Consider the following 518,752-nt stretch of genomic DNA (forward strand, 5'->3'; position numbering starts at 1 on the left):
AGTGATCAGCATTAAGAATTATGAGCCTTTCCTTGATGCTTGTCATTAAAAAAGCTGCCGTGACGTCACAGAACATTTACACGCGCAGAGCTGAACTGTTTCAATTTTTGGAGCTCGGAGAGATTTTCAAAGAAGAGTTCACACGAAAATGTTTTCAAAAAAACCAACCCAGCCGGCCACCGGTGCTGTCAGGTGATGACATTTGTTTGTTTAGGCTGTGATGTCGCGTGACAGGACAACGTCTGACGCCAATGTCAAGTTGATATTGAAGATGTCAAACGACGTTGATATTTTGCTGGTTTTAAGTTTGCAAAAAAGCTTTTAAATTTGCCGCCTCTTCCTCTTGGAATAACTAACAGAAACTGTCTGAGCTGATCACTTTGGGGGCGTTTAAGTGACTTTTAAATAGCACTCTTGGTCAATGTGACTGTTGCTCTGACGGTAACGGACATTAATAATTGCACATTTTAATGTGTTCGATTGTCCTGTTCTGCGTTTTAACTGGAGGTTTAAAATCACTGAAGTCAAACACGACTGCTGACATGCTGGAAGAACACTTTTCCTCTGAGCAATTTTTTAGTTTTTCCTCTAGAAAATGACTTTAAGACATTTGTTTTTGCTGATGAAGTTACATGAGTGTGTGTGTGTGTGTGTGTGTGTGTGTGTGTGTGTGTGTTGGACGTCCTGTGGGAACGAGGGGTTGAGTTGTGTGAGGTCCGAGGCGTCGTGGTGACGGACGGGTGGCGAGCTCCGTCTAACTGAGAATAATACACCACTTCCTCCTATTCTCTCTGATCACACACACACACACACACACACACACACAAAAACACACACACACACACACACACATGCACATACACACACAGAGCTTCCAGTCCTGTTCTCTTGTTCCCAAAGGATTTCCGACTCACGACTCAGCGCTCCAGCCCAACGTTCCCCCAGATATTACCCTCCACACACACACACACACACACACACACACACAGATATTCCTCCCTCCACACTCAGCGTTTCCTGCTATAGGATGGCCCTGCTTGTCCTTCATGACCCCTGACACTAATAAACCTCTGATTTCATCAACACACACACACACACACACACTTCTCTCACCATAACTATGTTACATTATTTTTTTTTTTTTGGTAATTTCAAAGGTGTACAAAGTAACCGAGTCCACTTCCTCCACTGTTTAACCTCAGCTGAGTTTAGAGTTACTTTGTTTACTTTGTTACTCTGATTTCAGGACAAATTTTAATTTCTAATAAATCCAAACTACTAAATCTACCTTGTACCTTCCTCAAATGTTCTTCACTTTGGAGAACTTTCAGCTTTTCCCTGAGAAACATTTTTTAAAGAACATCTCTGCTAGATTTACCTCATAATCGAGGAGACGGATTTGGTCGTCTCATCGTACAATGATCTCCTTTTAATCTGTTTAAAGGGGGAATGTGGCGCCGTTATTCCACCTCACCAATCTGTATCAGAAGGTCAGCGGTTTGATCCCGGCTCCTCCAGTCAACACGTCGAAGTATCCTCAGGCCACTTACAGAACACCAAACTGCTTCTGATGCTGCGTCATCGGTGTGTGAGTGTGTGTGAACGGTTACTGAGTAGCTCTACGTACAGCAGCCTGGGCCAGCAGTGTGTGAATGTGTGTGAATGTGACATGTAGTGTGAAAGTGCTTTTGCAGTAATTTCAGGGTAAGATCCAGACGCCAAAAGCCACCTTTTGCATCCGCATGATACGCCCTGAACGACGCCAGCTGAGAACACAGCCGGACAGAAAACTGTGAAGTTTTATGATTCGCTGCCGGACAGCCGGGCAGCACCTGCTGCGGCAGCATGATACGCCAGCGGACGGCGTCAGGTTGAAACGCTGCCGCTAAGGACGTGATATAAAAAAACACAAATCTCAGTCTGTGCTGGAAATGCAGAAGAGAACGTGACACGTACGTGCACGCATTATGGGAACGTACAAAGGTCCAGGGATTAGGGTGTGTGTGTGTGTGTGTGTGTGTGTGTGTGTGTGTGTGTGTGTGTGTGTGTCAGACGTTCCCACAGCTCCTGCCTGTGTATGCTGAAACCTAATCATCGTGTGAGAGAGGACACACACACACACACACACACACACACACACAGGCGGCTGTCTTTTCACACCTGCTAATCTTTTTGCAATCCAACAAAGATTTAATGTAAGAATTATAACACACACACACACACACACACTCTCTTTTTTCCTCCTACTGATGACTTCAGACAGACCTGTCAGCGCCCTCTCATTGGCTGAACTCTCTCTTTAACTAAAACACATCAGAGTGTGTTAATCTCAGATTATTGCGTTAACACATCACTGAGTCCATCTACACATCAGCCATTTCATTTAATTAATTCATTTATTTAGTAAACCTTTAATTAAATATGTAATGCCATTATGTCTTTTAAAAGGATGTCCTGATTACATAATATATAAAAACAACAAAAGCACAGGACAGTATACAGCCATAAAACATGAGAAGAAACTTAAGCACAGAACACACAACAGTAGAATAAAATAAATATTCTGCATGTGTTCAGCTCCACTAAAACAGTCTCAGTCTGAAACCTGTTGACTATTTTTTGACTGTCAAAAGTGGCCTCATTCCCACACACACACACACAGACACACACACAGACAAGCAGACAGGCGGCTTTATCAGAAGAGGAGGAGCAGACTGCAGAAATCAGGCATCTCAAAATTGTGTTTGAGGGCACGTGGGCGGTTCCTTCTCTCTCTCTGTGTGTGTGTGTGTGTGTGTGTCTGTGTGTGTGTGTGTGTGTGTGTCTGTGTGTGTCTGTGTCTGTGTGTGTAGCTCCCAGGCTCCGTGGGAAAGCTCCAGCAGAGGAGAAGGAGGAGGAGGAGGAGGAGGAGGACTCACCGGTCACCAGTCCAGTCTGCAGCCGACCTACGGGCCACCTGCCCCGGACTATTTACCGGACGCACCGCTGGAAACAGCTCCTGGAGGCTCCAGAAAAAAAAAACAAATTTCACTGAACGGTTTTTGAAGATTTAACACAAAAAAGAGAAAACCAATAAACAGGGAGATATGCATCATGCTCACCAGTTTCTTCGTTTGCTGATGTTGGAAAACTTTTTTGGGGATTATTAATTCTGCAAGAGGAAAACATTTTGCGCATTTGAAGGAAAATAACCTGAAACTTCATCAACTCTGAGGTTGAACAAATTGAAAAATCTCTCTAAATCACTCCGTCAAACATCCGTGATCATCGGAGTCCAGAGAGGTAGTTTTTTTTTTAATAATTGTTTTTAATAAGCGAAGTAAGCGTCCTCCCCCCTCCGGAGGGGCCAGCTCTCCCCGCCGTCCCTGCACCATGAAGCGGCCTTGTGAGGACAGCAGCTCGGCTGAGAGTGATGTGGAGGAGACCATCGATGTGGGCAGTGAGAGCATTTATCCAGGGTGAGTCAGAGACTACATACTTCTTTATTCAATTATTATTTATAAAAAGTGGATAATGGTTAACTCTAACTGATAATTTAGTACACTGTTGAATGTAAAATGCTAAAGGAAAGTCTTCATGTTGAACTCACAAGCGGATCTTACTTTTATAAATCTAGGAACCTGAATGCCAATTTAAAATTCCTTTTAAATAACGTGGAAAAACTAACTTTTTATGAGTAATTAACTTTAAAATGTGTGATCACATTATCCACATTACACATTATCTAAAAGAACATTATCTTTTAATTCTTTATGAACACACATTTAAGTTAATCAGACTCTTGAAAATAAAGTTGTTCAAACATTTTTTTCACATTATTTAAAAGGACTTTTAATTAAACATGGATTTGTTTTGATTGTATAATTTTGTTCATTTCCACAACCACTGGTCTTTTCTAAAGATGCTCACAATCACACTTCAAACGAAAGTAATCCTGCGAGGAGACACAACTTGGTTTGCTTAAGTTTCCATCACTTAGAAAAAAAACTAAAACAAGTTCATGTCACTCGTTATTTTTAGGTTGACTTCACAAAATGAAGTAAATACAACACATTTCAAGTTAACCTTATTGTTATAGAATATTATTTTATTATTCTGTTTATATCACACACAAGGGGATTTGAATATTCTAGTTCATTAGACACAAATTAAAATATTTTTTTAAGTAAGTTATGAGTATCAAATAAAGTTTATGAAGCAAAAAGTAAAATATTTCCTTAAGAAAATATGCTTTTTCTTAATTGATCCCCGGTGGGGGGTGGGGGGGACTCGTTACAGTTGCTCTGATGTCAGTAGAATTATAGCAAATAGAAATAAGTACCAAGTATATAAATATAAATATTGAAATAGAAATACAGTTAAAGTATGTTGTAGTAGTCATAGTATGTATAAATTTCCCGAGTGTGTAAAATGTGTAAATATATAAATGTAAAGAACGAAATAGCAGTAAATGGGAAAAACTTTTTTTTTATCATGACAGAATTGTACTTCAGTATAGTACTTGAGTAATTTTACTTCCAACATGACTTTTGCCGCCACAGCTGCTGGCGAAAAAACAACAACACATGAATGTTAATAATCAGACAAAGAAATGATCCAGAAATGCAGTTTTTCTTTTTTTTAAATGTTAAAATGTTCCTCAGTGACATTTTTCCAAACGGCCCATAACACATTAGGAGTACTGTTCAATTTTTGTTTTGTTTTTCAATCTGTTATCACGAGAAAATACACTCCACTTTTCTACTGGATTTAAGTGTTGGATAAACTCATGTTGCTGAGGTTTTTATGCATTGATGGAGTTATTATTATTTTCAGACACATGAAGGCGTCCTTTATAAGATGTGGGTCACCGACCACGACCACTCAAGTGATGGCGAGGAAAAAACGCAGAGGGGTAAAGTTATTATCTGTACTGATGAAAGATAATTAGCTCCACATGTTAACAGTTCAGAGACAGTTTGATGATTTTATCGTTTTGTTTTGTTTGTCAGATTATCGAGAAGAGACGCAGAGACAGAATCAACAACAGTCTGTCTGAGTTACGGAGGCTCGTCCCCACGGCGTTTGAGAAGCAGGTGAGTCTGTTTCTGTGGAACCACACATGTTCATCCTGGTTCTCAAAGCAGAACCAATAAGTCAACTTTGTTAGGTCAATATGTCTCAAACCAGAGGGAAGGACGACAAAGGGAGCTTAAAATAAACTTATGCAGGATACTTACACACCAGAAAGTATTTTATTTTATTCATTGCAATTTTATTTTACTTTTCAATTTAATTTATTTTTTAAATTTAATTTAATTTGAAAAAATTGTTTATTTTATTTACACAGTTTCACACTCCAAGTGTGATTTCACTGTGTGTGAAATCATGATGGTTTCTCTGCAAACTCTGTCTGTATTGATCACTGCAGTCTTTGATCCTCATCAGAGCTGCTGTCTGATCTCACCTGTCTGTGTCTCACTCTCCTGCTGACTCAGTCTTTGGTTCTGGACATGGCAAATTTAGAAAAACTGATGCTGAAAAAGATATGCAGTATACCACTGTAATGGATTACCTCTCACAAAATTCATCACATGTAAAACAAGATGCTGACACATGACTTGTATTATTTCTGGGTGTCATTCTGGGCTTTTGACTCTGAATTTGTCATTTTGACTATTTTCCACCTGATGAGGTCATTTTGACCATATTTGGCATATGGAGGAAATACATGCTATTTGTTATTTACCTGTCACAATCAATGTAGCTGCTGATCACTGACATATCCCAGACTGTCAGCAGCTAGAAAAACACAACTACTCAGCATGAAGTTTATGGCAAATCATTATTTTATTTATTTATTTTCTTTTTCATCTAAAAAGTGGTATCATGATTTTTTTTTTTTTTTTTTAAAAGCGTTAAAATTCTGAAAATTAATAAATGTTTGATATTTATGATTAGGACTGATGTAAAAAAAATAAAATAAAAATATATAAATAAATTAAAATGAACTAATTGAAAGCAGAAAATAATATTAATGTATCATTTTTATTAATAGCTTGATTTTGAAAAGTGCATTTTGTGCACAGAGCGATACGAGTGTGTTTAATATTAAAGTGGGCCCTAAGGGTTAATAACTGTCATCTGATAAAGAAAATGTGCTCATAATCTGCAAAACCTGTAACGACTTACTGTGGTTTTAAAGTGGAGCCAAGAGCAAGACCACTCAACAAAGAGGGGAAAAGAGGTCAAAGCGAAGTTATTGTTGAGTCTGCAGGTGGGTGAAGCGGGCAGATCACAGTGAGTCTGAGGATGGAGGCACAGGTGGAGGGAGGCTGGGAGGCTTGAGGTCGGAGAAATGAGGCACTGGAAATGGAAAAACACCAGAGGATGATTGTGGCAGTTTGTTCACAGAGAAGTACACTGCAGAGGAGGTGCTAGCACCGCTGTGAGGTGCAGAAACATGTGGCAGCATGGACGTGTGAGTGTGGGGTTTTTAAGCTGCAGCTGATGAGCAGAATGAGCAGCAGGTGTGCATGCAGAGCTCCAGCAGCATGAGGCCACGGCCAGCCTCTGAAAACACACAAACACAGCAGCAGAAAACGGCCAAAAAACCCAGAAAAAGTTCGAAAAAGAGACAAAATCCATACCACAACAAAACCATCATGTAGTGCAACATTTCAGCTGGTTTGTTTATCTCTTGCCTTCAATATAATAACATTACTTGACCAATGTATAGGTCAGTTCCTTTTTTTTTTTGCAAAATATACTTTTCATGGTAAAATAAGTGCACATATGAGAATGCATCATATTTACCAGTATAGAAAAAGAAGTTTCTCTTCTCTTATATTATTCTTTATATTGCAGGTTTCATGTCCGGACCTAATAAATCTCAAATCTGTATCTTTATCCTGCCCCTTTTTAAAATATTGTATTGAGGAACTATGTGTTTGGTGGTGTTTTTGCGAGTGAATCCAGCTGCTGTCGTGTTTGATTTAACTGAAAACCAGCACAGTCTTATGCTGACAGCACTGTTTAAAGAATTTAAGAGCAATTAATACTGCTGAACATGGTTGGAAAACGATATTTTTATCTTCCATCCGCTCTGCTCTGATAGTTTGGTTTGCTCTTTCAGGGTTCAGCTAAACTGGAGAAGGCTGAGATTCTGCAGATGACTGTGGACCATCTGAAGGTGCTGCAGGCCACCGCAGGGAAAGGTGACCACAATCAAACCACTGTCTGAAAAATCAACATTTAAACCATCTTTGTGCACTCTGGAGATTCAGACAACACATACATTTCTTGATGTGATGTTGTGTTTCATTGTTGTTGTGATTCATTTCATTGTGCTTTGCTGTGTTGCATTTCTTAACATTTCTTTGCATTGTGTTTCATTGTGTTTCATTATGTTTCATTGTGTTGTGTTGACAGCATGTTGAGCAGTGGGTAAGAGGGAGCTCTCTGAGTGACTGTTTCATGCTACTCTTGACCAAAGATGATAAAAATGTATGTTTCTAATGAGACTGTTGATTTACAGTGTGGAAACTGCATTTGTTATCGCTCTGTAAAGTTCTTTATGGTACAAAAACCTGAAAATACTTAAATAGATTCAGTCTGAGGACGTGCAGGTCGTCTGTCAGTCAGCCGCCAGTTTCATGATGCATTCAAATGCAGCTTTCAACAGAAGACGTGCGGCGACGTGTCTGTCAGTCTGTGTGAACTCTTTAAAGTCAGTTTGGTTTGTCAGAGCGACGAGATGTCAGTCAAACATTACTGTGTGTGTGTGTGTGTGACAGAGGGAGGTGGTGAGTCCATGGGAAAGCGCTGCAGGGATGAAAACACCACTTGACCCTGAGCAGCGCTGAGTGCTTTCATAAAGCCAGCGGGGGGTGTGGGGGGGGGGTGGGCTGCGTTCACAGGCCGTCTCTCTGCAGTGCCTCTGCTACTGAAACATGCTTTTATTTCATAGTTTCCTAATGGATGGAAACGTCACGGTGTCACGGTATGAGCAGGTTAAAGCAGCCACAGCTCAGGCTTCAGCACACTGTCGATTCTCTGCTGACCAGTCAACAGGCTGCAGGGTTTCTAACTCCACTTTTCAGTACCGGATCAGTCTGCAACCAGTACCACAACCAAGCCCCCAGGAAGTGCACCAGGCTCCGATGCAAATTTTACACAGTGGCCAAAAGTGGAATTACAGCGTTCGTTTTACGTGATGCACACTGGCCCAGAAAAATTCTTCCCTATTGACTTACATCAGGAAATAGATGTCTGTAAATCAGTAAATATTTTTATGAGCATGAAAGCCCACAAAACGACTGATTTTACTATCTAGATTTATCTAGATATCTAGATTTCATTCAAGCTGGCGAAGTGCTAAACCTCAGTCGCTGTAAGGATCTAGTGCGCTTGCTTCATGGGCCAGTAGATCCGGGTGTTTTGTCATATTGTATACCTGGAAAAAGAGCTTTTTTTGCTTTGTGCATTAATGAGCAGCTCTCATAGGAATAAACGGGGCCCCACCCCCAACGCTGAATCCAGACTTACTATAATTCACCTGTGACCTAACAGAGGGGGGACCAGTAATGAGGCACAGTGAGAACAGTTCTGTTGGTCCCATCCACAACTTTCTGTTATGGAAACGCAAAAAAACTGGACACTGAGCTGAGCTGAGCTGAGCTGAACTGAGAAGGTAGCAGAAGAAGGTAGAAGGAAGATTTATTAGCCATTTTCTAAACAAAGTTCAAAAAATGTAATTAAAATTTGTCCCTGATCCTGCTACATCTGTGGAGTTGAAGGATGAGTTGATTAAAATCAGCAGCTGCTATGAAAAGTTCATCCGGTTGTTTGTTGCTGCTGGTGGCATCGTTCAATTCCTGCAGTGCATTTTTTGAATTTGCATCAGAGTCTTTTGTCCTGTTGGCTCTGAACAAGGTCTGTCCATCCAGTGCAACAGCTTGATCTGGGATGTTAGGGGTTAACCATGTCTCTGTGAAGATGTGTGCAGAGCAGTCTCTGATTCGTTGCTGAGTGAGTCTCAATCCCATCTCATCCACATAATTCTCCTGCGAGCGGACATTAGCCAGAAGAAGGTTGGTAGAGCAACAGCTCTCTGTCCAGATTGGGTTAGCCTTGCCCTGATGCCGGCTGTCCTCCCTCTCTTCGTCTTTTGGTTTCATTTCTCCCCTATGGTCTGACTGGCCGCTCAGCTTATGCCATTTGTGGGGATCCTCTCGCAGTCTTTTGCATTCAGTCCAAACTCCACACAGCTTTTCCTGATTTTGAAAAGTGCTTCTCTGTCGTACGATAGTCGTGCTTCAGCAGAAGGGGCCGTGGAGTCAAAAAACAAAAGAAAGCAAAATGTAGCAAAAAAATAGCAAGGATTTGAGGAGCTACTGACTGCTGCATCTTGTGCTGCCGTCCTCTACGTAACCTCTACATGAAGAGCTGAGATTAACCAAGCCGAGCCGAGCCAAGCCGAACCGTACCATGCTGAGCTGAACTGAACTGAAGTGAACTGAGCCGAACCGAGTTGCCGGTGGAAACGGGGCTGTGCCGTATTTGACCTCTCTGTCTCTGTGTGTCTGCAGGTTATTTTGACGCCCACGCTCTGGCCCTGGACTTCCTGTCTCTGGGTTTCAGGGAGTGCGTGACGGAGGTTTCCCGCTACCTGAGCGCCGTGGAGTGCCTGGACTCCGGCGACCCTCTGCGCTCCCGCCTCCTCTCCCACCTCACCTCCTGTGCCTCCCAGCGTGACGCCGCCGCCCTCACCATGACCTCACCACATCACCACCAGCAGCCTCCCCCTTTACCTCACCCCTTCCACCCCCACCACTGGGCCGCTGCGGCCGCCGCAGTCGCCACCGCAGCTGCGTTTCGACCTCTGCCGGTTGCTGCTGCGCAGTACGGACTGAGCGGGCTGGCTGTTTCTCCAGATGCTGGAGGAGGCGGAGCCCCCCAGAGGCTGGCAGAGTTGTCACAGCACAGTGCGGCCTCCTCCTTCTCCTCCCATGCAGACTCCTCCTCCTCCTCTCCTTCCTCCTCCTCCTCGTCTCTTGTGCTCCCCTGCACCCCCACTCCTCTCTCCGCCTCCCTCCTCTCCCTCTCAGCGTCGTTTCCCATCACTCTGCACGGAGGTTTCCCCATCCTCCCTCCTTCCTCCTTCACCTCCACCACTGCCACCACCAGTCCTCCCATCTCCTCCTTCTCCTCCTCCTCCTCCTCCTCCTCCTCCTCGACTCCTCACAGCAGCAGCAGTAAACCCTACAGACCGTGGGGAACTGAGGTCGGAGCTTTCTGACTCTTCGACTGATGTTGCTGCTGACTAACTTCTGACAGTTTAACAGCCTGGAAAACTCGTTAATCACAAACAAAGTACATTTAAAAGAGTTTTTAACATTTGACTCGAAGAACTTTTAACCTGTTTGGTGTTTTTTTATTATTATTTCCCACCTGCTGATTTTTACAAAGTGACCAGTTGTTCTGAGACTTTTTAACCTTTTTGCGTCGTATTCAGATTCTCTGTTTTAACATTTTTTAAGATGATGTTTTGTTTTCTGCAGGAGATCGACTCCACTTGAACTCTTTGAGACCTGAGAAAACTTAACAAGAAATGACCCAAAAATGAGCAAGAAATTAGTAAAAAGATAAAAGAATATTACCTAAACAACTGCATAATAAAAAAAGGAAAATTACTACTAATAAAAAATAATAATATATAATATATATATAATTCTTTCTCCCTCCCTTCTCATTTTCTCACTGTTTTTAGTCATTTTCTTGTTTGTTTGTTTTTTTCTAAAATGTTTTTTTTTCTTCTTTTTTCTTTTCTTTTTTATCTTATTTTCAGGCAATTTTTTAGGTAATTTTTCCTTTTTTTGCTACTTTTGCTTAATGTCTTATTAAGTTGTTCATTGCCTTCTAATCATGTTTCTATAAGAAATCAAACTTATTTGCTCAGGTTTCAAAGGGTTCAATCAATCCCACATCCTCACTAGAGCACCAAATGTGGATTAATCCGCAGCTGCAAATAGTCCCTAACAAATGCATTATTTCCTCCTGTGTATTTGATATAAAGTACAGTGACCAGCTGTTATCAGAAACTATATGTTGTTCAACAATAACCAAAAGATTTTATAATTTCTGAGACTTCTCATTTTAAACCTCCAGACAATCTTAAACTGTTAGAAAAACCAATGAACCAAAGCATGCCTCTTAATCTCAGATCACTGATGTTTAACCAAACTAACAAGAATGGATATATTAATGGTTATGTTGTGAAGAGAATAAAACTGTGCCACTGCAGACCTGCCACAGACTCGGTCGTTTGTTCAGATTGGTGCAGTCTGGGATGAAGATTAATGGTGATGACTGTAAAGTTGCACATGTTTCAGTTGCACACAGTTATTTACAGTGATCACACTAAGCCTTTTTTCACTTATATCTGTGGTTTATTGTCCGCTGCAGGTCTGACACTAGTTTATTACAGCCCATTGTCTCCTCCTAGTGGAGCAACACAGCCAGAGGACTGTTGGATCGATGGGAAGGTGTTTTATTGGAGACTGTTTGGTGCATTTTACGAACTTTTCATTCTCTATTTTTTGATCATTTTTGTCTGTGTTCATGCATGTGTCCTAAATGTAGTCCAGATTGTGTATTTGAGTGTAATCAGTGAATTTCCAGCTCAGCTCCTACAATAAGTCTAAAATACACTGTGGAAACTAAATAGTTACATTCAGACTGTTCAGGTCAAAAAATGCTCCATTGAAACCCATTCAAACTGACATTTTTGATCCCACAGCCATCAGAGCAGAAAAACAGGACTTGTATTATTTCTGGGTGTCATTCTGGGCTTTTGACTCTGAATTTGTCATTTTGACTATTTTCCACCTGATGAGGTCATTTTGACCATATTTGGCATATGGAGGAAATACATGCTATTTCCACTAGGTGACCTGTCACAGTCAATGTAGCTGCTGATCACTGACATATCCCAGACTGTGATAATAATAATAATAGTAACAATAATAAGAAAATCTACTTAGCATGTAGTATATTAAATATAATTCATGTTCATTCATGTGTTTTTTCCCTCTAAAAACAAAGTGGCATTATGACCAAAAAATGGCATTCAAAGGGTTCGATTTCTGTAAATTAATGAATTTGATATTTATGATTAGGGCTGATGTGGGTTAAAAAAATAATATTTTTAAAATATTTTTTAATATTTTAATATTTTTGTAGCCTGATTTTGAAAAGTGCATTTTGTGTGCAGAGAGATGTGTGTGTGATATTAAAGCGGGCCCTGAGGTTTTTAAATTTTTATTTTATATAGTTTATTTGACAGGGAAAATGCGAATAAACATCACAGCAACACAGTCAACTTCCGCCTGTTGAAAACAAGCTGTAGTAACTGATGTTTCACATATCGAGGTTATAGCTATTGCCAGTTTCCAACTCCTGTCCCCAGTTCGGCTTTTAGTAAAGAAAGAAAAAAAAATAGGATGGGTGGGTTAAACTTATATGACAGAAAATGTTCTGTTGGGAAGCTGAATCATGTCGCTGCCTCTCTTTACAAACTATGAATTATTAAGTGAGATTAAGTGGATGATAAAACACTTTCGGACTGATGTTTCCTTTTGCTTCATCCTGTCTGAGTGGTGAAATAACTGAGGAAACAAATTTCCTCATCACGCTTTCACAAGTGTTCCTTTTCATGCTCAACATTCACAAACACCTACATGTTTTCTTAGAACTTGGCTAGAAATGATCCACAAATTGCAAATAATTTGTAAAATGTAACAAGAAATGACCTGACTGAAATAAAACACGCACATGTGATACAATCTACCCAAATATTTTACCTTTTTTCTCATAATATACAAAATAAATGTATATGTGTAGCGACGGAGACATTTGTTGTCTTATTAAAGACATTCATAGTGAAAAGATAGAGAGATAGAGAGAGAATTATTTTAAATTTTCAGATAACGAAGAATAAAAATACCAAGAAAACAATTTTATTTTATTTTGTTTTGTTTTGTTTTGTTTTGTTTTGTTTAATTTATTTTATTTTATTTTATTTTATTTTTAACAACTTTTTCAGGTCACTTCTTACTTTGATTCTTTCCTCTTTTTTCTCCCTAAATTCAGGTAATTTTCTTGTAACTTTTTATTAACTTTTGGCTCATTTTTTCTTCCAAATTTGCTTATTACCTCTCTTTGGTGTTTTTGAAAGAAATCAAGTTAATTTGTTCATTTTTCAAAGGGTTAACATTCACATATAGCCTACTAAAAACAGTACATGTTATTAGGAGACACACCTGTTGTTTCTTCTTTTCTGTTAAATTTATGTATCATTTTGATATTATATATCTTTTCAATTTGTCTTTTTATTTATTTTATATATTTTTTTCTTTTCTTATTAGTTTCGGTTTTATCTCTTTTATTTCCTTGTATTCGTGGTTTTATTGCCTTAAATGTGGTTTAATGTGTGCATTTACGTGTGTGTCAGGGTTCAACATCGGCAGTTTCCGGGTCAAGGATGAAAAAACGGCGGAAACAGAGATCGGACTTTTCCGGAGCATTTCGGGGTGCGCGTGGTGTTGGGCTAAAGGCCGTTAGCTTTGACTAACCGTCACTAACGTCGGTTTGCGGTGGAGTTTGTTGAATTTGTGGCAACGCTAAATAAGCAAATATATTTTTAGGACGCAGTTTACCGGATCGTCAGTCTCCACAGAGGACATTGGAACAAAAGCACCGGAGGTGGACCGACAGCCGGAGAGTTTGGGCGGTCGGATGAGGTTAGCGCCGCCGCGGCTGTGTGGACGTTAGCTCCGTTAACTCGGTGAAGCTGTGCTAACATCAAGAAGACCCGACAGGATCTTCCGAAATTAAAAGGTGAGTTATTGGGTGTCTAATCATTTTAAATCAACGTGTAAATTATTCAGCGTGATAATCTGCAGATAGTGTAGCATTTTGTATATTTTTAACGTGCGTTTTAATAGTGGCGCTGTTGAAGTTTGCTAGCGGCAGTTTGCTAACCGTTAGGATGTGGTCAGGATGGGTCAGTGATAATTCGGGATTTTTCACAAGACAAAATCAAAACGTACACGCTAATAAATATCTGTTGCAATTTTACACACCTTAAAGGTGTTGTGCTTACATATATTCATATTAAAACGATTTTAATAAAGTGATTTAAATGTTTTTCTGAGTAATTTGGCCGTTGCCTTAAAAAAATGTCATGTGGTGTGACAATCTCACAGTTAAATCATTTCTCAAACATGCTCAACATTTTTCTTAACAATTTCTTATTAATTTTAAGTGTTTAGAAACAATGTGTTTGCATTTCTGTTGAGTTTATGTAAATAATGATCTCATACTTTTGTTTCATGATGTCACAGTTGCCTTCTGAAATATAGTTTACTGGCTTATTTTTCCTGTGAATCATATTAAACTAATGCATTAAACTAATGTGCAGTTTTGTACAGGACTGCAAAAATATGTCAAATAGGGCAGAAAATAAATTTAAATATTCAAATAACTTTTTTTTCCCCCATTAAGGTACTAATGAGAAGTTAAAAATTCAACTGATGTTTTGTTGCCAGAGGAGATTGACTCCACTTTAATCCTTTGAGACCTTTTGTCTTATTACCATTTTTACTGGATCAAAGTGTGTATGGTGAATTTAAAAAATTAAAATGAATAATAACAAAGTCGGATGTATATTGAAAGACATTTGGATACTGAAACAGCAGTAAGGGAAGAAACACCAAAACAAAGAGACAGCATTTAAAATGACATAATAGACAATTTATCAAATAGCTGGTTATAATTATGTGTAGCTGATAAACTTTTCTTGTTATTTAAGTAATCAAGAGACCGCATTAGGAAAAAAATCTATTAAAAAAGCTTTTAAATATGGGGATGATTGTCAAAGTTAGGTTTGTGTACATAAAATGTATCTAGCAGGATCACAAAGTTTATCCTAAAATTCAATAATTTACTATTGCTTTCAAAGTAAACACATAAAACATCTTTCAGATTGCTTTTCATAGTGATCAGTATTCCTTAAAATATGTATTTCTGTATTAGTGCAAAATGGAGTACTATGTGAACATCGATTAAAATATGTGGATCAGAGATTCAGGTTCATTTTTTCAAAATGTTATTTTTAAATTAAAGTCAGTAAATTCTGACATCATTATTATGTTAAAAGTTTAGCGACTGTGCAAAAATTTTGAGATGAATCTCTATAATCTTGTTAGAAATACAGAATTTGAAGAGGCAAAGCCATGCTCTCTGCCATTCAGTGTCACGTATTTGTAAATTCCAGACTTATTTCCCATTTGGTGAGATCTTTTTTTTTTTAGAAGAAAATCACGGTCTTATATGTTTGTGGTGTTATATATGAGTGGTGCTTCCGTTTATTATACAGTAGCAGGTTTGGGTGTTTTTTTCTGTCATTTTGTGTCACTGGACAAGGTTTTAGAGTAAAGAAGTTTAAGTCATCTTAATGTCAGGAATAAAAGCCTCGTATCACAGTAATGTAATGCTGCACTGTAACGCTGGGTATATCAGGTTCACTGCAGAGCAAGGTGGGATCTGATGCCGGTAATTGAAAATGTGCCTGAAGCAAAAATAAAGCTTTTGTTTGACATTTGTAGCTCCAGTTCAGCACATGGGCTAAAACACAAAACTGTGCACTACTGCACTGAAATGTTGGAATAAATATACAACAGTGATTTTCAGTTACATACCAATTTATGTTTGATGAGAACCAGTAACTGAGCAGTTAAAGTAGTCTTTAAATAAAACCTCAATAGAGCCAGTGCAGGTGGGGTGTGCATGACCAGGGGAAACATATTGAGTGAAACAAAGTTGAATTAATGTCTTTTAAGCAGATAAATTAAAGACAAAAAAATCCCTGCTGTTTTCTTAGATTGACGCAGTGTGGGTTAGCTGCTGGCTGAACTTCTTTTTAAACTTAATTTTCATCATCGCTGGTTTTCACTATTTGATTGCATGCAATGTCAATGTGAGTCTCTGTGTTTACATGTGCTTGGGGCTTGTTTTCAGATTTCTTGCTGCATCTGCTCTCAGCAAGATTTGAGCAAGCTCTTTAATCTCCAGTGAACATCAAAAACCACCAAAACAAATGCAGTGAGTATTTCTGGTAATATGGCAGCATTTTCTGCAGTGATTTACATCTGTCACTTACACATGTGCACATTCCTGGCAGAATGTTTTATATGTGAACAGTTTAATTGCAGTGTCTAGCACTGAGCCTGCTTAGACAGAGCATGACATGATTGTTTTCCTCAGTTGTACGCTTTTTAACACTTTTGATGAGCTTAAAACAACTTCTTTGTGAGTGGAAATGTTGTGTATTTTGTGCTGTTATGTTTTTCAGATAACGTCCAGTGCTCACACTGCTGTGTTGAAGAGAAGTGACAAATCATGAGTAGCTGGAGCTCATGAAACTGCCAAAATGTCATCAATCGTAGGACTCCCTACAAGAGGATCAGATGTAACAGTTTTCATAACCAGGCCTCACTTGCATCCCCTTTGTGTGCTTGTGGAGTTCTGGGGAAAATTTGGCCAGGAGAAGGCAGCAGATTATGAGTGCCTTGCCAAAGACATTCAGTCTCCTAGAAGCGTATTTCAGGAGTTTGAAGGAAACCCTGGTGACCAGTGCTTGGCTCTAATAGATGGTGTTTGGTGCAGGTGCCGCATAGTGTCAAGAAATGGCTCCAAATACAGTGTGTTCCTCATTGACAAAGGGAGAACATATAGCACCATCACAAGTAAGCTGGCCTGGGGTAAGAAGAAGCACTTCCACCTGCCACCTGAAGTGGAATTTTGTGTGCTAGCCAATGTGTTACCCTTCTCACCTGAGAACAGATGGTCCCCACTAGCTCTCGAGTTTCTGAAATCTCTGTCCGGGAAGTCTGTGAAGGCACACGTGCAAGATGTGCTGGTGCCACACAGAACATTTCTCCTGCACATCCCTTGCATATCCAGACAAATGTATGAGATGGGAATTGCAAAGAAGCTGTCTCCCGATGTGTTTCAGGATTTTGTTCTTGAGTCACTGCAGTCTCTGAGTGGCTCTGTGCTGTCTCCGGAGACTCGGCTCTCTATGGGAGCAGCTAAGCAACTGCACAAGAAAGAGCTCTTTATGTATCCAGAGCTGCCAGCAGGAACCGTGGAGACCGTCATAGTCACCGAAGTGGCAAATCCGCAGCGGATTTTTTGCCAGTTGAAGGTCTTTTCACAAGAGCTGAAGAAACTCTCAGGGCAAATGACACAGTGCTGTGAGGGCAGAATGACCAACTTCATTGTAAGTCCCGAAATGATTGGGTTTCCCTGTGCTGCAAGAGGAAGTGATGGCAGGTGGTACCGCTCCGTCCTACAGCAGGTGTTCCCAAACAACAATGTGGTGGAGGTGCTGAACGTTGACTATGGAACAAAACAGTTTGTTTCAGTGCAGAACGTAAGACCGCTGGCTTCAGAGTTCTTCAGGATGCCAGTTGTGACTTACATCTGTTCCCTCCATGGAATCATCGACAAAGGGGTTGGATGGACATCCAGCCAGATCGACTATCTCAAGACCCTGCTCCTGCATAAGACAGTGATTGCCAAATTCGAGTACCAAAGCATCTCTGAAGGCGTTCACTATGTCACGCTCTATGGGGATGAAAACACAAACATCAACAACATGTTTGGTTCCAAGGAGCGCTGTTTTCTAGAGAGGGAGAAAACACTTGAAGACTATGCCATTCGTAGCACTGCATGCAACCGCCAGCATCCGGCTGAGAGAAAGATGCTCACTCCTGGACACGCTGGAGACGGAAAAGAAGGGAAAGGAAAAACAGAGAAGTTGCCGGCTGAAGACCTGTCTCTCAACTCGTCACATGTGGCATTTGTTCACCACATCAATGACCCATCAGAGTTCTGGATCCAAACACAAAACCATGCAAAGGAGTTGGATGAACTGATGGATAGCATCTACCATCTGTACGCAGACTCGGTGAATAAAAATGTGGTGAAGCCAACTGTTGGACTCTACTGTGCTGCCAGGGCAGAAGATGGTGAGTTCTATAGAGCAACTGTGGCTGAAGTTGGTGAGCAGCAAATCAAAGTGTTCTTTGTTGATTATGGAAACACCGAAGTGGTTGACAGGAGTGACATCAGGACCCTTCCCGAGGAGCTGAAAAAGCTGCCGTGTCTCTCAGTGAAATGCACCTTGGCTGGAGTCAGGCCGAAAGATGGGAGATGGAGTCAAGAGGCCTGTGACTTTTTCATCAAAGCAGTCACAGATAAAGAACTAAAGGTACATGTGACAGTGAAATATGATGAGGGCTATGCTGTCCAACTAACAGACCCTGAAGCTCAGGGAGAGAGAGATCTCAGCACAATGATGTGTACTTCTGGCTTTGCTGAGAGGGCTGAGATACAACCCAAAGCCAAAATTACCATGCAACCTGCCATTCTGCCACAACTTCCAGATGCCAGGCTCTCGGGTGTTTACATGAACAAAGGGATGCCATTCCAGACCCCAAACACAGTTCGCTTTGCCATAAATGAAAAAGTTCCTACATTCAAGGAGCACATGTTTCCTATAGGAAGTGTCCTTGATGTCAGTGTGTGCTACATCGAAAGCCCAAATGACTTCTGGTGTCAGCTAGTGCAAAATGCAGGGCATTTGAAATTGCTTATGCACGACATGCAGGCTCATTATACAGGCAGTGAGTTTCAGCCCCTTGTGGAAACAGCTTGTGTTGCTCGCCACCCTGACAACAGAATGTGGTACAGGGCCCTTGTAATTCACAAACATAAAACACCTGATGTGGATGTGTTGTTTGTTGACTATGGGCAGACAGAGAGAGTCTCCCTCTTTGACCTGAGGAAGATCAGGCCAGAGTTCCTCACTCTGCATGGCCAAGCTTTTCGCTGTAGTCTATTGAACCCTGTTGACCCTATGTCTGTCATAAATGAGTGGAACAAAGAAGCCGTGGATAGGTTTCAAAACTTTGTGGAAACTGCCGCATCCAACTTTGTGATTTTGAAATGCACCATTTATGCTGTCATGTACAGTGAGCAGAAGATTGTTTTCAACATTGTGGATCTGGAAACTCCCTTTGAGAGTATTTGCACCAGTATGGTTAATCTGGTCAAGAGTGAACTTCCCAAGAAAGCTGCTGTGTCTTCTTTCCGTCTGGACACATACTACTACTCAACGCACAATGTCAAAACTGGCACAGAGGAACAGGTCACGGTGACATGTGTGAACAGTGTCGGTCAGTTCTACTGCCAACTTGAGAGGAATGCTGATGTGATGAATGATCTCAGGCTCAGAGTGAGCAATCTTTGTCAGCAGCTTGAGAATGTAAAGTTACCGACAGTCTTTGGGACTTTGTGCTTTGCGAAATACACCGATGGGCAGTGGTACAGGGGACAGATAAAGGCCACAAAGCCAGCGATTCTGGTCCACTTTGTGGATTATGGTGACACTATTGAGGTGGAGAAATCTGACTTGCTTCCAGTTCCCAGAGAGGCCAATGACATCATGTCTGTGCCTGTGCAAGCAGTTGTGTGTGGTCTCTCTGATATGCCTGCTGATGTTCCCAGTGAGGTGAACAGCTGGTTAGAGACAAGTGTGACAGAATGTAAATTTCGAGCACTAGTAGTGGCCCGAGAACCTGATGGGAAACTTCTGGTGGAGCTATATCATGGAAACACTCAGGTCAACTCAAAGATCAAGAAGATGTTTCGGACTGAGATGCAAACAAAAGGTAATATTGTTAACAAGGGTCGGAGAGCACTTGAAGCATCAGCAAACCATGCACAAAAGACTCTAAAAGTTGTCCCCAGACAAGCAGAAATGTACAATCGCACTCAAACCTCAAAGAAAAATGTCTCTGCCCCCAAACCAGCAGCACGTCAAATGAAGGACGCCAAGAACAAAGCTGCTCCGTTAGAGCTGTACATACCTCCACACCAAAGGCAGTCAAGTAGAAGGACACCAAGCAATACAGGAAATGGCTTTGAGCCGGCAAGTGCCTCTGTCAAACCAGGAGAAGAAAGTCTCCCCACGGACACGGAACAGCTCATAAAGTCCAAATTACCTGGCTCAGAATCTCAGAGTGAAAGCAACGCTGAAAAATTCCCCAAACTTGCAGACCTGCCGTCAAAATTGATCACAATGGGTATGGAAGCAGAAGTCTATGTCTCGCACTGCAGCAGCCCATTGAGTTTCTATGTGCAACTTGTCTCAGAGGAGACTGGAATATTCTCCCTTGTGGAAATGCTAAATGGTCCCCAATCCATCCCCCAAAACACAGACATCAGAGATGTGCATCCAGGTGACCTGGTTCAAGCAGAGTTCGCAGATGATTCCTCGTGGTACCGAGCAGTTGTAAAAGAGATTCAAGGCGCAACAACAGCTCTTGTTGAGTTTGTTGATTTTGGAAATACAGCAATGCTGCCAGTTTCTAAGATTGACAGACTCCATCAGTCTTTCTTGCAACTTCCCGTGTACAGCACACCCTGTATGCTCAGTCAGGCTGCAAGTCTTGGAAAAGAGGAAGTGCTTGATCCAGAGGTAGTGTCAGCTTTCAAAGAAGACATTGGCAGCAGTGGTGAAAAGATTTTCAAGTGCCAGTTTATCAGGCAGACAGGATCTGTGTGGGAGGTTAGTCTTCAAGACAGTGGTGTAAATGTCATGTGTAAAGTACCTGGCAAATTTTCAACTGATGGTACTGAAATCACCTCTGAAAAACAGGTCAAAGAAAACCCTGACCAGAACTCTGACATCAGTGAAGTTTCAGAGAACTCATCGCTGAACTCTTTATTTTACCACCGACAAGAGTTTTTAGAGGGACAAAAGTTAGATGTCTATGTCACAGCTGTAAATGATGCTCAGACATTTTGGTGTCAGCCTGCGGACTCAGAAGAGCTTAATAAGATAACATTAAGTGTCTCAGAAGTGGGGGATGCAGCCGACAAACACATCGACCCAGGCGCTCTCTCCCCTCGCAGCCCATGTGTTGCTCTTTTTTCAGACGATCAATTTTGGTACCGTGCGGAGGTCATCGACAAAGTTGGAGAAGAGCTGTCTGTTCTCTTTGTGGACTATGGAAACAAGTCCCAAGTCAACATTACAGATGTTAAGGAAATGCCCCCCAAACTGATGGAAAGTCCTCCACAGGCATTTTTGTGTGAGCTTGAAGGCTTTGATGCTTCACAGGGATCCTGGGACAGTGGTTCAGTCGATGAGTTTTCAGCTCTCACAACAGACAAAGTGTTACAGCTCACTGTCAGCAGAGTAAGGAGAGAAGAAAGAAAAGTCAAATGCGTCGTGCGGATGGAAAGTGAGGGCCAGGTGATAAACGAGGCACTGAAAGCCTGGTGGAAGAGCTCCACAACTGAAAACATACCTGGTGCAGTTGGACTGACCACTTTAGTTGAAACACCTCTGCAATGTGAGTCAACCATGATAGAGTCTGCACCACCAGAGACTGAACCAGAGTATCCTGAAAGCCAAGAAATGGACACTGCTGATGCTTTCATTCATCCTGAGAGAGACCTCACCGGAGTGCAGAGCACTGGCGAGCTCGTAGAGTTCTGTGCAGATATTTTGCCATGTGATAATGACATAGATCCTTCACTCGATGAAAAAGGTGACCAAGGTATTTTGACCTTGAGCTGTGACAAGAGTGACAGAGGCACTGAAGAAGAGGGTGCTTCAATGATGGACCCTATTGATGAAGACTTAAGTTCTGTATTGGAGTCTCTGGACAAGAACCCTACACAGGCCACAGATGGGTCAGAGATTGTAATGATTGATTCAGAGTGTCTGGATGAGAACCCTACGGAGACCATATATCAGTCACAGATTGTAATGACTAACTTGGAGTCTCTGGATGACAGCCCTACAGAGGCTAAAGATGAGTCAGAGATCACATTGACTGTATCAGACTCTGCGGACGACAACCTGACTAAAGCTACAGATGAATCAGAGATCGTAACGATTGACTTGGTGTCTCTGGACAAGAACCCTACAGAGAGACCCACATATAAGTCAGAGATCACAGCAACTGCATCAGAGTCTCCGAACGACAACCTGACAGAGGCTGAAGATGAGTCAGAGATCGTAACAACTGACATGCAGTCTCTGGATGAGGGCCCTATGCGGGCCAAAGATGAGTCAGAGATCGCATTGACTGTATCAGAGTCTCCAGACGACAACCAAACGGAGGCTACCGATGAGTCAGAGATTGCAACAACTGCATCAGAATCTCTTGACGACAACCCTACAGAGGCTACAGTTGAGTCCAAGGTCGTAACAGTTGACATGGAGTCTCTGGACAACAATCAAACAGAGGCTACAGATGAGTCAGAGATCGCATTGACTGTATCAGAGTCTCCAGACGCCAACCAAACGGAGGCTACAGATGAGTCCAAGGTCGTAACAGTTGACATGGAGTCTCTGGATGAAAGCTCTGCGGAGACCACAGATGAGTCGGAGATCACGACAAGTGACATGGAGTCTCTGGATGAGAACCTGATGGAGACCGTAGATGAGACCGAGATCAAAACAACCGACTTGTCTCTGCTTGGAGAGGTCGATACCAACACTGTGGAAAGCAGCCTTGACGTCATAAATGTTTCTGGTAAGCAACATATTAATTTATTTCTATTAATCTTTGTTATCTTTGTTTTTGATTAGAAAACAATAGCCGCATTTACACCGCCTGTTCAAGGTGTGAATATCACACTGTTACACCGCTTTGCTATTCTTTCTGTAATGTCCGATTGCGGAAAGGAGGGACAGAGTTGTCTCCCCTCTGAGCCGGGACAGGAGGTAGTTATCGTACAGTAACGAGCTTAGTGTAAAACCTAAAGCCGGAAAGATGTGACCATGAGTGGCCCGAGTGGGATGTTTTGATGATGTGTTTATGTGTGCGACCCATCGCGAGAGATTTAAAAAGCAGCTGTTAGCATAGCGGCTAATTCAAAGTAGAGCAGCCACCATAAATGTCTGCAAACTGGGAAAACAATGAGATTAACGAGCTCCTTACCCTCTGAGCAGAGGACGAGATCAGCTGCTTTGTAACAGAAATGGTAAATGATGGTGATTGACATATCATGCCTTTGTTATTATTTAGAAAGAGCTGCCGAAGCATACATTATTTGTGACGTTAGAGGCAGACACTCGTGTGTTAAACGTCACGCCCATCATGCCTCCTTTGGTTGCAGGATGCGTGATGCAGTGTATAATCACACACTGGTGCGAGACGATGCTGCCGTGGTTTGGGTGTGTGTAAACTTGCGGGGCGGTGTGAAGGGCGGACTTAGTCGCAGCACTATAGTGTGATCTCTGTGAAGAAGTGGCTAAATGGTGCCCATCAAATAAGCAATTAATAGTAAATGACTAAATGGGAATCATGTTAATATGGAAAATTACAGTGTTGCATCGTGATTGTATTTCATGTGCTTGTAGAGTTTTGTCAGTGATTATAATTTATATTAGTTACTTTTTTCTTTGCATCGTCAGATCCGACCGAAGACCGAGACAACAGCGAGGCGATCACTGACAGAGATAACTCCCCGATCAGCAAGACGTCAGTGAAAATGGTGAGTTTTGTGACAAAGACTTGTGAAAACAGGAGGTGTGAAGCTTAAAGTGCTGATTTGAGCATATGTGGGTAAACAGACTTGATGAGGTCACATTAGCTGTTGTTTTCTCCTAAAGGTTCCTCGTGAAGCTGTCGGTCTCAGGCAGAGCGTTGATCTGCAGGAGACACGGGAGGACATCTGTGCAGACCTGAAGCAGGTATATTGGACTGTCTTTGTTGTTGTGTACTTAAAATGACAGTTACCCTAAAAAAGATTGTTTTTCTCCTTTCTGTTGTACCCCATCTCTGTACAAAGCTCCATGTTTTAAAAAAGACATTTGGAAAAACTCTACTTGCAAAGACACGATTTTTGAAATGTTTGGTTTTACTTGTGTGTTTGGTCTTTGTGCAGTTTCAGACTGAGCCGGTTCCTCCCTCCTGTGAGCTTCCTGCGTTTGGTGAGTGATTCCTTCTTCTGATCATGCAACACTCACACAGAGCAGGCTCAAACTTTAAAGTCATGTATAATTTTTAAGGGAAACTTACAACAAACTGCAGCTTTAGATAATGACACCGAAAAGGTAAAACAATTGACAAAAGGTAAAAAGTCCCACTCAGGAAATGTAGGCATGGCAGCCGGAAATACATTTTGTTAGTGATTTCAGAAGACACAGTATGAGACATTGCACTTATTTGAAGTATTTTGATGATGGATTGAGATTGTTACACATCAGGTATCGTCTAAATAATCTGTGTTTGTCTCTGCAGCGCTGCCAGCTGACACTGACGCCGCAGCCAGCGAGACACACACCTGCACAGCTTCCTCTCAGGACTCGGTACAGGATTAAATCCACAGAATACTAAAATCAAACTAAAAAGTAATCTATTATCTAACACGTGAGGTTTGTCTTTATGGGTGCTCAGGGTGACGGGGTTGAGGAGGTGACCTGCTCTGTGGAAGAGGCCTGTTTGATGCACGTCTGCACAGGTATCAGACTCAGTGTCTGCAGGATGACCAGTGAAACATGCAGAGTGATTCCTGTGGGACTTCTCAGTGGTATCACTGCTCTGCTGTACACTCGCTGGCAGTGGAAGCAGCATTCTTTCTTCATGTGTAGAGGCTTATTAATGATTTGGCTTTTTATTCCTTTGCTCTGCAGAGCATAATGAGGGACGTGATGATGGCAGAGTCAGCGGCCTGACAGCAGAGGACATTCAGGCTCTGTGGTCTCAGCTCAGAGTGAGTACAACACACATCATGAAAACTTCAGAAATTATGAGGGGGGGGATTAGCAAATTAACTGTTTACATGATAAATTCAGCATATTGTTAATTTCCACAGGAATAGCTATATCAGTACAACATAGCACATATATGTTAGATCAATGTTGCAGTCAATCAATTACAGTCACTGTTGCTTCAAATCATCGACATATCGCAGGCTGTGATAATAATAACAAAATCTACTTTGTGTTTAGTATATTGAAATTAATTCATTTTTTTGTATTTTTTTCATCTAAAAACAGTGACATGACAAAAACCCAGTATTTAAAGGGTTAAAATTCTGCACATTAATGAATGATATTTGATATTTATGATTAGGACTGATGTTGGTTAAAATGAATTCAATAAAAGCAGAAAATAATATTAACATATAATATATTTTAAAGCTTGATTTTGAAATGTTCATTTTATGCAATATTGAAGCGGGCCAGTTCGAATCAGTTTTAGCAGCAACATAAATCCAGTCAGTTGTTGTTTCTGTTGTCGTTGAGCCGCTGTGTTAGAAAAAGCTGTTTTTGGGATGTTTGGTGTTTCAGAGTGTCTCGGTGAATGAAGATCTGACCTCTGCTCTTCCTGAAGGTAAACTCCGCCTCAGTGTTGTCAGATTGTATCTTTACTGTATGTTTCATATGTTTTTATAGTTTTATTTAAAATGTTTCTGTGTGTTTGCAGCTCTGCCTTCTGTCTCTGAGCCACCAACGTATCCAGATCTGGTAATAAAACTCAATCAACACGAATCTGAAATTAAACACAGAAACATCCCGTCACTGACGGAGGAATTCTGATTTCATTGATTTATTGATTTATTTATTTCCTTTTCAGAGCGGGCTGGGTGAGGAGGTGACGTGTCTCGTCGGTCCGACAGACATCTGCAGAGGTATCACACATGATGAACAAAGAAATGTACCAGCTGTTAACCCTTTGAAACCAGAGCAAATTGGTTAGATTTATTTTGAAAGCATGGGGGAAAAGTGTCCACAAATAGCAAGAAAGAGACCTGTTTCTTTAATTTCTTATTTATTTATTTATTTTTTAAATGGGGAAATAAAAAAATCAAAAACTAGGAAAAATGTCCAGAAAACTAATTTCATAATATTTCTTATTATATATATTTAAAAATATGTTCCAGAAAAAAATAAATACTTTGTTTTTTTTTTAATTTTCTGTGCTTTTTTGGGTTATTTCTAGTTTTTTATTCTTTTTTTAAAAATATTTTCTGATGATCTTGTAACTTTTTTACTCATTTCTTACCAACTTTTGTGCCTTGTGTTATTAAGTTGCTCGTTGGCTTCTCGTGTTTTTTTAGAAATCAAACCAACTCGCTCAGCGATTTAGGCAAAAATTAATTTATACATAAATATTTTATCAGTTGCAGACAGGGACCATGTTCTGCTGGGATGTGAGTCTGAAGACAAACCGGAGGACGGCGAGCAGCTGCTGGAGACGCCCTCCAGTCCAGAGGAGGTAACTGTTTACTTTCAGGGACAAAGAAGACTTCCTGTGGTTGACCTTAGTCTTCAGTCCACAGTTTGTGTCCAAACGTGTGCAGAGAGCTTAGAAAAGTTTGTCCTGTGAACAGGAAGTGATGATCAGGTTTTAGGACTTTATGTGTCTGATCATCATGAATGTATTCACCGTTACCGTGGTTACTAAGCGCCGCCTCAGCCAAGAGGTGATGAAACAAACACAAACGATGGTGGCAGAGACAGCGTCTCACAGAACCTGAGTTTTGGCTTTTTATTGTTAAAGAGGCTGCGTGTCTTTTTCCACCGATGTCCTCCAGGGACTGGGACAGGGACACACTGTCCGCAGTGTGGAGGACAGTGTTTTCAGAGTAGAGTAGCTCGTCTCAGGAATAACGTTAGCTCAGCACGGTGTAAGTTTCAAACATAAGATCAAAACACTTCCTGTCAGTTCAGAATTTGTGGCTGATTTTCCAGGATTTCAGCGAGCGTGTCCCTGAGGACGAGAAGTCTTCTGCTGACGACGACAGTTTCGGTAAGCGATGCTGCTAATGTCAGAAGTACAGGCACACATCAAAGAAAATAATACATATTTAAAGTGGCCATTATCTGCTCGTAGGTATAAAGCTACTGTCGAAATAAAGTTAAATTCTAAAATAAAGTAAATTATTATTATAAAGCAGGACTCCGTCTTCGGTCTAGTCTTCATCACTTGTGTCCCTTCAGAGGACGTTATGTTCACATTGTTCCATGTGCTGCCAGATAACGTTGTGTGTTTCCCTCAGAGGCTCAGCTGTGGAAGATCTCTCACCTGTCTCTCATCCTGATCGACGGCTCTGCTGACGCGCTGCCGGCCGAGCGTCAGCCGGAGGAGTGACCGCCTCCACTGTCTTTGCTTTGTCTTTCATCAGACACGTTTATCTTCAGGGACCGCAGGTTCCAGTTCAGTGTTTTCTGTTTCTTTGCCGTTTGTCCTCAGCGTGGTGAGCCGTCAGCTCATCTTCAGCCTTTAACGTGTTCGTTTCATCGTTCCTGCTGAGAAACGAGCGTCCGGTTTAACGCGTGAGCGGAAGCGCCTGTCAGTGCGTCAGGAGTTAGAGTCCGCGTGTTCTCTGTTGTTTCTGATGATCTGTGTGATCAAAGTGCTGCGTAATTCTTTAAAAACTAATCAATCTTTTGTTGAATATAAGACAGATTTCAATGCTTGATGTCAACTGTAGTTTTCGAGACAGTTTTCTGTATTTTGTGTCAAAACATGCAGACTTTGAAAATATATTTATGTTGGCACAATAAATATTACAGATCTTTTGAAGAGTCGTGGTTTCCTTTTTTTTGTTTGGGCTTAAAGGGACTATAGATCTTTGTAAATTATGCTGTTTTGTCTTTTTTTTAAATCACCAAACATCTTTAAAGAATAAAAATTGCAAAAAAAATCTTTAAAATATATATACTACATATATATATATATATATATATATTTATAATATTGAAAAACTGCTGATTCAGACTCAGTGGTCATGTCAGATAATATATGGTCTGTAAAATTTGCCTCCGAGTCATAAAAAAACAAACATATTTTTTAAATGTGTAAGAATCATGTTGTAAATACTTGTTAGTTGTGGACCTCGGGAGTTTAAAGAAGCATGTTCCTCCAGAGCTTTATTTTTAGCTTTCAAAGCTCAAAATTAGTCTGCAAACCTGGAAATTCAAACCACTTAAATCCAAAATTGTATTTGTATACAAAGCAGCTTTATTGGGTTTGTGTTCGGCAGATATTTGTGTATAAAAGTCGACGGCTGTTCACGTCACTGACCGGATCAACGGGACTGAGTGAAGGCACGTCTTTAACCCTTTAACCCCAAACCTCTGAAACATGAGAAAATAGATCAGTTTCTTAAAAAAACAAACAGGAGCATGTTGGCAAGCAATGTCCTGAAACACCCCCCCCCCAAAAAAAAAAAAAAAATTAGTCAAAGTTTACACAGAAATGATCAGAAAATTAGCTGGGGCTTATTATTAGATATTTTTTTAGATAAAACGGGGGAAAGTAACCAACTTTATTTACAATTCTCATTTAAATATTTTAAATTATGTTTTACAAGGAAGATTTTAGTACTTTTTTAGTACTGTCTTGATGTTTTTTGGGCTCATTTTCAGGTAATTTTCTTGTAATTTCAAACTAATTTCTTGCTCATTTTTTCGCCCTCTCTCCGTGTTTTTGACAGAATCAAACGTCGCCTCCGAGAGTTAAATAATCAGTTAGTGTTTGTGAGCTTGAGTGCTGATTTGCTGGTGTAGCTGCCCTCTGTAGAATCAGGATGGATATATCTGCTTTCTTTTCTTGATTAACAGTTCATCGTACGAGTCAGCGTAATTTAATAACGCCCGTCTCCAGATTCGGCTCTCGTTCTAGGTCGTCCTCTATAATCACACTGCAATCGTTGTGTCTGCGCTGAAGCTCGTGTGTCCAAAGAGACAGACGGTGTTCATGTGATCTCTGTTTCTGTACGCTCAAAGAGGAAAAGGATTAAAAGCATTTCTCTGAGAAACTGCAGGTAACAGTGAAAAGATTCCGGCGACATTCAGGCCTCGTGAAACAAACACTGGTACACCGAGCGAGTGTTTCTGATCCGTCCACAGAGACAGATCTTCCCCGCTGATGAGGTAGAGACGAGCTTTTCTATCTGTCCCTGCTCCTCGGTCTGGTTGAAATGCCCGCTAAGGCCTGGCTTGACATTTTGGGAGCGTTCCTCTGAATCCCACAGAGTCGTTCAGCCGCCGGCCCGGCAGTCCCGGCAGTCCCGAGGACGTCCTGCGGCGCCAGGCGGCTCAGATGGCGGACTGGAGCACAGTAATGTTAGTTCCTTGAATGAGGTTGTCATCCTCGCCATCGATCAGACGGTCCCACTGATTAAAGGTCTTATCCAGACCTGCAAAACAAAACATTTCAAAAGATGCATTTTGGCTTTAACAAACTTCTGATAAACCTGTGAGATACCAGAACTGACCCGAGCTTCGAGAGAACTTTATCAGGCTACGTCCGCAGACTGAATATAAAAGACCCCTTGTGGAAACACGTCAATTTAAAAAAAGATAAAAATTCATTTTAAATCCACTGTTCCTCCGTGAGATTGTGGACTATCAGCTGCCAGAAATCCCTCATGTGTGGCCGCTCCCACGTATAAGGGGCCCACCTTCCCATCATGGCTCCATAACACGCCTACGGACTGGAAATAATGACGGCTAGTGCAGCGCTAGAAATTTATGTGAACTAAAAGACGCTGAATAACTTCTGACTGAGTTTTAGAGTGAGTGCTCTATCTCAAAATCACGAGTTTATTCGGACATTGGAAAAGCGTCTGTGACAGTGAAACTGTGAAAAGTCCTTCGGTTTAAAGCTGAGAGTCAAACTTCATTCTTACTGTCATATCTGACAAAGTAAAACAACAACCGGGAACGAGAAAACAAGACGAGACAATATTATTTTGCCATTACTGAAAAACTGAGATGATTTTGTTAGTTTGCAAACGTAACTGACACAATGTAAGGTGGTTTTTTTATTTATGTTTCGATGTGCTATAATTTGGATGAAAAAAACTGACGCGGCGTGCAGCCTTTATAGTTATCGCTTCTCATTGAGCAAAGAAATTTCTGGTCTCGCTCTTAAATTGCCTCGTGTTTCCATCGACACGTGAACGCCCGATGCACCATGTGAGATGCACTCTCAGCTGTGTTTGGATGTGCGGAGATTATTTCTGAAACGGTGCTCAAACGCTCGTGTGTACGGAGATCATTTTAGTTTTAAAACACGTTTTAAACTGAAAATGTATAAGTGTGGGTGTGGCCTTACCAAGATGGCGTTGCAGAAAGGCTAGTGTTGCTTTGTTGCAGAGGTTCATGGCGATTTCGGGGTCGATCTCTCCCTTCAGCTTCATCAGTTTACCGATCCAGTTGCCGGTCAGGAAGGTGAAGTCCGGGAAACTCTGGTGCACCGTGCCTCTGACGAAGGAAAACGTCGACAAGAGTCAGAATCAACGAGACGAAACAACAAAGTACATTTAACCCAAATAGAGTTGGTCTGCTGTACTTGATGGTGATCATCTTCCTCTGGATGACCGCTGACTCCAGCTTCTTCATGCGGCTGATGTTTCCCGCCCACTGGAACTTCTCCGAGTTGATGAAGAAGATCGGCTGCTTCACCCGCGGAAAGATCTCGTCATCTAAAGGGAACATCCAGGCGTCCAGCGCTACGCCACACCTGATCGGAAAGACGGTTTCCAGGGAGACAAGAGACAAAACCCAGCATCATCAGCAAACAACTGAACCGCTGAGAAACCGGAGACGAGGATTTGGGATTTCTAATGAAACTGTTGAGCGACAGACTTCAGAAAACCACAGCCTGCAGGTGGTCCGGCCGGCAGTGACATGTCGCCCAATCACTAGAAAATGTTTGTGTTGCATTTTTTGCAAACGGTGTGAAACATTTGTACGTTATTTTGCAGCAGCAAAACGACGATTTGGTCGCACAATGGCTGCATTAAACGCTGCGAAACACCCCCCTGAAATACAGCGATTTATTCTTTGTGTTTCCATTTGGGCTATTTTACTTTTTTTTTTTTTTTTTTTTTTACATTTTTACAATTTGTGCAATTTGAGGGTTAATGGCTCTTAACTGCATCATGTAAAAACATAATTGCCATGTTTCATATGTTTCATCCGTCCTCTCTGTAACAAGGCCGTACAATAATAAAAGAGGGCGGGATTATTACTGTAAATCCACATACTTGAATTTAACCTCTTTGCACAGAGCTTCGATCACCGTTGCTCCCCCGAAGGAATGACCCACCGCTGCGATCCTGCACAGATCCATGGAGTTCTGCTCAGAGACGAGAAGATGAGTAATCAGATTACATTACTCTACTTTGTTAGTTCCTACATTTTAAGGCAAGTTAGACTTTTTTTAATGCAACTCGAAGTGAAATTGAACACAACTATCAGTGATGCACGATAATGATTATTTCAGCCGATACTGATAAACCAACAGCTTCTCGTGTCCGATAAGACACAGATAAGCGATAACTTCTTTGTGTTCGTTTTGCATTTCCTGAGGGTCTGAAAGTACAGATGAATTTAATTTGTGCATTTTCATTAAAAAAAACAACAATTCAGACAAAAAGCTGTAAAAGAAAATCATTTTCAAGACCAACATTTTATATTTTGGGTTTTTTTCCCCTCATCTTCTTATGTCAACTTGAATTGTATAAAAATAATGCTGTCTGAGACATTCTGATACCGGCGGAGTCACCGGTGTACCGGGTTTCTTTGAACGCGCCCAGCTCTGCCCCTCCAGCGTGTGGCGCTCTAGGCGACCTCCTGTATCTCCTATAAGAGCCGCCCTGGACGGTATATTTCCTCCTCGTTCACTGATGATCTAAAAAAGTCGCTAAGTGTTTCTCCTGTTGCGTTTTTAAAACAATGCCGCTGAGAGGCTCCGAAAAGCTGCTAAATAGCAATAAAGTCGGCACGTTAGTTGTCCTCTCCTCCGTCCCCCTGGGACCTTAGATCGTCTCGCTCGTTTGTTTTTGGACGTTGAAATGTTGTTTTATTGCGTAACATCCGTAACAGTGTCCCCTACACTCCAGAGAAAACACCGATTGATGGAAAATCTGGTCAGTGGTGGGGAAAGAGTTAAAAAAGAAAGAAAAACAAAGGGTTAAACCCTGCTGCTGACTGATGACCTGTTGTGATGACATATGCAGCAGTTTGACGCAGCATAATGCAGCGTGTGTGGGACTGGAGGAGCGAAACCATGGCAACACTGGATGAATCAACCCAGTTTATGCTTTTTATTATCGGTTCTGTTTATCGGCTAAAAAAGTCATTATCGTAATATTGGTATGACGTCTTAAGTCCCATTATCGGGCCGATAATTATTGGTTTTGTTTAACTCAATTCTCAGAACCATTATTTCTGTGTTTACTGCTGATATTTGATTTGTATTTGCTGGTATTGATAAGGGTTATTGTTATTTATTCGTTTTGTAATTGTTTCTCTCGTGTTTAATTCTTGGGCCTCAGTTCGGCTTTATTGTTTGGCTCTTACAGTTATGTTGCCTCCTTCTTGCTGTTTGCCTCGTTTTTTTAAATCACTTCGTAAACTCTTTTTTTAAAGGTGCTATATAAATAACATTGTTATTATTATCAATTTCAAAAGAAACTCGTGGAAAAATCGGGTTACCTCCAACGTCGTCCAGTCAAACTGTGTTTGCAGAACGTTTTGCACTGGAAGTCCTGAGTTGATTTCAGTGAGTTTATTCAGAGCCAGAATACATTCGTCTGCTCTCTGTTTCACCTGGAACGACACAAAGATTTAAACAAGTGATCGAGGAAAAAACACCTGCTACATTTTGCTGTAATTCAACATAAATTTAAGCTTTGAAAATACAATATCAAAAGTCGAGTAATGTTTAAAAATGACGAGGACAGCAGAGGTTAATGGGTTAAAGTTCAAATGACAGACTTATCACATGAGAGATCAGCGTGAAGAAAGGAGGGTGTGTTTGATTTAAACACGCAGCAGATCGTCTCTGAGAGGAAAGTTCACGTTGTGTCATCAGCCAAACCTGCAGAGGAGTTCAGTCTCCACCTGAGACTGCCGTCTCATTCACGTCTCATTCACGCCTCATTCACGTCTCATTCACGTCTCATTCACGTCTCATTCACGCCTCATTCACGTCTCATTCACGCCTCATTCACGCCTCATTCACGTCTCATTCACGCCTCATTCACGCCGCCATCATCGTGTTGACAGACCTGGATTCCTGCTCCAGCAGTAAACTTAATGCCGGTTGATACCTGTTTGTTTCGGAGGGGGAATTCGCTCTCTCCGTGCCGCAGACTTCTGTAGTACATCCACTCTCTCACCAGGTCGTCTTCGGCTGAGGTGGACGTTTTAGGCGTGTTGTCTTTTGCCTTCTCTGACTCTGTCTTCTCACGAAAATAATACGTGGCTGAGGCTGACTCGTCTCTGCGGACACAAAGAAATACTCAGAGCTTCAAAATGATAATAAGCCACAAAAAAAGGCAAAATAATATTGTCTTATATTGTTTATTTTCTAGCTCCCAGCTGCTGTTTTACACAGTAAGGATTTAGTGTTTGACTGTTACGTCAGCTTTTTAACAGCTTTTTAAACAATTTCACTGTCACAGACACGCTCCTGATGTCAGTTCAATCATGAGCTTTACCAGAGTGGTCCCTTAAAGTAAAACTCAGAGATTTCAGAAGTTATTTCTCATCCTTCATAACTTATCAGCAGCAGTGATGGAAAGGCGAGCCCCTTATACGTGGGAGCGGCCACATAGCCATATCATCATATGTCCTAGAAAAGCCAAAAAAGTGCTTCCATTGCAAATACGTCTTTTTCAAATCGTCTGAAATAACACCTCGTGTGAGCTTAAAAACATTTTCACCAAAAATGGGATTTTTTTCAAAATTGACACGTTTCCATCAGGCGTATTTTATATGAGCAGTTTCAATGTGTGCAGTTTGAGGGTTAATGGAAACGTATCTACGGTCTTTAGGTTGTCAGAGGCGGTCTCACTTTGGTCTGTAAAGAGTCTTTTCAAAGTCTCCTAAAGCAGTGAAGGTCAGTCAAATCTTACAAACATTTCACAGGCTGAATGATTCACTGGAAAATGAAGAAAATGGTCACTAAAAGCAGACTCAGCAGTTTCAGCCGTGGGGGTGAATACAACTTTAAGAGAGCAGGAAATATTGGGTTTTATATCAGGCTTAACAAACTTCCTGTTCAAAGAGGTTACAGATCAATAATCTGATAAATCTTATGTGATCTGCACATCCGCTCGTTGCTCTGCTCGTTCAGACCTGAATGTCTTTTTGCTTCATTAAACGTGACTTTTTTTAACAGAGAATTTAAGTTCTGTGTGTCTGTTTGCGGTAACAGACTAAACAAACTAACTGTGACTAAAGCGCCCGCAGCTGAGCAGCCGGTTTGACCTCTGACCGTTCACGCACGCAGCTGTGAACTGGGTCACAACAGCAGCGCGTCCTTTTCTGTGGCTGCAGCCTTTAACCTGCTGCTTAAATTCAGTGGAATCCCACTGTAACCCGCACGAGTGACGGACTGACGCGTCCATTATGTTCATCTCCATACGGTCCCCTTGTCTCTATACTGAAAGGAAATGTGATGAGCTGGTCGGTTCTGCTATTGTCTGCACACCCTTTCCACTTCTACTCCACAGATAAACAGACGGCCGCGTGCAGAGGAGACCGCCCTCTGTTTTTGTCTGCTTGGCCAACGCTCGGCTCCAATTTCCTCCGACTCACGCGGCCTTCGTTTCAAACGCTCAGTGCGCATGTCGTCAGTTTAACGCAGACAACTTATCCGTGTTCGTTTCAGTCCAAGTCAAAGTCAGCTTTACTGGCAATTCTGACGTTTGTTGGACATACAGGAATAGAAACTGTGTTTCTCTCCACACTCACAGAGCGAATACGTAAAACGACATGAAGAGAATAGAAAAACAAAGAGAAAAGCCAAAATTTACATATGTGTGTGTGTGTCTGTACATGGAATTAAATAATCGGGCAATAAAAATAAGAAAATACAGACATGATGTATATACAAACCTACATACATGAGCTATATAATTAATATATAAATGATTATTTCACCAACAGAATAATCTTTTGTATATTAATTACTCACTTTGACGTTGAACTGCCTCCACAGTGAAGAGTCGACAGATTATCGGGGCCCATATTTGGCATTTTTCCAATAAATCTGTATTGGTGTTTTATTTTAACGATCGCCAATAAAAATCATTAATTAAAAAGTGCAAATGAAGTGTCAGCATGGGAGGAGCTTTTACTCGTAAAACCTTGGGGAGCTATTTTTAGTCATTTTTTTAATTTCAGCTTTTAATAAGCAAAAAAGTTGTTGGGAACTTGCTGTATTTCAGTTTTGACTAAACATTTGCTTAATGGCATTTAAGTAATGTTTCATTTACCCCGCAAGAAAAAAAGATTTCTTCACGACTTCGATGTAAAAAGCAGCGAGTAACTGATACAAAGAAATGATCATTTTGTGGGTGAAACTGTCCTTCAACCCTGGTGTGTGTACTGTAAGAGGTGTCCTGTTTTAGAGAAATAAATGCATGCATCCATATAAAGATTAAGAAATTAAAATATTAATGAATTAAATTAAAATATATTGTACCTGTGTTCCACGGACGCCACAATGAAGCCCTGAGAGGCCAATTCTGCACAAATAGCTGAATACAAAGTCCTGGGAAACAACACGGGATGTAAATAACAGCGTTCGTGTTAGTTTATAGGTGAGCAGAACCTGACATTCGTATCGTGTGAAAACCGACTGTGTTTACCTGAAAGCTCCGAGGCCGTGAGAGAAGATAACGACGGGACATTTTTCATTTGATTTAAATGGAGCATCCAGGTAGGCAGGAATCTTAAAGGACCCTGCAACGAACAAATCAAAAAACACTCTAAAGCTGCATACCTGTGTTTTTCTTCATTTTCAGACACTTTATGAAAAGTTATCAGACTTTATTTTCCCAAAACTCGGCGTCATGTCGCAGATTTTTCACCTTTCAGGCAAATGTTGGTTGAGTGAGCGTGAACATTAACGTGCAGAAGTTTGGCCATTTATGATTGTAGTGGGCACCGTTTCTGCTTTCACTTTTATTTGGCTTGGTAAAATATTTGAAAGTACAGATTGATGTGCAACATGAACAAAAATACAAATTATAATTATTGATAATAATAATAATAATAATGTGTAAAGCACGTCTCATACATAAAATGCAGCTAAAAGTGCTTTAAATACAAGAGTGCTTAAATTTAAAATCCTCATCATATGTTGACATATATATATTTATTAATAAAATCACTGTGATAATCATTATTAAGGCGATTTAAACACAAAAAAAGAATGAGGGGGAACCAGCGTCTGCATGGAAGGAGTTAAAACTGTAAAAGAAAAACTAAAACACTTGGAAACATTTTCAGTAGCAAATTAATGTGTTACAGTCGTCAAAAAACATGCACAAAAAAACCCTGGTACGGTCCAGGAACGTTCTGCGTATTATTGATATGAGGCAAATTACCAAAGAGATAGTTGAAAATCCGTTCACTGAGACTGCGGTTGATTTTCATGAAGTCGGCCAGCCCGTTAAAGTACTCTCTGCACGGGATCCAGTCTGGTTTTTCCGCCTTCTCCGTCTCTTGACACGGATAGTAAAGCCGGAAGAAGCTGCCCTGTGAACGGGACAGAACATTTTTACAATGAATTTTAAATGTTTACATCATATTTCATAGTTAGTGTGTGGCTCTCAGACAACAAGTGATTTGAAATCTGCCACAATTTCAAACGTCAGTGTTCCCGCAGATCCTAAAAACGCCCTAAAGATACTGAATTCATTCATCTAAAAATAAAGCCTTAAAAATGTCTTTAATCGATATTTCAAAACTCTTAAAAAATCTAAGAAATAGGAAGCAGGATATTTTGAATAAAGTTGTATTGTAAAATCTCAAAATAATTGGAGATATCGATTTTTTAAATAATTTACCGGACGCCTCTTCCATCGGCGTCATGCAGATCATGATAGAAGAATAAAGGCTTTATTTTTTTTTAAACATATAAGGTAGATTATCTGACATCTATCATGCTTTGTGTTAGAAATAAAGGTTTGGGTGGTGAAGTGTCCCTTATTGCTGTTTTTTTGTGTCAGTTCATGTTTTTTTTCCTTCAGTTTTTAGTTATTGTAAAAGTGGTCTTAAATTTAATCACGAGTAGCAAAAAACACTTTAAAAGTCTGAAATATAACTCGCCTTAAACTTCACGAATCTGGAAATGTGGAGAGGTACGCACACTTCTGCTGCCCGAAAACTACATTTGGCCAATTTTCACCTCTGCCCTAAAAAGTTTCAGAGAGCCTCCGTCCAGCGTCGAGCGCCTGCCGTTATTCTGGAGCCGCTCTCGTTACTCATTAACGTTATTATAAACATTATTTAACATGCACTGCTCCGTGTTTTGTATTTGTGGATGAGCAAACTGCTCGTGCTGCCCGATGTTTTTGGTACTTAATATGTTCGTGACGACAAATTAAGTCAATTATATGAGCGATACTTATGTTTAAATACCAGTTTTGGTAGATTGATGTCTTTATTTCAAACATGTAAAATACATAAAAAAGGCCTGACGTATACGCACCGACATACACACTCAGGATAAATTTACAGATAAAGAACCAGAAATCTCGGCGTTTATCAACGTTTTGATCTTTGATCATTTAGAGCCGAAGCACTTTAATACCGGAGAGATTAATGGGGCTTCAAACGTCTACGATTTCATATTTTATGATTTCAAATAGTTCAAATTAAGATCAATGTGACCCGGATGAACTGATTATTTTTACCCAGCCCTTAAAGAGGTCATTATGTACCATTTCCAACTTATCTTTCTTATTTATCACATTATTTATTTTCTTTCGGGGTAAAAAAGCTTCTGTTACACTGTCATTTCAAAGCAAAGCACAACAAATACTTCTCTGCCTGCATAAATAAAAGCACATCCGGACAGAGGACGGAGGACAGCGTCCACATGTCCTCTTACCTTGGCGGTGCGGTCCATCATGAAGTCGGTGCATCCCACAGCGTTCGGGCCCTTCGCTGGAGGGATCCCCAGGTGGTTACTGCAGGCGTTCCCCATGGCGAAGAGCGTGTACCTCCTCTGGTCTGTCAAATCAAAAAAACACTTATTTGATTAAACACTCTGGACAGGAAGTCGGGTTTCGCAATATGCTGTTATCGACGATGGCCACGATACTCAGTTACACAAAACAGCTTTATTTATTTGGTTTCTACAGAGCACACAAACATTTAGAGATGAACAGCCGACAGGTGTGAGGACTAACAGGAAACTATGACAGTGGCCTATTAATGTAAAAGCAGAGTTTTAATGAAGTAATTATACTTACATATGGACTTTAACTGAGATTTTACATTTCTGCCAACTTTCACTTTTACTCCATTACTTTTCTCTTCAGGATCTTAGTTACTTAGTTACAAAATATGGATGAATGAAAGAATTTAAATCCTCAAATTGATGAAAAAGACCTTGTTTTTCCTCCAGTGTTTTCAATACTTTAATATAAATATATATATATATATATATATATATATATATATATATATATATATATACTATTACATTTACTATAATAAAATGACTTCTGATATTTAAGTGAAGTCATTTTTTCTGGTCAGAAATCTGTACTTTTACTCAAGTTTGGCTTTAAAATACATCATTAACCTCTGAGTGACAGTCATGATAACATGACGTGACAAAACACACACACACACACACACACACACACACACACACACACACACACACACACAGACTACTTCTGCAAAGTTGCAAAGTCAAACTGCTGAAACTGGTTTCAGGTGGTTAATTTTAAACGTCAGCAGATGAATGTAACAATATTTTTAACACTTTGGTTGAACATTATCAAATTGATCTTTTCCTTTGAATTATCGCTGATTTCTGTTGATTTTGGGGAAATTACAGTTTAATGTTGATGAATAATACTCGTGTATGCTTTTATCTTCAGTTATCTTCAGTGAAATAAATAATTAACTGCTTCATTAACAGCTCCGTGTTTGAGGAACGACAACGCCACACACGGACAGAACATGCAAAAATGACTCGGAAACTGGTGAAATGTAACTAAATACACTTACTCAAGTACTGCACTTAGGTACAAATTTGAGGTACTTTTCTTCAGTATTTCCATTTTATGCTACTTTCTACTTCTACTCAACTACATTTCAGAGGAAAATATTAGAGTTTTGACTCCACTAGAATTATTTTAAAACTTTACTTTGTATATTCATATTTTATATCAATAATGTACATTTGCAAACAGTTTATTATGATATATTCTTATAGGTTAAATGACTAAAGGAGTACACAGAACTATTGAAATGAACTCCACCTTTACCTGCTGCAAAATTAACCTTTTAAAACCTGGATCAACATGCTGCATTCAGATGTTTTTCACAAGCATTTGGACCTTTTAAACAGGAGCACACTGACTTTATTTCTTTCAAAGATACTGGAAAAAAAACTATTAGTAATTTGACAAGAAATGTCTCAGAAATTTCTTTTTTCAATTGAAAAACAAGATACAAGGTAGATTTATTTGTAATTTTTCTTAAATGAAAAACAAAGAGAAAATGACCTGATATTTACCATTTAAAAAATCACCAAATTAATAAATAATTAGGTAAAAAAAACAAGAAAACTATATTTAGAATTATTATAAGTATATATTTAAAATTAGGTGATAGAAAATATACTATTATTATTATTATCTTCATTTTATTCGATCACCTCTTCCAGTGATTTCCTGTTTTTGTTCTTTTACTTTTCTTTTATTGTGCTAATTTTAGGTAATTTTCTTGTAGAATTTTTTTTTGTTACTAATTTCTTGCTATTTTTGAGGGCTAATTTCTTCCTCGTATATTCATTGCCTTCTTTCTTTTTTTTATTTTTTTGAGAAACCAAGCCAGTTTGCTCAAGTTTCAAAAGTTGAAAACAATGATCAAATAATTGTATTAATAATTATAAATCAACAATACAAGATATATTATTCTGAAATGGGTCGTTCTGCATAATGAGTATTTTCACTTTAGGTACTTTAAGTATATTTTGATGCTCATACTTTTGCACTTTAACTTAAGGTTGAGATTAATTGCAGGATTATTACAGTATTATTACACAGTAGTATTACAGCTTTTACTGGAGTAAAGCTCTGAATACTCTGTCCACCGTGAGTCATGAGTAATACTTCACGTATGTGTGATAAGATCACAGATGTAACTCAGTGGGTCAAAGTTCACCTGTTGGTGTAACGTCACCTCACATCTGCTGTGCACGCGCTGGAGGTGGACACGGTGGATTAAAACTACAAATAAAAAAAGTGTTTTTTCCCACCTGTCCTCGCGCACCGGTAGATCCTCTTTAATAAGTGAGCAGATCCTCCATGAGACCGCAGAGACGTCAAAGCTGGTCTCTGCTGGTTAGCCGTTAGCAACAGAAACACTCATAAAACTAACCTCAGCTGTGTAAGAAAACGACACCTACTGGAGATACAGAAGGACCGCGTGCCGACGGTACTACATCGGTTTGTTTTTTCTCTAAATAAATAAATGAAATAAATTCCCGGTGTGAGTGACTCGGGAGCGGACAGACCGTCTGACAGCCCGCTGCTGTTTCTGTCAGCTCAGCTAGCCGCTGTTAGCATGGGCGGGGCTTAACCGGAGCCGTGAATGAACCGTGTGAGTGACGTCATCGTGACGTGACTCGCCCCAGCCCCCCAAAAACCCAAAACTTCCCCCAAAATATGAAAACATTTAAAAAATGATCGCTTTGAAACTTGAGCAACTTCACAAGAAATGAGCAGGCAATTTGTAAAAAAAATAAAAAATAATATTAATAATAAAATAAAATGAAAAATACAATATAATTACCTGAAAATAAGCAACTGAAAAAGTAAAAAACTGAAACAAAAAGCAGTTTTCTTGCGCTATTATATACGTGTGTGTGTGTGTGTGTGTGTCATTAATAATAATGGTTTTAATGCTGGGGAAAGTTTTCTGAGTGTAACACAAGAAAACAGATGTCGATCCAGGTGTTATCTTCGCGATTATAATAGATACATTTTAGTTCTATTATAATCTATCTATATTTATTTATTTTATGTAAAAAAAAAATGCAAAAACTGCACCGGATTTAAAATTTTTTAACTGTGTGTGTGATTCTAAATTTTTCCCAAAAATAAACTGTTTGCACAAACTAAACAGAAAACCCGAGACCTTTTTCACCTCCAAAGTTTTGTCTTTACGTTTTAACTTCTTTAAGTTTTTTAAGTCCAGCAACGAATATTTGTAGCTTCTGGAGAGTTTTATTTATTTATTTGTTTGTTTGTTTGTTTGTTTGTTTGTTTTAGGGTTACCTGTGTAATCTGCAGTGTTTCAGGGCGCCTCCTCGGCTGCAGGGGGCGGCAGAGAGCGAGAGAAATCAGGCGAGCGGAGTCACGAAGAAGCCCGCAGGAGGATGCGCTGTTAGCTAAAGAAGCTCAATAAATAAACTAATTTATCCGCCGCTGACAGCGTCAACATGAAGCTGGTGAGTAAACGAGCTGTCAGCATCATTAAAGTTTCCAGAGTTAACCTCAGCTGGACTCTAAAAACTGTACGAAGGCGTTTTAGTTGTAGCTAATCTGTTAGCTTAGCAGCTAATATCTCTGTATGTTCTCTCATTCACTGTAGCTAATGCTAACTAGCCAGCTAACAGCTAATCTATGTAAACTATCTAATGTCCGAATTAAGACTAAAATACCGACAAATTTGGTTTATTTAATGTTTTTAGATGGAGCATTTTGTTCTTAGGTGACACTATCAGCTGCGTGTGTTCATTTTTACACACTAAATGTTAATAATGTGAATTTAAACGTATATTAACAGTTAACCCTTTGACGCCTGAGCAGACTGGCTTTATTTATGTTAAAGCAGGAAGAAAACAATGAGCAACTTCACAAGAAATTACAACGAATCAGCGAGAAATTTAACTAACTAAAAGAAAGCAACGTAAAAGTAAAATTTAAACAAAAACAAGTACATGAAAGTGCTAAAAACAGAAGAAATATAATTACTGTTTTATATTTTTTTTGCAATGACACGATTAACGAATATAACTTTCTGGACTATTTTCTCTTTTTCAGAATATCATATGACCCCCTAACTAATTTCAGAGTAGTTTTTTGTCACTTTTCACTTTTTCAGTTTGTGGGACATTTCCTGCCTTTTCCCCCTCATACTTTCAAAATAAATCAAACTGACTTTTTCATGTTGGCATCTGAACGCAGCATAAGACACCTGATGATGATCCAGGTGTGAAAGGGTTAAGGGTACAAATAAACAGTGTAACTTCTGCTTAAAGAGAAACCCATCACCTTACTGTTAGTTATTTCTGTTATATTTTTCCCCTTAGTTTGAGCTAGGTTTATATTTTTATATTTTTCACCTTTCTATTTTTATATTTACTTTATATTGTATTTCATAATTAATGTACATTGCTTTTTTTACTACAGTATTTTAATCCTGATATGTTGCTTTGTATCTGTTCCCCTGTAACTTTGTATTGCAACTGCTACACATCAGTTTACCTCTGGATGAATAAAGTCCTGTCTTATCTCAAACAGTTTAAAATACAATAAACACAAAACATGCTGGGGTTAATAAACGTGAAGACAGTGTTACAGTTTGAAGAAGCAAAAACAACATAGAAAATAAGCAAAAATGGATCTTAATAAATAGAATAACTGTAAAGACAGTAAGACATTACATGAAGCCAGACTAAAAGGAAAGGCTTTTGGCTTTCACTTATGTTTTAAAGTATCAGATGGATTCAACTCATGAGGACACTTTTCTGTTAGATGAGTCAAAAACAAGCTGTTGATGATCATCGACACACGATTTGGCGTCCTGTTTATTCTGCTCTGTATCCGTCCCGTATCGAGTTGTTGACGCAGTGACGTTTGTCCCTCGCTGCTTTCTTTCCGTGTCTCAGTATTGTCTCTCTGGTCATCCGACGTTGCCCTGCAATGTCCTCAAGTTCAAATCCACCACCATCATGCTGGACTGTGGGCTGGACACCACCTCCGTCCTCAACTTCCTGCCCCTTCCTCTCGTGCACAGGTGAGTCCCCGGCACCAGGTGACGGCTTCATTTTTTTAATTTTTTTTTTTTTTCAAAAGGACATTGAAATACAGTTAAACACTTTTGTTTTTATACAAGCAATAACACTGATGGATATTTACGTCAGTTCATAGGGTTAAATATTAAGTGATCATCTTTCTCAGCACTGCAGGAATTTATCGGGCCGTTAATTTGATAAAAAAAAGTTATTCTTTCCATCCCGTGAATATTAGAATAAAATACTATCCAGCCAGTCTTTGTTGATTAATTCTTTTTTGTCTTTTTTAAGTCCACGACTCTCCAAACTGTCTGGCTGGGTCTCTAAGGACGGATCAATAAACTTGGAGAAGGTTTGAGAAATGTTTAAATGCGTTTTCCTCTGAAACCTGAGTCAACATCACTTTTCTGTGCTGCGTTCAAACACCTTTAGTTAGTATTAAACGTTAAAACCCAGATCAGATTTAATGTGGATTAGTTGGAAAAAAGGCAATGAGCAACTTGAAAATTGAATTGAAAATTAAATTTAAAGAAATTTGTGAATTTATAAAATTATTTATAAAAATGGGAAAAATGTCCAGAAAATTATAATTTTAATTGTCATAGATAGATAGATAGATAGATATACTTTATTGATCTCAAAAACTGAGAAATTGGGATGTAGCAGCGCCATACAGTAAGAACAGAGAATAAAGAGCACACATTATTAATAGAATATAAAGGAATATGCTTAAAAAAAACTAAAAAAAAACTAAGAGACTGTACATATATACATGTGTAAAGTGCGGAACAGTATCTGAATAAATATAAATAAAAATAAAGTCAGCAGTGTAGAATAATAATTATATATTTAAAATGATGCTCCAGAATTATCATTACTTTTTAGGCATTTTTTTCCCCAGGCCAAACAGGTGCTAATTTTCCGGTAATTTTCTAGTACTTGTACCTCTAATTTCTTGCAAATTTTTTGATCATTTCTTCTAAAGTTGCTCATTGCTTTCTTTCATGTTTTAAAGTAATCAAGGCAATTGTCTGAGGTTTCAAATTCTGAAAAGAAAAAGCTATGAAAGAAAATAAACTATTTCTTTCCATCCATCCAGGAGCTGAAGGAGTGTGCAGGACGAGTGTTTGTGGACTCTCAGCCAGAGTTTTGTCTCCCTGAGGTGATACACTCGGCCGTCACCCGTTATTATACAGTCCAGTAATTCGTACGTACCTTTATAATAAATGCTCAATCCAAAATAATAATAATAATAATGATTTTAATTCACCACAGAGAGAACTGCTGGATCTGTCCACCATCGATGTCATCCTCATCTCAAACTACCACTGTATGATGGCGCTGCCGTACATCACCGAACACACCGGCTTCACGGGGACCGTGTACGCCACCGAGCCCACCCTGCAGATCGGCAGGTCAGGAGATACTAATGTACAAATGTTGTTTTATTGTTTTAATATGAATGTAAAAGGAAAATATGCATTTTCTTATTTAACCTTCTAACACTCATTTTTGTCACGGCTTTGTCAAAAGTGAAAGCCAGAGGTCCAAAAGAAATTCAATTTTGTGTTTTGGAGTTTGAAGAATAAAATCTCACCTATAGAAATTAAACTTTGGCTGTTGTATTGTGAACCAAAAGTCAGTGGCTGTGTTTTCAGATTTTGAAGAAATGCTGATTCTTGCTGTTGTTTTTGTCAGACTGTTGATGGAGGAACTGGTGAACTTCATGGAGAGAGTTCCCAAAGCACAGTCTGCCACCTGCTGGAAAAATAAAGAAATACAAAGGTAGGAAACCATCAGAAAAACACCTTAAAAAGTATTAAAATGTTTTAAATGATTATTTTTTTGATCAATTTTAGGCCTTAAAAGTCATTAAATAGTCTTCAGTTAAAATGTGTGAGGTCTTAATTGCCACGAGAAATTGAAGAATTTATCTGTTATTTAAATTTTTTTTTGTCATAGTGAGTTTTGTGTGAAAATTCACATTTCTGATGTTACAAATCTTTAAATCTCCCACTGATTCTGAAACTTCTTTTTACTTCACACCTACACTTACCTTTTGGCAAAATGAGGTTTAGTTAATTCACTGTAATAACCATGTTTTTACATGAAATGTGCTTCTGCACAAGGCCACACGTATACTTCTTACCTTTATACTTATATAATAAAGTATAATTGTATTTATACTTACTGTACCTGCGATGCTCGAATAAGACAAAATGATTTGTGCAAAAATTAGTTTTTTCAACATTATTATGAAACGGTCTGTAGAAGCATTAAATTTAAGTGCGTGGTACTTGAGGCATCCTAAAAAACGAGCTGGGTTTCCACAGATCCTTAAAAAGTCTTTAAAGGCACTGGATTCATTCATTTAAAAGTAAGGCCTTAGTTTATATTAAATTGGCTTAAATTAATCTTTCAAAAGTCTTAAAAATGATCAGTTTCTCTGTGTCGTTGCACTGTGAAATCTGAATTTTTCTTCAATAAATTATTTGATAAATCCTCCTGTTAAACTCATCACGATGGGAATCCAAGAAGATTCAGCATGAAAAACACAAAATTGCCCAGAAAAATGCTACATATTTCCTCTGCAGTTGGTAAAGCAAATAGATACTACAATAATAATTTAGTGTGTTCATTGTCTTCCGTGTTTCCACTCTCATTTTTATTTTATTTTTTAACAACTGACGTAGATAAGTTATTTTCCAGAGAATAAAAGTCATGATTTATGCTACAATAAAGATTTGCTTTCGGTTACTTTTTACCCGATGTATTCGATGTAAAAGAGTTAGATTTTTACCGTCTGTATGTGACTGTCAGGATGCTGCCTGTGCCGCTGAAGGACGCGGTGGACGTGTGGACGTGGAAACGAAGCTACAGCATGCAGGAGGTCAACTCTGCTCTCAGCAAAGTGCAGCTCGTCGGTTATTCACAGAAAGTGGTGAGAAACTTTTTTTTTTCTGCATCGATAATGCGTATGCTCGAGAGATGGACCTCTTTTTAAAAAAGTAAGTTTTGTCAAAGTAAAAATAGCCAGAAAGTCACCAGACTTAAGTTAATTTTATCATCATTAACACATTAAATTCAAAGACAACAGAAACAAAGTAAAACCATCCAAAGCTGTTTTGAGTCTCTGGTTTGGTCAAAATAATTAAATCTCCTTGTTAGATGTGAAAATATTCTGGCTCTGTACATGTTAACCCTTTGAAAACTGGATGGACATCGCTTTTCTTGTGGTGCGTTAAAACTCCTTTCACGAGTTAATTGATTTCTTTAAAAGCATCGGGGGGAAAAGCAATATGCAACTTGGCAAGAAATGTGCCGCAAACGGCAAGAAATTAATAGATTTAATTACCAAATAAATTATTTTAAAAAAAAGCTAGGGTAACGTTTCCAGAGAGCTATATTTATAACTATCATTACTATGTATTTAAAATTATTTTTATAGAATGACTGTAATTTTAAGCAGTTTTTTCTGCAAATTTTCAGGTAATTTTCTTTTTTTTTTCTTTGACTGATTTCTTGCTAATATCCGTGTCATTTCCTCTCCAGTCTCTCTCTCTCTTTTCCCCATGATTTTACTCGTTTCAAACGGTTGAAATTTAAATGGATTTGGGGAAAAAGATTATTTTTGATTCTGTTGTGGTGATTGTATTTGTCTGTTTGTCTGTTTTTGTTTGTATTTGCGTTGCCGTGGCGACCTCTCTCTGCAGGAGTTGTTTGGAGCGGTGCAGATCTCCCCGCTGAGCTCCGGTTATTCTCTGGGAAGCTCCAACTGGATCATTCAGTCTCATCACGAGAAAGTTTCCTACGTGTCGGGTTCATCGCTCCTCACCACACATCCACAGGTCGGCCTGACGCCACAGGACCACACACACACACACACACACACACACACACACACACACACACACACACACACACACATAATGTGATATTAATGTTTAACTCTAGCTGTGTGTCTGACTGTGTGTTTATGTGTGTGTGTGTGTGTGTGTGTGTGTGTGTGTGTGTGTGTGTTTGTGTGTCTGACAGTGTGTTTCTGACTTTGTGTGTGTTTCTGACTGCGTGTGTTTCTGTGTGTGTGTGTGTGTGTATGTGTGTCTGACTGTGTGTTTCTGACTTTGTGTGTGTGTCTGTGTGTGTTTCTGACTGCATGTGTTTCTGTGTCTTTATGTGTGTTTGTGTGTGTATGACTGTGTGTGTGTGTTTCTGACTTATTGTGTTTTTTTTACTGTGTGTGTGTGTGTGTGTGTGTGTGTGTGTTTGTCAGACTGTGTGTTTCTATGTGTATGTGTGTATGTTTCTATGTGTCTATGTATGTGCTTTTTTGACTTTGCTTTTCTGACTCTGTGTGTGTGTGTTTGTTTCTGACTCTGTGTGTGTGTGTGTGTGTGTGTGTGTGTGTGTGTGTGTGAGAAATGGATTTAAATTAACATGGCAGATCCTTAAATGGTCTCCACAGTCAAAATGAAGCTCTCCTGCTATGTGTCAGTTTTGAATCAGAAATTTGATTCAGTCATCTTGAACCGCTCTGCTCTCACACACTTTTTGAGAAAATGTTTTAGAGAAAATTGAAAAATAAGCTCTTGTTTCACCCAGTTTTGTCTCGTATTGTAATAAAAGTCACTGAGACTTTTTCACGGGACGACTGTCGTGTCTCAGTGTTCTCTTGTTGTATGTTTTCTCAGCCGATGGACCAAAGCTCCCTGAAAAACAGTGACGTTCTGATTCTGACCGGACTCACCCAGATGCCCACCGCCAACCCAGACGGCATGCTGGGAGAATTCTGCAGCAACCTCGGTAGGTCTGAACGACTGGATAATGTTAAATTAATATGTTTTAAGTCAAATTCTGATATATTTTCATGTATAGAGCATATTTAACCCTTAGTGACTGTTTGTCTTATTTTAGTCTCTTTTCTTCTTCCTGTTGTGATAACTGTGTGTGTGTTGATGCATGTGTCCTAAATGTAGTCCAGATTGTGTATTTGAGTGTAATCAGTGAATTTGCAGCTCAGCTCCTACAATAAGTCTAAAATACACTGTGGAAACTAAATAGTTACATTCAGACTGTTCAGGTCCAAAAATGCTCCATTGAAACCCATTCAAACTGACATTTTTGATCCCACAGCCATCAGAGCAGAAAAACAGGACTTGTATTATTTCTGGGTGTCATTCTGGGCTTTTGACTCTGAATTTGTCATTTTGACTATTTTCCACCTGATGAGGTCATTTTGACCATATTTGGCATATGGAGGAAAAACATGCTATTTCCACTAGGTGACCTGTCACAATCAGTGCTACTCTGCATGTAGTATATTGAAAATAATTTATTTGTTGTTTTTTTTCATCTAAAACAGAGTGGCATTATGACAGAAATATGGCATTTAAAGTGTTTGATATTTATGATTAAGACTGATGTTAATTAAAAATAAAATCAGTGAAAGCAGAAAATAATATTAATATATAAAAATTTTTATAGCCTGATTTTGGAAAGTGCATTCTGTGTGCAGTGACATGAATGTGTGTAATATTAAATTGGGGCCTAAAGGGTTAAATTAATCCCATACTCTGTGGAGTCTTTGCTGATTCTGACTGTTTTAACGTCAGTGTCTGTTGTTCCTCCGTGTCTGTAGCCATGACGATTCGAGCAGGAGGCAACGTGTTGGTGCCGTGCTACTCGTCGGGGGTGATTTACGACCTGCTGGAGTGCCTGTACCAGTTCATCGAGAGCGCCAACCTGGGGACCACGCCCTTCTACTTCATCTCTCCGGTCGCCAACAGCTCGCTGGAGTTCTCACAGATCTTTGCCGAGTGGTGAGCTGTTCATCAAAATGTTCACGTTTTAGTGAAATTACGCAGCAGCTCTTTATCACACAGAGGGACAGATACTGTTCAGAGCTGGCTGCTCGTTTTCCTTTAAAATTTCTGTGAAAAGTGACGATGTTTATATTTTTGTGGAGAGTTTTGCTTGCTCAACAGAGCTTTTTGATGCAAGAATCAACAGCCGATATTACAGCTGATAAGTGTTGCACATTTAGTAATGTTGGCTGCAGCTGCACAGTGTTTCCTGATTATAACGGGGATCATACAGGCTGCTTCAGGTGCTTGATGAAGTTGAGTTTAGCACTCAGAAATTTAAGCAAGCAAGTTCAGTTTATCTAAACAGCAGCTGCTACAGACACCAGTCACAAAGTGCTTCACCAAAAGAAATGTAAATGAAAACACGAATTAAAAAAAATCAAATCAAAACCTAGATAAAATATACAAAAGAGATTAGTGTTCATGTGTACCTTGATAATCGTACATTAATATGATTTTCTACTTTCATTGAATTAATTTTTTTAACCAACATAAGTCCTAATCATAAATGTCAAATGTTAATTAATTTTCAGAATTTTAACCCTTTAAATGCCATTTTTTTGTCATGATGCTACTATGTTTATAGATGAAAAATCACAAAAATGAATTATTTTCAATATACTCCATGCTCAGTAGATTATTTAGCTGCTGACAGTCTGGGATATGTCAGTGTGTGAGTGTAGCTGCTGACAGTCTGGGATATGTCAGTGTGTGAGTGTAGCTGCTGACAGTCTGGGATATGTCAGTGTGTGAGTGTAGCTGCTGACAGTCTGGGATATGTCAGTGATCAGCAGCTACATTGACTGTGACAGGTCACCTAGTGGAAATAGCATGTATTTCCTCCATATGCCAAATATGGTCAAAATGACCTCATCAGGTGGAAAATAGTCAAAATGACAAATTCAGAGTCAAAAGCCCAGAATGACACCCAGAAATAATACAAGTCCTGTTTTTCTGCTCTGATGGCTGTGGGATCAAAAATGTCAGTTTGAATGGGTTTCAATGGAGCATTTTTGGACCTGAACAGTCTGAATGTAACTATTTAGTTTCCACAGTGTATTTTAGACTTATTGTAGGAGCTGAGCTGGAAATTCACTGATTACACTCAAATACACAATCTGGACTACATTTAGGACATATGCATGAACACAGACAAAAATGATCCAAAAAATGATGAAATGCATCTAAATACAGTCAAAAACAAATTGTATACAATTCTTATTTACAACAATCCTGACTAACATTGTGTAATGCTGTTAAGGGTTGTGGTTACCTGTTGTAAAATTCTTGTTCTCCTTTTTGAATTCTTCAGTAATAATCTGAGATATTCTGAATAAATTTATGTTTTCTCTCTTTTTAGGCTTTGCCACAACAAGCAAACAAAGGTGTATCTTCCAGAGCCTCCGTTCCCTCATGCAGAGGTGAGTCCTGCAGCCGTGAAGAGCAATGCTGCGTTTCAGAGACGGAGGCAGTGATGGCAGTGTTCACTTTTCACTGCTACACAGAAGAGGTCGACCGATATTGGTTTTAGAGCCAAAACTGTGTTGTTTTTTCAGTTGATCCAAACCAACAAGCTGAAGCACTATCCGAGCATCCACGGAGACTTCAGCAGCGAGTTCCGTCAGCCGTGCGTTGTCTTCACCGGACACCCGTCTCTGCGCTTCGGGGACGTGGTTCACTTCATGGAGCTGTGGGGCAAATCCAGCCTCAACACCATCATCTTCACTGGTAAATACAACCGCATCACAAACACTCTTGTATCAGACAGAAGAAAAGGATGAAACACCCGTAAACATAAAATCCATGTGACTTTTTTTTCTTTGATGCCACCAGAGCCGGACTTTTCTTACCTGGACGCTTTGGCTCCGTACCAGCCACTGGCCATGAAGTGCGTTTACTGTCCCATCGACACGCGACTCAACTTCCACCAAGTGTCCAAGCTGCTCAAGGAAGTCCAGGTACACTTGTTTGTCACAACTACTTCATCAGATACGGTAAATGCACTGGTTGCACTTTTCCTGTGAGAGAAATAAGCAGAATTAAAGCTGCAAGCAGCAGTGAAAGGTCCCTCGCAGCCCCTCGTACGTCTGTGTCACTGCGCTGCTGTCAGACCATCAGCTGTGTGATCTGCGATGATGAAATGCTGTGGCTGTCAAACACTCTTGTTCTAGTGTCAAAGTCCATCACTTTTTTTACATGATCGTTCAACACTTCTGCCCTCGCTGTGTTTTGACGTGAGATTTTCCTCTGTGTCATGAGAGCGTGAGACGCACGGCAGATGCGTGGGAGTTGGCAGCGCTGGTGGGGAAAGGGTTAACAGAAGATTTAAATAACCGAAATATCCAACATGGGCAAGATTATGTTAGTTAATTTCCCAGCACTACTCCTTAAAAATATTGTTCTCATTCTTACATTTTATTACAACTTGGCCACGGGTCCAGATAGGGCGAAGTTTTTGTCTGGATTTGGACCACGGTCCGCCAGCTAGTGATGCCTGGCTTCCAGGTGCATGTGACGAATCAGTGGTATGAGCGCGGTTAATAGCCACCTCCGTGCGTATTGGTCGCTGGCAATGACAGGTGTTTTGTTGGAAAACCTAACAGGAGGGAGACAGTTTGTAAAACAGTCCCTATCTCTAACCACAGGGGTCCACGCAGAACGCCGAGTCCAGTTAAAGTTCGACTGAGGTGTTTACATGACAGAATAACTCGACTTCCAGTCGAATTATCTGAGTGTGTTCGTCTGATTTAGAGAAATTCGATTTTGTCCGATTTCACTGGGACTAAAATGTTTACATGTATTTCTAAAGGTCCAGTTTTAATCACACCGACACAATAATTTGACTTTTTGTAACCTCATGTAAACATACTGAGTGTCTCCCGTGTGTCTCCTGTGTGTCTCCTGTGTGTGTCCCGTGTGTCTCCCGTGTGTCTCCGTCCTGCAGCCCCTCCACGTGGTGTGTCCGGAGCAGTACACGCAGCCTCCGCTGAGTCAGTCCCACCGCTCTGACCTGATGCTGGAGCTGCAGCCTCCTCCCATGCCCTACAGGCGCTGCTCCGTGCTCAACCTGCCCTTCAGACGCCGCTACGAGCGCGTCTACATCCTGCCCGAGGTGAGTCAGAGCACCAGCCCACACAGCCTGAACTGGTGAGGGCGTGACTGTGTCCTCCTTCAACCTGTCTGCTGAGAAAACAACCTAAAAGACTCTCAGTGTGGAGTAAAAGATGAAATCTTTGGATGGTGAGTGAACACTTAAAATCCTCGAACCAGTCAGCATTAAGACTGAACTGTGAAGTATTTCAGCTCCTGTCCTTGTTCTTAAAAGCAAACTCAAGACCTGCCTTTAAAGTCTGGCTCTTTTTTATCCTCTTAGTCTGTTTTATTGATTTATATATCATCTTGTTCTATTTTAGTTTCAGAAATATCATTTAGCATGTTAATATCTAATTTTATCATATTTTACTGATTTATCTTTTAGCCTTTTGTTATCTTATTTTAGCACATGTAACTGAGTTATCTTTATTTTATTTTAACATTTTAACCTCACATGCAGTGCTTCTTCATGAGGAATTTAAGATAACATTTCCTCAGTTTGTCAGAATCAGTTTTTACTGACTCCTTTATGACACGTTTAACCTCGAGCGGGGATTGTGGTGTGGGGGTTTGGGTTATGTAAAGCACTTTGTGCTACATTATTTTATATGAAAAGTGCTATACAAATAAAGTTTGGTTGATTGGTTGACTGTCAGAGCACAGGTGGACATTTACTAAACCTAAAAGTTTGATTTTTTCCGTTGGAAGCTGGCCAACTCTCTGGTGCCATCGGAGGTTAAACCCGGCGTTTCGTTGGTGAATGTGTCTGCAGTGCTGCACTCAAAGGACAACAAACACACTCTGCAGGTGCGTCTTACAACTATCACCACGAAATATGAACTTTAATCTGTGGACATGGACATCAGTGCTTATCTTCAGACTTTTAAACTGAAGTTTTTCCTCTCCTGTGTTGCCAGTCGGTGCCTAAACCGCCTCCAGTGCCTCCCAGTAAGAAGAGGAAGCGTCTGATGGAGGAGCCTCCGGCGGGGCAGGCCCCCAAACCCCTGCTGAGCGGCGCTGTGCCCCTGGAAACGTTCCTGCTCACGCTGCAAAAGGTGTGAAATCTGCAAACATCAGTGTTGTTTTCATTACAGCCAGCTGCTGCAGTTTTTTTGCACATTGCTGCATCCACACTGTAACCACTCTGGGCACATTCACACGTTCACGTAGGTCCATTAACCCCTCAGGGTCCGCACACTCACATCGCTCCTTTTCATAATGTTGACAGACATTTAGAGAAACAATCTGAGGCTGTCAGAGTGTTGTGCTGCTTTTAGTCACGTTTCACAAGTATTTCGAACTTTGAACCCCGAGCAAATTGTTTTTTTCTTTCATAAACACAGAGGAACAGACATGAGCAACTTAAAAATGTCCCGCAAATTGCAAAATTGCTTTTTAACAAGCTAGGAAAAAAATGTCCAGAGAACTTTAGAATTATATTTTTTATAATTATAATTATATTTAAAATAATTTTACAGAATTATCATTTTTAATCATTTTCTTTCAGGCCATTTTCTTGTTTTTTGTGTTATTTCTTTTTCTTCACTTGCAAATTTTTTTCTCCATGTTTTTTTTTTCTTTTGCTAATTTCAGGTGATTTTCTTAATTTATTGGCCATTTCTCTAAACTGCCCTTTTCCCATGTTTAAAGAAATGTAGCCAATTTGCCCAGGTGTCGATGAGTTAAGTGCATGAATAACTATGAATTTAAATAATTTTTGACGGACTAGGGAGAATTTCTCCCCCTTTTTTTGCAGAAAATAACAAACCTACTTGTGCTTTTTTGGTGTGTAATTTGCATTTTTGTGTCCATGGCAGAAAAACACGTAATCTATAAAATCTTGATTGTGCATGTATGCTCTCTGTGCCCAGCACGGTATCACGGAGGTCAAAGTGGAGGAGACGGCAGATGGACACATCCTGCACCTGCAGGCGGAGGACACGCTGATTCAGCTGGAGGAGGACGGGACGCACATCGTCTGCGACAACAACGAGCCGCTGCGGACCACGCTGCGAGACCTGGTGCTGCGCTTTCTGCAGAAACTCTGACCGGAATCCTTTTCGTGCCTCCTCGTGGTTACAGTGTTTGTGCTTTAATGAACTGTGGATCGTAAAAAGAGATGATGGAGGAGGACGTGAGCCGTGAGCTGGACTGTCCCCGCCTCGGTAACTGCAGCAGTTACTGTAGTTTTTACTGTAAAGTCCACTTAAATTTTGTAAAATAGTATTTTGTATTAAAATGTTTTTTTTAAACATGTTAAAGTTTTTCATCTTTTGCTAAAAAATTGCGATTTTAATGACAGTGCCGGGCTTCACAGGTGAGGACAGATTCTAACTGGCTCAGAAAATATATCTGTAGCAGAAAAGTGACTTTGACATTAATTTCCACAGATGTTTCACAGATATGAGTCTTAATTTTTCCACTGTATTATTGCAATAGACAGCAGGGAGGCGGCAGCACGCAGAGAGCCGGCGGCAGCGCTGTCAGGCAGAGGCTTCACAGGTGAGATCATAACTCCTGGCTACAGCGAAACATGTTTATAGAGGAACACTTTGGCTTTCGTCTCCACAGCTGTTTCACAGCTACACTTCTAAAATTTCTTTGCACATGTATTTTTTTTTTTTGCAATAGACAGAGCAGTGAGACATCACGCAGAGCAGTGAGACGGCACGCAGAGCAGTGAGACATCACGCAGAGCAGTGAGACGGCACGCAGAGCAGCGAGACGGCACGCAGAGCAGTGAGACGGCACACTGAGCAGCGAGACGGCACGCAGAGCAGCGAGACATCACGCAGAGCAGTGAGACGGCACGCAGAGCAGTGAGACGGCACACTGAGCAGCGAGACGGCACGCAGAGCAGCGAGACATCACGCAGAGCAGCGAGACGGCACGCAGAGCAGCGAGACGGCACGCAGAGCAGCGAGACGGCACGCAGAGCAGCGAGACGGCACACTGAGCAGGCTGCAGCGCTGAGCATCAGCCTGAGGCTTCACAGGTGAGGACAGATTAAAGCTGACTGTAGGACATCAGTGACTCTGAGATTAATTCGTTTGTGAGTGGCTCCTCGGGTGCCACACTGTGTTACATTGTTATTCCTGTCTTATTCCTGGACAGTTTGTCCCCCTCACTTCTGAAATGATGGCTGCACCCCGCCCGACACTATTGCTGCCTTCGTGTGCTTCTCGGAAATATGGTATTTACGAGTTACGAGCGCATGAACGACCCTTCAAAGGCGTAATTACGAGTGGGAAAATGGGACATTTCAAGATAGGCGAGTTGCCGAGTTGTGAGGTTAGCGTGACGTTTCAGGGCAGCAGAAATGTCAGAAAGCATGAAAACAACTGACAGTAAAAAATTATATATTTGGTTATTTTGTTCCTAATAGCTATAATTTACTTTCAGTAGCTGCACATTTTAGTATCTGCATCTTTTAGCTTAGAACTATAAATGTTATTTTATAACACGAGTTGCCGACTTTCCGTCAGAAATGCAGAAACACGGCAGCAAAAGTTAATGTTGAGTCAATGGTAAGAAACTTTTTATTAATTTCGGTATTAAATATAAAGTGTAATATGGTATTAATGTTAGCGGCTGTCCATGTAGAGTGAGCTAGATTAAATATAAAAATATATAAAAAATGTAAATAATATTTAAAAATATAAACAGCTGTCAGCCTCTTGTTTAAACACTTTTAGCATTAAAGTATAACTCGTCTTCTTCGTAGCTGCCATGTTTTAGGGCTCTTTGGGGCCTTGGATGAAAACCTTCTGACATCACATGAAGGCCGCAGTTAGCTCCGCCCAGTACGACTGTGATTGGTTGAAATAAATAAAAGCAAGCTGGAGCGTTTCCTCTGAAGCAGAGTGATGATTTGTGTTTCCAGACTGTTTCTCTCTCTGACACAGAGCTGCGGAGACGAGTTCGTGATCGACTCGTGAGCCGAAGAGGCTGAACGTCTCCAGACGTGATGAGAAGGCAGCAACAGGGACAAAATGTTCAAACTGTGTCTGAATGAAAAGCTCAGAGGTTGTATGTTTAAAAAAAGGGATTTGGTCCACTGTGCATCTCTGTAATAACAGGACAGACCTTCTTACAGAGGACAAACCGTGACACCACTGCAGGACACCAGGTTTAACTAATGACACGGACAGTGGCTGCATGCTGTGGAGCTGCTCCAGGTTTATGGTCCTGGTGTTGTGCATCCAGCAGACTGGAGTCATTGTCAGTGTTATTAGCGACACCTGTGCTCGTTAAGTCGAAATGTCTGCTGTGAGAAAAAAACAGCTCTGGATTGAGTTTTTTTGGGTTGCGGGGTATATATGTGGCATAAATGTAGTCCAGATTGTGTATTTTAGTGTAAAAAGTGAATTTATTTAGTGAACACTGATCATACTCAAATACACAATCTGAACTACATTTATGACATTTGCATGATCACAGACAAAATGATCAAAAGGTGAATGAAAAGCACCTAAAATGCACCAAACAGTCTCCAAGGGTTAAATAAAACTGCCTCGTGACACAAACCTAAACACGGCGCTCTCTGTGTTTTCACGGTTACATATGAAAAAGAACGAAGGTGGTTTGTCACAAAATATTTAATCGGTGCAGGGTTTACATGCAGCTAAAATACATTTAACAATATGCATCAATGTACAATATGTTACAGTGTACTACATGACCACTGAATTCATGATACAACTGTGTGCAGCAGGAGGAACATTTAGGACTCGTACACGTCAGGCTCAGTGAGACAACTAAAAAAAAATCACTTTTTCCTCCGAACAGACTTTGGACAGATGCAACAAACTTTAATCTGCTACAGTTTGTCCAAATGTGCAGCCTCTTCCTGACCGGTCGCCATGACGACAAAGCCAGGGAGCGAAAATCAGACTGTTTCCGGGGATGCTTTTTAAAAACGCTTGCCTGGCTCTGTTGTAGTGAATTTTTGCGCACCTGAAGGTGTTTGAGAGCGACAGCGAGGCAGTGTGTCTGGACGCCGTCTGTGTTCGCTCACCGGCTTTCTGTCAGAAAGAGGCGTCGCTCGTCTTCAGGAGAAAGACAAAAAGGTATCACGGTGTGTTTGTTGCGTTTCAGCGGTGCAGACAGAACGGGGACACATTTTGTTTGTGGCAGGAAGGACAAACGGGGGACACAGTGACAGAAGTGTGCTCCTGACTGTCGTCAACGGAGGCAAATTATTAAAGTATTTTAATACTAATCCACCTCGAATAAACATCAGCAGTGTCCCCTGTTTGTTCTTTCTTATAAAAATCTGTAACTACAGGCAGTGTGACTCTGGAAGCTTTCTGCTTTGACGACGTTGTTTCCTGGCGGGACTCGAGCGGCGTTTTAACGAGCTGAACATTTTGAAACCTGAGCATAGAGGCTGATTTCTCACAGAAACATGAAGAAGACAAGCGACTTAAAAATAAACAGCAAAAAAAGACCTGAAAATAAAGTTACAAAACAGGAAAATAAAATGACCTGAAGTTACAAAGAATTCTGTAAAATAATTTTAAATATTAAGAGAATTTAAAGTATAGTTTTTTGGACATTTTTCCTTTGTTTTTTTTTTTGGTTTTTTTTTGTCAAATAATCCCCCAGCTAATTTTCAGATCATCCCCTTGCCATCTTTTACTATTTTTTGCAGTTGTTGATCACCTTTTTTACATGTTTTTGAAAGAAATAAAAAAAAAGTATTAATCACAAAAACTGTGTGATTCCAACAGCTAGCTACAGATTAATTTAATACTTTTACAAATGTTTTTAAGCCCTTGAAAATGTCCTATGCTGCGCTCAGACCTTTGAAACTGAAGCAAATTAATTTCTTTCTAAAATGTGAGGAAAAAGGCAAAGAGCAACTTGGTAAGAAATGAACGAATTCAAGAAAAACAGAAAAGGCGACAAGAAAATAACCTGAAAAGTTTGTTTTTTTTTAAAGAGAGAAATTTAAAAATTCTGGAAAAATGTCCAGAAAATTATATGTGTAATTATTATAACCATGTATTTTAAATTGTGTTGAAAAAAGAAAAATCTATAGTTTAGGACTTTTATGGGTCATTTATGGGTTTTGGTAATTTTCTTTTAATTGTAATTTCTACCAACTTCCTGCACATTTTCAGGCCATGTCTTGTTAAGTGGCTTGTTGCTTTCTGCATGTTTTTGAAAAATAATAAAAACATTTTGTTCAGGTTTTAAAGGGTTAAGCATAATATTTAGACTTTGGTGAATTTAGAAATGATAGAAAAATATTCAGAGCGAGTTTTTTGTTCTGTGATAATGAAATCTTAATTCTGCTGTAATCTTTATTTTTTTTTTAAATGGATCAGATAATGTTTGGTGAGATAAGAAGAAAAAAACACCGAGAAAAATCACCGGACTTTATCAGAAAGAGGATTTCAGAATCTTTTCGCTCTTTTTGTAAATTCTTGGCACAGACCTGACTGCTTTGGTTCGTTTTTCGCCTTTTTGCAGAGTAAATGTTGTATTTCATTCATCACGTGATCTGTGTAAATTCAGAGGAGCTCTCTGTCGCTCTCTATAGATACAAACATGTCAAAATAATTTCAGATCCAGCGCTGCCACTAATCACATGTGGTCGTTGAAATCGTGCGTCTCGCCGAGCCTTCTCGGCCGGCGGGGGGCGCTTTTGCTCGTGGCTGCTTCCAGAGTTGATTGTGATCGTCTTTGCGGGGGTTAAACCTGATAAATGTGTCCTCTGTCTCGACGTTCGTCCTCGTCCTCGTCCTCTACTTGGACTCTTTCTCAGCCTCCAGCAGCGCGGAGCTGATGCCCAGCTTCTTCAGCTCCTCCACCAGATCCCCGTTCTGGTGCATCTGCAGCAGGATGTCGCAGCCCCCCACGAACTCGCCGTTGAAGTACACCTGAGGGATCGTGGGCCAGTTGGAGAAGACTTTGACTCCTGCGGGAGGCAGAGGACGGCAGAAATCAGGGACAGCAAATCCGGAGTCACCGGACGATTTCAGGTAAGTCATTTTGGATCCGATTTTATATCGCTCAATGAACCAGAAAACTTAACGACCATTACAAAATCATTCCGCCACGTTTTTCGGATGAAAATCACTTCAATGTGAACTGTAAAACCCATAAAAGTATCTCATGTATGTTTTTAAGATGAAAATGTTCTCTGAATCTGGTCATGACTTCAGTGTGAACTGTAAAAACCTTCACTGTAAACACTTTTAAAACTTATTTTCAGGTTATTTTCTTTTATCTCTAACTTTTTCTTGGTATGATTTGGAGCGATGTCTTGCTAATTTGCTCACTGCCGCCTTCTCATAGTTTTGAAAGAAATTAAGCCAGAAAAGTCTAAATTCTCTTCTTACAGCTTCTTAAAAGTGACTGTTTTGCGTTTTCTTTTCTCCTCTGTGACATTAAAATGAACATGTTTGGGTTGAAGACGTCATCTTGGATTTTGGGAAACACTGACCAACATTTATCACCACTTTCTCACATTTTATAACCAAACAACTAACTCTGAGAATGACAGATGGCTGCGGCCCTGAGGCAGTCAGGTGTCAGTATTTCGGTCTTAATGTTACTTTTAAAGTCCTCATCAGCAGCTTTGGGTGAACCAAACAAACCACTCTGACCGCATGAGCCTGACATCACGCAGCGTTACGCTGCTGTTGCATCATAAAACAAGAAACTTCCTTATTCACTGCAACACAAAGAGCTCCGGGACAGTCTGGATTACTGACGCTGGGACGGTGGACTGTAGAGGACCGCACCCTGCGGTGCTGCGGACTGATAAAGAGAGGAAATCCTAAAAAACCAGTTAGAGAGGGCTGCTGACAAAAGGCTGATATCTAACTGTGGTGGGTTTGAATGTGCCATTAAAGTAAAAGTGTAAATAACATCAGCTAAAGATGAATTATCAGGTCACATTAGTTACAGGCGCGTGTTTGAAATGATGAAACCTGGAGCGCATCACTTCACAGGTACTTAAACCTTAATAACCTGACCTGGTGTGATTTTTTCCCCCCAAAAATGTTTGAAAAAAGGCAGTGAGCAACTTAGTGAGAAATGTTCAGCATATAACAAGAAATTAGAAGACTTGTATTTTTCTTTAAAGCGAAAAAAAAAAAGTCTTAAGTAAGACACCAAATGTATACTTATCATAACATATTTAAAATCCTGTTGCATAATTATTATAATTTTAAGCACTTTTTTATATTTATGTTTAAGTTTTTTGCTTTTCTCCTTAATTGTCAGGTAATTATCTTTTTTTTTTTTTTTTTAAATAATTTCCTGATAATTTTTGGGTCATTTCTTCTTTCATTGCTAACTGCCTTAGCAAAAAGCCACAGAAAAAACGACATAATTATCATAGTTATATGTTTGAAAATAGTTTAGATAAATATTACACTTTTTTAGCACCTCACTTCCTTGTTTATTTATTTAATTATTATTATTTTACTTGTAATATTATTTATTATTATTCAGTTTCCGAGAATTTTCTTGTACTTTTAATCAATTTCTTGCTAACAGCGAAAAAGCAAGAAAAAAAATCTACATGTAGAATTATTATAGTGTCAAATTTGAAATAAGTTCACAGAATTATTACAGTTTTTAAGCATTTTCCGCAGGTCATTTTAATATTATTAGTAGTATTTCGCTTATATTATTATTACTATTGTATCTTCAAATATTTCTATAGTGTCAAAATTACATATTTAAACTTATGTTACAGAACTATTTTATTTTTTGAGCACTTTTTTGTTTGATTAGTTGTTTTTCTTTTTTCCTAATTTCTTTGGTAATTTTCTTGCTAATACTTGTTTTTGGGAGGATCTCAACGGGTTAATTTCGGTGACTAACAGCTTTAGCTCAGAGTCACCGGACAGGTGACTTGTTGCTGCCAGGTCACTGACTCGGTTCACTGACCTTCTCTGAGCGCCGAGTCCTCCAGCACGTTGTAGGACGCGTACTGGTCCACGCCGTGCATCCGGAGGATCTGGACCACGGCGTTGCTGAAGCCGCACATGGGCTGAGCCGGGGTCCCCTTCATGAACACCACCACCTTGTTCTTCTTCACCATGTCCCCGAGGTCCTTCTGCAGGTCCGCCGCCGCGCACAGGAACCGGGCCGAGGCCGAGCACACGCGCCCGTCCGCCCGCCGCGCCGCGTAGACCGCCGCGCCGGAGCGCAGACCCCGCGCGGCGGATCTCAGCAGACTGTTCATGGTCTTTGCGGAGCTCGGACTTCGAAATTAACGAGACAAAACGTCCTGAGACTCAGCCGCCTCCTTCTGCCCGAGCCGGAGTGAAGTCAGACAGCCAAAAACACACGGAACACTCGCGAGAAAAGGCGGGATCTATGCGGTGATTGGACAGCTGCGCCCAAAACGAAACCCAACGTTGTCTCTGATTGGTCCAGACACGCGTCAATCACGTTAGTTACACAAGGGATTATGTCAAAATTATATAAAAATTAAATCAATAATACAGTCACAACCGATATCTAAGACCGAGGATTTGGGAAATGTTAAAGAAAAAACATAGATTTCGGAGATAAAGTCATAATATGAGATCAAAGTCCGTCATTTTAAAAAAAATGTTAGAAAAATTGAGAGAAAACTCGTTATATTACGAGATTAAACTCGGAAATTTACTAGAAAAAAGTAGCATTGCATAAAAATAAAATCATTAACGAGGAAAAAAAGTAGTAATATTTTGTAATCAAACTTGTAATTTTATGAGAAATAAAGTCACAAAGTAAGAGAGTCTGGGTAATATGGTAAAATCCCCCATCCATAATCCCCACTTTTTATCTAATATTTTGAACATTTTATCTCATAATGTTGAGCTGTTATCCATCACTTGTGAAGCACTTATACACAAATATATTATAATAATAATTATTATATAATTATGATGATGATAATAGTAATAATATTAAAATAAAATAGAATTATAAGAATTATGTAAAATCCCTTTATTTATTTATTTTGATCTATAATTTGTAGTTTATACCACATCACTGACTCTTAATCCGTGCCTTATTTCTCATTAAATGTCGAGTTTAATCTCATAATATTTATCTTTTTTTCTCTTTACTTTACAAATTGACTTTTTCTCAAAAGTGCGAGTTCAATCAAGTTATGTTTTTGTCTAAATTAACAAATTTAATCTCGTAATACTGCAACTTTTTTGTTTTAATCTCATAATATTATGAGTTTATTTACGAAATGTAAGGTTTTTTTTCCTTTAACATGGCCCTGATCCTCCGTCGTATTATTGATTGTCATTGTTACCATAACTGTTCAGCACAGTTCCCCTTAAAAAATAAAATGGAATAAAAATAATAAAACTAAATAAACTAAACTAAATAAAAACCGGAAACGGAAGTCCCAAAGAGCTTCCGGGGCTTTAAGGAGGAAGAAGACGACGGCGGTTTGAAAGATGGCGGCGCACACGCAGAAGAACAACAAACCGGGCAAACCGGGAGGGAAGGAGGCTCAGCCGCTCATCATCGCCAAGACTCCGGCGGAGGAGCAGCGGCTGAAGCTGGAGCGGCTGATGCGGAACCCGGACAAAGCGGCCCCGATCCCGGACCGGCCGAAGGAGTGGAACCCGCGCGCTCCGCCGGAGTTCGTCCGGGACGTGATGGGCTCGAGCGCCGGCGCGGGCAGCGGAGAGTTTCACGTTTACCGGCACCTCCGCCGCCGCGAGTACCAGCGGCAGGACTTCCTGGACAAGATCTCCGAGAAGCTGAACCGGGACCAGGACTACCTGGACAAGGTGGAGCAGAACCGGCGCGAGGCGGAGGAGCGGACGGCCAAGCGGCGGAAGAAGCGCGAGAAGCTGAAGCAGAAAAAACTGATGGCGAAGAAGAAGAAAGTGGAGGAGCAGCAGGAGGAGGAGAAGAAGAGCTCCGACAGCAGCGAGGAGGAGCAGGAGGAGGAGGAGGAGAAGGAGGACGACGCCGAGGCTCCCAGCTTCATCATGGGGAGGAAATGACTCCTCCGCCTCCTGCAGGAGGACCGCGGGGACCTGCTGGATCTCAGGGTCTGGACCCAGAGACGGACCGGAACCACCAGAGGCCCCACGAGACCATATCATCAAAGTATACTTAAAATACTTAACGCTCTGAGACCCTTTAAGACCCACTGAGATCCTTTAGGACCCGCTGAGATCCTTTAGGATGCTTTAAGACCCTCTGAGATCCTTTAGGACGCTTTAAGACCCTCTGAGATCCTTTAGGATGCCTTAAGACTCTCTGAGACCCTTTAGGATGGTTTGAGACTCTCTGTGACCCTTTAAGACTCTCTGCGACCCTCTGAGACTCTCTGAGACCCTCTGAGACTCCCTGAGACTCTCTGCGACCCTCTGAGACTCTCTGAGACTCTCTGAGACCCTCTGAGACTCCCTGAGACTCTCTGAGACCCTCTGAGACTCCCTGAGACTCTCTGAGACCCTCTGAGACCCTCTGAGACTCTCTGAGACCCTCTGAGACGTGAGCAGATGTCAATTTATTTCAAAAACATGTAGCTTTAGAGGAAATGGCCCCAAACTCAGAGAGAAACTTGTCAAACGTAAATTTAAAAAAAGAAACATAGAAAAACAAACTTCTGTAGCTTAAATGTAAAAATATAATCAAAAGAGAATTAAATGTAGTTTTCTGGATTTTCTCCTGTTTTTTTTTTTTAAATAATCCCTCTCAGCTAATATTCAGATCATCTCCATCTCACTTTTTCAGCTTGCTGGACATTTTTCTCCTGTTTTAATTTTATTATATTTTTATTTATCGAAAGTTGAATCTGTGTTTGTAAGACTGATAATTTACATAATGAAAAAAAAAGATACCTGCCGTCTGTGTAGAAATACAATATCGCCACGTAAAAATATCACAACACTGCTATATCCAATTTTTTACTTTTGAACAAAAATATTAAATTACAAAGTCATTTTGCTTTCTTTCTTTTCTTTTTTGAAAACCTAATTTCCCTTTTTTTCCTTTTTTTTTGTGGTGGAAAGAAATAACGAATAATAAGTGCAGGGATGGACTAAACCATTTTGCGCCTTTTAAAAATAAAATTTGGAATAAAAACAAAAAAAGTAAAATATCTGGAAAAAGTGCGTTAAAAATAAATGTTGTGACATAATCTTAAACATGCAATTATAATATCTGTAAATGTAGTTTTTCTGGTTTCAAAGGCTTAAATATTTGCGTCTAAAGCAGCTCATGGATGTTGGTGCGGTTGAATTCGGGCTGGAAAAGAGACACTTGAGGTTTTTCATCATTGTGTTTTCGGTAACTTCACTGAAGTATTTGTAGTTTTTATGCAGGTGTGCTGTCCTCCTCAGGGGCTTTTAGACGTAATCTGATCATTGATCATTAATTTAGTTTAAACTGTGGAGTGATTGGAAAGAAAAGTTTTAATAAAACTAAATACACGTGGACATCAGGGTTTTATGCAGTCTGCTCACTTCTTAATCACGAAATGTTCTTTTTTTTGTCGGAAATGTTCTGAGCTTGTCGAAGACTTCCTGATACAGCAGAAGCAAACAGACGTGCAGGTTTCAAAGGGTTAAATTTTGAGGAACAGCTGGGACTGTGCAGGTTTTTTGGTGTGTTGAGTCTTTGCGGCCTCGTGAAGCTGCTCCCTGCACCGACCGTTGCTCGTGGGCGCATCGAGGCCGCAGAAAGCAACTCAAAGAATAAAAAGGCGTGACTTCCGGAGGCTCCGGAGACACGTGCGATGTTCCTTGGACAGACTTCCCGCCGTCCACGGCGGCGGCGGCCTCGCGCTGTAGCCGCCGCCTTTCTTGCGGCAGGTAGATTAAAGACGACAGTCAGATATTGTTTGACGCAGGTGAAGCTCTTCCTGCCAAACACTGTCAGCTGTCACATTCTGGACATTTTATTACACAGAAATATCACCAAACTACATGTTTTTATGACTTTGAATAAACTTGAAAAAAGTGTAAAAAAAAAAAGAAAAAAAAAAGTGTTGCTTCTGATATTTTAACCCCTTGAAACCTGAGAAAATATGGAAAGAAGGCAGTCACACCCAAAACATTATCAAGAAATTAGTAAAGAAGTGCAAGAAAATGACCAGGAAATTATTTGTTTAAAAATTAAGCCAACAAAAAAGAAAGGAAAAAAAAAAAAACAGGACAAAGATGACCTGGAAAAAGTGCTTGAAAATGGCAATTCACCAACATGATTTCAAATATGTCATTATGATAGTTATGAATTTTGTTTTTCCCAAGCTTTAAGAAATTTTTTTCAAAAACATGGGAAGAAGGAAACAAAGGAGGAAATGACCCAAAATTAGGAAGAAATAAGTAAAAAGTACAGAAAAATGACCAGAAAATTATTTAATTTACAAAAAAACCTAAACCAAAAAAAAAAAAAAAAACAGGACGAAGAAGAAAATATGTAGTTACAATAGCTCTGAATAAAGTTTTCCCCAGCTTACATTTTTTTATAAAACCAATGAAAGAGGAAATTACCCAAAATTTGTAAAAGTGCCCCCCAGGAGAAGTCCCTGATCCGGTGTCTCTGTATCTAAAGGCAGAAAACTGCAGGAGCTGTAAGATCATCTGTGGTAAAAAGAGTTTCGGTTCCACGTTTAGCTGAAAATAAAATGAAAATTTTGACTTGACGCCTCTCAGACATCACTGGAGATAGTACAAGTTGTATTTTTATGTGCAAATACTGTAAAATAACCAGTAAAATAAAGACATCAGCATGCGCTCCGCGCTGACGGACGTTTGCGCCCCTCAGTGCGGTGAGATGAGGTTTTTCTCGGGTCTCCGCAGGGAAACCAGAGCACCCGTGAGCCGCCGCACCGAGCCTGCGTGTCATCGCCGCGTGAACGCCTCCACATAGTTTCGCGGAGCGCGGCCCGCCAACAGGATCCAGGTGAGAGGAGCTCAGAGTTGATCAACACCTGAGAGCGTGTTCAGGCAGGACGCGCCGCCTCCCTCTGCCTGTCCTCAGCGCGGTCTGTCCGGAAGCCTCAGAGACTCTAATCGCTGCGAGTTACGGACGTCTTCGTCATTTCTGCTGTCGTCTTCTCTCGCAGGATCGGCGGCAGACGCGTGACCGGAGGTATGTGACGATGCAGGTCGACACGGAGTCCCCAAACCCATCAGAGGGAGAGATCAGCGCGCAGCAGCCTCGAGGTACCGTCGCTACAAACACCGTCTTTCACTGTGTTTAATCACTTTAATGAGACCATGAAGACAAAGACTGAGAGACAGCGGTGTCCTGACTCAGTCTTCAGGGAGCCGTCTTTGGCAATCCTGCATCTGATTACCCAATCATGCACACACTTTATTTTTTAATTTTTCACTTGATGATTTGCTCCTAAAATATAAGTGCAGTGACACTCAACTTATGACCAGATTTGGCCCCTGACAGGGCCCCCGGTGGTCCCCAGAACATTTGAGTGATTGACTCTGTGAATAGTTTTTGTCCTTTTAGTCTCTCCATAAGGTGTCAGAGACACAAAACAGCATCAAAATAGAGCTTGTTGATCAAAAACAGAGCGGTGGAGGATCCTCCACACCCCCGACAGAGGACACAGCTGAGACACTGATGTCCCAGAATACTAATGTCTGGAAATCCCAGAAAGGACCTGAAATCTTAAAAATGCCCCAAATTCTACAAATGTTCTAAAATTGTCTAAACCCTGGAAATGCCCCGGATATTAGAAATGTCCTAAAATCCTAGAAAATCTAAACAAACAAAATAAGACAGTGTCCCTGTCTCTTCGTCCCCAGATGAGAGGACAGCTGTGCAGCAGAAAACCTTCACCAGGTGGATGAACGTGTTCCTTCAGAGAGTGAGACACGATACAGCTCCTCTGCCACATCACAGACACACAGACCAGTACAGACACACAGACCAGTACAGACACACAGACACACAGACCAGTACAGACACACAGACCAGTACAGACACACAGACACACAGACCAGTACAGACACACAGACACACAGACCAGTACAGACACACAGACCAGTACAGACACACAGACCAGTACAGACACACAGACCAGTACAGACACACAGACACACAGACCAGTACAGACACACAGACCAGTACAGACACACAGACCAGTACAGACACACAGACACACAGACCAGTACAGACACACAGACCAGTACAGACACACAGACACACAGACCAGTACAGACACACAGACACACAGACCAGTACAGACACACAGACCAGTACAGATACACAGACACACAGACCAGTACAGACACACAGACCAGTACAGACACACAGACACACAGACCAGTACAGACACACAGACCAGTACAGACACACAGACCAGTACAGACACACAGACACACAGACCAGTACAGACACACAGACCAGTACAGACACACAGACCAGTACAGACACACAGACACACAGACCAGTACAGACACACAGACCAGTACAGACACACATACCAGTACAGACACACAGACACACAGACCAGTACAGACACACAGACCAGTACAGACACACAGACACACAGACCAGTACAGACACACAGACCAGTACAGACACACAGACACACAGACCAGTACAGACACACAGACCAGTACAGACACACAGACACACAGACCAGTACAGACACACAGACCAGTACAGACACACAGACCAGTACAGCTGTAATAAATACAAACACACAGAAACACGATCGCTCTTGACGTTTCCTGTCTGTTGTCGTCAGTGCGATCCTCCGGTCGAGGTGAGCGACCTGTTCACAGACGTCCAGGACGGACGGATCCTGATGGCTCTGCTGGAGGAGCTGTCCGGCTGCAAGCTGGTGAGAGTGTGACGTTTAACCCCTTAGAGCCCGCTTTAACATCACACACACTCATAACGGTCAAACATACCTCATAACACACGAAATATGCTTTTATGAAGTCAGGCTTTTTATTTATGAGATTTTCAAGAAATTTTCATACAAAACTTCAAAAACACAATGTGTAAGGCCATACATGTCCATAAGAGATAAAACTGGTGGAAAACTAGACAAATAATACAGCAAAGCAAGGTTGTTTGTAGAGACAGTGACAGAAGAAATGCATGAGGACAAGCAGTATAGTCGTAAAAGGTAATCGTAAATAATAACTACAAGGACAACAACAGCAACAGGAAATAAGAAAACAAAACAAACATAAAGACAAATAAACAAACAAACAAACAAAAGGAAAAAAAAAGGGCAGATATTGATGAGTGCATGCGTAATCACAAATACAAAATGACCCACTCCATGCAGATGTACCACCAGGACTGGAAAAGCAGGGTTAGCAGGCCAGAGGGTTCAGGATGGTGGCACAGTGACGGGGGGCACAGTGACGGGGGGCACAGTGACGGGGGACACACCACCGATGGGGACAATATTCAGCTGAATGGACCCGACATGTTCTAGGAAGGGGAGCCAAATTTTAGAAGATTTAATGTTGGAACCTTGAAGACTGTTTTATTTTCTCCAATTTCATGAAAAAAAGGGCATCTTTTATCCAGTGAGAATGGGAGCTCTTCCAATGAAGTCAGGCTTTAAGAAATATTAAACATTAGTATTATTTTCTACTTTCATTGAGCTACTTTTCTTAACCGACATCAGTCCTAATCATAAATATCCATTAACTTTCAGAATGTTAACCCTTTAAATGCCAGGTTTTTGTCATGATGTTGTTAAAAAACATGTTTTTAAATTAAAAAAAAACACAATATACTTCATGCTAAGTAGATTATTTTTTCATTATTTTTGAAAAATATTACTATTACATTACTCTAACTATTGCTTTAATTATTATTTTGAATTATTTTAAAAATTATTTTACTGTTTTATTTCACTTATTTATTATTATTATTATTTTTATATTTCTTCTCATATTTTTATATGTATCATAATTACTTTTTATTTTTTTGGAAAGCACTCTGCGCTACAAATAAATTATTATTATTATTATTATCATCATCATCACAGTCTAAGATATGTCATTGATTAGTAGCAACATTGATTTTTATAGGTTATTATTTTTTGTGAGTGTCAAACACTAATACTGCTCTGATATTGGCTCCAAAAGGTATTAAGATTCACAGTGTTTACTGTATAAAAAACGTAGATTGCTGTTTAAAATTTGGCTGCATCTTTACAGCAGTTTGCTACAGTGCCAGGGTGGGAATTTGGCAAAAACAACCTTGATTATCTTGAATCTGTGCCATAATAATCTGGGCTGCTCTAACTGCAAATTAAAGATCCGCAGCAAGACGAAGTAAATGTGGACCTCAATTCTCTGAGTTAAATCTAAGGCCAAAACCAGAAGATTTACTCAATTCATTTCCACCCCTTCTGTGATTCTTATTTATTTTTTACTATTTATTTGCCATTTTCATAAAACGGAACAATCCCTGACATAGGAGTTTTTGTGAAATGGTAATGTTAATGATGATGATAAAAATTAATACATTTAAATGAATAATAATAATAATAATGTAAGGGAAAAAAAGAAAAAAATACAAAACGCAGGGTCAATTATATGATAATAATCATAACAAAAATAAATTAATGTGAATAATAATAATAATTAAATAATGATTTAAGGATAAAAGGGAAAAAAATACAAAAAGACAGTCATGTGTGGATCATATGGAGACATTTTCTTCTTTAGTTAAAAACCCGGATGTATTGTGACACAGTTGTTTTTTTTAGCTCTACAGATTTCGGGCGTCTCCTCACCGCATTTTCAGACTGAACAACATCGCCAAGGCCCTGGCTTTCCTGGATGACAGACATGTGAGTGCGTTGGAGAAAGTCAATAAGTAAATATTGCTTTGATTTGTCCGATTTGAATCCAGAAAAACCAGATTTCAGCTGCCGTCTCCTCCCTGCCGTGTCCTCAGGTGAAACTGCTCGGCATCGACGCCTCTGGGATCGCTGACGGGATCCCCTCTGTTGTTCTCAGCCTCATCTGGAGCGTGATCCTGTTTTTCCAGGCGGGTTTTTTCCCATCATCCGTCACTCTGATGGCTTCATTTCTTATTTCACCGCTCGCCTTCATGTTTGTCTCTGACCTCACATCCCCCTCCTCTCTGTCGCTCTGATGTTCCAGGTAAAGGAGGCGAGCAGAGGCCTCCACAGGCATTCGTCTTCCAGCCTCTCCTCCTTATCATCGAGCAGTTGCCCCTCCTCCGGCGACCTCTCACCCCCGCACGAGGACATTGGCAGCTTCTCCTGCAGCACTCTGCCAAGCAAAAGCAGACAGGCTGCCAGAAAACCGAAGTACCACGGGAAGGCGATCAAGACTCTGCTGCAGTGGGTCCAGAGATGCACCTCAAAGTGAGTCTGAGAAACATCTGACGGAGCTTCTTTATTTAAATCTCCTTTTCAAACTCGCTTTTAATGTGTGACTGTGCAGTGTGTTTTTCTCTGTTGTCGATATGTCGCTGTTTTTGAGTTGTGTGTAATGTAATTAAGTTTATGCTGCTTTTTAACTATTGTGTAGTGTCTTTCAGTACGTGAAAAGCGCTTTAAATGAATAAATAAATAAGTAAATAATGTATAAATAAATAAGTAAATTTTATTATTATTATTATTATTATTATTATTATTATTATTATTATTATATTATTTGTAAAACAAAGCTCCCAAATTTATGTATTAAATAAAAATTTAATAAAAAAATCCAATTTATTATTTTTATTGTTATTATTATTATTGCAAACCAAGACTCCCAAATGTATTTATCAACCCACAGACTGTACGAAAAAATAAGTCTTATGCAAGAAACAATTTACAAACAAATTTTCTCTTATTCACTTATTCAAAGTACATAAAAAATAAATGAAATATAAAATTTTTTTACTGTCAATTGTTGACACTGTTTCTACGCTTCCCGCCATTTCTGCTGCACTGAAACACTGCGCAAACGCCACAACTCGGCAACTCCGGTATCATCAAAATTTCCTAATTTCTCACTCGTAATTACGACTTTAGAGTGCCGTTCATGTGCTCGTAACTGGTAAATACGATATATCTGAGGAGCACGTGAATGCAGCATTGACTCGTGTGTGAGCTAACTGTGTTAAAGAAATGTGTTTTTTTATTATGTGACTTTAAACCCTCAGGTTCGGGGTGGAGGTGTACGACTTTGGGAAGAGCTGGAGGAGCGGGCTGGCTTTCCTCGCCCTGATTAAGTCCGTAAATCCCGCCTTGGTTGACCTGAGGGAGAGTCTGTCCAGAGAGCCCAGAGAAAACACTCAGCTGGCCTTCACGATCGCTCGCCACAGTCTGGATATTCCACCTCTGCTCGACCCTGAAGGTAAAATCGTCCCTCACGTTGACCCTTTTTCATCCACAGAGACAAATATCTTTCTGCACCTTCACCTGTTTAGTGTAAGTGCCGGAAACTCCCCACGGCGTGACGATACAGTCAGCTGCTGCACACGAACTCAGAGGCTGACCTCTTCAGAAATGAGCGGTGACGGTGTTTGCTGTGTCTTCAGTGTCACGCAGAGGCTCAGTCTGGTCTCTCAGAGCAGGACGGTCTCTCCAGCAAACCTAATGTGCAAAAACTGTCTTTCTCTCTGCAGACGTTTCAGGCACGTCACCAGATGAGCGCTCCGTCATCACCTACGTGTCCATGTTCCTGCGACATTATTCAGGCACAGACGAGGTTAGTGCGGCTCTGAACGCTTTGACAGTGGAGTTATACGAGACTGACGCCACACTCCCATCAGTCTGTTTGATATGAAGCTACCAGCAGCAAACGCGTCATTTTCTTCGTCTATTTTAATTTTTATTTTATCTTATCTTTTAATTTATTCTTTTTTGGGGCTAATTTTCAGGTCATTTTTTCTTGCAAAAATTATTTCTTATTAAGCTGCTTGTTGCTTTCTCTCGATGTTTTTGAAATAAATCAAGCCAATTTGTGCAGGTTTCAAAGGGTTAATGCAAAGAAGTTAAGATGAGCTATTTCCTTGTTTTTATAATTTTTTGAAAACCTTTTTTTTCAGGTCATTTTCTTGTTTTGGTTTGGTTTTTGTTTTGGCTGATTTTAATTTATTTAATTTTTTTATTTTTGAATTTATTTGTATTTATTAATTTTTTGTCTTGATTTGTTTTGGCTACTTTTCCATATCATTTTCTTGTTTGTTTGTTTTGGCTAATTTTAGGACCATGTTCTTGTTTTCTGCTGTGTTATTGCCTTCTCTGCACGGTTTTGAAAAATATCAAGTCATTTTGCTTTCAGCGGTGCGCCGGTGAGGAATCAGTCTTCATGGGAAAACCATGAAGCTGCTTTCCTAAAAACCACAAACACGTATGCATCCACACCCACGCAGACGTCTGCGTCATATCGTGTAACTCTCACTACAAACTCTGCATTACAGAATCGCACCAGAGTCGTTGGCGTTCCTCACATCCCAAATGTTGGCTCAGCTGAGTCAGTCAGGTTTGGAGAGACCCTCACTGAGGACCCTGAGGTCCAGGATCTGCTCCACGGTTTAGAGAGAAGCAGCGAGCAGCAGCTGTGGAAACGGTGGGCCAGAAGGTCCTCAGGGAGCCCCCGGTCCTCCTCGCTTCACGCCGGCGACGCATCGTCACCGTTCAGCCAAAAGAAAAGCCGCAGTCGAAGCTTTTTACAGCCCCCCAGTCCTCTGGACGCAGGCGTCGTCAGCCCGGAGATCCGATCGTGGATGGAGAAAGGCTCCGTGGATCAGAGCAAGCCGAGAGCGTGCGAGAGTCGCTTGTCTTTGAGCTCGGAGGAGGGAATCTACACCGTGTCTGCGCTGGACTCAGACGAGGAGGACGCCTACAGCTACATCCTGGAGCTGAACAAAGAGGATTCCCAACCGTATAATCAGCCGAAGAGACATGTGCCGAGGGTCGAGGAGGAAACGGAGGAAGAGATGCTCCTGAACGGAGAGCGGAGCGAAGACTCGAAGCACGTGGAGGCGTTTGAGATGTTAAACGGCGGCAGATTTGAACTTCAAGAGGGCTCAGATGCACAAACTGTTGAATCAGAAGTTGGAGGACGGTCAGTCGCTCACGGGACGTTTGACTGGGACAGAAACGAAAGAAGTTCCAGAGAGACGCCAGACAAAGCTGCGTTTGACGTCCAGCCAGAGGAGGACAGCAGAGAGGACCGTGAAGAAGAGACGGATGTCAGAGGAAAGAGTAAACGTAAACGGGATAAAATCGAGGCTCTGATTGATGAAACCAAAGCAACGAGGCAGCTTGAAGTGACGAGTTCAAAGAAAGACGCTGAGGACGAGACTGACGGAGGGCTTTTTGAAAATTGCGGACAAGTGAGTGAAAAAAGAGCGACACGTGAAGAAAAAGAGGAAGAGAACGTGAAGACATTTGAGGAAGTCCAGGACAGAAATTTGGGCAAAGAAAACGAGGATAACAGAAGGGACGAAGAGACAGTAAATCTGCAAAGTGTCCTGATTTTATTAAGTTTCAAGGTCAGATCACGTGAAAAAGTATCGATTGACGAGGCTGCGGACGAAGCCAACGGAGATGCTGCAGCTCACACAAAAGAAGAAAACGCTTGGAAGGACGATGTCCCCGGGATGCAGGATCTAACGAAAGATGAAGATGAGGAACGAAACAGCGATGATGAAGTGAAGAACTCGGTGGATTCAGAGGCAGCAGAGGAGAGAGACGGAGAAATAAAGATGAACAGACTCAAACTCTCTGAGACGAAGGCGACAACAACTGTCCGTCCTGCTGAAACGCCCCCGAAAAATGACACTAATGGAGGCGTAAACGTCGATGGAGGCGACTGTTGGACTCCAGCTCGTGGTACGACTACTCCGTCATTCAGGTCGGTCGTGGTTTTTTTAATGCTAAATATATAGTTTTAAAAGTCGCCCAAACTTTTTGTAAATTTGGCCCTCAGTTTGCAGAGATAAATGCATAAGGAACATAATATAAATACATTTGTTTGTTTTCTATCAGAAACATTGGGGAAAAATGCCCGAAAAATTGCAGGAAATGTTTAATTATTTAATGTTTATTTATAAGGGACACAGCATATTAATGAACATCAATATAAATACAAATGTAAGTATGTTTGAGTTAGTAAGACTGCTCATTTTCATCCATAGTAACTCAGCAGGTAACAGACAAAAGAAATATCAAGAAAGAAAGAAAAGAAAGAAAAAGGAAATAAAAAAGAGAAAACAAAATACAACAATTCATAGTTAAAGTTACAAGAAAATTGCATGAAAATGGTTGTTAAAAATGGGGGTAAAAACTTGTGAAATGTGTCCAGAAAAGTATATTTATAAATATTGTAATCTTACTTTTAAATTGTGTTACAGAGAAAATATATACAGATTGTTCGTTTTTCTTTTTTAGTTTAAACTTAATTTAATTTAATTTTCAAGTCATTTGTTTTGATTTTATTTGCTTTTTTAAGTTGTTTTTTTTTTTAAAGAAAGTTATTAGCTTTTTTGTTAATTTTCTTGCTTTTTGCCTTTTTAAATTTAATTTTCTTTTAAATTTTCACTAATTTTTTGCTAATTTTTGGTCTATATATTGTTACGCAGCTCATTTTATTTTCCCCATGTTTTAGAAAGAAATCAAATCATTTTGTTCTAGTTTCAAAGGGTTACTTTAATTTTGATTTCTTCATAATTAAGGTGAAGGTGTTATTTTATCGTGAATCCATCACTGGTGTGTTTTATGTCCAGCAGAGCGGGAGGATTCGTTCTTCAGCCTCCGGCCGTCTCTGGTGACGTAACCCGCTCAGAGCTGGAGCTGCTGGTGCTGCTGTGGATGCTGCTGTACTGCTGCTTCGTCCTGCCTCAGATGAACCTCTGAGTCCCCCGCGGTGCTCTCGCCTTATTAAGATACGCTTATTAGCCCCGTTCCCACTAACGAGCCAAACGTGGACACTGAGTGCTGCACCGACGCTTTATCTGTGTCACTACATTTCCCTCAAGGCAGCGTTTAATGATGGTGTTTGCTTTTTTGCTGCCAGCTGAAATAATTTGTGCTATAGTTTCAGATAAAACACATAATGCTTAAATCTCCATTATTACACAGCTATGTGGTCTTACACCACACAAATTATCAGACCTTTTTTTTATTGCATGTCCAGTCTGTTTTGTTTTGTAATTTATTTTTCTGGCAGAGACATTTCCCTCCACTTTCAGTCATCGTCCTCATGGTGGCACCGCAGCATCACAGCAGAAACGTCCCATCTGAGCTGCTGTTAATCAGGAGCTTTTATCGACACGCTGAGATTAAGCTGATCATATTTCATGAGCACTTTGACATTTTGCAAACTCTCAGCGTGTCTCATCGCGGCTCTGATTCACGTCATTGTTTTCATCTCTACATGAACAGCGCCAGCTTTTCTGATGACATTTTTGTGACTTTGAGATATAAATAATTCTTCTTTTTCTTCATAAATCTTCTGAACCTTTCCGAAACTCAAACCAGCCTCGTAAATATTGTATTTTGAGGTGCCGTAGACGTATCACACACACATCAGTGTCTTTGTCAGAACACCAGTGTGAACATCAGAGATACAAAACCTGCTTCGTTTGGGGGCCACTGCTGAAAAATGACTGAGGCCCCTGGCCTCAGTCATTGTCTCTTGGATTTTAAGACATTTCTCGGTTTTTAGGATATTTCTAGGATTTTTGGACACTTTGGACACAACATTTCTTGGGGGGGGGGGGCTGGCACCCTATCAGGGGCCAGATTTGGCCTGTGGGCCGTAGGTCGAGTATCACTGGTGTACACAGTGAGACTAGACCAAAATTTAAGGATGCATCAGTTGCATAACTGTTCAAAATCCATGTTGACCAGAGTTTGTATTAGAGGGGTGTATGAGTGTACACACACACACACACACACACACACACACACACACACACACACACACTCATTCATCGCTGCTGAAATTCTAAGAAACTAAAAAACATACCGCCATTGTTTGCTTGGAGCTCGACCCGCGGGTCAAAAGCTCAGCCTTGCAGATCGATACACTTTCAACACCACTGCCAACCCCCGCACAAAGCCACGAGAACAAAACTTCCCCAAAAGTGGAGTTCTTATGAGAGATCAAGCGGCTGCGTCTCTGATTCAGGTCAAACCGGGATGGCGAGAGAAGAAAAAGCGAAGATATCTGTTACGTGTTCTTGTCTGACAGTGCTGGCGCTGCTGACGGGTCTCGCAGCAGATCAGTCGGTTCCACCAAAGCCCGAGAACCTCAGCAGATCTCTGCGAGGGGAACAAGAGGCCAATCAGCAGCTCAACACATCAGCCCTAAACACAGCCTTGGCCTTTGAACCTTACCGTCAGCTGGCAACCAGAACCACGGCTGAGCCACAAGTCCGGCACAACATCTTGTTCTCGCCCCTGGGCCTGGCGTCGGCGCTGGCCCTGCTGTCCCGAGTGTCTGGGTCTGAGAGTCGGAGCCAGGCCCTGGAGGCCCTGGGGCTGGCAGCCAACTCCACAGAGCAGAGCGTGGAGGCCACCATATATGCTCTCACAGATCTGCAGCACAGCCTGGCCCTGCAGCGGGGAGAGGGCGGAGGTGGGGCTCAAAGGGCAGAGTCTGAGGCTGGAGCTGGATCGGAGGCGGAGGCTGGGGCCACACTGGGGGTGGACTCTGGAGAGGCAGATACTGGAGACAGAGCTCATGTAGATGATATAACAGAGGGGAGGAATGGGACCGAGGACAGGGTTCATCCCGAGGCTCAGCTCAGAGTCTGGAGCAGACTTGGTGTTGATGGAAAACTCTCACAAGACTATGACAGTTTTTTGTCGAGGCCTCCGCCCGCTGGACCGCCCGCCTTCAACACCAGCTTTGACACGTTGATGAAAGACTTGGAAGATTCTGACAAACTCGAACTTAACAATTATGTGTATTTCAAAGGTAGCTTCTGGTTGGATGGGTGATGGGTGATGGGTGTGGGCAACACGTTCTCATCACAAGTCATCACATGTTGCCGCTTTGCAGTTAACTTTCGTGGCTACATTTTACGCTCTAAGTATCTTTCTGTTGACGTTCTGGGATGCTGCTGCTGTGATATCAACACAAGTACATGGTGGGATGATGCTGCACGTGGTTATGTTTAGGCAACAGAAGCACATGCTGGCACGGACGGTTAGGTTTAGGTAAAAGAGGCACATGTTAAGGTGCACAAAAACACATCACGATCAGACGGGAAGCAAACACCGGACTCCTGCATGAAAGTTTGGTGTTTGTTCGATCCCAACCTGCCCGCCCGCTCCATGCTCCTCACATCACGTTGTTTCTGGCAGCATTTCAACCTGACGCCGTCCAGCAGCGTGTCGAGCCAGCCGAGTATGTGAGTATGTGTGCGGGAGCGTGGGGAGGCGGATGGGTCCCACAAACAACCAACTTTCGTGCAGAGATCCGGAGTTTGCTTCTCGTGTGGATGTGGACTTTTTGTTTTTTCTACATCTTACCATGTGCCTCTTTTGCTTAACCATCCATGAAAGTCTGCGTTGGTCTCAATGTGTTCATGTTCACAAAAGGACCGTGCTGCTTCATCTCACCGCGTGCACTTGTTGACATCACGGTAATGACATCCTGGAGTCTAAACAGATACCGAAAGCATCATAAGCAGACATGATAGCTGTGTTCACAACTGACGCTGACCTTCTGCGTATCACGCTGCCGCAGCCGGTGTCAACAGGCCTTCCAGCAGCATGTGATAATAATAACGGGAATGGTTCTGTGCGAGGGTGTTCTCATCTGATGCCATCCAGCAGCGTACCGCGCGGACGCAAAAGCCACAATCTTCCAAAATCACTGCAAACGTGGCGGTATTTGATGCCTTGAAATGAGAACAGGCTGGGAGAGGAAATGTTTCTAAAGGAGGGACCTCTGATAACGGCAGTCAAAGACTCACAGCTGCAGATTTAAGTTCACGTTTATGTAACTAATGTTCGCAAGGCGTCACATATTGCCGCTTTGCAGGTCGACATATTACATTTTAGGTATCCTGTGTGAACTATTTTTGGGGATGCTGCTGCCATGACCTCCTTATAAGACGTTATTCCTTTTCCGTCCAGCTGTGTTATTAACTGACGTCGCCCATCCGTTAATCATACGGCCTCACCAGTTACCATCTGGCCCACCGGCGGCATATCATAACATCGTGAAATGTTCAGTCTGGTCGCGTTACAAACTAACGTGGCCCGGCGGCGTATCATGCTGCCACAGAAAGAGGCATTTGGCGTCGGTATCTCACTCACTGACAAAGCTGCGGTATATGATGACCAGTTTTAAGGGTACAAACAATCAGACAGATGCATCACTTTGAAAAAGAGAACTGCACACCTTTAAAAACATGTTCAAGAAAATGCTTAAATGAAAATGAACTGCAGCTAAATTCAAAAATGAGCCCATTGCATCGATGCTGAACCACCCGCTGTGCAGCATACTGAGCACGTGCGTCTTCATCGTTGTTTATGTCGAGCAGATGCTCTCGTGTGACAGTTGGTGGTAGTAAATTGACACGGCGGGTGCTTTTTATAGGTGTGTGACCTCTATCTTTGCCAATTTATTGTCATGTTTCATCCATAACCTGTTCCCTTTATTAATGCCACATAAATCAGGTCGTCAACCGTTCGAGCGGCGCCACACAGTGCCACGGAGCTTCCAGCTGAACGCCACCACCAGCGTGGAGGTCGCCATGATGTTTAGGGACGACTCCGCGGAGGTGATGATGCTGTACGATACCAACTGCTCGGCCACCGTGGTGAAGCTGGCGTACACCGACAGGCTGGCCTCGCTGCTGCTGCTCCCTAAAGCCGAGCTGCAGCCCCTGGAGGACTGTCTCTCTGACGGACGCATGAGGTTTTGGCTCAGCAACGTGAAGCCGGGGTAGGTGGGGACTCCAGATAGTTTAACAAGAACAAGGTGAAAACCGTGTCAAGGTATCCTTTCAGCTCACATGCTTCCCTGACTGCGTGCACAGACTTTTGTATCAGCAGCTTCAAAGATTAGAGTATGAGAGTAAATATGAAATGATTTCTCTTACTTCACTCTGAAGAGAAGCAGAAAGAAAAGTGTTGTCTTATCCAGTGTATTTTCTTTAAAAATTGCCAAACATTTTAGAGGAAAAAAAGTCATCAAAATATTTTCTTTAAACATAGCAACAATAAGATAAATAAATAAAAAAAAATCTGCAAAATATTTACTGGAAGAATCACAAAAAAGTTTTTAATGAAAATGGCGGAAACATTTTTCATTGGGGGGAGAAAAAAAAAAGTTTTTTGTCTGAGCGGTCCTGTATGAAACCTATAAATGTAACATTTTCACAGCTTGCAGAACCGTACAATGCCAGCATTTATTTTCTTGTGACTCAGCTGTGTATTTTGTGTATGCTGATGGTGACGCAGGTGTAAATGGTGAAGCATGTGCTGGTAAATATGGGTCTGAGTGTGTCCATGTGCAGAATATGTCCTCTGTAAAGGTTGTTTGCTTCCCTCTGAGCGTGTAATATATCGACCCATGTCACAGCTCTGGTCCTCTGCAGTCACTGCTGTTGTGTAGCGTGATGAATGATGCTGAGTAGATTCTAAGTCAGCAATAATTACTGCTCTCTACACACCAGTGAGCGAAAGCCCGTCGCACGGCTTCCACGAGTTGTAACAAGACAACTTAGAGCAAATCCATTAAAACATTGATTGTTGTTTTCGCAGGCGGGCAGAAATTCGTTTCCCTAAGTTCCATCTAAGGAAATCCTACAGTTTAGAAAGCCTCCTGAGGAGCTCCGGGGTGTCTTCTGTTTTCTCAGACTCTGCCGACTTCTCAGGAATATCACAGAAGACGCTGAAACTGGTCAAGGTTAACAGAAAATATCCTGTTTTTCTTTGTCTGAATGGATTACCATTCTACCATTTTGGCATGATTGTATATTTGAGTGTAATCAGTGAATTTGCAGCTCAGCTCCTACAATAAGTCTAAAATACACTGTGGAAACTAAATAGTTACATTCAGACTGTTCAGGTCCAAAAATGCTCCATTGAAACCCATTCAAACTGACATTTTTGATCCCACAGCCATCAGAGCAGAAAAACAGGACTTGTATTATTTCTGGGTGTCATTCTGGGCTTTTGACTCTGAATTTGTCATTTTGACTATTTTCCACCTGATGAGGTCATTTTGACCATATTTGGCATATGGAGGAAATACATGCTATTTCCACTAGGTGACCTGTCACAATCAATGTAGCTGCTAAAAACTTGGTGGCATCATGACAAAAACCTGGCATTTAAAGGTTTAAAATTCTGAAAATAAATTTTATAAATTTTATATTTATGATTAGGACTGATGTTGGTTGAAAAGTTAACTCAATTAAAGTAGAAAATAATATTAATGTATAATACTTTTTAATAGTTTGAATTTGAAAAGTGCATTTTATGAGCAGAGATACGAGTATGTGTATTATTAAATCTAAGGCTTAATGTGCACATTCGCTCTCTTCGTTCAGCGCTGTCGTCTCTGTGCCGTCCCTCAGGCTCCTCACGAGGTGATGCTGGAGATGGAAGAGACCAAGTCAGAAGACGGGGGGAGACCTGACATCATGCTGGACTTCTTTGTTCCCCCGAGAATCACCTTCGACAGACCGTTCATGCTCATAATCTATGACGATCTCACAGGGCTCGTCCTGCTCGTCGGGAGAATTATCGATCCCACAGATGTCTAGACTTAAGTCAACATCGCTCTTTACTTTTTTATTTTTCTCATTAGATAATATTCACTTACATGACCAGCCCAGTCTCCAGGAGAACATGTTGGTATTGTACGTTTCTGCAAAGCACGGAAATGTTCTTTGTATATTTTACACGTATCATCAACATTTCTACAGTGACGCAGAGAGACGCCTGCTGCAGACTTCAGTTCAAGACCAGCAAACAACAAAGCCAGTTTTAGTTTTTGCAAGTCATTGCAGTGTTTGCATTGGCATTTTAGGCCGCAAACGTGGGTGTTATTTTATTTTATTTTTTTTTATTCGGGATAGTGCCACAAAAAGCTGTTGTTTTTTATTGACACATCTCTGCGTTTCCTCTCGGGATACCACACAAAAAGCTGTTGTTTTTTTCCAAGACAAAGCTGCGTTTCCTGCAGAGATAGTGCCACAAAAAGTTATTGTTTTTATCGAGACATTGCTGTTTCCTTATGTGCTAGTGCCACTAATAGTGTTTTTTTACTGAGACATCGCTGCGTTTCCTTTTCATAACCACAAATATATATATATATATATATATATATATATATATACACATACATGTATCGTACCCTGAAAGCACCAACGGAGTGGGGCTATCTGACCAGTTCGGAGTAAGAATAGACCATGTTTTACCGCAACAAATCTGCGTTTCCTGCTGGGAAAGTGCCATAAAACGTGGTTGTTTTTTACCGTGACATTGTGCCACCAAAACCAGGTATTTTATGTCAAATCATTATCTTTTCATAACCATTTCCAACTGATTTTGTAGAGTTTTAGTGTATCAGTGACATTAAAACATACAGAAGTATCCATGGTTTGCAGAAACATACAATGCCCACATTTATTGTGGTGATTGGGTTGAAGTGACATAATTTTCCCAGTATGGCAGATCACTCTGAGGAGAAATGCATCAGCAGTATTTTCTCTGAAGTTGCAGATTGTTTGGTTTTACCTCCAGTTTTGCAAACACAATGATTTAGTTTACTTCTCCATTTTCACAAAAGGATGAAAAGACATTCAAATGGCAGTAATGTATCCCTGTGACTGAATCTCTAATCCTCTGCAAATACATAAAACACTTTTCTTCCATTAGACAATCATTTTCTCCTTTTTTTGTCTTTTTTTTTGTCTGCACCGTAACCCATTTCCTCCTTTAACATCTCCTTATCATCTTATGCAATTACCAGAAATTGCCTTGCGAGAACATCTGGGCTTATTCGCCGACACAAAACTCATGAAAAAAATAGTGTTACATTTTCACTATGCAGAAGAGTTGAGTAGTTTCGGGACTCATTGTTACCTCAGACAGCTTTGTGGAGACGTCGTGACGGTATTGAGCTCATTGAGGAGATGATGAATTGAGGATAGTTTGATGAATAGGACAACAGATCTATCACAACTAACAGAAATGTCAGACAATTAATCAAGAAGGGTCTTTAAAAGCCTCAAATCTGAGAGCCAATAGGAGGAGCGTACGGTACACAAAGGTGAGAGGCGTCACATTTTGAGAAGAATAGATGCTCACAGGTCTACATTAGAGAATCTGTCTTTATTAAAAACTTTACAATAGATCCTCCAATATTTGGATAAAGTTACTGAAAAATAAGGTGTCAGATTTAGCAGCTGTTTTTTTGTCAGAGACATGTTTAATCAACATTATCAGATCAGACTCAGGATTGACATTCGTAATAGACTGTTGAAGATTAAGGTTCCTTTGTCTTTAAATTTCATCATACTGTATACTGCAGCCAGCTGTCTGTATGTTATAACGTTAGTAACGGAGTGTTTGCATTGAACCGTGTTATGTGTTATTATGGTTTTCTTTTATAGAAGACGTGGAGGAAACCCACACGTTCTCATCCCAAGTCATCATATATTGCCGCTTCGTCAGTGGACTCCGGCGGCTACATAATACGCTCTGCTGCTGCTGCTGCTGCTGCTGCTGCTGCTGCTGCTGCTGCTGCTGCTGCTGATGATGATGATGATCCGGGATACCAGCACCAGGATGTCAGCAAAGTATATGCAAAAACTTCTCATGGTAAGTTAAAGAAAAAAACCCATCATATCATATTCAGATGTGGAAGCAAACCCTGGACTCCCACATGAAAGTCCAGGGTTTGTTGGACCCGTCACTGCCACTCACCCAATAACCTGCTAACTTTAGCTACAAAAATGTGAACTTGAAGCCAGGGCCGGCTCTAGCCATTTCGGTGCCCTCCAATCTCCAATCACACACACACACACACACACACACACATGCTTAGATTTAACAGTTACATTTAGTAACAACAACAACAATAGCAGTTTCTTAGAGAGCATGGTGCCGGGAGGTGCCAGTGCGGGTGCCGCGGTTTGGTGGAGGTGCCACGAGGTGCCAGTGCTTGTGCCGCGGTTTGGCGGTTTTTAATATAGCCTATTCACAAAATTAATATATTACAAGGTGACAAAATTATCTGCAGCAGCGGAAATATCCGCCGAAAAGGGGACACAAGGATGATATCTGCTTCCTCTCATCTCACCCATCTGGGGATGCCACACGAGGTGCCACAGTTAGGTGCCGCTGCCGCAAATTGAGCCAGCCCCTGCTGGCTAAAGCTGCCATTGTTTTCAGCGGTACTTTTTGCACCACTTTGCGCACGCTTTTATATCCACCCATGTAATTGGAGACACGTATGTGTGTGTGTGTGTGTGTGTGTTAATTGTTCACTGGTGTTAATTGTTCATGTGTCTCTGATGTGCACATCATTAAGTCATCATTCAGAGGACGGATTGGTTACACATGTGTTTATTTTATGTTTCCCAGGATCACCTCTGAGTGTCGCCAAAGTATCAATGGCTGTAGAAACGTGCGTACACCAGCTATGAAGTTGGCGTGAGGCACCGCACATTTCCACGGTCATTTCACTCTTGATACATCTGAACTTTGCCCTGAGAAAGAGCGTACGCCACGTTTTTGTGCGTACGCACCCTTTGTACATGAGGCCCCTGGACACTTATAGACACTTATAGCAGAGACACTGACGGCAGAGGGCCCCTCTATTAGCAATATTTTCTCTCCCATACTCATCCCGAGTCGTCAAATACCGTCACTTTTGCAGCGATTTCGGTGTGAGTTCTTGATCCCAAAAGCCACCTTTTATGTCTGCATCATACGCCGCTGTGCGGCGACAGATGAGAACGCTCTTGCACAGAACCGTGTTATATGTTGCTGGAGGGCTTGCCGGCACCTGCTGCGGCAGCATGATACGCCGAAAGTCGGCATCAGTCGAGAACACAGCTGATTCTCATCCAAACTTGGTAAAGTGTAAAAACAGAAAACATATACACCAGGGAAGCAAACCCCAAAATCCTGCACAAAAGTCAGTACACTCATAGTAAGCTGCAGCATTTCAACCGGAAGCGTCCAGCGGCGTGTCGTGCTGCCGCAGCAGCTGCCATTTTGCGGCCCGGCTGTGTATCACAACTCCGGAACGGCGCATCATACAGCCACGAAAGGTAGCTTTTGGTGTCAGGATCTTATGGCAAAATCACTGCAAAATGGACGTTATTTGACGACTTCTGATTAACAGCGGGCCGGGAGGACATGGAGACACCACACTGAAGTAACTTATGTCACGGTTAAAACTAAAGACGACTAGAAAAATCTAGAAATGAACAAAAAAAAAAAAAAACCCACAGATTTTTGAAAACATCCTCCACCTGAAGCTCTCTGTCACACGCATCTTCCACCACCACTGTCTCTGTGTCTCTGTCTCTCTCTCTGTCTCTCTGTCTCTTGCTCATTTTTGATTTTTTGGGACAGTCTGTTATCTCCTCCACATGCAGAGAGAGCTGTGTTGCATCAGTGAAGATATCAGAGCAGATATCTCCGATCACAGGACAGAGAGTCAGGTTAATGTTTGACCCCTCTGTCAGCTGACCCCCACAGCTCCGGTATATAACGGGGGACATTTCTTACAAACTGTCTGCAGCAAAGAGGACGTCAAAGGTAAGTGTGGCACTTTGTTAAAATATACAAATCTGTGAAATGTGACATATATGAGACTTATTATGCAGAGCTGTTTAGATGTTAAATGACATCTGTGGTTGCTGTTTCATTTCCAAGTTACTTGTCATTCCACTAAAAAACATTAAAAAAGGGTCAATATTGTTTAATATGAGTCAACCAACCAACCAGGGCTGCAGTCACCTATTTTAAATTTGGGGACCATTTTTTTAATGAACATTTTCTGCAATCAACCCTCCAGAGGTGTTCGGGGAATTTCATCCTAGCAGTTTTTTTTAGCAGTCAGAGTTTTTTTTAGAAACTCAAACCTTTGAAACTTGAGCGGAGTGGAATAACTTCTATCAAAAATATGGGAAGATGGCAATAAGGAAACTAAACAAGAAGTTTCAAAAAATGTGTGAAAAATTTGTAAAACAATGCAAGAAAATTACCTGAAAATATGTAAACTGCCTTAAGAGCATGCTTAAAATTAAATATATTTTTAAGTATATATATTTTACCGTTTAAATATAAAATTATAAAAATTATGAAAATGGTTTCTGACCATTTTTTCCTTTTTTTCTGATAAAATCTAAAAATCTCCCCACAGCTAATTTTCAAGTCAGTTTCTTGTTACCTTTAACTTATTACTTTTTGAACCAAATTTTCATTGCCTTTTGACCGCTGGAAAAGTGATGTCATGGATTGCGTAACTTGTGCTTCGTGGTCTCTGCAGATCTCTAATTTAAAATATCTCCTTAAATGTCAGTATTATATCATAGACAGCCCCACCTGCTTTAGTTCAGCTGTCAATTTGAACCTTTTTTGCGAGTATATTGCAGTTTCAGACTAACCGACTGACCTCTGATTTCCCCCCCAGGCTGTAAAGATGCGTGGGATCTCTGTTAGTTGTGCACTCGCAGCACTGCTGCTGGCTGCAGTCTGGGCAGACCACCACCACCACCACGGCTCTGATCACAGCCACGAGGGACAAATGAGCTGCCACAAGCTGACGGCGCCCAATGCCGACTTTGCCTTTGCTCTCTACAAAAGCCTGAACGCCAACGCTGCTGCTGGAAAGAACATCTTCTTCTCACCGCTGGGCATCTCCACCGCCCTGTCCATGCTGTCCACAGGGGCCGCTGCCGAAACCCACCGCCAGCTGTTCTCCACCTTGGGCTACGGCGCCCTCACGCAGGCAGAGGTCAACGAAGCGTACGAGCATCTGTTCCACATGTTGGGACACAGCCAGGTGGATCAGCTGATGAATGTGGGTAACGCCGTGGCCCTGCGCTCCGGCTTCAGTCCTCTGGAGAAGTTCCTGAACGACGTCAGGCGTCACTACTCCGGAAAAGTCTTCAATGTTGACTTCACCAAACCTGCAGAGGCTGCAGCCGAGATCAACGCATTCATCGCCACCAACACCCAGGACAAGATCAAGGACATGGTGAAGGACCTGGACCCTGAGATGGCCATGGTGCTGATCAACTACGTCTACTTCAGAGGTAACCCGGCTAACAACTTCTGGTTCAAAAATGTTCAGAAAATCCTACAATGTTTTAGTTTTTTTGTGGTTCCCAGAACGTTTTTCTTAAAGCTAGAGTAACATCATCTAAAACCATCAAAAATGTTAAAAATAAGTATTTTATCATCAACATATCACATTAGATTACATTTTCATTAAATATGTTGTGTAATCTCAGGCCTCAGTGACATGCTCTGAATATTGCTTTGAAAACGTTCTTTCTTTGTTCTCATGTAACATTGTGAGAACGTTTATTTTAAAAAAACATTCTCTGATTTGTCACCAAAACATCCTCAGAATATCACAGTTCAAACGTTACGTCTTAGTCAGCATTTAACCTCTCAGGAACATTATCAGAAACATTCTTAAAACGTTTTTTGAACATTAGATAAAAATGTTTTCTTTAAAACATTATTGCAACTTGAAGGTAACGTTAACCTATGCAGATGAACTCTGACAGGAATCGGCCCGTGCAGGCTGCTCTGATGAACACACAGAGACATGCACGCGTCAATATCAGCCGCACTGCAAACTGTTCGCTCATATTTAAAATGAACTCTCTGTCATAACTGTATCCAAAAATAATCCAACCTCTGCACAGGACAGCACCTCGGGGGTGCACTCATCGCCATCAATATTTATTTGCCCCCCCTCAAATAAAAACCCTGAAAGTAGCAGAGGAAGTTTATTTTAACGAAATGAAAGACACATGACTGTAAATTAATGTAGAAAAGGCACACATTGGTGCACAGAATGCACCTTTAATGCTCAACATTTTGGGAGATGAACACTTAATCCCACATTTCAAGCGCACCTGCAGATTACATTTTTACTCTAAGGGCCACAGAGTTGCATTTAACCCTTTAAAACCTGAGCAAATATGGCTTGATTTCATTCAAAAACACAAAAAAGAGCCGAGCAATTTAACAAGAAATGGCTCAAACATTGGCAGAAAAACTAATAAAAAATTACTGGAAAATAAGCAAAAAACACAAAAACAACAACAAACAAAAACACACACATATAATGTACTGTATGTATGTATATATAATGTAAATATGGTTTTAATCATATAATGAAGAGAATTAGAAATATAGTTTTCTGGCAATTTTCTCCTCATTTTTGATCATTTTCTTGTCAGCTTTGACACATTTTTTTGCAGCTTGCGGGCATTTCCTGCCAAGTTGTTTGGAAGTTTTTGGAAAGAAATCAAACCAGTTTTTTTTTTTTTTAGTTTCAGAGCTTTAAATGCGAGAAGAAAAACATCCAAATGCAAACTGATGTCCAGGTGTTACAGGCAGTAGAAGAATCATTTGAGCTGACGTGGTTTCGCCTCTCCGCTGTCTCGTGCAGGTCAGTGGGAGAAACCCTTCGATGGCAACTTCACACACAAGGCGGACTTCCACGTGGACGAGACCACCAAGGTGGAGGTGGACATGATGAAGAGGACGGGTCGCTACGACTTCTACAACGACGACGGCAACCACACCACCGTCATCATGCTGCCCTACAAAGGAAACACGTCCATGATGATCGTGCTGCCCGATGAGGGAAAGATGCAGGAGGTGGAGAGCTCCATCGACAAGGAGCACATCCGGCACTGGCACGACTCGCTCTTCAGGAGGTGAGAGACCGGTCTGGCTCAGATGTTTTGGGGCGTGTTGGACTTTTATGCATCACAGAGGCTGAAGAAATGCTTAACCCTCTGTGGTGCCCAGTATGCTGCCAGCTGGTAAAAAAAGTTTATACTGTGTTTTTATATTTTTTTGTCATAAACTAGATAAAGTAAACATAATTTAAAGACATTTAAAGAAGAAATTATGGTGTACATTTTTGGTTACATGAAGAAAGTTATCTAGAATAATTTGCAGAGATAAAAAGAAAATGACTGTTATGACTGTAAACCTAAAAACACGAAACCTGTCGTGGTGGGATTCTATAATGGTACGATGTTTAAAGGCAGCTTTGCGTTTTAGTAATTTAATTATTCATTTTCAAAGTAAGCACATTAACCCTCTAAAACCGGAGCAACCTGGCTTGATTTCTTTCTTTCAAAAAGAGGAAAGAGGGCAATGAGCAACTGAAGACATGGTGCAAAAAACAGCAAAAAATTGATTAAAAACTGAAGCCTACAAGAAATTACCTGAAAGTTCGCACAAAAATAAAAAAAAAAAAATAAATAAATTAAAAAAAAAATAAACAAATGAACAAAGTGTTAGAGAACAATTATAATATTAATAATAATATTAATATGTTTATTGTGCAACAGTTTTAATTGTATCTTTTTAATTATGTAGTTAATTAAATTATTTTTTCACTCTTTTTTTGATAATTTTCCCATGATTCTCTCTTTTTCTTTTTCTCTCTCTCCCTCAGTTTTTTTCCAGGTAATTTTCTTGTCAATTTTACTAATTTTTTGCCAAGTTGCTATTTGCTTTTATTCCCATGTTTTTGAAAGACGTCAAACCAATTCAGAAGTTTAAATTCCTATAAAAGTTTTCTGAGAAAACTGCTGATCAGGTTTCAAAAGGTTAAACAATTAAAAAATAAACTTTACTCATCTATTTTTTTTTTCAGGAAAAAACGTGCTCAGACCATTTTGTGGAGAAAGTTAATGTAGCTGAATCACGTGACGGGGCCCCATGAAGGGGCCTCCAGAGCGTCACGCTGCAGCACAAACAGCTGCTGGCCTCCTGAGGGCCCGCGCGCTTTCTTAAAGCCATCAGAACCGAGGACGCGTTTTGTGAGTGTAAACAGCAAAAAAACTGTGTTATCTCGAGGCAACACGGCACCATCGAGGGTTAAAGGTTGATGTGTGTTTTTTTGGTGCATCGTGAGCAAACAGGCTCGACGTCGTCTGTATATTATAATATTATATTATATTTAGTATTACGGTCGTTTGACGCTGGAGGTGTTCTGTGTTTCGCAGCTCTGTGGAGCTCTCTCTGCCAAAGTTTTCCATCTCCGCTGACGCCTCCCTGGACAGCACGCTGAAAGAAATGGGCATAACCAACGCGTTCACAGACAACGCAGATTTCTCTGGCATGTCTGACGAGGTCAAGCTCAAAGTCTCAAAGGTAGGAACAGCAAACATGCCCCGCACATGTTTGTCATGTGTGATGAAATGACGCTGACTCACCGGACACGGCGTCCACAAGCGTCACTTACATTTCATAAGTTTTTATACTTTTACCAAGATCAGCTTTTAACCAAATTTAAGATTTTTGGACAATTTATGTTTTGCAAAAGCCTTGCAGGTAAACTTAAAGGTAACTACGCGGCCTCGAGGTCAAAGGTTTTGTTTGGTGGTGCACATATCAATCTGAAAAATTTTGAAGACTTTTTTAATGCACCACTTTTGACTTTTACTGATTCAATTTGTTCGCTGTAAAAAAAACTCTTTGTTTTAACTTAAGAAAAGTTTGTGTCCAGGCTGCCTGAAATTTAAAAGTTATATTATCACAAAATCAACTCTCAAGTTCTGTCAACCCAGACTCTGACTTTTACATGTTACAAAAGTTATTCTGTTTTTTTACAGTGTTGGTGAAATGTCTCTTTATTCTAAATAGGGAAAAAAAAGTCATTAAAGTGAGTTTAAAGAAAAGTTATCAGTTATTATGTTCAGTGATTTTGAGAAAAAGAAATGAAAAGATCTGAGATTAAATTAGGTAAAATGTTTGTGGCAAAAAAAAAATATATATATATAATTAAATTTACTGCATTTTAAGACTTTTTAAGGACCTGCAGAAATCCTGTGGGGATGTATGGGGTTTTTTGTTTTTTTTTTATTTAGATTTTAATTTTTAGTTTTTAGAAGAGAAGGACTTTGGTTTATGTTAAAGTCAGAACATTTCTTGAGTAGAAGTCTGAAAGTATGTGATGTTTACTGAAATATAAATTTATGATATCAAATGTATTCAAGTACTGAAAGTAAGGAAAAATATTGTCATAAAAAAGCAAAAAGTTTATTTCTTGACAACAAACTACCCTAAAAATGTAGCGTACATTATATTTTGGGAGGATTTTTTATTTATTTAATTTTTTAATTTAATTTTTAATAACTTAGATGCCATGAAGAACAAACTTGTAAAAGTAACTTAAATTAAGTACTGATACTCCCAAAAATACTTGACAAAGTATTATTAGTTTGTTAAAATACACAGCTGCAGCAAAGACACGTTGTTCGCTGCAGTTTTCCAAAAATCTTGGCCCTGACTCGAACTCCGCCTCCTCCTGTTCCCCCGCAGGTGTCCCACCAGGCCGTGCTGAGCGTGGACGAAACAGGAACAGAGGCAGCGGCCGCCACCACCATCGAGGTCATGCCCATGAGCATGCCCCAGACCATGACCCTGGACAGACCCTTCCTGGTCTTCATCCTGGAGCACTCGACCAGGAGCGTCCTCTTCATGGGAAAGATCAACAACCCCGCGGCCATGTGAAGACGCCCGGGGTACGTGAGCGCTCCTCACGCTTTCACACCGCAGGACGTGAGCTCATTTTACCCCGTCGACATGTCACGGTGATATTAGGAGCATCGGGGGGATGATGAATGTGGGAGAGTTTGACGAATAAGACAACAGATCCATCATCAGAAATGTCAGCGCATTAATCCGCCTGCAGTCTGCCAGCGTGACACATTTATTGCCGTCTGTCATCTGAGCCCTGATAGGTGTATAAATGTCTGAACGCATCGTTATATATTGTGTCCGGTCGATACAGATAATAAAAACATTAGTAGATCTAACACTTAAACCATCTGCTCACACGCAGCTGACGTGCCATCGCTGTTTCCACATGCTGAAGAGAAATAAAAGCATAAACTGCAAAAACATTTTGGTATTTTAATCTTGAATCCAATTATTTTGAATATGTTTGACACACTTAATGCTGGATTATAGAGAGAAGGTGATTCTTTTTTAAATTGCTTGAAATGACGTTTGAACGAGTCTCGAGTGTCATGTGATGTCTTTAATTGTGTGAAAGTGAATCCTTTGAAACCTGCAGTGACATTCATCACCTTCATCGTGCTGCTTTCAGACGCCTTTCACGAGTTTTTAAAGCACTGATGCAAAGTGATGTCATTTCTTTTAAAAACATGGGAAAAACGCAGTGAGCAACTTGGGAATAAATGTTTTACAAATTGCACAAAGTAAAGTAAGTAGGTTTAGAAAATGATTTTTTAAAATGCTCGGGGAAAATGATAAAAAAAAAAAATGTTTAGGGGAATAAAAGCTAGAGGAAAAACTACGTTACTATAATAATAATTACATATTTAAAATTATGTTACAAAAATATCATTTTAAGCACTTTTTCCAGGCCATTTCTGTGTTTTTTATTTTATTTAATTTCTTTTTGAATTTATGCATTCTTTGCTAGTTTTTCTTCTTCCCCGGGTTTCAGAGGGTTAACGCGTGTGACTGTACCCGCGGTTCTCTACCCCGTGTTGTGTTCACTGACTCGTGTTGCGTCAGTAAACCTCCTGGCGCGGGACAGAAGACGAGGCCTGTTAAATTTTAATAGACCTGTCAGATAACTCTCGGATCGTTTTTTTTCTTTTAACGGTGAAGTTTCTGCTGCAGCAGAGAAGACACTAACGGTGAGTGTGGCTCTTTATTAAAATATGCTGATTATTATGAGTTTTTTTTAAAATTGCATGTGAATCTCAGGTGTTCGCTAGGACATATCTGCATTTCTTTCATCCTTCACCCTCGACACAAAACGGACACCAGCACATTTCAGGAAATAAGATGCCCAGCTCCAGTTTTTAGCAGTGGTGATTACAGTATTGACAGTGTATTAGGTACAAAATGTTCAGCAGATATTTCAAAACCTTTTTCGAGCGTGTTGCGTCAATGGTTTTCTGAGACTGTCTGCCTTCAGAAGCGTCCCGCTGGGTTTGTACTCTGTCCTTTTCGGATTAATTTTCCACAAAACTTCAGCAGAGGGTATCGATGAACCTCGGTACAACACGGTGAACATAACCTCTGTTACATGCAGCACATCAGGTCATGAGTACTGTTACTCCAGAAACACAAAACAAATCACAAATGACGGAAAAGCTGATTTTGGTCGTTATGACACATTTATTACTATCAGTTGAGTGTTGTGTGAGTCAGCTGACTCTCTTCCACCTGCCAGAATAACGATGAACTTTCTGTCAAACTACACCAGTGGAAATTGTTAATAAGCATGGACTCCACTCAAATATGCTGACTGTTTTATGTAATTATGGTGATTTAAATTGAAGTGACAATTGGAATTAGTTAAATTAAAAAAAGTGAAGACGAAATGCTGTTAAGATTAGATCTTTCGTGTGTCCTGGTCCAAAGGTGCTGAGTTTTTGGTCGCTGTCACCTTTATGATTTTCATTCATTATGTTATATACAATGCTGTAAAATCGTTGGAATGAAATTTCCTTTTTTCTGATTCTGAGGGTCTCTGTTGTCATTACATCACTATCAGTGGACAATTTCATACTTTTGAATATTGGGCTTACTTACAAGTATATTGTGATTACACCTCAGAGCCCGGCTGACCTCTGATTTCCCCCCCAGGCTGTAAAGATGCGTGGGATCTCTGTTAGTTGTGCACTCGCAGCACTGCTGCTGGCTGCAGTCTGGGCAGACCACCACCAAGACCACCACCACGGCTCTGATCACAGCCACGAGGGACGAATGAGCTGCCACAAGCTGACGGCGCCCAATGCCGACTTTGCCTTTGCTCTCTACAAAAGCCTGAACGCCAACGCTGCTGCTGGAAAGAACATCTTCTTCTCACCGCTGGGCATCTCCACCGCCCTGTCCATGCTGTCCACAGGGGCCGCTGCCGAAACCCACCGCCAGCTGTTCTCCACCTTGGGCTACGGCGCCTTGAACCAGACTCAGGTCAACGAAGCGTACGAGCATCTCCTCCACATGTTGGGACACGGCCCGAAGGATCAGCAGCTGGATGTGGGTAACGCCGTGGCCCTGCGCTCCGGCTTCAGTCCTCTGGAGACGTTCCTGAACGACGTCAGGCGTCACTACTCTGGTGAAGTCTTCAGCGTGGATCTAACCAAACCTGCAGAGGCTGCAGATGAGATCAACGCATTCATTGCTAATAAAACCCAGGACAAGATCAAAGACATGGTGAAGGACCTGGACGCTGAAATGGTCATGGTGCTGATCAACTACGTCTACTTTAAAGGTAAGAGACAAGTCCAAGTCCATGTCTCGTTGAGTGGTTTACCAGCAGGCAAAGACACAAACTCACCACATGAACATGATGTAAACATGAAGTATGATGATTGTTGAGCATATTTTAACATTGAAGAACAATAATATTTTTTGCTGAAATACTGTATCTACATCACTGTCATCATCTCCTCTCCACTTCCTCCTACAGGACAGTGGGAAGCACCCTTTGACCATGAAAGGACACACAAGGCGGACTTCCATGTGGACAAAACCACCAAAGTTCAGGTGGACATGATGAGCAGGACTAGTTACTACGACACCTACCAGGATGTTGCTAACAGCGTCACCGTCATCATGCTGCCCTACAATAGCAGCACGTCCATGATGATCGTCCTGCCTGATGAACGTGGTGGGGGGGTGGCTGGGGTGGAGGGCTCCATCAACAAGGACCACATCAGGCGCTGGAGAAACTCGGCGTCCAAGAAGTGAGGGCAATCTAAGATATTATTTAATCAACATCCTGTAATGATTGAGAGAACATTTGACCGGATTAAATGTGTTTGACTCACTTGAAACATCAAGAAATGTGCTCATGATTAGTTCAGTTTATCTTAATTATTACCTTTTGTGTTTCTTAGATACGTGGAACTCTTCCTGCCAAAGTTTTCCATCTCTGCTGACGCTCCTCTGGAAAACACTCTCAAAGAAATGGGCATAACCGATGCTTTTGAGAACAACGCTGATTTCTCTGGCATTTCTGACAATGTCAAGGTCAAAGTCTCAAAGGTACGAAACACGAACATTTCTTTTCAGGTTTGTTTTGGGAATTTAAGTGCTCATGAATAACGTGAATACACCAACACCACAGCATGAGCAGTAGTTCAGAAACAACTGCAGAAAGAGAAACTCTGACAAGCTGAAAAAGTTCCCAAAGCTTCTATATTTCTCCTGAACTGTTTCAGTCTAAATCTGACCTCCTTTTTCTCTCCACAGGCGTCACACAAGGCTGCGCTGAGTGTCACTGAGATGGGAACAGAGGCGGCAGCCGTCACCGTATTTGAGTTCATATGGTATTCGAGGCCTCCAACAGTCCGAATCGACAGACCCTTCTTGGTCTTCATCCTGGAGAAGTCCACTAACAGCATCCTCTTCATGGGCAAGATCAACAACCCCACAGCCATGTAGAGGTGAAAATGAAGAAATGACAATCATGGCAATAAATGTTCATTGCAGCATTTATTAGAAGTGATTGGAGTGTTTCTTTGTCATTTTACTTTGAAAAGATAATAAAAGGAAGTTCCTCGACAATAGAGAAAACGTGATTTCACACTTTCCAGCTGTCGTACACAGCACGCTTAATAAAAGCGTTGGTGTATGTAATGCATTTGTTGTGCAAAATGAAGTGAAATAAAGTGTCGTCATGAAAAAAAAGGTGTTTTATGTATTATTTTAATCTGTCATTGTTTCTATCGAAAGGAATCATATTCACAAGTTGCCATTCGATTCAAAATGCCAATTAAAACTTTTTACAGAAAGCAAGTGACACTTTTACTGAAAACAAACAAGATTAGTTATTTCATTGAAGGTAATGAATGTTACTGCTGTATATGCCAGTTACTAACACGGCGGGTTATTTTCTGAGTGCCAGTGGCTAAGGACGGACGTCCCAGGTGCCCCATTTAAACTCAAGATGGCTCAGAGCTCGGCGTGGTATTTAATTGCTTTAAAAAGTCATCACGAACAGAAACTAAACCGAAATACTTGGGAGATGATGATTATTCAGTGTCCGTCACTTCAGTCGGACTCCCCTTCTGTTGGTTCCTGTGTTCAAACTGAGCTCCTGAGCCCCTCTTTACAACACGGGAGGTCACGTTCACAGAGTCTTTAAGGTTGAGCTCTCTAATTAATTCCCCTGCGATGTCGTGAGTACCACTAGAGGGGACGTTGATATTGGCTCTTCTTGTGAACACGGTAAACATAACCCCAGGTGAAGGCAAAACCGGTCTGTCCCAATCCGTCACTTCCAGTCATGAATAATGTTACTCAATAAATCAAAAAAACAGATGACAAACAACAGAAATGTTGAAACTGTTTGTGGTCGTTACAACACATATAATATCATCGATTTAGCTCTAAGGACAGAAAAGGCAGAACCTTGTTAATTTTTAATAGATGTGTCATCTGACTCTTCGATCTACTGAATATAACGATGAACTTTCTGCCAAACTGCACCAGAGGACACTGATGGTAAGCTTTGGACCTCCGCTGAAATCTGCTGAATGTTTTATATGAATTATGAAGATTTTAAACTGATTTTAAACTTTTCAGATATGACGATTAAACATTTGTAACAGAAGTATGAAGCTATTGAGATTAGATCTTTAGTTTTTTCTAGTCCAAAGGTATTCAGTTTTTGGTTTTTGTCAACTTTAGTCTTTTTATTCATTGTGTTATATAGAATGGTGTAAAGTTTTTATCATTAAATTCTGATTTTGTTGTTTTGCTCGGTTTTATTCTGATTTCTGAGGTTCTCCATTGTCTGATAGTACAGAGGACTGAAGTTTTCTTTTTCATGTGCGCAGGCTGTAAAGATGCGTGGGATCTCTGTTAGTTGTGCACTCGCAGCACTGCTGCTGGCTGCAGTCTGGGCAGACCACGAACAAGACCACCACCAAGACCACCACCAAGACCACCACCACGGCTCTGATCACAGCCACGAGGGACGAATATGCTACCACAGTCCGACGTATCCCAATTCCGCCGACTTTGCCTTTGCTCTCTACAAAAGCCTGAACGCCAACGCTGCTGCTGGAAAGAACATCTTCTTCTCACCGCTGGGCATCTCCACCGCCCTGTCCATGCTGTCCACAGGGGCCGCTGCCGAAACCCACCGCCAGCTGTTCTCCACCTTGGGCTACAGCGCCTTGAACCAGACTCAGGTCAACGAAGCGTACGAGCATCTCCTCTACAAGTTGGGACACGGCCCGAGGGATCAGCAGCTGGATGTGGGTAACGCCGTGGCCCTGCGCTCCGGCTTCAGTCCTCTGGAGACGTTCCTGAACGACGTCAGGCGTCACTACTCTGGTGAAGTCTTCAGCGTGGATCTAACCAAACCTGCAGAGGCTGCAGATGAGATCAACGCATTCATTGCTAATAAAACCCAGGACAAGATCAAAGACATGGTGAAGGACCTGGACGCTGAAATGGTCATGGTGCTGATCAACTACGTCTACTTTAATGGTAAGAGACAAGTCCAAGTCCATGTCTCGTTGAGTGGTTTACCAGCAGGCAAAGACACAAACTCACCACATGAACATGATGTAAACATGAAGTATGATGATTGTTGAGCATATTTTAACATTGAAGAACAAATAATGATTTGTGCTGACATGTAACCGTCATCTTCTCATCTCCACTGTCTTGTACAGCTGAGTGGAAAGCACTCTTCAACCCTGAGAGAACAAACAAGGCGGACTTCCACGTGGACGCAACCACGAAAGTTCAGGTGGACATGATGACGAAAACAAGTTACTACGACACCTACTGGGACAGCGACAACCACACCACCGTCATCATGCTGCACTACAAGGGCAGCACGTCCATGATGATCGTCCTGCCTGATGAAGGCAAGATGCAGGAGGTGGAGAGCTCCATCAACAAGGACCACATCAGGCACTGGAGAAACTCAGTCAGTTTGAAGTAAGAGGAAAGTTTTGTAGTTTTTTATTTCCATCATCTGATGATTTAGAAAATTTTGAGTGGATTATGTATTTAATTTATGTGAAACAACAAGCAATGTCTCCACGATGAGCACAGTTTAATTTGAAGGTTCTGTCAGTAACTCTCACAAAATTCTTGTTATTGCATTTCCGTCCGTGGCCACGATGTGAACTACAGTTAGTAGTTTGTGCTCGCACTGCGTAGCCATGAGCGAGTACCTGGCCATTACTCCAAAATGGTGATTTACCCCCATCATGTTCGTAGCTGGCGGGAAAGTAAATTAAAGTTCAACTAAAGTTACTATCTGCAGTGTTTCCATATCTGATTTGGACCATTGGCTCCATGAAAAGTAGCTCGAAGTTTGCAAATTACTTTGACAGCTAAAATTTCAAAGCAACCAAGAGTTGATCAAGCCCCGAAGAGCCTCATCAGGCTCTCTTCTTCCTTAGACTTATACTGGGAAAGAGACATTTGGTGGTTTTATTATGTATTTTTTGCACATTTGAATCCTGGTCACCGATTGCTTTAGTTGTTTGGGAGATGAGTGCAACGCCACTCCGGCAGTGTTTTGTGAACTATGAAACTTAATCCCACTTTCCATCAATGTGACGGTGAGTAGATTATGACTGAATTTTCATTTTTGGGTGAACTATCTCTTGAATAATATCGTCACAGTTTTTTGACTGTGTTATGGTGGCTGTTGGTGGTAACGGACTCCATTTCTCAGCTAATGTTAGCTTGCGTTGCACACTGATAGCACGATAGCAGAGCTGAAGACACTTGGAAAAATGTATAATGTTCACATCCTTTGATTTTCCCAGAAAATTCACCCTGCATCCTTTATACACGAGTCAGTCCACAGGTTGTTTCTGGCAACTAAGAAAGTTGGGAAGGTCTCAGATTTTAAGTTACTAACCTGTTCACCTATCAATAATAAAAACGATTATCGTAGGAACTTACAGACAGTACCTTTCGTTGGACAAGCTGTAAGTTAACTGTATATTCTGTGTTTCTTAGCTACGTGGATCTCTTCCTGCCAAAGTTTTCCATCTCTGCTGACGCTCCTCTGGAAAACACTCTCAAAGAAATGGGCATAACCGACGCTTTTGAGAACAACGCTGATTTCTCTGGCATTTCAGAGGAAGTCAAGGTCAAAGTTTCAAAGGTAGGTAGAGACAAGCATTTCTTCTGAGGTTTGTTTTGAGAATTTAAGATCTCATTAACAACGTGAATATGTCAACGCCACACCATGAGCTGTAGTTCAGGAACAACTGCAGAAGAGAAAAACAGAGGATGCTGAAAAAGACTCGAGCTTTTTCCTCGACCGGATCTGTGTTTTAAACTATCTCAAACTCTGACTGCCTCCTTATTTCCCGCCACAGGTGTCTCAGAAAGCCATGCTGAGTGTGACTGAGAGGGGAACAGAGGCAGTGGCCGTCACAATTGCTGAGTTTATACTGACTGTGTTGCCAACAACAGTCCGAATCGACAGACCCTTCTTAGTCTTCATCCTGGAGAAGTCCACGAACAACATCGTCTTCATGGGCAAGATCAACAACCCCACAGCCATGTAGAGGTGAAAATGAAGAAATGACAATCATGGCAATAAATGTTCATTGCAGCATTTATTAGAAGTGATTGGAGTGTTTCTTTGTCATTTTACTTTGAAAAGATAATAAAAGGAAGTTCCTCGACAATAGAGAAAACGTGATTTCACACTTTCCAGCTGTCGTACACAGCACGCTTAATAAAAGCGTTGGTGTATGTAATGCATTTGTTGTGCAAAATGAAGTGAAATAAAGTGTCGTCATGAAAAAAAAGGTGCTTTATGTATTATTTTAATCTGTCATTGTTTCTGTCGAAAGGAATCATATTCACAAGTTGCCATTCGATTCAAAATGCCAATTAAAACTTTTTACAGAAAGCAAGTGACACTTTTACTGAAAACAAACAAGATTAGTTGTTTCATTGAAGGTAATGAATGTTACTGCTGTATATGCCAGTTACTAACACGGCGGGTTATTTTCTGAGTGCCAGTGGCTAAGGACGGACGTCCCAGGTGCCCCATTTAAACTCAAGATGGCTCAGAGCTCGGCGTGGTATTTAATTGCTTTAAAAAGTCATCACGAACAGAAACTAAACCGAAATACTTGGGAGATGATGATTATTCAGTGTCCGTCACTTCAGTCGGACTCCCCTTCTGTTGGTTCCTGTGTTCAAACTGAGCTCCTGAGCCCCTCTTTACAACACGGGAGGTCACGTTCACAGAGTCTTTAAGGTTGAGCTCTCTAATTAATTCCCCCTGCGATGTCGTGAGTACCACTAGAGGGGACGTTGATATTGGCTCTTCTTGTGAACACGGTAAACATAACCCCAGGTGAAGGCAAAACCGGTCTGTCCCAATCCGTCACTTCCAGTCATGAATAATGTTACTCAATAAATCAAAAAAACAGATGACAAACAACAGAAATGTTGAAACTGTTTGTGGTCGTTACAACACATATAATATCATCGATTTAGCTCTAAGGACAGAAAAGGCAGAACCTTGTTAATTTTTAATAGATGTGTCATCTGACTCTTCGATCTACTGAATATAACGATGAACTTTCTGCCAAACTGCACCAGAGGACACTGATGGTAAGCTTTGGACCTCCGCTGAAATCTGCTGAATGTTTTATATGAATTATGAAGATTTTAAACTGATTTTAAACTTTTCAGATATGACGATTAAACATTTGTAACAGAAGTATGAAGCTATTGAGATTAGATCTTTAGTTTTTTCTAGTCCAAAGGTATTCAGTTTTTGGTTTTTGTCAACTTTAGTCTTTTTATTCATTGTGTTATATAGAATGGTGTAAAGTTTTTATCATTAAATTCTGATTTTGTTGTTTTGCTCGGTTTTATTCTGATTTCTGAGGTTCTCCATTGTCTGATAGTACAGAGGACTGAAGTTTTCTTTTTCATGTGTGCAGGCTGTAAAGATGCGTGGGATCTCTGTTAGTTGTGCACTCGCAGCACTGCTGCTGGCTGCAGTCTGGGCAGACCACGAACAAGACCACCACCAAGACCACCACCACGGCTCTGATCACAGCCACGAGGGACGAATATGCTACCACAGTCCGACGTATCCCAATTCCGCCGACTTTGCCTTTGCTCTCTACAAAAGCCTGAACGCCAACGCTGCTGCTGGAAAGAACATCTTCTTCTCACCGCTGGGCATCTCCACCGCCCTGTCCATGCTGTCCACAGGGGCCGCTGCCGAAACCCACCGCCAGCTGTTCTCCACCTTGGGCTACAGCGCCTTGAACCAGACTCAGGTCAACGAAGCGTACGAGCATCTCCTCTACAAGTTGGGACACGGCCCGAGGGATCAGCAGCTGGATGTGGGTAACGCCGTGGCCCTGCGCTCCGGCTTCAGTCCTCTGGAGACGTTCCTGAATGACGTCAGGCGTCACTACTCTGGTGAAGTCTTCAGCGTGGATCTAACCAAACCTGCAGAGGCTGCAGATGAGATCAACGCATTCATTGCTAATAAAACCCAGGACAAGATCAAAGACATGGTGAAGGACCTGGACGCTGAAATGGTCATGGTGCTGATCAACTACGTCTACTTTAATGGTAAGAGACAAGTCCAAGTCCATGTCTCGTTGAGTGGTTTACCAGCAGGCAAAGACACAAACTCACCACATGAACATGATGTAAACATGAAGTATGATGATTGTTGAGCATATTTTAACATTGAAGAACAATAATATTTTTTGCTGAAATACTGTATCTACATCACTGTCATCATCTCCTCTCCACTTCCTCCTACAGGACAGTGGGAAGCACCCTTTGACCATGAAAGGACACACAAGGCGGACTTCCATGTGGACAAAACCACCAAAGTTCAGGTGGACATGATGAGCAGGACTAGTTACTACGACACCTTCTGGGACACTAACAACCACATCACCGTCATCACGCTGCCCTACAAGGGCAGCACGTCCATGATGATCGTCCTGCCTGATGAAGGCAAGATGCAGGAGGTGGAGAGCTCCATCAACAAGGACCACATCAGGCGCTGGAGAAACTCAGTCAGGAGTAGGTAAGAGGAAAGTATTGTAGTTTTTTTAATTGTCATCTTCTGGTAAATGATTTTAGGTGATCTTTGATGGTCTTAGATTGCCCAAATCTGCGTGTCTGCATCTTTGCGCTGACTTTGAATATAAACTTGCTGGTCTTTCTTTTGTACTGTGCTGGTGAGTCTGAAAGAGTCACTGTCCTCTTGTGGTGCTCGTAGTTTCTCTAAAATGAGATGAACAGTTGAATTGTGGGGAATCTAACCAAACTAAAAATGTACAGCATGTCCATATTAACAAGACATATTAACAAATAGCAGAGCAATGGCTCGCCCATTTTGTTCAAAAATCGTCAAATACGGCCACTTGATCCTGACACCAAAAGCCACCCTCTGCGGCTATATGATATGCTGCCAGGCAGCGACAGACGTGACCAGACGAACCGTTCATGGTGTTATTATGCGCCACCTGACAGCCAGACAGCCGCTGCAGAGACAGCACGACAGGCGGCAGCAGACACATGGAACCTGTTGGTGCTGTTGGACGGCGTCAGGATGAATCACTGCTGGTGACGACATCATATAAGGAGCATGAAGGTTTCTATACGGCCACGGGGAGGAGAGGTGGATGGATCCTACAAACCCAGGACTGTCATGCAGTAGTCTGGTGTTTGCTTCATGTCTGAATGTGATGTTTTTTTCCCTACATCGCCAAACCATCCATGCCTGCATGTGCTTTTGATGACATCCTGGTGTTGGTTGGTTGCCATGTGTTTCTTTTTCCTGAACATAACCACATACTGCATTATCCCACCATGACATCATGGTAGCAGCATCCCTGAACGCCATCAGCAGATGGATACCTAGAACATAATATGTCGACACAGGCGTTGATTTGGGATGAGAATGCGTCGCACAGCTCAAGCGAGTGGCCGACAAACTGATGGGCTTTATATCCAAAGAATGAACAGCTTCACAACATCTATGCCAACTTGATCTGATATCTAACTGAGACCGCTGTTAATTTGTCAACATGCTCAACCCGAATAGAGACTCTGTGTTTAATTGGGACTTTGCTTCTAACTGAATTAAATTAATTTGTTTTCCAGCAACATGAAAGATGTTTATCTTTACCTTACAGCTTATCTAAAAGGTGTTTTAGATAAGCTGTAACTCAGTTTTATATTTCGGTGATTGTGACACTAACAACTTTTTTTGTTTCTTAGTTTTGTAGATATCTTCCTGCCAAAGTTTTCCATCTCTGCTGTCGCTTCTCTGGAAAACACTCTCAAAGAAATGGGCATAACCAACGCTTTTGAGAACAACGCTGATTTCTCTGGCATTTCTGAGGAATTCAAGGTCAAAGTCTCAAAGGTACGAGACACGAAGGTTTCTTTTCAGGTTCATTTTGGGAATTTAAGTGCTCATGAATAACATGGGAATGCAGCAAATCTACAGCATGAGCAGTAGTTCAGAAACAACTAAGAAAAACTCCAGAGGAAGCTGAAAAAGTTCCCTACGCCTTTAAATTCCTCCTGAACGGTGTTTCAGTCTAAATCTAACTCCAGCTGCCTCATTTCTTTCCTCCACAGGCGTCACACAAGGCTGCGCTGAGTGTCACTGAGATGGGAACAGAGGCGGCAGCCGTCACCGTATTTGAGTTAATTCCTTTCTCGTTCCCACAAAGAGTCCAAATCGACAGACCCTTCTTGGTCTTCATCCTGGAGAGGTCCACTGAGAGCATCCTCTTCATGGGCAAGATCAACAACCCCACAGCCATGTAGAGGTGAGAATGAAGATCATCGTCATCGTCATCGTCATCAGAATCACTGACGGTCCGCTCATCATGCTGATGCTGTAGCCAGAAACCTGCTTGTTTGTGTGTTGGTTATGTTCTCAAAATGGAAGTGATTCTATAAAAATATTAAAGAACATTTGAAGAATTAATTATTAGTAAAAAATTATATGATGAACAAATCCATCGGTTTTCAAGCAAAAATTCAACATTTGATAGTTTTGTCTTTATTCATTTATTTATCATAAATTGCAGTTTAAATGGGTTTCAATGGCACAATTTTTGCAGTTGACAGTCTGAGTGTAACAATTTAGTTTCTACAGTGTATTTTAGAGGTATTGTAGGAGCTGAGCTGGAAATTCACTATATTACACTAAAATACACTATCTTGCAAAAGGAGTTTGCATGTTCTCCCGTGTCTGCGTGGGTTCTCTCCGGGTTCTCCGGCTTCCTCCCACAGTCCAAAGACATGCAGGTCAGGTTAATTGGTGACTCTTGCCCTCAGGTGTGACTGTGAGCATGTATGGTTGTCTGTCTGTATGTGTCAGCCCTGCGATAGTCTGGCGACCTGTCCAGGGTGACCCCGCCTCTTGCCCGATGACAGCTGGGATTGGCTCCATCCCCCCGCAACCCTTACGGACAATGAATGAAGGATGCAAGGTATGCTACGTATGCTATGTGCATGAACACAGCCATGCAGAAAATGAAAATGTAGAATGAAAAGCGCGTAAAATACACCAAATAGTCCCTAAGGGGTTAAACTTCCACATGTGCTGTATGTAGAGCAGCAGTGGACTCAAAGATGCAAACCTCGGTGCAGCTTCAGATCGAGATCAGAGCTGCTCAGCCCGCAGCAGCAGCTGTTTATGATTTCTAGGATTTTTTGTAAATTTCTAGGATTTTAGGACATATCTGGGATTTCAGGACATTTCTTGGATTTTAGGCTGTTTGTAGGATTTTTTGGAAACTTCTAATATTTTAGTACATTTAAGATTTTAGGTAATTTCTTGGATTTTAGGACAATTCTTAGAGTTTTGTTTCGCACATTTCGGGGATTTCTGGATGTTTACAGGATTTTTCGTGGTTTTTAGCACGTTTCCCAGATTTTACAATGTTTCTCAGATTTTAGGTCATTTCTTAGATTTAAGGATATTGTTTTAAATTTTAGCTCAGTTCTAGGATTTCAGGACATTTCTCAGATTTTAGTATATTTCTGGGATTTTAGGACGTTTCTTGGAATCTAGCACAATTTTAGGATTTAAGGAAATTTGGGGGATTTTAAGCATTTCTAGGACATTAGGGTCTTTGGTAGGACCTCTGGTGGGGGTGTGGGGGATCCTCCACTGGTACTTTTTTTGATCAACAAGCTCTAATTTGATGCAGTTTTATGTCTCTGACACCTTATGGAGACTAAAAGGACAAAAACATTTCCTGAACAGATTATACCGTATGGCTGGATTTAAGTGTTCTGTAGTTTGAAACGACATGCGAAATATTGTGAATGCGACCCGTCAAAGTTCATTTTTTAATGTGAAGTATCTCATGCAGTTTGATTGTGAAGCTAAAGTTAGTCTGCACCGTCGAATGCTCCCCTCAGTGTGGAAAACAAACTCAACATGACAACACGTTTCTGAGCCCCGGCACAGAGATGTGTTTATTAGTGTCGAGCTCCGTGACTCTCCCTCTTCCTCTCGTGAAAAGCTCTCAGATCTCCCTGCCTTGGTTTTCATACCTGCCTGCAGAAGATCAAATGCGTGCCGTGCACGCTAATTACGACATGATGTGACAGATTGTGAAGTGGGCATCTATAATACATGCGCCATCCAGCTGTGGGAGTACGAGTCCTACTTCCTGTTATTTTAGTCACCTGCTCTCAGGCGTCTTATTCTGTCGGGTGTGACGGGCGTCTCACTGCAGCGACACAGACAGACAGACAAAAGCAGGAAAAGATAGAAACAATGAACTGAAGAGATGATCGTTCATGTCATCACACATTAAACTCGTGTGACGTGTCAGATATTACTTTAAAAATTCGGTTTGTTCACATCATCTGCAGCAGCATGGTGCGCTTATATATGTTTTCTGAATTAAACTGAAAAAAGTTTTTTACTTGGGTTGTAAACTAAAGTTGTTTGGACACAGAAGCAGTTTGTTTAGTGGACATCAGGACGTCAGAGCGCTCACACGGCTAAAACTAATCTGAGAGCAGAACCTGTAACTTTACTGAACTCTTTGAAACCTGGCCTTGATTTCTCTCAAAAACATAACAAAACAAAAATATAGTACAAGAAAACTCATGAAAATAACTGTTTTTTTTTTTTTTCTTTTTCCAACATTTAGACACAGGCATATAAGCCTCTGTTATTACGGTGAGAAAAAAAGTCTGACCTCACTCAGCGGGATATTTTATTTTATTTTATTTTAGATTAACAATATCAGACACAAATTGTTTATTTTATTTAATTTCATTTTGAATCAACAATATCAGACATAAATTGTTTATTTTATTTTATCTTATTTTATTTTAGATAAACAATATCAGACATAAATTGATTATTTTAATTTATTTTATTTTAGATCAACAATATCAGACATAAATTGTTTATTTTATTTTATTTCACAGCAGAGCATTTTAATATTCTCTCCATCATTTAGACACAGGCAGATGAGCATCTGTTAATACTAAGGGGGGCTAACGTCACACAGCAGGACACACACTCACACACAGACTGCAGTAGGTGGCACTGTTGCATTATGGGAGCAGAGCGGGGGTCCTTGCACCTTGCCATTGTTCACTTAGTAGCTCTACTCATTTGAGTTTGTAATTTAGACCAAAATGAAAGCGCAGCCGCTCCTGCGTTCGCTGCTCTACTTTACACATCAAAGTCAAATGAGCCGAATGCTGGAAGGTCACGGGAAGGCTCTCTGTCCTCTCATCTGTTATCATCTGTGTGCTGGCTGCACCGCACTCCAGCCAGGAAAACACATTAAAGGGGGAATCTTCCCAAAAAAGAGAGCGGCATTTCATTCTGTTCGCTCAACTTGGACAGCATAAACAGGCGCGAAAAAACCAAGAGCCAAAGCTTTAATCTCTCTCTGTGGAGCGGGAGAAAAAACACGGGCTTCTATCACAGATTAACACCTCATTTATTTTTGCAATAACAGTGAGCTGCACAAATCTGGAGCTCCCAGATCATAGCCGGGATAGTTTAAAATTCTGTTTTAGGGTGTCGTTCTCATTAAGAGGCTCCCCAGTGGCTCCTCATTACACAAGTGTCAATGTCAAAATCCACCGAGTACACGAGTGGCTCAGACCTGACATAACGTGCGGGCATCACCTCGTTAAATGTGCATCAAAGCCGACAGACGAAGAGGCAGGAGCTCTCTGAGAGACGGAGGCCGCCGCTGCACCAAAGACAAACAGTTAAGAGGCTGATCAAGTTTGTTATTTAAGGCTGTGGTGCCAGCAAGCACACAGACGTACACCTCTTTTTCTGTTGGTGAGCAGGGCCGTTTTTAGGATTTGAGGGTGATGGGGGCTCTGCTCAAACCTCTGAGGGGGGGGTGGTCCTCGGTTTTTGATGAACGAGCTTTAGTCTGATGCTTTTTTATGCACTCTGCAACCTTACATACCCTGAAAACTTGAAAAACAACCCTTCAATTATGAATTTTAATGAAACATGTATTAGAAGTTGTTAGTAATTAGCATCTAGTAGAAGCAGAATAATTTATAACTTCTATCATTAAACATTCACTAACTAGAATCAGAAAAATAGTCTGCATTTTTGTTAAAAGTGGAAGAATATAAATATAAATAGTCAAATACAGACAGGAGTTCAGTTTTTTAATTTTTAAAAAAGTTTTTAATCATTATTAGGGCCTGTTCATTATTAATGAGAGGGGAGGGGTGGTTTCTTTAAAAAAAAAAAGAATTATTTTTTTGCTGATTTTTATCCTTTGAATTTTAGGCTAATGTTTAAAAGCTTTTTGTTATTTCCTTTTTCTTTTGAATTTTTTTCTCTCTTTTTTTTAATATTTGTGTGTTTTTTTTTTAAAAGACACTTTAACACTTTAAAGAATGTTTTTGTTTGAAAATTTTGGCAATTTTATTTGCTTAAAAACTTTTTGGAGGTATTTGTTTTTTCTTTAAAGTTTTTTTTCCCTTGAAATTTTTGGTGTTTTTTTGAAAACTTTTGGTGATTAATTTTTTCATCAAAACCTTTCGAGTTTTTCCATTTATTTATTTATTTTTAAATTGGTGATATTTTTTCTTTCTTTCTTCAAAAAAAGAAAAACAAATAAAAAACACCAAAATTACACCACTTATTTTAGTCAGAAACTGTAAAAACAGAAACTTTTATTGTATTTTCAAACTTCCGATTGTCCTTGAACACATCGTGTGGGACAAACACTCAACAATGTTAGCAGTTTTGGGGAGGGTAAAAATATTATGCAAATTCAGGGCTGAAGCCTCAGGCGGCCCGGCCTGATGGCGCCACCTGTGGCAGGAAACGGATAAACTCACAAAAATGTTTTTGTGCACGTTTGATTGTGATGTTTTATTATTGTAACTCGTGCTGACAGTCAAAAGCATGTCACAAACACACACACACACACACACACACACACACACTGTTAGCATGTGTGGAGCCATCCTGAGTGGCAGAGTGTTTGTTGTTGGACGCCATGACCCTCAGATCTGAGCGTGTCTTTGCTGTTGACAAACAGGATTAGACGGAGCGCGTGTTAGTGGAGAACCTGCTGCGCTGCAGGACCGACTGCGTCTGTATCTCAGCCGCACTGTATCACAAAGGGTCGGCGTGAGGCAGCAGCTGCGCTTCATTATTATTATTATTCCCCCGTCAGCTCGCAGCACCCGACTGAATCACGCGGCTCTCACCGGCGTCTTGATGCTGTTTTTGTTTTGTGTCTTTACACCTGCAGCTCTGAGGAGTGTGTCTGCTCCATCACTTCTAATGCACGCTGAAACTGCTGCTGGCCCTCTAGGGACACACACACACACACACACACACACACACACACACACACACACACACACACAAACTCACACACACACACACACACACACACACACACACACACACACACACACACACACACACACACACACACACACACACACACACACACACACACACACACACACACACACACACACACACACACACACACACACACACACACACACACACAAACTCACACACACACGTACACACACACACACACACACACACACAAACTCACACACACACACACACATGTACACACACACACACACAAACTCACACAAACTCACACACACACACACACACACACACACACACACACACACACACACACACACACACACACACACACACACACACACACACACACACACACACACACACACACACACACACACACACACACACACACACACACACACACACACACACACACACACACACACACACACACACACAAACTCACACACACACACACACACACACACACACACACACACACACACACACACACACACACACACACACACACACACACACACACACACACACACACACACACACACACACACACACACACACACACACATGTACACACACACACACACACACACAAACTCACACACACACACACACACACACACACACACACACACACACACACACACACACACACACACACACACACACACAAACTCACACACACACACACACACACACACACACACACACACACACGTATAGCACTCCACCACCTATGACCTGTGTGATGGGATCAGTAAAGATTTACAGGATCATAACAGATACACTGGAGGTGTCGACAAACAAACCTTCCCTCCCCGGAGTGAGGCCGTGTCGTCCTGTTGTCATGTTGTTGTGTCGTTGTGTCGTCCTGTTGTCATGTTGTCTTGTCTTGTTGTCCTGTTGTCGTGTTGTCCTGTTGTCGTGTTGTCCTGTTGTCGTGTTGTCGTGTTGTCGTGTCGTTGTGTCCTGTTGTCCTGTTGTCATGTTGTCTTGTCGTGTTGTCCTGTTGTCCTGTTGTCGTGTTGTCCTGTTGTCCTGTTGTCCTGTTGTCGTGTTGTCCTGTTGTCGTGTTGTCCTGTTGTCCTGTTGTCGTGTTGTCGTGTTGTCCTGTTGTCGTGTTGTCCTGTTGTCCTGTTGTCGTGTTGTCCTGTTGTCCTGTTGTCCTGTTGTCCTGTTGTCCTGTTGTCGTGTTGTCGTGTTGTCCTGTTGTCGTGTTGTCGTGTCGTTGTGTCGTCCTGTTGTCATGTTGTCTTGTCGTGTTGTCCTGTTGTCCTGTTGTCCTGTTGTCCTGTTGTCGTGTTGTCCTGTTGTCCTGTTGTCGTGTTGTCCTGTTGTCCTGTTGTCGTGTTGTCGTGTTGTTGTGTGACTGTGGAGTCGAGGCCTTCCTGCTGAATTATTTGGTTCTTTCAAATATTTATATCCAAATATTTCTTTATGCTCTGAAGTTGTTTCTAACCTTATAAATGACATATGGACGTGAATATTAATGCAAATGTGTTTTGGTTATTATGATTCAGATGCTTTTTTTCTCTGTTGTGAACCGAACTTTTTCCTCCAGATTGCATTAATTCATGTTATTCGTGAATTAATGGTGCAGTCTGGAGCCAAAACTTTGGTGAGATGATGCTCGACTTTCCTTGAGCGAACATTAAAATGGTAATTAATGGTAAAGTAACGAGGAGGGGCGATGAAGTATTTCCTCGTAACAACACAGTGTGATGCATCGCTTCACCGGAGGAAACATGTAAAAACAGTAACTCACGTGTGTGTAACAGGTCGTGATTGATAGCTGGCGATGTGTCATTTCACACCGGGTTTAGAGTTAAATATGCAGACAGAAGTCATCTTTAGAGATCTATTGTACGTAAGTGAATCAGCGTCAACAGACAGGATATTTTAGTTTGTTTTAACCCTTTGAGACCTGGGTCTGCATCACTTCGCTTGTGCTGCGTTCATTCGCCTTTCACAACCTTTAAAACATGAACACATTTATTTGCTTTATTTAAGAAAAGGGGGGTTTTAAAAATGAAATCAGCAACTTGACATGAAATGTATCGAAAACTGAAAAAAAAAAAAAAATCAGTAAAAGGTGACAAAAAGGACCTGAAAATCTACTAAAAAAAGAGAGAAATCAATGGAAAATCATCAAATAACGAAGGGCAAATGTCAAGAAACCTATATTTATAATAATAGTAATAAAAAATACTAATAATTATTATTATTTATATATTATTATCATTAATAATAATAACAATAATAATTAAAGCTGCAGGCAGCAATGAAAGGGCCCTCACACCCCCACGTATGTCAGGGTACTGGTGGGACTCCAGACTTGGTGACATGTGACATGTTGACGTGTTGACTTGTTGACGTGTTGACGTGTTGACTTGTTGACGTGTTGACGTGTTGACGTGTTGACTTGTTGACTTGTTGACGTGTGGACTTGTTGACGTGTTGGCGTGTTGGACGTGTTGGACGTGTTGACGTGGTGACGTGTTGACTTGTTGACGTGTTGACGTGTTGACTTGTTGACGTGTTGACGTGTTGACGTGTTGACTTGTTGACGTGTTGACGTGTTGACTTGTTGACGTGTTGACGTGTTGACTTGTTGACGTGTTGACTTGTTGACGTGTTGACGTGTTGACGTGTTGACGTGTTGACTTGTTGACTTGTTGACTTGTTGACGTGTTGACGTGTTGACTTGTTGACGTGTTGACGTGTTGACGTGTTGACTTGTTGACTTGTTGACTTGTTGACGTGTTGATATGTTGATGTGTTGACATGTTGACTTGTTGACGTGTTGACGTGTTGACATGTTGACTTGTTGACGTGTTGACATGTTGATGTGTTGACGTGTTGACTTGTTGACTTGTTGATGTGTTGACGTGTTGACTTGTTGATGTGTTGACGTGTTGACTTGTTGACTTGTTGACGTGTTGATATGTTGATGTGTTGACATGTTGACTTGTTGACTTGTTGACGTGTTGATGTTTTGACACGTTGACGTGTTGACTTGTTGACTTGTTGACGTGTTGATATGTTGATGTGTTGACATGTTGACTTGTTGACGTGTTGACATGTTGACTTGTTGACGTGTTGACTTGTTGACGTGTTGACGTGTTGATGTGTTGACTTGTTGACGTGTGATGTGTTGACTTGTTGACTTGTTGACGTGTTGATATGTTGATGTGTTGACATGTTGACTTGTTGACGTGTGATGTGTAATCCTGTGGGACAAGATGGCAAAAGCACCAGGGGGAAAAACGCCAAAAATGACCACAAAATTCAAAATGGCCGACTTCCTGCTGGATTTGGGGGTGGGTCCAAAAGGCTTTTTGATTTCAAAATATTCTATGTAAATATAAACACCCGACCCAAAAATACAGACGAGCCGAAGGTCGCTAAGCAACCTGGACTTCTGTTCTGTTAGTCACTTTTTGAATGATTTTAGGAGATTATCTTCTAATCTGAGATACTGGATAATCAACATTAAAACAAAAAAGGCTTGAAATATTTCAGTTTACATGTAATGAATATGAAATATATGAACGTTTACCTTAAAAAATTAAATTAGGAGGACAAATGAAATTTTTCAGGCTTTAAACGTATTGATTTATTTACTTTTTGTTATAAATGCACTTGATGCTGGAGTCAGAGGAGGCTGCGGTCAGGTGACATCCACAGTCCTCTCCTGTCAACAGTCTGCCCTCTGCTGGCTGCCATGAGGCACCTACAGGTGACAGAAAGCATGAAAGCCTGCCCTCAGTCTGCACCTGCAAAACTGTGACGTTACCTGAGCACCGCTGTGTCCTGTGGCACCCTGAGGCACAAATTACCACAGAGATGTAAAAGACTGCTGCTGCTGCTGGTTTCGCCCTCGACACTCTGAATGTGAGCGCGTGCAGCTTTGACCCCGCAGAGTCTCTGCAACACCAGAAAAAGGCTCAGGTGTGCTTTGAGATTCAGCCGAAATGTAGATCAGACTGGATGGTGTCGTCACATCGCCTCAGGGACGAACTTCATCACCTTTTGTACACCTGAAAACCCAATCTGAATGTGTGTTTTTGAATAATGTGTCCAGCTGCAGCTGCCTCTTAACCCTCTGAAACCCGAAAAGACATCAGTTTTCTTGAGCTGTGTGCAGACGCTTTTCACGTGCATTTAAAACTTTGAAACTTGAGCATATTAGTTTAGTTTTCTTTTAGAAATATGTCTTTAAGCAAAAAAAGATAAGCAACTTGGCAAAAAATTAGGAAATTAGGAAGAGAATGACCCGGAAATTAGATTTTGAAAAGAGAAATAGAGAGTGACAGAAAAGTTATTAGAAGATAATAATTAAACATAATGAAAAACAACGTGCAGAAACATTTACATTTATATGTACTATTATTGTTATAATAATGATTTACAATTTTGTGTTTATATTTATTTATTATTTTGGCTTTTTTCAAAAACATTTCCTTTTTAAAAATATAATAATAATAATAATAATAATAATAATAATAATAATAATAATAACTATTATTATTATTGTTGTTATTTGTTTTATTTAAAAAATAGAGAGAGAGATTTCTTTATATTTTTCCTTTTGTTTTATAATTTTCCATTTAATTTCTCTCTATTTTTAGGCAAGTTTTATTATTACCACAACTAATAATAATAACAATTATACTATAATAATAATAATAATAATAAAATAATAATTATTATTATTATTATTGTTGTTATTTGTTTTATTTAAAAATAGAGAGAGAGAGATTTCTTTATATTTTTCCTTTTTGTTTTATAATTTTCCATTTAATTTCTCTCTATTTTTAGGCAAGTTTTTATTATTACTACAACTAATAATAATAACAATTATACTATAATAATAATAATAATAATAATAATAATAATAATAATAATAATAATAATAATAATAATTGTTATTATTATTATTAATAAAAACTTGCTGCTGCTACTGAGAGCGAGGCGGCAACATGATGAATACACAAAAGCATACACTTGTCCGCTTGGCTCGGCGTTGACCATAATTATGATGAATGTTTGAACTCATGAACTCAGCTAAGTTTGTGACGGAGGAGGAAACTCTGTCAGAGCTGGAGAGACGCAGAGAGACGCAGAGAGACGCAGAGAGACGCAGAGAGACGCAGAGAGACGCAGAGAGACGCAGAGAGAGAGACGCAGAGACGCAGAGAGAGAGACGCAGAGAGACGCAGAGAGACGCAGAGAGAGAGAGAGAGAGAGACGCAGAGAGACGCAAAGAGGCGCAGAGAGGCGCAGAGAGACGCAGAGAGAGAGACGCAGAGAGAGAGACGCAGAGAGACGCAGAGAGACGCAGAGAGACGCAGAGAGAGAGAGGGAGAGACGCAGAGAGAGACGAGAGAGACGTAGAGGCGAGAGAGGCGCAGAGAGACGCAGAGAGACGCAGAGAGACGCAGAGAGACGCAGAGAGAGAGACGCAGAGAGACGTAGAGAGACGCAGAGAGACGCAGAGAGAGAGACGCAGAGAGACGCAAAGAGACGCAGAGAGACGCAGAGAGACGCAGAGAGACGCAGAGAGACGTAGAGAGATGCAGAGAGACGCAGAGAGACGCAGAGAGAGAGACGCAGAGAGACGTAGAGAGACGCAGAGAGACGCAGAGAGAGACGTAGAGAGACACAGAGAGACGCAGAGAGACGCAGAACTAAATGTTTGATTTATGAGGAAATGTATTTACTGTGTTAAAATAAAAAGAGGGTCAGATGATGATGAATAAAGTGCAGAATTGTCAAAAACAACTTTTTTGGCAGAAAAAGTTTAAAACCAAACATACAAGTTCCCCCTTTCCACAAGTTTGGATGAAAGATCTGAGGCTCGGTGGCACCAACAAGGATTCAATTTAATCTGAGATTAACTGAACTTAATCTGAAACTAAAGTCCAAACAGTGTTTAGTAAAATTATCTTTAAAATGACTGAATCCAGATTTTTAAGCAGAGCTCTGTTGCACCATAAGAATGTATGGGAATGTAAATGTAAGTTTATTTTTTTAAACAGAATATTTTCTTTTTCATTGAAATTTTATTTAAAAATTACATTACATTATGTTTTCAAATATTCTTTGTTCTTTCATTCAGAAATGGTGTTTACTTGATAATAATTTTTTGTAATTAACAGCAAAGTTTGTGGGAATTCAATATTTTCTCTCCTTTGATTTTGATTTGATTTATTTTGAATATGTTAAAAAGAAAATAGAGGAATGATTATAAAACAGGCAGAAAGACAAAAAATGATATCTACAGATAATTAAAAACACAAAGCAAAAGAAACGGTCAAACACACGATGAAAAAGGACTGAGAAGTAAAAACTTATGTAGTCCCACCCCTTTTCTATAAATCACTCAATTTTAATTTATCAGCTTCATAATTAATGTGAACATGTACTCTAATCAACTGAACAGATATGCACACGCCCAAAATCAAATCGTTTTTTTATGATTATTTATAGAAGAAGATTAACTAGGACATAAATAAATGTATACATAAATAAACAGTAACCCTTGTGAACAGCTGGTGATTTTCAAACCTCCTCTTCATCTGTGCACAAATTTGTCAAAAAATCCCCGTCAGCGAGCACTTGTTTGTTAGGAGGAGAACTCCTGCACAGGTGTGGCCTGTTTGCTGATTAGACGGCACGGCGAGTTCACAGGTGTGCCTCGAGGTCGAGGACGCTCTAAACTCCTTTTTGTTTGGTTCTCTGAACTGTGGATTTCACCTGATGCAGAATGCAAATCTGCACTTTGTGAAAAAACAAAAACACTTCGCCCAAATGCCAAACGTTTGCACACTCGTGACAGTCAGGACAGCAAACTGCAGTCAGGTGACGATCAGCTTCTCTGACGTTTTCAGACTGTCTGTGCAGAAAGTTTTTGGTTGTGAAACCAACTTTGGATCAATTAAAGACGCCGGATGTGGAGACATACATGAACGTCTCCTTCTGCACCATGATACAGCTGAAGGGTGTAGTTTGGCAGAGAGAAAATAGTTCCTACATGAAACTGATCACAACAACCTGTGTGGATTTTCTCGAGTGACCGGATCGTGATTTCTGGTAAAAGACATTTCTGCTGAGTTTTTCAAATGGATTTTTTTTGGCACTTTGAGCACCAAAAACCGAGTATCGTCCAGTTCCATCATACCGGAGAGAAAGCAGACGTCTCCATCACCGCAGTGATAAACAGCATCACAGGTAAGAGGAACATTATTCATCTGTGATTTTGGGAGAACTGTCTCTTTAAAGGTCGAAGGTTTGGGAGATTTAATGACATCTGGTGGTGAGGATGTAGATTGCAGCAGGAAAATCTACAGAGGTCTCTCTGTCCTCTCTAAAACTAACAGACCAGCCAACTGATTTAACCCTTTAGACCCTGCGTCAACATCAGTTTTGTTGTGTGACTTTCAGATGTCTTTTACAAGCATTTTAACCTCTGGAATCTAATAAAATTGGTTTCTAATGAAAACAAGGGGGAAAAGCAACGAGCTACTTGGCAAGAACTGCCCGGCAAATAAAAAACAAATAAATGAAAAAAAAAAGGTGACAGGAAAATGACTTGAACATTAGCTGTTGGGAGGTTATCAGACATTATCAAAAAATAGGGAAACTGTTCAGAAACTGTATTTATAATGTGCAGCGGTGGCTTCACGGGGCCTCGGATGTGGTGGGGCGGCCGCCATGGCGTCCTTGTTAAAGAGCTCTTGGCGGTTTATGTGTCCGCCGGCACGGTGAGCCGTGGCCCTGGGATTTATAACGCCTCATTACCGAGCCGTCATAAAACCCTCGTGTTTATAAATGTTAATGCGTGTGATTTATATTTAAATGTCATCTATATGTCGCAGTTGAAAGGTGTGTTAATGAGGGGGGGTGTTGGGGGGCTGACGACAGGCGGAGATGTCAGATGAGAGGAACACAGCGAGGAAATGAAAAATGAATTTTCCTAACGACGACTTTCACTCCTCCGTCTCATTGTTCCTCACTCTCTTCCTGGCAATTTGTCATGACAGCTGCTTGTCCCATGTGGCATATCTGCAATCAATTAATTATGGATATCTCTCCTTTAGCCACAGTCAGAACTGACACTTTCTTTTGTGCCAGTTTGTGGGCGCCGCTGATGATCCCTTGTTATGGTGATTAATAATTTGATGTACAGAACAGTGTGTGTGTGTGTGTGTGTGTGTGTGTGTGTGTGTGTGTGTGTGTGTGTGTGTGTGTGCCACTTCATCTCTCAGATACGCTGATGATATCTGTCTGTGGAGGAGATAAAAAAACGTGGGGAGAGTCCCTCCCTCTGCTCCTCTCCTCAGGAGGTGACACACTTCCACATCAAAGCTGAATTGTAGCTTATTAGTGTGGCAGAGTGAGACCGGTGGTACGGTTCAAACGCTCCTGCTCACTTTCAATTACACTTTTTGGAGATGGATTCATATTTATATCAGGGAGAAATGTGATCATCAAAGCAAACAAAGCAGCGAGCGCTCCCCACCTCCTCCTCCTCCTCCTCCTTTTTCCTCCTCTTTCAGACGAGAGTTCCCAATTTGAGCCAAACGATCAAGTTTCATCACACACAAATGAATTCGTATCCACTTACTGGATAAATCTGATCGCTCTTGTCGCTCTGCGTGAACAGGAACCTGGTTTTAATGACGAGGTCTGTGAAAGTTTGGGTCAGGTGGACCTGAACAGGTAATGTGCTCCAGATCTCTGGCAACAGATGTCATTTCAACAAAGATCTGACCTTCTGGGTTTGCTGCCTCTTTTGCTTTTTTTTACTTTCTTCCAAAATCTGGCCTGACCGACAGGAATTGCATTCTGGATTTTGGCTCTGAATCACACGGCTCTGATTGATCTGCGGCGCTGCCCTCTGCCACATCTCGCTCTTTGTATCTCCCATCCAAAATTTAAATTTGGGCAGCAGAGCAGAGGCCGGGTTGAGCTCAGGCGAGGAAGCAGCGACCGCGGCTTCAAATATGCCTCTCTGTGAGGCTATACTCTGCAGGATCTTACAACAAAAAAGGCTCCTAGAGAAGTAATCCCTCTCAGTCATCACTTCTGACCCTCTCTCAGTGTGCGTTTCTCTGCCCTTTGCCGTTTCTATAATTATGACTCCACGCCAGCGACCGCCGAGGCTGCGGGCATCAAGTTTTCATCCATCAATCTGTACAGAGCTGGGAGTTATGGCTTTAAAATAATATTGCGATATTTTAAGGCCATATCATGATACACAATATATATCTCCATATTTTCAAATGTCCTTTAAATTAATGTTAACTTCTAAAATACAAAAATAGTGAATAAACTGCAGTTACACTAGTTAAATAAAGTAGCGACTGTTATATAATAAAGCAGAATACACTACTGTTATAGTAACATTTCATAAATTATAAGAAAATAAAATAAAGTAATCTTATAGTAAAGTTAAATATTTTTGTAATTAAATAAATCAAAGCCATATTAATATTATATTAATATTAAATTTATTTATTTATTTATGTATTATTATTTATTTATTTATGTATTATTATCATAATCATAATCATAATCATCATCATAATTATTATTATTATTATTATCATTATTATTATTATTATTATTATTATTATTATTATTATTATTATTATTATTATCATTATTATCATTATCATTATTATTATTATTATTATTATCATCATCATCATCATCATCATCATAGAGGCTACCAGCGTTTATTCTACTGCAGGAGGCCAATAACACAGAGCGATAGATACAGGATTCGGCCAATCACAGTGCAGTTTGCTCCAGATGACGTCTGGCATACGTAAGCGGATACAAAGCGTCAGATCGTCTTCCGATTGGACGACAAGACCAAAACAAACCTCTGACCGCACCAAAGGAACTATGGAAAACCAATATGGCGTTTAGCATCGATGCTAATGTACTTCTATCACCGAAATATGATTAAAATATGGACGGAAGACACCTGATATCGGATCTATCATCACGGATTTATCGAACAACGTCCCGGAAAAAGACCCGGTTTCCAGGGCCGAACAGAGGGGCTTCTAAAAGAGCGACGATGCCCCGGAGACATCCCCGGGAACGGCGCACCGGGAGCTTTCACCGCCCAAAAAAGTAAGACGATTTCGGACACTTTACATGAAGTGCTCATCAGGTTTGGATGGAGGTGAGACAGGAGCAGCTCGAGTTTAACCCTTTACCTCTGCGGTGCGCGTCTAAAAACAGCGTTTTATCAGGTGGCGTGTGTTTGCATGTACGCGCGTTAACACAGAAACACAAAACATTCATTTCACCATCTTTCACACACGTTTCCTCTGATTTCATTAAAAATCTCAGTCAGTGTTGAGTCTGTGAAGTTCAGACAGACTGCAGATGAGCTGGCTCAGGTCAGGAATGACAAAATGAGAGCGAGAGAGTTTTTACATGACACAGACAGAAATATTCCGCTTTTAGTCTGAACTGATCTCGTAAACAGCGTGCGTCTTTGGGATATTCAGAGAGAGAACTTTTTCTCAATGAAGCATTTTCAAATTAAGACATGAGATATGTAGATATTCAGCTTTTGACTCAGCATTCTTTGGCACTTAATAAGCGATTTTCCATTTCATTGTTGTGCACAAGTGATATCGAAATGTTGATAAAACAACTGCCAGATGACTGCAATAACATCCCTGTAACCATGGCGATTTCCAATCCAAGGCCACGTAGGCGTGTTATGGAGCAATGTCGGAAAGGCAAGCCCCTTATACTGTATGTGGGAGCGACCACGTATGAGGGATTTCTGGGAGATGTAGTCCCCGATTTCACAGAGAAATTGTGGATTCAAAACTTCCTGATGATCCGCTCAACTTTCTCAGTTATGTGATGCAATAACAGCTGCTGTAGCTCCCGCTGCATCATGAGGGAGCCAGTTCCTACTGACAAGCTCATAGACACAGCATCATGTGACCTAGAAAAGACTAAACAGTGTAAAATATTGCTTTTTGGAATCGCCTGAAATACTGCTTAATGCAAGCATAAAAACATTTTTTGAGTTTTTTAAAAAAAATTGGCTCGTCTCCAATTGACTCCAATTGAATTATTTTATATTCGCAATTTCAATTTGTGCAATTTGAGGGTTAATGAAAACCCGCCTGACATCAAACATGACACAAGAAACAGAGAAAGGCATATGTGTCTGCTGCTGCTGTGTACACTGCTCTGGTCCACTGGCGATGGGAAAGAGGTCTATCATGAGTTATTAGTGATTTTACCAGTTTTTAAAAAATGCGTATGCATGGTACTTTTGGTGGAAAAGTGGTATAAGACTAGGCTTGAGTTTGGTTTTGTGCAAACCAAATAAAGTCAGTTCTTCACTTTCTGCAAATATCTTTATTGAGAGTTACTCAGGAACACTTTAGATATTAATTAATTAGTAGTTAGGAGCCAGTTCCTCCCGACAAGCACACAGCTACAGCATCATGCAGAAGTTTTTCCATTGCAATTTTCGAATTGCCTGAAATACCATCTCATGTGAGTGTAACATTTTTTTGTGATAAGTGTTTTTTTTTTCTTTTTTAATGTTTCCAGTTTTATGTATTCTCAAGTTCAGTTTGCGGGTTGCACCTTCTTATGTTTACTTTAAATTCATGATTTAATAGGCTAACTGAAGCCTGACTGTTTGATGAATGATTTTTCACCTATTTGTCCAGCGTTGGCCAGTTTACATCCTTATGTGTCAGTTATTTATTATTATTATTATTTTTGCTGCTGTATGATGAACCTCAGCAGAGTTTCTGTTTATCCCCCTGATGAAGACGCCCCGCGCGTCGCTGTTGTTTTGGCTCTGCAAGGTGTCTGTTTTGGCATCTTTGTGTGTTCAGGCGATAACGCGGCGCTGCCTGCTGGCCTGGTTTTTCAGTGTGTGAATGGACCCAAAATCCTTGTGTCAGCACACAGAGCCACCTCCAGCCTCCAGAGGGGCTCTTCGTGTGATTGCCCCCGGCGTTATTTTGTTCCGTTTGATGCAAAACCTTTGTCACCTGACGGCAGCTTGCAACTCTACTCCTTTTGTGGAATATCTTGATTCGAACGGGGGAGGCAGATTTAGCTGGAACACACATGCATGTCTTTTGTGGAACTGGATTATTTTGGAGAAGCTGAAATTTTTTGTGAAGTGGTAAATCATGAATAAAAGATGAGGCTGGAGTTTTGCTATCGCAGTGCGGTGCTGGGGCTGAATAACAAAAAGCTGGATCGCTTCAAATTTCTACAAATGCCATTCACATCACATCCCACCGCATTTTACAAAAGCACAACTTACTGTTGGCCTGTGTTTATATTGTTCAGATCCCCCCCAAAAAACCTTAAAATCCACCAGCCAGTACAATGGGGCCGATCTATACCATGAAAAGCAAACTTTCCACCGCTCCCTGCTGTTGTCATAGCAACCGCGACCAGTGGTACACCAGTCTGCTCTGTGGAAGGAGAGCGAAACAGACCCAAAACCCAAACAATTCACCATCAGGATGATTAAAAACTACGAACAAAGGCCCTCTTTTCCCCAGAACATCCCCAAATCGTAACATGCAGCCGAAAAGCACAACCAGAGAGTCATCCTAAACATAATGCGTCATCAGAGGGCGCGTGCGGGAGAATATTTCCTGGATAATTGAGCTGGTGTGATGGCGGGCAGTGTCATCATCAAGGGAGAGAAAGGCGAAGGGCTCCGGAGGAGAACAACCAGAGAGGCTTAACAAGCTCTCACCGGCTCCTCACAGCGCGTGATTAAACCCGGTTGTCGGAGCACGCAGCTCCTCTGAACCTTTCAGGGAAACACGAGAGCAGCACGCCGTCACCGAGCAGCACTTCTCTAAACTCTGGGGCACTCTGGTCATTTCCAGACTGTCAGTGTACTCTGACAGCGCTCTCACAAAAGCATGACGATTATGTATATGGTGTTAAAATTGCAGTTTTCTTGTTGATTGCCATTTACACCAGCTCAAAAACACAAATTTGGCTCATAAGTTGATTCTAGATGTGCTCTCGACTGAATTCAGGGGTAAAAAAATGGGATGTCGGGGCTGGTATGAGCTTGCCATCTGCTATCTCAGGACGTTCTCTTGCAAAGATTTATGCGAAACGTATGCATGTTTTCAAAAAGTCGATAAAACACGATTGCGAGATGACTGCGTTTCCACTGAGCGATTTTATGCTACTAAAGAAAGTTTAAAAAAAAAAACAAAACCTGAAGATAAGTGACAAAAATGAAAAATGTAGTTTTACAAAATAACAAAAAATGAGTGACAGAAATGAAAAAGAAAGAAAAACAACACGAAAATCACCTGAAGATTTGTGACAAAATTGCAAAAGAAAGAAGAAAAACAAGAAAATTACCTGAAAATTAGTGACAAAAATGAAAAAGATATTCTTAAAAAAAAAACAAGAAAATTACCTGAATATTAATGACAAAAATCAAAAGAATAGTGTAAAAAAAACAACCAGAAAAATACCTGAAAATTTGAGACAAAAATCAAAGAAAGACTTAAAAAAAAAGACAATTACCTGAAAATTAGTGAAAAAAAATGAAAAAGTTGGTTTAAAAAACAATAAATAAATTACCTGACAATTAGTAACAAAAATGAAAAATATTTTCTTTTAAAAACAACAAGAAAATTACCTGAATATTAATGACAAAAATCAAATGGATAGTGTAAAAAAACAACCAGAAAAATACCTGAAAATTTGTGACAAAAATTAAAAAGGAAATTAAAAAAACCCAAGGGAATGGGCAGGGAAAAGTGCTTAAAAATTACAGTATTTTGGTAAAATAATTTAAAATATGTTAAAATGATATTTATAAATATTGTTTTTCCCTATAGCTTTTAAAAAACGCTCAGGATTCAAAGTGTTAACTTGGTGGTTTACATTCTTATTGGATGATGAGATTTTAGTTTGACTTATCATTTTTGTTCTGTGACGGCGTGGCCTCGCTGTGCAGTTTATGAGCTTCTTGATGAGTTTTTCTCTTGTTGTTTTTGCTTCCTGCTGCAGTCTGAATCTGGCGGCTGTGATCTGAGTTTACATTTTCTTGACTGAAAAAGATCAATTTTATAACAACGACGTTTGATTAAACGTGCTTCTTCTGCTGTACGTTCTCAGCCTACACAGAGTGGTGTGTGCCAAAGAGAAACTACTGTTGGTTATTAAAATGAGAGACAGCTGGTGTGTGACAAAGAAAAATGAATGACAATAAAATAGAAAGCAAACAAGAAAACAAGAATGGAGACAGCACATGTCAGAGGACCGATTGTTTGTGGAGACAAAGCAAATATATCCATCTTTGAATCCACGAGAAGAACAATAATCACGAGGCGGCGAATATGACATTCAAGGGAAGTTTTTTGCTTTACTTTATCTGCTCCTCTGGAAAAAAAGGAGATAATTTTGTGAAATCAGAAGTTTTATTTGCTGCACATTTGGCGTTTTAGAAACTTTATGTTTGTTAACCCTTTAACATTTCACAAACTCGTCTGGTTTTGTGCACAAAATGTGCTTTTCAAAATCTGTCTGTAGAAAATCTGTTATTTTCTACTTTCATTGCATTAATTTTTACCCTCTAAATGCCAAATTTAGTCATAATGCCACTATAAAAATTAATTATTTTATCATCACAGCCTGGGACATGATAATAATTGGGAGTGATTTTTATTCATTATTATTTTTTGTGCAGTCAAATACTCATACCGCTCTGCACACAAAATGCTCTTTTCAAAATTAGGGTATAAAAAATATTATACATTAATTTGATTTTTCTATTTTCATTGAGTGTATGTTTTCTAACCAACATCAGATCTAATCATAAATATCAATTATTCATGCATTGGCTGATTTTTAACCCTAACAGGTTTTGGTCATGATGCCCCTATGTTTGTAGATGGAAAAAAACATTTTTTGTTATGACATATAAAGTACTATGATATTATTGTTTTTGATATTAAAGTCTGGGATATGTCAGTGTGTGAGTGTAGCTGCTGACAGTCTGGGATATGTCAGTGTGTGAGTGTAGCTGCTGACAGTCTGGGATATGTCAGTGATCAGCAGCTACATTGACTGTGACAGGTCACCTAGTGGAAACAGCATGTATTTCCTCCATATGCCAAATATGGTCAAAATGACCTCATCAGGTGGAAAATAGTCAAAATGACAAATTCAGAGTCAAAAGCCCAGAATGACACCCAGAAATAATACAAGTCCTGTTTTTCTGCTCTGATGGCTGTGGGATCAAAAATGTCAGTTTGAATGGGTTTCAATGGAGCATTTTTGGACCTGAACAGTCTGAATGTAACTATTTAGTTTCCACAGTGTATTTTAGACTTATTGTAGGAGCTGAGCTGCAAATTCACTGATTACACTCAAATACACAATCTGGACTACATTTAGGACACATGCATGAACACAGACAAAAATGATCAAAAAAATGAAGAATGACAAACGCGTAAAATGCACCAAACAGTCCCTAAGTGGTTAAAGGTTTGATCTAGTTTTGTTGAAAGTTCTGCAGAAACACGTTTGTTTCTGCAGAGCTGCAGCGTGTGAGGCCCAAATATCCAGAGGAGGGTTGAGAGTCCGGCAAAGAGTCTGTCAGAGGAATGGCGGTCAAATAGATGAGTGAGGAGGCGAGAAACGCTGATGTTTTTTAAGCATGGATAATATCTCTGAGCTTTGGGAGTAAATCAATGCCAATCCCCCAATTTGCTTACAAGGATTTGTTTCCACTGGATGCCTCATACACTTAAACGCCTCGGGATGTGATTTTAAAGAGGATTCTTGACATTTTGATTTTTTGCGCTGGCTGCAGGCTGCAGACTTTCCCAACTGTGAGAAAAAATGCGTTGGCTCTTCACTTGCTCTGTAATGTCTTTTTGGAGCACGTTATTTATTTCCTTCAGCCTGAGCGTCCGCTGAGAGCCGAGCGAGATGTGAACGGTCAACAGGCTGAGAGAAAGTTGGCCGCGGCTGAAGTTTTCGTGCTCTTCGTCTTTCAGCAGTCAGCCTGAGTTTGTGTGCGTCCATGACTCCCTCGTGATGTGATTTTCATGGACAATAGTTTTGCCTGGCGGGTGCAAAATAAATGACAGGTTGATTACAGCCATTCAAAGCGTCCCAGTTTGCTGCAGCTCTTGATGACAGACTGCAGAGTTTAACCTCCAAGTATGAAGAATAATAGAGAAGAAGTGTATTCATCAGCGGGGTCAGCGGCGAGCCGCGCCGCTGTTTTAGATATTTCTCTGTGGCCTGCTGATTAATGCTTGCTTTGTAGCTGCGGTTAAACCTAAAATAACGAAACAAATGGAACAGAAAATATGTAATTTGACTCGTGTGATTTTCCTTTTGTTAAAGATCAGTTGGCACTTGTGATCAGCGTGGATTAAAGGGTCACTTCATCCAAATAACAAACAGCATTTTCTCACTGGAAACACTTTTTGTTCAGGAATTGTTTCTTTGACAATCGTTTTATTTTTCAGGAACACATTTTTAATGCTTTTTAAACGTAACCTAAATGTGCCACAAAGGTCGGCGTCCAGTAATGGCGTCTTTTCAGGCTTTTATTTGGTCAGCATCTTCTTCTGGCGTTAGTATTCGGGTTATGTTGCCGCCTGTTGGTTTGGCATGTTTTTGACAACACTTCAACTATCGAATGTCTTTGTGTTAATTTTTTATCAGATCGCACACATTGCCGCTTTGTCAGTGGACTCGTCTACATATTACGCTCTAGGCATCCTCCTGCGTCTGCTGTTTCAGCCCGATTTTACTCCAAACTCCTCAAATATGTCTGCTCTGTCAGTGCTTTTGGCGTTAAAACGTGATGCCAAAAACCACCTTCTGCGACCAACACATGGCTGGATGGCATCAGATGAGAACGCGCTCAGAGAGAACCGGTGGCTTTGTTATTACACGCCGGCGTACGGCCACATGCAGCACGCACGAGTGGTGTTACTTGAGAACGTGGCTTTTGGAGTTGGGATACGCCAAAATCTCTGCAAAAGCGGCGTTTGACATCTTCAGAATCCAATCAGGCTGCCGCCTGATAGTTCAGCGTGCTTTGACTTCCCTTCAATCGTGTCTTTGCGTTTTCTTTTCGAAAAGGATTTTTTTTATTGTTTCAACATTGTGTGAAGATGGGAGTTTTTCTTTTAGAAAAAAGGAGAGCAAAACATGTTTTCCAAAATACTGGTGAACATGTGGACTGGGCCTCGATATAGTACAAGTGTTACAAACTATCACAGATCTATTATTTGTTTATTATTTGTAATGCGCTTTGCACTTTTTTGGAAGAAATCTCAAAGTGCTACAAGCTGAAAGCATTTAAATAAAAAGTTAAAAACAATAAGCATAAAAGCAGATTTAAAAGTCATTAAAAAAACTGCAACATAGCCACGGCGTTTTTTCCTCATTTTTTAAAAAATCCTAACTTTGACCACTGATAAGAGTTTGATTTTTCTCATGATTTAACACTTTCAAAGTTGTTTGTTTTTCCCAGATTTCAAGTCTTTAGATGACTCAGAACAAATGTTGTGACATTTTTCCTCCACGTACTAAATCTAGTTTTTTGGGTACAAATGGGAAAGTCAGAAATATGTTTCCCTCTCTGCGCTGCACATACAAGATATGAAAAGAAACAGTCTAAAACTGTGTCGTCTGAACCAAACATGAATCCGAAGCAACATACAATCGATCGGCACCGCTGGAGATCAGCCAGTGTGAACGCTGCTGTCTTTGTCTCTCGGTCCGTCCTGATAACTCGCTGGACTGAGGCAAAGACCCAGAGGGTGACTTTCTCCTTCTCGGGTTTCATAAGAAAAGGCTCTTGGGCGCTCACTACCTGAGAAGCTCCCCTTCAAAGAAACTCAATTTTCACTTTAAAAGGCAGACTGATCCGCCACCCTCTCACAGCGCCCTTTTCTCTCCCTTCTTTTCTCCTCTGCTCTCCTCCCGTGTCCGCTGAGTTGCTCCCCTCAGCCTGGACGAAGGACGATTACACAAATCTGTCACCCAGGAAATCCCGACACTTTATTTCCTCTCAGACAAAGCCAGTGATAGGTGATGAGTTTGTAGCTGCTGGGGGATTTGACAGACTCTGGGGGAATAATAAAGCAATTTCAGCCTGCCAGAAAAGTCTGAGGACGAAGAGAGGGAAAACACACACGAGGAGATATAAATCACTCCTGTGATAGCTGCAGTTTTTCGGTGGAGAAATGAGACAGTTAAATTGTACAGAGAGATGAGTGGCTTGACCAGAGCGTAACTGTGGTGGAGAAATTACACAGCGGCCAAATAAAGATGTATTGTAAAGGGCGAGCACTCAGAAATACAGGTTTTATGTGAGCGGTGGGTTCGGAGGGGCGTTATTAACAACCTGTGGTATTATTTTTATGTCTGCCCACCGACACATCGTAAGGTGAAACAGAGATGTACAGACAATACATGAAAAATAATAAAATGACACTGTACTTTCATCATGTAATGCAGAAAATATTTTTATATATACATAAGGGCTGAAGAGGTAAAATACAAATACTACAACTTTTAATTGACCTTCAGGGAACTGCACTCAGCTGGTTTGAATCCTATTTATCAGATCGATCTCAGTTTGTACGATGATGAACATGAAATGATGAATTCTCCATCTACACTAAAGTTAATCATGGAGTTCCACAAGGTTCGGTGTTTGGACTACTTCTATTAATTCTTAACCCTTTGAAACCTGAGAAAATGTTCTTAGTTTCTTTCAAAACATGGAAAGAAGGCAATGAGCAATGAAAGAAGATTAGTGAGAAATTATTGAAAAGTACAAGAATTTTTTTTAAAAAAAGAAAAGAAAAGGACTTAAAGACTTAAAAAAAGGAAATGGCTTGAATTTAAAAAATATATAAATAAACAGTGACAGTGGATACGGAGCCAGACATTTCTTTTCTTGTTGTTGTTGTTGTTGTTGTTTTGGTCATTATTTAGGTGTGTGTGTGTGTGTGTGTGTGTGTGTGTGTGTGTGTGTGTGTGTTGGGATATACTATTGTATTTAGTGTAATAATTTTGTTACATAATATGAGTTAATATGTCAATATGATTCTAAATTAAAAAATAGATTATAAATATAGTTTTTCCTAACTTCTTAGAAATCATTTTTCTAAATTTCCATATTACTACCGGTGTGCAATAACAACACCACCGGTTCTTTCCGAGCACGTAATCTGACGCTGTCTAGTCGTGTTTCGGTTGGACGTGGAAGGTGGCGTTTGGCGTCATGCTTGTTCGCCGAAAGCACTGACAGAGCGGACATATTTGACAACAGGCTGTCCCACTGTGCATTTGCTGACATTATGGCAGCGGCATCGCGCAACATCAACACCAGACGCAGAAGGATACCTCAAACGTAACATGTAGACGTGGAAGTGTCGATATGTGACGAGCTGGGATGAGAACGTTGTTGGTATTATTGGAAGCTTTTGCCTCTTGGCTCAGACAGTATTTTCTTCTTCACACTGTTGAATAAAACAGGTGAATCATTTTGCATTTTTGCTGTTTGGACTGTGAGAGAAAAATATCACCAAAATAACGTTTCTGACTCGACATAACGCAACAAGGGGCGATTATCATACATCACTGTAGACACGACACAACAACATATCTCATGACAGTGCAGCTCTCAGCAGTCTCTGCTGCAGGGAGCAGCCAGCTTCAGTCAGAGCAGACACAGCTTTCTCACTCCACGGTGTAAATCCACAGATACACACTTCTCTGGGCCTCACAGCGATATTTCACAATGACAGAAGCAACTACGATGAACCGCCTCTGAGCTTTCCATGTCGTTTTCTGCCCTGACACGCCATCCATCATTAACTGTCACGTTATGAAGTTCCAGCAGACAAAAAAGACTGTTTTTCTTTCCCGCTCATCAATCGATATTACAGAATTTTCAAGTTAAACTCAAACCGCCCAAATTACCCGCTGCTTCGTCTGCGGGGCCGCGTGGCGACAGCAGGCATGTTTGATTACAGGAATTGTGTGCTCTTTATTATGGTAATGAGCGCCTTTCAAAAACAGCACCTCGTAACCTTTGCACTCGGAGTGCATTAAATTCTTTTGAGATGCTTCTTTAATGGCAAAGCAGACTGCATAATCAACTGCAGGTTGACATTTAAAACATGAAAATTGCAGCCAGAGTGCTGTGTGTGTCCACTGGGTAAGTGGTGGATGGAGCCAGCAGCTGCTGAGAAATGATCTTAAGCTGCATCCTGGAGGCACAGCGCTTAAAGTGGCTGTCCCTTTTTCAGACAGCAGCACTTTGGCTTTATTTGACAGTTCACAGCAAAGTGAGGCAGGAGGAAATGTTGCCATTGTACATTTCTGCAAACCAGGATACATTACATTTCATGTGTGTCATATCCACGTTTCTAGAGTGACGGAGATTATGAGCGGCGGAGGGGATGGTGGATGGTGTGACACCTGAGTGAGACGCCTGCCAAGCTGCAGACCACTGTTCAACCCCAACAAACACCAACACTGGTTACTTTTTAACACGACATCACTGTATTCACAGCACATTTTTAGCCATTCTAATTGGATGTTTTTTAGTGTCCTGTTGCTGTTTTTGCAGCGCAGATATTGGATGAACGTAGGTTGTTTTCACAGCAATGTCGCTGCGTTTCTAGTGAGAATAGTGCCACGAAAAGCAAATGTTTTTTTTTTTTAACAAAAAACGTCTCTGTTTCCAGTTCTGACAAAGTCATAAAAAGTGGATGTTTTCTACAAAACACACAGGGGCCACAGGATGGCTACTTATTTAGTGGAACTTTGCTCCATTTCCAGCCGGGATAGTGTCACAAGATGTGTTTGGTTTTTAGTGGAAAATAGCTCAGATTCCTGTTGTGGTTTTGCCATTACAAGTAGTTTTTGCTTTAGTGACATTGCTCCATTTCTAGCTGGGATGGTGCCGCTGAAAGTGGTTATATTTAACTGAAACGTGATTGTGTTTCCAGCTGGGATAGAGCCATAAAAAACAGTTGTTATCAAGTAGATTTCCCTGCATTTCCAGCTGGGACAGTGACTCAGAAGGTGGTTGTTTTTCACTGATACATTGCTGCCTTTTCAGGCAGGAACATGCTTCAAAAAACCATCATTTTTCCAACACTGCCCCTCCAGCCTGGATAGTGCCACTAAAGGTGTTTGATTTTTACATAGACATCACTGCGTTTCCAGCCAGGATGGTGCTCTGAAATGCAGTTATTTAAAAGAGCCAGTTTTTACTGCAACACTGCTGCATTTCCAGCTGTGATAGTGCCACAGAGAGCTGCTGTTTTTTAGAGGAGCATTGTTCTGTTTCCAGCGGGGATAGTGACCCAATAAACAGTTATATTTTACTAAGATATTGCAGCATTTTCTGCTGAGATAGTTCCACGAAAAGCAGCGTTTCTTACCGAGACATTGCTATGTTTCTGACTAGTGCCACAAACTGCAGTTGTTTTTTAACGGGATTATTGTGCCCCCAAACTCGGTACTTTAAGCCAAAACATGATAATATAACAGAAGCGTTGTTGAAACACAAGGAAACATGTCAGTGTACCTGCTACATAATCACGTAGGAGAATAACACGATGGCTCGTAGAGACGTAGAGGACAGCGAGTCGAAGCTCTTCTCATGATGATGGAAAGTGATGCAGCTTCATGGATTAAGAACGGGCCGTGTCCTGATTTCTATGCAATGCAGGTTTGTACTTACAAATTGGAGGACGCGAGAGGATAGAGCTGGTTTGATTAAGAGTGGTGCAGTGAGTAATGCTCACTCACACACACACACACACACACACACAAACAAACCCAGCCTACAATCCCCTTCACACACATCGTCTCACTCTTCTGACTCCACTCTGCTGCGCCTCGGCACACAGTGCAGCGCTCTGGTTCAACAACTCCCTCTGTGGGGAGCGAGGGAGGCAGCTTCCGCCCAGCCAACCATTGGAAACTCATTATTACAGTACTAAGTGATGGATCATTTCCAAATGATCTCCACGTACACCTCAACAATTAAGCCACCAGCAAGGCAATTACAGATCGGCAATATAGCGGGGGGACACTGATATATTGCCGGGCTTTAACCTTTGGGCTAGCGGACAGATTACACTTATTAAGCCGCAGCGTTATTGGACCTATAAAAATCATTGTGCAGCCATATCAGCCCACATAACTGCAGAGTGGACATTCTTCTTGCTGGAGGACTGAGCTGGTAGAGAAGCTGGTGTTTGAGGGGGGAGCAGAGCAGAGGAGAGGTCACACAAATCTCTGCCTGCTGATGATAACACCATCCCTTTATATTCTGCCAACATTTTGTTGTTGTGCATTTTTAAGTAATAATTTCAGGCACATATACTCACTACAAAGATTTTTCTTTTTCGTAAAATCAGCTCACCACTTTGGTCCTGACTGAAATATCCCCAAAACTGTTGGGTTATTTTTGATTTTTTTTGCAAAGACATTCATGTTTCCCAGAGGATGAATTTGAAAGACTTTTCATGTTGCATCATCATCAGGTCAAAACTAATTCAATTGGACGAAGGATTTGTTTACACAGTTTCTTGCATGAAACGTTCAATTTAGTTGCAGTTTGGCATAAGAATGATATTTTGGAGACTTGAAATGCAAACTTTTGAAACCAAGTTCCAGAGTCGTGTAAACTGGCAATGATCCGGTAAGAACAGTGTCTTTGGTGTGTCGTTACAAAGTTACACTGCCAATTACTGGCCTGGCTTGCATACTGCAGCATTTTTGGTTGTTTGAGTATCTGTGTACACAAGGATCAGATCATTTTTGCAATATTATCATATGAAGGCAGATTGTTTAAAAATGCAAAGGAAAGACTTTAACATTTTTAGTAGGGCCATTCTTGTCTAAACGTGGCCTACTTTGGATTGGTGTTTGAGTGCTGCTTAGGAGGAGATGTACAGTAATTAGTGGCAGTGCACCATTGCATCTTGATAATAATAATAATAATAATAATAATAATAATAATAGTAACTTCATTTATATAGCACATGTTAAACACACAGTTACATAGCGCTTCACATAAACAATTAAGTGCACAAGTCAAAACCCAGGTACGTACATACATACATACATACATACAAACCTACCAACCTAGCTGGGAGGATTTATGAGAATGCTAACCTATAGAAATGAGTTTTCAGCTGTTACTTTCAGTTGTTTATCTGGTTAAGGGGCTAAAATTTATGTATTTGCCCGAGTGCTGTGTTTCTATCACTGCTGATCAATGCTCATTGCATTAAAAAGAAAGATGTGAGTGGATATTAGGCTTAAGTAAACTGTGGAGGGAAAACTGTGCCAGAGCAATCAAGAAAACGTGTAATACAGGTGACTAAGACCATGTGTGGACAAGAATGACATTAATAAAACCAGAAGAGTCTTTCCTTTGCATCAAAAAAAAAAAAAAAAAAAAAACACATTCATATGATAATGTTGTGAGAACTCCCATGTGCATGGATCTGCAAAAGTGACCACCAGTGCTGTTGTATGCATGCCAGGCCAGTAGTTGGCGGTGTGACTTTGTAATGACACACCACAGAGGGACACCATGCATCTGCACAAAGTTCGGCCGTGGAAGGATCCACTTATCGTTAGTTTAAACGCCGACACAAGGGGTGGTGTTTTCAAAGATTACACTCTGGAACCCAGTTTCAAATTTTTGCATTTTCACGCCCAAAAACGCTGTTGTCGTGTGAACGAAAAGACAAACCACAACAAAAGTCTAACGTTTCTCACAAGAACCATTGCCGTAAAAAACGTCCCCTTACATATTCAGCCTCTCTTTCAAAGTTGGTGCAGAATAATATGGATCGATGTCTGAGCTGCTTAGGAGGAGAAGGACAGTAATCAGTGGCAGAGCATCGTTTAAATCTGACTGGTTAATGGGCTAAAATTAGCGCGTTCACCTGGGTGTTGTATTTCCGTCAATGCCGATCAGAGCTGGAGGCGATAAAAACCTGTTTCTGCTGCAGAGTCATTTGACCTGGTTATGTACACATTCTCATTGCATCAAAAGCCAGATGTTAGCGGGTGTTAGTGTATTTTTTGTGCAGTGGGAATGAGGCTAAAGTAAACCTAGAAAACTGTGCCAGAGCAATCAAGAAAAACTGTAATACAGGTGATTTAGCCTCACAGAGGCTCTGGACTCTTAGTAAGAGCAAACAAACACCATAAATCATCGGGGCTTCGGGCAGATTATTCAGCTGCACTGAAACCAACTCTGCAAACAGTTTTTTTTCTTTCCTTCTCTGAGAATCATGTTCTTTAAACAATCAAAAGTCTCATCCATTTTACATCTCCGCGAGGAAAAACTGTATGCTGCCAAAGCGTAAGTCACGTTTTATCTGGTGTGACACTAACGTGTAGGCTAACTCACATAAAGCTGTCAGCGGAGACTCGAGGTGACAAGATGATGGCAGAGAAATCACTTTAAATTGGGTGGATGAGCAATGAATCCATGCAGACAGTGGAAACACAAGAACAGAGCGCTGATGAAAAAAGGGCGAGAAACAGATTGAAAGAGAAAAGATGGAAATAAACCGACAAGTTTTTCCGCAGTAATGAGGACAGATTAATTCAAAGCCACGTGCTGTAAGGTCCTTAATTAACTGCCTGTGTACCATCGAGGCAAACTCATGAGTTTGACAGCAGCTCTTTTCTCCTTCTTCTTTTTCTTGGCGTCCCTCCTCCTCTTTCTCTTCTGACTGATCTTTCATTAGGAACACCCACACGCGCTCTGTTACTCGAAACATCTATATGAAGAATGCAATATTTGAAATATCCGGGGAGCAGGTGTCAATTTTTAACACTAAGAAAAAATGTCTTGTTCTCAGTTACATCATTGTGCAAAGTGTGTTTTACTTAGATAACATTCCCAGGTCCTCTAAAGACGGCGGAGACTTTGTTCACAGCCGAAAGGAGAGATAATTAAAATATTAAAGCTGTTCAGTTTGAGAGACAGGCACTAAAGAAATGGTTCTGCATTAGCTGCTGAAACTGTACTTTTTTTAAAGGGCTCATTTCTATAATGAATTCTTTAGTTTCTATAAGATTATTCCAATCAAATCCTCCAGACTGATCATTAAAGTTATACTCGATTTAATTTGTTGGACTTCAGGAATATGAATGCAGAACACGAGGGCCGTAACTGCAGTGCAGAATAGAGCAAAATGAACCTTTCTTGTTAAGCAAAAAAATGTCAAACTGAAATGTCTTTTTATTGCAGGAATATTAGAGGCCATGTCAGTGAAAAATATACAGAGCAAGTTCTAGTTTTATGATTTCTTACAGTTTTCCTCACTTTACTTTTTATATAAGCAGTCTTAAAATACTATTTATTCAATCATAATCTATGAAAAGAAAAGAAAGGGACACAGACGTGTGACGTCTTTTTGAAGAGATAATCACAGAGTATGTTTGACAGGAGTCGATGAATGCAGAGCAGAGTGAGACTTAATTTTTCATTTAGCAGAGACAATAATTAACATGTCTTTTACTTTGGTAAAAATAATCAAGACGTCCAGATTCAGTATTACAGGGTACAGTCTGCGAAAGTTAACCAACCTGTTCTCAATCGTTACATGACCGCCCTCGTTATCCTCGTTTTCTCCATGTTTTTAAAATTTGAGCAAAATATGATGCTCCAGGCAGCCTCCTGCGGCTGTTTTTTAAACCTGTTACATGCATTGTCTTTTTTAAAATGCAACTTTGATTTTCTCAGGAAATGTACATGTACCTGTACATGTACATATAAATGTACATGTACCTGTACATATAAATGTACATATAAATGTACATGTACATGCATACAGTCTTTTTCAAAAAACAAAACACAGTTTTTTTAGGTTTACATCCTTAAATTTGGGCAACAATCGAACATGGTTAGGTTTAGAAAAAAACCTCAAAGCTTGACTTAAAACAACTATGGTTGTCACTCGTGTAGCCTGCCACGTATAATTAACTCTTTGAACCCTGAGCAAATTTTGATTTCTTTCAAAAACCTAGGAAGAAGGCATGAAGCAACTGAACAAGACAAAGCCCAAAAACTAGCAAAAATATTTTTGAGAAAACATTGCCTTAGAAAATAAGCACAAAAATGTAAAGAACAAACAATAAAATTACCCACGTAAAGTGCTAAAAAAATTTGTTTATTTTATATATTTTAGTAATTTTTTCTTTGATCTAATTTCAAACCTAAAATTATTATATTCATTAATGTCATTTTCTGGACATTTTTTTTATATTTTGTATTTTTTTTAATAATCCTCTACCCTTTTTAAACCACGTTTTTAAGGGTATTTTCTTTTTTTTTTTTTTTTGCAATTTGTGGGGCATTTCTAGCCAAGTTAGCCATTTCCTCCCCCATCCAATGTTTTCAAAAGAATTCAAACCAGTTTTCAAAAGGTCCAGCAGGTAAATGGTTAACAAAACACAACCAGGAAATGTATTAGATCTTCACATAAATTCCTTTCATTGGTCCAGAACGTTTATTGTTTACACAGTTAGGCAAAGTATCAGGTCACCTGGGGCGACCTCGAGCTCATCAGGTAGAGCGTGCGCCCCACATGCCTGAGGCGTCTGCAGCGGCACAGGTTCGAGTCCGGCCTGTGGCCCTCTGCTGCTGTCATCCTCCCCTCTCTCCCCCCTTTCCTGTCTCTCTGTAACTGTCCTATCAATAAAGGGAAAATTCCCCAAAAAATAATCTTAAAAAAAAAAAAGTATCAGGTCACCTGCGGATTGAACTTCAACAGCAGACATGCACGCTCAACAATATGCCTTATGGGCACGCGCAAACACACACCCACACACACACACACTACATAGCTTCATGCGAATGCAAAACAGCCCCCAGAACAAATCAGGATTCTGCATCTGATTGAAATCACGGTCACATCCTGGACGTCGACATTGTCAATGTCATTATGTGCACTGCATTTCGTTCTCCTGAGCTAAACTTAGAAACTGAGAGCTGAATTAAAGCAGCAGTCGCCCTCAGCTCAACCTGCCGCGGTGAGCACGAGGAAATAACGTTATCAGAATTTACGCCGCTGATTTGTGCGCGTTGTTTGGTGGAAGCTCATTTAATGTTCGAATCGCACAGATTTAAATTCAAGTTGGTTAAATTGAAACAAGCGTCCCGTTGGTGTGTTTGACCTTTAGTGGTGGTGAACTGAACTGAACTTTCTCTGTGGCCATCAGGTTGTCGTTATGCATTACCTGCTCGCAAAACAAACCGCCACTCAAAATCTTTAACCCCTCAGTGGTCAGACTTCTAACCCTTCTAACCTTCTCAGCCCGCTTCCTCGGCTCCTGGTGCACTTGCCTGATTGTTTATTGTGGAAGTTGCTTTGTGTGTTTCCCGTGTGGGTTTGTTTTGTAGTTTGTAAGTTGTTTGAATTGAACTGAACTGAATTGAGCACCTTTCAGTGCATTTAAAGAGACAGTTTTGTGCATTAAGAAGGCAGAACATTTTAGTGACTGAACACGTCCAGTTGCTGAGCTATTTAGCAAAATACAACAATAGGAGAAGAAAAAACACACAACATTATGGCCCTGGACCTTGAGCGTAAACAGAAGTTTAAGTCCAGTTACATTACCAGTTACATTGTTTTTACATGTGAATAGAATAACATTCCTAAAATATTGCACCCCAGACTTCCTCACAGTAGCTCTGTGCTCACCTTTTACATGTAGTTTGAGCAGAAGCAGATAATTCACTACTCAGCGTCATAGCCTACGTGAGTGCTCCATGTGCATTGAAAAGGCTTTTAGTTTCATCACAAACTGTACATTATGCACTCAGGAAACTGTGTTTTGTGTCAGCTGTTGTTTCCACTCTGTCTGTTAGTCATGCAGGACTGCTGGCAGCAGAAAAGATAAAGTACAGGATGTAAAATACAAGAGTGGCTGTTCTGCATGTCCACTTTAATAGTTTCATATTGTACTAGTCTATTTGACAGCCTATAGAGCTCTATTTTGAACCCGGAAATGTTGAGTATCCCAAATTTTTATCTTTTAAATGTATAGTATGGGTCCCCAACATTAGGAAACTGCTGGATGCTAACTTGCATATGTTGGTCAATTTGGTCTTATTTGAAAATACATATACATTTATTCAGTTTAGACATTTTAGGAGACACTAAATTGACTGGATTAAACAGGTCACTACTGTGTGTGTTTGAAATAATTGAAATAATAGACCGTTACTGTCTAACTGTATTTGTATAACTGACTGCAAATTAGGTAAATTATCAGGCACAGTGTGTTTTTTGTGATGTGCCAGGTGCCATAAAACGACCGTCGAAACTCTCTAGCTTTACCTCTCTATACCAGAAATATTTATACTGGTTTAAATGAACAGTTTGATGGTGGCTTTTATCCCATTTTGTAACTTGCAATGATGTGACAATGGTCCATCTGTTAACATGGTAAACATCATGCATGTAATCTGCACGATCTGCACATACTCACAACATGGCACCCTGAACTTTGACCCTCTCGCTTATATAACCGTAACCATGGAGATATATATATAAAAAGCTTAGTTCATCAGAGATGGAGTTCAATGCAGAGAACTCTGCCGTTGGTACTTTTCAGTTCATATTGTATTTACTTTTAAGTTCGAACTGCGCACGTTATTGATTCTAACGTTTTATATCCGCACACGTACCACAGCTGAGCCTGAGTGCTTTCTAGTTTCATTATATCTGAGCGAAGGCAGAAATCTCCAACACTCGGCAACTCACACCAAAACAATCCAGATTGATAAATAGCACTGCAGGTAAGATGAAAAATATGTGTTTTTGATTTTTTGGGGGGTGAACTGTCACTTTAAGTATTGCTTTTAAACCTGCACTCCAGAACAAACACCGGCTTATCTTTTTATTTAACACCCCGGCTGAGCTGGAAATTACTGGTAATAGTTTTGTCCAATCAAGACACAAGCATCAGAGCGAAAGAACTGTGGCGAGCACAGATAATGAGAGCTCCCTGTAGCCCTCTCCGGCTCTGTAGTGGAAGCCGAGCTATTGATTACAGCTCTGTGGGAGAGCATTGATTTTTATCTCGCAGTGAGTGAGAGGACTGAATCGTCTCCGCAGAGGGAGGGACGCTTAAACTTCAGCAGCAGAGGGACGGTGACGGGAAATGGGGTCAGGCTTGACTAAGTGACTGAGTAAACCATTTGCTTTTTCCTGAATCACATTGAGCACTTATACCACCATAACACCACTTCTTAGGCTGCTATTTACTGATCCTTGTCTAATGCGGAATGATAATTGCAGCACTTTATTCCTGTGAACATTTCCCCCCCCCAGAGCGGCTTAGTTACATTTTTTACACATCTGTCGCCATCCAGCGTGCTGCTGCGTGAAGAAAATCTGACTGTTTTGTGTGTCTGAGCATCAGTATTCTGTATGTTTGGGTGCAAATGTGTGACGTAAACACTTTTACCCCTTTACCCTCGCAAACATGCATGCATTGTTTACAAGTGGAACAGTATTTAATGTGAAAATTCACATATAGACCCATTACAGGTGAAAACTTTCAAATATAATCTAGCACCTCAAACATATCAGTCAATCGATGTCAATTCAAGGATCGCCATTACACGCAACACGCAACACGCAACACGCAACAAGCATGTGCCCCTACTCTTCCTGTGGTCCTGCAAATTTAAATACAGTAAATATAGAACAACAGACAACTTAAGATATAATAACAGTACAGACATAAATAAGAGTACAGATATAAAAGAATCTGCCTGATACATAAATAAAAAGAAAAAAGAATTATATAGCAATAATAATAATAATAATATCTTATAGTAATAATAACAATTATTGACTTTTACAAAAGACAAAAATGATCATAAAATACAATACATAAGAAAACATAATAAAATAAACACAACATAAAAAATCACTTGACATTAATTAGTAATAATAGCCTAAGCAGTACAATTAGACATATTATTCATTTCAGTATATATACGTGAAAGGATTTTCAGATATTTTACCCTGACAATAATATGTTTTTTTCTTAAGCTAGCCGGCCATTATTGTGTCAAACTTTATTTTTCAGAATCACACATCTGTTTTTGCATGCTGACTGCTGTGGCAGGTCAGAGGTCAGGGTTAGTATTTTTGTACCTGAGGAGTGCTGAAATTTGCATTTTCTTTTTCAGATTTTCTGAAAATTATATTAAAATTTGAGAAACGTTATGATGGAAACTGGACTAATGAGATTGGAGCCGATATATCTGATTTTGAAAATCTCTCGTCACACGCCTCTGGCCTCCTGCTCTCAACCTACCCACACACACAAACACATGCACACACACACTATATATATATATAGTGTCAGGTAACACGATTTTAGCAAAAAGAAGCATTTCTTTTCTCAAACAGCAGATCAGCTCCTGTAAATGAATCATCAGAGTAAGCCATGAGTTTGTGAGCGAGCGGCCTCGATGGATGGATTGATGGAAGGAGGGAAGATAACTGAGAGAAATATTGTCTGATGACCCTGGAGGAGATAAGCACAGCCGAGAGGCTATCAAATGACTTTCTGAGCTCCGAACCAACGGCCTGCATGCTGAAGGGGAGAGAGAAACAGAGAGAGAGGGAGGGAGAGTAAATCAGGAGGCAAAATGAGAGGGCGGATGTCGATGGCAGCCAGCTAACTGGATTAGCATGTGTAATAACACCAGCAAAGGTTAATGTTTGCAGATGCACAGAGGCTAATGCAGGGCCGCGCTCCGTAATAGAAAGGACAGGTCAATGGGACCGGTTAATAGTCGGACTAAATGGCTTGTGATGATTACAGTCTGAGATATTCTCCACTGTATGTCTCTCAAACAGCATCGCATAGAAGATGATCGTTTAATTCACTGGAGAATCTAACAAAACCTCTGAACGATGCGATGGTTCACCACCAACATTAGTATGTAAGTGGTTAAAAATATTTTGTGAGTTTCTGTGCAAGACATGGATGATGATGTTAGCTAATTTCATTGTCAAATACTCAGTTCCCTCCTGTTTTTTTGGTTTATATTTTATGCATCGAGCACTAATGTAATGTTTCTGTATTTACCCAGCGTTACGCTGCAAACAGTCACATGGGTTTTTCGGACGTCGGGGTCATTTTAGGAAAAGTCATCAGATTTCAAGTTGAAAAAAAGTTAATTGGAGCCGGGATTCATGCTGGCACACTTATCACCCACATGGGCCCAACATACAAATGTTGGCTGGGTATTTGCACTCACTAAGCATATTCCTCTTATAAAAAAACATATGTCTGCAGGGGACCACATATATACTACTGACCTTTATACTAATCTGCTTCACTTGAATTAAAAGAAAAAAATGATGTCAAAAAAAGTCTTTGGTGAAAAATTATCTGGAAAAAGGTCTTGAAATGCAATAAATGTAAGCGTCCAGACTGTTTTCATTATGAACTCGTCAAATACCCGTCGTCATCACAGTCTTCCACTTTTTCTTCTTTAGACACCAAAAGCCATCTTTCATGTCCAGGTGATGACGCCACTGGACAGCGTTATCTGAAAATGTGGCTGGACAGAACCGTTCACAGTGTTATTAAACGCTGGTCGTGGCCTGCTGTGGCAGCACGAATCGTAGATGGTTGGTGTCACATGATACACTGCTGGACGCCGTCAGATTGAAACACTGACGGTAACAATCAAATATAAGGAGCTAAGAAAAAGGCCCCAAAAAAGGCCCAACAGCTCAAAAAAATATAGCCTTGGTTCAGGCAGGCCACGGAGTCAAACGCTGCTGTATTATTGACATCAGCTAATATCATGCAAGCCCTCATCAGCTGATGGCAAGCTTATTTGCCTCTAATCATCCGATTGGCCAAACGCACTCATGCAGCCTTATTTAAGCTGTTTTAACCCGCGTACTCTCTGCTGCTCCCTCTACAAGCTGCTTTTTTCAACCCCCTCCCTCCCCTGCTCCTCCTTTATGCTGTTTTGACTAACGTGTGCTGTTCCTGCTTAACGCTTTCCACGTAAGCACATGGAAGGGCAGGGAGTCTCCAGAACAGAGCTGAATATCAATAACTGCATAAAATATAAATATTTATACCTGCAAATAAAGCTAAATAAAGTGGTCCTGACTGAATGCTAGCTGACGGGTCCAACAAACCCCAGACTTTCACCCGGGAGTCTGGTGTTCCTGTTTGAATGTGGTGTTTTTTATACACCTTACCATGTGCCTCTTTTGCCTAATCACTGCCATCCATTGAGCCAAAAATACCCGATACTACCACTGCTAACAACCCTAAAATTGTACAGTAATCCTCCGTGCTTCCCTCCTCATGTCATTTACACTTTCACTCTCACTGACTCTTTGTAAACAGCCATTAAATACATTTCCCATTATCATCAAAGTGGGTATTCTGTGTGAAGTTTTATTAATTTGGAGACTTTATTGCTCAAAAGCATCTTTAGTTTGAATATATTCAATTAGTTTGGCAGCCCCTCCATTCCTCAGGCTGCGTGTTCACAAGGCTATTGTTGAACTTAATCAATGTGGCTCGTAGCTTTCAGGAAATGATGGGGGGGCGGTCAAGATGAATAGGCCTGACACACTCAATTTAGAGCCCATCAGCAAGTCATAGTGTTAAGCAGGGTGAGAATTATTTCAGAGCACTGTCTTCACAAATCCAGCTTGTTCATTAGAGTGTTTCGGGATCATTTAACCTGAATAACTAATCAGGTTTTCTAATGAATGATATTCGGTCTTGTGGCGCATTAAATCTTCCGTTTGATTTGGTTCCATTTTTCTCTAATCTGGACTTCTTTGGGTCGCTTCTTTGCCAGATAGTTGAGAGTTTCTTCCCGACGAGTGTTTGTGGTAAATAAGAACCAGAAAAAAACACCCAGACGGTCTGTTTATTTCTCTCCACTTGATAATTGGCCCTTGATCTATTGCTCAGTGAAGCATTAGATTGAGCTGTTGTTGCTGACTGGGTGACAATCTTCTCACTAAAGAATCAATTAACAGTTATCAGAGATGAGATCAAATATCTGTTTGCTCTGAAGTGAAAGGAAGAATGAATATTTTTATGTGGAGGGCGAGGGTTCGCAGGTTTGCTTTTGTGAGATAACCTCAGGTCCTCTTGAGTTAAGAAGTAAGAAAAACATATTTCTGTTTTTGTCTCACAGTCAGATGTCATTTAAAAAGGCATTATCTTCACCTCTGCTTTATTTATGGTGTCATGGTTATCTGAGGATTATTGAAATGATGTAACACCCAGGTGTTCAAGCACATGATACAATCTATAGAAGAAACAAGTCGGGGAAAAAAAATAAAGTAATTGCCTATTAATTAATAGCTAAAGTGTTCGTAAATAACTCTCAATGAAGATATCTGCAGAAAATGAAGAACTGACTTTATTTGGGTTGCACAAAACCAAACGTAAGCCTAGTCATATACCCCTTTTCCACCAAAAAATAGCATGCATACGTGTTTTTTTATACACAGGTAAAATCACTAAAAACAGGTGAGACTTCTTTCCCATTGCCAGTAGACCAGAGCTGTGTACACGGCAGCAGCAGACGAGTATGCCTCTCTGTGTGTGTTTTTTTTTTCTTGTGTGTCACGTTTGACGTCACTGGGCAGGTTTCCATTAACCCCCAAACTGTGCAAATTGAAACTGCAAATATAAAATACGACTTATAGAAACTTATCAATTACAAAAAAGTTTTTACTCTCCCATCAGGTGATATTTCAGGCTATTCAAAAAAGCAATATTTGGCAAAACTGCAATAGAAACACTTCTTCGTCTTTTCTAGGTCGCATGATGACTATGAGCTTGTCAGTAGGAACTGGCTCCCTCATGATGCAGCAGGAGCTACAAGAGCTATTATTGCATCACATAACTCTGAGAAAGTTTAGGGGATCATCGGGAAGTTTTGAATCCATAATTCCTCTGTGAAATCGTGGACTATCAGCTCCCAGAAATCCCTCATACGTGGCTGCTCCCACGTATAAGGGGCTCGCCTTTCCATCATGGCTCCATAACACGCCTACATGGCCTTGGATTGGAAATAATGACGGCTAGTGCGGTGGCTGTGATAGAAATAAAGTTGCTGATGTTTTGAACATCCATTGCCATGGTTACTGGGACGTTATCACCTGAGGAGAAGTCGCACAACATCACTCAGCGGAAACACAGTCGCTTAAGTTTTGCGCAAATCTGTAATGGACACCTGTCTTTTTACTGCCCTGTAAAGAAACGTTAAATTGAAAAAGCAGCTGAGGGAAACGTGGTTGTAAAACAGCAGCCAATTAGAAATATCAAGCAACCATTTCACACTTAATCTCCTATAATTATTATTTTTCTTTGAGTCTTTTGTTTAGATTTGGCATAAGCAGTGTTTTATGATTTATAGAACCTGTATTAGAGCCTGTTTGGTAAATTGGGTGTAAAACAGTAAAACATAATATGTGATGATCAGTAAAATACTCCATTCGGAAAATTATTTAGTTTGTTATTTCAATTCTTAGTTAAAGCTCACAGGTGTGTGTGTGTGTGTGTGTGTGCGTGTGTGTGTGTGTGTGTGTTGGGACATACTATTTTATATAGCGTAGTGTGCCAACACCGGGATGGGGACTGGCAGGAGCTGGCAGGAACAATCCTCCTAATCCTATTAGGGAGAAATACAAATATGTGGATGTGAATTTTTATCAGCTCATTGTTAGAGCTCCAAAATTCATTAAATACCTCCTTAATACACAATACACTGCATCTGCTGCAATTTACTGTACAGTTTTAAGACCTTTTTTTTTTTATGAGGTGTGTATTATATTCATATTAAACACACCATGAATGTTTGTTTCCAGTATATTCAGTGTATATTGAAAATTTGGAAATTACACTCGAAAGCAAACAATAGGAAATTGTGTACACAGAGCGTGACGGCACAGGAAGGATGAAATTGCTTTTAGAAGGCTGGCATGGTGACTTAGACAGAAGGAGAAAGAAATGAAAAGAGAGGATGAAAGAATGAACGAAGGAGAGGAAAAAAAAGAGACACCCATGACAGTAAATTGGAGAGTGAGCGACAGTGTGTGTATTTCCCACTGAGGCTTGGCGTCAGGCAGCCGGAGCCGCCTGACGGATGGAGCTTTTAATTGACTCCATCGGCGTGGGACAAACGCCGGCCAATCATCAGAAGAGCTGATGCAAAACAACCGAGGGCTTTTGTTTCCAACAGAAGGGCCTCCATTAGACCAGATAATAGGCCAAGCTGTTGATATCTCTCTGCCCTCTATCGTTCTGCTGAAGGTAGACACACGAACTCACACACCCATCCAGATGTTTTTCAGTTGGCTCCCCGATCAGTCCTCCTGACATATCCGCTGCCAGAGTGCTGCTCTTACTCTTTTCTCATTTATCCAGTGAAGATCAACACCTGAAGAGTCACTCAAAAACAGGTTAAAGGTCCAGTGTGTTGGGCTTGTTTTTAAAAGCAAATGCCTTAAAGTTTATGGACCTCGTAGAATTTCAGACAGCACAGAAGAAGAAGAAGAAGAAACTACGAGATACAAAAAATGTTATTTGACAGAGAGGATGGTTGTAATTTCGGAGGGAAGCTTAACTTAAAGAAACTTTTAGTTAAAACTGTGGAATGAGTTGGATGAGGAACTCAAGTGATGCACAAACATTACTCTTTTCAAGAAGATGCACAAAAACAGTATTTTATAAAGTATAAGAACGAGGTAAGACTTTAAAGACAGTTATGTCCGTCTGTGACACAGTTTGACGTCCGCGCTGTTTGTACAACTTGAATTACTGTTTATTTGGAGTATATTGTGTGTTTGGTTGTGTGCAGGTGCAAACATATGTGTATGTGCACCTATTCTGTTTCATATGTATGAATATATGTGTCAGTACAGTGAGACGTACTTGTATGTATGTAATATGTGTGTATTTGTGTACTGCATTAATGCATAAAAAGACTAAACTCAGCTTGTTTATCCAAAAACATGAAGGGAGCAAGTTCCTAAAACAAAGCCACAGCATCATGTGGCCTATAAAAGCCCCTCAAAAAGTGTTTCCCACAGAAGCCCTGGGGGGGGGGCTAAATCCCCCTAAAAAATTGTTTTTCTTGTCCCCCCAAAACAAATGTTTTCTTGCCTTCCGTAGTTTCCATTGCAGTTTTGCAAAATTTGGCTATTTCGAGTCACTTTTCCTCTTTTTTTTGTCACATTGACTTTGGCGGAGCGTCCTCTGCAGAGCGTCCTCAGAGATGTGTGTCCACATTTGTCTTATCCTTTATGAGCGGACCATCCTCCTGTCCTTCATGGCAGAGAATATTTAATAAACATTTTCTATAATTTCCCAGTGGACCTCAGGGTTTACATAACAGAGGACTCACAGATATATATTGGGTGGGGGACAAGTGTCTCCTGTCCTCATGTGTCCTGCCTCCTTTTTATTTCTTTCTTTTCATCACAGGTCCAGTTTTCAAGAGTCTCTTTCTGCTCCCATTCGACCCTGTTCGAGGTCAGTGCTAATGCTGCGCACCTGCTGTTCAACCAAATCCTGCAGTGGATTGGTGAGTAATTTCACACAACCCTTTCCCGAAAACATCTGCACACGCTCCTTAAAATTATCGAACACTGTGTAATGGAGCAGCGAGTTGTTAGTCATACGGACAGGTTTCGCCACACTGTTGTTTGCCGTCAGTGTGTTATTGTACATAATGAATTCACCGAACACATTTTTTAGCATGATTGAAATCACACGAGGTTTCTTCCTGGGGCGTTTCAGTCATGTTACCCTTTGATTAAAGCAATCTCAGAGTCTCCCTCACTGATAGTCTGATGAATCACTGCAACATGTACCACTGCTGCTACAAGTCGGGATAAATCCGGGAGAAAAATGTAATATATTGGCTGTGACATTTAAATCAACGTTAGAGAAGACCTTCTGGGTATTTTGAGGAGAAATTAGAGAGGGAACAAAGAGAATTATTCTGTTAATAATGTGCATACGATACGGAAAAAAAGATGTTCAGCATCAATTAAGAATGTGCTGCTGCCAAGTAACAGCGCGTCGAGGCGAGTCCCTGCAGAAGCCGAATCTCGTCTCCCTCGACGCAGACCGGATCTCTGAAACTCACCGCCGTTATTATTATTCCCCAGTCACGTGTGTTCGCTTATTCTTAACTGATGAAATGATGACTGTGAACGTGTGTGAAGTTCACACACAGTATGATTGTAGACGTGCAGTGTATGATACGTGGAGAGACTTTACTGTGTGAGAATAGCAGCCAGGATATACAGCGGCTGAGTGCTACAGAATATTATTAAAAAGATTAGACTAGTTTGGTCTGAGAAAGTACACTTTTGTTGCGGTGCTTACAGTATATGTATTTTCATCAGTATTTTTCTTAAAGTTAGTATGAAAACTTGTGTTTTTAAACAATCGCCGAAGCTCACATGTAGTGATTTAGCTTTAGCTACATTTGCACTTTTTATATTACACTTAGTGTGACACTAAAAAGTTGATTTGATTTGATTCAGCACATATTAAGAACAACAATATTAAACATTTAAAGAAAAGGAGACTGCAGGGGAAACCCAGAAAACTGTCAGGGGGCTTGTTCCCCACAAAACTATCAGTGCATGCAGTCTCCTAACACTGATAATAAAAACAATTATAAATCTAAAAACATATGTACATATAGGCTGTAATAAAAAGTGGATTAGTAGTGTTGGCTGTGTATTTGGTAATAAAGGCTGCCGGTAAGTCACAAAAGCGAATTTAAGCTCACGATATCAGATATTATCTAAACTGATCCTGTAAAATAGTTCTTAGTATGGCAGCAGATCCAAACTGGGCTCTATTGAAGACCCGCCTCCTTCAGCGTTTAAGCCTGAGTTGAAATCAGCAGGATAAGAGCTAGTTTAAATAAATAAATGCGGCTGCATAAGGTTTTATTGTGTTGTGTTCAAGGTCGGCTCAGTAAAATGACGATGAGATAAAGGTAAATAAGACATTGTGATGTGTTCAAATGTAACATCAAGCAAACGAAAATGTATTTTTTGATGTGAAACTTGAATAATAGAGTTGTTTGGGTGAGAAATCTGTTTTTCCAGCAGTTAAAATAGAAAGTGGAGAATTACGACATATTTAACGTCCTATCATGAGCTCTAATCATCTTAATACATATTTAAAACTACCGATGCAAAGATTTTTCCAAGTAAATATTTGACTCTGCACAAAATAATAGAAAAGTATCGATAGCGGTATCGATAAAGACTGATCATTAGGGAGTCTCGATAAAGGAATCAATAAATATTAATGATCCCCATCCTCATAGTCTGACCTTTAGCGGTTGAGCTAATGTTGCCTAATTAAAGATAAATCCATAAACTGATAGCAGAACCTGCTGCTGAGTCTGTGATGTACAAATATATTGATTAAGGTGGGCTGATTAAGATGTATTATTAATAATATTACTCTGTCCTTAATAAGCAGAGTCTGCTGCAAGCCTGTTTTTTTAGCAGTGGTGGTGTTTAGTCCATTGAGGACACTGCCTCCTCTGTGATACTTTGATTTCAAAGCGATTTGTCATTGTTGAGTTTTGTATGTGAATTTCAGTGATTACTTTCACTTTAATTATACATTATAATATATGACATATGGAAAAGTGCCGCCTACACACTTTGTCTGTGTGCCGGAGGTCGTACTTTTAATTCACGCTGAAAACTGAATTTGTAGCAGAAAATTTTATGCTCAGTAAATCTCGCCAGAGCAATTTAGGATGGATTTTATTGGTGAAAATGAACTTTGGTGGGTTGACCAAAGGTTTTGTTGCTGTATGGGGCTCATACCGAGTCAAGAGATCTGGACACAAACTGTTTGGTGATTTCTGGACAAGCAACCAAATTTTAAAGTTGGTAGTTGGTAAGACGGGTAGTTAATGTGGTAATCTGAGACCTGGAGTTATATGCCGAGTCTTTCTGGTCCTCGTCACGACCCCGAAAGCTGCATTTTGGATGAGCTGAATCTGTCTGATTGCTGTGAACCTGTGAACAGTCCGTTTCAGTGGTCCGGTCTGTGAGTGATAAACGCATGTCGAGTTTTTCTAGGTTTTGATGTAGAGTCCTGGAGTCTTGAATGTTTTTAAGGTGGTAAAAGGCTGATTTTGTTATTGATTACTTTCCTGTCCTTCAGTTTTTTCCTCGTTTAGTTTGAGAAAATCTTGCGACTTCCAGTTTGGTTAATGCACTGTCCCAAATAGTTTAATGGACTGTAAATAAATTTTAGTTGACAAAAACCCAAAGATTAAAAGCATGACAGTAGAGGTCAATGGAGGCTGTCGTGGCAGCACGTAATGTTTTAAAGACGTTATTGTTGCATGAATAGTGCACTTTGGGTAAAATAACACATGGTTCATGTTTTTTTTTTTTGTTTGTGTTTAATGTACAAAGAAATTCCAGATTTAAATTGTGCTAATAAATTTCAAACAACAAATGCAGTTATAGCTTTTTGACATTGCCAGGTCATAAGAAATGTAATTTCAGTCGAATTAACACACCAACAGAACACAACAGAGAACAGAGCGGAGCAGAGGGAACATTTAAGCCAGCATTATGCAATCACACTCACACAAGAGATGGTGCACAGTCAAGGAATTAGTCCCTCAAATTTATTTATTCATTTCCTTCAAAGAGGCAATTTAACGCATGGCTTAATCCATCTTTGCGATGTCGCTGAAACGCCTGCTGCCCTGCGTGACACGAGCTGCATATTTGGGCCACAGATAAAAAAGCCAGAGCCAGAAATATTGGATCGCTGCAGAACAGACAAGAGGAGCAGCAGAGGGAGGAGGAGGAGGAGGAGGAGGAGGAGGAGGAGGAGGAGGTGGAGGAGGTGGAGGAGGAGGGTCGCAGATGCTAAGCCTGGCAATCTCTCTTTCAATCTGCAGCCCTATATTGGCCACTTTAGAGACAGACACATTTTATTCGCACATGACCCACGTGTGAGTAAAAATATAAGTGAGTCTGAAACTCTGCAGCGAAGGGGAGAGATTTTCTTGTGGGTGCTCAACCTGCACTGATCCACTGAAGGCGTCTGATAGGCCAGACGGGCCAATCAGAGAGCCAGAATCAGAGGAATGTTCATAGCTTATCAGGGCCTGTTGTCAGCGGGCCCAGTGGCACGGCTCGCTGTGAGCTGACTGTAATGGGTTGCGAGGACAACTTAGCTGGAAGGAGATTGGCTTGTTGCGGCGCCCACTGAGAGGAAAAAGAAACTCGGTTCACACAGATTGTAATGTCCGCTGGTGAGCGGCGCATCTGCGGGGTATTACATGAAGGTTAAATAAAAAACACAAAGTGCACAGAAGCCATCCCTCTCACTTCAGTGGCTGAAATCTCGTTATTGTGGCCATGCAAGCATGCAAATAGGATTACATTAATCTGATAACCAAAATGTAGCTACTAATTTTACTACTTTTAGGAGAGTGCAACAAAATCAGACACAAAATCTTTTTCTCTTCAGTCGTCAAAGACGGTTTTATGCTTCCACGCCGGCGATGGCCGTGGCTGGAGGCCCATTCAACTGTTCAGACATCTGTCTATCCATCCTATTTTTCTGCAATATCTCAAGTATATCTTTGAGGGTATTTCTTCAAATTTGGCACAAATGTAAACTTTGACTCCATTTTGGTGGTCATAGGGCAGAGGTCAAGGTCACTGTGATCTTCTGTCTAATTCACGAGAACACAAGCACAAAAAAGCCTTAACGGAATTTCCTCCAATATGGCACAAACATCCATTTCCACTCAACAACAATCTGATTAGATTTTGGTGGTCAGACAGAACCATTTTCATCAAGTTTGGCACAAATGTGCACTTAGACTAAAGACTGAACATATCATAATTTGGTAGTCAAAGTTCATGGTCACTGTGACCTCTTCTGTCTCATTCTCATCGATGCGATATCTCAAGAACAACTTAAGGGAATTTCTTCAAATATGGCACAAATGTCAACTTCGTCTCAACAATGAACTGATTAGAATTTGGTGGTCAGAGGTCACTGTGACCTTGTGTTTGTCTCATAATCATGAAAGCGGTATCACTGATGTCAGTTTCATTTTTATGAACACTGTATCTCAGGAATGCCTTTAGCCATTTTCCTCAAATTTGGTGCAAATATTCGCTTGGACTTGAGAATGAACTGAGTAGAATTTGGTGGATAAAGCTTATGGTCACTGACCTCTTTTTGTCTCAATTTTGTCACAAATTTGGCACAAATGTCTGCCTGGCCTCAGCATTGAACTGATTACAACTCAGTGGTCAAAAGTCACTGTGACCTTGTGTATGTCACATTATCATGAAAGCGATATCTCTTTAGAACCTCAAGGGAATTTCTTCAAATGAACTGATTATATGATATTGTCTCATTCTCATGAGCACAATATCTCAAGAATGCCTTAAGGGATTTTCCTTAAGTTTAGCACAAACATCCGCTTAGACCAAAGAATGAAATGACTAGAATTTGGTGGTCAAAGGTCATGGTCACTTTGACCTCCTTGGTCTTATTCTTGTCAATATGATATCTCAAGAACAACTTGAAGGAATTTCTTCAAATTTCTCCAAACGTCCTCTTGGACTAAAGAATGAAGTGTTTAGAGTTTGGTGGTCAAGGGTGATGGGTACCTTGCATCCGTCTCATTCTTGTGAACATGATATCTCAAGAATGCCTTCAGGGATTTTCCTCAAATTTGGCACAAATGTCTACTTGGACTAAATAATGAACTGATTAGAATTTGGTAGTTGAATGTCAAAAGTCAAACAGGATAAAATAATGAAGTGATGACATTTTATATCCAAAAGGTCAGTGGTCAGCCTTGCTATGACATCATGTTTTGCAGAAACACGTTTTGGTCATTACTCAGCGTCAGATCTCAGGAACAGAAGGGGAGACATTTGGTCAGATACTGAACTGATGACATGAATCTTCAAACTGTACTGATTGTAGAGATGTTTTGTGCTGCTGGGAGGGAGGATGTTTGTGAAGCATCCGTGTTTTCACAGACGTGATTGTAAACTGTAGCTGCAACTTTACTGGTTTGCGGAGGCATACAAGCGCCAGGCGGTAATTCTGGTTACAATTACTACATTCATGTAGATGATGACAGAGTTGCTGGTGACGATAATCATGATGGCTCTGATTGCAGTGGTAAAATATTTCACACCAGCTCATCAGCACATTCATTTAATTCCTCCTCCTGTTGATCGGGGCCGAGCAGAAAGCAGGATCTGGTGCAGAAACAGTAGCAGCAGCTGCGACATTAAGCAAACACCGGCGGATGCACGTTGGGTTTACGAGCTTTCCCAAATTAAAACTCCCCACTGCCTCTCTAATCCCCCCTCCTCTCTCTGCTAACCACCGCAGGACAGGAGGGGGAGCGTTGTTTTGTAAAAGTTTTGTCAGAGCATCCTCCCCGTTAATGGGCAAATAAAATGTTTGTGCACTTCGAGCTCCCTGGGACCGCTCGTCTGCCGAAGCTCTCGTGAAGACACTGTTCGACTGCTGAGGTGACCCAATTATGCACAAAGTACGCCTTGTGAATTAACTCCAGCACCATCTGCGATGACAGAACCGGTTTTATGAGCGCGCGCGTGGGGAAAAACTTCTATACTTTGAGCTTAATTATTTTCTGTGACATCCCTGTTTTTACTGGACCAACAGAAGGAGGGTTTAAAGTTCATTGCTCTTCATTAGCAGATTTTTGTAGAAAATGAATGAAGATGTTTTCTTCAATTAAACGAGGCAACAAACACAGTTATTTGACTCCTCAGATTCACACAGCGTCTCGTCTCTCATTTCTATCAACCCTGAGCAGCCATTATGGGAACAGTGCAATTTCAACAGAACAGCCAGCCGATCGTGAGTTTATCAAATTGGTTTTGAAAAGATAAAATCATGTCACATCAGGGCCGTTATTCCCTTTTTTACATTGGGAGCCATTTTCAATCTCTGTGACCCAGCACTCCAGGGACCCATGAGAGGCAGAAATTTGTAGAGTCTTAACAGCTAAATTGACCATTTTCAAGCATTTTGAAGCAAAGATCTCGGATGTTTCGATGGCTGAGCCGGCATCTGATCGAGGGCTGCACAGGAAAAGTGCACTCACTGATACTTTTATATGACATATTATACTATGACATTTTCATGACATCTTTAGGATCTACACACAAACTATATAGGTCAGCAGTTATATCCCATGTAACATATGACAGTTAGGTTTGGGTACTTTTAAGGGTTAGTGACGTAGTTTAGTGTTGCGTGCACTGAGTACCTATACACCGAAAATCCATTCATGACGAGTACCCGAGAGTGCATTTGGTTGAGAGTTTAGCAAGTTTAGCAGCCTGATCTCATTCTGAAGTTGTCGAATGTTGCTGCCTTTGCAGTGCTTTTGATCCAGACGCCAGAAACCACCGTTCACGTCGATGTGATACACTGGTGGAAGGCATCGGCTAAAAACGCCACACAGAAGCGTTTGTGGTGTTATTATGCACCACCGGATGGCTGTAAAGCAGCTGCTGCAGCAACATGATACATGGACAGGCGACATCAGTTCAAAATACGGCTGAACGTAACCTGTCATGTCTGCATGATATGCTACCGGAAAGCGTCAGGTTGAAACGCTGCCAGTAACGTCGTAATATAAGCACAAAGGTCCCTGTAAGGCAGGCCGGAGGGATGGTTCTTCCCATTTGAATGTGATGATTTTTCTCTACTTTACCTTTTCCCTCCTTCCCCTGCTCTTAACCATCTATGGCAGTGTGTGCTTTTGTTGACGTATCAGTCTTAGTTGCCATGTGCTTTTGTTGAATTTTCCAAGTTACAGGTTTTTTGGGGGGAATTTTTCCTTACTCTTAGTCTTGGTCGAAGGACAGAGGGATGTCGTATGCTGTAAAGCCCTCTGAGGCTATTTGTGATAATGGGATTTATATGTAAAACTGACTTGAACTGACTGGCAGCGTAATCCCACCATGTGCATTTGTGGACATCACGTAGCTGATCCTTGATCGTCGACAGTAAACACAGAAGGATACCTGCAGCGTAATATGTAGACTCTGAAGTCCACTGACAAAGCAGTGATATGTGATGTTTAGAGATATGAATGAGTTGGTCTACATCCAGATGACAATGTTAGCTCATGAACTACATCCCTCTGGAAATGCTGTTTTGATAAGTATAAATGTGAAAATGTAACCAACCAACATTTTCTTCTGGGACTGTGAGACGACTGAGATGAGAACGTGTTGGAAAGACAGGAGCCGTGTAAAGACCTCAGAACTAAAGTGGTGCGATCCACTTTAAGATTAGCAGCAGCATTTATTTCTGATTAAGACCACATTTGCTCAGAATGGCGGTTCTATCATAGCATTGCACATTTTTCTTTCTTTTTTTTTTTTTTTTACATTTTTTTGTCATATTTTGAGCATATTTGGATACATGTTAATGATTGCCTTATGTCAAATAACGGAGGAGCACCAGTGAAGTTCTCCTTCAGTTGTATTGAATTCTGGAAATATAAATGCAGTGTCACTATATTCATATTGCTCAGAAAATGACATGTATCACAAATTATGACAATTATTATTTAAAAAAACACATTTAAAATCCAGAATGAGTCTCATGTGAAAATGTTATTAGTCATGCCTTTGCCCTAGAAAGCACTAAATCCTTTTGGGATTTGGCATATTTTGCAAATATTATATAATGTCCTAATAATGATGATGCTAATGCCCTCATTATGCTCTTATCGTCTGCTTATGATGTGTTCTAATCCCTTTTCACCTCGAGCCAAGTGTTACTGATGTGTTCATTAGTTCGCCGCTTAATTCGACCTCGAAGACCAAACAGAATGAGGATCCATGAACTAAAATGACTGTGTTAATAACTGATTGATCCGCTGCAGGTTTCTTTTTTTTACTGCTGAGCCTCAAGGACAGCAGCAGCAGCAGCAGACTGCTCGTTTCTTCGGCGCTCTTTTTCTTAGATCTCTAATGAATTCTCGAGCTCTTTGTCATCGCCGGTGAAAACCTTCCTCGCCACATCTCCCCAGCAGACCAGTAAAGTCAGGAGTGAGGAATGCATGCAGCAGCCAGGTTGATTCCCTTTCCTCTCTGCACAGTAAAAATTTAATGGAACCAAACATGCCATCCATCCATTTCAGCGACTGAGGAGCAGGCAAATTGCAATCACCTCCGAAGAGACGGGGAAGCTCCGGCAGAACACACTTTCATCTCACGAAACAACACACAGGCTTCATAAAAACCTGCGTACGAGGTAACCTGATTTAATGCAGCTTGTGGCTCGTTGCCACCTGCCTGCTCTAAAATGTTGTTGGACTAGATTTCGATTCAGAAGACAGGGAGAACACACAGAAGTCTAAACGCTTCGCTGTGAGCTGTGAAAAAAAGCTCCGAGTGGAAACAGAACAGAACATGTATTTTGACAGAAAAGTTGGAGGCAATTTCTTGTAACCGGCAGTCGACATGACTCAGGGGTCTGCAGTGAATTGTTAATATCTCTGCTCGCTCTGCATCCCATCTGCCGGTGCCTCCGTGTTCCTCTGAAAAGACACTCTGATGTTCATTTTGGATCACAGACTTCCACTGCATGCAGGGAGGATATCACAGGAATCACTAGACACTGGCTCAACAAACTTTTATAGCTCGTAGTCAGACGGATTGATGTGTTCTTCCGAAGCAACATTACTCTCACGGCTCTCCCAAGACTGATGGAAGTTTTGTAATATATATTTCCTTCCACTAATGTCTCCCTTGACTGACTAAACGTCACAGGAGGAGAGGAGAGGCACACTGAAGCACTTCTACAGGCACTCTTTCGTCAAATCCCTTCCAGCTGTATTAACAGCAGCACAGTTCAGTAACAGTGATGGGCTAAGTAAGCAGTTCTTAGAGTCGGCTGATTGCTTGTCGATCCATCGCGCTCCATTGGGGACTGGGTTTCCTCCCGGGAGAAAGATGGTGTTTATGAAAATGTGCAGAGAGCTTCCTCTTTGTTAGGATGTGCATTTACTTGTCAGCTGCTAAAAGGAGAACCCCATTAAAATGCAAAATATAGACGTACAGTGTGTCGTGAGAGTGGGTCAAGGGGAAAGCATTAGCGGTGAATGTAAAGCATTTTTCTACAGACCTCATCCATCATGTTCCACAAAGAGGGGATTCTCTAAACGTATTCATTGCAAAACTTGTCGGGCGGGCGGGTGAGCTGCACCCGGCAGGGCTGAACAAAGGCGGGGGGTAATACAGAAATAGAAAAATAATATAAAAAAAGTAGAGTAATACCCCACCTGAGTATTGCACCAACCGCCGGGCTGCCTGCTAAGTCACATCATCTCTCTGATGCCTTTTCAATGTCACACTTCATGCTTTCGCACATTCCTCGCCTTCTGAAGCCGCCGGTGTCTCTGTCAAACATGCACAAAGTGATGACGAGTCTTTGTGCACGTCGACTCGCTTTCACGGGCATCTATTGTTGTGAATATACACTATAATGAAAGGGATCTTTGTAAATCACAGGTGACATATTTAACATCATCTGAGAGTATGAAAGATTCCCGAGCAGAGAACACCAAAGCTTTATTCAGCACAAAGACAGGACAAAGTTTTTCACTTCGACTGTGTGCTTATGTTGCCTCCGCACTTTTCTCAATGTATTGCTTTTGCATCGGTGGAAGATTTCAGTACTTCTTTCACCACTGAATAGCAAACATACTGCCGTTACATCTATTAACATCTAAACATAAAGTGTGAAAATGTAGTTTTGTTTTCAGACTCTGCAAATGTCACCATTGTTTCTGTATATATCAAAGTGCACAAAGCCATGTAAACACAATTACTGTTGGCTATAATTAAAGCACTAAATGCCTTCATCTGCAGCGTATCTCTCCTGTGTTGATGTGGTGCTACTAAGGTGTGAAAAAAGATTTCAAACCATGAATAGATTTCTTCTATGATGAAAAAATGAAGCAGAACTACAGGGGTGTATTTAGCTGTGACTCCATTGTGCTGCACAGACTGTAGTTGCATCTATTTTCTTCAGGATAATGAGACTTGGCAGGATATTGAGTTTTCACAGCTGAAATTTCCTGAGAATGGTGTCAAATGTCGCTCTTAATTAAATGCTAACGTATGTTGTGCTGGAATTGTGTAAACTCAACATTCAAACTTGCCCCCCCCCCCACTTACTGTATGTATATTGTAAACTGCAGTACTCTCGCAGGATCATTTCGTGTTGTAACGGAAAAGCTGCATCTGCATGATATACTGCTGGATCGAAACGTTGCCAGTAATGACAAAATATAAGGAGCTTTAGGGTCTCTGTAGGGAGGGCGGGGTGCTGGAAAGATCCAACAAACCTGGACTTTCAAGTGGCAGTCCGGTGTTGGATTTCCATCTGAATGTGATGTTTTTTGCCTCATCTTAAACCATCTGTGGCAGCATGTGCGTTTGTTTGTTTGTTTGTTTGCTATGTACTTTTGTTGCAGAAACATAACGACACGCAGCGTCTTCCCACCATTTATTAACATAACGGCAGCGCCATCCCAGAGAAACGCAAAATCCTGAGGGCGTAATATTTAGACAAGAAAGTCGACTGCAAAGCGGCAACATGTGACGACTTTTAGAGGAGCAGGTGTGTAGTGCTATTTGTGGAAATCCTGCAACACACCTGTGACTCACACCTGCGCACATGCACAGCTAAATTATGGCTCCTTTTGAAGGTCATGTAAACGCTGTTCATACAGCGGCAGGTGTTTGTGGCCCCAGTTTTATTGTTGTTTGACTACCTGCAATTTAAACATTTTAAATGTTAGTATGACAACTTTGAACGATGCATTTGTTTTTATTATTTCTCTTGCACGATGTACGCTTTAGTGAAGATTGGAGAATTACACTTCTTCACTCGGCAGCGGTCCGGCCGCTCACCTCTGGCTCTTGGCACTAATTTAGGAAAGTCTCCTGTGGTTTCAAATTAGAGAGCAGAAACAAACAAACATTGTAATATTGCAGTAATATTGGACTGGCGACTTGTCGGGTTGTGATGGTGCCGAAGTGTTTAGTAACAAAGCTCTTTCCTTTAAAACAGAACCACTCGAGCTTTTTATGAAAAACATCTGTGTTCTTGTGTTGTTTCTGACGCTTAATGGCTTGATTGAATGGCACAGCGCTGTTCATTCGATATCCCGCTGATCACAAGTGCTCATATGACTCTACTTTCAGGCAGCTCCCCCGCTGAGCTGGAGACCTTAAAACTGCCAGATTATTTAATATTTATAAGAGGATTCAGATTTGTCAGTTTATTGAAAATCCATCTGCAGGAGCTCATATTACACGGCCTGTTAGGGCTGTGTGATACTGAGAGTATTACACTTAAAGCGGACGACAAAACACCACCACATGTGATTATGTCACACTCGACGGCACGATTGAACGTGGCCCACTTTTACTGTCCATGTGTGGATGTGGAGGAGAAAGACTTCTATCTGTTTGTGTCTTCACATCTGCTGCAGTCTCCTGCAGACTCGCTGCTCTTTCACTGTTTTACCGTCTCTCAGAGGACTCGGTTGTTCGAATCAGAGAGCGGAGGACTGTCGGATCCTAAAGCTCCAAACCTGATGGGACTTACGGTCTCAACACAATCAAACAGAGCTGCTGCCTTAAAGAAGTATTTCACTGCTGGAAAGATGTCCTTTAATAAAACTAGGCCGGCCATGCAGTGAAAACACAAAAACTTTTGAAATTGGTGCTGCATGACCAGAGAAAACAGAGAAAAAGGACATACAACTACCAGAATGCACTGCGCCCGACCAGACCAATGAATGCTCCCGCTGGTGCGTGGCTCCCCCCAACTAATAAAGTGATTCACACTGGGGATTGTTTTTGTACTTTTAGTATACATGAAGTACTAGAGTACATAAAACAGCATCAAATAGAGCTTGTTTATCAAGAAAAGTGCCAGCACCCCCTGACAGAAGTCCAAACTAAACCCCGGATGTCCTAAAATCCGGAAAAGTCCTAAAATCTTAGAAAAGCATCCTAAAATCCAAAAATGTCCCGAAATCTTAAAAACATTGTACAACCTTAGAAATGTCTGGCAATCCTTGAAACTTCCTAAAATCTTACAAGTGACTTAGAATTCTAGAAACATCCTTAAACCCAAGAAACCTCCTAAAATACAAGAAATCTTTAAAACATCTGAAAAAAAATCCTAAAATCCTAAAAATTGCTTAAAATCCCCAAATCTTCAAAAGTCCTAGAAATGTCCCAAAATAATGGACAATGCCTTACAATCTGAGAAATGTCCTTAAATCCTAGAATCATCCTAAAATCTGAAAAAATGGGTAGAAATCCAACAATGTTCTAAATAAATTTTCTAAAATCCTTTAAATGTCCTAAAATCTGACAAATGTCCTAAAATTGATTTTCTAAAATCTGAGAAATTTCGTAAAATCATACTGAAATACTAGAAATGGCCAAAAATCCTAGAATTATGATAACATTGTACTGAAATCTTTGAAACTTCCTAAATTCATATAGAAACATGTTTTGGGCCCCTGGTCACATTTTCTCCGAGCGAAGCACGTGCAATATCCCTGATCAACACAAATGTCCCCCTCTGCTCTCTGTTTTGATACAAAGCTGGTGGAAAATCACTGAAGTATTTAATAACTCCTTTCTACCGCCGCTCTCTCTCTGTAACGGCGAACACTGACACACGTTCGGTCATGGATGAAGTCTATTTTTTGGAGAACAACGAATCCCCCTGCAGGTACTGAGATTAAGGACAACATCAAATGCATGGACAGTCATGCAGGCACAGCTGATTCCTCCCTCCAATCCTCGTCAGCCGCACAGCTGTGTGATTTGATAAAATAGTTGGCAGAACCCCGCGGCTGACCTTTCCATCCGCGCTTAACATGTCCGCTCTGTGAGCAACCCACCGCACGTAACCAGGCAACGACGCCTGTGATGAGATCTGAGGTCCGGCCATTGAGTTCCTCACAAGCTTCGAGGTGTGTGTGTGTGTGTGTGTGTGTGCGTGAGCGTGTGCATGTGTGTGTGTGTGCGTGCGTGCATGTGTGTGCGTGCGTGCGTGTGTGTGCGTGCGTTTGTGTGCGTGCGTGTGTGCGTGCGTGCATGTGTGTGCGTGCGTGTGTGTGTGTGCGTGTGTGTGTGTGCGTGCGTGTGTGTGTGTGTGTGTGTGTGTGTGCGTGTGTGTGTGTGTGTGTGCGTGTGTGTGTGTGTGTGTGTGTGTGTGTGCGTGCGTGTGTGTGTGTGCGTGCGTGTGTGTGCGTGTGTGTGTGCGTGCGTGTGTGTGCGTGCGTGTGTGTGTGTGCGTGCATCACTGATGTTTCTGTTTTGGTAATGGTGGAAGGTGCCTGCTGGGGATTGAGGCCCTTTGAGGATCCTCAAACTGCCCACAGATTGGCCAAATGATTTTATCTGCAGCGCTTTTTTCAGCGCAGATGCAGCTGAGTCTTCTCATCAACTTTTTGCCGAACTCAACGGATGATGTTTTTTTTTTCCCAGCTTTAAATGAATCCATGTGCATGATTTTGCTCTTTTGATTTTCCACTTTTGATGTTGTAAAAACAGCCTGATTGGCCAAATGAATTTAAGTCCCAGAGCTTCCTTTTTTTTTTTCTTTTTTTTTTTACATGCTTAATTTTCTACACTGTAAAATCTGACACGTTGATCGTACTTAATCTTGGAAACTGATTGCCTCAGGAAAGAAAAGTAATTTTCTCTTCATTAATGTTAACTTTACATCTAAGTGTAAAGTTGATATTGACTCTGTACCACTAAACACAAAATCCATCTGTATCTACTTAATTTTGTGAAGTTGTTAAACTTAAAAATGTTTTTTAAGTGTTAGAGACATAAGTTGGTCTGACTTAACATGATCATCACAAAGAGGATTTTGCCATTGATGAAGTCTGTTTTCTTAACTTATTTGGGAAAATAATAATCCGACTGACTAGTTTGCAGCCAGCAGAATACGACACACAGCACAGTGAACATGGTTTACTGAAGTAGCTAAAACTTTGGAGAAAAACCCAAACACATCCGTCTAGATGGAAGATTTAAGAGTTTTTTTCTCAATATGAAGAAAAAAGTGCTTGTGCAATTATCTTAGAATACAGCTAAATGTTTTGGGATTGTATCCTAAAAGCAGCACAGCTGTACTACACAAAAGTGCTGCAAAAGAGCGTGAAAAGCTTAAAACGTGTCCTAAAATTGGCCCCAAAAACATGAAAAGATATTTTGAGTTCATTTTTAGTGGAGTCACAAAACAGCAATTTCTTTGTCTTCCTTACTTCTGACAGTCATGATGTTTCTTTTATTTGCATCATATTTTATGTCAAAATCCATGTCACACTGTGAATAATGACTAAATCAATGATAAATAATAACTCTGCTTAACTGTTGAAGCTCAGCACTATATGGAGAGAAAATGATCATCTGTAACATTTGGTCATTAATAAGGGAGCTGCATCCTGTGTCACATCTGTTTAACTGCATCGACGATTCATCCACAGAAACCTTAAATAAAAACAAAGATATATTTTATTACATTTTTTCAAGGCAATCAGTTTTCTAGATGTTTTTCCTTTAAGTTAAATCAGCTTTTCAGATTTTAGAGTGTACTTCTCTAAAACTCTTGCCAAGTTTTCTGTCCCCCGTCGATCCCCACCCTCCCGTCATCGGCGTGTTTTTAAGAGCTTTACAGTTATCCCAACTTGGTACAGAAGGAACGGATTAGAAGAAGATGGCAAAATCCAGAAGAGAAAGATGTTTCAGACAGTCGGACGGAGGCAGATCGTTCCAATTCCCACTTAAAATTTTAATACCTTTAAGCAATACAAATACAGTGACGAATGCGGACAGTGGGTTTTTTTACTTTTAAAACTCTTAAAATGAGCGCAGTTTGGAGGCATTAATCTTCTTTAAGCAGCAGAATATTACTTTCATATTAAAACAGGAGGACATTTGAAATAGCAGCCTGTGAGAGTTTGTACATGACTTCTTGCTTTTATGAAATTACTAAAAAAATATTAAATTATCAGATCATTAGCATTTTCAAGTTAAATGAACGAAACCAATAACATAGAAAAAATTAACAGAGGCAATATATATATATATATATATATATATATATATATATATATATGAAAATATATGTAAATAATGACAGAGACAGAAGAAAAAGTAAAAATAAAGTTATTATGCATAAAAATAAACCATTGAGGAGAGTTCAGTAATCATTCACAATTTAAAAGAGTTTTTTAGAATTTCTTATTACAGGATAATTAAGTTAGCAGATACAGAGAAGAAAAAAAAATTAATCCATTTTTCCCATCTTTCTTGTAATATATGTATTTGGATCCTAATTCCTTTAGTTAAGTTTTCTATTTTATATATTCAATTCAGAAGATCTTTACATTTATGATTGTTATTCAAATCATTTATGATTATTACTCAAAATTAACAAATATGAATCTTTTGTCTCAGTATTTTTTCAGATATTTTTCCTAAAACTAAACATTTGATTTAATTAAACTTGCCATTTTTAAGTTGCAGCAAATAAACAAAATAAATTTGAAATTAACAAAATCAATTCAATCAATTAAATTTTAAGTAAATTAATAATTAGATAAACATAACTTTAGACTAATATTTAGTTCAGTTCAAAACTTAATTAAGAACTCAGCTCATATAGAGGTACATAGACAAAAAACAAAATTATAAAATAGTATCAACCAAAAAAAAAAAAGAAAAATATATCATATACAGTATACACATATTTAGTTAGTTTATTAAGGATCCAAAGATTTTAGTGATTTCTTTTATTTAATTTCCCACAAACCGTTGAGAGCATTACATGACAAGAATATACGGCTCTGGTTCGCTCGCTCCTGCTTTTATAAATTCTTTTGTTACTTGGTGTGAGGAGATGTAAGACACCGAAATCTGCTGCAGGTCTCGGCCCCGGACTATTGCGGTCCGGGACGGCGCTTCGGTGGACGATCAGGTCGTGATGTGGCGTTTGCAGTGTGGGACGTGCTGTTAAGACACTGAGGGACACAATCTGCTCTCGACCTGATGACGCCGACGAGTGCGATGTCTCACGCAGAGGAATTATTTGTTCTGTGGGACACTTCAGCCTGAGTGTGTGTGTGTGTGTGTGTGTGTGTGTGTGTGTGTGTGTGTGTGTGTGGGGGGGGGTTATAATCCACAGTCCTTAAAAAACAAATGCCAAAAAAACTTGAAGAAATGACAAGCACCTTTGATTTAACTGCTCTTTGTGTTACCCGGGAGGTTTATTCAGATTTCTCAGAGATGGAAATGCAATCAAGACACTCGCAGTGAAAACATCAAACCCTCTCATTTTTCTAATTACCTTAATTGCAAACTAACATAAGAAACACAGCAGCGAAGACATGACAGTCGCCTCTGTTCAAATGTTTGGACTAATTATCACTACGTTTCACATGATTTTACATTTAAAATAAGTATTTCACTGTTGGAAAATAAAAAAAACTAGTCTGTCTGCAGTCAGAAAACACAGATACTTTAGAAAATGATGCGGGAGTCGAGTTTTCACTTGATGATTTTTCCAAAAGATTTAATCTGGGACCCAGTTTCAAAAGTTTGCGTTTTCAGGCCGAAAAAAGCACCGTTATCGTGTGCACAAAAGGCAGAACCAGATTATACATTTGACGTTTCATGCAAGAACTGTTGCCGTGTAAACAGGTTGTTGATGAAGTCAGCAGATCTGCAACTTTGAGTTTTTAACACGTTAAAGAAGTACAAATATGCAGAGAGTAGATGAACTTGGTCCTCCAAAGTTGATAAAAGGTTGATTTGATTAAACTTGTTTAAGTTGCAAAACGTTCACAAAATCAATATGACTATGTAAAAAATATTTTTAAAAAAACATCAATAATTAGATATAAAGAAATAAAGAAAGATGTTTTTTTTCTACACCTTACCATGTTCCTCTTCCTGTAATCGACCGAGCGTGCTCGTTTCATTGATACTCTCAGTCGACACTTTTACATGGAATATTATTGTTAATAAGGATTGCTTTTAATCAAGTTTGGAAGTGAGCTACTATGATGCTTTATGTGCCCATTATTGTATTTTTAAATTGTTTGTATCGCCAATCTGCAGACCAAATTTCCCCGTGAGTAATAACGAGCAATAAAAGTTCTGAACTGAACTGAGGTAATCCTAATTATCGCGGCCAGCCTCTGCTTTTGTTGTCAGCCTGGCGTTGGTTGTCATGTGCGTCGATCATGGCGGTTATGTTTACCCGCGTGCAGCGTGATCCCACCATGTGCTTGTGTTGACATCATGGCAGCGGTATTCCAGAGCGTCAACAGCAGACGCAGAAGGAAGCCTAAACTGTGATGTGTAGATGTGGACGTCAGCTGCAAAGCAGGAACATGTGAAACAAAGCTGTCTGAAAATGTGCGACGTGTCCCTTTAATGCCCGGCGATGCAGCGAACACGCTGCTGTATTTACTGTTTACACGGACACACGGGCTGTTTGTCTGAGGAGACGTCGGAGCGAAAACCCCACAGATTGTATTTGTGATGAGCAGCTGACTGCAGATCATATTTACAGCTAATTTAATATGCAGTGAATGCAGCGTACAGCTGGCAGGGCAGCAGCTCATGTTTGGACCCTTCATACACCATCTGAATTTCAGACAGACACATTTTGTGCTTTTATTGTGTATTTTTAAATCCTGGTCACCATTTGCTTTAATTGTTTGGGAGAGGCTGTGTTTTTGTGGACTATAAAACTTCCCCCGACTTTCCATCGTCACAACGACGAGTAGATATAAACTGGGTTTTTGGTTGAATTATCCCTTTGAAGTATAACAATAAAAAGTCATAATGCAGAATGTTTCACACTCATGATGAAGAAAAATTCAAACCGTAACTCATAAACGTTTCAACCGTCAGTGAAAAAGTTCATTCATTCAAAATCCAGAATGATTCATTTGTTTTTCCGTCTTGGGCGTGTACGCGCACATTTGTGCCGCTCAGGACTCGGAGTTGTTTTAGAAACCGTCAGCTGTTTTAAAAGGCTGTTTTAAAAGGCTGTTGTGTTACAGAGTCACATTCACACACAGTTTGTTTGTTCACTGAGCTTCACGCAGTTTTCCATTTGAAAGGCTGAACTCGAAACATTCGCGGTTCAAGCCCTGAAAAATCATCCGGTGACGCTGATATCGCCGTCCTGTAAAAGTTTCGATAAATGAATCTTAAACCCTTTGAAACTTTGAAACTTGAATTATTTTTAAAATAAAGGAGGAAGGCAACAACATTAAAAAAAGAAAAATCATCCGAAAACTTTCAGAAATTTGTAAAAAGTACAAAAAGATGACATGAAAATTAATAAATAAAAAAATAAAAAAGTTATTAAATAAATATATTAATTTGTGACAGAGTGCTTAAAAAAACCTTAATAATTTCATAACATTTCATTTATTTTATTTTTAAGGACAGTATACATTAATCAACATCAATGTAAATGTGCCGGTGTTAGCCATCGGGTAATTTTCAACTGTAGAGTTTTGGGAAGATGTTTTAAATTCTGTAAAATGGTAAAATTCACATAAAAACAGCAGCAGCTACAACAGACAGGAACTTACAAGACAGAACACAAACAGTATATAACAATATATAACATTTTAGCCAAAAATAGCCATGCATGCAACATGAAGCAACGACAAACAACTAAGTATAACATGCAGAGCAACAAGAAACAGCAACAACGTAATTTTAAACACCTAATTATGATAATTATAGATAGATTTCTTCTTTTTCCCTCTATTCATAAAATCATTTTCTAAATCTGCTCATTTCTTGCAATTTGTGAAACATTTCTCACCAGGTTGCCTTTTTTTCCCATGTTTTTGAAATAATTCAAAGGCTTAAATATTTGTCAAAGATGTCTAAAAGCAGTGCAAGAAAAATACAGCACTCCAGGTTCAAAGGGTTAAAGTGGATTTAAAAGCCTACTTGTAAGCACCTGAGTCCCAGCTCATGGGAGTCCTGCTCTGGCTGCCCTCCACCTTGAATCGGCGCGGGAACTCGCTCATTAACTTCTTTTTCTGGCTCAAACTCTGATTTGGAAACAAACTCTTTAACTTTCTGCATTTTCAGCTGCTCACATGGAGAAGCGTCTCCCAGTAAGTGGCCTTAATTAATGCCCATTTAAATAATGCCAGCTTATAACAGGAGTGTGCAAAGTCGCAGTATCTCACACACACACACACACACACACACACATTTCATTGGCTGTATTATGATAATGTGTCATGTACTGTTGTTCATTATGCATTCCTCCTTAGGTTTGCCCAACAAATTGACTCTGAATGCAAATGTCCGCGCCCGCTCGGCTTCTCAAATGCCAGCCGTGAATAGATGTTGATCACGCTGTGACGGAGCAGCGAGCGTTGCTGAGTGGAGGCCAGCAAAACTATTTCTCCAACTTTTCCACTTGTTTCCATGGACAGTTTCTGCGTGATGCTGCGCAGTTAGCACGTCTTCAGCGCTGTGATAATGGCTGAGGTGTTGCTGGTCACAGCAGAAAATGACCGTGCTGGAAAATTACCAACACCGGACAATTATGCAACTGATCTAAGCTGCAAGTCAGAAGTCAGTTATTCAAAATCTGTTTTCCTGACGTATAATCTTAATGTGTCCCTGTGCATGTGCTCCGGAAGATGTGGACGCCTGCAGCAAACTGATGTTAATTTGTTAAGTCTCACAAATGAACTACCTCAGTGCCATTATGGAGGAGAAACGCTGCATAAAATAAATCAGCTGTGAACATGAACATCAGCTCAAACAGGTGCCGAGCAGATCACTTTAAGCTGTCGTCGCTAAACTGGCTGTCGTTTGGCTCTTTTCCGCAGCCACGACCGTCACTCTCTCCTGCTCCTCTTCAGACCTTTTCGACACCTAAATGCCACTACGGCGAGGGCTCCGTTTATTTGTTTACATTTTTCTCTTACCACTACAGATGGATGACGCACACCAATGACGTTTTGTTCTTACGTGTTGACGTCAGTGTTGTAGTCTGCACACATCAAACTCGATGTCGTGCCATGTTTTTTAAGATCCATGTCACAGTGTCGCTGCACGTAAACTCGTAAGACTGCAGGGGGCTTTAGTGACCTTTTTCTTTTCACATTTAAACACATTAGAATTAATGAGGAAAACATGCAGCCCACATATGCAGCATTAGTCCTGAGTGTGAAATTCAGAGAAACCACATAAAAGCAGGAGCCAAACTCAGATTACGTCTCCTTATTTAACCCAATTTGTGTCTGTGATCTGCCACAGATCTCAGCCTCATCAACCTGTGCTTTAACACCGCTCTCCTTTTCGCGGGCGCAGTCGTCCTCTGGGCGAATTATAAAACCAAATGAGGGCCAGAGGAGCACTCATCTAAATTCTCTCCTCTTGATTGCAGCAGCCTGATGCGTGAGTGGAGTGACTTGGAAATATGTGCGACTGAAGAGTGTTTGGATACACAGCTCTCCCCTCTTTCTCTCCCTTTGAAGGCGCACAGGCTCTTCTCCGTGTTCAAGGATTTGCTGACCTACATCCTCAAAGTCAAATTTGCACTTAGAAGTGCTATCAGGGTATTTGACACTTCTTTAAAAATTTATACTTTATGCAGAAAACCTTTCGCCCCGGCTCTCTGTGTGAAATGGTCCCCACTCCGCTCTTTTTTTGCCCGTGTTTTGGAGAGAGCCTCTGCAGGGCACCGGTTTACAGGAAGGAGTGACACAATCAATTTGCAGAGCAACTGACACAATCAGCGTCTACATAAATCATATCAGCACAGCCAGGCCCCCCCGGCGCCTGCTGAGTTGACGGTTTCATGGCTCACCTCCAGAATGCGAGCTGTCAATCAGCAGAGAGTGACAGACACCGGAGAGCAGGTACTCCACGCCGTCACACTGAGAGCTCGAGCCGTGGGGATTATTTTCAAACTGTGAAAGATGTAATAATTTACAGATCAGCCTCTTAAACCTGCAATCAGACCATTGGATTTCTACTGTACATGATGAGAATGATAATCTAATGAAATCAGACTTAAATGAAACCAAAACCTGCTTTTGATCATTTTTCTCAATCTGTAATCACCTCTTTATTTAGTGGCTTTAACTGTTAGTCTGCCAAAGACTTCACCTATCGAGCCCTAAAACCCCAACTCTTCACGAGGTGCCGCTCTGTGACCTGCTGCGTCTACTCGCAGGGCCGTATGCAGGGTTTTGGAAATACTGAGGTCCAAAAGCTGAACTTGCTACAGAGTTCAGAGTCCTGTAAATTTTTCTGGTTTCCCTGCTCCAAATTTGTGCATTTTTAGATGTTTGGAGAGCAAAAATTCAATAAGAATAACTTTAAAACCATGTTGGTCTTCAATAGCATAAATATTCTGTTTGGTTTTGTGTGTGTGTGTGTGTGTGTGTGTGTGTGTGTGTGTGTGTGTGTGTGTGTGTGTGTGTGTGTGTGTGTGTGTGTGTGTGTGTGTGTGTAATATTGGCCAGTGGTGTGAAGCAATAATACTTTGTTTCCTGGGAGTATTTGTACTGTACTGAAGTATTCGTATTTTTGCAAACTTTCACTTTTCCTCCTCTACATTTCTTGAATAAAACATGCATTTTTACTGCATTACATTTCCCCAAAGCATCTAAGTTACAATGTAAAATCTAAAAAATGTCTAATATATATTTGAATATCTCAGTTTTAACAGGAACATGATGTTAATCCTGTGAACAGTTGGCGGACAGTTCCTCTCATCTCCATCAAATCTCTCTCGCCGTCCTGCTGCAGTCCCTTTTCAGAAGCTGAGCTTTGTTTGCTGAAGAGTTTTCTCTCTCTTCATTTTTCGTCTCTGTGTTAGTGAAAAAGGAAACACAGAGTCATCTGGTATTTGACTAAGCTGGCCAGCTAAGGGTTAATTCACTCAGGTGAAACTTGATGCTGCACCGATATTATGGATGGCCACAACCGCAGCACAGAAGCTACAACAGTTCTCATCACATTTAATGAGTATTATTATTGCTCAGATGATATCTGACTGGAGATGAACGACACCGAACTACAAACAATCTAGTTCTGACTTCTTATCTGTAGTTTCTTGCATCGATTCGCTGATTTCCTGACAGTCCTCAGATGCCGTGAATAATCTGAATACCACACATGGAGAACCCAAAAACCACTGCGTCTACAAAAGAGAAAGTCATTCTGGTAATTTTTTGTTAATTGATTTGCATTAAACGATTAAAAATTTAACTTTTCTAATCTATTTTTGTGAATCCATTTTCTCAAAATTTTAAAATGACAGAAAAAGACGTTCTCTGACAATTTTTGCGGAGAGAGTCAATGGGGCTGAACCAGGCGAGGAAGGTCCCGAAAAAGGTAGAAAGTAGGTTTAATAGTCATTTTTTAAAGTTTAAATAACAAAATGACATTTTTGCTTGATCCTGCCTCATCTTTGGAGTTGAAGGACGAGTTAATTAAAATCAGCAGCTACTATGAAAATTCCATGTTGTTGCTGCTGACGGCATCATTCAATTCCTGCAGTGCTTTTTTAAAATTTGCATCAGAGTCTTGTGTCCTATCGGCTCCAAACGAGGTCCGTCCATACAGTGCAACAGCTTGATCTGGGATGTTGGGTTAACAATGTCTCTGTGTGCAGAGCAGTCTCTGATTTCCCAAAGGGACTCAGCATGGCCTCCAGAAAATCATGTTACAGTATAAAGAGCCCTGCTGGTTTTCTGAGGGCTCGGGTTCTTTTTTAAAGTATTGCAACATAATTGAGGACATGTTGTGTGAGTATAAACAGCAAAAAAAATTGTATGTTACCTCAAGGCAATGCGGTACCATAGAGAGTTAAGGCTTAGAGTTATGCATATTTAAGGGCATGGATGCTTTAACTAACTGGCAGGTGCTGTCTCTGACATGTGGTTACCAGGGCAACCATGTTTGTCGGTGATTGTAACCTTCGTGTATCCCCAGATTCACAGAGTATAGGTGTAGTTGTTGCCTTTAAAAATGTGTTTTTGGTTTGATAAGTGTTTGGTTGTAGCCTCCTAAACGACCCTCTGTTTTTCATTAGAGTCATTCTCCAGCTGCAATTATGGCGCAGGTGTTCCAGCAGAGAGAGTTTGAGGGAAAATATGTTTTTTTAACACTTAAACATGTAAACACGTTCTCGTAGAAACCCAAAATACAAGTATGAATGTGAAAATGAGCGTGATATGTCTCCTGTCAAACGACTCCATTTTTGTACCTTGTAGGATGCTTTAACGAACGAATCGTGACCATGAAATCAATTTTCCAGTATGTGTTAAATATTCAGGCTGCGGTGGACGGACTGCTCTCTGAGCCACTCGATCTCTCCGACTGGTCATTTGCAGACAAGCTCAGAAAGTTCAATAGTGTGAGGCAGGTGGCAGAGGCGGACTTTAAAAACACTTGTGCATATCTGCCACCTCGTCGGCTCTGCCTGCCGCTCTGAGTGACTAACTGACGCCAGCCTCGGCGCCCGCTGCAGCGACGCTTTCATGGCCCACTTTCACTCCACTCACTTTCACTCAAACTGAGGCCAATTCAGGGAAAATGTGAGTTTATTTGTGCTCTTATTCCCTTTATATACCTTGGTTAGAATAAGCTGCTCAGCCCCTTTTTTCCACTCTGCTGATTTGTTCTGCCTTCCCCGTTTGGTTGTAACTGGATCGCTATTTATAGAGCAGACACATAAGTGACATTTGAAGAATTACAGCCAACATCTGCTTGGAAGTTTTCACAATAAAACGGATGTTGGAGTGACTTTGATCTACTCGAGCATAAATCACAGTGCCAATCAAAATCATGTGCATTGTGTTATTTTTATGATCATTTGCATTTGATTCTGTAGTCATAGACGCATTTGGATCTTTTCCTTGAGAGATGCAGTATAGAAATACTCAGAAATCAGAAATACTTTATTTATCTCGGGGGGAGATTGGGACATGTTGTAGTTGCTCACATATGGACATCTAGAGATATTATAAATAAATAGGAGGAAAGTCAGTCAGAGGTATGAGAAAAAAAATGCATCATAACAAAAAATAAAAAAACATATACAAATAAAAGACATGATGTTGAATGAGATATATGTACAAGTATGTACATATCATTATCATATCCTATCATTATAAATATCGTTTTCCCAGCTTTTTAGCTGTAGTTTTCTAAATCCACTAATTTCTTGCAGTTTCTCATTAAAATGCTTATTGCCTTTTTTTCCCATGTTTTGGAAAAAAATAAGGTTTTCAACTAATATTGTTTAAGACGTTTTTTTAAAACGACACATTAAGTTTTAAATTACCAGACATTTTCTGTGTCATATCTTAATCTGAAAACAACCAGAAACTTGAGCCGTGCAGTATTTCTCACCGAACTGTCGATTAGTTGATGCATCTGGAAGCGTAAACACTGAACATGAAGAAGCTAAATTAAAGCGCGAGTACCTCCACACTTAAGCTCATGTTTGATTGGATGTGCGTACTTTCCACTGGTGATGAGAGTTGCCTTAAAGTGATTGCACTATATCTTTCACTTACATGTATTTATTCAATGCCAATATCTAATCTTTACACCATCTCGCAGTATGAGGACAAAATCTGAGCTGTAAGTAGCTTGTTCACATCCAATCAACTCTAGAGCTGCCAAACTGAGCCAGCGCATCAACTGGAGTGACAATTTTTATGGCACTCCTTCGAGACACTAGCCTGCCAATCAACCTGCTCACACAGGTAATGGATCTGTGCCTCTCTCTCACACTCACACTCACACACACACACACACACACACACACACACACACACACACACACACACACACTCACTCACTCACTCACTCACTCACTCACTCACTCACTCTGACACTTTCTCACCTGTCAATCCATCCTGACTGACAGGTTGGAAACACACTCCCGTCACAGTGGAGGCAGCGGCACAGGTAGAAAGCAGCAGGAGTGAGGATGTGCTGAAACAATCGGGACGATTTCTTTGTCCTCTGCAGCACCCCGTCATGATTACAGTGTTTTACAAAATGGCTGTGAAGCAGAGAGAAACAGCGTGGTCCGTCAACTCTGCAGCTCCGCCAGAGTGTTGACGCTGTAGGACCCCGCGCACAGAAACCCTATGGAGAACTCTGTCAGCGTAAACACAATGCATTATTTATGTTCAAGCACCCTCCGAGACGTGTTCTCCTTCCTATAGACAATAGCTGCTTCCCCATCCAAGCAGTTTATGCAAATTATGAAGCAACAAATTAGAAAGACACAATGGAAACACAGCATTTCACTAATGATTATTATGGTTGTGTTTCCAGCAAAAACATCTGACCATCACTTCCCGACAGAGTGTCGACGCCCTGATTAATGTATGAATGGTGTCAGACTCTTCAGTTTAATCTTTAATCACGACAGACTAATGCATGAAGTTAGAAATACATTTAAAAATGAAAATGACTGCCTCATGGTTGTATGCCTTCTCAAACTATTTGCAGTTACCATTTAGATCCATATCTGTGAAAACATCTATAAAATCTATAAAATGTGCACAGTTTACAGATTAGCGTCACCAGTTCAGTATCTAATTAAATGTCTCCCTCTTTGTTGAAAAAAGGCCTGAAAAAAAGTGTTTTTGCAGAACATTATGATGTCACAGTGAAGCTGACATTTAAACCTCTTTTATATAAAATGTCATCACTTCATCTTTTTATCCTATTGTGTAAAATTCATTATTTGTGTCTGAATTTATGAATTATGGTCCATAACATGCTTTGTGAGGTCATGGTGACCTTTGACCACCAAATTCTTATCAGCTCGCTCTTAAGTGGATGCCTATGCCAAATTTGAGGAAGCTCCCTAAAGGTCATCTTAAGATATTGCTTTCATAACAATAAGACAGATGCAAGGTTACGGCGACCTTGACCTCTGACCACTGAATTCTGAAATCCGAGGGCGATCCCTCGAGGTTTTCTTGAGATCTCGCATTCACAAGCATGAGACAGATGAGCTGATAGTGAACTTGAAGTTTGACCACTAAATAATTTATCTTTCAGTCCAAGTTAGACGTTTGTGACAAATTTGAAAAAATTCCCACAAACCATATCACATTTACAAGAATGAGACAGATGAGGTCATACTGACCTTGATCTTTAACAGCCACATTGTAATCAGTTTATCGTTGACTTAAAGTGGGCATTTGTGACAAATTTGAGGAAAAAAAAATTAGGAAAGAATGAAACAGACGAGTTCATAGTGACCTTGACCTTTTCACCACAAATATCTAAACAGTTCATTGTTGAGTCCAAATGGACTTTGGTGCAAAATATGCAGAAATTCCATCAAGGTGGAACTTTGAACACGAAAATCAAATAAGTACTTCGTTGAGTCCATGTGGAAGTTTGTGCCAAATTTGAGGAAGTGAAATTCCCTCAAGGTGTTCTTGAGATATCATGTTCACAAGCAAGAGACAATTGAGATCACAGTGACCTTTGACCACAAATTTCAAATCAAATTATTGTTGAGTTCAAGTGAACATTTGCGCCAAATTTGAAAACAAAATTTTCTTGAGATATCACATTCAGGAGAAGGAGACAGCAAAGGACATAATGACACTGACCGTTGACCACCAAAATCGAATCAGCTCATCTTTGAGTCCAAGTGGATGTTTGTGCCAAATTTGAAAAACATCCCACAGAGTGTTCTTGAGATATCACATTCAGGAAAATGAGACAGTTAAGGCCATTGTGACCTTGACCATTGACCACCAAAATCTTATCAACTCATCTTTGAGTCCAGTGGACATTTGTGCCAAATTTTAGGGAATTCCCTCAGGACCTTCTTGAGATATTGATTTCACAAGAATGTGTTGGACTCAAGATCACAGTGACTTTGACCACAAAAATGTAATTTGTACATTGTTAAGTCCAAGTGGACGTTTGTGCCAAGATTTTAAGTATTTCCTTTGAGGCGTTGGGAGGATGGACAGTCATGAAACATAATGCCTCCAGTCAATGTGCAGAGGCTTTAAAACAATGGGAGAAGTCAAAATGAATTTCACAAACGAATCATAAAATGAGTTTATTACCTTGATGCGATCACTCTGCCTTAGAGCTATGAATAAATTGCTGTGATTTTTTTTTCAATAATTAGAATGATGTTTTTGTAATGGATTTACTAATGTGCTAATTTCATTTTATTTATCTGCTGCTCTCTAACCGGATACTTTATAAACGAGCTCTCCCACACGCTCACCTCATGCAGCAGTCAATAAATCCACTGCAGAGACTGGCATCAGCTGTTGACCAACATTTCAGGTTAAATTTAGCCTCTCACTAATTAATTTGCAATTAAGCTACAACTATAAAGTCCCGAAGAAATCCCACTTTCTACGTCCTTGACAGACATATCAATTAAGGCCATTGTATGTCTGTAGGGTGCAGTGATGTTAAACTGGGCCTGCAGGACCGTCTTTAATTAACCACTGGAAAAGTAGCTCGGCTGTAATGAGCCTGCTGCTGTAAAGACAGAAGAGGGCTCTGTGGTGACACACTAACGGGGACACGTTTGTTGTGTGGACAAGAAATGAAAACCCATTTAATTATATGTCATGTAGTTACAGTGTTATATATGGAGTTTTTTTGACACCTGTGGTCATTCAAATGATCATCTCTCAGAAAGTGAAGTTGCAAGCTAACAAATTTAAGTTCATGGAGCTTTATAATCTGTACAACATGCAACAGCCTCGGCTCTCAGACTCTCAGTCAGAACAAAGAAAACTGAAAAAAATGTATGTGCCTGGGATCAGATATTAGAGTTTGGCACACTAAGATACGGGTCGTGCTAATTTTCCATGAGATGATATGAAACAACTGCAAAAGAAGAGTGTGCAATAAGATGATGGTTAGTAAGAAAGCAGCTGTGAAACAGATGAAAACAATATTGAAATTGACATGGTACTTTTCCACTTCAGCCATGTGTAATAACTTCTTTGTTTTATATATATATATATATATATATATATATATGTATATATTTGTGTGTGTGTATTTTTGTGTATTTTTGCTGCTTCCACTCAGGTTTTTCTATTAAAACTGAAAATGCTCATTAAAAAAGCCCAAAAAAACGTCGGTCTCTCTGAACAATGTCAATTATCATTCCCTAAAATTCACCGAGCAGACTATGAGTCCTCATTCTCAACCTTGGAGAGTAGAGTAGAGAGTAGTTTGACACAATAATGAATAGTCAGAGTTCACCTACTTGAATTTTTTGAGCTCTTACCTGCACTCACAGTCGTGATCAACAAATGTAATTTCGTCAAACTTGACCATGATGGGTTTTTTAGCCTCAACAAAGACAGTTTATCAATTTGTCATTTTACAGCACAGGCTTACACAGTGCAGTGTACATCCCAGTCCCTTCATGTTACACACACATAGAACAAATGCACAATTAGGTAATAAAAAATGATATATATAATGAATACATTTTACATATGGACACAGGAAATATGTGTTTTATGCACAATGTCAGTAGCATGTGTACTTTTAAATCATCATAATTTTTGGCACTTTTCATTCTTAATGTTGTGATAATTGTGTGTGTGTTGATGCATGTGTCCTAAATGTAGTCCAGATTGTGTATTTGAGTGTAATCAGTGAATTTGCAGCTCAGCTCCTACAATAAGTCTAAAATACACTGTGGAAACTAAATAGTTACATTCAGACTGTTCAGGTCCAAAAATGCTCCATTGAAACCCATTCAAACTGACATTTTTGATCCCACAGCCATCAGAGCAGAAAAACAGGACTTGTATTATTTCTGGGTGTCATTCTGGGCTTTTGACTCTGAATTTGTCATTTTGACTATTTTCCACCTGATGAGGTCATTTTGACCATATTTGGCATATGGAGGAAATACATGCTATTTCCACTAGGTGACCTGTCACAGTCAATGTAGCTGCTGATCACTGACATATCCCAGACTGTCAGCAGCTACACTCACACACTGACATATCCCAGACTGTCAGCAGCTACACTCACACACTGACATATCCCAGACTGTCAGCAGCTACACTCACACACTGACGTATCCCAGACTGTCAGCAGCTACACTCACACACTGACATATCCCAGACTGTCAGCAGCTACACTCACACACTGACATATCCCAGACTGTCAGCAGCTACACTCACACACTGACATATCCCAGACTGTGATATCGAATGAATGATGAAAATACTTATTTTTTTGTTTTTTGTTTTTTTTTTCATCTAAAAACATGGTGGTATCATGGCAAAAAAGAAAAAGTGGATTTGAAGGGTTACAGGTCTGAAAATTAATAAGTATTTGATATTTATGATTAGGACTGATCATGTTTAAAAAAATAAACTCAATGAAAGTAGAAAATAACACTGATGTATAATATTTTAAAGCTTGATTTTAGAAAGTGCATTTTGTGTGCAGAAGGACGCGAGCGTGTGTAATATTGAAGCGGGCCTTACGGGTTGTGCATGTGAGTGACTTTGGTTTGAAGTGGGAGTGAAGTTGGTGCAAAAGGCTGCAGAAGGCTTTCTGTCTGTTGTTTATGGCGGAGCAGGGATGAGGTGGAGTTGTGGAGTCTCATCGCCTGAGGAGAGAAGCTGCTCTGTAGTCTGCAGGTGCGACAGCAGATTCGTCTCTGTGTCTCTGGCTGGATGGCAGCAGGGGGAGCGGGCTGCGGCTCTGGGCTGTGTTGTCTTTTAGCATCCTCTGCTGTGTTTGTGCCTTCAGTCGCGATGCTCTCTGTCTGCCAACCAGGTGAATCTGTGAGATCATGTTTTATGTGGCAGGTATGTCTGGTCTCCGTTTGCTTTGGACACATTTCCAGAAGCCTCAGATGTGCAGGGCCAATCACAACAGTTTATCTGTGCGTGTTAAAGACAAAAAACAGAAATAAAAGAGCAGTAGAGGCATTTTTTAGAAACGCTGCAGCTGATCTGAGACCGTCTGTTGGAGCTGCAATCATGTTAGTTTTTTTTGTTTTTTTTCCTGTTAAATAAAAACAATCAAAATGCACTTGTACTTATTAGTCACGTTTATATTTTTATATTTTATCCTACATACTAGTTTTATATGTTGCATTATAGCATAAAGCATAGGTTTATATTTTACATGCTTTACACACTCAGTACATTTTACATATAATAATTTAAATATTCATATACTAGTTTTAATTGTCTCTCACTGTACCTTTTACATTTATATTTCACACTTTACATACTTAACATTATATAAATAATGTTATTTTTTAAATATTTGCATACAAGTGCGTATTGTATATATCATATTTTTATATACTTTTGCTGGTACTTATTTCTTCTTGCGATCATTCTCTATGCTGGCATCAGAGTGACTATAACGAGCCACAGTTTTGCCTCAGGGATCAAAAAAGTCTTTCTGACTCTGATCAGATCTTTTCTTTAGAATAAAGTTGTGTCGACAGAGCGGACGTTTTTGACGAGCTTGGAGTGAAAACGGGCTGTCAGGACTCCGTGGTTCAACACTAGAGTGTACAGTATAGTATAGTATATGTGGAATTTATTTTGTAAGTTGAAATACTTTAAGTTTTTGACACGTATGATACACTATCTGACTGTGGGTTTGGTATTTGTGGGAGCTAACTGTAAAGCCAGCATATTCACTCAGACGTGTAACAAGACTGTCCTGATTAGGACGTCCTAATAGGAGACATATGCTCGGAACAGACGTACAATGTGACTTACTGTAACTTTAAAGTGTTAGAGAAAAGTCAAAGTACACATTAATGCTGCGCTCTCCTCCTCTGAAGGGTCCCCCAGAGCATAAACACTATTAGCATAGTAAATAGGCCGATGACAAAAGCCGCATGCCCATTTGGATGAATATCAGCCTCTGACCTTGCGCCTGGACGACCGGCTCGTCTCATCGTGCTTCCTCTCGCTTTGTCTCGTCACTCCGCAGCTCTGCGAATGTGGCCTGAGAGGCAGCGCGGCTGAGGTTAATACCTGTTTATTGCTTTGCAGATACACTCTGGGGCCTCGTGGCTTTGTAATTAAAACTTGTCCTGCATCAGATGAAGATATGGAAATATCATTATTACTTTTCAGATGAAGAGATACAGAAAAACAGCAGCTTCTTGCTTCCTGCAGGCTGGAGCTCATTTGTAAGCAAGAGGAGAAATTATACAGTGTCTTAAATAAGTTTTCAGATGTTTGCTTGGCCTGGGGTGCGCTTGATTTATTTGTCAGGCAGTGTTTGATGATTTCAAAAGTTTCTATCTAAGTTAATCATATTTCTCAGCTCGTCATTTAAAGTTACTAAAAGACATTAATGTATTATTTAATTCTGAGACAAACAGTGAGTCGTAAAACACAGTCCTCGATGTTACAACAAATCAAACATGTTTAATATTTTCGTATGTTTTCAGTCTTTGCTCATGCAAATACTGAGAATCAATGATGGTAACGTCAACAGGATATAGCAGCGCTCTCTCCCGCACCAATCAGGACGCAGCAAACTGCGTAGACAGTAAACATGGAGGGGCGTCACATTCACTCGTCACATGGTGTCGCTCCTTCAGTGACCTTCTGCAGCAGCTGTTTACAAATTCATGCTAATTTTGAGTGACTTCTTGTGAAGTTGTCTTAGAAATAGATTAAGTCTATTTGTACGGGCTTCAAGAGGTTAAAGAGCTCTCAAAGAGTCGTTTTTTTACGCTGAGACGCCTCCCGTGACCAAAGACACGAGACTTGTTCCTGAAACATGCTTCACGTGGAGTTTTACTTTGGATTTTCTTGACTAGTCCGTTTTCTCCCTCCCCCTTTTTAACGGACCTGACAGAAGACAAATGAAGTCCGGATCCGCTCTCATCCATCAGAAAACAGCAAACAACTGTTACCAGAAATCATACACCTTTAAATATGAATCCTTTTGATTAATGCGTCCGTGGATTAATGTGATTACAGTTATTAAAGCTGCAGGATAATGAGTTATGGAAATTCCAGCTCATGAAAGCTTCAGCAGACGGCCTATTAAACATCATTCATAATCAGCTCCTTAGTATACAGAACGGAGAGAGCGGTGCCCCGACACACTGCCGCACCAGATGGCTAATATTTGGCATGCAGCGATGGAGTGACAGGAGGTAAATTAGACCATTGACATATTGACATTAATATTGGCACAAATAATTGCAAGAAACTTATGGCTTAAAACAATAATCAGAATAATCACATCATACATGAGATGTGTTAAACGAGTCCGTTCTGTGTTCAGAGGCTGGTGTTATATGAGCCACACCAACCGAACGGGAAAAATCCCATTATTGGATTATGTTTATGAAGTGCCACTCACTCGTGACTAAACCACGAAAAGAGCCTGAAATGTATCCGCTAAATGGCTTCAACACAAAAACATTTCCATTCATGAGGACGGCAATTCAGCTAAAAATCGCTCTCTTCTCGTCACGAGATGTGCTGTTGAGTGTGTTTAATGGACATCGAATGAGAACTGTGTTGCGCTGCAGAGCGGTCGTGAATACTAAACCTGCTGCTCGTCACACTGAAATTCTCTAATTTGCTGATAGATGAGGAAAGCATGCAGTGATAAAGTGGTGGCAGTTTTATGTTAGTGACGTGTCACAGTTGGTATTTTTACCTCATGACTCAAAGCTTGACACCTTACATGATGGGAAACAGACGCAAAAACAGACAAACTGAAGTTAGGGACAGTTTCAAGCCTCCTTTTATATACAGAACTTGTTTTAAAATGGAAACAACGTGTTTCCAACACGTTTTCATCCCAAGTCATCATATATCGCCTCTTTGTCAGAGGACGTCTGTGTCTTCACATTACGCTCTCGGTATTCATCTGCGTCTGCTGCTGACCTTCGAGGATGCTGCTACCGACATCGAGATGTCAACAGAAGCTTAGGTTTAGGTACAAGAGAAACACATTCAGATCACCAGACTCTTGCATGAAAGTCCAGGGTTTGTTGGATCCATCCTCTGCACCTCTGGCCCGCCCTATAAGGGACCTTTGTGCTCCTTATATTACTTTGTTATCGACAGCGTTTCAACCTGACGCTGCCCAGCAGCGCATCAATACAGCCCCAAAGGTGGCTTTTGGCGTCAGTACCTTAACACCAAAACTTCTACAAACGTGGGCATATTTGATGATTTTGGAATGATAACAGGTGAGACACCTAGTCACTAAATTTTATAAAGTTTTGACCTCACCTGAGCCAAGTTCTCACTCTGAACTCCAACACGTCTGTTCTGTCAGTGCTTCCAGTGTTCAAACATGATGCCCAAAGCCGCCTAAACATTGAACACGGCTGGATGGCGTCAGATAAGAACGTGCTTGGACAGAACCGGTGGCGTTGTTATTGTACACTGGCGGATGTCCGTGTACGTGCATGGGCAAACGTAAGCGCTTTTATAATGTGTGAATGTGCAAAACACTGTTTACATTTACATACAAACCAGGAGCGTGCTGACGGCCCGCTGCTGTATCCAACACACACATAAGGATCTGATAAAACCACACTTCAGAAACTCACTTTCTATAGCCATTACATTGCTCAGTCAACATTTACGTCATTATAAGTTAAAGCAAAAAAGTTCTATTTTTGCCTATTTTTATTTTTAAAAAATCATGCATTATACCCAATCCTGACTTGCATTTTGCTCTTAACAACCTCTATTTCCACTTTGTATTTCCACCCAAACACTTACAAGCTTTATTTAGAAGATTGCAGAATGTATTTTGTGTTTTGCAGGTGAAATTATGTTTTAAACGTTGTGTTTTCTGTGCGAGCAGCTCCACTTATACATGCGCAGATGACGAGTCAAAACAAAGAAACACAGACATCTTCTGGTGTAAATTAGCCGACAGACATTTTGGTGAAATATAGAGATACAGTCTTTGTGTTTTTAGTGAAACACATGTTGTGTCTTACCTGAGAGTACATCTGTGTTATTTTTATAGATTTTCAGACAGTAGAAATGCTCACATTCACACCATCAGCCAGCAAAATATTTCCCATCATCTGAACAGTTCTGTTTCTTTGGCTGCATAAAGAAAGTAAAAATGTTGTTTTTGTTAACTTGACATGCTCAAAAATAGATATGTGAAGACAAAATATTCATTTTGAACATCTGCGGCCGCACACAAAGCAGAGTGTGTCTGCACGTGGTGTCAGTCTGTATGCAAATACAGCTTCATTAGTTTTGGAGATCAGGAGATTGAGGTGAGGGTACAGTGTGTTATAATAGAATGGGAGGCAGATGACAGTCCTATTTCCTTTGAGACTTTCCTGTTCACTTTCTTCTATTATATTAAACCGAATCAATTATCTCAAAGGCTGCATGCTATAATAGGAAGCTGGGTGGGCATTTTTAAACAGAGCAGGCTGGCTGCTCAAATCCAAACACGCCGTGTGCGATTACAGTGATGAGGGCACTGAAATCCTGTAATTGAGACATGCAACATTATGATTGCAAACTGATTGAATATAATTAGCCGTGGCTTTTACTTTGTTTGCTTGCTTCCTTTAATTAAGAGATTTTTCTTTTCACTTGGTCAGAGTAGATTCGCATTATGCAGGGATGTTTGATAAGTGATTAGCCCGGTAAGGCCCACTGAGATAATTAGTCGCCCAATTGTACAAAAGTGTGCTGCAGTTGCCAAAGTGCCTCGCCCTCAGCCTGAGAGTCTGCGCACTAAGTAACCAGCCAAGAAAATGTTGGCATTGTTTGTTTGTGCAAACCACAGAAAGGCTACATTTGTATGTTTCATACGTGTTGTGTCAGCGTTTCTAAAGTGACGTGGTTCATGAGCTGAGACGCACCAACAAATAACAGGTGTCTTTAAACGAGACTTCAGCCACCAAACAGTGTTCGATAACAAGACACTGACTGTATTTCCTGCAGCAATTTTACCACGAAAACTGAGTATTTTTGGCAACACAACAGCATTTCGAGCTGTGAGTATTTTAGCACAACTAAATCATTTCCATTAGAGATGAAGCCACCCAAAGTTTCTACATTTTAGCAAGACTAAGGCATCATTTCCAAAATTGATTGTGCCACCAAAAACAGGTGTTCTGTGCAAGACATCCGGGGCATTTCCTGTGAATATTGTGCCACCAAAAGTGTGATTTCTTTTTTTTTTTTGGCAACTATGATTCTGCAACCAAAAGCTGATGTTTTTAGCGAGACATCAGCTGCATTTTTGACTGTTTTTGTGCCACTAAATATGGGTGTTTTGAAGCGAGAAATCAGTGGGATTTCCAGCAGTGATTGTACCACTGAAAACACATCATCAGTCACCAAAAGAGCGTTTGGTAACAAGACATTTGCTGCAATTCCAGTTGCAATTATTATATAAGCAGTTGTTTTATAGTGAGACACTGGCTTCATTTCCAGCAGTAATTATGCCCTCATGAGGTGGTGTTTCTTTTTTTTTTTAGCATGATGGCGGCATTTCCACCTGATTTAGCTCCTGAAGCAGATATTTTTTTCCGAGACAGCATTGTTTCCAGCAGTGACTGCACAACCAAAACTGGGTGTTTTGTTAGTGAAACATTGGCGGCATTTCCAGCTGAAATTGTGCCACCAGAAGAGGGTGTTTTAGCAAGACAACAACATTTCTGGGCATGACTTTGCACCAATAGTGGGTGTTTTTAGCACGACTAAGGCATGATATTGAGTGGCAATAATGCAACCAAAAGTGTGTGCTTTTTATCGAGGCTAAGATTGCATCTGTAACTCCACTGAAGGCAGGTCTTCTAAATGACACATTGGCGGCATTTCCAGTTGATATCGTGCACAACATGATCTTTTTTTACCATATTCAAGTATTTTTGTGGCTAAATGTAACCAAACCGCAGCATTGTTGAGAGTAAAATTTCACTAAATCATAACAAATTTTGCATTTTGCAGAAACATAAAATGCAATCATTATTTTTCATGAAATATTTCAGCAGTGTTTTGATTCATAACTAGTCGAGAATAATGTTGGCGTTAACCTGCAAAACGATCTTTTTAGTCCCGCGTTCAGTCATTATTATTTCAGGCTAATGAGAGTCCCTGATAAGTAGGAGTGACATGAGCTCACCCAGGTTAATGTTTTGCTGAGAGCTCCATGATGTGCCACACCATAAATAGACGCTGTAGTTACACCTCTACATGTGACTACCGCACATACGTTCCTCTGAACTCAGCTGCAGAGCGCCGTCTTGACACATCTCTTGCACTTCCCCGGCTCGCTCGCGAGCGCACCGTCTGCCTGCCTGCTGTGAATATTAAGTCCATCCTCCTGTAGTGTCTCTGTGGGTGTGAGGCCTTGTCCTTGCAGAGCAGAGCACACTCCATCCCTGACAAGGGCTGCGCTTTTATCACCTGATGGCGCGAGAGCCAAATGAGGGTTCGGCCATGTTCGGCCATTTATCATGTGCGATCAGCGAGCAGCCACGGGGGCAGAAAGGACCTTGGCTGCATGTACGCGCTCTCCCCCTGCCATTTGTTCTTAAAGTCGAACAGGTTTAGTGTCACTGTGGTCCGCTGCATTCACTGCAGGGAACACAAACATCAGCACGGTGGCTTTGTTTATACACAGCGGGGCTTGTGTCTGGGGCTTTTGTCTGCACAGACTGTATCACGCACAAAATACTGGCTTCAAGGTAAAACAGATGATAATGATGAATGTGGCGAATAAGGTTAGAGGAGCGTTAAATGGGGTGCTTATTTATTTCCCGTCCCGACATCCATTCTGTCTGCCAGCTGCAGAACGAGGCGTTCAGCTGAGAAATGTCTGCGACTTATAATGAATTGAGAAATTTGTATACAGCACAGAAAGTTATTAGCAAGTATGATTTTGACAAGCGGCGCTGCTGTTTTGTAAGATGTTCAGTACCCTTAAATTTAACTCGCTGAATAAGTGCACTGAGCTCCGGGAGCACGGTGTGATGAATGTGTGCAGGAAACCACCTCTGGGAGGCAGTGGCTGGTTTTTGAGCCTGAACAAAGGGGAGGCTGGGAGGGCAAATTGAATGCTTTCCCTCAAATTTCCTAAAAATCAGGGGGTGTGTACCTATCTCCATATTTGTGTTAACAACATGGTTGGTGTTCCCTTTCATCCACCTGGTTTCGCTCCCTCGGTAATGGCTTCAAAGCGCGTTTGCTCCGTCCCGGCTGGTCGAGATGGCTGCAGTCGGTTTTATTCACTGCAGAGGGGTCGCACTTAACGCCCACTTTCATTATTTCCTGAGTGTGCTCTGGAGGAAATGCTGCTGTAGGTAAACAAGAAACGGTATGGAGGAATAGCATCGAGAACACGGCAGTGTTTGCAGAGATGGCTTGTTCTTTAGCTCTCAGTGAGATATCTTCACAGCTGTTAGCTGCACGGCTGTGATATTTGGTTCACGCTGCTCTCAGGATGAATCGTTTAACTTTAGAAAACCCTTAACTTTTCACATATGCCATCATCAAGATTTGACATAATTTTCTGTAGGTTCATCACTATATGAGCACTCCCTTCCACATCTGCACATTATAATTTCATATGTTGTTATAAGTGGATCAGGTTTTGCTGCTTTAATCTTGATTATTAATATTTAACTTTGAACTTCAACATGTTAGATATTATTTTCAGACAAGTGATATGAAGAGCAAACTCAGTCACAAGAAAAACAGGTTGGCATTTAAAATGTCTGCAAATCACTGATTGTTGCATCTGAACATTATTATACTGCAAATACACTGAAACTTTGTCTTAACAACGCTGTGGTTCACGTGTGGTCATGTTTAGGCTAAAAAAAACTCTTGATTATTAATAATTATTAGATTTTTTTAAGGGTGAAAACATAATTTTAACTATCATTATTATATGTTTAATATTATGCTACAGAAAGAAATTGTTAGAAAGGTATTTATTTTCTTCTTATTACTTTTATTTTTAAAAATAACCTTTTTACAGGTCATTTTTTTGCTATTTTTGTTTTTAATTTATGCTGTTTTTTTAGGTCACTTTTTCTAATTTCTTGCTCATTTTTGGGTCATTTCTTGTTAAGTTGCTCATCACCAATATCCTCAGGTTTTCCAGGGATTAATATGCATTTTTGTGATTTTAAAAGGACGGAAGATAGGCCACACCCCTCATGTGTGTTCATCATAGAAATCCCAGGATGCACTTTTCACAGGACATCCGGGCTTATGTGGACTGCACGCATGGTGTTTGAGATCAAAGTCTCAGTGTCACACATATGAACGTCCAGCTCTCACTTTTTAGCCGTCTTCATAAAACTGGTATTTGTTCACTTCACAGAGAAATATGGCACACACGATTACACACGTCTAAATGTGAACTGTGGGATTTATTCTCAGCACAGAAAGCCGAGTGATGCTGGTTTCCTTTCACTTTTCATTTGAACACTTCCACCAGCGTCACCATGACATCAGTGATAATCATGTTTAGCTAATGTGCTCTGTATTTTTAGCAGCCAACCCGTCCGTCTGCGCCCCTTTACAATTATAATAACAAAAGCCGGATGATTTATTCCTGCTCCTTTTGTGGCGCTTTCTTCTCTGCTACCTGTCTCCAGGAGAGAGGAGGAATGATGCAATAGCCTGATATCAACATCTGTGCCTCTGTGAAGACGGCGCTGCCCAGATAAGATGCTCACAGTGTGCAGAGGAGGGCTGTACTGCGGGGGAAGATATGCAGCACACACACAGATAAAGAGAATAGCGCGAATCCAAGTGGCTGCTGCAGGAGTCGCATGGCAGTAACTTCAGAGTGACCTCGGGTAGAAAACACTTCAATACATGCGGCCGCTTCAGAGCAGCGCTGCTGCATGCATCATTTACGGTGTTTGTTAGAAAGCGTGGCTCTTATTTTGTTTGTGTCAATAACACGGGACATAAACGAGTGTCCTACTTTCTAAACGTCACTCACAAACTGTTATGTTTTCTGACTGTATCGCAGGACATGATAAAATGTCCTTTAAAATGATTTTAGCTACAAAATTATTGAATAAACTGCATTAACAGTGAAGTTTAATAAACTAACTAAGGTCATATAATAGAGTTGAATACACTGTTGTTATCGTGACATTTGATGAAATACAGTTAAGTAGGTTAAATAAAGCACTTTTATGATAAAAGACAAACCAAAAGCTCTGCGGTTCAAATATTATTAATATTTGCAAACTCGCGATTGGAGTTCTGCAGATAGAAAAACACACGGCTCACCTGCAGCTCTCCAGTTCAGATAGAAATAGTATTATCACTTTTATTTACTTCATACAGAAAAACCTTGTAAAGGGAGACGTGCTCTTCTTCAGTGTCACCACGGGAAACTATAAGACGCTATAAATAATGTGTGTGACGATGTACAGAACACGTTTCTAGGATTTTTAGAACGTTTCTAGAATTTTTTGAGATTTATAGGATTTTAGGACGTTTTTCTGATTTTAGGACATTTCTCAGGTTTTTAGAACATTTCTAGGATTATAGGACGTTTCCAGGATTTCATGAAGTTTCCATGATTTTAGAATGTTTCTCTGATTTTAGGACATTAATTCGATTTCAGGATATTTTTCAGATTTTATGATGTTTCTTGGATTTTTGGACATTGCTGTGATTTTAGGATATTTCTTGGATTATTGGATATTTCTAGGGTTTTATGACTTTTATCTGATTTTAGGACATTTCACGGATTTTACAATGTGGAGATTTCTGGATTTCTGGATTGTACGATGTTTGGATGTCTCTTGGATTTTAGGACGTTTCTAGGATTTTATAATGTTTCTCTGATTTTACAACATTTCTTGAATTTTGGGACATTTTTCAGATTTTACGACATTTTTTGGATTTTACAGCGTTTCTAGGATTTTTTGATATTTCTTTGATTTTAGGATGTTTCTAAGATTTCATGATGTTTCGAGTATTTTTGACATTTCTATGGTTTAAGGATGTTTCTAGGATTTCATGATGTTTCTTGTATTTCGGGATATTTTTAAGATTTATGACATTTCTAGGACTTTAGGACATTAGGGGCTTGGTAAGATACCTTTTGCATAAAAAAAGCTCTATACTGATGCTGTTTTATGCACTCTGGCACCATATGTATGCCAAAAGTAAAATAATAATTCCCAGTGTGAATCATTTTATTTTTATTGTGGAATAGATAACAGTTGGGGGAAGCCAGACACCTTATCGGATTCCAGATTTGCTCCGCAGGCCTTTAGCTGAGGGATAAAGTGTTACTCTTGAGGGGAAAAGAGTCCAAAACAAACCCACAAAATGCAACTAAATGTACTTGTTATGGTGCCTGAGCAACAGTAAAGTTTGTCTCGCTCTCTGGTCACAGGAGGTGGCCCAGAATCCCTTGCGGGTTTCTTGTCTGGTCCATGACTCTCCTGCAGGAGGCGTGCTGCGACACAGACGTACTTGTCATAGCTGGTGGTGGCTCATCAATAAGGTCGTGGAGCAGCAACACAGATGCTGGCTGAGGTCTCGGTCCTGGAGAGACGAGCTAATCACAGTCTCTGCGGGGAACAGCGGGGGAGCAGTCTGTCTTCTAATATTCGATCTGCGTACTCGCACACAGACACGCTCATATACACTCTGCACAGTCATGCACGTAAACAGCCGACACGAGGCAGACACCCCCCCCACAGGCGCACGCATAAACATGTCAGGAAGTACAGGATGTGATGCAGCAGCATGTGTGTTATCGCCCTCCCTGCTGCGCCACTCCCTTTTGGATGCTGCTGTGTTTGCCCAAACCCAAAAGAGACCGTCTTAGTTACTGAACATAAACACAGAAGAGTTTGTGGGTGAACTGCATTTGCAAACATGTGCTATTTAGTGTGCACATGCATTAATACATTTGCAATGAGGAAAGGATAAAGTGCAGATATCTCATTTGTAGCATTTAAGATTTCTGGCAGTAGGATGTTAGGAACAGAAAGAAAATGTCGTCTTTAGATTAGAAGAACCTGGAGATGTTCTTCAGGGTGGAAATGTACACAAACTATCACGAGTCCCCTGAAAGAAAAGAGAGAACCAGAAACAGTATCCTTGACCTCTAAGTGTTTTAGGGTTGTTGCTCTCTGGAAAGGTGCTGGTTCATATCCAGATGCTTCCTGACCAACTTCTTTGTGCGTCCAAGCAGTTTTTAAAATGAGGTGACCGTAGTGTCGTGGCGTGGCTGCTTGGATGCTCTTAAAGATAGTTAGAGCATCAGCTGGTCGCGGTGAAGATTGCTTTTGTGTTCAGGGTGGTTGATTATGCGGCGCCTTGAGGTTGATGAAAGCATGTTGTTATCCCGAGTCGTCACACGGTGTCGCTCTGTTAGTGACCTTCAGCTGTTTACGCTCCAGGATGCCGTCACCATGATGTCAACAAATGCACATGGTGGGATGAGGCCGTACGGTTCTTATATTTACACAGCACGAGCACATGGCGACCAGCGCAGACCGTCACAAAAATTAAAAAGAAAACTTAGATACACACAGGAAGTGATCCCTGGATTTCCCACTAAAAATTCAGTTTGCCCACCCTTTAAGTGCGTTCACGCTCCTTATATTTCGAGGCTACTGGCAGCATTATTACCTGACGCTGTCCTTCAGCATTTCATGTCCAGACGCTTTTTTAAGTGACACCGCCTGCGCGTGGTGCACCCGGTGAAGTCCAACCATACGTTGGCGTATAATTACGACATTGCCGCTTCTGTCCAAGTGCACTCTCGTCTGACGCCTTTCAGCCATGTTCCAGTTGGACGAGGAAGCCAAAAGCACTGACAGAGCATATTTGACGTTTTTGACGAGTTGACAGTGAGATCGGCGGCTATTCAATGGATTTTCATGCAGTTCAACATGCAACATTTACGCCCTCAGGATAAATAACTTTGATTTTATTTTTTGGTTTTATCTGACTTTTTGTCTATCAAACACAAATAGGTCAAAATTTCATTTAAAAAACTGAAGTATTTTATTAATCAATAAAGTTATTGATATACATTTATTTAGAAATTGTTTCAATAAAGGATTCATTGTTGAGTTGATTATCAAGCCAGAATAAGAAATAGTGAACATATGTGACGAGTTCAGAGTGACAACGAGCTGATTTACGCTCCAGATATCCTCCTGCGTCTGCTGCTGCTGTGATGTCTACAGGTGGGATCTTACTGCACGTGGTTATTTTTAGGCAACAAAAGCTCGTGGTTACGAACGCTGGGATGTCAGCAAACATGCTGGCACGGATGGTTTGAATTTGGCAAGAGAGGCTCGTGTAAAAAAAGCTGACGTGCTTTAAAAGCTCCCATTAAAGATGAGCTGGTTTGACGTCGAAGTTGTTGTATGATCACAGTTTTTGGTATTCTTCAAAAGTGTTCACAAGCTTGATGAGAAAGTTTCATAATTCAATGAACAATCTGTATTTGACGGAGAGAAGCTAACGTTCTGCACAGCACTGCAGGTCACAGGTGTATTCAGGGAAAATGTCACATCCGAAACTATTATCTCCTTTAATTACATTCGAAAAGGCTTCACATTTTATGGCTGCGGCCGCTCAGACTTTATCCTTTCTTTGTCTTTGTTTTGCAGAGACTTGCAGGATTTTTCAGTTAATTTCTTTTTAGCGACGGGTCAGCCCTTTTCTCTGCGCAGGATGCTATTTTACGTCTGAAAGTCAGAGCATGAACTGACCTGCTGAGACGAGAAGTTTCTTTGTGTCTTTGTGCACTTTTACTGCAGCAGCCCACGCTCCCAAACCTTGTTTATGCTCCAAAAAATCCATCTTATAATTTTCTCGGCTGAGCGGTCAACAAAGCTCGTGTCCCGTGAAAACATTTACGTGAGGTCTGATCCAGGATACACACACTGTCTGTTGTATCGGTGTGTGTAAAGCGAATTAGAGGGCTGTAACGTTATAAAGCGACGAAACACAGGTTCACACATCGTGATCCAATCAGCAGTAAAACACTCCCATCCGTGAACACGCTGTTAAGACCACACTCAGAAAAAATACAGTCTGTATAAAAACAGGAGCGCGGCAGATAAGACTGCTCAATAACGACACACACAGATGCACAAACACACACACACACACGCACTTCAGAGTTTTTTGGCTCCTTCTGTGAGTCTCTTCACCGTCGTCACTCATCAAAATGTAATATTGTGCAGAGAGAGGGTTTTCTTCACAGCACAGGGGCCGAGGAGGCTCATGCAATTTTTAGGGAATGAAATTGAGTTTGCAAAAAAAAAAGAAAGATTCATTTTGAGTTATTTATATTAGCCTTGGATATAAGGAATGAGTCACTCTTTAAGCTTATGATTCATCAAACACACACAAATATCTGTGAACTTAACCTGCCGCAGCCGGTGCTCATGTTTCCTCGCTGACTCACGGGGGGGGGGGGTCATTAGTCTTTACCTTATGACAAACGTCTCACCACAGAGCCACACTTAGTTATTGAACACTTTACCTGCTTGCTCTGATCAATACTTAATTACACCAGCTTTTCCTGGGTTTTGGTGGATTATTGGTCAGAGGAAAAGGCTTGTTTGAGCGGCGAGCGCGGCCCAGCAGGCTTATAAAGACAGAAACTGTTGCAGTGATCAGTAACCATGCATCATTACTCCGCAGTCGATGGTAACAAAGTGTCCTGAATCATGTTAACGACATTAGAGGCAGCGGATAGGGAGGCGAGCAGATGCTTCGTTTGTTAGCCAGCACGCCGCTGATGTAACTGTTAGCCTGGCGTCCACACTGCTGTAATGTGCCTGAAAAAGAAAAAGGAAACAAGACGACAAATAATTGTAGTTTAAAACATGTTTGTGTTTACAGCATGAAAGTTGCTTTTAGGAACTTGTAATTGGTAAAAAAAGAGGTGAAGAATTGAAGTAAACGTATTGACCGAGTGTTCGATCTGAAATCACTGAAGAACAATGTTCCATTAGAGTTTACGAGGCGACGTTAATCCCTGCGTCATCCGGAGATATGTGCCGGTCGTTCTCTCCACAGAAGGCTGCTGCATTAAAAAGCACATCAGCCTGAATCACATATACTGTCCACTGATGTCAAGACTCTCGTTTTTCAGCAATACTAGCCCTCAGGATCCTCGTTAATATTGCACACACTCACACACACTTTTCAAAATCAGGCTTTAAAAAATATTACACACTAATATTATTTTCTACTTTAATTGCTTTCGGGATGAAAATCTCCAGCCAGTTCTTCCACAGTCGCTTTTGTGGTTATTTCAGTGTAAGATTGTGTAAGACGCCAAAAGCCACATTTCGTGTTTGCGTGATACGCCACTGGACGGCGTCAGGCTCAAACACTGCCGGTGATGATGAAATCTACGGAGCACAAAGGTACCTGCGGGGCGGGGAGCTGATGGTTTCCCTGCCTAATCCTAAGCATGTGTTTTTTGTTGGTTGCCACATGCTTTTGTTGTTGTTGGTTGCGGCGTCGGTGTTGCAGGAGGATACCTCGAGTATCGGCGATACGTGACAGCTTGTGTTGAGAAAGTGCTGGACTGTCAGTCTGATCTTTGGCGGATCTGCGACGGCACAAACATGTGACGTCCCTCGCAGATGCCTTTGATGACCCTCCAACCACACGGTGGTGACATAAGTTTGATATTTCAAATAATAACTACAAGACTTCTGACTTATTTATTACTTTTCAGTGTCCTCAAAGTTGGTGTAAACGCAGTTCAGAGATTTTAACTTTTGTGATGAGATGAAGCGACGTATAACAACAACGCCACCGCGTCTGTCCGAGCTCGAGCTGACACCTTCATTCCGGTTTGACGGTGGCTTTTGGCATCACGCTCGTACGCCAAAAGCGCCATCAAGAGCGCTGCTATTTGACGACTGGAGTGAGAACGAGCTACTCAGCGGATTTCCATGCAGTCCAGTCGTGACATTTATGTCCTCGAGATAAATAACTTCAATTTCATTTGAAAAAAAACAGCCAGTGAATTAAGTGATGAGGTTGCTGATAGAAATTTATTCGGCGCTCGTCTTAATAAAGGATTAATTGTTGAGGTGATCATCGAGCCAGAATAAGAAATATTTTATGAAGCTGTCTCAAGACATTACTTCATAAGTTTTATAGGACAAACTTAAAATCATTTTATCGAGACGTGTTGAAATACCTTTAAACTAATGACATTTTCAGCCTCAGTGGTGCGTTGTATGTGTTCAGCACATGTTCACGTGTTAGCATGAGCCTCTCAGAGTGGTAGCTGGCTGAAGTCTTTACTCCTCTGCACGTCTGTCTCCATGAATGAAAAATGCTCAGAGACACGGCCGCGCCCTCTGCATTAAAATAATGTGCTGTGAGACTTAAATGAACTCCGCTGTTACCTCCAGAAGTGTTCAACCTTGAGCATCTGTCACAAACTGAGTTCATATCCTGAACTCTACACTTAATGTAGTGGATTCGAGCACGCCTCCCAACTCCCCGTGAATAACATCCCCGGTAAATTTGAACAAATCACCACTTAAAGACGAGCTGGAGTAGAGATTATCCCTCCCATCAACCTCGCCTTTCTTTCCCTCGTTTCTCAAGGACAGAGGCAGGTGTTAATAAGACTCATTTAGCACAATGCAGCAAACGAGGGCTCACCAGAATGCAAAGATAATGAGATAATGAGATAATAAGATTGCTTTGAAGTAGATAAACATCCAGTAAATATCAGTGGCTGTCACAGGTGTTTCTGCACGCAGCGCGTTAAATCGACGCTCATCAACATTCACCATGCGAAGGCTTCGTCCTCTGGAACTCAAACAAGGGCAGAAGATGTGGCTGATGGCTGCAAACGCTCTGCTGTGTATCCTGAAACGCATTTTAGGAAATAAATTCAGTGTTTCCAATAAAAATATGTCCATCCAAAAAAATCCTATTAGTGCTGGCTGGCCACATAGGAGGCTAATTTCTCTGATGTCTCCATCGAGCGTTGAGCCGACTGTCCGTGTGAGGCGTTCGCTCTCAGCCAGAGCAGCTATGTGTTCATCAAAGGGACCAAACACAGATCTGTTCGGTCCTGGCGCACGGATTGGCTGATGTCAGGAACACGACGCGGTCGCTGTTAGCCAAAGGCTAAACATCTACGCCTGTATCAGATCAATTATAGATTAAAGAGTTTGTTTGCTTGTTTTCTTTGACAGGACTTCTCTCGTTCAGCGACGTGATTGATTTTTATATTAAAAAGTGTGGATTAAAAAGTCTGTGTTTGTGCATGTGTTAATGTGCGGGGCCTTGAAGCAGCACGCTGGCAGGTGCAGATGAACGTATGTTTGGAAACCAAAGCAATCAGAGCGTCGCTTAATGCCAACAAATATGGACTGAAGCTGAATATTTGCTCAGATAATGCTGTGATGGTGATGTTGGGAGTTTTGCAAATGATTTCATCTGTCGTTTTTATTTCGATTTTAACAGAGAGGCAGACTTTTTATTTTAGGATTCCAGCTGGATGGGAGTCAGTGTAACTGTTCATTACGTGACTGGGACGGGACGGTAAAAATACTCGACTGCAGTGGGAATCATAGCAACACTGAGCAATGTGGAGTCAGCAGCTGTTAGTTTGTGTCCACAGAGCGCAGAGGGCATCGGTCTCAAAGTGTGAGCACACATTTATATTTATTTAAATGTTTCAATGATCATTCAAGATAATATTTTTGCTATTCTGCTGCTAATTTCTGCTTTAAAAGTCATTCAGTCAAATGAGACAGGTGAATGAAGGCAAGGCAGCTTTATTTGAAGCACATTTCATACAACAGGGAAATTTAAAGTGCGTTAGAGAGCAATAAAATATAAAAACATAATGAAAGATACAGATTTACAATATAAGAAAAATTACTAAAATATTTTAGAACCAAACTTAAGAATAGCAAAAGTGCAGACAGAAGACGAGTAAAGGTCATTTAAATGACATAAAATCAATTTTACAGATAAGGGTGCAGTTAGTTATTTGTCCCTTTAGAAATGTGTCTTGGACATAAAGACTGGCACTTAGAAATACACACACAGCGCAGAAGGAGATGGTTGTTGTAGCGCTGCCCGTTCTCGTTCATCAAATATCGCTATTTTTGCAGAAATGTCGGTGTAAGATGTAATGTATGCATGTTATGTTGCCTTGTGTTTTTGTTGCCTAATCTTAATCACATGCAGTTTAATCCCGCCGACATCGTTCCATGAAAATTAAAATGAAATATTAAAACACAGACAGGTAAAACTAGTAAGGGAAGCCTGCTCTGCTGATAAAATACGGGCGCTTGAGTTATGTTTACCCAGCTGAAAGGATAATTAGAATAATTAATCACTGACCTTCAGATGCCTTTTTGCTCTAAATGGCCAACCGAAGAGCGCAACCAGAACCTGGTTTATAGAGGCCGACTCACAGGGGAGCTCGAGCCTTTCTCACACAGCAGAAATTATTGAAATTAAATGGGTGGTTACTGTTAACATTAAAAATATGAACATACATAAACGGGGAAAATAGAGAATACACATCGTCTGTGCTACATACACAGAAGCTGCTCAAACAAAATTCCCCTGGCGGGTGAATAAAAAGTCTGAATCATTTGAGACGACTTTTGGATACTATTAGACGGTAGTTGATGTGTAGTTCTGTATGACTGTAACTGTTTTGAAATCAGCCAGATCTTTGATTTTTTTGTGTTTGAGAGGGTTTGCTGGTTCTTTATCAGTGGTTTTTCTTCTCCATGATTTAGGATTCAAATGTCGACATTACGGATAAAGCTCGGGTGCACTGGGCACAAATTCACACTCAACGCGAGCAAAGCGTCCCCTGGACTGACCGCCCTGCCCCCTCCTCGCTGAGCGTTGGTGGAGAAACACATCGAGCAGTCAGCTCGTAGCGAGTCAATAGATTTTTAGCAACCATGGCTACGCTTGTCAGCTTTAGCTGATTGCCTGACATACCTCCTCAGTGTCTCTTGGCTCATCTACAGTTGTCAGTTTTCCAGACGTGGCTGTGAAGCCGTGCCCCCGGCCGTTCACTTAATTCCCTGTTCAGCCTGTCTTTTTTTTCATACCTGGACCGTGGCCAGCGCTGTCAGTCGTGATGTCTCCATCGCCCAGAGTGGCTCCGTCTCTCTGGCTGTGTCCTCGGCGCATTACATTTTCTCTCTCTGTCCCTCAGCCTCCCTCCCGGGTCCCTGACCTCTCTTTATTTCCCCCTCGCTCCCCCTCTTCCCCTCTATTCAATCTTTTCCTCTTTCATCTCACTCTATTTTGCCACTCAACCCACAACCTTCTTTTTCCCTCTCTGAACTTTCGCAGCACTCCCAGAGGTGCTGTAGCCGAGCAGCCGGCAGAGTCGTATCAGACATATGGAGGAACGCCGCGGCCCAGAGCCGGGCGGCTTCACCTCGGCGGCAGAGCACCGACGATGCATAACTGATAAAGACGTTATGAGGCTACGGTAAATTTGTCGACAGTGATTTAAAACTCTCGCCGCGGCAGCTCGGACAGGAGAAGCTGCTTTATATAAAGATCATTCTCAGTCACGCCGGGCCTCAGCCTCTCTGTATTCGCGCTCTCAGTAGCCGGCCTGATGCAAATCGATAAAGTAATTTTCCCCCAGACTTGTCGTAATTAACAATCTGCCATGTGCGCTCAGGGGAACTTGTGCATCTGAATAGACGCGACTTCCAGCTGCTACTGAGACGCCTGTGATTTAAGAAGTCAAAGCGAGGAAGGCGAGAGCAGCTCTGTGTGAGTAAGCATTTAACACTACCCACACACTCTTTAGCAGCGCTTCTTATAGTCTGTCGCCTTAAAAGTGATTCCAGCTGACATTAAGTGCTAACGTCGGTATTTAATTGAAGTGTGGGTTGTTGTTCTTCTGATGGAGACATTTATTCCCTCCAAGAAAGAAATGACTCTTTTAATTAACCAAAGATCTTTTCCTGAAGCTCATCATTTAGGCTCTAAAACTTGGACGATTATATTTGTCGGAGTCATTTTGTCACTTTGGAAATGCAAAGGAAACAATAATTTTATATCTGGCTTTTTCTGTCTATTACGGCGTTAGTCAGCCATAAAAATAACAGATTCGGCTTCCACGTATTTCACAGGATCTGGCGACGTGTTATGTAATGTAACAACGTGATCTCATCCCAGCTTGTCACTGACGGTCCACGTCTATTTGGGACATTTTAGGTCTCTTTCAGCTCAGGTTCAGATTTAGAGTACTTTATTTGTATTGTATTTAGTTTGTAGTATAAAGTACAAGACATCCAGTTAACGCAGCTGTCAGACACCACAGACAACATACGGGATAAAACATGACAAGATTTGAACAGATATCACATTAAAAATAGAAAAAGATCAAACAATTCAGTGCCCCAGTGCTAATCAAAATGTTAAATATGTAATAAATACCAATGAAATCACTAAACTACAAACCAAACCTTATATAAAAAACAAAAAATTAAAAACTACGAATCAGAAATACAGGCTCTAAAATGATCTTGTGCAGTGTGTAATTTTTGCGATCTTCCTGCAGCTCGTTCACCGGTGTGATGGCAGCTGGAACAAAACTTTGTACAGGACTTAGTTTTCCACCTTTGGACTAAGAGCCTCTTCCCTTCTGTCAGCCGTTTACGCTCCGGGATGCCGTTATCATGATGTAAACAAATGCACACGACTGGATGACGCAGCGCGGTCCTTATGTTTACACGACAGCGCGGGCCGTCGTGATGGTCCGGATTAGGCAGCACGGTCGCAGATGGTTACATTTAGGCAAAAGAGGCGCGTGGAAAGGTGCAGAAAAAAATACACATCAACACGAGAGGCGAAATCTGGCCTCCGACGTGAAAGCCATCCAGCCGTCCGCCAGCGTACGATAACAACACCAGCTCTGTTCGAGCACGTTCTCTCCTGACGCCACACAGCTGCGTTCTAGCTGCACGTAGAAGGTGGTTTTGGCGTCACGCTCGTACGCTGACAGAGCGGCGCTGTTTAAAGAGCTCACAGTGAGTTTGGGCTGGAATAGCCGCACGGGAAATGTGTAATGACAAAAATAAACATGAAATACTCATAAAGGGGTTTATATCACAGAGAGTTTTGATTCTGAATGTAGAGATCCCAGTTTGTACATAATCATTTCTTCAAAAGACGGCAAACATGGCGAGAGTTTGAAAGAAGACATTTAGTTATGGCAGTCATCGTAAATATTCTATACAATCTAATAATTAGAACATTATTCATTTACAACGTGTAAGTTGACCTTTGCCGTTTTTTTGTTGTTTTTTTTTTTGCTTTGGACACGTTAGTTGACCGGACAGTATTCATCGCATGCTCAGGATCTCTTTATGCTCCGAAGTAAATTGTGAAAAGGGCTTTTGGGTAATCGGCAGCCGCAGAATGACTTGAAACTGGAGCTGGTGTCTTTAAATGCTTTTGAATCTAAAATGAAATACTTTAGACAGGACGTGGGTGTTAACCTGCCTGCTTGTCCAACTGACTCCCAGACATTAGTCTTTTGACTAATTAATTCTCTTCTAATGCTAATTTTAGTGCTTGTAAATTATATTTTGTCTCCTTTTGGGACCAACCTAGTTAAACAAAGGTTAAATAAAATAATTAAAATAAAAAGTCTCCAATCAAGGTTGAAAAGCACCAGAACAAGTTTGTTTATTAAGATCCTCATTAGCTTCTGTTTTAAACAGTAGCTGCTCTTCCTGAGGTCTCCCTTTTTCTCATTTACAGTATTTTATGTACAAGATACATAAAAACACACGACCACGACCGCGACCACGACACGACGACACGACCGCGACACGACCACGACCACGACCACGACACATCGACACAACATTCATACTCACAACAATGAAAAATGTTCTAATATATACAGAAGCAAATAATTCATCTCTACAATAGCTGATAAAATAAAAAGTTTTAATGAAATCACAGATAGATAGCTTTCATATCTTCAAGGACATCAAGAAGGATATATATATATATATATCATATATATAAAGTTCTACACTGTTCCTTGTATAAATAAGTACAATCTTAACTTTTTCTGAAAACATATTGCTTTCACAAATCAAAAAAAATTGCTAATGAGCCGAACTGCTGAACTGTTGCTTTCAAGGTCAAGAATCGACTGTTGAGGTGAAGCTGCTTGATTAAAAACATCAATAAAGCAAAAGTACACTTATTAAAGTTAAGATAGTGACTTCAATCATATCAGCTTAAGATCAGCCGCTAAAAATGAGTCAAAGGAAAATCTTTTTTGAATCAGAGACTTCTCCACTGAGCCAACAATAGTGTTACAGACAGAAACACTCGCGAACATAAAAAGTAGCACAAAGACGGTCTGAGGTGTTCGAGATATCGAATTAATGACGGGAGCGTTTATTGACATGTAATCAGCGTAATTATCCCAGAGAAGGCAAAGCGAACCCTAATCACTGCCGGCATAACTTCTCCAGCTGATCACCTTTATTTCCTCAGATTTGTCATCGTTCCAGAAAGACGGCGCTCCACTGATGAGGAATGAGTCGCCGCAGACACAGAGGCGGTTAAAGACACGTGCCAGATAAATACAGCACTTAACGTGCATCAAATATGCTCCTCGTTTCCAATGCACTGACGAGGTGAATCCAGGTAAATGCCGTTATCCGTCGCTGATGTGGCCTGATTAAATCCATGCCAGACACTTGGGGGGAGGCGGAGAGGAGAGAGGGGAAGGACTCTGAAGCTTAGAGACGATTGTGTCCAAAGGAGCTTTACAGGAAGATGTCTTCAAGACTTTGTACACAGTGGTAATTATAACATGTCGACAAATGATCATTATCAAAAAATGAGAAACAATGATATATGCCACTCAAACTAACCAAGCGATGCATTAAAAAAGGAGTTTTCTACCATTTACCAGCACCCATGTGTTAAAACCACGCTGACTTTGACCTTTTTTACGAATTTCTCCGTCCTCAGAACAGCTGCACAGACGCAGCTGTACTGCAGTGATGAAAGAGCAGAAGTCGGCCAAACTCTCTTCACCTGGCAGACGAATAACAAAAAATCAATGTGCAGCGGGCCCCATGCTGTGTGTACCACACAGAAAACAATCAGCAAGGTTTTTAGTTATTAAGTTCTATATAATCATATTAAAAACCAAAAAGCTCAGTTAAATATCAGCATCCTTTCATCACGATAATTACCGTAATTTACTATATAATTATGGATACTGTTTAATAAACAGCACAGCAGGACATTTGTGTTACATGAGTAGCTCCCGACTGTTGTACTTCATTAAATGTTGGTGGAGAACTGAGGTTCTCCAACTTTTTTAATAACATTCCCCTTTGAAATATTTCTTTACCAAGTACCCCCTGACCATCCCCAAATATTTCCCGCAGAATTCAAAAAAGGTATTTTAGCATGAATGAATGAATGAATGCTTTTATTTTAGTGTCGTGCCACCTCGTGGCAAAATCTCGCGCCACCACACCTTTGCAACAAGATGCAAAATAGTCCATAGGACAGGCTTGCAAAAAAATTTACTGCTGAACAGATACAAAATTTTGCAAAAACAATGAGACAAATAATAATAATAATAATAATAATAATAATAATAATAATAATAATAATAATAATAATAATAATAATAATAATAATAAATAAGTAAATAAAACAAATAAAATAAAATAATAACAATAATAACAACAATAATAATAAACACGTTGGCAAAAAAAATTTGAGCAAATTCACATATACATTTTTTTATTTAACTTAAAATGGAAAAGATGTTATGCACGAGTGATATTTTTTGGTTTTCGTTTTACTTATTTTTAAAGTTTCAGCTAAACTGTAAACCAAAGCTTTGGTTTTGTGTGCATGACCAATGAGGATATGATGACGTCGTGCTAAGAAACGACAAGTCAGCGTAGCTGTGGATCGAAATCAATTTTTGACATTATCGTTTAAAATGTGCTTTATTTTTCCATTTTATGTGAGGAACGGGACATTAAAGGCACGTTTCCACTGCATGGTACCGGCTCCACTCCACTCGCCTTTTTTGGTTTTCCGATAGGAAAAAGTACGTGGTACCACCTTTTTTGGTACCTGCTTTCCTGGAGGTACTAAGAGGTACTAAAAGGTGACGTGGAAACACTGCAGACCGCTGATTGGTCTGAGAGAAACGTTGCTGCATCATTGCGTCATATCTTTTCTGTTTTTTTTTGGTCACCTGAGGAGGAGCGAACGCTCGTCACCTTGCTGGCTGACGGGCAAATCCAGCGAGTGCGAGTCTGTGTGTATGTGTGTGTCACGTTGAAGATGAGGTCACAGCATGGCGTCACTATGACGACCAGCGACACTGAGGCGGTACTATCTTCTAATGGAACACGACCTGTAGAGTAGAGTAGAGTAGAGTAGAGTAGAGTAGAGTAGAGTAGAGTAGAGTAGAGTAGAGTAGAGTAGAGTAGAGTAGAGTAGAGTAGAGTAGAGTGGTGGACTTTTCCGGCTGTATTTCTTGTATTTTTCGGCTCTCCCAAATAAACCGTGTTGGAGTTTTCTCCTGCCTCGTGAGTATTTGGTTTCGACAGGACGGAGCTGGAACACGAGTCAAAACCGAGATACCTTGCGGACTAAGTGGCTTAGGAATTATGGTATGTTGAAACGGCCTCTATGCACGGCCACCCGTATATCCATATTCACATCCGATATAAAAGACTTCCCAAATTTTACAGGCGATCATAACTGCCACAGCCATCCCACTGAGGCGCCGACAAACATGTGATAAACCACACGCAATGTTCCTGCTGCCAGGTGACACTTTTATTCCAGTCAGCCAGTTAAAATTTTGGGATGGATGAGGGACATTTCGGGCGTCCTGTTGCTTTTTGATTGTGGCGGCGGTCGGCCTGCCGTCCCCTCTGGCTCTGCCTCTGTTTGCTCATTCAGCGCGGCTCCTCTAAATAACTGGATACGGGCTCAGTTGAGCGTTTATGGGAGATTTTGAGATGATGTGTGAAATAGAGGTTTTCACTGCCGCCATAAAAGTGGAGAGTCCAGGTGATCAGTCAAATTTATGTCACTGTTGAATTGCATATTTCTTTGCCTGCGTGAAAATGAAAACAACACAGAGGGAAGTGATGCTGCTAAAAGTGCAGTCTGTTAAGAATATGAGCTTTCATTTGTTTGTCTGTAACAACAGTCTGAGTGCAGGAGCTAATAAGTTCATGAAATTATTTTGTGAAGCCACAACTGGGGCAATAACTAACCGTAGCTGCAGAGATCTGGTTTCATTTGGTCCCGTTGGGAGTTATAAGCCTATGAAATCTGAGCTATTGACTCCGGCGAGCGGCTGAGAGAACTATATTGCCTTTGTTGATATGTGTGTGTAGGTTTATCTTTCACCGTTGACATGAAGGATGATGTTATCTACAGACAATCTTGAAATAACAACCTGTTCCAGTTGGAAGCATGGGCGGGAAAAAAGTTGTTCCCTCTTTCAATCTCCATCTACTGTACGCTCACCGAGGGGCATTACCTTCCTGTTCTCCGCTTCCTCTCTCTTTGTGTCAGCTGCTGATTGGCAGTTTGATGGAGTGAAATACAGCAGTGTGAAGAAATGAGATCTGACCGCGCGCTCGTTCAATGCTTCACTGTCCGCGATTTTTGCCAGGGGAAGCAACAAACAAACAGATTCACCGAGACCAGGCAACCGCGCCGACATATAAACAAGATAAACAATGTCTCGGGGGGTAAACGAGAGGAGCCCAGGATGCAGGGAAGTGCTGTGTTTGTTCTCTGATCGATGCCATACATAGTGCATGAGTTCCCTAAGAACTATGGGTAGAAGTTGTTCACTTTCTATATGAGAAAGTTCAGACGGAGAGAGATGAGCCATTGAGACAGGGTTAAATAAAGGTAGAATATAAGTGTTTCTGCGTGTGAGAAAGACTTTCTCTTCTGGGATAATAAGAAGTGACGCTGGCTCGGATCGATCTGCGGGTTCAGCCGGGCAAAGGCCACGGACAGGCCCGCTTTCAGCAGGAAAATAAAAGAGTGAAAACCAAAACATTTTGATTAAAGCTCTTATCCTTCCACCGAGGTTTGATTCCCTCTGTTAAACACCTATAAACCCGAGCTATTGCCGAGCTCTCTGAGAAAATTAAAAGGCAAAATTGCCTTCATAAATATTAATCTGTGGAAGGTGGAGGTTGTGCCCTTCACAATTATTCATGCTCTCTGGAGCGCATTTGTCAAGAGTAAACAGTATCCTCCTGTTTACCTAATGCACAACATCCGGTAGGTGAGCAGCCATAACTGATGCCTTCATATTCTCTTCTTAAGGATGTAATTAAACACGCGCCGCCATAGATCACATTCATCTCTCTTCTTCTGTCCTTTTCTTTACCTTCCACTCACACTTTCACACTTTTTTGCAGAGCGCACCTCTTCACAATTACACTGTGAAGGTTTCGTCGGCGGCGGAGCCTCGGTTCAGTTGGAATTAAAGGTGGAAAGAGAGATCATTTCACAGTATTTTGGCATGTTATTAGCACTGTGGCGTACTGTAGCTGGCCCCGGCCTCTGTGGGTTCGTCGTTGTGGGGGGTCATATATTATTAGCTGCTCGCTTAACTGTGACCGAATCATTAGTGAGCAGAAAATAAGCCCGTAATACTTTGCTCTATGCCTATACGTGCTGTTATTGTCCATGAAGTATGGATTATAATCATCCGTCCATTTTTTATCGTCTGTTTCTGCTCTCATATAGTCTGCAGTCAGGGTGTGCAATGTGATCAAATCTTTTATCAAGGTAAACATAATTTTATGTGGTGAACTTGATATAAACTTGAGTATTTAAAGTCGTCTGTATATTCTATTAAGAAGGTATTTTGTTGATAAAATAGCTGTTTTTGGCTAAAATTTGAAAATTTATAAATATTTTATCATTGAAAATACTTAAAAACATGGGGAAAAAGGCAATGAGCTAACTGCAAAAAATTTAGAGATTTGGAAAATTATTTTTAAAAAAAGCTATGGAAAATGTCCAAAAAACTGTATTTCAAGTTATCATAATTATATTTTTGCAATTATTTCACAGAATATTATTATTATTTTTAAACACTTCTTTTGAATCATTTCCTTGTTTGGTTGTTGTTTTTTTATTTTGTTGTTTTTTTGTTCTAATTGAACAATTAATTTTAATTAATTAATTTTACACAACAATTAATTTTATATTTTTGCCAACGTTTGGGGTAATTAGGGCCCGAGCACGGACTGTTTTCAGCCTGGCTAAAAATTTAGTATTTTGGTAGTTTCCAGATGTGGCAAAATGGCTCCACAGCACCCCCTAACATGAAGCCCCAATTCCCACTTTAACCTACATTTACAAAAATTGGCACACGTATGTATCATGCCCAGATGCACAAAAAAGCCTCTTGTACCCACTCCCAAATCCAACGGGAAGTCAGCCATTTTGAATTTTGTGCTGATGTTTGGCGATTTCGGGCCTCGTTCTTTGCGAACTTGTCCTACAGGATTAATGCGATCGACTTCAAATTGGGTATGACCAATCCTAACCCCTTCATGATTAAAAGTTATCAAAGGTTTGCACAAAACTTTATTGGTTTTCCCGTGGTGCGGCGTACAATTTTGATGTCTCGCCATAAAACAGGAAGTTGTTGTAACTTTGGTGTACATTTTCCGATTTGCCTGAAACTTCACAGGTTTGATAAGGGTCCCGCCCTGAACACACAATGACAATATTCACTAGTGGTAATAACGCCACCTAATAGAATAAGCAAGTAAGCCTTGAGGGACAATTATCATTAGATTTACATGATATTCACATGGTTTGCTCTACAAATGATGAACACAAAGATATCATGGAATTTGTGTCACCTCCGCTGCCACCAAGTGGTCACTGGAAGTACTACACCATGTGAAATATCTCACTCCTCCAGACTCTCTGCGTACATCATCCGACTTCCACAGAAATGATCGACTGCTTTAGCTGGAGTCCCACCAGTACCCCGACATACGTGGAGGTGTGGGGGCCCTTTCATTGCTGCTTGCAGCTTTAATTTCTTTTTAAGTGTTTTATCACCCTCCTGTGGTGTTTTTACAAGAAATCAAGCTAATTAGTTTATGTGTTTAAGGGTTAACAGTGCTTCAGAAGCATTATGAAGATCAAGTCCTGATGATGCTGTGTTTAATGTGATGATTTTAGGGCAGGATATCTCAGAGCACGTTCATAAACCAACATGCAGCACATTTATCTCTGTGTGTTTGTCCACACACACTGAAACCTGTTCACACTCCCCTCGCTCCTCTTCCTCTTCCTGTCCATCCGACGTTAGGAATCAGGGGCTCGGCTTTGCTCCGCTGGCTGGGCTCTGGGGAGCTGCTGGTCTACCTGTAGACAGCCACATCAGATCTTATTCCCTGCACAGGAACACAATCATACAGGGAGAGGGAGAGCCAGCTGCATGTGAGGAATACTGATGCAGGAACAGGGCATCGACAAGACGAGCTCAGAGAGGCTGGAGGAACGTGGAGGCCAGGGAATGAATTCTTAAAGATACAGTCTGCAGGACTTAGCAATGCTCTCGGAGGAAGCAGAGGAATAGCAAGAAAGCTGCAGGGCGGTGTGGGTTTCGGGGGATGGGGTGCAACTCAGCTGCAACTCAAAGAAAAGTTCGGAGTTGAGAGCTTTGAAGGTCAAAGAAAATTCTTTGTCTTGTTCAGAGTGTCAGCCCAAATCTAATTTTTGGCATATCCAGATTTTATCCGGATTGATTTTAAAAAGTCTGGCTTGCAAGAAAAAACCCCCCAAAAAAACCATGAAAGGCGATTACAGTACGCAAAGACGATTTAAATCCAATCAGATATCTAGAGATCTAGAGATCTAGAGAGAAGCTATTCAAAGCTTGTAAATAGGGACCCAAATCTTAAAATACATACAAATTTACAAATATAAAAATATATAATTATATGCAATTTGTATTTTTTCTCTAATTTTAAGCTCGTGGTTGTTACTCATTTTTCCCACTAATTTCCAGGTAAATTTTTTTTTACCAATTTCTTGCTAATTTTTGGGTCATTTCCTCTTTTGTTGGTAGTTGCCTTCTTCCCATGTTTTTAGAGATAAATACATTTCTGCTCAGGTTTCAAAGGGTTAAAAGTATTAAGCATCTAAACCCTACTCTCTATGCAGTTTTGTCTAAAAACAAAAACATGATTACCATAAAACAAGAAGATTCAGAGACTAAAAAATGAGTTCAGTTCTGATGAATAAAAGTCAATGAAATTATATTGAGCCGTTTCCTTAAATACGAGCCGAACATGAAATATGAACTCTGACTTTTCCTTCAACTGCCTCCACACAGAGTCTCTAAAATCCTGTACGGAGGGAGCTTTAGCCTAAAGGACAGTAAGGGAAGACTTGTGGCCGGAAAGAGGCCGGTTCAGATGGAGACCATCTGTTAGCCTGCGAAGACAAACTGAATGAGGAGCTCTCTCTCTCTGCAGCTGACATTAATAAGCGGCGTTTGCTCCTGAGGAGCTGTTCAGCAGCCAAAAGTTGAAGCCCGGTTGTGCTGAGCAGCTCCAAGAATTTCACATGTATAACTGTGCGAGTGAGAATCAGGTTACTGCGCAAAACAAAAGACAAGTCTTCCCTGGGTAAATAAACATTTTTAAAAGACTGTAGTTGATTTTTGCATTACTCCACACGGATTTCTCAGAGTCTGTTTACGTCTGCCGTTTCAGGTTGTTGGAATAGTTCATGCAGACTATAGAGCAGTCAAAACACTGCGAGCCATTTTAGGTGAATTACAGTATTATTCTCATCTAATAGCTGGCTTAAAACGCTAATCATGCATACTAATTCCTGGTTTAGCGTGCCTATGGATTAGAAGCCTATGTAATGTACGGTTAATCCCATATATACTGCACTGTAAATCCACCTAAAAGCGCTTCTCATCATCAAAATTTCCCTCTAATTATGTCTCCTGAGAGACGCTCAGCTCCTCCTTGAGATGAGTTCGTCTGTACAGTATTCTCAGGTTCAAATGCTCGTGGAATACAGAATACATGCCCTTGATCGAGCTCTCGGCTATCGCTTTTTTTATCCGGATCCATAAATTGGAATTGATGGATGCTCTAATGCTTATTATGCAGCTGGTAATGGAATTTAATCCCACCACGGGGAAGAATATCTCCATCGTCTTATTTCCTTCGATACCAGTCCGTCCTCCTGCCCCCATACAGTCACATTCAATAACCGCTCAGTCTCTTAAAGTTCGGTCCAAACATTCAAGAGCAATTTCCCAGACTGCGCCGTCATTGAACTCGCAAACAAAAGATGAATCTGATGCGACTCCTCTTCTCTTTAGCGACAGTGTGTTCTCCTGCGCTTTTGCTGAAATATTAATAACCTATTAATTATCAGAAAAGTGGGGGAAATGTAGCGAGGAGTGAGACGGAGGGATTGAGGCCGCACAGATCTGAAAGAACACAAAGAGAAGTGAAAAACAAGGCTGCAGTTGAGCTTCGTACTCTCCAACCCTGCGAGCTCTCCGCAGAGACTTGTGATTGTTCTGCCCCTTCAAAGCATCCGCCCGTGGTCTCATTTCGCTCTCTCTCATAGTTTGATCAGATCCAGAAATAAAGCCGTCTGTATCGCTGCTCCTGTTATTAGAGGACGGCACGATCCAGCAGAATCTCTAAAGTTCTCATGTCGAGACACTTTTGCCGTCACCGAAAGTCAGAGAGCCGTGAAGTTCATGTTTGATGTCATTCATCCGAAAATTAAACCCATCACAGAACCTCCACTTATGTTCAATACCAGCATTTGCTCCTGGTGTCGCTCAGACTGAAATTCCCGTCTGACAATCGGATAATTTTCAAATGTTACGAAAAGCATCATGGTTGTTTATTCAGAAATGGACGCAGGTTCTAGATCAATTAAAAATAACGATAAAAAAGCCCATTCTCGTTCCAAAGTCATCATATACTCCACTTTGTCACTGTTTTCGACGTAAGATACCGACGCAAAAAGCCACCTTCCACCGCGGTATGATCCGCCATCAGGCAGCATCAGCAGTGGTAAAAAAGTAACTAAGTACATTTACTCAAGTGCTGCTCATAAGTATGATTTTGAGGCGCTTGTACTTCATGTTACTTTATACTAAACTCCACTACATTTCAGAGGGAGTATAGTACTTTTTACTGCACTAGATTTATCTGACAGTGAAAGTTACTTCACAGATTACTTTGTATGAACAAAAAACATCGTAAGAGTTTATAAAATATATATATTTTTTTTAAATAAATAAATTTCCAAAGAGTTCAGCTGCAACCATTAGTTTATTTATCAATCGGTCAACAGGAAATTCAATTATGAACATTTAATTATTTTCTTATTTATTAAATTATTTTGAGTTTTGAGGGTTTTTTTAAAAAAATAATCTGAGTTTGGGGGTGTTTGTCTTTCTTTTTAAAAAAAAAATTTTTTAGTTTTGGGGTGCTTTTTGTATATTCTTTTTTGATTTTGAGTTTTAAAAAAAAAATTTCTGCAATGAGTATTTTTACTTTTAATACTTTAAGCACATTCTTATTATACTTACTTTTACTTGAGTTCCATTTTCAATGCGGGGCTTACTTGTAACAGTATTTTCACAGGGTGTAGTACTTTTACTTGGGTAAAGGATCTGAATACTTCTTCCACTGCTGAGTGTCAGTTTGTAACGCGGCGGGACAGAACCTTTTGCGGCGGCCTTTTAGACGACGTGAAGTTAAAACGTTCTTAAATCACTTCCTAAAACACATTTTTAAAGACTTCTCATTTCTTTTTATTTATTTTACCTTTTTAATTTACATTAATTTTTTTCTTTCATTTGTGGTTTAATTGTTTTTACTGTTTCTGTTGTTTTTGGTCTGTTTCTTTGTATTATTTCATTTTGACATTTTACGTCCTGCATCTTGCATTATCTGTCCTCTTGTCCTAATGCTGTCCTAGTTTCGTCTCGCTTGTTCAATAGGACTGTTTGGCTTTCTGTTGTTGTATCGGCATCTATTTTTGATTTGCTTTGTTTGTCAAAGCACTTTGTTCACCCTGTTCTGAAAGCTGCTATATTATTATGTGTATTAGTATTATTATTATTGCTGCATTTACACCACCATGCAGACCGAGAGCTGCAGGATTTGGCACCTCTGTGTTGGCTCCATTTTTCAGCCCTGAAAGTTGCTGCTTAATTTAAAGCAAACATCCACCATCCCAAACTTGGCACTCTTATTTCAGCCGTGCTGCATAAAGTAGACACTACGTCCTGTGGAGGTACTGAACGTGGACATAAATCTTGAGGGGCAGAGAAGTCCAATATAGACGTAATTCCCAGGATACTGTGGGTGTCTTTCCAATCAGGGGCCAAGGCCAAGTACTCATATTTACTTTGTGTATTGTAAATCTTTATATGCCTTTGCTCAGCGGTATGTAAAGGAGAAACGTTCCTCTGCACCATTTCTACCTGCCTGCTGTAGGTTATTCAGTACAATAAAGTGGGTGTGAAAATCCCTTAACGTGAACACAAGGTGAGCGAAAACATGAAACATCGTCTTGTTTACTGTGGCCAACAGTGTGTGGTGTTTCTGCGAACCAGTTCTCACAGGACGCGTTCCCCTGCCGGACCGCAGCGTGCAGGTGTTCATGCTGCTAACAGAGAAAACCCGAAAGGGATGGCACTATTTACTGAGAATGCACTTCTGTTCACCATGCAACTGTTAGTGAAACTGAAGCTTTCTGGACAAACAAATCTCCTCCAGGTGCAGTTTTTTTCCCACTTTGTGGCACTGATGCAATGTGAAGATTTTTTTTACTTGTGCAGAGGGGCCCAAAACTTTCCAAAATTTGACACAAAGAAAACACCTAAGTTTTGGTGATATGTGGAAGCTGATGTAAGTTTAGTGAGTTTGCATGCAAAGTTGAGGTGAAGGACAGGAATTATGTGCAATTTTAAGAAGATTGATTGAGTTTTTATGGACATTTATGGCTGCAGCAGAAGTATTATGCAGATTTGTGGTAAAAGGGGAGTTTCAGTGGTGACATTTTCTGTTTTATGTAAATCTGTCATGACTTGGAGTTTTTGTCTTGCAAATTTATAATGGCACAGAAAATGAGAATGCAAATTTGCAGAGAAAAGCAAATGATTTGGAAAGAAAATTATTGATTTGGCCTTTAAATTTGGGAAATTTTGCCAAGCAGGTGCTTCTGTGTACACATGCAGGGCTTGAAAATAATGAAACTGCCAGCTTACGTGTGCAAGATAAATTCCTGCTGCCTTTATTAACTTTGTTAGTCAGTGAAGGCTGAAGCCAAATATGCAGATAGTGCATCTTATAGGTTGCTGTGGTGTGTATATATATAGAACTTGATTATCTGTTGTCCACCTTTGGCCTTTTGTTAGATCTAATGAATTTAAATGATCTCCGCGTATTCTGTAAGATGTGCAGTATATCTGTTACACTGATTTATATTCCTGCGGTTGCTTTAAGCCCGTGGATCTCCTCAGTGTCCTGTTTCTACCTTTTATTCCCTGAAGTCAATGTCTGAGGGTCGAGAAGAATGTATTGACTCATCGCTGATACATATGCAATTTCTGAAATCTCACATCGCACTTTCTGTGGTTTGGATGAGTCCGAGACTCCCGCTTCTGCAGAGGCACTATCAAAAGTGAAATGCATTTATTTTTCCATACACTTTTTCACAATACAGAAGTTTCTTATCCTGTCAAAAAGCTTATTCATGCTCAATGTTAGATTTGTGTGAGGACACAGATGGAGCCTTCAGTCTGTGCCTTCATTTCATCCATATTTATGCATGTTTTCTGAAAGTTTATGGATATAGGCAAAAAAGAGCTGTACCACTGGAGGTGGAGGAGACAGTGTAGTGTAGTTCAGCAAGATATGACTCCAGGACCTGACAAAGACATTTTAATAATGTTGAAATCGGTATTATTGGTAATGTTGTAATAACTGTCTCTCCGCATGTTGCGATGTTGTGATGCATTTTTAAAGGCCTAATCAAGGTCAAATTCTTCCGCTCTTATTAGTTCAGTGCGGCTACACTCTGTGATATGGATCTTAAAACTTGGGCATGACATCAAGTTTGATGTATTCAGGCTATGTTACTCAATCGCAGGCTACGACCTACTTCAACGTTGATATGAGAGAACAAAACCTCCTGGGCGTGCGTCATCCATCGACGCTGCTGTAGTGGTGAGAGAAAAACGTAAACAAACAGATTGCGCCTGCGCTATAGTGGCATGTACATGTGTCGGAAAATTTTAAAGAAGAGGAGAATGGAGACGCGGCCATCGCTGGGGAAAAGAGGCCAAACTGGCTCACCAATTTTGCAAAGAGAGCTTGAAGTGTTTATTAGCGTCTGCTAGTTTTTAGCAGGATGGCTCTGATAAATGCGTCATTTGAAGCTGTATTTCTGTTGGTTTGTTAGTAGATGTAGGTCGCAACAGCACAGTAAGATTCTCATCAGAATTTTATAACAGGATGTTTGATCGCACAACGTTGACAACCGCCATCCTTGAACCTCTCACTGTGTGACGTAGGACCACCGCTGTAGAGCCAATATTAAAGATATTAGCACGTTTCTGTGGTCATCTTTCGTTTGAGACAGCCCAAAATCACACAGTGCCAACCTGGCTTAAAACAGATATATTTGTATTTCCTCATATCTGTGACAGATAAAGTCTGAAACTGTCGTAAAGGGTCGTATAGAGTCAATATAATTATACAGACACCATCTTCACTGTCTGTTCTCTCTGTAAACAGCGTGCATCACGCATCTCTCTAGATGTGCCGCAGCTGAGCAGCAGCTGAGCAGCACTGCTGACGTCAGCGGTGTGGCTGCTCTAACCTGTTATATGAAAAAGAGTAAAGTGTAAAAAGATCATTTTCATTTTAAAACAGAGTTTTCTTGGTGTGGTTGTGTCCTCAGTCTCTGATCTGGATTGATAATAAGCACGGGCAAATTCAAACGTTAGATCACTGACATCATAGCAACATATTCCATTTGATATCTATTATATCCACTGTGAGTTTAAATCAGCGCGTATATGAAACGGGTCCTCATCAAAGATTCTCTCAGAGTTAGGGAGACGTTGCTCTTAATCTCCTGATTTGCTTCTCGTCTGTGAAGCAGCAAATGGGTGGAACAAAACACTCTGTCTTCTCCTCAGGATATTGCTGCTTGTAGAGCTAATCAGGTTGGAAATGATGGCTGTGTGCGTGTGTGTGTGTGTGTGTGTGTGTGTGTGTGTGTGTGTGTGTGTGTGTGTGTGTGTGTGTGTGTGTGTGTGTGTGTGTGTGTGTGTGTGTGTGTGTGCAGACAAACTCTCACAAGGACATGCTCGTTTGAACGGCCCTTATCTTCCCGTCCTCATTCAACCTCATCCACGCAACACATTAACCTCTCTGTCTGTCTCGGAGTTCTACATCCACGTTTAAAAAGTGCTGAGAGTATCAAAAATGCGTTCTGTGTACACATCTTATCTTTAGGAGAGGCCCGCTTCATTTGCACACTGATAAAATGTAGCATAATGTATGTACATCTCCGCAGGGTTTCCCACAAGTTTGTTGGGCTCTTCCAGGCGAACCGGCATCATAAGCCGGTCCCTGCTGACCACCTCGCCTCCATTTATGGAGGTTATAAAGGCATCGCTGCATATCATGAAGGTCATGTAACTCTGCAGGTGTCGACATCAAAAAGCTGCACGCATACAAAGTATCAGTCTCATTGTCCGGCAGCTCTCTGCTCTGAATAATACAGCGTGTTTCTGTAATTCAGGACTTTGCATTTTAATTAACATGTTCAATTATTTAGGTTTCCATTAGAGATGCACCAATTGACTTTTTCTTTTCCAATTTTGACGCCCACGCTCAGGGCTCAGCCTCATTGACCTTTTATGGTCATAATGAAAAATCTGTAAAAGTCTTTATTGGACAGTTTAAGACGTGTAAGTTAGTGTGAGGCAAAAGTGAAGATGTTCAAACAATAACTTGTCTTTTAGGCTTTTGAATTTTTTACCTGTACCATGCAGATTGCCTTGCTTGGGGGCCACTTAAACAGAATAACATTCTCAGCAGCCCCAGTCATGTTTCTAGGATTTGAGAACATTTCTAGGATGTTAGGATGTACTAGATGATTGTAGGATGTTTCTGGGAATTTAGGTTGTTTCTAGGATTCTAGATCATTTCTAGCTTTTGAATAACAAGCTCTATTTTGATGTTTGATGTCTTGATGGTACTATAATGGCAGGGGGGCAGCCTTTTGCGTTTTACATTGACACAAAAGGGGTTGACTGATAAGGGCAACAGCACTACGAGGCAATGTTTAGGAAAAGATTGTGAATGTCACTAAACACACAGCTTTCAGTTGTATAAAGGTCACAACCAATGCTGTTGTTTCTTGGTCTTGAACAAAAGGTCTTCTGGGTTGAAGTGCAGTGTTTGCTGGACCAATGCACTTTCACTCCTTCCCACCCAAAGCAGACTTTCATGTCCAGCCCTGCGGGTCTCACACATGGATGTATTTAATGGTGTTCATTGTATGAATGTTTCTCAGTGGTGCATGAAGCAAAAAACAATTTCTATTTCTGTGTTACGAAATTACCTGGAAGATCTGCGCTGCTTCATTTCGCCTATAGTGTAGGTGCACTAATGACTTCTGTCTGCAGAGTTGGTTACTTCAAGTTTGGTGCTCTGCTAACTTGAATGGGAAAAAAGTGAAAATGACTAAATCTAGTGACTCTTCTAGACTTTCCAAATGTTATCCAGTCAAACGGATCAAACCTTGATAATGAAACTGGTCATTTTGTTTGGGCTGCGATGCACATATATACAGATATACAGACGTCTTTGTCCCAGTGCAGCCTGACTGCGTTCTCAAGTGATGCCACCTGTGCATGTTGTATAATAACAATGCCACCAGTTAAGACCGAGCGCATTCTCATCTGACGCAGTCCAGCTGCGTCCTGGTTGGACACGGCAGGTGGCTTTTGGCGTCACGCTCGTACATCTAAAACACCAACAAAGCAGTGCTATTTTACAAGTTTGGAGTGAGAACAGGTTGGGCCAGCCCGATGACTGAGCGAGCTGATGTTACAGCTCAGCTGAGGAGGACACGGACCTTCTGCGCGGTGATACAGTCGGTGGGTGTAGTTTGGTAGAGAGAAAATAGTTCCTACATGAAAGTGCTCACGACAAGATCTGTGGCTTATCTTGAGTAACCGCATCGTAATTCTGGAAAGAGACACTGCGGTTGAGTTTTCAAATCAATTTTTTTGGTGTTTTGAGCATCACAAGTGGAGTGCCATCTAGTTCCGTAATTTTTGAGAGAAGGCAGAAACCGTTAAGGCCGATAACTTCGACACACACCAAAACTATCTAGATTGATAAATAGCTGCACAGGTGACAGAAATACGATGTAGTTTTAATTTTGGGATGTATTGTCCTTTCAAGTCTTTAAAAAAGTTTTGCAAGTTGTCAAGGCTGCGTGTGAACGCCATGGGAATAAACCTGACTTTTTGGTGGTCTCATCGGTGGTCTGTTTTTGCTTCATTATCACTTAAAGCCACCAGTCGCTCTTCAAAAGGATCTTAAAACAGCGTCTGCCTGCAGTGATACTATTTTAAAGCTCACTGGGGAATGAACAAGCCGATGCACATTTGCAGTCCCCTCCTCCGAGCGTCTGCGAGGACGACACTGACCAGGGACATCTCCCAGAGCGCCGGCCGATGTCAGATGCGTGTATGCTAAGTGAGAACAAGTTGCCAAGCTGACGTGGGTCGTTTCCCGGCCACTGAGTCAGCGACATGTTCCCTTCTCTCCTCCTCACAGTCGAATTTGCCCGTAAGGAAGCAGCAGGACAGATCTGTGATCAGAGACTCATGACAAGATGGCCAGGAAGTGTTTAGTCCGCATTACTCACAGAAGGTTGCTTGTTTTAGAAGTAGTTATTCCTGGAGATAAGAGCTGAGAGAATAATGAACTATAAACTGAGACGGTGATGATCAGGCAGATAAGAGCCTCATCCAGAGGACTTTTCTGGCTGTTATGTGATTCTTGTACTATGAAACATAATTCTGACAGTGACCTGTGCTTTTATTTTGATATATTTGTCAAGATCACGCAGGGCCTGCTTTAATATCACGCACACTCATACCGCTCTGCGCAAAAAATGCACTTTTCAAAAAAGCTTAAAAATATTATACATTATTAATATTATTTTCTACTTCCATTGAGGGTTTTTTCAACCAAAATTCATCCTAGTCATAAATATCAAATATTCATTGATTTTCAGGATTATAACCCTTTGAAGGCCATTTTTTTTGTCATGACGTCACTATGATTTTAGATTAAAAAACAAACAAAAATGAATTCTTTTCAAAAGAAAAAGTGGATTTTTAAAGGCTCATTCAAAGGCAAAAAAAACACAATAATTACTATCTTAAGGTGATTATACACTAAAGAAAACACACCGATAATGTTATTTATCTGGACCGTAAATGTAAATCAGTGGTACAGCAGCCAGCAGCCATTAAAAATAGAAAACATAAAGGTCGGAGTATAAAAAGTGTTTGATTTTTGGTATATATTGTTGAATAGGTTTTGTATGATATGACATGTTGAGTTAGTTAACAGGCTGAAAAAAGTCATTTTAACGCCGTTGTGACAAACAGCAGTGGATGGGAGGTGTGAAATGAAGGGGACGGGATTTGGATGCAGTTTCAGGCTCGTTGAAAAGGTGTTGCCTTCATTGAACATGATTTCTCAGTGAGCAAGTTTGTAACTTGTCAGAAAGAATTACATTATTTCCAAGGTGCTACTCACAAATGACTTTGTTAGTCACGCTCGCCTCCGGTTTTATTTCCCATTGTACCTTTCATCCATACAGCAAAAATGATTTGTAACACATGGAGCTCAATAAATCTGAATTGGTATGGAGTCTTTACAGCAGTGATATTCAACGTAAGGCCCACGGGCCAAATCTGGCCCCCAAACCATTCTCTAATTCACCATAAAAAATAAACTGACTCACATTGGGTTCTGTTTTGGTACTTTCAGTATACATAAGGTGCCAAAGTGCATGAAACGACATGAAAATAGAGGAACATCCAAAATCCTAGAAATGTCCTAAAACCCTAAAACCTCCTGAAATCCAAGAACTGTCCTAAAATCCTAGAAATGCTCAAAAACCTACGAAATATCCAAAAATCGGAGACATTCTACAAACATACTTATGTCCGAGAAATATAGAAAATTCTAGAAAGTCCTAATTCTAGAAATATCCCTAAAGCCTAGAAATGTTCTTAAATCCTAGAAACACCTAAAACTCAGAGACATATCCTAAAATTCTAGAAATTTCTAGAAAGTCCTAGAAATTTTGTCAAATCCTGGAAAGAAAACTTCAAATGTCAGAAATGTCTCAAAGTCCTAAACCTCCCGAAAACCAAGAACTGTCCCATAATCCTGGAAATGTCCTAAAATCCTAGAAAGTCCTAAAATCCTAACATCAAAAATGGAAATCCTTTAAATGTCCTAAAATCCTAGAAACATGCTACAATCTTGGAAACGTGTATGGCGCTGCTGCGACTGGACCCGGGCCTTCTGTTATTATGTAAAAATTGCTCTCAAGCAAAATAAGGAAATGGAGAGACAGTGTGCATGTAATAATGGATTAATGTTGATGTGATTTTCAGTATTTTATTACCTCCTCTGCAAATGTTGTATTTGAGAGAGCATCAGTGATTCACCAGAAATGTAAAATGGTCCGTCAAGGATCCGCTGAGTGGTGGTGTAATTCAGGTTCAGAGGCAGCCTTGTAGCTTTAAGGACTCAAGAATAAGAAATCACCTCTAACTGGCCAAAATGACACAAAATTGATCTTTTCAGGCCTTGAAGAAAAACACATTTTATCCACTGTCTTTACTCCGGAAACTACTCCTGTCTGCGCTGATATTTACAAGCTTCAGAGGAACCTGTTAGCATCAGATGGAGGCCAGCTAGAAATGTTTGAGGCGAGAAATATTTCATGATAATGTGCTAATGAAAAGGATGTTTTTGATGAAAAGTTTGGTGAAGTTTTGGATGCAAATGACAGCAGTCTGCTCCCCCTGTAGAAATCAGGATCTTTACACATTCTGGCACGAAAATGCAGCTTTGCAAAAGTGATGATTTGCCTCTGTCATAACGAACAATTTTGGCACAGAATAAATCAAACTTTGATCGCTCCTACAGCTCATTAGATAATTCGGGAAAAAACAGGCTGCAGATGCACAGATCGCTGCTTTTTTAAATTAAATTATATATGTAGATTTACTGAGGCCAGGGTAAATATGGGACGGTGTTGCATCCTGTTTCCCGTACTTGTATAATGCCCAAGTTAACAAGGGTGTGTTTGAAAGGTAAATTGGACAGTGACGGAGCTTGTTCTCCGTTGAGAGGTGCTCCACAGAGCGCAGAGGGTTTGCAAAATTATTGCTGCTTGTGCGACATTCAAGGCCGGACTGCCAACTGGGCAAAGAGGGCAAAGAGGGCAGGCGCCCTGCGGCCGCACGACTGCAGGAGCACAGAGGAGCTCAGCTGTGACCGTGTGCCGACTGGTTTGTGCTAAATTAATAACAGTTTTTTCTCAGCAAAAAAAATCACTAAAGCACAATATTGGCATGATAATCGCTTCAAAGGAGCTCTTTATGACAGAGCTTTAATACAGCAGCAAAACACTTTTTGAGTGTGTGTGTGTGTGTGTGTGTGTGTGTGTGTGTGTGTGTGTGTGTGTGTGTGTGTGTGTGTGTGCTGCATTCAGACATGATAAAATGTGATAAGAAATTTACCTACCTGCAAATTTTGGACCATGTCTATTTGCGTGTTCCCTTCTCCCCGTGTTTTTGAAGGAAATCAAACCAGTTTGCTCTGGGTTTAACAGGTTAAAGATGTAGTGGAGTAATGGCATCCAGAGCAGAGAACGAAGTCCACCCCGCAGCCCGTTCTCATTCCAAACCGACACTTTTGCAGTACTGTTGGCACAGGATCCCCAGCGGCAAAAGCCATCTTTCGCATCGGCATGATATGTTAGTGGACGGCATAAGGTGAAAACACGGCAGGACAGAACCGTTTGTGTTATTATTTTACATCAGCCCTCATTCTGAACTCGTTAAATGTGTCCGCTTTGTGCTTTCGGTGCACGAGCGTGACGCCACCTTCCACATCCACCTGGAGCATGGCTGCACAGAAACAGTGGTGTTGTTACTTTACACTGGCGGACTGCTTAACGGCACCAGGTGCATCTACATGCTGCAGGTACGGGCAGCGTCACTTGAGAACGTACCCAGATGAAACTGGTCGTGGGCATATGAAATACGAAAGGCCTGCATCAAGTAGGAACGCTGCCGGTAAAAACATGACAGAAGGAGTGCTTATAGGTGGGGCGAGCGGGGAGGTGGATGGGTCCCACAAACAACTGACTTTCATGCAGGATTCTGGAGCTACACCTTAGCATGTGCCTATTTTCCCGAAAACTAACCATCCGTGACTCTGCTGCCTAATCCTAGCCAGTTTGCATTGGTTGCCATGTTCTCATGTTGTGGAAACATAAGGACGCGCTGTTTCATCCCACCATGTGCATTTGTTGACATCGTGATAACGACATCCCGGAGCGTAAACTGCTGACACAGAAGGAAACCTAAAATGTAAATAGAGACGAAAAGTCACTGACAGAGCGGCACCATGTGACGAGTTGGGATGAGAACGTGTTGGTTTGTCTGACCCGTATGCCATGCGCCCTCCAGCCTGTCCTATATTTATCATGTCATTACTGGCAGCATTTCAACCTGATGCCATCCAGCGGCGTATCATACAGCCACAACAGGCTGTGTTTGTCAGCATAATCAACTGACACTGTCCGTCGACATATCGTACGTCCAGCGGCGTATCCTTACACCATGAAAGGTTCTGTCTGGCAATGTTACAAACTAACGCTGCCCATCGGCTCATCGTATCGCCGCAGAAGTTGGGTTTTGGTGTCGGTATCTCACACCAAAATCACTTACAAAGCAGCAGCTTACGATGACTATCAGTCAGAATGAGAATGGGCTGTCGATCCATGGCTACAGTTTAAAATCTTTTTATCTTCATATGCTTTTCAAGGTTCAAGGGTTTTTTTAATTTGGTAAATTTGTTTTATTTACATAAAAACAAGTTATATCTTTTTACTCATTCATGTTTCTTTAAAATTGTAGTTTACACTTTGAGTTGAATAGTTTTTCAGTAATGTGTGTATAAACTTCTTTGTACAACACCTTCAGCCTTCCAGTGTGCACAACACGTGCTTCAGAAATAAAACTGCTTAACTTCTCCGGTTGTTTCTGAGAGGAGACACTCGTTCGTTCCTGAGAAAATGCTTCAAATGCCGAACTCACGTTTATATTGTACGTGATGTAATTCTCAGTGTAAACATGATGCTGAACATTATGTCACATGCAGACTTTTTTACATTATTTCAGCGCCGGTGATGTAGAGCAGCAGTAAAACAGGCTGAATAGGGAGGAATCAATTACGGGTAGGTGCGGTGTGGGCTGGCGCCAGTCAGGACCAATCACATCAGCTCGTCTCATTCCCCTTAAAAGCCGAGCGCTCCTCTCTGTGACAGTGCTGTTATGGATGGGGAGCCCGGCTCTGCCACAGCACCAGAAATGGATGTCCCCATCATGAGGCTGCAGAGTTGAAAAGTGCAATTTTGTATCAGCTTTCAGTATCAGTTAATAATATAATAAAGCTCAATCGGTGGCCACACGGAGCATTAAAGAAACATCGGAGTGCAGAGAGCGCCAGCCTTGATTTCTGTGATGCTCTGCTGTCTCTCATCATGGAAAACACATCCAGGCCCTCAAATCCTTTTACCCTGTGGAAAGTCAGCCTCGTTTGTTTACCTCCAGGGCTGAGTTATATCTAACAATCATTCGTCACAGGACACAGCGCCCTGTCTCTCCCTTTCATCTCGCTCCAGTTTGGCCCTGGAAGTACGACCTGCATGTGAAGCACACGCACCCCTCGCCGAGCCGCAATTCTCCGTAGACAAAACGCACAACAAACAGGCTTTTATTTTAACTCGTTCTACCTCAGAGACACAAAGCATAAACATTTGGCTGTTGTGCTTCCTCGGTTTAGTATGCACGAAGCGCGGAGCTCCAAGAACAGCCAGCGAACCCGGAGAGGATGATTGTTCCCACTCACCTATCGGCAGTGCAATTTTAGGCACATTAAATGAAGTGCCAACGCAGAATTCAGAGGAGATAATATGAAATTTTGAAAGCATTTTGTTTATTTTTAAACCCGAACCCCTTTTTTCTCCTTTTAAGTGCAGCCAGAGGAGAGTTTGGCTGATGTGTAATGTCCCTAATGAGGACATAATAGGAGAGCAGAGCTAATGTTGTTGTGCCATCAGTGGAAATGTCACATTTGACACACTCAGGCTGAGGAGCAGTGGCGTCATTAGGCCGGGGCGTCCAAGGCTTCAGCTACGAGGGTTTTATGAATAGCCCGGGATCTAACTGGCTGTTCTTTATTTATTTATTTATCTTTATTTCACTATCCCCAAAGCTACAAATTTGTTTTTCCTTAAGCCTCCCTGAATGACTTGGAAAACATGCGCAAGTTTTCGTCCCCTATGATGTGTTCAAGGACCATCAGAAATGTGATAATCCAACAAAAAATGTAATAAATTAGGTTTTTATAGTTTCAGACTGGGATGAATGTTGTAATTTTTGGCAGTTTTTAATGTGATGGACCAGCTGGTTAGGAAAGTATGTTTTCTCTAAAATCACCCAAAAAATTAGAAGAAAAAAAAAAAAATCAAAAATTTCAAAGAAAAAAAATTGCCAAAAAGTTTTAAAGGAAGGGGAAAAAAATCACCAAAACTTAAAAAAAGACATGTCTTCTTTGAAATTCCCCAACATTTTAAATACCGAAAAAATGACATTTTTTAAAAATCGTTTTGCATCATTAATTTTTTATTAGAAAAAAGGAAAATAATTTTTTAAAAAAGTCACCAACAAATTTAAAAGAAAAAAAAAAGATTGAAAAACAAAAAATGCCAACAAGCTTAAAAAAAAAAGATTAAAAAATGTTTGTCACCAAAAAATTTTAAAAGAAAGAAAAAGCACCAAAAACCTTTATAGAAACATACCTGCGGGTTTGGAAAACACGTTTTCTTTGAAAATTAACAGTAAAATAAATGTGAAACCATTTAAAGTTGGATGCCCCTCCCCTAAGCCAAAATAAAAAATGATACCATCCTCAGTCTTTAAAGAATTTTTTGATACGTTTCCTTTTTTTTTTTGCACCACCTTCTTCTCTCAAAAACAATGGACAGTCCCTGAATATGAAAAAAGCCCTAGATCTCTAGTTTTTTTTAATTTTTATTTTTTTAAAAAGGTAAATAAGGTGCCAGAGTGCATAAAAAGAGCTTGTTGATCAAAAAATAGGATTACCCCAGACCCCCCTACAGAGGTCCGTGTTAAGCCCCAAATGTCCTCAAATACTGAAAATGTCCCTGCTTAGGTGAACTGTAATTAGCCGAAACACAAGCAGGACGACACCACAGAGGAGTGTGAAGTAATGTGGGAAGAAAAATCGAGTGACAGAATGACAAATTTACACAGAAACTGTTTCCGGCTCCTTTGGCGCTGATGCTGCCCGGCTCTTTTGTCAATCAAAGCCTCCGAACAAAAGATGACTCATCAGTTTGCCACACCAAATTACCCGTGCTCTTTTGTAACCTCTCCCCTCCTCCTCCTCCTCACTCCACATTAACCCAAATTGCCTCCGCTTTGCAGTTCAACATGAACCAAATGACAAGCAGCACACACAGCGCTTTGCCTCTTTTTCCAACTCATTTAACATTCAGCCGTGGAAATTAAATCAGGACAGTGCTTTTTTGACATTATTGTAGCCTGGTAATGAACATAGCAATTAGGTGGTGAAAATTAATTTAGAGGAAAAGAAGGGCCTACATTCAGATATAAGACCCTGGAGCAGATTGTGGTTGTGATCAGGGTGTTAGGGAGCATGTCACCACCGGGAGGCGCTCTTTCACACGCTCTCCCTGCTCATGCACAGTGGCGGTGGAGTAATGCTGATTGATGTGCAGAGGTTTGGCCCTCTCTCAGCTGCTGGCGCTGGTAATTGCCTCCATCCTCCTCCCAATGCGAAAGAGCACGGTGAGAGAAAGAGAACACGTTTCCAGTCCTTCCAGCAGGACAGCACTCTTCCCTGAACCCCCCCAGAAACACTCAGGGAAAATATTCAGCAGACATCCACACTGGAGTCTGACATTTACTTCCAAATCTGACAGGAGCTGACAGGAACTGATGAGCGGAGTCAGGCTGGGATAAATTTCCCACTTTTCTTGCCTGGGTTTGGTGCAGGGCCTGCTGGATCTGCTGGACTGAGGCGTGGAGGAGAGTTCAACAGACATTTGTTCGTCTCAAGGAGGCAAAACTGGAATGTAAAGGCCAATTTTAGGCTTTATTGATATCTAGTTTACAGCTTGTGGGCCAAATCTGGCCCAAATATGGTGCCATGTGGCCCCCCAACCATTTTCTAATTCACAATTACAAAAGCAGAAAAAGAAAAACTGAATTGTTTTTGTACTTTTAGTATCCATGAGGTGCCAGAGTACATAAAAGCATCAACATAGAGCTTGTTCGTCAAAAAAAAGTGCCAGTGGAGGATCCCTCACACCCCCGACAGAGGACACAGCTGAGCCTCTGATGTCCTATGGCCCGAGAAATGTCCTTAAATCCTGCAAAAATCCTTATATCTGAGAAATGTCTAAAAATCCATGAAACTCCCTAAAATCCTGAAATATCCTGAAATCACAGAAATGTCTCAAAATCCTTGAAACATCCTTAAATCCAGAAACAAACCTTAGAGCTGAGAAATGTCCTAAAATCCTTGAAACATCCTTAAATCCAGAAACATCCTTATAGCTGAGAAATGTCCTAAAATCCTTGAAAAGTGCTAAAATTCTAGAACCCCTCCCCCGAAATTCAAAAAATGTCGTGAAATCATCGAAACGTCTTAAAATCATAGAAATGCCCTTAAATCCTATAGAAACACCCTAATATCTGAGAAATCTCCTAACAGCCCATAAATGTCCTAAAATCCTAGAAGCACCCTCCCCAAAATCCAAGAAACATCTGAATATCTTAGAAATGTCCATAAATCAAAGAAACTCTAAAACATGTCTTGAAATCCTAGAAATGTCCACTGATTCTAGAAATGTCCTTAAGTCCTTGAAACATCCTCAAATCCTAGAAACATGCATGGGGCTGTTGTGACTGGCCCCTGGCCTGCTATCATCTCACCAAAGTGGCCCCTAAGCAAAGTGAGTTGAGTACTTCTGCTTTAATCTCTCTGAATAAAGCAGCTAATGAGCAAAAATGTGGCTCGTTGATCATGAATCAGAAATTAAGGCCACTGAAAAACATGTTCACAAGTCACTTTGTCCAGCAGTAACTCGGAGCCAACGCTTTCATGCCATTTCAAAACCAAAGTTAAGGATAAAGGAGTGTTGGAGCGATGGGTGGGGTCATTAAAACAGTGAAGCACCTGTGTGATAGTGGACTTTTTGTCATTTGGAGATCTGTTACTGGTCTGACTGCTCACCTAACAGATGGGACACTTGATGTGTTTCTGCTCTGCTCCGCTGTGTCAGAACTACAATAAATCCCTTTGAAATGATTCAGTCTGCACCAAAAAAAGCCTCAAATTCAGCTTCCACAACTGTTCTAAAGGAGCGACGTGGAGCTCGATGGCTAACCCATTTCCTGCAGCTGCTTCACAGTTAAAACCTTAATGCTTCATGCTGATGAGTTTCCATTTGATTTCTGCTGCGAGGGATTTTGGCTGTGAGAGAAACAGAAAACAGAACAGAGATCCACTCGTAAAAATTCTGTTTCATCTGACAGTTGTGTTTCGTTTTCAGATCAGGACTGTATTCACAAAACATAAATTGGATGCATAAAATGTTGCAGTGCTTTAAATTAAGCCAGTTTACAGTATGAAGAAGCACAATTCAGCTCTGTCTCGCTCTGCTGCAATAAAATTATATTTACAGTCAGTGGTGGAGGAAGTATTGAGGTTCTTTACAAAAGGAAAAGTGCTAAAACCACATGTGGAAGAACATCAAATAAGTAATAAGAAATAAGTAATTTTTAAAGGTGTTTTAGAATTATTTTTAAGGGAAAATTTTTCAGGAAAAAATATTTTTTTATTATCATAATTATATGTTGTAAATTTTGTAAAGAATTTATTATAAATGTTTGGCTTGTTAGTTTTTTCGGTTTTTAAAATTTTATTTTTGGTTGTTTGTTCTGAATTGATTTTCAGGTAATTTTCTTCCTTCCATTGCTCATTGCCTTCTTCCTGTGTTTTTTTTTTTTTTTTAAAGAAATCATGACAGTTTTCTCAGATTCCAAGTAAAAGTCCTGCATTTAAAATGTCACTTAAGTATAAGTATATATAATTAGGAAAATGTAGTGTAAGTATAAAAAGTACAAGTACCTGATGCAGTAAAACAAAAATAAAAAAAAAAACAAAAACAAACAAACAAGCTCAAAAGTATAAATAAGAAGAAAACAAATCTGTCAAATATGTTTTCAGTTTATTGGCTAATTGATTACGTGACTTTTCGTTGCAGCTGTACTTGAATAAACTGTTGAATTTATCAGAACATCATACTTTACTAATTAAGATTTCTGCAAAACATTGCAGGTTGGTGCTACCATGACAACAACAAATGCACATGGCGTGATGACGCTGCACGATGTTACGTTTAGGCATCAAAAGCAAACAGCAACCAACGCCGGGACATCAGCAAACGCACATGCTGGCTCGGATGGGCGAAAGGAGGCACAAGGTAAGGTGGAGAAAAAAAAAAATCAAATTCAGACGGGAAGCAAACACTGGGCTCCTGCAAGAAAGGACACGAAAAGTGGCGCAATATTAATTTTTTTTTTTTAAATGTGATGTCATTTTGTTATTGTTTTTTGTTTTCTTTAGTTTTATTTTATTTTTTTTTATTTTACTTGTGAATTTTTTTCTTTTATTTTTTCCTAATGTCTTATATTTTTGGGTTATTTCTTGTTAAGCTGCTCGTCACTCTCCCATGTTTTTGAAAGAAATCAAGCCAGTTTCCTCAGGTATCAAAACAGTTAAGAAACAGATAATTTGATTTAATAAAAGTCTCCAGCCTTGAAATAGATATTATTGACCTCGGATGAGTTGATAGGACGTCGGAGCGGTTGGAAAGCCTGTTCTGTGCTGAGGATGTTTGTGGCTGAAGCACAGCGAGGAGGAGGAGGAGGACTGCAGAGGGAAACAGCGAGGCTTCAGAGCTGTTTGATGAACAATAAGAGCAGGACTGTGGGAGTGAAACACGACTCTGACTGACAGCGGATCCTTTGTCTGAAAGCTGTTCCTGGTGAGCAGTCGAGTGGTGAACACAATGCAAGATGGTTTGAATATACTTTACAGACCGGCTGAAACTCTTTTTCACACCTCACTACACATGGCCAAATGATTTCCGGAGTCGACGCAGACCTTCAGATTGTTGGTTTTGGGGTATTTGGACACACCACCTACGGTCTGAAAGCGGCTCTAACACCGTGTGACAACACGTCATTTGTATCGTGCAGCAGCTTTAAATCAGGAGCATGGCACCGCCAGGCACCCGGCACTCTGCTTGATTTACAAATGACACTTTTACTGCCCAGCACTCGCCGTCATCGCACAGGAGGATACACGTGTGCAACGCCGACATACACACACATGCAAAACACCGCCTCAGGACTCCACGAAGGCCCCCCACCAAACACAGCAGAGCAGCAACAAAGAGAGCAGGCACCAAATATCAGACACAGACAGAGGAGGGAGAGGACAAAGAGAGACGAGGAGGAGGAACGAGTGGAAATAATACGCAACATGCTCCTCTCTTCCTTAGAGGTTTAAAAGGAGGTCTTAGAGAAATCAACATGTTCTCATCCCAAATGGTCACATGGTGCCGCTCTGTCAGTGACCTTCTGCGTCTGCGTACAAATAACCCCTCGTGTCTATATTTCTCTAATTTATTATGTATTTTATACTATTTAATATTCTTTTGTTTTCTGACCTGTAACCAGTAAAACAAACATGCTACATATACCATCAATCATGTGATGCAGCTCTTAAAACAAAGAAACACTTAATCTAAGATGATATTTAGTCACATATCATTACATAGTATATATAAACTTAACTGAATGCACTTGCATGTTCAGTTATTAAACAAAAGGGTAATGCTACCAGCATGATTCAGAAGTCATCTGGTATGTATTTGACTTTTCATATTGATAATTGTTAGACTTAGATCATGAATTATGAAATACAGTCCCAGTAGACACGTTTATTTGTATCTCAGCCAGTGTGCACAGAAAGACCTCCATTAATATTTCAAATGGCTCAGTATTACATAATGATCAGCTGCACAAATACCTTTATATCATTTTCCACTATGAGTTTCTGTAAGTTATATATCGCATTGTATGGAGGCCTTTTTTAGTTCCACTGTATGTCAAAATCACCTCCTGTGTCGAGCACAATCAGCCTCGCTGTTTCATAAAAGCTCACAATTGCACAGCGGTGTCCTGTACGCAGGGTCGCTGCCAAAGTGTGCATTACATATATAGGTCCATATTATATATTACATTAAAGTCACTCTCAGCACCAGGATACAGTACAAACTCTGCTCCATATTTCATAATCCTCATTACAGCGTGCTGATTAGCTTTGACTGGAACATCATGATGACACTAATCATAATGCATCGCAGCGCTGAAGCTCACTGCATCTATAATTCAGAAAATACTGTAATCCATTTTTGTAGGTTTATTATGGATGTTGGACTTGAGTGACAGAGAGCAGCGTGCCTCTGTGAACTATCCAAGAAAACACTGATCTGAGCGTGAAAAATCTTCTTTTACAGCACCGGCAGCAGATCAAAGATTCTGCCTCATAAGCTATTTCGAATATTTTGCTGTATTTCACTTTTATTTTGCAAGATAAACAACTGAAATCCATATATCCAAATACACATACATATTTTGTTGTTTTCACTCTTTTTGTTTTGACAAGTTGCTACTTTGCATTAAAATTAACCCTCTGAAACCTTAGCAAACCGGTCTGATTTATTTAAGGAAATAAAGGGCAATGTGTAATCAAAGAAAAAATTAGCAAGAAATTTGTAAAAGAAAAAGAAAAGAAAGTGCATCAAAAAACAGAAAATTAGTAAAGAATAAATAAGTAAATAAATAACTAAAATAACTAAATAAATAAGCAAATAAACTGAAGTCAAATTAAAACAACCAAAAGGCAAACAAGCTTTAGAAAAAGCACCTAAAGTTCAAAAAAATCTTTGACATAATTTAAAGTGTCATTAATAATAATTCTAATGATTTTTCCCAACATTTTTTTTACTAGACATTTTCCCTAGCCTTTTAATTTTTTTCCCAAATCTACAAATTTCTTGCAATTTGCAAAACTTTTCTTACCAAGTTGCTTGTTGTATTTTAGATTTTCTTTATTTTTATTTTTTAGTTAAGTTCCAAGAGCTGAAAAACATGTTTATAATGTTAAAGCAAAAAATCACTAATAATATACCAGAATGTGGTTTGTATCCGTGCTGCTGCTGAGGGTAAAATCTCTGAAACACCCAACACATGAGAGAAAATGCCCAAAAAGCCAGTTTCACACAGGTTTAACAAAAGTTGTTCAGCTTGGAAACTGTGTCAAAATAGTGACCTCTGTGGTCACATTGAACGCACCCCTGTTGTACCAGAGTTTAAATTTGGGGGAACCAATCAGGTGGTGGGAAACTGTTGAAAATGTTTGTTGTAGTTTCATTGGCTGGAGGTTTGACTCCCACCTACTCCAGCAGCATTTCACCAATACACAGCCTCCAGGAAGTGGATTTTCCCGGGAAATTTGAATCCCACATGACAAACAATTTGTGTGTAAAGCAGTTCACTGTTTGTGCTCTTCAACCTGCCGAAACAAACAAAGATGAACACTCGAACACGCACACACCTGTGACTAAACCTGCTGCACAGAATGGAAGTGTGTTTTCAACCAGCAGCAGTGAGAGGATAAAACCGAACTTTAAAGATGAAAATTATTTCAAACTGAGGGAGAAAGTCTGCATGAAGATCATGGACTTTACTAATGACAGTAAGCATTATACTTCATTTCCTTATTTCAGTTTGTCTTTTGTAGTCTGCACAGTGTGTTTTTTGTGTTTTCTCTGCTACCTGTGCATGTTTTGATGCTGTGGGCCTCATCAGTTAAACTGTGTGTATGTAGCTTCAGCCTTTTTGATAAAAACCATGTTTTTTGTGAATGGTTTTGGTATTTTTTTTGACTGCTTTGCCTTAAAGACGCCTTCACTGTGGCTGAAGTCATATTCCTTGTATGTGCACAGAGACATGGCCAATAGAGCTGATTGTGATACTTTTTATTTTATTTTTATTTTTTGCTTTTCAGGTTAGATCTACAAACAGCAATTGTTATTTTTCTTTAAGTCTGTATGTAGTTTGATTAATGCCTCTGGTTATCTATCATGGCCACTGAGCCATGATTATCTCTATCTCTCATCCTCCGTCTATCTTTAATTTTTCTGTCTATTCCTTTAGTGTGAGAGATGAGGGCCATTTTTCTTTTTCTTTAAATATGTGTTGTTGTTTTTTTCATTGCCCCCCTGCCTCTGTGATTATCAATAATGGCCGCTGCGGCATTACTATCTATCATCTAATTGCTTCTGTCTCATTAGCTTGGATCAATATTGGTGCAATAATGTTTTCTTTTTTAATGTTTTAATCTCTCATAGGGGAAATGAAGTGTACACTCTGTTGTTACACACGCACACACAAACCCTACAAAGTGTAAATGTCATTTTTATTTTTTATTTCTGTTTCTTTTTCTATTTTATCTCTCTTTTTGTCTGTCTCTATTTGTGCCTCATCTCCCTATTTCTCTATGCACTTTAAAATCTGACAAGTTGATCTTAATTTAGAAAATAATCTATACAAATAAACAAAAACAAACTTACCATAGTTTTCAACCAGCAGGATACAGATAAATAGCACAGTATACATAGTTTACTAAACCTGATGGATTTAATTAAACTTGTCATTACCAAAATTAAGTAAATATAACTACATTTTAAGTAAACTTAACAATTAGATATAAAGTTAACATAAATTAAGATTGTTATTTATATTTACTTACATTTTTTAAGGTTTCCTAGGTTTTTTTTTTTAAAGTAAAATCAACTTGTAGATTCCAAAGTGTACTTAGTGTAAACTGGATAGTGATTAAACATTTTCCCCATTTTTTACTCTGTGAAAGCAAACACATTATGTCGGTTTGCTACATAAGTAAAACATGTAGCTACTTAATATATTTTCAGCTAGTTCATTTAATTAATTGTTGTTCATACATTTGAAAAATGCTCATCTTAAATTAAAAGTTATTTTCATATATAACCTACAGATGGCTGAAAAGTGAGCTGGCGGATTCCACGCCACAGCTGAGCGACTGCCGTCCGACGAGATCTACAAACATAAAGTAAATGTCGTTTTTATTTTCTTTAAAGCCTTATTCGCACAGAACTACACATCCAGCACCGGACGTCATTTAGACTTTTTGTTTTGGCTAAGCCCAAAAAAATAGATGTTGACAATTAGGCTGTGTTTAGACCGTCTGACTTTCATTTTATTTTTTTTAATTTATTTATTCACACCATTAAAAAAAGTTAGAAACTCACCTGGGCTTATAGAAATACCTCACAGAAGGGAATACAATAATAATACAATAAATTACAATACTTTGATACTTGGTCCTAATTTAGCTGAAAATTGGTCTGTGTTTAGACAGTCTGACTTGATCCCAGTTTAGCCCAAAAATCGACGTTAAAAATTGGGCTGTGTTTAGACTTTCTGGTTTTGTCCTAATTTAAAATACAGCCATGAAAATATGGTCTCATACAGCAAATGTGGAAGTTTCCTGAACATCTTGATTGCTGTTTAAATACTTAAATATAAAATATAAATACTGCTTATGGACATCCTTGGATGATTACTATAACTCCTTATAGGTCAATGCTAATGTTATACATTTATATTCAGGTTTGTGTGTGTTTTTTGGGACAAATGTAAATTGCTCAGTAACTCAGGATTGACGCTGTACGTCACACTTCTGAACGGGAATGATGCAGACGGATCATAAGCTGTACGTAAAGACAGATATTATAAACAGAGACGGATAAACTGGGGAAAAAATGCTAGAAACTACAGGCTCCTGTGATTGGTTGATTCCGCTGTGAGCATGTGATGACAGCAGAGATCCCGCCCACCTCCCTCCGGAAGATCCATTCTAGAATCAACCATAACTCTGCCTGACCCCGCCTACTGCGCATGTCAGTGAGACAGGGACAGCCTCTCGCTCACGCGCACGCTATGGGCCGCCACATTTTTAATGTTTCAATGTCAACTTCCGTTGACGTTAACTAGGTGGACCTTGTGCACTAGAATAGACCGTTAGCTTTCTGGAACCTTCTGATCCACTTAAATTCTACAGGAATCTTTCTCAATTGGTGAACATTTCAGAAATTTTCCAACATTTTTGGTGTCATTATTGCAGTAAAAACAGACAGTATATTGTTTCTATTTATGTATTATTATGGTATTTGAAGCTATACTGTTATGCTGTGGTGGAAATGGTTTCTCTGTGATTGGAAAACTACTGCAAAGATTTTGAAAAATGTAGTCATCACTCACCTTAGCTAAAATATTGCAGACAATAGCTAACGAGCTAACGTGACTTTAAAGTAGCATTAGCTAATGGTGGAACAAAAGGAGGGAGCTCTTTAAAAAAAAGTGGGGTTTTGTCCCGGGCCGTTCATGTTCAGCGTGCCTAATGTGCGTTCCCATCAGCTGCCATCGAGAGCCTCTCCTCACTTGTTGGCTAAACTCACAAGCTATGACCTTAAAAGTTGTTTATTGAATTAATATTTTCCTTAATTCCATGATTAAACTTAAAGGACACCTTGTGCCCAACTGTAACATCACACAGACATAATTTTGTAATTTTTATGATCATATATTAACAGAGAAACACTCGGTTTTTACTCTTTGCAAATGTACCTTAGCTGTAGAAGATCCTTTACAAGGTATTTTTACCATGCTAACAAACCAGAATCACCCTCAACATTATACACCTTATTGTAAATTAAATTTTTATTGATAAGGTGACATTCACTTAAAAATGTTTCTTTCAGGATTTTTATTTAGTTGATAGTCCCCATTTTTGTTTTTGTTTCCAACTGACGTGGTGGGTAGATACATAAAGTTTTTTTTTAAATGTACATAGTTTTAAATAGACACATTTGGTGTGTTATATCAATAAATGTTTTAGAAGTACCTCTTTATCAGTTGTCTCATTTTCAGAGACAAAAAAAACAATCTTATTATCAACCATGAATTTATGATTATACATTTACCGTGTTACAAATTAAGTATTATATTGTCAGTAAATTTGGGTAAAACACAGCCATCGCTTATCCTATGCGAATGTGCTCCATGAAACAAAGATGTAGGGGGGGCGATTTCGACATAACATGAGGTCCCTAGGTAATAATAGCCCTGTGCGAATAGGCCTTATGTCTGTGTTGTGTTTTTGGCTGCTGTACCATGATGTTCCCTCTATATCTTCTTATTCTCTGTCTTTCTACCAGTCCACACCTGGTAACATGGCCCATGCTGGACTTCTGGACTCCAATCTGCTACCCTCTGGCTCCCACACCAGACTGAGCTACAGCCACAAGACTAGATCTACGAATAGTAAGAACCATTTTTATTTTCATTAAGTCTGTGTTGTGGTTTTGGTTCACTGCCGTGTCGACCGATCTGTTTGTTTATTGACCGTGGCCGCCGTGCCATGACTATCCATCTCTCATCTCTGTAACTATCCCTTATCTCTGGTTTTACCCCTCTATCGCTCTATCTCTATTCCTCATCCCTCTTTATCTATTTGGCTGCCGTGCTCTGACTATCTCTCTGTATCTCCTCTCAAATATCTCACAGCAGATAGAGAGATAGTGTCATTTACATTTTGCCACCTTAGAATTATGTGTTTCTATCTGCATGCTGAACGGTTTTGAGATATTGATCTTCAAAGTTTTGCATTCATAATAGCAAAAATTATAAGAGCGGTTTTCATTTTCTAAATAAAAAGTCCCCAAATCCATATAACTTTTATGAAACACTTCACATAATGTTAACTTGTTTTCACAGAATAAGAATAATGACTTCATAATGCTGAGGTGGCAATTTGTGTTGACCTTGGTTGGTTTGATTATCTGTCCCGGCCGCCATGCCGTGACTATCTGTTGTCTATCTGCTTGGATCTATTAGTTTAGATGTATATGATATAGTAATTGTAGAAATTAAATATTACACTCTGTTATTATTATTTATTAAACACACACACATGCACACATGCACAAACAGGATCCATAGACATGCATTAGTTGCAGAGAGATGTTAGACTGATAGAGCTAAAACATACTCAGAGCTCCAAGCAGTTAGAGCTTTGGTGCCTTGCTCAAGAGCTCCAGTTTCCACATCAAGTCCCTGTAGGATGAGTTTTTGCCGCCCAGCAAGATCTACAAAAAGTAAGTGCCAGTTTCATTTTTCATCTTGGTGTTGTGTTTTTGGTTGGCCGCCGTTCCGACCGAACTCTTGGAATGATCTTGTATGGCCGCCGTGCCATGACTGTCTGTTATCTATATGCCTCTATACTTTTATTTTAGCTTGAATCAATATTGATACAATAATATTTTTGCATGTCAATAATTGTAAAGTGATGTCAGAGAGATGCAGCTGCCGTATAGTGAGCACTTCAAGCAATTAGGTCACTGGTTCTTTTGGTTTACACCATAAACTGTCTATGCGTTCCAATACCCATACTACCATACTATAGCAAAAAAAAAGAAAAAAAAAAGATTTAGTATGTCCCAATACCTAGTATCTAAAATGCAATATGCCAAAAATACCACTGTGCAGTGAAAGAAACGTCACATACAACTTGATAGGTCGTGTAGCAATGACGAATGACAGTACTTTCAAGTGACTGATGACTGGTCCAATAACAATAATAGAAATATTCATTGTGCACAAAATACATCATAAATATTAGTAAAATCAAAAAAAGAAAAGAAAAATGACAGAGAAATGCATATGTAGGCTAATTTTATTGTCGTGAATATAAAATGTTTGACTCTACCATGTGTGCAGTTAAACTCAAGAGTTAACAACAGCAGAGCTCTCCAGATTGACCTCCGTCTCTGGTGAGCTCAGCGAATGGCATTTTGTTTTGTCTCTTTGTTCGTGGATATGTCAGCATGAGTTTCAAAGTTCAGGGCCCAGTGTTATGAAGATATGTCCCGACTGTGTGCATACTTCATGCAACAGTTTGTACTTTGTAAGGGCAGTCTTAGTACCTCCTAAAGGTATAAAGACAAAGTATGTGATTCAGAAGCAAATTTGTGATGGTGAAGGAGTGACCTGCTCTGCTCTCCCGTAGCCATTCATTTGCCATCCTAGGATTTGCAAATTTGTGGTTTAATTTGGTCCCTCTTGTATTTGTCAATATTCTCCTTCTCCTTCCAGGAAAATCTAACTTTCCAAACATGAAAATAAACCAGACTTGGCACAAAGGTTCAGTCCTATGCTAAACTTCCTCAGTGGGAATTGGGGGCCAGTAGTTCTGAAATAATCAAAATACATCAGGACAGGACAGTAGACATCTGTTGCAAATTCCTGTTAAATTAAACTCCAGTGTTTTTATGAAAAAAAGACAACATTTTGCCGTCAGGGTAGATGAAGTGTTTGATTTCAGAATTGTTTGTCAAAAACTGCTTTTTTTGACAGCTTATGGCCTATAGCAGTCAACGGGAAAAGAGCATTTTTTCGCTTATGGATCAATCAAACTTTACAAAAAGACATTTCCTATGTTTTCTATGTTGTCTAGGTGAAGTCTGCAAATTCTCAGTTTTGTCTAAACTGAATTTTTGACACCTCAATACATGTGCAGCTGTTACGCTGCACCCTGGTGGTTTGTTGTATCGTAGTGTGAAGTCGACTCTATATGCTACATTGGTGAAGTAACTCAGCTTCATAAGTACTTGCTGTTGGTGCCATTAGTGCACAAAGGCTGTGCGTTGAAGTGTCAGGTGGTGCAGAATAAGCATGCTTTTGCTCCCTCAGACACTGAAATCATTTGTTTCTAACCTGCACAAAATATTTCAACTATTATGACCCTAAAAATAGACAAAGATAGGTAATTAGGGTCCGGAGGGTTAAGTTCAGATTTTGAGGAAGAAACAAGGAAAGTCTCATCACTTTCTGCAGTACTCTAGACTAGACAGATTTATTTGGTGTTTTACATCTAAAATATACTACTTACATTTCAGTACACAGGGACATCATGGTTTACCCTCCATGGACAGTTATCACAAGTAGTGCAGATCATAGTGTGAAGTCACCTCAATCATTTCCCCACTGCTCAGGTTGCTTAATCACAGTACTGCCATGTCAAAGGTTGTAAAGCATCGGGTTAATGCTTACGTGTACTCCGCCATAGTACTGTTAGACACATCAGTTCACATACTTTTTTCAAGGTTTAATGATTTCTGGCTTAAAAAGTTGTGCTGATGAACCCTTTTTTTCTTCTTGCTCCTTAAGATGCCTGTCTCCAACCCACTGATGTGCAGCAACTATAATTTTCAGTTGTCTTTTGCTTGGAAAAAGTATTCTTACAGTGTAAACACAAGCAGTTTTGAGTTTTATGAATAGTTTGGGCTCCTTAAATTGACCAAATTAATACTTGAAATGATTGTAGTGGTGCGATATTTTCAATCACCTCGGCTCTGTGTATGTAAATGGTTCATTATTCATCAAAATGTTTCACCCGCGTGTGTGTGTGTGTCCTGAATAGCTATTGAAATGCTAATCTCATACAGTGCCTTGCTGCATTCCCAGAGACATGCGTGGCTTTCATCTGTGAAAAAAGGGGAGAAAAGATTCATAAAAATCGATATCTGACTCTGATAATGTGCCTTTGGTCGGCATTGTCAATTCTCACTTTGTGAACATTCCCCGTAATGAGTGTCCTGTGGGTTTTTGCATTTAATAGACTTCACACAATAGATCACATCACAACAAAACTCGCTGAATAAGATTACTGGATTTCTCATCTCTCTGCAAACAAAACAGTAAAGCGGCACATTATGAGCCAATCCTGTCAGCCCTTTTTAGGCGCTTGCTAAAGGTGATCATTATAATCACTCCCAGTGTTTCTCCAAGGTGACCTCTGGACAGAGACGGTGGACAATAGGGCCTGCGTCTGCGGTTTCATCTGATAATACTGCTAATGTACGCTGCACCACTCCTAATCATATGTCCCCTTTTCTAACCTTTGTCACAACATGTTAACAAAGTCATAAATAACATAATATTACAAAGAGTTTAGAAAATGAAAGGAAGGAAGAGAGTCCAGCCCTGGACACTATTACACTGTCAGATGGCATCAGTTCCTCATATTGGTCTATTATAGTAGTTAGTGTTGACTTGTGCCCCACTTACTGCTTTGACTTTTGACAAACTCTCACATGAACTTCACAAATCTAATTTAAACTATAAATCTGTAATATAAAAAGGGTCACCCATGGTGAATTCATCGTTGTATAGTGCACAATAAAATTCCAAAAGGACTAAAATTTATCTACATTGAAAATTCAGCTCACTCAGAAAAAAACTTCCAGCTCCACTGAGCATTTATTCTCTCATTTAGCTCAGTTTTGCAGATCTTCTCTGCACTTATAAATGTGGATTGCATGTCTTTAGTAAAATATTTAACAAAACTGCCTACACACCTGACAGGCCAACCTCCCCACTTATTTGTTGCCCTGGATTATTGGTCCTTTTTTGTCGCTTTACCACTCCATGCACATATTCAACATCATAATGACATTTTGACTATTTTTTTCACAGTTCTTAAATTCATTCCAAAATAGTCCTCTGGTCTCAGCCTAATTATTATTTAAGATCTTAAAATACACTTTTCCCTCTCTCACTGCAGTTATCTTTATTTATCTAGAATAATCTTCTATTGAGAAATCTCCGAGAAGCTCATGAGCACAGCCAAAAAACTGCTGATTTATTCTTTTGTTCCTTATTTTACCTAAGGGGGGTTTAGGAGAAACAGAACAGATACAGTATTATCAACCTTAAAGTAAGAAGGTGATTTATTTCTCAGAGACAAAGAAAAGACTACAGGGAGCAGCTAACCTTTCTGCCATTTCTGCAGTGGTCTTGTTATTACCCCATAAAGAGATGCATTTCCTTGCGTTAAACACTTGTGTACACAGTATACGAGACACAAAACAAAACTGTGTGGAAATGTGGCATACACGTAAACGTGCTCAATAACTGAATTAGATTAAAAACAGGAGCTGTAGTATCAGACACTAAAGTGGACTAACATTAAGTTTTTCTTTTTGCTGAATACCAGTTGGTATTATTCATTCAATTATTCATGATTTGCCGACGTTTTGTTCGTGTTCAGTCCACAAAACTAACTCAGCTAACATCTTTTTCTGGGTGACTGTGTAGTTGGCAAATTGGCTTTTAGGTCTGAAGGTTGTGTACCTACCCGTTTGTGTATTGGACATGGGTCTCCACAGTCCATTCTTGTGGTATTCGTGACCTTGTGGATTGACAACTTCCTTTGCTGTAAAAATATGCTCACAAGTTTCATTTGAACACAGCAAGACATCACAGTGCGTAACGTTAGTTGTTGGAGAGCTGGCAAGTTTTTTTTTAAATCCTGAACATTTGTGCCTTTTGAAATTGCGCAAGATCTGTAAATTTTAATAATTTTTACAAGGGGTTGACTGATTTTGGTTTTTCAGGGTTACAGTTAATGAGACTGATAAATGATATTTTGAACCGAAAGGGATTTACAATAAAAATGAAAATCTTTCTGTCAACATTTAGAATTTGGAATATGACGAACTCCAACGTAAAACTTTGTTTAAAAGCCTTTTGCAAATGTTAAGTCAAAACAGACTTTCAACATCAAATTCAGCAAGTTCCCAGTAACCTTTTAAGATAAAATCAAGTAAATATTTAATTAAAATAAAAATAATAATAATAACAAAAAAAAGCTCCCTGAGGTTTTACAATGTAAATTTTCCTCCTATCCTGACACTTTGGATAGAAGAAATTAATTTTATGGGCGATCATCAAGATAAAATGCCGATACAGATAAACGTCAAAATGCCAAATACCGCCTCCGAAAATCGTCCAGGCCGATAATCTGTTGACACCTAATTTTTACTGCAAAAATAATGAGTTAATGGAAATAGGACAAACACTTTTTTCGCAGTCTTTCAAGACTTAATTGTCAAAAATTATCCCATGCCAGGCTTTCGGGATATTGGTCCTTCTTGCACTTAAACGTGTTCCTCCTTTCTTCCTCCCTCTCGTCCTCCCTGTCAGGGTTTGAGCTATGTTCCTCTGTAACAATATAATCCTGTAATGTGATCACAGGCCGTTCCTTTTTAATTACAACTTACGAGGGCTCTGGTTCGAGCCATGACATCATCTTTCTTCAAAGGCGTAGGGGAGCTGGGTCTCCCCAAAATAGCAAAACAATAACCCTCAGAAAGGATTAGATGACACCGAGAAGCAATCTGGCGCTGATCAAGTGAATTCCATCAAAAGTTTGCAGCCTCACACAGACACACACTTGAAGACTTGCAGTGTGTGTTTTTGAGCGCAGACCCCGAGAGCAAACCTGGCCTTGTGAAAGGTTGTGCTACAGGAAGCAGGCAAACACAAATCTCTCTTTCATCTTTCTTCTCCTTCTTTCTTCTTCCCTCCAAATAAACAATGGCGGTAGGGTAATGAGGCCCCCGGGTGTTCTGAGGACATGAGATGAGAGGGAGACCTGGCCACACAGAACGTATAAAACAAGGAGACGTGAGGAGAGCGAGGGCTCGGCCGCCTCATTAGGGAACCATGAACGATGGTGGCAGCTATTCATTCCCTCTGCTAACGACCGCTGGACGCCACACACACACACACATGCGCACATAAAACACAGACACACTTATATGGCGAGTTCGTGGACACATACAAACATGTCAAAACACAGAGGACACATTCAAGCACAGTGTGATGCTGCTCGAGATTATAATTCTTCTTTTAATGGGCAGCAGAGAGAGCGAGAGAGAGACGGAGGGAGGGGAAATTAAGAAAGTGAGAGCTGCCTGGGGACCCATAATGCCACAAATTAATAACGTGGGTTTTATAGAGAAAATGAAATGCTCTCCATTAGTTTACAATATGTCAATAGAATAGAAAATTAAGATTTCAACATTAAAGACCTTGATTAGTGGTAAATAAAATGTGTACTGGAGTGAAAATGACCAAATTTTGACATGGCACCACAACCCGGTTTATCAGGTTCTGAAGCTGTAGTTTAGTTTAGGTTATATTCACACAATTAAAAAATGCATAATAAAAAAAAAAAAAATTTAGGAGAGGTAAAAAAGCCACAGGCTTTTACAAACAGATCCCATCCTCAACTTGAGAACAACAAACAAAACAAAAATGAAAAAGCAAACAAATAGAAACCCCATAAATTAATATTTTAAAGAAAAATACAACAAAAGATAAGTGACAACAAAGTTACCAATGCCACAAATCATTGTTGCAGCAAATAAAGTTTGAAGATTGGAGGGGTATGCATTTCCCCCAAACAATATTACAATAAATCAAATAGGCATAAATAATGGAATAATATAAAGTCAATAAACAAGAAACGTTTACAAAACTTAGTGGTCTGCAAATGATCCCCAGAGATTTTTGTTACAAATTGAATTCGTGTTTTTTTTTTTCAGTTTAATTTTTCATTAATTAAAAAGCCCAAGACGCCTTAAGAATAACTTGATTAATCAATGAGCTGATGGACAAAATATGAACTGCCATTCATGAAGACATTTACAAAGGAAAAATACTTGGTGCAAGCCTGAAACATGAGAGCTCTTCTCTCTTTGATGTCCCTTTAACACTTTAAATTCAACACGTATGCTTTTTTTAACTGTTGAGTTGTCAGAACATGTGATGGGTGTCTGTCACTATTTTCTTACAGCCCGTTTTCACTGTTAATGCAGTCTGACTTCCAGTCTGTCTTCCCGGTCATCCTTCTTATAAACGTGAAAGCATTCGACCTTCCCAGCCTGGTTAATGGCCGTGTCTCTCAAACATGTCCCCAGCTTGTAAAGCTGTCTTACTCTTCAAAAATATGTAAGCTCCAAGCCGGTGCTATGTTGGCCCTAATAAAGTGTCGAAATGCCGAAGGAAAAAAAACAACATAAGGGAAAAAATGATGCAAATATCTAGTTTTAATAACTGACCTGTACCCCCTCTAGTCCTGGCTTTGCAGTTCACCTAAAAATGTTAAATCAATAAGTGATCAGAGGAACATGCTAGAGCACTGATGGGTATGGTGGAGCTGAGTTTGAGGATTTTTTTTGTTTGTTTTAGAGCAACAAAGAAAAAGAAAATGAAAAAACAAAAGCCATCTGGGGCGCATTATGGAAAGAAAAAAGGATGAAGTGTGCACATACTGTACTCTTTTATTGTTATTTTTTGTTATTGTTTGTTGGCTAAGATTTTATTTGGGATAATTTTGTATGAAATGGGGCTCCACCAGAGCCATGTGAGATATTAAACAACTGTTCATGACTGTCGAGTGTTTTTCACATTTGAAGCAGTACTGGTACCCAACTGTACCTCTTTTTGGTGCTTTCTCTGTAATAGTAACAATGTAGTTTCGGTTGTAAAAAGTAAGTTGAAATTTTACAGAATTTTGAATACTTAAACTTTCATCGGCTCAGTCTTTGATATTTTATTTTATTCTGTTAATTTACAAAGCCTTACTGGGTAAAATCCCCTTTTACATTTGCACTTTGAACAGACATCTGACTGTAGCTGCAGTCTGCGATCCCAAGATTTAGTCTTGGTGTCTGTTTCTGGTGCACAGACACAGCTGTGCTCTGCTCCCCTCACTTGGAATAGCCTTCAAAAATTTTTAAACTAAGAGAATTTATCTCTCTGCCTGATGTTAAACCTCTATTTTTTTTTATTATTACTCTTATTTATTTCCTCCATATGCCAAATATGGTCAAAATGACCTCATCAGGTGGAAAATAGTCAAAATGACAAATTCAGAGTCAAAAGCCCAGAATGACACCCAGAAATAATACAAGTCCTGTTTTTCTGCTCTGATGGCTGTGGGATCAAAAATGTCAGTTTTTTTGACCTGAACAGTCTGAATGTAACTGTTTAGTTTCCACAGTGTATTTTAGACTTATTGTAGGAGCTGAGCTGGAAACAGTCCCCAAGGTTTAAATATGCATTAAATTAAAAAGAAATAAAACCACTTCAGTTAGGTAACTAATCCTGCTATTCATAACCTCCATAAAAAGTATGCAGGTTTTTTGTCAGTGGTTTAACATCCCTTTAAAGTTTATAGGATAAAAACATTGACAACCTCTTGTAGCATTAAAACGGTACCATGCAGTGCAATGAATAGAACTGTCTTTAAACATTATTTGTTTTTCATTTATGATATTTTTCCATCTCCATTTTTAAAAGCTTGACTTGATAGAGCAGTCTACAAAAAGCTCCATCGACCTTTGCAGTCGCTTAACTTAACACTGACAAATCCGATACGGGGGCGAATTTGCTGCCGTAAAACGCTGCGTCGAATGAGGGCGCTGACCTGCTCCTCTTTAAAGTACGAGTGGCAAAGTTAAAGAACGTGTGCACTGCTGCAGATAATGCTATTCTGAAAACATGGATGGACTTGTGCGAGATGTCAGGGATTGGTTAGGTGGTTGGAAAACAGACGTCACAAGGCCAGTTTCTTTTCTGTTTGCCCACAGACTCGCACGGACACCTTAAACACTTGCACACACACATAAAGACACACACCCTGCAGTCCCGCTGGGTGTTTGAACAGAGAGTATTAGCCTTGGCAAACAGGAGTGTGCATTCATCAAGCTGCAGTCGTGTTTCATTTCCCCCGTCAGGTTTTGAGCTTCAGCACAGGTCAGCAGGAGTGATAGCATTTCACCTGAGCTCCTGCATGTATAATCCCCTGTTTTCCATCCCCACGTCCTCTTGCACAGAAGGTAGAAGGTAATTGAGTACATTTACTCAAGTACTGTACTTAAACACAAATTTGAGGTGCCTGTACTAGAGTATTTCCATTTTATGCTACTTTCACTATATCTCAGAGGCAAATAATATACGTTTTACTCCACTACATTTGTCTGGCAGCTTTAGTTACTAGTTAGTTGTCAAATTACGACTCTTGTTTGTTTGTGTTGGATTTAAATACCCGGTTTTGTTGATTGGACATTTTATAAAAAATACTTTGTTTTGTCTCTCAAAAACACTTTTGCTAAATGTTCCGATGTGTCATTTAAAAATATCTGGTTTTGCCTGAAAAGCATCTGCTAAATGTTTTGATGTCTACTTAAGAATACCTGGTTTTGTCTCCAAAAAAAGCTTCTGCTAGATGTCCCAGAGTCTCTTTAAAAAAAAAAGTCCTGGTTTTGCCAGAAAAAGTCTAAATGTCCCGACGTCTCGTTAAAATTGCCTGATTTGTCCCCAGAAATTCGGCTGCTAAATATCCTGATGCATTATATAAAATGCCCAGTTTTGTGAAGTACTTTTACTTTTCATACTTTAAATACATTTTGTTGATTAAACTTACATACCTTTACTTAAGTAAGGTTTTGAGTGCAGGACTTTTAATGGTAATTGAGTATTTTTACAGCAGGATATTAGTACTTTTACTCAAGTAAAGGCTCTGAGAAGTTCTTCCACCTCTGTTCTTTTTATATTGTTTGTATTTCTTCCAAATCTCCTCCTCCCTGCCTCTTCGCCCCCTCTTCTTACCTTCACTTCATCGATCCCTCCATCACTCCACCCCCCCTCACTCTTCTTCTCTCCTGCAGACAAACACTCCACAGGTTCCCCCTCGTACTCGCTGTGTTTGCTCAGGGATTAACCCGAGCTTTGTGCTGCTGAGGAAGGAAGGAACTAATCAGACTCTTATTTGTCGTTGCATTTTGTGTCTTATGGTGAGAAAGGGAACCTGACCCGCCGGGGACTTGCACGCACACACACTCACAGATGCACACATGGCGATCGGGGCTGACCGGGGTGAAAGCCGAGAGCCGGCCGGAGGAAAACACGCACATGTGCGCACACACAGGCCAGCCAGACGCAACCTGACACTGAGCGTGGGCGTGTGTTCGCCCCTGGACTGCTCTCCGCTGTGTGTGCGCACATGCATGTTTAACACTGCGCGGCTGCTCTGTTGCTGTCTTTGTTCCCAGGGCAGGCCTGTTTTCTGATTGGCTGGCCGGTGCGTGGGATACAGATCTGTGTTTTTCCTCATCAGCGGCGGTTCTGATTTGACAAATTCTGTTTTCCCTGCTGTCGGCAGGCGCACGAGGTCACGGCGGCGACGGGAGGCAGCTGCACAGGGGAGCCGCTCATACCACGCTCGCTGTCTGTGTGCGTGTGCTTGCCCAGTCGCTGCCGTGTTTCCAGACATTTGCACAGCGATGGACGTGTGTACGCATACAAACTCACGGTCACATACACATGCTGTACACACTCTTGCCACCTCATCCAATCAGCGGGCTGATTAGTCATTGCTCACATCTCCTCCGCTCGTCTGCTCCATAATTCATGGATCACACAGATGGGCTTGGCTGGGATCACATTCTACCAAGATCTTATTGTTAGTCAGAGCGGCTCTTTTTTCAGGCAACTCAGGTGTTGAGCATGAAACCAGGATCCAACAGGTGTCTCGACCCCCTATTCTTTCCAGACACATGTCCTCGACATGTGTTTGAGAGGATATGAGGAGCAGCTGTCCTCCTCGCCGTCAACACAAAATATTGATGTGAACAGGCGATGTGAGAGGAAATTATTAATTGTAGTTCCATTGATCCTTTTTGTACAAAATGTTTACAAGCTACACTGTGTCTCTGAGGAGTCCCTCACTTCTCTCATTGTAACTCTGTTTCTGTCTGTGTCTTTCCTCCACCCTCTGATTGGGCCTAACTACAGGGCAGGTTTTATGTGTTTGTTTATTTCTCATACTTTCAAAAAGACTATAAATTAACTTCCTACATAGAATCAGACATCTTTCATGAAATGGTAATCCAACACTTTAGCATTAAACTTCCATGAGGTTTTTTGGGCTTAAAAAAGGGGTGGACGTTGGGTAAAATAAACCTTTACGGCTGTGGACCAAATCTGCCCCCTGTCAGGGTGCCAGGTGGCCCTCCCAACCATTTCCTAATTTACAATGAAAATAAAGTGATTCACACTTTGTTTTTGCACTTTTAGTATACATAAGGTGCTTGAGTGCATAAAACAGCTTCAAAATAGAGCTTGTTTTTTTGGGGTGGAAAAAAAAAGTTCTAGCTAAGACCCTAATGTCCTGATATCCCAAAAATGTTCTAAAATCCTAAATTGATTGATTGATTGATTGAGTTCTTTGTTCTATATCATGCACACAAATATATGCCCAGCACTCATAGGTTTACAAGACACCATAACAATACTGTTGCAGTTATCAGTCCAGAATATGTTCTCTACTGCTCAGTCACCAAACATAATACTCTGCCTTCAGTCCCAAACCTGACAAACAAATTCTGCCACAAAAACAGGGCATTTTTTGAACATTAAAGCATGTAAACATGTTCCAGAAGAATCTCAAAACACTGTCTCTTTAAGCCCCCTCACAAAAAAGCTCAGTGTGCTCTGATTAGTGAGTGTTTCTGGGTCTGCTGTATCTCGACATCTCTTCACCACCATAGGGGGCCCCAGGGATGATGTTTTCCTGTAGGCTTGTCAAAAAGCCGAAGGGATTTTTCCGTTGGACTTTTGCAGAAAATATGCTCTGTGGTCAACAAACGTTTATGAAACTTACATGTTGTGTTCAGCAAGTTTATCTCCATGATGAACACCACTTTTATGGTTTTTGAAGCCTAAATGCCATCGCTGGAGTTAAAAAGCTCACATTGGGCTATAATGCAATTAGACTACGATCGAATGATTAAACTACGCCACCACAACTAGGCTGCAAAGCTGCGTTTGGCGTGATGACGCTCTGTAGTCTCATTTAGCTACTTGTTAGCAACCACATTAAAGCGTCAAAGTTCACAGTGGGGTATTTACTGACGAATTTTATGTCATAGAACAAAATATGAAAGTCTCATCAGCTTGTGACTGTATTTCAGACTTATTACCAAAAACACATATAAAAACCTATTGACTTCAAGACAAGGTAACCAGGAGTACTGAAATGCTAACTCATTTCGGGGTTGTAGGAGTCATTCCTGGGGAACTCTATCACAGCCAGGTAATAACTGTAAAAGCAGCACTTTCTTACAAGGAAAAATCACCCAAAAAACTTCTAAACAGGAGTCAACATGTTACAGCAGGAATATGATGTAAAACAGGGGAGAAAGTGACAATATTGGCAACCAAGATTAGAGTCTTGCTTTCACAATTTTATGGTTTAAGCTTGTTCTGTTTGTTAAGATCCATTTTTTAAGATCATTTTTTGCATATTTCCAATGTTGATGCTTCTGTTTATATCAGTCAAACTCTAAAGCAGAACGCTTACATATGTTTACCACAATACTTGACACTTTACACGCAATTAATGAATATATGAACACCAGATATTGTGACATTATAACAGAAAATAGTAAAATCATAATAGGTCCTTGACTAGGACTTGACGAAGCTCCTCAAGAGCCACAGAAGGTTCAACAAACAAAGAGGAGTAAAGTGAACCTGATGTGTATCGCCCCTTTATAGGAAAACCGTTACTCACAAAGGTTACAGTGGATTTCATTGGCAGCTCAGTGTCAATGTGAATGAAAAATATAAACCTCTCAAACTCTCTTTCCATCCATATGCTCAATATGCTCCGAATACATTTTTGTTGCTTGTTTCAGTTGTTCCGCTGCAGTGTTGAGTGTAACAGAGTAAAGCTGACTGTGCCAGCGGTAAACAGAAGCCGTGGTCATATTTAGGAGAAAGGCTTGCATGTTTGGGGCAGAGTGACCATGCAGGCAGACTGGAGGAGCAAGCCGAGAGCTATCTATAGCAGTTTGTTTGGAATGAGGCCCTTTTTTTTTGAGTCCAACCGCGGGTGTGTTCCATTTCATTTGCCATCTCTCTCTCTCGTTTACACTCAAATTGATTTTGTTGATCACAGGAGGGAAATTGGCTCATGTTACAGGTGTCTTATATTTATGCAGGAAGAAATTACAAAAACAAATGGAAAAAAATGTGTGTCAAAATGTGCATTATGCTACAAATTATAACACAATATATAGAGAAATATGATCTAAATTATATAATATGTAAATATATATAAATGATCTTTAACAGTGTTAAATATGAATACAAGAATAGAATAAATAGGAATTAAACAAGATCATCAGTAATTTACAGAATAAATGCATTATTGATATTGCACAGTTTATTAATTATTAATTATTGCATAGATTATTGTACATTTAAGTCAGTATGGCACAGTTTAAGGTATAAATAATACATTAATTATGTGGTTATAGTTACCCATATGTAAAGTAGGTCCAAGGCCCACTCTATTGACTCGGTGTGTCCGACCAAACACTCGAAACAAAACAAAACAAAACTCCCTAGATTTTTTGAAAAATCTTGCAACCCCCTTTCAGGGGTCTTGACATGTAGGTTTGTAACTTATGGATCCCTCTTTAAACCTGCAGGGGCTGCTGTTAAAACCTCCTCTCAAACCTTCCCAATGTCTGAGCAGGGGTTAACTTCTCTCTCCTCTGTCTTTCATCACTGTTTTGTGTAAAACTGAGGGCAATGAATATCTCAGAGGAGAGACTGTTTGATTAATTGTGCCGTTACAACAAGACGCCGAAATGATGGAGGAAGCTGTGATAGCAACCTCATCTGCCGTCCTTTGAATGCTCTTCAGAAAAATGTTGAGAAGCAGAAGAGATCCCTCGTGTTGGGCAAGAGAAGGTACCTCATACAGTTAATATATGATATTTAATTTCTGTTTTTGTGAATTTACATGACTCGCACTAATTCTGTTAATATATGACGCACTGTGCGCAGGGATAATAATTCACGGTAGATTACGAAAAGTAGTTCAGGAAACGATTACTTGGTCAAACACAAAGCTCCCATTTCATGCTTCCACCCCGACACTGTGGAGCTCAGGCTTCAGGGAGCATGCACTTCCCACCAGCTGGCTCTTTCTCTCCAGCACCCTCGCCGTTTCTCATGTAGATTTTTTAGTCATGGACAGAGCGATGCAGAGTTGGCCTGTGGCACTCCTAATGAGAGCAAAACTCCCCGGGCTGCTGCAACCCAAACGCACCCAGGGAGACTGCAGCCAACTCACACACTGATGCAAATGCACACAGTACTAATACACATACACTGATACAAAGACAGTCAATACTGAAATACACATGCTGATACAAATAAACACAATACGAATACACACAAAGTGACACATGGGGACAGACATTCTGCGGTGTTCCTCTAATATCCGATGTGTTTTGCGGGTCCGTGAATGCAGCACAGCCGTTCTTTTTATCTGTGGTGTGGATAATTGATCTGTTGGTACGTTCACAGCTGATCAGATCGATGGACGAGTGGAGATATTAGCAGATTTTTGTAAGTTAAAGAGAGTTTGAGGCCCAGCAGAATAAACAGTTTGGTTTCACTTTTACTGCGCTTGATGATCTGCTGCTACTGCGCTATAAATAACCCAACGGTGTATATATTTTATACAGCTCCTAATTAACAGTCCAGCTCCATTCATGGCGGGACAAATTAGACTATAGCGGCCCGCCATAGTCTTGGTTATTAATGGGAAACTCTGCTGTATGATGCATTGGTTCCTGGTTGTCGGCCATGACTTTCCCAAGCATGCAGCAAAACAATAATTTGATTTAAAATATCTGTGACAGAACGAATTTTTAAAAACGGCAACTCCCCAAATTAATTCACACAAATAGAGGCATGCAGTATCCACTGTCGCTGGGAAAAGCGGCCAGCAATGAGCACAGCTTGGGTTTGCCCGTGGAAAGAGTGGCATCGTTCCACTGGTCCTAATAGACAGTAGAGACAGCATGGCGATGTGGCCGAGTGACTGCAGGGACCAGATGGAGAGCTGGATACAAAACGGACAAAATGATCGTCACGGAGCAACGAATCAGTGTATCCAAGGACGTGTTTTGTTATTATATCATGTATCCCACACATGCATGATATCATGTGCTTTTAACCCTTTGAAACCTGGAGGGAGGTCAGATGCCTTTCTGAAGCTATTTGAATCTTTGAAACCTGAGCAAACTGGGTTCAGAAACACGGGGGAAAAAGGCAATGACCAGCTTTAGTAATTAGTAAAAGTAAAAATTGAGCAAAAAAATGAATTGTGTTTACAAAAGATGGGAGGATTGTATTAAAATTATCCAAAAAAATAGAGAAGAATGTCTAAAACATTATCATTACATTACATATCTATCTATCTATCTATCTATCTATCTATCTATCTATCTATCTATCTATCTATCTATCTATCTTAAATTAAAATGGTTTTAAATTTAAAATTGCTACCACTTTTTATTTTTTACCAGTTTTGTTGTTCAAAATTGTTGAGCCATGTCTTGTTTAGTTGCTTGTTGCTTGTTTCTTGTTTTTTAAGAAATTGTACTTTCTCAGGTTTAAGGGTTGAAAAAGCTAGGGAAAAATGTCCAGGAAAAAGGAAAAAAGCTAGGGTAAAAACTGTATTAATAATTATTACAATGATATTTTTAAAATGTTATAATTTCATGATAAAATTATTTGCTAAAATTTTAAGCACTTTTTTCAGGTCTTTTTTTAAAACCTTAATTCTTCTTCTTATTATTATTGCTAATTTATTTATTTTTCCTTTTACAAATTGTAGGGCATTTTTTTTGCACATTTTGCTGATTTCTTGCTAATTTTTGATTCAGTTTTTTTTCAGTGCTCAATGCCTTCTTCCTATGTTTTTCAAAGGAATCAAGCCTGTTTGCTCGGGTTTCAAAGGGTTAATAATCAGAGGAATAGACGGCCAATAAAAAGGAGGGGCTATTGTGTCCAGCTGCCCCCTCACTGGGCCGTTTCCCGTCATCATTAGCGAGCGCTGCACGGAAAACTTCGGAGCTGCCGTCTGATTTGCTTTGAAAACTGTATTTCAACCCCTCTTTGCCAAATATCTCACACACATATTTGTCACGGGTTTGATCATTAGCGGCGAGCTGCGTGCCTGTGCGGACATGCGGGTACCGAAAACAGCTATAGGATCTGGCATTTGGCAATCCTGAGCCAGTGAAGGCATGTTGCGACTCTGAGTTCCTATTCCTGACAGCCTGTTCGCCTTGATTAATGACCCTGAGGTGAAACAGAGTTCCCCAGTCCACCTCAGAGTGAACAAACTAATGAACCAGATGCATTATTTATTATTGAAAAAGCGAAGCCCAGAACAAAAGCTGAGGTCGGGCTAAAAAACACTGAAACATTCCAAAGACAGAGAGGAGGAATGCTTTTTCCTCTTGGCCTCGTTATTTTGCCCGTCAACCTGAAGCCGATGCCAAGTGTAATATGGGCTGGATAAAAGACTGTTGCAGTGTACTCGGTAATGTGAGTAGATGGGGACGGCGGTTCTTTCGCTCTAACTCAGGAATCAAAGTGATTGTTGCTTATCTTGATCAGCGGTGGGCTGGCATGCTAGCTGTGGGAGCCGGTGGAGAAGATTAGATCTTAATTGTCAGACATTACAGCGTGATGGCAACCAGAGAGACACTACTGTGCCTTATAATAATCCTCCGTGGTGTTGACACTGAGATCCAAGTTAAAATAAAACTTAACAGGCACTGAGGATTGTGTCATTCCTTCTCTAGTTACGTTAATGAGAGAGGACTTTTTCCTGTAATATTACATTTCTCCTGCCAAGGCACTCACCAAGCTCTGGCACAAATATTTCAACCTTTCTTTCTGCTTTCGGCAAGTTAGGAGGCTTTTCTGGGAATCTGGACCAGTGACTTACCGCTACTACAGGCCTACAACATATTTGTTTAAAATTTAGTTAAGACTGGATTTTGTCTTTTTTTGCTGTCTGCTTGACCACAGAAAAATGATAATGCCAAGAAAATGCATAATTTCTGTGAAAACAGCATGAACTATTGCAGTAAACTGAACTAATTGGAGTCTGGTTTGGTAATCTGTGGGCTGCGGATGCCGTTTCTGCACTCTGCCACAGAGAAACAGCCAACTCTCTACTTCCACAATTTAGTGTGATGTCTGTCAACTCTACTGAAAAATTAACCAATAATGCTTTTAGTTAGTTCACTGTTAGCTTTGTACAGGAGCTGTCATTGTTAACGCATTAATTCAGATACGATTAAGGTCTGAACTCACAGCTGCAACACGTTCTCATCCCAACTCGTCACATGTTGCCGCTCTGTCAGTGACCTTCAGCGTCCACTTATGATGTTTTAGGCACCCTGCGTCTGCTGTTTACACTCTGGGATACTGTTACCATGATGTCAGTAAATGTATATTAGGGGGTGGAGCCGCACGGTCCTTATGTTTACACAACATGAACACATTGCAACCAGCGCAGACCGTCCTGATGGTTAAAAACCCTCACATCCACACTGGGAGCAAACGCTGGATGAGAGTCAGTTGTTTGTGGGACCCGTCCACCTCCCCACTTGCCCGCCCTATGAGCACTCTCATGCGCCTTACATTACATCATCACTGGCAGCGTTACAGCCTGACGCCATCCTTCAGAGTTTCATACGCATTAGCTGGTTCTGTCCGGCTGCATGCTCATACGACGCCGCCCGTGCGCTTATCATATGGACGTGCACGGTGCCGTCCGACTGTCCCCTGGCGTATGATAACAACGCTACAGGTTGTGTCCAGCCGCGTTCTCATCTGCCACCACTTTTGGAATCGTGCTTTTATGCTGAAAGAACAAATTTGGAATGAAAAAATGGGCTGGATGAGGAGAGAGAGAGAGAGAGAGAGAGAGAGAGAGAGAGAGAGAGAGAGAGAGAGAGAGAGAGAGAGAGAGAGAGAGAGAGAGAGAGAGAGAGAGAGAGAGAGAGAGAGAGAGAGAGAGAGAGAGAGAGAGAGAGAGAGAGAGAGAGAGAGAGAGAGAGAGAGAGAGAGAGAGAGAGAGAGAGAGAGAGAGAGAGAGAGAGAGAGAGAGAGAGAGAGAGAGAGTGTGTGAGCTTCTGGGCATTGATAGCATTGATAGCATTGATAGCATTGATAGCATTGATAGCTCTTTTTTCACTCTGTTCCTGCATTAAGGGATGTGCCCGGTCAGATATGGTAAATGGGCTGCACTTGAATAGCACTGTTCTAGTCTTCCAACCACTCAAAGCACTTTTTACATGACATGGTACATTCACACACATTCACACACTGATGACCAAGGCTACCATACAAGGTGCCACCTGCTACGAAGTCTAAAATATACATTTAAAAAAAGAGGTATATTATAATCAGGGTTGGAAATTACCTCTTTGGTCCACCTGCAACTGTGGCTGGTGGATCCCAAAAGCTACCAGCCACTCAATAGCTGTTTTTTTTTTTGTTTTTTTTTTAAGTTTTACTAGTGAATGGAGCAAATTTACCAGCCACTTGCTGGTGCTAATTTCCAACCCTGATAATGGTGATGATAACTTTGATATTTCTAACACCATAATTTGCATTTGTTTAAAACTTGTCGTTACTAAAAGCTCATAAAAAGGTTCTGAGTACGCTGCCTGCTGCTAAAAATGTGTGGCCCGTCAACATTTCCTTGTTTTAAAATGTGGCCCAGTTGAATCTGTAATTGAATAGCCCTGCCTCATAGAATCAAAAATTTACCAGACGGTTTCTATGCTATGAATGTTATGAATATCAAGAAAAGAAAACTGTCATAAAGGAATTTCCTGAAGCAACAACTCCTCCAAATTTGTAACTGTGCCTCTGTGGTGACAAGGAAGCTAGTTTATCATCCCACTTGTTTAGTCACGACTTGTTTTGCGTGTTTTTGTGTCAGGTTTCCCCAGAACACAGCCTACATGATAAATGTTGTAAAAAGGCCATCTTGCTGTGGACGATGCTCCGATAGAGGAAGCTATTGTCTCACTGGTTTATTCATAATCTCACTGAGTGTATTAGCATTAAAAATGTCAATGTATTCATCACATCCAGTACGTGAAGCAGGAGATTCAGATCTGCTCAGGGTGGCGGTGATGGCAGGACTCAGCAGAATTCACCGTCTGTATTAGATGAAAGTGAATGGTGTTATCTGAGCGCTCGGTCTCCTCCACATGTGTAATGAGGGCTGCTGGAAGCCTTTCAGACTGCTGAGAGCAGAGCGGGCACATGTCTCCATCCAGCTGACTTCCAACTGACAAGACTCCCCACCAACGCCTCCCCCCTTTCCACCAATTAGCTCCAGTATTAGCATATGCACTCTATTTGCATGAGCAACGACTAATTCCTGGTGTCATCGCACAGCTGTCGAAGCAGATTAGCCAGGCTAGCAGTCAGAGAGATCCCTGTCTTATCCTCAGTCTCTATGTTGGATCGTCGGAAAATGAAATAAAATACATGTACATCATCATCTTCTCGTTGTTATCATCCACGACTGGCCTCGCTGCCACCCCTGACAAGATTTCAAACCTCTGCGGATGGCAGGATTTATCCTGTGTGTGTGGACTCGAGTGTGTACTTCTATTGTCATCGCGGTGAAATGAACGGCGCTGTGCTGATGTTGAGATACAATTTGAGCACGCCTGAGGTATTTCCTGTTTGCTTGTGTGATGAACAACACGGTGCTGGACCTCAGCCAGGGTAAATATGAAGGAAGAAATGTTTGTGATAATGTTTCAAGTGTTTGTGCAGGGAGTTTAGTCGTGGCGTGCTTGTTTGGGTCCACCGTCTGAGAATGTTGACGGTATTGGAGTGCGTCCTGACATGTTTCCTTTGGTGAAATGTTACAGATTCATGTCAGGATGAATTTTTTAAGTGTCCCTCTCTGCATGTAAGTGTGCCTTACATGCAGCCTTGGAATATGTGGGAAAAACTCTAGAAAAAAAGCACGTATTCAACACCATCATGCTCGAATTACGTGCAGCTCAGTCCATAAAGGTGATTGTAATGCGTTAAGCTAGCAAAGCTAGTATTTTATTTATTTAACCTTTATTTATACACGTAATCTCATCGAGACACGGGGTCTCAATCTCAAGAGAGAACTGTTTCAGAGAACATCGAGTATAACAACATTAAATTACAGCCAGACAGATTTATTAATACAATTCAAACAGCATTTAATATAACTGTGTATTTTTCCATTTCTACCAACAGAAATTAAAAAAATAAATAAATAACGACAGTTAGGAATTAATTCTTTTTTTAATGTATCCAAATTTGCACAAATTGTTAGCAAATATACACAGACATAGAAATTAGATCTAAATATACAAATGCAGCATAAATATAATTGGTGCATTTACATAACTAGTACAGATATCACTCTTCTTGTGTTTTTTTTATTATTTTTTTTAAAGAACAATAGAATAAAAGTAAGACAATAGAAAAATATTCATAATTTATTACAGAATTTTGAACTGATGTATGAAGCTTTATTTGTATATTTATTAAGTTGCAGTAAAACAGCCAAATTTATACAGAATATCTCTCAGGTATGGAAGCCTATTTCTACCAAGAAAATAGAAAAAAATCCTTTATGATAATAATAATAATAATAAAAATAAATATCTCATAAAAATCTAGGAACTTCTTTTAATTTTGACCTAGCATCTCTGAAATTCAGTTTTATTCATACTATCATTGTACTTATTAAATCAAGTTAAAGCAATATAATGAATTAATTTCTATCAGTCATGAAAGGTGATTTCTGCCATGAAAAGACAAAATTAAACATGAAATTTGTGCATGAAGAAAATGAAAATGCTTTATCTCAAAATGTTTCACTGTCTTGTTACTTGACTGTCTCATAACTTTTAATTAATAACTCAATTTCTTTTACTTAAATGTGTCATAATTTTGACTTAGTGTTTTATAACAATTTCTTAAAAAAATTAATTAAAATAATCTTCAACAAAATCCTTTAGTTATGGAAGCCTACTTTCTATTGTGAAAAGACAAAATTAACAAGTTATCCCTACATGCTAATAAAAATACTAAATTCAATTAAAATTGAATTTTACTTATTATAATCTGATGCTAATAAAAAATAAAATAATTATGATTAATGTTATTAAAATAACAGTATTTTTTCTTCTGGCAGAAAGAGGCCTCCATACTTTATCATCCCCTCTGCGATTGTTTCACACAGCGACACACATGAATGCACATCTACATGTTTTCACTGCTGCTGTCAAACCAATAAGGGTTTAAATAAATAACTACAGTTATTAATGTGGAGGGATTACTAAACGCTGCCATGACTGATGGTGCTCGTAGGAACAGCAACAGTGTGTAGGCCAGAGGGCACACTTATCACATGAAAGAAAAACAGATAAACAGTAATATCAAGGGTGAGGCCCCTTGGCAGCAGCAACCGCTAACTTATTTCCTGTACTAGTATGTGTCCTAGTAAAAATGAAATATTGTGTTTAATTTAGGTTTGCTCATGTGTCCCAAAGTTTTTTTTCTTTTCTTACTTCATGCTGTGTTTTGAAACTTCCGTAGTGAGATCTGTATGGAGAGTTATACTAAAGTGGTTCCCGACAAAGGGTGTAGGACCCTGTAAGGGGCCGCACCTTGACGATAAGCAAGACAGCAAGAACAAAGGCATATTTCTGCATAATGAAATGAACATTTTTAGGCATTTTATTTCATTTTGCTTAACTGTTTTCTTGAATGCTATATGTTTTTGCCTCTTTATACTCCAAAACTAGTGAGATAAACCCTTTGAAATGAGAGAAAATCTCTCTCTCTCTCTCTCTCTCTCTCTCTCTCTCTCTCTCTCTCTCTCTCTATATATGTATATATATATATATATATATATATATATATATAGCACAAGAGATATGTCTAAAATATTTTTAAAAAAAAAAAATAATAATTTATAATAATAATTAATAATAATATCAAAAACAAAAACGAGAAAATAACCTGGAAAAATGTGCTTAAAAAATAGTTAAAAGTTTTTTTAACATTTGGTTTGGATAATTATGAATACAGATTTTGAACATTTTTCCTTTGCTATTTTGAAAATAATTTTCTAAATCTACTTATTTATTACAGTTTGTTACAACAATGTATTTGGAAACGGTGAATCACTGCCGTTAACAGCTTTCCTGTAACAGGCTGTCTGATGGAAAGATAAAGAAGTAAAGATACTCTCAATATAGAATATACTTAAACTAATGATATTATTTTTATTTTTTTAATCTATGTGGGACATTTTTTAGGTGGCTAAAATATGTTTTGTTGCTGATCCCCCTCCTGGTTACTCCAGCGCCCGCTTCTCCAAACTGGGACATCCCAGACCAGCATCAACAGTATGTAATACACTGACTATGTAAAAGTACCCCATAAAACTGACATCTGAATATGCCTTTAAATATCCCAGCCACCCCCCACCTCTTCATCACCATCATCATCTTCAGATTGTCTCAACTCCTTATTGAACTAATTTTTTGGGTTAAAGCCTGACAGCGGAGGGGACTGTGACCTGCAGACCACCAGCCGCTCAGCTGCCGAGCCGATCAAAGCGCAAACCTTCTTGGCACGGTGTCATTTCCTGGGTTCACATTTCCAGTTAACCAAACTGGTTGTAATTAGGATGTGTGCCTGAGGAGAGAGCGAGCAGCAGAGCGAGCAGCAGAGCGAGCAGCAGAGCGAGCAGCAAAGCGAGCAGCAAAGCGAGCGCTGACTGGGGAAAAAGATAGGATCCTGGCTGGAGCTCCGTGTGACCGCAGACATATATAAAGACACAAATATATGCGTGCTTGTTTTATTATTCTCTCACTGACGCACTCGGAGCGCCTCTCTTCCACCGAGGTCTCCACCCCAGACCACACAGACCTGGATCCTCCAGAGGCCTGGCCCCGGGCCGCGCCGACTGGCTGGTCGGCCGGCCGCAGAGCAGCGCCAGGGGTCAGGGTTCAAGTGGGAGCTGTATTCCTGGCAGCTGAGGCGGGGTTGACTGGCAGTCTGGAAACACCAATAGGCCCGGCTCCAACCTTCACCCCTCAGGGAACGCTGGGGTCAAGGACCACGTCCAGTCCGGCTCCATCGGACATCAATTAATGCACACAGTCGGCACGGTGCGTCTGAGCTCGTGTGTGTGATATTTTAAAGTCACACAGTCTCAGGGATACTTCACTTGCTCTGCCTGGGGGCCACTTTTGCAAAATGACAAGGAGGTCAGGGGCCCAATACATGCTTCTAGGATTTTAGGATTATTTCAGGATTAGAGGCAGTTTTTAGGGCTTTTGGGCTTTTCTCAGATTTTTAGACATCTCTAGGATTTTAGGATGTTTTTGGATTAGAAGACATTTCTCTGATTTTCAGACGTTTCTAGAATTTTAGGGAGTTTCTCAGATTATAGGACTTTCCTCAGATTTTACTACATTTCCTAGTTTTTGGGGGCTTTCTTTAATTTTATTTTGATGCACCTTGTGTAGACTAAAAGTACAAACTAAATTCCTAATGTGAATCACTTTAATTTTTATTGTGAATTAGAAACTGATTCGGGATCCAACCGGCTCTATATCAGGGAATAGATTTGGTCCCCGGGCCGTATGTTGAGTATCACTGGTGTATCATATAATTTCCATACTCTAATAGCGTCTGCTCAAATATTTATACAAACATATCAACACTGTGAGCTACAACTGCAATTAAATTTCGATTAACTCTCAAAGTCACGGACATAAATTTTACCAGAAACAAACACACAGGTTCCAAAAAACAAAAGACAAACAGGAATAACAGGTTTTCAACTCTTCACCTTTGCAGTGCTGAGCCATTTGTAAGGCGTTACTCCTGATTGTCACATTTTAAAGAAGCACTTCTCACCTCTGTCAGCCTCTGAGTGTTTGATGGACTGGACCTGAAGTGTCCCTCAGCCCCCTCTTCCTCTCTCTGTGAGCAGCGTGCTGCTGTGCAGGTGTTTGTAAATGACAGGAGGTGTTGTGGTTCAGTCTGTACTGACAGTTTTTAACTTTTCTTCAATCATACAGTCTTCTTTGAAGTGCAAATGTAAGCGAGTTGTGTCTTTATTCTCAAGCACCACAAAGAAGTCCATGCTTCTTGTCCTCCCTTTTCAGAAATCAACTGGCGAAGTAAATAATACCCCCGTTTTTACATTTTGAATGATACTGACTTTTAAATGTACTTGAATATGGGAAATTTCAACCTTAATAATTGTAAATTTCCAAAAACAATAAGATTATTTAGACATTTTGACCCGTTTTTTTTTATTTTCATCATTTTTCTTTTTTTCTTCTTTTTATTCACTTGTGCAATTTAATTAATTTTTACATTATTTTTGTGTAATGAAAAAAAAATTTCTACAACTGATAATCTGGCACATACGTTGACCGTTTATGAAAGTATTCAATAGTTGAAATTAATTTTATCCTGCCCACACAGATATCAAATCAATCAAATTACCAGGACCTATATTGAGAATACTAATGTGTGGGATGCTGTCGCCGCAGAAAAATAAATCAGACTTTAATTTGTTCTTTTTGGCAATCAAACTTTTAGCCACATGTCAAAGCAAACACTAAAGATTTTATATTTTCAGAGCAAAAATTAATTCAACTTGAAATCTAGACCCACCTTTGATGTCGCAGACCTCATTTAAATTTTATGTGCATGCACAGCCATTATAAAGCAATCCTTACAGTTAATTTGGAGCCGAAACACAAGTAGTTTCCAACATATGCTGTTAATAGAATATTATTTTTGCACATCTGCTGTAGCAGTTGAGCCAGTCATTAGCTTGCCCAGGTTGAAAATTGTGGTTTGGACAAATGAGCTTTCACTGAATTCCCCCAAATCTGGATTTGTGTTCTACACTTAATTTATAGTGAAATATGTGGAGCCTGAACACATGGCTGTCTGCTGTTGACCAACACCAGGGAGAGATAACGACCTGGGGCTGGATTTAGCTTTCACTTTGTGTGTGTTAGTGTGTGTGTGCTGGTGTGTGTGTGTGTGAGTTGGTACCAGTCTGACGCCAGCACCACAGGGTGTCTGGTCTCGGCTCTACACCCCAACCCCACCCTCCGTCCTCCCTTCCACCTAAAACCCAGGCGCCCACAACAACGCTCTCACGCACACGTTTCTGCTGCCGTGTTAATCCTGTTGCTATGTGAGAGGCGGTACCACAGGGACGCTCATCAGCATACCTGTCAGCATCCTCCACATCAGCTCCCAAGCGGCTAAATGCAAACACGTAGGAGGCCCAGCGGGGGGCCAATACATCCAAGGAGCCGATGCCCCAGACCCTCGTCTCTGCTCTGTGGCGTCATTTTGAATCCACAGCTAATGCGGACATTCCTCACACATGTAAGAGCAGCGGGTTCACATGCTTTAAACACATTCCTCCGGAGATAGTAACCTTCAAAATCACCTTTCAAAACCACCGACGTGCCATTTCTCTGTTTGTCCAACATCTCATACATTAAATGAAACGTCTCCCTAATCTGGAGGAGCAAGAATTTCATTGATTGATTTATCAAAAGCAGGAGAAACAATCTGCAGTCACTCTGTTTACAGTCGCAGCAGCCCCATACATGTTTCAAGGATTTTAGGATGTTTCTAGGATTTTTACACATTTTAAGGAATTCGGGACATTCGGGATTCGGGATTTTTGCATGTTTTTAAGGATTTTATCATGTTTCTAATTTTTCAGGACATTTCTGGGATTTTCTGACTATTCTAGGATTGTAGGGCAATTGTGGGATTTTAGGACCTTTTAATGATTTTAGGACATTTGAAGGATTTGAGAACATCTGTAGGATTTTACAATGTTTCTTGGATTTTAGGATGTCTCTAGGATTTTTGGACGTTTCTAGGATTGTAGGACATTTCTTGGATTTTATGTCATTTCTAGGATTTTGCATGTTTCTAGGATTTTACAGTGTTTCATGGATGATAGGATGTTTCTAAGATTTTAGGATATCTGTAGGATTATAGCACGTTCTCAGGATTTTATTATGTTTCTGGATTTTGGGTCATTTTCAGGATTTTCGGACATTTGTGGGATTTTAGAAAAGTTCTAGGATGATAGGATGTTTCAAAGATTTTTGGACATTTCTTGGATTTTAGCACGTTTCTATGATTTTAGGATGTTTCTTGGATGTTAGGGGTTTATCTTGGCCCTCTGTTGGGGGTTGCAGGGGATACCCCACTTTAAAAAAAAAAAAAAGGGATGGGAGCCACACAGCACCTTATCAGCAGCCAGATGTGGCCTGCAGGCCGTAAGTCCACTGCTCTAAACACATTCCAGTTAAAGATATTAACCTTCAAAATCACCTTTAAAAACAACTGACATGTCATCTCTCTGTTTGTTCAACATCTCATACATTAAAAAATGTCTCCCTAATCTGGAGGAGCAAGAATTTCATCGATTGCGTTATCAGGAGCAGGAGAAACAATCTGCAGTCACGCTATTTATAATGAATTGGAATTTGACTCTGGCAATTCTGATACAGTAGATTGTTTTAAATAAAATTTATAAGAGACAGCTGCGTATTAAAAAGTGTTCCCATGTCCATATGAAAGAAAACAAATACAAGATCTGTCATTCAATATCAGAGAAGCAGTCATAGGATTTTGTTTATCTTGTTTAAGCTTCAGTTCCAATGAAGAGAAAGTGAGGGCAGCCAATGCATGAGTGCAAAACAAATACAGTGTTTTCCCTCCCATTGCAGCGAGTGACAGGGAGAACAAATGGCAGGGATTTCTGGATGTTCCCCCCCTCTCTCTCCCTGTCTCTCACCCCCCCCCTCCCTCCCTCCCTGCTCATCTGCAGATGGCGAATGCCATATTAGATGTTTTCTTTTTGCACATCAAACCAGAGGTCACAGCTGCACCGCTCCTAAACCAGCCGCAGATGTGTCAGCACAGTTACCTGACAACCAGTGCAGATGGAACACTTTCTGAGGCTGAGAGAGAAAAACAGTAAAAAAAAAAAAACAAGTGTTGTTTAGCCAGAAACTACTTTGGCTCCCCCGGGAGAGCCACCGAGATCAGAGCAGCAGAATAAAGACAAATTTGCTAAGTTTTTGCAGTGAATTTTGCCACCTATAGCAGCTGGAGCGCTGACAGAATCAAAATGAGACTGTTCGGGGGGACGGGGGTGGAGCACAGATTTGTAACTGTTTAGACAATGCTGTGTAAAAAAGACAAGGTCTGGCTTGAATATTAATGAATTAAATGATTTATTTATGTTTCGTCTTTGACAGTGCAAAGCTCGCATGCTACCAGGCTTGGCCTACAGAGCACCAAGGGGAGAAGGCCTTGTCAGCATTATGTTTGGTCTGTCAGATAGATTAACATGTTAAAATATGTACATAATAAAAAAACACTCAGCGATTTACATGATCAGGCCGTCCCAGGGTGCTGCTGCGAGCGTGATTTCTGCAACAGGAAAAGGAAGACTGATATGTTCTCGAATACACTCCAATAATGAGATTTACATCCCAATTTTAGCAACCACCTATAATAATCTGCGGTATGCAAAGGCTGTACGTGACTGAGACTCCATAATGAAGTCATTTGAATATGGACTGGACTTTTAATGAAATATGTCTGTTCCCACTTTGAGGGTTTGTGAATATGATTTTTTAAACTTGTTTTTTAATTTAATTCTTTTAATGAAATTCCATTGGAGTCGCCTTTTGATAGCTGAAATTTTAATTATCAGAGTCATTTCTTGGATGTGTGATGACACATACACCTTGTGGGACTTACAGTGACATTATTATTTCTGGTAAAGTCATTAAAAATGCATAGATATGCACCACGTTGGCCGTGATGGAAAACAGTCTTTTTTTTACGACGCTCTCCTCGAGGCTCTCTTCACTTTCGAGAGCACTGGAATGTCAATAAATCTCAATGCACTGGTTTCACTGGGTGCTGCTGGTGCATTTTTTATTATTAAATATAAAAATATAATGACTGAAAATGTAAGGACAGCAGAGGCAGGTGAAAGATTGGAATAAAGAAGATGAGCTGACAAATAGAGATATTGCAGGGCTATAAAACTGAGAAGTAACAAACCCTTTGACTACATATGTTGCTCATAAAACATCACATGTGCTGTCAGAAAGACATGAGTGCACTTTACTGTTCTACCGCTGTTATGTGCAATGATGTTCATGATGAATTATAATTATAGCTGCCAAAAGTCTCATCTTTTTCTGCCTTCGTATCACTCACAGACCGTGTGTCCATCACATCGTCATGAGGCCGTCATCTCAGGGACGCCTGGGAAGAATTTTATAACATTTGGTGCAAACATTCACTTTGAGTTATCAATAAACTGATTAAAATTTGGTGGTCAAAGGTCACAGCGAGCATCCATTCCTTCCATTCTTGTGAACTCGATATCTCAAAAAGGCTTTGAGGGAATTTCCTCAAATTCATCTTCCACAAAAGATCTTTTTGGCCGAAAGTCAATAATTTCTACATTAGTCATAGCAGAATTTCACACAAATGTCCAACAGGGTAAAATGATGAGATTTTATTTCTAAAAAGGTCAAAGGTCAACTTCACTGTGACAACATAATGTTCTGCAAAACCACTTTTTGGACCATTACTCAACGCTGAAACTCAACAGAAGGGAAGACATTTGTTCAGATACTGAATTGGTGACACTATAAAATTACCTTAGAAAGTTAAGTTAAGTCATTTATTACTGTAAATTTAACTCTTAATAGATGTTGAATTTTGTGCTTGATGGTAAACAAATTTCACCATCAATAAATCTGAAGTCATGGATTGGAACTAAACTGAACTTAATAATAATAATAATAATAATAATAACAACAACAACAACAACAACAACAACAACAACAACAACAACAACAACAATAATAATACAATGTCATACATAAATAAGTAAAATGTGAATGATATAATTCAGCTAATGTAAGCAGATAAAAATTAAGAGTGAAAGAAATAAATAACTATATGTACAAGCACTCAAGAAGATGATCTCATAAAACAGGATGTCAATAGAGGAACAAGGTAAAACATTGAAGTGCATAAAATAGTCACATGGGGAAAATAAAACTAGTTTAAAAATTTGCAAAAGAGTTTCAAGAAAATTACCTGAAAATGACTGAAAAAATTACTAAAAATCTATACATCTATATTTGTATTATATTAAATATTCCGTTTCAATTTTTATTTATTTATTTATTTTTTCAAAATAACAAACCTCTCTGCCTTGATCTGGCTCCATACTCCCGTCCTAGACGATCGGTGACCCAACACTGGAAATGTATACATGTATAAATATCTGTATGATGATAAAATATTAAACAATAGTCAGACTTTTCCTACGCATTCTGTTAATTCCAAAACATTTTTGGGCCTGGAAGGAATTTCATGACTGTGGGAACTCAGTTGTTCAGGTTTTTAACTGATTATTGAACTGGAGGAGTTTCATGCTCATCCAAACAGTAAAAATGAAGAGGCTTAAAGTTTGAGCGCTGTTTCCACAAAGAGTTTCATCTTCCTCTGAAACAAAAGAATATCCACATTATTATTACAGTTTATATTTCTCATATAAAAAGAAGAATTTCTGTTTGATTTAAAAAATGCTCTAATAACTGCTGATGGCGGAAAAAACTTAATCTCTTTGAAAGTCTGAACACACTCACAGAATGTGGGCTGCAATTTCTCCAAGCATTAGAAGACAAACACGCCTTAATGGTTTCCTGAACATAACGTACAAAATGTGAAGGGAAGCTGTTGATATGCAGTGTTGGAAAACGTTGTCTCTCCGCTGCGTGTTTGAGTCATGGCATTGTCCCGGCTGAGCAACTGTTTTGACAGTTTGTGTGGGTGTTGACATTAGGAAATGAAGCTCTGTGACTTGACATTGAATATTCAGATCAAACAGGAGGAAAGAAATGAGATAACCTGAAACCTGAGAAAACAAATCCGATGAACATTTGAGTCATGATGACTCTCTCTGCGTCAGCGGCGAGGAGGAGGAGGAGGAGGTGCTGATGATATCCTGACATGTTCCTTTGATATCCAGTTGGTAAATTGTATTCATCTTTTCTACTCTGCTCCTCTCTGACCTCTCTCATCAAGGAGCCGTTTTTATCAACAGGCTTGACGCTACGCGGATGTGTTGAGCTGCTAAACTCGTCTGACACCAGTAATCAGAATTTACACTTTGAGGCACCTTTATCACAACTTCTGTTCCTGCTAATCAGGCGTGTTTGTAGGATTTGATGACATTGGGCTTATTGGCTTATTGTGATGCTTTTCTTATGCACTCTGACACCTTATTTTACCCTGAAGAAGAAGTAGCAGTACGTATGTTTGTACGTCTTTTTTTAATATCGGCAGAATCAAACTAAGAACATTTAGTCAAGAACAAGCATGGACAGACTTTTAGATCTGGAGCACTTTGTCATTATTAGGGACTGGTAATTATTTATGAAGTGGGGAGGGGCTGATGCAAAAAGGAAGATGCATGTCAAAACATTTTTTTTATTTTGGCTTAGGGGAGGTGCATACGGCTTGAAATGGTTTTGTATTTTTTCTACTGCTGATATATAAGAAAACATTTTTTCATATTAATTCTTTCAAAAAAATTGGTGTTTTTTTTTTCTTTTAAAATTTTTGGTGAATTTGAAAAAAAATTGATTATTTTCTCTAAATGTTTTTGTTGATATGATTTTTTGTAATTCTTTTTCCTTTAAATATTTTTGGTAATCTTTTTGAAAAAAAAAATGCCTTCCAGACCCATGGGCCCGCCAAAATAAAAACCATCCAAATTACAATGTTTATCACAGCAATCAACTGCAAAAACAGAGCTTGTTGTTGGATTTTCAAATTTCCAACAGTCCTTGAAGAAATCGTGTGGGATGAACGCTTCATGCATTTTCCCCGAGTTACTCAAGAAGGCTCAAGAAAAAAATAATTGTAGTTTCGGGGACGGTTTAAAAAAAAAAAAAAGGTCCTTGGGCAAAATATGTTTGTATCCGAAACTATTTATAAAACATTCTGAGCTGAAACCTTGGACGCTCAGGCCTAATGACGCCACTGCCTCTGATAATGAGCTGATCACTAACTAAACCTTTTGATCTGCATACTTTGTACACAAAGTCACCACATGTGACTCACTGTCTGCAGGAGGGAGCTGTTTGCGCAAGTGGGAGAGTTGACTTAATGAAATGGGATTAAACTGGGGTGTATTGTGAAGTCAGTTTTGGCACTGGCCCTGTGGTGACACGCAGCATTGTGAGACTTTTGACTTCTCCGTCTTGGACTCGGATTAAAGGTAGCCCATTAATAGAGGAAGGCTCTGGCCAGCCTCCCAGCCGAAGCTTCCCAGCTTCCACTGCGCGGACAGGGCACCGAAGTCTCCGCTCTGAGGAAAAGGCAGTTAATTAACAAAACTGTCTGAACTCCAGATTCCCTTCAGCCAGACCACACCACACGCTGCTTCTTCTCCAAGTTTAATAGAGAGCGACCGCTGAACATCTATCTGAATCTGTGAGGTCACGCTGTGAAAATTACAGAGAAAGAGGTGAAATGTACATCTCCTCACCGCTTGGCAGCCAACAGCTGGAAACTTTGTACGAAGCAGCGGATTCTTTGTCTTGTTACACTCACGCTCCCAATAGCAGTGACCTCAGAGGCTTATCTAATTATTCATTCATTTTCTCTACCCTTTTAATTATTTTCAGGGTCAGAACTATCAGATGCTGGCAAACAAAAGGCAGAGTGATACCATAGAAACAAAAACCGATAGGGAGATAGCTTTTTTGATCTCATTTCATTTAAAATTTGAGCAGGTCACAGACTAATCACGCTTCTCCGACACATCTTTTGATTAACTATTACTTCTGCATATTTTCAGCTACAGAAATCAGAGATATCAGGCAGACTGGACAATGTGTGATCAGTTTAAAACTACTTCCTGTTTAATGTGGAAACACCCAAAATAGTTGCCATGACTTGGCAACATCATTCCTGAAAAACTCAAAATGTTAACAACTTTTCATGGTTAAGATCTTAAGAATGAACTGACCAAATTTAAAGGATGACTTGATTAATTATTTTGGAGGATTTGTTAACCCTTTAAAACCTGGAGCAACATCACTTTCACAGTATTTAAATCTTTGAACCCTGAGCAGATTACAAACATGGGGAAAGGGCAAAGAGCAACTTGGTAATAGATGTTTCATACATTGCAGGAAATTAGTAGAATTAGAACCTCATTTAAAAAAAGCTAGGGAATAATATTTTGGGGAAAAGGGGGAAAAAGTGAGGGAAAAACTTTATATACATTTCACTTAACATATATAAAATGGTACTACAAAATTCTTACCCTCTTACCATTCATCTTTCCTAGGCTGCCTGTGTTTTTTTGTCTGTCTTTTTTATGTTTGGTGTGGGAGTGTTATTTTATTTTTTTAAATTGGGGAGGTTTTTTTTGGTAGTTTTCTTGCTAATGGTCTGGCCGTTTCCGTTAAAGTACAGTGACTGGAAACAGCTAAAATACATAAAAATTACACATCACACTCACAATGGCTGACCCCCTGTGGGGTTCAGGGTATGACTCAAAGAGGCTTATTTAAGTCTTGGGATGTGACGTGTGCCTACCAAGCTGTATACATGTAGGTAAAACACACCAAGAGGGCTATTTTTTAGGGATTTTGTAAAGGGTGCTATTGAGCCCACAAAACATCAAAATTTCCATCACTTTTGATGCATGTGTTAAGTGATGTACGTTTTCGAGCACCTTAAGCCCCTTGAAAAAATGCTTTAATTTGCATTCAAAAAAAAATTCCTAATGGGTCCGCGCACCAGTCTGAGCTCGGGCCTTAACTACCATCCGGTTCCCGTTTTTACTCTTGCCTGCCACGTAGCTCGGAGTCACAGTTAGTTTTGTCTCTGTTCAGCCAGAGGGGCCACCATGCTGCACACCGCAGCACCAAGGTGAGAAAGCTCACCTCTGATAAAGGGAGGATTACTGTAAAATGATGTTGGAGTGGTGGATATGAAAGAACCGTGACGCTGAGGAAGATGCACCCTTCACGGGGGATAGTTTCAATCCATCGACATCGAGGTTATAGATGGAACTGTAAGTGTAATCCCTGTCAGAGGAGGCTGGCACATTATTGCTATCCTGAGGCAATGTCAAAATCCTTCAGCTGTCAAAGGTGTTCTGGGTCAAAGATACAGAGCAAAGTAAACGACACTGTACATCACAGGCTTGTTGCGTTGAATTTCCGTGACACCGTTTGCTAAAATTGCATGTGAGGAAACACTTTTCAGTTACTCAATCACATTAACCAACTTAATCTGTTCCACCTCAAGGAACACTTTTAGTTTTGCGTTGCAAGATTTTTTTTTACATATTGCAAAGGAATGTGGTGTATTTATTTATAATTGACTTAAAGCACTTCTGTCTTTCATTATGTTATGTATCACCCCACCTTCAGAAAACCTGAGCAGCTGTCTCTGCTCTGAAGGAGCTGAAACTACGTTAAGGTTGCGACCAGACAGTCTTATCACTCGTTGTCACACACATCGCTCCTTTGTTAGTGGACATATTATGTTCCAGGTATCAACCTGCGTCTGCTGTTGACGTTCTGAGGTGCTGCAACCAACGCAGGGACGTCAACAAAAGCACATAATCAGGGTTAGGCTTCAAAGGCGCTGGTGGTTGGCTCTATGGAAAGTTAACTCTGGGTTTCCAGGGGAAGTTTGGGGTTTGTTGGGTCCATCCACCACACCTCCTGTCCACCTGACACAGACCTTTCAGCTCCTTATTTTAGGTCCTTATTGACAGCGTTTCACCCTGCCGTCCAGCGGCGTATCACACAGCTGCGACAGGTTCTGTCCGTCCGTCTGCATATCATACGACCGTGCCAGGTGCAGACAGCGGCGTGTCAGGACAACACAAAATATTCTGTGCAGACGTGTTACAAACTGATGCAGCCCGGCGGCGTATCGTAGCGCCACAAAAGGTGGCTTTTGGTGTTGTATCTCACTGAAAAAGTCGGCAGTATTAATAAGACTTTGGACAGAAATGGTGTGAAAAACAGTTTACCGGTCTAACTCCACAATTCAGTACTATACATTTCCCAGTCCTTCAAACATTTCTAATGAATTTCGAAAGAAATCACTGACTTTGCTTTACCCAGACTTTAAAGTGTTCAGAAAGAAATTGATTTTCTTTAATTTGAATATACTTGTGTGGTAAAACAGTTTTTGTAAACTACTCCAAGGTCAAGAATAAACTTTTAATCTCAGTCCAGATATATTCAAATGAAGATGAAGAATCTGTGCTGAAGCACAAAAACACCTCACAGTATTCGCCTTGCTCTACGTCCCTTGCATTCTGTGATTAATGGTTTGCTTTTTTATTCATAGTGATAACAGTCAAATGTAGACGAGGCAAAATTGCAGAAAAATGTTGACAGCTACAATCCATCAGAGCTGCACTACAAAATGTTTCAGCTATCTTAAACTGCAGTAAACATAATGTAGTGTCATCTGTTCTGGATCAAAGGCGACAGCTTCTTTAGACGTCCTTATTTGCACTGACATCGTCTTGAAATGCTCCGCTGCTTCAAATGTTAAAACAAATTTATGATATTTATGGAACCAAAGCCGGTTCAGATGAAGACAGTCTTGGCAAGAAAACACCATTTTTCCTCTCACAGTCAACGTCCCATTCATTTTCTTACAGTGTCCAGTTTTCACTGTGAACTCTGTTCAAAGACTTTGTCCCTGTCACACAAAGACAGAAAGTTACACACTCGACTTAGGTCCACTGGGCTGAGGTTTTAGCTTGCTAACATCTTCTTCAAAATCAATAAGGATGTCACGCGAATGTGGACACACAGTATTAGATGTTTTGTCAAAGAGGTTTACAAAAGGAAATTATTAACAAAAGGGAGAAAAGAAAAAGTTTAGACCATCTCTTTAAGTTTGCTTCACAAAATGACTTGTGTCTTGCCAATGCCTCAGCTGCCCTCCTCCACAGTTTACTGTTCATTGTTTTGCATTACTTATTTCCTCTCCAGTTGTATGTCCTTGAAAGTCTTTGAATTTATTGTGATGCTCTAGAAACCCCTCCAGCATCAGTTTTGGATGTTCGGGAAGGGTATGTCAAATTATGCTGGCTACATGCAGTTTTTTTCCAAAATAAACTTATGTAAAGAAGTTACAAGCAAATTACCTAAAAATAAGCATAAAAAACGAAAATAAAGAAAAACCCAAAACATAAAACAAAAACAGTGTACTTTTTTTTTCCAATGAAGTAATTTAAAATATAAAATTAAAAATAATACCCCAAAGCGGAGGTTGCGTTGGTATTTGACAACCTGGGAGTGAGACTGAGTTGGACGTATAGGGGTTCAATGTTTAATCCAGTGAATACATGGTTAATATAGGAGCAGTGACAGTGTATGTCGTTGGCGTATTTCATGTGATAATTCATGGGATGAATTTTTGCTCACATAACTTACATATTAGCACATCAAGGACTTCTTTGAAACATCCTTTTCAATTTCTGGTAACTACTTCTCTAACGGCTCAGAGGGCTTACAGGAAAACCTTCTGAAACGGAGTGAATTTGTGAATGTGACTATCAAAACTGTAAATCATGACTGCTGCCTCTTTGCGTTTTACCCGCAGTCATGATCCATCTTCAAAACTTCCATGTGTGTCACCTTTGAATTTTGTTGGCAGAATTGTCACCCCTGCTGGGTGATTAGTCCCACGCCTGAACACTGCTGAGTGGCCCCACTGAGATTTTTGCAGATTTGTGTCATTGTCGCAGAAGTGTTACTTGAGGGAAAGAAAATTATGCATTAGCGTGCCTGCTAAATAAAAAAAAAAAAGCCCTTCACTCTTTGTTCTGTCTGGCAGCCCTCTTAAAAATCTGTATAAACACTCTTTGAATGATCAAAGTTTTAGTCTGTCACCACCTCTTAAACAAAAATTGTCAAAAAACACATAATATTTCAGACTGAAGTTATTATTAGCATCAGTCAACAATGATTTGAAAGAAACAGCGAAGCCTGAAACAGCAAAAACAATGCTGTTGAGTTTTTTCTGCCTCAAATTAAACACTGTCACAACAACAAACCTGAACAGGCGGTCACATACTTACATCCAAGTCTGTTGCTCAGTTAAGGTTTCGAGAATTGTGTTTTCATGCTTTGGGCACTAAATTAAGTTCCTTTTCATGCCACTCTATAGGTATAGAGGCATATCTCAGGAATGAAAATGTGAAAACTTTGGCAACCTTTTTTATTTATTTTTTGTTGCAAATATAAGCCATAAAGTCAGTAAAAGGGGTCTCATACACCCAGATGGCAGTCTGACATGATTCCTAAAATTCTAGAAATGTCAGAAAATCCTAAATACATCCAAAAATCCTAGACGTGAACTAAAATCCTCAGTGTCCTAAAATCTTAAAAACATTTGAAAAATAAAAGAAACATTCTAAAATCCTAGAAAAGTCCTAATCTCCCAGAAATGTACTGAAGTCCTGAAAATGTGCTAAAATCTGGGAAATGTCTTAGTTCCTAAAAATGTCCTAAAACTTGAGAAATGTAATAAAATCCAAGAAATAAATTCCTAAATTCCTAAATGTCCAAAAATCCTAGAAATATCCTAAAATCCTATTGACATCTTAAAATCCTACAAACAAACCCCAAATGCTTGAAATGTCCTAAAATCCTAGAAACGTCCTGAAATTCTTTAAATATTCGAAAACCCCAGAAATGTCCTAAAATCCAAGAAATGTGTGAACCAGAAACCTACTAAAATCCCAGAAATTGTGTAAATTCTTGAAGCATGTTTTTGCTCTGCAGCTGGCCCCTGGCCTCCTGTCATTTTCAAAATTGGCCCCAAAGTGCAGCAGGGTGAATTTCCCTGCTGTAGGGTACGCGTTTGCACAGCAACAGGACATTTTCTCCGGAGAACAATTCTTGTTTGTTTGGCTTGTAGCTTATAGCATGAGGCTTTGACAAAGAGAGCCATTGTCAGACTCTTCTCACATACACACACTCGAGCTGAAGCTACAGTATATGTACAGGTAAAGCCAATGTCAAGGGCAAAACCACCACTGTCAGAGAGTGTTTATTTTAAAAAAGTGAAGGAAAAGGCCATTAAATGGAGATGAAGAGCACAAAAGCCACCACAGAGAAAAGAGCCATGTGAGCAGAGAGAGAAAAAGAGACATCGTACGACATGCAAAAGAAATAAACACCATTTTTAACAGGGTATTGCGCCCTTTGCCTTTTACAAGACCCCTGCTCCGGCGGGGCGTTCGTCCATCATCTGCAGATCCGCAACTGCCAATAAATCCCAGACAAGCTTTTCCTGCTGTCTGACACGCAGTCAGCGCAGAAAGAGAGATGTTTTACAGTAAAACCACAGCCGTGTAAAAGATCCGTCTGCCTCCCCTGGGGTGAGGGCTGGAACAATGCTGTCTCTTTCCTCTATGGACTCTCGAATACAGAGATCTTTACAGTGTGGCCATCATGGGCGCACATGTGGAGGGTAGTTTTCAGGGACGATAACCTCTAACGGTTCTCACGGGGCCAGCTTGGGGCCAGATGTGATGGGTTCAGTCAAGCTAGTTTTTAAAAGGAGAAGTTTCTGGTATTGTTTTAATGTCGAGAGGACACGAGAAAACAAGGCCTGTTGATGGAAACCTGATGGAGTTGATTATTTTTTGTCTTAATCAATATTTTTTCAGCAGTCAGAAGGGGACGTTTGACACCGTATGGTCTGAAGTCAAAGCAAACAGCGGGTTCAAAACTCATCATCTCACAACAAAATGAAAACAACTATTATGATCCTCTCACATATTGCAAGTTCAAAGTAACTAGAAACAGATATTGTGGTTCACAGAGGTCAGAGTTCAAGAAAGCCGACCTCTGCGGGTCTTTAATGCACTCCACGGGAGGCTCTGCTCGCCCAGCTGGACTTGGCAGGCCTCGTCCTCTCGGCCACAGTTCACTGATGGAGACAAGTTTTACAGAGATGTTCAGAGTGGATGATGGAGAAGAGCGACAGAGAAGGAAAGGTGTTAATTTAGTCGCTGAAGTCAATATGCAGGTTTCCATTAACCCTCTAATTATAAAAAAAGCTTAATGTAAACAAATTAGAAAAAATACCACAGAAAAGTTTTTACACTCACATGATCTGGTATTTCAGGTGATTTGAAAAAGCCAAATTTCTTAAAACTTTTTAGTCTTTTCTAAAATGGCTGTGTTTATGTGCTTGTCAGTAGGAACTGGCTCCCTCATGATGCAGCAGGAGCTACCAGAGCTGTTATTGCATCACATAACTCTGAGAAAGTTGATCGGATCATCAGGAAGCTTTGAATCCACAATTCCTCTGTGAGATCGTGGACTACATCTCCCAGAAATCCCTCATACGTGGACGCTCCCACATATAAGGAGCTCTTCTTTCCATCATGGCTCCATAACACGCCTACGTGGCCTTGGATTGTAATTAATGACGCTAGTTTGATGGCTGCAATAGAAATAAAGCTGCTAATGTTTTGAACATCCATCGCCATGGTTACTGGGATGTTATCGCCAGAGAAGTCGCACAACATCCCTCAGTGGAAATGCAGTCATCTCGCTTTTTTATTTTGAAAATACTGCTGAAGTTTTGCACTAATCTGTAATGGAAACCCGCCTTATGACGAAAATTATTCATGACCAACCTTTTTTCCACGACCAAAATAAGATGACGTGAAGCTAAAAATAGATCATGATAATGAAAACTATGAAAGAGTCTACATTTCATTCTCGTTGACGAGACAAGACGAGAGGAAAGTGTTAGTGATGGACTATTGGACATTCAAAATGAGAGGACAGGAGAGGAGGACAGAAGAGCCAACAACACCTGTGAGCAGCCGTATGAAACTGGAGCGCCGGCTGACTGTAAAGTCCAGTAAATAATCTGCACCAGGATGCTTCGTGCCTGCAAAACGATGGAGCAGCGTCAGCTGCTGCAGATTACTTTAAATAGATAAAAACATCTTGACTTAAAGTATCCTGAATTTTCATCCAATAAAGCGTTTTGTGTTTTCTTCGACAAAAACTAGACTAAAACTACGAAAGATAAAGATCAATAAAATGTGACTAAAACTATAAAGCATCTTTGTCTCAAGACTAAGACCAAATCTAAAATAGCGACCAAAGTTAAGTGGGAATTTGGTGAATGTGCTGTTGCTTTCGGACTGATGAAGAGGATCAGAGCAGGAAAAGTGAAGGAATTCTTTAATCCTGCTCCTCTCTCCTCCGTAGAGCAGGGATTAGGGATTTGCCAAAACAGGCCAGAGGACAGGACAGTCAAAGCTGCGAAGGGTTGAAAGACATAGAGTACAAAGAGGAGGCGATGGCGGAGGATGCGGTAACGCTGTTTCATCTCGGATCAGAGATGGCCCCTGAAAGAATAGAGGGAAGGAGACGGAGGGGGAAGCGGAGGTCAGAGTGGGGGAGTGTGTGCTGACTAAGCCGTTCAAAAGGTCGTGTTATGAACTCGTTGTTAACCTCTGCATCCTGTAGGGAGGAGGACCGGGGCCTGGGAATCGTGTTGCAACCCGAAGAGTAGCTCTTATGCAGCCATAACTCAGCCGAGGACAGCGAGGTGTCATCCCTATCACACGGCTTCTGGGGCAAGCACTCGCTAATTCATCGCCACGCCATCTGTTTTCCCACGTAAAGCCCTTTAATATTAGTCAGGACTGACTCAAAGCAAATGAAAACAATAGAAATTGTAGAAGCTGAAATTAAATTTTTGACCTGCGAAAAAGTCAATTAAAGATATCTGTGAAACAATTTTGACATTTTGAAATATCAGGAATGCACTAACTTTCTGGCTAAACATCGGTATCGGTTAATAATCAATTCAAAAATGGAATTTTTGTCAATGCTAAAAGTTGACTAGTTGTATTGAAGTAATATGTATATCTACAACGAACATTTCCACTACTAAGAACATAAATGTTGATGTCAAAAATCAGCATTTTGACTATTAAAAATTGCTCTGTAGATATATATAATTTGAATTGCTACCAGTCAAAATAACGTAATGGATACTTTGGACTCTTAACTCTACATTGCTGACTCTTGCACCTACAGTCTATTTATCTTTAGATACTGTCGGTTGTCTTATATTCCGGTCAAATCTTGCTTACTGTACCTCTGCAACTGCAGTCACTCCTCACTTTACACTTGTATATATGTATATATGTATAGTCTCTTAGTTTTTTAGTTTTTTAAGCGTATTCCTTTTATATTCTATTAATATTGTTTGCTCTTTATTCTCTTTGTTCTTACTGTATGGTGCTGCTACACCCCAATTTCTCAGTTTTGAGATCAGTAAAGTATATCTTTCTATCATCTATCTATCTATCTAAAAAGCCTCTAATTAAATGTTAAAAGGGCCGATCATCCTTCTTAATAGATTATCTCCCTCTTAATCGATCTTGTTTCACTGATTTCTTGATGCACACAGCTGCTTCATATACACCAAACTAGGTTTTGGTGTTGTGAATCTGGGCTGACGATGATGGTTAGAAAGCTACAGCAGCAGGCCTGGTGTCAGTACCCTCAGGTGTCGAGACAGCGGCAGTTGTCAGCGTTATCGCCAGTCAAAATGCTAACAAGCACTTCTGAGGACCCGCAGAGCTCAATAGCAATGATATTAATAACTCAGGCTCTCTATATTCTGAGCCATATTAGTATTGGTCCTTATTGACAGTGTCGCTGCATCAAGACGAAATCAATAGCCAATCTACTGCTCTGCACGGTTTGGAAAACAAATCCAATAAGATATTCTGGGCGAGTCAGATTGTCTGAGAGTATTCAGTAGGTAAGTGCAGGGTGCTCAGAAGTACTTCTCCTTTTTAAGAGGCGGACACTGTCGTAGAACCTTTCTGAAGCAGATGGTTGAGTAGACATCTGCTATCATCAGACTGAAGAGTGCGTCTGATATTTCCAACATCAAAAACACCTCTTCACTGCATTTAAATTCCTCCTGCTGCAGGTCACATCCAGGAAGGCACGCGCAGCATTTTCATTTTAAGAGATGAGTATCAGCTTCAGTTCTAGTCAAAGCAGATTTTTGTCAGTGCCACAGGTGCATTGTTGCAAAACAAGTCTGAGATATCACATTTTGTGGACTTTGATTGTGTGAATATATTAGATCAGATGACAATATCTAAAAAGAGGCTTTTGTCCTATTTTTGTCAGAGGTTTTTACATCTACACTTTATTTCGCTGTCAGTTATAATAAATAATGTCATATTTCATAAACATATGTTTCTCAAAAATCACGAAACAAAAACAAACACACACACACACACACACACACACACACACACACACACACACACACACACACACACACACACACACACACACACACACACACACACTGTTTAAATTCCAGAGGTACGCTTTAGTAACATTTTGACATTTAGCAGGTGTAATGTTCACCATGTTGAGCATTGTAGCTAAGCATGTTTAGCATGCTAAAATTTGATAATTATCATGACATAAGATGCAGCTGAGGCTGATGGGAATGTTAATAGGTATTGGTATTAGTATGAGTATTAGTATAAGTATTGGAAAAATTTAGAAAACAGAAACATTGAAGTCATGTGGCTTAATCAAAGTAAGGAGTAGGCTGCTTCCTTCATGCTTCAACAGCATTTTGACAAAATTTGTTACTGCACAATCCAGCCTTACTTGAAATGAGTCTTAATTTCCATAAAGTCCCCTCACAGCATTGCTCTTGATTGTGACCTTTAAAGGTTAGCTAATGTTTAAATTGTACTTAGGGTTTCCTACCAGCTGGGTCTTATTTCCACAGCTTTGGCCATCATACTGCCAGGGTGCTACCGTTTGGACAACATTACTCCCAAAAAGTGTCAGGAGCTGAGAAACACAAACGTCAGACATTTATACAGATTTTAAGCCCAGATCAGCCAAATTTATGTAGGTTGGTGCAATTGGACGATTGCGATTGGCTCAAAGAAATACATAAAACCCAAATTTGGGGACGCTTTGTGGCCAAACAAGACTAAACGTATATAAAAGGACAAACAGCAAATGTTAAAATAGCAAAACTGTGCAGAATAATGTACAAACTTGACTTACTGTAAATAGTTTTCCTGTGCAATCAAGATTACTGCCAATATTTTGGGTGCTTTGCTTTTGTGTGTGTACAGTCTGACTGGCATGAGCATGTTCACATGGGCCTTAAAAGTAGATAAAGTTGTAAAAAGCTGGAAATACTCTTTCAGCTGAACAGCAGTTATTGGGTTTCCAGTTAAGTTTTGTATGCACTGCCTGTTTTTGACCAGATTTTTGAGCTGCACAACTCATTTTAGGAGCTGGGCTGATTTTCAGCTTCGTCGTTTGCGGTGCAGTGAGCAAGGGGAGCGTTGACAAATCATCTGCTCCTGAATGGCTGTTTTTTTTACACGCACAGCGTGAGCTCTCAGGTCGTGGCGTGACGACTGCACCGTACAGTGTGAGCACATTAACCGTGACTTTACATTGCAGACAATTACTCGCACAGTACGAGATGGAATTAGCAACATTTATAAAATCACAGTGTATGCCCAGCTTTAGTTGGATCAAACTGGTTTAAAGCATTAAAAGTTTTTGTTAAAAACTTGGAAATCCCGACTGACAAAATGTCATCTTTTTGGCTTGAGAGCTGTAGCTGTCCACCGTCCTCCTCCTGGGCGCCATTAATTTCCTCTTTTCTGCTCCATCCTGGAGACAACCACCCGGGAAAACAAACTTTCCCTTTTCATGCAGGCAGCGCACATTTTAATTTTACCGAACATACATTTGTTACCCCCCTCACATCCCAGAGTAATGAATGAGACACCTGAGTATGCAGCACACACCCTCTCACATCTCTTCTCTCTATACTGTGAGTCACCACCTCAGTTCCTCTCCTCCCCACCTGTCATCAGGCCTTAAAATAAAGGGAGCCAGGAGCCACTGATAAAAGAAACACACACGCTCCTCTTGACTTAAAACATGCTCACTGAAGCCCACGCACCATTACTGTATGGCACTCCGATTTATCTCATCTCTCATCCTGCCTCTGTAGCTCCCCAAATTCACTGTGTCACGTGCACACGCCCCCACACACCCGTACATACTGTACAGGATCCGCACACACTGATCATTCACTGCTGCTTCTGCTCTGAATGTGTTCGACGTTTTTAACTCCTCCTGTGTTTTCAGCCTCCTCTCTTCAGTGCATCTCTCACCATGAGCTCTCATCAACCCTGCTGTCTTCTTAAAAAAGCACTTTGGTGATTTTCACTTCCATAAAACCGGGGAAACTGTGAATGTCAGATTTAAGTAATTATGATCAAAACTGAAGCAGCAAGGCCAAGACAATTTTTAAAACCCTTTTTGCTTTGCTTAAAGCCCATGTTTTTCTAATCCCACCCCACCTGTTTGTAACACAGACTATTAAACGTGAAGCCCACGCCGAGGCAACCTTGGCTGCATTTTTATCAAGCTCCTTTCAGACGTGAACGTTGTTGTGTGAATGTGATGGCAGTTTAACATGTTGAATAAGCAGCCGTGTAATTTTTAAATAAAAGTCATGATGACCTTACGTGGTCTGACCTCAGAACGTTTCCATAACACTTTTAGCATCACACAAGTCTCAATAAAACGCTGTTGACATAAAAGAGAGCACGACGTGCACACACTAGATGCACGTCTTCTTTCAGCACGCTCTCATCCCAACTGGTCACATGGTGCCGCTCTCTCAGTGTCCTTCCACATGTACTTACAACGTTTTAGGTATCCTTCTTCCACGGTTAGGATTAGGCAACAAAGTCACGGATTGTGAGGTTTTGGCAAAAGAGGCATAAGGTAAGGTGTAGGAACAAAAAACACACATGCACTCAGGAAGTGAACTCCAGACTCCTGCAGGAAAGTCATCTGTTGGTGGGAGACATCCACCCTCCGACCGCCGGCCCTATGAGCAGACTCGCGCTCCTTATATGACGTGGTTACAGACAGCGTCATTACCTGACACTGCGCTAGCGTCCCAGTGTTTCATCTGCACGCGATTGGTTCCGTCCGGCCGCATTCTCAAGTGACGCCGCACGTGCACGTTGCATGTGGACGTTCTCGATGCTGTCCATGCGTCTGTTGGCGTATGATAACAACGCCACTGGTTCTGTCTGAGCGTGTTTTCGTCTGACGCTGTCCAGCCGCGTTCTGGTTGGACGCAGACGGTGGATTTTGGCATCACACTCGTACGCTTAAAGCACTAACGGAGCGGATATATTTGACAAGTTCGGAATGAGAACAGACTGGCTAGTTAGGACATTCATGTTGAAACAATGCAATCATACTGGTTGCTTATGCTTGCTGTTTTGCATCCAGTTTGGACACTGAAATAACAAAAAAAAAAAGGAAATACAGACAAAGGGCAGGATCTCAAGCACACATACTGATTTTTTTTTTTTTTTTTTAGAAAAATCCTGCAGAGTATATCTTTAACAGCGCACCCTTTTAGGTGTTTTTAATAATGTTTAAATGCACAGAAGCACCTAATTGGAAGAAAAAGTTGTATCTTGTCTTGTTCCACTTAAGTTCAGCAAACAAACAAATAAAAACTGTGACAATAAAAGACTTTGACAAATGTGACAAAGGACATTACACACCTGTTCTCAAAGGCTGAGTACTTCTTCTCACAACTGGTCCCCATGTGTAAACTGGGAGGTGTGGGTAGAATCCTGAATATTTCATCAGAAGTAGGATATGTTCTACACAGCATGTACTGATTCAACATCGGCTCTCTTTATTCCTTAATGGTTTCCCCCTCCGAAGCTTTTGATCAGCTTCATTACTGACTCTGACTCAGATCAGATAAAAGACATTCTTCCTCTCTTTGTTGTGTTTGAAGGTGTCCTGCTCACGAAGCACGCTCAGTTACTTTCTGGAGCATTTCCTCCTCCCCCTTCGCTTCATTCAGGAGACGGGGACATAAATTTCCTCTCTTGATCTCTGAGTGGTTTCAGAGGTAGAAAAAAAACAAAGTGCTCTGTAAATTATGCTCCTCTCCTATTTACATTAGTGTGTCAGAGGTCCATGTGCTAATTCAGCTGGTTCCAGTGTTTCTGGGCGGGGAGTACATCACTTCAGTTTGGGTTACGCATCCATTACCGAAGGCTGCCGGCCTTGAGGTTTCAAATTGTTTACACACTTGCCCAAACGTATCACCGGCCCTGTGCTTCTTCTCCCCCTGGAGTCCTGCACAAGCCTCTGAGGCCATGCTCGCTTTCATCTGTGAATCCTTTGCGGCCAGTAACTTTTAATTACATATTGTGAACTGTTTAAATAATAATACAACAGCCAGAGTGCTGTAATATACTGCCTGTACAAATGCATTTCATCTACAGTCTAACTTGTGTCATATTTCTTTAACGGATGTCACAATGTGTTGCTTTTACAGTCTGATACCAGCAGGGGATTTTTTAGGAAAAACACAGCCTGGTTGATCTCAGAGGGGTGGTTTTGATATCACATACTGCACTGCAGATCAATTGAATTCAGATTTTGGCAAACTTAAAGTCAGCATAGCTGTATGGAGGAAAAATAATGTCAAGCACAAACGATCTGCACATTCATGGGTGGCCATGTCTGTCTGTCGGTCTGACCGTTGATCTGTCCTCCCAACGTGTTTTCATCCTAAATCACTTTGTTAGCGGACTTCTGCATCTTCATAATACGTTCTTGGTGTCCTTCTGCATCTGCTGTTAATGTTCTTGGATGCTACCACTAACGCCACGATGTCAACGCATGCATAGGATCAGGCAACAAAAGCACATAAGCAGGTGTCTATGCTGCCTTGTTTTTAATCACATCTGGATGGTATTTGGACTGTAGTGAGATGCTAAAACTTTCAGAAGCTCATGACTCGCTATATTTTTCCTATAGAAGTTGATGATCTGCAAACTTTCGAGGCTAAATAGACTATTATCACGTGTACTTCTATGTACCTCTATAGCCATTTTAATAAAATATAGAAAAATCTTTAACTACAGTAGAGAAAACATCTGCCTATCATGCTGCTATGGCAGGTTTCATTCATTTAAAAAAACAATGTGATACATATGAATCATAAAAATATAACATATCTGTGGTTTGCAGAAACATACAATGTCAGTGTTTGTTGTCACAAACACTGACATTGTATGTTTCTGGCCGTGACAACAAATGCACTGCGTGTCAAATAAATGTAGATTCTTTGAAATGCAACTCGTCCCACAGCGCAGCTGTACAGAAGGAAAAAGAAACCGTTGAAGTTATAAATTTAGATTCATGTTTTAGAGGAAGAAATCCTCTGAAATGTTGCTCTGATGTGTCTGTGGACATGAAAAACTGCATGAGTTTTTTTCTTTTCTTCTCATAAAGTATGATAGCAGTGGTCTAACTCCATTAGGTTGTGCACTTCAAACCCTGTGTCGATGGCGGTTTTCTGATGGACGGACGTTTGCAAGTACATGTTCAGGCGACTCCATTTAACGGCCTCCCATAGGGTCTAAAATCAGAAATAGATCCAGGGCTTACTTTGATGGCACACATTTCCAATATGTGATGGGCTGAGTGCCTTGTCAGAATAGCTCTGACTCCTTGAGATGAGAAATTTGCTTCAAGCTTCGGCATAAGGAGTGCCAGAATAAGAGAGGGCCCATTTTGGAGATCTCAGTATGAGGTATTTGAAGTAGGGATCTTAAAATGAGTCAGTAATGGAGGCTGTGACTTCACTTTCCTCCCCGAAGTATGTGAAAGCCCACTAAAGATACTATTCTGCGACTCCACCTTAAAATGTTGAAATACTTTTCACGGAGTCCTCGAAATGGAAACTTGATTGATGGAACATGAAACTTGAAGCGGCTCATGGCTTTCGAATGTGCATTAAAACCGTGAAAGCTGAACTGTTTGACATCACAAACAATCCCTGCTGATTTTTGCCTGAATGTTCAGCTCTCTGGGGAGAAGAAGCTGCGCGTAAGTGACAAATTAATGCACGAAGTTGTAAAAAATTATGTAGCGCTAATAAATGGAAGCAACATATTTTCTCTCCAATAGCCGTGAAAGAAGACGTCCCTCTCCACTTTGGATTGTGGCTCAGGAATCATGTTTTAATTGATGTGATTACCAGCCACTAAGAAATGTCACAGAAACTTTTAATTAAGTCTAGCCTGTAATTAAAAAAGGGGGAGAGAAGACACACTCCACTGGCAGCTGTAAGCCTGTCTGCCTCTGTGCCAGGGACATCAGGTCACTCTCAACCCACTTGATTATTGCTCAAATTGAAACCCACGTTTGGTGTCTCTCAGCTTGTCATTCCACATTAATCAGCACGTACTTTATTGTGAATAAAAGGGAAAAAAGATCCAGCGACGTGGAAATTAATAGTCTTCACATCCTTCAGCTTTTCAAATCAATTTGTGATGAAAAAAAAGGAAAGATGCACGGGTCAAATGTAGGCACAAACTTTGCTGATAATTCATTTTTAAAGGCGGTGTTTGCGAAATCCTTTATTGCAATCAAAGCGGGGTAGAAATGTCAAACACGACTGCCGTCTCAAACACACAATAGGAGTTTACATTCCCCTGATTACAATAGCCGTATGCCACCCTCAGTCTGTGAGGCTGTTTGTGGAAAACGAGCCAGACAGACTGAAGAAAAAAAATCCATGGAGTTGAACAAATGGCAAAGTTCTTTTGCAATTCTTCGGACTTTCCCCAGAAAAGACTGTGGCCTACTTGGGGAAGGGAAGATTAGTAAAAGACAGAACATCCCACATGGACTTAGAGTGGTTTTCTTCCCCGTCGCAGTGCCCACAACTCGGTAATTGTCTTTGCATTCGCGCTGTTAAGGGAAACGGGACAAACCCCACTCCAGCCCAGTGCTCTATTTGTCCCAACTTTCAATCGGATGAAGGAATAATGTTCTAAGCAGCCTCAATCTTTGGGCTTAAAGCGAGGGCGATTGAAGCCCCAGTGGCTTAACAGATGAGACAGACTGCTGAGTGTCTGCATGTTGGTTCTCAATCCGTCAATGTGCAATCTGAACGTCCTGCAGTTTCATGTGCAGTACAGCCAAAACGTTCTCACTGCCATTAATATTAATGCTCCAACTAATAATCAGAATAGAAAGTGGCGTTTGGGGGGAAACTGAATTGTGGAATTGAGTCGCAAAGTTAAGATTGAATATCTATGCCAGTGTGAGCAGGCAGGTCATTTTATCACCTGCATGACATAGGGCTGCACAATTATCAGATATTTACCACAATTTTGTCTTCCAGCAATGAAACGAACATGATCGACAGCAATATTGACATTTCGAACGCCCCGTCATAGAAAAGTCTTATTCAAATCAAATCAAGCACCTCCTGCACTAATAGACAGCCTGAAGAGGTGGACAATACCACAAAATGTATATTTCGATCTGATACTAAGTCATAATTGGCCAGAATCGCCAATAATAAGTCTGCCAAAGAAAGCGCTAATTATGACCAACTATGCTGAAGATCTCATTTGATTAAAATATTCATACCAGGATATTCCCCACAGAGCTTTGTTAATTTAAATGTGACATTTTGTCCTTTAAAAAACAATGAGTAATTGTGATAATTAATGATCATGATCTTACAACTGATTAACAAAAATCAGGATTACTACTTTGGCCATGCAGTCCTAGAAAGATATTATTTTTTCTTTGTCTACAAATTGAATAATTGTCTGTAAAAAGACTTATCATAATAAGGAAAAATCTGAATCATAAGTTAAAACTGTAGAAATAAGGGCTCATGTCCTTTTTTATATAATTTTGTGGATTTTTCAGTCAGCTGTTTACTTATATTTTTAGATTTTTTTTTAACTATAATGGAGCAATTCTTTTAAAGAAATGATCCTACAGCTGCTTAAAAAATCAGCACAACTAACTGAAGTTAAATTTTAAAAAACATTTTGTGAAGATGAATGATATAATTAGAACCAGAATACATAATTTGTTTTGGAAAGCTTCTCAGGAAATTAGAACCAGATTGTGGTTTGTTGCCATGTGGGTTTTGACATACAAGGAATTTGCTTTGCTGTTTTTGTGCATGACATAAACATCGTAAGAGACAATTAAATTAAAGATAAAAGCAAGTTTCGGAAAAAAATAAGAAATAACATAGAATAGATTAAATCTACCATAAACATTTAAGACATATGTACATTACAATGAATCTTAATTATTAGAGGAAATCACTGACCTTTAAATAAAGTGTTGCTTCTGCGTGACAGAAATACTGGAATTAGGCAAAAAAAATGTGCAGGTTTTTAGGGTGCAAACTGGAAACCTCCACTTTTTTCACATGGCAACATTATTTTAGGATTACAATAAGTGCTACCATTAATGCTAACGATAACAAACATCAACAGAAATAAAGGAAGAGAATATATAAACAAGTAAAATAAATTCAAATGGCAACATTATAATATTCTGCCTGCAGCAAACTTTTAACCTTAGTGGGAAGGATGGCAGGGATCCTCGTCTTTAAAGAAGTGATGCACATCTCATTCAAAGGATCAATATGACACAAAGTGTGTATTCTGGCCAGTGCAGAAAGCTTTTCCTCGAGACAATCTGCTCCCTGGTCTTCGTCTGTGGACGTGGGAGAAAACTGACCGAGGTAAAGCCGTGTCAGTCAGCTATGATAAAAATAAAACCCAACGATTATTCACTGTGCTGACTATCAGCAAATGACAAGTCCAGACTTATCTTAACAATAATTCTTAGCTGATAAAATATGACTCGACAACCAGAGATATGTGCCAAAGTTAAAATTAAAGTAAAATAAAATAACAGATTTATTTTGCATGTTATCTTGCATCATGCAATATTACAAATGTAATTTATGAGGCCAGAGGTGTTATTCACTGGAGATTTATTACTATTCTGTCCAGCTGGAAAACATTTTGAGAGTCTGATCTTCAATGCCAAAGATGATCAACACTAAAAAAAACCCAAACTGTGTACACAGACGAAACACTGAACAAAAAGTTACTATAATGTAATTTACACTCAGATGTAAAACTTACACAGAACTTCAACTAAATAGTTTTGTGTGTGATCAAAGAGCAGCGTTTTATTGCCTCAGAGAGGACGTGCCTTTATAACCCTTGAAGGTCCTGTATACAACATTCATAGCATGAATGTACCTGTAAACCATTATCGGTTATGTATGGATATAGCAGAGTATTGGCGTCCTGAGCAGAGAATGTAGTCATACTCTCTGTTTGTGTGTTGTAATCTGAGCTTCTCTGTGTTTTGCTGAAGTAAAGCAGTCCGGCCACGTGTGCATGTTAGTGCATGGGTGTTTCCCACTGGTTTGCTCATCGTTGTCACTTTGCACTGTGCTCATACTGCCGTTATAGCTGAAAGTGCAGTCAGTTCTCACTCCAAAGTCGTCAAATACTGCCGCTTTTGCAGTGACTACGGCATAAGATCCTGATGCCAAAAGCCACGGGTCACGTTGTCACGATAAAGGGTTGGATGGCGTAATCTGAGAATGCGAATGTAGAAAACTGTTTATGTTGTTAAAATTCCTGCTCGGCACGTGGTGCCTGCATGATGCGCCTCTGGATGGTGTCAGGTTGAAACGTTCACTGTATTTACATAATATAAGGGGCCAACAAACCACGGACTTTTGTGCAGGGTCCGGTGTTCACTTCACATCTGAATGTGATGTTTTTTTCTATACCTTACCATGCGCCTCTTATGCCGAATTCTAACCATCCGAGGCAGTGTTTGCTTTTGTTGACGTCCTTGCGTTAGTTGCCATGTGCTTTTGTTGCCTAAACATAAACACGTAGAGTGTGTGTGCTTGTGTTGACATCATGACAGCGGCATCCTGGAACATCAGCAGCAGACGAGGAACGATACTAGTAGTATGTAGTAGTAGTAGCGTCAATATGATGACTTGGGATGATAATATGTTGAATATAAACACTAAAGAAAAGCATAGTGCCTGAGACGTTGGTTTGGCAAAAATTGACAAGTGGACATGTCAATCACGTCATGAGAGCTAAAAACAATCACAAGATAAGATTATAATACAAATAGTATCTCAGAAAATTCATAACAAATGTTGCCACCTCATTAGTATAAGTAATAAGCTTAACTTAAAAAAAACCTCTGTACCTCATTGGCTGCGTTAAATTAAGGAGGAGAACAGAAACGGTGTCGGGGGTCTTCACAGCTCGTAATTTTATCTGAACAATTCATCTTCTACAGCAATGATGACTCAGCCTCCGTTAGTTTGTTTCTCACAGAAGGGACCAGAACGCAGTAAACAAGGGGATTTATCAGTTTCGGTATTCTGGTACACAAGTCCTCCCGGGGAAATATATATATATTTTACCATTCTTTTTAAACTGTATTGATGTTATTAACAGAAGACACACATAGTATGATTTATTCAACTCAAATGTCAGCATTGAAATTAAAGGTATAACTGCCACTCATGGCAGCTACATTGAGGATCCAGCACCCAGTCTAAAACGTTAAATTGTGAGTAAGCGCGTTGGGTCTCATTTTATCTCATTATAACGGGAAATATTTACTATGTTCCTCAGATTAGTTTAGCAGGTTAGCGAGCTACCCTCAGGTAATAAGTGAAATGACCGACCTATATTGCTTTTTCTTGAGCATGGCTAGCAGACGAGATGACAGAGGAAGAATTCAGCCTATCAGAGACATCGGTGCACTAATGGCCCCTCACTGTCCTCCTAATAGGCGAGCGGACACAAATGATTATGGACAGTTGAGCTGCAGACAGAGGGCAGCTTCTATTTCCTGAATCTGATGAAGAGCAGGCCGCTGTCTGACCTGGTCACGACACCTCTGCTGATTCCACCACTGTCCACATCCAGCACCCATCAGACACCACCCCATCAGCTGCAGCTCCATCCCAAAGCAATCTGCTCCACCCTCCGACAGGCACAGCTGCCTCCCCCCTCAAACTTCAGCCGCAGACGTCGTCAAGCATTCCTGCCTGTTTTAGTTTTGCTCTGCGTAGCTGCAGCAAAACAACCCGATCAGCACTCTGTGCAATTACTGAATAGACTGAGGAAGCAGCGGCTCGATTTAGCAGACTGCGGGGACTGCCATTTTCTATTATCTTTGGGTCTGTGATGATTTATGCCGCATGTGCGTTCGCCTCTCTTTCTCTCTCACACACTTTCTCCTCTTGCCTTTGCTTCCTGTCTGTCTTTACCTCTCGCTCGCTCTTTCTCCACATGCTAATATCTCATCTTTTCTCCTTTGCGGGGCCCCCCGACCCCAAAGTCCACAATACCAGATGTCTGTACAAACTAAGCGGGAGGAAGTCCCGGCTACACGATATGAAGATGAAAGCTAAGATGGTGTTGGATAGGCCTCGTGCTGCGCCGCTGAAATAAACAAGAGGGCTGGGATATAAAAGTGCGTTTTCTCAGAGGATTCCCACGCAAAGTAAATAATCTCACCAGTGATTGTTCCCTATATGGTTACATACCGTACAGAAGACGCCCCAGTGTGTTAGCGACTCGGTATCACACAGACTGCAACAACGGCAAGCTGTTCACCACGGCCCAGGGGAAAAGAGCACTGCACTCTGTAATAAATCACATTTTTCTCTTCTGTAATTAAAGTATCTAAGTACATACAGCTAAAAACAACAGAACGCCTTGGGAAGGGCATATTATGTTAATATTCATCACCACATAGCTGCAGAACAAAATGACAAATAACGTATATATATGAGCTGCGATCAAAGCGGCCTAAATACATGGTGTGTACCACTTCCTGGTTAGGAGAGGAGAGCTGCAGAAAGACACAGAGCTGAATTTAGCCAAAAGCGTTGACATACTAAAACCCTCCAGTAGCCACAAGACCTTCCATCCCGCTTCTCCCCAAACCCGACCCAGCAGGCCGTGCTGTTCCAGTAATTGAGTGAGTAATGGACTTATTCCGCTGAGTGGTTCTCTGGGTGTACTCAATACTGGGATGTAAATCCTGTGGCAAATGGCAGATTAGAGGAGGGAGAGAAAAAAACTTGAGGGAAATAAATAAAAGCCAAGAAAAAAAACAAAGTACACGAACAAAAGAAAATCCATACAACAATTATTCCCACGCAGTAAATTCAGCTGAGGCCTCAGCTTGAGCCGTTTTCATCAGCCTTTGTTTAAGTTCGGTCTGGATTTTGGGGTTGTGGGACAGACGAGACCAAAACAGTAAGACCACAGATAGGACCATAGGTATAATCTTTTTTACTGATTGTTTTAATGCATTTGGTATTATTTATTTGCACATATAGAAATATAGAAAAGACAGAAAAATAAATTAATGAATTTAAACACTGTGCAGGAGAGGTTAGAGGCCCAAAATGGCTTTTGGCAGGGGCGTAAATACAGACAGTGCAGGTGAGGGGGCCCATTAATGTGTTGAGTGGAAAGAGGACGCACACCCAAGAAATAGACCTTTGTTCACAGGCAAATTTATATGAAATTAACCTTTTGAAAATTATTTTAAATAATGTAAAAACAGAAAGGAAACATGGAACAACTTTAGCTTAAAATGTGTGTCCATAATTACGGTAATTAAGTGCACTTTTTTCTGTGGAAAACCTAGTTGAAACAAAATAACTTGTATGGGTTATTAACTCAAAAACTTGCTTTCATGATTATAGTTATCAAGTATTTAATTACCATATTTATGAACACACATTTTCAAGGTGAAGTTGAAGGTCCTCATGAAAAAAACCCCACATTATTTAAAAGGTAATTTTTAAAGTGTTATTTACAGTCACCATAATTATTAACACACATTTTCAAGTTGATTACTTGTAAAAATCAAATTGGTTCAGCAAATGTTTCTACAATATTTAAAATGAGGTTTAAAATTGTTATATACTTAGTTACCATAATTAAAAACCAAAAAAAGCATGAAGGTCCCGGTATGGCGGGCAGGAGGGGCGGTGAGTGGATCCAACAAACCCTGGACTTTCATGCGGAAGTCCGGCGTTTTTTTTTTAAAATTTTTCTTAAATATACCTCACCATGTGCCTCCTTTCTCTAATCCTAACCATCAGTGACAGCATGTGCGTTTGTTGACGTCCTGGTGTTGGTTGCCATGTGGATTTGTTGCCTAAATATAACCACGTGTAGCGTGACCCCACCGTGTGTGTTTGTTGACATATCGGAAGCAACATTTCGGAATATCAACAGCAGATGCAGAAGGATACTTAGAGCGTGATATGTAGACACAGAAGTCCACTGCAACATGTGAAGAGCTGGGACGCAAACATGTTGGCCCTGTCGTGTGTGTGTGTGTGTGTGTGTGTGTGTGTGTGTGTGTGTGAGTGTGTGTGTGAGTGTGTGTGTGAGTGTGTGTGTGAGTGTGCGTGTGCGTGCATTGTGACACCAAATCATAGCAGCATAGTTTTTCTTTCCATTAGTCTGTGAAAAACAAGCTTGTAATGGCAAAAAAACAGAAGTTTTTAGAATTTACATCCACATTTTGGCAAATGGCACAATATTCAGTGTTTTACAGCTGATTTCATTTTTATAATCTAATCCTGCAATTCAATCCGTGTTTAACGCATCGCAGAAATCATCTGAGCTCTTTCTCCGTCTTCACATTTCTTCATTATCTCCCACCTCTTGTTTGTCCCTCTGTCCACACATGCTGTCCTCTACACACCCAGGCTGAGGGCTGGACTCCTGCCACACATTTTTCACAGTGGGACACACTGATCAGACTAATCCTTTCCCTCCAAACGCACCATACAGCCTAGATTCTCAAACAATTAGTGTGTACAATAAACCCATTATCCATAAATCCATCAGCTCCAACCCGAGTCCTCCCCTCAGCAGGCTTCTTTGCTTTCTTGTGGTTCTCTGTCACTATTAACTAACAACACACTGAGGTTTGGATTACCACACATCCTAATGACTGCACTCAACTTGTCTCATCATCTCTCCGTCCTCCCACATCTCTTTCATCTCCGTTTGAATCATTTGCCTTTTAGTCTTATTTCTTCCACTCCGCCTTTCGTTTCAGCTGCCCAGCGACCACCCTGGTAAAACAGCGGGCCCCCGCCGCACACTCCACTGGAGGCATCCACTGAGTGAAAAATCCCTTTCCTCAAAAACACGCCATTCGGCCGCGACCCCCCCCTCACAATTAGCAGCCAACGGCCAGATCGACTATAGTGAAAATAAGCGGCCCCGAGTCAAAACAAACACGTGCAGGCGAAGGGTGCAGAAACCCACAGCGAGCCGCCAAGCGAAATATTTTCGGGCCGCCTTGTCATGCTGATGCTACAATGGAGATGGTAGCGGTGATCTCATCTGCTAAATATTGTTTTTGCCATGTAGGCTACGGGCTCTTTTTCCCCTTGTTCTGCACACACAAGCGGGGTGTATTCTTTGCACCAGGGCTATAAATTAATGTTTTTGTGGGAGCCTGTTGCTAAGGGCTGGAAAGGGTGGGGGACTGGAGGAGGGGGGGCAGTGGCTGGGGGCCAATTAAAATACAGATGTCTGACTGTCGGTGTAATTCCATTCAGCCATGATTTACATTTAGAACAGTCACCCAAAGCCTGCCACTCCGTGCTCGCACAGGAAATCGAAGCTGACTCCAACCTAATGAGAAAAGTGAACCTCCCGAACTTTTACGAGACTCTCGTCTGAAAGGAGCCTTGCAACTTTGGCCATAATATGAAAGCCCTTTCAGCTAATCAACCATTGACAGAGGGGGGGGACCTGTGCATTAGGAGCTCAGCAACCAATTTCTCTTTGCGCTGCCGGCGTGAAAAATGCATGGCGGGAAACTTGCCCTCCAGCTTGACGACCTCTCAGAAGGATAATCTCTGTCAAATACTTAACCTCATTTAGAGCAACATGCTCACAAATGTATGTAGCTAAGGATAAATTATTGTATTGAGCTGAGAAGACCAGAAATATTGTTTTTATTTTTTAAACTGCAAGATCCACATGGCTGGATCATATCTGTACAGAGTGTGTACAATCTTAATATGTGTCTGCTTTATCCCAGAATATTTTAAAAATAATAAATAAAAATGTGATGTCAGGAGCACAGTGTAATATGTGATGTCAAAAGGGAGACAGACTGACATATGGACACTTTATCAGCCATGGCATAGATCGTGTTGACCATAGACTGACAACAGACGTAGATACTGGATGTCACTCACTGGTTAGTGAACTCCCATTTTGAAGCCTTGAATTCAGCATTTTGGCCATCTTCATCTTAGTGTTTTGGAGTCACAGTTGATCTTATGACGAAAGGTTGGAGCTGTTGAGGAGCGAGGACTGGATCTGACTCATATACTGCAGGGTTAGGATTCGCCATATTTGGCTTTTCTAGGTCACATGATGCTATGTCTATGTACTTGTCAGTAGGAACTGGCTCCCTCATGATGCAGCAGGAGCCACAGGAGCTGTTATTGTATCACATAACTTGAGTTATGTTGAGCAGATCATCAGGAAGTTTTTCAATCCACAATTCCTCTGTGAAATCGTGGACTATCAGCTCCCAGAAATCCCTCATACGTGGCCGCTCCCACGTATAAGGGGCTCGCCTTTCCATCATGGCTCCATAACACGCCTACGTGGCCTTGGATCGACGGCTATTTTGGTGGCTGCAATAGAAATAAAGCTGCTAATGTTTTGAACATCCATCACCATGGTTACTGTAATGTTATCACTTAAAACATCACTTAATGAAAATGCTGTCATATCGCAATTGTGTTCTTAGACATTTTTGGAATATTATTTAAATTTTGCCAAATCTGGAAAGGAAAGCCCTCCTACTGTCAGCCTGTCACTGAAAGCCATCACACCCTTAATTACACATAACTTTCAGTCTTAATTACTCATAAGCGGGTTAGTTATTTAACAATTCACCCCCCGTACAGTTGTCATGAATGTTGAAAACTGTGTTTTGTACCCAACATGCTTATTTCTGCTGTGAAGTTGACAGTTTTAACGTGGGGGTCTGTGGGGATTGACTCTGGACATTGGAGGATCTGCAGTTTTTGGCACTTCAGTATGGCTTCATTTTTCAGCCTCAGAGGTTGCTGCTCTCAGAGCACTTTCAGCACAGAAGCATGACACAAGGTAAAGGGGCTGCATGAACTAGAGCCTGATCATAATACACCAGTAGTTCCCAGAAGGCCTAGTTTTAGGAGTTTGAGACTCTGGCAGGATCTGTTTCATGCGACAGGCATTGCTGTGTACACTGTGTCCCTCTGTTTTCATTCTTTGTGCTAAGCTAAGCTAACCGGCAGCTAGCTGTAGATGTGCACTTATCAGTACTTGTCAATCTTCTCATCTAACTCTTTGCAAGAAAGTCAGTGAGCATATTTCCCAAAACAGCGGGGTGTTTTGCACAGAACATGTGTATTATTGTAAAATCACTCGTATTATGAGCCGCCGACAAGAATCTAGCTCCTCGTTAATGTGGAGTGATGGTTTGACTTTCATAGGCACTTAGCCCCAGCAGTGATTCGGTCACAGCGAGACATAAAGCTCTGCGAGAACACATTGTGCTGTGCTTGTCAATAACAGTAATCCAGTATATGGAAGGGAGCAGGATATGTTCTGTCCACAGCGATAACTCAACTTTCTTTACCATCCGCTGCTTTATATCAGTGCTTTACTGTAATATACCCGTCCGGCCAAAGCAGCCTCGTCGTTTACACCCAACCTCCCGAGCAAATCAGCTCTGGCTTTTGATTCCCATTTTATAAGGAAAGGTCAGTGCAGTGATTTATAATTCGTTCTTCTGTAAATTCAACACGGTAATCCATCAATTCAAAGGGAAAAAGAGAGCTGCGTAATAAACATTTGCCTCCTCGAGCGCCTGTGAGCGAATACACAGGAGGGGTTTTATTTATTTTTAAATAAGACTGAGAAATATATTTGAAATTCAACAAAGTGGTCTGCACAGGAAAGCCAGCAAAGCTCCTAAAATCATCTGCAGACGAAAACAAAAGGAGCCTGGTTGGTTCAGAAGAATTATTGCTTTGTTTCAGACATCTGTTTATTAATTTTAGAGCTCCCTCTTATCTACTGAAAGTCCCCAATTCAATGCCTGACCAGTTGTCAGCAGAGGATCTGCCAGCCATTCTTCTGCGGCTCATCCATCTGTAATAAACAGGATACTCTCCTCGGACAATGCAGCCAGGAAACAGACTCTTGTCTGTTGTCCGTGAGGAGTTCATCTGTGGCACGGTGGCACGAGTACTTTCTTCTCTTCATGGTCAAGATGTGCAAGTCATCCTCCAAAAAGGAGGAAACGCACAACGCTGTTGGAATTCAGCACTGGCTCTCAAACAATACCTCTGACCTAACCCCTGCTGTAAATCATCTGGGGCTCTGACTTGATGTGGAGAACAAAGAGGGGAGACCTTACGTGGTCTTTTCTTCCCCTCATTCAGGGGAGGGAAGCTGAATTTGCTCTCCAAGCTCCTGCACTTATAAAAGAGGAAACATAAAAACTGTAAAAAGTTGTGGAACTTTTTTTCTGAGCCTGCAGAAATTACGTCTTGTAAGATTTTCCCTGTGTTGCACATTCCTGCGTGTGGGCGGCTTGTGGGATTAATGCAAACGGGTGAATTGTCTTATTGATCAAGGAGGAGAGCGGCTTCTTTGCGGAAAGCCAATCTCCGAACATAATATGACCCTTTGGATGGAAGAACCGAGGCCCGCTTTGGCACCGTGTCCCACATCTGAGCGCTGGAGCGTGGGCCCTTTTTCCCCCTTTTGGCTCTCCCTGCGCCGTGCCGCACAGCGTGGGGCGGCGGTAACGGACAGACAGCGACAGCGGTGAGAGAGGGCGGCACTTCTGAGGCAAGCCTCGTCTCTAATAAAAGGGGTGATCAAACATGTTCTTTGCCTGTGAAAGAAAATATTATGCTAGAGAACAGGGTGACGTCGGAGGGGAAGAGCGAGCTTGGTGCCAATTTTGTCCTCCAGTGCGACTGCTCCGATTCGGTTTCAGGGATGGTTTCGGGAAATTAAAAACAAATGTGGCGCTTTTGATGCGCCACCCCTCATGGATCTGTCTTTCTGTCTCTCAGCTCCTCTTGCTCTCGATTCTTTCCTGGCTGCTCTCAAAGATGGAAACTCACATTCCTCACATCCCACCAGAAGCAACAAGGCCACTCCAAAACACAGTTTCCCATAAACAAGTACACAAAGACTTTCTCTCATCTCAGCCAGTCAGACCGACCGTGCAAACAAACAGAATAACCATGGAGACAAAGTCTTCATCATCCTTTTTTGAAGTGCGTGAGCAGTGGAGTTACCCTGTAATTTTATTGTTGGCATTCTTATCCTGGTGACAGCCTGAGCAGGTAGCTTGGATTTAATCGTCAATTGCCACCTGGACGCGGAAAACAGTCAAATGCTTCCTCTTTCACAGATACATGTACACAAGTATTCGCCTGTTATTATGATTTCTGACTTTCTGAAATTTCTGACTTTGATACGGCCGAATTGGGCTGTTTTACAAATTTAGCATTTTAGATTAATACATGGGATATTCTGGTATTATTCTAATTTTTGGAGCAGTATTTGCGCATGTATACAGCCAGTTCACAATATACGTCTCAGCTGGGGTTTTCACCGCAGTTTACTATGAGCTCTGTATGTTGTCATGGATACGTTGTACACAAACCAATTTGCCAACAGTTTGCAAAGCTGAAAATCAAACATTTGCTGCTTTTCAACTTTATGAAAGACTTGGATATCAGCAGGTTTTTTGGATATTTGCAAATATTGCAGTATTGACCTTTTCAAAAAGGGAAGAGGGAGTCCAACAAGTCCACCGCTAGTAGAAAATTATGAAAAAAAATCCTCTTCTGACTCAAACAGATAGCATGACAAGCGTCTCCAGCCGCTGTACTTTTCTAGATTTTGGCCTGATTAATGACATATTAGGACTTGATGCACAGCTGCATGTAAACAGAAGTATAAGTGGAATATTAATTTTCATTAGAGATGTAAACAGTTTAGTGGGAATATTGTGTTTTTTGAATAAGGGCAAAAAACAGGAATATTTTGTGCATGTAAATGCATTCAATGTGAGTAGACTTTATTTCTGCAAACACACAAGTTCCACCCAGCTGACTCTGCAGGACTGCGGTGATGATGCATTCTCCGTGGCAGGGACACATGTGTGCGGGGGAGCTGAGTGGCGTTCAGCGCACAGCGGGATGACATCATCCCAAGGGCGCTAATGATTGGGTGACCTCCTCCCGCTGGCTACGCCGCCTGCCGAGCAGATGCATAGCAGACGGCTTCCTCACTCTGTGACTACTGTACTTACTTTATCGAGTCAAGGACCGGCTCGGGAAAACCCGATGCAGCCGAGCCAAATAGCGCTCTGCATAAGCCCGTATTATCTCTGCAATCTGAATCCAATTAACAGCAAACCCACACAGAGTTCAAGCGCCAGAAGGGGACAGATGAGGAGGAAGGAGTGTGTGTGTGTGTGTGTGTGTGTGTGTGTGTGTGTGTGTGTGTGTGTGTGTGTGTGTGTGTGTGTGGAGATATCAGGGGAGATGAAACAGCAGGAGAGAAACAAATTACACCGTCTTTCCTTCGTTTTATTGAGAATTCTCGTGCCCCTTTTGTGACATTCAACAATAGCTTTGTTCTCCGAGAAGGTGGCAAGGCTCACCTTTATCTGCTGAATTCACAATTCCCTGACAGCACCAAAAATGGCAAGAAAGAGCCCCCGACTCCCTCCTTTCTTTATTTAATCTCATTTTTCACTCACATAGGGTCATGAAAGGAGCGGGGAATCACTCCTCGCTCGATGCCAGGGAAATTTAAACAAAGACGTGTTTGCATGCAAGTTCCTTTATCCTCTGTTCATACAAGGACATGGGCATCTCACACAGGAGACGTTGAATAGACGAGGCAGTGACAGCCGGGGCTCGAATGTGCTGCGGCAGGATATGGTAATGTGAACCAAATGAGTCTCATACGCATGGTGAGTGGCCCTCGAGACAGATCCCTTCCTATGAAAAGGGTGTTGAAACATACGGTAATTGCTTTCAGTGTCGTTTGGCAGCGGCGCACCTCCTGACTTCGGGAGCTTTTTATAGACGGGGTAATTCTCCATTATTCTGCCAACGTTACGTTTCAAACGAGAGGGGAGAGGACGGGGAGGACCGGGGCGACGCAGACACTTAAAAACTTGAGAAGTGATAAAAACAAATGGGAAACAAGGGAGGAAACTTCCATTGGAAATAATTCATGTACTAGTTTGGTCATAGCACAGGCGAGGCGTTGTGACTCAGGACCAAAGGGAGGCTTATATTTTCGTTTGTTTAAATGCAAAATCTAATAAATCATTTTAACCCTTTAAAACCAGACATTGTTGTTTGTATATAGATATAGAACACAAACCATTATAGCCATTATATATCATATATAGCCATTATATAAATCATTCGTTCTTTTTGCAGCCATAAGCTAAAGCGTCTGTCTTCCCCCTCATCTTATTATTACTTTGTTACCTCACCTTATGTGAGGTGCAAATGGAGTATTTTGCTGTAATTTCCTTGGGAGTGTCCCCATAAGGGCTGCAGGAGACTGCTACTATATATATATATATATATATATATATAAAATCCAAGCTATAATCGCTATGACACTCATTCTTAATGGAGCAGAAAACTAAAGTTTTTGTCTTCCCTGTCATCACTTCAGCACCTTTTGATACCCAGCCTGTTCTCATTCCAAAGTCGTCAAATTCTGCGGCTTTTGCGTGATCCTTACGCTAAAAGCCAGCTTTCACAGCTGTAGATATGCCGTCAGGCGGCATGTGCCACGGCAGCAGTATATGAGGACAGACGGCATCAATTGCGAATGAAGCCGGACTGAAACTGTTGGGTCTGCATGACGTGCCACTGGACGCTGTCCGGTTGAAATGTTGCCGGGTAGCAATTTAATATGCAGAGCACGGTCCAACAAACCCCAGACTTTCATGCGAGAGTTTTCCTCCTGTCTGAATGGGGTTTTTTTTTTAACATGTGCCTTTGTTCCTGAATCCTAAGCATTTTATTGATGTCCTGGCATTTTTGACGGCATCCCTGAACGTCACCAGCAGACACAGACAGATGCCTAGAATGTAACGTGTAGGAAGTCCACTGCAAAGTGGCAAAGTGACGAGTAGGGACGAGAAAATGTTGGTCTTTCCTGTCATCACGCCATGTTACTTTATAATATTTTGCCATAGTTAAACCGTAAGTCACCTGGGAATTTCCCTGTAATGGCCATAGGAGATCAATGTTTGCATGGCCTTGTATACATCGATCTGAAAAAAACGAACAAAATAGCGAGGACATTCATTGTTTTTGCAGCAGAAAGCTAAGGCTTCTGTCTTCTGTGTTTTCAGTTGTACGCTTGTAATGATGTTGCTACACGTTACATGTGCCCCAAAAATGCGCAATGGCACCAGAGGATTAAATTATGAAACCATCAAACAATCGTTGAACTCGGCTCATAATATGATCACATCTCAAACGCTCAATAATGTACATACTTCAAATAACTTAAGATTTGAGAAATATTTTGCTCATGTTTCTACATTTTAAAATCTTTGTGAACCATATGTTTTGTTGTTTTATTTTGTAAAATCTAATGGCAATTAGATTTTAGAGATATGAAATATCTGGATATACTCAGAGAAATGACACAATGAGCAAAAACACTGTTGTAGGTGGACCAAAGAGCTGTGTGTATGTCAGTTTTACTGCAAGGTGCTCAGGCAACAAACACAGAGATAAGCACAGCAAACATGGCTGCCTCCTGCCTCCCGCCTCTGAATTATTAAAGATCTGCAGGGAAACAGCAGCTGGCGAGTCGAGCAAATGAAAAGCATTTAATGCGAGTTCTGTGCAGCAGCTCTGGAACTCAATTTTCCCGTCTTTTCCATATCTCTGACACGCATCTGAGATCTCCAGCGTCGACGGTCTCCAGACGGAGCGAGTGTCAGTCTCCTTTTCATGGCGAGCTGATTTGTGGTGAGTTTTTGACACATGAAATCACGAATCAGCCAGGCAGACCGACAGGTTGCTGACGAATGAAGTGCGTTTCACTCCTCCCCCTCCGCCTTCTCAGACGCCTCACCTCATGAGGACCACCTTTATGGTTCCAATCATAATGCAGTTTAGAATAATGTCAGCGGGTCGCACATCATCTCAGCACGGCGTGAGAGGGAAAGTCTCGCTGCACATCATAAGTTAGTGGTTCAGGCCTGGTAAATGTCACCATGTTTAGGGGTTTACCCTCGGGGCTGCAGGGGCGTTGTTCTGAAGTTTTAGTTTTCAATTTGAGACCTTGTTTACTCTCTTCTTCCTTCCCCTCCTGTTTTCTCTACGCCATTCTGGTTCCCCTAGAAATGACACTGAGGTCTTCTTTTTTTATGGAATGACATCAGGAGAAATGCCTGGCAGCGCTCTCCGAGGCTGCGGTCATGGCTGAGTGAAGCGCAGACTGGGAGCCAGGAGGCAGGCGGAGACACCGGAGTGGCACGTTCGACACTTTTTATCGAGTTCTTCATACAGATACTGCCGCAGATAGATGCTGCCGAGAGATGGACAGACAGATAAACAGTCTGTCTCCGCTGCGGTATGCTGGCAATGTTATATTTACAAATTCAATAATGGTATTTTTTCCAATTTAACGGTTAAGGCTCCGTAAAGAATGTGCAGTGAATGGAAACACGAGAGCGACTGATCTCATGTCAGTGAGTGCTTTACTTCTCAGTGGCCTAAATCCAAACTCCGTACTAATCCTACACAGGTTTTGAATATTTGGTGTTCGCATTGGAAACATGATATAATGAAGTACACTAAAAATTTATGAAGGCCCCGTCACTGCTCAACAATGCAATATGGAAAAAAACCAGAGCTGCACACAGCTGGAATAACATAAAACATGCATGCAAAAGAAATTAAAATGTGAGTGCTGGTGAGAGAGCTCCAGAAAAATTGTGGGGAAAAAAAATGCATTGAATCAGTGTGAATTTTGGCAACTATTTTAGATTTAGTCTCAATCTTTACATGAAAATGCCTATTAGTATCTTCATAGTAGTCCAGTTCTGGTCAATGAAAATTCATTACATTTTAGTCAACTTTAGTTGGTTTTAGTTCATTAATTATTTTCTCTCATAACTTATTCACTTCAACAAATCAGGTGTTTACATGTACCCATTTTTTTTCACATCAACAGATATGTTTTTGTTTGAGTTTTTGACTTTTTTTTAAAAAATCTAGATATTAATTGTTTTAATTGCCGTATAAGAAGTCCAAAAATATTTTGTCTGTAAATGACAGCTTGTTTTTGACAGGTTTAAATGACGATTTACGAGCACACACTTACTAATCATCTGCTGAAAAGCTCAAAATGTCAAACTTTGAGACCATAAATACCTAATTTTAGAAAGCTCGAGTTGGTACCCAGGTTCGCTGTAAATTCTATCAATCTCAGTGTTAAGAAGCAGAAAAATAAGTTTTAGCTTTCAGCTTCAATCCTTTACAAATCTGCAACATGGTAATCTGGAGGTTTAAACTCAGGTCAGTGATTAAAACTGCACTTTTTAAGATGGACGCAGCATGTGTCGTCCTGCGGTGTATAATAACACCATGACCGGTTCTGTCTGTCCGTCTGTGCACTGTTTCGCCAAAACCACTGACAAAGCGGTGCTATTTTACGAGTTTGGAATGTCGGTAGTTTTGGTATTTGATGACGATCTCGTGGTCGTGGCCCGGTATGTCTCTGCCACATTTCTTGGCGATGTTTCCAGTATTTGTTTAGATATTTAACTCTGGACCAAAGTCGTGGACAATCAAGACAAACATTTCCATCCCAAGAGCAACATTGCTAATGTAAGATGAGATTTATTTTCCGTGAAGATTTATTTTTTTGGTAGATAAGCTTATGCTATTATGTTCTTGTAAATTCACACATTATATTGTTTTCTCCCCATTAAGTTAAAATTAGGAACTACATGATGGTGCACCTTTCCTTTAAGGAGGGGTTAGATCACGGAGTGATATGAGAGAGCTGAAGTGACGAATGAGCTCGCTGTGTGCTCAGCTGAGTTGTTGTCCTACTAATGAAGTGGACGTTAAAGTGACAGACAACCTGAGAGGACGTTGTCCCTGTGATGTCCTTACCCACAGCCCTTAAGTCATTCAGCCTACAGATTTAAGGCTGTAAGAAGGCAGCTTTACACGAACATGGCTCAAAAACAGTACAACCAAAAGAGATGATGAAAAGAACATTTTATAAACAAGAGTTTTGAAACCTTTTTCTCTAGGGCTGCATGTTTTTTGTCACTAAGCTTATGTTTTACACATTGCATTGTGGGAGCAAATACAGCAAATATAGGATTTAGTTTTAATAACACACAGTCATAAATCTGTCTTCTTTTAATTGCAGGAAAGCCTCTGAATTTTAATAGGTTAAGACACAAATCTCCCAAGAATAACTTTGGAATCTCTTTTGTCCCTGAAACTGTGTCCCAACCCAAAGAAAAACACTGTATTAGATAATCACAGCGCGTCTATTAAAGCCAAATGTGAGGAGAGACCCAAGGGTGGAGATCAATTGGATAATTCAAGGGCAAACCCGGTTGCATATCTCAGAGTTTTTTTTTTGTTGGAAAATGAGAGCGCCCTTAAAAACAGAAAATAGATGATATTACTCCGGATGTCAGAAAATGTCAGTCGTCTGAGTACAATGTGGGCCCAAGGCTATGCTTTTTAGTCTTTCCTTCAGCTGAGCCGAAAAAGGAGACAGACATTAACTCCTTTTTGTATGCCTTAATATATATAATACATATCCTCTCTCTGCTGCCAGATATCAGGGTGGAAACGTTCGAGGAGCTTTGAAACATTTTCTGTGTGATGATGCAGTTCCTCAGACTTTCACACAGTTGTTAAGACTCCTACGGCAGCACACAAAAAACGCTCGCAAAACGCTGCGAGAGAAAAGTGGAAAAGTGGAACAATGTTTGTCAGAGAGATTAGCTTAACATAAACACGGAAAATTGTGAGAGCGAGAGGCTGCTCACAAACGATTTGGCCGCCCGCTGAAAAGTAAAGTTGACCAGAGCGATCACATGCGCTGCGTTTCAGAGGAGCTGAGGAGGCCGGCCAGAGAAAGTAAATCTCTCAGGCTCATAGGATTTGACACAGATCCAGGTAAGAAGATGCCAAACTATCAAAACACAGCCATCCAAACAGCTTAGAAACATAAGAAGAAAACCACTGTTAAAACTTCAACTTCCTGACAGCTCATGGAAGAGATGACTCACCACAGACGGCCATTTATCGGCTCCTTTTTCTTAATTATATACTTTTATTTTTTTATTTTCAAACAGCTACAAGAACCGACTCCTGAACTGGCCTTTGGTCCTGACTGTAAAAAAAGAAAAAAAAACTGTTGTAAATGTTATATCCGAACATATTTCCCTCATAAACTTGGAAGCTCGTGTTCATAAAAGCCTGACGACCCCTCTATCTTCAGACACTTCCCACAACTTCCATCACGGCTCTGCTATCTTTCTCCAGTTTATTGCTCCCAGATGCTGTAAAACTCTGCAGCCTCGTTGCCACCCAAGGTGACGATTAAAATGACACGACGGCTCCATTCGCTCTGACAGACAGTCAGATCTCAGACATCATAAACATTCTCTTATCAGGAGCTGTCGTGGACGTCCTCGTTCAGAGGACGTCAGCTGCCACTTCACGTCACACACACACATTTTCATACACACTCTGCATTCTGTCATTGCTCCCGCTGTTTGACAAATGACACGTCTGCATTTTTTTCTGCATTTACTGTAGTCTTTGTATGAGGGATGAATTTATTTATTGGCTGAGCAACGGACGATATTTGCCTCATTGCTGAACGCAGCCAACTTGTTAACGATGCATCACGTTTCACATTTATGAGCGCTCATGCTTGTGCATCGGTGTGTCTGCATCACTGTGCAGTTACACCTCCAAAACACTTGGTAAAGAGGTTTCTATGCAGAATTGAAAAGTAGCAATAGAAGAAACAAAGACAAACAAAGATCAGGAAAGTAAAAAAAACAAAACAAAAAGGAGGAACCCAAAAAAGCTGTTCAAAAATTACAATAAGTCTGTAAAATAATTTCAAATATATAATTACCAATACCTTAAAAATTCAGGTCCTTTACCAAAAAGTGTGTCTCAGCACAGATGCAAATGCAATCAAATAGTTTATTTTAAGTCTCCTTTTTGCTTCTCTCTTGTCTACGATGCTAGTTTTATTGTCGTCTTTGGTGCTCATGTTTTCAGTCAAATTAACAAATATATAATTGTATGCACGATCTAAGCAGATAATCAACATTATCTCTGACAGGTTTTATACAGCCAAAGAACTTCTCTAAAAATGAACTGCATGGTAACCATGGAAACCAGACTGAGCCTCTAATTGAGACAGCCTTTTTTTGTCAAAATGTGGAGCCCCAAAAGGCTACTAAAAGGGACTGGACATTTAACTGGGACTAGGCTTTTATTTGAAGTTGTGTAGGTCTTTTGATATTATTTCCTGGCTTTTCAAAAAACACTTTTTTAAATCTACTAAATTCTTGCATATTGCCAGACATTTCTTGCCATGTTGCAAAAGTACAAAATTCATTCCATTATAACTCACATGGTTCACAGACTAAACAATTTTTACATACTAGTTTTCCCACAAATGCATCATGCTAACATTATAAGCATAAGCCTATGACATTTCACATTGTGTAAATTAGTGCAGCAGCTAGCTGAGTTTTCCTGTGTTCATATGAAACAGGAATAATAGAGCAGACCAGACCAGACCAGAAGCTGGCCTCCTGGTTTCCTCGTCACAAAGCCGATGCGATTATTCCACTGGATTTTGTATTAATGCAGAAAATAAGCTCTGTGGTGAACAAACATTTATGTTACATATGTGTTTGTTTTTTTTTCAGCACGATAATCTCCACAAATGAACCTCGCTTTTATAATTCTGAAGTCTAATGCAACAGCCCGACGAAAAAAAAAGAAAACCTTACGATTGCAAGATTAAACTTTGCCACCACAACGAAGCTATAAAGCCTCGAACTGCGTTATGACGTTCTGTAGTTTCATTTAGCCGCTTGCTATCAGCTGTCTTTTTTTTGGACACATTCAGCTGCAGAGTTCACGGTGGGATATTCACTGATGGTTTTTGTGTTGTAGAACAAAATGTGAGTCTCTTCAGCTTCTCATCAGCTCCATTATAACTCAAAGATTCACAGAAAAAACAATTGTCTTATTCTAGACTTGTTCGATGTAACAATTATTTTATATTGTACCGTTCAACATCAGAAAAAAAATCCTACAACCCATTTTTTAACATTTTTTTAAGACTTTTGAAAGACTGATTTAAGACAGCATAGTTCAACTTTTGAGGCCTCATTTTTAGATAAATGAATTCAGTGCCTTTTAAGACTTTGTAGGGATCCTTTGTAGTGACTCCGTGCAGTTCAGTTATGTTTTGATTATGAAGATTTCTTTGTTTCTGTGTCGCAAACAGCGAATAAAAACCAAAAACAAAATAACAGCACCAACAAAAACATCTGTTTCGGCTGTTGGCCAAACTGTGATTTGATGAAACATCGCTATCGGCCCAGAATTTCACAATCTGTGCATCCCCTCTGTGCGTGTGTGTGTGTGTGTGTGTGTGTGTGTGTGTGTGTGTGTGTGTGTACACTGGCACACAGAGTGATTTGTGTGTGTGTGTGTGTTTGAGGAGGGAGGTTTCTGCATGTGGGAGTGTTTCTCTGCAGTAGGAGTATACAAATGTGTGTGTGCGCCTGGCACTCTGTTTCCTGTCAGGCTCTGCGGCTCCACGCAAGCAAAGTCCATCGGGCAGGCAGGCAGGCAGGCAGGCTCTGCTGTGGGCTTATTGAATGTTGGTTCAGGCCTGCAGGGAGTGAGTGCGCAGGCTTCCTTAATCACAGCACAAATGCCTTTATTCATCTTTAGAACAGTGCAATTAATTTTGGTGCCGGTGTCAGAACCTTTGGGGAAATCTGACCCGTTATTGCCTCTCAGAGCCGTGCATGTTCTTTCTCTTCTCACTCCGGGTGCCAGACAGGCGTTCAAAACAAATTTCAAGGCTAATAATGTATTCACATTCCCAGCTTCAAGAGACCCACTAAAGTTTCTTTGTTTTGAGCGGACAATAGAGCTGCTCGTCCTGAACTCTGCCTTTGTATCAAAAGCTCCAAACAATATTAAAACACTATTGAAATCAGCCTGTCAGCACCCAAGCGGTTCGTCTGACTAATTTAAAAGTTCGCTAATTGTAATTCTGGTAAAACTCAAGTAACAATCACAAAATCAATCATTATATAAAGATGAGGACTGAATGTATTATTTATTTTACTTAAAAAAGAAAACCCAAAAAATCCCATGAAAACATCAAAACCACCAAAGCTTTAGTTCGTCTGTCTGTGCGCTCTCAGTTCCCCACACAGGCTGCCCACAGTCACGGAAATGATTTAAAAGTCAGGTCACTTCAGTCACATTTTCCAGGCCTGGAGAAGTCATGGAATTGGTAAAAAGTTTTGTTGTGTAATGAAATTGTTACAGAAATGTTGTGGATAAACTTTCACTTCATGTCACTTTATGGCAAATTTATTTTCTGTCGATGTAATGAAGCTGCAGCAGCAGTGAGGTGTCACTTCCACTGTCATTTACTCCTTTTTTTAAAGTTTGTCCCCCACACACTTTCAAAAACCTTTTTTTGAAAAAATAAGTTGCCTGAAAAATCATACTGTACATACAAAAAATCCACTGTTTGTTCAGCTGTCACATGCTGGTAGAGCTGCTGCTTTTGCTCTGATGTGCACAAAAATGCTAAAGAGGAGTATAATAAGAATAATAATAAACAGTAATAACTTTATTGAAATAGTACCTTTAAAGACAGAGTTTATTAAGTGCTTTGACAAAGAAGGCAAAGCAGAAGGCAACATAACTATTAAAGCCAAACAGTAATGCTGAACTAAGGAGAATTTAACAAGAGAACTGAGGCAAAAACATGTTAGAGGGAAGACGAATGTTAATGAGAAATAGAGATAGAAACAATTACAAAACACAAATAACAGTAGCAACCCAAACCAATATACTAATATTACCATTCAAAGAATAACAGCAGTAAACACAGATATAATAGTACTGATAATAGAATTAGACAAGATCAAGACAGAATAAAATAATAGATAGATAATAATAAATTTAAAAAAATAGATGAATTAAAATAGGGAACATCACATAAAAGCAAGTCTGTAAAAATGTGTTTTAAAAAGAAGTGATTTAAAAAAAGTCACTGAATTTGCCTTCCAAAGCCGAGTGGCCCTGATGGCGACATTTAGCATATTTAGTACTATTCTTACAGGATTTTACATGATGATGATGATGATTATTCCCTGACTTTTGTTTTGGTTATAACAGTCCCTAATGTACATATGAGAATTCATGAAATGGGATTCTGACTTCAAAGTTTTGAATATTACTCAAACCAAAGTTACGCCGCTGCCCGTTTATCAGACCAGAGTCATGGATAATAAACAAAGGAATACCCCCATATTTATCCATTTGTGTTTGTTAATGTCACTGCATTGCAAACAATAAATTATCAAAATTGTTGGATGACTTCACCCACCGTAAAAACGACTTATTAACTAGCTAATATACATGCTAATACATAACTATTTAATGTGTATGTTGCAATAAAACTGCCATGTTTTCTAATTATGTTCAGCATGATAATATTAGTACATACTGTACATCCAGACAGCATTGTTTCATTACAGTAATGAATAAGTAGTACTACATTAGCACAATGTTTAAAATGCACATATTTCACATGTACATCTACAATATTAGATTATATTAAATTAGATATTTTATTGATCCTTACAAGATATTACGTTATACAGCAGGTACACTCACACTCAAACACACCAACAGGAGATCTCAAAGTTAAAATAGATTACTAAAATACCCCAAAGTTGTACTAATAAAGCAATAAAAACTATTTGAAATATATAATAAAGTTAACTTTTTTCTTTTTTTTTTAATTATCGTGTGTAATGTGCGATGTGGTAAAAATAGTTTTTAAAAAAGTATAAACATATATAAATATGTACAGTTCGTACAAAGACTTCCTGAAGATATAAAATATAAAATGTAAATAATATTGATACATAGTAAGATGTATTGCATATGCATCTACACAGTCTGCAGTGTTATGCTGTATATTTATGTATCACAACACAGTATAACTCATAACTGCAGCGAACAGTTGGACAAAAATATGGTTTGAAAAAACATATATAAACATCTGAATTCTTAAAAAGTCCACACTGATGTTTTTATGTGTAGCAGAGATTTAATGAACACTAAAATAAGAAAATCAGAGTCAATGTTCAAGAATTCCAGTTATTTAAAGATTCTCATTAAACTTTCGTGCCATCACAAAACAGCTCTTTGCATTTTTATCTTTGCACTAAAACTGATGTAAAACATCACAAAGTCAAGAGGATCACTCTGGATACAATTAAACAAAACTTTCCGAGCTCGCAAGACTTTTACGGCGCTGTACTTGTGATCCTCCGGCCAAGAGGAGGAGGAGGAGGAGACTCTGATACACGAGCTCTTTGAGGACCTCCGAGCCGCCGCGCCGTTTCTCGGGGTGAATCATGACACGGATTGATTTAAACCTGAAACAAACCAGATGCAACCACAGCAGCTCGCAATAACTGCGAGTATTAGCCGGCCCAGATTTCTCGACATACGGCTTCAATAACTTTCATAATCAGCAGCACTCCTAATATTAAAATACTTCATGAGGGTCGTACAAGGTTATTAAACACGGACGTGATATTTTTAGAACATGATTTGCTGGAGTTTATCAGCGTTAATGGCCGTGGTTACCGAGACGGTTTATACTGAGCAGAATAAAGGAGATGAAGTACAGACCCTGTGCTATGGAATATTTAAAGGGTAACTTAAGTATTTTTAGGATTAGACCTTGTTTTCTCGTGTTTTATAGTCTAATGGGAACAACATTGTTTGAAGTTGGTCCAACAGACGAAAACATGCTGCAGTGTAATCACTCTGGGCAATTGTGCACCATCAGTGCATCCACTAACAATGTTTTTTGCCACTGACAGCCTCAGATTGTTATTCTCTGTGTCTAACACTGTAAAAAAGGATTCCTGCAGATATAGACCCCAAATCACAATTATCAAACCCACCAGAATCCATTTAAATACACAGTCATTTTAGCTTAAAGCTTATTTTCTACTTTCATCATGTTAATTTTTTAACCAACATTAGTCTTAATCATAAAGAGAAAATATTCATGAATTTTTAGAATTTAAACCCTTTAAATTCTGCGTTTTTGTCATGATGATTAAAAAATACACAAAAGAATGAATCATTTTCAATATACTAGATACGAAGTAGATTCTTATTTTTTGCTGATGACAGTCTGGGATATAGTCTGTATATTGATGATTAGCAGCAACATTGATTGTGACAATGCATAAATATTTCACCAGGTGGAAAAATAGTCAAAATGACAAATTCAGAGTCAAAAGCCCAGAATGACACCCAGAAATAATACAAGTCCTGTTTTTCTGCTCTGATGGCTGTGGGATCAAAAATGTCAGTTTGAATGGGTTTCAATGGAGCATTTTTTGACCTGAACAGTCTGAATGTAACTATTTAGTTTCCACAGTGTATTTTAGACTTATTGTAGGAGCTGAGCTGCAAATTCACTGATTACACTCAAATACACAATCTGGACAAAATGCATGCCATGTGCTTGAACACAGCCAAAATTACCAAAAAATGAAGAATAAAAAGAGTGTAAAACGTGCCAAACAGTCCCAAAGGGTTAATAATTAGCAAAAATCTGTTTTATAGTTGTTTGTTGGTCATGAGACTCATGATCTTTCTTCCTCTCTCTGACTTTTCCAATATCCGGCAGTTACAAGGACATGAACGATCTCAGTCTTCTTTTAAATGTGGATCAATCTCTACCTCACAGTAATGCGCCTCTCAAAGATTATCTGTCTTAAGATTTCGTCACACCATTTTTGTGTCTATGTTTTAGCCTCCAAGATTAGCAGACAGTGAGCTCCAAGCAAATCCCATCTCAAGATGTTAAATATTTGCAACAGTGTTTGAAGTGCTCTGCTCAGGTCCGTACGGGAGCCAGCAGTCGGTTTAGAGAGCTGACAGGACAAATATCAACAAGCAGGGAGGGAAAAAATGACTCTTCCCTCAGCGAGTCCCACAGGATGTCGGCTGAGAGTGTGTGTAGATGTTATTGTGGATGTGTTGATTTGTGCGAGCATCTGTATGGGTGTGCACAAGTGTGTGTGAATGTGTGTGTGTGTTTGCTGTTTATTAATGTGCACACGTGTCTGCCAAACATCTGGGCTCACCTCCGTGTTTGAACATTTACACAGTACACACAGGTCAAAACAACAACTGCCAAATAAGTCATTAGGAGTGAGTTTATGAACAGCATATGTTCCCGAGAGCTAATCATTATCTCCGTGCGTTTCCTTCCTCCGTCTTTTCACAGAAATCACTTATGGATGACCCCATTTGTATCAGCTCGCCAAACAGATTTCACAGCCCGGCTCGCCGCAGTCGCCCAACATTTACATTGTAATGGAAGGTGATCTGACGTTTTTTGTCCAAACCTACTCCGTCTCTCTTTTCAGACAAATGATTTTCTTCAGCGCCGAGCGCCTGAAGTGTATAAAAGACATTTCATCCTGCTGCTGTCATGGCACAGATCCCACTCATTCCCTCATCTCCTTCTAATTATGCAGCTCTACGTATTTTAAATTGCTCCATAAAATGTGTTTCATGTAAAAAGTAAGGGCGCAGAACCCAATTAGTGCTGGAGCAATGAGAAAGCATGCTGTTCCTGCTCAATAGAGTCAATTATAACTGGACGTGGAGGTGTGTGTGTGTGTGTGTGTGTGTGTGTGTGTGTGTGTGTGCGTGTGTGTGAGAGTGAAATGAGCCACGTGGGACTCGTCTCCACCTGAATCACACAGCCGGTGCCCAGGCCATACTTTCATGGGGCATTAGGAACTGCTATTTAATTGCAAGCAGATTCAGTAAATTGATTTTGTTTAAAATTGACCTGCAGATTGTGGCATTTAGTGCAGGAGATGAGCATGAAAGAGCTTTTTAAAGCAGCTTTCTACACGATCACTGATTCATTTTGTATTCCTTTTATACTGAACAAACCTGCCCTTTGATGTGCTGTTTCCGAACAATGATTAGTACACAAAAAAAACTGAAAAGCAGACTGATTTTCTTTCAGAAAAGCCAAGGTTCAGAGATGAACTCTGGTTAGTTTAACACGTTCTCATCCAAACTCGTCACATGGTGCCGCTCTGTCAGTGGTCTTCTGCTTCACCCTGTGACGTTTCAGGTGTCCTCCTGCATCAGCTGTTTCCGCTCCGGGACGTCGTAACTGTGATGTAAACAAATGCACATGGTGGGATGAAGCCGCACGATGTTATGTGTACACAGCAGCACATGGCATTCGTTTCAGTTGTGGCACTGTATAAGGCCAAAAAAATGTTACATAAATAAACCTTGAATACAAGTAATAATAATATTTTTGTCTAAACCTTTTAAATATATAATTATGAATGTTTTTCCTGATATTTTCCTTTTTTTGATAATTCTCTCTTCTTTTTTTGTAGTTAATGTTCAGGTCATTTTCTTGTCACGTTTTACTCATGTTTTTGCAGTGTGTGGGGCATTTCATGCCAAGTTGCTGATTGCCTTTTTCCTCGTGTTTTTGAAAGAAATCAAACCGATTTGCTCATGTTTTCATGGTTTAAATGCCTTTGAAAGGCGTCTAAAAGCAGAACAAGAAAATGATGTTGATCCAGGTTTCAAAGGGTACTTCCATCATAGTTTTCTGAATATTATCCAGCCTGTGTGATGTTAGTCAGTTTTGGCTGTTTTCCCTTAATGCCACATAAACGACTTTTCAAGCAACAACAAATTTACAAAGGCAGAATAAACACGAGTGTTACCTCATGTTCGCACTCTGTGGTCTTGGTTGTCTGGTTTAAGGTGGTCATTAAAGTTAGCGTCAAAGCTTTACTCTTGTCTTTCGGTTCAAAGAAAATCCAACGAGTTTAATATTATCGAAGGTTTTCAGCCTCGGCTTGTGCAAATAGTGAAATTGATTGACGTGAACAAGACATGGTTCTCTTATTCTGTGGAAAAAGAAAAGAAACTGATGAACTGATCGAGTGCGTATCTGATCCACCAACCAGCGCTTATTTCAGAGAGAAATCTTAACATTTGAAACCTCTCCTTTGTTCGTGCGGCTAGACAACAGAGAGTTGAGCCGAAGTTTGTACGCAAATACAGTTTCTTCATGAATTATATTGATGCTGAATTGACAAGAATACTTTCAATATATGGTGCCTTTGGTATTTTATAACTTAAGTTTTGTGTTTCTGTGGACACACAGGGATTGTTAAAATGTCCCACTTTTGTAAAGAGAGTTTGGTGTGATATCTTCCACCAGGAGCAGGATGGGAAAAAATCTCAAGGGACTCTAGTTGTAGTTGTGTGAATAGTGACCCTGAGAGATCACTAGATAGATAGATGCAGACAGTCTTTAGAGGGTGTCAAACTTTAGTCTTTCAAAGTCTTTTTTAAGTCTTCTAGTGTATGGTCAGCATTATTTGAGTATCATTTTTTGGACCGAAAAGTTTTTTTTTTTTGCTGAAATATGTTCAGAATATTGTTTGCACTAAAAATCATTCATGCTGTTTTCCTAAGAATACTTTTTTTTTTCCTAGCAGTAGCAGACATACTGTGGTGATTACTGATTTCAACATGCTGCTTTGTCTCTTTCTCACACACACACACGCACGCACGCACGCACGCACGCACAAACACAAACACACACCTACACACAGACGCTCACCGGCAGCCAGATAAGTTGTAGTTAGCCATTCTCAGACTGTGCGTTTTCAAGGACTGCTTTGGCTATTGATTTCCACTCTTCAATAACTAATGCGTCTCCTGACCTTGGCTACATATTAAGAAGAGTTTTGCCCATTTAGAGTGAAGAAGGGGAATGAAGCATCAACAACAGATTTGGCACAAACTGCCTCACAGAAGCGATTAAAGCTCCAGATTTCAATGAGCCATTTAGCCCCTTTCTTAGCTTTTAGTGCTCAATATAAGATTAATTGTTTTATCTCGGCCGCAGTGCTGGCAATGACTACAACTTTCCCCCTCTCTTAACCTGCAGCAGTGGGGACTACTTCCTCTTATCGATCTCTGTGCTAAAGATCATCATAAAAGCAGCCAAATTTTGAGAATAATAATGAGATTTGTTACTTTTTTGGCTTGCAAACGTATTCTCTTCAAGCGGTGTAAGACGTTGGTTTCATCACATCATGATATACAGAATCTTTACACAACAATACGATATTTGCTGATATCACAGAGTCTGCCATGATTTGATTTTGGTGTGATGACATGGATTATGTTTTCACTTTGCATCGTTGATACTGGATCGTAAATGATCAAAAGGAGCCAGATTGATGGATCGTTACACCTCTATTCTCTATGCTTTTACACTATAAATTATAGTTTCCTTGGAAGCTGGACAATTTGAAAATACCTGGCACTACGCATACTCGTAAAAGATTATTTATTAATGTCAGCTCTTTACATATTAAAATCTGAAAAATAAAGAAAATGAATGTCCTCGGTTTGTTAATAAAGTGAACTGAATAAGTGTGATGTTGCTGTTTATGTCCATGAGACAGGAGCGGGGCACTCATGTTAATCATGTCCTTGTTTTTCTTCATTTCGCACCTCACTTCCCTTTGCCACTTCACTCGCAGGTCAACGGCACTATTGATTTACACCCCTCACCTAATCACTTAGGTAACATTTCCCTGGCGGCTGCTTTTTCCTCCCATGATTCATAGCCAAGCGGTGAAATCTCCCAGTTGCCACTAATTAAGCGTAAGGTCAGCCTTTAATCATCACCTGCTTGTGCAGCGTGAGCGACTGCCATTGCCGATCCAACGCCGTGCTGAAAGGCTGCAAGCTGAGGCCTGTCAGGGCGGGAAAAAAGCATATTTTTACTGGAGCCGCGATGACCGATTATAAGTTCTGTCATTTTGGTGGCTTGACAGATATCCATTTTGATTTTATGTGAGAAAAAATATCATCCATGGATGTTCTGCTTTATATGTGATGTGAGCAGCTGCTCGACTGAATCATCTTTCTGTTTTCAGCTTTCTGTTTCGTAGACTTTTAGTCAGGGAGATTTAACCTGCTTTGCTTTGGGGACACTTTTGCAAAATGACAAGAGGACAGGGGCCAGCAGCAGCCCCAGACATGTTTCTAGGATTTTAGGATGTTTCCAGGACTTCAGGACATTTCTCATATTTAAGGATGCTCCTGGACTTTCGGACATATTTAGGATTTTAGCCTGTTTCTAGGATTTTAGGAACTTTCTAAGATTTTAGGACTTTTCTGGGATTTAAAAATATGTTAGGACATTTCTTGGATTTTAAGATGTATTTCAGAATTCAGGACATTTGTAGGATCTTAGTTTTCAGGATTTTAGGACATTAGGGTCTTATGTAGGACCTCTGTCGGGGGGTTTGGTGGATCCTCCATTGGCACTTTTTTGATAAATGAGCTCTATTTTGATGCTATTTTATTCACTCTGACACCTTACGGATACTAAAAGTACAAAACAATTCCCAGTGTGATTTACTTTATTTTTATTGTGAAAAATAGTTGGCCCGCGGGCCGTAAGTTGAGTATCAGTGCTTTAAGCACACACACACACACACACACACACACACACACACACACACACACACACACACACACACATCAGTATGCATGTTTTTCTGGCTACCCAGGTCCAACTCATTCCTACTGACGTTTATGTGCTATAAGTGCCACTTTGGTCCTATGTGCGATGATTTAACCGCTTTCGACACTCGCCAAGAGCCCCTCTCCCCCTATACTGCGTCTCGCACACACCCACATATGAAACTCTGTAATGAGTGACTGTAGGCAGGAGTTTAACCTTTAGCTGCATGAGTGTGCAGAGCGAATGAAGAAGTGGCCTTTCAGAGATATTTTTGATCCTCTCAGAGGAAGTTCTCTTTTGCATTCAGCGCTCCACGCAAAGGTCAGAGGTCACAGGTGATTATTGTCACTCCTGCAGGGGCCATTTTTACCAATACATTTCTGAGACGACCGTCGATGATCCTTATTTGTTCTTTTTCATCACTATATAACAGCTTTTTAAAAATATATATTATTCTTAAAAAATAATGAATTCAGGGAAGGATTACAATCAAATTTTAAAATGTAACTAAGGGACTATTCGTTGTTTAGGAGAGGGGAGGGGGCGGTGCAAAAAGCACTGGGGAGGGACTTATGTTTTATTAAATTGCTTAGGGGAGGGGCCCGCAACTTTTAATGTATGTATCTATTTATTTAAATGACAAGTTTGTGGGGTTTTTTTTGCAATTTTTCAAGAAAATGTTTTGGAGAATTTTAATTTTTTTTAAATTTTAGTTCATAAGTTTTGTTCATTTTTTCAAATTTCAGTGATGTTTAAAGACTATCTATGCTGTTTAAATGTTTTTGTGCAATTTTTAAAGAAAGAATTCTTTTAATTTAAATTTTTTAAAAATATTTTTAAAGATGTCATTCTTCATTTTATTTTTTCTCCAAACTTTTTTCAATGATTTTTATGAAGAATACATGTCGCTGTTTTCTTTTAAAATTTTTGTTGTCTCTTTTAAAATCACCAAAACGACATCAGCTATGACAGACAGAGATGTAAAAACTGAAATAAATATTGTATTTTCAAATTTCAGATAGTCCCTGAACACATCATGTGTTACGATACAAGTTTGTGAAACAGATTTCTGTGACTTCCTAAAGATTTTACCAGCCATGGAAATTGTTATTTGTAAATTCCATGACTTTTCCAGGTTTTTTATAACCAAACAGACCTTGCTCCTGGGATTTTCTATGAAAGTAAAGTCTTCCTCTTTAACATTGCTTGCTCACATTGACTCAAAAATAGAGCTCACTTCACCCACACGAGCAATCGATATCCCACACAAGCAGACACATGTGGCATGTACACAAACAGATTGCTTCGTCATTAAGACGCCGTGTGATATTTCCTCACAGATGTGCCATTTGAGATGCAGTAGTCTGTCATTTATCACACTCTACATTTGCTGTTATTTACCTCTTAGCATGCCTGGGAGTCTCTCCTTGATAAATTGAAGCTAAAATCGGAAAGCTCGGCACTTCCAGGAAGATTCATTTTTCATTATTCTCAAGCTTTGCATTCGGAGCTTTAAGAAATTGCTGGTAAATCCAGCAGTTTGAAAATGTTGTGCTGAAAAGTAGGTCTCCTTCAAAGTCTACCGAGTTCACAGAGTTTGGTCACAAATCTTAGTTCACTTCACGCGTCGTTCTCAGGAGGTCAAACATGGTGCTTTATGGAGGAACATAGCACGAAGGAAGCATTTACTGGCCACTGGCCATCGCAGTCAATCCTGTAGTGCCAGAACAAAGGGGGAAAATTGTCCAGCAGAGTCGCAGGTGATGCATGCCTGTGCAGAGGGTAATTGCGACAGGCACAGGGGGACGGCCGCAGCGCACGGAGGCAGCGACCAGCCGATGAAAGCGGCAGACAGGCAGGCGTGGAAGTGGTCCATCCGCCGGAGAGAGGACTTGTGATGGATGGGGTGAAGGAATGCCAGACCCCCTCCAAGAGATTGAGAGCAATTCTCTCAGTGCCAAAGTGGCAGGAACAAATGGCTGCGATAGAGCGCGGGTCGCATTGTTATGGACTCCCAGACACTGATGGCTTTCAGGTTGTGTCGCCTCTCTGGGGGATTTGGGAGACCTGGCTGACTGAGTAGATGGTCGGTGCTGTAGAGGCTCACGTCTGCCTGTCGAGACACATCAAAGCCTCGCAGCAGAGAAGAAGCCCAGACCCGGCCAGTAGTAAGTGCAAACGATGTCTTCATAATCAAGACCATTTCCTGGCACCGGCTGCCGGGGGATGTTTTATTGTTTTTTTCTTAAAGCGAAAATCCACATTAAAACACGGTTCACATGTGTTTGTTCTCGGATTTTAGGAAGTTGAGCCAATCTTTAAACACAGGAACAAGCTGATCCCCGAAACTAGAGGCAGGAGAGGCGAAACTCGGGTCTCTGAAGGCATCGAATGACGGCACTTTGTTTAAAATGGAGTGAGAATGATTTTGTGGACACTGGTGGAACCTGCGGGTGACTGCTGGCTGAAAATGAGATTTGTCTCAAGCTCAGAGCTGCTGGAATCAAACTCAATAAAGTGAAAAAATAATAAATAAACCTACTCCTTATAGTCAAAATTTAATTAAAAGTTGACATGTTTGATTCTGCAGACTCATTAAAGTTTCCATTTTTAACTCAATCACCAGAATGAACAAATGAATGTTTTCAGATTGCATTTGTATGTTATTATGTAGCTAATGTGTTGAAACTGCAGCTTAATTTGAAGTTGAATTTGAATTTTAAAGCTTTTGATTACCATTCGGAAGGAAATTTAAGACTAATTTTACAATTATGAAAATTAATGAAAAAAAAAGCATGGACACCAATCAATGACTTAGTGTTAGGAACAATTTTGTCCAAATGGTTATGGTAAGACATAAAACATAACTTTATCGGTCAAGTTAAGAAGTTGGATGATCAACTTAAAAGGCTGAATTTTTTTTAGCATTTTTTAAGACTTTTCATAGATTAATTTAAGACATTTTAATATCAATTAAGGCTTTGTTTAGGGATTCATTAATTTTTATTCATTTTAATACCTTTAAGTGTTTAAGTGTTTAATACCATTTAAGGATCTATGGGAACCCTGCTAGTTAGGTTTTGGCACAAAAAAACACTTGGTTAAGATTACAAAAAGATCATGTTTTGGCTCAAAATAGGCGATTTTGGCTGTCTGGAATCATAGTGGTATCTCTGTGAATAATATCTGCCTTTGTGCGACACCATGGAGCAGATATGTTGAGCTGTGACACAAAAACCACTTGGTTATGGGTCGGGAAAGAACACATTTTGGCGTTGAATGTTTAGTTTTCTTGGCATTAGGATGTCTTTATAAAAAATCCCTGCTGGATGGGTTGCTATGAAACACTCATGTTTGGGGACTAAAACACCGCAGGAACGTGACTCACTGCTGTATTTGTGGTTTGCAGAAATGACAATCAATTTATTTTACTTGGCTGTACATTTAAAGTTATTTTTCCAAAGATTTCAGTTATGGTTAATTTTGGCGACAGTTGTGGTTACTGGTGTTAATGCTAAGAATATCTTTAAAATACAGCTTCCAGAGTTTTGTATAACTTGATTTTATTTATTATTCACTCAAAGTAGGAAAACTTTACCATAGTTAAAAATCCTTTACTTTAGAAAGTACTCTATCATAGTTAAAGTATTCAGTAATCATTTTTTAAAATGCGATTCTCAGAAACTCGGCTAATCTGCTTCATCACGACTGTGGATGTGGTGTGGTTAGTAGCCCCCGGCAACATTCACGGAAATATGTGACAACAAGGGTTTCCCACTGAGGCCCGCCCACTTCAAAGCATCAAGAAAAAACTAAAAAAACTGAAATAGAGAAATTAAGGCTGAAATTAAATCCGTGTCTGACACACGCACCTTTTACCCTTTACGATACACACCACGCAACATCTGTCTGTCATACCGCCAGCAACCATAAAGAGTGATAAAGTCCCCATCAGACAGGCGGGTCTTTAAATGGGTCCAACAACTCCAGACTTTAACCCGTGAGCCCTCTGTTTGTCTCCCGTATGAATTTTAAGCCAAACAAAATGTTTCAAAACCTTACCGTGGACTTCTGTCAGCTAAACCAAAGAAAATAAACTCGAGGAAGTGTTGTACCAACATAGTAAGGCTGTTTTCATGTCAGGAGCAGGCAGCCCGTTCTTGTTCTGGAATCATCAAATATCGTTTTCTTGTCAGTGATTTCAGCGTCGGATGCAGATACCAAAATCCAAAAAAGAAAATTACCTGAAAATATGTAAAAGGAAAAGAAAACTTTCATAAAAGATGTGCAAAAAGACCTTAAAAAGTGCTTTAAAAATAATTCTGCAACATATTTTAATTTTATTTGTTTAAATTATTGATCTACTTTCTGCTTGACATTTATTTTTCCCCATTTTTCTATGTTTTTGAAAGAAATCATACCTCTCTGCCTGTGGTTGGAAGATTTAAATACTCGTGAAAGGCATCTGAACCCCCCTGTCGATCCAGGTTTCAAAGGGTTAAGGCAGGAAGGGATTTTCTCATGAAAAAAATCTACTAAATATGTAATTTTGATGAACACAGATGAGTTCTTAGGGCTTTAATCAATGCACCGAGAGGAACTTTAATAAACATTAAATGGAATTGGAATTTCAATCTGCTTTTGGCTGAATTTCCCTTTGAAATGATGCAGCTTTAACCCCACAGGACAAACCAATTCATTAGGCCCAAAAAATGAAAAATTTAGAAATGCGCTGCCACTGTTTCCTGGTGATCATCTTCCTCAGCATCTCCATATTGGAAACCTATTCTGTCGGATTGATTTCCCTGGGAGACTTGTCACTTCTCATTCATTCTTCAATTTGCAACTGCATCAGCGCGGGCCGCAGCCTTTGTTGAATCATAAAAAGGCAGTTTTCTTGGCCACTGCCCCGCATCCTGCAAACCTATGATCTGGCTGCCAAATCGAGCATGTGATGTATTGATACGGTGCTGAATTGTGACAACTCAGCGATAGATAGCAGGCTGTCCGAAAACGCCGAGGGGAGGAGGACGTTGTCTCTGATTGTTGTCTCTGACATAATTGCGCCCTCGGTTGAATCTGTTTGTTGGTGAATGTGGGTGCTGTTAAAAAGTCTGTCCCCATTTCTTCCTCCTCTTTCTTCCAGACGCGCTTTGTCTTGATGTATTAATTACGTTCTTCCTCCACCAACATGAAACAAAGGAGGGGATAGATGCGGCGCTGTTTCTCTGAGCACGGGGAACAGCTCCGTCCTCTTCCTCTCATCACGGCGGCAGAAGGTGCAGCAGATTAGGTGTCAGATGATATTTAATGTGAAGAGGGCCTGTCTCTTTCCTTGACATCCTCTCCTGGGTGCACTGCTGCATGGCGCCGATACTTCAGCGCTTTCAATCCAGGTCTCATCAAATGGCACTCAATTCGGAGGCAAGGGGAGAGAAAGAGAACATATGGCGGGGAGGAAGTACAAAGATAGCGAGGGACAGAGAAGAGAGGCTGAAGAGGGGACGAGATGTGAGATGGGGAAAGGAAGTTATTAACAGAAAGTGTGAAAAAAGGGGGAATTGGAGATGTGAAGGCAATGTGTGCTGAGATGACAGGCTAGAAAAGGGCAAGAGGTAGAAGTATAAAGAGAAAAAGATGGAGGGAGAGGAGGACGAATCTCAGTTTCTCCTGTAAAAAAACAAGCTCAGGCTGAAGCCTACAGTATCCGAATGGTTGTGACAGTGTGACAGATAAGAGAAGGAGACAGGGATGGTCACAGAGGAGCTGTGAAATGTCCAGGGATGAAAGTGCCTCCGGTGCCCCCTGGAGAGAAAACGGGTGGAAAAGAGCCCTCAGATGTGCTCTCTGGATGGGAATGGCAGCGGGCTGGAGCTGCAAGAAAGCGTGACAGGATGCAGGCCCGCAGGTCGTGGAATCAATTTAAATGGTACCACTCCACTCCTCCTTTTTTTCTACTTCTCCTCCCACTCCTCCTCCTTTTTCCATCTCCGTCTCTCTCTCAGCCTCACAGCCTTTTCTCTGCGTCGCCCTCTGTGCTCGGCTTATTCCACTGTTTAGTAAAGCGCTGCGGGAGAGGAGGAGAAGATACTCCAAAGAGTACAGCTTTGCTTTCAACGGTGAATTTACGGCTCTTTATCCATCTGAGCGCTCTTTTTCTGCATCAGTTATATTTTAGAAAGACATCAGCACACATCGGCGAGGAGGGTTTTGGCGTTTCCTTTTTCTGATTTACAATTTTCTGCCCCCATTATTGTAAGCAGGGGAAATTTTTGAGGGTAAATAGAGCTATTTTGAGGAAATGCGCATTGACCTCGAACGAAAAAAGTTCTCTGTTTCAGTTGGTATTTAGTTTAGTTTATCGGTTGTTCAGTCGAACGTTTTCTTCTACATCAAAAAATAACATAACTTACATTTAAGGATGTCATTTTTTAGATAATAATGATTCCCTCATCATGAATGGTGACTTTGGTGATCCTCAGACATGTTTTTCACTGCCACCGAAAGGTTTGAATTCCACTTTTCCATGTGACACATTTCTTGTGAACATCAGCTGTACGTTGAGAAAGCGTCTTCACAGTCCCACAATGACAAACCCGAACCTTAACGGACCCGCGGAAATCATTTTGAGATGTGACTGGACCTCATAACTTTAAAAAAATATATATAACTAACCTGTTTTTGGAGACCACACCCACTTTTGACACAGGAAGTGTTAACCATTTCATACTACTGGCGCAGCTTGCATTACGTTTTTTTTTTTTTTTTATAAATTGTCTTTGGTGAAACCTTTTGTGTTACTGCTGTCATTCTAACTTTAGCATGTTAACTTTAGCATGTTACCATGCCAGGAAGATGACAACATAAATATTATATAAGCCTCGTAAATATTTGTACAAAAGCTGGTACGAACATGCTAACATGCACACAAAAATCTGACTGTTGGGCCGTAAATATTCTTGCTTTTAACGAAATGCTCGCGTGTGCATGATGGCCGCCTCATATAGTATCTGTTGGCTGTGCGCATCCTCAGACATGTACGCAGTTAATTCAACACCCACATGAAGGGCAGCGACAGCGTCACGTGCATACTTGCTATAGTCACCACATGCTTGATAAACTGATCTTACATACCATCTACAGTTTTTCTGCTGTCATCTCAGAATTGATAGCAGCCTGCTCGATTTCGAAGTTGTGTAGTGCGTCCTCTCCTCGAATCCTCCAGTGACTTGTGAGGTACATTGGCACGTATGTGAACAAAGTTTCAACACAAATGCGAAGTTAAAAAGCAACTTGATCTTCAGTCGTCGTGTGAAATGTGTTGCTGATGTGCTGAATGTATCATATCTGCAGACTAACTGCACCGTCTTGTCTTTAACATCTTAAAATAGGATTCTGAACTACATCACATACATAGACGGTGTAATGTTTGAGAACAATGGGAAATGTTGTGCCTAAGCATAAGTAAATGTTGAGAAATATAACTTTCAGCTTATCTACTGCATAATAATGAACAAATGTAATACATCCTTGGTTTGCAGAAATATACAATTTATTCTAGGGGTTTGATTATGATGGATTACACCTGGATTTGATTTGTGGGTGGAGTACTGATACAGCACATCACTTTTTTTTTGTTGTTTTTTGTAAATAATCATCTCAAACGGCCTCATGATGCGACAAAGCCTGAAAATGCTGGATTTGTGCTTAAGATTTTTCTTTTTTTGTGTATATCAGGGTACTCTGTCAGAGTCTTGCGGCGTGTGCCTCACTCAGCCAGTCTGGATGGATTGCGCGGGGGAATGACACCTTTGGCGTTACAAGTGATCTGGCAGATGGTCAACTCTGATTGAATTCTCCCCTCATCTCTTTCCTGCGTCCGTGAGCTTCGCCGCAGGCCTCACATCTTGGCCAGTACCGTCCTTTGTGTCCCACGTGGGCAGAAAAGCAAAGGCGAGCTGATCTACACACAAGTCGATGCCCGGCAGCTCCCTGCGGTTTTGGGCACTGTCCTGAATCGACAAAGTAAAATCTTTGGACTTGGTTCACCTTTATTCCCCCTGACAAATGGCCTCGGACAGCCCTCTCTCTTTCTCCGCACTGACGTAAAACAAAGGAGAGAGACTTCTTTGTGTTCATCTTCTGAGAAAGTAACACCCTTTTTTTGTCCTGAGCTCGTGTCTCTGTGTTCGTCGGCCATGTTGCATTCTTTGTTTTTGTGCATCAGTATGAGGCCAATGCTTCAGGCTTATGTATGTGAGCGCACGTCGATGTGTGTGTGCGCTCACGCTGGCATCAAGAGCCAGAGTCTGCCAGCGGGGCGTAGCCCTGTCCGTCCATCTGTCAAGCCTGGAGAGGTCCCACTCTGCGACTCCTGTGGCTGTCAGGGCACTTTGCCCTCCACAGTGTGCTGCTCTCCTCCCATCCCTCCCTCCGTCTCCCTCTCCTTCCTCCCCTCCCCCTCTTCTTCCACCTCTCCTCATCACAGCTGCCTCCTCAGCTGTGTCCACTGGCCATCGTCCCACTCCTCGGAGCATGTCCTGTTTATCTCCCGCAGCCCGAGCAGCGCTCACACTCTCATGTAAACACACAAAACGCACAAAAATACTGTATGCATGCTGACACACTTTAACGGGTATACACTGGAAATGAAGACACACACACACACACACACACACACACACACACACACACACACTATCACTTCACCCCATCCTGTATGTCTGAGAGACGGAGGTTTATCTTTATCTGCTGTTTAGATCTGATCAGGAAATGCGACAATAGGAATAACAACACTCACCTCGTTAGCTGCATTTTTAGTCGACGTTTAACCCTCTGAAAACGGTATCCACATCACTTTTCTTGTGCTGCGTTCAGTTGTCTTTCTCAAGAATTTAAACCTTTGTAGTTTGAACAAAGTGGTTAAATTTGAAAAGAAAACATGGGGAAAAAAGCAATGAGCAAGTTCTGAAGAACTGTCCTGCAAAAACAAGAAGAAAAATAGAAAAATTGGATTAAAAAAAAACTGTCGGGAAATGTTGAGTACAAATTATATCTGTAAAGGTATATTACATATTATATTACTCCTTTTTTCGCTTTTCATTTATTTATCTGAAAAGGTTCTCTTGTAATTTAATAGTTACTAAGTTACGTCTTGTAACTTATTTTGGGTTCATTTCTTAAGTTGCTCATTGCTGTCTTGTGATGTTTTAAAAAAATTAAGCCAATTCACTCAGGTTTCAAAGGGTTAAACAAATAAATAACTACTTTTGAACAAGATATCGATCCTCTTCTTGCTCGAAATAGCTGCTGATCCATCTTTGCTCTCGTGGTGATTTTCAAAGAGAGAATCTTTGTTACATTAAACACTCTCATGTTTTCTTATTTGCCTCTGGCTGTTTCTGGCCTCTAATGGCTTCACTGTGCCGAAATGTTGTCCAGATTTCAAAGAGTTAAATAGTTAAACTTGGCTCTCACCAAAGCAGCTACAATATTGAAAAGCTTCTTCTGCATCAGTAATAATGTTTCAATAATATAATATATTCAACACAGACCCCAGTGTGAAGAGTTTTCATTGGAATGACTTTTTAACCAAAAATAGTCCCCGTTGACAGCACGATATGTGCAGACCTTAAAGTGGTCAGATTAACAAAAACAAATGCAAATTGTGCATTTCACTGGCAAACGTCTTATTTAGTTTAATAAAGTAAAATATAAGAGTCATTGTTGAAGTGCCATTTAGTGCAGTGTGTAATTGCTGTGCTTTATTATGTAATGGGATGTTTCATCGGTTGGAAAAACAGCATATTTAAAATATTGATTTCATCAGCTTCAATGAGGCATGCGCATCCATTTGAGCACACATTACTGTAATTATCATTGGCAAAGAAATACGGAATCAAAAGTATGAACACAGAAGCCAAAAAGGCTCGCTGCATAACAGAGAACAGCTCTGCAACGGAGGAGTGGGCACCCACAATGAAGCAGATTTAATAAAGGTAGACTGGCTCTGTCTTCTGTGTTCAGAGAGCTCCTCCACAACCCCGAGTAAGGCGAGCTGAGCCCGGGGCCAGAAGGAGGCTCGCTGCATTCATCTCCAAGGTAAATAAACACCCACTGGAAAAAAGAGCAGGCACAATATATGAACTAACGTGCCTCGAGCATTCTTATCATTACAATAACAGTGTTTCCCATGGTTAGAAATCTGTGGCCCAAGCTGTGTTGTTCTGCTTAAATGAAATTTATTTCTGGGTGGAGATGCAGAGCAACGCAGCGAGGGGAAGCACACCAGCCGAATTTAACATGTCATAAATTACACACGTATTCTTCGCTCAGCTTGCTTTGATTAGCGGCCTTGGCAAAAACATCACATTTTCCAGCAGAGGCCAATTGGAAGACCAGTTAGTGCGCTGACACGATCTAAACTCCCAGTGTGTTAGGAAAGCACTCCGCTAAGCTCCACTTCCCTTTGTGACTAATGCATGATGACAGGAAATTAGAATGTACGAAAACAAATTCAAATCCACAACTTTAATCTCAGTAAATACATCAGGAAGTAAAAGCATTCTGTGTATCTGAGAGGCATCCCTTTAATTAAGAAATTTATTGACTTCTCTGTGCGCAGCGGCAGCCAAAGCTGGGCCGGGGCTGCCTGTTTTTCGGGAATGATAGCAGACTTTGAAATGCTACACTGGCTCGTTGAGATTCGCCAATCACGCTGACTTCTTCCTGGCTCTGTTTCCCCGACCGCAGCGTGATCACGAATCTGAGCCGGAAAATGCAGCTGGATTTGGCAGATGAAAAACTTTGAAATTGAGTTTGACAGTGTTGGAGTAGCAGTGAGTGATACTTAATACCGCGGAGAGGAAGGAGAGGACAGGAGACGAGGTGAGCGATGCTGTGGATCTGGATTGTTTGTGCCTCCATGCTGGGAGGCATTTCTGCCAAATACAAATAAACACACACACACACACACTGTATGCACAGGGATAGATGGATTACTGCATCTTCTGCACGTGCAGGCTGCAAACAGTGAAGGATCCCCCAAATCAGAGCCCCTGTTTGAAGTGACTGATATCTCAACCCAATCGCCAGGAAAAGTGTCTCCATTGCACGTTTCTGCAAACCACCGAAACCTTACATTTGTAAGTTGTTTTTTTTCCAGTAGTTACGTTAAAACTTTACCTTCTTTACGTTTTAACAACACGGTTTATGCGTGCTGTTTACGCACAAAAAGCACTTGGTTATAGTCAGGAAAAATCATGTTTTGGCTTAAAATACTTGCTTTTCATGGTAATATCCAGGCACGAAACTCAATAATGTCTTAATGTCAAATACTGTAAAATACAACCACTTTGGATGTTGTATCCCTGCTGGAAAAACAGCCATCCACTTTAGGTGTTAAAAAAGCAGCTTGAAACACAGCGATGATAACAAGGTAACATGATAACAAATAACAAGGTCAGGAATTTGCCATGTTTGGGCCGAAAATACCTGGTTTTGGTGCCAGTAACCACGCAGGAAATGCAGCCACAGGAAAAAAATAAATAAATAAATAAAAAGACTGGTTTTTGAAGCAGTATGCTGACAGGATATGACCCCCAGAGCATGTTAGCATGCTGATATTAAAATTCAGCTCAAAGCCCCACTGTGCCTCTCAGAGCTGCAAGCATGTTTTTGGGCGCATAGTCTCTTTTTTTTTCAAAATGTGAACTCTTCACACCTCTTCCGAAGCAAAAATTCAGATGAGACGATCTGAGAAGGAAAACCCAGCGTTTGGATGAACTGGTCACAACCAGTTTATGTTCTGCAAACTAAACCTCAGTCTAGAGCACAAACAAAATACTGAGTGTAGTTTTAACCCCCAGCAGCACTTTAGATCAGGGGTACTCTGCTTGCTTTGCTCAGGGGCCAATGACAGGCGCCAGTCGCAGCAGCCCCAAACGTATCTCTTGTGGATTTCAGGACATTTCTAAGATTTAAGTACATTTTTAGGATGTTTGTAAGGCTTAAGGAAGTTTGAGGTTTTTAGGAATTTTCTATGATTTTTGGCCTTTTCTGTGATTTCTGGACTTTTCTAGGATTTCAGGACGTTTTTAGGATTTTAGGACTTTAGGGTCTTAGCTCGGACCTCTGTCGGGGTGTATGGGGGATCCTCCATTGGGGCTTTTTTTTATCAACAGGCTATATTTTGATGCTGTTTTATGCACTCTGGAGTCTTATAGATACTAAATACTAAAAGTTCGAAAACAATTCCCGGTCTTAATCACTTTTTTTAAATTGTGAATTAGAAAATGGTTGGGGGGGTCACTTAGCTCCCTATCCGGGGCCAGATTTGGCTCGCAGGCCGTAAGTTGCGTGTCACAGCTGTAGAGTGATGATTCGGGGCGCCCAGTAGCTCAGGTGGTGGATCAGGTGCCCATTGTAGAGAGGCTATGTCCTCGCTGCAGCCAATGTGGGTTCGATTTGGGCTTCGGCCCTTTGCTGCACATCGACCCCTCTCTCTCCCCCTTTCATGCTTGAGCTGTCCTATCCATTAAAGGCTAAAACCCCCCAAAATAATCCTTAGAGTGACGGTTAACCTGCAAAATGTTGCTGAAAAAGACCATTGTTTTCTAATCCCTCCATGTACACAAACAACAAAACAACAAAAAGTAATCACTTATTGACAAAACTCATCGCACAAGCTTAACTGAGCCATTTATAAGCACATACACACAAACACAAACACACACTCCTACACACAGAGTGTGACTTCATATCAAATAACAGACGACCATGTGTTTAGAAAACCAACAAAATTAATTAAACATCTAGCCGAGTGGAAAAGACGTCACGTTCTACCATTTAGCTGCAAGTGAAGACATTTCTTGTCACTTTGCTGCTAATTTTCATCTCCAAATATCAACACACACACACACACACACACACGCAGACGTCATTCTGTAATTTCTGCTCCTTTGTATTTCTATCCACTTGAGTGTTACTAATAGAAAGAAAATGAGCAGCAAAGTCAAGAGAGCTTTGAAGTTTGCCAGCAACTACTGAGATGATTGATAGTTGGCTTTCTAAATAGCGGGATATTGCATCTAGAGCGTAAAATAACAACGGGAAACGGCATTGGGGAGAAGTCGCTTTTCTGCACGGGCACACGCACGAATGCATATGCTTGTAAAGTGATCTGCATAACACGTGCGTGACAAAAACACACATAAACACTGCAGCAAATAAACTGCAGAGAATGGGAGAAGCCACAAAGTGCATAGATAACTAAATCAGTAAATAATAGAATACATTTGTTCCTGGTGAAATGGGCTCTTTGGAGGATAAGACTCGCAGCGGGCTCCATCTGAGGGATGAGAAAAAGGCAGAGGAGGAGAGTCAGAGGAGAGAGAGTAAACGCAGCTCATCAGCTCGCCTCAGATAGGAGCTTGGAGGGGAGAGATAAAGCCATTTTGGCACAGTAAAATCACGCATCCATCACAATGCTTATCGGTCACTTGGGAGAGGTGCCTATAATAAATCGTCAACTGCAGCGTCAATAGCTCAGAGGCAGACAATGGGAGGCAGCGGAGCAACGCCGCGTGCTTGTTTGAACAGTGTGACTTATTTGGAGGGCAATCAAACAGAATGGAGATATTTATAATGTGAGCTCACTTCATATCTCGCCAGAGGGAGATACGGAGGAGCAGTGATGGCTTCCAGATTTTTTAAGGAGAGCACAGGGGGAAAAGGTGAAGAAGATTGCGGTTGCTGTTAGACAACTGACAACCTCTTCATCTTGTCTTTTCATCCCTGCTGAGAGCACGCCGTGGTCAAAGGTTCAGCTACCTCGGAGATTGTCTGCGCGCAGTAATAAATAGGGGACCTGTTGATGTCGGGTTTCAGTTCAGTCCACCTGAAAGGGTCACTTCACTCACATTACCGCCCCAATTTTTGATTTTATTTGTCAGGGTGTGGAGTTATCCGTCTCTGGGGCTTCTAATGCCGACCAAACACTGGAAGACTTTGACAAAAACTCTGATACCCTCAAACTTTTAAAGACGATGTGAGTTTTTAGGCACACAGTGTAAGATTTTGCAAAACCTGGGGATATTTCAAGGTCACCCTATTCACAGGGCGAATTTATAGTCAGGCGCAGTGTCGCTCGACAAATCAAAGAACAACACCACATTTTCAATTCATACTTTGGTGAAAAGTTTTTCGTCTTCATGGCAACCAGAGACACCCTGCATATTCAATTTTATTAATTATTTTATTTTATTTTAGAAATGTGAAAACATGTCTTGTGCTGCTTTCAAACGCCTTTCACAAATATTTCAACCTTTGAACCCTGAGCAAATTGGTGCGATTTCATTCAAAAGCATGAAAAAAAAGGCAGTGAGCAAGAAATTCATAGATTAAGGTAATTATTTTTTTTAAAAAAAAGGTTAGTCAAATTATCGAGGGGGAAAAAGACACACTGAACTGCATTTATAATAATCATAAATACACATGAAAAATGATGTTACAGAAATTGTCAGTGTTTTAAGAACTTTTTTTTGAAGGTCATTTCTTTGTTGTTACTTTTAAAACGTTTACATTCACAAGAAAACAGTCTTAATAGATGACAAAAACATACAATCAAGTCTATCAACAATATTTAATTAAGTCAGGGAGACACGGCTGTCTAATGAAGGAAACAAATCTAAATATTAGAAATAATGATTATGATCAAGAAAGAAAGAAAAAATTGAAAAAAATAAAAATACAACAGTTCATACAGAGGACAAAAGTGCCGTAACAGTAGCAATGTAAACTGTGTGGTATAAAGTGTAAGGTGCAAAGGTCAACACGTGTTGGTTGCGTGGATGTTTCATAGATCACCGAGCTACATTGCAGATACAGAGCATAATAATAATGTTTTAAAACTTTCAATCCTCCTTTTCCTTAATGGTTTTTAATTTACCTTGATCATTTTGCAGATGATGCTAGAAGTCTCTCAGTGCTGGATATTAAAAAGCTGACAACAACAGCTACTGGCAAAATATTATTGTGCATAATTGAATTGAGCTGAACCAATAATAAAGGGCGTGATTTCCAGTAATGTAATTATTTTTCTTTTCAATGAGTTCATACGATGAAGCTTTTCTGTTGTGGTTAAAAAAAAAAGCAAAACAAATACAGAAATATGATTCAGCTCTGTTGAAAGGAGGGTGTTTAGTGCCACATTTAGTTCTGATATGAATGCAGGTCACAGTCGATAGAGGAGCTTAAGTACCACAGAGATGAAAACAGTGCATTGTTTGCCTTCCTCTTGGCCGGTGGATTCCTCTGCACACACACACACACACATGCAAACACACATATACACACACACACACACAACCCATCACACCGAGTGATTATTTTTTTCATGCTGCCCTTCGATTTTCATATTGGCAGTGGGAGCAAATCTGCTCTGTGGGGATTGAAACATTGGCCTTGGAGAGAGCCGCGGCGGGCCACGAAGACAGACGGTAATCCTCTGGCAAACCCCGGCTCATCCCGGCCCATCATTACATCTCTGTGACCTAGAGCACCGCTTCCGAAACCCCCCTCCTTCCTCCCTCCCTCCCTCCTTCCTCCGCTCTCCCGGAGAGAAAGATGATGCTTCCCTCAACCTTATTACCATTTCAAAGATTTCCCACAAAATCAGTCCACATGGCCCCGCATTAGACTGGTGGCAGGGGGCACGGCGCTCTCCGATTCCAAATGTCTCTGAAAGTTAAGACACTGGGAGGCGACGCAGTTTTCTGCCGCTTTCCAGCCAAACTCAGGGGCAAGTATTCCTGACCCGACTTCAAAGTTGCAGTGGGGAGTGAGGCGAGGCTTTACCGTCACGCCCTGACTACACAGCAATCCAGGCCAATAAAGAGACACTGATTCACTGAGAGGAAGAGCTTTAATGATTTGCTCTTTCCATGATTCAATACTTCTAAAGTAGCCTCCGCTGAATAACCCAGAAGTCATTTTGTTAGCGATGAGTGCTCCAGTGTACGCTCGTTTAATTTGTTGGCCTTCACTCAAACTTTGATTTAAAGGGATAATTCAGACTTTTCGTAGTGGGGTTATATGGGGCATTTTCCTAATGGCAATGGTAGTTTATTTCAGTCACTGTTAACAGTTTTCCAAGATGAATGTACATAACAACATGAAGGCAATAAATCAAAAGAAATAACAAAATGATAAACAAACAAAAATGTAAAAGTAGACCAAAATGGTGTATGTTTAAGCTGAAGCACAAAATACCTCCTCTTAATAACTGACAGAACCGACAGAAACATTGCCAGAGGGCTTTTATTTTGAGATATGAACATAAAAAAATGAGTAAAACAGACACGCAGCTGAGCAGCAGCTGAGCAGCAGCTGAGCCGCAGCTGAGCCGCAGCTGAGCAGCAGCTGAGCCGCAGCTGAGCAGCAGCTGAGCCGCAGCTGAGCAGCAGCTGAGCCGCAGCTGAGCCGCAGCTGAGCAGCAGCTGAGCCGCAGCTGAGCCGCAGCTGAGCAGCAGCTGAGCAGCGCTGCTCATGCTGGCAGTCTGGCTACTGTAACCTGTTAACACAGGTGCCAAAATAAAAAACAACTGGCTCCAAGATGCACATGCACTGCTCACGCAGGCAGTGTGGCCCTGGTGTAAGCAATCTACTGCCTACGCCAAAATCACTGCAAAAAAGGGTGGTATTTGACAACTTCGGATTCTGAACGAGCTGAGCGTACACTTAACCCTTTGACACCTGGACAAATCGGCTTGATTTCCTTAAAAAACATGGGAAGAGGGCAATGAGCAACTTAGGAGGAGATGACCCAGAAATTTTCAAGAAATTCGTAAAAACTGCAAGACAAAAACCTGAGATAAACAGAACCCCTCTCACCCCAAAATATCAACCAACCAAATGAATGAAAAGCAGGACAGTAAATAAAACATTACAATGAAAATTCTTTTCATACTATAAAAATATTTTTAAATATATAATAAAGTTAAATTAAATATATAATTTAAATATATAATTTTATACATATATATATATATATATATATATATATATATATAATTGATGATGTTAAATACAGTTCTTGAGATTTTTTTTCCCCAGCTTTTTTAAGAATACATTTTTTTAAAACTACTCATTACCAAAGCGCTCACTGCCTTTTTCCCATGTTTTTGAGAGGAGTCACGCCAGTTTGCTCCGGGTTCAAAGGTTTAAACACTTGTGAAAGACGTCTGAAAGAAGCACGAGAAAAGTGCTGCCCCCCCCACAGCAGTACGCTGCTCAGCGTCTGTGTCGGACTCGTGCCTGCTTCCCTCATCATGCCGACTGACATCTGTGGTCAGTAATACAATGACGATGGACAAGTACCCCATAAAGCCCCCTAAAAAAAATCCAAACCATCCCTTTAAGCAATTTGATGTAAGTGGTTACATTGTGTCTCGAGGGGAGAAATAAGATTTGCCCAAACTGAACTGGCTCTAGTGGCATTTAGGGAACACTGGCCCATTCTCAGTTATCACCAACCGTGCGGCGGTGAATGATCTGTTTTCAGAGCCGAGCTGAAATGTGATAATAACGCTCAACAATGACTGAATGTCTCCTGTGGAACTACAAAGACAGTCATGAAGGTGAACTTCTTAAGCCTGTATCAGAAAAAAAAAAAAAAGTTCACCTCGCTACTTCAAAAGCACCCATCTTGACACACGGCGCTGATGTGATTTCATATTAAAGAAATACTCAAAAAATAAAAAATAAAAAAAAAACGTCCATTTATTTTTCAATTCCGAAGGCATGAAACATTGGTGAGAGGATAAATAATGCTGACGCTTCTTTGCTGTGTGCAAGGGCGTTCATTCCATCTGGGGGTGTGATTGAAAAGCCCCAGTGCCCCGGGTTCAGAGCACTATTACATGGCACTGTGTCTGGCGTTTTCATCTCAGATGGGTATCTGGGGGCCGACATGGAGACAGATAGGATATCAGAGCCAAGGATGATACAAGGATCGCCTCTGAAAATCAATCGGCAGACAGTCCTACATTGGTCTCGCCTATTTATTTCTGCATCACTGTGTGCGAGGCCCTTCATCAGTGCACAAAATCCCACACAGAAAGCCAGATCTGCCCTCACTGCAGACAGAGAGAGAGGGATGTGACACCAAACCATGCACCGCACAGAAAAATAGAGATGCATATGAACATCACAGTCCGTGTTTAACAGTGTCATTTCATATGCAGATATATTTACATATATTTTCATTCATATTTACAGGCTAAGACCTCTTTTGAAATTTTGCTTTTGTGTGCATGTTGGAGCCTGGTTTCAATGAAAGTGTGTGTGAGCCTCATACATTGGCGTGTGGTGTGTGGGCGCCGAATCATCTTGTGGTGGCGTCTAACATCAGAAATAAGAAAAACCTCATATTTCTTCTTATCATATATTATTATTATTTTTATGAATTTCAAAGAAAGATTTCACTCACAGAATTACAATTTTTGTGTTAGTTACTCACCATGTGTTACCTTTAATTAATAAAGAAAACATTATTCTGGCAGGTAATATAACGGCAGATTTATTTTCTGTGATTTAATGTATGCTTCGGTTCGATGACATTTTGTCTATCATCACGTATTTCAGCTAGCTGGAATCACTAAATAATTTTTTTAGAGTTTGAATCTAGTACAAATATGAGTAAGATAAACACAAAGTTGTGCCAGTGTGATTTAACATGCAGGATCATGAATCCCAAAGTTTCCTCACCTATTCCATACCCCACAACTGCTTTTAAAATATGCTGCCTTTATGAGATGGAGCAGTGTTTATTTTCTTGGTCCTGGACTGGTAAAGTCATGGAGAAGTTTGGAAGTTTTGTCTGTGAAAGTTTTTGCCAACCTGCGCAGGGCTGACAGTCGCCTGTTTGGTGATTTCTAACTCGGTACGTTTGATCTGAGAGGTCTTATAATTTACAAAACAGCAAATAAGGACAAAATCATTTTTATTTACTTAGTTTTCCTAAATGAATATTTTACATGCAAAATGGCGTTTGTATATGAATGAATTAGTGAATACATGTGTTTGTGAAGTGCTGAGTTTAGGACAATATAAATGGTGCTTGGATTAAACTCTGAGTTGAGAGAGTTTGTAAACAGATATTTTGATATATTATCTTTTGTCAAACGCTGTCACTAATGACTTAAATTCATAAAGAATTTTGCATTTTGTGGATTTTCCTCGTTGGAGGCATTAGAGAAAAACAACTTTTTCTTTACAAACTCAACATGACACGCAGTGAACAATAAATATACAGACAGTCGGCGAGTTTAACCTCTTTGCACCTCTTAAGACTAATAAGAAATAACTCTTTAATTGAATGTTATTCAGAGTTTCTTGTTAACCATTTATCCAACAATTAGTCTCTCATCACAAGCTCAGTGTAACTGTTCAGTTTCAAATGAGGTCAACTTTAATTTTCTTAACCATTTCAGAACTTCTAATGTAAGTTTTCTCATGTATTGTAATGTCATTTAATTATAATTCTAATATAATAAAGTGTTGCGAAGCACTGTATCTCAAAATTATGAGTTAAATGAAACTGATTATCCATTAAGTTATTAAATTAAAGAGCGACTATGTGAAGTTTCACAGAGAAATAAACACATTCTTCTTCTTCCAGATGACAAGTTGAATTCATTAGAAATAAAACAGACTCAGGGCTTCTGCTGCCACAGCCAAGCAGCTTACGGTGGATTATAGATGTGCTGTGCCGACATCGCTGAGTGTGTTGACTGACTTTATGACTCTTCTCTGCTCGTACGACTGATGCATCTTAGCATGTTGCAGATACACATTTCAGTGATTTTATTACAGAAGTAAAGCAGGGCGTAAATATGCTGTTTCTCCAAAGGGCCGTGGCCAAAATCAACATACACTATGAAGTGCATTATATTTATCCTCTGGCATCCTGTTTCAGCGAAGTACAAAATTTTTTCTGGTAGAAACTCACAGTGAAAAGTATAATCACATTTGCTGCAGTAGTTAAGACTTATGAATAATAGGCATATTGAATGTAAAATGCATTTTGGTCACCACAAACATGCTGAAATGTCCAGACGTCTTGTTAAAAAATACCATATTTTGTTGCCACAAACGCAACTGAAATTGTCCCAGTAAGTTTTGATACCATAAACAGGGCTGAAAATGTCACTGCAAACACATCTGTTAATGTCCTGACATCGTTTTTTAAAATACTAAGCTTTGTTGCCAGAGATGTGGCTGAAAATGTCCCAGTATCACAATAGTAATAGTAATGTCCCAGCGTCTAATGATACCTGCTTTTATCACCACTAATGTGGCTGGAAATGTCATGTTAAAAATGCTCGGTTTTGTTGCCACAAACTCGGATGGAAGTTTCGAAGTCTCACTAGAATTAGATGCTTTTGTCACCACCAACATGGCTAGAAATGTCCTGACGTCTCGTTAAAAAATAAAATACCATAAAGGCTGGAAACATCCAGAGTCTCAATAATAATATCCAGGTTTGTTGCCGTGAATGCTGCTGCAAATGTTGGTGCCTCATTTACACGTAATCAAGTTGTGTCTCTTCAGAGATGTTGAAATGATATTCAGTATGAAATGTACAAATGTAACATATCCATAAATTTACAATACCAACATTTTAATTTGGCCACAGGGCTGATTATAAACATTGTCATAACTTTGTCAAGTAACTTCATTTATTTAAATTCTTAATCCAGATTTTTAAACCAACCAAGTCAGTAACAAAATATTTTTATGCTGAAACAACTTTTTTTACATTTATGTTTAACTGCTGCTTTACAAATATTCTCCAGCCTCATTCATTGGCATTCCCACGTTGCATTTTGGATAAACAGTGAAAACATTTTCTCTCAGTAAAAGCACTTTTCTCTTGTTTTTCTACTGCTGAGTCGCAGCTGCAGAATATCTGAACACTACAAGGTTACACCTCCTTCCTCTCTGCTGGTTGCTCAAGCAGAATATGTTACATCACTTTCACATCACACATGATAACGCTGCATTCGTTATAACGGCACACGACTCGTTTTTGTTTTTGTTAGGAGCCTATTGTTCAGTTCTCGGCTCTGCAGGTCAGCAGCAGCTTTTCTTACTCTTCCACCTTTCCATCCCTTTATGATGAAAGCTGTCTGTAAAGCAAAGACATTAAAGCCTGCTCTGCTGACAATGTGACCTTTCAAATTCCAGAGAAAAATTGCAGAAATATTCCTCACTCTCGAACACATTACATCTAAAGGTTAACGACACTACTCCATCTCCTCGTCTCACACCCTCTTTTTCCAGCCCTCCACTTGGAAATGATCCAAGCAGAGAAAAGTCTGCATTAGAAAACTAAACACTTCAACTTCTGGAGAATTAGCAGGATTAATTATCCTCCCAGCAACCCAGGCAAATAAATAAATAAATAAATAAATAAATTACTAAATAAATAAATAAATAAATAGGAAAAGCTCGGTGGATGCTGCTTACAAGTGAGCAGGAAAGTAACAGGTTGCTGAACCTTGTTTACCGCCCTCAAACACAACACATACAAACAGGTTTGTGCAGGTTAATTAACAAGCTGGGAGCAGAAAAATAGAGAGATTAGCTGCTAACACTTAAACCCTTATTTCTAATATAAACCCATTCAAGGCTTTTGCTTCATAAGGTCTCTCCTGTTAATAATCCTTTAAGGCTAAGAGAGTCGTTCTTTTTTGTAATTCTTTTATTTTGTACGAATATAGATTTTGGCTACTTAGGGGCAGTGAAAAAAGCTGTAAACACAACACTGAATTATTAAATGCTGCCGGGTAAGCTGATATGGTGAAAAATTTAATAAAAAGTTGGTGCAGTCTGTGGTCTCACTCTCATATCGGACGTTTTTTGGGGGTTCGTGGTCCCAGTGCAGCAGGCAACGTTCATTTTATCTCCTTAGCAGCTGAATGTCATTCGTGAGGTGGATTATTGATCTGATTCGTTCACAGCTGATCAGATCGATGGATAAGAGCAGATATTTGCAGATTTTTGTGAAAGAGAGTTTGAGGCCCAGCAGAATGAACTGTTTAGTTTTACTTTTAATGCGCGTGACGTTTTGCTGCTCCGCTCTGCCGAGACTGTGCTATAAATAACCCACCAGTGTGTTAACATCGCTCCTGATTAACAGTCCAGCTCCATTAAGACTATGGCGGGACAAATTAGACGATAGGGAAACACTGCAGCATCAGGTTGAAAGTCTGCCGGGAACAACGTGACATAAGGAGGATGACGGGCACGTGGGAGGGGCCAATAAACCCCAGACTTTCAAACTTTCCATTTGTGCAAACTGGGAGCAAGCTGACAGCCAAAACACCAACTATACATAAGTGACTTATAAAGCCCCACTTAAACAATCCCAAACTGTCACTTAAAGGTACTACTAGTGTATTAGTACTGTAACTTTACTAGTACAATTTTGTCAAACGATACTCAGCTCGATGTATCATAGAGGAAGACTACAGAGCTGGAACACCGATTATTCCAACAGAAAGTAACATACAGCGCAGTATTACGACATTAGGTCATATGTTTTCATGTTCTGACTCTGGATTTGAACCTAACGTGCTGATTTTCTCGGGTGTTTGAGGTCGCTTACGTCATCAGTAGGTGATCTTAACGTACAGACGAGTCAACAAAAGGTTACAACGCTCAGACAGTTTAATGTTTTTGCTTTTCCAAGTCTCACTTCAACTGAGCATGTCTTTAAACTGGATGAAGACCTCAAGAGAGGCCCGCCCTCCAATTAAAGCTGAACGTTGGCAGTTTAGCCTCGTAGTCAGTGTTTCATTTCATTCACATCCAGTGTGCGTTTGTACGGAGCCAAAACAACAAAAAAAAGTGTTCGTGATGTCAGAAGTGAAGCAGAGCACTGACAGTGTTTTACCGCCAGCTCAACTCTTCATCGCCTGTCAAGGCAAAGTCAATAGCAGGATTTATACACACATGTGGTAACCTGGTTACTGGATAGCAGCCAGGCGCTGGTGTTATCGGGGTTAAACCGTTTACACGAACCTGTGATACCTCCAGCTGCTGCTCTCTTTTGGCATCGATAAACCAGATAATCGAATGTTTCTACTGAGGCGCCAGATAAATGGAGGCTTTTTAATTGTTTTCATTTTCTGATCTTTGGGAAAATTTGCATTTATTTATTTGGAAAAAAAGCTGAAAAATATGAATTGGATAAGTGTCAACAAGTAGAACAAAGATACGATGGAGGACTAAAACTGACAAAATCAAAAACAATTAAATGTGTCAATAAATAAATGGAAATGCCAACAATGACAATCTTTGTTGAATTTCCTACTTTATTTTCCCCACTACATATCTATTTATTCATTTTTAAGTTTATTTATTTTGTAATTAATTAATAATTAATGCATTTATGTATTATTTTCCCTGTTTCCCTCCCCCTCCATTTATTTCATTAAACATATTACCCTCTTCTTTTTCCTTTTCCACCTCATTATGCAAATGAGGGGGGCTGGCCTATGTGCAAAGGTGGCGTCAACTTATTGTCTATTTGGTTGATAAAGGTTTAGTAATAAATAATAAATATGTAAAATGGAAAATAAAATGGGAAATTAAATAAAGTGGAAAATAATTCATAAATAAATCAGCAAATAAATATAGAATTAATAAACTGACAAATGGAAAAATAAATGAAAAACTTTAAATAAATATTGTCACTTTTGGCATTTTCATTTATTTATTTAAATTAATTAGAATTTACAGCATTTATTTATTTTTCCGTCCTCCATAAGATACAAGTTACCTGCATAATTTTACGCGAATAGCTCAAGAGGTTTTTGAGTTGTGACTTCAAAGCCAAAAAATATTACAATTGTCGCCAGTCTCCCCGAGTCCTGCACATAACCTGCTAATGTCGGCTCAGAGCTGCTGGATGTCACATGTTTGAGAGTCAGAGCCAAGCAGCTAAACATGATAACGTGTTTATTTTAACACAGTTCATGAAATGGATTTAACGGACACAAATCCATTCTGACACCATTTTTATTGGAAATCCAAAAAAGCATTTCATTATTTTCTCAATGTTTATTTTGAAAATATTAAAGAACAGCGTGGGATGCGACGCTGCGGTGGGATTCGATCCTTCGGCGGCTCACATGTGCTTCCAGAAGCAGGAAAATCTATCTGGGTGGAGATAATGATTGTTTATGGGAAATTTCTATTATATAGTGTATGAAGCAATAACAGGAAGGACCGGCTCGGGCTGACGGTGCCGTTACACATGCTTCTTCTGTGGTCTCTCATCACTCACTCCGGGAGAGTAATGGCGGTCGGCTTTAAAGGCTAACTCAGCATGATATGACCGCCATATTAAACAGGCCCTGGAACAGCAGCGCCGAGTGTATTCCCTTACACTGAAAATTCCCTTTGACCTTGAGATGATCTGGGATAGGCTGATAGGTATGCATCTGTCAGTGGATGGGATAGTGTGTCCAAAATTTTACCGCCTCTGCTTACATTGGAAAATGCTTCATTCCTTTTATGGAGTGAAGCATTTAGGTGAAATGATACTGTACTACCGACATAAGTAGTAAAACCCGGTTTTTATGGGTCTTTCTTCTCTTTCTCAGACTTATGCAGCGTTCTGCCAACCACACACACACACACACAGACACACACACACACACACACACACACACACACACACACACACACACACACACACACACACACACACACACACTGAAACCACGCACAATTATTATCACAGCTTTCCAGAGGCAGCAAAGCAGCTGCTGTTTCACTTGATCTTTTATAATGGGAACAGCAGCAGAGTCAGAAACGACGTCTCAGCTCAGAGCCCTGTTCCAACACTTCCTATAGCTCGACCCCAGAGTCGCTGAGAAAACTCCGACTCTGCCTGTTGGTGGAAAAAGTGTTTAAAGATTGAATTATACACCACCAATAACCGACGCAGCGGGGGACTGTGTTGAGGTCTGACTGACATTTACTGAATGTGACTATCTTGCCAGCTGTAGATTTTGTATGACGGAGGATCCGGAAAACCGAAACATGATCAAGGATCGTTTGCTGCCAGGCAACTTAAAAACAGGGAATGGATGGGTAAAGAATGAATCTGAGCTGATCTCACACGTTTACTGTGTGTAGAATCAAACTGTGATATAACGTCTCTTTCTAATGTTGGTGTCTCTGACAAAAACTGTGGGGAAAAACACTGTCTGCTTTTATTTTCTCTACAAAAACCAGACTAAGATGAAACAAAACAGTCCTTGACATACCATTACGGTGATATGAGACCACATACCGTCTGAAAGTTTGGATATCGTCATATTAAGATATGAAGTGTTGTCTTTGTGCTGATGTTAAGGCTGCGGTACAGTGATGTCATTTTCTAAACTTATCTTGTGAACTTGTTCTGCTCGATCTAATACTTGCGTTCGCTCACGTCAGTCATTAAATCCACATTACTCATGATAATCAAAAATCTCTTTGTGTTAATATTATGTCCAAGTACGAATAGTCATCCCTAAAATTTTGTCACAGTATCAGTATCTACGTATTTTGTCATATCTTTGGTTTTGTTGCCCAGTCCAGCATTTATGAAGCTCTTGAGGCGATTTAAATATTGTGATATATACCCTATATTGTGATATGGCCCAAAAATATCATGATATTATTTCAAGGACATTCCCAGCCCTAACAAGAACTGTGAAATATATTTCATTTTTGTCAAAAAAATTGTTAAAAATGACTGATATAACGAATACTGTTTCCAATGTTGATTTAATCGGAAAAAAATGTGGTTAAAAACCATCGACATCGGATTTTTTTATCATTGCATTTTAAAATCTCAAATAACAGCTAACTTTCAAAAAAAAAAAATACTGAATGCCTCTTGTATTAATCTGGAAAAAAAAAATCATATTTATTTACAGTAAATTTAGGTAAAATTCTGCCAAATCTTAAGTTGCTAACTGATGTCAGTTCATTTTTTTCTTTTACATCAACTTTGGTTTTTGTAAAACTGTCTCAAAAGGTTTTAATAGAAAGTAAAGTAAAATATCTGTAGTTTTTAGTTTCCATTCACTAAAACTAAATCAAAGTTACACTGTTCAGACGACACAACTTTGCCTGCAGGTAAGTTTTTCACTGACGCATGTTTTAGTGTCTCTGGGTTATTTAAGTTAAAGGACACTCTGCACATTTAATTGTAATTTTATACCAGAAAGAAAATCAAAGATTTTTTTCCATTAATGACCCAAAAGGTCCAACTAATTAAGTTCTTACCTCCTTCTGTTTATATTCACCTAACTCCTCTGCACATTAAACACACTTGTTTATCTGCTGGTAAGAAGTTTATTTCAAGAACTGCTGATTGCTTTTTTCGGCGTTTGTTATCACCTTTATTCATTATTGCATTATTGACATTTATTGTTTTCACCCTTAAGCTTCTTTTTCTTTGGATCTTCAGCTCATTTTTATTCATTGATCGTGGAGTTCTTGTTCTGATTCAGGTGTTTTATCTCTGGAGAAATAAATCTGCTCCACAGCAGTGTATCATCAAACTGTTGTTGTTTTCACATCCACACACACGTTGGCAGTTTGAGAGGGGAGGAGAGACCGAACACAAAATGAAATGTAGAAAATTGCTCATTTGTGCGTATTTGCTGCAGAATTGGTGCAATTAAAAAGCAATAGACGTCACAGCAGCAGCAGCAGCAGCGTAACACGCGGTGACAGAGCGGACCATTTCGTGTGAAGATATGTTTTGTTCTGTCCTCGTTGGGAGTAAAGAGTTTAGAGTATTGATCAAAACCAAACTGATAATGGCGGTACTTCCTGTTAGTATAAAATGCAAATCATTCCTCCCGGTGGCCGTGCTAATCTTTCAACGCCGCGCGATCATGTAACCGATGCTGTGATTAAATCTTTAATTGGCCGTGTTTGACAGACATCTCTGATGTGAGAGGTGACTTATTTATTTATTTCACCAGACTAATAATAGCTGCTGCCGTTTAGATTAAATAGTGCTGAGCGCTGTCCCGTTTGAGACGGTACAGAACGATTACATGGTGAAGTCGGGTTCAGTCGCAGGCAACTGAGGAATCAGTGTTATCGCATTAACCCTTTGAGACTGTTCGGCGCATTTTATGCACTTTTCATTCTTCATTTTTTGGTACTTTTGGCTGTGTTCATGGCACACATTTTGTCAATATTGTGCATTTTTATTTAATGTTTGAATTTCTAGCTCAGTTCAAACAACATCTTATGAAGCAAAGCAACCGTCTGAAGTTTAAAACGGCATATTTTTGTTCTGTTTGTGGGGCTTCAAAAACAAAGAGTTGCCCTGATGCTTGTTGAAAGTGGTCATGGATGGATTAAAACAACAGCACATTGTGCTTTTCATACTCAGAGTAAGTGCTCGTGCACTCGGTGCCTCTCCAACTCCTCGTTCCACCCCGGCGTTTTTCTTTCCCTGAGACTGCTTGACTCTTTACTCTCTTATTGTTGCCTGCTGGGTAAAACTCTTCAGCAGTTCATTCATTTAAGTATGGATAAAGTGTGACCTCGGATTAAGTGTTTTTGAGAATAATTGGGAGCCCTTTTATTCTTTTATGCTGCATTTATCTGCACGAACAAGCTTATTGTGCGCTAACTAGGACCAGTTCCTGAGGAGGATCGACAGCGCAGAGCCATCACTGAATGTTCAGCATCACCTGACTGCTGAAGGACTTTTCATGTAAAAACAGTCAACCTCACTCACGGAAAAACAAAAATAACTCAGCACTAGGCCTGCATACCCTAAAAGCTGTGCAAAAGTAATGAAAATCTGTTTCACAAACCTGTATAATAGCACATGATGTGTCTAAGGACCATCAAAAATTGAAAACTCTAATGATAATTCTGTTTTTACGGTTTGTGGCTGTGATAAATGCTTTATATGGAGGATTTCTGAAGAAAACATGCTTAGATTTAGACGGCGTGTTTTAAAGAAAAAAACACCCCAAAATATTTTCCTCCAAATAAATAAAAACTCAATTAAAAAAAACACCAAAATGTTTTCTTTAAAAAATCACCAAGATTTTTGAACAACAAATGGTCAAAATTTGAATGAATCTTTAAAAATTTGTGGTAAATACAAAAATGCAGCCACGTAAAGTTCGCTGCCCCTCTTGGGAATAAAAGGCAATGAGCAAATTGGCAAGAAATGTATACTAATTGCACGAAATTAGTAGATTTGGAAAACTACTTAAAAAACAAACTAACTAACAAACAAAAACACCTAAAATATGTCCAAAAAACCTTTAATATAACTCATAATTATATATTTACAATGTTTTTTTTTTACATAAATTCAATTACTTTTTAGCACTTTTTTCACAGTATTTCCTTGTTTGTTTGTTTGTTTGTTTGTTTTACATTTTTCTGATTTTTGGGTAATTTTCTTGTACTTGTATCCCTTTTTTTTAAAAAACATTTTTTAGGGCGATTTCATGTTGCTCATTACTTCTTCCCATGTTTTAGAGAGAAATCAAGTAAATTTGTTCAGGTTTCAAGGGTTCAAGGGGTTAAAAAAAGCTTTTTTATGGTATTGAAAATGAACTAAAAAGGTATAAATGTCTTAAAAATTTGCCTCAAAGTCATAAGAAAGTGTTGGAAATGTAATGGTAAAATGTCCATGACCCGTGGTGTCAGTTGTTTATTACTTAAATGTAAGGTGACCTCACCTTTCTGACCCGAAGATGGCGAGGGCGGTCGCTCGGAGAGGAAATCCAAATGTCTCCGAGTTTTAAACAAGGTTATATGGAAGGCGTGTTTCTCGCAGGAGTGAAGTAAATTCATCTTCCTGGCAGTTTCAAAGGTCCCTGCGTTATTTTCTCCTGTTCGCTGCATAACAGGAGGGTAATATCGCTCTCCCCTCGCAGTGAATATATCAAACATGAAACAGTATCACTCCCAACAATGCAACATTGCGTGCAGTTCACAGTTATTTGATCAGAGCAACCTCGACTGAAAATGCTGTTGGCTGAGCTGAAATGGCTTTGTACTGCCGGTGTGCAGGAAACACGAAGAAAGAAAATGACTGAGAGAGAAAATGAAATGAAAAAGGCACTTGGCAGCGACGGCGTGTCTTTTCTGCCGCATTCCCCTTCAGTCAGCCTGTCCGTACTTTGTGCCTGTGCATTAATAGTCTGTGCATTAAAGGTCTGCATATTTGCCTTTGATACCCCTTGGCTGATTCCTTTCTGGTGGGGTTATCATGGTAATGCTCTTTGACAGAGCTATAACACAAGGCTGCTGGATCAAAAGGCATTTTGTTTTCTTTTCATCTCTCCCACTCTCAGCCAAGACTTCACTGAGGGAGAGAGAGAGACAGCAGTAGGAAAAGAGAGCGCATGACAGCGTGGATGACAGGCAGGTAGTGGAACAGCCTGCAGTCCTGGATTTGCCCTGTAAATATCTGGGACATTGCTCATCAACACATTAATTTCCCCCCTCATGCGGGAGGAGTTCTTCCATTAGCTCATCCAGAAGTATTTTGGATAGCGACTCGCGGATGATTAATTCGCTCGCATCAATTGGCCGCCTCTGACGGCATGAGAGCTCCTCTCTTGTGAAGTTCACATTTCTGTCTCATCCTTCATCTCGCAGCACTGTACACTGACGGATACACAGTGTAAGTGCTGCTCTGTAACTCTGTGTGTGTGTGTGTGTGTGTGTGTGTGTGTGTGTGTGTGTGTGTGTGTGTCTCCTGCTGGCTCAGTTGGCACAGACACATATTAATGTATGTAACAGCAACGTTCTTGCTTTTAATGTGGGGCTATTGATAACTGGCAGATTAAGACAGAAAATAATATTAAGGAAAAAAAGACTCTGTGTGTGTGTGTGTGTGTGTGTGTGCGTGTGCGTGTGCGTGTGCGTGTGCGTGTGCGTGTGCGTGTGTGTGTGTGTGTTGGCCACATTTTACAGGCCTTTTAGTTCTCCAGCACAGTGCTTAAATTCCAGTGTGGGCCTGTTTTAGATTTGAAAACGATATGTAGATAATCATACATCTCTATGGAAAAAATTCTTGCATATTTTTTTTAACCTGTCTTGCAGCAATAATAATGTTGCTGTCAGTGTATCTATGACTTTACGGCCATATGAAACCCTATTGATAAAGTAGACCTGGAATAAAATGTAATAATTATATTTATTATGCTGAGGCTCACTGGAGTGTCAGCGCATTATTTCACATGACCGCAGTATGTTGAAGAAACCCTATAGTCAATCTTTGTTTTGTTTTCGTGAAGTTGTTGCAATCATCTGGACTAATTTGGTAATTATTTGACAACACTTGTATGTGATTAGAGTCCATGAGTGCTGATAAGTTTGAAAGTTTGCATATTCTTGTCAACAAACGCATATGTTGGCACAGATGGTTGGGATTAGGCAAAAGAGGCACATGTTAAGATGTAGAAAACAACACCCCATTCAGACGTGACACAAACACCAGACTCCTGCATGGCAGTCCGGGCTTTGTTGGATCTATCCACCGCCCCTCCCTGGACTCCACAGGGACCTTTGTGCTACTGACATTACCTCTTTACCAGCAGTGTTTCAACATGGCGCCTGTTCTTGGCGTATCATGCTGCCATAGCAGCTGCTGTCTGGCAGAGGAGTAAAATAAGACCACACAAAATTCTGTGTGGCTGCGTTCTCAGCTGATGCCGTCCAGCAGCGTGTCATGTGGACACAAAAGGTGGCTTTGGGCGTTGGTATCTTACACTGAAAGCACTGTGAACATGATGTTTTTAGGCGACTTTAGAATGAGAATAGGCTGGATGATGTTAAAATGCAATCCAGCAAAAAAGTTTTTTGTGCCAGCACTTCCTGTGTTTGAAACCTCCGCATTATGTTCTGCAACATCTGTCACCAGCAGAGGTCAGCTTGTCCTGAATTTTACAAAACATAGTGTTCAGAGTCATCTGGAGTGTGAGGTTTTTGTCTCACAAGGATTATTGTTACTTAAGTTTATCTCATTATCTAAAACTTTAACAATGTTTTATATGAACGTCTGACATTGTAAATATAACAGAAAAAAACAAAAGCATAATAAATTCCCTTTAAACACTCCTTTGCTCTCTAATCTAACTAAAATATCTGATCACAGTGAGACTCTGAACATCACAGTAACTCATCGTGTCAATAGTCCATTACAAGAATTTCCAGCATTTCCAGAAATAACACAATCAATACAACCGCACAGACAGGAGAGCAAATTTGGTGCATTGTTATAACCCGACTACATATCAATAGCGAACATGTAGCACATCCGACATATTCATTTGCTCTGCTTATCTGAATGTCAGCCAAGATAAATAGCTTATGTTTGAAGGTGCTGCAGTTTTTAATAATGAACCATCAATGCAATTGACTCACAGCCGCGGTGTCCCTACACGACAACATAGATATGATATCTTGTTGTCCTTGGAACCCAACAATGAAACAAAACTTTATTTTATTTCTCTCCTTTTTTCCCTGTTGCCTGAAAAATGTTCAATTGTTGCTCCACAGTTACGAAATGTTTAATTTTAAGCGCACCCCACCTGACTGACCTGGGGCTTTGCCCTGCAGTGGCGGCTTCCAGATCTTTACGATCAGGGGACTTAACAATAATAAAAGAGCTTTGCAAGTGGCTTCTGTTTCAGAAGACTAAAACCCCTCGCCACCCGCTGACCTTCCTCAAAGACCCCATAAGGTTAATCCCCAGGCAAATAATTGAATCTTGACCTGGCTATTATTATCTCCCTCTTACCGTTCCACTCCGCAGGAAGCTGACCTCGTAAAAGCCTCGAGGCCTCCCTCCGGTTCCCCCCACGCTACAGGACACACACACACACACACACACACACACACACACACACACACACACACACACACACAAACATAAGCACAAGCACTTTTGTCCTTGTAGTCCGACACGGCGGGCACAAACATATGAGCAACACACAGACAAGTACCTACAGGCAGATCGAACACAAGAAGAAATACAAAATAAAACAAGTACAAGGTGACAATGACACACACACACACACAGAGATGATAAACTGTACACCCACACAGACACGCACACACAGTTTGTCTGGAGGGGAGGAGCACACTGTCGTCTGCCAGTGGGTGGTAAAAGCTGTGTCTAAAGCGATCGCACAGACCCGTGACTGCTGGGAGAATGAAATCACACCTGGCACAGCCCGCCTATCGGCCAGGCCTTCACACACACACACACACACACACACACACACACAGATGTTTTTTTCACACAATTAAAAAGTACACTCGAGTAGTCAAAGTACACTTTGCCGAACGCCTTACACATTCACTTCCACACTCACAAACACACATCAGACACCATCTGCACGTGTCCTCTGGTGGTCATGGTCTTCATGGTCTTCTGGCTTTTGTAATTAATTTGAATCCTCGTCGCTCCTGAGGGAGCGAGGCAGTGCATTTCTGGGGTCTCTCAAGAAGCATAAAACAGGAAAAGAAACTAATGTGAGAAAATAGAGGCTGAGTTCTCACGCACAGTCTCTGTACTGCAGACACATTACACAACATGTTCTCATCCAGAGTTTTCACATATTGCAACTCTGCAGTGGACTTCTGTGTCTACATATTACGCCCTAGGTATCCTTCTGCGTTTGTTTTTAACATTCCAGGATGCAGCTACAGTGATGTCAGTGTTAACACTGATGGCACCGATGGTTAGGATTATGCAAAAGAAGGTCATGGTAAGGTGCAGAAAACCACTGAGTAACCACTGAGTAAACGTAGACGAGACTCCCACATGAAAGTCTGGGGTTTGTTGGATCTTTCCACCGTCCCTCCAGCCCGCCCTATAGGGACCTTCATGCTCCTTATATTATGTTGTTACAGCCAGTGTTTCAATCTGATGCTGTACGGTGGCGTGTCATGCAGCGTATATGCTTGGTGGTGTATCATACAGCCGTAAAAGGTGGTTTTTGGGGTCTGGATCTTACACTGAAATCACTGCAAAAGTGACAGTGTTTGACGACTTTGAAGAGAGCGGGCTGGCTTTTAATGAGCACAGAAAGGAGGCCTATTCAACGTTCTGTTTACAAAGAAATAGAAGTTAATGTGTCAAGGCCCTGACACACCAGGCCGAGGGTGGACTGTTGGTCAGTGTTGGACTTCGTCTCCTCGTCTGCTTTTTCCAAACCAATTCAGAACGTCAAACTGCCGCGTGTGACCGTGTAGTCCTTCATTGAATGAAATCACTCTGATTGACAGTTAAACTCAGCACATGAGAAAAGAAACAGAAGTGAGGAAAGTAAACAAGGAGCTAAAGTCCAGGAGGAGTGATCAGATCAGATAGTTTTTCTTTAGCCTTTGAGCTCTTCAGCAGAAACGTTTCCTGATGTTTTGCATTGTTGGTAAAAAATGTTCTTTCAACATTGGAACATTGGGTTATGTTTTTAATGTGCTAACTGTTTAACTAGCATCAAGACGGTCTTCTTGTTTTTCTTTTTGAATTACGATTACAGATGACCGCCATCTGCTGGTATGAAGTGGTATTTCCTTTCACGAAGGTGCATAATGAACATCTTGGTTGGTTGTTGGTTTGGTGTGTTCATGTTCAGTTTTTTGGCCGAGACACGGCAGAGCGAGACGATGCAGCAGGGGGATTTGGTCACCGTTATTTCTCTGATGCCAGTTTGGGGAGTCTGGGCCCTAAAAAGGAAAAAAAATCACACAAATAATGGAAAAATTATTCTGTATATTCCTTCAAACCAGCAGAGCTTTCCAGAGCACTTGGCTTTATTGTCTTGAACCCCAAAAACCGCTGAATCTGAATTGCCAGAACCACACCATTGATCATCACCAGAAACTAGGGATGCACCAATTTATTGGCAGAATTATCGATACTGGCCAACATTAGCCGTGTTGACTGCCATTGGCCTTTTAGCAAACAGGATGACATTCACCGATGGTGGTGGCTAATGGTTTTTCTGTTGTGTCACTCAAATGTTAGCTCAAAAGCGGGGCTCAAAACTAACGGTGTCCTGTTGACCTGGGGACTATAGAAAACGTCTTTGGGACAAATTTGCTGTTGAGACAAGAAGAAGCAGTGAGCGTCTTTCCCTAAAGTGTTACATTGTAAAAAAAACTAATCTGTGGTAAAGCAGGAGGAGAGCTAGTTAGCATTAGCTGCATTGCACTAGAATATGGAGTGTTCAAGCTCTGTTCAGTAAAAATTGGTGATGGGCAAAGGTGAATTTTAATTTTCTAATCTTGTACAAGAGAGAAAATGTAACAAATGCACTTGTTTGAAGGATAAATTTCTAGTTTTGTGTATCACTGCCACATAAAAAATATTTGAGGGGAGAAAATGATAAATATAGTAAAACTTTTGAAGCAAATTTCTTTTTAAATGTCATTTTAATGGTTGATTCATAATTTGTATGACTGAATTTGTGTTTATTCAAACACAAATCTAATGAAGGGCTGAATGAGTTGAGTTAGTTTCTCATGAAGAAACTGGGTAATAATGACAACAAAATAACAACGAAAAACCCTATTGGCATTGGCTTTTAGTCAAATTGTTTTAAACATTGGCACCCAACCAGAATTTCACAATCTGGCATCTTTACTGAAACTGTAAAAACAGAAAATTTTCTCAGATTTTCACATTTCTAATGTAGCTTGAATGCAGACGAACGCTTCCTTTTGGACATGAAACTAAATCTAAGCCTGAATGGTGATATTTCACCAAAATCGTTTTATTCTACTTGTCTCATTTAAAATTTTGCCAAAAATAAATGGTCTGCATGAACTAGACCCTTTAAAAAGTATAAAATTTTGTGCTCTTCAGCGCACCTTCAGGGCTATTAATAATTCAACTGAGGCCAACAGTCATATGATAATAATTTGGCGAAATTTCGACTAAACTGCTGGCTGCACACAGAGCGGTAAAGACAAGAAAAGTTGTGAGTAGAGGTTGTAAAAATGTATTTAAAAAATAAGGTAAAATAAAAAGTCAATGTTAATAACAATGTAGGGAAATACAAGGTTTGGAAATGTGGTGGCGTGTTGTGACGAAGCGACTGATCAGAGTAGCGTAAACACAGAGTTCATTAGCGACCGTGCTGCAGTTCATCTCTGGCAAATATTTACATGCATTCCAGGTTTAAAAGGAGCTCCAGTTTGTTGACACTGAGCTGTCGATGTAAATGAAACACCAGCGTTAAGTGTGTTAATTAGGTGCCAGGTCACTATTTTTTACCGAGGCAGTTGTGTGCAGTTTCTCCACTCGAAATGTTGTGTTTATTATAGTATGATCAGTGCCAGTAAAACCCGTCAGGTGCTCCCGCCCTGTGAGTGGGGCACTGGATTAAGTTGACAGCTCAGAATAGCTTTGAAAAAGCTTGTGCTGACCTTTTGCTGTGAGGCGTGGTGGGTCTAAACTTTGCCAGGAAAAAGCACCACACCTGTGTCGACTATACAACACCTCAAGGTTCAACCGCCGTGACTTTTTTTTTCACATTTTGTGGCTTTACAGCGGAAATTAAAATGGATTTAATCCATTGTCGGTGAGCTACATACTGAAGCTGTTTGGCATACCCCATTGGTCATGGCCATAAAACAATTTATGCGCTGACATATTATCCCATGAATAGATGTCAAAGGAGAAATTGTATCATGAGAAATGATAGTAGAGTTCAGATACAGAACGGTGAAGATGTATGGACGACCTTGGGAAAGGCCTCTTGCAGTTGCTGTGTCAGTATTTCAGAAGAACCCAGCGGTATTAGACAGTTGGAAATGGAAAAGAAAAACGCGGAACTACCCAGGCTCTTCCTGGTAGTCCATCCAACCTGAGCAGCCGGCCAAGAAAGACCTCGGTCAGGGAGGTAACCCAAGAATCCAATGAGCTTACTGACAGGACTACAGAGCTGGGAGACGTTGCTGGAAGAACCACAGCGAGCATATCAGTTTATGAATCTAGGCTGTGCTGCAAAGTAGCCAGAAGGAAACCATTTCCTGAAGGAGAGGTAAAGGCAGCAGACTGGTGTTGGCAAAAAGGCACTTGAGAGACTCGAGGAGAGCAAAAGGCAGAAGAGCCTTTTGTAATGAAATGGAAACTGTACTCTCAGCCATAAAACAAAGCTCTGTGTCTGGCGGAAACTGGGCACAGCTCATTACCCGTCTAATAGCACCCCTACTGCGAAGCATGGCGGTGGCAGCGTCATGCTGTGGAGGGGAGCAGAAGGGACCGGGAGACTTGTAAGGATGGGGGGAACGATCAGTGGAACCAAATGAACAAATTTTCTCGGAGAACTTGTATCCGAGTGCCAAAAACCATCGATGGGCCACTTATGTTCTGACAGCCAAATTGGTGTTGGAATTGCTTCAGAAAGGGGCTGCCAAAGTCTTGTAGTAACCCAAAGGACAGAATTGAAATCCATTGAAAATTTAGCGTAATAGCTTGTCAATGTGACTGAGCCCCAGCCTCCTATGGAGAATTGAGGGAACTCCAAAGTCTGGTTGTTTCTTGCTCAGAGTAGTTGGTTAGAATTGAAAGCTCATGCAATTTAAATGTCATTTTTTGAGTCAGTCTGTTGGCTGGTATATTGGTCGACCATTTGCAAATATTAGATGGATTGGAGTAAAGTTTTGCACAACATTAATGGACCCAGAAGACTGAGGCCTTCTGGCTTCGGTGATCCCTTTACTTTGCATGTAGAGTCATTGTGAGGTTGTCATTTTGGTTTTTCATGAATTGAATACTTGATGGATTGCTATGAAATCTGGTAAATGTATTTTTGGTGACCAAAGGATGATACCTACTGATGTTGGAGATCATCTGACTTTTCCTGTAGTGCCACCAGCAGATGATCAAAGTTTTAACATTTCTAGCAAATTAATGCCATCTTCTACATAGATATGTTGTTGTTTCATACACACATTCATGTTCTTGAGAGAGAAAAGCCTACTGACTTTGTTTGTCCTTTGATTTTCTTACCTAGTGCCATTACGAGCAGGGGTGTACCGCTATTTATTTATGTACCATAGCAAACGTGAGTGCCCATGATTGCACCCTTTCGATTAAGATGTGGCTTGTTTTGAAGGTCGTGTAAAGTTACATACATTGGTAAATCGTTACGAAACATGTTTTGCTGGAAGTTTCATTTTTACTAGTTAACAGTTTGAAGCTAAAGACTGAGAGAGCATAATTTAAATAATTCAATTCACTGAGCAGCTCAAAGGCTACCGCCCAGCAGCTACCGGCAACCTTTACGGTGGAATGTCTTCTTGCATGTTACCCAATGCATGCGCTGATGTCACGAATCAATCAAAACGTTTGGGTTGAGCCAAATGCTCAGATTGAACAAATATTGGTATGGATGATGTGTATTTTATGAGTATAATCCAAGTAAAATGTGTCTTTCTGTACTTGTGATGAAGGATACTCCTCATTTACAGATTTGTGTTCAACCTCTTACACAAATGATCTGAAGCTCAATTTTGAAGCTCTTCTGTAATTTGATTTCTCATTCACAATAGCAACATCTGATCAACATATCAATTTCAGGTTTAAATAACGACCTCTGGTTAACCCCCGCCCACTTTGCTCAACTTTGCTTTGCTCCACCCACATCCAGTTGAAACTCCGCCCGCTCCAAGAACAGATACAGATAATTTAGTCGGATGAACAGACGCAGAAACAAATAGAGGTGAACTCTCTCATCTCTACAACTCACATTAAATGGGGACGGGTTTCTACTGAACATGTATACAAGTTTTGGCTCACAAAAATTATTTAATGTGTGTTTATCTCATTATTTAAAACTTTGGCCACATTTTATGTGAAAGTCCTTCATTGCAACACTAGGCTCTGTATACGACACAGAATGCATGACGGCCTAATAGGTCCCATTAAAACACCAGTATTACAGTTTTGACTTCTGTTTTTTTAATTGTCTCTCTTGCATGGCATAAGCTTTAGTGAGGATTTGATCAAGTGCTTAAAAAAGTGTTAATGAATTCCCACCAAAAAATGTATATTGTTAATATTCAATTTCTTCAATTGGGGAAAAAAAGTGAATTGTGAAATAGATTTTTTTCATGACATGTCTCAACAAAAGTTGGATGGATTGAAATAGATTCAAATTTGGCGCAGAATTGTGTTTTTTTTTCTTTTTTCTTCCCAGGTCTGCATAGCTTGATGACTTAGGTCAGGGTCCTACATGTTTTCTATTGGGTCTTCTCTCATTTGCGCTTGCATGTAGCCGCTAAATCAGCAGCAGTTGTAGCATGGCTCAAAAGTGTCCGAACACTTGGAGAAATAATTGGCCAATGAGCTAATTGGCCAACATGTTTGAATAGAGCATACATTTGGATTACTAGTCACTCTGCAGTAATGAATAGGTCTTGACATTTTTAGGGATGTAGTACAATGTCTCTTCGTGTCTTGGATGGATTACAATGCAATATCGTGCAGACATTTGTGGTCTTTGGGAGCTTTGGTGATTCCCAGATTTACTAATCTTACACCATAATTTTCACAGAAATGTTTAATTTTCTCCAATACTTTGGTTAATCCATGTAAACAGTTTGGTTTTCTGTACAGTCGTACAGAGTGAATAGTTGAATCAGCCTTGTTGCATTGCTGTCTATAAAAAATCTTACTTGGGTCCTTTCTGAGTTGTGACTTCAGTACCACAAAATGCAGAAAAAGTCAAGGGTTGTTGAACATTGGAACCACGAGCTTTGTATTCTTCACCTGTTATTTAGTCGGGTATTTTTATTTTCACATTTAGCCTCAGAAGCAGAAATAAAGTTGAGCTCTGGGTCTTCTGCTTGAGCTGAGGTCAAATCGAACTGCAAAAGAAGACATGAGCTTTCCACTGGATATGCAGCTCACTTACAGTCATTAACCATTAGGGCTCGCTTTAATGTTACACACTCGATTATCACTCTGTGCAGAAAAATGCACTTTTAAAAATCAAGCTTTAAAAATAATTGAACATTAATATCATATTATACTTTCGTTGAGTAATTTTTCTAACCAACATCAGACCTAATCATAAATATAAAATATTTTTGTCATGATGCCACTGTTTTTAGATAAAAAAAACCCAAAAAAAACAAAAAATGTGAATTATTTCCATTATACTACACGCTAAGTAGATTATTTTTGATAGTCACAGTCTGGGATATGTCAGTGATCAGCAGCTACATTGACTGTGACAGGTCACCTAGTGGAAATAGCATGTATTTCCTCCATATGCCAAATATGGTCAAAATGACCTCATCAGGTAGAAAATAGTCAAAATGAGAAATTCAGAGTCAAAAGCCCAAAATGACACCCAGAAATAATACAAGTCCTGTTTTTCTGCTCTGATGGCTGTGGGATCAAAAATGTCAGTTTGAATGGGTTTCAATGGAGCATTTTTGGACCTGAACAGTCTGAATGTAACTATTTAGTTTCCACAGTGTATTTTAGACTTATTGTAGGAGCTGAGCTGCAAATTCACTGATTACACTCAAATACACAATCTGGACTGCATTTAGGACACATGCATCAACACACACACAGTTATCACAACAGGAAGAATGAAAAGGCACATAAATGCGACAAACAAATATAGTCAGTACCTTTGTAGGCGTACACATAAAATCACCATGTTTGAAGCAGGTTTAGTGAATGCTTTGTTTCCACTAGAATGAAGAAGAGAGGACATTAAACTGAAGGCTATTTGTTTCACAAAGTGGCGGCCATATTTGTTTTACTTTACGTAATGAATGTGATAAAGCCACAAACTGTCGAGAAATAGAAGCAAAGTCGACTGACCAATGGAGAAAAATGGAAACGGTATTCAGCAGTGAACTGTGGATATCGTTATCCATTATTATATCCTCATCTGTTCTCCTCAGGTATCACCAGGAGGCGAGCAGAGGTGGAAATACAAATTAGACGATGCATGAAGGAGTAAAACCAAATGTGCTCGCCACGGCGTCTTTTATATCTCTTCTTCATCCTTATTGCAACAAATGGCTCGCCGACCTCTGTAAATATTTTAAGACCATTATTTGTTGCAACCTTCGAGCCGGGTTTGGAGTGTGTGAGCAGACGATTTATGAATACATTTACAGCACATTCACAGAGGATTAGAAATATCCTTCAAAGTTAACGCTGGAAGCTGGTTCCGAAAAGCATAATGGATGTTTGTGCATGATGGAGAGTTTCCACTTTAGAGCCGCGGCAGGGAAATCATAAACAACTGTACGCGACGCGCTAAACAAACAGAGCAACAAATCAGTGGATTATGAAACAGGAGTACAGTGCACAGAAGGAAATGCATTAATAATTCCATCAGCTTTATTTCTTAATGATCAGCTAATAATATCCGCTGATGATTTTAGTGTTTGTGAACCTGATTATACATCAGGGATGTAAATGAACACATATCCATTATTCAGATATGAGCAGATAATGGGCTCTGAATAGATGCAATCAGCATCCAAATTGTAGCAGTCATTTATTTTTATCCTGCCACAATTTGCCCAAATGTCAGCCCGCTTCTTTTAAGAGTTATGACTCAATGAAGTGAGACTTCAGCTAAAAACACTGAAAACATTAAGATTCACGATGAATCACGTTGGTGACATCCACACAGTACATCAGTGTTGCCAGGTGAAAATTTTAAAGTATCATACAAGATGCTTAAAATCAATAATAAATAATAATATTTATTTGTATAAGATAAGATAGAATAAGATAATATAATCTCTGTTCGTCCCACATTAGGGAAATTCACATTGTTACAGCAGCTATGAGGTACAGCATAAGCAGCAAAAGAACAATACAGTATTAAAAAATAATCACAAACATAAAAATATTTTTAAAAAAAACGTTAGATAATAAAAAAAAGGTGAAAAACTAGAAACATAACATTACGAGGTGCCAACTCAAAACAGTCTAGAAAAAGATATATATATATATATATATATATATATATATATAATATATATTTGCTTTTTGTCAAAATGTGATGCTTTTTTCTACACAGTAGCGTGTGCATCTTTTGCCTAAACCATCTGTGAACGCATGTATGCATGTTGACGTCGGTGTTGGTTGCCACGTGCGTTTGTTGCCTAAACATAACCACGTGCAGCGTAATCCCACCACGTGCTTGTGTTGATATCACAGTAGCTGCATCCCGGAAAGTTAACAGCAGACGCACAGAACGATTTATAGATGTGGAAGTCCACTGCAAAGCAGCAACATATGAAGACTCGGGATGAGAACGTGTTAAAAATATCCACATATGTAGAAAGATAAAGAGTGAGTGTAAGAGATCTCATATAAAGCAGACAAAATGACTTTAAAAGGACAATAATTTTGATTTGAAAAGCATAAAAATATAATATATAAGGAAGCGCATTCAAAAAAGGTAACGAGGTGATACTTTAACAAATTTAAAACTTATGTATAGAACAACTACCAACCTAATTTAATTAGTCAAGCGATCCTTTTAATTTTGTCTTTTCATTTCATATATTTTGTTTTTCTTTCTTTTTTGTGAGATTATACTGTCCTGAGTATAATTTACTTGTGTTAATTTTTTTTTTAAAGTACTCTGCACACATAATATCGTCAACACTTTTCATAGAAATTTAAACACTCATCATTGTGTTCATGAATGTCCGTCTAGTTCAACCTTTTTAATATGATTCTCTAACATGGACTGTATAATAAAAGCCTCCCCAAGAAAAAGATTGGTCCTGCACAGGCATTAATGGATATGTTGCAATTGAATTGCGTGGATAAGGACGGCATTATATTTCCTTTTGTGAGGAATGAGTCCATTAATTCTCTTTGGCTGCTGCTGGTCACTTAATTCAGCCTGCAGAAAGAGGAAATGATTTCATTACCTAAAAACTGGCACGTGAACTGAGATGATCGCAGGAATAAATCCAAGAAGACGAGGCTGTTGTGTTTACTCTTCAGATAGCGTGGACATGCAAATGTTTTATTGCTGTGTAGAAAAGAAGAAGAACAGAGAAAAGTGTGTCCATAAAGTATGATATGTGGCACCGCTGGGACCCCCTGCAGAAGTCCGCAGTCACATTATCGCCCATAATTCATAAAACTCTGCGTCTTTGAAGTGCTGCCACCTGTTTTTTTTCCTCCCCTGGTGCTCCTCCCTCCCCGCCGTCCTCCTCCTCCTCCTCCTCCTCCTCCTCCAGGGACTGTAGCTTTAATGTCCTGTCACATCTCTCAGGGTTTGGATGCGCTCTTACATTTGGTATTCACCGTGAAACTGATCGCCCACGTGCACCGACCTTGCAGCAGACCTGCTCTGCCTGGTAAGGCAGTCCGGCCTCGCCTGGAATGCCAAACGCCGCAGGCAACGTGTGACCCTGAGAGGTGTCGTTTCAGAGGAAAGCAAAAATAATATCTGCGTGTTTTTTTGTGTGTGCCCCTAAGTGCCTGTGCCATTGAAGTGTTCGTCACGGTTCATCATTTTGGCACGACTTAAATATTAAATGTTGGACAGTGTTTGGGTTTCGATCAGCTTATTTGCATCGCAGCCGCAGTCGGTAACAGCAGATCTGAAAATAATTGCTCTCCTAAATGTCACTGCAGTTGTAGTATCAGAATTGAATGAACTAGGTAACCTCTTCTTCAATTCAATATAAATAATCGAATATTAAATTCGACAGTGTGGAAATGTACACAATGTTACATGGAAACAGTAGAAGCATATCTTTAGATTCACGTTCACAACCTCAGTGCCTACTTTCTGGTAACCCTTTGAAACCCAAATTGCTTGAATATCTTTTTTAAACATGGTGAAAAGGCGATCTAAAAATGAGAAAGATATATAAGAAAATTAGGTAAAAAATAGTTTAAAAGGAAAAAATAATGTTAAAGTTAAAAAAAAAAAAAAAATGTAAATTACCAGGAATAAAAGTTAAAAAAAAATAAAACTTTGTAGTACAATTTTAAGTCTGTAATTATGATAATTATTACTATGTTTTATTTCTTCTTCTCTGGACATTTTCTCCCTAGCTTTTTATAAAATAATCTCCTAAATCTTCCAATTTGTGAAGCATTTTTTCCCCAAGCTGCTATTTGTTTTTTTGCATGTTTTTGAAAGAAATTGCACTGATTTGCTCAGGGTTCAAAGGTTTAAATACCTGTGAAAGGCGTCTGAAAGCATGTCACTCGTGAGGTCGATGATTGATCTGTTGATACGTTCGCAGCTGATCAGATCGATGGATAAGAGGAGGGAGCCTATTTGCAGATTTTTGAAAGTGAAATAGAGTTTTAGGCCGAACAGAATGAACAGTTTAGTTTCACTGCGCTATAAATAACCCAACAGTGTCTTAATACGGCTCTTAATTAACAGTCCCCCTCCACTGAGACTGTGGTGGGACAAACTAGACTATGGCGGCCCGCCATTGTCTTTGTTATTAATGGCAAACGCTGGCTGTTAGCAGAGCTGTTTGTCAGTACAGACTTCAGGAGCTGTTAGCATGGCTGCAGTCTTGTTGCTTTTTGGTCTTTACTGCATCTGACAGACAACTATTTGCATTCATGATGGAACCAGACGCGTCCCTTTCACTGCAGCCGAATTACCAGCTATTTGGAGCTGACCACCAAACACCTCATCATCATCGCTGCCTTAACTGTGATTAATGTGCTTTGCCCTGTTGGGGTTAAAACAACCGCAGCGCGCGCCGTTTATTGGCTTCCCCTACGTGTTTGTTGACAAGCTGTCCGGGACACACTTAACATATCATCCAGCATGAAAAGGAGGTTGCATGGCGGCTCCTCTGGGGTCAAGAGGTCAGCTTATTACATTACCATCTTTTAACAAAGGAGCTTCCTGCGACAGACAAATAGACATACGGGGCATGGGAAGCTTCATCATGCGCCGCGCGCTGTGGCTTGATGGGATACCGCACCGTCGGCGGCAGTTGTGACCCAATCGGGGGGAGAGAGAGAGGAATGCAGGACGGTAATCAGAAACACATGCTGCTGAGTGAGAGGGCCCTGTCTGCGGAGGGAGGATACCGAGAGACAAACATAGCTCAGCACACAAACTGCGATACACACAAAGGGCTTTGTGAAAACATACCTAAACAGGGAGATGTGGGTCATGTCATTTATTTTGCCTCCCTCCTCAGCAGGATTTCTGCTTGGACCAAACGCGCTCTGAAGGGAGAGAGGCGAACACGGCCGGCCTGCTCGAGATTTAGCAATAAGGAGCAGTCAGAAATGATAAAGTGCACTTACATGTTCATTTGACATTAAGAATAGTAGCTGTTTCTGCCTCACTGTAGCCGCAGCTTCAGCCGTCCTCGCCCTCGACAGACCGCGGGGCCTGAGCTATATATACAGGCCGGGGAAACATTGCAAAAAGGGCCTGGTCATCAGTCATTTCCCCTGTGATGGGCCTTTTGGCATGTATAACAGAGTTAAGACGGTGCTTACATGCTGGCTTTATGTGCTGACAACAAAAGCAAATTGCCTGAATAATGTGCAAGCAATAACAGTTTAATTATTACATCACAATGGTGGATTGTATGAGTAAAATCCGCTCGATAAATACACAAAAAACATGCATAAATAACACCCGCTAAGTTGTATTTCTCTTTTTAATTCCATTTTTGTTAGTTTATTACCTACTGTAAATTGTTATTTATAGTGTTACGCAGCCCTTTCCAAAATTGGACACAGCTAATTTTATTTCCCGGGCTACTAAGCTTAACGATAAAGTGGGCCTGGAATTTATGGTGGTTTCCACTGGCTAACCAGACCAGTCCAATAGCAGTATCAATCAGGGAGGAAAGTGCTGCAAGGCCAGAGCTTTGTGGAATTAAGACTGTGCTCCTGACTGCACGGCTCCCCGCTGCAGAGCTGCAATTACATCCAGCCGCTCTGTTAGCTGTGCCTCTGCCATACCACGGGACCGGCTCTCTGTGGACCAGCTGCAAAAAAATTAGCATTCTTAAAATCAATTTCAGACCCAGAGGAGGCATGTCCAAGTATTTGCTATATACTATATATGTACTATATGCTTGCTTGTTTGCAACTTCCTGTAGTTAAAATGCACGTATGTTTGTTTGCACATTTGTAGTTAGTTGCATCTCTTTGTAGTTGCCATTTGCATCTTTTTATAGTTATTTGCATTCCTTTTTATTCATGACTCTTCTTTTGTTTGCATCTCTTTTTAATTGTTATCTCTTTGCATTTTGGTTTGTTTACATCTCTGTTTATTGTCTTGAATCTTGTTGTTGTCATTTGCAGCCCTTTATATGTGTTCACTTTCTGTTTGTAGTCGGTTGCATCTTATTGTGGCCCTCTGCATCTCCTTGCAGTCATTGTGCATCTTTTTATTGCGTAGTTTGAAACCCTTTTAGGTCATTTTGTGTCTCTTTGTAGTCATTTGCATCCTTTTCATCCGTAACTCTTATTTTCTTTGCATCTCTTTTCACTTGTCATCTCTTTGTAGTTGTCTGCATTTCCTTTTGCTGTGTTTCCATCTCTTTGTAATCATTTTGAATCTTGTTGTCGTAGTTTGCATCTCTTTTTCGTCATTATGCATCTCTTTTTGCTTAGTTTGCATCTCTTTGGTGTTATGTGTCTCTCTTTAGTCTTTTGCGCCTTTTGTTTTCTTTATATCTCTTTGTAATCATTTGCATCTTCTTGTAGTTGGGATGTGTCTCTTTGTAGTTGTTTTCATTTCTTTGTAGTTGTTAAGCGTCTATTTTTGCTTCATTTGAAACTCTTCGTAGTTTAGTAGTAAAGTATGTCACACAGTTTGACTTTATAGTTTGGTGTAGTTTGGGTTAAAAGCTCTTTTTAGACATGGAATACATAACACTGCTGCTTCATCAAGCTGTTGAAGTGATGGTTTTTAGTCATTCAGACAAAGGTAGCGTAAATGTTCTTTACAGCGTTATTCAGACGTGACGGGACATTTACAAAACGAGGCTCATGCTGCTGCATTATTTGGCTCCAGGTGTGCAGGAGGCAGCGGCAGCATTGCTAGATAACAGCGGTGAGTCGAGGCATGTAATGAAGCGGAGGAAGAAGAGTGTGTCCTGTTTTCTCTGAAGCTACATCACAGGCAGATTTTAAACTTATTCTGCCGTTGAAGCCTTGTTTAGGGACCATCATAAGAGTGAGTGATGCTCACTTCTGCTTCCCCTCCTGTAAATGTCTGAGTAAATTATCAGTTCCATCATTCATTAGGTCGAGAATTCTGCTGCCTGGTTTAATACGCAGCTTGGTCATTTCAAGTTGTTTTATATTTGGTCATTTTACATCCCTCTGCAGTCAGTCTCTCCATGTAGTATTTTTTATCTCCTATTAGTTATTATGCATCTCTTTTGTTGCTTTGTTTGAATCTCTTTGTTTTCTCAGCATCATTTTGTCATCTTAATGCATCTCTTTTGTATCTCTTTTTTTCTTTATTTGCATCTCCTAGTCATTGTGCATGTCTTTTGCTTTTTTTTGTATCTCTTTGGTGTGGCATGCATCTTTTAAATCCTAATGCATATCATGTTTTTGCCATGTCTGCATCTCCTTGTTGCTGTGCATCATTTTTTTTGCTTGCTTACATCTCTTTGTTATTGTTCTGCATCTTTCTGTAGTCCCTATGCATCTCTTCTATGCCACATTTGTATCTCTTAGTCATTGTTTGGCATCTCTTTTTTGCTTTGTTTGGATCACTTTGTGTCTATTTTCCATCTCTTTGTAGCCTTTGCATCACTATCAACCCTGTAGTTGTTGTAGTCTTTGATGTCATTTGCATCTTTTTAGTCCTTATGCATCTCTTTAATCTTGCTTTGTTTGTCTAGCATCTCTTTATTTTGCTTTGTTTGCATCTTTGTTGTTCTTGCTTATCTCTTTAGTTAGGTGAGTTTGCATGCCCTTGTAGTTGTAATACATCTCTTTTCTTGCATTTTTTATGCATCTCTCTTTTACCTTGTTGCGTCTCTTTGTAGTCATTTCTATCTTTTTATCTTTTTTTTTACGTCTTTGTAGTGTTTCACATCTCTTTGTAGTTGTAAGGTATCGCTTTTTGCTACATTTGCAAATCCACATTTGTAGATGTTATGCAACTCTTTTTTTTTGCTTTGTTTGCATCATTTTGTATTTGTTTTACATTTCTCGATGGTTATGCATCTCTTTGTAGTTTGTGAATATTGCTTTTGTTTTTCACTTTGTAGTCATTTGCATCTGTTTGGTAAAGAAATATTTCTTGGTCAGACCTTCAGTTGCGCTTGTGTTGTGAATTTTACATATTCAGACATGAGATCAATATGTTAAGCTGATATCACATTTACATAAAGAGGTTCAAGTTTCTTTGTTTTTCGCTGCAAAGTGAGCGCAGAGCTCCTACAGCGGCTGAAAATCTCCACATACTCAGCGTGCTGTACAACATGCTTTCTTCATGTAGAAGAGCATTAAAAAACATATAAACTCAGACTGTAGATGCTGTTTTCTTAGGGTACTCCAGAGTTTCATTTGGACGTTCTCTCCTCTGTATGTAGGGTTTGACCACCTCTTCTGTGACTAAAATAACCTCCCAGTTTTTGAAAGCAGAAGTGCCTGTTCTGTTTTCTCCTCTCAAAAGTATGTTGTCCTGACTCTTACCCTGAAATTACCTCTGCAGCGACCAGTGGGCCGGTGCAGGCTCTGCTGTAGACTTGCAAAGTGAGCTGGCTTTTGTTCTGCTTCAGTGTGACCAGCCTCCACAGGAGTGGAGCCAGACAAATAACCAGATCCAGATTTGGCACTTAATGAGGTGTGATGTAGCGCTGCATCGAGACTGCGGACATGAATTGGGTCTGAGGGTGAAATAAAATAAACAGACCATGCTCAAGTGCTGTAATAACATGATCTGCTGTTATATTGGGGCAGTCCAGAGTGAACTGGCCTGTTCAGAAGCGTTCATGGTGAATTGTCTGGTTATTACTTCACCATGATCATCCCAAAGATCTCATATTAGCGCTTCATAAAAGTGTTTGTCTCAACAGGGTTTTCAGTGTGGAGCTGAGGGGTGGAGGGTAACTAACAGCTGAATTCATCCCCGAGGCAAACTCTGCATGGCGAGAAGACACATATTTGTAGTGCAGCAGTAAGGATGTTGAACTATTGCAAATTGCTTACATCTTTTACTGCACCACTTCCTCTGGGAGCTTTTCAACCATCTAACAGAGAAAGACTTCAAACTGCATCACAGAGACAGTCTTTGTCTTCATCCGATAGTTGAATGTGCAAGCTGTCTGATGATAGTGTGGAAAATATTAAGCTTATATTAACATGCACAACTTTAAATCATGAAGAGATTTATTGTAAATGTACATAATTGATGTTGTTAAACCCCTAACAGCAATTGTCCAATCATAGCTTAGCAGCTGTAACTACGGATGGCAGAGCTTTGGATTTCTCCAAACGCCGAAAACAGTCTTCAGGGCTTTAGCAGAGTGTAGTTCAGACCAAAGATGTGCAACTGGATGAGTGGAAACTTGCAAATACTTACTATTACTATTCTGCAATGTTCTGAAAACCTGTCAGTTCAGACCAATGCAACAAGATGAGATGGTGTACCATCTCCATAGCAACAGTTCTCTGTACATCCATCCAATTTCAGCTTCTAAGGCTCGTTTTGTAGCTGAATATGGTTTGTATCTCTTTAAAAAATGAATGAGGTCCAGGATAGTGAGATACAGATGCATTTTTCATAGTGAAAAGGTGAAAACGCGTTCCAACACGTTCTCAAGTCAAGTCATCACAAGTCGTCATTTACATATGCTCTAGGTATCCTTCTGCATCTGCTGTTTTTTTTTTTGTTTTTTTTTCCACTGCTTTATTTATTTTAAAAAAATGTACAAAATGCATCAGGTGATCAAGAACACAGACATACATGAGAGTGCAGATAATGACATTCTACAAAGATCATAATAGATAATTATAAATATTTATAATGTCAATACATAAATCAATAAAAGCCAAAAAAAGAAATGGAAACAGTCAGACAGAAACAAAAGCAAACAAACAAAATAATTCATATTCATATCACATCAGGCGGTTTTGCCAGATAATTTTTTTTGATGATCTAAAATCTTGTTTGTAAGAGCAAAAGAGGAAAGTGTTGAAATCAATCAAGAAAAGATGGAAAGTGGGTGTGAACCTAAACATTTTTCTGCGTCTGCTGTTACCGTTCTGGGATGCTTCTGACTTGATGTCAACATAAGCACATGGAGGGATGATGCTGCACGTGGTTATTTTTAGGCAACAAAAGCACATGGCTACCAACGCCAGGATGTAAACAAACGCACATGCTGGCATAGATGGATAGGATTAGGAAATAAGGCGGTGTAGAAAAAACCCATCACATTCAGACAGGAAGCAAACACAGGACTTCAGCATGCTAGTCCAGGGTTTGTTAGGTCCATCCACCTCCCACCTGCCATATAGGGACCACTGTGCTCCTTATATCACATTGTTACTGGCGGCGTTTCAACCTGACAGCATTCAGTGGCGTTTTCATACGGTCAAGACAGGTTTTGACCAGCCACATTCTCTCTCTCTCTCATATCTGACCTCATATCGTATCATCACGCCGCCTGGCCGCGTTCTCAGCTGACGCCCCCTGTCTGCGGATCATACAGCTGCAAACGGTGGCTTTTGGCTTGTGGATCTTACACCAAAATTCCTGCAAAAGCTGCGGCATTTGGCGGCTTCGAGTTAAGTATGGGCCATAATCTTATTATTAACCTGCGACTGTTCCAGCACGCAATTTTAGCACATTTTTTGCTACTGCCATGTGATGAGATGTCAAAATGTCAGTTATTCAACTTTTTTCTGTGAGATGAGGTTGGCCTGAAATCAGAAAAATCACAGATTTCTGATATAAAGTTAACTGCAGCTAACTTGGAGAATGGTCCATTGTCTTGAGAGGGAACAATACATCCATGTGGTTTTCATTAAAATGTGCTGCTGAATTCAAGGCAAATGTGAGCCTTTTTTTCACACAAAGACGGAGAACAGCATGAGAGCATTCAGGCTGTTTCACCTATTAAATTCTTTTACAGCTCGTATGATAATAATGTCAAGGAGAACAGAGGGGAGTAAGTCAAGAGTCAGAGTGACTTTCACAGACAGACCGAAAAGAGAAGAGGCATCCTTGAGGTTGACATCGATGTGGAGAACTAATCTGCCCGCGAGCTGTGACTCAGACCCAAGGTGAGCCCTGTGACATTTTGAGCTGATTAGGAATTTCACCAGCCTTAGCCTTTTGTGTCGTGTCAACTGCTCTGACATTGCATTACGCCGTTTCATTATCATGCAGTCACATCTAATAAGGGCGCCGTCCTCCAACCTGGCGAGGAGCGTAAAAAGGCCCCTTTTTAATGCGTGGTGGCCTGAGAGGAGGGGCACAAAGACAAATCAAGCCTGTAACTGTTAGATAAGTGCGACTGGGCTTTTGGCCCAGAACAAATTGCATTACTGTCACATTATGTCCCTGGTATGCATGAATTAAGCACTGACTGGGAAACTCTCAGACAGTGGTGGAGGAGGTATTCACTTTCTTTACTTTTTTTAATGTTAAATGTTACTTATAGAAAAGTAAGTAATAATCAGGAAAATGAAGGCAGAGTATAAAAAGGAAATGTACTTAATACCAAAAAAATCTTACAAAAAAAGAAATTTTGAATTATTAGGAAAAAAAGGAGGGAAAAAACAACAAAAAAGGAAAAAAATACTCCCGAGCCACCCCAAAATTTAAATATTATTAAAAACACATGAAAAAACCTAAAAATTCAAATTATAAGAAAACATAGAAACCCTCAAAATTAGAAAAAAATAATAACAGAAAAAATACTCTAAAACTCAAATATATATAAATGCAAAAATTTTAAATGCAAAAATCTTAATCTGTAAAGTAACTAAAGCTGTCAGACGAATGCACAGTAGTGAAGTTAAAGTAAAATATTTTCTTCTGACATATAGGAATAAAAACATAAAGTGACATGAAATGAAAACACTTGAGTAAAGTACAAGTACCTCAGATTCATACTTCAGTACAGTTGCAGAGTAAATGTACTCAGTTACATTCCACCACAGCTGTCAGCCCTCCATGACTAACTTCCTGCCAAAACCTTCCTCTATTTTTCTTCTTATTTATTCTCCATCAGGGAGGAGAAACGGCCCATTCACAGACTTTCTCTTCCTCTTTCCATCCGATTTGCATCGGGGACAATCTGACACTTTCTGTGCTCGGCTGCTGGAATGTGAGAATTGCACTGGGAGAGCAGTGCGGTTAGTCGCTGGCCTTTCTCTGCTGATTCAGACATTGCAAGATGATGAGAGGGTTCCTCAGTCGGAGTGACTCCTCAGCCAACACTGCAGCACCGAGAGCAGATCTGCATTTTTATTCAGGTCAAATGTCAGCCTTTTGTGGGCTCTAAGAATAGAGCGCGTGGCTCAAAAAAAGGTCAGCGTGCCCCCTGGCTGGAACAGAAAAAGGCCAAAGACATTCGGGAGTTTCTCTCCCGCCGGCGTGCCAAAGATCTCCTGTCTTTTCAGAATCTCTCGAGCCTCCAAGTGGAGCGATGTGTCACGCTTAGACTGACATCTCGTCCAAACACATTAATGCTAAGATACGTCCGTATCGTCACCCTGGAAAGGGACCGTCTGAGTGGACAAAAGCAGAGCGGCCCTCGGGGAGCGAGCTGTCTCTCCCCGTCTCATCGTCCCGGCCTGTGTGTGTCCTGGTGTATGCAGACTTGGCTGCTGATGAAGTTCAGGTAGACAAACAGTCGCTGTGTATACTCCGGAGTTCACAAAAGTCACATCCTGCAGAAGAATGTGTGCACGAGATATGAAATTGGCTGAGCTGAGCGATGAGGCTTTGGCTGGCCGAGTGGCGTGAGGGGAAGGACAGAACAATGTCACTGGACACAGAATGACTTTGACTCATCTATATCTGTCTAATTGTTTGTTTTGGGAGTGATAAAGCCAAGAAATGACACAATGAGGCAGGAAAGAGGGCAGAGGGCGGAGCTGGGTTCAGTTCAGATCACACTTTTTTCTGTTTAAAAAAAAGAGAACATGACCTGCTGGTCGGACGCGGCGATATGACCTAAAAATATTATGGTGATATTTCAGCCCGCTCTCATTACAGAGCTTTTGGCGTACAATCCCAACGCCAAACACACGTCTTTTTAAATCCCTTTTAAGATTTTATTTTATAGGAAAGCATTTATGAATATTTCATTTGTAGCCGTTGCTCATTATTAATATGTGAGCACTGTTCTTTGCATTTTATTTTATTGTTTTATTGCTGCCTTGTTTTTATCTGTTGCTTTTCTGAAAAGCACGACGTAATCTTGAAGAATGGTGCTATATAAATCAAGTTCATTATTATTATTATTATCGGGTCCCCTCGATACGCCACAGAACAGCATAAGGTTGAAACGCTGCCGGTAACAACGCAATATAAGGAGACTCGTGTGCAGGAATCAGGAGTTTGCTTCCCGTATGGATGTGACGGGTGTTTTTTCTGCACCGTACCATGTGCCTCTTTTGCCTAAACCTAACCGTCTGTCACTTTGTTGCATGATCCTAACCATCGTGGCCATCCGTGATGGTTGCCGTGTGCTGTTGTGTAATCTAGTGATTACTCTTAATCGACGACTGATTAATCAGTGGTTGAGAATTTAATCAAACATGAAATTTAAGTGATTAATTGACAGGCTATGAAATGCTGTCAAAATATTGACAAAATGTTGCTTTTAGCTTTGACTGAGGAAAAAATGCATTTGGTATTGTCTGAAATTAGAGTTTTTATGTTGTTTTTTTTTCAAATGACGATTAATCAGTCACTAATTTTGCAAATCGATAAAGGAAAGCGCTGACAGTCTGCAACGCTACTGAGGCTGCTTCATTTCACCATGTGCATTTGTTGACATCACGGTAACGTCTTCCCGGAGCGTAAACAGCAGACGCAGTATGAGACCTAAAACGGTAGAAGTAGCGACATCATGTGACGAGTTTGGATGTAAACGTGTTGGGATGAGTGTGTGTGGTGATCATATTTGTTAGTCTATATTTTGTGTGTGTGTGTGCGAATCTCATGCTGCCGGCTTAAAAAAAAAAAAGGCGTCACAATTTATACTGAATAATATATAATCATACTGTAATCATTTTCTACATCTCACGTAGAACAAGACGTGAAGTATATTGGGTTTATCGCCTACCCCTTCCTGCCGGCTGTCTGTGTATGATGAATAAGAGAAATGGGATGTGCAGGCGTCCATGTAGCACCCAAATATACTCCACTACAGTGTAGCTGTCATGTCATCTCTCCCCACTGTCTCTCGCTCTCCTGCCATAAGCGCGGCTATTCTTAGCCGACTCCCCCGCAGGTGAATTATGGATGAGATGAAAAGCTCATACTGATATTTGGCTGATCAAGTATCAAGCTAAAATGCCACTTAAAGTGTGATACAGCTCGCTGGGACGGAGAGCTGTCTCCTCCTCCTCTCGCAGCACAGCGAGGGGAGGGAGGCTGCTATCATGGAGGCGGCTGAACAGACGAGATATGAGGCAGACAGCGAGGGTGACAGACAAACAGCCGTGGTCGTCGGGGGCAACCAGTGGGGAGAAACACTGTCTGGGCGTAGATAATAAGCTGCGGGTTATTGCAGCACATCCAATCCCGCAGAGACCTCAATTCTCTGTCACTTGAAGGCGTGAGCAGCCTGTCGCCGTCACACGTGACTCAGCCAGGTGTGTCTTATTAATTTTGGAATTTATGACTTTGACTTTTTCTTGATTTCTAAACGCGTCCCCGTGGGGATCGGCTTATAGCCTCACAAAAAGCGTGCATGTCACACAGTCTGAGGCAATTGTCTCTTGCATGAGACGTCCTGTGAATTATCCTACGTGTGTACGCGTCACTTTTACAAGGTCATGCATTCGGCCGGATCAGCGTTCAGTCATACGAGAGGCGTGATGTATTTCTATAGGCTTCGCTCAAGTTCCTCGATCTAATGTTGCGACCTTGAAACATAATAGGATAAACACGGCGGGACTTGATGGTTTTGTCACTTGTTTTCTGTGTCGACATCAATCAATCTGGATGTGAAGTGGAGGTTAGAAGGTCCATGTTTCAACATATATCTGCTGTTTACAGCGACCCTGACAGTTTAACACGCTGCGAACTAACACACTCATGCCAACCAACACAACACAAGCCAGCCAAGAAAAAAGACTGTTAGTTTAACCCTTAGGGAGAGTTCGGTGCATTTTACACACTTTTCATTTTTTGATAATTTTAGCCTGTCTTTATGCATACGACATACATTTAGTCCAGATTGTGTATTTGAGTGTAATCAGTGAATTTCCAGCTCAGCTCCTACAATAAGTCTAAAATACACTGAGGAAACTAAATAGTTATATTCAGACTGTTCAGGTCAAAAAATGCTTTTCACTTGGAATTTGTCTTTTTGACTATTTTCCACCTGATGAGGTCATTTTGACCATATTTGGCATATGAAGAAAATACATGCTATTTCCACTAGGTGACCTGTCACAATCAATGTAGCCGACATATCCCAGACTGTGATTATTTTGAAAAAAAAATACTCTGCATGCTGTACATTGAATATATATATATATATATATATATATATATATATATATATATATATATATATATATATATATATTCATCTAAAAACACTGTGGCATCATGACAAAAACCTGGCATTTAAAGGGTTTAAATTCTGAATTAAAGGAATATTTGATATTCATGATTAGGACTGATGTTGGTAAAAAAAAAAAAAAAAACGTATGATGAGGGATGATTGTGAGTATTTTACACTGCACAAAAAATAATCATGTATAAAAGTCACTATTTCTGGTAATCACTGATACATCCCAGGCTGTGAAAATTATAAGAAAACTACTTTGCATGTATAATATTATTATTTAAAGCTTGATTTTGAAAAGCGCATTTTGTGTGTAGAGTGATACAAGTGTGTGTAATATTAAGGGTTGAGAGACGTTTTCAAATTAAGACATTGTGACCAAATTACAAACATGAGAAAGACAACAATGTTGGGAACTGAGCCAGTGGAATAAAACGAACATTTGTATCAATTATTCACTCACTGTCTCACTGAATTAGTGCAGAACACTTGTTTTTTCGTACAATGAACGAGGAATCCTAAACTGAGAAACTTCTGAAGTGTTTATCAGTCAAGTCAGTTTTTAAGTACTGAAAGTAAAAGTGCAAGTCAATGCTCTCAAGGTCTCAATAGGCAGCATAGCCTCTGTTTTAAATCTGCATTCATACAACCAGATACAGGTTCTTCATATTGTCTAACTCATTCTCACACTAACTGAATGTTGTGCTTACACCCAAAACAACTTCAAAAATGACAAACAGAGACATCTTGTATCAATAATCAGGTACTAGATGTCACCAAAGACGAAACACGAGGACCCAGAAGCAGAAAGACATGACTGAGCAGACTATTCTCACTACGAACTTGTCAAATGACCATTACGCCAAAAACCACCTCACGCATCCCACCAGAAAGCGGCTGGAGGTTGTCGGCTGAGAGGGCGCTTGGACAGAACCGGTGGCGTTGTTATTTTACTCCCACGGATGGCTTGACAACATCAGGAGCGTCCACATGCAACATGCAAGCACTCGAGAACTTGAGACAGCGTCAGGTAGAAACGCTGCCAGTAACCACGTAATATAAGGAGCGTAAGTGCGCCATTAGGCTTTTAGGGTGGGTGGGAGGGAGGGGACGGGTCCCACAAACAGCTGACTTTCATGCGGGATGCTGGAGTTTGCTTCCCATGTGGATGTTTTGGGGTTTTTTTTCTACACCTTACAACATGCCTTTTTTTTGCCTAAAACTCACCATCCGTGACTTTGTTGTTTAGTCCTAACCATCGTGACGGTCCGTGTTGGTCGCCATGTGCTGCTGTGTAAACATAAGGACCGTGCTGCTTCATCACACCACGTGCATTTGTTGACATCACGGTAACGACATCCCAGAGCGTAAACAGCGAACGCAGAGGGCGACCTCAAACCTCAAAGTAGAGACTGGAAGTGACAGGCAGAGCGGCACCAGGTGACCAGCTGGGATGAGAACGTACCGTACTGAGAGCTGACAGTTATTGCCCCAAACAAAACATTTTCAGTGTTCTTAAGTCTTGGATACCTTTCAGTAGTTTGTGCAGCTCCTTAATAAATACGACTGCATATGTGTGAATTTAATTACCTCTCGGGGGATTACCTTCCCGGTGATCGCCACTTTCAAAGCGTCCTTGATGCCGAACACAACAGGACAGGTGCGGGTGTGGCCCGACTGTTCACAGGGAACCGTCTCGCTGTGCGAGGAGTGTTTAAGCGCTTCCAGCAGGGGTGCTAAAGGAAATCATCTCAACCATGAATACCAAATGACCCGAGGTGTGCAGCAGTACATCTCAAATATGTGCTTGGCGCCGGTCCAGCGGAAAGGAAACATGACTCCATAATATAAAGAAAAAGAAAGGCTGTGATGGTATTGACATTGGATTTGTGAGGTGTCCTTAGCATCGGCAGAATTTGTTTTGACTCCGGATGTCTGTGAAATTCCCCCCGTTTTTCTCTGGAAGGAATTGGATTTGCGGATTCTCGGCGGGGGCTGCTAGATCGCTGTCAGATGTGACACTGTGTAAACTGCTGTTTGTTTTCACAGCTTCTTTTCATCGTCGATGAGTGCGCCGTGACATGACAGATACCAGGGAGAACATTTGTCTAGCGTGCCCTACAGAGATGTCCCTCGGAAACAAGTGTTTGTGAGACAAACAGAACTCCTCTGACTGCGCTTTAATGTTTCCACCATGTTACACGTGTTTTTTTCCTTCTGAAATAAATCACAGTTTTATACTGTGAATACTCGCCCAGGTAGTACCCAAGTGCATTGGGACCACTTATTCATTGGGCTTATAAGTTTCTACCACAGGACATGATGAAATTTAACCTCTAAAAACTAATAATATAAACACACAGGCAGCAGTAGGAGTCAGAGGATCTAAATGAATTTGCGAGGAAAAAATTTCCAGCCACCGAGCTATGTAAATGTATCCACAGCCAAAATCACTTTGGCCCTTGCCATGGAGGTTATTTACGAGCTCTCATTAGCAAATGACTTTCACACAGGCCGGTATACTGTATCCTCTCCACTTTCACTTCATACTGCAAAAAAAAGAAAATCCACAGAATTAATGTTCTGGAAAATATAGTCGTAATAAATAGTGCTGCGAGCCCTCGTACGCCGCCAAAAAGCGTTCCCCCCGTTCACTCAAATCAGCACAATTAACCTGCAGGAGAGAACACGGTGTTTCAATTCATTACCGCCCACAGCACGACAATGGGCATCTGTTCGCCGAGGAGCTGCACACTGACAGGGGGATTCTTACACTGTTGCTTTGGCTCGCCATGAAACCAACAATGGGTGCTGGCTCGCAAACAATGACGCAAAAAAAGAAAGAGCCTTTACTTCAGCTTGAAAACAGAGCTTTAAGTTTGTTTCGTCCCAAAGCTCCAAAGTTTCCGCGTTGCCAGGCCGTGTGTCACTGTATCATAGGTGATACCATCTGGCGTGCCAGGGCGAGTGATTGAATGACTGCTGAGTGTGTGGCATATTGCTGCCTGGCAGGTGGATACATTAAAGCCGTCCCGGGAGAGTCAGCAGTGGCGGGCGTGCTGAACATCCGCTGACATCCTCAGGACGCTGCGGTCGAGCGTGCATCATTTCTGAGGCTCGGCGTCGGCATCAGAGCGACAGCAGAGCAGCTGTGGGAGAACACGCTGTCATACATGATACAGACGCAGCGTGGTGTCTCACAGAGACAATGGCAGGACTCATACGGGGAGAGCAGTGAGTTATTGAGTCATGACGTCCGCATGCTGGCAGCATGAGGTGGCAGCGTTTATGGTTGCACTGGGTGGTACATTAGAGATAACATGCAGACGAAGCACAGCAGCCTCTTCAGTCGCCTCACTTGGATGATAAATTGACCAATAATGTGGTCTTCAGTGGACATGAGGACAAGTGTGACATTCTGAATACTTCTGAATTACTCCCTTTGTCTTCTGTTGAACATGATGCAGCCCAGTCACAAGAAGAAAATGTCGGCCTTTTACATTTCAGCAAGACACCGATATGTTTCGTTTGTTTCATATGTATCATATCAACATTTCTACAGTGACTTAGTTTATGACTTTGTCCTGTGGGAGTGAGACGGCCACCGAGGTGCAGACAGCCGTGTTTTACAGAGACATTGTTGGATTTCCAGCAGGGAACGTGCAACGTGTTCTCACCCCAACTCGTCTCATGGTGCCGCTCTGTCAGTGACCTTCTCATGACGTCATCATCGCCCGGTATCCTTCTGCGTCAGCTGTTACGCTCCAGGAAGTCGTTACCGTGATATCAACAAATGCACATGATGGGATGAAGCAGCATGTCCCTTTGTCCCATGCATACTGATCGTGCACTCAGGTACGCATACGCACACACGGACACAGACAGCATAACAGACACACACAGACAGATGTACACATATTACCAATAATCCACACTCCTGCTTACAGAAACACATACACACTATGTAAAACACAAATGTTCTGTCATGAATTAGGGAAAATACACACACACACACACACACACATAACCACACAACATTGATTGTAGCGTGATGTAAATATTGTACATCATTAACTATGCAATTGTAACTATTTATTATGTGTCTAATTTGATACATGTGGTAGGATGTTTCGTTTTTGTTTAGTTTTATTCGTAGATAGAAAAGCCCAAACGGGGACGGGGTTGCAAAATAGCCGTGGCTAGAAACCCTTTTTATGCAACACATCAGTGATTTGTTCTCGAACTTGTTAATATGTTCATTGCATTGTCCCTATCAAATAAACCAATAAATAAAAAAAAATATTTAAAAATATTGCAGAGGTTAGAATTAGGCAGCAATGTCACGGATGGTTAAGTTTAGGCAAAAGAAGCACGTGGTAAGGTGCAGAAATAATAACACATATCCACACAGGAAGTGAACTCCGGACTCCTGCAGGATTGTAGGTTGTTTGTGGGACCCGTCCTCCTCCCCGCCTGTCTCATGAGCGCTCTTATTGTCTGTGGTTACTGTCAGCGTTATTACCGGACGCTGACCTTCAGCATTTCATGTGCACGGGACTGTTTCTGTCTGGCTATGTTGTCAAGTGACGTGCAGCGCCTGGTGCGGTCCTGCCGCCCCCCGGCGTGAAATAACAACGCCACTGGTTCTGTCTAAGCACGTTCTCATCTGACGCCTTCTAGGCCTTGTAGTATTGTTGATATTGATGACGATGATTGGGTGACAGTAGATATACATATTGCAATAATGTAATTGCATTAGTGATGATGATGATGTAAGAGTACACAGTGGTAACAGTACATATAGTACTTGTATGCAGTGTTGCAGAATGGGCCTTAATGTTTTGTTCCTGCAGCTGCGTTATTGTGACTGTCTTGACCTGTTGGTTTACGTTATGAGGAGACGCTGTTATATTTAACTCTCAGTGAATTATTATAGGCCCTGTGGAGTTCGGGGATGTGGAGCTTGAATGTGCACAGGTGCAAGTCACTGTGCGGGTCAATGTCATCTGTTGTGTGTTTCTGTGTCCTGTTTGTGTTTTGTTTGGTTTATTATGGTTTTGCACTTGCTGCAACACAGATTGCCCTCTGGGACAAATAATAAACTGAACTGAATTGAATTTAAAAATCAGGACTATGTGGTTTTTATCAAATGTTTCTCTAACAAGAATGAATAGAGCGTTTGTTGAGGAGTATTTTCAGCAGCAGTTAAATGAATAAACAGCAGTGTGTGTGTTCATGTTAGTGCAGAATCAGTGACGAATGGCTGATAAATGTGATGTTAGTAGATGGAGCTCTATGGTACAGATTGTTAAGATGAATCATGTTTCACTCTTTTTATCTCATTCGATGACTACAAGAAAAACTTTAAATGTTTGTTTTAACATGCATGCACCACTTTCTCAGGCTCACATTTCATCCTGAAAGCAGTTCCTGTCTCTGACCCTCAGTGTGTGTGGTTAGATTACGAGCTGTCTTCCCTTTACAGCCTGTCCAAACCAACAGACAAACCAGAGCCGAGCCGCTGCAGCCAGCAGCTAAAGTGAAAATCAAAAATAGATTTTACAGAATCATAGTGTAAAACTGCTGCCTTTACTCTGAGGTATTTTGACAGTGTTCAGAAAACATGTCATGAAAAACAGTGCAAAGGAAAATATCTCTGTACATGACAAATGTAGATGGAAACAATGTTTAGTGACGTAAAACAGACAAGGAATGCAGGAAATGAGCAAAAAACCCAAATCAGGCTGGAATTTTTCTTTACCATTCAAACAGTTAATGATAACAGACAAAACAAAGCGCTAAACAAATCCTGAGCGCCACATTTACATGCATGATTCGGACTCCGGCTTGTGTACACGGATAATTGATGGATTAGCTCTATTGTGTTTCCAGATCTGTGCAGGTTAGCGACAGGCTTCATTTGCATTCCTCTGGCCCGCTGCGCTCCCAGTGTCCCCACAGAGATGAGGCAGGGTTTTTCCTGTTGCCTGTTGATGTCATATCCCTGCAGAGGATAAACCGAGAGTGTTTCCTGTTGATATTAGGATGTCAGCTCCCATCTGTTTGTGCAATCACACCGAGAAAAAAAAAGAAAAGAAGAAGAAGCACTGACCTCCACCGGGACACATCCTGACCGGGCAACTGCTCAACTCTCACTGACCGCACCTTCATCCTCCCATTGAAGTCTGCCCCCCCTGTACACTGACACACACACACACACACAAACACACACTGAGAGCTGCCTGTCCACCTCTACAGCGATCACATTTCCACAGCTCCCAGTACGCTGTCCAGTGTAATCACAAATAAATCATGCAGGAATGTGGAGCCATACGAAGCAGACGGTGTGCAGCTTCCAGGTTGAGTACTTCCTCCTGGTTAGGGTCTGAAATACTCATGAATCTTAAGCATTTTTTAGCATATATTTAAGCGTGTGCACACACGTGTACAAGCACAAGTGTCGAACAATATATTCATGCTTTGGGACTTGAGGCCCGGCCACAGCACAGGCTGTTACTGTGGTTATGTACCTGGTATAGACCTTCATGGAAAAGAGATTTAGCTAAATCTTTATATTGAAGTAGGGCCAGGTGATATGGCTTTAAAATAATACTGTGATATTTTAAGGCTGTATCGCAATACACAATATATATCTTGATATTTTTAATGTCCTTAAAACTAATGTTAACTAGTAAAATACAAAAATACTGAATAAACTGCATTTACAATAAAGTTAAATCAAGTACCTACAGTCGTATAATAAAGTTGAATACACTACTGTTATAAAAACATTTAATAAAATATAGTCATAAAGAAGTTAAATAAAGTGAGCTGGAAACTAACCAACAGCTCTCCAGTTCATATTGTACTAATATTTCCAAGTCACACTGGTGTTCTGTGGTCGCAAAATATGACTAAATAGTCGCAATTGGAGCTCTGCAAATACAAGCACACCTCACCTGCTCACACTACAGCCACTATTACTCATTAAGTTTGACTGTTACCACAGCGCTATTAAATGTGATGATTTATTCACTGTAAGCTGGAAACAAACTAACGCCTCTCCAGTTCAGATATTTATAGTATTTGCAAATCGTAGTAGTGCTATAATATAACAGTCTGGAGCTCTGCAAAAGCCCTGCTCTGTGTGTGTGTCTCTAAGAGACAAAGAGCCATATGATAGAGAGGGAAAAAATGAACGCTGGTGGCTTATAAAAACGATTTGACAATTTATACTTAATGTTCATGATATTGTAATTTTATACGAAGATTACATCTAAGGCTTAATCTCAAACCAAGATTGACGATTAACGATATCCAAAACGATTTATTGATAAGTATACACTTTTTTTTTCAAAGTAGGAAACATAGACTTCATACATTGTATTATTGTAATCCTAATACGAGGTGTGGGCTGGGTCAGGACTTTTAGAACGTCTGATATACGATGTACTCTCACACAACACACCTGCCCTTATTTAGTGTATAGGAGGCCTTATGCTAATAGATCAATTTGAATTTTTGATTGTGCTCAATCCAAAAACTGCTGCCATGTTTCTGCTCGGGCCTGAATTTTTGGGGTCTGATCAAAGTTTTACTGAAGGTGCTTGAAGGTGACCTGAACCAAAGTTACCTCAGTTAAATAAGCAGAGAAACACGGAGAGTGTATAAATGTCATTTCTGCTCTCACACTTTAAAACTTTGAGGAAATGTTGAATAAACAGTGAAACTTTTTTTAACAGCAGCACAGGTTATAAAGCAGCTTTGCTTTAAATCAGAGCTGTTGATGATCTCGCCTTCGCTCTCTGATTAATACGGCAGGAAGCCCTTACATGAAAGCACATAAAACCTCTATGGAGACTATTTCCTGCCCCTGCAGTTTGAATTGTCCTCCGTGGTGTTTGTGGATCGGTAGCTCGGCTCAGAGGAAATGGAGCTGTGTGCACAGATGGAGCCCGCACGGCCCCGCCTCCCACTGAAACGACAGTAAAATGTGTGTGTGTGTGTTTGCAGCCCTCTCTTTGCGCTCACATTTGTCACAGTCTGTATTTAGGTATGGAAGGTCATCCATGCATGTGCCTAATTTGTGCGTGTGTCTGTGTGGGAGAGCGCAGCTTGACTGCGACTGTTGACACTGGCTCGGTGACAGTCTGAACACTCGGCTGTGTTGACGAGTGGGAGTCCCGCCCCGCCTGCCCCTTTGTGAAGAATGAATATTAATAATTCAGAGTGATCTCAATCTCGTCTGCCTCCGAGGCTGCTACCCATTACCCCGAGATGAGCCCTTATTGCTGTTGCATGAAAGGCCACCGACAGGCAAAAGGCAGGGGAGGAAAACTGTGATGCGCCGCTAAAAGGCACCCCAGAGTTTCTGCTATCAGCTCAGATGGGCTGAAAGGAGCGCATGGCTTTGAGAAGACGGACAAAAGTCTGCCCTCCGCGGTCCTGGCCCTCATGTGCATAAAGAATACTGTCTGTAATATAAAAGCCCTCTCGCCAGAAGAAAATGTCAGTATATGAGCTGACTGTCATCTAAAAGAGGGAGGGATGGTCGATAGTGTAACATTTAGGCGAGATGCCTGCCAAGCTGCAGACTGCTGTCTTTTACTGAAACACTGCTGCATTTTTAGCCTGCAGCGTGAAACTAAAAGCATTTGATGTAACTGAGACAAAAAGTGCAGAGAAATGTGTTTTTTTAACCAAAATATTGTAGTGCTTTTACCGGATATAGTGTTATAAAAGTGGTTATATTCAACATGTTCTCATTCCAACTCGTCACATGATCAGTGACCTTCCACGTCTACCCATGATGTTCAAGGTGTCCTGCGTCAGCTGTACACGATGGGATGCCGTTTCAGTGATGTTAACAAATGCATGTTTACACAATATGACCACATGGCAGCCAGTATGGATTATCACAGTGTTTAGCATTACGCAACAAAGTCACAGACAGTTAGGTTTAGGCGTATAGTACCAACGCTGGTTTTGTCCAAGCTCAGCTGAAAGCGCTGACAGAGCAAATGTATTTGAGAAATTCAGAGTGAGAACGGGCTGTTTTTTTCAGGTCAATATTGTCGCACAAACAGCACCTGTTTCCTTCAAAAACATCGCTGGGTTTTCAGCCAGGAATTGCTGCAAAAAGTGGTTTTGTTCTTACTGAGACATTGTCGCGTTTTCAGCCATGCAAGTGAAAAAAGCAGTTTCTTTTACAGTGACATTGCTGCATTTCCTGCTGGGGTAGTGCCAAGACAAGCAGTTGTTTTTTACCGAGGCAGAGCTGTTTTTTTCCAGCCAGTAATGTGCCACAAAAATCTGTTGTTTTGTATGGAAACATTACTGCATTTCCAGACAGAATGGTGCAACAAAACACAGTTATTTTTTACCAAGATATTGCTGCTTTTCTAGCTGGGATAGTGCCACACAAAGTGCTTGTTTTGTTACCGAGACATAGCTGCATTTATGCTGATACAGTGCTACGAAAAGCAGTTGTTTTATCAAGATATCACTGTGCTTCCAGCTGGGATGGTGCCACAGAAAGGGGGTCCTTTTTTGCAGAAAACATGAATGCATTTCCAGCCAGGATTGAGCTTTGAAGAGCAGGTGCTTTTACAGAGATATCACTGAGTTTGCAGGTATTGTTGGATTTCCAGCCAGGATAGTGCTGTGAAGTGGTAGTTTTGGACAAAACATTGCTCTGTTTCCTGTTGGGAAAACATGATCTTCTCTGTACCATCACCAAATTGTGCTTAACATTGTTGAAAAGATAAGTGTAAAGTTTCAACGTATCTTCAACGTAATAACATAATATCTGTGGTTTGCAGAAATGTTCAAAACAGGCATTTACTCTGGCAATTGAGTTGTAGAGAAAGCTGTCTCCAACAGAAAGCAAAATATGTCTACGCAGGACTGATTTCTTATTTGAATCTGTCAGACTCTGAGCACTGCAGAAAATGATACAAATGTGTTTTGATGGTGGCTGTGCAGCTTAAAAAAAACATCCATTTACTCTCCATTGTTTTGCTCTATTTGTCTTAATTCCCCTTATTTTCTAAGCTCCAGGTTGAGGTAATGCACAGCACCAAACAGAAAGCTCTGCGTGAAAATGGCTCGTGGCGAGGTCTCTGTGCTCTGATCCCTGTAGTGAGGCGGGATGATGTCTAATCTAACTCACACTGCTCGCCTGATGCATCTGCTGCCACACGAGCCACCCGAATCTACCCAGGTGATGTCACATGACGGCAGCTATTATGTGACGCGGTGCTGCTCACAGATCACTGAAGCAGAGACACGTGCAAAGATTAACTGTTATCAAACGGACATCTTATTGTCTCTGACAGGTGATGAGATTAAATGATGTAAATACGTTAAAGGGAAACAGTGTTGTTCATCAACCTGGCTGTCAGTTTCGTATTTCTGTCCATCTCGATAACACTCACCTCGTCTGCCGTGGAGATTTGAGACGCGCAGGCCGACGAGAACAACCCGAGCGCAACAGACATCATCTCGGTAAACACAGACAGCGGTCCCTCTGAAATCCTCGTAGCTGTTGTAGCAAACAGAATAGCAGAGATGTTGCACTTTTGATTTGATTTATTTATGGATCTACAAAACACCAAACCACAGGATAAAAAGGAAACTCGGCCCCAGTATGTTAAAACATGTATGTTCAAAACCAAAAGTAGATCAGAACAAACTAAATACAACAACAGATCAATAGTTCAAGAAACTTTCATTTCAAAGGATGTTATCTCATTACAAAACTTTATCATAAATGTTACATTTTTAAGTAAAAAATGAAAGAGCTTAAACTTGCTCATTTTTATCTGTACGTGGCGGCGATGGCAAAGACTGAAGGCGTTATGTTTTCAGGTTGTGTGTCTGTTTGCATGATTGTTTGTTCATGTCAAAGCCACATGAACAGCTTGAGGGAATTTCTTCAAATTTGGCACATCGTCCTCTTTGAGTCAGAGATAAGTTAGAATTTGGTGGTCAAAGGTCACTGTGACCTCACAAAACATTGTTTTTGACCAGAACTCAAGAATTATACACTAATTAAGACACAGTTTCACACAAATCAGAGAAAATAATGATGAGGTGCTGACATTTTATATTACAATAGATCAACGTTGTTTTGCATCTTTTTGCGGTTTTGTGTCTCTTTCACGTCATTTTTGTGTTTCTTTGTGGTATTTTGTTGTCTTTTTGGTCATTTTGTGTCTATTCAGGGTTGTGGTGAGTCTTTTTGGTCACTTTGTGTCTTTTTTAGTTATTTTGGGTATTTTGTATCTGAGTGAATTTTGTACATTTTGTGGTATTGTGTGTCTCTTTAAGGCCATTTTGTGCCTTCCTTGGTCATCTTTTTTGGTCACTTTGTATCTCTTGGTGGTTATTTTGAGTCTTTTCAGGTCGTTTTGTGTCATCTGTGGTCATTTCATATCTCTTTGAGTTCATTTTTTGTCTTTTTTAGACATCTTTTTGGACATTTTTTGTCACGTAGTCGTTATTTTGTGCCTCATTTTGAGTCTCTTCCTGGTCAGTGCCCACAGGCGCGTTCATCACAGCAGTACTGGTGCTGAGTCTGCAGTTCCCAAATCTCTGCAACAGAAATGGCACCATGACGGACGAACATGGATAGAAATATAATAATATCCAGATTGACAACTTTTGCAGTATCCCTTTAAATCCACAGTTAAAGTTATACAAAAATGAATGACGCTCGTTTTAGTCGCTCTTGCGTTAAACAGAAGGAACAGGTCACTTCCTGCGGTTGAGCCGCATTCATAACTTAACAAGGGTTAAGTTTACAGGTCAGCAGCACCTGATCCCTCCAGCTGTTTCTCAGAGATCTTCAGAGGAAAATATGTGAACCACTTAACCCCGTCAGAAAGGTGAAAATACTTTTTCGCTCTTATGGCAATTAGGTACATCCAGCAACGAGTCGATTCAGACAGACAGCTGACCTGAGTTCAGTTAAACTGTCAGATTGGATTCTCTAACGAGGTCCACGTTCTGCTGCTACTCGCTGAGCAGCTGTTTGTACTTCTTTAGAGGATACGCACTTAACCTCCGCTCAAAGAGGAGCCCGAGATTTCTGTTTTGAAGCCGAGACAGCGCGGACAAAGGTGGGACGTTCTGACAAAGCGCTGCTGCTTTTGTTGTCGACAAGCTAATGAAACGAAACCTGAGGATCTTTTCAGAAAGCTAGACGTAGACAATAAGCACGATTGATCTTTTCGAGCCTTAAAACCACATAATGCTCGAAATAATTGCCCCGAGAGGCACACGTGCACTCTCCCCGGGAATAAAGTTCACCCCGGTCGCCACAGCACTTAACATGCAGTCTGGATCTCGCCATGTTATCGCCGCTCTTCCATTTCCCCGGTTTGCACAAATCCATATTAAGCTTCGATATGTCTTTGGGGTTTGGCACCTTCACACTTTCAGCGTGGAGGAGATGAGAGTCGGCCTGTTTAATATTAATGCGGGGCCAGATGCCCGACTGGCCGCTGGCATTTATCTTAACCTGCTCCAGCAGGTGTGAGCCCAGCAGGTCCCACTGGCATCCAGGAGGAGCACTCAACCTCTGGATCATTTAGAGGCGTTAAAGGATTATATCTGCGCTGAACCGAGACCGGACCAATACACCCGAGGGGACGGAGGGAAGGACCGCGAGAGAGGGAGGAATGATTGTGTCCTCTCAGCGAGCGGGAGAGGGAGCTGGGAGATGGATGGGGAGTGGTGAGCGCCTGGGCAAACACTCCCCGCTGTTTGCTTCTCTCTCCCCATTTTTCTCCCAAGGGCAAACAGAGAATCGAGCGCGCTGCAGCTGTCTGAGCATGCGTGTGTGTGTGTGTGTGTGTGAGAGCGGGTGAAGTTGACCTACGTGGCCTCTACATAAGTAGCAGGGAATCACCACCAACAAACTCCCTCCTGGGGCCCTTGGCCACTGGCCCCCATCATTACTCCCTCGAGATCCGCAGGCAGCGCCGCAGCCCCCTGCCTCCAGCCGAGTATTAACCGTAATGAGGACACCGCGGCGAGGAGGAAGAGTATGTGTCACTGCAGAGGAAGGCGACGCTCGCTAGCTCACGACAGCTTGCTTCAGCTCCCCCCACATCACCCATCCCAGACTTTCCGTATTTCCTGCCTCTGTTTTTCTCCGGCAGGGACACGGAGCGGCGCAGGCAGGGAGACGCAGTCCATCATGTTGGCGTAGCATCTGTCCCGAGCGCATAGTTCTCAGCTCGTCAGGACAAGCTGTGTCTTTTTTCGTTGTTTTGTATCTCTCTGTGGTCATTTTGTGTCTTTTTTGTCATTTTATGTCTTTTTGTTATCTTTTTTGTTTTAGTGTCTGTGGTTATTTTGTGTCTTTTATTTGTCATTTTTTTTGGTCATTGTGTATCTCTTTTAGGTCATTTTGTATCTTCTTTAGTCATCTTTTCTAGTTATTTTGTGTCTTTTTAGGTCATTCTGTGTCTTTTGTAGTTATTTCTGAGTCTTTTTTTAGTGGTCTATCATGTTGCCTGAGCATCTGTCCCGAGCACATGATTCTCAGATCATCAGGACCGGCTGTGGAGAGGAAGGAGGGTGAGACGAGACAACCTGGCTGCTGTAAACTCAAACTGTGGCCCATTTTTAATCTGTGCTGTAAATGATTGACCTGATGTGAGCTGGTCGAAGTACGAGGACACGTGTTCACATCAGACTGCAAAGCATCACTTCTGTTTACAAAAGAATATTTTTCATGATAGCTTTGTGGTTTTTGAAATGAGAAAGTCTTTGGCTGTGTGTTTGGAGTGTATATTTGACTGAGAGAACGGGGAGATGGAGAAGGTGTACGGAGCCAGAGAAAATAATAAGAGCACAGCTGTAGAGAGACGAAGGTTAGGACAGATCTGAGGTGGACTGCACATGGTTCCCTCATCTTTCTCTGTTCATGTATGTTTGTGAAAAACAGGAAAACTTGCTCCTCCTTTAGCACCAATATATAGACAGATAAAATAAAACACCCCCATAGTATATTCTGGCATTAAAGCCCCCAAAAACGTGGCTTGAAACAGTAAAAATGCACATATTCAATCAAAGTTGAGTTTCTGATTAGGTATCTACAGAAATCTGAGAAAATATAAATGTTCCCAACTATTAGAAAGCAGTTGAAAACAGCTCATTTTGAGGATAATAGAAATTCTAGACTGGGCAGATCACATTTTGATTGACACCTACTTGGATCCCACCTTTGTCAACTGTGTCTCGTCTCCATGACGACAGCCGTGGAGCAAAGCAAGAAAAACTTTATTTTTTCAAGGAAAAAAAATTGTGAGAAATTTTTTTTGTTTGTTTGTTTTTGCAAGATTTTTTTTTCTTGCAAGAATTTTTTTGTTTTTTATTTGTGAGAAAAAATTCACTCTATTTCAATCATGACAAAAAACTTTTTTTGAACTTCAGAAAATGGATCGCCAGAAACATTTTTTTTCTCACTTGCCCCTCAGGGCTTCCGTAACGCTTCTGTAACGCAGCCTGTTGAAAGGAGCGTAGATTTCAGTTTGTTAAATTAGTATCAACTGACGGCTGACCTGGAAGTTTTTATTGACTTTATCCAAATTATGTGATATAGATCAGGGGTAACCATGCCCAAATTAACCCAGCCTCAGGAAACTGTGAAGAAACTAAAATGACAATATTTCAAATTTGGCTTTTTATTATGCATGCAAGACCCTGAATTACATATTAAGAAACAATATTGATGTAACAGTTTACTTTCTACAGTGTATGTTAGACTTATTGTAGGAGCTGAGCTGGATATTCCAAGATTAACAAAAGTTAATAATCCTGCCAACATGTATGCCATATGCATGAACACAGCCAAGTTATGAAAAAAATTAGGAATGAAAAGCACAGAAAACGCATCAGACAGTCCCTAAGGGGTTAAACATGTAGCAAAAGTAGCAGTTTAGTTTCTTGTGACGAGACAAAGTTCAGTGTTCTTTTTTCTTGTTGCTTATTTTTTGGTCTCCACCAACTTCTGAGCAAAATATCTGACTATGTGCTGCTGCATCCTTTACTTTGTTGACCAGCCGGCTCTTATCTTTGTCTGTCTGCTGTTTGAGCTGTGTGTATGTGGCCTGCAGTTTGTTTCTTTAAAAATTTGTTGTAGAAATATCTGCTGCGGCTAGAAATGCAGTTAATGAGAGCAAAGAGTTTGAATCGAAACAAAAAGCTGAAAGACACCAAAACGTTCTGCTATGTTAGGGGAGATGACTGTGAGTTTGTCATGATGAGCGACATTTTCTTCACTTTACACGTTGAGATTTGAGCCATCGTTGATATAAAAAGGGAAGAATTCAGACAACCGGGAAAAATGTTGGAGTGTGAGTATTTAGTCGCCTGGAGGGGCCACGAGAGAGACGATGACCTTACTCAGTATTCCAGAAATGTGTTCCTTTTGTCAAGACATCCTCGTGACATTTAAGGTCCTGCCAGACTCTGATAGGATGATGTTAACAGTAAGTGTCCTTTTGAAATACCTATATGTATTCTTTTAGCTGAAAGGCCGCCATTGTGAAGCGTTCTCCCCGGTCCCTTCTCACTGTGAGCGGGCCAACGGGTGAAGGTCACCACAACTGGGAGGGAATGTACGAAAACATTCTGCTCCGTGTGTGTGTGTGTGTGTGTGTGTGTGTGTGTGTGTGTGTGTGTGTGTGTGTGTGAATCGCTGGTCATGCCTAGAGTAGCAGATGGGCGTTGTGTGTGACTGATGGCCTTGTGAAACATGAAGGTGTTGTGTCAATAAACGATGTTCCACTTCATCCATCAGACGCCGCTGACAGCAGCATGTGCACATTTTTATCCGTTACACTTTGTGCATATCACAAACACACATGAACACACCGGCCTACACACACACACACACACACACACACACTTACAGTACAGTTTGGAACACCCACACAGACCTGCAAGTCTGTACACAGCTCAACAGATGCAGCACACACACACACACACACACACACACACACACACACACACATACTGTACTGCTCTGCTCTGCAACTGTCTGGAGTCTGCAGTTACTGACGAGGGAAATTCAGCAGTGAGAAATAAATCTGGTCCAACCGAGCATGAAGGTAGTGAGTTTTCTCCGTGTTGCTGTTCCTCTGGTTTCAGCAGTGAGGGACGAGTGCACCTTTACAGCTTTGGGTCTCGTGTGAACTTCGACTTTCTGCAAGTAGTTTGGGGGTTTTCAGCAAGTGTGGACATTTTTCCTCTTGTTTCAACACTTAAAAGAGAAAGTACTACTTTACCGTACTGACTTTATGAATATTTTCTGCAGAAGCCCATAACCTAGTTATTGTTAACTCATTAACAATTAACCCTTTGGAACCAGAGAATATTGGCTTGGTTTCTTTCAAAAAACATGTGAAGAGAGCAATTGTAAGAAATTAGTAAAAAGTTGGGGGAAAAAACTAAAAAAAAGAAAATGACCTTAAGAAAGTGCAAAAAAAATATTCTTTTCCTTTTTTTCCTGTATAATTAAGAAATTTGTAAATTAAGTTTTCTGCACATCTTTTGATAATTTTCAGCTAATTTCCTTGTCATTTATTACAAATGTTTTTGTAGTTTGCGGGACACTTTTGGCCAAGTTGCTCATTATGCTCATTAACATATTTCCCTTGTTTTTGAAAGAATTCAAGGTTTAAATGCTAGTGAGAGGCATCCGAATGCAGGATAAGACACATGCTGTCAATCCAGGTGTGTAACGGTTAAAGGAATACACTAAAAAGCTTTCTACTAAAAGTAACACCTGCCTGTTGATAGCTGGCATCTATTCATAACAGTTATAATGCATTCTAGCAGTGTCGTGTCAAAAAGCATTAAGTATAAACTCCTTTAAACTACTCCTGTGCATCATAATCAGCTGCTAAACCATCAATCTGTACATTAAACCCTGAATTCTCCACACATAGAAGCCACAGCAACCCAATCGCTGGGAAAATGTTCATTTCTGCAAACCATGGATACATTACATTTGTACATTTTATATGTATTAAATCTCCGTTTCTATTGTGACGCAGTATATGAGCTAACTTTGTCACCAGGGGGCGGAGAGGATGGACTTGTGGTGTGAGAGTGTGTGTCAGTTGCGTGTGTCTCGTGGTCAGCGCACCAGTTGGCAGCCCTGTCAAGTTACCATATTCATAAATTTTGCGCATGTCATACTGCTCTGTTTACATGCATCAGTGCATGTAAACACCGAATCGTATCAGAGGACATCTCGTGTAAACAGTTGACCCGAAATCTTCAATCAGATTGATTTTAATCAGATTAATAAAAAGTGTGCGTGTAAACGCAGCTGGTGACTGTAAAAGAAACAAAATAACCACTTTTTCTCTTTGCATCTCTCTGTGATCTTTGAGTTAGTTAGTTTGTTAAAAATAATGATACTATAATTTTGGGTATTATTATGTAGTAGATGATTTTTAGCTCTGTACATTTAAACTGTTTTGAAATCAGCTGCTTAAGTGCTTCTAATTTGATAAAAAGTGTGTTTGTTGGTTCTATGTTAGGGGTTTGCTTACAATTTCCTTTCCAATTTTTTTTTTTTTTTACATGTGTTTGTGTGTGTCTCTGTCATTTTACGTTTATTTGAGGTTATTTTGAGTGTCTCGTTGCTGCATATGTGTCTCTTTAAGGGACTTTGGGCCCCTCAGAAATTCTTCCATGTTTTTATCATTTTATAAGTTAGCAGACAGCAAAACGGGAAGTTAGCTTTTCAGCTGCCTGAAGAACATTTGGGAGATTTCATGCTGCAGAGAATAACTTTTTTTGGCGTTTTGTGCCACTGAGCAAGTTTCATTGAAATAAACGGGACCCACCTTCTTCCGCTGAGATAATACGGCAACATACAGCAACATGAATCTAGTGTAATTGCGTGTTTTCCTTTTGCAAATGGTCTGAAAACCAATCGCACAAAACATACACACATTATTTCACCTTTACTTTAAGCTTTGTGCGGAGGCATTATAGGGCTGAAAATTGGAGGTGCATGCAACACATCCACAGCTCACAAACCCGCACAGTGCACCCAGGTGACCGCTCCATCGCACAGAACGAGCATTAAGGCAGGAAGGAAACACTGTGCCATCAGACGTGATCAATACAGCTGGTAATGTGGATCGGCACGCTGGATAAAGTCAAAGATATGTGGAGGTGTAATGGCAGTGATGCTGTCAGTAATAATAGCTGGAGTTATTATTGCCTGCCTGCTCCGTCTGAACATGTCAGCTCCGTGTGTGGCCTGCGAGCTGCTGCGATGCCGGCGAGGAAAGCTCCGGGAATAAAAAATGCAGAAGGCGATGATACCACAACAAACACACATAATGGCAAAATTGATCTGCAGCTTTTCCTGAAAACAGAAATGGAAGTTGTTCATGATTTAGGGGGCTGCTGCGGTTTGTCCAACAATCCTCCGGCTGTAATCTCTGCTGGCGGCGTGCTGAAAACAGTCTGAATCCAACAGCCGCCTGCATTGTCTGGTCTTTATTAACAGTCTGAGGATGGCCCGTACAGTCGGACCGATGCTCTCCTACTCATCTAATATTGGGCCGGAGGTTGTATGACATTCCTCGGGGGGATGAGCCTGACATTTGGAAGTAGATTCTCATAGATAGAGTAATAATGTCACAGGGGCTGTGGGTGTATTTTTGGTCTGAGAAACAACAGACAGACAGACAGGCATTGTCTAATGTGGAGAATGATTTAATCTGCAGAGACAGACGGTCGGGAGATGGAAATAACCTCAGAGAATATTGAGTTTTCTGTTTTCTTTAACCGCAAAACACACTGTCTGTATATTACAGCGAGGAGATCATCCAAGGAATGTGCATTCACAAGTCATTATGAAAATAAAGCCGCTGCTGTTGTGCCTCACAATAAACTCGGATATCTGTGTAGTCCACTGTTAGAGGAAGCCCAACAAATATTTCTGCAATGATATAATACAAATAAAATCAGCTTGTGGTTATGCTTTTTACATTAACTACAAAGATTGTTTTTTCACCTAAAAATCGTAATTATTTATACCATATAACTTGGGGTGGGTGATAAATCAAATATACTGGATGTGTTGCATCTTGTTCCACTTGCAATGCATGATATATATATATATATAATAACATAAAATGACTATAGTTCAAACACCAGGTATAAATTGTCATGTCGTTTTTTATAAGCCACCCCTGTTTCAGTTCCTCGCTCTCTTCTTTGTCTCTCACCGACACACACACAAAAGCTAAGCTTTCGCAGAGCTCCAGACTATGTAGTCACATTTTGTAACCATGGAGCACTACTGTGATTTGCAAATACTGTTAGTATATGAACTGGAGAGCTGTTAGTTAGTTTTTAGCTTACAGTGAATAAATCCTCATGGTTAAAGGCACCGTGTTATTCATTTAACAGTCTGCTAACGTCCAACTGTTGACTGGGAGCTTCAAGTCCATAGCAAAAACGTCTGAGTCTTATATCTATAGGTAGTATGTTTCAGAGCTTTGGGGTGTGATGTGACAAAGGCTGCATCCCCAATTTTCTTTGGACTGTTGCTGGAAATCTTCAATTAACCAGCAGCAGGTGCTGCAGTGTTCATGAAGTTTACTAAGGAGTTAGCAATAAAAAAATCACCTGTTTGGTCTGAACCCAGTCGCCAGCATTGTCTTTTTCACACCACAGTTATGTCACATTTGTACCGTGTCATGTAGTCGATACATTGAAACTCAACACTCTGTAGTTAACAGGTGGCTGTATCCTTGAACTGAGTGCAATCTGCGCCACATTTTTCTCATCTCTCAATGTCACACCTGCAACAACAACATACTGACGGATTTATAAAGTCGATTTATCAGTACACATGGCAACCATTCTGTCACCACCAGCTCCCAGCATTACACATTTTCTTTATATTTATTTTATCCTCTATCTACCACTTTCTAAAGCAGTGCTTAGACTAACCCCTGACTGGAAAAAAAAAGAATTAAAATCCCCTCATTAATTTCATTGGGGTCATTGTTTCAACACATGCAGACAACAACAATAAAAAAGAATAATCTGGGTCTTCCTGCAAGTAAGCTGCACTGACCTCTGCATAATATTTTTATCTTATACTAGGCGATCGAACTGCACCACATGCAACAAAAATAATCTTATGATTGCAATATGTGCAGCAATTTTGGTAGGAATGCTAATTTTTGCATGTCATTTTTACTGAAAATTTACAAAATGTTAAATATTTGATTTTTGATGGCGTCTGCACCAAACAAGCATGTTCCCTTCCATCCAAATATAATTTGGTGCTTCATATGTAATTGTATGTTATGACTCATTTTACCTTTTTCCAAAAAAAATGCAGCTTCTGTTATTTGGATACTGCACTTGGCCATCTTGCAGTTTCGATAATATTTCTATAATTTGTGCAGTAACACCATGCAACGTTATCCAGCCACTGAAAAGCAAGAGGATGCACATTCCTGCAGGATTACTTTGTAACGTGAACACTGTAATTCAGCTGTTTACTTTGCAATTGTCTTGACTGCAGATAAAATGACTGACTTGTAAAATCCTGTCTCAGAGCGTTATCAAGCGTTGTGTTATGGCATCAAACTCACGGACCTGCTACTTACAGTGGACGTCCTGGCAGTGTTGCTAGATGTTTAATGTTTAAGCACTTTTTCCATTTTTTTCTTTTTTTTTTTTCGTGTGTGTGTTGTGTTGTTGTTTGTGCTTGTTTTTTATTTTCGGGTAATTTTCTTGTACTACTTGTTCTACTAATTTCTTGGTAATTTTGGATCATTTCTTATTTGTCGCTCTTTGCTTTCTTTCCATGTTTTTGAAAGAAATTAAAACAGGGTTTAATGTTGTTTATCCACATAATCATTCAGTCACAGCTCTGAGAAGACTTTCAAAAGCCTCCGTCTGTAGCTGTCTAACATTTAATGTCACGTTGCCCAGATGACTTGATGGAGATTACTTTTTTATTGTTGTCACTGTGGTTTGGGGTTTGCCTTGTTGTGCTAGTAAAACTGTATTTTTCATTATTTGCACTCATGTTCAGCTACAGAACATGAGGCGCCTTCACTTCCAATCGACATAAAAGTAGCCAGATTTTTAAATTTTAATTAGCGGAGAGGTTTTTGTCCTCAAAAACAGATTTGTGAACATGCTCGTGAACCTACAAACGGACTATTTTTATCAGTGTGTGATGTGAGGAACAATAACATCTCCCAGGTCAGTAAATACGAGTATAAAAGCAGAGAACTCTTGTCTTAAAAGGCCTCTGTCTTCTTGTTTTAGCTCCTTTTTTTTTTTTACCTCGACTCACTCAGGTAAAGTGAGCTGTGCAGTGAAGCATTTATCCGCCTCACCGAGCAGACCCACACTGCTCCAGCGCCGCTTCCATCTTCACAAATGTGTGACATGTAAAAGCAAAGCGAGCGGACAGATGGACACCCAGGCTGTTTGGATGGCCCCCCTCATTAAATCCTCCCCGTGCAGTTGACCCCGTGCGGCCGAGAGGACTCTATTCTGGCACTGGCAGTTTATGCAGCCGGACCGGACCGCTATTCATCACCCATGGCAGGTTAAACCATGTGCACAATCTGTTTATATCCATAATTATAAGGCATCAACCTGCGAGGGTTCAAGAACATCTGTTTGGAGCTCTGCAGTGGGAGGATGGCCGGAGCTGGAGAGGTTTGCGGGTTGTATATCTGCTGGGAATAAATCTGCAGCGATAGGCGGATTAGGTGTGTTTGTGTGTGAGGGGTCAGAGAGGCAGCATACACGTCTCTATCTGAACTGTGGCCAAGTGTTTCCTCTGGAAGGTGAGCAAAAAAAGTCAGTTTTCTTTTTACCTTTTGCGTGATCTGGTTTTACTCCCATGATGCACATTGCCGTTTTTGTCTTCTTCACAAAGTTCATTTTCTTCTTTTTGCAGGATTGCGATCAAACCTGATTGGCTGTGAATAACATGGTCACTGGCTTTTTTGTAGCTTCCTGGTGTTCCTCTGAGCTAAAAGAGCACTTCACTGATCTAACGTGGTTTTCGTGTGATACTGTCATTAAATTCAATGGTGAGATTAAGGTGTGTTGTGCTAGTAGCAGCTAATGTAGTCTCATTGTGGCAGAACCAAGCAGGAGCAAAGTCATCTCACTAAATGCACATGGATGGATGACGTCATGGTGGGACGACGCAGCCCATTACTGTGATGCCAAAAAATGCACACGGTGGGATGATGTCATGGTGGTGGATGAAGCAACATGATATCTACACAAAAGACTTTCACAATGACTGGAGTTCGGCAGCAAAGTCACAGATGGTTGGGATTAGGCAAAAGAGGCACAAAAAAAGCACTTTTCTTCATTGTTCGATGCACAAGCAATTATGTTCATCGGGCCGCATTATCAAGTGACGCCATCCGTGCGTGTTGCATGTAGATACACATGGTACCTACAGAAGTCGAACGCTCTAACGCTAAGAGAATGGAAGAAAACACGACCAAGTTAATGTTGTCATTCCAGCCTGAATCATTTTCCGATGTTTTACCACTCGGTGTGTGCAATATGTTTTGTATGTGGAATTCAGAGTATGTGAAATTTATCTTCAATCTGTCATTTGGTGCATCTAGTGCTGTTTTGTTCATATGTAGTTTGTTTTTTGTAACGGTGAGGGCTTTTATTGGGGCTGAATTTGAGTCTATGGGATGAATAAATCGTCTCGTCTCGTCTCGTCTCGTCTCGTCTCGTCTCGTCTCGTCTCGTCTCGTCTCGTCTCGTATCGTATCGTATTGTATCGTATCGTATCGTATCGTATCGTATTGTATCGTATCGTATCGAATGAGAACCCTGCAGGCCAGGTCTGACCCAATCGAGAATAAATTGCTGGCATTAGCTTCATGTTTGTGGGATGATCTTTCAGTCCTCAGTGCGACTGTTCAACTCCACAGACTAAATTTAACCGTTTTAAAACCTGTGTTGTGTAAACATGGGGAAAATTAGTAAAAGTGACAAGAAAATTACTTGAAACTAACTAATTAAACTATATTTATAGTTACATATTTTAAAATATCTTAGGAAAATGTTTGCATATTCTTCCATATTCTTCTCATCCTTCTCAAGTTTTTTTGTTCTAATCTTGCTCATATTTTGGCCATGATTTGTTAAGTTGCTCATCGCTTTGAAATCAGGTTTGAAAAGGTTAAAGGCTGTCATTTCTAAGTTAAGTGTAACAGGACTCAAATATCTGTGTCCCTACACGGCACAACTAAGACCAGAAGTCTCAGCCGAGTCCATTCAAACACGGACGCCATAATTCCACCGCTAACCTCACATGGTGACAAAAGATTGCTGGCATTTTAACTTTCCAGGGCTGTAAATTCTTGAGTGTTATGAATCACTGTGCAGAGTTTTGGCCTTCAGACTTATGGATCTATTACTGCTGGCAGAGGGAGAGGGGAAAACAAAGAGAGAGCGAGGGACGTGTCGACAGTAAACAGAAAAAAGGACACCGAGAAACCAGAGCCACATGATTCACCAGTGAGCGGCGGGCACATATGCATATTTTAGGTAGAGCGGCGAGAGAGAGACGCAGCCTAATAGCATAATGATATTAATGAGAGACCATTCATCATGCAGACTCATCACTTAAGTTGATGAATACCAGCAATTTAAAGTAGAGACTCAAGTGGAACATGCCTCTCGCTGCTCCACTAGCTAACCTTTCAGTCTATTATGCCACGTGTCTCCGCAGACTTAACAGCAAAATGAACCGACACGACAACCGCTGAATATGTCCCCGAACGTATCGGCAACAAAATAAAAAAGATTACTGAAGCATTAGTAGAAGAAAAACTAAAACCTAAAATGCTTTTTCAAAGATAACCAAGAATCCAATTACACACAGGCGTGCATGCTCTTGTGTGTGCGTGTCCACGAGCCTCCACGCAGAGTCAAACCACCAAAACCCCAGGAAACATCTCCACTCCCCTCTCTTTCTCCAGCACAGAAAACACATTTTAATTAGATATCGTTAATTAATTACTCCCATCTGCAGTGAACCTTTCTGCGTAATTGCTGATATGTTCATTACTATGGAGGAATGGTAAATACACACATAAAGTTTAAAAGTGATAGAAATCAAACGGGTGGAGGCTAATTAAAGGGATCTAACACTAGCTGATTAGGAGGGAAGCTGCAACCTTATCTGGAAACTTCTGCAGTGAAAACATGCCCAAATTAGATTTTTTTTTCTCTTAAAGAATGCTGTGTTTGCCCCTTGTAGCAATCAAGTCAGTCGCACATGAATAATTCATCCATAAAAAGGGCATTTGTTTGTGAGGCAGTTGGAAGATTTAAGGCATTTAACTGTTGTTGTGCTTTTTGTGTCTGTTTTTTTTTACTTTGCCTTAGTTAAAAAAGATCACAAGCAGCTGCAGATTTTTTCTGTTTGCATGAATCCTGTTTGCCTTTTTTTTCCAAAAGGGGATTTAACTGAAATAAGCTTTAATGAATAGGACCGGGTGACAGAAAGAGACAATTTACATTCAAATTGTAAGTTTGCGCTGACACATTTAAAAATAGCAAGAAGAGGCTGTTTTAGGCAGAAGGGATGAGATGGCACGCTCGCAGGTTCACCAAATAAACAAATCTATTTCTGTTATACACGAGTGGAGGAGGAATATTTTTCATCAGTGCAGACGGAGCTCTGTGACTCCAATTTATCCTCCGCTGAAAACTTAATTCATTAAAGTACAATTTCGCTTTCCAGGCTCATATGTCTCTAAACCCGTCAGCACTATTGTTTTCATGCCTGGAGTTAATTACCATTTATTAAATCAGCACGATTACCGACAAAAGGAAATTGTGGCTGTGCTAATTTATTCAGTTATAAGTAGAAATGTCATTATTTCAAAAATCCAATAACCGTCTACTACAATGCATACAGGCATGTGTGCATAGATACGAGGTCTGTAGACTCAGAGTTATGCCGGCTGAATCTATTCGTTCCTCTTTTACCATAAAGATTTTTAGAGTTTGAAGCATGGATGTATTAAAAGATCTGGATACAGCGGCACCCTGTTCATTCCTACAAGGTTGCTCAATGAGATTTCAGCGGGAGGAAATTACCTGATGATCGGCACTGCTTCCACATCATTGGGCCCATAGAGAAAATTTGGGACTTCTCTTTCAAAATGTGAGTCAATGGGGAAAAAGTATTTTTTTGACTCAATGACTTCCATCCCGTTCTCACTCCGAAATCGTCAAATACGTCCAAGCTGTCACCTTTAGCTGGACGGTGTCAGATGAGGTCGCGCTCGGGCAGAACCTGCGGCGTTATTATACGCCAGCGGACGGCTGGATGCATCCACATGCAACGTTTTTTTTAAGTCTCACCATGTGCCTCTTTCGCCTAAACCTAACTGTCATGATGGTGCGCGTTGGTCGCCATGTGCATAACGACGTGCTGCTTCGTCTGACCATGTGCATTTGTGACATCAACGTAACGGAGCGTAAAGAGCTGACGCAGAAGGAAATCTAAAACGTCATAAGCAGACGCTGAAGGTCACTGACAGAAACATTTAAGTGCAGTGTTTTCAATGATGTTGTCGTTACAAGTGTTTCTCAGAAAAAGCTGCAGGCAGCTAAACCACAGCCAGCAGTCACCCTGAAAACAGGCATGTTTTAAACAGGTACCGCACTAAATTAACCCTTTGAAACCGGAGCAAATTGGTTTGATTTCTTACAGAAACATGGGAAGAAGGCAATAAGCAACAAAACAAGAAATGACCCAACAATTGGCAAGAAATTAGTAAAACATACATAAAAACGACCTGAAAATTAGTGTAAATGAATAAAAAACTGAGTAAAAAATAAAGCAATAATAGGGGGGAAGTGTCTCTTCCTCTGGACAGCTGCCTTTGTGTCCGCAGCAGCTTGCATCGCAGAGCCACATGAAAGTGAAGAGCGCTCACTCTGTAGCAAAATCTGGGGACCACTGCACAAACTGACTGGCCAAAAAATCCCTGACTTTTGGAATCTAATCATTCTTAGTCGATACAGGTGAATTGATTTTCAGGAGCTCGGGAGGAACTTTTTTTCTGCATCAGACAAAAATCTATCAACTCATCCGAGTCTCCGAAAATAAAAGTCAGGTGGGGGAACTGTTGCCACCTTGAAGGCAATACTTCAGTGTCAGACCGGTAATAACAGCATGTGGGAAGAGCGCGCTTAAATCACTCAAGCTCCGGGATGCACATTTTTGAACGCCGGAGTCCAACCAGACAAGTGTTTTCTTTTCTGGAGAGACGATGTGTTTTTTTTCCCCGCGCTCCTCACAGCCGCTTTCATTTCATCCGACAGCACTCACTTTGAGCTCAGACAAAAAGCACGGAGAAACAAAAAAAAATAAATAAAAAAATGTCACAATCAAAGGATCCTGATGTTTAGATTGTACACCGGGGGTGCTGACGGCTGAGCAGCGCCGTGCGACTACACTCAAACGCACTTTCACATTTCCCTTCTGCTGCCGCTTCCCGTCAGTCTGGCCCTGTCATCTCTCCATTTCATCACTCTTCTCTTTCTCTCACCATCTGTTTTTTGCCTTCTCTTAGCTTCTTCCTCCTCTCTCTCACACACACACACACACACACACACACACACACACATCATCATCCTTTATTCCTGTACGCCCGGTGGTTCTTGCAATAGCAGTGGGCGTGCTATCAGACCCATTAGTCCAGTATCCCTGCGTTGAGTGGGGACGATGAGAAATGGATTGGCGGTGATGCGGGCTGCGTGCACTGCTATGAGGTGTGTGTGTGTGTGTGTGTGTGGGCAGCGATGAATGTGATGAGTGTGTGGTTTAATGGATGTCTCTGAGGTGAAAGATAACAGAAAGCTGATAATGGGAGCGTTATATGCAGTAGCAGGTATGTATGTGATGTGTATCATACGTGTCGGTGGGTGGACACGTGTAGGAGATAAGAGGTGAAGCGTGGTGGGATTTTGAAAACTTTTCTACCGTTTCAGCCTGTTAATATTTAATGACATAGATCATGAAAGCTACAAAATTCCTCTTTTTCAGTGCAAACAGCTGCGTCACAGATTGATTTTTAAAACTTAACTCTGGTGTTTAAGGCGTCGCAAGCAAATACTGCGAAGGCTCGATCCATGATAGTCATTATAATTTATGAGGGAATGAATTTTTTCATCTGTTTCTCTGTTTGTTACATAGAAAGCAGAATTCTGTTTGTGATTTACACAGTCTGACAGCACTCAAGTTTAGCGAACAAAAGTATCGATCACTGCAGAGAAAACCAAAGTTTGGATTTTGTTTTTGGTCTTTAAAGGTAGTTACAGCAGTAAATGTCAACATAAAACTTTACAGACACTTATTATTTTTCATGTTAACCCTTTGAAACCCAAACAAATTGGCTTGAACACTTGAATTGAAAGGTATAAACAACAACAAATGAAAATGACCTGAAAAAAAGTCCTAAGAAAAATGAAAAATAAAAACAAATAATAATAATAAATATACAGTTTATATATTTTAGTCTGTTACTTCTCTGTAAATTTTCTAAATGCTTATGATAATTATATAAATATAATTTTCTGAAAAAAAATCCCTTTATTTTATGATAACTTTCTAATAATTCTGATATCTGTTTTTTTTTCTTTTAAATCTAGTTTTCAGTGTTTGTTTTGTTTGTGTTACTTTTCAAAAAACCTCTTGCATTTTTTTTTTTTTTACCTGATAGTAGTCCTAAATGGAAAGTTATATGATTTTAAAGTTATGATATATTTTTCAAGACCATAAATCTATGTAAAATATTTCATTTATATTTGCCAGCCTCCCCATTTTTCTTTGCCCTCTCCTCATTTATTCTTGGTGTGTTATTTTTTATTATTTCCTGGGAATTAAAGGTTAAAAATAAAATATTTAGCATTGACAAAATGCTTTTTCGGTTTATTTTTTGTTTTTTTTTTCTCTTTAAATGTCAGGTGTTTCTCGGGGAGGACACAGACCACCTGCTTTGGTTTCCTGAAAGTGATGAATTTTAATGTTTCAACACGAAAAAAAAAGCAACAATTTGGAACAAATAAAAGCACCAAACTGTTAACCTCCCTGACTAAAACACAAAAAGAAGACAGAAATACCAAAATTAAGTAGAACATTTTTTTCACCCTTTGAAATCTGGATCAACATCAGTTCTCTTGTGATGCGTTCAGATGTTTTTCATAAGCTTTTTGACTCTTTGAAACCTGAACAAATTAGTTTGATTTCTCTCTAAAAGATTGCCAAAAGGGCAATCACCAACTTGGCAAGAAATGTCCCACCAACTGCAAGAAATTAGTAAAAGGTGATAAAAATTACTGTAAAATTACTTTTTTAAAAAGTGCTGAAAATTATCAAGAAATAGGGAAAATGTCCTGAACATTATATTTAAAAGTATGATAATTTTAGATTAAATTGTCACAGAAACAAAAACAAAAAAAACAAAATAAATATAAAAATTGTATTAAATTAATTTTTATTTTGAGCACTTTTTTTTAGGTTATTTTCTTGATTGGTTTTGTTCTTTTCTTTTTTCTTGTTTTTAGCTTTTTCCTGTAACTTTTTTGCTTTTTGCAAATCTTTGGACCATGTCTTCATAAGTTACTCAGTGCCATCTCTCAGTGGTTTTGAAAGAAATCAAACCCATTTTTTCAGGGCTTGAAGGGTTAAAAGGAAACTGTCTTCAGTGAAAAGTCTTGAACATTTTCTTCAGAAGCATTAAAAGACGAGACAGGACTAAAGAACGTGCACAGCAACACGAGCAGCTCCTGTCTTGAGTGGTTTTCCTGATATGTGAAAAATGCACACCCCATAATAACAATAAAAATGCTCATAAAGACTTTGCAATCATCGTCCTAACAAGGCTGATCAAGGTGGAAAATAACTCATTTGGCTTTAAGCAACAAGGGAAATACTTTCTGAGTAAATGTGAAACAGGCGAAATGGAAATTATGAAAATCTCGGGAGAAACACAGACACGGGTTTGTCTTTAGAGCTGCACGTTCTCATACTGATATCTTTTTTTACACAGAATAAAGACTCTGAGAAAAGATTACATTGTTTTACAAGAAAATATTTAGACTTAAATAAAATGACGTGGTGTGTAGTGATATTTACATACATTTTACAATTTATTTTCTCTAGTTTTTTGTTTGCTCACAGCTTTGTGGGCTGTAAACACGATTAACCAATACACAATGACTGCAGTTAGACCCATGAAATAGAAGGAAATACATTGTAATTGTACACTTTGGTTTGGCGTTAACTCGCATTCGGTGCGACTGAAACACGAGCTGTTGTGTGGCCTGTATAAACAGCTGTGTTGATTAAATAGAAGCTCGTCTGTTAGTGAGACGTGCGAGACGGACGCCTTAAAGACGGAGCTGAAACACCTTCTGTGCAGATGAATATTAGTCCTTAGCATCCAAAGATGCACGCACAAACTTTTTTTTAGTTGATAACATTAGAATAATAGCAAGGCAGCTTTATATGTAAAGCACTTTTCATACAACAATAATTCAAAGTGCTTTAATAAAACATAAAAACATAAAAAAGGATACAGATATACAATAAAAGAGTAAAAATCAAAAGCTAAAAAGATAATTTAAAATGATTCACACAAGATGCACCATATTACTTTGACATAACAAACCATCAACATGCAAAACACACAAAACAAGTGAATAAAAACCAAAAAACAAAACACAGAGACAAAGAAACGAACACAAAACAACAAAAACGAAGTCATAATGAGCCTCAGTCTTCTAAACATGAACTTAATGTCTTTCTTTGTCTTTCTTTGTCCTGAATTGTCCCGTCCATTCACAATAATGCCCTCTAACCTAAAATAATGTTTCAAAAACTATAGAAAATTAGGGAATGTCAAACGTTCTTTTTCTTTCAGTAACTTTTTCAATTAAATAACTGTATTTAAACACTTGGACGTCCATTTCTTAATCCACCAAGTATTACTGTAAACTTTAAGGACTGTAAATCTAGCCGTTTTTTTAGGGTCATCCAAAATGTGTTCAGTTTCAGTTTTGAAATTTAAAATTGAAATTTTCTGTTTTGATCCTCTTCTGACCCCCAAATGAAAAGCATTTTTAATATCTGTAATAGGATTTTAAGTTAGGAAGAGCACAGAGGAATCAAATATCATCTTCCAGTAAGACTGAAATTTATCTGGCTTTTTATTTAAAACATATGCCCTCAAGAAAAATATGTACAGAAAACAGTTTACTTTTTTTTTTTTTTTTTACTTTAAGCCACAGGCAATTTTTCAGGAGGGTTTACTCACCAATATTTTTCTTTCAGCATTTTTCACTCTTTCTCCAAACCAGAGGATTCACAGCGAATAAACTTTGTTTGCAAGAAAACTCCACAGGGTGCGTTCAGATGAATATTTAAATTTCAAGACAAGTTGGGGGGCTAAAAACATGAAAGAGTGCAGTTATAGTGGAGAAAAAACATTGTCAGTATAATGAGAAGAGATTTATTGAAGCGTCTGTAGCTGTATGTGTATGAGCTTGGAGAGGATGGCAGTGAGGTGACGGCACGTATCGGCCGCTGCCGTCTCTCTGTGAGCGACTGTGGCGTCTCTGTCGGAGCGAGGGGCTTCTGCTTCCCACTTCTTCCTCATTTATCACTCCGTACAGCAGAGGAATCGTCTCCTCCGTGTTCAGACACATCCACCCGCTCCATAACTCACTCCTCTGATGCTCTGACAGCCCGATGAGTGTGTGTGTGAGTGTGTGTGTGTGTGTGTGTGTGTGTGTGTGTGTGTGTGAGTGTGAGTGTGTGAGAGAATCTGTCTCTCTGTTTTTCTGCGTGAACCTGTGTGGGCCATCTCTCAGCTGTGTGTCAATCTTGGCATGTGGGCAAATCTGAATTTGTATGAATGTCTGTGCATTAAGCTCTTACCCCCCCCCCACACACACACACACACACACACACACACACACACACACACACACACACACACACACACACACACACAAAGGCCTGTCTGTTCCCAAAATGTATCACAGTTTCCGTTCGGCGGACGTGACGGGACAGGTGTGAAAGGCTGGTGGCAGCGTCTGGCATAGGGGGATAATGTAAACAGCCGGGAATGTGATCCACATCACAGCGTCTGATTTAGGAGCGGGGTTTGGAGGGGTGAGAGGTCGCTCGGCGCATTGCAACAAAAGAAATGAAACATTATCCCCGTGACAATCAAACCCCTGCTTAAGTTGCCTTTTCAACCAATTGCCGGTGTCTGTCAACTTCGCGGGCGAGTAATGGCTGCTTTTAGCTTCACTGGTGATTTATGTGAGCTCAGTATATTACTGAGAGCTTACAAGCTCCGAACACAGAGAGACTTGTCAAACACGGCACAAAAAAAAGACGATATAATGAAGGATCAGCTCATCCAAATTACTATAAACACGTATTATCACTTATCTCTGCTTGTGCAGATAATCTGAGTTTAATTTGTCTAAATCTGTGATATTCAGTTCACAGCTCGCTAGCTGAGACCCTAATGTCCTAAAATCCTAGAAACATGTCTGGGGCTGCTGCGATGGGCCCCTGGCCTCCTGTCATCTTGCAAAAATGTCCCTCAAGCAAAGTAAGTTGAGCCTCCCTGCTTTAGATTTTACGATATCAGTCTGACATTTCAGCATCCACCCGAATACAGAAAAGTAAATTACAGTCAAAAAACTTGTCTGTTCATGAACGTTGTCCTGGTTACTCTGGGTGATCCCCACATCTCATTATTACTAGTTTTCATACTTTCTACCAGAGAAACACACGGCGCAGATATTTTTTGTGATCTTCAGCAGATAGGAGCTCCAGTCAAAACTGTTGACAGTCAAATCTATTGTGGATTATTCCGAGTGACTCTGACATTTTTGTCTGGAAGAGAGTTGCTGTTGATTTTTCTCCAATGAAACCAAAACTATCTGCACGGCCAGATTCCACTCCTGGCAGGTTTGGTATCTGGCCGTGCAGATAGTCTTAAGACATTGAGAATGGGACTTGGCGCTGTATCAACTCAAATGTTGCATTGCACAGCAACATTTTGTTCTCATTCTTTGAAAATGTTTCTACTGAGGGAGCGGCCTCTGTGATAAGTGATGACAGCAAGTTTTAAGAGTTCAGTCCAGAGAGGCTGAAACTCTTTTTGTTTTAGTGCTGGTTTACATATAATTCTTAAAACATTCACAAATTCCCAAGAAATGTTATTTCATAAAGGTGAAATTTTCGCTAATGACCAAATGCTGCACAAGAAAGAGTTTTACACAATTTTCATTCTCTATTTCTTGATTATTTTGTCTGTGTTCATGCATATGGCATACTTTTAGTCCAGACTGTGTATTTGAGTGTAATCAGTGAACTTCCAGCTCAGCTCCTACAATAAGTCTAAAATACACTGTGGAAACTAAATAGTTACATTCAGACTGTTCAGGTCCAAAAATGCTCCATTGAAACCCATTCAAACTGACATTTTTGATCCCACAGCCATCAGAGCAGAAAAACAGGACTTGTATTATTTCTGGGTGTCATTCTGGGCTTTTGACTCTGAATTTGTCATTTTGACTATTTTCCACCTGATGAGGTCATTTTGACCATATTTGGCATATGGAGGAAATACATGCTATTTCCACTAGGTGACCTGTCACAGTCAATGTAGCTGCTGATCACTGACATATCCCAGACTGTCAGCAGCTACAATAAAAACAAATAAAATAATATTATTATTAATATATATATTTTTTTGTTTTATTTAAAAATATAGTGGCAAGTTGACAGAAAGCTGGTATTTGAAGGGTTAAAATTCAGATAATTAATAAATATTTAATATTAAAAAAAAATGTACTTGCTGAATGTAGAAGATAATATTAATGTAACATATTTTTTAAAGCTTGATTTTGAAAAGCATACTTTGTGCGCAGAGCAACACAAGTGTGTGTAACATTAAAGCGTGCCCTAATGGCTGATACAGTAATTTAATTTATAGTAAATAAAAATATTGATGAAATGCAGCTTTCATCTTAACATCTGTACAGTTAGAGATAAGACCTCTCGCACGCACATCTGTGGTTAAAGAGGAGTTCAGCTGAACAGCAGACGTGACCAGAGATTGCGCCTTGATGAATCTCCCTAACCTGCGAGCTCATCTGTTTGGACTGACAGCCCAAAAGGGCAGGAGGATTAGTCGCTTATTAAGCAGGAGAACTCGCTCTTTAATCACTGGCATTGTTTAGGAGACAGGAGAGTGTTGTCACACTCGCTGCCACCACTTCTTGGTGCCTTCTGACTGCGATAAAAACTCTCCGAAATCATAAGAAAACCAAGTGAAAAGTGACAGAAAAGTTTGCACATTTTGGTGTTTGGTTGCTGCAGTGACTTTATGTGCTGGTCTCAGTTCTCACCTCCCTTCTTTTAGATGGTGCTTCTTATTATCTGCAGCTCATTATCATTTCATTTCTCAGAGCCGGTGTGAATATCTGTCTGAGAAAGGCCAGGAAGCATAAAACAATATGAAAATCTCATAGCTTGTTACTGCATACACCTTATATTTTTTGCAGAGTAGATAAAACAGCGGGACCGTGTGTTGCCGGGGTAGGACCTCCTGTTGTGACGAAGCAAGTCATTTCCTCCCACATATACCTCGGCTGCATCTGGAAAAGGATTCAAGAACACTAAAGAGCTAATTACCTCTAAGAAGATAATAAAACCTGTGGCAGTTGAGGGCGTTTGAGCACTGCGTCGGACTGCATGTGGTGGCGCACATGCTATTGTGTCTTAATTAGCTGTCGAGAGGATTGCGCGGTCGGCACAGTGACTGAAGTTGCTTGTACACTGAAGGATACGTTCCTGAGCTGGTTCCTGATCTTTAGAGATTTGCTGAAGTAAAAGTGAGAGACAATTATGCAAGTGACACGCTATCTCCAGAAATAGTACAATTTGAATATATTACCATAGAAACAACAACAGTTAAATGTTTATGGTGACCAAAAGTCACCAAAAGTAGGACGAAGAACAATGCAGGAGATTATTGTTCTAAGTAGTGAAGGGATAGTTTTGGTTTGGTTGTTCAGTAGATATTGGTCTGCATGCAACCGAGTTTGGAGAGCATGAGAGAGTTTCCATAACTGATTTGCCAAAAAGCTTAAGTTTTAAGAAAACACAATTGTGAGATGACTGTATTTTCACTGAGTGACGTTAGCAGCTTTATTTCTATTGCACCTGCCGCACTAGCGTCATTATTTCCGGTCCACAGTCACAGGAGTTAGCGTCGCCCTGGTTCTCTCATCATAAAGCCCATGAGATTGCTCCATGGGATTTTGGATGATTGCAGAAAATAAGATCTGTGGCAAACAAACATTTATGATACTTACACAAGATAATCTTCACAAATGAACGCCACTTTTAGGATTTGTGAAGCGTAAATGCAAAAAAGCGAATATAACGAATGAGACTATAGTCGAATGATTAAACATCACCACCACCACGAGGCTGTAAAGTCGCGTTTGGCGTTATGACGATCTTTGGTCTCATTCAGCGACTTGTCAGTGACCATTTTTTTAAGACTCAAAGTTCACAGTGGGGTTTTTAATGACATATTTTTATCTCGTAGAACAACGTGAAAGCCTCTTTGGTTTCTGTGAACCACAGACCTTATTTCAGGCATTTTACCAAAAAGCTCTTTAAAAAAAGTACTGTATGGGGACTGATTGGTTTGGTACTGTGTTCTTACTTCCTGATTTACATTTGTAATAAACCTTTTATAATATTTTTCTGTGACATGCTACAATGCAGCAGCAGAACATGTGGAAGAGTGTTATGAAATGAGTTAAGTTAATGAGTTATGAAAGTTAGTTACACAACAAAACCCCTGTACTGTCTAATAAAACCCGGCTGAAAAAAATCAGCTTGTGCTGGTTGCTGGTTTTAGCTTTAGTTGGTCGAAGATGGTCTTAGATGGTCCTGACCCAGTTCTTGCTGGTTTAGCTGGTTTAGCTGGGTGGGCCAGCAGTCAGAAATGCTATCTTGATCAGCCTGTCGAGCTGTGCCGCCATCAGCAATCACAGCAGACCAAGAAAAGACTCTAACAGCAGAGACCCGAAGCAGACTGAACTGAGAGAGGAAGCTTTTTATTGCTTATTGATTTTCACAAAAGCCAGCTTTTGTGGCTGTATGATACGCTGCCGCATCGGCGGCATCAGATGCAGCCAGACAGAACCTGCCACACACGATGTGCTGCTGGACAACAAAAGGTTGAAACTCTGCCAGTAACAACATTCCCTTTTAAATGTGATGGTTTTTTCTACAACTTACTATGTGCCTTTTTTTCTCAATCCTAACCACCCGTGTCAACATGTGTCATTATCCTAAAATCCCGAGGTGCTGTTGACGTCCTGGCGTTGGTTGCCATTTGCTTTCGTCGCCTAAAAATAGCCAGGTGCACTGTAATCCCACCACGTGCATTTGTTGGCATCACAGTAGCATCATTATTGAATGTAAAAAGCAGGCGCAGAATGATACCAAGAGCATAACATGTAGACATGGAAGTTCACTGCAAAGCGGCAACATGTGACGACTTAGTATAAGAGGCTGTTGGATATCACCGGGAGAATATGAAATCTGAAAACGTGTGATGGTCATTAATGTCAAACATGTCTTTTCCAGCAAAAGTTTCACAACAAGAGAAGCTTTGTCCAAGTTCTCAACAAAAAGAAGACAAAAGTATGCAGCTCTAAAATTCACTTGACAACTTGACGACTCTCTAATTGCAAAGGTCTTGAGAATTGTGAGACCTAAAGAAAACAGGTCAAGGGCCAGAAACAGTTAAGAAATGTTTCACTGCGGTGATGTTCAGTTCAAGCACAGGTGAAGAGTTAAGTGAGTGGCAGGGCGATGTCGAGTTTCAGCGGGCTCTGTGTGCTCCGTATCCTCACCGACGAGAACAGATTGTGTTCAGTTTGGACTTACTGCAACTCTATCCCGCCGGCACTTTAAAACTTCCAAACATTGAGGTTTTTTTGTGAAAAATGAAACCACAGCACGAGTCTCTGCCTGTTGCTGGATGAGTAAGCTCAGTCTGCCGTCGGCTCTGACATTTCATACGAATCCACTGACAGGCTCCTCCTCAGGTGTGCTGCTGAAAATGTCACGAAATTAAAAAAAAGCCGCAGAAGTTACAGAAAGCGTATGTTTTTTTTACAAACAGAATTGTGAACATGGCTTCCTGTGTTCTTTGCTGACAGCGCGGTGACAGCTCCTCCGCTCGCACAGGCCGAGGCGAGGACATCAAAGCGCAGGTGGAGAGTGAGGAACATGGGGGCCGAGTAGGATGAAGGGATCACATCACCTCAGATAAAAGGCCGGGCACCAAAACAAGACCGCCGAGGCCCCGATATCTCTCACCTGTTACGCCTCGACCTTCAAACGGTCTTGTTTTATCTTTTGTCTACAAAGTGTCTGGCAGCGTCGAGTTTGTGCAGATAAAACAGGAGAGCCGAAGAGAAGGAGCAAAAGAATCTGAATAATCCTCGCAGGCTCTCGCTCGCTGTTTGTGCATATGTTGATACCGTTCGCTCGCTTTCTGCTCATCTCGGAGGCTTTGCGCTCTCTCTTCGTCTGTTTAAGGTGACTCTACGGCTCCGAAGCCTTTGAGGCCAGACAAAAGCAGCCATCACACAGACGGGATAAGCCCCGAGCTGTGTGTGTAACCAGATTTGATCCTGCTGCATTGTGGGAGATGCTTTACGTTACATCGCGGCCTGAGCGACGCTGCCAGGGCCGTCTCCAGGATCTGAGGACACCGGGGGCTGAGGCCCAAATAATTTTTTATAAAGATGCTCTATTTCATGCTATTTTATGCACAATGGCACCTTGTGTACCATTAAAAAAAAGTTAAATTAAAAATTTAACATTTCCATTAAAATACAACTATTACAAAAAACAACCATTTAAAGTTGTTTGCACCCTGCCTTCACCTAAATAAAAACACGAGTTCCTCCCTAGGTCTTAAAAAAATATTCTGACATGCCTCCACTTTTTACACCACCCCCTCTCCTCTCATAAAAAAATGAATAGTACCTCAGTATTGTGTAAAATCAGAATATGTTACAACTGCTCTTAACAATTTATTGACAAGAGTACAACAGAGTAACAGATTATTAAACTCGGGGCTTTTTATGATTATTAGGCCTGCTCTTATTTTTGTAGCCTACATATTAATCTTTGGGGTTACCTATTAAACATTTTGAGCTGAAGCCTCGGACGCTAAGGCCAAACACCGCCGCGGACTGATAGTGTCTCCTGACTCCATCTGAGCACTTTAATGTTCACGGTAACTAAATGTTCAGGTCATTTTGAATTCTGCACCAGACTTTTCATCAGTTCATATTTTTGATTTTTTTTTTTTTTAACCCGGATGGGACGATGTAGTGGACGGAGCCGATGCTCTCACCTCTCTTCAATCATTAATCACTCTGAATCTTGCCGGCGAAGATAGCTCAATCTCAAAATGTATTAAAGTTAAAACCCAGTCTGGCAGGTTGATGAATTAATAATAATGTTCACATGAAGGTCTATTCAAAGTGGGGGGAAAAGTGCAGCGAATCAAGGTCTCCTCGCTGCTATCGCTTTGGACTTGTGAGCTGCGTGTGAAGTGTCTGATTAAGATATTACCTTGGGAATATTTAGCGCGGATCAGTTTGCTGATGTAAAACTGGCTGGAGTCACATCAAACACGCCTTACGGGAAATGTATTTTTAGAGTGTTTCAAGTGTAATTTTCATGTTTCTGGGAGAGTTTGGCTTTGATGCTGCTCTCTGTTGTGTTTCAGCCGATTCTGTCCTCTCGCCCTCGGAAAGTTCGAACAGGGTCACTGAAAAGATTTTGATTCATGGAGGCGAGTTTGAGCCATCTGGTGTTATTTATTCATAGGCTTCTTATTACAATATGTTCCTCCTAATGACATAGCATGTCTGTCTTTAATAAGAAAAGAATAGTGAGTATTGAGTGAACAAATGTTCGGTAAAGCCTTTTTCTCACTGGACAGAGAACGCACCCACATCTGGCTTTTGTTTTTGTTTGGAAAAGTTACAATCAGCATTCGTGCAAATGACTCTGCAGGAGTCACGGTATTTACCAGCTCCGGCTCTGATCGCCAGGGATGGAAACGCAACACCAAGGTGGACACGCTGATTTTATGGTGTCATGCAGTTGTTTCGAAAGCCCATAATTCTGTAGTCAGAAAAATGTCCCATTGAACCGAAAGCGTTATTGTTAACAGTCAGTCATCCCAAAACCAACATTTCCCTGAAGGGCTGTGGTAAGAGATCACCCAGATAATCACGCTGCTTTTGCAAATTTGGACCAACAGAGCAGGCGTGTCCCAACCGGTGTCTCTTCCGGTATCGCTGCCAGTGTCTGCTCCACTCTCATTCTCCGCTGGTGTCTCCGCCGGTGTCTCCGCCGGTGTCTCCATGGGTCTTCCCAGCGGTGTCTCTGCCGGTATTCGCTCTGCTCTTTTTCTCTGCCGCCTTCTTCCGGTATAGCGGTCTGCTTACTTGAATGGGGATAAATAACCTTAACCTTTCTTAATAATAATAATATTTTTTAATAATAATTTTGTCTATTTTCATACATATGGCATAATTTTTTGCAAGAATGCATAATTGAGTATAATCAGTGAATTTGCAGCTCAGCTCCTACAATAAGTCTAAAATACACTGTGGAAACTAAATAGTTACATTCAGACTGTTCAGGTCCAAAAATGCTCCATTGAAACCCATTCAAACTGATATATATATCACATATGGAGGAAATACATGCTATTTCCACTAGGTGACCTGTCACAATAAATGTATCTGCTGATCACTGACATATCCCAGACTCTCATAACAACAACAGCAACAAAAACAGCCCTGCACGGGGTTAATTGAAAATAATTCATTTTCATTTTCTCATCTAAAAACATACTGGCATCATGACAATAATGTGGCAATTAAAGTGTTAAAATTCAGAAAATTAATGAATATTTGACATAGGTATATGACTCCAACTAATGTTGGTTAAAAAAACTCAATGAAAGTAGAAAATCACATCAATGTACAACATTTTTTAAAGCTTGATTTTGAAAAGTACATTTTGTGTGCAGTGATATTTTATTATTTATTATTTCATATTTTTGTAATATTTCAGTGGGCCCAAAGGTTACTCACAGCTCTCCTTTGCATGTAGTATATATATATATATATAAATACACACACACACACACACACATATATATATATATATATATATATATATATATATACAACCTTGGGTGTGATATTGCTTTTATACATATTATATTATAAGCAATATTTCTTAGTTAACTCTATTTAGCGACAGCAGATTATGATTTCTCTGTTCATTTCATTACGTTTTTTTTTGGCTCCGCCGACACAAATAGTTCCACAGCCGCGTGAACTGACTGCTGTTGCTTAGCAACACATAAACATTTTCCTGCACACTGGCTTGCTACTCTGCGTAGCTCAGGTCTGCATGTTAAACAGACCAGCTACTATGTATCATCAACATTTATCTGTGTTTTTCCGGTGAAATTAGAGTCCGCTGAACTATGGTGGCCTGTGTGATTCAGGTGAGTTAGTTTGATCAGACAGTGAGTCACTCCCATATCAGTCGAGTCTCGAATCAGACAGCGTGTGTGTGGGTGTCTCAGGCTGTGGTTGGTGTAAGACGAGTGTGTCCTTGTCTCACTGCACATCCCTGTAACATCTGTGACAGCTGGTGTCTCCCGGTGAACGGCGGTTAACCAAAGCTGTCCATCGCAGCTGCTGCTCCTGGGCTGCAGGTAGAGGACTTCTGCATCAGGCAGAATTTAGCTGAAAAACATTTTATGATAATAGTGGAGGGGTTTATTAAAGCTTATTAGCATCTTCTACACTGAACCCCAACACACCAAAATTACCTCCTTTTTGTTTCTCACCTATTTTTGTTTCTCACTCATTGCTAACTGCACTGGCTGGGAATCAGAGTACTAAAGAAACGTGATTTGCCAGAAGACTTTCACAGGATATGAGTTCGTCCAACTTAAGTGCATCAACAGGGACGCCCTGCACAGTGGAGTTGTTGCCCTTCAACTTTGTGTCTCTCACATTTTCCACAAACTTCCGCCGCCGCAGTAATGTCTGGAGCTCTTCACGCCCGGCGCTGTGGTGGCGAACGGGGTGATCCAGCTTCACAACTTTGTCCATCAGCAGGTACAGGAGACGCGGGGTGTGTCTGCTAAACGGTGGGTGACCGAGCGTAATGATGCTGCTCTCAGTATGGCTCTGCGTGCAGCTCCAGCCCCCCAGCTGCTGCGGCCTGTCTCAGCATTTCTTCTCCATCTGTGGGAGGCAGTGCGACCTGCCGGGTAAGAGAGAGCTGGCTGGGGGGAGGTAAGGAATAAGGTCAGGAGAAAAGCATTAAGAGACGAAGAGCTGTTTATGTCCAGAAGTTGGAGCGTGGCTGGAGAAAAGATTAGTGTTTTGTGAAGGACTGAACTTTTTAGACATGCCAGTGCGAGTCTGGTACAGTAGTGTTTCTTTCTGTGTCAGTCAGCGTCCTAAAAAGAAGAAAGCTGGCCAAGAGCCAAGAGCTACTTGTCATACCAGACTAAGCAGCGCTGTAGCAGTAAAACCCCTGAGTGTGTTGAATTGTGTTTTAGTGCTTCCTTCTTCTTTTTTTTCGCTGTAAGAGGAAGAATGTGTTTTAAAGTTGCACAGTCTCACTGAACAAGAGTCTTGGCTTCCAGAAGGAGCAGTTTACTTTTATTGGTATCGACTGGATTGTCTTAGGCCATGAACATGTCATGTTTTCTCCAAATGGAGCAGCTGGATCCTTTCATTTCTTTGGTATGATGCAAATTCCAATATTACAGGCCTAGTCCGAGCCAGAATTTGAGCTCTCTAGCGGCATTTGTCAATTAAGTATGTACTGCAGAGACAAACTATTGCAGACACGCTCTTGTTCTACAAGCAGCTGACAGCTTTGAAAACCTGTGGATATTTACTATTTTCAGCAACAAAGCTTTTAAAGTTGCACAGCCAGCTCACAGTTTGAATTGTTCTGGCTTCACACATGTTGTGAAACTTTCCCCTAGTAGTCCAGTCTCAGTGTATTGGGTCCCTTTTCTTCAGCTTTACAGTCTAATCTTAGAAATCTCTCTGGCTGCCCCTAAAAAATATTGGAATATTGGATATTGCAATCATCAGCCTGAGACCCTCAGTCGACTGAGATTGCTTCAAGTTGAGCAGTCTTTCATTTATTTTTGCTAGTCAGTGTGCAGCATGTTTTGGTCCCCAGATTTTGCAGCGGAGTGACTGCTCTTGACTTTCACGCTACTCTTTGGAACAGAGAGGTGCAGACATGCAGGCAGCGGCACAGAGGAGGAGAGTGGAGAGACCCTCTGCTCAGAAGTGCTGAATTTACAGCTCAAATTCATGCAAAACTTAAACGATATTATCAGAATGTTGATTAAACACAATTACGAGATAACTGCGTTTCTACTGAACGATGTTCTGTGACTTCTTCCCTGGCGATAACACTCCAGTAACCATGGTGATGGATGTCAAAAACATTAGCAGCTTTATTTCTATCGCAGCCACCGCACCAGCCGTCATCATTTCTAATCCGAGGTGACTTACGGATAAGTCAAGTCAACGTTTTTTGTGTGCCCCAAAGGGCTGAACAAAAGTTCAATTTAGCTTCAATTGTTATTAAAACTAAACTACTGTCATCTTACAGCTGTTCGAAGTCTCGCCATATGCTGTCTAGTGTTTGTTTTTTTATGGTCTTATTTACAAAATTTGATTGCTGAAAAGCACCTTGTAACCTCGCTCTGTGAAAGGTGCAATATTACATTAACTTGACTCATTAACTTACTCGGTAACAGTTGTGCTTCTGTGCACCAATCTTTCAAGGTGACGAAAGTGAGTTATGGGCATTTTAATAAATGAACTGATAAACACAACCAAAAAACTGCAGACTAGAAGATGAATTATTAGAAAATAATTGTCTTCATTGTTCAAATCCTACTGATGAATCTTTCACTAAATGCTTTCAGGTGTTCATCTATATAATCTCATTAAAACATACGCTTTTTCAGCAAAACAAACTTCTCACTATTGTTTTCAGTTTGTATATGAAAAAAAAAAGCAAGGTTAACACTTTTGGAAAGTCAAAAAAATTCCCAGCAGTGTTTTCAGAGAGATGTAAGAAAACAGATCCAAATCAACACATTTGCATAATTGTGTTTACGATGTAAAAAATGTACAATAATTGCTACTTTCACAGGAGCACGCACACCCGGACCGTGTAATTTGCTCCTGCGTCTGTGTGTGTGTGTGTGTGTGTGGCAGATCAGAGGTTTGTAAATTGTTTATCCGAGTACAAAAGTGCAAAATGCTCCACACAACTCGGGACGGCACGATGAGTCAGTGGAGCGTGATAATAACGCCAGAAAATCAGATGAGAAAAAAGTGGAAAGATAAAACAAAGGAGCTTCGAAAAGAAAAGAAAAGTAAAACACCGAAAGCAGGGAAACGCAACATGCTTTGCTTTGGGGCCACTTTTGCAAAATTTGCAGCAGGTCTATTGATGTTCTAGGATTTTTTGGACATTTCTAGGACTTTAGGACATTTCTAGGATTTAAGGACATTTTTAGGATATTAGGACATTTGTAAGATTATAGGACATTTCTTGGACTTTAGGATGTTTCTAGGATTTTGGGACATTTCTGGAATTGTAGGACATTTTTCTAAGACTTTAGGGTATTTATAGGATTTCAAAGCATTTAAAGGATTTTAAGACATATGTACGATTTAGGACATTTCTGGATTTTAGGATGTGTCTAAGGTTTTAGGACATTTTTAGGATTTTCGAACATATCTTGGATTTGGGGACATTTCTAACACTTATAGGATTTCAACACATTTCTAGAATTTTAGGACATTTCTAAGATTTTAGGATGTTTGTAGGATTTTGGGACCTCTGTCGGGGGTTGAGGGGGATTCTCCACTGGCACTTTTTTCGATTGTATATACAGAACAAGCTCTATTTTGATGCTGTTTTATGCACTCTGGCACCTTATGAATACTAAAAGTACAAAAAAAATCCCCAGTGTGAATCACTTTATTTATTTATTTTTTATTTTTTATTGTGACTTAGAAAGTGGTTGGGGGGGCCAGCTGGGACCCTATCAGTGGCCAGATTTGGCCCGGGGGCCATAAGTTGAGTATCACTGGCCTACAGAAAAGGTTATGGAGAATCTGATGCAGCCCTGCAATAAACAAAATTACAGTTCAGCTTCACTTCACATTTCTGGAACCGCAGAGGCTGATTTCCTGTTTATGTAGATGGGGCGATAAGGGAGAGTTAAGGCGTAATTTGAGTCCATATTTCATCCGACTTTAACAAGAGGGTTTTTCCTGACACACAAACGGCCGGTCATATGACTCATTAGCGTGTCACGCTGGGTGAGGGGTTATGCTGTGTGAGTGTGCGAGCCGGCGTCTGTCAGCGTGTGATGTATGGTCGGATGTTTGTCCGCATTTTTAACACTGACATTCAAGGTTTATTGCAAGAGCGTGAAGACAGGAAAACCTGCAGGGCACTCTCTCATAGTTCCCCTGATGAGCCGCGCTGTGAGTAAGATGGAGGAGAGAGACGGGAACAAAGAGGGGAGAAGCTGTCAGGAGTCAAACTGAAATGAAATATACTGAAGATAGAAAACAAGCACTGAATCTGAGAAACATCCAGGAGAAATACTAATCAGAGCAGACGTGAACCTGTTGAACGAGGTCAAGGCAACAATAACAAAACACCATTTCAGCTCTCAGATTCTTGTCAACAATGAGGGGTTCAGTGACCAGTGGATTAACAGACTTTATTCATCACTGAGAGCGGCTGCACACATCACATCATTGTGTTGTTAGACGCTCACGCTCATACTTGTCCTTGCTGCCAAATCAAAAGTTTAGATTTAACATCTTTAAAGTAAAACTCACAAATTTCTGCCCTGAGCTGCTGCAAGGGAAGGGTGTGACGTCATCCATTTTTTAATAATCAGTGTGATGTTATGTCATTTCTTGGAGGATCCTCATAATCCTAAAATCTGTACAACCTAAGCTAAAAGGTTATGCAAAGAAAACATAATAATTGATTAAAGTATTCATTAAATAAATGTTATTTATGTTTATGTTTATGTATTTTATATATATATATATATATATATATATTTTTTTTTTTTTTTTTTTACTTTTTGTTATTAACAATTGTAGTTTCATATAAAAGACTTCAGTCATCACTCCCGAAAGCCGAAATACCAAACAGAACTCTCTCCACAGTGCTTAAAAATTATGACTGTAGCATTTTACCTCTTTCACAAATTATGAACATTGATCATTTTCCTTGTTGGATGATTTCCAAACTCCCAGGATGGCGTGTTGAACTCGTCCTAAAACCATAAATCCCACACATGAACCCCGTTAATTATCACGGTGCACCACAGTGCGAGGAGGCTAATATTTTTGTAAATTGCAGCCTTGGAGTTGGTGTAAGAACAATCTGCCGAGGCAGAGTCGGAGGTAATTACAGTGCAGAGGACCTCACAGAGCGGCTTTTGTTGTGTGACAGAGGTTTACGTAATCAGTCAGAAATGCAAAAGGTGAGCTTCCCTCAGGCCGAGTCTTTGACAGCTTCAACTCTCACTGCTATCAAAATACATCGGCTTTTCCTGAGTGTGGCCCGCCGGCGAAACGCAAGGCCAAGTCGCCCAGAGTCCTGCGTGAAACATTATACAATAGCCAATAAATTTTGAACCTAAGCCTCGGCCTTAAAACCTTAACGCATAAATGTAAAACGACCTCACTTGTCAGGAAACACCCTTTTAGCGCTGGCGGGACGGAGTGGGTGGGTGGGAAGGGGTTGTTGAAGTCAATCAAATGGACTTGCCAAGGATTAGGTCTTTCAGAGGAGGACTACTTAGTGTTCATTAATACGCGGCTCAGTCAGTGGAAAGCTCGATCCACGTCCAGTTAGATTCATTCACTGGTAACTTCCTCTGTCTGACGGACCTCATCGTCACTATCAGAGGAGTGTCCTTCAGCACCGCCCACCATTATATCCATCTCAGCTGGTTTTAAGGTGGATTAAAGTAACACTGTGTGTAAATGTCATTACAATATCATTTTTATTTGCCTGCCACAGTAGATGGGTTTGGTTTATCCTGTGCTTTTACCTGTATTATTTAAAACATTAGGCCTAGTCATTATTTTATCCATTAGTTTTCCATTCTTTTTTGTTTTGCTAAATATTTACCAAAAAATAAATTCTGTTACTTTAAGCTAACAATATTTACATTTATCCATTTTTATTAGCCAAATATTTCAACTGTTTATCCATTGACTTCAGCCATTTTAATAATTAATTAATTACTTTTAAGTATTTTAACCATTTATCCAATAGGCTACTTTTAGCAAATACTTTAGCCATTTAGGCTAAAGTATTTGCTTACTCGTTTACTCATTTACTCGTTACATTTCGCCATCTTTTTTGACCCATTTATACATTATCTCAAAGGAACTATTCTACCCATTTGTCCGTTAGTTTTAGCCAACTATTTCAACTTTTTATGTCTTACTTTTAGTGAACTACTACAACTGTATTAAACCATTACTATTAGCTAACTGTTCTAACAGTTGATCCATAAGCCTTCTGTCAGACAGATATGTCAACTATCTGTTTGTATAATTATTCAAAAAATCCATTACTTTTAGCTAATTGTTTCAACTTTAATTTTCACTCCCAATTTAACTGCTTTTCAAAAACAATTAGTCAACTATTTAAAAGAGAAAAATACTTTTAGGTATGAGATTACTTGAAACGTCTTTTTTTAGGTATTTTAACTATTTATCCATTACTTTTAGCTACTTGTTCCAACCGTTTATATATCGGCCTTCTTTAACTGACTATTTTAAACTGATTATCCATTACCGTTACTTACTTTTTCAACCATTTATCCACTAAGGCTACCCCACAGCCAATTATTTAAAGCGTTTCTCTGTATTATTTTTATCCCTTATTTCATATGGTAACATGTTATTGCTGTCTCACTGTCTCTTACTGTCTCAGATTGGAGGTGTGTTTTGAACAGTCGGCCTTTTGTAGTTTGTAATGTAACATTTTTTTGTGGCAATAAATCTACCAAACATCAGCATCACACCAATTTCCATTTCAGATGTTGATTTCTTCCCATAAAACAAATAATGTGGGTAGATTTTTTTAAATCTTTAAAATTCATTGAGCTACTCCACAGTTTGTCCGCGTCGCCGGCAGCTTCAGAAGTACCTGCGTCGCTGCTTGAGAATCACTAATCTATCCACCGACTGAGTAAACTGAAACTAAACCGAATGTGACTCGCAGCCTCGCCCTCCGGGAAGATCGGAGAACAGCAAACGACATCGAGCCGCTTCGTGCCACATGTTCCCTGAACTTGACACCACTGATTGGTTTATTAGAAACAGCCGTCTCTTCAGACTCTAATATAGGAGTGGTGCAGTGGTGCACCGCCACAGGGCAGCCTTCACTGTGTGAACAGCAACAATAAATCAGCTGGCCGCTCTTTATCTCCGCACTGCCACTGCAGTTAACAGGATTGGAGAGTGACAAATTCCATGTAGCATAATTACATCAATCTGATAACAAATTATGCTAATCCCATTACAAAAGAGTGGTAATTGAGAAAATGGAGATACTTTACGACAGTCATCTGACGCATTTGAAGAAGTAGAGGCACATAGATTGTGATGTTACAGATGCAAATATGGATGAGACATTTAGGGACTTTTCTTTAGTTATCGGAGATGGAGGTGGCTGGACTTCAGCTTTTTTTGTTTGTTTGTTTTTTTATTTTCCCTGAAGCTGTTTTTTTTTTTTCCCAGTCGTGCTTATTGTTTCTCAGAGGGAGAAAAAATGATGTCTATAGCAACCTAATGCATGAAGAATAGAGTAACACGGACATACCACAGAACAAGAAAGACTGAAGAAGAAATTATTCAGTGATGAGGGGAAAAGAAACAAAATTAAATACATTATTTAAATAACATAAAATGAAATAACAAGGCATGTTTTCTTTAAAAAATCTGCAAAACTTTAAAAAGAAGGAAATAAAGAAAATCGCCAAAATTTTATCAAGAAAAAAATGCCCGAAAAAGGTAAAAAATAAATGAATAAATAAATAAAATCCCCCCCAAAGGTGCTTAAAATATTAAAAATGGAAAAAACTCACTATAAAAGACAAAAGGTGATAACATTTTATAAAGAAAAGGAAACAAAGTTTAAAAATAGATACAAAATACAGCCATTTTCACTTGCATCTTCCTCCCCTCAGCCATTATAAAAAAACATGTCCCTCCTTAGTGCTGAAAATATAATTTGACATAACTCCCTCTTTCTGCACCACCTTCTCATAAATAGCAAATAGTCTCCTAGATTATAGTTAGAAAATAGGAAAGTCATGATGATACATATTTTTTGCCTTTTTTTGGACATTTTTTGTGTTTAAATACCAAAAATCATCAGTGTAACACTCCTAAGCCGAGAGGATCTGATAACGGCTGTAACGTTTCATCAGGCAGCGGCGATGAATCTCATTGTGAGTGACCTTGCTCCGTCTCAGCCCAGCAGCTGCTCGCTCTGTCAGGCTTTTCTCCGTGGGCCACAGCAGCAGCTGAGGAGCCATTTTGGGGCCTGATGCATTCAACAGCTGGTGGTGCCAAACCCAAACCCAGGGTGGGCGTGGGCGTGGGGAGGGGTCGGGTGCCTGTCGAGCCGTGGAAACATGCGACGCAGAGCATGTCGGTCGACAGGCACGCGGCCAAATGGCAAAACAATGTTTTCAGGAGCTGCGCTTCACCGGCAGCGCTGACCTAAAATCACATTTAAGCTGCAGCTATGAGCGTCACATCGCTCACACGGCTGTGTGATGCACGCCACGAGAACCCTGCGTGTTACTCGCCCTGCGTGCTGCGTGTTCGAGGAACGAGACGCCAGCACACTCTGTGCAGGTATGCATGTGTGCGCGTGCACGCGGTGAGACAATGCATGTGTGCGTGTGCACGCGGTGAGACAATGCACCACTCGTGTTTTTTAACTTCACGGCGGTGTGAGAAAGTGGACGCTGTCCCGATTTTCTTCAGATGTCTGGATGTGTTTACGTCACATGATCCCCAGAGGAGTCGTGGGATGGAAAACTGCGTTTACAGACACGAGAGGATGTGAGACAATAACCTCTTCACTCTCAGAAACAAAGGTGCTAACTAGAACCATATAGGGTTCTCAGGCTTTTACAACCTTAAAATTAAGGTTCCAACCGCAACCCTTTCAGAGGGATCTACCTAGTACCCAACATAAAGGATAATACTTAGAACCATGTGTGAAAGGTTCACACAGAACCACCTATGAGAGGTTCCACGGAGAATCCCACTATGATGTGAAGGTTCCCCGCAGAAACCTCTCTGGATGTTTTATCCAGAGCTTTTCCACTTTCTAAAGGTTCTAACAAAAACCACCCGGGAGGCTCTTCCAAGAACCCATTTATAGTCCAAGGGTTTTATCCAGAACCTACCCAGTGGATTTTACAGAGAACCCGTTTATATTCCAAGGGTTTTATCTAGAACCCAACTAGATGATTCTGCTAGTTCCTCTATTTTATTCCAAGGATATAATCCAGAACCTACCCAGGAAATTTTAGAACCTTTTCATGTACCAGTAGAACCCCCCCAGGTGATTTTACCAAGAATGTGAACTAGAACCCACAGAGGGGAATCTTGTGAGAACCCATTCATGTTCCAAAGGGCTCAAAAATGTAATTAACTATAAAACCCATTGATCTCTCTTTCCCTAAACATGGTTTGGTTTTTAATGGATCTCTTAATCTCTTTAATGGATGTCTTGCAAAGAACCCTTTAAGAACCCGTTCTTCAAAAAGTGTTCTTCAGAAGCTAATAGTTCTGAGTAGAACCTCAGCCCTTCAGGATGAACCCTTTTGAAATCTTTATTTTGAAAAACGTAGCTGCACTTAATGCAGCTCGATCGTGCTATAAAGACTCCCCCGGAGTCAAAGCTGTTCTCCGGTGCTGTTCTCCGGTGAGGTTCTCCAGTGCTGTTCTCCGGTTCTGTTCGGGGGCTGTGGCGTGCACAGAGTATCGCTTTGGTTAAAATGAAGAGCAGCACATGAAGGTGGAGTTTACTGTGAAGTTGTTTTTCTTCATGTAAATCTTCTCTGAAGTGACGCTCAGGGAAGAATTTCACTCTGCCTTTATGTTTCTGTTCAATCACACAACCTGCTGCGAGAGTCCCTCTCTCCTCACACATCATGCACTCTGTGTGTCTGTGTGTGTGTGTGTGTGTGTGTGTGTGTGTGTGTGTGTGTGTGTGTGTGTGTGTTTTAAGGAGAGATGACAAGACAGCTGAACAAATGCAGAAAGAGATAAACATTTGGACAGGACGCACCAGGTGGATGGCGAGTAGTTTCCAGACGGCAGCGTGACGAATCAGACTGTGAGGCATTGATAAGAGTTTGAGTCTTTTCTCATCTTCCTCAGTTTATGCAGTCAAGACTTCAGAGAAAATTTCAAATGTTGGAAAGTCTCTTTAAATCAAATTAGAAATGCCTCACTTCTATGAGACTTTTTCTCAACAGTGAAATCTGTGTGCATGACCGGATTTTATCATTTTCTGCATCATTATCTCCGTCCTCAAACCTCGAATATAAAGCTGCACAAATAAAATGTGCACCAACATGCGTTTGTCTGCAATGCAACTTGACTAAATGTGCATTTTTACAATACGTTTATCTGTTCTGCTGTTTTTATCATAAATCTGCTGTTTGAGTTTGTTTCTTTGTTTTAAACCTAAATTTAAAAGCTTGATCAGCGACAGATGGTGCAAATTAGCTTCTGCTTGATGCCTTTTTTCACATCTGTTGCATTAAGTCTTCTTATATGTTATATAGCAGTCTGTTATTTGCTCCCTGATTAATCAACAAACAAAACAATTACATTATTTTTTATTACTATCCTCATTAAAGTGAAAATTTAGACCTGGGTGCATAGCAATATTTCTACATTGGTGTCTGACAGACACACAGAATGACAACATTAGATGTTAAAAAAATGTTTTTAAAGAACAATTTTTCTAAGCTTTCCCACTGTAAAAAAAACCCATCAGCCAATGACATTATACAAAACAGTTAGTTCACATGTCTTGATGTAAAGGAGAATTTAGCAAATACAATAAATACATTGATAGAGCACCTATACGTATGTACACAGTCTGTATTTTTACCACTCGAAGCAGTTACTGAATCATAATTGCTGTAAAACGTATTTTTCTGATTATGCACCTTGAACATGTTCCTCTCAGTTTTCTTGGTTTGGACTGATAACGCAGCGGAGGCTCAGGTTTACGATGGCTCACTGCGATTAGCCTGCGTGTCCACGAACACTGCTGCCATCCCCTGCCTTCGCTCACTGTGCACACCTCCTCCGGGGCAGCCGAGGTGTGCCAATGAATATTTCAGCGAGTCAAAATGGATATTACTCCTGAGTCAGATGTGCTGGCATAGGCGGCGCTGCTACAGGTGGGGCATTAGTGCCAGGCGTGCTGCGAGCGCCGGGTAATGTATCGAGACACCGCGGGCTCGGGTCACTCTCTTTTTCTGTTCTGATAAGAGAAGGTCGCTTGTGGAAGATTTCGGTGCAGTTAAGAGCTCCTCAGAAGGATTACAGCAGCGTCTGCTCGTATACAGCGTGCATCTGCAGCTCTGACAGCATCAGTTTGTCTCCAGCTTTTGATCTTAGTGCAGACGCCGTGCTAACTTTAGCACACGACAGCTCAGCTTTGCATTTTCCAACGTATGCTTCCCTCTGAACGCCTGAACAAACACTAATATCCCACTATTATTACAAATATGACAACGTTTTGAATTTGGTGCAGGTCATGTAAACAGCATTCAGTCTAGATCAGGGATACTTAGCTGTCTTTGTTTGGGGGCCACGTTTGCAAAATGACTAGGATGACTAGGATTTTTGGACATTTCTGGAGCTTAAGGACATTTCTAGGATTGTATGACGTTAATAATATTTTTGGACATTTCTAGGATTTGGGGATATTTCTAGGATTTTAGGACGTTTCTAGGATTGTAGCACGTTTCCAATATTTTTTAGACATTTCTAGGATTTGGGGACGTTTCTAGGATTTAAGGATGTTCTAGGATTGTAGGACATTACTAATATTTTGTACATTTCAAGGATTTTAGGACATTTCTAGAATCAAAGAACATTTCTGTGATTATAGGACATTTCTAATATGATAGGGCATTTGTAGGATTTTAAGACATTTCTAGGATTTTAGGACATTTCTAGGATTTTAGGGCATTTCTAGGATTGTAGGACATTTCTAATATTTTAGCACATTTCCAGAATTTTAGGACATTTATGGGATCTTAGGGCATTTCTAGGATTTTAGGACATAAGGGTCTTATCTAAGACCTCTGTCGGGGCATGTGGGGGATCCTCCACTGTCACTTTTTTTATACATGCTCTATTTTAATATATTTTCTGCACTCTGCATGTAAACGGTAGCATTATTGGAGTATTTATTTCGTTAGCTTTGTAAACAGCTCAGTAGAAATATTGTCTTTTTGGAAAAAGGGCAAAAAACCATAATGTTTTGTGCACGTAAATGTACGAAGGTTGTGCAAACATCGATTGCTTAATGTTATTTATAGATGTTCCTCATTTCACTAAGCACTCACAATCCCGTCCATTCAGCCACCTGCTCAGGTGAGATTAGATCCAGTGAGCATGCTAACACTGACTTACAGCCAGACTGCAGGATACTCTGAATTTAGCTCCAGCTGCTTGAGTGTCACACAGAAGGTTTCAGGCAATAGAGTCCTCACATGGCTCATCAAAAGATAAGCTCCTCTTTCACTTCTTGTATTCCAGCTGAGATCTCTCTTCCCACAATTATAAACCCGAGCACAGGAATTGCCTTTAACCAGCCACTGTGCAAATACTTGTATGTAAACCGCGCATGAAAGAGCTCAGTTCTTCCCCCAGCAGAATTTAATGAAAGAGGAAACGTGACACTGTGCTTTTATATAAACCCCTGAAATCAATGCAGGCTTAACAAGTGATAACGTTGGACTTGGTAAACTGTGTAGCCAGGATCTTATAAGGATGTGCAAAGCACAGCAGCCATTATTTGGACATGAGAGACGCATTATCCTTGGCTGCCAGCTCTGAATTTGCAAGAGGCACTTTGACTGCAGCTACAAAGGGGCTACGAACAATACGCCTTATCATCGGGTATCCATCTCCTTTCATGTCTCTCCCCAGGGACCGAACCAGTATCATAAGTAATATGCCATGCATCAACTGTGGTTCTGCCAATTTATTTTCCATAAGACTGTGTCAGTCAGGCTCTAAGGTAATAAGCCTGCGCCGCTGGTAAAGACATTTGCAAAGTAAATAAGGCCGCCTTTCTGACACCACAGATGTGCCTGTGACTGCTCGCGCCACGGTATTGCCTGTCAGCGTCACTGTCACCGGCGTCGTCATGGCCGTGTGGGCTGATGTTAATCTTTTCTGCGGCTGCCAGAGTTTGTGGTCGAGCTCAGTGGGTGTGGCAAACCTGTCAGTCAGCTACCGTTTAGGCCAAGGACCAGGACAAAGTCAGAGGACGGAAAATGGACATGGATAGAAGTAAAACTTTGATTCACAGACTAGCAGTTCAGTGAATTTTTTACTTTTTGGAATCTTTATCCTGACAAGCAACGGGGCTGAAGGGACGACAAGTTTTAGCTGCTCAGTCCACCTCTCTGATCCAAATTCAAAATATCTCAACAAGATGAATTCCCATCTTATTTCCGCGGATATTCGTGGTCCCCAGAGGGTTGAATCGTAATGACTTGGATCTTCTGCAGGTCAAAGTTTTCAGGTAGCCAGTAAAATATCTCTATGAGATGGACTGACACAGATGTTTTCAGACGTTTGTGGTTCCCAGCATCAGGTTTGGGTTTTTTTAGTGAAATATTACATCAACTATTGGATGGATTGCCATGAAATTTGGTTCAGACATTCATGTTTCCCTCAGGATGATTTGATTTCCTTTTGTGATTTCTTAAAGCTAATATTTGTCTTTTTTCTTCTTTCTTTTAAATCACATTTATTTCGAGCTGATTGTTACCAAAAAACTGCACCAATATCTGTCCCAACAATGACCAAAAAACTATATATTGTAGGTATTTTTAATCATGTTTTATAGATCTTCATTTCCTGGAAAATGATGAAAAATCTTATTAATAATCTTACTTTCCCAATTTTGTGGCCATTGAAACACTTCCTTGAATTGTACTGTCCTTTTAATCTGCCGGTTATTGATCAGTGTACAACACCTATTTTCTAGCTTTGTTATTGTGCTGCTGCTGTTAAGACGAGATGTGTTGCTAGAAAAGCGTTGCTGGTTACACCTTTGTTTCTCCCTACGGCACAGTGTGCCTGTCAGACGCTCCTCTTTTGCTGCTGAGCGGCACGTTTTACTGCAAGTTTTAAGGGGGCACAAACAGTTAAAATATTTTCAAATTTTAACTAAAGGCACGGAGTTGAACCACTCCATGGGCTGTTTTTTTTTCAGATGTGTTTTTGGAGCGGTCGTGCCTGGCGTGATGCGTCTCTGTATGATCGGCCACTAATGCTCGTCCTCCCAGTTTCCCCTCAGACCGCCCACTTTAACACTGTTAGCTCAGATGACTGAAGTCGCTGTTGTTTTATTGTATGCCAGCAGACAGCTGGACAGCACTGGGTGTGTCCACATGTAACTCTCGCAGGTGGCGTCATTTCAGAACGTGGCCGCGAGAATCAGATCACATGCACATGAAACACTGTACGGGGGTCCCTCCGACAACTGAGATCCCTGCAGGACAACAGAGTTCACTTCCCGTGTGGAAGTGTTGTTTTTTTTTATTTCTGCACCTCACCATCTGCCTGTTTTGCCTAATCCTAACCATGTTGACGGTCCGTGTGCTGTTGTGTAAACATTAGGTCCGTGTTGTGTCATCCCACCATGTGCGTTTGTTAACACTACGGTAAAGACATCCAGCAGCGTAAACAGCTGAAGGATACCTAAAACATCATCCGCAGATGCAGATGGTCCCTGACGGAGCGGCACCATGTGACGAGTCGGGATGAGAGCCTGTTGGATAATAACCACATTAAAAAATAATAATAGTAAAAGTCAACAACTACTTAAAAAATGGGATCTAGCAAGAAATCTGGATTGAGCACTGAGGTTTGCGGTGAGGAGCTGCCTTGTAGAGAAGTTATTCATCCAGAGAGGAAACGTGGTGTCATCAGACAAGAGTCCTTTGTAAGTGTCGATATTTGGTGTTCTGTAGCAGCACTGTTCGAAAATGAAAGCCATTTTTCTTTGGTCCACCTTTCTGTTTGTTCAGTTCGGGGGGGGCGGATTGGTCTGGACTGGTCTGAGTGTGTGTTGGACGAGGGGGCACCCTCTGTAGTGTGGACTGGGTGCTGGAGAGAATCACTCCTGTTTTCTTTTTCAGTAGCGTGCCCTGCAGGTTTACATTGTAGCCGCGCCATATGCTCTGCCTCGGAAATGGGCTTTATTAATACGTTTAAGAGCACGTCAGGCTCCGGTGACTTATGGGCTATGTAAGCCAATGTGAAGGTGCATTGTCGGCAACTTTTCACAAATAAAGACGGAGTGAAAAGGGGGAGAAAGGATGGAAAGAAAAACATTCTCCAGGGGCCGTGTGGAGCGGGGGCCCGGCTGGTTTCGGGGCCATCAGGGGGAGAAGGCTGTTTCAGCTGAGCCTCTGCGTTCCAGGTGTTGCTTTTTAATTGGCAATTCCACCAGCAATAAAGCATTTCACTTACTTTCGCTTGTAAAGTGCTTTCTTTCCATCTCCAAATGATGTAATTACCCCGCCGTCCCAGGCGAGAGGGCGGCAGGAGAGGAGAGGCGCTCGCTCTCCGTGCCGCTCGCTCTCCCAGCGAGGAGCCCGCTGAAGGGTTTCCTGGAGTATGTTTTCATTTAGGAATCCAAACACCATAAAGTGAGGTAGTCGTTCGCACAATAAACGTACTTTAATTTCATTTCGAGCCCCCCCCCCCGCTCTGTGTGCGTCTGATATTTCTGAAAACAAAAAGTACATAGAGGTTTTCTTTGATGTAAGAAGGGCAGCAGGGACGTTTGCTCTTTGTTCCCGGACGCAGATGGCGATTTGTCCGACATTAATCTTTTCTTGGTTTTCATAAAGCTGCAGGAGCACATTTCTGTCGTCCTCACAGTTTGAGACGACTCCTTTTAAAAGAGAAAGTCAATACATTTTTTGCTTTCATCTGTGCTGCCACACGTCACTTGTTCACAACTTCACCAGAGCCAATGCAAATACAAAATCACTGCTCCTCACTGCTGTAGAAACACTTTTTTCAGTCAAGGACGAGAGGTTTACAATTACAGATATGCTAATGAAGTCAGCTAACCCGCACAGCGATGTTATCATTTTAAATTTTATGGGAAGAGGAGATTTTTAAAAACGTATTTTTCTGTTTGTGTAGTGTGGAAATTCCCTCCGAGACACAAAAAGGTCAAAAGCAGAGTGTGTCGGCCGAGCGTGCGAGACGTGTAACACTAACCTGAAGTCCTTTGACTAAAACGGATCCCGTGATCCACCTGAGGATTGTGAACCCTCCAGAACAAGTTCAGCCTGTCAGCTCGTGGCTCTGAAACATAAACGCCATCTGATCAGCAGCGCCCACAGACACACGAATTCCACTGTGCGACCAAATAACTCAGCGTGGAGGAAACAACATGGAGTCAAAGGGGGAAACATCTGTGTTGACATCGGCGGGAGAGCGAGTTAATAGCCTTTTTCACTGCCTCTTCAAGGCGGGAATATCACACCGTTACGCACCTCGCCGCTCTGTAATATCATGTATGATGGTAGAACGGGAGACAGGATTGTCCTCCTCCTTCAAGCCGCCAGTGTCTATATAAAAAACAGCCAGCAGGATGACTGTGACGTTTTGACAACGTGTTGTGTGTGCAAACCATCGCTGAAGACTTAAAAAAACAGCTAATAGCGGTTAGCAGTGAGTGGCCGAAAATGTCCGCAAACTAGGAAACAGTAAGATTCAGGAGCTTCCGACCGTCCGAGCAGAGGACACCATCAGCCGCCATATAACGACACTAAATGATAGTCACTGACATGTTAGGCCTTTGTTATTGTTTCGAGAGGGCTGCCGATGCTACCAATGTTGCATGTTACATGACAGGAATGGAATAGATTACTCATATTAGATATCACAGAAATGTTTTAATTTTAATTTTTTTTATAGTTTTTTTTTGCACTTTTTTGAGGTAATGAACCCATGTTTATTCGTCAATGAGATTTTTCCATCGGATTTTGGATTATTGCAGAAAATCATCTCTGCAGTAAACAAACATTTATGACAGTTTGTTCAATAAGGTTCATCTTTAGAAATGAAACACCACTTTTAGAAATATTGAGTCCTAAATGCCAACACCAGAGGTAGAAAGCTAACATTGGACAATAAATGAATGGGACTGCGGTTGAATGATTAAAAATAAAAAAGTGACTTTCGAAATGTCGATAAAACCCACATGTGAGCTGACTGTGTTTCCACTGAGGGATGTTGTGCGACTTCTCCTCTGGTGATAACATCCCAGTAACCATGGCGATGGACGTTCAAAACATTAGCAGTTTTATTTCTATTGCAGCCACCGCACTAGCCGTCATAATTTCCAATCCAAGGCCACGTAGGCGTGTTATGGAGCCATGATGGAAAGGCGAGCCCCTTACACGTGGGAGCGACCACAAGCGACCGTATCATGAGGGAGCCAGTTTCTACTGACAAGCACATAGCCATAGCATCATGTGACCTAGAAAAGATTCAAAAGGGTTTTCCGGTCCAGTTTTTAGTTTTTTTCTAATGGGTTGAAATACCACCTCATGCCAGCGTAAAAACTTTTATTGTGATATATGGGAGGTTTTTTTTTTTTTTTTCCAAAACTAGCATGTTTCAAGTATTTTATATTTGTAGTTTCAATTTTGTGCATTTAGAGGGTTAATGGAAACCCACCTTGTGACTTAAACAGATCTCTGGATCCACCTGAGCTCCATGAACCCTCCAGCACAAGTTCAGCCCGCCGGCTCGAGGCTCTGAAACATAAACTCCACGTGATCAGCGGCGCCCGCAGATACATGAATTCCACTGTGCGACCAAATAACTCAGCGTGGAGGAAACAACACAGAGGAGAGAGTCAAAGGGAAAACATTCTTTTCGCATAAAGTCTACCTGGCAACGTTTTTGCATATCAGACCTCCCCAGCGCCTGTCAGTATTCCAGCAGTGGCAACATTGCCAAGAAACACAAAAACAAGCTGTTCGCTATCACTGCCGTTCCCATGGGAACAGGCCCGCAGAGGGTGTGCCCGCTCCGACACTCATCTGCAAGCCTCCCCAGCATGCAACACAAACCAGCCTCCTTCTGCGAGAGCCGGGGCCTCATGCACAACCCCGCTATCAGTGTAAGCGATTAGCTGGCCCCGCTTGTGAAAAGTGCCACAAGGGGAAAAAAAGATCAAGATTCCTGAGATGTTGGGCCTGCAGAGCTCGTTCACACACTTCCTCTCCTTAATAAAGACCACACATTCCCAGCGGTGGGAGCAGCTCTGGGCCGGCGGAGCTGCAGAGGAGACGGAGAGACGTAAACTGCAGGAAGTCCACCGGATAAACAATAAACAAATAAATCCCAGGCCGCTTCAATCAGCCACAGTTACTTTAGCGACGCTGCGGTACGAGAGAGGGAAAGTCCGTCTGATGATCTTTACTTTGTTCTCTGCTTATTATTATTTTTTTTTTTTGTAATTGGCTTGTTGTCAAGTTATCCATCAGCAGGAATTAGCAGCCCTCCTCACACCTCTGCTGCTCCGCCACAGGTGGCACAAACACCATATAATTAGAGTGTGCCTGCAATAGTTTTGCCTCGCTTTATGGAAGCGCATGCAAATGCGCCATTAAACAGGTGCTGCTGACAGGTTACTCATTTACATATCAGCTCTGAATTCAACTAAACGGTCAAAAGGTCAAATACAAAAACTTTAGGCGGAAAGTGATTCTGTCGTTGCTTTTACAGACCAGATTAAAGCCAAAAAAAATGTGTATCAGTGGCATTGTTAGGCCTCGGTGTCCGAGGTGTAAGCAAGAATAAGAGGCCTAAGGGACTGTTCTTCAGTGCAGGGCGGCTGCTGGTCCAAAACTCCCAAAACATTTTAAAAAAAGCAAAAAATGTTCCCTCAAAGTTAAAAACACCACATCTTTTTAAAGGATAATAAATAATTTTCTTTTTAAAAACAATAGAGATGGCCAAAAAGTTTAAGAAAAAAAGGCAAAAATTTCTATTTAACAAAAACTTTTAAAAAATAAATAAATAAATCAGCAAAAATATTAAGAAAAAAAAATCCCAAAAATGTTCAAAGAAAGAAATTACCCCAAAAATTTAAATAGTGTAAAAAATCACCCAATTTTTTTAATAATTATATTTTTAAATAAATTTCCAAAAAGAATTTAAAGAGAAAAAATCCACAGAATATGGCTCACAATGGCCATTATTAGATTTTATCAAAGAAATAGTCTCAATGAAAACTATTATATTTTTCGACAGATACTCTCTGTCCAGTTTATTAGGTCCATCTAGCTAAAATTCATATAATCCAATAAATCCTGCAATGAACCTTCCTTCATGAAGGCTATGAATGTTATGAGCTTTGAAAATAGTAATTATTCCTCTTTAAGGTCATCTTGCAGGCTGTCTTTTGCAGTGCTGTTGAATTAAATTGCATTTTAGATTTTGTATTGCATTTATATTGGCAACATTTCTCCTGTGTACTTGAAACACTGCACACATACTTCGCTCTCTCCTTTATTTAGTGTAACAAGGCGACAGATGCTACCTACTCAGCACGCTAACTAGTCAGGTTGGCTTGTGTTCAGCTGCAGAGCCGGCGTGAATGGAAGCAGCTAGCTGAGTCATTGGGAGTTATCCTGGCAGCGTTATAAGTTTAAAATGTTCACAAAGACAAAGTCTGTGTGAAGAGGAAAAAGAAGCAGTCTGAAGCCAGCAGAGCTGCTAACAGGAGCTAGCTGGCAGTTGTTGTGCACTGAAGGACGTGACGAGACAGTGAAGATTTTTTAAACTCTTTTTAAGTTCTTCCTTGGCCCGTGCTGCAGCCTTCCACCAAGTTTCCTGAAAACTGGTTCAGTATTTTTTCTGTAATCCTGCTGACAAACTAAAAGCTGAAAACATGACCTACTTAGCGTACGTAGGCTAATAGCCCCAATAAAATTTTTGGGCTGCGTCTGAGCATTGTTAGTGGTTTCTTTCAAACCGTATTAAGTTCGCCTGTTCAGAACCAGCTTCCCCCTCATTTCCACTGCATGATTTGGCCCAACACGACTCGATTCAACTCAATCTTGGTGCCAGGTCTTTTTCTCTAACTTGTTTTCCACTACGGATGGTATCCCTCAGTGCATCGCCCCACGTGAAACACTCATGAATCCTTTTAATAATCCTTTATTTATTTTTAATTGTGATTTTGGCCCATTATGAAAATAATAACTGAAAAGATATTTGACAAAAAAATACCACTCAAAAACATTGCCCCAAAATTTAAATTATCACCAACAATTTCCAAAGAAATCAAAAATCACTAATTTTTTAAAAATAAAATAAAAATCACGAAAAGGTTTTAAAGAAAAATAAATTGCCAAAAAAAAGAAAAAGTTTTAAAGAAGTAAATCACCAAAAATGTATTAAAATTTAAAGGAAAAAAAACCCCAAAACAAAACAAAAAAACAAGTGATAACAACATTTTTTTAAAAGTGATTTTTTGTCTTTGCTGCATAATGTTTTTGTTGTTGTTTATCTCCTTTTAGCAGTGGCCTATTTGTGTGTTTTTTAATAATTTGTTTCATACTGCAGTTAAATGGTGCCTGTGAAGCACCTTGGAACAATCTGTACTAAATGCGTGCTATGCAAATAAAAATAAATAAAAGCAGTATTATTCCAGTGATTTGGGTCACCCTCTTTATGTGTTTTCACTGTATAATTCATATCTCTGACTGGAGTCTGCTAAAAGTGAAAACACCACAAAAGAGGAAAAAAAAGCTTTTCCCCTTGAGGAAAACAGCGCTCTCTAAGTGAGCAATAAATCTGGCACTTAGGAGAGCATGTGTGTGTGCGTGCGTGCGTGTGCGTGCGCGCGTCTTTGAGCGTGTAAATGTACTCGGTGTCCTCCGCTCCACAGCCTCCAGAGCTGTCAAACGCTGCCCGGCCCCGCAACATCCGTAACCCGTGACCCCTGTGACTCCTGTTTTGTTCTCGGCACTCGGGGCCCTCAGATATCCCTCCGCTGGAACTCCCCCGGCTGACAGACGCGCCTCTCCTCTGCGGGTCCTCCGCGCCACCTTTGACCCCGCCGGCACCTCTGCCTCTCTGCGCCGCTGCCCTCGCATTCCAGCCGAGGCGCTGAAACCTGAGCCCGCGGTGAGCTCATCGCGGGGCCGCGGCATCAACAGTTGAATGATACCAAAAAGCGGAGAGAAAACGGAGAGAGGGAAGGGGGAACAGGTCTGGAACTGGTTCTGCTCGCCGGCGCTCCTCGCGGGTTAAGTTACAGCAGAGAGCGCGAGGAGGAAGAGAAAGAAGAAACTGCTGGCGTCTTTGAATTCTCGCAGCTTTTGTCTCGTTGTCCTCCTCAGCCGGCCTGACTGGCTGGTGCCAGCAGTTTCCTCTTGACGCGCTCCGGCGAGTCCGCCGTCCGCCGCCCGCCGCCCGCGCGTTAAACTTAACGAGCCCCGCCGGTCTGCGCGCTCGTCTGGGAGCTGTGAGTGTGATGCTGCGAGGTCGTGCTCTGCACTCTGTCCCCGTGTCTCTGTTTGACTCTGACCCTGAAGACGGTAAGTGTCCCTCGTTAAATTGTCCTCCAGTGTGTGTGCGCGCGCGCTCGCGTGTGCGCGTGTGTTTGTGCGCACATTGTAAAATCTGACTTGTTGATCTTACTTAAAAGTCATCTTGGAAACCTCGAAAAAGGAAAGTGAATTGACAGTTAATTTACTTTCTATCAGACTGTTGAGTTCACTCTACACTGTAAACTCCAGCATGATGAATGTAAGAAAATACAACTATTAGTTTAAATGTATGTGTATTTCATATATTATCAGTAAGTTTACTTAAATTTTACTTGCAATTTCTTTATTTTGCGAAGTTGTTGCAACTCAAAAATGACAAGTGAATATATAAGTTTTTATAGCAACTTAAGTTTACTGGACTTAAATGAACTGTTTTATGGATTTTGCAAGTTTAAGTTTGATGATTGTTGTTTGTGATAAAACCACACGACAGGGAGTCCTGAAATTTTATGTGAATCCTAATACATGGTTGTTTTTTTGTGTGTTTGTGTGTTTGGTTGGTTGTTAAGATTTTTTTATGTGGCTGAAATGTGAATTTGTTTTGATCGTATTATTTCCACTAACACTGGTCTGGTCTCAAGATTTTGTTAAAATCCTGCCAACTAATCACTCTGTTTTGCTTATTTAATTCATCAAATGCAGTTTCTCTGAATATTAACAAGTAAACAAAAACTAAGTCAGACTAACTTAGTTTACTGAAGTTGCTAAAACTTAGAAAGAATAGGGCAAGTCCAATTTTTAAGTTGCAACAACTTTACAAAATTGAGTAAAAACAAAATTGACCGTATGAAACCTGACTAGCTAGCTAGGAAAATATATTGAGATTAATTATCGTTACTGTTTTACCACTGTAAAAGATATATAGTATACATAGTAAACATGGTTTCCTGAAATTAAGCTTTAATTTTGAAGTTGCAAAAACTTCACAAATTTAAGTGAATATATATTAAAAAAAATAGCAAACTAAACAATTAGATGAATTTAGCCTAATAGTTATATTTTTCAAGAAAATCAGTTCAGGTCCTTTTTTTTGTAAAATCAGCTTGTGAGATTTTACAGTGCAGAGTGTGTGAGTGTGTGTACATTTGTGTGATTGTCTGTGTGCTTAAAAGTAAAGAAAAACAACTTATTTTGCAGCCCAAATGTCACATCTCCGAATCATTGTGATTCATGTCTCATATTGTGATGAGTACCATTAAGACGCTTAATCACTGCAAACACAATTAAACCAATCAGTGTCTCTCTCAAGCTGAGTTTGGAGGACGACTGCGGTACGCCGGGAAAAAAACAAAAGAGGAGCTTTTTAGCCGAGAGAGCGTCTCCAGCTGAAAGCAAAGATCAAGTTTTAAAAGTTTTAAGGGTGCCATTAGATAAACCTTTCATCCATGCATTATTCATAGCCGCCATGTTTCTTTCTAGTTCACTGCCTGTTGTTCGCCGTGTCTCTCTCTGACCTTGTGCACTTGTCTTGTCAACCTTTGGGGTGACAAATCCCTCTGAAGCGAACTTTAAAGCAGGGTGAGGATTTTAATGGGTGGCCTACAGGAGACACTAAATAAAAGGTTGAGTACACTTTATTTTTTAAAAAAATGGTGCGTTCGTGTTCTCTCGGGAGTTGTTTTAAAAAAATCCGAGGGCCAGTTTACGCTCTGAAATCTGCCACCTGCTCTTTCTTTTCCAGCAGAAACCAATTTAAAATAATTGTGAGCGTTTTCCAGCAATAACTTTTAAAAACGTCTGAGGTGAAACAGTAACAATTATCTCTAACATCTTCTGCAATGGTCTCATTATTTAAATGGGTGTGAAGTGCTCCGTTGCTCCTCGCAGGTAAACACACCGTGCTTCTGGGGAAATAATGACAACTCTATGATCAAAAGCTTTAAAAAAATAAAATAATATTAAACAAAAACATCCAGGGAACACTGCCCTGAATGCACTCAATTTACAAAGCTGTTTTATTCAGAGGTTTTACTTAACACACACACCAAAGACCACGACTGCCAATGGAGGTGATTAATGAGTGAACATTACAGAGAATAACGGCACATTGCTCACCAGCATCTACATATAACCTCTAACATTTAATTATCTCAATAAATTCACAGTTATTCATTGTTTCTGAAGCTTTTAGCTGGTGTTTTTTCACAGCTACTCGCAGAGAACATGATTACACAATTCATTATTGTTCCAAAATATTCTGTACAAAGTCAGTTTTATATACCGTACATGCAAAAGAGTGGAAGTCAAGGGTCAGAGTATCGTGCAATAAAAATATACAACAAAGTTAAAGTTTATCTACCAGTTTTTTTGTTTTTTATTTCAAACATTTATCTTTTTCATTTCATGTAGCTAATTCAATGGTTTATGACTTTTGGAACACCATTTACAGGGTTCACACGGTCATGGAAAACCTGGAAAAGTCATGGCATTAGTAAAACCCTCTCAAATTTTAGAAAAGTCATGGAAGTTTGTTGTGTGTAATGAAAGTAAATGTTACATGAATCTTCAGAGGGAAACCTTATGTGTTTTAATATAACAGCAAACGTATTTTCTGTGGCTGCTGAAGTAATGAAGCTCAATTAAAGGCCAAACTGAAAAAGTAGATCTTGAGTTTGCTTTTAAAAATATCAGCCTCCTCTGCTGCCCTCAGGTCTTCAGGCACGCTGCTCCACAAACCATCACATGACGGCTCCCGCCCACATTGTCAGTCATGAGCTGTCCTGATTTCTTGGCAGACGAGTCGGATTTAAACGGCTGTTTTGAGAGTTTATGGAGCTTCTTTGTGTCTCACTGGTCTGAATTGCAGAGTGTTGTTACTGCAGACATCTCAGCGGTGGTTTTTTCTTTTATACGACGCTGTATAAAACTATCCAGGTGCTGCTGGTAGATGTTGAGCGAGTCATTAAAAAGAATGAAGTTAGATATTTTTCTTCTCGTGCTCAGCTGTTGGAGGTCAAGGTTGTTTCTGAGCTTTACCTTTGTGAGACTCGTCTGTCTCTCTGAATGACAGGTCGCACATAAACCGAGCGCCAACGGTCACGAGCGGGAGATTATGAGCGTTTGATGAAAATAGCCGTTGCTGGGATTCATCACGGGTGGCGATGAATCGACCTCCATGCACGTGTTGCAGCGAGGTCACGGAGGGATGTTTTTTTACTTCGCTCTAAGCCACTGACTATAATCTGATAATGATTGGACTCCGAACATCCAGGTATTATCCTCCGAAAATACACAGCAGCGACATTCCTTCTGAACTGTGTTTATTTTAAAGGAGGCGGGAAGCGTTGGCAGAATGGAGGCTGACGTGCAGATGTGTATATAGAGGGTCGTTTTTTATAGACACTTAACTCCAATTAACCTTCATTCTCCTATTTGGCCGTAATCACATTATCCTCTGGCATTTGGCTCTATTTTTCTAACATCCAGGAGAGTCGTCCTGCTACATGCCCACAGAACGCCGAACAAGCTTCTCCTTGTGCTCGATCTCCCAGTTGGCCCGAAAACCAGTCTGGTCTCTCTGCGTCTCCCCCTCCTCACCCTCAGATCTCTCTCAATGCTCTCTTCACGCTCCCTTTTTCGCCCTCGCTACAAATCTGAGATCTGCCCTCGGGCCGCGTCCGGCATCAGACGGCGTCTGATTCATGCTTTCGTTTTGCTGCTGTGGTCAGCTGACTCTGTAGGACGATCGGTTTGGTCTTGCTGGGGATCTAAGTCAATTTCACGCAATGATATGATCAGTTTTCCTGTAAGCATACATGAATGAGCATGTTAACCCTTTGAAACCAGAGCAATTTGACTCGATTTCTTTGAAAAAAAGAACATATATATATATATATATATATATATATATATATATATATATATATATATATATATACTGGAAGAAGGCAAAAAAATGAACCAAAATGAGCAAGAAATTAGTTAAAAAGTACAAGACAATTACCTGAAAATTAGTTAAAAAAAAAAAAAAAACATGCACAAGGCAAACAAAATGCTTAAAAACAACAATCACAATTACTTGGCCAGGATAATCGTGAAATAAAACTTTCATAGTCCCTGTTTGAGCAACATCCTCATCCTTTATCAAGTTTGTTAACCCTTTGAAAGATGAGCAAATTGGCTTTATTTCTTTTAAAAAACATGGAAAGAAGGCAATGAACAAGAAAAGAAGACATGAGGCAAACATTAGTAGGAAATTAGGAAAAAATAATAATAATAATATTAAAAAAAGTGAAAGTGAAAGGAGCAGGGCAAACAAGCACAAGAAAAGTGATGCCTCCCAAGGTTTCAAAGATAAAGGACAGGAACTCCAGAAAAATGTTGTTTTTTTGTTACCGTCATATTCTGCTTTATATCTTTATGATTTAGTTTTGATACATCCAGACACAGTGAGTCATTCTCATTGTCAAAATTAAATCTTAAAATGGACAGATTGAAACAGGCATGCCTCTTTCTTCCCCCCACGCTGCAAAAAAAACACATTCCAGCTGTCAAATACGTTCATTCATGAACTTCCATATAAAACCGTCTCTGACTACCTGCCTGTCCCCTAAAGCAATTATAGGTGAAAGAGCTCACTTTCAGCACCTGAATCCCCCGCGCTCCCAAAAAGGTGCGTGTTGAGCTGTCGCCCTCGCCGACACGTTAGTGGCACATTTTCAGAACTGATGCATGAATGATGAGGCGAGGAATCTGCAGTGACTTTGAAAGATTCGGGAAAGTCACCTCTGTTTGGCTCATAATTTACACCTCGACCCCCAAACTACATTTAACCAAAAAACAGATTCATTTGAACACTTTGGCTACTCTGCAGATTAAGATGCAAAATGTGAGAAAAGGATAAATTATGATCGCAACCTTGTTGATTAATCAGCCATTTTCTTAATTAATCAATTAATTGTTTGCTTTATCAAAATAAAAATAAAAATGTATGTAACACTACGTGAAAGATTATCCAGGTTATACATGCATTTCTGTGGGACCAGGCTTTTTAAAGGTGACATTATGTAATAGCCACAATATCAGTATAGTTTAACCCTTTGAAACCTAAGTTTTTTTTTTCTTTCAAAATCATATAGGAGAGGCAATAACCTACTTAGCAAGACATGGCTCAAAAATGAGCAAAAAATAACTTACTTACTTGAAAAAAAAGCACAAAATAAGCCAAAAATACTAAAAAAAAAAAAAAAAAAGCCAAAAAAGTATATTGTATTTTACTTTTTCTTGAAACAAAATTTTAAGTATAAAATTATTCTAATTACAAATTTAATTTTCTGGACATTTTTCCCTTGTTTTTGGAATATTTAAAAAATATAAAAAGAGTTTCTGTCCAAGTTAGTCACTGCTCTTTTTTTTGGCCTTTGTTTTTTCAAAAGGATCCAAACTAATTTGCTCAGTTTTCAAAGGCTTATGTGGCTTGTAAAAGAAAACTGATGTTGATTCAGATTTCAAAGGGTTAAATGTCCTTATACAAAAAGAGGAGGCTCTTTTGTCTGACCTCAAAGGAAAAAAAACTTGAAACATAAAAAAATAAACATCATAATTGACATCTCTAATATTTTTGGATCAGCTTTGTGAGGAAGTGTAAACACTTGATGGCGTTTTGGGAGGCAGAGCTGTGTATGATTGAGAGGGCTGACACAAGTTTTACGGCCTGAGAGTCGGACCGTTGGTGTTTGCTTTGGAAGCGTCTGAAAGCAGCCAAAAAAGCCGAGCTGAATGCCAGCCGGAGCGGCTGCCAGCAGGCGTACAGCACACAACACACAGCGCCGCTCCGTGATTTTCTGCTACAACCGCACTGACCTCTGAGGAGGCTCTAGCTGCTGACGCATTTCGGACCCGACCAGCCTCACCTCCACCCTCGTCTTCCCCCTTATCTTAGATTTTATGTTCACACCTCGTAAAGACTCAATTTGTCTCCGAGTCTGATCTTCGGGGTGGAAGTCCTCTGTGTCAGTTACATGTTGCATTTTGTGGTGGGGCATCGTAAACCTATCGGGATTAGTTTTCATGGTAACGACACCGCCGCACGTACCGTGACTCATGGAGCATTTTTCCAGAGTGACACCAACACGCTGCAGATCAGGTGGAGAACGGAGATGAACGCGCTCACACGTTACAGCGGCGTGCTGCAAAAACCAGAAAGGTTCGCATGTGGCCATGTTTGACGAAAGTAAGCACACCGGCACCGGACTGTGGGTACCAGACTTTAGTATTTACATTTTATGATACTTTCTACTTCTAGTTCACTTGCATTTCACGCTTCATTTTTCACTTTATAACCAACTACAGTTATTTGACAGATAAAAGTTGCTTTTCACATTTAGATCCCAGGAAACAGCAATATTCAGCAGCCTCTTGTCATGTTTCAGTCGTTCATGAGGCATTTTAGCGGAGATTTCATTTTTCTGTAGTCTGTTGCATAAAATAACCCCGTAGACTGATGAGTGCGCTCCAGCTCCTTTCTTCTCCCTTTGATTTCTCTTTAACTTTGGAAGATGGTTTTATTTAATTAAATGTTCAATGAAAGAAAAAATATTTTAAAAATGAATATATTGTGTCAGTGCAACTTTGATCCAAACTAAATTTTTATATCAGATTTTTTTGTTTGTTTGTTTTCGTGTGTGTGTGTGCGTGTGTGTGTGTGCGTGTGTGTGTGTGTGTGTGTGTGTGCGTGTGTGTGCGTGTGTGTGCGTGTGCGTGTGTGTGTGTGTCTGTCTAACCCATCAGTGGTCTCACAGCCCTTCAGATTTATCTTGTGATCCTTAAATGGAGACATTTTTTTTCTTCCTCTACCCTGTCTTTCTGCCCGCTCCCATTCAGTAGTCATAAAGTGCCGCCACTTTTGCATTGATTTTAGCGTCAGACGCCAAAAGACGGCTTTTGTGTCCACATGATACGCTGCTGGAGCTGCAGCTGAGAACGCTGACGTTACGTAGAAACGTTCACTGTGTTATTATATGCTGAACGGCCAGACGGCACCTGCTGCGGCAGCATGATGCGCAGACAAGTGGCGTCAGTGGAGAACAAAGCCGAACAAAACCTGTCGTGGCTGCATGATACGCCTTCACACAGCGCCGGGTTGAAATGCTCTTACAAAAGAAGTAGTAGGAGCACAAAGGTTCCTGTAGGGCAGGCGGAGGTGCAGTGGATGGATCCAACAAACCCTGGACTTTCATGCAGGAGTCGAGTGTTCACTTCTGGTCTGAATGTGATGTTTTTTTACATTTTACTGAGTACCTCTTTAATCCTAACAGTCCGTGCCAGTGTGTGCGTTTGTTGACGTCCCGGCGCTGGTTACCATGTGCTTTTGTTGCCTAAAGATAACCACGTGCAGCGTAATCCCACCATGTGCTTGTGTTGACGTGGAAGTCCACTGCAAAGCGGCAACACGTGACGACTTGTCATGATACGTGTTGAAAGTCCAGATATCAGGCAAATAAAGATCTAGTTATCAAGTTAGACAGCGTTCAAGAGTTCATGTCCTTGTCCCTCTCCTAAACACCTGATCAGAAATGTGTGTTTGAAGTATTCCTTTGTTCTGATCTGAAGTAAAATCTCATAAACATATCATCCACAGGGGACATTTTTCTGCAGACTGGTACTTTTTGATATTTTTGAGCACATTTTGCTGTTGAACTTCTGTACTTTCACTCACTGTGAGTCGGATCTTGAACTCTCTGCTTGTAATGGAGCAGCTTTACGTTGCTGTTCTTGCACTTTCAGTAAAGATTTACAGTAGGTACCGTTTCCCCCGCAGAGCGGCGGTCTCATGGCCAGGTGTGATGTCACCATCATATGTTCTGTGTTATTCTCCGCGAGTGACGTAAAGGACCATCTAAAAATCTGATTTGAGCGGCTCAGCTAAGTTGTTTAAAATTTGATTTGACTCAGATTTCAAACCACCTACAGGATGACTCGTACGTGTTTCTTGCCATCCACACTTGATAAAAACAATCTGATTCCAATCTGGATATGCCAGAGATCAGATTTAGGCTGCCGGTCCCAACATGACCGTACCCTCAGTTTCTCCTTTGTTATCTGGCCTGTGTGTTTGTCCTCGGCCCTCGCTGCGTCTCTCAGCAGACGCTGTGACATCATCCTTTAGTTTTGTTGTTGCAAACTTGTGACGGGTGCTGAATCAAAAGGTCTCACTGACACAAAACAGCAGCTTCCAAAATAAACTCAGCGTAGACATGATGCAACTCCCTGGACTTCCTGTTATTGTTCCTCTTTAAGTTTTCCTTTCTTTAACTTTCTCACAGATGAAATAATCGTGTCATATGGGAACGAATGTAATCATTCTGTTAATAACAGCAGCTGATTTTCCTGCTCAATAAAACATGCTGATGCAGGCTGAGGCTTCGCCGTCCGTCCTGAAGGTCTGACTTTGTGTGTTCACTCCTCAGATTTGTGTCCTTTTCACCTGCCGGCATAAATTGGTTTCCCCCCCAACCATGTGTCGCCGTCTTCTTCTTGTTTATCGTACACCTCTCTTGTACGGACGATCCTCTCTTCCGGCTCTCGACGCCATTATTTTCCTGTTTTGCATGTCGCTTGCTGAGTTAGCTCGCGCTGTCAGCTGCCTGCTGAGTGATCCGTTCGCCTCTATCTCAAAAGCTTCTCAGTAATTGCCGGGTAATTGTTTGTCCAGCAACGCGGCACACGAAAGCCCGCTCTCTCATTATGTCTGTTGGATTTTGTCGAAACAATACGCCGTCAAAAAAAAAAAATAAAGAGATCTCTGCCTTGTGGCAAGATTCTGTCACATGTTTCCAAACCCAATTATTCAAATAACCTGGACGGGATTGAAACAGGAATAATCTCTCCCAGGTGGCATACAGTTTTCACTTTGTTTTAAGAAAAATAAGCTTTCTTGACTCATAACCGCCTCTGGCAAACATCCAGCTCCGCCACATTCCTCTTTCACATGACCTTCTCACAGACCCGGCCTGCAGCGAACGCCACGCCGTCCGTCCTCGACCACACCTCCCTTTGACTGGCCCAGATAATTCAGACTCACTTATCTTTGCCTCCTCTTCCTCCTCCTCTTCCTCCTCCTCCTCCTCCTCCTCAGTGTTTTTACAAGTTTTGACTCAACTCCAGAGATGCAATTGGCTTGTAAATTTCATTTATGTGTATTTACAGTTCGGTTTTACAAGGACAGATACACCCCCGCTCAAACACTGGGAGCCTTTGAAATTTATCACAGTGTTGCCGTCGTGTCAGGTGTTCTTCAGTCCTGCAGCCAACCGTCAGAATAAAGGATCCTGCAAACCATGGATACTCGAAACTTTACATTTTAGCAGCACTGTGGTTCATGTGTGCTTAGGTTTAGGCACATAAACCACTTAGGCTTTATTTACAATCTTCTGCATTGTTCAAGTGACCCAATTTAGATTTTTTTCCTCTCATGTGGCACAGATCGAATATGTATCTTAAACATGCGAGCAGGGAAAAAAAGCACATAAAATCAATGTTTTCAGTTCAGTTTCAGGCCTCGTATTTCAGTTTGTGTTTGTTTGTTTGTTTGTTTGTTTGTTTGTTGGTCTTCATCAGTGGTGTGCAGGCGGGCAGTTGTCTCACCTCGGTGTTACGCCCAGCGTTGCCAGATGAACGATAATTATCATATTTGTTCGATATTTTTTGCCTCTGTAAGATGTGTGATTAATAATTCCAACATTGCCTTAATGTACGATAATTTGACCGTGATGACATAAACATGACGTCACGTTCAGGTTACATTTGGCGAGCGTGCACCGCTGTCGCTTGTTTTTGGAAACACTCGGTGTAAATGTACGAAAGTGCAAATACAAATGATTTATATTTAGTTTCATTGATTTAAAACTGCACAGTAACTGGTTACTAAGACTGTCAAAAGAATCCAATTCAGTGAATAAATACGGTTCTTAAAAGTACTTAGTTACATTACATCATTTTCTCTGATGTACCAATCAGCCCAGTTATTGATTTATTTAATTTATTGTAATAATTATAATTAATTGAATAATATTATTTAATTAGCTTAAGCTTTGTCCTTAAATATTTCATTGCGAAGCATCAAAAGGCTTTTAGTTGGCTGCCTTGTGATTTAAGTTTATAGTGGTAGGCTACCACGAAAAAATGTCAAACTGAATGGACGTTTTCACATTAATGCTCCTTTCTACTTGTATAAAACGTCAGCGTACTGGAAAAAAAAAACCCAAAAACAACATTAGCTGTGGGCTGAGAAACAGCTTCTCTCTAAGGCATTCGATATTAGCAGATGTGTCAAAAAGTCGTTTAAATACTTGTTTACTAAGTTATACATTTAATCTATTCATTGTGATGATTGTACGGTAATTTTTCTCAGAATACAACAGTTCTGAACCTCTGGTTCGATAGTTTAACATTTCCAATCTGGATACGCTGGTTACGCCCCCCACAGTCAGCTCATATAATAAATACGCCACTGTAGAAACGTAGATATGATACATGATGTATATGTGGTTTGTATAAACAGACAATGCCAGCATTTTCTTCTGGTTATGTGCTGCTGCAGCGTAAATGTTAGGAATCAGTCGAATTATGCTTTAACACGGGGTTTTTGAGTTGGTCAGCTGCTTTCGGGGAATAGCTTGATTTTCTGTTATTTTTGCACATTTGTTTCCTTGCTGATTTTTAGATGAGAAGTATTGTTTGTGAACATGTCATCTTGTTGCTTTAATCCATGCGAAAACACATGTGTGAAAATGATGATTTGTAGTTTGAAGGGGATTACATGTTGCTTTCATGCCTCAGTTAAGGTATGGATTAAACAAAGGAGCTCTCGTGTCTTCATTTTTCAGGTTTAGAGGTGGTGGTAGACTGACTTTGTTATTGGATAGAGCATGATCAGCTATTTCCCTACTTTTTCAAGTTTTTCTGCCAATCAGCTGTAGCCTCATGATTATCCAGATATAAGTATATAATATATAATAAGTATTTTTTTTATTGAACTCTCTGCAAGAAAGTCAATCAGCAACTTTCCCAGAAGAACTTAAAATCTTTCAGAGATGTAATGAAATCAAAATATGTTTACATGTATATATATATATCTACACTATGTCAATGTGCCTTACATTACTCTTACATTAACTCATGTCTGTAACTTTTTGTAATTTTACACTTCATACTGTGAACCTCTGCTCGTTTCTCAGGGGTTTTTTTTCAGATTTCACAAACTTTCACTTTACGAAAAAGATGCACAACTCTTTAATTTAGATTTAGCTAGATTGTACATATTGGTATAGTATTTTCTAAAATTGGACCAAAAAGGTAGGCAGAGGTTAGACTTGTTATCTATTTTGTCAATAATTAAAAGGCCAAATATTTCAAGGCGCACTGTTTTTCAAAAGGTAGAAAGCCTTCAATAAATGGGCTTGACGCCTACGTGTGACCCATTTAGTGAAGGCGTTTTAACTTTTGCAAAACAGTGTGCCTTGCAATTTTTTTCTTTCTTTCAGTGTTGACTTATTGACAAACTAAATATAAAGTATAACCTCTCCCTCTTTTTTGGATCATCTTTGTCCTTCAATCCAAACAGCATCTGTTTTTGAAAACCTACAGTGTGCAGTAGCCCTCCTCTGCCAAACTTTTTTAAAAAACATACATTTCCTCAAATTCCTCATGATAATTTTCGATGTTTCTTGATTTTTTTTGCAATAATTATTTCATTTTCTCTGAATATGTCTTTATGTTACGCACTAAAACACCAGAGTAAAATCTTTATCTGTGACAGTGTGCCCGATGAGGTGGATTCTCAGTATCAGAGTCAATGAAACCACTGAAACACTTTCTTAAATTGTTTCATCCCTCTTCTGTGATGATAAAATCTGCCATCGATTTTGTTGAAAATGCCATCCAGACCGGCAGTGGTTGGATGCAGTTGTCGTGAAGGGTAACACCTCTCTTCAGTCGCCCCGCTGAGTACGAGGTAACCGTTAGCACCGTTAGCACCGTTAGCACTAGCTGCAACCATTTCGGTTCAACTACCTCCATGTTTGCATGTGACATCAGATTTGATTCTATATTTCTATTGGCTGCCAAAACAAGTTCCTTCCCTCCTGTTTTTACCGTAAACATGCAGAAACGAAGCACTTTGCCAGCTCTTTCATTGTGACTTTAAGGGGCCGTTTACACAGCGACGGTTCTTGCACGAAATGTTAAACTTTTGTTGCGGTTTGGCCTTTCTTTCACTCGACAATGGCGTTTTGGGTGCTTGAAAACGCAAACTTTTGAAATCGAGTTCTAGAGTGAAATCTCCTGAAATCGCAGCCCCCTCTGTCGGCGTGTATTTGGCAATGATCCTGTGAGAACGGTGATGTCATGGCTGCAGTATGTGCATACGCATGGTCTTCTTCTATGGTATGTCATTACAAAATAGCACTGCAAACTACTGGCCAGCGTTTTGGGTTGTTTTTGCGGATCCGTGTACACGAGGATCGTTTTCACAATGTTGTCATGTGAACATGGAAAAAGCAATGGAAAGATTTTTCCGGTTTTTAGGCTGTTCTCATCTAAACGTGGCTTAAGGCGCTGATTAAGACAAAGAAAGGAATCATTCACTGATTACAGAACCTCAAACATGAGGTTTTGCAGCTTTTCTCTCTTTTAAATTATCGGAAATTAAATACTTTATTGTTTTTGTGTCTGACATTGTCACCTTTTTTCTCTGGGAACTCGACATTTTATAGATCAAGTAATTCATCCTAAGTAGATGGTTATATAATGACCATGAAATGACTGCTATTTTGCAACCTCAGTTAACTGCACCAGCAGCCCTCCGTCTGATCTCCACTTCCTGGACTGAGTTTTATTTACTCACTGAATAACAGCAGAGAGCTGTGAAGCTCGCTTCTAAAACAGGAAATGGAATTGGCTTTTGCAAATGGTGTGTGTGTGTGTGTGTTTGCATTACGGAGTCAGAGAGACAGAGCCACGCAGCACTTTAATATCCCCAATAACGCTGGAGAGACGGGGCATCTGTTTGAGAATCCCACATCAAACGCGGCGACATGTCAGCGCAGGGTTACGCATATATTTCCCTTGTTGTTCCCATCCAACAGGAAGCGGCAGGCGTTCAGGGAGAGCTGATGACGGCAAGGAGATACTGTTTTGATCAAAAAAGTGAGGACAGTAGAAACCAAGCTGGGAGAGTACTCGAGTAAACACACATTTACAATCTAAACAACTACGAGATAAAATGAATCGGTTATCAAGGTTTGGTTGTGTTCTTGTTCTGCGGCTGTGCGGGCCGGGATGTTGTTTTGCTGCGAGGGCATCTGGAGGAGATTAGGGTCCAACCTGACACTGCAGCCCCGGTGAAACATGACTCAGGGATGAATGGAGACTTTTAGACCAGTGTCTGTCTTCCCACACGTTGTTCTGCTATTCTTTATTTGTCCATCACCCAATAAAACACGCACGGCGTTATCTGATACCCACAAGCTCGCAGAGCAAAACAAGCTTCTGCCAATCTCTCTCTCTGCCCTCCTTTTTTTTAAAAACAAGCCGCTTTTTGCGTTTTTTTTTAAAAATCGTGTAAGAAAGCAAAACCTCGGAAAAACGAGATGTCACCGGCGATGTTATTAATTTCAAATCATCTGTCCGCGCAGATTCTACATCATTGACAGAGAATGTCATTAAGGTCAGCAAATGTCTGTTTTTTCTCTCGCAGCGGAGCGCCAAACAGCGAGCGTGAGGGAATGTAACAGAATAACACGAGTTTCAACCCAGCCGAGACCAAATTACCTGCAAAAAGAGGTCCGTATTCAGAGCTGGTGTTTTGCTACAGTCTACATTGCTGCGGGTTGGACTCTTATTAGATTGGGCCTGCGTTTCCACTTGTGGCTCAAACGAGGCCCTCCGACGGCCCTTTATCCAGTTACGTCTGGGCCCCGGCGCTGCGGGGGGCTCACATTTGCTCCTCAGTTGTGGACTAATGCTCGTCACCGATGCTTCCTGCAGGTAGAGCAAACAGAGCTGACCGCCACTCAGCTGGGCAGCAGAGAAAAGAAGCATCACCGCTGTCCTGCTGCATCCAGGGGCGGATCATGAGACAGCGGGGCCCTGGGCACAGACCTGCAGGGGGCCCTGTCCTGTGTCATTTGTCGTCGTTTTGTCGTTTTCAGATAGTTTAAAGTCAGTCTAAGTCTCTCTGTCTCTTAATAGCCGGTTTGAGTCTATTTGAAGTTGCTTTGCATCTCTGTGCAGTCGTTGTGAGTCTCTTTGCAGATGTTGTGCCTCTCGTTGCATTCCTTTTGTTACTCTTTGGAGTCTGTTTGAATCTCTTTGTGGTTATTTTATACGTCGTACGTTTATACGTTTGTTGTCTTTTTTGTCTTTTGATAGACATTTTGGGTCTTTTGGTAGTTGCTTTAAATCTCTTAGTAGTTGTTTTGCCTCTTGTCATAGTCTTTTTGTGTCACTTTAAAGATGCTTTTCACATCTTTGTAGCTGCTTTAAATCTCTTTGAAGTCATTTTGTGTGTGTTTATGGTGATTTTATGTCTCTTGGTAGACTTTTATTTATTGTGTGTCTTTGTGTTTTTGCCCTTTTTTGTTGCTGTGAGCCTCTTTGTCACTGTTTTGAATCTCTGTGCTGTCATTTTGTGTCTCTTTGTGGTCGTTTTTCGTCTTTTGATAGACATTTTGTGTCTTTGTATATGCTGTTTGTCTCTTGTTAGTTGCTTTGAATCTCTTTGTAGTTGTTTTGCATCTTCCTAGTTGGTAATGTCTGTTTTTGAGTGATAGTTTGCAGGTAAGGTGCAGTAATCTGATGTGTGTGTATATATATATAAATATATATATATTCATATACAGTATATATGTGTAAGAATGTGCTGTGGCAGTTTAATGCTGCAGTTAGACTTCCGTATCTCAGTGAAAGCTGTTTTGTTGCCTCCATAATTGCCAGACTAGATGCCGCCACTGCTGCTGTCATTGTATTTTTACTTTTTATTGTGAGAGAATCTGTGAGTCGAGGTAGTGACACGTTAAGGCGTATCTGCCGCTTTCCGTGCTCAGCCTTACAAACATTTATCAGTGGCCCTGAGGATGTGTGTGTGTGAGCGATATATTCAGGAAACATACATTGTTTACATTTCTTCGACCAGTGAAAGAGAAGACTACGCGCCGCTGCTCTGTTTGAGAGCGTGCCATCTTCCCTGCACGGGTTTCAATTTCAACCCCCTCAGCACATCAGCCGCACGATTGCTTCCTACTGCAATTTATTACGGGCAAATTGAAAGATTCAAAGGTGTGAGTCAGTTTGTGTCGGCCGTGAACGAGCCGGCTTTACACCGCCTCTCTGCGTCTCTTTACACGGCCGCAGCTCCGGCTCATCTGGGTTTGTGCGAGTCATTGTAACCGAGTCCTCAGGAAAGAGTGAGACAGAGGGAGAAAAGAGGGAATTTTCCAAAGCAGAGAGGGAGGATGGCAGTGGTCCCATTAGTTGACCCCCATGCGAGCTCTCTGGAGGCATATAGGCTTACTAGCGTCAAAGCATAAGAATATGCAGCAGGCAGCATCAAAGCGCAGCGCCGGGTAGCCGATAGCTTGTGGTGACATTGTGCTGCGGGACAGAGCACTCTCCGCCATCATTACCGCGGATCCCTCACATCGTCTATTTATAATCAATTTTCCGTTCTCTCATATGGTGTCGGGGAGAGAGAGGGACAAAGAGGGGCTGAACAGGGAGCTGGTGGAGCGCTGCTGCTAACACGCCGCAGAAATTACACAACAGGGACCGTTCACATAAATGGACCCAGACGTGTGAAAGTAACGGCGGTTTAGTGAGGCCATTTCTTTAAAACCAGAGCGCGGGCGACGAGGAGTAAAAACAATTCCTGCTGGGTCATACTTCAACTACGGCTCCCTTTTAAACAAGCCCATAAACTTTTTAAAGCCGCATCATTATTCGCAACCAAATGGCCTCATTTAGGGACTGTTTGTTATTTATGAGATAGGAGGGGGCGCTGCAGCAAACGGGGAGGCATGCCAAATAACATTTTTAAGCTCTGGAGAAGGACTGATGTTATTTTTATTTTGGCTTATTTGTGTTTTGTATTTATTTCACTGCCGATTACAACCAGCAGGTTTGGAAGTGATCAACTTAGTTTTATGTCTCTCTGCAGTCATTTTGTGTCTCTTTGCAGTCATTTTGTGTCTCTTTGCAGTCATTTTGTGTCTCTCTGCAGTCATTTTGTGTCTCTTTGCAGTCATTTTGTGTCTCTCTGCAGTCATTTTGTGTCTCTTTGCAGTCATTTTGTGTGTGTTTGTTTTTCCCTTTTTTGTCATTGTGAATCTTTGTTTTGTTTTGTCTCTGTGGTTGCCCTCGTCTCGTTTTCATTTTGCATCTCTTTGTAGTCATTTGGAGTCTCTTTGAAGTAGCTCTGTGTATCTTTGTAGTTTAATGTATCTTTGTAGTCATTTTGTGTGTCTGTCGACACTTTGAGTAATTTGTAGTTGCCTTAAGTCTCCTTGTTGTCATATTGAGCCTCTTTGAAGCTGGACTTTGTATCTTTGTAGTCGTTGTTTGTGTCTTTGCAGTAGCATTTAATCTCTTTGTCATCATTTTGTGTTTTTAAGCAGCTTTTCTTTTCAAATCACCAAAATGACACCATTTATCATGGCCAGAAAAACAAAAAAACAGAAAGTCTTCTAAAATGTTCTAAAATTTCAGATGGTCCTTGGATACATTATGTGCAGGGAACATTTCCATGAAGAAAAAAATCAACTTTCAAACATGAAAGGGCAAATTTTTTTAAATCTGATAACGAGGGAGGCTCAAGAAAAATAAAATGAATAGCTTCGCAGAGGGCGAAACAAACCCACTTCCCTCCTCCGATAAATAAAGAACTGTCCCTTACGGGCGCAGATATCAGCAGTGAGCGAGTATTGTTGTGCTGCTTCTTTTCCTCCCTGCGTTTATTATCGGGGGATTTTTACACTCTGAGTTTACATGTTTTATTTGTGTGTATTGAAAACTCACTCATGAGTGGAATTTGTTTTGATTTGGTTAAATGTCAAAGGAAGCGCGCTGTCAGAAGAAGAACGCCGCTAAGACATGTTTGTTCGCCCAGATGAAAAAAACTGAAATGTAGCTCTGTGTGTGTGTGTGTGTGTGTGTGTGTGTGTGTGTGTGTGTGTGTGTGTGTGTGTGTGTGTGTGTGTGTGTGTGTGTGTGTTTGGGGTGTGTGTGTGTGTGTGTGTGTGTGTGTGTGTGTGTGTGTGTGTGTGTTCACTCCCTTCCTGAAAGCATTGTTGATGGAGGTGATGAACCCTGGTTGCGATGACATTCTGTGTGCGTGTGTGTTTCTGTGGTGTTATGTTTTGTCTTTGACTCGCTGATATGTTAAAGGACGTGCAGCTCAGCTCGAGCTCGTGACTGTGACGGGGAAATATGACCAAACACAGAAACAAAACGGGGTCAAGAGTTCTTCTTTTCCCCGTTCTCTGCATCCCGGTACTGAAGTCTGGCTCAGGGACACCTGGATGAGGTGTGTGGCCTCGCGGTGCCACTTTGCTCCCACTTCCCCCGCGACGACAGTAATAAGTCTGAAGGTGTAACCAGTTTGAGAACTGATGTGGCCGAAAGGAAACAAATGGTAGCACTGACCTTTTTGTTAATCTCTCTCATTTTTCTGGTGCTTCACGTCGACGCCATCAGAGCGCGGCGTGGCATTACCGCGCCCTCCGAGTCTCGCTGCGTTTAATTAATGATAAAGTAATGATCTGTGACATTTGCTGGTAATTTGCCGCTCTGTTTTTAATAGCAGGAGAGACTTTGCTGCTTTCTCTGATGAAAACACGCTGCGACAGGAAGGTCTGCTGATTCATGTTAGCTCTGTTACAACAGCAGCCGGGCACAAAATGTACCCGGTCAAACAAACATCTTGCATCGAGCCAAAAACAAACGTTAAAGAATCAGTTAGTCTATTTTTGATCCATTGATGAATTATTTCATTCATATTTCATGCAGTAAAGACAACATTTGCTTACTATACCTACTTAGATACCAGGTAAAAAATAATAAAATAAATTTGTATTTTTGTGTTTGGGGCTGTTGGTTTGGACAAACGCTATGTCATGTTTGGCTCTACAAAATTATGTGCCATTTTTGGACATTTTATAGACAAATTATTGCGGCCCTAATAATAGTTATGGCCCAAAGCATAATCAGTTCAGTTTGCACACAAAAAAATGAATTACCAGGTCATTATCCCAAAATTATGAGAAAAGTTTTTTAATGAAAAAAATTCTCTGAATTAACAATAATTTAATCTTTTTAGTTCAGAAAAACGAGCAGTACTTTTTCTTACATGAAGATTTTTCTCATAACAAAATAAAAATGTACAAGATATTAATGTTAACAGTTCTGAAAATGGGAATTTAAGAGGTTATTTTCTCAATAATTAAGAAAAACAACAGCATTTTTTTTTTTACAGCCGTGAAAAATTTTCTCATATTTCTGAGATAATAATCTCATTAACTCAGAAATACAAATTTGCAAGGTTATGATTGAGTTTATTCAAAAAGGCAAAAGCAGAACTTTTTCTTTCATTAAAACTTTTTTTAGCAGTCTTTGGTAACAGTGTTGTTAAATTCAGGGGAATTTTTTGCCCAAGCAAAATAAATAAAGTATATGGGCTCGCTGATGAAAACGTGCAGATGTAACTTAAAATAAAGGTAAAAAAAAAAATAGAAAAAAATCCAAGTCAAGACTGAAATTGAAATGTTAGTAAAAAAAAAGGACTTTACATTTAAGCTACAATTTTAACCTTTAAAAAAGGTTTTGAAATAATCTCGATGTTAATCAAACATTAAGCTGGGCCTCTCAGTCCTGAAATAAATCACAATCATTTCAAGTGTCTAAACTAAAAGATGTAATTTGAAGTGTAAATACTGAAAACAGCTGAAATGTCAGAATAATGGAAAAGAAACAACTGAAGTAAATAAAAGGCTCAAAACAAACTCTGCAAGTCAAAACGTTGACTTATCGACTAGTAAGTCTAAACCTTTGGAAGTGCAGTTAGTCACAAACATAATAAGTGGTTCATCACAAACTGTAATGACATCTGTGACTAAACTGATAAAATAATACATCACCTCACATGCAAAAGAACGGGGATCAGAGAAGACACATTTGATTGACAGCTGTCCTCAGAGATCGCAGAGTAAAAGCAGCAGCTCTTCTTCAAAGCTATTACTAAAATAAAAACAACTACAAATATATAAGGCTGATTATTTTTAAAAAACTCAATCAGAGTCCATCAAACGCCTCACTGACAGGCGGCGGCGTCAGTGCAAACCGCAGTCCGTCATTTTAAACTGAGCGTGAGCTCGATGGCTGCTACTTCGGGAAAGTTTAGAGAACAAAGTGAACTTGAATTAAACTTTAAAAACCATGTGAACAAATTGAATCACTGAAAACTTGTGCTCCTCGCTGGCAATTTAAAGTTTGTAATGAAGAAAATGGAGAGAGAAAACAACACAAAAGCTTTCTGAGAGAGTGAAAATTATTCAGCAAATAAACAGAAAAGGCTCTGCGACATCTGCCGCATTTTACCTGCCCAAAAACAATCAGAAAGCTTTGAGGTGACTTAATACTGCAGGACAGCTTAACCACTAATTACTCGCTTAGGGGGGATCATTGATATTTTTGACACAGCGCTTATTATTCATGGATCACATTTGCATTAAAAAGCAGGTGGATTGAAAGGACTTTTTCCTTTGAGTTTGTCCCTCTGACATCAAACGTTTGAGATCAAAATGTTCCAACAATAATGATAATCAGCAATAATAAGTACTAACTGCACCTTACATTACAGTTTTGATTCATTCAAACAAATTTGAGTTAATTATGTCATTAATTTAGAAAAAGATAATAGAATTAAGGAGACTGTTATCTTGTTAATTAAGAAAAACGTACAGATTTTTTTCTTTCAGTAAATATTTGTCTTAATTCTGAGATATTATTCTCATAAATTCAGAAACATGAGAATTGACAAGACTTTGACCTCATTCAGAAAAATTTGATTTTGCATGATTTTAATCTCATGAATTCAGAAAAACTGGAGCAAAACGTTTTTCAGTGTAAAATCTCATAATTCTGAAATATTATTCTTGGTAATAAAAAAAAAAGATAGAATTTCCGAGGTTATTATCTCGTAACTTCAGAAAAATGAGAATGTACAGTGATATAATCTAGTAAATTGAGATAAATAAGAGCAGAACTCTTTCTTTTAGGAAACATTTCTCAGAATTTTTAAAATGACAATCTTGTTAATTTGGAAAATTGAGAATTAAGAGATATGAAAAAAGTTTACACTGAAAACAAAGTTCCACTCTTGTTTTTCTGAATTAATAAGATTAAATATTTCAGTGATAATATTCTCATTTATTTAGTTTTTATCTGGTTAATTCAGAAAAGTGCGGATTTAAAGGCTATTATGTTGTAAATTCAGAAAAACAGGAGAAAACATTTTTTTCATAATTTTGAGATAATAAACTTGTTAACTGAGAAAAGTGAGCGTTTACAAGATTATAACGTCCATTTCCACGTACTTTTCTCATAATTCAGAGAGAATAATCTCATTCGTTCTGAAAAATGAGAACATACGAGGTTATCATCTTAATAATCAGCAATGATAAATTTACAAACAGGTCTTTACATTACAGTTCAGATTCATTCAGACGTTCTCGGTCCGGTGAGACTTTTTCAGAAATGAGAGAAAAATCAGCACGGCCTCCATCTGCTAACACTCGTGGCGGCCGAGCTTCCCGGACTCGGAGGTCCCCCCACGCTCTGCCTGGAGTCTAGAATTATGTGACTGCTTGATGAGTAGTTGTGTCGAGCTGGAAGGTCCTTGGCAGGAGGCCTTGGGCACCACTGGAAGACTATCAGAGTGCAGAGTCATTAGAAATCCCTCATTCTCACTCCGCTGTGTAAACGGCCCCGCGGCCTCCAATCTGAGCGGGCCCCGAGGAAGGATCACCTCCGTCGGGCTGAAATTGGATCGTGCACGGAGGAGGGGGGGGGAAGTTATGTGTTCCTATTTATTGACTCGGCTGCAGAGATCACTAAAGTGTTTCAAGGGAGAATAAAGTTTGGGGAGTTTTTCCCATAAGCATTGCGGGCGTTTGTGGAGTGACAAGTTGCCTTCATAAAAGCCCTAAATGACTATGGAGACGAGAAGTCCGTTGGAAACGTACTTAAACTCACATCAGGTCCACCACTTTATTTTGTTTGTTTTTTTAATCCCAGCACAGCAGGTCCCCAAACACAACTGTAATGGATCCTGACTGCTGGAATAATGCGTTTTTAAGTGTATTTAAAAAAAACAAAAAAAACACGACCCAAAAGCACCAAGACGGGGCAGCACCTGCAGCATCTGCAGAGCAAATTCAGCTTAATATCAGAGCCGGAGAAAAGGCACTCCCAGCATGAAATTAATCAGTTCACGCGAGCCACTATAATACTTTGGAAATGGTTGTTAAAATCACAGCATATTTTTGCTGTTCAAACCACAGTGAAGATTATTTCAGCTCAGTCGCAGCATTTGAGCCCGTGCTTTCCTGAGTCAATCCTCTTCAGTCTTTAAATATCTCCCAAATGATCAGAAATATTATAATACATCATATTTCTGCAGCTCGTTCTGCAAATAAGCTGACTGAAACAAGAAACACCTCATTCACAGTAAAGGAGCCAAAAGAACAAAAGAGACCTAAAAATGTTACTTACTACCAAATTACTTTTTAGCCTACTTGTTACTGATGTTCACATGTTCAAAATGATTATTCATTCTTTTTTAACCCTATACTTATACTGTGACACTTTGTATTTTTGTCAACTAAATGTATTAATGCTTTGATTGCTTATATTTTAGTTACATTTTTATGTTTTCTGGGTGAGGTTTTTATATAAGCCAGTACACGTTTCTACCACACCCTTACATGTACATTTTATATGTTTTATCCTGATTGTGCTTTGTATTATGAGAAACACATAAACTAAAGTAATTTTATTTATTTGTAAACAACACAGACAAATAAATTTGTGTTATTACAACATAGTTTCATCGCAAGTTATCAAACTGTGCTCAAAAGTATCAAAAAAGGCCCCTTATGGGGGTGTAGGAGAGGGACAAAATTCCTGCACACTGCCTAACTTGCAAAAGAAATACATTTATTTTGACGTTTCGATAACTAGATCTTCATTTCCCTGATATCTGGATTTTCAAAAAGTTCTCATTTTAAGTCTTCACGTTACCTCTTTGCAGTGGACTTTAACGTCTTTAATTTCGCTTAAAGTGTCCTTCTGTATCTGCTGTTGATGCTCCAGGATGCTGCTTACGTAATGTCAACAAAAGCACATGGTGGGATTACGTTACGAAAACGTTATGTTTAGGCAACAAAAGCACACAGCAGCCAACAGCAGAACAGCAGCAAACATGGTTAGGTTCAGGGAAAAGCTCGTGTGTTAAGAACAAAAAACATCACATTCAGATGGAAAACGGCGCATCATGCACAGTGAGCTTTCATCGCCTGTTGTGTAATAACCGATAACCGTACTTTATTAAATGTTTTTTTAACAGATGTATATTTAACTTTATTTGTCAGTACTTCATTTAACTTTATTGAAACTGTATTTCATTCAATAGCTTTGTGTTTTAGAAGTTAACATTTAAGGGACATTTAAAAATATCGACATATATATCGTGCATCGTGATATCACCTTAAAATATTGTTATTTTAAAGCCATATCGCCCAGCTTTAGTGTGTCAGAGCATTAAAGTGACCACCAGAAGTAAGCTTAAAAACCATGACGTCAGCTCTGCCTCCCAGAAACCAGGCTCCTGTTCAAAAACTGATTCTCTGGCAATGAATGTCTAATTTAATCCCCCATTTACTGTAACACATGTATTCTGTCCTTACATGACATTATAATACCACAGTTTCTGCCTTTAAATCATCCAACTCAAGAAGCGCATGTTGCAACAGTAGAGCTGGAACATGCAGACGTTGCGTGTAATTGCCTCCCACTTTGTTTCTTCACTGGAAGTACTGAAACTATCATAAAAGTGAAAATAGTGCTCATTAAACACGATAATGAGCTGTGTGATTAAGTCACAAGAAGAGAAAAAAAGAACACACAATGCACGTGTTGTTTAAAAACGATGGTAAGTCGAGGTGTTTTATGTCCTGCAAGCTGTTTCTAATGGACGTCTGAAAACAACGGGATCTGGTGACTTCCGGCACTGAAGGTAGAAAAGCGGCAGCAGAGCAGACAGCCAAAGCTCCTGACTGCAGCAAACATATGGTAGAGCTTTTCGACTTTTCCAGCAATAATAGCGTGCTGGAATAAAAAACTATTAACACCTTGCCTCCACACAGCCCTGCGCTCTTTGTTCAGTTACATGACACAGCGGCTGAGTAATGCAGCACTTGGCCTTGGTACCTCTTGAGAGTGGGAGCTGAATTTTACACATATACTGTATGTGTTTGTGCTGCAGTCCGAGCTCGGAAAAGAAAAAAAAACAAGGCTTTATTTTGGCACGAGTGAAGGAGGCTAATTGCAGTGGAAGAGGATGTGTGAGAGGTCTGAAGTGGAGAAAGCAGGAGAAAAAGACAGAGCGGCGAGAGAGAGGCAAGTACCTAATGCTGTTTGTAATTAAATCCTGTCAAAAAGCCTTTTCATTCAGGTAGGCCATGTTGAGAGATTAGCAGGCCGGGGGAAGGCTCTGCATTGCACTGTTTGCTCTGCTCCAACCTCGCAGTTGGCAAGGAGGTGCAAAGCTCTCCTCCCGCTTTCACTCCTATCGGCCGTTACGATCAGTGATCTCACCTTCTGTTTTTACAGCCTCTTTAACTTTCTCCTGCATTTGCCTCTCTCATAAATACACAGGTATACTCTGTGTGCCCTCCTCTGGGATTTGCTGTATATCCTCCTAAAAATAACCAGAAGCACCAATCAGTGTCCATCTTGAGGAACTAGACTGCAGCCAATCGTGTTAAAATCTTTCATGATAACGTGCAGGAGACTTTTGTTGCAGATGAAACTGCATTTCGAGTGTTTTCATCTTCAGTGTTGTGACGTATTTCCAAGTAAAACTGGAAAGAGATAACATCGAGAGAAGTGTGTTTTGGTCGTTGAAAAGTGAGCAGCGAAAGTCCACTGCAAAGCAGCAACATGTGACGACTTGGGATGAGAACATGCTGGAAAATATGACCCTGAATAAATAATTTGGGTTCATAAATGAGTTAATAACGGCCAGCAGTGAGGCTGAGCTGAAGGCACGGTGTGCTGAATGTGCCGTTGTTGCCTCAACATGACCGTGTGCTTGTGCTGACATCACGGTAGCTTCATCCGAGAACGTCAACAGCAGACGCAGAAGGATGAGAGTGTCATATGTAGCCGCAGAAGTCCACAGCAAAGCAGCAACATATGACGATGAGAACATGTTGGAAAATAGGACCCTGAATAGCTTAAATTTGAGTTGATAAATGAGTTAATAATGGCCCGCAGTGACGCTGAGCTGAAGGCACGGTGTGCTGAATGTGAAGAAATTCTGTCAAATGAGGCACTTAAACCATCGAAGCCGCAGAGACACTTAGAGAAGTCAGGATGTGTTGAAAAGCCAAAATAATATTTCCAAAGGAGAAGGGACGGCCTTCAGGCACCACAGAAAATCATCACAATCTTAAACATCTGTCATCCAGCACATATTTTCTGCCCAGTTTATCTTCTCCTTTTCTTTTGTTATTGGCGTCACATTAGGAGGATTACCGCTGTATTTACCGGCGTGCTGTTAGGTGGTCGGTTCGAAGGTTGACCGGTGCTGCTGATCAATGTCACGCTGACCCGTGTTTATCTCAGCAGGTGCTCAGATCCAAACTCTCTGTGGAAACGAGGGGTGGGCCGATCAATACCTGAAGTATCAATACTACAGAAGTCTTGTTTTGGTATCGATGGCGGCTCGTGGACCCAGAGAAAAAAATAGATCTGTGTGATGTTTGGCTGTGTTGTGGCCACACTCTGGTCTGAGTGCTGTTTGCTTCTCTGTGCTGTTGTCTGCAGCCATCACCTCATTATTTTGGAGAATATTCACTGTAACACATTATACCCGCCTAACGAGACGCCGGTGTACCACCCAGGGACTCCCACACCTGCAGACACACCTCTCCTCCGCTGTTTTCTTTGCGCAATTTCTCTGAGTTGAAAGATTCAGTTTCCTCTTTCTGGAGATAATAACATGCGGGCATTGAGTGTGTGTGTGTGTGTTTGTGTGTGTGTGTGTGTGTGTGTGTGTACTTGTGTGTGTTTGTGTGTGTGTGTTGTTCTGCGATGAGGATCTGGTGGGGCATTCCAGATGTCAGCACTGCTTTTTTTTACCTGTAGGCCAGTGATACTCAACTTACGGTCCGTGGGCCAAATCTGGCCCCGAATGCCAGATTTATCTTTTTTTTTTCATACACAAAATGCAGCTCAAAGTGTTTAACATGCAAGAGAACTAAGATATAAAACCTAACAATTTATGAGATACATGTATATAAATACATGTATACTCACATATGTACATATACATACATACACCCAGATACGTATACACAAAAACGAATAAAATAAAATAAAATAATTCTGCAGCTCATGTGAACCATAGCTGTGGCAGTAAGTTGCAGAACAGGTCAGAGGTGGAAAACAAGTAAAATAAATAAAAATATAAAAGAGATATAAAAACAATAGGAGTCAAAACAATAAAAGCATATAAAAAGCAAATTTTTAAGAAAGTAAAACCATAATGTGATTAAATTAATAAGACGGTGGTAAGAGTTGAAAGCATGTGCAAAGAAAAAGGTTTAATTTAATGTAATTTAGGGGGTTGCCTTCCACATATGTTTTTTGGAAGAATTTAAGTCAGTTTGCTGACATTTCAAAGGGTTAAAAAGAGTGGAAATGTGCTCCTGCAAACACTCGAGCGTGCCATCACATCCCGAGCAGGCTGGACTCTGCAGCACTCGTCGGGTTATTCGGTTCCTGTCGAGTGAGATTTCGGGGTTCTGTAACACGGGAGGCGTTCACAGGCTATGAGCTAATATCTGAACTGACTCAAGATGTCTGATAGCTAACGAGAACACGGCCTCTCTCGAAGCCGCAGTGCCCCGTTGGTCCCGTGTTATCGCGGCGCTGATCGGGGTGCATTCACACACTTGGCAGAGCCCCTGATTGCACAGTTACAGACTCAAGTGGTAGATGTATCAGGTTTGATATGAATATTACGCGGTTTGCCCATGGGGACAATTCCATTTGTAAGACCGACCCCCGTCTTTGTCTGAACCCTTTTGGATTTGTCACTTTGCATTTAGTTTAAGAGCTAAAGCTTTAAACAATCGTAATAATGGAAAGCATGCTTTGGTGGTGACACCGCTGTGATGTGTATCAAAGCCATCTGGAAAATAACGGTCCCAGCTCGTCTCTGAAAGCGCATTTAAATCCCGTTTCTTGAATTTCCACATTACATCCTGTGCTGAGGGGGCAACTCAGTGAATCACTTCATGCAAATGTTCTGTGCGATTGCACTTCAAACCGTTTTCGAGGATGCTGGCGTTAAATTTAGACACAGCAGACTAAACCCTTGTCTATCATTGTGGGTTGCGTTCATCCCCAAACGCCCTCGCATTTCCTGATCGGCCTACAAAAACAGATGTTAACAACATGCGCCTTCATGAGCCCTGAAAGCTGCGAGTTGTTTTTTTATTAAACATAATCTTGACGGATGTAATTCTCACTCTGAACGCTGTTTGGGCTCCCAGCATGCACCCGCCACAATCACACTCTGTGTGCTCTGCTTGGGGGCCACTTTTAGAAAATGTCAGGAGACCAGGGGCCAGTCACAGCGGCCCTATAATGTTTCTAGGATTTTAGGATGTTTCTAAGATTTGATCATGTTTCTTGGATTTTTGGGATGTTTCTGTAATTTTAGGGCGCTTCTATGATTTTATGACGTTCCTAAAATTTATGACATTTCTTGGATTTTAGGACATTAAGATAATTTGGGGATTTTAGGGCGTTTCTGGAATTTTAAGGCATTTCTATGATTTTAGGATGTTCCCTAAGATTTTAGAACATTTCTTGGATTTTAGGACGTTTCCATGATTATAGGATATTTCTGGGATTTTAGGAGGTTTCTTCTATTTTCAATTGTTTTTATTATTTTGGGATGTCTCTAGCAATTAAGGTCATTTTTTTTCGGATTTTAGGATTTTAGGACTTTTTTAGGACATATCTGGGAGTTTGGGGGATCCTCCACAGCCATTTTTTATAAACAAGCTCTATTTTAAAGCTGTTTTATGCACTCTGGCACCTGGCACTGTGTACTAAGAGTACAAAGTCAGTTCCCAGCGTGAATCATTTTATTTTTATAGTGAATTAGAAGGTGGTTGGGGGGGCACCTGGCACTGTACTGGGGGCCAGATTTGGCCTGTGGGCCGTGAGTTGAGTATCACTGATTTGTGGTGGTTAATTGTGTGCCTCTGCACAGTAATCGTCCCTGGAACGGCTCTGCGGCATCCAGCGTGGTCTGCAGTGGTTAAACAAACAGACGATAGCATGCACACGCAGAGCAGCGGCGGCGGTTTTGTAGGTGCTTATTCGGCACACTGAACCTCTTTGTTCTCCCTCCGACCTTCATCCAGACACTTTTATTTGACAACGAGGTGCGCCCCGCAACAGCCGACTGCAGCTGATGTCCCTCTGCAGCCGCCAGGGGTGGTGATTATGTCTGTCATAAAACAGCCTTGGCTCTGTCTCCCTGGTGTATAAGAGGAGGAAAACAATAGCTGGCACATGTGCAAAAGCAGACGACCAAGGGGATGGCAAAAAAAAAAAAATCCCCCATTCCTGTTATTTAAAACTGGAAAGAGCTAGCAGGTATTTCTCATGACTATCTGCTTTCCCCTGGGTATCGGGTATCTTCGGGGAGAGTCTTGAAATGCCTCAGAAAGGTAGTTGGAATGCAGAGACTGCACATGGAAGCATTTTAGACGACTGCAGAGCAGGCGGCCGCTGGAGAGATGTAAGACGAAACATTGCTCAATGTCCTCTTCAATGTATCTCTTGGAAAGAGAGTGTTAACACATGTTATGTTCCCGGGCTATCTACCCTCTGTGTGTGTGTGTGTGTGTGTGTGTGTGTGTGTGTGTGTGTGTGTGTGTGTGTGTGTGTGTGTGTGTGTGTGTAGCTGGTGGTATGTGTGAGTGTGGGGGGGGTTGCAGAATAGTAACTGCCGTGTCATAGCGGGGGTTGTGTAGAAATACGCCCCTGGGACTTCAGCGCTGGCTCAGGTCCAGCTCCACTGATACGTTAACAAGAAGAACTTGTTCTTATCAATGGGGTGCTTTATTCCTGCTGTACACACACACACACACACACACACACACACACACACACTCAGAGAGAAACATCAACATATAGAGATAGACAGAAATGCAAACGTTAAAGATTTTAATTAACTCACAGACAAACGCACGTCCACACTGAAACGACAAACAGAAAGAGACAGACGAGCTCAGAAACCAGTTCCAGAGACCAGCAAACACACACACGGCCCACAGCAGGGACACTCAACCTGCTCTGCATGGGGGCCACTTTTACAAAATACAGGAGGCTAGGGGCCAGTCACAGCAGCCCCATACATGTTCTTAGGATTTGAGGGCATTTCTAAGATTGTAGGACATTTCTAGGATTTCAGCACATTTCCAGGATTTAAGGACAGTTCTATGATTTTTGGACATTAGGGTCTTAGCTAGGACCTCTGTGGGGGGTGTGGGGGATCCTCCGCTGGCACCTTTGATGAAGCTTCATTTTGATGCTGTTTTCTGCACTCTGGCACCTTATGTATACTAAAAGTACAAAATAATTCCCAGTGTGAATCACTTTATTTTTATTGTGAATTAGAAAGTGTTTGGGGGGCCATCAGGCACACGGGGGCTGAACGCGTCTCCCACACTATGAGCTAAAGGCTACAGGCTAAGCTAAAAACATGACACCAGTGATGGTTTTCAAAACAACTTGGCACGTCGGGGCTTCAGGACACTTGGATTACTTCAGATGAGCAGTACAGAGACATTTTGTGGTTTTATTTTGGAGCTTTTTAATGTTTCAGTCCTGGTCACCATTTGCTTCTATCTTTGGGAGATGAGGTGTTTTGTGAGATATAAAATTTAACCTGACTTTCCATCGGTATCGGGGTGAGGAGATTATGACTGAATTTGAATTTTTTGATGAACTTTTTTCTTAAGCACAGGTGCTAGCATGTCTTCAGAATTTGTCATATAGTCCTTTGACTTGTCCCACATTTCTTGTTTTTTGTTCTCTCTCTGTTCTGGTGTTGAGCCGTTGCTCCAGGTGCCCACAGACAGCAACAGTTCGTCCTTCATTTCTGATTTTCTGTGACTTTGGGAGAATGTCAATACTGATACAACACAGCGACACACACAAAATTTCAAGTTAAATCATTTTACAAATGGACATCTGCACTTATTTTCATTGTCTTTGAATGTAACTGCGCTGCACAAAAACACTCGCTTTGTGTTTAGTCTGAACGCACCATAATAGTTTTGGATAAAATCTGTCTGAGTAGACGTGAACAGGAAATCCTTTAGTTTTGTTTTAATTCAAGTCAGCAGCAGTTTGTCATCTACAAAGAGCACACTTTATTTGTTATGACTGTACTTGTATTCATTCATATATAAAGCTTTAGACATTATTCTTGTCCATGAAAAGAGATTATGTGCAGTATATGAATCAGAAAATGTATGCAGGTTGTTGAAAGTGTAATTTCACTGAAACGTTTGTTGGAGGCTCATAATTACACGTCACTGTGGTCAGTTGAAAGGCCAGTAATTGATTTCTCGGTGTCGGCGCCTGCAGGAGCTAAGAAATGCAAAAACATAATTTTTCCTCAGCTTTTTTTCTGTCTGTGTGGGACCTTTACAGGATTACAAGGACTTGTGTCAAGATTCATTATGACAAACAAATCCTCTTCCTGCACACAGCTCCCACAGCTCCCACTATGCATAACGTTAACATGACAACCACTCAATGTTGACATGACAACCTGATCGAGCTGCCTGGCAGGACATTGTTGTTGACGTCACTTCGGTCAACATTTATCACTCTTTCAGATTACATCCTTGCGAGCGTTGGTGCCAAAAACGCCGTTAGCGAGTGCTCACTCTGTCCCCGTCCTTTAGTGCTGTTATTCTGGGCAGTGGGTCTTATAAATAACTAATAAAGACTAAAGCTGTGACGCATTCGTCTTAATGCTAGGTGGCATCAGGGACAGGTGCGCCGGCTTATTCTTACCTTTTGTACGACAGCACAATTAATCTGCTTTGTGCCAAGTTAAGAGCAAAGAGTGGACTGTGGAGAGAGACAAATGAAAAACCAAAAGGGAAAGTCATGAATTTTGCAGTGAACTTAAAGCGATGAGCACCTGACCTCGGCCACCTTTACGCTCTCTGCTTCCCCTTTCTTTTTTTGTGTTGAGCCATACTCCCTTTGGCAAGACACCCCAGGTGGAAACAGTTTTTGGGTGCATTGATCAATGATTTTGATATTCTCGGCCTTTTTTTTTAGAAAGAAAACATCCAAAGCACACATGTAGTTTCGTTTAGATATTTGTTTTAAAAACATGCAAATAGTGCATCTGTAATCAGACAATGCATCATTTGCAAATTTAAACTTAAACTTTCAGAAAACTAATCTATTACTGTTAATAATCAACTGGGAAAGTTTCACGATGATATTTATTAGTTAAAATCTTCACCCTACTGTCTTGCCGTAATTTTTGTCTAAAAAAAAAAAGAGTGGAATTTTACAGTGAAGGTCGTTACACCAAATTTTATTCCTGTTAACATTGTGAAGGTTTTTACATCAGATTTTATTCATAGCTCATTCACAGCCTGATTTATGCTACGTTTTTTTCCCCTGCAAACATGTATACATATAAAAATCTGTAAAATGTTTTATTCTAATATGACACTAAAGCGAACAAGAATTCAAATTAGTGCATATTTCTTTAGATAATATCTCACATTTGCATATTTAAACATAACATTTCTGGAAGCCCGTAACACGAAAGATAATTATCTTTCTTCAAGCAATCAAGGTGAGAAGTTTTATATTCATGCGTCATTATTAAAGCTGATTCTGAAGCACAATTTCACCAGTTCATCTAAACAGGACATTGTGTAAAAGAAGTCATGCACTGTTTGGAAGTCTCAAAAGGTTGACCTTATTTTTGAAATTTTATTTAAACTTTATTCCCGAAGTTTTGACGTTTTTTCTCGACATTGTATTGCAACTTTATTATCGACATAAGCACTTTATCCTCAATATTTAGATTTTATTCTCGACATTATATTTAAAAATTATTGCCACAGTTTCAACTTTTTTCTCGACGCTTTATTTCAACATTATTCTCAACATTTCGACTTTATTCTTGACGTGCATGAGGAATAAAAATCTTCGTCGTTTCAAAAATATTTCTCCTGCCTGGCCCTAATCCTCTCCCGTAGTTTCATGGTTCGTCTTTTGGTGAAAAATTTCTCCCTGTCCACCTGGGGTGTCTGCCCTCCAAAAACAAGCGGAAAGAGTGAAGTCGTCTATTCCCGAAATAGAATCCGAAGGAGGATAGGTGATGAGCGTGAGCTGGAGAGGGGGAAGCGGGGAGATATTAGCCATATGTGATTCATTTACAACAGCATGCTTCAATTAATCTGGGCAGGGTGGCAGGCGCCAGGGTTGGGCCCCATGCCACCTGAGCGAGAGAGAAAGAGCGATCCGCAGCTCGGTGAGCGATGAGCAATGAAAACAGATCCCTCCCAATCGATACGCCTTACATTATCGCTCACACCAAAAAACTCATCCCCTCCTTCTCTTCCTCTGCGGCTGGCTCTCTCCTCCTCTGAGCCTCTTTGTTCGTCCTCCTTCGCGGGACTTAAAGACGAGGCCGTCTGAGCGAGGCGCTCTGATTCATCAGGCGTCCCAGAAGCACCCCGAGAAGAGCTGTAATTCTCATGTAGGCGTCCACCTAGAGACACCCTCGGGATGTTTTGTGAGACTGCTCTCAAACTGGGGCGGCGTGCTGCGGCAGTAAGTGAAAGCAGAGGGGGGGAGGAGGGGGAGGGGGGGCAAACTGGCGAGGGGCAGAAACCACAGTGACCAGATGGAACCGCAGATTGTTTAAAAGGGGCTACTGCCTCAGCAAAACCATATGGGGCAAAAATGCTATTTAGCAGAATCTCATTTATGTTTTTCACGACATGGTGAGCAGCACTGGAGGATCTTGTAAACAAAAGATAAAGCAACGCTGTCGACATGTGATGTGGAAATTAAAAAATAATAATTAAAAAAAACAAAACATCCAGCATCTGCATATCTCTGGGGCATGTGAGGAGTTTCATTTTAACTTGTGAGCAATATTCCCAAAATAAGAGCAAATGAACACTTGCCAGGATTTAATTCCATAAAGCGTCGGGTTACAGCCAAGCTTGCCAAGGCTAATACTGTGATTGTTACCAGAATAAATAAGCTGAAAAATGTTTTGATGATGATGAATTATCCAGAGGAGACAAATGTATATTAAGAATATTAAATTACGACACTTGATAGGAAAAGACAAGCGACGGCATCGGCGTGGCAAAGGATTAAACAGCCTGACAGTGTAATTATATTTTTAGCTGTCTGTTTTGTGGGGCTGGTTTCACCTGCCTTCTGATGTAATCTGGATTTATCCAAATTCCTGCCTCCTGTATCAGGGGGATATTTTTACGGTGAAAGACAAGAGGAGGGCTGAAACAGATAATAACCCCCCTCCAAACACCCGTTACAATGAGTGCTTTCGGCCATATACTGCGAGCGAAAATGTCTCTTTGCTTCCCAGGCAATTAAAACTTTCCATGTGGAATAAAGATTGGCATGGTGTTTAATCTGAGCACGGAGACACAGGAGTATAGAGAGAAAATGAAAACGCTCCCCGCCTCGTCCTCAGAGTCTGTTTTGGTTAATCTAACTCGCTGAATTAAAGAGTGATGATAATAATAATGACGATAATAATTATCTCCTCTTTATTTTTGCTCGGTAAATAAGCCAGAATCATAATATCTGTCTATATGTAACTACTTCATTATGCACTATAAAGTAATTATCTCTAATTAGAATATAGCAATTAATAAGTGTCTCAGGTCATGTGAGTGTAAATTGTTGTGAGACGTTGTGCACTCGGCGCTAATTTGAAACCGCGCGATAATAAATCAGCTGCGGGGAGAAGCTGTCAGGGAGGAGGAGGTTCAGGGGGCCGCGGTGTTTCGGTGTTTCTGGGTTTAGTTAATGAGTCGGAGGGGAAAGCCCAACATAAACACAGACTGTCGTCCAAAGCTCAGGCTGAGCCTTTAAACAGCCGTCCACAGCTGGAAGGGCCCGACCAAACCCAGGTGCACTAAACTGCCGCGTCACTGTTTCAATACGTATACATACTTATTATTTGTTAAAACGAGAAATGATTACTTTGTCATAAATGCTGGCCTTAGGTTTCTGCTAAGCATGAAAATGTACAATATGTGCTATATTATGTCCGAATATTGAAACTGAATGCTTCAACGCTGCTTTCAGGGGCACAAAGAAGCAAAGTTTCTGCTTTTCATGGCGCGATCCCCATTTATATTGATTTTAAACTGCCTGTCAGTAGTTTGTGAGTACTAGTACACAAGTCGCTGAGCTAAGTGTTGTATTTCTGATTAGTGTTTTACTTCTCTCTAGGCTTTTACTACATCGCGTATGGGAGTCTCAAACTTGTTTTTGGTGTGCCTTAATAGTGACAGTAAAGATTTCTAACTATTAATCTACTTGTAATTTGTAGGTTAATAAACAGCTTCTTAGGTTTCGGTTTCATAGCTCATCCAAAAATTGACGGGATGACTCAACGACAGCCGACACAACACTGTGCGACGCAGGACGTCGTGTTACAGCAATTTTCAGCTCTGAAGTAGTGAAATAAGAAAAAGAAAATATAGATTAGAGGAAAATAAATGAAATTTTCTGTGTTAAAAATTGGATTTTCTGTCTCATTTAAATATTTAATCCTCTCGCTTCGGGGACCTTTGGACTAAAGTCAGCAGAAAAATGTGCAGTTTGAGACAAACTTGCTCCTCCACAGTGCTGAGGAATAAACGCAGTGTGCTGTTATAATGTTACAGGTTTACATTTCTGATAATTATTGCTCCACATCGGTCCGGTCATCATCGGGGCTCCTCCATGACAAGTGCTGAATCAGGTCTGGATGTAGGTTTGCTCGCTCGCTGGTTTTCTGGCTCACAGATCTACAGTATTTGTACAGTTTAGCCTGGGAGGCAGGAGCGGCCCTGAGCCCCCGTCCACCCACCCAGAAGACTTCCTCTCTGCTCGAGTCAGAAGGGGAAATTTAGCCCAGATGTGACTTCAAACAAAGGAAAAGCTGCAGGGATTGGAGGTGGGATCAGGCCCATCTTTTGCGTGACCCCAAGACCTGCTCCTTCCTGGCATCTGTCTATTTTTCTCCTCTTCTGTTCTTCCCCTTACGAACTCTTGTAAGTTGTCGTCTCGGGGGTCCTTTTAGTTTTACTCCTCAGCAGAGCGGCTGTTTTTCACCACTCGGAGCCGTCTCATTCTTACTTTGGTTGTCTAGTTTCCCAAAATCGGGTATAAGATGAATCCTGTGTAACAGCAAGTTTTCACCAAATATGGTGAAATTCAGAGATTTGTGAAGTTTTTCAAACACCCACACGTTAAAGCTTTTTAACGCTTAAAACATCACAAACACATGAAGTAGTTGACATTTTTCACCCTCGTGTTGTATCTTCTACACATAAATATCTGAGCGAAAGCAGACAACATGATGAGTTCAGTATTTCCAGGAAAAGCTCCAGTGAAGATTAAGATGAGAAATGTTGAGCTATAAAACATGAGCAACAGCATAACGCAGCACGGTCACTTCATACCCACTTTTACCAAAGAAGCTCCAGGATTTTTCCATGACTTTGAGGCAAATTTTAAAGACCGTACCTACCAAACATTTGTATTTATTTTACGGTCTACTTTTGATGTACTGCCACTACAAAAGAACTGTTGGCCGACTCAAAAGTTTTTAATTCCTGAGTAAAATGATTAACAGCACAGAAGTTTGACAGAAGTTGAAGTCAGAGTCCTGCAGTCAGGAGAGGTTGGCCTATTATCAGCACAATGTGCTTCAATTTACCTGAAGTTTGTTTAAGATGGAGCTTTACATTTTTATATAATGCTGGAAAGTTTAATAAATAATTGAATAGTAATAATAATAATTAAATAGTTGAATACCCCTGCTGTAAACCATCTTTAAGGTGATACTGCAATTATTATCATAGATCATCAGACTGATTATTGATAATTAATTAACAGCTCTCACATTAAAGCTCGCTCCAGTGTGGACATCTCCGACAGACCGCTGAAGCGCGGACATTTCCAACAGCCCGCACCAGCACGGACATGTCCAACAGCCCGCACCAGCATGGACATGTCCAACAGCCTGCTCCAGCGCGGACATCTCCGACAGACCGCTGCAGCGCGGACATGTCCCACTGCTCGCTCCAGTGCAGACATGTCCGACAGCCCGCACCAGTGCGCGGTCATAAAAAATTACACAATTTATCACAGTCAGTAACAGTAAAAACTGAAATTCTTGTTGGATTTTCTGTTCTCAAACACATACTGTGTTATTATCCAGGTTTATGAAACAAAATTCCATGACTTTTTCAAAAACTTTCAGGGTAGATTTAGTTTTCCAAAACTTTTTCAGGCCTGAAAATTGCTATTTGAACGTTCAATGACTTTTCCAGGTTTTTCATGACCATAAAAACCCTGACAGTGAAAAAACAAAGGACTTCTTTTAAGTTTACTGGCACAGGAAGAAACATACAAATAATCTTTTTTCTCATATGAACGAGCAGGCGTGCGGTGACATTGTTCTCTCGTCATTCCTTCTTTTTCTGAACGTCATTAACCCGTTTAGGACCACACAGCGCAAAGATCTGCTCCTGACAAACTGTCTGAAGTCACCGCGGGAAATGAAGGAAATTACTGAAATGAAGTGGAAGTAGATGTTGATTGAAAGTGTAAGTGACAGCTCTTGAGTTTGCCCCAGTCTGTGCCTCTAATGCTTCGCCACCAGATTCAAGCCTGATGTTGCAAAAATATGTACCTGACTCTGCAGCCGTGCACGCAGCGCTGTCAGGCGGCACTGTGGCCCAGCGGGGCTTTGAGCTCGATGATAACGCGCCGATGTTTAGCTGGAACGTTGTTCAACATCATTTCCCATCTTACTTAAACACGCTATAACCTGCACCAAACACAAAGTGCAACAGACAGCTCATGAATTTATTTATTGAATGTGTGCGCCAAATTAAATGGAAATTCATCAAGTAGATGTTGAGAAATTTTTAAATGCAAACTTTGACCTTTTAGTGGTGCTACAGAAAAAGCAGCCCAGTACCCAGAATAAACAGGTAGAATTACACTTTTCTACAAGTGTTCAAGTTATTTGTTTTACATGTATTAAATCAACGTTTCTAAATTGACGTACACTAAAAAAAGAACTGTTGACCAACATAAAATAATTACGTTAATCAATAACACATGAACGAATTAAGTTTCCTCATCTCGATTTCCAAGAGGTAGTGCTGATTAAACTCGATAACTTGATTTAAAAATAAATCTTAATTTATTTATGTCTAACCAAAAGAAATCAGTGTAATGCTGGTAATATATATATGAGCTGATGGTGTCATCAGGCAGTGGAGGGGTCACACCCAGATCATGACAAGTTGTAGACAACAATTAAAGACCAACAAACAACACATTTGGTTGTTTTTCTTAGCAAGGAATGGCAGCATGTCCAGCTATAATTTTGTGTCCGATATCGAGTGTTTTTTTCTAGAATATGGCAGCATTTCCAACTGTAATTGTGCAGTAGATATTGGGTGTTTTTTGTCAGGAAATGTCAGCATTGCCAGCTGCGATTGTGCCAATTGTTCTCATTTTGAAGATGTTGAATACTGACGCTTTGTCAGTGGTTGCGGGTCAGTTTCAAACACCGATGGTAACAATATAAGGAGTAGGAAAGTCAAATCCCATTGGAGCGTAGAGCCAAACCTTGATGTTTTTTTCTAAAACTTACCACATGCTTTTGTTGCCTAATCTTAACCATTTGCTTTTGTTAATGTGTGACACTGGTTGCGGCATCCCAAAACATCAACAGAAGATGCAGAAGGATGCGTAGCGAGTACAATGCAGACACGGAAGTCCACTGAAAGCGGCGAAATGTGTCAACTCGTGACAACATGTTAATTGTGCAAACAGAAGCAGGTGTTTTTTAGCGTGACACTGGTGGTATTTCATCGTGTTTGTGCCACCAAATGCTGGTGTTTAAAGCCAAAACATCATCTTTCCCTCCTATCCACAACTAAGTGTTTTTGTGCAGAAACATAAAAAATGCAAACATTATTATTGCAACTGGGTTGAGTAAAAGTCAAGGGAACACCAAAGTCATCCTCTGGATGCCATTTATATATGCACCAAATTTCATAGTTATCCATCCAGTAATGGGCAGTTTTGTCAGGTGGTATTTAAAGAGCTCAGAATGAGAGCGAGCTGCAAAAAGATGTTTGTAGTTTGTAGTATGGAGCAAGAAAAATTCATACAGTTCCAAAATGAACAAATTTGTTTTTTTCAGTGTTCAGACATTAAATTAAACAGTTTTATACTTCTTCACACTTTTTTGACTATTAAAAATAAACCCATTGTCCACATATGAGGACATCACTTCTTCAAAAATTACAGACTGTTCAAGGACAATGTTTATTTTTTGTAAACCTGATCAGGTTCCTCTCATCCCGCATAGCTGGGAGAAATTAAAAATGCATACCAAACAAAAACTGAGGTTTCAGGAGGTTAGGTGAAAAAGAGAAGCATCCAGATTACGTGTCTTATGTTTGGTATATCTACTGTATATTTAAGGTTTGCACAAATGCACAGAAGTATTTCAGTCTACACCCTCACTGGAATCTCAAAGTGGAAATTCCCCTCCTCCGCCTCGCACAGAGACCTTCCCAGAGTTTTGGCGTGGCGTATTTACTCTGCACGCTTGTGTACCTTGATAAAAGTGCAGATACACATGACCTCCGAGCACATCAAAGCCCGCTCTGTCCATCTGCTCCTGTGCAGGCCCTAAACACTGCTAAAGGAGGGACGAGGGGAAGAAAGAAAAAAAACGTCCACTCAGATATGCAGATATGTTTATCCCTCGGTTATATTCATTCTCGTCCCCGGAGACGTCATTAGCTTATCACATTCCTCCCTGCATGAATTTACATCTGGATACCGAAAGGCACTTCAAAGGTGCCAACAACATCAGTGTCTAAAAACCTCCCCGCAAGTATTGGCAGGATTTTGAAAAAACTAACCGTGGCAAAAAAACACAGTAACACTGCAAATCGCAGAAAGCCGTGATATAATCAGGCCTTTCCCTCGAGACTTCAGTGGCTTAAAGAAAAATATGCTGATAATGTTTAGAGTGGGCGATCAATGCGTTCATTAATTTCTAAGGCGATGTAATTATGTTTACCCCCGTCGATTATCAATCTGCATGCATCTAATGTCACAGCGGGGCTCCCAGAAGAGAGTGGAGCGTTTTCACAGCCGAGGAAACGAGTCAGCCAACAACACACTGTACACTTTACTCGAGGAGCGAGCTGAGAGGAGGCGAGGGAGCCGGAGGTTTGCTCCAACTCCTCAGCCCCTGCAGACCAAAAATCTCTTCTTTTTCTTCCACTTTAAGACTTTTTTTCTGTGCAAACATGTCATGACTGGCAGACACTGAAAATTTAAATATACAGGACAAACGCAACAAATGCATGTTGTAAGAGGACGTGGTATCTCCCAAATGAAGCCCTAATTAGATTAAACAACATTTAGCTCCCAACTGTCCGTCCTTGTTAAAGTCAAACTAATCGACCCGACTGTCACGTAAGAAACTCAGTACAGCAGCGCTCTGTCGAAACCTTCATAATGTCACATGTAGGGATGTCACTTTTAGTTAATTTGGCTTCTGATTGCCCGACACCCTTCAACTGGTACCTAACCGGCTAATTTTTAAGCAAAAAACAAAAGAAGACTCACAACCTACCTTTTTAGTTTGGCTTTTAATTGAATTTATTCATACATCTTAGCCTGTTTTGCTAGATGTGATATTATTGTGATTGTATTGTTTTTAACATTTTTATATATTATTTGCTCCTTTTCTTAGATGGATTCCTCTTTTTTTTTTTTTTTTTTACATTTTATCAACTATGAAGAGTATTTTATTTATTTGTGGATTTATTTATTTTACTTATTATTTTTATTATGTTTATTTATTTTTATCTTTTATCTATAGGTTTTTATCCTGCCTCTGGTGTTTCCTCACTGCCTGGTTTCTCTTTAGGTTTTATCGTGTGAAGCAGCACTGAGTCCGGCGCTGCATTGACTCTGAGTTTTAGCGCCACATTTCAAAGTGTTGTCTATTTAGAAGTGATTAGATTTTAGAGTTTTATGATGTAAATGTCTCGACTTTTTTTTTGGTTAGTTGTACTGACAGCCAGCCGGCTGGCCGCGTTACCCTGAGGTAACATAGCGCTGCTGCTCATCCGACAACACATGCAAACACTGACAAAAGCTTTAAATGGAAAAGCGAAAAAGCTGAAAAGATAAAACACAACTTCAAACCAAAATAACCAAATAACCAAAACCAAAACAAAATATCCGCATCATCTGTGGTCAGTGTTCTACATAAATTGACATTTGTATTAGATCACCCGAAGATACAACCTAAATTCAACCAAATATCAACATTAGAGGAAGATGGTGTCCAGCTGCGGTGCCAAAATAAGGCTTTCTTATACAGTGAAAAGATGCAAAGCAGCAAAATAGTTAGTTAATGTGGCGTTATGTGCATTCAAATTTTATACAATATTTGCTTGAAAGATGCAGAGACATTTTTAGAGGAGTGAAATTGTTGTGCTGCTGAAGGCCGACGAGGTTCGATCAGGGCGATTTCACGAGCAGCGAAGGCAGCGCTCTCACATGAGCATGTGAATTACAGGGCGGCAGAGTGAAAGCAGTGTCCTGACTGAATGCTGCCCTGTGCTAATGCCAGGCTGTAAAAACACTGAGTTGACAACAAGCAAGCCCCTGTAGTTCTGCTGAGGGAGGGACGGGGAGAGCGAGAGGCGGGGGAGGAGAGGGGGAGGAGAGGGGAGGTAGAGGGCAGGAGAGAGGATTACTGCTGTTTCTGACATGTGGCTGCCATGTCCTCCGTGATTAAAACCTCAGATAACTGCTTGATAACGTTTAATTGTGAAGATCGGTGGAGGATGATTTGTTCATTTTGACGTGAGCGAAACCTCAACTGGGATAAATTATAAAGCTTAACCCTTTGAAACCTGCAGCGACATCACTTTACTTATGATGATTTCAGATGTCTTTCACAACAATTTAACCCCTGAACCCGGAGTAACTTTTCTTTCAAAAACATGGAAAATTAGTAACAGTGGTAACAGATGTTTTACAATTAGCAAGGAATAAGTAGATTTAGAAAATACCTTTCAAAAAGTTAGGGAAAATTTAAAGGGAAAAACTGTATAAATTAGTAGAATTATATTTTTTAAATTATGGTAAAAATTATTTAAATTTTTAATTTTAATTTTAACTTTTTTCCAGGTCTTTTTTTACCTTTTTAAAACTTTTTTTTATTATTTAATTTTTTTAATTTATTTATTTATTTTTTACTAATTTTCGGATAATTTTGTTGTACTTTTTACTCATTTCTTAATAATTTTGGGGTCATTTCTTTTTCATTGTTCATTGCCTTCTTCACATGGTTTAAAAGAAATCAAGCCAAATTTTCTTGGGTTTCAGAGTTAAAATCAGTCAGATTCAGAAATCCAAAGTCGTTTTTGATCTACTGGAATCAACCTGTTTTACACGTAACTCCTGCTCAGTTATTCTGCACGACAACAATGAACAAAATCGAATTAATCCTCCTGATAATGGCCGCAGCGTATTTGCCTTAAGGCCGTTCTTTCGCCCATTTAAGTGTCTGTCATTTTATTCCCATTTGCGTGCTAGAAAGAGACGTCGAATAATGCAGCGCCGACCAAGACCAGAGCGCACGGCTGCAAAACATGTCCATCAAGGAGAAAATAAAAATAGGCTGTTTCCTCTAAATTCACTCAATCAATAATTCATGACGCGCACAGAAGCTTGATTTATGAAGGAATTAAATGTTGTGGACTGGGCCTCGCAGCAGCCGTCCATCTCGGGGACGTGGCAGCCGAAATTAAACATGAAAGGCAAACACTGAGAACAACCACATCATCTCGCCCAGAGTGGACGTATTAGAGGACTGCGGCGGCACGAGTGCCGGTCGGCTTGATTGGACAGAATGACACTGGTGATTTGAGTGGGGGCCGTGTAATTTGTTTGAGAGTTTTCGTGAGTTATCTCCGCTGAGTGGGTAAAAGAGCCACGTTAATACTGTTTGACAAACTGAAGGCCGGGATCAAAGGAGAACATGCACCTGCTGACCCGCTAGGATCACGTGACCGCCGTGTGCCTCTCTGACCCCGGCTTTCACTATAAACATGGAAAACATAGAAGGTGACAGCTTTAGTGTTTTTTAAGGCGAACCCAAATCTAAATCCTGTCTTTTGTCAGGTGCGTTTATTTCCTGTGTAGAGGGATATAAATTCTAATGACACCGAGGCTGTTGTCCATATTGTTCTGTTTTAAAAGGATTAAACTGTCCAGAAGTTATTTGTAGAAACAGTTTTAAGCATCTGGTCGGGCTTTCAAGTGGCAACTTTGATAGCCAGCATTCCTTGGAGACACATCCTGTCGTACTATCAGCTGTTTCTCTAACACTTAATATTTGGCCCAACCAAATCGCCAGAATAAGTGATGACATCGTACGCTTCTGCAAACCACACATACAACAGCCCAACACGCTCTCATCCCAACTCGTCACGTGGTGACGCTCTGTCAGTAGGTTGAAGTAAACTGAAGTTGCGAATATAAAATATGCCCATTGGAAACATTAAGAAAAAAAAATCTACTTTTTGCAAAACAGGTTTTACGTTCACATGAGGTGGTATTTCAGGCGATTCCAAAAAGCCATACTTAACAAAACTGCAATGGAAACACTTTTTAGTCTTTTCTAGGTCACGTGATGCTGTGTCTATGAGCTTGTCAGTAGGAACTGGCTCCCTCATGATGCAGCAGGAGCTACAAGAGCTGTTATTGCATCACATAACTCTGAGAAAGTGGAGCGGATCATCGGGAAGTTTTGAATCCACAATTCCTCTGTGAAATCGTGGACTACATCTCCCAGAAATCCCTCATACGTGGACGCTCCTGCATATAAGGGGCTCGCCTTTCCATCATGGCTCCATAACACGCCTACGTGGCCTTGGATTGGAAATAATGACGGCTAGTGCGGTGCTGCAATAGAAATAAAGCTGCTAATGTTTTAAACATCCATCGCCATGGTTACTGGGATGTTATCGCCAGAGGAGAAGTCGCACAACATCCCTCAGTGGAAACACTGTCATCTCACAATTGCGTTTCATCAAAATTTCGAAAATATTGCTTAACTTTTGTTAAAATCTTTAATGGTAAATGGCCTTCAGTCTCTAACATTTAACATTTGGCGCATCCAAATCGCCAGAATAAGTGTTGGCATTGTGTGTTTCTGCAAACAACACATACCACAGCCCAACACGTCACATGGTGACGCTCTGTCAGTGACCTTCTGTGTCAGCTGTTTACGCTCCAGGATGTTGTTACCGTGATGTCAACAAATGCACATGATAGGATCACGCAGCATGTGGTTATGTTGACATGGCAACACATGGCAACCAACGGCGACTGTCGCTGCGGTGAGCTTTAGGCAAAAGAGGCACATGGTGAGGTCACTGTGATCTCAGGTGATGCTGCCTGTGTGCGTTGCATGTGGGCGCGCCCAGTGCCGTCCTGCCGGCGTGTAATGACACAGACAACTGTCGTCACTATTGCAAGACAATGGCGAATGATAAAATGTAGTTTACTGATAGGTAAGCACAAGGAAAAGAAAGCTTTTAAATTCCTCAAAGTGACTCTGTAACTCTACGTGAAGTTTCGTGATGTCAGCCACCGTACGCTAACAGTCAAACCTCAAAGCAAAGAAAAGTGACTGACTTCAGCTCGCTCTGGCAGTAAATCAATACGAGATCAATACTATGAAATGAGACTAGATACTGTCTTTTGGATATTGATATTCTACAGTTCTACAATTTCATTTAGCAGACGCTTTTATATCATAAGTGTTGTGTTTATTTTAAGGAATGTACTTTTCTGAATTTACCGTTCTGGCTTTTCTTTTGTCTTTACACTCAGTCATTATATCCACGTTACTGATGATTATTTAGCAAAAAATCACATTGTGGAGCTTAAATATTTTGTGAAAGCACCAACAGTCAACACTAAGATATCACCGTAATATCGATATGGCGGCACTTGGGGAAAAATAGTTTTGTCGTATCATTTCATCGTTTTCATTCTCAGCTCAACTTTAATCTCCAAAATGTGCGTGTGCGTCTTTAAATATTTAAAGGTAATCTAAAAGGACGCACGTGTTAGTTTTCCGATGTGTGAAAGAATGAGTTCAGGCCATTGAAGAGTACGACGTCAGTGTGTGTGCAGGCGGTGTGTGTGTGTGTGTGTGTGTGTGTGTGTGTGTGTGTGTGTGTGTGTGTGTGTGTGTGTGTGTGTGTGAGTGACTCTCGGAGTGTGGGCGCAGTGCTGAATCAGTACTAGAAGCAGTGTAGTCAGATGAAATGAGTTTGGCTGTGTCTAAATGCTTCAAATCACTGAAGAAAGTCCGGGAAGTGTGCTTTTCACTCGGGGCTAATTATCCCGCTGTAATTAAAAAGGAACCGGGGTTAGTGGTCCTTAAAGAAGAAATCTAACTGCAGACCTACAAATATGCCAACTAAACTATAGCTAATAAGGTCCTGCAGGGACACCGTGTGACACAGTGGCATCGTTCGGCCTGGGCGTCGGAGGCGTTAGCTCCAAATGTTTTTCAGATAACCCCGGATCTCTATATATAATTTTTAAAATTAAAAAAAGCCTAAGGGACTGTTCTTTGTTTAACAGAGGAGGGCTCTGTCTTTGTTTCTACCCTCCCCAAAGTTACAATTATTTTTCCTTGAGCCTTCCTGTGAAGTTCCTGGAAAATGCATGATGAGCAACGCAATTTTTTTTTTTTTTTTTTTTTGGATTGCCTGCAGGTTTGTTGGCCATGTTTGCTTTAAAAATCCCCCCAAAAGGTTTTTAGAGATAAAGAATCACCAAAAGTTTTTTTAAAAATCCCAAAAAAAATTTGAAGGAAAAAAAAACACCAAAAATTTTACAAGAAAAAAAAAAGTCAAAAAAAACTTTAAAAGAGAAAAAAGTGAAAAAAACATTTTAAAAAATACTAAAAGATTAAAAAAAAATGCCAAAAGGTTTAATAGGAAGACATGTTTCCTTTTAACAAATGTTGGCCTTTTTTTTTTTTTTTTTGCATAAGACCAGGTTTAGCCCCCAGTGTCCTCAAATCCTAGCAACGCCCCTGGAGTGACTCTAAATACACATACTAGATACATATCACACTGTCGGTAAATTACAGGACTCTGTGTCCTGGAGTGATTTTTCATTGAGCTGTGACTCGGAGGCGAATTCCTGGATTTTGGTGATTAAAATGCAAATAAGAGCTCAGGCGGGTTAAAGGTAGGCCGGCAAATAACATGTGGGGATAAAGAGTGTTGAGAGACAAACTATTTTCTGCAGTGTGAGGGCAGCAGGGAGGATCTGTGGCTTAGAGCCATCACGGAGCTGCTGGAGGAGATGCATTCTTTATTCTGAGGAGGAGGAGGAGGAGGAGGAGGAGGGACAGGAGAGAGAGAGGGAGAGAGAGAGAGGGAGGGAGAGAGAGAGAGAGAGAGAGAGAGAGAGGTGAGCAGAGCACACACGTCGCACTATCAACTGAATCCATCTAAGAAAACAACTCCTCGCAGGGAGTCCGGGCTCTGAGCTGCGGAGACACTGAAGGCAAGTTTGCGCTCCCCGTTAAACGGCGCACCGGAGCGGACCGGACGGACGAACGCAGCTGGCCGTCATGGCCCGTGGCGGACACTTGGGCGAGTGCGTCCTCACCGAGTGTGGAAGGGGAGAGGTGGGCGCCGCGATCACCCTGCCGCCGCTGTCTTTGCGCCGCTGCTGCTGCTGCTGCGGACGGTGTTGAGTTAACGCGGAGGAGCTGAAGGGAACGAACACAGACCAAAAAAAAAAAAAAAAAGTGCGGACAGCGGTGAGGACAACCGAGCGGGACCCATGCAGGGAAATATGCTGTTCCGTACAATCACCGGGCTGCTGATCGGAACCGACTGTTACCGAACGGACCTTTACGCACGGTCGTACAGCGGGACCGCATGAAGGACGGAGGCGCGGGGGAAAAGTTGAACGGGTTTTGTGATGGATAAATGCTCGCCAAAGGTACAGTGGATGTTCTCTGTCAGATAGTTGTTCGAAAAATGTGGAGAAAAAAAACGGAGTTGATTCTTTTCCAGTTAAATTCCGAATAAAACGCAGGATGTATCTTTGTTTTCACCTCTGAAATCTCCGAGCATCCTGCAAGCGAACGCGGTCTCAAACTGGCATTAATTCACCAATCCACAATCACTTTTTATGATTAATTAAAACCGTTTTTTGTGGGTTAATCCGATGTTTCGTCGAGTTAAAGATTGGCGCACTACAAAGCGCACCGCTCCTCATTTTCACCCAGGAGAAAACCTGACTTTTTTTTCTTTTTTGTGTGTGTAAAGGAGGGAGGGGGGCTTTCACTCTCAATGCACTGCACGGTTTTCAATTCCCCCCTTTGAAATAATTCATTCAGATGAACAGCGCTCACTGGGCAGCCTTTGAAGTACACCTGATCCGCCTCTTATCGCCTCCTAAATACCCTCTCCGTTTTTAAACTTTTAATTGCGTTTTTGTCGCTAAATCCAGTTCTAATCGGATTGTCCTGGCCACATATCACAGCGATCATCTGGCGCGGAGAAACTGTGAAGTCGCTCGGCTGGAAATTAAATCAAAAAGAAAGAAAAGTCCATCACTCCGATGTGTCCACCGTTTATCAGCTCCAACTTCCTGCGCACCTTCTTTTTCTCTTTAGATCCTTGGTGTTATTTACGCAGCTATAATAATAATCTTGATGCTGCTGCCTTCTGCTGTTGATTCTGTGTGCTGTGGCAGCACATTTTTATCGCCTCATGTGGTTGCTTCTATACCCCCCAAGCTTATTTGATTAAATTTAGCTCTTTCAATTTAGAAAAGTAGATCACAGATGTGTGTCAAAGGATTGTTTCTGCAGCTCCGCCACAAAGCATGCACGCAGGCAACAAACAGAGCAGAGAAAGCAAAACGTTGGCTTTATTTTAGTATTTATTTTATCATTTTGTCCCTTTTTTGGCAGGATATAGCTCCCTTGGCATGGCTGAAATTTTGTTTAAAAAATGGAAAGGATTGTAATAATTTTCTTCCTCCTGCTGCTCCTTGACAATCTCATGGCCGCTCCTGTGCTTAACATTCAACCCACCGTCCCCATTATTGTGTCATCCAACTCCAGTTCCAGTTAAGCTGAGAGCCACCGACGATGACAACCGGTATCTTTCAATCATGTGCGAGGGAGAGAAAATGTTTGATGGCTCATAAAACTTGGAATAATGGATCTTTGGGTCTACTGTAATCCAGCGGCCTTGTGCTTTACCACAAGCCGTGTTGAAAAACAGCCTGTATCGATCATTTATTGCAGGTGGAGGGATTAAATTATTTTCCAATCCCATTTCGGTTGACAGCTCGTGTATGTCACCGTGCTGAGAGGAGGAGCGAGGGTCTCTATTCCTCGACTGCCTTTTTTTTTTTTTTTTGTTGCAATTCTTGACTCCTCGCAGCCTTAAATCCTGAGCTGGGGCGATGGCGTGCTCAGGGCCTACAAACGAGCTCCTCCTCAGGCCATCGGCAAAAAACAGGCGCCTGTGTTTACTGTAAGCACTCGTGTGTTTACTCGTGTACCTCTGCCCACAGTGTCCGCTCAGGCAGAGAAAGGAAGAAAAAAAGCACACTTGTGTTCCTGTTTTCTGTTTTTTTCTCCCCATAAAGAGGTGATGCCTTCATCATCTCCTTTTAGCATGTTTTCCATGATGTGCGTGTCCTTGCAGTGCCTCCTTTGATAGAGCGGACGGGATAAAAGCCGCCTTTATGTCTGTTAAACCGGATGTGCAAGAGCTGTTCTGAATATTTATCAGATTCTCTCTTTTTTTGGTGCATAATATGTTGTGTGCATGTTTTTATGTCAAATAGAGGCCGAGGAAGAGAGGGCCCCTTCTCTCCGAGAACAAGCCACCCCCGAAATATTCTAATCCAGCGATTCGTTGTTTTCCCACAGGTCTGTGGATCCAAATGTCACCCCCCCTGGACTCTGCCCTGGTCGGGGACCGGCTGCGTGTGACGGACAGGCGAGTAGAGCCTGCGGTGGCTCTCTTACTGCGCGGCTTTAAATTGGCCCTGGCTGAGCTCTGCATGGAGCAGCGAGTGAAGAGTCCGGCTACGGTCTGATGTCTCAGCATGGATGGAGTCAGTCAGAGGACTGGCCACCACTAATGAGACCATCGCTCTTCAGCTGAGGACTAGCATTTACAGGATTACTCCCACGGCTTCCTGCTAACTGCATCATTACCAAGCTAGTTGGACCTTTCGTGGCTCTGGTTTTTGGTGGATATATACGTCATTCTGATTTTCATATTACTCCCTTTTCAGTTTTTCTTTGTCTTTTTTTTTTGGTTTCCCTTTTCCTGTTTTGGTTTTCCACTATGGAGTTTCTGGCCAGACCTTGGAATAAAGATTGGGCTTCATTCTTGCAGTTTTGGTTGACTGTCATCCTGAGCCTCCAAATGCAGTTCAGCCCGGGCGCCTCTTGCCCGGAGGAGTGTCGTTGTGACAAAACGTTTGTGTACTGCAACGAGCGCAGCCTGACATCAGTGCCTCTGGGGATACAGGAGGGCTACACGGTCCTCTACCTTCACAACAACCAGATCAACAATGCTGGCTTCCCTGTGGAGCTTCACAACGTGGCCTCTGTGGAGACCGTGTTTCTCTACGGCAACCAGCTGGATGAGTTCCCCGTCAATCTGCCCAAAAACACCAGAGTCCTGCACCTCCAGGAGAACAATATCCAGACCATCTCCAGAGCGGCCCTGGCGCAGCTCACTCGACTGGAGGAGCTGCACCTGGATGATAACTCCATCTCCACGGTGGGGGTGGAGGAAGGGGCCTTCAGGGAGGCGGTGAGCCTCAAACTCCTCTTCCTCACCAAGAACCACTTAAGCAGCGTTCCCATCGGCCTCCCGGAGGACCTGAAGGAGCTGCGGTTGGATGAGAACCGCATCGCTCATATAGCAGAGGAGGCCTTCCAGAATGTGACACGCCTGCAGCGCCTCCTGCTGGACGGGAACCTGCTGACGGATGAGGGCATCGCGCCGGGGACCTTCCAGGACCTGGCGACCCTCCGTGAGCTGGCCCTGGCCCGTAACTCACTCACCTTCCCCCCTCCGCTCCTCCCGAGCCAGTCGCTGGTCAAACTCAGCCTGCAGGAGAACCAGATCAACCAGATCCCTGTGGCGGCCTTTGCTGACCTCAACAGGCTGGAAAAACTGGATATCTCCAGCAACCAGCTGCAGACGCTGACGCAGGGCGTGTTCGACGGCCTGTCGAGCCTGAAGCATCTCGTGGTGCGGAACAACCCGTGGCGTTGCGATTGCGCCGTGAAGTGGGTGGTGGTGTGGCTCAAGTCTTTGCCGCCCTCCATAAACGCCCGCGGCTTCACGTGCCTGAGTCCGGACAAGGTGCGCGGCATGGCAATCAGAGAGCTCACGCTGGATATTATCGAGTGCCCCGTGGACGCCGACCAGCTGCCCTGGCCCACGCTCCGCTCCACTCCCCCTCCCCCACCCACAACCACCCCTATCACCACCATGATCTCCACCCTCATCACCACATCCATCCCGTACTACTTTGACTCACCCTCCCCTCCCTTACCCCCAATCCATCACAACCCTCCTGGGCCTCTTCCGCCTTACGAGGACCCCCTTCAGATCTCCTTCCACGTGGTCAACTCCACCAGTATCGAGGTGAGCTGGGCTTCCTACTTCACCGTCACCGCCTACAAGGTCACTTGGGTCAAAAGGGGCCAAAGCCAAATAAACGAAGGGATGCGGGAGAGGACGGTGAGCGGGGACCGGCGGCAGATCAGCCTCACCAACCTGGAGCCCCGGTCCGTGTATCGGATCTGCGTGCACGTCTTGGACACCCTTAACTCCTACCGTCCCGGAGAGGATACTATATGCTCTGAGGCCAGGACCAAGGCTGTTGCGTCTACGAAGCCTCCCGGTAGAGAGCAGGCTCCTCAGGAGAGCATCAACTCCACGCTGCTAATGGCTGGGATCATAGGCGGGGCGGTGCTCATCGTCCTGGTGACGCTGCTCAGCTTGTTCTGCTGGCACATGCACAGGAAGAGCCGGTCGTCTTCGACCAAGTGGAAATACAACCGGGGCAGGAGAAAAGACGACTACGGCGAGGCCGGGACCAAGAAGGATAACTCCATTCTGGAGATGACTGAGACCAGTTTCCAGATTGTGGCGCTGAACAATGAGCAGCTGCTGAAGGGAGATTTCCGCATTCAGCCCATCTACACGCCCAACGGGGGCATTGGATTTAGAGACTGTCACCTCAGTAACAACAGCATAGCCTACTGCAAGAGCAGCAACGTGCCCAGTACAGAGTTCTGCCACACGTGATGCGGCGGCACATAGTAGAGCGGCATTCACACACACACACATACCGAAAAAACACTAATGCATAAATACACATTTGTGAAGAAAAACATAGTGAAATATAACTGTACTATATATATTTCCAAGTTCTGTCTACAATGTAATTTATACTGTGGATAATAATGTGGGATTCTCTGCTATCTTTTTTATCTTAGAAGAAGAGATACAAGTGTTTCTTTTTTTTATAACCAGCAGGGTTTTGAACGTTGTTTTAATGGTCAGTACTGTACACGAACACGGATTTGTACAATCACGGCACCCTGGGTGTAGCTTCTGACGGACGCCGTCAGCCGTGGAAATGTTGGGGCGCTTTAAGAGGGCTGGGATCCTTTGCTAACCACAGAAGCAAAAAAATAATAATAATATGGCCTCTTTTTTTTTTTTTTTTGGCTCTTTGAAATCCTGCGAGCTACAACAGAACGGTAGTAAAGACAACACAGCACAGGGGAAATCCAAACACTGCTGATTAGTGGAAATACAGCACTGGTTCACTGCTGGTGAAAAAAGAAGTGCACTTTTTTATTAACCCTTTGAAAACTGGAGCAACGTAGCTTTTCTTGTGCTGATTTCAGATGCTTTTGACGAATATTTCAACCTTTGAAATCTGAGCAATTTGGTGCAATTTCTCCCAAAAAATGAGAAAAAAAGAAATAATAAAAAAAAATTAAAGTAGGGAAAAATCTCTAGGGCAAAATTATATGTGTAATTATTATAATTACAGATTTAATATTATATGATATAATAAGTATATTTTTAAAGTCATTTCCTTATTTGTTTTTCAAAACTTTTTTCTTTTAGCTCTTTGAAACTTGGTTTGACACAGGGTGTTTTTTGGGTCTTTAGATGCCGTCAGATGTCTGACCCTTTAGAAGCAAATGTGATATTTTTCTGAAATGTGGAAAATGTAATGCCAACTCGACAAGAAATGTCCCAAAATTTCAAAGAAACGAGAACAAAGACAAAGAAAATTACCCAAAAATAAGTTTTAAAAAGAGGTGACAATTATTCTAAAATTATTGAAAAACTACCGAAAAAATGTCCACAAAACTGCATTTATAATCAACATTTTTATATGTTCAAAATTATGATTTTTTAGTCATCTCCTTGTTTGCTTGTTTTATTTTTTGCTTATTTTCAGGTAATTTTCTTGTAACTTTCTTGGTCCATGTGTTGATAAGTCGCTCACTGCTTTCTTCCCATGTTTTTGCTCAGGTTTCAAAGGGTTAACTGATATTTTCAGATAGTTTTATTGTACTTTTCACTAATGTCTTGCTCATTTCTCCCTCTTTCATTGCACACTGTCGTCTTGCCACATTTTTTTTGAGCGAAATCAGCCAGTTTGCTCTGGTTTTAAAGGGTTAATTAATGCAGGCAGGATATGAGCAGAGGTGGTGATCAGGTCGTGTAGCGAGGATGTCACCGGCGCTGTTAGGAGCGAGATTTCCCAAAAGCGCCTTCACACTGAGCATCTTTGTTCAGCTGGGAACAAAGATGGGCTCAGTCAGGAGACACTTTTTTTTCTGAAAAACTCTGCAAAAACGGGGCGTGTCACTTCCAGCACATTTTTGCAGCGAGGAGGGAGGTGCAATTATTAAAGGAACAGAGGATTATTGTCCCTAATGAGGCGCATGGATGTGCTGAGACTCGTAGATCCTTTTTGAGGGAAATTTGTTCTGCTTATTTTCTCTCAGCCGTTTGGGCGCCACAAGGGGGCAGCTTCCCTCAGCGTCGTGTGTGGGACAGGAAGTCAGACTGAGAGGGGGGGAGAAAAAAAGCTGCATAGATCATTTTACCTCCACCGTCCCCCCCGGAGTCCATTACCCAGACGACATTACTCATGCTCAGACAGTATTGTTTGGAGTATTATTGCTCATCGAGCTACTTAATGATGTGGAATCATTTAAAACTAACAGTGTTTTCTGTGTTTGGTGGTTAAATGATATGGATTTTCACCGCTGTGGTCTGTCACAAAGAGGAAGGCCTCTGCTCCTCGCTCTGTGTGTGGGTGTGTGAGAGTGTGTGTGATGCATTTTTTGATTATTACACACCCCCTTATTTCAACCTTGTCCCAGCGTTCATTAGGCTCCTTTGATAAATTAGGAAATTACAACAATACGATGGCGCTCCGCCCACCGTCCTCACAATGCTGCGAGCGAGCAGCTCATCATTTACTCCTTTGTGTGCGTTTATGAGACTTCATTTACGCTGCGCTCACCTCAACAATGCACCTGCTCACCTCGCACCATTACTTCCTGCACCGATGATCCTCAGACTGTCTCCCCTCGTCCTCTGATCCGAGCGTGCGCAGTAAAATCTCACAAGCTCATTTGACTTTTTAAAAAAATAAGAATCTTGGATTGCCTTGACAAATGCAAGTAATAGTCCTAATTTATGAGAGATTTTATTTAAAATTTTGTTACATTTACGTGTTTTTTTTAAGTTGTTGCAACTTAAAATTGGAAGTTTAATTAACCCTTTGAAACCTGAAGAGGCATCACTTTTCTTGTGCTGCTTTCAGACGCCTTTCACTGGTATTTAAAAATTTGTGAGCAAATTGGTGCAATTTCTTTCAAAAACATGGTAAGGTTAAAAAAAAAGAAGAAAGAAATGTTCCACAAATTGTAAGAAGTTAGTAGATAATAAAATAATATTTTAAAAAGCTATAGAAAATGTCGAGGGAAGAAAGACAAAACTGTCTGGGGAAAAACAGAAAAAAGGGAGGAAAAAATATGTAGGGAAAAAAAACAAAGGAAACACTTTTTTTTTTTTATAAATGTCATAATTACATATATGAAATTATTGTTATTTTTAAGCATTTTTCAGGTCATTCCTGTGTTCTTTTTTTTTTTTACTCTTTTTAAATTTTATTTTATTCTTTCTAATTTTCAGGTAATTTTTCTGTACTTTTTCTAATTTCCTCTTTCATTGCTCATTGCCTTTTTCCATGTTTTTGAAAGAAATAAAGCTAATTTGCTCTGGTTTTAAAGGGTTAAACTGATCTTTCTAAGTTTTCCAGGCAACTTCAGTAAGTCAGGTTTCCTGTTATATATCTGTACTCTGCTGGCTGCAAACGAGTAAATCATATTTAGCTTTTCTTAAACACGTTAAGAAAACAGAGCGTGCAGATCTCCTAAACGTCATCATCGGCTAAATCCTCGTTCTGATGATCAAACTGAGTCAGACTAACTTGGTTTACTGAAAACCTTAAGTTGCTGTAACTTAAAAAAAAGTTAATTTCACTCTTTAAGTCGCAAAACTTTCACGTTGAGTTAATGGAACTAAGTGAAGTAAACTCGTCATTTAGTGTTTAAATATACATAAATTAAATCTAAACGTTATATTTACTGAACATTATCGAGGCAACTGTGTTAGATTTAAGTTAATTTTTTTATTTATAAAGCCCATAAAGCCTCAGAGGGCTTTTCAGCATCTCTCTGTCCTCAGACCCTTACAGCGACTGAGGAAAAACTGCCCCCCAAAAAAGCCCCTTTAACGGGGAAAAACCAGATTTGTCAGAGTAAGATCAGAGTACAGTGTGGCGGCAGCTCTGTGCATGTGAGAGCTCTTCATTGTGTGCACTTCTTAAGCAGACTTTATTTGATTTGACAAGATTTTATTTTGAGGGGCCAAGCTTAAAGAATTCCCACCGCCGCTCCCCCTCCTCTCCTCATAATCCTCCACCAAAAAAGGGAGAAAATATGTAGACTTTATTTTCACTTGGCTGCGTGGAGCTCACGCTGGGAGACGGAGCGAGCGTTAACCCTTTGTGAGGCGCACAGAAGTTTTTTCCAGATTAACTCTCTGGTTTACCTGAAGTAGCCGCTCTCGGCGGCTCCGATGGCGATCACATGGACTTTAATTTGAGGTGACGACGTCTGCAGCCGCGGCGCCGAAAATCTGTTTGACCGAAACGACACTTTAAAAATCAGAAAATACAATGAACCAATGAAATCATCTGTTGCTTTTAGTGTCTTAAAATCTTGTTTTCATTTCATTTGTCAGACTTGTTTTGTAGATGCAGATGGCAAAATTATGAAAAAGACTTTGAGAAAAACATTTAAGGGAACAGTTTTTGGGGGAAATTCTCTTCTTTACGTGGAAGACAAAGACTGATACCACTGATGTCTGAACGCTAAATACAAAGCTGCTGTTGGCTTCAAAACTGGGAAAAAAAAGGGGAAACAGCAATCTTAACTCCGTCCAAAGTCTGCTGTAAAACCACAACATTTAACGTTTACACTCTATATTTTTTGTGGATATAATTTGTGTGGATAAAAACACAAGCGTTCATCACTGAGCTGTGAAGGTTTGCAGGGTTGAGTCCAGGTGCCTGAACAAATAGGCTATTTTTAAAAATAAAGCACAAAGTTATGGTCAACAACATTAAAAGTAGCTTTAAAGGCAGATCTGATCTTAAATCAACTTTAGACAGTATAAAGTAAATAGCTGTATAAGTATGACCAAATACAAAACTATTAAAAATTTACATAAGATTCAAAAACACACTAAAATATTTCAGCATTAAACAACAGTTACGCAAAAAAGCAAAATGAAAATTTGAGTCGGGATCAGTAATCGTTTAACTCTACAGAGACTCTTACATGAAAGTTTTGTTTCGGTTTGGCCGTTCGTTCACACGACAACGGCATTTTGGAGGCCTGAAAACATCATTTTTTGCAAACGCCAACCCGTTCAAATACGATTATTTGATAAATGGTCAAATAATTCCTTGTTTTAGTTAAAAGGTTTGTATTCCCCTCTTTGCACAGAGCTGCTTTTACAGAGAGTAACCTTTATTATTATTCTTATTTTAAATTTTGGATGAATGATTAAGATGCAGTCAGACCAGGAGTTGAGCTTGCACATGCTACCTTTGCATGTTACGCTTATTTACACCTCAGTTAGTCCTCCGTGTTCCTCTACGATCATTTTATCAGCGTATACGTCCCATTTTTGTGATCTGATGCATCAAACTCATCTTAGTGTATCGTCTCCGTTTTCTTAGACGGACATAAGGGCGAATAAAGATGTTTAAACCGTCAGAATAGTTCCACTTTAATGCGCTCAGATCTGCAGATCACTAATGTTCCTCTCTTTCTCATTAACAGCAGGGATATTCTGAGCAAACCCGGCAGCAAAACGTTATTTTTTCAACTTTACCCCGGCTCGCACTAATGATAGGCTATCATGATGAATTAACCCTTAGGGACGGTTTGGCACATTTTAAGTGCTTTTCATTCTTCATGTTGTGATAATTGTGTGTGTGTTGATGCATGTGTCCTAAATGTAGTCCAGATTGTGTATTTGAGTGTAATCAGTGAATTTGCAGCTCAGCTCCTACAATAAGTCTAAAATACACTGTGGAAACTAAATAGTTACATTCAGACTGTTCAGGTCAAAAAATGCTCCATTGAAACCCATTCAAACTGACATTTTTGATCCCACAGCCATCAAAGCAGAAAAACATGACTTGTATTATTTCTGGGTGTCATTCTGGGCTTTTGACTCTGAATTTGTCATTTTGACTATTTTCTACCTGATGAGGTCATTTTGACCATATTTGGCATATGGAGGAAATACATGCTATTTCCACTAGGTGACCTGTCACAGTCAGTGTAGCTGCTGATCACTGACATATCCCAGACTGACATCATAAAAAAACGAGTTAGCATGTATTCACTGAAAATTATTCATTTTTCTTTGATTTTTTTTTCATCTAAAATCATAGCGGAATCATGTCAAAAAAAGGGCGTCTAAAGGGTTAAAATTCTGAAAATGAATGAATATTTGATATTTATGATTCGGACTGATGGTCCTATAAACTCAATGAAAGCAGAAAATAATACTAATGTATAATATTTTTGAAAGCTTGATTTTGAAAAGTGCATTTTGTGATACGACTGTGAGTGATATTAAAGTGGGCCCTCAAGGGTTAAAACTTCACTGATTCTATCCACAGCAAATAAATATCACCTTAAAAACAAAACTTTTGGCAGAAGCTGATGAGGTTTGCTGGATTTTGGCTGTGGGGTGCTGAGATCTGTGTTACATGTTGCAACCCTTCCCCCTGATACTTCACGTCCTGATGATCTCATGTTGCTGGCAGATAACCTGTTTTCAGCAAAATAAGATTCTCAGACTTCAATACATGGCAGATTTTATTGTTATTATTCGGATTTTTATTTATTTAGTCAAACATGAACAAACCGACAGTATTGTTACTTGAACTCGCCCCTGTTGACTTCATATTCTTAGACCCAAAATAGTGATTTAGTAAAACTAAACACCAAATTATTACAGAGCAGCAGACATGTTACCATCAGAAAAGCCTGCCCGTGACTTAACGTGTTCGTATGACACAATTTCTTAATCTGAGTGTATGTATATCTGTGACGACCCCTACAGTCATCACAACAGAAAAAATAATGAGGAATGTTTGAAAAAACTCAGATTTTAGGAAATATAATTTAAAGGAGGCAACATGAAAAATGACTCGTCTGAACTGATCCATAGGTTTTCATTTACTCCTCAGCTCCACAGGATGAGCTCACTGGTTAATAATTGATGTTGGAAATGTCAGAAACAGGAATATTTCTACATGTGATGTTGGAAAACATCTAACCGTTTTGGGAAAAATGTGTGGATCCCATCGGGAAGTGTCTGGGTGCGACGATTCCTAAACGGGACTGAACAGAAATGTATCAAAATATGTTTTTTCACCATGTTGGGTTCATCGACAGTAAGATCTTCTGTGGTTATCAAAGCATCTCCACTTTTAATTTTTCTACCCACTAACACCCACAGCTGACCACAAACCCCACGCAGAAACACTTGAACATTTACATCAGATGTCGTTTATGACTTTACGTTTTTCGGGGAGAGCGGTCAACATATCCCACACGTCTGTGAATGTTTCTGGAGACAGATATTTGCCTTACCTTTATGCAGGACTGAATGACGATGAGGAGAGAGCGAGTTAGCGTGTGGAAGAAAAGACGAGGACTCTGAAAAAGAAAGCACATTTCTGCACCAATATGAACAGAAGCGTGACGCGCAGTAGCTGACGGGCGACTGTTGATCCGTAGTGCCAGACCTGAAGCGGAGCGCGGCGAATGATTCACCAGGAAGAGGCTTTGGCGGTTGTTTTGCAGCGTGCATCACTCCTAATTTTCTACTTGATGAAAGAACGCGGCTGCGGTGCCGTGACCGATGGAATTACACAAAACGTATTACTAGTGTCAGATTTTAGCGTTTCGGGGTGCCGAGGAGTCATTTCCCTTATAGCTCATGGTTGAAATAATTCTGTTTAATCTGTGAGAGGTCAATTCAGACAAGACAAAAAAGTTTCTTCCTGGAAGGCGAAAACCTTCACTGCAAATATCTATTAGCGACATTCATTCAAGGATTTTTGCATGTACTGTATTTAGCTTCCATTCTTTTATCACAGCGGGTTTTTGTTTTTAAGCAGCGGTGGTTGAGGTACAGTCAAACACAACGAGAGTTTTAGGGAAAGAGAGGCTGGAAACTTGCAGTGCATGTCAAACGTCTGTGCTGGGAAACGTCCCGGCTCGTCCCCCGAGGCGCCGAGTGTTCACGTTCGCCATCCACACCGAGTTTTCTTAGGAACCAAAGTTAAATTTCTGTTCTCATGATGAAATATTGATGTTGTTCCATGTATGTGCCTTGAGGTTGAACTTACAATGTAAAGTCCTTGAAACCTTTAAATGTTTTTGCACAAACTGTAAATACTTAAGTGAAGCTTTTTGAAAATAAAAGAGCCATTGGATTTGAGCGATCACTCCCTTTTTGTTTTAGACGTCGAAATGAGAATTTATTTTCTGTTGTGTTCTAAAAATTTGGATGTTTTTCTTTTAATTATTATTATACTGATCCCGGGTATATTCATTAACCCTTTATGGTGTTTCCCCAGTGGCAATCCAGCCACCGTTTCCACCGTTTTTACCATTTACCAGCATTTGAACCACATTTCCCAGGTTTTCAATCTACACTTTACTGCATTTCTCAGCAAGATCTGAACTACTAATTCTGAGTTTTCAGCAGTCCCTTGCAGCATTTCCCAGCAAAGTTTAAGCCACTGATCTCTGGTGTTTTTAGTGATCCTTTTCGGCATTTCCCAGTGGTGTTTGAACCACCGATTCTGGTGCTTTTACAGACCCTTTGTGGTGTTTTCCAGCTGCGTTTGAGCCACAATTCCCCGAGCTTTTACAGACCTGTCTCAGCGTTTCTCAGCTGCGTTTGAACCAGCGATGATGAATGTTTTCACAGAGCCTTTATTGTGTTTTCTGGCGGCATTTGAGCTACAAATTCGCTGTTTTTTTCCCCAAGCATCTCCTTCACAGCATTTCCTAGCGGTGTTTGAGCCATGCCTGGGTGTTGTTACTCACCCCTCATGGCGTTTCCCAGCAGCGCTTAATCCACTGATCCCCGGTGCGTTTTTAGAACTTGTGCAGCGTTTCCTAGCAGCGTTTGACTGTTTTCATTGACCTTTCGCAGAATTTCCCGGGAGCATTTCAGTCAACAATTAAGAGTTTTTTCATCAAGCAGTGTTTGAGCCACCATGCCTGGGTGTTTTACCCATCTATAAGGCGTTTTCCAGCGGCGTTTTAGGCAAATATAATGGGTGTTTTAATCCACCCTACATGATGTTTCCATGTACCTTTGAGACATAGTAGTTGTTTTAAGCCAAAACATGATCTTTCCCAAACCATAACCATGTTTTTTTTTGTGCCAAACATAACCAGATTTTCACTAGTGTTGGTGAGAAATGTTTCAACACATCTGTTGTTGAAATGTGAACATTTTATCTTGTAATCCAGTTTTCTAACTGCAGGGAGTTTGTATTTTGTTTGACGACGGGCTGTCGGAGAAATGGGCTTTGAATCCAATGAGATATTGTTTGGACTAACAAGCCTTTTGATTTTTGGGCTGCCAAATCAACGGGCAGTCCCTGTATGAATACTGTGAAAGTGTCAAAAAGAGTTCAAGCCACAGAGAAATGCACAGTCCTTCTTCAGAAACTGCCCTAAAACGAGCCGTCAGGATCTCTGTCGAGTTGTGACATCACAACTATACAGTATAAATTAGAAACTGCAGCTGCAGCGTCGTTACAGTCATTCCTCGGCTGCAGTGATGGTGTAGAAATGCCATGAGTGCAGATGTGGAAAGATCCAGAAACGCTGACCAGTCAGAGCAGACTGGGCTTTTCGTGAGGGGGTCTTAAAGCGACAGCAGCTAAAAACAGAGCGTCTCAGTCAGAGGGTGAATACAGATGTTCCAGCACAGACAGCATGAGGACAGTTAAGTGTTTTTTGGATGTTAAAGCATGTAAACATGTTCTAGTAGAAACCCAAAATACAAGTATGAACCTGAAAATGAGCAGAATACGGGCCCTTTAACGAGTGAGCCTACGCTCTGTATTACTTTTGTGTGCTGGATGAAGTCATCAAGCAATCTGAGGGCACTTTGTACACAGCTAAAACTATTTTGGGTCAGACACTAGTAATTCGGGATCAAAGATTTGTGCTGTACCGCACCATGCCAAGTTATCCTCTTATTTCTATACGGGAAGCCTGAGACGTCTTAGCGTAGCCACCGCAGCTTAGCGCTCAGCTGGGGAGAATCCAGGATACTCTCTCATTCCACTTGTATGGCACAACTAAATCCCAGAATGGGCTCTTTTCCCCAAATCCCAGACCCACCAAGGTCCAACTTTTTTTCCTCCCCGTGACCACATCCCAGTGTTGACTCCGCAACCTCCAGCCCGCTGAAAAAACCCACATTAGCCCCGTCTTAATTCACTCTGACAATTAACCACAGCTGAAACACAGGAGGGCGTGCCGCTCTGGTATTCTGAGCGGGAAATTGGTGTTTTTCTCAAAATCCCCACATGTCAAAATGTGATTTGTTGTTGCACAATTGGAGGTTTTTTTGGTGGGGGCAAGTGGGTGAAGAGAACCGAGGCTTTGGCACTAAAAATCATCTACTTTCTGTTCTCCGCTCCCTTTGTGTTGTGTAACGAGCACCGTGAAAGATGGAGACTGTGTGATCTCACCCCCGTGCACTCATCACCGGGGGGGGCGGGGGGTCTGTGGAGTTTGTGCACGAGGTTCTTTGTAACTACCAGCTTTTTAAAAACAAGGTCATCCCAATATTCCCAGAGTCCTCTGTTCTGCAGCTCAATATTCTCTTAAAGGTTCTGTGTGCAACATTCAGAGCACTAATACAGAAAAAAACAGTTAGATATGTAAAGATATAACGTGGTGAAGTAATGAGTCCTAAAATGCAGAAGTCCGTTAGTATTTTAGCACTTACAGTTCCCTCGTCTCAGAGTCTCTGGGTTTTTTGAATGGGTTTTCGGTAAAATGCCTTAAATGAGGTCTGTGTTTAACACAGGCTAAAGATATTTAGACATTTTGTTCTGCAACATAAAATCTGTCCGTATAAACCCGATTTTTGAACTTTGAAGGTTTTCTGTGTCTTAAAAAAGGCAGTTGCTAACAAGTGGCTAATTGGGACTACAGTGTTTGTCGGGGGCGTTAGACGACGTCAGAAACTCGGTGAGACTAGCATGACAAAGCCACGATCATGAGGTCAGGTCACGCTAACGGGCTGTAAGCTGAAGGTGATTTCAAAATACTGACTGGAAAAAGATGAACTGGAGAAATACATATTCAGTTTATATCTGAGAACTGGGGCTGGGCGATAAAACGATAACGATGTCAATGACGATAAAACTTTTCCTCAATTGAAATATGAGATGCAGTCAATTCCAGCCATGTGCGCTCGCTCCCATTGTCCGCTGGTGTCTCCGAATGTCCACTCCCCGAATTCCCGCTCCGCTCTCATAGGATGAGAGGACACGATGAGAGGACACAATGAGAGGACATGATGAGAGGACACGCTGGACGCGGTTTGAGTTCAGGTGTAGTGAGTTTCCAGCTCGGTTCTGCTGAAAGAATAAACTGATATCTGATGTTTGATGTAAATGTGCAGAGATCACAGCAGAGCGGTTACTTAGGGACGGTTCTGTAGCTGCTGCTTCCTGACAGTTTGGGGAACGTTCTTCTCTGTAGATCCACTAGAACTCAAACACAGTATTATTTTCAGCATTATTTTTGTACAATTCAAGTTGACATAAGAAGATAAGAGGAAAAAATCCAAAATATAAAAATTAAAATGATTTTTCTCTTGAAAATGACTCTCTTTGAAAAAACAATGCGATTTTCCAGCTTTTTCCAGCAAGTATCTTAATGGCCACAAGAAGCTGGAAATTAAGTTTTCAGAAAAGGGTCCATTAAAAACAGACAATAGTCGAGGAGTAATAGGAGTAATTATGTTATAGTAATAATAATGTTATATTTAAAGTTATGTTTTAGTACTTTAATATATAATTTTCGTTTGCTTTTTCATTTTTTATTTATTTATTTATACATATTTTAAGATAATTTTATCACAATTTTTTTTAACTAATTTTGTGCTAACTTTTGGGCTTAACATGTCTTGGTTTGTTGCTGGCTGCCTTTTCCTCATGCTTCTGAAATAAATTAAACCAATTCACTCAGGTTTCATAGTTACAGTTAGCTCATAACACCCACATTTGTACATTTTAACTTAGCTAAATGTGGTGCAGTCATAATATTGAAAAGCCGTGTTGCAGCATCGTTTTCCGTCACAGTTTGTGTCCTATCATTTGTGGGTGTTGCTTCATTTAAAATAAAACAGTTGTTTTTTCATATTCCATATGGCTGAAACTAATGAAATGTGGATTTTTGCCTTTGAATGGTTTGCCGAGCAGGTGTTCGCCCTGTTTAGCTGTTTTTTTAATCTCTCCGCACCAAAACAACATTCAATTTTCTGCTTAGTGGGAGCTCTGAAACAGCTTCACTTTGTGATCCTCGTTTACGCGTCTTCTAATCAGCCAAAGCCACTAAAGGACGTCATTTAAAGCAGTCTTATTTCAGGTGTTACAAACATCGACATCTGGTGGGTTTAGCATTGAAGCGGCCGCTTTAAAGCGGCGCTCTGTTGTTATTCCCGTCTCTCACTGCCCTCAGTAGCCTTTAATTAAAGGCTGAATGCAGGTGAGGCCTTTGGCTCTTTCGCAGTACTTCGGGCTAATGCGTGTCAGGATGGGTCACTGGATTTCTGCCCATTTGCTGCCGACAGTGAATGTCATGAACATTAAGTAAAAACCAGACCAAATCAATTTAGGATCACCTTGCTGTACTTTGAATTTCTGTGAAAAAGCTGAATGAATTGTAAATTGGTGGGAACAGGTTTGCAGAGAAAAATCGCCTTTCAAGCTCTGTTTCCTCTTTTCTTGAGCTGTTTGGTGAAAGTGCTTACTCCGTTTGATGCTCGTCTTTTAAACTCGACTTTGTGAGATGAAAGAGACCAAAAAAAAAAACCCAAAAAACACAGACTCTATAGGAATTCCTCTGACAGCATTTAAACATTGAACACAGGGGGGTTATTTTAAGCAATCATCAATCAGGGGACTGTTTGGAGATGCAAATTAAATTTGTCTCCCCGATTTTAGATTACCGGTCTGAAGATTACCATGTGAGGGTAAAACGCAAACACAGTTCTCGCCTGTTTTTCTGCTTCAGCTGCAAAGAAAATGTGCTTTGTGCCATCGAGATAGCCAAGATATTTTCTCTAGCAAAATGAATGTTTTGAGAGCTGCCTGACAAGCCTGCAGGGAGACTCGCTTTCACAACAACAAAACCGCAGCACTTTCTTTAAAAATGTACACAATGTACACTGTTCTCCTTTACAACTTATGAAAAGTGACTCGCCAGCAGCACACAGGCCTAATTGGCGACAAAATGAGTTTTTACACTGCTGTCGAACTGCCTGAAATCCTCTCAGGCCTGGAAGGCATTTAAAGGTGTGGACTCAATAAAAGCAGCCCTGCAGTCACAGAATGATGCAACTCGCCAACAGGATCCTGCAACTAACACAAGCATTGTGATTGCAGTGGTCAGTTTGTGTTGACACTGTGGCCTGAAGGCACTGGTTCGAATATTTAGTCTTTTTTTGCAGCTGTAGTTTGTGGTTTTTGCTGTGTAACATATTATATATTATATATATTCTAAAGTATATCTTAAATTTGGCAACCCAGTTGCAAGTTGGCATTGTACATTTCTGCAAACCAGGGATTTAGCACATTTCTGTTTTTCATATGTAGGAAATTCCTTGATATGTTTCTTTTTGCTTTGATATTCAGTTTTGTGTTGTAATGACGTTGTGGTCACGTTAACATGTAATAGCCTTTTGGTTACGGTGAGGAAAACATGTCTTGGCTTAAAATGCCCACTTTTTTGCTACAAACACTGCAGGAAATGTCCCAAACTTCTGCTAAAAAATACCCCTGTTTTGTTGTTTTGTTATTGTTGGGGTTTTTTTGCTACAAACTGGACTAATTCCGAACTTTTGTCAAAATACCTGCTTTTGTTGCTATAGTTACAGCTCAACGTGTCTGAAACTGTGAAAAATACCCTTTTTTGGCGCTACAAACAGAGTTGGAAATGTCCCAAACTGTCATTAAAAGAAACACTGGTCCTTGTTGCTACAAAAACCAAATGAACTGTCCCAAACATCCTTTAAAAATGCTTTTGTTGCTGAAAACATAGCTTACATGTCTGAAACTGTTGTTTAAAAGTGTTTTTTGCTACAAAATCAGCTGGACATGTCCCAGACATTAGTTAAAAGAAACACCAGCCCGTGTTGCTACAAACACCAATAAAATACAATGACCTATTTCGAAAAAACACCTGCTTTTGTCACTACAAACATGGCTACACATGTCCCTGACACCCGCTGTTGTAGCTGCAAACACAGCTAAAACTCAGAAACTTTCATCAAAAAAACACCTGCTTTTGTCACGACAAACATCACTTAATATGTCCTAAATGTCATTTAAAAAATGCCCGCTTTTGCAGCTCCAAATGTCTGGAAATGTCGTTGAAAAACACCCATATTTGCTGCTACAAAAACACAGTCAGACACGTCTGCAACTGTCATTACAAAATACCTGCTTTTGTTGCTACAAACACAGCTGAAGAATTATCCCCAAAAAACAGCTGCTTCTTTTGCTGCAAACACTTATTAAAAAATACCAGCTCTCGAATAAAAAACGTACATGTTGGCATTGTACATTTATGTAAACATATTTTGGGATTAAACATGGTTTAATATGAACTATGATGCAAAAAAGGTCCTAAACATGCAAATGAATGAACTCCTCTCTTGCAGTATTTCTTTATAGCCTTGTCCTGAACTGTATTAGATTGTATATTTTTACTGCGTCCGCTGCCTGTACTTTAGTGGATTACAGACGACGCTGAGTCGATGTTTGAAGGAGACCGTGAAGGTGCAGGCATGTTTCATTCTGCCAACACATGCTCAGGATCTGTGTGTTCAGAAGTGAGCAGAGAGTGTGTATAGTGCGAAGCTGCAGGAACGGTGTTACCATCACACTCCCGGCGCTCCCTGCAGCGCACAACACAGCGACTTAAAAGATCTGTGTGGAGGTGAGATAGCAGCGAGTGCAGCAGAAGTGCTCAGATCTTTTATGAAAGGAAAAAAATGGTATTGCAACTAAAATGTAAAAATACTGCGATATTCAATCCTTATTAAGTAAAAGTTGCTCTACAGCAGTATTATCAGGAAAATGTACTTTAAAAAGTACCTAGAAGTAATTACAGAAAAATCTCATTATTTATTGTTGGATTGTGAAGCGTTTTATTGTTGGTTAAGATGAAGCTGATTTTAACTTCTCTATAAATGCTCGAATAACCTCCGAATATGGAGGACCCCCAAGTGTCAAGGAAATATTAACTTAATTAATCAATAGCTAATTGTACAATAAAAATAGTTATTAATATATATAAATGATAAAAAACACATAAAGTAATTTGTTTGAATTTTTAATTCTTTTCACATTGTTATTCTGGAAATATTAATTAAAGCAGAGTATTTCTCTGCTACTGCCTACACATTATTGTAGACCTGATTTAATATGAAACTCAACATTATGTATGTAGTAGGGGGTCTCTATTCAGTGTCTTTTACCGTAAAATCGACCCCTCTCAATACTCGTCCATACGGTCAGATTCAAATGTGCATCATGAATTCGTTCATCACAAACATGTCTGGTGCTACGAGCCGAGTCTGATATATATAGAGAGACCACAGATTCCTTAACAGCTCTTAATTATGCATCCATAACTGAGCGGCACAGTGTCGGAGCAGACGCCGTTCATTAGTGTTAAAACATCACGTACTTTCACTTGTTTTCCAAGCTAACGATGTATATGTCTCCGCCGTCTATGACACATTTTTCTTTGGTATTAAATTCTTCTTCAGTTGTTTCTACATGAAGCTACACAGAGTGAAACTTGTGCATATTTGTATGCTAATTGGTGATTTCTCCGTCTTGCATATACAGCAGCAGCAGCGCTGGGTGCCGTGGAGAGGCTGTTACCATGGGAAAGGTGATTTCTCCAAACACATCAGTATAGAGAAATAATTGGTACAGATCTAAACAACACTTCCTCTCTGTCTGGCTTCCTTGATTGAAAGTAATTGCACTTTCACCAACAGCGAGTTGAATTTTAAAATATATACAATTTTTAACGTTGTGGAGGAGGCGATGATGCTCATGCATGCGCGGCACGTAGCCGCCGCTTCACATTTGCAATAAATTTATGGCTGCGAGTTGTTTTTTTCCTGATGAAAAAGTCACTCGTGGCTAAACTAAATATGAACCGAGCGTTTTTTAAATAATTAAAACACCACCTGTCAGGGAAACTTGGAGCAAATCCCTCCAGTATCTGGCCAGATTAAAGTTTAACTTTCTCCCCTGGACCACATGGAGCTCGGTCGGGCCTCCGTATGTTGGGCCAGTGGGTCAGAGGTGTCACTTTTCCAGGTGGGACGGAGCAGCTGTGACCTCAGAGCGAGGCTCGCCGTCTGGTAGCGCCCGTAATGGATGAAGACGCTGATGAATAGTGAAGGCGAAAGGCTCAAGGCTTTCTGGAGGTGACCAGAAGGAAACTCGGAAAATAGTTTGTTTTTTTTTTATTATTTTCATGTTCTACAAGTTCAGTTCCTCCGCTCGGGGAGATTTATCGACCGCTAACGCTCTGCAGGGATTTCAAATGTGAATAACTCATCAGTTAATCGGGTTCGTGCTCCGTTTTAAGAGGAAAAAATGTTCAGTGTTGAAAAATGTGCTTGTTTTTGTGACTTTTCTAACAAGCACATGAAAATATGTGGAAAGTGTGAGGATAAACAACAGAAGGCAGCGCGTGAGTCAAAGAGGACATGCTCAGGAGTAAATTCTACATTTGAGAACAAAACGATAATTTCACGACGGAGATGCAACATGAAGCATTCGCTCTGTCACTCGAAGCTCCAGCAGCAAGGCCTCATGGGATGTATTTATGAGGCTGACAATGACTTGTCAGTCCCGCTGAATGACTCTCTCACTGAGGGTCAACGTCTCCAAACATGACTGCTGAGGAACCTTGATAACAGACAATGAAGTCTGCGCAGTAAAAATGTCTCGTATTATCCTCGGCATGAAGTACTGCAGGTAGTTACGCCTCAAAAATAAATATTTTCAGTATTTAAAGATAAAACTTTGTCAAACCAACTGAACAAAATATGTTTTGTTGTTGTGAAATGCAGGAGGGGCAACTTTATCTCACAGTAAAATGTTATTAATGATGTTAAGTCAACTTCTGTCATGAACTGAAACATTTCTGAGGTTTCAGGTCCCTTCAACACGCGACTGTCCCGCTCACTCCAAACATCGGCATCTTTAGCCCCGAAAAATTCTCTCTTTGAGCGGTTATTCACAAAGTTTTTAGGATTTTAGGCAAATGCTCGGATTTTAGGATGTTTCTCGAGTTTCAGGACATTGGTAGGATTTTAGGAGGGAGTGTAATCTGAAATCAGGCCTCGTTAGAAATTGCTTACCAACTCAATTTGCAGACAAACTGTTGTATGTTTCTGCAGAACCACAGATGTGTTACGTTTATACGTTATTATGTAGTTGTTGGTACATTTCAACTAAAAGGTGATTAATGTGAGGTTTTAGGCGAAAAAGCCACTTAGTTATGATGAGGGGAAGATCATGTTTTGGCTGAAAGAAGGTTTTTGGGGGGCAAAATCTCTGCAGAAAACACAGCAATGACTTTATAGGAAAAAAACTGCTTTTTCACACAATACCACGACAGAAAACGCAGGGACATGTCGGGAAAAAACAACCACTTTGTGCGTCACTTTACTGGCAGGAATCGCAGCTATGTCTTGGGAAAAAAAAGATATGTATATATTTGCAGTGTCGTGGAAGAAAAAGCAGCAACATTTTGGTAAAACACAGCTGTTTTGTATCGCTCTCTCTGCAGAAACACAGAGATGTCTCGACAGGAAAGAACTGTTTCTGTCACACTATCCTGGGAGCAAACTCAGCCATTTTTCAGTAAAACAAAGGGCCACCTTTTGTCGCCTTATCGCTGCTAACAAAGAATCACTTTTTATCACACTATACTGGAAGAAAATGGAGCATGACGGTAAAAAACAACTGTTTTTTGTGGCAAAAAAACAAACAGTAACAGGCTGCTAAAAAAACCTCACCACGTTTGGTGCCTAAAAAGCCATCAGAAACTGGCGATATGTGCAGTGCGATCTGAGTAACTTACAGTAAATTAACACACGGTGAAGCAAAATTGCTGTAAAATTAAATTGTGCATTAAATAATGAGTTAAAATTTTAAGTAGGGCCTAAAGATACAAAGTTCAATAGCTGGATCTGACATGTAATTAAAATGTGTAGCAGTTTAGTTTTTGACTTTGCTCTCAGAGGATGTGTGTTCGGGTCTGTTGTCGGCTCCGGTTTCAGCGTCGTCTCATTGTTTTATCTTCTCTGACTTCGTACAAAGACGTGCGAAATCCTGCAGCTGTAACATCAGAGCAGAGCGAGCGCTGTGAAGTCTCGTCGAGTCATGCACTCGTGTTCACAGCTGCATTCTTCGGGCTGAAGTCATAAAAACGTCGTCAGTGAGAGTGAAGTCTGTGGGAGCGCGGCCTCAGAACGAGGCTTTATGAGTCAAACATGTTGCACAGTTTGTGATGGAAAGACGGCGAAATGTTTGTTTGTCTCCTGATAAACATCTGCAGCTGATGTAACGCTGGCAAACAGCTTCTGGTGAGCACTCATTTATAGATGGAAATAAGAAATCCTAAGAAATCAGTTTATATTCTTAACCCTTAAAAGCCTGCTTTGACCTCAGTTTTCTTGTGCTGCGTTCAAGCTCGTAAACCCTTTTAAACATGAGCACATTGTGTTGGTTTCTTTAGAAAACATTTGGGAAAAAGGCAATGACCAAACTGGCAAGAAATGCTCCACAAACTGCAAAAAGTGAGTAAAAGGAATGATCAAAAACTAGGGAAAAAAATCCAGAAAAATATGCATAATCATTCTACTTATATATTACAATTTTCTTTGTTGTTTTCTTTTTTTCTTGTAACTTTTTGTTAGTAATCTCTGCTGTTTTTGGGCCAAGTTGCTGTTTTTTTTCTCCATATAATTTTGAAAGAAATTTTTTAAATTAATTGAATTGAATTAATTGAAATTAATCATTTTTGCAATCATTTATTATGTTTTTTTAAGGGCCACAAATGTTTAAATTAAGATTTATAAAAAAAAATGTTTATCTCAAGCAGCTAACCAGCTAAATAAAAATAAATTAAAAAGAAATAAAAAAGAAATAAAGAAATGACCTGGAGAAAGTACTTTGTAACAGACTTTCAAATATGTAGTTTAAAAAAAGGTAAAAGGTAGATTTATTGGTCATTTTATAAACAAAGCTTAAAAAAACTAAATTACACTTGAATTTGCATTTACATAAACTTGTGACTGGCGTCCGAAAGCAGGAAAAGAAAAGTGATGTGACTCAGAAGGTTAATGGATGCAGCGTGGACAGAGATATCGGATGCTTTCGTCCTGTTAGGACACGAGGAAGCACGGACTCAGCGTGAGTTTGGCTCAGACAGAAACGATGTGAGTTCATGTGGGGGCTGATTTTTTTGGCCTGATCACAGCTCTTCTCTTATAAAAAGCATTTTAATAACTGTGGAATTCCTTCCACTACAGTAATAACACTTTTTCCAACCTGATGTTACTTTAATAACAACCGTCCCTCAGCGGAGCGGCGCTCTCGCAGAAGAGCGAAAGTGCTAAAGCGGCGGGTTACAGTTTGTTTACCCGTTCACACACAAACATCATCAGCGAGTGTTAGACTAAACAGATGAGTGAGAAACAGAGACGCAGCGGCGGGGGAACAAAGCGCGGGCCGAGCCGAGCGAGTGATGTCCAATCGGCAGCTGCCTCTGCTCCTCGGCGGTTTTCAGGGACGTCTGTGGCTAATGACTCACCATTGGAGAGCCTCCACGTCCCGTGGAGAGATTCGGATCTGCAGGCCAAGCTTGAGCGCTATCAGATGGTTGTGTCTGAACACCAGTGGCGTCTGCAGCATATGCTTAATTGGCAGTTTGAGCCTCTGCTCTGCTGTCTGTGTTCCAAGTCATTAACATGTAATGTGCACTCCGGACCCGGGGCCCATAAGAGCCGCTCCCGCCCGCCATAACATTTAAACAGCTTCGAGCCGCGCTCTCCCCAGCTGCGAGACAAAGGGCTTCTGCTTTTTGTCTCGGGTGGACTCCTCCGCAGTCTCGCTGTGTGAACTGTCACCACCTCTCCACGGCGGCCTCTTTTTTCCCCGAGCTTTCTCGTGGGAGCTCGCCCCCGTTTTGGGCGGCGGCTGGTTTTTGTCTTCTTACAGTGAGAGAAAATGAGGGCGAGCGGGACAGAGCGAGTTGTTAACAGCTTGTTAAACATGTCTGTTTAATTCAGCGCCACTCTCACCCCCGCCGTTGATCCCGAATTCGACGTTCATCTTCTCTCACGCTAATACACTCTGCTTTAATGGTCCAGATAAATTCATTCATAATGTGACGCTGTTCCGGGCTTTCGGCGGATGTGCGAGACTCTAATGAGCTCCCAAATTTAGACCCGGAGTGTTTGTTTGGGAGAATTTGTTCCTCGTAAGAGGAAGTCGAACAGGTTCAGCAAGAAGACATGAAAATGGAAGAGAGAGTTCAAGAGAACGAAACAGGCGCTTGTTTTTTCAAGTAAAAGAAATATTGTGTCGACAACGAGTTCTGTGTTGTCGGCGTGAAGTCGGAGAGTAATGGAAGCAGCACAACATTTCCTGTTTATTTCCTGCAGCCAAGGACACAACTAAGAGATTAAAATGATGAATTTTACTGCGATAACAACACTTAACTGGAGCTACCTCGCACACACACACACGCACACACACACTTATTTCTGCTCGCCTGGTTTCTGTTAAAAACATGAGTTTAGACTTTCGAGCTCATTATTACAAACTATTGCAAACTCCAGGAGCAAGAAAACAACAATAACACGGCTGTAAATGATCAAAGTTAAACTTTAACACACAGAAGTAACTAGTGTGGAGCAAAAAAACAGAAATGCATTTTAAAAAAGAATAACATAAAACTTTATAGCCCCGGTTATTATTTGCTTAAAACACTGAAGGCGTACATCTGTGACAGGCGTCTCTGCGATGGGATTAATATAAAGTAATTCCTATAAAACAAAACTGTTGCTCAGCACAGATATTCAATCAAATTACTTATTCAACCCTTTGAAACCTGTGCATATTGGCTTCTTTTTTTCCCAAAAAACATGGAAAGATGAGGATTAGCAACAAAAGAAGAAATGACCCAGAGGTTCGCAAGAAATCTGTGAAAACTGCAATAAAATGATCAAATCAAATCAAATCAAACTTTATTTATAAAGCGCTTTTCATACAAAAAGTAACACAAAGTGCTTTACAGGTTAAAATCATTCATCATTCATTCATCTGAATAAACCTAAACGAACAAACAATAGAACAACAATAAAACAATGAACAAAAGGAAGAAATACCTGGAAAAAAAGCTTCAACATTTACATTTATAATTTCTTTTCTTGCATCTCTCATTTGCTATGCTGCTGATATTGCCTTCACTGGTGCTCATGGTGTTAGTAAAATTTACTGAATGATTGAATTTTAGAGAATTTCACCAAGCTGACATCATGTGCAGTTTGTCCATGTTTACAAAAGTTTGATCATATACACTGAGATTTTTATGCAAGTTTTAAACATCCAAAGAATTGTTTCAAAATGAGCTGTAGGCAACCAGACCAGCTTCTGTTCTCGTAAAATAGTCGCTTTGTCAGTGCTTTTGGCGCAAGTGGGGAAGGTCAAAACTCACCTACAAGATGGCATTCACCAAGAGGTAGAGAGCGTTTTGGAGCGTAACTTTTTATAGCGGATAAGCTTAAAGAGGAGCCATCGGCGTCCAGGGGAGGCCTGTGCCACCCTGACCCCCCCACCACCACCACCACCCACCCTCCCCTGTTTCCATCATTGACTCACTTTGGATGTAATTAAGCTTTTTTTGATGAAAAGTGAAAATAAATCTCTACATCGAATTGCTCTGAATTAAGACCAAGGATAAAACAAAACAATTGATTACATAATTCACCCACTTCTGCTCAGTATTAAGTGGAGGCTCTTCTTGGCAGCGGCCACACACTCGACTGTGTGTGTGTGTGTGTGTGTGTGTGTGTGTGTGTGTGTGTGTGGACACGTCTGTCTCTGTTCGCATGTTTGCAGGTTTTCCCCATTTTCTTTGCCAAACTCTTGAGGCTCTATGAACGCTGCGTCTCATGTCCAGCCACAGATTCTGGATCTGATTGAGGTCTGGACTTGGCTTCTTCGGGACAGCAACTTTGTTGTTTTCAGACTGTTCCTGTGTGGCTTTGGCTTTTTGTTTCTCCTCTCAGAAGTCCTTGTGCACAGTCGCAGCCGCGTTTTCTCTGTATTTTGCTCACTTCAATTGATCTTTTCTTTCACAAGCCGTCCAGAGCTTTCTGCAGAGAAGAATCCACACAGCGTGAGGCCGCAGTGAAGGAGAGCTCTCGGGAGCAGCTCAGAGGAGCAATTTCTCTGAGATCACCACATGTAGCCTCAGAAAAGACACAAAACATAGTGAAACATTTACTTCCGACTCAGAAAAGGTGTTGCAATGCAAAGTATTACTCACAAAATTATTATGCAGTCTTGGGCATACAAGTCTAGTTTCTGGAGTACGAGCTGACGGCAAAAGCCAACTTTCACGTCCAACCAAAACGCGGCTGGAGGACGTCAGATAAGAACACGCTCAGACAGAACCGGTGGTGTTATTATCATACACCGGCAGACGGCCGGACAGCACCAGGTGTGTCCACATGCAAGTGCATGAGTGTTGTCACTTGAGGAAGCAGCTGGACGGAACCGGTGGCGTTGTTAACATATGCTGGTGGCTCAGCGTTCAATGGGCACGGTTGGCATCACATGAGAACGCAGCCGACCCACCCGGTTGCGGATGAAATGCAGAAGGACAGCGTCAGGTAATAATGCTGCCGATAAGGTAGAAGGTAGATTTTTTGGTCTGTTTTTTAAAAAAAAGTTTAAAAAATGAAATTACATTTGTCCTTGTTCCTGCTACATCTTTGGAGTTGAAGGATGAGTTGATTAAAATCTGCAGCTGCTAAGAAAAAACCATCCGCTTTTTTGGGCATGTTGCTGCTGATGTTCCTGCAGTGCATTTCTTGAATTTGCATTAGTCTTGTGCCCTTATGGCTCCCAATAAGGTCCGTCTATCCAGTGCAACAGCTTGATCTAGGATCTTAGGGGTTAACCATGTCTCCGTGAAGATGTGTGCAGAGCAGTTTCTGATTCGTTGCTGAGCCTCAATCCCATCTCATCCACTTTATTCTCCTGCGAGCGAACATTAGCCAGAAGAGGGTTGGTAGTGGAACAGCTCTCGGTCAAAGTCGGATCAGCCTCTCCCTGATGCCAGCTCTCCTCCCTCTCTTTGTCCGGTGCGTTCGGTTTTGTTTCTCCCCTCTGGTCTGATCGGCCACTCGGCATATGCTGTTGGTGGGGATCCTCTCGCGGTCTGCTGTATTCAGTCCAAACTCCACACAACTTTTTCTGATTTTGATCAGTGCTTCTCTGTCGTAGAAAAGTCGTGTTTCAGCAGAAGGGGCTGTGGTGTTGAAAAATATAGCAAAATATAGCCAAAAAGTAGCAAGGATTTGAGAAGCTACAGGCTGCTGCATCCATATGTGCTGCTGTCGTCATAGCAAAAAAATAACCTTGAATGTAAGGAGTACAAGTGCGCTTGAAGGGTGGGTAGATCCTACAAACTACTGAATTTAGTGAGGGAGTCCTCTTTGGCTTGAAGCATACGTGACTTTGTTGCCTAATGCTAACCGTCGTGACGGTCTGCGGTGGTCACCGTGTGCTGTTGTGCAAACATAACATGGTGCTGCTTCATCCCACCATGTGCATTTGTTGACATCACAGTAACGGCATCCCGGAGCGTAAACAGCAGATGCAGGAGGACACAGACAGAGCGGCACCATGTGATGAGTTTGGATGAGACCGTGTTGGAAACACAGTGATAGGTCCATAAAAAACACCCACATTTGGTGGCTAAAGCTGCTGGACACACAGCGATGACTCACTAAAATACAGACAGTTGTGTTGGTCAGCAGCGGTCTGCAGCTTGGCAGGCGTCTCTCCTGGGTATCACTCTGTCCACCTCATGACAACAAAATAAGCTCAAATAATATGTTACTTTAGAAACGTTGACATGATGCATGTGAAAAGTACAAATGTAATGTATTTATGGCCAACATTTTCATGTGGCGACTGGACTGGATTCTACAGATGACTGAGTTCAAATTCAAGTTTGATGAGCACAAACCACAATTTCCTGTCCGCTCATGTCACAGTAATAAGATATTGCATTCATTAAAAAAATTGCTTCATTATTGTTCGTGTATAATCCGGTTTTAGTTACATGTAAGCCTTTATTTATTGCATGTTTATTTCAGCCACTACAACCTTGTAAATGCCATCTGCGCTGTGTTTATGCCTCCTCTTCAGAGGACGATCATTTTTCCCGCAAAACAGGCAGTTGCAAACAGCGTGACCTGTAAATCCAGTGGAATAAATAATCATCCTCTGTAAACATGTCTCCCATTATTTGTTCAATCCTCAAGGTCTGCTTGTTAATACGGCACATGTGTTTAGGGCAGAGTGCGTCACGTGTGTCTCAAAAACAAAAAAAAGCCACGGTGAATCTGTCGCTCAGTGTGCTATCATCAGATGTCTCGTCTGAAATCGTATGAAACGCCTGCGTGTTCTGTGCACAGCAGCTCAGAGTCATGAAGCTTCCTCAGATGCTTCGGATGTTTTGGTGGCCTCTCTGACTGCTGCGCTCCTCCAGCTGACACTTCATCTGTGCGGACGCCTCCTCAGATTTACAGCTGTACTCTGTTTTTTCCATTATTCTGAGTGACCCTCCGTGTTTCAGAGATATTCAGTAGGTGGGTTTCCATCACCGAAATACACAAAACCTAAGCGATATTTTGGACATGTCGATAAAACACATTGATAAACATCATTCTCCAACTCAGTGCCAACGAAAACTATTATTTAAAGAGTGAATAAATTAAAGAAAATAATAAGTTAAACAAAAAGAATTGAAAGGCTGAAAAAAATGCCAACCACAAATGCCATGTTTACCATTAATATCATGTAATATTTATAAATATTTAGTTTCATAAAAAACAAAAGGATTTTTTTTTATTGATTTGTTTTTACTTGGACATTTTCTGTTTGCAGGTAGTTGCTGTAACCTCACTAAAGATATAAACATCATTCTCCAGCTTGGTGCTACTAATAACAGAAAACTATTATTTAAAACGGTAATAAATTAAAGAAAATAAAAATTTAAACAAAATGCCAACCACAAATGCAATGTTTATCATTAATAATGTAATATTTATAAATATTTATTTTTTTAATATCCTTCTCTCTGTAAAAAAAAATCTTAACGTCTGCAGATAGTTTCTGTAACTTCACTAAAGAGATAAATTCTCCAGCTGGGGTTGTTGATGTTTTTGGAGAGCTGTCTGGTGTGTCGCGCTCACATAGGTGTTTAATTGGGTTGAGCTCGGGTTACTGTGAAGGCCGTAACATATGATACACCTCATTTTATGCTCATTAAACCATTCAGCGACCCCCTCTGCCCTGCATGGGTCCATCTGCATTCATTAAATATAATAAATGATTTGTTAGCTCAGATTTTAATCACCAGAATTTCTGCTCACCTGAAAAAAAAGAAAAAACGGACACGAGCGAGCAGCCATCCCGTTCTGCTCGGGATCTTTGTCGAACACGGCTCGGACCAGGACCTCATATCGTGCTATTGTTGGAAGTTCATTTTCCCGCTGATATGCAAGAGGCAAAATCAACAGTGACAATTCAATTTTCCACGTTCCACGAGTGTTGAGCCACTCCTGCGCCCAAACCGCACACATCTGCTGATAAGCGTCTCCACACACCGAGGAAAGTTGGTGCCAAAAGCAGTTTGCACAGCATCTCTTTGACCTTGGCATGATTGCCTGTGAGGCACTTTAATTTAATCAGCTTCTCCGAGCTTGAAGCTGTGCTCATTGTTAAGGGGAGCAGGACCGAGGAGCGCCGTCCACACACACACGAACACATACACATACATGAAGCCGTACTCTTGGTGCTGAGGCAAGGTTAGCGACAGACCAAAGCTCCAGGGACCGGGGCCTCACATCCACACAAAGGCCAGCAGACAGAGCAGTTTGCCAGGCATCTCCATCAAACAGGCCCGTCTCTAATTATGTCATCAATCAGGGACGAGATGACGGGCAGGTACTCAATTAATGGCCATTGGAATGCAGAGCGGGTCTTCGGGCACCGTGCCATCTCTGTCATCTTCGGCAGGCAACAGGACGTACACATCAATGCACTTGGAAAATGCATGAGGCCGGGGAAAGGACAAACACATGTGGCCATTGTACCGGACCCAAAGAACGTCACGGCTGCGTTCCTGCTGCTGAATTAAAAGAGGAAACTTGCAAATACACGTCCTGAAGATTATTATTCCACTTTGTCTACTTACTGCTGTGACGCCAATCTTCTTTTCTTGTCCTGGTTGCAATGAAAATGTATTTTATTGAAGCCAGCTTGTCCTTTTGTCCCTCTAACTTGAAATAATGGGAAAAAAATCCGTCCTTGTCATTTTGTTGGTGAAGATTCTCAGTCATCCAGCTGATAATAATTCAAGGTGCTGTATCGAAGTCGACTGGACTTGCTTGAGTTTCTTTTTAAACCCTTTTAAACCAAAGCACTTTGGCTTCATTTAAGATAACCCCAAAATTAGAAAAAGAAAAAGAGGAAAAGTATGAGAAAATTAACTGAAAATTAATAAATAATAATAATAAAATATTGTTCTCTAAAAGTTTTTTAAAAACTAATTTTCTAAATCTATTGATTTCTTTTAAATTATGATTTTTTTGTGTCAAATACTCACACTCATACCCTCTCTGCACAAAAAACACTTTTCAAAATCAGGCTTTAAAAAATATTATACATTAATATGATTTTCTACTTTCACTGAGTTTTTTTCTAAGCATCATCAGTCCTAATCATGAATATCAAATATTCATTAATCTTCAGAATGCTTTCCCCTTTTTTTATTGAGCCACTTTGTTTTTAGATTAAAAAAAACCCCCACAAAAAATGAATTATTTTCAATGTACCACATGCACAGTAGCTTTTGTTGTTGATGATCACAGTCTGGGATATGTCAGTGATCAGCAGCTACATTGACTGTGACAAGTCACCTAGTGGAAATAGCATGTATTTTCTCCAAATGCCAAATATGGTTAAAAAATGACATCATCAGATGGAAAAAAGTCAAAATGACAAATTCCAAATGTCAGTTTGAATGGGTTTCAGTGGAGCATTTTTTGACCATAACAGTCTGAATCTAACTATTTAGTTTCCACAGTGTGTGTTGTATTTAAGGCATTTTCGGTTTTCCTCTTTTAACAATGTGTTTGTACCTTTTGTATTTTAAAAAGAGCACAAACACTGACAAGATTATTTTAAAAAATGAAGAATGGAAAGCGTGTAAAATGCACCAAACAGTCCCTGAGGGTCAAAAACGTGGAAACCTGAGGAGCAGGCTTTACAATGCTGTGACGACAGCAGCGCGTGTAGATGCAGCAGCCAGTAGCTCTTCAATTTCTCAGTGCTTTTTTGCTATATTTTATATATTTTGCATGACTTTTCTATGATAGAGAAGCACTTATCAATATCAGGAAAAATTGCAGTTTGGACTAAATGCATCAGACCACGAGAGGATCCCAACCAACGGCATATGCAGAGCAGCCATTCAGACCAGAGGGGAGACACAAAACCAAACACACTGGACGAAGAGAGGGGGGAGAGCCGGCATCAGGGCGAGGCTGACCCAACTTGGACCAAAAGCTGTTCCTCTACCAGGCCTTCTTCTGGCTAATGTCCGCTCGCAGGAGAATAAAGTGGATGAGATGTGACTGAGGCTCAGCAACAAATCAGAGACTGCTCTGCACACATCTTCACAGAGAAATGATTAACCCCTAATATCCTGGCTCAAGCTACTGCACTGGATGGGGGAACCTTGTTCAGAGCCAAAAGGAAAAAACACTCTGATGCAAATTCAAAAAATGCACTGCAGTAATTAAATGATCAGCAGCAACAAACAACCAGATGAAATTTTCATAGAAGCTGCTGATTTTAATCAACTCATACAAAGATGTATCAGGATCAAGGACAAATTTACACTATGTTTAAAAAATGACTGATAAATACTACATTCTAGCTTCCTTCTACCTTCTACTTTCTAATTTCAATGTTATTTAAGCTCATAAATTAATCAAAAGTCAACCGCATACCTGATGCGATAAATCCACCTTGTACAATACTTTGGCATTCCAGTGTGCATCAGAAGACGTGAAGTCACGACACGCAGTTACAGTTTTTCTGATCAGCCGTGGGATGACAGTAATCATTTCATTCACAAATAAAATATGATATTGAGCCCTCCATCTAGTCATCGCATTCAATCAAGGATGCAAACACGTATGGAATCCACATAATTTGTTTACTGCGATGCAGAGGTCGTCATCAGGGCATATTTTTTCCCATCAGAGCTATTAGAAGCAGCTCAAATGGACTTTGATCAGTGATTTGGTTACAAAATGAATCGCACTGGAATTAATGATGTTCGATTATGGTGCTAGCCCACTTGTGAGATGCTAACTGCACTCATTAGCCCCTGAACTGGGCAGGCGTGAAATGGGGCACCCACGGTGTGTGTCGATGCTAGCCTCGGCCTCAATGTGCAGCACGCAGCATTATCAGCTGCTGTTTGGACGGAGCAGCTGATAAATAGGAGGGCAGGAATGCACTTAAACTGATTCATTTGATTGGTATTGGATGTATTTTTTTTCTTGGTGAAGACAGCCTGTGCCTGTCTGCGAGGGGGTTGAGTCTGTGTGTCTGCCGGTGTGTTTATGTGTGTGTTGGCTGACAGATGTTCTCTCAGTCAAACCATGAAAATATCTCCCCAACAAGTGAATTAAGGTGAAGCCGATACCGCTGCCCACACCAACAGATCCTTTATACCAGCTGGATCGATAGTTTCCTGCAGTGGAGAGATATCCTGGGGCCACCAGGCTGGACATAAATTTTTATATATATATATATATATAATCCAGTATTTGAATTAAGATGAAGGCGGTATGGATCCAGCAGAGTTGCTACATAAAGAAAAGGTGAAGTCAGGACAATGACAGCGTGCTAAACCCAGCTGTGATTAATTATTAGTTATTTTTAACCTTTTTGAAACCTGAGAAAATTGGTTTCATGACCTTCTAAAACATTTAAGCCAATGAGCAACTTCACAGGAAATTATTAAAAATTGGCAAGGAATTAGTTAGTTAGTTATATTAATAAAATGTTGCAGGAAAATAACCAGAAAATTAGTACAAATAAATAAATAAATATTTTTTAATAATAATTTTCTGATCTTTTTCTCTCTGTCTTTTTTTGTTTTCACTAATTTTTAGTTAATTAGTTAATCCGAGCTTTTCCTAAAAGGCACATGGTATGGTGTATTTAAAATAACACATTCAGACTCCTGCATGAAAGCGCTTTGTTGGATCATCCAAACCACGTCCGCCTTTGTGCTTCTTATGTTATGTCATTACCTGCAGCATTTCAACCTGAAGCCGTCCAGAGGCGTATCATGCAGACGTTACAGGCGCCGTCTGCCATCGTTCTCAAGCGAAACTACCTTTCCATGTGTTAGGTTACAATGGTGCCGTCTGGCCGTCCACCGCATATCAAAACACCTCAGTTTTCAGCCAATGCCATCCAGCAGCATTTCATTCAGCTGCAAAAAGTGGCTTTTTTGCATCAAGATCTGATACGGAAATCACTGCAAATGCGTCGGTATTTGACGACTTTAGCATGACAACAGGCTAATGCTCAGAAATCACACTGTAGGGCCACACTGAAGTCCCCCCTTTATAGCCCCCCACCTGCATTTTTCCACAGCGGCATCATGTCGCTCCAACGTGTGATTATACTCCTCCATCCTGCAATCAGAGGTGTGACTGGTGTGACATTAAACACAAGAGCATCTGCCTCTGGTGTGACGTATAATATACGTGTCAGCAGCATTTTTTAAACAATGACAAAGACATAATTTGTCAGTCACAATCATTTACTGTCTCTGCTGCATGGCAGCTGATCTCATCCTCTGCTTGCAGGGTTAGGAGCTTCTGAATCTCATTATGTTCCAGTTTGTGGACATTTACGCAGCTGTTCATCTTCTTTGTTTTAGCCGCTAAGCTGACGGCGTCACACATATATACGTCATCAAAGCGTCACTCTTGTGCCGCCCATGATCACGTCTTTCCATCTTTATGTGTTACGCAGCTGTCATTCTGGGGCTTTTATCACCTCTGCTTCCAGCTCAGTTTTTTCACGATTTGACGTTATTTACAGAACAGCGAAGCGACATAATGGCGCAGTATTCCCGCCTTTAACCCTTTGAAACCTGGCTCGACATCGGTTTTCTCATGCTCCGTTCAGATGCCTTTCACAAACTATTTAGCCCTTTGAAATCTGAGCAAATTTGTTTGATTTCTTTCTAAATGGGAAAATAAGGAAATTACCAATTTGCAAGAGATTAGTCAAAGGTGGCAAGAAAATTACCGTTTTTTTAAATTGGGAAAGATTAGTAAGAGTAAATTATCCAAAAATAAACAATATTTATAATCATATCTTAAAATTATGTTGAATTTATGAAATAAATAACTTTTTAGGATTTTTTTATTTTTTTTTATTTTTTCTTATTTTCAAGTAATTTTTTTATAATTTTGACAAATTTCTTGCTTACATTTTGGGCCATGTCTTGTTAAGTTGCTCCTTGTCCTGTCCACATTTGCTGAAAAAAAAAATCTGCTCAGGTTTCAAAGGGTTAACAGGCAGTGTAAATGCAGCCTATGATTGGTAAATTGCTTTTTTCAGGGGAAGGTTAAGTCAACGGTCAGTTACAATAATACAACTGAATATTTCTTGCCGTTCAAATGTGTCAGTAAAAGCAAACTGGGCAGCTGTACATGTAATTTTCTACATCAGAGAGGCGACACAGCAACATGTCAGAGTGCTGTAGAGAAATGTTCACATAGCGTACAGCACATTTCTTCATGACTGCGTCTCTGCCTCTGCAGTAACAAGCAGCTGAGAACAACAACACACACATTTGTTTTCAGAAATCACCGTGAAACACTTTTATTTTCAGCCCTCTTGAAATCCAGTTGACAGATAATAACATACTTCAGTTACAAGGGTTTAACAAGTGGAAGCCTCGTTCTTCCTGCGACTCCTTTCCTGTTCTAGTAACGCTGGAAAACAATGTTCAACGAAAAAATGCATGCAAGAGAAGAATTCAAGTCATGCAGAGACGGTGGCTGACTGCTAACATCTCCTGCTTTACTCTCAGGGTTTTCCATTCATCTTCTCAAATATCTGTTAACGTCATGATCATCTTCTCCTTTCATTTTTCGCCCGTGTCAGTCAGCATGAAATGGCTTCAGACCGGTGGAGGATGACATGTAGATGGTTGCGTTGACCTTTAATTACAGCCGCATAGTACCAAGTGATGACAGGCGGCTGTGGACTTTAATAACGTCTGCATTAAAGGATAGCGGGGGATTCGTGACGAACGCTCGCAGGGGCGCCATCAGACATTCACACAAACATGACCTGATTGTCTGCGTGTGCAGGCTGACCTGCAGCAGCGAGGACTTTTGGTAATTCAGGATGTTGTTGTGAACGTGCAGCACAGCTAAGGTCCGCCTGGTAACATCACAGAGGACCCGCGGCTCTGTGTGATTGGCTGATTGGCTGATTGTCTGATTGGCTGGTGCAGGCAGAATTTAGGGTTCAGAGGTCCTCTGCTCTCAGTTTGAATGATCACCTGCCTCAGTGCTGAATTAGCAGTAAACTATTGATGCAAAGCATCGACTCGTATTGATCTGAGCCTCTTCAGGCGTACAGTGTCCTCTGGAATATTCCTAATGCTCGCTGAGATTGTGTAATTCAGGTTTCAGAGATAATATTACGGCTCAAAGGTAGAAATAGCCTTTGTGTGTGCTTTTAAATTTCAATCACTTATTACTGTGTGTATTGTGGAGTGTCTGTAGCTCTTTATGATCACTTTAGTGAAGCAATAGACTGTTGGATATTGACTGTTTACATCAGTGATACTCAACCTCTGGCCCCTAAGCCAAATCTGGCCCCAAAGTGGGTGCTGGGTGCTTTTTGGAGCCTAAATCTTTGCATCTAAGGATGTTTCTTTGGCAAAGCCTCAGATCGTAATTCTGAAGCACTTAGTTAAGGGAAAGTAAACTTAAAAAGGTCGAGCAGATAAGTCTGTGTTTCTGATTGAACATGCGGACAGAGCTCGTGCTTTCTCATGACAAAAACAAGAAATGTTAGACACTCATGCAAACCCCTGAATTCTGTTCATTGATAATAATGTCACATATAAATCATGATTATTACAACCAAAATAATCTACTGCAATTCACCCAAATTTACTTCTTGTTAGCATATTAACTGTAAGAAAATCTGAATATATATATGCATCACTACAAGCACACACACACACACACACACACACACACACACATATATATACTAACACATATCTGCAGTCCATGCAGTCATAAACACATCTGTGACCATCTCTCTGCAGTGTGACACGCTGAAATGATGGCCTCAGGGCGCGAGCTCCACTCCAACACGCCGTCATTCATCAGTTACTCTAAACAGCTGCCACTGTTAGTTATACTGTGAATCATGGGAACCATAAGTTATAGAGATGAGACAGTGAAACCTTTGAGGTGATGCACATTTGTTTCTGAGATGTGACTCTTTATGCTGCTGCTAAAAATAGGCTTGATTTTTAACAACATGGGGAGTAAAGCAACTTAACAAGACATGGCCCAGAAATAAGAAAGACATTTGTAAAAATAAATAAATAATTTTAAAAATTACAAGATATTACCTGAAAATACAAAGCAAAAAATAAATAAATAAATAAGACATTTGTAAAAATAAATAAATAATAAAAATAAAAAATTACAAGATATTACCTAAAAATAAAAAGCAAAATAAATAAATAATAATAAATAAATAAATAACCTTTGGAAGAAGGCAAACAGCAACTTAACAAGACATGGCCCAAAAATAAGAAAGAATTTTGTAAAAATAAATAAATAATAAAAATAACGAATTACAAGATATTACCTGAAAAGGTAATAATAATAATAATAATAATAATAATACCAACAATAATAATTATACTTCTTCTACTACTACTACTACTAATAATAATAATAACAAAAAAAAATAGCTTTTAAAAAAGTGACAAGAACATAGGTTGTGTCAGCCCTGCGATAGTCTAGTGACCTGTCCAGGGTGACCCCGCCTCTCGCCCAATGACAGCTGGGATTGGCTCCAGGCCCCCGCGACCCTTACGAGGACAAGCGGGTACGGACAATGAATAAATTAATGACTGACAAGAAAATTACCTGAAAAGGAAAAAGTTAAAATAAATTAAAAAATACTCTAAAAAGTGCAGATTTTTTTCTGTGACATAATATTAAATGAACAATAATAGAAATAAAAATTTAGTTTTCAGGACATTTTCCCCTATTTTTTTTTCTTTCTGTCTTTTTTGATGATATCTAAAAATCCCCTTCAGCTAATTTGAGGTTATTTTCTTGTCCCCTTTTACACCTTTTGCAGTTTGCAGGACATTTCCTGTGTGACTCATTATGTTTTTGGGTATGTTTTTTTTTTTTCGTTTAGGTTTCAGAGGTTTAAATGCTGAAGCAAACTGATGTCCTTTCAGGTGTTAAAGGGTTAAATTACAGCAGTCAAAGATAATTTTGGTCTGAATTAAAGTGTATAATTATCACAAAGTGAAAATTACTGGTCAGCTTGAATCATTCCTGAATGAGGTGCTTAGTGGCAGATAATCAATAGCCAATCATTACCTACTTACGCTACAGATTACTATTTTTTTCCATCCCCTCAAGTAAAATAGGGAATTATTCACGATCAGTAGCAGATATCCATTAAGCAGCACTTTACTACTCTTTACTCATTATTGTAAAGTCCTCGGGGTTTATTGTGGTGTGACTACGATGAATCAGTCCGTCAAGAATTCGAGATCTCCGGCAGCAGGAATGTTACGGTGGAGCCTAATGAAGGCTGACTGGGTGAAAGAGCAGAATGGCGCCAGGGAGCTCGCCGGGCCTCAGCCCCTCCAGGGAATCACAAAAGACCTGCAAGTAGAGGAGATCATGGCCCTGCCAATCCCTGATACCCTATGAAAAGGACAGACATTGTCTGGCTTGCGCTCTGATGCCTGAAAATAAGCATTCCTCTGGGCAATTTGAGCCGCTGTGGGTGCCAGCGAGGGAGAGCGGATCTGGTGACGCAAGGTAGGCGGCGGATTGAGAGGACGCTTTCCACATCGTTTTATGTCTGAGTGTGTGAATTCACGTGTTGTGGATATTCACCAAAGTCGACAATTTGCCACAAAATGTAATAACTGTATAATTTTATGAGAACGATTTCACTCTTTTCGACATTACTACTTTTACATGACTGATAATTAACAAGCAGCTGAAGTAAAGGTCACGTTAGCTATCAGCTGCTGGTGATGCACAGATCGGCTCTGACATCATTCAAATCTGCGTATACTCAGAAATCATCCTCCTGCAACCAAAATTAACCCTTAGGGACACTGTTTACATGCTTTTCATTCTTTATTTTTTTGTTATTATGTTGTCTGTGTTCATGCATATGGCATACATTTAGTCCAGACTGTGTATTTGAGTGTAATCAGTCAATTTCCAGCTCATAGTAATTTATATATATAATTTTCATGAAAAAACATAGTGGCCCAATAACAAAAAACTTGGCATTTAAAGGGTTAAAATTCTGAATTCTATCTATTGCACGTCTGTCCGTCCTCAAAGAGGGATCCTTCATCATCCTCTGCCGCTCTTCTGGGGTTTCTTCTTTTTTTATCCTGTTACAGGGGTTATATATATATATATATATATATATATTTTATTTATTTATTTATTTTCTGGTAATATTCAAAAATCCTTTGATGGTGAAAACAGGGCTGATCTTGATTATTTGCTATATAGTACCTTGAAAGAATAAATGGAAAATGGAAATGTATTCCAGTTTGGTATAATTAGTGTTTAATGTCTGATAACATGACATTTCATATAATGAAACTGGTCATTTGGAGGCAGATCCCTTTATTTTTTTTTTTTGTTAGTGCCAGCACCTTATTGCGATTCCACAGCAAAATGGAATGTGACCAAACGGGCCAGCTGGAGGAAGTTTAACTACACAGCAAGTGTGGTTGTGATTGCCATAATCACAGAGAAAGTGTTTCACAGGATGTTTCAGCGAGAGTAGCTTGACCAAAACAGTTAGCAGGTTAGAACAGCTGGCGTGTCTATGAATGCTGCAGCTGAAAGTACTTGCATAGAAAAAAAAAGAAGAAAAAAGATAAAACCCACTGTTGACGCCATCCATATATCAATCACTCCTCTGAGAGCTTTCACATGCAATCACGAGCCGCGGATGAGCCGAGATGTCAGAGGAAATTGTCCAGGCCAAAGCAAAATAGAAACACTCATCGCACACATCAGAAAACTGCAGGATGATTTTATCGAGCACGTCGGGAATATATTTAACACAATGTCCGCTTGTTTGCGTGTTATCTCTTTTGCCTTTTTTGTAAAAGGGACGCTGAGCACCATCAATCAGAATAAATATATAGCTTTATGAGTTTACCGCTCCTTCTTTCTCCCCTTTTTTTCCTCTAGCTGCCATATTGGGCCATAGATCTCAGAGGCCTGACACTTGGATGAGCCCATTCCAGGGGAGTGATATTGCACCATAGATTTTAACAACGTGACAGAAACACCAATACAGTGCTGAACAAAGAGGCATTAAGGCAAAGATAAACCTCTGTGAAAAGCACATAAATCTGCAGGGGCCGGGTTTAAGACGGAGCCCAGAGGGGTGATGGCCACCCTTAATCAATAAGAAGCTCATCAAGAAAGGTTTCCGTCACACTGATGAAACTTATCCTGAGACTGGAGGAGGGGGGTCTGACTGAGGAGTGCACTTTGCTTCTCTTTCACTAATTAGTTACCAATTGTGCAGTCACAATTTTGCAATAATCTCAGACAGTTGCAGTTCAAGCCAGTGGTGGAAGAAGTATTTAGATCATTTACTTAAATAAAAATACCAATAATGCAAAGTGATACCACTCTGTTACAAGTTAAAGTCCTGCATTCAAATTTTATTTAAGTAAAAATAAGTAAGCATATTTAGGAAACAGTACTTGAAGTATTAAGAGTACCCAATGCAGAAAAAAATGTAAAAAATAATGAATTAATTAATGAAAATTTAAGAAAATCAAGAATAATTAAAACACCCCCAAAACTCAAAATTTTACAGAATTTTTAAAAACCCTCATTATTAAACTTAAACTTAAACAAAAATCTTTAAAAAAAAAAAAACCCTCCATATTATTAGGAAAAAAATCATAAAAACACCAAAATAAACCTTGAAATATTTAAAAAGAAAAAAACACCCCAAAACCTCAAAATGATTTACAAACAATAGATAAAATACCCGAGAAACTAAAAATTATTTTCAAAAATAATAATTAAAAACACCCCAAAAATCAAAATGATTTAAAAAAGCAATAGGAAAAAAACACCCCAAACTTTTAAATTATTAAAAAAAACAATAACTTATTTTTTTTAAAAAGGACTTAAATGTTATCAAAACAGTTGACAATCAGTGTTTTTGTTAATTGGTTCATCAGCCTCTTATTGCAGCTGTACTTATATAAATTGTTTGTTGATTTAATTTACAACAAAACATCATATTTAATACTCATTGTTTTCATCTTAGATCCAACATTTCCAGGTTGAGATTTTTCGTAACTTTATGAAGTCTTTTTAAAGTTGGTAATTTTGCTCATATTTCATGATGTCTGTTGGAGTGCGCATTGCGATGGGGCTCCTGTCCAAGGTGAAAGTGAGAAAAGCAATATATGGTCATAAACAAGAAGCTGCAACTGTGTTTGAGAGTCTTCTCCCGACTTCCTGCGATATGTCAATGGGCCGTCAACAAGATTTCACTCAATAGACCGGTGATAAGTATTCAGCTAACCACTTGAACACTAGAAAGGTCATCTCAAGTGCTAATCCCCAGACTCCGTCAGAGGCTGGCCAATGAGCTGAAAGTTCACTTTGAGTTCACTATGAGGAGATGAGATCAGCTGCTGCCGTCTGCCGTTACCTCAGGGTGAGGACCACACTGTGGTTGGCAATGGTTAAATCAATTTGTGGCATTATGTATTAGAAATGCAGAAAATGGCATTTGTTCCTCATCAAAGTCTCAGTGAAGAAGCAAAGAACCACACACACACTGACAATCACTTCCTTTATTTAACTGCAGCGTTTCGCTTTGTGGATCTTCATCAACCCCAAATTAGTTTGGTTGTCACGGCGAGGGTCGGCGTGATGTGAATGTTTTGTTCTTGACATTTAGATCAATATTGTTTAGGATTCCTCTCGTTCTAAACAGTCGCCTTTCATTAAGACTTTGAGTTTGCAAGAACTTTTCAGCATCGCTAGAAATGCGGCCCTAGAGGCGGCAGTTTTGGTCGGTCAGTTTGCTACTTTTGTCCAAATTGAAATGTCTTAACAGTTATTGGATAAATTGTCATTCACGATCGTCAAGAGATGAACCCCAGTTTGGTGATCACCTGGCGTTTACTTAACTGACGAAGGTGCAAATGTTTGCAGTCGGCTCTCCGTCAGCTTCCCTAAATTTGTGCTAAATTTATACAGTTATATTTACTTTGGAAGCTGTGGTGGTGCTTTTTGTGGTGAGCGTTGGACGATGGCGGCGTGTGGTCACTGTTGGGACCGATTTGACAGAGTGCTGTACATCGATAAATAAATTAAATTATAACAGTAATAAAAAATAATAAATAAAAAAATAGCATAAATGACACAAAAGAGGACAAGAGAGGAAGAAAAGAACCAAACTATTTAAAAAGGCAGTAAGGTAAAGACTACAGAAACGGTCAACTCTCATACAAAATCACATTATGTTCAGCTCATCCGCACAATGAGCAGATAGAAATATTAAAAATCAAACATGTCCATAACAGCAATGCCGTCCAGTGAGCCCATGGAGAGGAGAGAAAATAAATGTTATTATGTTATTTCTGAGGTAGGGTGTACATGCAAAACACAAATTATGCAATGAATGCATTTCTGCACATTCACTATGTCCCCTGCTGTTAAAAATAAAGACATTTGGCCTTTGCTTCGTCTTATTTAAGTTGGCAAGCTCACGAACTGTCGTAGGACGCTGAACACGTAGTGGCGTAGCACGTCGAGAAAGTGAAGGCATAAGTGGATTTGCCCTCTGCTGTTAAAAAAAAGTATCGAGGTTCATTTTTCATTTCACCGATTTGAAACTCACATACTTTTTATCGATTTTTAACTGCCTCGAGATACATAGTTACATCCCTAGGTGACAGGCATCCATCCACGGTGCTAAACTAACTTCAAGAACAAACAAGGCGCCATCTAGTGACATAACTTAGCAACACAATATGTCTTAAAGGTACTTTCCACAATTTCAAGTGTTACAACATGCAACACTTCATAGATTCATTCACCACAATACACCACCATGGTAGACAAAAGAGATGAAAATAGTGGAAATTTTCCAACGTCCAAAGTGTCATAAAGTCCCAACATATGTCCATTCCTCAAGTATATTTTCCCGCAGTATGTAGGAGTCCATCGAGAAGATGAATGTAATTCACTTCACCCAGCAGTGGTGTTCATGTTTTGGCTGTTTGCTGTAGAGGACAGCTTAAAGACAGTCCCTGCTGTATTAACTTCAGAAAACACAGTGTTGTTTGACTTTGCTTCAAAGATTTGCTTTCAAAAGATGGAGTGAGCAATGATGTTGTGCTCTTGTTATTATCTGGCACAGTATTCAGGTTGTTCTAAATCTCCCTGTTTCTCTTCTGCGAGCTTGCTACAGTCATTACCCAAAACAAACAAACAAAACAAAAAAATGGATTTATTTATTTAACACAGGTTTGTTTGTGTGAGCATATTTTTGGAAGAGTTCTTATCAACAAGAGGAAAACATGACAGGGTTTGTATTAGCACTGATCTCTGTAGGAAAGTCTGCGTTGGTTTGCTCCCGCTCACAGGACGTTAAAAAAAAAAAAAAAAAACTACACACAGACTTGTGAGTGTTTTAGGTGTTTGTGCCTCGTGGTCAATCGTCATGTTATATTAAACGTGTGAAAGCAGACTCGTGAGAGAATCATCTGAAGGAGGCCTTTGAAGACTCCCTCAGATACGCCTTTGAAGGCACATTGATCTGCAACGGCGGGAAAAGGCAAAGAGATCACTGACCAACTTCTGTAAACATGGAAATAAATATATAAGCTATGTAATTATCCATTAGAGTAATCATGCAGTAATTACACACCTCCTGTCAGGCACTCTTTATAGGAATGTTGCCTTTAGCTTACAAGGGTCTGCAGTATGTATTCAAGCAAATGTATTGAGGTATTTATGTATAAATGTGTCTTTGTACTTATCAACAGAAGGCTGATTGAGCAGGGAGAGAACAAACGCTGATATTCATATTTGTTCCTGAGTCCTTTTTTCAGTGTAAATGCTAGTAAAGTAAAATGCACAAGGATTTTCTTTTCTTTTGTTCTTTAGTTTGTGACAAAAGTTTTTTTAATACAAGAACGTCAGCTAATTGTCAGTGAAAGCATAAACGACAGTTAAACTAAAATATAACAAAGCGTGCCTTCACGTCTAACCTGTTTGTGATTCAAACGAACTCTTTACGTTCGGTTTATTTGATTTTGAATGGCATGAAAGCTGCCAGCTGAACCTTATTTGTTTAAACACAAAAATACTAAAAGAAAGCAATAGGGTTTTTTTTCTCAGTCTTCACAAAATCAACTAAACTACCAACGCGTTCTCATCTCTGTCACATGTTGCCGCTTTGCAGTGGACTTCCACGTCTGTATAACACGCTCTAGGTATCCTCACGCGTGTGCTGTTGACGTTCTGGGATGCCGCCATCATGATATCAACAAAAGCACATGGTTAGGATCAGACTACGAAGGCACGGATGTGTCGGTTTAGGCAACAGAAGCAGGTGGTTAGGGTTGGGAAAACACATCATGGTTTGGCTTCACATTCATACAGGAAGCTAACATGCTAACATTGGGCTCCTGGATGAAAGTCCAGGGTTTGTTGGACCTATCCAGCACCCTCTCACGTTCTTTTTATTCTGTCCTCACCGTCAGCGTTTCAACCTGACGCCGTCCAGTGGTGTATCATAGGTCCGCGACAGGCTCCGTCTGGCCACGTTATCAACTGATGTCTACATCCGTGTGTCATACAGCCGCGCCGGGTGCCGTAGTCAGTCTCTCCAGGATTTTGCAGGCTTTTTTTTTTCAGTTGCTGCAGCTTTTCTAAAATATTGTGATGTATGTTGTTATATTTTTAGACATTTTACAATAAAATTGTGGGAGCAAGTGGAAATGTCATTCTTCTTTTTTTTATTAAGTAAAATTATACAAAAAAGGCATTTTGTTACAGTTGCCTTGGAATTTGGAATTTTCACTATTTTCCACCTGATGATGTCTTTTTTTTTTTTTTTTTACCATATTTGGCATATGAAGAAAATACATGCTATTTCCACGAGTTGATCTGTCACAATCAATGCTGCTGCTAATCATTGACATATCCAAGTCTGTGAAAATAAAAAAAAATCAATTGAATTGAAAAAAAAATCAAATTTTTGTTTATTTAAAGGTTTAAAATTAATATTAATGTTTAATATTTACGCATGTTGTGCGCAGAGCGATACGAGCGTGTTTAATTAAAGCCAGCCTAAGGTTTAAAAGTCCTTTTGTAAATGACAAAATTTCAATGCTCAAACCAATTACTGCAATGTATTGACTTGAATAAGCTTTTAGCCTTGGCTGTGCTGATTTTAGGGATATTAAAGAATTTGAAGATATTCCAAGAAAAGACATTACAGTGAGCAAAAATACTGATGTGGGCACAATTCAGGCACCATTCAGATGGTGAAAAGAAATCCTGAAATTAAGTTTCACATCAAAGAAAACTTCTACTTTTTCCATTTTTTCCGAGCTTGTCTTTGACAAGAAGCACGGACAGACCTGCAGAAAGTCCAGGTCACAGATATTTCTCTGACACACACTGAGGTTTTCTTGGTTTTACATCAGGCTACTTTTGACAGCCGTGGGACCCCGTATGTCCTCAGCATTACATGTAACCCCACAGGGTTAACACAGTCCTCAGAAGACTTGTGCCTCCTGAGCCCGCTACACAAACACCTTGCTGCTGAGGTGACCTTATCTCCTGGCTTCAAACACGAGGGCACCATGAAAGGCCGAGAACCGCTGATCAATCAGAGATGCCCGCCTCCTGTCGACCGACGAGCTTCACAGCGCTTTGACAAGAATGATGAGGATAAAAACACGTTTGTGTAATCTCTCCAATCAGATTAAGCTTCACCTTTGCCGCGGTGGAGTGACGGCGGCGGCGTGTATTGCTGCTGAAGGCTTTTGTAATTAATGTTTCACCATCTCCGTGATAAAATAAGAAAAATGTTGCGTCATCTCTGATTTTTCTCTGCGTTTCTCATCTTCAGTTGTTAAATCCCACCATGTCAGCATGCTTACTGTCTCAGAAAACTGCCTGGCACAAATTGAGGCGAGAGGCAACAGTGAAGTGAACACAAAGGAGAGAGATCTCTGTGACACATGATGAAAGATCTCTTATGGCAGCAGGTGGCTCGGCTGCAAACTCCCACAATCCAACTAATGGTTCGATGGAGTCCAATATCGCTCTGACAGAATTTCACTGCAGAAAAACAGGACATGCGCTTTCATATTTATTGTTGCACCATTGTGAATACCCCTACATTCCTAATTTATAAAGCTCTGTATGAAGATAATGGGAACAATCTTTCACGAACACTCAGCGGTGCTGTGATACAAATGAGAAAAGAAGTGGTTGATATTTAGCGTCGCAGCGGAACAAGAGAATCGTTGAGCACAAATCGGATGGTCTGTAATTATCTGCATGCAAATATCACCCATCTGTGCTTTAATGTGGCCTTCAGTTTTTTCCCCATCAAAGGGCAACATTTCTAAAAAGGCAGTAATTACTTTGTATTCAGCCGAGAATGCGGCCGCCATTAATTTTTGCTTTGGCACAAATACTGCGAGCACATAGCCTCTCCATGCTGCAGCTGAGATTTATTAAAGTTCAGCTGGTGCCGTTCCATGATGATTACTGCATTAGGCTACACACTGTCAGTTGTTTTTAGAAATAATCAGCAGATATATTGGTTTAGAGTTTCAAAACATATGGTTAGTCAATTTCAGAACATATGGTCTCTATAACGGAGACACTTGAGAATTATCTGGTGTAAATGTTCATTCAAGGAGAAGTGAAAGTGGTGTTTTATTGTGAGTCATAATAAGTGTGTGTGTGTGTGTGTGTGTGTGTGTGTGTGTGTGTGTGTGTGTGTGTGTGTGTGTGTGTGTGTTGCGCACCTCACATCTTTGTCTGAATCGTGTGAAAAAGGCATTTTGGCTTGTCGTAGGAGGAAAAAGCACAGGTGTAACTGGGGACATTAAAAGCAGCCACTTTCCAATTAGGTGAGCCAGTTCCAGAGTGCTAGAATATCTATCTATCTATCTATCTATCTATCTATCTATCTATCTATCTATCTGTCTATCTATCTATCTATCTATCTATCTAGCTGTCTATCTATCTGTCTATCTATCTATCTGTCTATCAGTTGGTCAGTAAAAATGCACGAGTTAAATTCTGTTATTTCTGCTTTTGTTTGTTCTTTATTCATTTTAATTTAGTTTAATTTATTTATTTTTGTTCGCAGACTTTGTAAAGCAGCCTTGAATGCCTTGAAAGATTCTTTATAAATCCAAGTTGTTGTTGTTATTATATACAGGGAAGGCTCCATTTGTTTGTTTACATTTTTCTGCCGCAGTGTAGATGAATGATGCCCGCTGATGACCCTCTGTGCATGCGCGTTGACGTCGATGGTCGCAGGTCATAGCCTCTGATTCAGCAGGTGATGTCATCGCACAGTCTGCACACATCAAACTTGATGTCGTATCCGAGTTTATTAAGATCCATCTTGCACAGTGTGCATGCACTAAACTTTTAAGATTGCAAAAATCTCACAGTCTGCAGGAGGCTTTAAGCAACTGTGCCAGACTTTCTGTTAAAAGCAACTTATGTCAATGCAGATGAACTCATTCCTTACACTGTTGTTTTTGTGTTTTTGGTTTTGGAAAAGATTTTAAAAAAAGAAAAAAAAGCACCACTTTACAAACCCTGAGTATTGCTCTCACTACAGCTGAACGCTCCGTTCTGGCACCACAAACACACAAGAGCACGAGTTGATCCAGAGCAAAGCAAAGCAGCAGTTGCTGTTTGTGAGTTGGTGTGAGTTGTGTCTGTTTGGGCATGTTGGGTACATATTCCTGCATGTTCGTAAGCTGGTTACACGCTGCTTCCCCTCGACGTAAACCAGTGTGAGTGCTGTATGTGTCAAATGGATAAGACCTAATCTAAGAACACTCATTTCCGTCTGTCTGTCAAATGGAGATCTGGCTCCGGAGCAATAAATCACTCACTGACACACAATGTAATTGGCCATGTGATGCAATGAAGCATGTTTGAGTATCTGATGGCCAAAGGGGCCAGCTCTTAAGACAGCTCTCACTTTGCTTCCCAGCACATCATAATTACTCCGTTTCCCTGCTGGCTCACAATCCGTCTCCATAGTGATCCATCTCCTATACTCAGGCACTGCACGTAGGTATGCGCACACACACACATGCACGTCTCCCCTGCATTCCTCTAAGCCCCCAATTAATCTCTGTAGCAGACCTCTCACATTCATTTTTCACACGTGTTCGCATTCATACGTTTATTACATCAGTAAATGAGTATCAACATCGCGCTCGGCTCGTGTAAATGAAACACGGGGGGACTGGAACTGGCAATAATTGAAGGTAATTCATTATGAAAGGTTTTCTCGACTATCAGGATGGATCTGAACTTTTAATAGCAATTCTTCTGGCAACCTTGGGACGAGTGAATGCTGCAGTGTTTCAATCCATAATGCATCACTGTATGTGTATATTCTGGTCCCCTGGATCGCATTAGATCCGATCATTTCCACTTGACACATTTTTTTGAATATTCAAAAGACAGAAACGGTGCAATCATAACCTCATGAATAAAATAGTGCACCATTACAACCTTATGAAGACTGTAATTTACATTTCATGGTGAGATAACTTAAATGATAGCCCAGGGACAGGCTTAGGACTCACACTCATCATTTATAATACTATACAGACTTAGAGGGGAAACTTTCTGGGGTAATTTTGTTCTCTTTAAAAATGATTCCTTGAGGCTTTTCCCATTACATGCTTTCATTGTCACGGTTTTGGGATAGGCTCTTTTTAATGATAGGTCATTTACTGGTGATGTCCTGAGGTTGTGGATGCCAGCAGGACTAGTACTCATTGCAATGGCAGTCAAAGAGAGAATAGTACAATTACTGCCTGTTAAAAAGTAGAGAGTTTTAAGGGGATGGCTGAGATTTTGTGAAGTGGGGCTGTATGAGGT

The 518,752-nt window shown here is 40.5% G+C and overlaps 13 protein-coding genes, 2 long non-coding RNA genes and 1 other non-coding gene across 29 annotated transcripts; 13 read left to right on the plus strand and 3 right to left on the minus strand.

Annotated features, from left to right (window-relative positions):
* Window positions 1–2,852: 2,852 nt before the first annotated feature.
* hey2 (hes-related family bHLH transcription factor with YRPW motif 2) lies at window positions 2,853–11,290 on the plus strand. Its single transcript, XM_042503638.2, has 5 exons — window positions 2,853–3,458; window positions 4,816–4,894; window positions 4,992–5,075; window positions 7,115–7,196; window positions 9,570–11,290. The coding sequence occupies exons 1-5, from the start codon at window positions 3,373–3,375 to the stop codon at window positions 10,277–10,279; spliced, it is 1,041 nt and encodes a 346-aa protein (XP_042359572.2). The 5' UTR covers window positions 2,853–3,372; the 3' UTR covers window positions 10,280–11,290.
* Window positions 11,291–13,507: 2,217 nt separating this feature from the next.
* tdrd6a (tudor domain containing 6a) lies at window positions 13,508–27,716 on the plus strand. Of its 2 annotated transcripts, XM_042503743.2 has the most exons (15): window positions 13,508–13,878; window positions 16,060–16,143; window positions 16,394–22,658; window positions 23,543–23,622; window positions 23,741–23,821; window positions 24,016–24,061; window positions 24,372–24,439; window positions 24,528–24,591; window positions 24,764–24,843; window positions 25,424–25,466; window positions 25,560–25,600; window positions 25,710–25,764; window positions 26,257–26,351; window positions 26,828–26,885; window positions 27,136–27,715. In XM_042503743.2, the coding sequence occupies exons 3-15, from the start codon at window positions 16,472–16,474 to the stop codon at window positions 27,225–27,227; spliced, it is 6,990 nt and encodes a 2,329-aa protein (XP_042359677.2). In that variant the 5' UTR covers window positions 13,508–13,878; window positions 16,060–16,143; window positions 16,394–16,471; the 3' UTR covers window positions 27,228–27,715. The 2 variants fall into 2 exon arrangements, with proteins under 2 accessions (XP_042359677.2, XP_087945405.1); XM_088089279.1 differs by lacking the exons at window positions 13,508–13,878; window positions 16,060–16,143 and having other exon boundaries at window positions 16,439–22,658; window positions 27,136–27,716.
* A 361-nt stretch (window positions 27,717–28,077) lies between these two features.
* Window positions 28,078–40,701, minus strand: pla2g7 (phospholipase A2, group VII (platelet-activating factor acetylhydrolase, plasma)). 2 transcript variants are annotated; one of them, XM_042503860.2, is made up of 11 exons: window positions 40,389–40,701; window positions 38,001–38,122; window positions 36,493–36,643; window positions 35,752–35,845; window positions 35,586–35,654; window positions 33,205–33,376; window positions 32,588–32,701; window positions 31,135–31,226; window positions 30,438–30,608; window positions 30,201–30,349; window positions 28,078–29,280 (listed from the first exon to the last, which is right to left on the minus strand). In XM_042503860.2, exons 2-11 carry the CDS (start codon window positions 38,094–38,096, stop codon window positions 29,180–29,182), a joined length of 1,209 nt encoding a protein of 402 aa, XP_042359794.2. In that variant the 5' UTR covers window positions 38,097–38,122; window positions 40,389–40,701; the 3' UTR covers window positions 28,078–29,179. The 2 variants fall into 2 exon arrangements, with proteins under 2 accessions (XP_042359794.2, XP_087945406.1); XM_088089280.1 differs by having other exon boundaries at window positions 40,539–40,693.
* A 729-nt stretch (window positions 40,702–41,430) lies between these two features.
* On the plus strand, window positions 41,431–55,952 carry ints9 (integrator complex subunit 9). Of its 4 annotated transcripts, XR_015779184.1 has the most exons (20): window positions 41,431–41,582; window positions 43,026–43,153; window positions 43,443–43,503; window positions 44,251–44,313; window positions 44,427–44,566; window positions 44,850–44,936; window positions 45,972–46,092; window positions 46,865–46,999; window positions 47,843–47,954; window positions 48,790–48,970; window positions 50,376–50,436; window positions 50,572–50,743; window positions 50,849–50,973; window positions 51,960–52,127; window positions 52,817–52,915; window positions 53,026–53,163; window positions 53,980–54,273; window positions 54,548–54,610; window positions 54,740–55,103; window positions 55,223–55,952. XR_015779184.1 is itself a non-coding variant. In XM_042504118.2 (17 exons), the coding sequence occupies exons 1-17, from the start codon at window positions 41,574–41,576 to the stop codon at window positions 54,154–54,156; spliced, it is 1,977 nt and encodes a 658-aa protein (XP_042360052.2). In that variant the 5' UTR covers window positions 41,431–41,573; the 3' UTR covers window positions 54,157–54,369. The 4 variants fall into 4 exon arrangements, 1 of the variants encoding a protein (XP_042360052.2); XR_015779182.1 differs by having other exon boundaries at window positions 54,740–55,952; XR_015779185.1 differs by having other exon boundaries at window positions 54,552–54,610; window positions 54,740–55,952.
* A 738-nt stretch (window positions 55,953–56,690) lies between these two features.
* On the minus strand, window positions 56,691–61,435 carry glrx5 (glutaredoxin 5 homolog (S. cerevisiae)). The gene is made up of 2 exons (XM_042503800.2): window positions 61,019–61,435; window positions 56,691–59,033 (listed from the first exon to the last, which is right to left on the minus strand). Exons 1-2 carry the CDS (start codon window positions 61,314–61,316, stop codon window positions 58,861–58,863), a joined length of 471 nt encoding a protein of 156 aa, XP_042359734.2. The 5' UTR covers window positions 61,317–61,435; the 3' UTR covers window positions 56,691–58,860.
* On the plus strand, window positions 58,964–75,544 carry clmnb (calmin b). Of its 5 annotated transcripts, XM_088089603.1 has the most exons (12): window positions 59,079–59,097; window positions 65,902–66,004; window positions 66,168–66,267; window positions 66,868–66,929; window positions 67,815–67,910; window positions 69,807–69,890; window positions 69,998–70,090; window positions 70,207–70,433; window positions 71,222–71,415; window positions 71,687–71,769; window positions 72,485–73,923; window positions 74,795–75,544. In XM_088089603.1, the coding sequence occupies exons 3-12, from the start codon at window positions 66,204–66,206 to the stop codon at window positions 74,922–74,924; spliced, it is 2,472 nt and encodes an 823-aa protein (XP_087945729.1). In that variant the 5' UTR covers window positions 59,079–59,097; window positions 65,902–66,004; window positions 66,168–66,203; the 3' UTR covers window positions 74,925–75,544. The 5 variants fall into 5 exon arrangements, with proteins under 5 accessions (XP_087945732.1, XP_087945733.1, XP_087945729.1 ...); XM_088089606.1 differs by lacking the exon at window positions 65,902–66,004 and having other exon boundaries at window positions 58,964–59,097; XM_088089607.1 differs by lacking the exon at window positions 65,902–66,004 and having other exon boundaries at window positions 58,964–59,097; window positions 74,798–75,544.
* prkrip1 (PRKR interacting protein 1) lies at window positions 62,482–63,779 on the plus strand. Its single transcript, XM_042503799.2, has one exon. The coding sequence runs from the start codon at window positions 62,536–62,538 to the stop codon at window positions 63,091–63,093; it is 558 nt and encodes a 185-aa protein (XP_042359733.2). The 5' UTR covers window positions 62,482–62,535; the 3' UTR covers window positions 63,094–63,779.
* On the plus strand, window positions 64,717–64,989 carry LOC121956019 (small Cajal body-specific RNA 13). The gene has a single exon (XR_006106653.1).
* LOC148186785 (uncharacterized) lies at window positions 74,095–76,550 on the minus strand. The gene is made up of 2 exons (XR_015779186.1): window positions 76,410–76,550; window positions 74,095–76,334 (listed from the first exon to the last, which is right to left on the minus strand). It is a non-coding gene; the product is annotated as an uncharacterized LOC148186785 (long non-coding RNA).
* LOC121955731 (alpha-1-antiproteinase 2-like) lies at window positions 76,212–81,921 on the plus strand. The gene is made up of 4 exons (XM_042503798.2): window positions 76,212–76,992; window positions 78,705–78,972; window positions 79,794–79,938; window positions 80,612–81,921. Exons 1-4 carry the CDS (start codon window positions 76,212–76,214, stop codon window positions 80,798–80,800), a joined length of 1,383 nt encoding a protein of 460 aa, XP_042359732.2. The 3' UTR covers window positions 80,801–81,921.
* Window positions 81,922–84,658: 2,737 nt separating this feature from the next.
* On the plus strand, window positions 84,659–91,165 carry LOC121965696 (alpha-1-antitrypsin homolog). Its single transcript, XM_088089613.1, has 5 exons — window positions 84,659–84,812; window positions 85,690–86,314; window positions 87,688–87,958; window positions 89,264–89,411; window positions 90,582–91,165. The coding sequence occupies exons 2-5, from the start codon at window positions 85,699–85,701 to the stop codon at window positions 90,771–90,773; spliced, it is 1,227 nt and encodes a 408-aa protein (XP_087945739.1). The 5' UTR covers window positions 84,659–84,812; window positions 85,690–85,698; the 3' UTR covers window positions 90,774–91,165.
* Window positions 91,166–91,787: 622 nt separating this feature from the next.
* On the plus strand, window positions 91,788–94,940 carry LOC121940524 (alpha-1-antitrypsin homolog). The gene is made up of 5 exons (XM_088089612.1): window positions 91,788–91,930; window positions 92,889–93,519; window positions 93,718–93,994; window positions 94,148–94,295; window positions 94,503–94,940. The coding sequence occupies exons 2-5, from the start codon at window positions 92,898–92,900 to the stop codon at window positions 94,692–94,694; spliced, it is 1,239 nt and encodes a 412-aa protein (XP_087945738.1). The 5' UTR covers window positions 91,788–91,930; window positions 92,889–92,897; the 3' UTR covers window positions 94,695–94,940.
* Window positions 94,941–96,091: 1,151 nt separating this feature from the next.
* LOC121964231 (alpha-1-antitrypsin homolog) lies at window positions 96,092–99,049 on the plus strand. Its single transcript, XM_088089608.1, has 4 exons — window positions 96,092–96,749; window positions 96,938–97,208; window positions 98,247–98,394; window positions 98,612–99,049. Exons 1-4 carry the CDS (start codon window positions 96,101–96,103, stop codon window positions 98,801–98,803), a joined length of 1,260 nt encoding a protein of 419 aa, XP_087945734.1. The 5' UTR covers window positions 96,092–96,100; the 3' UTR covers window positions 98,804–99,049.
* A 727-nt stretch (window positions 99,050–99,776) lies between these two features.
* On the plus strand, window positions 99,777–103,236 carry LOC121937867 (alpha-1-antitrypsin homolog). 3 transcript variants are annotated; one of them, XM_088089609.1, is made up of 5 exons: window positions 99,843–99,866; window positions 100,202–100,847; window positions 101,046–101,316; window positions 102,516–102,663; window positions 102,882–103,236. In XM_088089609.1, the coding sequence occupies exons 1-5, from the start codon at window positions 99,864–99,866 to the stop codon at window positions 103,071–103,073; spliced, it is 1,260 nt and encodes a 419-aa protein (XP_087945735.1). In that variant the 5' UTR covers window positions 99,843–99,863; the 3' UTR covers window positions 103,074–103,236. The 3 variants fall into 3 exon arrangements, with proteins under 3 accessions (XP_087945737.1, XP_087945735.1, XP_087945736.1); XM_088089610.1 differs by lacking the exon at window positions 99,843–99,866 and adding an exon at window positions 99,997–100,021; XM_088089611.1 differs by lacking the exon at window positions 102,516–102,663 and having other exon boundaries at window positions 99,777–99,866; window positions 102,882–103,091.
* Window positions 103,237–114,778: 11,542 nt separating this feature from the next.
* On the plus strand, window positions 114,779–222,524 carry LOC148186786 (uncharacterized). Its single transcript, XR_015779249.1, has 3 exons — window positions 114,779–115,365; window positions 144,730–144,829; window positions 222,310–222,524. It is a non-coding gene; the product is annotated as an uncharacterized LOC148186786 (long non-coding RNA).
* Window positions 222,525–225,578: 3,054 nt separating this feature from the next.
* Window positions 225,579–482,071, plus strand: flrt2 (fibronectin leucine rich transmembrane protein 2). Of its 3 annotated transcripts, XM_088089299.1 has the most exons (4): window positions 225,579–225,798; window positions 227,119–227,193; window positions 229,361–229,466; window positions 471,838–482,071. In XM_088089299.1, exon 4 carries the CDS (start codon window positions 472,262–472,264, stop codon window positions 474,242–474,244), a length of 1,983 nt encoding a protein of 660 aa, XP_087945425.1. In that variant the 5' UTR covers window positions 225,579–225,798; window positions 227,119–227,193; window positions 229,361–229,466; window positions 471,838–472,261; the 3' UTR covers window positions 474,245–482,071. The 3 variants fall into 3 exon arrangements, with proteins under 3 accessions (XP_087945425.1, XP_042359797.1, XP_042359796.1); XM_042503863.2 differs by lacking the exons at window positions 225,579–225,798; window positions 227,119–227,193; window positions 229,361–229,466 and adding an exon at window positions 423,640–424,175; XM_042503862.2 differs by lacking the exons at window positions 225,579–225,798; window positions 227,119–227,193; window positions 229,361–229,466 and adding an exon at window positions 469,331–469,886.
* The last annotated feature ends 36,681 nt before the right edge of the window (window positions 482,072–518,752 follow it).

Source organism: Plectropomus leopardus, chromosome 16, assembly GCF_026936395.1.
Source record: "Plectropomus leopardus strain MGB_pleo_1.0 chromosome 16, ASM2693639v1, whole genome shotgun sequence".
Classification (NCBI taxonomy): domain Eukaryota; kingdom Metazoa; phylum Chordata; class Actinopteri; order Perciformes; family Serranidae; genus Plectropomus; species Plectropomus leopardus.

Coding starts and splice junctions, on each gene's coding strand:
- LOC121965696 (XM_088089613.1), top strand. CDS start 85,699: ATGCGTGGGATCTCTGTTAGTTGTGCACTCGCAGCACTGCTGCTGGCT. Junction 86,315..87,687: donor CAACTACGTCTACTTCAGAG/GTAACCCGGCTA, acceptor TGTCTCGTGCAG/GTCAGTGGGAGAAACCCTTC. Junction 87,959..89,263: donor CACGACTCGCTCTTCAGGAG/GTGAGAGACCGG, acceptor TGTGTTTCGCAG/CTCTGTGGAGCTCTCTCTGC.
- LOC121955731 (XM_042503798.2), top strand. CDS start 76,212: ATGGCGAGAGAAGAAAAAGCGAAGATATCTGTTACGTGTTCTTGTCTG. Junction 76,993..78,704: donor CAATTATGTGTATTTCAAAG/GTAGCTTCTGGT, acceptor CACATAAATCAG/GTCGTCAACCGTTCGAGCGG. Junction 78,973..79,793: donor CTCAGCAACGTGAAGCCGGG/GTAGGTGGGGAC, acceptor TTGTTTTCGCAG/GCGGGCAGAAATTCGTTTCC.
- glrx5 (XM_042503800.2), bottom strand. CDS start 61,316: ATGAACAGTCTGCTGAGATCCGCCGCGCGGGGTCTGCGCTCCGGCGCG. Junction 59,034..61,018: donor GGACTCGGCGCTCAGAGAAG/GTCAGTGAACCG, acceptor TGCCTCCCGCAG/GAGTCAAAGTCTTCTCCAAC.
- LOC121964231 (XM_088089608.1), top strand. CDS start 96,101: ATGCGTGGGATCTCTGTTAGTTGTGCACTCGCAGCACTGCTGCTGGCT. Junction 96,750..96,937: donor CAACTACGTCTACTTTAATG/GTAAGAGACAAG, acceptor TGTCTTGTACAG/CTGAGTGGAAAGCACTCTTC. Junction 97,209..98,246: donor AGAAACTCAGTCAGTTTGAA/GTAAGAGGAAAG, acceptor TGTGTTTCTTAG/CTACGTGGATCTCTTCCTGC.
- pla2g7 (XM_042503860.2), bottom strand. CDS start 38,096: ATGGGGAACGCCTGCAGTAACCACCTGGGGATCCCTCCAGCGAAGGGC. Junction 31,227..32,587: donor TTGACTGGACGACGTTGGAG/GTAACCCGATTT, acceptor GTCTCTGAGCAG/AACTCCATGGATCTGTGCAG. Junction 29,281..30,200: donor CTTTCTGCAACGCCATCTTG/GTAAGGCCACAC, acceptor TTTGTTTTGCAG/GTCTGGATAAGACCTTTAAT.
- tdrd6a (XM_042503743.2), top strand. CDS start 16,472: ATGTCATCAATCGTAGGACTCCCTACAAGAGGATCAGATGTAACAGTT. Junction 24,844..25,423: donor CTCTGTGGTCTCAGCTCAGA/GTGAGTACAACA, acceptor TTGGTGTTTCAG/AGTGTCTCGGTGAATGAAGA. Junction 26,886..27,135: donor TGCTGACGACGACAGTTTCG/GTAAGCGATGCT, acceptor TGTTTCCCTCAG/AGGCTCAGCTGTGGAAGATC.
- LOC121937867 (XM_088089609.1), top strand. Junction 101,317..102,515: donor AGAAACTCAGTCAGGAGTAG/GTAAGAGGAAAG, acceptor TTTGTTTCTTAG/TTTTGTAGATATCTTCCTGC. Junction 102,664..102,881: donor TCAAGGTCAAAGTCTCAAAG/GTACGAGACACG, acceptor TTTCCTCCACAG/GCGTCACACAAGGCTGCGCT.
- LOC121940524 (XM_088089612.1), top strand. CDS start 92,898: ATGCGTGGGATCTCTGTTAGTTGTGCACTCGCAGCACTGCTGCTGGCT. Junction 93,520..93,717: donor CAACTACGTCTACTTTAAAG/GTAAGAGACAAG, acceptor TTCCTCCTACAG/GACAGTGGGAAGCACCCTTT. Junction 94,296..94,502: donor TCAAGGTCAAAGTCTCAAAG/GTACGAAACACG, acceptor TTCTCTCCACAG/GCGTCACACAAGGCTGCGCT.
- clmnb (XM_088089606.1), top strand. CDS start 66,204: ATGCAGGTCGACACGGAGTCCCCAAACCCATCAGAGGGAGAGATCAGC. Junction 66,930..67,814: donor TGAACGTGTTCCTTCAGAGA/GTGAGACACGAT, acceptor TGTTGTCGTCAG/TGCGATCCTCCGGTCGAGGT. Junction 71,416..71,686: donor ACCTCTGCTCGACCCTGAAG/GTAAAATCGTCC, acceptor TTCTCTCTGCAG/ACGTTTCAGGCACGTCACCA.
- ints9 (XM_042504118.2), top strand. Junction 43,504..44,250: donor GATCAATAAACTTGGAGAAG/GTTTGAGAAATG, acceptor CCATCCATCCAG/GAGCTGAAGGAGTGTGCAGG. Junction 53,164..53,979: donor TCCTGCTCACGCTGCAAAAG/GTGTGAAATCTG, acceptor CTCTGTGCCCAG/CACGGTATCACGGAGGTCAA.
- hey2 (XM_042503638.2), top strand. CDS start 3,373: ATGAAGCGGCCTTGTGAGGACAGCAGCTCGGCTGAGAGTGATGTGGAG. Junction 4,895..4,991: donor CGAGGAAAAAACGCAGAGGG/GTAAAGTTATTA, acceptor TTTGTTTGTCAG/ATTATCGAGAAGAGACGCAG. Junction 7,197..9,569: donor GCAGGCCACCGCAGGGAAAG/GTGACCACAATC, acceptor GTGTGTCTGCAG/GTTATTTTGACGCCCACGCT.
- prkrip1 (XM_042503799.2), top strand. CDS start 62,536: ATGGCGGCGCACACGCAGAAGAACAACAAACCGGGCAAACCGGGAGGG.
- flrt2 (XM_088089299.1), top strand. CDS start 472,262: ATGGAGTTTCTGGCCAGACCTTGGAATAAAGATTGGGCTTCATTCTTG.